The sequence below is a fragment of the Puntigrus tetrazona genome, chromosome 4, assembly GCF_018831695.1.
Source record: "Puntigrus tetrazona isolate hp1 chromosome 4, ASM1883169v1, whole genome shotgun sequence".
Lineage (NCBI taxonomy): Eukaryota > Metazoa > Chordata > Actinopteri > Cypriniformes > Cyprinidae > Puntigrus > Puntigrus tetrazona.
In genome coordinates this window covers 25,316,761-25,886,702 of record NC_056702.1, presented here as the reverse complement: position 1 = coordinate 25,886,702, position 569,942 = coordinate 25,316,761, and the positions used below count along the sequence as shown (strand labels likewise).

The following is a 569,942-nucleotide window of genomic DNA, read 5'->3' as shown; positions in this document are numbered from 1 at the left end:
AGCATTGTTTAGAAGATGCTGGCCCTGCAGCAGGAGGCCGCCATCCATAGGACTGCCTTTCGCCCAAACAGGCACTTGAACCCTGGACCCTCAGATTAAAAATCTGATGCTCTACCGACTGAGCTACCGGGCTCAGACCACCAACTTGATACTCGTATCAACAAAGCGCCGTTGTGCAGCCTGCAAAACAGGAATTGTGGAAGAGAGAGCAAAGACCGTGGAAGATGCAATTGGTCGCAACTCGTAGTCGGCAGGGGTTCGAACCTGCGCGGGAGACCCCAATGGATTTCAAGTCCATCGCCTTAACCTCTCGGCCACGACTACACCGACCTGCTGCCCTCCAGGTCCGTTGACTGCAGGAAGAAAGCAGAATAGACGCCAGCGAGCTTCAGACACAATGTCCAGCTGAAGGGTGAGGTGGCAAATAGGAGTCTGAGGGCAAAAAGGCGGCGAGACCGGATTAGGCGGGGTTGCTGCGGCCACAGCGCGAAGTACTGACCACTGAAGATGACGGCGTGCTACAGTCAAGGGATTCAAAAAGTCCCGCGACTTGTTTATGCAATGCAGCGGGCGGAGCATAAAAGCGTAGTCGGCAGGATTCGAACCTGCGGCGGGAGACCCCAATGGATTTCTAGTCCATCGCCTTAACCACTCGGCCACGACTACTGCAACACCGAGTAGAGAGGGGTCCCACTGGGGGGGGTTTCCATAGCACCGCACGTTTCCAGCCGTGTATAATGCAATCCAAGTGATGTTCCAAGTGCTTGAATCTACAAAGATAAGTCCGAATAAAACACCACAGTCCAGAAATGGTGATCGCCAGCAGATTTGTAAAGTGAAAGGCTGTTTGCTTGCCATGCTGCCTCTTTTATACTGTTTTTCCTGTTTCCTGTCATGTGATCAGTCACATGTACACACGTCCAAATGCGTAAGAGGAAGAAAATGGCCAAGACCACATGGAAACATGATAAAATTCAAAAATACATCAAATCACACTGAGCAGGTTAAAACATGTAACCCTATGTACTACATGTAGCTGCTGTTCTTACTATGCCAAAATGTGACGACCAATTTGAACTAACCCAGTTACTTAATTAACTGGTTCTTATTATTTGGGATTTAAGACAGGTGTGGGGCTATCCTCACTTGAAAGAGTTATTTGGAAAGCTGTGAGTCTTTTGAAAAATGTGCATTCTTCTTAAAAAATTTTTAAGAACAATCTTGAGAATAAGATGAAAGCAATGTTTAGAAGATGCTGGCCCTGCAGCAGGAGGAACAGCGGTACCAACTAGGAGAACTGAGACTCACTCAGTTGACTTCATGAGCACTCTTTCCCAACGAGCTGACTCGGGTGTGCCGAGCTAGGGATATGGAGGCCGCCATCAATAGGATTGCCTCGCGCCCGAACAGGGACTTGAACCCTGGACCCTCAGATTAAAAGTCTGATGCTCTACCGACTGAGCTATCCAGGCTCGGCTCAATCTGCCGGCTTGTTACTTGTTAGAATATAACGTATCCACAAAGCGCCGAGGTGAAGCCTGCAAAAAGCGGGTGCGGAAGAGAGAGCAAAGACCGTGGAAGGTACAATTATCGGCACCAAATACTAAAGTCAAAGGGCAATCGCCATCCGTAGTTGGCAAGGTTCGCACCAGCACACGGATGAGGTGGCAAAAAAAACATGGGAGAAGATCGTTGCCTGTTGGCAAAAGCCTGCCGTGACCCAGATTCGAACCGGGGTTGCTGCGGCCACAGCATGAGTACTAACCACTATCACGATCACGGCACGCCACTGAGCCTCAGTGGTGAGAAGGGCTGGAAGCATTGGTCCGGGGCAGAGAGGAGGAGAGAGAAAAAAAATAACACAGCCCTTTCTCTTCTGCATGCAGGCGAACACTCTGCCACGACTACGGAGATCAGGCTTCACATTGAGGACAAAGCAGGCTGAAAAGTGGATGGGGTTTTTCAGTGCTGAGCCTGGAGTCCACATGACTGCACTTTGGCGCTTCTCGGCCCAGTTGACCGAAAACTTGATGGTTGCTAGCGATCCTGGGTGGCAAAACAGCCGGTAGTAAGCCTCAGTACCCTTAAACTAAAGCACAATATCTCGGTTAATTCACCAACTTCATTTGTGTCAATTCACAGATTCAAGCCCCTTAAAAATAGGCGTCGCTCTGCGAAAGCAATGTTTGGACATGTCTGTAGCCAAGCAAGGAATTAGCTCAAATGGTAGAGCGCTCTAAGCAGCATCATGCGAGAGGTAGTGGGATCGATGCCCGCATTCTCCAAGCTTGGGTCCGCTCTTTTAAGCTCACTTCCCTACAGAGACAGCCTGCGCATGGCGGCAACCAATCTAAGCACCCCTGAAAGCGTTTTTGACTGACTGCTGCCAAAAGATTCTTCAGACAGGGTCTAAAACAGAGTCAGAGGGCTAACCACTACACCATGTAACCCTAGCTAGGGCCGTTTGGGCTCAGAGACAACCAATTTGAAGTAACCCATTTGCTGAATTAACTGGTTCTTATTCTTTGGCATTTAAGAGAGATGTGGGGCTATCCTCACTTTAAAGAGCTATTTTGTAAGTTTTGAGTCTTTTCAAAAATGCGCGTTCTTTTCACGTTTCTTTAAGAACAATCTTGAGTAATAAGATGAGAGCATTGTTTAGAAGATGCTGGCCCTGCAGCAGGAGGCCGCCATCCATAGGACTGCCTTTCGCCCAAACAGGCACTTGAACCCTGGACCCTCAGATTAAAATTCTGATGCTCTACCGACTGAGCTACCCGGGCTCAGACCACCAACTTGATACTCGTATCAACAAAGCGCCGTTGTGCAGCCTGCAAAACAGGAATTGTGGAAGAGAGAGCAAAGACCGTGGAAGATGCAATTGGTCGCAACTCGTAGTCGGCAGGGTTGAACCTGCGCGGGAGACCCCAATGGATTTCAAGTCCATCGCCTTAACCTCTCGGCCACGACTACACCGACCTGCTGCCCTCCAGGTCCGTTGACTGCAGGAAGAAAGCAGAATAGACCGCCAGCGAGCTTCAGACACAATGTCCAGCTGAAGGGTGAGGTGGCAAATAGGAGTCTGAGGGCAAAAAGCGGCGAGACCCGGATTGGAAGCGGGGTTGCTGCGGCCACAACGCAGGGTACTGACCACTGAAGATGACGGCGTGCTACAGTCCAAGGGATTCAAAAAGTCCCCGCGACTTGTTTATGCAATGCAGCGGGCGGAGCATAAAAAAGCGTAGTCGGCAGGATTCGAACCTGCGCGGGAGACCCCAATGGATTTCTAGTCCATCGCCTTAACCACTCGGCCACGACTACTGCAACACACGAGTAGAGAGGGGTCCCACTGAGAGGGTTTCCATAGCACCGCACGTTTCCAGCCGTGTATAATGCAATCAAGTGATGTTCCAAGTGCTTGAATCTACAAAGATAAGTCGAATAAAACACCACAGTCCAGAAATGGTGATCGCCAGCAGATTTGTAAAGTGAAAGGCTGTTTGCTTGCCATGCTGCCTCTTTTATACTGTTTTTCCTGTTTCCTGTCATGTGATCAGTCACATGTACACAAATCAAATGCGTAAGAGGAAGAAAATGGCCAAGACCACATGGAAACATGGTAAAATTCAAAAATACATCAAATCACACTGAGCAGGTTAAAACATGTAACCCTATGTACTACATGTAGCTGCTGTTCTTACTATGCCAAAATGTGACGACCAATTTGAACTAACCCAGTTACTTAATTAACTGGTTCTTATTATTTTGGGATTTAAGACAGGTGTGGGGCTATCCTCACTTGAAAGAGTTATTTGGAAAGCTGTGAGTCTTTTGAAAAATGTGCATTCTTCTTAAAAAATTTTTTTAAGAACAATCTTGAGAATAAGATGAAAGCAATGTTTAGAAGATGCTGGCCCTGCAGCAGGAGGAACAGCGGTACCAACTAGGAGAACTGAGACTCACTCAGTTGACTTCATGAGCACTCTTTCCCAACGAGCTGACTCGGGTGTGCGAGCTAGGGATATGGAGGCCGCCATCAATAGGATTGCCTCGCGCCCGAACAGGGACTTGAACCCTGGACCCTCAGATTAAAAGTCTGATGCTCTACCGACTGAGCTATCCAGGCTCCGGCTCAATCTGCCGGCTTGTTACTTGTTAGTATATAACGTATCCACAAAGCGCCGAGTGAAGCCTGCAAAAAAGGAATTGCGGAAGAGAGAGCAAAGACCGTGGAAGGTACAATTATCGGCACCAAATACTAAAGTCAAAGGGCAATCGCCATCCGTAGTTGGCAAGGTTCGCACCAGCACCGGATGAGGTGGCAAAAATACATGGGAGAGAAGATCGTTGCCTGTTGGCAAAAGCCTGCCGTGACCAGTTCGAACCGGGGTTGCTGCGGCCACAACGCAGAGTACTAACCACTATCACGATCACGGCACGCCACTGAGCCTCAGTGGTGAGAAGGGCTGGAAGCATTGGTCCGGGGCAGAGAGGAGGAGAAAGAAAAAAAATAACACAGCCCTTTCTCTTCTGCATGCAGGCGAACACTCTGCCACGACTACGGAGATCAGGCTTCACATTGAGGACAAAGCAGGCTGAAAAAAAGTGGATGGGGTTTTCAGTGCTGAGCCTGGAGTCCCACATGACTGCACTTTTGCCGCTTCTCGGCCCAGTTGACCGAAAACTTGATGGTTGCTAGCGATCCTGGGTGGCAAAACAGCTTCGGTAGTAAGCCTCAGTACCCCTTAAACTAAAGCACAATATCTCGGTTAATTCACCAACTTCATTTGCTTCAATTCACAGATTCAAGCCCCTTAAAAATAGGCGTCGCTCTGCGAAAGCAATGTTTGGACATGTCTGTAGCCAAGCAAGGGAATTAGCTCAAATGGTAGGCGCTCTAAGCAGCATGCGAGAGGTAGTGGGATCGATGCCGCATTCTCCAAGCTTGGGTCCGCTCTTTTAAGCTCACTTCCCTACAGAGACAGCCTGCGCATGGCGGCAACCAATCTAAGCACCCCTGAAAGCGTTTTTGACTGACTGCTGCCAAAAGATTCTTCAGACAGGGTCTAAAACAGAGTCAGAGGGCTAACCACTACACCATGTAACCCTAGCTAGGGCCGTTTGGGCTCAGAGACAACCAATTTGAAGTAACCCATTTGCTGAATTAACTGGTTCTTATTCTTTGGCATTTAAGAGAGATGTGGGGCTATCCTCACTTTAAAGAGCTATTTTGTAAGTTTTGAGTCTTTTCAAAAATGCGCGTTCTTTTCACGTTTCTTTAAGAACAATCTTGAGTAATAAGATGAGAGCATTGTTTAGAAGATGCTGGCCCTGCAGCAGGAGGCCGCCATCCATAGGACTGCCTTTCGCCCAAACAGGCACTTGAACCCTGGACCCTCAGATTAAAATTCTGATGCTCTACCGACTGAGCTACCCGGGCTCAGACCACCAACTTGATACTCGTATCAACAAAGCGCCGTTGTGCAGCCTGCAAAACAGGAATTGTGGAAGAGAGAGCAAAGACCGTGGAAGATGCAATTGGTCGCAACTCGTAGTCGGCAGGGTTCGAACACCAATGGATTTCAAGTCCATCGCCTTAACCTCTCGGCCACGACTACACCAACCTGCTGCCCTCCAGGTCCGTTGACTGCAGGAAGAAAGCAGAATAGACCGCCAACGAGCTTCAGGCACAATGTCCAGCTGAAGGGTGAGGTGGCAAATAGGAGTCTGAGGGCAAAAGCGGCGAGACCGGATTGGAAGCGGGGTTGCTGCGGCCACAAGCGCAGGGTACTGACCACTGAAGATGACGGCGTGCTACAGTCCAAGGGATTCAAAAAGTCCCGCGACTTGTTTATGCAATGCAGCGGGCGGAGCGCAAAGCGTAGTCGGCAGGATTCGAACTTTGCGGAGAGACCCCAATGGATTTCTAGTCCATCGCCTTAACCACTCGGCCAAGACTACTGCAACACCGAGTAGAGAGGGGTCCCACTGGGGCGGTTTCCATAGCACCCATACGTTTCCAGCCGTGTATAATGCAATCAAGTGATGTTCCAAGTGCTTGAATCTACAAAGATAAGTCGAATAAAACACCACAGTCCAGAAATGGTGATCGCCAGCAGATTTGTAAAGTGAAAGGCTGTTTGCTTGCCATGCTGCCTCTTTTATACCCGTTTTTTCCTGTTTCCTGTCATGTGATCAGTCACATGTACACACGTCCAAATGCGTAAGAGGAAGAAAATGGCCAAGACCACATGGAAACCTGGTAAAATTCAAAAATACATCAAATCACACTGAGCAGGTTAAAACATGTAACCCTATGTACTACATGTAGCTGCTGTTCTTACTATGCCAAAATGTGACGACCAATTTGAACTAAGCAGTTACTTAATTAACTGGTTCTTATTATTGGGATTTAAGACAGGTGTGGGGCTATCCTCACTTGAAAGAGTTTTTGGAAAGCTGTGAGTCTTTTGAAAAATGTGCAGTCTTCTTAAAAATTTTTTTAAGAACAATCTTGAGGAATAAGATGAAAGCAATGTTTAGAAGATGCTTGCCCTGCAGCAGGAGGAACAGCGGTACCAACTAGGAGAACTGAGACTCACTCAGTTGACTTCATGAGCACTCTTTCCCAACGAGCTGACTCGGGTGTGCCGAGCTAGGGATATGGAGGCCGCCATCAATAGGATTGCCTCGCGCCCGAACAGGGACTTGAACCCTGGACCCTCAGATTAAAAGTCTGATGCTCTACCGACTGAGCTACCGGGCTCAGACCACCAACTTGATACTCGTATCAACAAAGCGCCCGTTGTTCAACCTGCAAAACAGGAATTGTGGAAGAGAGGAAAGACCGTGGAAGATGCAATTGGTCGCCTTCGTAGTCGGCAGGGGTTCGAACCTGCGCGGGGAGACACCAATGGATTTCAAGTCCATCGCCTTAACCTCTCGACCCACGACTACACCCGACCTGCTGCCCTCCAGGTCCGTTGACTGCAGGAAGAAAGCAGAATAGACCGCCAGCGAGCTTCAGGCACAATGTCCAGCTGAAGGGTGAGGTGGCAAATAGGAGTCTGAGGGCAAAAGCGGCGAGACCCGGTTGGAAGCGGGGTTGCTGCGGCCACAAGCGCAGGGTACTGACCACTGAAGATGGCGTGCTACAGTCCAAGGGATTCAAAAAGTCCAGCGACTTGTTTCTTTTGAAAAATGTGTTTCTTCTTAAAAAATTTTTAAGAACAATCTTGAGAATAAGATGAAAGCAATGTTTAGAAGATGCTGGCCCTGCAGCAGGAGGAACAGCGGTACCAACTAGGAGAACTGAGACTCACTCAGTTGACTTCATGAGCACTCTTTCCCAGCGAGCTGACTCGGGTGTGCCGAGCTAGGGATATGGAGGCCGCCATCAATAGGATTGCCTCGCGCCCGAACAGGGACTTGAACCCTGGACCCTCAGATTAAAAGTCTGATGCTCTACCGACTGAGCTATCAGGCTCGGCTCAATCTGCCGGCTTGTTACTTGTTAGTATATAACGTATCCACAAAGCGCCGGTGAAGCCTGCAAAAGCGGAATTGCGGAAAGAGAGCAAAGACCGTGGGAAGGTACAATTATCGGCACCAAATACTAAAGTCAAAGGGCAATCGCCATCCGTAGTTGGCAAGGTTCGCACCAGCACCGGATGAGGTGGCAAAAAACATGGGAGAAGATCGTTGCCTGTTGGCAAAAGCCTGCCGTGACCAGTTCGAACGGGGGCTGCTGCCACAACGCAGAGTACTAACCACTATCACGATCACGGCACGCCACTGAGCCTCAGTGGTGAGAAGGGCTGGAAGCATTGGTCCGGGGCAGAGAGGAGGAGAAAGAAAAAAAATAACACAGCCCTTTCTCTTCTGCATGCAGGCGAACACTCTGCCACGACTACGGAGATCAGGCTTCACATTGAGGACAAAGCAGGCTGAAAAGTGGATGGGGGTTTTTTCAGTGCTGAGCCTGGAGTCCCACATGACTGCACTTTTGCGCTTCTCGGCCCAGTTGACCGAAAACTTGATGGTTGCTAGCGATTCTGGGTTGCAAAACAGCCCGGTAGTAAGCCTCAGTACCCCTTAAACTAAAGCACAATATCTCGGTTAATTCACCAATTTCATTTGCGTCAATTCACAGATTCAAGCCCCTTAAAATAGGCGTCGCTCTGCGAAAGCAATGTTTGGACATGTTTGTAGCCAAGCAAGGGAATTAGCTCAAATGGTAGGCGCTCGCAAGCAGCATGCGAGAGGTAGTGGTATCGATGCCCGCATTCTCCAAGCTTGGGTCCGCTCTTTTAAGCTCACTTCCTACAGAGACAGCCTGCGCATGGCGGCAACCAATCTAAGCACCCCTGAAAGCGTTTTTGACTGACTGCTGCCAAAAGATTCTTCAGACAGGGTCTAAAACAGAGTCAGAGGGCTAACCACTACACCATGTAACCCTAGCTAGGGCCGTTTGGGCTCAGAGACAACCAATTTGAAGTAACCCATTTGCTGAATTAACTGGTTCTTATTCTTTGGCATTTAAGAGAGATGTGGGGCTATCCTCACTTTAAAGAGCTATTTTGTAAGTTTTGAGTCTTTTCAAAAATGCGCGTTCTTTTCACGTTTCTTTAAGAACAATCTTGAGTAATAAGATGAGAGCATTGTTTAGAAGATGTTGGCCCTGCAGCAGGAGACTGCCATCGATAGGACTGCCTTTTCGCCCAAACAGGCACTTGAACCCTGGACCCTCAGATTAAAAGTCTGATGCTCTACCGACTGAGCTACCGGGCTCAGACCACCAACTTGATACTCGTATCAACAAAGCGCCGTTGTTCAGCCTGCAAAACAGGAATTGTGGAAAGAGAGCAAAGACCGTGGAAGATGCAGTTGGTATGCAACTCGTAGTCGGCAGCAGGTTCGAACCTGCGCGAGGAGACACCAATGGATTTCAAGTCCATCGCCTTAACCTCTCGGCCCACGACTACACCGACCTGCTGCCCTCCAGGTCCGTTGACTGCAGGAAGAAAGCAGAATAGACCGCCAGCGAGCTTCAGGCACAATGTCCAGCTGAAGGGTGAGGTGGCAAATAGGAGTCTGAGGGCAAAAGGCGGCGAGACCCGGATTAGGCGGGGTTGCTGCGGCCACAGCGCGCAGGGTACTGACCACTGAAGATGACGGCGTGCTACAGTCAAGGGATTCAAAAAAAGTCCCTGCGACTTGTTTCTTTTGAAAAATGTGCATTCTTCTTAAAAAAATTTTTAAGAACAATCTTGAGAATAAGATGAAAGCAATGTTTAGAAGATGCTGGCCCTGCAGCAGGAGGAACAGCGGTACCAACTAGGAGAACTGAGACTCACTCAGTTGACTTCATGAGCACTCTTTCCCAACGAGCTGACTCGGGTGTGCCGAGCTAGGGATATGGAGGCCGCCATCAATGGGATTGCCTCGCGCCCGAACAGGGACTTGAACCCTGGACCCTCAGATTAAAAGTCTGATGCACTACCGACTGAGCTATCCAGGCTCGACTCAATCTGCGGCTTGTTACTTGTTAGAATATAACGTATCCACAAAGCGCCGGTGAAGCCTGCAAAAGCGGAATTGCGGAAGAGAGAGCAAAGACCGTGGAAGGTACAATTATCGGCACCAAATACTAAAGTCAAAGGGCAATCGCCATCCGTAGTTGGCAAGGTTCGCACCAGCACCGGATGAGGTGGCAAAAATACATGGGAGAAGATCGTTGCCTGTTGGCAAAAAGCCTGCCGTGACCGGATTCGAACCGGGGTTGCTGCGGCCACAACGCAGAGTACTAACCACTATCACGATCCACGGCACGCCACTGAGCCTCAGTGGTGAGAAGGGCTGGAAGCATTGGTCCGGGGCAGAGAGGAGGAGAAAGAAAAAAAATAACACAGCCCTTTCTCTTCTGCATGCAGGCGAACACTCTGCCACGACTACGGAGATCAGGCTTCACATTGAGGACAAAGCAGGCTGAAAAGTGGATGGGGGTTTTTCAGTGCTGAGCCTGGAGTCCACATGACTGCACTTTTGCGCTTCTCGGCCCAGTTGACCGAAAACTTGATGGTTGCTAGCGATCCTGGGTGGCAAAACAGCCCGGTAGTAAGCCTCAGTACCCCTTAAACTAAAGCACAATATCTCGATTAATTCACCAACTTCATTTGCTTCAATTCACAGATTCAAGCCCCCTTAAAAATAGACGTCGCTCTGCGAAGGCAATGTTTGGACATGTCTGTAGCCAAGCAGGAATTAGCTCAAATGGTAGGCGCTCGCTTAGCATGCGAGAGGTAGTGGGATCGATGCCGGCATTCTCCAAGCTTGGGTCCGCTCTTTTAAGCTCACTTCCCTACAGAGACAGCCTGCGCATGGCGGCAACCAATCTAAGCACCCCTGAAAGCGTTTTTGACTGACTGCTGCCAAAGATTCTTCAGACAGGGTCTAAAACAGAGTCAGAGGGCTAACCACTACACCATGTAACCCTAGCTAGGGCCGTTTGGGCTCAGAGACAACCAATTTGAAGTAACCCATTTGCTGAATTAACTGGTTCTTATTCTTTGGCATTTAAGAGAGATGTGGGGCTATCCTCACTTTAAAAGAGCTATTTTGTAAGTTTTGAGTCTTTTCAAAATGCGCGTTCTTTTCACGTTTCTTTAAGAACAATCTTGAGTAATAAGATGAGAGCATTGTTTAGAAGATGCTGGCCCCTGCAGCAGGAGGCCGCCATCCATAGGACTGCCTTTCGCCCAAACAGGCACTTGAACCCTGGACCCTCAGATTAAAATTCTGATGCTCTACCGACTGAGCTACCGGGCTCAGACCACCAACTTGATACTCGTATCAACAAAGCGCCCGTTGTGCAGCCTGCAAAACAGGAATTGTGGAAGAGAGAGCAAAGACCGTGGAAGATGCAATTGGTCGCAACTTCGTAGTCGGCAGTCGGAACCTGGGCGGGAAGACCCCAATGGATTTCAAGTCCATCGCCTTAACCTCTCCACGACTACTACACCAACCTGCTGCCCTCCAGGTCCGTTGACTGCAGGAAGAAAGCAGAATAGACCGCCAGCGAGCTTCAGGCACAATGTCCAGCTGAAGGGTGAGGTGGCAAATAGGAGTCTGAGGGCAAAAGGCGGCGAGACCCGGATTGGAAGCGGGGTTGCTGCGGCCACAACGCAGGGTACTGACCACTGAAGATGACGGCGTGCTACAGTCCAAGGGATTCAAAAAGTCCCGCGACTTGTTTATGCAATGCAGCGGGCGGAGCGCAAAGCGTGGTCGGCAGGATTCGAACCTGCGGAGAGACCCCAATGGATTTCTAGTCCATCGCCTTAACCACTCGGCCAAGACTACTGCAACACCGAGTAGAGAGGGTCCCACTGAGGCGGTTTCCATAGCACCCATACGTTTCCAGCCGTGTATAATGCAATCCAAGTGATGTTCCAAGTGCTTGAATCTACAAAGATAAGTCGAATAAAACACCACAGTCCAGAAATGGTGATCGCCAGCAGATTTGTAAAGTGAAAGGCTGTTTGCTTGCCATGCTGCCTCTTTTATACCGTTTTTCCTGTTTCCTGTCATGTGATCAGTCACATGTACACACGTCCAAATGCGTAAGAGGAAGAAAATGGCCAAGACCACATGGAAACCTGGTAAAATTCAAAAATACATCAAATCACACTGAGCAGGTTAAAACATGTAACCCTATGTACTACATGTAGCTGCTGTTCTTACTATGCCAAAATGTGACGACCAATTTGAACTAGCCAGTTACTTAATTAACTGGTTCTTATTATTTGGGATTTAAGACAGGTGTGGGGCTATCCTCACTTGAAAGAGTTTTTGGAAAGCTGTGAGTCTTTTGAAAAATGTGCAGTCTTCTTAAAAAATTTTTTTAAAGAACAATCTTGAGAATAAGATGAAAGCAATGTTTAGAAGATGCTTGCCCTGCAGCAGGAGGAACAGCGGTACCAACTAGGAGAACTGAGACTCACTCAGTTGACTTCATGAGCACTCTTTCCCAACGAGCTGACTCGGGTGTGCCGAGCTAGGGATATGGAGGCCGCCATCAATAGGATTGCCTCGCGCCCGAACAGGGACTTGAACCCTGGACCCTCAGATTAAAGTCTGATGCTCTACCGACTGAGCTACCGGGCTCAGACCACCAGCTTGATACTCGTATCAACAAAGCGCCGTTGTTCAACCTGCAAAACAGGAATTGTGGAAAGAGAGCAAAGACCGTGGAAGATGCAATTGGTCGCAACTTCGTAGTCGGCAGGGTTCGAACCTGCGGGGAGACACCAATGGATTTCAAGTCCATCGCCATAACCTCTCGGCCACGACTACACCGACCTGCTGCCCTCCAGGTCCGTTGACTGCAGGAAGAAAGCAGAATAGACCGCCAGCGAGCTTCAGGCACAATGTCCAGCTGAAGGGTGAGGTGGCAAATAGAAGTCTGAGGGCAAAAGGCGGCGAGACCGGATTGAAGCGGGGTTGCTGCGGCCACAAGCGCAGGGTACTGACCACTGAAGATGGCCCGGCGTGCTACAGTCAAGGGATTCAAAAAGTCCCGCGACTTGTTTCTTTTGAAAAATGTGCATTCTTCTTAAAAAAATTTTTAAGAACAATCTTGAGAATAAGATGAAAGCAATGTTTAGAAGATGCTGGCCCTGCAGCAGGAGGAACAGCGTGTACCAACTAGGAGAACTGAGACTCACTCAGTTGACTTCATGAACACTCTTTCCCAGCGAGCTGGCTCGGGTGTGCCGAGCTAGGGATATGGAGGCCGCCATCAATGGGATTGCCTCGCGCCCGAACAGGGACTTGAACCCTGGACCCTCAGATTAAAAGTCTGATGCTCTACCGACTGAGCTATCAGGCTCGGCTCAATTTGCCGGCTTGTTACTTGTTAGTATATAACGTATCCACAAAGCGCGAGGTGAAGCCTGCAAAAAGCGGAATTGCGGAAGAGAGAGCAAAGACCGTGGAAGGTACAGTGCTCGGCACCAAATACTAAAGTCAAGGGCAATCGCCATCCGTAGTTGGCAAGGTTCGCACCAGCACCGGATGAGGTGGCAAAAAACATGGAGAGAAGATCGTTGCCTGTTGGCAAAAGCCTGCCGTGACCAGTTCGAACCAGGGTTGCTGCAGCCACAACGCGGATGAGTACTAACCACTATCACGATCACGGCACGCCACTGAGCCTCAGTGGTGAGAAGGGCTGAAGCATTGGTCCGGGGCAGAGAGGGAGGAGAAAGAAAAAAATAACACAGCCCTTTCTCTTCTGCATGCAGGCGAACACTCTGCCATGACTACGGAGATCAGGCTTCACATTGAGGACAAAGCAGGCTGAAAAGAAAAGTGGATGGGGTTTTCAGTGCTGAGCCTGAGTCCCACATGACTGCACTTTTGCGCTGCGCTTCGGCCCAGTTGACCGAAAACTTGATGGTTGCTAAGCGATTCTGGGTTGCAAAACAGCCCGGTAGTAAGCCTCAGTACCCCTTAAACTAAAGCACAATATCTCGGTTAATTCACCAATTTCATTTGCGTCAATTCACAGATTCAAGCCCCTTAAAATAGACGTCGCTCTTGAGAGGCAATGTTGGACATGTCTGTAGCCAAGCAGAAGAGGGAATTAGCTCAAATGGTAGGCGCTCGCCATAGCATGCGAGAGGTAGTGGTATCGATGCCCGCATTCTCCAAGCTTGGGTCCGCTCTTTTAAGCTCACTTCCCTACAGAGACAGCCTGCGCATGACGGCAACCAATCTAAGCACCCCTGAAAGCGTTTTTGACTGACTGCTGCCAAAAGATTCTTCATACAGGGTCTAAAACAGAGTCAGAGGGCTAACCACTACACCATGTAACCTAGCTAGGGCCGTTTCGGCTCAGAGACAACCAATTTGAAGTAACCCATTTGCTGAATTAACTGGTTCTTATTCATTGGCATTTAAAGAGAGATGTGGGGCTATCCTCACTTTAAAGCTATTTGTAAGTTTTGAGTCTTTTCAAAAATGCGGCGTTCTTTTCACGTTTCTTTAGAACAATCTTGAGTAATAAGATGAGAGCATTGTTTAGAAGATGCTGGCCCTGCAGCAGGAGGCCGCCATTGATAAGACTGCCTTTCGCCCAAACAGGCACTTGAACCCTGGACCCTCAGATTAAAAGTCTGATGCTCTACCGACTGAGCTACCTGGGCTCCAGACCACCAACTTGATACTCGTATCAACAAAGCGCCGTTGTGCAGCCTGCAAAACAGGAATTGTGGAAGAGAGAGCAAAGACCGTGGAAGATGCAATTGGTGCCTTCGTAGTCGGCAGGGTTCGAACCTGCTGCGAGAGACCCCAATGGATTTCAAGTCCATCGCCTTAACCTCTCGCCACGACTACTCCGACCTGCTGCCCTCCAGGTCCGTTGACTGCAGGAAGAAAGCAGAATAGACCGCCAGCGAGCTTCAGACACAATGTCCAGCTGAAGGGTGAGGTGGCAAATAAGTTCTGAGGGCAAAAAAGCGGCGAGACCGGTTGAGGCGGGGTTGCTGCAGCCACAACGCAGGGGTACTGACCACTGAAGATGACGGCGTGCTACAGTCAAGGGATTCAAAAAAAGTCCCGCGACTTGTTTATGCAATGCAGCGGGCGGAGCATAAAGCGTGGTCGGCAGGGTTCGAACCTGCGGGGAGACCCAATGGATTTCTAGTCCATCGCCTTAACCTCTCGGCCACGACTACTGCAGCACAGAGTAGAGAGGGGTCCCACTGGGGTTTCCATAGCACCATACGTTTCCAGCCGTGTATAATGCAATCAAGTGATGTTCCAGTGCCGATCTACAAAGATAAGTCGAATAAAACACCACAGTCCAGAAATGAGCATTGATGCGCCCAGCAGTTTGTAAAGTGAAGGCTGTTTGCTTGCCATACTGCCTCTTTTATACTATTTTTCCTGTTTCCTGTCATGTGATCGATCACATGTACACGTCAAATCTGTAAGAGGAAAATAGCCAAGACCACATGTGCGACATGGTAAAATTCAAAATACATCCAAATCACACTGAGCAGGTTGAAACATGTAACCCTATGGCCACTACATGTAGCTGCTGTTCTTTATGCCAAAATGTGGCTGACCAATTTAGACTAACCCAGTTACTTAATTAACTGGTTCTTATTATTGAGTTTAAGACAGGTGTGGGGCTATCCTCACTTGAAGAGTTATTTGGAAAGCTGTGAGTCTTTTGAAAATGTGCATTCTTCTTAAAAATTTTTTTAAAGAACAATCTTGAGAATAAGATAGAAAGCAATGTTTAGAAGATCTTTGGCCCTGCAGCAGGAGGAACAAGCCAGTACCAACTAGGAGAACTGAGACTCCTCAGTTGGCTTCATGAGCACTCTTTCCCAACGAGCTGACTGGGTGTGAGCTAGGGATATGGGGCCGCCATCAATACAGGATTGCCTCGCGCCCGAACAGGGACTTGAACCCTGGACCCTCAGATTAAAGTCTGATGCTCTACCGACTGAGCTATCAGGCTCCGACTCAATCGCAAACATTGCCCATTGGAATATAGCGTATCCACAAGCGCCCCGGGGTGACCTGCAAAAGCGGGTGCGGAAGAGAAACGAGACCGTGGAAGGTACAAGTGTCGGCACCAAATACACAAGTCAAAGAGGCAATCGCCATCCGTGGTGTAAGGTTCGCACCAGCACGGATGAGGTGGCAAACATGGGAGAGAAGATCGTTTGCCTGTTGGCAAAGCCTGCCGTGACCCGGATTAGCTGCGACCACAGCGCGGAGCACTCGCCACTATCACACGATCACGGCACGCCACTGAGCCTCTGTGGTGAGAAGGAGCTGGAAGCATTGGTCCTGGGGCAGAGAGGGAGGAGAAAGAAAAAAAAAAACACAGCCCTTTCTCTTCTGCATGCAGCGAACCTCTGCCGACTACGGAGATCAGGCTTCACATTGAGGACAAAGCAGGCTGAAAAGTGGATGGGGTTTTCAGTGCTGAGCCTGGAGTCCACATGACTGCACTTTTGCGCTTCGGCCCAGTTGACCGAAAACTTGATAGTTTCATGTCCTGGGTGGCAAAGCAACCGGTAAGTAAGCCTCAGTACCTTAAACTAAAGCACATTATCTAAGTTAAAATCACCAACTTCATTTGCTTGAATTCACAGATTCAGCCCGCCAAAAATGACGTGTCGCTCTGCGAAGGCAGTATTTGAACATGTCTGTAGCTAAAGCAAGAATTAGCTCAAATGGTGGCGCTGCAAAGCTTAGCATGCGAGAGGTAGTGGGATCGATACCCGCATTCTCACAAGCTTGGAGTCCGCTCTTTTAAGCTCACTTCCCTACAGAGACAGCCTGCGCATGGCGGCAACCAATCTAAGCACCCCTGAAAGCGTTTTTGACTGACTGCTGCCAAAGATTCTTCAGACAGGGTCTAAAACAGAGTCAGAGGGCTAACCACTACACCATGTAACCTAGCTAGGGCCGTTTGGGCTCAGAGACAACCAATTTGAAGTAACCCATTTGCTGAATTAACTGGTTCTTATTCTTTGGCATTTAAGAGAGATGTGGGGCTATCCTCACTTTAAAGAGCTATTTTGTAAGTTTTGAGTCTTTTCAAAAATGCGGCGTTCTTTTCACGTTTCTTTAAGAACAATCTTGAGTAATAAGATGAGAGCATTGTTTAGAAGATGCTGGCCCTGCAGCAGGAGGCCGCCATCGATAGGACTGCCTTCGCCCAAACAGGCACTTGAACCCTGGACCCTCAGATTAAAATTCTGATGCTCTACCGACTGAGCTACCGGGCTCAGACCACCAACTTGATACTCGTATCAACAAAGCGCCGTTATTGCAGCCTGCAAAACAGGAAGTGTGAAGAGAGAGCAAAGACCGTGGAAGATGCAATTGGTACGCAACTCGTAGTCGGCAGGGTTCGAACCTGCGCGGGGAGACCCAATGGATTTCAAGTCCATCGCCTTAACCTCTCGGCCACGACTACACCGACCTGCTGCCCTCCAGGTCCGTTGACTGCAGGAAGAAAGCAGAATGAACCGCCAGCGAGCTTCAGAGACACAATGTCAGCTGAAGGGTGAGGTGGCAAATAGGAGTCTGAGGGCAAAGGCGGCGAGACCAGATTGGGCGGGGTTGCTGCGGCCACAACGCAGGAGTACTGACCACTGAAGATGACGGCGTGCTACAGTCAAGGGATTCAAAAAGTCCCGCGACTTGTTTATGCAATGCAGCGGGGCGGAGCATAAAAGCGTGGTCGGCAGGATTCGAACCTGCGCGGGAGACCCCAATGGATTTCTAGTCCATCGCCTTAACCACTCGGCCACGACTACTGCAACACCGAGTAGAGGTCCCACTGAGGGTTTCCATAGCACCGCCGCGTTTCCAGCCGTGTATAATGCAATCAAGTGATGTTCCAAGTGCTTGAATCTACAAAGATAAGTCGAATAAAACACCACAGTCCAGAAATGGTGATCGCCAGCAGATTTGTAAAGTGAAAGGCTGTTTGCTTGCCATGCTGCCTCTTTTATACCGTTTTCCTGTTTCCTGTCATGTGATCAGTCACATGTACACACGTCAAATCGTAAGAGGAAGAAAATGGCCAAGACCACATGGAAACCTGGTAAAATTCAAAAATACATCAAATCACACTGAGCAGGTTAAAACATGTAACCCTATGTACTACATGTAGCTGCTGTTCTTACTATGCCAAAATGTGACGACCAATTTGAACTAACAGTTACTTAATTAACTGGTTCTTATTATTTGGATTTTAAGACAGGTGTGGGGCTATCCTCACTTGAAAGAGTTATTTGGAAAGCTGTGAGTCTTTTGAAAAATGTGCATTCTTCTTAAAAATTTTTTTAAGAACAATCTTGAGAATAAGATGAAAGCAATGTTTAGAAGATGCTGGCCCTGCAGCAGGAGGAACAGCGGTACCAACTAGGAGAACTGAGACTCACTCAGTTGACTTCATGAGCACTCTTTCCCAAAGAGCTGACTCGGTGTGCCGAGCTAGGGATATGGAGGCCGCCATCAATAGGATTGCCTCGCGCCCGAACAGGGACTTGAACCCTGGACCCTCAGATTAAAAGTCTGATGCTCTACCGACTGAGCTATCCAGGCTCCGGCTCAATCTGCCGGCTTGTTACTTGTTAGTATATAACGTATCCACAAAGCGCCGAGTGAAGCCTGCAAAAATGGAATTGCGGAAGAGAGAGCAAAGACCGTGGAAGGTACAATTATCGGCACCAAATACTAAAGTCAAAGGGCAATCGCCATCCGTAGTTGGCAAGGTTCGCACCAGCACACGGATGAGGTGGCAAAAAAACATGGGAGAAAGATCGTTGCCTGTTGGCAAAAGCCTGCCGTGACCAGTTCGAACCGGGGTTGCTGCGGCCACAACGCAGAGTACTAACCACTATCTCGATCACGGCACGCCACTGAGCCTCAGTGGTGAGAAGGGCTGGAAGCATTGGTCCGGGGCAGAGAGGGAGGAGAAAGAAAAAAAATAACACAGCCCTTTCTCTTCTGCATGCAGGCGAACACTCTGCCACGACTACGGAGATCAGGCTTCACATTGAGGACAAAGCAGGCTGAAAAGTGGATGGGGTTTTTCAGTGCTGAGCCTGGAGTCCCACATGACTGCACTTTTGCGCTTCTCGGCCCAGTTGACCGAAAACTTGATGGTTGCTAGCGATCCTGGGTGGCAAAACAGCTTGGTAGTAAGCCTCAGTACCCCTTAAACTAAAGCACAATATCTCGGTTAATTCACCAACTTCATTTGCTTCAATTCACAGATTCAAGCCCCTTAAAAATAGGCGTCGCTCTGCGAAAACAATGTTTGAACATGTCTGTAGCCAAGCAAGGGAATTAGCTCAAATGGTAGGCGCTAAGCAGCATGCGAGAGGTAGTGGGATCGATGCCCGCATTCTCCAAGCTTGGGTCCGCTCTTTTAAAGCTCACTTCCCTACAGAGACAGCCTGCGCATGGCGGCAACCAATCTAAGCACCCCTGAAAGCGTTTTTGACTGACTGCTGCCAAAGATTCTTCATACAGGGTCTAAAACAGAGTCAGAGGGCTAACCACTACACCATGTAACCCTAGCTAGGGCCGTTTGGGCTCAGAGACAACCAATTTGAAGTAACCCATTTGCTGAATTAACTGGTTCTTATTCTTTGGCATTTAAGAGAGATGTGGGGCTATCCTCACTTTAAAGAGCTATTTTGTAAGTTTTGAGTCTTTTCAAAAATGCAGCGTTCTTTTCACGTTTCTTTAAGAACAATCTTGAGTAATAAGATGAGAGCATTGTTTAGAAGATGCTGGCCCTGCAGCAGGAGGCCGCCATCGATAGGACTGCCTTTCGCCCAAACAGGCACTTGAACCCTGGACCCTCAGATTAAAATTCTGATGCTCTACCGACTGAGCTACCGGGCTCAGACCACCAACTTGATACTCGTATCAACAAAGCGCCCGTTATTGCAGCCTGCAAAACAGGAATTGTGGAAGAGAGCAAAGACCGTGGAAGATGCAATTGGTCGCAACTTCGTAGTCGGCAGGGTTCGAACCTGCGCGGGGAGACCCCAATGGATTTCAAGTCCATCGCCTTAACCTCTCGGCCACGACTACACCGACCTGCTGCCCTCCAGGTCCGTTGACTGCAGGAAGAAAGCAGAATAGACCGCCAGCGAGCTTCAGACACAATGTCCAGCTGAAGGGTGAGGTGGCAAATAGGAGTCTGAGGGCAAAAGACGGCGAGACCGGATTGGAAGCGGGGTTGCTGCGGCCACAACGCGGGGTACTGACCACTGAAGATGACGGCGTGCTACAGTCAAGGGATTCAAAAAGTCCAGCGACTTGTTTATGCAATGCAGCGGGCGGAGCATAAAAAGCGTGGTCGGCAGGATTCGAACCTGCGCGGGGAGACCCCAATGGATTTCTAGTCCATCGCCTTAACCACTCGGCCACGACTACTGCAACACCGAGTAGAGAGGGTCCCACTGGGGGTTTCCATAGCACCGCCGCGTTTCCAGCCGTGTATAATGCAATCCAAGTGATGTTCCAAGTGCTTGAATCTACAAAGATAAGTCCGAATAAAACACCACAGTCCAGAAATGGTGATCGCCAGCAGATTTGTAAAGTGAAAGGCTGTTTGCTTGCCATGCTGCCTCTTTTATACCGTTTTTCCTGTTTCCTGTCATGTGATCAGTCACATGTACACACGTCAAATGCGTAAGAGGAAGAAAATGGCCAAGACCACATGGAAACCTGGTAAAATTCAAAAATACATCAAATCACACTGAGCAGGTTAAAACATGTAACCCTATGTACTACATGTAGCTGCTGTTCTTACTATGCCAAAATGTGACGACCAATTTGAACTAACCCAGTTACTTAATTAACTGGTTCTTATTATTTGGGATTTAAGACAGGTGTGGGGCTATCCTCACTTGAAAGAGTTATTTGGAAAGCTGTGAGTCTTTTGAAAAATGTGCATTCTTCTTAAAAAATTTTTTTAAGAACAATCTTGAGAATAAGATGAAAGCAATGTTTAGAAGATGCTGGCCCTGCAGCAGGAGGAACAGCGGTACCAACTAGGAGAACTGAGACTCACTCAGTTGACTTCATGAGCACTCTTTCCCAACGAGCTGACTCGGGTGTGCCGAGCTAGGGATATGGAGGCCGCCATCAATAGGATTGCCTCGCGCCCGAACAGGGACTTGAACCCTGGACCCTCAGATTAAAAGTCTGATGCTCTACCGACTGAGCTATCCAGGCTCCGGCTCAATCTGCCGGCTTGTTACTTGTTAGTATATAACGTATCCACAAAGCGCCGAGTGAAGCCTGCAAAAACGGAATTGCGGAAGAGAGCAAAGACCGTGGAAGGTACAATTATCGGCACCAAATACTAAAGTCAAAGGGCAATCGCCATCCGTAGTTGGCAAGGTTCGCACCAGCACCGGATGAGGTGGCAAAAAACATGGGAGAGAAGATCGTTGCCTGTTGGCAAAAGCCTGCCGTGACCAGTTCGAACCGGGGTTGCTGCGGCCACAACGCAGAGTACTAACCACTATCACGATCACGGCACGCCACTGAGCCTCAGTGGTGAGAAGGGCTGGAAGCATTGGTCCGGGCAGAGAGGGAGGAGAAAGAAAAAAAATAACACAGCCCTTTCTCTTCTGCATGCAGGCGAACACTCTGCCACGACTACGGAGATCAGGCTTCACATTGAGGACAAAGCAGGCTGAAAAGTGGATGGGGTTTTTCAGTGCTGAGCCTGGAGTCCCACATGACTGCACTTTTGCGCTTCTCGGCCCAGTTGACCGAAAACTTGATGGTTGCTAGCGATCCTGGGTGGCAAAACAGCCGGGTAGTAAGCCTCAGTACCCCTTAAACTAAAGCACAATATCTCGGTTAATTCACCAACTTCATTTGCTTCAATTCACAGATTCAAGCCCCTTAAAAATAGGCGTCGCTCTCGAAGGCAATGTTTGGACATGTCTGTAGCCAAGCAAGGGAATTAGCTCAAATGGTAGGCGCTCGCTTAGCATGCGAGAGGTAGTGGGATCGATGCCCGCATTCTCCAAGCTTGGGTCCGCTCTTTTAAGCTCACTTCCCTACAGAGACAGCCTGCGCATGGCGGCAACCAATCTAAGCACCCCTGAAAGCGTTTTTGACTGACTGCTGCCAAAAGATTCTTCATACAGGGTCTAAAACAGAGTCAGAGGGCTAACCACTACACCATGTAACCTAGCTAGGGCCGTTTGGGCTCAGAGACAACCAATTTGAAGTAACCCATTTGCTGAATTAACTGGTTCTTATTCTTTGGCATTTAAGAGAGATGTGGGGCTATCCTCACTTTAAAGAGCTATTTTGTAAGTTTTGAGTCTTTTCAAAAATGCGCGTTCTTTTCACGTTTCTTTAAGAACAATCTTGAGTAATAAGATGAGAGCATTGTTTAGAAGATGCTGGCCCTGCAGCAGGAGGCCGCCATCGATAGGACTGCCTTTCGCCCAAACAGGCACTTGAACCCTGGACCCTCAGATTAAAATTCTGATGCTCTACCGACTGAGCTACCGGGCTCAGACCACCAACTTGATACTCGTATCAACAAAGCGCCGTTATTGCAGCCTGCAAAACAGGAATTGTGGAAGAGAGCAAAGACCGTGGAAGATGCAATTGGTCGCAACTTCGTAGTCGGCAGGGTTCGAACCTGCGCGGGGAGACCCCAATGGATTTCAAGTCCATCGCCTTAACCTCTCGGCCACGACTACACCGACCTGCTGCCCTCCAGGTCCGTTGACTGCAGGAAGAAAGCAGAATAGACCGCCAGCGAGCTTCAGACACAATGTCAGCTGAAGGGTGAGGTGGCAAATAGGAGTCTGAGGGCAAAAAGACGGCGAGACCGGATTGGAAGCGGGGTTGCTGCGGCCACAACGCAGGGTACTGACCACTGAAGATGACGGCGTGCTACAGTCCAAGGGATTCAAAAAGTCCCGCGACTTGTTTATGCAATGCAGCGGGCGGGAGCAAAAGCGTGGTCGGCAGGATTCGAACCTGCGGGGAGAGACCCCAATGGATTTCTAGTCCATCGCCTTAACCACTCGGCCACGACTACTGCAACACCGACTAGAGAGGGTCCCACTGGGGGTTTCCATAGCACCGCACGTTTCCAGCCGTGTATAATGCAATCCAAGTGATGTTCCAAGTGCTTGAATCTACAAAGATAAGTCGAATAAAACACCACAGTCCAGAAATGGTGATCGCCAGCAGATTTGTAAAGTGAAAGGCTGTTTGCTTGCCATGCTGCCTCTTTTATACCGTTTTTCCTGTTTCCTGTCATGTGATCAGTCACATGTACACACGTCAAATGCGTAAGAGGAAGAAAATGGCCAAGACCACATGGAAACCTGGTAAAATTCAAAAATACATCAAATCACACTGAGCAGGTTAAAACATGTAACCCTATGTACTACATGTAGCTGCTGTTCTTACTATGCCAAAATGTGACGACCAATTTGAACTAACCCAGTTACTTAATTAACTGGTTCTTATTATTTGGGATTTAAGACAGGTGTGGGGCTATCCTCACTTGAAAGAGTTATTTGGAAAGCTGTGAGTCTTTTGAAAAATGTGCATTCTTCTTAAAAAATTTTTTTAAGAACAATCTTGAGAATAAGATGAAAGCAATGTTTAGAAGATGCTGGCCCTGCAGCAGGAGGAACAGCGGTACCAACTAGGAGAACTGAGACTCACTCAGTTGACTTCATGAGCACTCTTTCCCAACGAGCTGACTCGGGTGTGCCGAGCTAGGGATATGGAGGCCGCCATCAATAGGATTGCCTCGCGCCCGAACAGGGACTTGAACCCTGGACCCTCAGATTAAAAGTCTGATGCTCTACCGACTGAGCTATCCAGGCTCCGGCTCAATCTGCCGGCTTGTTACTTGTTAGTATATAACGTATCCACAAAGCGCCGAGTGTGAAGCCTGCAAAAAGCGGAATTGCGGAAGAGAGCAAAAGACCGTGGAAGGTACAATTATCGGCACCAAATACTAAAGTCAAAGGGCAATCGCCATCCGTAGTTGGCAAGGTTCGCACCAGCACCGGATGAGGTGGCAAAAAACATGGGAGAGAGATCGTTGCCTGTTGGCAAAAGCCTGCCGTGACCAGTTCGAACCGGGGTTGCTGCGGCCACAGCGCAGAGTACTAACCACTATCACGATCACGGCACGCCACTGAGCCTCAGTGGTGAGAAGGGCTGGAAGCATTGGTCCGGGGCAGAGAGGAGGAGAAAGAAAAAAATAACACAGCCCTTTCTCTTCTGCATGCAGGCGAACACTCTGCCACGACTACGGAGATCAGGCTTCACATTGAGGACAAAGCAGGCTGAAAAGTGGATGGGGTTTTTCAGTGCTGAGCCTGGAGTCCCACATGACTGCACTTTTGCGCTTCTCGGCCCAGTTGACCGAAAACTTGATGGTTGCTAGCGATCCTGGGTGGCAAAACAGCCCGGTAGTAAGCCTCAGTACCCCTTAAACTAAAGCACAATATCTCGGTTAATTCACCAACTTCATTTGCTTCAATTCACAGATTCAAGCCCCTTAAAAATAGGCGTCGCTCTGCGAAGGCAATGTTTGGACATGTCTGTAGCCAAGCAAGGGAATTAGCTCAAATGGTAGGCGCTCGCTTAGCATGCGAGAGAGTAGTGGGATCGATGCCCGCATTCTCCAAGCTTGGGTCCGCTCTTTTAAGCTCACTTCCCTACAGAGACAGCCTGCGCATGGCGGCAACCAATCTAAGCACCCCTGAAAGCGTTTTTGACTGACTGCTGCCAAAAGATTCTTCATACAGGGTCTAAAACAGAGTCAGAGGGCTAACCACTACACCATGTAACCCTAGCTAGGGCCGTTTGGGCTCAGAGACAACCAATTTGAAGTAACCCATTTGCTGAATTAACTGGTTCTTATTCTTTGGCATTTAAGAGAGATGTGGGGCTATCCTCACTTTAAAGAGCTATTTTGTAAGTTTTGAGTCTTTTCAAAAATGCGCGTTCTTTTCACGTTTCTTTAAGAACAATCTTGAGTAATAAGATGAGAGCATTGTTTAGAAGATGCTGGCCCTGCAGCAGGAGGCCGCCATCGATAGGACTGCCTTTCGCCCAAACAGGCACTTGAACCCTGGACCCTCAGATTAAAAGTCTGATGCTCTACCGACTGAGCTACCGGGCTCAGACCACCAACTTGATACTCGTATCAACAAAGCGCCCGTTGTGCAGCCTGCAAAACAGGAATTGTGGAAGAGAGCAAAGACCGTGGAAGATGCAATTGGTCGCAACTCGTAGTCGGCAGGGTTCGAACCTGCGGCGGGAGACCCCAATGGATTTCAAGTCCATCGCCTTAACCTCTCGGCCACGACTACACCGACCTGCTGCCCTCCAGGTCCGTTGACTGCAGGAAGAAAGCAGAATAGACCGCCAGCGAGCTTCAGACACAATGTCCAGCTGAAGGGTGAGGTGGCAAATAGGAGTCTGAGGGCAAAAAGGCGGCGAGACCGGATTGGAAGCGGGGTTGCTGCGGCCACAACGCAGGGTACTGACCACTGAAGATGACGGCGTGCTACAGTCAAGGGATTCAAAAAGTCCCGCGACTTGTTTATGCAATGCAGCGGGCGGAGCATAAAAAGCGTAGTCGGCAGGATTCGAACCTGCGGGGGGAGACCCCAATGGATTTCTAGTCCATCGCCTTAACCACTCGGCCCACGACTACTGCAACACCGAGTAGAGAGGGTCCCACTGGGGTTTCCATAGCACCGCCGCGTTTCCAGCCGTGTATAATGCAATCCAAGTGATGTTCCAAGTGCTTGAATCTACAAAGATAAGTCGAATAAAACACCACAGTCCAGAAATGGTGATCGCCAGCAGATTTGTAAAGTGAAAGGCTGTTTGCTTGCCATGCTGCCTCTTTTATACCGTTTTTCCTGTTTCCTGTCATGTGATCAGTCACATGTACACACGTCAAATGCGTAAGAGGAAGAAAATGGCCAAGACCACATGGAAACCTGGTAAAATTCAAAAATACATCAAATCACACTGAGCAGGTTAAAACATGTAACCCTATGTACTACATGTAGCTGCTGTTCTTACTATGCCAAAATGTGACGACCAATTTGAACTAACCCAGTTACTTAATTAACTGGTTCTTATTATTTGGGATTTAAGACAGGTGTGGGGCTATCCTCACTTGAAAGAGTTATTTGGAAAGCTGTGAGTCTTTTGAAAAATGTGCATTCTTCTTAAAAAATTTTTTTAAGAACAATCTTGAGAATAAGATGAAAGCAATGTTTAGAAGATGCTGGCCCTGCAGCAGGAGGAACAGCGGTACCAACTAGGAGAACTGAGACTCACTCAGTTGACTTCATGAGCACTCTTTCCCAACGAGCTGACTCGGGTGTGCCGAGCTAGGGATATGGAGGCCGCCATCAATAGGATTGCCTCGCGCCCGAACAGGGACTTGAACCCTGGACCCTCAGATTAAAAGTCTGATGCTCTACCGACTGAGCTATCCAGGCTCCGGCTCAATCTGCCGGCTTGTTACTTGTTAGTATATAACGTATCCACAAAGCGCCGAGTGAAGCCTGCAAAAAGCGGAATTGCGGAAGAGAGAGCAAAGACCGTGGAAGGTACAATTATCGGCACCAAATACTAAAGTCAAAGGGCAATCGCCATCCGTAGTTGGCAAGGTTCGCACCAGCACCGGATGAGGTGGCAAAAAAACATGGGAGAAAGATCGTTGCCTGTTGGCAAAAGCCTGCCGTGACCAGTTCGAACCGGGGTTGCTGCGGCCACAACGCAGAGTACTAACCACTATCGATCACGGCACGCCACTGAGCCTCAGTGGTGAGAAGGGCTGGAAGCATTGGTCGGGGCAGAGAGGAGGAGAAAGAAAAAAATAACACAGCCCTTTCTCTTCTGCATGCAGGCGAACACTCTGCCACGACTACGGAGATCAGGCTTCACATTGAGGACAAAGCAGGCTGAAAAGTGGATGGGGTTTTTCAGTGCTGAGCCTGGAGTCCCACATGACTGCACTTTTGCGCTTCTCGGCCCAGTTGACCGAAAACTTGATGGTTGCTAGCGATCCTGGGTGGCAAAACAGCCCGGTAGTAAGCCTCAGTACCCCTTAAACTAAAGCACAATATCTCGGTTAATTCACCAACTTCATTTGCTTCAATTCACAGATTCAAGCCCCTTAAAAATAGGCGTCGCTCTGCGAAGGCAATGTTTGGACATGTCTGTAGCCAAGCAAGGGAATTAGCTCAAATGGTAGGCGCTCGCTTAGCATGCGAGAGGTAGTGGGATCGATGCCCGCATTCTCCAAGCTTGGGTCCGCTCTTTTAAGCTCACTTCCCTACAGAGACAGCCTGCGCATGGCGGCAACCAATCTAAGCACCCCTGAAAGCGTTTTTGACTGACTGCTGCCAAAAGATTCTTCATACAGGGTCTAAAACAGAGTCAGAGGGCTAACCACTACACCATGTAACCCTAGCTAGGGCCGTTTGGGCTCAGAGACAACCAATTTGAAGTAACCCATTTGCTGAATTAACTGGTTCTTATTCTTTGGCATTTAAGAGAGATGTGGGGCTATCCTCACTTTAAAGAGCTATTTTGTAAGTTTTGAGTCTTTTCAAAAATGCGCGTTCTTTTCACGTTTCTTTAAGAACAATCTTGAGTAATAAGATGAGAGCATTGTTTAGAAGATGCTGGCCCTGCAGCAGGAGGCCGCCATTGATAGGACTGCCTTTCGCCCAAACAGGCACTTGAACCCTGGACCCTCAGATTAAAATTCTGATGCTCTACCGACTGAGCTAGCCGGGCTCAGACCACCAACTTGATACTCGTATCAACAAAGCGCCCGTTATGCAGCCTGCAAAACAGGAATTGTGGAAGAGAGCAAAGACCGTGGAAGATGCAATTGGTCGCAACTCGTAGTCGGCAGGGGTTCGAACCTGCGCGGGGAGACCCCAATGGATTTCAAGTCCATCGCCTTAACCTCTCGGCCACGACTACACCGACCTGCTGCCCTCCAGGTCCGTTGACTGCAGGAAGAAAGCAGAATAGACCGCCAGCGAGCTTCAGACACAATGTCCAGCTGAAGGGTGAGGTGGCAAATAGGAGTCTGAGGGCAAAAGGCGGCGAGACCGGATTGGAGCGGGGTTGCTGCGGCCACAACGCAGGGTACTGACCACTGAAGATGACGGCGTGCTACAGTCAAGGGATTCAAAAAGTCCAGCGACTTGTTTATGCAATGCAGCGGGCGGAGCATAAAGCGTAGTCGGCAGGATTCGAACCTGCGCGGGAGACCCCAATGGATTTCTAGTCCATCGCCTTAACCACTCGGCCACGACTACTGCAACACCGAGACTAGAGGGTCCCACTGAGGGGTTTCCATAGCACCGCACGTTTCCAGCCGTGTATAATGCAATCCAAGTGATGTTCCAAGTGCTTGAATCTACAAAGATAAGTCGAATAAAACACCACAGTCCAGAAATGGTGATCGCCAGCAGATTTGTAAAGTGAAAGGCTGTTTGCTTGCCATGCTGCCTCTTTTATACCGTTTTTCCTGTTTCCTGTCATGTGATCAGTCACATGTACACACGTCCAAATGCGTAAGAGGAAGAAAATGGCCAAGACCACATGGAAACCTGGTAAAATTCAAAAATACATCAAATCACACTGAGCAGGTTAAAACATGTAACCCTATGTACTACATGTAGCTGCTGTTCTTACTATGCCAAAATGTGACGACCAATTTGAACTAACCCAGTTACTTAATTAACTGGTTCTTATTATTTGGGATTTAAGACAGGTGTGGGGCTATCCTCACTTGAAAGAGTTATTTGGAAAGCTGTGAGTCTTTTGAAAAATGTGCATTCTTCTTAAAAAAATTTTTTAAGAACAATCTTGAGAATAAGATGAAAGCAATGTTTAGAAGATGCTGGCCCTGCAGCAGGAGGAACAGCGGTACCAACTAGGAGAACTGAGACTCACTCAGTTGACTTCATGAGCACTCTTTCCCAACGAGCTGACTCGGTGTGCCGAGCTAGGGATATGGAGGCCGCCATCAATAGGATTGCCTCGCGCCCGAACAGGGACTTGAACCCTGGACCCTCAGATTAAAAGTCTGATGCTCTACCGACTGAGCTATCCAGGCTCCGGCTCAATCTGCCGGCTTGTTACTTGTTAGTATATAACGTATCCACAAAGCGCCGAGGTGAAGCCTGCAAAAAGCGGAATTGCGGAAGAGAGCAAAGACCGTGGAAGGTACAATTATCGGCACCAAATACTAAAGTCAAAGGGCAATCGCCATCCGTAGTTGGCAAGGTTCGCACCAGCACCGGATGAGGTGGCAAAAAACATGGGAGAAAGATCGTTGCCTGTTGGCAAAAGCCTGCCGTGACCAGTTCGAACCGGGGTGCTGCGGCCACAGCGCAGAGTACTAACCACTATCGATCACGGCACGCCACTGAGCCTCAGTGGTGAGAAGGGCTGGAAGCATTGGTCCGGGGCAGAGAGGAGGAGAAAGAAAAAAATAACACAGCCCTTTCTCTTCTGCATGCAGGCGAACACTCTGCCACGACTACGGAGATCAGGCTTCACATTGAGGACAAAGCAGGCTGAAAAGTGGATGGGGTTTTTCAGTGCTGAGCCTGGAGTCCCACATGACTGCACTTTTGCCGCTTCTCGGCCCAGTTGACCGAAAACTTGATGGTTGCTAGCGATCCTGGGTGGCAAAACAGCTTCGGTAGTAAGCCTCAGTACCCCTTAAACTAAAGCACAATATCTCGGTTAATTCACCAACTTCATTTGCTTCAATTCACAGATTCAAGCCCCTTAAAAATAGGCGTCGCTCTGCGAAAAACAATGTTGGACATGTCTGTAGCCAAGCAAGGGAATTAGCTCAAATGGTAGGCGCTCGCTTAGCATGCGAGAGGTAGTGGGATCGATGCCCGCATTCTCCAAGCTTGGGTCCGCTCTTTTAAGCTCACTTCCCTACAGAGACAGCCTGCGCATGACGGCAACCAATCTAAGCACCCCCTGAAAGCGTTTTTTGACTGACTGCTGCCAAAAGATTCTTCAGACAGGGTCTAAAACAGAGTCCAGAGGGCTAACCACTACACCATGTAACCCTAGCTAGGGCCGTTTGGGCTCAGAGACAACCAATTTGAAGTAACCCATTTGCTGAATTAACTGGTTCTTATTCTTTGGCATTTAAGAGAGATGTGGGGCTATCCTCACTTTAAAGAGCTATTTTGTAAGTTTTGAGTCTTTTCAAAAATGCGCGTTCTTTTCACGTTTCTTTAAGAACAATCTTGAGTAATAAGATGAGAGCATTGTTTAGAAGATGCTGGCCCTGCAGCAGGAGGCCGCCATCGATAGGACTGCCTTTCGCCCAAACAGGCACTTGAACCCTGGACCCTCAGATTAAAATTCTGATGCTCTACCGACTGAGCTACCGGGCTCAGACCACCAACTTGATACTCGTATCAACAAAGCGCCGTTATGCAGCCTGCAAAACAGGAATTGTGGAAGAGAGCAAAGACCGTGGAAGATGCAATTGGTCGCAACTCGTAGTCGGCAGGGTTCGAACCTGCGCGGGGGAGACCCCAATGGATTTCAAGTCCATCGCCTTAACCTCTCGGCCACGACTACACCGACCTGCTGCCCTCCAGGTCCGTTGACTGCAGGAAGAAAGCAGAATAGACCGCCAGCGAGCTTCAGACACAATGTCCAGCTGAAGGGTGAGGTGGCAAATAGGAGTCTGAGGGCAAAAGCGGCGAGAGACCGGATTGGAGGCGGGGTTGCTGCGGCCACAGCGCAGGTACTGACCACTGAAGATGACGGCGTGCTACAGTCAAGGGATTCAAAAAGTCCCGCGACTTGTTTATGCAATGCAGCGGGCGGATTGCAAAAGCGTAGTCGGCAGGATTCGAACCTGCGCGGGGAGACCCCAATGGATTTCTAGTCCATCGCCTTAACCACTCGGCCACGACTACTGCAACACCGACTAGAGAGGGTCCCACTGAGGTTTCCATAGCACCGCACGTTTCCAGCCGTGTATAATGCAATCCAAGTGATGTTCCAAGTGCTTGAATCTACAAAGATAAGTCCGAATAAAACACCACAGTCCAGAAATGGTGATCGCCAGCAGATTTGTAAAGTGAAAGGCTGTTTGCTTGCCATGCTGCCTCTTTTATACCGTTTTTCCTGTTTCCTGTCATGTGATCAGTCACATGTACACACGTCCAAATGCGTAAGAGGAAGAAAATGGCCAAGACCACATGGAAACCTGGTAAAATTCAAAAATACATCAAATCACACTGAGCAGGTTAAAACATGTAACCCTATGTACTACATGTAGCTGCTGTTCTTACTATGCCAAAATGTGACGACCAATTTGAACTAACCCAGTTACTTAATTAACTGGTTCTTATTATTTGGGATTTAAGACAGGTGTGGGGCTATCCTCACTTGAAAGAGTTATTTGGAAAGCTGTGAGTCTTTTGAAAAATGTGCATTCTTCTTAAAAAAATTTTTTAGAACAATCTTGAGAATAAGATGAAAGCAATGTTTAGAAGATGCTGGCCCTGCAGCAGGAGGAACAGCGGTACCAACTAGGAGAACTGAGACTCACTCAGTTGACTTCATGAGCACTCTTTCCCAACGAGCTGACTCGGGTGTGCCGAGCTAGGGATATGGAGGCCGCCATCAATAGGATTGCCTCGCGCCCGAACAGGGACTTGAACCCTGGACCCTCAGATTAAAAGTCTGATGCTCTACCGACTGAGCTATCCAGGCTCCGGCTCAATCTGCCGGCTTGTTACTTGTTAGTATATAACGTATCCACAAAGCGCCGAGGTGAAGCCTGCAAAAACGGAATTGCGGAAGAGAGAGCAAAGACCGTGGAAGGTACAATTATCGGCACCAAATACTAAAGTCAAAGGGCAATCGCCATCCGTAGTTGGCAAGGTTCGCACCAGCACCGGATGAGGTGGCAAAAAAACATGGGAGAGAAGATCGTTGCCTGTTGGCAAAAGCCTGCCGTGACCAGTTCGAACCGGGGTTGCTGCGGCCACAGCGCAGAGTACTAACCACTATCACGATCACGGCACGCCACTGAGCCTCAGTGGTGAGAAGGGCTGGAAGCATTGGTCCGGGGCAGAGAGGGAGGAGAAAGAAAAAAAAATAACACAGCCCTTTCTCTTCTGCATGCAGGCGAACACTCTGCCACGACTACGGAGATCAGGCTTCACATTGAGGACAAAGCAGGCTGAAAAGTGGATGGGGGTTTTTCAGTGCTGAGCCTGGAGTCCCACATGACTGCACTTTTGCCTTCTCGGCCCAGTTGACCGAAAACTTGATGGTTGCTAGCGATCCTGGGTGGCAAAACAGCTTCGTAGTAAGCCTCAGTACCCCTTAAACTAAAGCACAATATCTCGGTTAATTCACCAACTTCATTTGCTTCAATTCACAGATTCAAGCCCCTTAAAAATAGACGTCGCTCTGCGAAAGGCAATGTTTGGACATGTCTGTAGCCAAGCAAGGGAATTAGCTCAAATGGTAGAGCGCTAAGCAGCATGCGAGAGGTAGTGGGATCGATGCCCGCATTCTCCAAGCTTGGGTCCGCTCTTTTAAGCTCACTTCCCTACAGAGACAGCCTGCGCATGACGGCAACCAATCTAAGCACCCCTGAAAGCGTTTTTGACTGACTGCTGCCAAAAGATTCTTCAGACAGGGTCTAAAACAGAGTCAGAGGGCTAACCACTACACCATGTAACCCTAGCTAGGGCCGTTTGGGCTCAGAGACAACCAATTTGAAGTAACCCATTTGCTGAATTAACTGGTTCTTATTCTTTGGCATTTAAGAGAGATGTGGGGCTATCCTCACTTTAAAGAGCTATTTTGTAAGTTTTGAGTCTTTTCAAAAATGCACGTTCTTTTCACGTTTCTTTAAGAACAATCTTGAGTAATAAGATGAGAGCATTGTTTAGAAGATGCTGGCCCTGCAGCAGGAGGCCACCATCGATAGGACTGCCTTTCGCCCAAACAGGCACTTGAACCCTGGACCCTCAGATTAAAAATTCTGATGCTCTACCGACTGAGCTACCGGGCTCAGACCACCAACTTGATACTCGTATCAACAAAGCGCCGTTATGCAGCCTGCAAAACAGGAAGTGTGAAGAGAGAGCAAAGACCGTGGAAGATGCAATTGGTCGCAACTCGTAGTCGGCAGGGTTCGAACCTGCGCGGGGAGACCCCAATGGATTTCAAGTCCATCGCCTTAACCTCTCGGCCACGACTACACCGACCTGCTGCCCTCCAGGTCCGTTGACTGCAGGAAGAAAGCAGAATAGACCGCCAGCGAGCTTCAGACACAATGTCCAGCTGAAGGGTGAGGTGGCAAATAGGAGTCTGAGGGCAAAAGACGGCGAGACCCGGATTGGAAGCGGGGTTGCTGCGGCCACAACGCAGGGTACTGACCACTGAAGATGACGGCGTGCTACAGTCAAGGGATTCAAAAAGTCCCGCGACTTGTTTATGCAATGCAGCGGGCGGCATTGCAAAGCGTGTCGGCAGGATTCGAACCTGCGGGGGAGACCCCAATGGATTTCTAGTCCATCGCCTTAACCACTCGGCCCGCGACTACTGCAACACCGAGTAGAGAGGGGTCCCACTGGGGTTTCCATAGCACCGCACGTTTCCAGCCGTGTATAATGCAATCCAAGTGATGTTCCAAGTGCTTGAATCTACAAAGATAAGTCCGAATAAAACACCACAGTCCAGAAATGGTGATCGCCAGCAGATTTGTAAAGTGAAAGGCTGTTTGCTTGCCATGCTGCCTCTTTTATACCGTTTTTCCTGTTTCCTGTCATGTGATCAGTCACATGTACACACGTCAAATGCGTAAGAGGAAGAAAATGGCCAAGACCACATGGAAACCTGGTAAAATTCAAAAATACATCAAATCACACTGAGCAGGTTAAAACATGTAACCCTATGTACTACATGTAGCTGCTGTTCTTACTATGCCAAAATGTGACGACCAATTTGAACTAACCCAGTTACTTAATTAACTGGTTCTTATTATTTGGGATTTAAGACAGGTGTGGGGCTATCCTCACTTGAAAGAGTTATTTGGAAAGCTGTGAGTCTTTTGAAAAATGTGCATTCTTCTTAAAAAATTTTTTTAAGAACAATCTTGAGGAATAAGATGAAAGCAATGTTTAGAAGATGCTGGCCCTGCAGCAGGAGGAACAGCGGTACCAACTAGGAGAACTGAGACTCACTCAGTTGACTTCATGAGCACTCTTTCCCAACGAGCTGACTCGGGTGTGCCGAGCTAGGGATATGGAGGCCGCCATCAATAGGATTGCCTCGCGCCCGAACAGGGACTTGAACCCTGGACCCTCAGATTAAAAGTCTGATGCTCTACCGACTGAGCTATCCAGGCTCGGCTCAATCTGCCGGCTTGTTACTTGTTAGTATATAACGTATCCACAAAGCGCCGAGGTGAAGCCTGCAAAAACGGAATTGCGGAAGAGAGAGCAAAGACCGTGGAAGGTACAATTATCGGCACCAAATACTAAAGTCAAAGGCAATCGCCATCCGTAGTTGGCAAGGTTCGCACCAGCACCGGATGAGGTGGCAAAAAACATGGGAGAGAAGATCGTTGCCTGTTGGCAAAAGCCTGCCGTGACCCGGATTCGCTGCGGCCACAACGCAGAGTACTAACCACTATACGATCACGGCACGCCACTGAGCCTCAGTGGTGAGAAGGGCTGGAAGCATTGGTCCGGGGCAGAGAGGGAGGAGAAAGAAAAAAAAATAACACAGCCCTTTCTCTTCTGCATGCAGGCGAACACTCTGCCACGACTACGGAGATCAGGCTTCACATTGAGGACAAAGCAGGCTGAAAAGTGGATGGGGTTTTTCAGTGCTGAGCCTGGAGTCCCACATGACTGCACTTTTGCCGCTTCTCGGCCCAGTTGACCGAAAACTTGATGGTTGCTAGCGATCCTGGGTGGCAAAACAGCTTCGTAGTAAGCCTCAGTACCCCTTAAACTAAAGCACAATATCTCGGTTAATTCACCAACTTCATTTGCTTCAATTCACAGATTCAAGCCCCTTAAAAATAGACGTCGCTCTGCGAAGGCAATGTTTGGACATGTCTGTAGCCAAGCAAGGGAATTAGCTCAAATGGTAGAGCGCTCGCTTAGCATGCGAGAGGTAGTGGGATCGATGCCCGCATTCTCCAAGCTTGGGTCCGCTCTTTTAAGCTCACTTCCCTACAGAGACAGCCTGCGCATGACGGCAACCAATCTAAGCACCCCCTGAAAGCGTTTTTGACTGACTGCTGCCAAAAGATTCTTCAGACAGGGTCTAAAACAGAGTCCAGAGGGCTAACCACTACACCATGTAACCCTAGCTAGGGCCGTTTGGGCTCAGAGACAACCAATTTGAAGTAACCCATTTGCTGAATTAACTGGTTCTTATTCTTTGGCATTTAAGAGAGATGTGGGGCTATCCTCACTTTAAAGAGCTATTTTGTAAGTTTTGAGTCTTTTCAAAAATGCGCGTTCTTTTCACGTTTCTTTAAGAACAATCTTGAGTAATAAGATGAGAGCATTGTTTAGAAGATGCTGGCCCTGCAGCAGGAGGCCGCCATCCATAGGACTGCCTTTCGCCCAAACAGGCACTTGAACCCTGGACCCTCAGATTAAAATTCTGATGCTCTACCGACTGAGCTACCCGGCTCAGACCACCAACTTGATACTCGTATCAACAAAGCGCCCGTTATGCAGCCTGCAAAACAGGAAGTGTGAAGAGAGAGCAAAGACCGTGGAAGATGCAATTGGTCGCAACTCGTAGTCGGCAGGGTTCGAACCTGCGCGCGGGAGACCCCAATGGATTTCAAGTCCATCGCCTTAACCTCTCGGCCACGACTACACCCGACCTGCTGCCCTCCAGGTCCGTTGACTGCAGGAAGAAAGCAGAATAGACCGCCAGCGAGCTTCAGACACAATGTCCAGCTGAAGGGTGAGGTGGCAAATAGGAGTCTGAGGGCAAAAGACGGCGAGACCGGATTGGAAGCGGGGTTGCTGCGGCCACAACGCAGGGTACTGACCACTGAAGATGACGGCGTGCTACAGTCCAAGGGATTCAAAAAGTCCCGCGACTTGTTTATGCAATGCAGCGGGCGGAGCGCAAAGCGTAGTCGGCAGGATTCGAACCTGCGCGGGGAGACCCCAATGGATTTCTAGTCCATCGCCTTAACCACTCGCCCACGACTACTGCAACACCGAGTAGAGAGGGGTCCCACTGGGGGGTTTCCATAGCACCGCACGCGTTTCCAGCCGTGTATAATGCAATCCAAGTGATGTTCCAAGTGCTTGAATCTACAAAGATAAGTCCGAATAAAACACCACAGTCCAGAAATGGTGATCGCCAGCAGATTTGTAAAGTGAAAGGCTGTTTGCTTGCCATGCTGCCTCTTTTATACCGTTTTTTCCTGTTTCCTGTCATGTGATCAGTCACATGTACACACGTCCAAATGCGTAAGAGGAAGAAAATGGCCAAGACCACATGGAAACCTGGTAAAATTCAAAAATACATCAAATCACACTGAGCAGGTTAAAACATGTAACCCTATGTACTACATGTAGCTGCTGTTCTTACTATGCCAAAATGTGACGACCAATTTGAACTAACCCAGTTACTTAATTAACTGGTTCTTATTATTTGGGATTTAAGACAGGTGTGGGGCTATCCTCACTTGAAAGAGTTATTTGGAAAGCTGTGAGTCTTTTGAAAAATGTGCATTCTTCTTAAAAAATTTTTTAAGAACAATCTTGAGAATAAGATGAAAGCAATGTTTAGAAGATGCTGGCCCTGCAGCAGGAGGAACAGCGGTACCAACTAGGAGAACTGAGACTCACTCAGTTGACTTCATGAGCACTCTTTCCCAACGAGCTGACTCGGGTGTGCCGAGCTAGGGATATGGAGGCCGCCATCAATAGGATTGCCTCGCGCCCGAACAGGGACTTGAACCCTGGACCCTCAGATTAAAAGTCTGATGCTCTACCGACTGAGCTATCCAGGCTCCGGCTCAATCTGCCGGCTTGTTACTTGTTAGTATATAACGTATCCACAAAGCGCCGAGGTGAAGCCTGCAAAAACGGAATTGCGGAAGAGAGAGCAAAGACCGTGGAAGGTACAATTATCGGCACCAAATACTAAAGTCAAAGGGCAATCGCCATCCGTAGTTGGCAAGGTTCGCACCAGCACCGGATGAGGTGGCAAAAAAAAACATGGGAGAGAAGATCGTTGCCTGTTGGCAAAAGCCTGCCGTGACCCGGATTCGAACCGGGGTTGCTGCGGCCACAACGCAGAGTACTAACCACTATACGATCACGGCACGCCACTGAGCCTCAGTGGTGAGAAGGGCTGGAAGCATTGGTCCGGGGCAGAGAGGGGAGAGAAAGAAAAAATAACACAGCCCTTTCTCTTCTGCATGCAGGCGAACACTCTGCCACGACTACGGAGATCAGGCTTCACATTGAGGACAAAGCAGGCTGAAAAGTGGATGGGGTTTTTCAGTGCTGAGCCTGGAGTCCCACATGACTGCACTTTTGCGCTTCTCGGCCCAGTTGACCGAAAACTTGATGGTTGCTAGCGATCCCTGGGTGGCAAAACAGCTTCGGTAGTAAGCCTCAGTACCCCTTAAACTAAAGCACAATATCTCGGTTAATTCACCAACTTCATTTGCTTCAATTCACAGATTCAAGCCCCTTAAAAATAGGCGTCGCTCTGCGAAGGCAATGTTTGGACATGTCTGTAGCCAAGCAAGAGGAAGTAGCTCAAATGGTAGAGCGTCTAGCAGCATGCGAGAGGTAGTGGGATCGATGCCCGCATTCTCCAAGCTTGGGTCCGCTCTTTTAAGCTCACTTCCCTACAGAGACAGCCTGCGCATGACGGCAACCAATCTAAGCACCCCCTGAAAGCGTTTTTTGACTGACTGCTGCCAAAAGATTCTTCAGACAGGGTCTAAAACAGAGTCCAGAGGGCTAACCACTACACCATGTAACCCTAGCTAGGGCCGTTTGGGCTCAGAGACAACCAATTTGAAGTAACCCATTTGCTGAATTAACTGGTTCTTATTCTTTGGCATTTAAGAGAGATGTGGGGCTATCCTCACTTTAAAGAGCTATTTTGTAAGTTTTGAGTCTTTTCAAAAATGCGCGTTCTTTTCACGTTTCTTTAAGAACAATCTTGAGTAATAAGATGAGAGCATTGTTTAGAAGATGCTGGCCCTGCAGCAGGAGGCCGCCATCCATAGGACTGCCTTTCGCCCAAACAGGCACTTGAACCCTGGACCCTCAGATTAAAAATCTGATGCTCTACCGACTGAGCTACCCGGGCTCAGACCACCAACTTGATACTCGTATCAACAAAGCGCCCGTTGCAGCCTGCAAAACAGGAATTGTGGAAGAGAGAGCAAAGACCGTGGAAGATGCAATTGGTCGCAACTCGTAGTCGGCAGGGTTCGAACCTGCGCGGAGAGACCCAATGGATTTCAAGTCCATCGCCTTAACCTCTCGGCCACGACTACACCGACCTGCTGCCCTCCAGGTCCGTTGACTGCAGGAAGAAAGCAGAATAGACCGCCAGCGAGCTTCAGACACAATGTCCAGCTGAAGGGTGAGGTGGCAAATAGGAGTCTGAGGGCAAAAGACGGCGAGACCCGGATTGAAGCGGGGTTGCTGCGGCCACAACGCAGGGTACTGACCACTGAAGATGACGGCGGCGTGCTACAGTCCAAGGGATTCAAAAAAGTCCCGCGACTTGTTTATGCAATGCAGCGGGCGGAACGCAAAAGCGTAGTCGGCAGGATTCGAACCTGCGCGGGGAGACCCCAATGGATTTCTAGTCCATCGCCTTAACCACTCGGCCACGACTACTGCAACACCGAGTAGAGAGGGGTCCCACTGGGGTTTCCATAGCACCGCACGTTTCCAGCCGTGTATAATGCAATCCAAGTGATGTTCCAAGTGCTTGAATCTACAAAGATAAGTCCGAATAAAACACCACAGTCCAGAAATGGTGATCGCCAGCAGATTTGTAAAGTGAAAGGCTGTTTGCTTGCCATGCTGCCTCTTTTATACTGTTTTTTCCTGTTTCCTGTCATGTGATCAGTCACATGTACACACGTCCAAATGCGTAAGAGGAAGAAAATGGCCAAGACCACATGGAAACCTGGTAAAATTCAAAAATACATCAAATCACACTGAGCAGGTTAAAACATGTAACCCTATGTACTACATGTAGCTGCTGTTCTTACTATGCCAAAATGTGACGACCAATTTGAACTAACCCAGTTACTTAATTAACTGGTTCTTATTATTTGGGATTTAAGACAGGTGTGGGGCTATCCTCACTTGAAAGAGTTATTTGGAAAGCTGTGAGTCTTTTGAAAAATGTGCATTCTTCTTAAAAAATTTTTTAAGAACAATCTTGAGGAATAAGATGAAAGCAATGTTTAGAAGATGCTGGCCCTGCAGCAGGAGGAACAGCGGTACCAACTAGGAGAACTGAGACTCACTCAGTTGACTTCATGAGCACTCTTTCCCAACGAGCTGACTCGGGTGTGCCGAGCTAGGGATATGGAGGCCGCCATCAATAGGATTGCCTCGCGCCCGAACAGGGACTTGAACCCTGGACCCTCAGATTAAAAGTCTGATGCTCTACCGACTGAGCTATCCAGGCTCCGGCTCAATCTGCCGGCTTGTTACTTGTTAGAATATAACGTATCCACAAAGCGCCGAGGTGAAGCCTGCAAAAACGGAATTGCGGAAGAGAGAGCAAAGACCGTGGAAGGTACAATTATCGGCACCAAATACTAAAGTCAAAGGGCAATCGCCATCCGTAGTTGGCAAGGTTCGCACCAGCACCGGATGAGGTGGCAAAAATACATGGGAGAGAAGATCGTTGCCTGTTGGCAAAAGCCTGCCGTGACCCGGATTCGAACCATCGCCTTAACCTCTCGGCCACGACTACACCGACCTGCTGCCCTCCAGGTCCGTTGACTGCAGGAAGAAAGCAGAATAGACCGCCAGCGAGCTTCAGACACAATGTCCAGCTGAAGGGTGAGGTGGCAAATAGGAGTCTGAGGGCAAAAGACGGCGAGACCCGGATTGGAAGCGGGGTTGCTGCGGCCACAACGCAGGGTACTGACCACTGAAGATGACGGCGTGCTACAGTCCAAGGGATTCAAAAAAGTCCCGCGACTTGTTTATGCAATGCAGCGGGCGGAACGCAAAGCGTAGTCGGCAGGATTCGAACCTGCGACGGGAGACCCCAATGGATTTCTAGTCCATCGCCTTAACCACTCGCCCACGACTACTGCAACACCGAGTAGAGAGGGGTCCCACTGGGGGTTTCCATAGCACCGCACGCTTTCCAGCCGTGTATAATACAATCCAAGTGATGTTCCAAGTGCTTGAATCTACAAAGATAAGTCCGAATAAAACACCACAGTCCAGAAATGGTGATCGCCAGCAGATTTGTAAAGTGAAAGGCTGTTTGCTTGCCATGCTGCCTCTTTTATACTGTTTTTTCCTGTTTCCTGTCATGTGATCAGTCACATGTACACACGTCCAAATGCGTAAGAGGAAGAAAATGGCCAAGACCACATGGAAACATGGTAAAATTCAAAAATACATCAAATCACACTGAGCAGGTTAAAACATGTAACCCTATGTACTACATGTAGCTGCTGTTCTTACTATGCCAAAATGTGACGACCAATTTGAACTAACCCAGTTACTTAATTAACTGGTTCTTATTATTTGGGATTTAAGACAGGTGTGGGGCTATCCTCACTTGAAAGAGTTATTTGGAAAGCTGTGAGTCTTTTGAAAAATGTGCATTCTTCTTAAAAAATTTTTTTAAGAACAATCTTGAGGAATAAGATGAAAGCAATGTTTAGAAGATGCTGGCCCTGCAGCAGGAGGAACAGCGGTACCAACTAGGAGAACTGAGACTCACTCAGTTGACTTCATGAGCACTCTTTCCCAACGAGCTGACTCGGGTGTGCCGAGCTAGGGATATGGAGGCCGCCATCAATAGGATTGCCTCGCGCCCGAACAGGGACTTGAACCCTGGACCCTCAGATTAAAAGTCTGATGCTCTACCGACTGAGCTATCCAGGCTCCGGCTCAATCTGCCGGCTTGTTACTTGTTAGTATATAACGTATCCACAAAGCGCCGAGGTGAAGCCTGCAAAAACGGAATTGCGGAAGAGAGAGCAAAGACCGTGGAAGGTACAATTATCGGCACCAAATACTAAAGTCAAAGGGCAATCGCCATCCGTAGTTGGCAAGGTTCGCACCAGCACCGGATGAGGTGGCAAAAAACATGGGAGAGAAGATCGTTGCCTGTTGGCAAAAGCCTGCCGTGACCCGGATTCGAACCGGGTTGCTGCGGCCACAACGCAGAGTACTAACCACTATACGATCACGGCACGCCACTGAGCCTCAGTGGTGAGAAGGGCTGGAAGCATTGGTCCGGGGCAGAGAGGAGGAGAAAGAAAGAAAAAACACAGCCCTTTCTCTTCTGCATGCAGGCGAACACTCTGCCACGACTACGGAGATCAGGCTTCACATTGAGGACAAAGCAGGCTGAAAAGTGGATGGGGTTTTTCAGTGCTGAGCCTGGAGTCCCACATGACTGCACTTTTGCCGCTTCGGCCCAGTTGACCGAAAACTTGATGGTTGCTAGCGATCCTGGGTGGCAAAACAGCTTCGTAGTAAGCCTCAGTACCCCTTAAACTAAAGCACATTATCTCGGTTAAATCACCAACTTCATTTGCTTCAATTCACAGATTCAAGCCCCTTAAAAATAGACGTCGCTCTGCGAAGGCAATGTTTGGACATGTCTGTAGCTAAGCAAGGGGAATTAGCTCAAGTGGTAGAGCGCTCGCTTAGCATGCGAGAGGTAGTGGATCGATGCCCGCATTCTCCAAGCTTGGGTCCGCTCTTTTAAGCTCACTTCCCTACAGAGACAGCCTGCGCATGACGGCAACCAATCTAAGCACCCCCTGAAAGCGTTTTTTGACTGACTGCTGCCAAAAGATTCTTCAGACAGGGTCTAAAACAGAGTCCAGAGGGCTAACCACTACACCATGTAACCCTAGCTAGGGCCGTTTGGGCTCAGAGACAACCAATTTGAAGTAACCCATTTGCTGAATTAACTGGTTCTTATTCTTTGGCATTTAAGAGAGATGTGGGGCTATCCTCACTTTAAAGAGCTATTTTGTAAGTTTTGAGTCTTTTCAAAAATGCGCGTTTTTTCACGTTTCTTTAAGAACAATCTTGAGTAATAAGATGAGAGCATTGTTTAGAAGATGCTGGCCCTGCAGCAGGAGGCCGCCATCGATAGGACTGCCTTTCGCCCAAACAGGCACTTGAACCCTGGACCCTCAGATTAAAATTCTGATGCTCTACCGACTGAGCTACCCGGGCTCAGACCACCAACTTGATACTCGTATCAACAAAGCGCCACAGTGCAGCCTGCAAAACAGGAATTGTGGAAGAGAGCAAAGACCGTGGAAGATGCAATTGGTCGCAACTCGTAGTCGGCAGGGTTCGAACCTGCGCGGGAGACCCCAATGGATTTCAAGTCCATCGCCTTAACCTCTCGGCCACGACTACACCTACCTGCTGCCCTCCAGGTCCGTTGACTGCAGGAAGAAAGCAGAATAGACCGCCAGCGAGCTTCAGACACAATGTCCAGCTGAAGGGTGAGGTGGCAAATAGGAGTCTGAGGGCAAAAGACGGCGAGACCCGGATTGAAGCGGGGTTGCTGCGGCCACAACGCAGGGTACTGACCACTGAAGATGACGGCGTGCTACAGTCCAAGGGATTCAAAAAGTCCCGCGACTTGTTTATGCAATGCAGCGGGCGGAACGCAAAGCGTAGTCGGCAGGATTCGAACCTGCGCGGGAGACCCCAATGGATTTCTAGTCCATCGCCTTAACCACTCGCCACGACTACTGCAACACCGAGTAGAGAGGGGTCCCACTGGGGGGGGTTTCCATAGCACCGCACGTTTCCAGCCGTGTATAATGCAATCCAAGTGATGTTCCAAGTGCTTGAATCTACAAAGATAAGTCCGAATAAAACACCACAGTCCAGAAATGGTGATCGCCAGCAGATTTGTAAAGTGAAAGGCTGTTTGCTTGCCATGCTGCCTCTTTTATACTGTTTTTCCTGTTTCCTGTCATGTGATCAGTCACATGTACACACGTCCAAATGCGTAAGAGGAAGAAAATGGCCAAGACCACATGGAAACATGGTAAAATTCAAAAATACATCAAATCACACTGAGCAGGTTAAAACATGTAACCCTATGTACTACATGTAGCTGCTGTTCTTACTATGCCAAAATGTGACGACCAATTTGAACTAACCCAGTTACTTAATTAACTGGTTCTTATTATTTGGGATTTAAGACAGGTGTGGGGCTATCCTCACTTGAAAGAGTTATTTGGAAAGCTGTGAGTCTTTTGAAAAATGTGCATTCTTCTTAAAAAAATTTTTTAAGAACAATCTTGAGGAATAAGATGAAAGCAATGTTTAGAAGATGCTAGCCCTGCAGCAGGAGGAACAGCGGTACCAACTAGGAGAACTGAGACTCACTCAGTTGACTTCATGAGCACTCTTTCCCAACGAGCTGACTCGGTGTGCCGAGCTAGGGATATGGAGGCCGCCATCAATAGGATTGCCTCGCGCCCGAACAGGGACTTGAACCCTGGACCCTCAGATTAAAAGTCTGATGCTCTACCGACTGAGCTATCCAGGCTCCGGCTCAATCTGCCGGCTTGTTACTTGTTAGAATATAACGTATCCACAAAGCGCCGAGGTGAAGCCTGCAAAAACGGAATTGCGGAAGAGAGAGCAAAGACCGTGGAAGGTACAATTATCGGCACCAAATACTAAAGTCAAAGGGCAATCGCCATCCGTAGTTGGCAAGGTTCGCACCAGCACCGGATGAGGTGGCAAAAACATGGGAGAAAGATCGTTGCCTGTTGGCAAAAGCCTGCCGTGACCCGGATTCGAACCGGGGTTGCTGCGGCACAACGCAGAGTACTAACCACTATACGATCACGGCACGCCACTGAGCCTCTGTGGTGAGAAGGGCTGGAAGCATTGGTCCGGGGCAGAGAGGAGGAGAAAGAAAAAATAACACAGCCCTTTCTCTTCTGCATGCAGGCGAACACTCTGCCACGACTACGGAGATCAGGCTTCACATTGAGGACAAAGCAGGCTGAAAAGTGGATGGGGTTTTTCAGTGCTGAGCCTGGAGTCCCACATGACTGCACTTTTGCCGCTTCTCGGCCCAGTTGACCGAAAACTTGATGGTTGCTAGCGATCCTGGGTGGCAAAACAGCTTCGGTAGTAAGCCTCAGTACCCCTTAAACTAAAGCACATTATCTCGGTTAAATCACCAACTTCATTTGCTTCAATTCACAGATTCAAGCCCCTTAAAAATAGACGTCGCTCTGCGAAGGCAATGTTTGGACATGTCTGTAGCCAAGCAAGGGGAATTAGCTCAAATGGTAGAGCGCTCGCTTAGCATGCGAGAGGTAGTGGGATCGATGCCTGCATTCTCCAAGCTTGGGTCCGCTCTTTTAAGCTCACTTCCCTACAGAGACAGCCTGCGCATGACGGCAACCAATCTAAGCACCCCCTGAAAGCGTTTTTTGACTGACTGCTGCCAAAAGATTCTTCAGACAGGGTCTAAAACAGAGTCCAGAGGGCTAACCACTACACCATGTAACCCTAGCTAGGGCCGTTTGGGCTCAGAGACAACCAATTTGAAGTAACCCATTTGCTGAATTAACTGGTTCTTATTCTTTGGCATTTAAGAGAGATGTGGGGCTATCCTCACTTTAAAGAGCTATTTTGTAAGTTTTGAGTCTTTTCAAAATGCGCGTTTTTTCACGTTTCTTTAAGAACAATCTTGAGTAATAAGATGAGAGCATTGTTTAGAAGATGCTGGCCCTGCAGCAGGAGGCCGCCATCCATAGGACTGCCTTTCGCCCAAACAGGCACTTGAACCCTGGACCCTCAGATTAAAAATTCTGATGCTCTACCGACTGAGCTACCCGGCTCAGACCACCAACTTGATACTCGTATCAACAAAGCGCCCGTTGTGCAGCCTGCAAAACAGGAAGTGTGAAGAGAGAGCAAAGACCGTGGAAGATGCAATTGGTCGCAACTCGTAGTCGGCAGGGTTCGAACCTGCGCGGGAGACCCCAATGGATTTCAAGTCCATCGCCTTAACCTCTCGGCCACGACTACACCGACCTGCTGCCCTCCAGGTCCGTTGACTGCAGGAAGAAAGCAGAATAGACCGCCAGCGAGCTTCAGACACAATGTCCAGCTGAAGGGTGAGGTGGCAAATAGGAGTCTGAGGGCAAAAGACGGCGAGACCGGATTGAAGCGGGGTTGCTGCGGCCACAACGCAGGGTACTGACCACTGAAGATGACGGCGTGCTACAGTCCAAGGGATTCAAAAAGTCCCGCGACTTGTTTATGCAATGCAGCGGGCGGAACGCAAAAAAGCGTAGTCGGCAGGATTCGAACTGCGCGCGGGAGACCCCAATGGATTTCTAGTCCATCGCCTTAACCACTCGGCCACGACTACTGCAACACCGAGTAGAGAGGGGTCCCACTGGGGGGGGTTTCCATAGCACCGCACGTTTCCAGCCGTGTATAATGCAATCCAAGTGATGTTCCAAGTGCTTGAATCTACAAAGATAAGTCCGAATAAAACACCACAGTCCAGAAATGGTGATCGCCAGCAGATTTGTAAAGTGAAAGGCTGTTTGCTTGCCATGCTGCCTCTTTTATACCGTTTTTTCCTGTTTCCTGTCATGTGATCAGTCACATGTACACACGTCCAAATGCGTAAGAGGAAGAAAATGGCCAAGACCACATGGAAACCTGGTAAAATTCAAAAATACATCAAATCACACTGAGCAGGTTAAAACATGTAACCCTATGTACTACATGTAGCTGCTGTTCTTACTATGCCAAAATGTGACGACCAATTTGAACTAACCCAGTTACTTAATTAACTGGTTCTTATTATTTGGGATTTAAGACAGGTGTGGGGCTATCCTCACTTGAAAGAGTTATTTGGAAAGCTGTGAGTCTTTTGAAAAATGTGCATTCTTCTTAAAAATTTTTTTAAGAACAATCTTGAGGAATAAGATGAAAGCAATGTTTAGAAGATGCTGGCCCTGCAGCAGGAGGAACAGCGGTACCAACTAGGAGAACTGAGACTCACTCAGTTGACTTCATGAGCACTCTTTCCCAACGAGCTGACTCGGGTGTGCCGAGCTAGGGATATGGAGGCCGCCATCAATAGGATTGCCTCGCGCCCGAACAGGGACTTGAACCCTGGACCCTCAGATTAAAAGTCTGATGCTCTACCGACTGAGCTATCCAGGCTCCGACTCAATCTGCCGGCTTGTTACTTGTTAGTATATAACGTATCCACAAAGCGCCGAGGTGAAGCCTGCAAAAACGGAATTGCGGAAGAGAGAGCAAAGACCGTGGAAGGTACAATTATCGGCACCAAATACTAAAGTCAAAGGGCAATCGCCATCCGTAGTTGGCAAGGTTCGCACCAGCACCGGATGAGGTGGCAAAAATACATGGGAGAGAAGATCGTTGCCTGTTGGCAAAAGCCTGCCGTGACCCGGATTCGAACCGGGGTTGCTGCGGCCACAACGCAGAGTACTAACCACTATACGATCACGGCACGCCACTGAGCCTCAGTGGTGAGAAGGGCTGGAAGCATTGGTCCGGGGCAGAGAGGGAGGAGAAAGAAAAAAAAATAACACAGCCCTTTCTCTTCTGCATGCAGGCGAACACTCTGCCACGACTACGGAGATCAGGCTTCACATTGAGGACAAAGCAGGCTGAAAAGTGGATGGGGGTTTTTCAGTGCTGAGCCTGGAGTCCCACATGACTGCACTTTTTGCCGCTCGGCCCAGTTGACCGAAAACTTGATGGTTGCTAGCGATCCTGGGTGGCAAAACAGCTTCGTAGTAAGCCTCAGTACCCCTTAAACTAAAGCACAATATCTCGGTTAATTCACCAACTTCATTTGCTTCAATTCACAGATTCAAGCCCCTTAAAAATAGGCGCCGCTCTGCGAAGGCAATGTTTGGACATGTCTGTAGCCAAGCAAGGGAATTAGCTCAAATGGTAGAGCGCTCGCTTAGCATGCGAGAGGTAGTGGGATCGATGCCGGCATTCTCCAAGCTTGGGTCCGCTCTTTTAAGCTCACTTCCCTACAGAGACAGCCTGCGCATGACGGCAACCAATCTAAGCACCCCCTGAAAGCGTTTTTTTGACTGACTGCTGCCAAAAGATTCTTCAGACAGGGTCTAAAACAGAGTCCAGAGGGCTAACCACTACACCATGTAACCCTAGCTAGGGCGTTTGGGCTCAGAGACAACCAATTTGAAGTAACCCATTTGCTGAATTAACTGGTTCTTATTCTTTGGCATTTAAGAGAGATGTGGGCTATCCTCACTTTAAAGAGCTATTTTGTAAGTTTTGAGTCTTTTCAAAAATGCGCGTTCTTTTCACATTTCTTTAAGAACAATCTTGAGTAATAAGATGAGAGCATTGTTTAGAAGATGCTGGCCCTGCAGCAGGAGGCCGCCATCCATAGGACTGCCTTTCGCCCAAACAGGCACTTGAACCCTGGACCCTCAGATTAAAATTCTGATGCTCTACCGACTGAGCTACCCGGGCTCAGACCACCAACTTGATACTCGTATCAACAAAGCGCCGTTGTGCAGCCTGCAAAACAGGAATTGTGGAAGAGAGAGCAAAGACCGTGGAAGATGCAATTGGTCGCAACTTCGTAGTCGGCAGGGTTCGAACCTGCGCGGGGAGACCCCAATGGATTTCAAGTCCATCGCCTTAACCTCTCGGCCACGACTACACCGACCTGCTGCCCTCCAGGTCCGTTGACTGCAGGAAGAAAGCAGAATAGACCGCCAACGAGCTTCAGGCACAATGTCCAGCTGAAGGGTGAGGTGGCAAATAGGAGTCTGAGGGCAAAAGACGGCGAGACCCGGATTGGAAGCGGGGTTGCTGCGGCCACAACGCAGGGTACTGACCACTGAAGATGACGGCGTGCTACAGTCCAAGGGATTCAAAAAAGTCCCGCGACTTGTTTATGCAATGCAGCGGGCGGAACGCAAAAGCGTAGTCGGCAGGATTCGAACTTGCGCGGAGAGACCCCAATGGATTTCTAGTCCATCGCCTTAACCACTCGGCCACGACTACTGCAACACCGAGTAGAGAGGGGTCCCACTGGGGGCGGTTTCCATAGCACCGCACGTTTCCAGCCGTGTATAATGCAATCCAAGTGATGTTCCAAGTGCTTGAATCTACAAAGATAAGTCCGAATAAAACACCACAGTCCAGAAATGGTGATCGCCAGCAGATTTGTAAAGTGAAAGGCTGTTTGCTTGCCATGCTGCCTCTTTTATACCGTTTTTTCCTGTTTCCTGTCATGTGATCAGTCACATGTACACACGTCCAAATGCGTAAGAGGAAGAAAATGGCCAAGACCACATGGAAACCTGGTAAAATTCAAAAATACATCAAATCACACTGAGCAGGTTAAAACATGTAACCCTATGTACTACATGTAGCTGCTGTTCTTACTATGCCAAAATGTGACGACCAATTTGAACTAACCCAGTTACTTAATTAACTGGTTCTTATTATTTGGGATTTAAGACAGGTGTGGGGCTATCCTCACTTGAAAGAGTTATTTGGAAAGCTGTGAGTCTTTTGAAAAATGTGCATTCTTCTTAAAAATTTTTTTAAGAACAATCTTGAGAATAAGATGAAAGCAATGTTTAGAAGATGCTGGCCCTGCAGCAGGAGGAACAGCGGTACCAACTAGGAGAACTGAGACTCACTCAGTTGACTTCATGAGCACTCTTTCCCAACGAGCTGACTCGGGTGTGCCGAGCTAGGGATATGGAGGCCGCCATCAATAGGATTGCCTCGCGCCCGAACAGGGACTTGAACCCTGGACCCTCAGATTAAAAGTCTGATGCTCTACCGACTGAGCTATCCAGGCTCCAGCTCAATCTGCCGGCTTGTTACTTGTTAGAATATAACGTATCCACAAAGCGCCGAGGTGAAGCCTGCAAAAACGGAATTGCGGAAGAGAGAGCAAAGACCGTGGAAGGTACAATTATCGGCGCCAAATACTAATGTCAAAGGGCAATCGCCATCCGTAGTTGGCAAGGTTCGCACCAGCACCGGATGAGGTGGCAAAAACATGGGAGAGAAGATTGTTGCCTGTTGGCAAAAGCCTGCCGTGACCCGGATTCGAACCGGGATTGCTGCGGCCACAACGCAGAGTACTAACCGCACTATACGATCACGGCACGCCACTGAGCCTCAGTGGTGAGAAGGGCTGGAAGCATTGGTCCGGGCAGAGAGGAGGAGAAAGAAAAAAATAACACAGCCCTTTCTCTTTCTGCATGCAGGCGAACACTCTGCGGCGACTACGGAGATCAGGCTTCACATTGAGGACAAAGCAGGCTGAAAAGTGGATGGGGCATGGCGGCAACCAATCTAAGCACCCCTGAAAGCGTTTTTGACTGACTGCTGCCAAAAGATTCTTCATACAGGGTCTAAAACAGAGTCCAGAGGGCTAACCACTACACCATGTAACCCTAGCTAGGGCCGTTTCGGCTCAGAGACAACCAATTTGAAGTAACCCATTTGCTGAATTAACTGGTTCTTATTCATTGGCATTTAAGAGAGATGTGGGGCTATCCTCACTTTAAAGAGCTATTTTGTAAGTTTTGAGTCTTTTCAAAAATGTGCGTTCTTTTCACGTTTCTTTAAGAACAATCTTGAGTAATAAGATGAGAGCATTGTTCAGAAGATGCTGGCCCTGCAGCAGGAGGCCGCCATTGATAAGACTGCCTTTCGCCCAAACAGGCACTTGAACCCTGGACCCTCAGATTAAAAGTCTGATGCTCTACCGACTGAGCTACCTGGGCTCAGACCACCAACTTGATACTCGTATCAACAAAGCGCCGTTGTGCAGCCTGCAAAACAGGAATTGTGCAAGAGAGAGCAAAGACCGTGGAAGATGCAATTGGTCGCAACTCGTAGTCGGCAGGGTTCGAACCTGCGCGGGGAGACCCCAATGGATTTCAAGTCCATCGCCTTAACCTCTCGGCCACGACTACACCGACCTGCTGCCCTCCAGGTCCGTTGACTGCAGGAAGAAAGCAGAATAGACCGCCAGCGAGCTTCAGACACAATGTCCAGCTGAAGGGTGAGGTGGCAAATAGGAGTCTGAGGGCAAAAGACGGCGAGACCCGCATTGGAAGCGGGTTGCTGCGCGCCACAACGCAGGGTACTGACCACTGAAGATGACGGCGTGCTACAGTCCAAGGGATTCAAAAAGTCCCGCGACTTGTTTATGCAATGCAGCGGGCGGAACGCAAAAAAGCGTGGTCGGCAGGATTCGAACCTGCGCGGGGAGACCCCAATGGATTTCTAGTCCATCGCCTTAACCTCTCGGCCACGACTACTGCAACACAGAGTAGAGAGGGGTCCCACTGGGGGGGTTTCCATAGCACCGCACGTTTCCAGCCGTGTATAATGCAATCCAAGTGATGTTCCAAGTGCTTGAATCTACAAAGATAAGTCCGAATAAAACACCACAGTCCAGAAATGGTGATCGCCAGCAGATTTGTAAAGTGAAAGGCTGTTTGCTTGCCATGCTGCCTCTTTTATACCGTTTTTTCCTGTTTCCTGACATGTGATCAGTCACATGTACACACGTCCAAATGCGTAAGGGGAAGAAAATGGCCAAGACCACATGGAAACCTGGTAAAATTCAAAAATACATCAAATCACACTGAGCAGGTTAAAACATGTAACCCTATGTACTACATGTAGCTGCTGTTCTTACTATGCCAAAATGTGACGACCAATTTGAACTAACCCAGTTACTTAATTAACTGGTTCTTATTATTTGGGATTTAAGACAGGTGTGGGGCTATTCTCACTTGAAAGAGTTTTTGGAAAGCTGTGAGTCTTTTGAAAAATGTGCAGTCTTCTTAAAAAAATTTTTAAGAACAATCTTGAGGAATAAGATGAAAGCAATGTTTAGAAGATGCTTGCCCTGCAGCAGGAGGAACAGCGGTACCAACTAGGAGAACTGAGACTCACTCAGTTGACTTCATGAGCACTCTTTCCCAACGAGCTGACTCGGGTGTGCCGAGCTAGGGATATGGAGGCCGCCATCAGTAGGATTGCCTCGCGCCGAACAGGGACTTGAACCCTGGACCCTCAGATTAAAAGTCTGATGCTCTACCGACTGAGCTACCCGGGCTCAGACCACCAACTTGATACTCGTATCAACAAAGCGCCGTTGTTCAACCTGCAAAACAGGAATTGTGGAAAGAGAGCAAAGACCGTGGAAGATGCAATTGGTCGCAACTCGTAGTCGGCAGGGTTCGAACCTGCGCGGGGAGACACCAATGGATTTCAAGTCCATCGCCTTAACCTCTCGGCCACGACTACACCGACCTGCTGCCCTCCAGGTCCGTTGACTGCAGGAAGAAAGCAGAATAGACCGCCAACGAGCTTCAGGCACAATGTCCAGCTGAAGGGTGAGGTGGCAAATAGGAGTCTGAGGGCAAAAGACGGCGAGACCCGGATTGGAAGCGGGTTGCTGCGGCCACAACGCAGGGTACTGACCACTGAAGATGACGGCGTGCTACAGTCCAAGGGATTCAAAAAGTCCATGACTTGTTTCTTTTGAAAAATGTGCATTCTTCTTAAAAATTTTTTTAAGAACAATCTTGAGAATAAGATGAAAGCAATGTTTAGAAGATGCTTGCCCTGCAGTAGGAGGAACAGCGGTACCAACTAGGAGAACTGAGACTCACTCAGTTGACTTCATGAGCACTCTTTCCCAACGAGCTGACTCGGGTGTGCCGAGCTAGGGATATGGAGGCCGCCATCAATAGGATTGCCTCGCGCCCGAACAGGGACTTGAACCCTGGACCCTCAGATTAAAAGTCTGATGCTCTACCGACTGAGCTATCCAGGCTCGGCTAAATCTGCCGGCTTGTTACTTGTTAGTATATAACGTATCCACAAAGCGCCCGAGGTGAAGCCTGCAAAAACGGAATTGCGGAAGAGAGAGCAAAGACCGTGGAAGGTACTATTATCGGCACCAAATACTAAAGTCAAAGGGCAATCGCCATCCGTAGTTGGCAAGGTTCGCACCAGCACCGGATGAGGTGGCAAAAAAACATGGGAGAAGATCGTTGCCTGTTGGCAAAAGCCTGCCGTGACCCGTTCGAACCGGGGTTGCTGCGGCCACAACGCAGAGTACTAACCACTATACGATCACGGCACGCCACTGAGCCTCAGCGGTGAGAAGGGCTGGAAGCATTGGTCCGGGGCAGAGAGGGAGGAGAAAGAAAAAAAAATAACACAGCCCTTTCTCTTCTGCATGCAGGCGAACACTCTGCCACGACTACGGAGATCAGGCTTCACATTGAGGACAAAGCAGGCTGAAAAGTGGATGGGGGTTTTTCAGTGCTGAGCCTGGAGTCCCACATGACTGCACTTTGGCCGCTTCTCGGCCCAGTTGACCGAAAACTTGATGGTTGCTAGCGATCCTGGGTGGCAAAACAGCTTCGGTAGTAAGCCTCAGTACCCCTTAAACTAAAGCACAATATCTCGGTTAATTCACCAACTTCATTTGTGTCAATTCACAGATTCAAGCCCCTTAAAAATAGACGTCGCTCTGCGAAGGCAATGTTTGGACATGTCTGTAGCCAAGCAAGAGGAAGTAGCTCAAATGGTAGAGTGCTCGCTTAGCATGCGAGAGGTAGTGGGATCGATGCCCGCATTCTCCAAGCTTGGGTCCGCTCTTTTAAGCTCACTTCCCTACAGAGACAGCCTGCGCATGACGGCAACCAATCTAAGCACCACCTGAAAGCGTTTTTTGACTGACTGCTGCCAAAAGATTCTTCAGACAGGGTCTAAAACAGAGTCCAGAGGGCTAACCACTACACCATGTAACCCTAGCTAGGGCCGTTTGGGCTCAGAGACAACCAATTTGAAGTAACCCATTTGCTGAATTAACTGGTTCTTATTCTTTGGCATTTAAGAGAGATGTGGGGCTATCCTCACTTTAAAGAGCTATTTTGTAAGTTTTGAGTCTTTTCAAAAATGCGCGTTCTTTTCACGTTTCTTTAAGAACAATCTTGAGTAATAAGATGAGAGCATTGTTTAGAAGATGCTGGCCCTGCAGCAGGAGGCCGCCATCCATAGGACTGCCTTTCGCCCAAACAGGCACTTGAACCCTGGACCCTCAGATTAAAAATCTGATGCTCTACCGACTGAGCTACCCGGCTCAGACCACCACCTTGATACTCGTATCAACAAAGCGCCACAGCAGCCTGCAAAACAGGAATTGTGGAAGAGAGAGCAAAGACCGTGGAAGATGCAATTGGTCGCAACTCGTAGTCGGCAGGGTTCGAACCTGCGCGGGAGACCCCAATGGATTTCAAGTCCATCGCCTTAACCTCTCGGCCACGACTACACCGACCTGCTGCCCTCCAGGTCCGTTGACTGCAGGAAGAAAGCAGAATAGACCGCCAGCGAGCTTCAGACACAATGTCCAGCTGAAGGGTGAGGTGGCAAATAGGAGTCTGAGGGCAAAAGACGGCGAGACCCGGATTGGAAGCGGGGTTGCTGCGGCCACAACGCAGGGTACTGACCACTGAAGATGACGGCGTGCTACAGTCCAAGGGATTCAAAAAAGTCCCGCGACTTGTTTATGCAATGCAGCGGGCGGAACGCAAAAAAGCGTAGTCGGCAGGATTCGAACCTGCGCGGGGAGACCCCAAGGGATTTCTAGTCCATCGCCTTAACCACTCGCCACGACTACTGCAACACCGAGTAGAGGGGTCCCACTGGGGGTTTCCATAGCACCGCACGTTTCCAGCCGTGTATAATGCAATCCAAGTGATGTTCCAAGTGCTTGAATCTACAAAGATAAGTCCGAATAAAACACCACAGTCCAGAAATGGTGATCGCCAGCAGATTTGTAAAGTGAAAGGCTGTTTGCTTGCCATGCTGCCTCTTTTATACCGTTTTTTCCTGTTTCCTGTCATGTGATCAGTCACATGTACACACGTCCAAATGCGTAAGAGGAAGAAAATGGCCAAGACCACATGGAAACCTGGTAAAATTCAAAAATACATCAAATCACACTGAGCAGGTTAAAACATGTAACCCTATGTACTACATGTAGCTGCTGTTCTTACTATGCCAAAATGTGACGACCAATTTGAACTAACCCAGTTACTTAATTAACTGGTTCTTATTATTTGGGATTTAAGACAGGTGTGGGGCTATCCTCACTTGAAAGAGTTATTTGGAAAGCTGTGAGTCTTTTGAAAAATGTGCATTCTTCTTAAAAATTTTTTTAAGAACAATCTTGAGGAATAAGATGAAAGCAATGTTTAGAAGATGCTGGCCCTGCAGCAGGAGGAACAGCGGTACCAACTAGGAGAACTGAGACTCACTCAGTTGACTTCATGAGCACTCTTTCCCAACGAGCTGACTCGGGTGTGCCGAGCTAGGGATATGGAGGCCGCCATCAATAGGATTGCCTCGCGCCGAACAGGGACTTGAACCCTGGACCCTCAGATTAAAAGTCTGATGCTCTACCGACTGAGCTATCCAGGCTCCGACTCAATCTGCCGGCTTGTTACTTGTTAGTATATAACGTATCCACAAAGCGCCGAGGTGAAGCCTGCAAAAACGGAATTGCGGAAGAGAGAGCAAAGACCGTGGAAGGTACAATTATCGGCACCAAATACTAAAGTCAAAGGGCAATCGCCATCCGTAGTTGGTAAGGTTCGCACCAGCACCGGATGAGGTGGCAAAAATACATGGGAGAGAAGATCGTTGCCTGTTGGCAAAAGCCTGCCGTGACCCGGATTCGAACCGGGGTTGCTGCGGCCACAACGCAGAGTACTAACCACTATACGATCACGGCACGCCACTGAGCCTCAGTGGTGAGAAGGGCTGGAAGCATTGGTCCGGGGCAGAGAGGGAGGAGAAAGAAAAAAAAATAACACAGCCCTTTCTCTTCTGCATGCAGGCGAACACTCTGCCACGACTACGGAGATCAGGCTTCACATTGAGGACAAAGCAGGCTGAAAAGTGGATGGGGGTTTTTCAGTGCTGAGCCTGGAGTCCCACATGACTGCACTTTTGCCGCTTCTCGGCCCAGTTGACCGAAAACTTGATGGTTGCTAGCGATCCTGGGTGGCAAAACAGCTTCGGTAGTAAGCCTCAGTACCCCTTAAACTAAAGCACAATATCTCGGTTAATTCACCAACTTCATTTGCTTCAATTCACAGATTCAAGCCCCTTAAAAATAGACGTCGCTCTGCGAAGGCAATGTTTGGACATGTCTGTAGCCAAGCAAGGGAATTAGCTCAAATGGTAGAGCGCTAGCTTAGCATGCGAGAGGTAGTGGGATCGATGCCGGCATTCTCCAAGCTTGGGTCCGCTCTTTTAAGCTCACTTCCCTACAGAGACAGCCTGCGCATGACGGCAACCAATCTAAGCACCCCCTGAAAGCGTTTTTGACTGACTGCTGCCAAAAGATTCTTCAGACAGGGTCTAAAACAGAGTCCAGAGGGCTAACCACTACACCATGTAACCCTAGCTAGGGCCGTTTGGGCTCAGAGACAACCAATTTGAAGTAACCCATTTGCTGAATTAACTGGTTCTTATTCTTTGGCATTTAAGAGAGATGTGGGGCTATCCTCACTTTAAAGAGCTATTTTGTAAGTTTTGAGTCTTTTCAAAAATGCGCGTTCTTTTCACATTTCTTTAAGAACAATCTTGAGTAATAAGATGAGAGCATTGTTTAGAAGATGCTGGCCCTGCAGCAGGAGGCCGCCATCCATAGGACTGCCTTTCGCCCAAACAGGCACTTGAACCCTGGACCCTCAGATTAAAATTCTGATGCTCTACCGACTGAGCTACCTGGGCTCAGACCACCAACTTGATACTCGTATCAACAAAGCGCCGTTGTGCAGCCTGCAAAACAGGAATTGTGGAAGAGAGAGCAAAGACCGTGGAAGATGCAATTGGTCGCAACTCGTAGTCGGCAGGGTTCGAACCTGCGCGGGGAGACCCCAATGGATTTCAAGTCCATCGCCTTAACCTCTCGGCCACGACTACACCGACCTGCTGCCCTCCAGGTCCGTTGACTGCAGGAAGAAAGCAGAATAGACCGCCAGCGAGCTTCAGACACAATGTCCAGCTGAAGGGTGAGGTGGCAAATAGGAGTCTGAGGGCAAAAAGACGGCGAGACCCGGATTGGAGCGGGGTTGCTGCGGCCACAACGCAGGGTACTGACCACTGAAGATGACGGCGTGCTACAGTCCAAGGGATTCAAAAAAGTCCCGCGACTTGTTTATGCAATGCAGCGGGCGGAACGCAAAAGCGTAGTCGGCAGGATTCGAACCTGCGCGGGGAGACCCCAATGGATTTCTAGTCCATCGCCTTAACCACTCGGCCACGACTACTGCAACACCGAGTAGAGAGGGTCCCACTGGGGTTTCCATAGCACCGCACGTTTCCAGCCGTGTATAATGCAATCCAAGTGATGTTCCAAGTGCTTGAATCTACAAAGATAAGTCCGAATAAAACACCACAGTCCAGAAATGGTGATCGCCAGCAGATTTGTAAAGTGAAAGGCTGTTTGCTTGCCATGCTGCCTCTTTTATACTGTTTTTTCCTGTTTCCTGTCATGTGATCAGTCACATGTACACACGTCCAAATGCGTAAGAGGAAGAAAATGGCCAAGACCACATGGAAACATGGTAAAATTCAAAAATACATCAAATCACACTGAGCAGGTTAAAACATGTAACCCTATGTACTACATGTAGCTGCTGTTCTTACTATGCCAAAATGTGACGACCAATTTGAACTAACCCAGTTACTTAATTAACTGGTTCTTATTATTTGGGATTTAAGACAGGTGTGGGGCTATCCTCACTTGAAAGAGTTATTTGGAAAGCTGTGAGTCTTTTGAAAAATGTGCATTCTTCTTAAAAAAATTTTAAGAACAATCTTGAGGAATAAGATGAAAGCAATGTTTAGAAGATGCTGGCCCTGCAGCAGGAGGAACAGCGGTACCAACTAGGAGAACTGAGACTCACTCAGTTGACTTCATGAGCACTCTTTCCCAACGAGCTGACTCGGGTGTGCCGAGCTAGGGATATGGAGGCCGCCATCAATAGGATTGCCTCGCGCCCGAACAGGGACTTGAACCCTGGACCCTCAGATTAAAGTCTGATGCTCTACCGACTGAGCTATCCAGGCTCGGCTCAATCTGCCGGCTTGTTACTTGTTAGAATATAACGTATCACAAAGCGCCGAGGTGAAGCCTGCAAAAACGGAATTGCGGAAGAGAGAGCAAAGACCGTGGAAGGTACAATTATCGGCGCCAAATACTAATGTCAAAGGGCAATCGCCATCCGTAGTTGGCAAGGTTCGCACCAGCACCGGATGAGGTGGCAAAAACATGGGAGAGAAGATTGTTGCCTGTTGGCAAAAGCCTTCCGTGACCCGGATTCGAACCGGGATTGCTGCGGCCACAACGCAGAGTACTAACCACTATACGATCACGGCACGCCACTGAGCCTCAGTGGTGAGAAGGGCTGGAAGCATTGGTCCGGGGCAGAGAGGGAGGAGAAAGAAAAAAAAATAACACAGCCCTTTCTCTTCTGCATGCAGGCGAACACTCTGCCACGACTACGGAGATCAGGCTTCACATTGAGGACAAAGCAGGCTGAAAAGTGGATGGGGCATGGCGGCAACCAATCTAAGCACCCCCTGAAAGCGTTTTTTGACTGACTGCTGCCAAAAGATTCTTCATACAGGGTCTAAAACAGAGTCCAGAGGGCTAACCACTACACCATGTAACCCTAGCTAGGGCCGTTTCGGCTCAGAGACAACCAATTTGAAGTAACCCATTTGCTGAATTAACTGGTTCTTATTCATTGGCATTTAAGAGAGATGTGGGGCTATCCTCACTTTAAAGAGCTATTTTGTAAGTTTTGAGTCTTTTCAAAATGTGCGTTCTTTTCACGTTTCTTTAAGAACAATCTTGAGTAATAAGATGAGAGCATTGTTTAGAAGATTCTGGCCCTGCAGCAGGAGGCCGCCATTGATAAGACTGCCTTTCGCCCAAACAGGCACTTGAACCCTGGACCCTCAGATTAAAAGTCTGATGCTCTACCGACTGAGCTACCTGGGCTCAGACCACCAACTTGATACTCGTATCAACAAAGCGCCACAGCAGCCTGCAAAACAGGAATTGTGCAAGAGAGAGCAAAGACCGTGGAAGATGCAATTGGTCGCAACTCGTAGTCGGCAGGGTTCGAACCTGCGCGCGGGAGACCCCAATGGATTTCAAGTCCATCGCCTTAACCTCTCGGCCACGACTACACCGACCTGCTGCCCTCCAGGTCCGTTGACTGCAGGAAGAAAGCAGAATAGACCGCCAGCGAGCTTCAGACACAATGTCCAGCTGAAGGGTGAGGTGGCAAATAGGAGTCTGAGGGCAAAAGACGGCGAGACCCGGATTGGAAGCGGGGTTGCTGCGGCCACAACGCAGGGTACTGACCACTGAAGATGACGGCGTGCTACAGTCCAAGGGATTCAAAAAGTCCCGCGACTTGTTTATGCAATGCAGCGGGCGGAACACAAAAGCGTAGTCGGCAGGATTCGAACCTGCGCGGGAGACCCCAATGGATTTCTAGTCCATCGCCTTAACCTCTCGGCCACGACTACTGCAACACAGAGTAGAGAGGGGTCCCACTGGGGGGGTTTCCATAGCACCGCACGTTTCCAGCCGTGTATAATGCAATCCAAGTGATGTTCCAAGTGCTTGAATCTACAAAGATAAGTCCGAATAAAACACCACAGTCCAGAAATGGTGATCGCCAGCAGATTTGTAAAGTGAAAGGCTGTTTGCTTGCCATGCTGCCTCTTTTATACCGTTTTTCCTGTTTCCTGACATGTGATCAGTCACATGTACACACGTCCAAATGCGTAAGGGGAAGAAAATGGCCAAGACCACATGGAAACCTGGTAAAATTCAAAAATACATCAAATCACACTGAGCAGGTTAAAACATGTAACCCTATGTACTACATGTAGCTGCTGTTCTTACTATGCCAAAATGTGACGACCAATTTGAACTAACCCAGTTACTTAATTAACTGGTTCTTATTATTTGGGATTTAAGACAGGTGTGGGGCTATCCTCACTTGAAAGAGTTTTTGGAAAGCTGTGAGTCTTTTGAAAAATGTGCAGTCTTCTTAAAAAATTTTTAAGAACAATCTTGAGGAATAAGATGAAAGCAATGTTTAGAAGATGCTTGCCCTGCAGCAGGAGGAACAGCGGTACCAACTAGGAGAACTGAGACTCACTCAGTTGACTTCATGAGCACTCTTTCCCAACGAGCTGACTCGGGTGTGCGAGCTAGGGATATGGAGGCCGCCATCAGTAGGATTGCCTCGCGCCCGAACAGGGACTTGAACCCTGGACCCTCAGATTAAAAGTCTGATGCTCTACCGACTGAGCTACCCGGGCTCAGACCACCAACTTGATACTCGTATCAACAAAGCGCCGTTGTTCAACCTGCAAAACAGGAATTGTGGAAAGAGAGCAAAGACCGTGGAAGATGCAATTGGTCGCAACTCGTAGTCGGCAGGGTTCGAACCTGCGCGGGGAGACACCAATGGATTTCAAGTCCATCGCCTTAACCTCTCGGCCACGACTACACCGACCTGCTGCCCTCCAGGTCCGTTGACTGCAGGAAGAAAGCAGAATAGACCGCCAACGAGCTTCAGGCACAATGTCCAGCTGAAGGGTGAGGTGGCAAATAGGAGTCTGAGGGCAAAAGACGGCGAGACCCGGATTGGAAGCGGGGTTGCTGCGGCCACAACGCAGGGTACTGACCACTGAAGATGACGGCGTGCTACAGTCCAAGGGATTCAAAAAAGTCCCGCGACTTGTTTCTTTTGAAAAATGTGCATTCTTCTTAAAAAATTTTTTTAAGAACAATCTTGAGGAATAAGATGAAAGCAATGTTTAGAAGATGCTTGCCCTGCAGTAGGAGGAACAGCGGTACCAACTAGGAGAACTGAGACTCACTCAGTTGACTTCATGAGCACTCTTTCCCAACGAGCTGACTCGGGTGTGCCGAGCTAGGGATATGGAGGCCGCCATCAATAGGATTGCCTCGCGCCCGAACAGGGACTTGAACCCTGGACCCTCAGATTAAAAGTCTGATGCTCTACCGACTGAGCTATCCAGGCTCCGGCTAAATCTGCCGGGCTTGTTACTTGTTAGTATATAACGTATCCACAAAGCGCCCGAGGTGAAGCCTGCAAAAACGGAATTGCGGAAGAGAGAGCAAAGACCGTGGAAGGTACTATTATCGGCACCAAATACTAAAGTCAAAGGGCAATCGCCATCCGTAGTTGGCAAGGTTCGCACCAGCACCGGATGAGGTGGCAAAAAACATGGGAGAGAAGATCGTTGCCTGTTGGCAAAGCCTGCCGTGACCAGATTCGAACCGGGGTTGCTGCGGCCACAACGCAGAGTACTAACCACTATACGATCACGGCACGCCACTGAGCCTCAGCGGTGAGAAGGGCTGGAAGCATTGGTCCGGGGCAGAGAGGGGAGGAGAAAGAAAAAAATAACACAGCCCTTTCTCTTCTGCATGCAGGCGAACACTCTGCCACGACTACGGAGATCAGGCTTCACATTGAGGACAAAGCAGGCTGAAAAGTGGATGGGGTTTTTCAGTGCTGAGCCTGGAGTCCCACATGACTGCACTTTGGCGCTTCTCGGCCCAGTTGACCGAAAACTTGATGGTTGCTAGCGATCCTGGGTGGCAAAACAGCTTGGTAGTAAGCCTCAGTACCCCTTAAACTAAAGCACAATATCTCGGTTAATTCACCAACTTCATTTGTGTCAATTCACAGATTCAAGCCCCTTAAAAATAGACGTCGCTCTCTGCGAAGGCAATGTTTGGACATGTCTGTAGCCAAGCAAGAGGAAGTAGCTCAAATGGTAGAGTGCTCGCTTAGCATGCGAGAGGTAGTGGGATCGATGCCCGCATTCTCCAAGCTTGGGTCCGCTCTTTTAAGCTCACTTCCCTACAGAGACAGCCTGCGCATGACGGCAACCAATCTAAGCACCACCTGAAAGCGTTTTTTGACTGACTGCTGCCAAAAGATTCTTCAGACAGGGTCTAAAACAGAGTCCAGAGGGCTAACCACTACACCATGTAACCCTAGCTAGGGCCGTTTGGGCTCAGAGACAACCAATTTGAAGTAACCCATTTGCTGAATTAACTGGTTCTTATTCTTTGGCATTTAAGAGAGATGTGGGGCTATCCTCACTTTAAAGAGCTATTTTGTAAGTTTTGAGTCTTTTCAAAAATGCGCGTTCTTTTCACGTTTCTTTAAGAACAATCTTGAGTAATAAGATGAGAGCATTGTTTAGAAGATGCTGGCCCTGCAGCAGGAGGCCGCCATCCATAGGACTGCCTTTCGCCCAAACAGGCACTTGAACCCTGGACCCTCAGATTAAAAATCTGATGCTCTACCGACTGAGCTACCCGGGCTCAGACCACCACCTTGATACTCGTATCAACAAAGCGCCGTTGTGCAGCCTGCAAAACAGGAATTGTGGAAGAGAGAGCAAAGACCGTGGAAGATGCAATTGGTACGCAACTTCGTAGTCGGCAGGGTTCGAACCTGCGCGGGGAGACCCCAATGGATTTCAAGTCCATCGCCTTAACCTCTCGGCCACGACTACACCGACCTGCTGCCCTCCAGGTCCGTTGACTGCAGGAAGAAAGCAGAATAGACCGCCAGCGAGCTTCAGACACAATGTCCAGCTGAAGGGTGAGGTGGCAAATAGGAGTCTGAGGGCAAAAGACGGCGAGACCCGGATTGAAGCGGGTTGCTGCGGCCACAACGCAGGGTACTGACCACTGAAGATGACGGCGTGCTACAGTCCAAGGGATTCAAAAAAGTCCCGCGACTTGTTTATGCAATGCAGCGGGCGGAACGCAAAAGCGTAGTCGGCAGGATTCGAACCTGCGCGGGGAGACCCCAATGGATTTCTAGTCCATCGCCTTAACCACTCGCGCCACCCGGGCTCAAACCACCAGCTTGATACTCGTATCAACAAAGCGCCGTTGTGCAGCCTGCAAAACAGGAATTGTGGAAGAGAGAGCAAAGACCGTGGAAGATTCAATTAGGCGCAACTCGTAGTCGGCAGGGTTTGACTCTGCGCGGGGAGACCCCAATGGATTTCAAGTCCATCACCTTAACCTCTCGGCCACGACTACACCGACCTGCTGCCTTCCAGGTCCGTTGACTGCAGGAAGAAAGCAGAATAGACCGCCAGAGAGCTTCAGACACAATGTCCAGCTGAAGGATGAGGTGGCAAATAGGAGTCTGAGGGCAAAAGACGGCGAGACCCGGATTGGAAGCGGGGTTTCTGTGGCCACAACGCAGGGTACTGTGGGATTTATGTTTTAAAGGATTTATGTTTTACAGGTTTTACTCAATAGAAGCACTGTGCCCAGGCCTCATAAAGGCTCTGAGTTTTTCTACTTGATATTATGTGTATGTGCTGTGCAAAATGTCTTATTTACAGAAACAAGATATGGAGACTGCTGAGCCCATCTACTGGTCGAGAAGAAACAACTGCACCTGGTTCTGTGAAGGACACCCTGAGTGGGAGGAAGACGCAAGCAAAAGAATATAAATATTGTGTGAAATATAGTGTGAGCATACATGACTGCCCAGCATGCATTCAATGCTGTTGTTCTGTATCCCGAGCTCAGTTTCAATTATTCTGACTTTATTAAACTAATTAAGATAATTAAGATTAACTAATTAAATTTAAAAGTAAGTCTCATCATTGACAGACCTGAACCTGGGAAGGAAACCATAAAGATTTTCCCAAAAGTTTGGAGGGGGCACCCGGATCTGGCTGAGACGAGGTCTCTGCTGGGAATCCTCTGCTTCAACCGTCAGTATTGAACAACAAAACAGGTAAGCAGTCACCTTTTTCACAAAAGAACTGCAGGATTGATTACTCTAAATTATCTGGTTGGAGTGGTGGAGGCACCAGTGGTTTTCTGTATATTGAAATCAGAATAATTGACGAATTCAAAGGATTTAAAGAATTTACTTCTACTGCAGTCAAAATTAAGAGAAAAATGGTAATGTCCTATTAGAAAGGTTGAACTGTATAAGTAATTTCCTGGCAAGGTTGAACTGCAAAAGGTAATTTCCTGGCAAGGTTGAACTGTAGTATTAATTTCCAGGCATGGTTGAGCTGTAAAATTAATGTCCTGGCAAGGTTGAAATTCACTAAAGGGTGATTTCGTGAAACCAGCGTGGTAACTTACAGTTCGTGAAACCCGGCGTGGTACTCTACAGTTTGTGAAACCCGGCGTGGTAAGTTGCAGTTTGTGAAACCCGCGTGGTAAAATACAGTTTGTAAAACCAGCGTGGTACAAAAAAAGGTATAAGAAATATTGTGAAGTGTGGTGTTATATCGATCTGTGTGTGTACCTGAGTGCGTGTGTGAATGAGATAAGCTGATCTCAAGTATTTTGAGACCAAATTGTAGCGCACCCTCTCTGGACCGTCACTTAAGTGTGACCCGGTAGGAACGGACGCGAGGGTTTGGCCTCAAGTGCGGAGAAAGCTGAATGTATGAGCCCAAGAGATTGGGACACTGAATGACAAAAATAAAACAAGAGTGAAAGAAGCAGTACACACACAGTGGTTTCTGTATTAAGGACATTGATCCTGGGAAAATAGGTGGTGTTAGATCATATAATAAAAAGCCAATTAGTACCCATAGGGAAGCATAGAAAAGTTAGACATACAAACACCCCAATAACCTGATGGTGCAGACTGTTTGGTCATAATCCAAATTGTGAGAAGTGTAATTGAACTAGGGTAAAATATCCCTTTGTTACTGAAGACTTCGCCACAAACGGATCCAGCGGAGATGTATCAACTGATGTCACAAGTCTTGTCCCAAGCCACTATGCTCGCCACACATCAGCAACAGCTTCACATGCTCACCACTTTAACTGAGGAACTGGTGAGATCGATCCAAACATTACCCCTCTCTGCTGTTAATCCAGGTCAACATGCCTGCCCGATAAATTCAACGGATCATCCGCCAAGTGTAAGGGATTTTTGTTACAATGCACCCTGTTTATTAACCAACAATCCAGTCTATACCCCACAGAAGACAGCAAGGTTGTCCTGATCTGTTCGCTGCTTACCGGGAAAGCGCTCGAATGGGCTACAGCCACCGGGGAAGCTCGCCGTATGTCTTTCCCTTCATACAACGATTTCATGCGTGAATTCAGGGAGGTCTTCGAACACGTAGCTGGAGGAAAGGAACCTGGAGAACAGCTGCTCGCCCTCTCGCAAGGTAACAACACCGCAGCTGATTATACACTCACCTTTCGCATGCTTGCTGCTCAGTCAGGTTGGGGGGAATCACCGCTCAAGTTGATGTACCGAAGGGGCTTAAACACAGAGCTGCAAACTGAACTGGCTTGTCGTGATGAGGGCAGAACTTTGGAGGATTTCATGGAGATTGCAATAAAATTGGATAATATTCTCAGAGCACGGCGCGGCAAGTATGCAAGTTCCACAATTCACACTCCTGTTCGTTCATCTGTACCTGAGCCCATGCAGATCAGATCAGCCCACCTAGACGCTGAGGAGCGAGACTGTAGAATGCGTGAACGCTTGTGTCTTTACTGCGGTCAAGCCGGACACTTCCGAATTTCTTGCCCCACACGTCCTCAGTGCCATCAAGCTGTTTCTGTGAGATCCCAAACTCATTCTGACTCTTTTGAGATCAATGTCCGACTAAAAGTGGAGGGGACATGGATTACAGCCATAGCCCTCATTGATTCAGGAGCCGAAGGCAATTTTATCGATAAAACGTTTGCTGAATTTAACGGAATCTCTCTCGTTTCATGTGAACCCCACGTGGCGGTGGCGGCGCTAGATGGACGCCCACTCGGACCAGGAAATGTGTCATCTGTCACTCAACACCTAATTCTTCAAGCAAGCCCTCTCCATTCGGAATCAATTAGTTTCTTTGTGATTCACTCCCCCAAACACCGCATCATCCTTGGACTACCCTGGCTTGAGATTCACAACCCCACCATATCCTGGGCTGATCATCAAATAACACACTGGTCACCAAACTGTCACAAGCGCTGCCTGAACACCCCTGCACCAATCCCCTTCCAAACCCCCTTCCTCTGAAGAAAAGGTCCCCGATTTACCCGAACTCCCAGCTGAATACCAAGATTTAGCCAATGCATTCAGTGAAAAAGGGGCAACACAATTACCACCTCACCGTCCGTACGATTGCGCCATCAATCTCATGCCGGGTCGCGTTCCTCAACGCGGTCGTGTCTTCCCCCTCTCACAACCGGAATCAGATTATGTTCTCTATTATGTTCTTATTTTAAGTTAATTTCTTGTTCCACTTAATAAAAATACTGTTTGAATCCAAATTACTATAAATATTTTTTTTTTTCTTGTCTCCCTCACCACCCAGTGACACACTTCACTCCTTTTTCTTTTTCCTACCACACCACACCCTTATATTATAATATTCCCCTTTATTTTATTTCTTTGGTTTTTTAATTTATCAATTTATATTTTGTAATTTGCTTGCACCAAGAGCTCTTTTGGTGAAACAAGTACAAAATTTTATTTTATTTTATCACATAATATAAAACTTCAAACACACTTTAAATTCATTCACATATTATCCCACAGCATATCATATAACTTCTCTCAAGTGATCCAACCACTCAATTTCCTTTTAATCAAATCTTGTTTGTATTTCTGTTTCTGCTTTCTTTATTTCACAATCTCATTTTTATTTTTTGTTTTATTTTATTTTATTTTTTTTTTGCTCTTGGTCTCACTGACAGAAGTTATCCCCACTCTCATTTTCACACCATCCGCTAGTTCCATAACCAGCTCTCACTCGCGCACACACACAACTTCACTTTCTCCCTGATACCTCCCTAGAGAAATCTTTACACAGCACACTTCCAACCATTCTCACTCAACTTTTAGCAAACTTGTAACATACAACATATAAGACAAGGCCAGCCAAAAATAAAGACAGACGCTGCAGGAATTTCACCTATTGTTAATCTTCAGCATCGATATATCCGGCACTAAAACTGCCCTACACTACTTTTCAAATATTGTCATGGTCATCTTTATTATCCGTGTTGTTTTCTTCTTTCGTTACCTTTCTGAGGGTCAGCTATTTCCTTTTATGTTGAATTGCTGCATTTTTACTGTTTTGTGTTTTTCTATTTCTCATTATGAGTTCTAGAATTATCTGACACCTCCCTTTAACATAGGAATTTTTCTGCCCGACAAGAGGAATTTAACCTAATTAGGACCTTTTTTAACACCCCTTTCAGGTCTTAACACCTGCAGGCGCGCAAACTAAAAACAACATAAACACTCCTCACGAGTGACCTGTCAGTTCTGCTTGCTCTTCCACTACCCTCATAGTAAAAAAACAACACGCTGCAGGCTTTTAGGGACTTCTGCCCGTGCAGACCGATGTTTCCGCCTTTTTTCACCAAACATCGCGGTAGCCATAGAATCCCCAGAGCTCCAATCACCCATACACACACTATTAACTGTAAGTGAACTGCCTTTTTCTCAGCCCCCACTCATCAGCCAACAGTGACCATTGCAATGCATTCACTCAAAACTAAAATATCTAAACTGAAAATAACTTTAAAACAAACTAAAATAACAAGCTAAACAAAACATAACTAAACCAATAAACAAAACAAAATAACTACTTAATTTCCTGACACCTAAAATCCATTTATATATACATTTTTGTATATTTTGGGTTCCATGCAGGAGAGGTTCTTTATAATTACCATAGGTTGGTCAATCAGCAGACTACACAAAGAGGCATATAAACAAAAACTGCTTACCTTTTATTTTTCTGGCGCCAGCCGAGTTTGTGTAGTCAGCCTCCTGACCCACCTTGGCAATCGTCTTTTCATCTTCTTCTCAAAACCTCTGTCCTGCCCCACGTTAGGCGCCAAATTATGTTGTGGAAGTTTTATTGTTGATTTGGAGGCGAAGTCACTTCCCGAGCAAAGAGACTCGTACAGCAGGATTTTAGGTGTCAGGAAAAACTTTATTGACCAGTCTGAGATAGCCACAGTCCGTCTCTCTCCTCTTGGTCTTGGTCTCCCCTTTTTAAATCCCTGCTAGCGTCCCACCCCACATACCATCAGTCTTAGGTGAGAACAACTGTGTTCCATCTCAGGGTCTTCTGTTTTAGTCCCTTGTCAGTTCTATAGGGTCTCCTCCTTATTTATGGTTTCTTTCCACGAGAACTTGGTGACTTCTGACCTTTCCGGTTTTTCCTTACGTTTCTTTCCATGGGTGCTTGGTGATTTCTGACCTTATTAAATTTCCCAGTTGATTTGTGTCTTACAGACCCTACTGCCTTTGCACGCAATCTTCTAGCAACAGACACCATTATGTTTAAAATAGCACACAAGTAACATGTAGTTAACTCATAAATGTATAGAAATTATAAAATAAAGCTGAAGGAAAACTTTGTCAAACTCTGTATAGTTAAACCTGTAAACTCTGCACCTTATTACAAGTATGGTAGAACCATCACTTCCACCACAAAGAAAGCTTTCTAAATAACCTTCCTGACTTATCTCAATTCCTTAGCACATTCAATACGATGCAAAAACTATGCACTCTCTTTTTTCTAGCACTTTAGATACAGTTGCTCCTTTGCACTTAAAAAAGATAAAAGAAAACAATCTGACTCTGTGGTATAATGAAAACACACACACCCTAAAGAGAGCAGCCCGGAAAACTGAGCGCAGGTGGAGAAAAACTAAATTAGAAGTATTTCGTATTGCCTGGTGGGAGAGTATCCTGTCTTACAGAAAAGCATTAAAAATTGCAAATAATCTCCCTTTTCTGTCAAAGATACTAGAAAAGGTAGTATCCTCAGAACTGTATTCCTTTTTAGAAAAGAATGGTATCTGCGAGGATTTCCAATCAGGTTTTAGACCATACCATAGTACTGAGACTGCTCTCATTAGAGTTACTAATGACCTGCTTTTATCATCTGATCATGGTTTTATCTCGTTATTAGTGCTATTAGATCTTAGCGCAGCATTCGATACTATCGATCACAACATTCTCTTGGATAGACTAGAAAACTATGTTGGCATTAGAGGAAGCGCCTTAGCATGGTTTAAATCATATCTATCTGACCACTATCAGTTTGTAGCATTAAATGAGGAGGTATCATATCGCTCAAAAGTGAAATATGGAGTTCCTCAAGGCTCAGTGCTAGGACCGTTACTTTTCAACCTGTACATGTTACCTCTGGGAGATATTATCAGGAGACATGGTGTTAGCTTTCACTGCTATGCTGATGATACTCAGCTCTATATTTCAGTACAGCCTGGTGATACACAACAAATTGAGAATCTAACAGATTGCATAGTCGATATAAAAAGCTGGATGATGAGTAACTTCCTAATGCTAAATTCTGAAAAAAACAGAGGTGCTAATAATTGGACCTAAAAGCCCACATATAATAATCTAGAACATAGATCACTTGATGGCTGCTCTGTTAATTCTTCATCATCAGTTAGGAACCTAGGTGAGCTGTTGGACAGCAATCTTTCCTTCGAAAACCATGTTTCTAGCATCTGTAAAACTGTGTTTTTCCATCTTAAAAATATATCTAAATTACGACCTATGCTTTCAACCTCTAATGCAGAAATATTAATTCATGTGTTTATGACCTCGAGGTTAGATTATTGTAATGCTTTATTGGGTGGTTGTTCTGCATGCTTGCTAAACAAACTTCAGCTAGTCCAAAGCGCAGCAGCCAGAGTCCTTACTAGAATTTGGAAGTATGATCATATTTGTCAGGAACGAACACGGATTCAATAGCAGGTTCTACTTAGTTTATTAGTCGTTCTAGAACAAAAACTTGACTGGAGCGGAGGAACAGAAAACTTCCGAAGAAAAAAAAAATCAAAACAGCCTCCAGTCACTCCTCTCAGGCTGGGAGCGAAGAAAACGGGAAACTTGAAAGAGTCTCTCTACAGTCCTGCTGCTCGAGTCAAAGTCAGATCCAGAGGATCAGGTGAGAGCGAGCTGCCAAACACAGCACCGGAGGAACCAGGCCCGGCGCAGGGGTTCGGAGGTCTGGAGAAAACAAAAGGCAGAGCAAACGAAGAGGAAAAACTAAAAATACCAGCTGAACTTGGAGCCTAGACAGACTGGACAGGACAGGACTAGACTGGACTGGAGGTACTGGTAGCATCCTCACACCACAACGATCAGACACAAGACTGCAAACAAAGGGAGCTTAAGTAGGGGGAGCAATTAAGGAGCTAACGAGCCACAGGTGAGAAGGCAGCTAGAGTGATTAATGAGATAACAATGGGGCGGGAACACACAAGCACATGGCAGACTGTTTGACAGAAAAACAAAAACAAACTGATCAGACTGAAGTCATGACAGTACCCCCCCTCCCAGGAGCGCCACCTGGCGCCCCTAGGGGGAGCCCACCTCGTCGCCGGCGGAAGTCCTCAACCAGTGTCTGATCCAGAATGTCCCGGGCCGGTATCCAACACCTCTCCTCCGGTCCGTAACCCTCCCAGTCCACCAGAAACTGGAAACCCCGACCACGGCGTCTGACATCCAGGAGCTTTCTCACAGTGTACACTGGAGTACCATCCACTATACGGGGGGGAAGGGGAGTCGGGGTAGACCTCACAGGGTTAAGGGGGCGAAACACAGGCTTAACCCTGGACACATGGAAGACAGGGTGGACCCGACCAAGTGTAGGGGAGCTTGAGCCGCACCGCCACTGGACTCAGAACCTTGGTGATAGGATATGGACCAATGAACCTGGGCGCCAGCTTGCGAGAAGGCACCCGGAGAGGCAGGTCCTTGGTGGAAAGCCATACCTTCTGACCGCACACATACTGAGGGGCAGGAGTCCTGTGACGATCAGCCGCTGCTTTGGTCCGTCTGGAAGTCCGGGCCAAGACCTCCTTAGCCTTCTTCCAGGTGCGGCGACACCGGCGGGATTTGGGCCAAGGCAGACGGGACCGCAGCCTCGGGTTCCTGAGTAGGGAAAAGGGGTGGTTGATAACCCATTGAACAAAGAAAGGGAGACATACCTGTGGATGCTACAGGAAGGGAATTGTGGGAATATTCGACCCACGGTAGCTGCTGGCTCCAGGAGCTCGGACTGTGTGATGCCATGCAGCGGAGAGCTCTCTCGAGATCCTGGTTGGCTCGCTCGGACTGCCCATTGGTCTGGGGTGAAAAACCTGAAGACAGACTCGTAGAGGCCCGATCTGTCTACAGAACTCTTTCCAAAACCGGGAGACAAATTGTGGTCCTCTGTCGGAGACCACATCTACCGGAAGGCCATGAATCCGGAAATGTGGTCCACCACCACCTGAGCGGTCTCCTTGGCGGAAGGGAGTTTGGGCAAAGGGATAAAATGGGCCGCTTTAGAAAGCGATCCACCACTGTCAGAATCACGGTGTTGCCTCTCGAAGGGGAAGACCAGAGACAAAGTCAAGGGCCAGGTGTGACCAAGGACGAGAGGGAATGGGCAGGGGCTGCAACAGACCAACAGGAGACTGGTTCAAGTCTTATTCTGAGCACACACCGAGCAAGCCAACACAAACTGCCTGACATCGGAAGCCATGGTTGGCCACCAAAATCGCTGACGGATGGTAGCCAGTGATCTCCGAAAACCTGGGTGACAGGCTATCCTGGACTCATGACCCCACTGGAGAACCTTAGGGCGCAACGCAGCCGGCACAAATAACCGACCCTCTGGGCACCCCTCTGGCACCTCTCCTCCCGTCCGGCCTTTCTCACCCGCTGTTCGATGTCCCAGGAGAGGGACCCCACAACCATCCCCTTGGGGAGAATGGTATCGGGGTCCGAATCCCTCCCAGGAACCTCAAACAGGCGAGAGAGGGCATCAGGCTTAGTGTTCTTAGACCCGGCCGATACGAGAGGGAGAAGTTAAACCGCCCAAAGAAAAGTGCCCAGCGAGCCTGGCGAGCATTTAACCTCTTGGCCGAACGGATATATTGGAGGTTCTTATGATCCGTCCAAACCAAGAAGGGCTGCGCAGCTCCCTCCAGCCACTGGCGCCACTCCCCCAGGGCCAACCTGACTGCCAGCAGCTCCCTGTTACCTATGTCATAGTTTCGCTCTGCAGGGCTCAGACGGTGAGAGAAAAAACGCACATGGGTGCACCTTCTCATCTCCAGGGAACCGTTGGGATAGAACCGCGCCTACCCGACCTCTGAGGCATCTACCTCAACAATGAACTGACGCTCAGGATCTGGAAGACAAAGAACAGGAGCAGAGATGAAACGGGACTTAAGAACATCAAAGGCCTCCTGTGCCTGAGAATTCCACCTGAACGATACTTTAGGTGAGGTAAGTGCCGTTAGGGGAGTGCAGCGACCAGGCCAAAGTTCGGATGAATCGCCTATAGAAGTTGGCGGCTCCCAGGAACCGCTGCAGCGCCTTCCGAGAATCGGGATTGGCCACTCGGCTCACGGCTCTTATCTTGGCAGGATCGGCTTTAATCCCCTCCGCTGAAATGATATGCCCCAAGAACGAAACTGACTTGGCGTGGAACACACACTTCTCCGCCTTGGCATAAAGCTGGTTCTCCAGCAGCCGTTGTAGCACCTGACGCACGTGTTGAGTGTGTACCTGCAACGAGGGGGAGAAGATGAGAATATCATCAAGATACACGAAGACAAACCTGTTTACCATGTCCCTCAACACGTCGTTGATCAGGGCCTGGAAGACAGCTGGGGCATTGGTAAGCCCGAAGGGTAAGACCCGGTATTCAAAGTGTCCCGTGGGGGTGTTAAAGGCTGTCTTCCACTCATCCCCCTCACGGATGCGGACCAAATGATAGGCGTTGCGGAGGTCTAGCTTAGTAAAGACCTTGGCTCCCTGTAATAACTCAAAGGCAGAGGACATCAGAGGTAGAGGATACCGGTTTCTTATGGTGATGTCATTCAGGCCTCGATAGTCGATGCAGGGGCGCAGAGAGCCATCCTTCTTCTTAACGAAGAAGAACCCAGCACCCGCAGGTGAGGAAGAGGGACGGATGAGGCCGGCATTTAAGGACTCCTTGATATACTTGTCCATGGCCTCTCTTTCAGGACTAGACAGGGAGTACAAACGCCCTCTAGGCGGAGAAGTGCCTGGGAGGAGATCGATGGCACAGTCGTACGGCCGGTGAGGAGGTAGGGATGTGGCTCGAGACTTACTGAAGACCCGACAAAGATCATGGTACTCCGCCGGCACCCCAGAGAGATCAGCGGACTCCATCTGAAACACAGAAGACACAGACACCGGAGACAAGGCAGCACCCAAACATGAAGCAAGACAAGACTGACTCCAAGATAACACAGAATTACCTGACCAATCCACGTGAGGCTTGTGCTGCACCAACCACGGGTGCCCCAGGACAACAGGAGCCCCGGGAGTCAAGAAGGTACAGCTCAATTACCTCACGGTGATTGCCAGAGACCACTAAACTTACTGAGGGAGTGGAATGAGTAATGGAGAAGAGAAGAAGGCCATTGAGGGAGCGGACAGGAATGGGAAAAGGGAGAGGAATGGCGGGAATGCCCCACTGGGCAGCCACTGAGGCGTCCAAAAAATTGCCCTCAGCTCCAGAATCCACCAGAGCTGGGCAAGAGTGGACGGAGTCCTGAAAATGAATGGACACCGGGAGCAGTGTACGAGACTTTGGGGACTCGGAAACTGGAGAAACGCCCATCAGAATTCCCCGACTTGCTGATGGGCCCCGGCTTTTTAAAGGACACCGGATGGCTCTGTGTCCTGGCCTCCCACAGTATAGGCAGAGCCCTCGCGTCAGTCGGTCCTGCCTCTCCTTGGCAGAGAGGCGGCGGCCCACCTGCATGGGTTCAGGGTCGGCGGTAGGAAGTGAGGTGGCGAGAGTGGTGTTGGGTGCTCTGTCCTCCAAGAACCAGGAAGGCTGAGAAGTCCACCGTTGACGGCGCGACGCTGAAGACGCCCCTCTACACGTGAGAGCCAGTTCCACCAGGAGTCGAGATCACGAGGCAGTTCATGGGTGACTATCTCATCCTGTATCTCGTCGCTCAGTCCCTTCCGAAACCTGGCTCGCAAAGCAGCCTCATTCCAGTCACAGGTGGCCGCCAGAGTTCTGAATCGGATAAAATAGTCCGTGACCGAACCACCATCCTGCTTCAACCGCACCAGCTGGGAGGCTGCCTCCTCACCCTGCGCAGACCGATCAAACAGCTTGCCCATCTCGGCTCGGAATCCCTCAAAAGTGGCGCAGAAGGGGGCACGAGCATCCCACACGGCAGTCGCCCAATCGCGGGCCCTTCCTTTAAGGAGGGTGATGACGAATGCCACCCGAGACTCCTCCGTGACATAACGGCGGGGCTGGAGTGCAAAGACCAGGGAACACTGGGACAGGAAGGCCCGGCACGAATTAGGATCCCCGTCATAGGGAGGAGGGCTATTGGCGTGGGGTTCCGGACCGGCCTGAGGTGAAAAAAACGACTGGGAGGCAGCTGAGCGGGCGGCCTGGGCCTCTTGTTGGAGTTCTTGCACCCTGGCACCGAGCTCGGCAACTTGGGTCGTCAGGAGGTCAACATCTCTTGAGGTCACCGTTATCTGAGTCGCATGCTGGCCAAGGAGAATACCCTGTTTCGTCACAGCAGTCCTGACTTGGTCTTCTCCTGCTGAATCCATCTTTTGGTCTGATCGTTCTGTCAGGAACGAACACGGATTCAATAGCAGGTTCAACTTAGTTTATTAGTCGTTCTAGAACAAAAACTTGACTGGAACGGAGGAACAGAAAACTTCCGAAGAAAAAAAATCAAAACAGCCTCCAGTCACTCCTCTCAGGCTGGGAGCGAAGAAAACGGGAAACTTGAAAGAGTCTCTCTACAGTCCTGCTGCTCGAGTCCAAAGTCAGATCCAGAGGATCAGGTGAGAGCGAGCTGCCAAACACAGCACCGGAGGAACCAGGCCCGGCGCAGGGGTTCGGAGGTCTGGAGAAAACAAAAAGGCAGAGCAAACGAAGAGGAAAAAACTAAAAATACCAGCTGAACTTGGAGCCTAGACAGACTGGACAGGACAGGACTAGACTGGACTGGAGGTACTGGTAGCATCCTCACACCACAACGATCAGACACAAGACTGCAAACAAAGGGAGCTTAAGTAGGGGGAGCAATTAAGGAGCTAACGAGCCACAGGTGAGAAGGCAGCTAGAGTGATTAATGAGATAACAATGGGGCGGGAACACACAAGCACATGGCAGACTGTTTGACAGAAAAACAAAAACAAACTGATCAGACTGAAGTCATGACAATATTAGCCAGGTTCTGTCAACACTGCACTGGCTCCCTATTAAACATAGGATAGATTTAAAAATCTTATTAATTACCTATAAAGCCCTGAATGGTTTAGCTCCTCAATACTTGAGTGAGCTCTTATCACATTATAGTCCTGCACGTCCGCCTGCGTTCTCAAAACTCTGGCCATTTGATAATGCCTAGAATATCAAAATCAACTTATTTTTAGGCTGCATTTCTTAGATTTGCTGGATCTTGTGACATCGTAAAAAGAATGGCATCTACGCTAATATTAGTCCTTTCTCTTTCTCAATCTGTTTTCACAGTTTGTATCCAGACTAGATGGTGGATCAGCACACAGAGATTATGTTCATCAGAGACCAGAAAACCTAGATGCGCCCCGTGGACCAATCACCAGATCCTGATGCACACACACACACACACACACACACACACACATACTAAGTCATTTACACTATCTGACACAGATAAGTTTAAAATTGAACTGGAAGTTAAGTGCTGGGCGTCCGGTCAGAGGAGAACTGACCCCAACTGAGTCTGGTTTCTCCCAAGGTTTTTTTTCTCCATTCTGTATGCATGGGGTTTTGTTTCTTTGCCGCTGTCACCTCTGGCTTGCTTGGTTGGGGACACTTAACTTCTAGTGATTATCGTTGAATTGACTACAGAGACCGTCTCTGCATTTAATAAGAAATTGGTCACTCTCGTCATTATACATACCTGTCATTGTACTCTTCTACATTATATTGTACAGTGCTTTGATGCAACCTGTGTTGTTAAAAGCGCTATATAAATAAAAATGATTGATTGATTGATTGATTGATTGTAGAATACAGGTAAGGTTTGTTGAATGAAGGTAAGTCCTGTTAAAAAATACAGGTAAGGTTTGTTGACTAAAGGTGAGTCCTGTAGAGTACAGGTAAGGTTTGTTAAACACAGGTAAGCGTTTTAGAGTACAGATTTGGTCTGTTGAGTAAAGGTAAGTGTTGTAGAGTACAGGTAATGTTTGTTGAGTACAGGTTAGTGTTGAAGAGTGCAGGTAAGTTCTGTAGAGTACAGGTAAAGTCCTGCACCACTTATTGCAGTAAACAGTAACATAGCAAAAAAAATCATATTTAATGTGTCTAAAAGCAGTCTAAAGAGATAAAGACAGATAAAAGACTGAAGTAAATGCATGTAAACACAAATGTAAATGTATCTTTATACACTACATTGACAAAAGTTTTGGGTCACCCACTTCCAATAAACAGGTTGAACATGTAACCCAGGTCAGAAATGAGCTGAGTAAAAAATGTAATAATAATGAATAGAATAAATATAAATCATAATTATTTTTTTATTATATAAAAGCTGAAACGCACAATCATATCTATATTCAAAGTTATTCTGCTGTGTTGTCGGAAACTTTAAAATAATTTAAATAATTATTAACTGAAGCAAAACGCTTGTCCTAAGACGCGCGCTGAGTATGACGTCACTGATATGCGACGTACTGTTGCAGAGAGAGAGCACGTGCATCCCTGATTGCGATTAAAATTATTACGAATTAAAAGCGCGAATGATCGATGATATTGAAGCAGATGATATGCGATCGTGAAACCTGTGAGATCCTATGCGGTTGACTAATTGTTGAAATCCCCTGGATTTGGTGAGTTTCAAAATAATATGATGTTCAGCTCTTTTAAAAGAAGTTTAATATGTTGTGTTAATGTTTTGAAGCATTTTATGCGAGTTTTGTTGTACTAATTATTTTCTGCAATCCATGCACATTCTTTTATCGAAGAGGAGACATAACTTTATATTCCAAATCATCGACAGATGCATATGATACAAACATCAGCTGCTGAGTTCATTCACACAAGAGAGTGTGTCCACACTCCAGCAGTTCTCAATATTTATAGTCGTCCCTCTTCAGTTCACACCCCCTCGAGTTATCTGACTCCATTGCCCATTCGGTGTTGTATCCTCTTTTCAAGAAAGCTGACCTCCTCATTCCATCTGTGACCTATAGAACCTGAAGAGAGATATACATGACCCCTGACCCTTTCAACTCCCAAGCATGCAGCTTGCTTATCACTCCTCTGCACGCAGACATAGGCCAGGGACGTTAGCTGACAGTTCCCTGTTAAACTAACATTCTTTTGCACAATATATTGCTTGCACAAATACCATACTACTTAAAATATATATTTGCTATTTTGTATTTAAATACCATAGCTGATTATAATGCTCAAAATAAACAGTGAATTAATACAAAACATTTGTATAAAAATATAAAAAATAAAACATCAGTAATATATATTCACAAAGGATAGAAAATATCCCACAGTTTGTATGCATTTAGTGTTCAGATGTTATGTATAATGTATTGTAACTCTGTACTGTATTTCTAAAGGGCTTAAAAATGATAACCAGCAGACGATTATCATTTATGTAACTAGTTTGTGTTTAAGTGACCAAATTGCTCAAATGGTTTTCTCAACCAGTTGAGTATATATTTGAAAGACATACAGAGTTTTAACAGTCATGTTAATTGTCTGTGATATTGTGACACTGTTTGCATGAACAGGTCAGGTTTTTTTTCCGAGACTGAGTTAAACTGTGATCCTGAGATGGCGAGCCACCCAGCTAGAGAACCCTGAGAGAGACAACTTGAAGAAAATCCTTTACTCATCACGTGATCAATGCCTTATCCATTATTCCAAGTGGAATTCATCCGTTCCTAGTGGTATTTCTCACCACATTACCTCAGTACTGATCATCACACTGACTATTGCACTATTGAACTTTTTTGCTCTACAAACACAAGGATACTCTCGTGTTCAGTGGATTCATCGTTTGGATTCTAAGGATGGTTATATTTTATTTTTGTTCCTTTCCCACGTTTACATAGCTTATGGACTGAGAACTTTTCATATACTGAATCTTTATTTGTTATTTTCCTTGAGTGATCTATTGTAATTGTTTTTGTTGTTTTGGGTCAGAGATTCTAATTCAAAGCAATATCAATACAAGCAAGGCTCCACAGAAGCTAGGAAAGGTTAAAAACTATATCTAAATCAATAAGATTGAAGCAAACTAAAAATAAATTCAAAATAGGAGTTAATTATAAACAATTGGTTAAAGACAAATAATAAAATAAAAGCACAGTACAGTAAAAATACTCGTCAAATAACTACAAAGGAGCTCAAATTTAATTTCTAATACAAACAAAGAGAAAAGATAATTTCTTTGGATGTGTATTTCTATTGTTTTCTTTATTGTCATTTCATTTCATATTTTTCATTTAATTCAACTCAACTAAAAGACACTTTAAAGTCATTCTCCTGGTCTGCCTATTTATTAATGTGCTTTAACTAATTCTTGCCCTCCTGTAGCGAACCTAGTACATTGACTGGTCCATTACAGGGTATCTTCCCATAGTAACTTCAGTGCATCAATAGCGCTAAGGGGTTACAAACGACTTTATTATTAATTTTATTATTAAATTTAGTATGTATTTATTATTATAATATCCATGAGTACAAATCGTAATGTTAAAGCATACTGTCACCAAGCCAGCAGAGGGAGCCCTTACCTCCGGATGATCTGTGTTCACTCCCTCTGCTGCTACTTACTGTTGTCGGACTATAAATACTGTAGCAGGCCCCTCACCTGCAGGTTGTATTGTTTGATTGTCATTTGATTGTTGTTTCTAGTTTTCCTTGTGCTTCCCGAGTCTTAGATTCTTTGGTTTTGGCCCTGCCTGTCTTTTGATACTTTGATTGTTTGCTGCCTGACCCGACCTCTGCCTGTTTTTGGATTCTGTTGTTGCCTTGCCTCTTACACTCCTGTTTGCTGTGATTTGACGCCTGCCTGCTTTGACCATGCCTTTGCTCAATAAAAGCCAGCTAATGGATCCGCACGCCTCAGACACCTCAATCATGACAGAATACAACCTCACACCAGGATCCAGCGGCTTTTCACCCGATCCATGGCCAGGTAGGCGCCTCGCAATATCTCTATCTCAATATCTCGAACACTTGAAGACTATACCCAAGAATATCTGGACCTGGCTTACCTCTCTTACCGGACTGTTTGTTGATCAAGTTTTTTTATGAGGGAATAAATCAGCCACTCAAAGCGCAACTTGTTCGAGAGGGTCCACGTGAGTCACTTGCACAGTTTGTAGACTTTACTTTTGTGACTGTGGGGCCAGCATTCACACTGGTTATAGAGGAGAAAGAGGACACCGCATCGACTCCTGTAATGGCCGCCTTCCCTGAGCCGCGTCACAAGATGGCCGCCTTCCCTGAGTCACTTCACAAGATGGCCGCCTTCGCTGAGCCGCTGCCCAAGATGGCCGCCTTCCCAGAGCCATTTCCCAAGATGGCTGCCTTCCCAGAGCCGTTTCCCAAGATGGCCACCTTGCACATGCGCCGCCTAAAGTTAACCCACCCTCCCACCTTTGCCACATGCCGTCGATGGATCCCAGCAGCCCCTACACTCATCCTTTGCTCACCATCTGGAGCTCGCAACGGGTCTGCCGGTCTCCATCAGCACCGTGCGTGAAGGATCACTCGCTTGTGTAAGTAAGAAAATGTATGTAAGAAAAGCATATTTTGCTGTTCGGCAACAAAAACAAATTTGGTCATAAAATTGAAAAACAGAAAGGGAAGGACTAAAAAGGAAGTCCAGCTATTCTTGTCTGGTGACCATCTGTTAAAAATGAGCAAAAATTGTATTATTATTTGGTAAGCTATTGTCACTTTTAATATGGGGTGTAAGCTATTTTGTCTGTCGTATTTTGTCAAATCTTCTTCTTTGCCCGTCCTCGGAGGAGGACGTGTTTTCCTCGCCTCTCCCTACCCGTGACCTTGCCTGCTTGTGGTTCTTAGTCTCATCTTGCGTCTACTTTTCTCCACTTGAGAGACTCTCTCTGCCTTGCTCTCCAGCTAAAAACATGGATTTGATCAACTGGTCTCTTAACGCAATTGACACCATCTTCTCGAAGAGAAGCGTGGGTTCGGGGGAACCCGAGTGTCCTGCCGGGACGATGGCGGCCGGGTTTTCGAAGGACGCGTGGGAGAAGTGGCGGCTCGTGTGCTTGGCACCTCTTTCCGTGGAGGATATTGAAGATATCTTTCTTTTCGGAGATTTGATTACGGGACTATTGCTGATGGGATTGGGCATAGCCCTGGTATATCGACAAAATGAGAGAACGAGGGCAGCTGTCCACAGCCCCAAAAAGCTGCTTGGGAATATTGATGCGGTGGGCAGAGCTGTCGGGACTCAGACTGTGGTTGTAAATCGCACTTTGGAGAACATCATGGGGAAGCTCGAGGCTTTGCATCGGAAAATGGATCAATTTGAAAACCAGAATGGACAATAGAGTAGTTTGGGTAAATTTCTTACGGCTACTCGCACCAAGCCTAAACAAATTCCATTCCTATCTGGTTTTGACTCCCTCTACCATGCACTGGCCTCGGCCAAGGCCACTGCTGGAAAAACAACTCCCCCGGCAGATCATGGCAGTGAAGACGCTCTCGCACTCCTCACCCCCACCTTCCGCCTGGCTGGCAGACGGGTCTGGATCAAGCGCTGCATCGACATCTGCCAGAGAAGGATGGCTGCTCGCCAGTGAAGGACCCCAACAAACCCAGACTTACCTTGTCCTACATGTTGTCAAATTGTCTAAACTATGTGCTTCTATTGCTGAGGTTTTTTTTCCCGTTACCACACTGTGTTCCCTTAGGAGCACAGTCTGGGTTGGCTTTTTTTCTCGCCTCGCCTCACCTCTCCTCATGTAATGCTGTACTTCTTTATTTCTGTCATCCCGTCATGTCTACCCCCATCTTGTATCTGTATGTGGATGGGATGATGGCCAAAGCATCTCGCTACACATCGTACTACGTATGTCTGTGTATGTAACAAATAAACGTGATTTGATTGATTGATTGATTGTTACAAATGTCCCTATAGTGAAGTTTGCTGATATGATCAAACCAGTGTGCATTAAAAAATAAATAAAATAAACTGAGCTGCATTAAAACACAATGGAGATCAGCAAGAGTTTTCTGCTTGTAATTATGGAAATTGCTTGATTTATTGACTTGTCTCTAAGAATCCTCGTTCTTACAATACTAAACACAATGAAAATGAATTGACTTTGAAAGACACAGACCTTGTTTATGTCTGTGTTGTGGTTTGTGATGGTGACCCCGTGGCCTTTTGCACGCTGCCATCTAGTGGTCATTTTATGTTGTTGACATTTTTGCGGTTGATATTCAATTTAGTAGAGTTACATAATGCATTGTTGGAAATTGGCACAAATTAATATAGAGCTAATACATTTATTTATTTATTTATTTATTCAAAAGTATTTGCCATAAAACAACATATATTGACATTTGTATTTCATATTAAAATCAGTTTACAGTAAAATGTACTACAGATTCACTCAGAAACTCCATTTGTTGTAATGACTTGTGGATGTAGCTTCGAAATAATTCTATTAAAATACATCGGGTATTTACATAGCCTGTTTTCATTATCCTATAGGCTTTCTAAATTTCTAAATCATTAACATTCCATTTTAAAATTACCAATATCATAAATTCATTAACATGAACCTATAACACACATATATTCTTTATTCTCACATTTACTGAACTTCTAGAACATAGAAGGATACTCTATTTTATTTTATTGCTGTTTTCGTGTGAACTGAATTAGAGCCAAATCACATATACATCACAATACATCTGCAGTATAAAGGAAACACAAATTAGGGCTTAGCGTCTTTCCATTAACATCATACAGTAAACGCGCAATCATTTTGGGGTCATTGTTTAAGAAAAATAATTTGAAAAAGGTATTGCAGCATAAAAGCAAACTTTAAAAACCTGTTCTAAAATTATGTTATTAGTATAGGTAAATGTTGCACAGTACTGGTAATGTTTGTAGAATAAAGGTTAGTGTTGTAGAATACAGTTAGGTCCTGTTGAATACAGATAAGGTTTGTTGAATAAAGGTTAGTGTTGTACAGTACAAGTCCTATAGAGTACAGATAAGTTCTGTACCATACAGGTAAGGTTTGTTGACTAAAGGTAAGTGTTTTAGAGTACAAGTAAGGTTAGTTGAATAAAGGTAAGTCCTGCAGAATAAAGGTAAGTCCTGTAGAGCACAGGTAAGGTTTGTTGACTGAAGTTAAGTGTTTTAGAGTACAAGTAAGTTTAGTTGAATAAAGGTAAGTCCTGCAGAATAAAGGTAAGTCCTGTAGAGCACAGGTAAGGTTTGTTGACTGAAGTTAAGTGTTTTAGAGTACAAGTAAGGTTAGTTGAATAAAGGTAAGTCTTGCAGAATAAAGGTAAGTCCTGTAGAGCACAGGTAAGGTTTGTTATATAAAGGTTAGTGTTGTACAGTAGAGGTACTATGGAGTACAGATAAGTTCTGTAGCATACAGGTAAGGTTTGTTGAATAAAGGTAAGTCCTGCAGAATAAAGGTAAGTCCTGCATGGTACTGTTCCCGAACCAGGAGGTGATGTTTCCCGTCAGGACACTCTCGATGGTGCAGGTGTAAAAGTTCCTGAGCACCTGAGATGGGAGTCTGAAGTCCCTTAAACGCCTCAGATAGACGCTGCCGGGCCTTCTTCACCAGGGTGTTGATGTGACAGGACCAAAACAGGTCCTGTGTGATGTGGACACCCAGGTACCGAAAACTGTCCACTCTCTCCACTGGGGTCCCGTCGATCATGATGGGATGGTAAGAGCGCACCTGCTTCGTGCTGAAGTCCACTATTAACTCCTTTGTTTTGCTGACGTTCAGGAGCAGATTGTTCTCCTGACACCATCTCTCCAGGTTGTTGATCTCCTGAAGGTAGGCTTATCTCATCGTTGTTGGAGATTAGGCCCACCACGACAGTGTCGTCAGCAAATTTAATGATGGTGGTGGAGTTTGTAGTGGCCACACAGTCATGTGTTTACGGCGAGTACAGCAGGGGGCTCAGAACACAACCCTGAGGGACTCCAGTGCTGAGAGTGAGGGAGGATGAGGTGTGTTTTCCCATCCGTATGGCTTGTGGTTTGTCGGTCAGGAAGTTGGTGATCCAGTGACGCAGGGATGGGCTGAGTCCCAGGACCTCCAACTTCGAGGTGAGTGTGGAGGGAACTATGTGAAAATGCTGTTCATAGACTATAGTTCAGCGTTCAACACCATAGTTCCCTCCAACCTTTTCTAAATTCCAGGTGGCTCGTGGTTGTGTGGAGGAGGTGTGTGATGGCATCCTCCGTAGAGCGGTTCTGGTGGTAGGCGAACTGTAGTGGCTCGAGTTTGTCCGGTAGTGATGCGGTGATGAAGTCTCTGACGAGTCTCTCGAAGCACTTCATCACTACCGACGCCAAAGCTACGTCACGAGGGGACTGTAGACTGTTTCAGGGAGAGATTAAATATCTCAGTAAACATCGGTGCTAGCTGGTCAGCACAGGCTCTCAGAACCCGACCGTGATGCCGTCAGGTCCTGCTGCCTTCCTGGTGTTCACTCTCCTGAATGCCCTCCTTACGTCGTGCTCCGAAATGGTAAACGTTAATTCCTCTCCGGCTGCTAGCGTGATTAGCTGCAGCCTTGAAACGAGCCTAAAAGTTATTTAGCTCGTCTGCCATAGAAGCATCCGTGCTCTCCACTCTGGAGGTTGGCGTTTTATAGTCCGTGATGTTTCTCAGTCCCTGCCAAAGGCTCCAAGAGTCACTGTGTTGAAACTGTGACTCTAGTTTCCTCCCATAGCGCCTCTTTGCCTCCTTTACTGCTCTGCGCACGCTGTTCGGTCATATCCCCGGTGACTATCCCCGTGTTATAGCGGGATCTGCGGAGCGGGATCTCAGAGAGTCGCGGATAGTTTTGTCTACCCATGGCTTCTGGTTGGGAAACGTCCTGATGACGGTTTTCTCTACCGTGTCATCCACTAGTTTCCCGATGAATCCCACCACCGCTTCCGTGAACACGTTGACGTCCTCAGAGCTACACCTGAACATGGCCCAGTCTGCGTCATCCAAAGCGTCCTGCAGAGCGGCCACCGAGTGGTCAGACCAGCGTGACACCTCCCTCTGTACCGGGGCTTCCTGTTTCAGCCTCTGTTTGTAAACAAGCACGAGGAAGATAGCGGAATGGTCCGATTTACCAAACGGTGGACATGATTTTGCCTTGTAGCTCTCTATGAAGGGTGTGTAGCAGTGATTCAGTGTCCTTTCGCCCCTGGTGGGGCAGGTGATGCGCTGGTGAAAGTTCGGCAGTGCGCGCTTGAGGTTTGCACTGTTAAAATCCCCCAGCACAATGAGTGCAATCCCGGTGCTGTGACTGGTGTGTTGTGAGGTGATCGTGTAAGTCCCATATTGCAGTGTCCGTGTCCGCTTGAGGTGGAATATAAATGGCACTGACTACGACAGAGCTGAATTCCTGTGGAAGATAGAAAGGGCGACATTTGATGGTCAGACGTTCCAGGTTTGGTGTGCAGGAGCGTGAGAGAGGAACAACGCTCGCGCTGTCACACCAGCGGTTGTTCACCATCAGACACACTTCACCTCCCCTTGTCTTCCCCAACTCCATTGTTCTGTCCATGCAGTAAACAGAGAAAAACTCGGCTGGTTGTATGGCGTGGTCCGGTACCGCTGGGTTCAGCAATGTTTCGGTGAAGCAAAGAAGGTTGCAGTCCCGAATGTTTCTCTGGAACTTGATCCTTGCCCTGAGGTCATCGAGCTTGTTTTCCAGAGACTGGATGTTGACTAACAGGACAATTAGGTAGGAGAGCACGGTGTGAGCGTGCCCTCAACCTGTTCCTGACGCCAGCTCGTTTCCCTTGTGGACACCGGTGCGGGTAGCGTCCTTTTGTCTTCGACAGGATCTCGCTCGGCCATCATGGGTCCGGGTTTAAAAACGGCGAAAGGTGGGTGCATTGTACACCAATAGATACAAGAGTGGCTCGGTCGTATGTAGTAATAGCCATCTTATACAAAGAAAACGCGCAGACTATCCAAAATAGAAACAATTAACAAAAATAAAAAGGTTTGCCGGAGCGGTCGTGACGGCAGCCGACCTCAATGGTACGACATGCAGTGAAATGTTCTTTGCAACCGTCCAGCATCAAAATAGAAAACAAAATTTAAATGTATATATAAATATAAAATATAAAAATATGTATAAAAAAGAAGTGTGCAAAGTAGAATATAAAAAAATAAAATAAAATAAAAATAAGGTATAGAATATAAATATAAAGTATAAGATATAAAGTGTAAAGTGTATAAAGTGTAAAGTGTAAAGTGGCTGTGCAATGTCCAGTGCAAGTTACTAGTGCAATTGTCCAAATGTAGTGGCGAGTATCTGGGGAAAGAGAGGGTGAACATGGGAATTCCGGTAATTAGGTGCTGGGTGTTCTCTGGTTCAGACTCCGAATGGCCTGCGGGAAGAAGCTCCTCCTCATTCTCTCTGTGTTTGCCTTCAGGGAACGAAAGCGCTTTCCTGAACGCAGCAGAGAAAAGAGTCCATTGTTGGGATGGCTGAGGTCTTCCACAATCTTCCTGGCCCTGGTACAGCACTCCTTGTTGTAGATGTGCTGCAGCACAGGGAGCTCAGTGCGGATGGTGCGCTCAGCTGACCGCACCACCCTCTGAAGAGCTCGCCTGTCCTGCATGGTGCTGTTCCCGAACCAGGAGGTGATGTTTCCAGTCAGGACACTCTCGATGGTGCGGGTGTAAAAGTTCCTGAGCACCTGAGATGGGAGTCTGAAGTCCCTTAAGCGCCTCAGATGGTATAGACGCTGCCGGGCCTTCTTCAACAGGGTGTTGATGTGACAGGACCAAGACAGGTCCTGCGTGATGTGAACACCCAGGTACCGAAAACTGTCCACTCTCTCCACTGGGGTCCCGTCGATCATGATGGGATGGTAAGAGCACACCTGCTTCTTGCTGAAGTCCACTATTAACTCCTTTGTTTTGCTGATGTTCAGGAGAAGATAGTTCTCCTAACACCATCTCTCCAGGTTGTTGATCTCCTGAAGGTAGGCCATCTCATCGTTGTTGGAGATCAGGCCCACCACGACAGTGTCGTCAGCAAATTTAACGATGGTGGTGGAGTTTGTATTGGCCACACAGTCATGTGTGTACAGCAAGTACAGCAGGGGGCTCAGAACACAACCCTGAGGGGCTCCAGTGCTGAGAGTGAGGGAGGATGAGGTGTGTTTTCCCATCCGTACGGCTTGTGGTCTGTCGGTCAGGAAGTTGGTGATCCAGTGACGCAGGGATGGGCTGAGTCCCAGGACCTCCAACTTCGAGGTGAGCGTGGAGGGAACTATGGTGTTGAACGCTGAACTATAGTCCACGAACAGCATTTTCACATAGTTCCCTTTCCTAAAATCCAGGTGGCTTGTGGTTGTGTGGAGGAGGTGTGTGATGGCATTCTCCGTAGACCGGTTTTGGCGGTAAGCAAACTGTAGTGGGTCCAGTGTGTCCGGTAGTGATGCGGTGATGAAGTCTCTGACGAGTCTCTCGAAGCACTTCATCACTACAGACGTCAGAGCTACAGGGCGGTAATCATTTAGGCAAGATGGTTGAGGTTTCTTCGGCACAGGAACAATGATGGACTGTTTGAAACATGAGGGGACTGTAGACTGTTTCAGGGAGAGATTAAATATCTCAGTGAACACTGGTGCTAGCTGGTCAGCACAGGCTCTCAGAACCCGACCTGTGATGCCGTCAGGTCCTGCTGCCTTCCTGGTGTTCACTCTCCTGAATCCGGTACCGCTGGGTTCAGCCATGTCTCGGTGAAGCAGAGGAGGTTGCAGTCCCGAATGTCTCTCTGGAACTTGATCCTTGCCCTGAGGTCATCGAGCTTGTTTTCCAGAGACTGGACGTTGGCTAACAGAGGTAGGGGAGCGCGGTGTGAGCGTGCCCTCAACCTGTTCCTGACGCCGGCTCGTTTCCCTCGTGGACGCCAAAAGCCTTGGTCGCGCGTCCTTTGTCTTCGTCAGGATCTCGCTCGGCCAACATGGGTCCGGGTTTAAAAACAGCGAAAGTTGGGTGCATTGTACACCAATATATATAAGAGTGGCTTGGTCGTATGTAGTAATAGCCATCTTATATAAAGAAAACCGCGCAGACTATCCAAAATACTAACAATTAAAAGAAAAACAAAAAGTTTTGCAGGAGCGGTCGTGACGGCAGCCGAACTCAACGGCGCCATCTTGAAACGTCCCTTGTTTTACACAGGGCCTGTGCTCACAGACTAACCCGTTACAATAACACTTTTTTGGGCATGAATTTATTCAAAAAAGACCCTGGATGACAGTTGTACACAGGGCATGAGCTCACAAACTAACCCCATCAAAGTAACACTTTATTGGGCACGATTTTATTTAATAAAGGCCCTGGATGAATGTCTTACACACGGCATGGGCTCACAGACTAACCCCATTTCAATAACACTTTATTAGGCATGATTTTATCTAATAAAGGTCCTGGGTGACGGTTTTCCATATGTTCCCTCGGCCTGAACTTATCTTTGAGAGGCTACACTCCCATCGATCTCACCCACCCGGAGGCGGGAGGGCCCTTCCGGCGGGTAGGTTCCGAAGACCAGGCCCCGCAATAAAAAGCCCTCCCCTGTCCCCTGCTCAACCAACATCTCGGTTTGATCCCCGTCCGGAGGGAGGCTTGAGGAACCACTTTTCGTTACTCGCACAAAAGGAGTTTTCAGGCCGAGGCGCATTAAGCCCCCAACCCCCAACCCCGCAGGGGGACCTCCTGTTGTGGACCGTACCGACCTCCTGCACCACCCGTATTGAAGGTTGTCTCAGCGTAAGCTTTGTTCCCCGCAGAGAGGGTACCCTCTCATGTACGGGATTGATCCCCGGCTTGATCAGCTGGTGCAAATCAAGAGACGAGTGCAGAGATGAATTGAAGACGGGGGACCCTGTCCGCTCCCTGCGCTGGAGTTCACCAGTGCTCTCATCCCGAGCCCCGCGCCTCAGAGGCTATGTGGGTTCCGAGGAAGGAAACGCAGCTAGGTCGGAAAGTAGCAGTAACAGGAACTGGAGGGTCGTCTAGTGTCCGGACCCGCAGTCCCAACCGTTTCTTTGCACCAAATCCGGATTGGTCGACTGCCCGCTTCGACTTCCATTGGTTTCGCGAGGGGTTTTGAACAAACTCTAGTGTTAACACCACTCCAGTCTGTGTGGACAGTGACTGCAAGAGGCACTTGCCATGCCTCTGCCCTGCGCCCAGAATTCTCGCGTGGGATACACGTTCGCCCTGAGCTGGAGGCCCACGATGAAGTGCCGTTCTTTCATGCCCTTGTGGTTCGCCAGCCAGCTGTTACTTGCCCTCGAGTTGTGGAAAGGAAGTATCCCCACGCCTTGAACCGGCAGGTCCGCCCACTTCAGAAATTTGTCGCGTCTCCAGTCCATCGGGACCGGGCACTGTGGCGTCAAGGAGCCGGCGGCTGGCTCTCCCTCTCTGCCCTCAAGATACAAGAACCTAGTTGAGGCAGGTGTTCGATTTTGCCGCCGGCTTTCAGCCATAACCCCCTGAACTTGGATTTGACAGCGTCGCTGTCGAGGAGCGAGCGGGTGACGTTGTCGTCGGAGTGAGACAGGCCAAAGATCCGCCTAGCTTGGATCGACGGGACTAAATGAGCCAGTTTCCCCAAGCCGCCATCTTGGTTCCTTGCGTACAGAAGCCAGTCACAGGTCGAGGGCGGAAGGTGCAGCCACGCCCTCACCCTCTCCCTGATCGTCCTATCGAGGAGGTGGAGCATACTGCTGTTGACGCAGCAGTGATCCGCCTGGTATAAAAGTCTGGGAATACCAAACTTGTTGAGCATTACCACTTTCTGAGACGGTTTAAGCAAGGCCCTGCCGAGACTGTTAAGCCATCGCACCAAGGTCTCGAGCAGGAAGGGTTGCACTATTCCCTTCCAGGGGCTCACCTGTACCCCTAAGTACCCCACCGTTTCATTGGCCGGAATCATGTATAAGGGACTGCCCCTCCAGAACCCATGGGGGGCATGTGTTAACTACAAAAGAGTCCCTTGTGGGGGAGAGAAGGAACCCGTTGCATTTGCTCGGCTTAACCGTCAGGCCCGTCCTTCCGCAGAAGGCCTCCAAGATTCCCAGGTTGTGGGCCATCCCTTGCCACGAGTCGCTCAGCAGTACCAGATCGTCGGCGAAGGCCAGAGCGGTGACCTTCGTACCCGACACACTCAACCCCTTTCCAAGTCGTTCGAGGTCGTGGACGAGGGGGTCCATGGCCAGGTTGAAAAGCAGAGGAGACATCGGGTCCCCTTGCTTGACACCTACTCTCATGCTGATCTCAGGAGTTCGATGGCTCCCGAGCTCCACACAAGTCACGCAGCCCCGGATTAGCTCTATCACGTGGGTCCACCGACATCTCCTGTAAAACACACAGGAAATGTTTGTGGGAGATTGAGTCAAACGCTCACGCAAAGTCCACAAATACCACTGCGAGCGGGCTGCGCTCTTCTTTGCAGTGCTCAAATAAGTTTTGCATTTTCAGAGCACCCAGGGCTGGTCCGAAACCCCCTTTGTCTAGGGTGAAGAGGACAAGTGTCGACCAGTCTCTTTGTTATAACCTTCGAGAAGAGCCTTAAGACCGTCAAACCTATGGTGGTACATGCCGTATACCGCTTCCAGTTCTAACGGGCAGTCGGAAGAGCACGTACCGTCGAAGAGCTCGGCGATGAGCTGCACCTGGTCCCTTTTATATTTGAGCTGACAGGCGTGGTAGGCGTGCCGCCTTGCCCAACCAGTGGTCTGCCAGCGTGGTCTGACCGCCTCCCCGTGACTGCCGGACCACGGTGCTGGCGGTTGCCCTCTCAACCGTTCGAGTGTCTCAGATGCCAGGCTTTCGACCAGGGCAAGTACCCAGTCTGCACCTTCCAACCAGGCGGAAAGTACTCCGACGTAGCCCTCGTCACCGCCCTCCGCCTCCCTCACCAGTTTGAGTGCCTCCTCCCGCAGCCCTGACGAGAGAAGGTGTCCTGGCGATTAAGGCGTTGGATAAGGGACTGGTGAAATCGTTCTATCAAGCGCCGGGCTCGTCGTTTCCTCTGAGAGTCTGGGGCGCTTTAGGAAGCTCCTACCTCCACCTCCTCCTGCAAGAACGCAGAACTCCCCTCAGGTGGCGCGGGGACTTGTCGCGCCCTTTTCCTGTTCCGGAGCACTGGGTGGGCGTGCCGCTCGTGCTTACTACACGCCCGATCTGAGACAAAACCACGGCCACATTCCTTGCAGATGACGTCTCTAGTGCGCCGTCTACGTCCCGCTCCCATGTTGCACTTAGGAACGTGGCAAGCGATGGTTCCCCAACCCGGCGAGCGCTTTCCACACAAGCGACACTCATACCTAATGGGTGTCCCACTGTGTTGAGTCGCAAAATGGTTTACGACCCAGGTGAGAGCGCCCATCGATACATGACACAGGCTGCACGCGTATTCCCGAGCAAGGTAGTGGCACCACCACAACAGAGTCATCGCGCAGCACGTCCGGGAAGGGGGTGGTCGTGGCGGGGCCACCCCCTCGGGAGCGTCAGGTTGACCCAAACGCCGGGTTTCTTCGGTAGAGCCCTTTGCGCCAAAGGGCCCAATATCGTTACACAAAATGCTCAATGGCCTAGCCGGATGTGGCACGCTCTCTGTCCCACTGTAACCCATGCGCACTGCATCCCGCTAGGAACTCCCGACCCATTGCGGGAAGATGCCTCTTGGCTGGCCCGACTCGGAGCCTTGGAGAGTATGGAAGTCCGACCTTTCCCCGAATTTGCTCTTTCCTCCGGGGTCGAGGTAAAATTTGAATTGTGCCCGGAAAGAGGCCTTTAGGTGCAACTTCTCGGACGATTTTTCTCTTGACCCCCGCCACCCTGGAGGAAATTTTTAAGCATTTAAATCCTAAGTCCAAACATCCAGGCGCTTCATCCAGCCAATCTTGGCCGTGATAGTGAAGAAGTTTTTGTTAATCAAAATATAAAGAAATCTTATATAATTTAGTTTACCATTATAACGGCAGTCAGACCTAAGCTAAAAACCCCACTATTTAAAACCAATCTGTTTTTGGCATTTTACATCTGTTGTCTTACACCTGTGATCCTCATTTAGCAAGGGTATTTCAGGAGGCCACCATATATTACTGTGACGTGTTAGTGTGACAACCATATAAAAGCCCCTGAATAGTGGTGAGGGGGAGTGCTGTCTATAGATTGGTTCTGTTTGGACCTTAGACAGACTCGGCTTGTATTGATCAATAAAAGTCTGAAATTTGCTATCAAAACCTAATGCTCAGAGTCTTCTTTAATCCGGGGAATCCACAACAATAGGTGTTACTTCTTTTGGATGCTTTCCCACTCTACCCCCACCACCATGGAGGACATTTTTAAGCGTTCAAATCCTAAGTCCAAAAATTCAGGCACTTCATCCAGCCGATCTTGGCCATGATAGGTGTTACTTCTTGGACGCTTTCCCACTTGACCCCCGCCAGACATCCAGGTTCACAGACTAACCCCATAACAGTAACACATTACTAGGCACTAGGCTTCATCCAGCCGATCTTGGCCATGATAGGTGTTACTTCTTGGATGATTTTTCATTCATCCCCCACCACCCTAGAGGAAATTATTAAGCGTTCAAAACCTAAGTCAAGACATCCAGGCGCTTTATCTAGCCGATATTGGTCGCGTTAGGTGCAACTTCTCGGACGATTTTTCACTCGACCCCCGCCACCCTGGAGGAAATTTTTAAGTGTTCAAAACCTAAGTCCAAACATCCAGGCGCTTCATCCAGCCGATCTTGACCGCGATAGGTGCGACTTCTCGGACGCTTTCCTACTCGACTACCACCACCCCGGAGAAAATGTTTAAGCGTTCAAAACCTAAGTCCAGACATCCAGGCGCTTCATGCAGCTGATATTGGTTGTGTTAGGTGCGACTTCTCGGACGATTTTTCACTCAACCCCGCCCCTGTAGGACATTTTTAAGCGTTCAAAACGTAAGTCCAAATATCCAGGCGCTTCATGCAGCCGATCATGGCCGAGTTAAGTGCGACTTCTCGGACGTTTTCCCACTCGACCCCACCACCCTAGAGGAAATTTTTAAGCGTTCAAAACCTAAGTCCAGACATCCAGGCGCTTCATCCAGCCGATATTGGTTGCGTTAGGTGCGACTTCTCGGACGATTTTTCACTCAACCCCACCCCTGTAGGACATTTTTAAGCATTCAAAACCTAAGTCCAAATATCCAGACGCTTCATGCAGCCGATCTTGGCCGAGTTAAGTGCGAATGCTCGGACGCTTACCCCCCCTCCACGGTCACAATGGAGGAAATTTTTAAGCGTTCAGATCCTAAGTCCAAACATCAAGGCGATTCATCCAGCCGATCTTGGCCGTGATAGGTGCGACTTCTCGGACGTTTTACCTCTCGACCCCCCTCCACCGTCGAGGAAATTTTTAATCGTTCAAATCCTAAGTCCAAACATCCAGGCACTTCATCCAGCTGATCTTGGTTGTGATAGGTGCGACTTCTCGGACGCTTTCCCACTCGACCCCCACCACCCTGGAGGAAATGTTTAAGCGTTCAAAACCTAAATCCAGACATCCAGGCGCTTCATCCAGCCGATATTGGTCCCGTTAGGTGTGTCTTCTCATACGATTTTTCACTCGACCCCTGCCCCCCTGGAGGAAATTTTTAAGTGTTCAAAAGTCAATCAATCAATCATTTTTATTTATATAGCGCTTTTAACAACACAGGTTGCATCAAAGCACTGTACAGTATAATGTAGAAGAGTACAATGACAGGGATGTATAATGACGAGAGTGACCAATTTCTTATTAAATGCAGAGACGGTCTCTGTAATCAATTCGACGTTAAATCACTAGAAGTGTCCCCAACCAAGCAAGCCAGAGGCGACAGCAGCAAGGAAACAAAACCCCATGGATACAGAATGGAGAAAAAAAAAACTCAGTTGGGGTCAGTTCTCCTCTGACCGGACACCCAGCACTTAACTTCCAGATCAATTTTAAACGCAGCTGTGTCAGGTAGTGTAAATGACTTAGTGTGTGTGTGTGTGTGTGTGTGCATCAGGATCTGGTGATCTGTCCACGGGCGCATCTAGGTTTTCTGGTCTCTGATGAACATAATCTCTGTGTGCTGATCCACCATCTAGTCTGGATACAAACTTTGAAAACAGATTGAGAAAGAGACAGGACTAATATTAGCGTAGATGCCATTCTTTTTACGATGTCACAAGTACATCGTATTTTAGCAGTAGTGTTCCCGGTTCCAGCAAATCTAAGTAATGCAGCCTAAAAATCCTTTAACAGATTTGAATAATAAAAAGTGTGTTGGTGTGTTATGTGTAGGCTAAGTTAAAAAGTGCCTTTAATCTAGATTTAAACTGGCAGAGTGTGTCTGCTTCCCGAACAGAGTTAGGGAGATTGTTCCAGAGTTTTGGTGCTAGATGGGAAAAGGATCTGCCGCCCGCAGTTGATTTTGATATTCTAGGTATTATCAAATGGAGTTTTGAGAACTCAGCGGACGTGCAGGACTATAATGTGATAAGAGCTCGCTCAAGTATTGAGGAGCTAAACCATTCAGGGCTTTATAGGTAATTAATAAGATTTTAAAATCTAACCGATGTTTGATAGGGAGCCAGTGCAGTGTTGACAGTACCGGGCTAATGTGATCATACTTCCTAGTTCATACTTCATACTCTGGCTGCTGCGTTTTGGACTAGCTGAAGTTTGTTTATTAAGCATGCAGAACAACCACCCAATAAAGCATTACAATAATCTAACCTCGAGGTCATAAATGCATGAATTAATATTTCTGCATTAGAGGTTGAAAGCATAGGTCGTAATTTAGATATATTTTTAAGATGGAAAAACGCCGTTTTACAGATGCTAGAAACATGATTTTCGAAGGAAAGATTGCTGTCAAACAGCACACCTGAGCAGCCATCAAGTGTTTTGTCAGAATTTAGCATTAAGAAGTTACTCATCATCCAGCTTTTTATATCGACTATGCATTCTGTTAGATTCTCAATTTGGTGTGTATCACCAGGCTGCGCTGAAATATAGAGCTGAGTATCATCAGCATAGCAGTGAAAGCTAACACCATGACTCCTGATAATATCTCCCAGAGGTAACATGTACAGGTTGAAAAGTAACGGTCATAGCACTGAGCCTTGAGGAACTCCATATTTCACTTTTGAGCGATATGATACCTCCTCATATAATGCTACAAACTGATAGCGGTCAGATAGATATGATGTAAACCATGCTAAGGCGCTTCCTCTAATGCCAACATAGTTTTCTAGTCTATCCAAGAGAATGTTGTGATCAATAGTATTGAATGCTGCGCTAAGATCTAATAGCGCTAATAACAAGATAAAACCACGATCTGATGATAGAAGCAGGTCATTAGTAACTCTAATGAGAGCAGTCTCAGTACTATGGTACGGTCTAAAACCTGATTGGAAATCCTCACAGACACCATTTTTTTCTAAAAAGGAATACAGTTGTGAGGATACTACCTTTTCTAGTATCTTTGACAGAAAGGGGGTTTTAGAGATTGGTCTGTAATTTACTAAGTCTTTGGGATCAAGATGTGGTTTCTTAATAAGAGACTTAACTACAGCCAGTTTGAAGGTTTTGGGAACATATCCTAATGACAATGATGGATTAATAATGTTCAAAATAGGATCTATGACTTCTGGAAGCAAATCTTTTAATAGTTTAGATGGAATAGGGTCTAACATATATGTTGCTGGTTTAGATGATTTAACAAGTTAGTACAAGTCTTCTTCTCCTATAATAGAGAAAGAGTGTAATTTTTCCTCAGGGGATCTAAAGCTCACTATCTGATGTGAAACTGTAGTTGACGGCTGCATAGTTACAATTTTATCTGTGATGGTATCAATCTTAGAAGTAAAGAAATTCATGAACTCATTGCAGCTATACTCTTGGGGAATATTAGCACATGTTGACGTTTTATTTTTTTGTTAATTTAGTTACTGTACTGAATAAATACCGGGGGTTGTGTTTGTTTTCTTCTAAAAGGGATGAAAAATAAAATCAGATCTTGCAATTTTTAATGCTTTTCTGTATGACAGGATACTCTCCCGCCAGGCAATACGAAATACTTCTAATTTATTTTTTTCTCCCCCTGCGCTCCATTTTCCGTGCTGCTCTCTTTAGGGTGCGTGTGTTTTCATTATACCACAGAGTTTTCTTTTATCTTTTTTAAGTGCAAAGGAGCAACTGTATCTAAAGTGCTAGAAAAAAGAGAGTGCATAGTTTCTGTTATATCATCAAGTTTTTGTGTCGTATTGGATGTGCTAAGGAATTGAGATAAGTCAGGAAGGTTATTTGGAAAGCTTTCTTTTGTGATGGAAGTGATGGTTCTACCATACTTGTAATAAGGTGCAGAGTTTACAGGTTTAACTATACAGAGTTCACACAAGACTAGATAGTGATCTGAAATGTCATCACTTTGCTGCAGTACTTCAACCATTTTAACATCCATTCCATGTGACAGTATTAGATCTAGAGTATGATTTCGACAATGAGTAGGTCCAGAGACGTATTGTCTAACCCCAACGGAGTTCAGAATGTCTAAGAAAGCTGATCCTAATGAGTCTTTTTCATTATCAACATGGATATTAAAATCGCCAACAATTAAGACTTTATCTGTGGCCAGTACTAACTCGGTTAGAAAATCAGCAAATTCTTTAATGAAATCTGTGCTGTGCCCTGGTGGCCTGCATACAGTAGCCAGTACAAACATGACAGAAGATTTATCACTGGCACATGATTCTGTAGATAATGTTATATGCAGCACCAAAACTTCAAATGAGTTATACTTAAAGCCTGCCCTCTGAGAAGTACTAAGAATATTGTTATAAATTGTAGCAACCTCCCCCTTTACCTTTTAAACGTGGCTCATTTTTATAGAAATAATTTTGTGGGGTAGATTCATTTTGAGTAATATATTCATCTGGTTTTAGCCAGGTTTCTGTCAAACAAAGCAAATCTAGCTTCTGATCTTTGATCAAATCATATATATAGAGTGCTTTTGTGGAAAGTGATCTAATATTTAGCGAGCCAAGTTTTATCGTTTGCTTATTTGAATTATAGGTAGTTTTAATTTGTTGGACATGAATTAAATTATTGCTTTTGTCCAAATATCCAGACGCTTCATGCAGCCGATCTTGGCCGAGTTAAGTGCGACTTCTCGGACGCTTTCCCACTCGACCACGGTCACAATGGAGGAAATTTTTAAGCGTTCAAATCCTAAGTCTAAACATCCAGGTGATTCATCCAGCCGATCTTGGCCAAGTTAAGTGCGACTTCTCGGACGCTTTCCCACTCGACTATGGTATTCCTGGAAGAAATTTTTAAGCGTTCAAATTTTTGAACTCGACCCCCACCACCCTGGAGGTAATTTTTAAGCGTTCAAATCATAAGTCTAAACATCCAGGCGCTTCATCCAGCCGATCTTGGCCGTGATATGTGTTACTTTTTGGATGAATTTTCATTCGACCCCCGCCACCCTGGAGGACATTTTTAAGCGTTCAAAACCAGAAAGTCCAGATGTTGAGACTATTTCACTCAAACGGCTCTTTACCAGGAAGGATCAACTCAAGGTGAAATAAAACACAAGACAAGTTTTTGGATTTGAAAGCTTGCAAGGATTGCGCTGTCGATTGCAAGCGGGAGAGAAGCAGGTTTCTCCTTAACCTCCCTTTCGCCTCCAGACGGATCACAGTCCGCCTGAGGCTGGGGGCCGGGCAGGCCCCCGCCTTCTGCTTCCTTCCCTGCTTTTGCCTGCTTTGAGGTATATCTGGCAGATCATTTGCTCTCACAACATTTCAAACATTTTAAATTTCAACATTTTGTTCATCCATTCTGCTAGTGCATGCTGCTCTTGTGGTTTCTCACACACATCATCACACAGCGGTAAACTGAAAGGTCTACCATACAGTATTCGTACTGTTGGCAAGGTGTCAGTTCAATAAAATCCATGTGGATAACCTGAAAAAGGTAGTCTGGCTTTGGAAATTGACCTCTCTTAGGTCTGCAGTTGCCCTGCAAGTTATGTTTACAGCAGATCAAACAAGATTTACAAAAAAATTTTTTAGTAGTTATTAAAACCTGGTGCATAAAAGTACTGTTCTACCCTATGCACCATCCCTCCTGTTGACATGTTTACCATATGTCAAAATTGTTGCTGTTTTGTGCACCTGTTGTTAACCACATCTGCTTCTCGGACGCTGGTGCTTGCCTTTGCATGTCTGATATCACTGACATGTCTAATGGAGTTTCTAATGATGTTACTTTATGTATCTCACATATCTCTAACTTCCCTTGTGCAGCTTGCTTAGCTGAAACACTTTTACAGCAGCTTCTTTGTTGTGCTCTTGTGTGTCTGAGGCAATCAATACGTCTGGCACTGCATTGAGAAAGGATCTATTTCAACAGTGGCTAAAGAATGTCATACTGTTTCTTCAGTCAAATGGGCTCTGGGGGTAAGTGTACACATCCAGTTCACTGTTTTGGAATAGAGTGAGCGCCTCTCATTCACTTTCCACCCATCTTATCTGCTTTAGACAAAGATAAATGTGGCGGTCTGTCTTGACCTTCAAAAAGTCGCTGTGCCTCGCTGTAAAGTTTCACAGAGCATACAGCATTTCCTTTTCTGTCTGTGTATAGTGTGCTCAATGTCACATGCTGAGGGCCTAGCCTAGAAAATCTTTCTGAGTAAGCTGGGTCGGGCCCTGGGTCTCGCTTGTAATACATAGTCACATGCAGGTCACTTTCAGTTTTAACTTCTGTCTTTGAGGGTGTTGGTTCTGGTAACAAATCTAGTAGATTTTTTCCCTATCCTCCCTGGATCTTGATCAGGGAAATCTAAAGACCAGTAGTAGTTGGGTTCTTTTAAACACTGCACTGGGTATGTGGGCACTTCCTCATCCTTCCCTATAGCAACCATGCCTGTTTTCAGTGGGTGTATAGAAATTTGAAGTGGGGACATAATATCCCTACCCAGGAGGTTTACTGAACAGCCTGGACATAACACTACTTCTGTGTCTGTGCTGAGACCTGCTTTTGGATCTTTAATGGTGGTTGGTTGAGAAAACTTATTCTCTGTAACCAGCCTGACATTGGCTGATTTTACTAAAAAAAAGCCTCTGCTCTGCAAGTCTAGGTCAGTTTTGGGGTCATTGTCAGCCTTGCCTAGATCGGAGTCATTTTCTGGGTCATCTATGGGGTCATTATTGGTCTCACCTAGTCATAATTGATCATTATATGGGGCTGGTCTGTGGCTTTCATCGGGGCTTCTACCCTGTGTTCTGGGCTTTAGCGGTTCTGGGCATTCTCGGATATAATGGCCTTCCTTGTGGCAATTAAAACACCTATCATATTCTCTGTCATCGCGTCTCTGTCTCGACAATTCTCTCTCTCTACCTCGACCACATGCTTCTTTCCTCCCTCTCCTTCTCCGATTAGCTTGGTAGAAAGTGTCTGCACCAAGCAAGGTCATGCCTTGGGGGAGGGCAGTGAAAGTATGGGCCCTGTCTGCTTTTCCTTTTTTATTTTTCAACAATCCTTGTCCATGTCTGGCATACTTCATTATGCTAGTTACTGGGTTGGTGGACCACTCTATATTATATTTTTTGATGTAGTCTGCCAACTGGAGACTGAATCCTAAGAGCAGTGCTTGGTTTAATTGCTCTTGGTATGCACCAACCTCATCTGCACTATACTGAACCCCACTGTTAACCCTAAAAACTTCTTCCAGACGTGCTCTGTATTCATGTACATCTTCTCCATCTTTCTGTTTACACTGGGATATATTAGAGTAATCTGGGCGTGTTTTAATTCTTTCCTGTCCATGTTCTACTGCATCTCGCAATGCCGCTCCATCATGAGCTAACGGATCATCATCCCTGTCTAGACCTGTGAAGTTACCCCTATCCTGGCCATATTCGTATTTAAGAGCCAATCTCGCAACTCTATCAATCTCGTGGCCATTTAAACGATGCGTACGTATCAATTGGTGAAAATTCTCTAACCATGCAGCGAAATTTTCAAGTGGACCAAGTGCATTTACTGCCTCTTTAAGTTCTTGGTCTGACCATGGGCGATACGCATTAAGGTATCTATTGCGATCGTCCTCTACACCGTAATGTGGATTTGCCACTTGGATGGCTGGAAAAACTAAATCTGAATCTGATGAAAGGTGTGAGGAGTTCAAGGGGTCTTTCTTATGCTCTTTTTCTTTCTGCACTGCAACCAATCTTTCTTGTTTCTCTCTTTTTTTCTCTTCGATTTTCACCTGTCTTTTATCAGCCTGCTCTTGCCACTTCGTCGCTTCAATCAAATGAAGTTTCAACAGATCACCCTTTTTTCCCTTGGCTAAGGATAAATCAACCTTTATTTCGTCTATCAAGAGAGCGCAGTCCCTTTTGACTAATTTACCACTGAAATCATATTTTTTATTCCACTCATTGAGATATCGCACACTGTCTGCCGAATATGTATGCATAAACTTTGGATCTCCCGTCAATTTACTTTTTCCTGCGCCCATATTTGCTTTTTGGTAAGAGTCAACGATTAGTCACACGTCTGATCAGATCGTCCACTGCACCAAACTTCTACAGACACTAATTTGTCTGCGGATACAGCCGTCTGAACAAACCAACTTTTCAATTTTGACTCAAACCCAATATAATTTTTATGTTTGAATAACACAACTCCCTTCCTAGTAGGGAGAAATATCAGTTGTGTTATTCCTAAACCACAACAACCACCTTATTCACCGTAAATCCTAGTGATTCACAATGACTTTCATACAACACATTCATACCATTCATACCCTGCGCGCTTAGAAGAACTTTTTGTCGACAAACCAATGTCCCAGACTATTGGTCGACAGAATTCGTCTGTCGAGATTACTGTGCTTCCAAAGCAGCTAGTAATCTAGGCTTCACCGTCGATACAGATCCTTCACCTTAACAGGCAAATCACTGGCTACGAACTCGAGCCGGTACCTATTATACTGCAGTCTCATAGACACACTTCACCCATAAAAAACAACGGTATATCACCTGATCAGTGCGTTGAGTTGTCCTTCCAACGGCTCCCGTCAGACAGGCCCCCGCCTTCTGCCTCCTTCCCTGCTTTTGCCTGCTTTGCCTCCCTGTTTTGCCTCCCTGCTTTGCCTCCCTGCTTTGCCTCCGAAGCTCAGGTCACAAGTTGCTTTATTTATAGAGGAAAAGACAAGATACAATAAATGAAAACAATTGGCCACATTTCTTGTGCGTCAGAATCTTCACTCCTTCAGATTCTTCCGGTGGCCCTATCAGTATTATACGGAGGCCATGTTATGACCAAGAATCAAACTGAAACTAAAAGGGCCACAGGTGCATAACTGTCAACATTCAACTCTAACATTCCGTTCTCACCAAGCTGACAAAGCCTGGCACCCGATGGAAGCTGAAACTGAAGGATCAAAGTTGCATAATGTCAATACATAACCCTAACACCAGACACCCAGGCTCACAGACTAACCCCATACCAGTAACACATTACTGGGCATGATTTTATTCTTTAGAGGCACTGGATTACAGTTTTCTTTAAGGCCTGGGCTCACAGACTCACCCTATTACTATAACACTTTTAAGGGCATGATTTCATTCAGTAAAGGCCCTGGATGTCAGTTTTACACAGGGCCTGGGCTCACAAACTAACCCCAACACAGTAACTCTTTTTTGGGCATGGTTTTATTCAATAGAATTGGCCGGGTTAAGTGCGACATCTCGGACGCTTCATCCAGCTGATCATGGCTGTGATAGGTGTTACTTCTTGGACAATTTTTCATTCGACCCCTGCTACCCTGGAGGAAATTTTTAAGCATACAAATCCTAAGTCCAGACATCCAGGCACTTCATCCAGCTGATATTGGCCGCGTTAGGTGCGACTTCTTGGACGCTTTGCCACTCGACCCTAGCCACCCTGGAGGAAATTTTTAAACATACAAATCCTAAGTCCAGACATCCAGGCACTTCATCCAGCTGATATTGGCCGCGTTAGGTGCGACTTCTCTGACAATTTTTCACTGAACCCCCGACCCCCTGGAGGACATTTTTTAAGCGTTCAAAACCTAAGTCCAGACATCCAGGCGCTTCATCCAGCCGATCTTGGCCGTGATATGTGTTACTTCTCGGACGATTTTTCACTCGACCCCTGCCACCCTGGAGGAAATTTTTAAGCGTTCAAAACCTAAGTCCAGACATCCAGTCGCTTTATCTAGCCAATCTTGGCCGGGTTAAGTCACGACTTCTCGGACGATTTCCCACTCGACCCCCGCCACCCTGGAGGAAATGTTTAAGTGTTCAAAACCTAAGTCCAAACATCCAGGCGCTTCATCCAGCCGATCTTGGCCGGGTTAGGTGCGACTTCTCGGACGCTTTCCCACTCACCCCCTGCCACCCTGGAGGAAAATTTTAAAAGTTCAAACCCTAAGTCCAAACATCCAGGTGCTTCATCCAGCCGATCTTGTCCATGATAGGTGTTACTTCTTGGATGCTTTCCTACTCGACCCCCGCCACCCTGGAGGATATTTTTAAGTGTTTAAAACCTAAGTCCAGACATCCAAATTCAAATTCAAATTCAAATTTTATTTGTCACATACACATACATACATGGTACGACATGCAGTGAAATGTTTTTACAACCGTCCAGCATCAAAATAGAAAACAGAAAACAGAATTTAAATATATATAAATATAAAATATAAAAAAAAATGCATAAAAATATGTATAAAAAAGTGTGCAAAGTTTAAAAAATAAAGTGTAAATAAGGTGTAGAATATAAAATATAAAGTGTAAAATGTAAAAGTGGCTGTGCGAATGTCCAGTGCAAAGTGGCTAGTGCAATTGTCCAAAGTAAGTGGCGAGTATCTGGGAAAGAGGGGTGAACATGGGAATCCCGGTAATTAGGTGCTAGGTGTTCTCTGGTTCAGACTCCGAATGGCCTGCGGGGGAAGAAGCTCCTCCTCATTCTCTCTGTGTTTGCCTTCAGGGAACGCAGCGCTTTCCTGAACGCAGCAGAGAAAAGAGTCCATTGTTGGGATGGCTGAGGTCTTCCACGATCTTCCTGGCTCTGGTACAGCACCGCTTGTTGTGGATGTGCTGCAGCACAGGGAGCTCAGTGCGGATGGTGCGCTCAGCTGACCGCACCACCTTCTGAAGGGCTCGCCTGTCCTGCATGGTGCTGTTTCCAAACCAGGAGGTGATGTTTCCCGTCAGGACACTCTCGATGGTGCAGGTGTAAAAGTTCCTGAGCACCTGAGATGGGAGTCTGAAGTCCCTTAAGCGCCTCAGATGGTATAGACGCTGCCGGGCCTTCTTCACCAGGGTGTTGATGTGACAGGACCAAGACAGGTCCTGCGTGATGTGAACACCCAGGTACCGGAAACTGTCCACTCTCTCCACTGGGGTCCCGTCGATCTTGATGGGATGGTAAGAGCACACCTGCTTCGTGCTGAAGTCCACTATTAACTCCTTTGTTTTGCTGACGTTCAGGAGCAGATTGTTCTCCTGACACCATCTCTCCAGGTTGTTGATTTCCTGAAGGTAGGCCATCTCATTGTTGTTGGAGATCAGGCCCACCACGACAGTGTCGTCAGCAAATTTAATGATGGTGGTGGAGTTTGTAGTGGCCACACAGTCATGTGTGTACAGCGAGTAAAGCAGGGGGCTCAGAACACAACCCTGAGGGGCTCCAGTGCTGAGAGTGAGGGAGGATGAGGTGTGTTTTCCCATCCGTACGGCTTGTGGTCTGTCAGTTAGGAAGTTGGTGATCCAGTGACGCAGGTATGGGCTGAGTCCCAGGACCTCCAACTTCGAGGTGAGCGTGGAGGGAACTATGGTGTTGAATGCTGAACTATAGTCCACGAACAGCATTTTCACATAGTTCCCTTTCCTAAAATCCAGGTAGCTTGTGGTTGTGTGGAGGAGGTGTGTGATGGCATCCTCCGTAGACCGGTTTTGGCGGTAAGCAAACTGAAGTGGGTCCAGTGTGTCCGGTAGTGATGAGGTGATGAAGTCTCTGACGAGTCTCTCGAAGCACTTCATCACTACAGACATCAGAGCTACAGGGCGGTAATCATTTAGGCAAGATGGTTGAGGTTTCTTCGGCACAGGAACAATGATGGACTCTTTGAAACATGAGGGGACTATAGACTGTTTCAGGGAGAGATTAAATATCTCGGTGAACACCGGTGCTAGCTGGTCAGCACAGGCTCTCAGAACCCGACCTGTGATGCCGTCAGGTCCTGCTGCCTTCCTGGTGTTCACTCTCCTGAATGCCCTCCTTATGTCGTGCTCCGAAATGGTGAACGCGATTTCCTCTCCGGCTCTCTCGGCATGTGTGCTGTTCATCATGCCGCTAGCAGCGTGATTAGCGTGATTAGCTGCAGCCTCGAAACGAGCATAAAAGGTGTTTAGCTCGTCTGCCAGAGAAGCATCCGTGCTCTCCACTCTGGAGGTTGGCGTTTTATAGTCCGTGATGTTTCTCTGTCCCTGCCAAAGGCTCCTAGAGTCACTGTGTTGAAACTGTGACTCAAGTTTCCTCCCGTAGCGCCTTTTTGCCTCCTTTACCGCTCTGCGCACGCCGTCTGACGCAGCCTTGTATTCAGACATATCCCGGTGACTATCCCGTGTTATAGGCTGCGGGCGGGATCTCAGAGAGTCGCGGATAGTTTTGTCTACCCACGGCTTCTGGTTGGGAAACGTCCTGATGACGGTTTTCTCTACCGTGTCATCCGCTAGTTTCCCGATGAATCCCACCACCGCTTCCGTGAACTCGTTGACGTCCTCGGAGCTACACCTGAACATGGCCCAGTCTGCGTCATCCAAAGCGTCCTGCAGAGTGGCCACCGAATGGTCAGTCCAGCGTGACACCTCCCTCTGTACCGGGCTTCCTGTTTCAGCCTCTGTTTGTAAACAGGTACGAGGAAAATGGCGGCATGGTCCGATTTACCAAACGGCGGGCATGATTTTGCCTGGTAGCTGTCTCTGAAGGGTGTGTAGCAGTGATCCAGTGTCCTTTCGCCCCTGGTGGGGCAGGTGATGTGCTGGTGAAAGTTCGGCAGTGCGCGCTTGAGGTTTGCACTGTTAAAATCCCCCAGCACAATGAGTGCGGCGCCCCGGTGCTGTGACTGGTGTGTTGTGAGGTGGTCGTGTAAATCCCATATCGCAGCGCGTCCGTGTCCGCTTGAGGTGGAATATAAACGGCGCTGACTATGACCGAGCTGAATTCCCGTGGAAGATAGAAAGGGCGACATTTGATGGTCAGAAGTTCCAGGTTTGGTGTGCAGGAGCGTGAAAGAGGAACAACGCTCGCGCTGTCGCACCAGCGGTTGTTCACCATCAGACACACTCCACCTCCCGTGTCTTCCCGACTCCATTGTTCTGTCCATGCGGTAAACGGAGAAAAACTCGGCCAGTTGTATGGCGTGGTCGGTACCGCTGGGTTCAGCCATGTCTCGGTGAAGCAGAGGAGGTTGCAGTCCCGAATGTCTCTCTGGAACTTGATCCTTGCCCTGAGGTCATCGAGCTTGTTTTCCAGAGACTGGACGTTGGCTAACAGGACACTAGGTAGGGGAGCGCGGTGTGAGCGTGCCTCGACCTGTTCCTGGCGCCGCTCATTTCCCTCGTGGGCGCCGGTGCGGGTCGCATCCTTTTGTCTTCGTCAGGATCTCGCTCGCCAACATGGGTCCGGGTTTAAAAACGCGGCGAAAGTTGGGTGCATTGTACACCAATAGATATAAGAGTGGCTCGATCATATTTAGTGATAGCCATCTTATATTAAGAAAACCGTGCAGACTATCCAAAATACTAATAATTAACAGAAAAACAAAAAGTTTTGCCGGAGCGGTCATGACGGCAGCCGAACTCAACGGCGCCATCTTGAATATCCATGCGCTTCATCCAGCCCATATTGGCCACGTTAATTGTGACTTCTCAGATGATTTTTCACTCGACCCCCGCCACCCTGGAGGAAATTTTTAAGCATTCAAAACCTAAGTCCAAACATCACAACCTAACCCTAACCCCTAAACCCTAAACCCTAACTCTAACCCTATCCCTAACCCTAACCCTAACCCCTAAACCCTAACCCTAACCCTTCTAACCCTAACCTTAACCCTCTAGCCCTAACCCCTAACCCTAACCTAACACTATCCCTATCCCTAACCCAAACCCAACCCTAACCTAACTCTAACCTAACCTAACCTAACCTAACCTAACCTAACCTAACCCTAACCTAATCTAACCTAACCCTAACCCTAACCGTAATCCTAACCCTAACCCACCCTAACCTAACCCTAACCCTAACCATAACCTAACCTAACCCTAACCCTATCCTACCCCTAAGCCTAACCCCTAACCCCAACCCTAACCCTAACCCTAACCTCTAACCTCTAACCCTAACCTAACTCTAACCTAACTAACCCTAACCTAACCTAACCTAACCCTAACTCCTAACCCCTAACCATTCTAACCCTAACCTCTAACCCTAACCCCTAACCATTCTAACCCTAAACCTAACCTTAACCCTCTAACCCTAACCCTTCCATTTGTAGCCATTAATCTATTATGAAAGCTAAAAAAGGTTCATTTTAAACTATTTTAAAGCTTCTGTACTAGATATTTGTCTCGAACCATCAGACACATCAGTTGGTGTTATTAAGATGGACTTATCGATTATTTGAATTATTTCTTCTGTCAATTTTTTGATCAAATCTTACTAAAAAATAAACCTATATAGTTAAGTTGTTTGTATTTCAATAAATAAAACATAAGAATGTTGCATTTAAACACCATGGATATCAATACCGTTTTTTAAGGTGATAAAGAAAGTCTAATCTTGTAAAGAGACTGTGAGACATTTGTTACACTTTGTTTAAAAATTACTTTCAAACAACGTGTGACAACAAATTTCAGACTAAGAAAAAATCTCTGTTGGTTTAAAAGAGATTAAAACCACCAACAAAAGTTATATTTTTAGTTGTTTAATCATAATGCTTTTAATGATCTAGAGCAGTGGTTCCCAACCTTTTTTAACTCACAGCCCACACAACCAAACACATATGTTTCCGCGGCCCACTGCAAAAAAATTTAAAAAAAAATTTAAATGTATGCAGCAAAAATATGTTACATAGCCTAAATCGGCGGGTTGTTTTTAAACCAATCAACGACCTGGAATAGTGAACGCATAGTAACAGTTTATTTTTTTATTTTTTTATTTAATTAATTATGATATTTAATTATTACTACACATTTTTACGTACATTAGCAATATTATTATTTCTATTGATAATAACTGGCGGCCCCCCTGCAATACCGTTGCGGCCCACAGGTTGAAAACCACTGATCTAGAGATAGCCCTGTGTAATTCCATAAGTTTTATTTGTAAAGGTTTGTATGACATATCATAAAACTCAGAATTTTTTAACTGTAGGATTGTTTATGTGTGCATGTTTGTGTCGAGTTTTGGTTGTCTTTGTGTTTGTATGTTTGAATGTCACGCTTGTTTGTGATTTTGTCTTGAAAATCTATGTATGAATAAAGAAAAGACATAATTAATTAAGATGAAATTACGTTTTTCTACAGGATAGACTGTCTTATTAAAATACAAACACCTTGACCGTTCCCTATTTAAGTTTGTTGTTATTGACTTCTGTTTGAAACAACATTCACCAGATACCCCCCATTATAAATACCTCATTCTCAACTTTTGACTCTTTTTTAACTTCAGCAGCTATGTGTCGTAAAATAAGGTTCAAAAGGGTACACAGTATTTTGACCGAACAATGACCCCTTAACCTAAAGCTACAAAAGGTCGTGAAGACGAGAACATCTGCAGCGCTCACAGGTGCATGCCATAAATAGGCTATAATGTACACATGTTTAGCCTGAACTTTTGGCCGAAAAGTTCACAGCTACAGGATGTATTCACAGGTTTTCAAGAATCAATATTTTTATTTTATTATTTTTATTTTTATTTGTACAAGTACAACTTGTAGTGAAATGTTTTTCTGTGCAAGAGAAAGCGTAGAATGTAAAATAAATACAGCAAAAGTATACATAAAAATGGCAATGGCATGGAATGGAATGGCAACCTGGACATTGGGTGAATTTCTCTCAGGCACGTGGAGCAGTTTCATACATCTATAGCAAACTGCTTGATCATGGCTCCCATTCATTTGCCATCACTACAATATGGGAAAAGGAACTGGCTGCCTATAAACTGAACTGGGACTGGATATGGGAAAGTATTGCGGTGATGTCCAAAAATCCTGCCCATCCACAAGGCTTATGCTACTCCATACATGTTGCACAAAATGAAGAGCTTACCCACTTCCTTGTGTACATTGTGTAATTCAAAAACTGTGGGGACATATATGCATGTGTTTTTTGACCATCCACTTATTAGTCGATTTTGGGGTAAGGTTTTACTTATAGACTTCGTGATAGGTTTATCCCTAAATATCCCAATATTTGTTTACTGAATGATGATCATGAGCTTAATTTAAACATTTACCAATGTAGGATATTTCACACTGCACTAACTGCAGCCAAGAAGGTTATATTTAAAATTTCCCGGCTAACAAAATGTGGCTTATAGAGTTGAAAAAAAATATTGCGCTGCTAGAGCAAGAATTAACAGAGCTACACTCAAAACTAAAGGATGGTCTGAGTTTATTGAGAAACTTTCAGATATAATAACCACATAGATTATAATATACTGAAAGATAAAAAAGGTAATATCTCAGGTGTGTATAATTTTATGTTGGATTGTATATAGTTGTTGCTAGCTATGTTTGCTGGTTTTGTTCTAATAAATAAACAATCATATATCATTTGTTACAAGATCTATCCAGTCTCCGGTTTTCTTCATAACTAATTTAAATTTGACTTGATGCATTGTGCCTTTTGTGATTTTAACGAGGAATCTCTAGAACATTTTTACCTGCTCTGTTTGATGCCGGTTCTGGAGAGATGTTGGAGATTGGCTGACTCCTGAAATGTCAAACATCCCTGTATTTAACATCAGCCATATCCTGCTTTATGTTGATGGTTTAAATAATTCAATATCAGACATCGTGAATATCGTTTTCCTAAATATCATATACATTGCCCTCATTTTTTTGAACACTTTATGAACAAATTTAAACTATTCTTATAAATTGTCGTGCCCTGAAAATATCACTGAACATGTCCAAGTTTCTAGTGTTGTAACTTTTCTTTCCAGAGTGTTTATTTACACTAATTGCAAACAGCCCGACTTGTTGGGAGTGGCTACTTACATTAACTCCACCCACCAATGTGTGACTGTGATACTCATCATTACAAGGCTTCAGTGGACTAGATGGCAGTCAGATTTCTTTTTTCCAAAAGAAAATGAAGGAAATAATCAACACACGTTGAAAATAAAGTATTAGGTTAGGGTAGATGTAGGGATAAGGGTGTCAACCATGGAATCTATTTAATACTTTGAATTAAAATGAACATTCAATATGCTGCATTTTGTTTTACAATGTCCTTGAATACTCTGGTGCAGATAATTGCCACTTGCAATAAGTAATATAAATAGTATTCTATGCACAATAATAATAATAATAATGATAATAATAATAAATGCAAGTAAAAAAATTCTCCACAAGCGCTTGACACGCCCCCAAGCTTTTGGCACGCCCACTGCTCCAGGAGCCCAGCGGCAATAGCTCCTCCGGTCCTGCGGGGGGCAGTGTGCGTGTGTGTGTGTGAGAGAGAGAGAGAGAGAGAGGAGGCGGGGATCTAAGAGACTACGCCGGCTGAGTTAGGAAACGTGGCCTTAAGAGAGATTTCAGCTCAGCTCAATGAGAAGCGTACACAGCTGACGTTCTCAGTGCATCTGTATTTAAGGTTCGCAGTGTTCGAAGGCGTTGGAACATGGCTGACGTGGAGCAGAACGCAGCGGTGCCGGACGCAGCCGCTAACGGGTCGGATGCAGTGAACGGGACCGCGGGCCGGTTCGTGTCCAGCGCCGAGGGCACCGCGCTGGCGTACGGCAGCTTGCTGCTCATGGCCCTGCTGCCCATCTTCTTCGGAGCGCTCAGGTCCGTGGGCTGCTCCAAGAGCAAGGTAAGTGTTCTTTCACGTGGACTGTGTGCAGGAAGAACGCTCGAAGACAGTAGAAAGCCTCGCTTTGTAGGCGAACATCAGTGTTGTGTTAGAAAGACGTGCTTTGAGAAGTCACGGTTTGGTTTGAGAGATGCAGGCCTGTCATGGTGCCATATGTCACTTAATACATGAGCTGTTTAACATTTAATAACGGCACTCCTATGATTTTTGTACGGCACTTTATGGCATTCAAAACCTTATAACTGCGCTGTGTTTTTTTTCTTCTGAAGTGGTGTGAGAAATAGACACAGGTTTTAAAACATTTCTTCCTCAAAAGCTTCATCTTATTTGCAGATTAATCCTCTATTACACGAGGCTGCTTTATTATAATGTTCCGGTGTGAGCACTAAAGACTTTAAAATAGGGTCGTGTCAAGAAGATTTGCTAAAGGTAAAAAATATTACATTTCAGTGTTTACAGAAGATGAAAGGGGAACAGATCTCAATTCAGGGTGGTAAAAATACTTTAGAAAGATTAAGAAAATTCTATTTGATTCAGTTTCTTTTTTTTTTTTTTTGGATTCCTTTTTAAATGTATTTATTAAATATATTGCATATTTAATTAATTAAAATCATGATAAAGATTGACAGCATAAAACAAGTTTAATTTATTTTTAGAAAAGCCCTTTCTGTTTGGTTTTCCTTAAGATTTAAAGCGTTTAAGTTATCTAGTAAATAATGAAGATGAAACCCATTTTCTTTGGATTTAATATCACAAGAATGCAACAAAAATGACATTGGGTCTCATTTACTAAACATGCAGATACAGAAATAATCTTTCATCAAAAACATCAGATCAGACAACATAAAGAAGAGGGCTTATGGGTACAGTGTTTTTTAATTTATTTTAAAGGTTTTGTTTAAAGTGGCAAAATCAAGAAAGTTTAAAACCCTTTTTCTGTCTCGAAGGTCTTAATATTTTCAGAAAAGAGTAGTGTGTGTGTGTTTATGTGTGCATGATGACAGCGAGCTCGACCTTATAACATGGAGACAAAGAAATGATGTGCTGTTTGTGTAATAAATGAACAAGGTATAGACCTGTTCCCTTTCGAGTGTATGACACTAGTGGCTGCTCTTGGGAGCCCAGACTCCTGAAATGGGGTTTTGCATAGCAATTCATGGCCGGATACCAGGGTATAAATAGCCTAGCTTAGCATCTGCTCACTTGTTCACACTGTTTTTCGGAGCGTCTCTTTGTGAGAAGCGGCATCTCCATCACCTTTTGGAACCTCGTTGTTAGATCTAAGGCACAGGCAGCAGTCTCTCCCTCTTCAGACACGGCTAAATGTTGGAAGAGTTCCCCTGGGTGCTTCAACAGAAATCTCAGAAAGAGAACAAAGTTGTGTTTGCCCGGTGGTTTTCTTCCCGGAGGAGCTGACAGAGTCGTAGAAGGGACAGTTTATATATGTATATATTAATGATTAATGGACGGTTTAATGTTAGTTATTGTCCTAAACTATCATTCTCTGCCCCTGGGTGGCGCTTTCAGAACACTTAAAGATATTTAAAAGATTTGAAAATAAAAGCACTGCTTCCCCCACCCTATACTTTTTATCACCTTAATCTTGCTGATAGTGATATAGAAAAATTATTGGACAAATTTAACTATATTCTTTTAAGTACAGTACATATATTCCTAAAATGCCCCATTTAAGAAAGAAATGTATTAAAATTAAAAAAACTTCTTTAATAAAAAATGCATGAATGGTTCTACTGATTCTCATATTAGGCTGCTGTAGGCTACTATGCTGCACAGATTGGTCGATACACATTTCTTTTTTTTTGTATATACATTGGGGCAAAAGATTTAGTCAGCTACCAATTGTGTAAGTTCTCCCACTTAAAAAAAAGATGAGAGAGGCCTCTAATTTGTATCATAGGTACACCTCAACTCTGAGAGACAAAATGAGAAAAAAAATCCGGAAAATCACATTGTGGGATTTTTAAATAAGTAATTTGCAAATTATGGTGGAAAATAAGTATTTGGTTAATAAAACATTGAGTATTGAGGGGAAATTTTGTCATGTTGTTATCTTGCCCATTTTCTGTAAGTCTTCACAAGGTTTTCACACACTGTTGCTGGTATTTTGGCCCATTCCTCCATTCAGGTCTCCTCTAGAGCAGTAATGTTTTGGGGCTGTTGCTAGACAACACGGACCTTCAATTCCCTCTAAAGATTTTCTTTGGGGTTGAGATCTGGAGACTGGCTAGGCCACTCCAGGACCTTGAAATGCTTCCTACGAAGCCACTGCTTCCTCACGAAGCCACTGCTTCATCACGTTTCATCTTTAATTCCCTTGCTGATGGAAGGAGGATTTCACTCAAATCATCACCCATTTATCATCTGAAGTCCTTGGCTTGGTTCACAGAAATCATGTGAACTCTGCTCAGACCCCTGATAAGGACCAAGTGTGTCAGGCCCTACAGGAAGATCAGTTTGAGCCCCTTCAGTCAGTCAAGCTTAGTGCCCTCTTCATGAAGATGGCCCACCTGACTTCACTCCATTCCTTCAGGAGGGACATTCTGAACCGCTCTTCATTGGTTACTCTTGCTCCTCTCCCATGTGTATATTCTCTATTGTATAGCCTTTGCGTGGTAGTTCTTCCGTCATGTGGAGCCCACCCCAGTGCTTTCACTATGTAGTTCTTCCTCCGTAATTCCTTCGGTGGATCTTTATATGCCACCTTCCCCATTGGGTAGGATGTGATCTTAGTGTCTTTTTCTTCTGTAATGGTATAAGACACTGTCCCCACGTTCCTACCATGACTGTGATTTTTACTTTCATTATGGTAAGTATTAAAAGAAGAGGCGTTACGACTCTACATGGAGGTTCCCCCATCTGTTGGAGAGTGAAGTCTTGGCCGTTGGAAGGTTACAAGGATGTGAGGAACATTTGGTTGCGACACGCTGCCCTGTCAACATTTATGCCTCCAATGACTCATGATGCAATTCTGGAGTTGTGATGTTTAGTAAAGGGACAATGTGAACAACAGAAAGGAAACATCTAGGTTACATACAGTAACCCTCATTCCCTGATGAAGGGAATGGAGACGTTGTTTCCTTCCTGCCATAACTCAGAATTGCCTCCTGAGTGGGTTGAGACGTTTCTCGACTCTTCAGAACGGAACAAATAAGCAGATGCTAAGCTAGGTATTTATACCCAGATATCCAGGCGTGGCTAGCTGTGCAAAATCTGCAAACCCAGTTTCATTGGCCTTTTCTCAAACAATTCAGCTGTATTTTTGGTGCCCAAGAGTGACCCCTAGTGTTGTACACTTGACACAACATCGCTGTTTCCTCCATCAGGGAGCGAGGGTTACTGTACGTGAACCAGACTTGCTATAGGGAAAGAAACTTAAAATGACTTTTCAAATGAAAGCACTTTTAAAGTGTAACATTTCACAATATTGTTAATAACCCTTAGAAATGCCAGTTTTTCAAAACACCCTTTATAATAATCAATACAATTGGTTTCTTATTAATGTTTCATGTTTTATAACCTATGCCAAAGTCCACAAGCTTATGGTGCACAGAGTAGATGGTGTTTGTGTATATTGTGACCATAATCATGTTTTTGTGTCTCTCTGTCAGAATGCTTCAGATATGCCCGAGACCATCACTAGCAGAGATGCTGCTCGATTCCCCATCATTGCCAGCTGCACTCTCTTTGGCCTCTATCTCTTTTTCAAGGTGACTTTGTTCATGTGTGTTCAGTCATAGTCACGCTGTTACAAATTGTCATTTTTGTGTTTAGGTTGAAAGTGTTGTTTTCTGCCAAATGGTGCAAATCATACAACCAGTCTGTTTGGCAGCTTGCAGTACATGCAGGTCTAACATCATTGCTGGTTCACTCTTTATTTTAAGGTCCAGTTCTTCTTATTATGATCTTTTCCTCAAACTCCTAATTTTCTGCTTATTACTTAGGCTGGGAACACAGCACAAAATAATCAGGATGATTTGAGCCCTAGATTATCTTATAAGATTTTACAGAAAGCAAGCAGACGGAATTTGTGCTTGAAAACCTATTTATTCTCAAGTCTTCTCGAGATTTTGCAAGATTTCCCGTGTTCACAGTCGGGTCTTTGGCACATTGCGGCACACCACGCACTATAGGAGTATACCGACGTACCACCCAGTGGAAAAGTGTCATGGGTGTCCTTGTCTTCGATGACGATCAAGGCTGTAGATATCATCTCTAGGTGCTGATCTAGACACAGACTGGATCGGAGGACTGCCGTGACCTCGCAATAAGAAAGAAACAGACTAATGATAGCATGAGTGTCACCATGTATTTTAATGGTTTTATGGTTTTGTTTTTTTTATTTGTAGATTTTCTCACAGGAGTACATTAACTTGCTGCTGTCCATGTATTTCTTTGTGCTGGGAATATTAGCGCTTTCTCACACAATGAGGTATGAAAATATGTAGAGCTCCTAAAATGTTTGAGTTTTTGAGTTGTGTAATGGTTTTAATGTGACATCTTTTGGTTTTACAGTCCCTTTATGTGCAGAGTTTTCCCTGCTACCTTGCCAAATAAGCAATACCAGCTGCTGTTCACCCAGGGCTCTGGAGAAAGCAAAGAGGGTGAGAAGTTCTTACAAAACAACATTTGGGTGTATGGTGCTATAAAAACTCTTAAACCTGTTATGTTTAAGATATAGTGCTTTGATGCAACCTGTGTTAAATAAAAGGATTGATTGATTGATTGATTGATTGATTATGTCCCACAGAGATCGTCAACTATGAGTTTGACACAAAGGATCTGATATGCCTCGGAATCAGCAGTGTAGTCGGGGTCTGGTACGTCCTCAAAAAGGTAGAGTAGATCTGTTCTAATTTAGATTTGTCTGTGTGTGTAATATGCAGACACGCACGTGTGAAAAAGTCTTGGCCCCCTTCCTGATTTAAAAAAAAAATAAAATAAATGTCTTGCTTGTTTGTCACACACTAATGTTTCAGATCATCAAACTAATTTAAATATTAATTTAAATATAAACATATTGTGCAGATTTTAAATTAAGGTGTTTTTTTTTTTTTTTTTTTTTTTTTATGAAGGGAAAGCGAAATCCAAACCCACTGGCACTGTGTGAAAAAATTAAGATGAGAGACTTTGAATATTTTGATACACAATATCTGCATAATCTATGAGAGGTAATCTGACAAATAATTCTTTCTAATTTGAAATGTGAAACAATGAGTAGATCGCTAAAGAATTTCAAATTAACCAAATAGTTATTTGCGTTCTAAATTTAGGGTCTCACCAAAGACTATATGTACATGATGAGATATTTAAATTATTAGACCGTCTTGAGATAGACAATCGTCAAAGGTATTTAAGTTAAAAAGAAAAGAATGATACAGACGTGTGCCAAATAACATACAAAAAGATTTCTACTTTATTGCAAAACCATTTTAGAAAAAATTTAAAATGGATTGTAATAAGTTCTAAATTTGCAACAAATCAGAATAATTAGCATAAAGGTGTACAGAGCTATTTGAACAATTCAGATAAACCATGAATAAAAATAGAAAAAAAAGTAAGGGACCCAAAGCGGAACAACTGATCAAGAAGTTAATGACTGACCGTATCAAAAGCCTTTGAGAGATCGATGAAAATGGCACAAGTTGCTTGGACTTCATCAAAAGATGAAAACGCATAATTTGTGAAATTTCAAAAGGGCAGTAGTGGTACAAAAATTGCCACTCATTTTGGACACCTGTATCCCAAAGCTCATTACCATAGGTGAGAGTAAGAACCACGACCACCACGACAGACCGGTACATTGACCGCATTACTGCAGAAGCTGCATCGAGCCGTCTGTCCATCACTCATGAATAAGACCCTGAGATACTTAAATTCCTCCACCTCCACCAGGCAGGAACTCTTCACCAACCTGAATGGGAAGAGCCACCCTTTTCCGTCTGAGAATCATACCCTCAGACTTGGAGGTGCTGATTTTCATTCCAGCCTCTTCACTCTCGGCTGCAAACTGCAACAGTGCCTGCTGTAGGTCTTGGTTTAATGGAACCAACAGGACAACATTATACACAAAAAGCAGAGATGAGATGGTCCCTAAACCGGTCCCACTCTGGCCCCCCAGCTGCGCCTAGAAATCCTGTGTAAATATAATGAACAGGACCGGTGACAAAGGGCAACCCTGCCAGAGACCACCACGCACTGGAAACAAGTCTGACATACTGCGTGCAATACTAACCAAGCTCCTGCTCCAGTCATACAGGGACCGGACAGCCTTTAGCAAAGGGCCCTGGACCCCATACTCTCAGATTACTACCTACAGGACACCACGAGGGACACTGCTGAATGCCTTCTCCAAATACACGAAGCAATCTTCCTCCAGTACCCTGAAGAGGGTATAGAGCTGGTCCAGTGTTTCACGACCAGGAAGAAAGCCGCACCGTTCCTCCTGAACCCAAGGTTCAACTATCAGATGAATTCTCCTCTCCAGTACCCTGGCATAGACTGAGGTTGAGGAGTGTGATCCTCCTACCCTAGAGGATCTATGTGTCACGGTGTGGTTGCAGAGAAAGCACACGACGATGAAGATCACAATGGAGAAATCATTGAAGGCAAACAAGAACCGCACGTATACATAGACAAGTCTGGACCATTTGACATGGAACAAACTGGAAATTATATAGGGAAACGGAAATTACTTGATGTATTCTGGTGTGTCTAGTTAATTAAGACGATTAACTGGTGACCATAAGTAGGATGAGTGCAGCCGTCAGCTACAACATTGCATTAGGTTTATGTCTGATAGCGTCGCTCTTGGAAGTAAAGTAGTTCATGAAGTCATTGCTGCTGTGTTCTTGGGGAATGTCAGCATCTATCGATGCTTTATTTTTCGTTAATTTAGTCACTGTATTGAATAAATACTGGGGATTGTTTTTCTTTCATCTTCCTTCAGAGTATAGGATCAGCTACATCTAAAGTGGTAAAAAGAGAGAGTACGTAGTTTGTTTTTCTGCAATATTGAATGTGGTAAGAAGTTGAGAGAAATCAGGAATATTACATTTTTCTTTTGCTTCCAGCTATAGTCCTGACATAATCGTGACATCGTTCCATTTGATTGGCCTACTTGAGCGTCAATCAGAAAAAAGTCAAACAATCAAAAGAGAGAATCGTGAATAGCAATTAGACATTCAAAAACACGTTGATTTGGCCAGAGAAAGTAGCTATAAAAACATATTGATGTTTTTGTTACTAATATCACAAATATATATTCTTAAGGAAATCAACACCTAAAATAAAACTAAAAAAAGGTGCATGACATGGCACCCTAAATAATTGGTGCAGGACTAAAAAAACCACAATTATTTTATCTGAAATCTTATACGATTTTTAACAGATTCTGCAAGGGGTGCCCAAACTTATGCATTTCTCTGTGTATGTATTTATACATTTTATTTTTTTAGAAGATTATATACTATCATCGGGTTATATTACAAAGGTCCTTTTGGCAAAAAATATTCTTTAAATATAGTCAGTATTTCATATCACATTTCTGCCTTTTGTTCAGAAGGCAAAAGCAGCTAATTTTACACATTTCTGTTGTCTGTTTCCTGACAGCATTGGATAGCCAATAACCTGTTTGGTTTGGCTTTTGCCCTGAATGGAGTTGAGTTGCTCCACCTCAATAATGTCAGCACTGGATGCATCCTGCTGGGAGGTCTGTTTGTTTACGATGTGTTTTGGGTAAGTTAGCAGAATTTAAGTACATTATACACTGTTGTAAAACCTGCTTATCATAGGACCCACAACATACTTTTATTTGCTTTCTAGGTTTTTGGAACCAATGTTATGGTGACGGTTGCCAAGTCTTTTGAAGCCCCAATTAAGTGTGAGTATATGATTTATCCATCACTCCTTCTCTCCAGTAGTCTCCATAACCAATGGTTGTTGGTGGTTGGTTATCTCGTTACTATATGGTTACCAACATTCATCAAAATACTTTATCTTCAAAATATGTGGAGCCCAAAACAAGTCATGCAGCCTTGGAGCCACATGAAAGGGAATAAATGATCACAGAACATTTTATTTTCTTTATTGAATTTAATCTCTTAAAAGCGTCAAACAATCTCCTATACCTACAGCATCCTGACAGGTGCTCCTACATGTGCTTGCTCTTCTGTACAATTTGCTCAATTTGCACAAGTTGTGTGTGTTGTTTACATATTAAATATTTCAGTAATTCAACTCAAATTGTGAAACTCGTATTAAATTCATTGCACACAGACTGGCGTAGTTTAAGTCTTTGGTTCTTGTAATTGTGATTTTTTTTTTTTTTTTTTTTTTTTTCTCACACATTTAACAAAAACCCACCAATTCACTATCTTAACAAATTAGAATACATCATTCTAACCAGTAAAAAACATTTTTAGTGAATTGTTGGCCTTCTGAAAAGTATGTTCATGTACTCAATAGCTCCTTTTTGCTTCAGTTACTGCCTCAATTCAGCGTGGCATGGGTATGATCAGTTCAGGGCACTGTCGAGGTGGTATGGAAGCCCAGGTTTCTTTGACAGTGGCCTTCAGCTCATCTGCATTTTTTGTTTCTTGTTTCTCATTTTCCTTTTGACAATACCGCATAGGTTCTTTATGGGGTTCAGGTCTGGTGAATTTGCTGGTAATTTAACCCTTTTAATCTAACTTTTGGTGCTTTTGGAAGTGTGTGCCAAATCCTGCTGGAAAATGAAATCTGCATCTTCAAAAAGCTGGGCAGCATGAAGTGCTCCAAAATTTCTTGGTAAATGGTTGCAGTGACGTTGGTTTTCAAAAAATACAGTGGACCAACACCAACAGATGACATAGCACCCCAAATCATCACAGATTGTGGAAACTTCAAGCATCTTCAGCTATGAGCTTCTCCACCCTTCCTCCAGACTCTAGGACCTTGGTTTCAAGGAAATACAAAACTTGCTCTGATCTGAAAATAAGACCACTGGGCAACAGTCCAGTTCTTCTTTTCCTCAGTCCAGGTAAGACGCCTGTGACATTGGCTTTGGTTCAGGATGCTATGCATCTTTTTCTTCCACACCTTTTTGACATGCTTGGATAAAGCACTCTGTGAACAGCCAGCTTCTTTGGCAATGAATGCTTGTCTTGCCCTCCTTGTGGAGGGTGTCAATGATTGTCTTCTGGACAACTGTCAGTTCAGCAGTCTTCCCTGTGACTGTGGAGCCCGTGAACCAAACCGAGAGACCATTTTGAAGGCTCAGGAAACCGTTGCAGGTGTTGATTAGCAGATATGCATGTCATCATATTCTAATTTAAGATCAATTGGAGGGTTTTTGTTAAATGTGAGCCAAAATCATCACAAAAGAACCAAGACTTAAACTATTTCAGTCTTGTGTGCACGGAATTTATTTAATCAAAGTTTCACGTTTGAGTTGAATTGCTGTAATAAATGAACTTTTCAACAACATTATACTTTAAGATGCACCTGTAGTGTTGACAAATAATATTGTTTCAAAACCGTTTCGCATATCAAGGGTGTGTAGATTCTCCTCTTCTTCTTGCCATGTTCATTGGGCATTTTACAGAAATAAAAGTGACAGGCATTAAGATTGGACGGAACATAAAATTGAGTTATACTCATGTCGTTCTTTTCCTAATCTTTCTTAATACATCAATACCAGTCAGTACATTTGGAAAAATTTCTGGATATAGAACAGAACCTTTAGAACGGTTCATTTTGTATCTATATGTGATTGACAGACAGCAACCTTGTAATTATGTTGCAACCTTCAGTATATTTGTATTTATGACCCACTTCTTGAAAGTGTTACCTATCTTTCTATAGAGATGCTGTCCTTACCCATGTCTTCAGTTGGTAGAATAAATATTTAGAAATCAGTGTTTTAAGTCTCCACAAGTGTGACGTTTCAGGTTCTCAGAGACTTTGCTTGGGTGACCTTCACTTAATAAGAATAACATGCTGAAGTGTTGTGGAACCCATAAAGCAAAATATCCACATACCATCTACCATTTTTAGCCCATTTGGGTGAAAACAAGAAGTTTAAACCAGGCGTATTAGATGAAGGTTTCAAGATTTGGGCTGATTTATGTTAACAATACTATTATATCATTTGAGAAAATAGGTTACATTTTCCTTCTTGAATTCATTTACATACAGTTTAAAGTTCTTTTAAGCAAGTTTTTTAATCAATTAATTTCTTTTCTTATTGTTCATGCAGTATAATAAACAGTGGACCTGTAACGTGATTTTAGTTTTTTTTTTTTTTTTTTATTAAAATTTGCTAATTGTAATTTTTTTTTTTTTTTTTGTTCTAGTGGAACAGCTCTTAAAGTGTACTTTAGTCAAAAGGCATAGGGACCCTGATATTCATCTTTATTGTAGTCTAATAGTTCTGCAGTTAACTCTCACTATTTCACACTCCTTCTTTGTTCTAGTGGTTTTCCCACAAGATTTGCTGGAGAGAGGTTTGGATGCCAGTAACTTTGCCATGTTGGGACTGGGGGACATTGTCATTCCAGGTAAATGTATATGAAGATGATTTCTTAGACACTTTGACATGGTTATTTAAGATGGCTACTAGGTTTGCACGATTCTTGCTAAAATGTGAACCACAGTATTTCTCTATGGGAATTGAGATCACAGTTCTCTCTTTTTTTTTTTTTTTTTTTTTTTTTCTCTCCAACAAATTTATTAAAGGTTCTTAGCCATGAACACTCATCTATCAACACAGCGGCTAATTGTCCTGTGAAATGAATGTTTCGTAGCGCAGCACATCCCCTTCCTGTGTGAAAGAGCCGTTCCACTTCACTTGAGTGATTAGAAAAGGGATCGAGATTTTATGACTGATTTGTGAACTAATTACACAGAAGTCAATTGCCATCCTTCAGAAATGCGATTTGCATTTGTGTGAATCGATTTACTACTACTTTTTTTTTTTTTTTTTTTTTTTTTTAAATCATGCAGCCATAATGTATTGGACAGTATAATCAGCCTTATCTATAAAATATTTCACAGTAATCTGAATTTAAACACACATATGCCTCTTTTTCAGATGTGAAGTCTGATTAGCAAATGATGTAGAACTTGCTCACAACGGAATGATTTATGCTCCGTCTTTTAATTAAAAGATCACCAGTAATCTTTCATTTAGAACCGTGAGCTGCAAGACCAGCTTGCATTTCCAGAAACCTCAGTGCTCAAAGACAAAAAAATGTGTACATCTGCTCAGATCCACGCCAGCACTCTATTTATACAAACACATGCTTTATAAATGAGACCCAACTTGTGAACTTTGAGCCATTATGATCAGTATTTAAAGTAAAAGCTCTTTCTGTCCTGTCAGGAATCTTCATTGCTCTGCTCCTGCGCTTTGATGTCAGGTAAAGACTGACTTTTTTTATTTTTAATGTGATTTAGGGTGTTTGGCTTTGATTTACAGGTATTCTGTCACTTTCCCTCTTAGTTTGAAGAAGAATACACGAACGTACTTCTACACCAGTTTCCTGGCTTACATTTTTGGCCTGGGTCTTACCATATTTGTTATGCACACCTTTAAACATGCTCAGGTAAAAATATAAGAATAAAACGCACTATCATTGTCCTGTGTAAGAAATCAAGGCAAGATGGCTTACTGAGGCTATGTTTTGTTTCCCAGCCTGCTCTGCTGTACCTGGTCCCTGCTTGCGTTGGCTTTCCAGTGCTGCTAGCCCTGTTTAAAGGAGAACTGACCGAGATGTTCAGGTAACTTCCCTCTTGATATTGACCATACTTAGTTGATGTTCTGCGTTTAGATTCAGGCATCCGTGTCATTGCGTCTTTCTTGCACCCAAAGCCAGTCATAATGGCTGCTTCATTTCTACTGTTGCACTTTATCTTCAGTAGACTCTATTACTCTTGTAAACTTTCCTAACTTCCGCACTGAAATGCCACAGATACTGGACTAAGAAAGCATTTTAATGGGTATTTGTTGAGCACATGTGTTCCTGTGCACACACTTTAGATGGCTCGCAAACACCAAACTAAATCCTCCCAACAGACACGTACGAACAAAACTGACTAAATGCCCAGCTTGACAATCATTCTGGTAAATGCAGTCTGTCAGTCATGTGGTGGCCATTTCCATAAATTTGTGACATGTTCTGGAGATGCTGTTTAGTAGTCAAACTACTTCCAGAGGACACAACTAGAAATCGGTGGTCAAGCTACAACACCATTGCAGATCAGATCAGTGTGTTCAGCACATTTGTGGAGGACTCCTAAAGTCTGTAAAGTGGAGCAATTCTACTTCTGCAAGGACAGTCTAGCACTTCTGACTCACAACTTAAGTTATTTTAGTTAAACTTGCTATTCAGTTTAGAGATTTAAGCAGCGAAGTAAATTTTTTTAAAAATACAAACCTTTAAAGAAACAAAAAAAAACAAAAGCCTTTAAAATAACCACACTTACTAAAAGTTACAAAACTGGACAGAATTTAGGCTGTATTAATAATGGTAACACTTTACAACAGGGTTCATTAATGTTAGTCAGCTACTATAATTAACAAGAACTAAGAATGAGCAATAGTTTATTAATTTATTAACATTGGTTAATGTTAATTGCAACAGTTACTAGTCCATTATTAAAATCAACGTTTGCTCTTGTTAGCAGTTAAAACACTCTGAATAAACATGAACTAACAGTGAACAACTCTATTAGCATTAACTAACATTAAGACGGATTAATAAATACTGTAATAAATGCATTGTTCGTTCATGTTAGTTAGCACATTGACTAACTGAACCTTATTGTTACCTTAATATTAAATAGCGTTACATTTTTCTTTTTATTCTTTTCCATGCAACAGAATCAGATATAGGCCTAACTTCTTTTTTTTTTTTTTTTTTTAACTAATTATCCAAATAATGTATAATACCACAAAGCTATTATTATCAGAGCATGTGAGGAGAGGACGGCGTCATGACTACAACAAGAATAGAACATAGAAATTTGCTGTCGGTGCTTTATTAGTTATTTGAGCTGATTTTGAGCATGAGCCGATAGGCTACTATACGAGCAGAAGCACATTCACTGGACTGAAGAGGGCGGCCCTTGCTGTACACATTATATTATATTATATAGCCTATTTTCGGCCAACATTTTGGTGCATCTCTATACGTTATGTTTTTATTGTTTTGGTGTCATAGTACTGGGAAATGGCATCAGGTTATGGTAAGGAGTGTAACATTTCCAAGCAGAATGCCGTATACTACACAATGACAACTGTTCAGATATCGGCTACATAATTGATAGATTTTTATATTTCCCAAGAGTCACTTCATTTTGGTTGGGTCCCACGGCTGTCATTGTTGAATCTGTCTCTGACATGACACGTTTCCTCTGATTCTACAAACAGTTGCAGTTTGCAGTTATATTACAAATTACGCAGAATCAAAAAATGCAGCATTGTATTCAGTGATGGTGACGACGCACGCTTACTATTTTATCTCTGAGCGCATCCATCTTGGAAGATCTATCAGTTTTGAATGCTTTTCTGTACGGTAGGCTATATGAAATACCTCTACTTTTGTTTTTCTCCAGCTGCGACCCATTTTCCAGGCTGCTCTCTTTAGGGTTCGAGTCAGATTGTTGTCTTTCATGAAACAGAGGTTGAGATTGTCCTTTTTTTGTTTCTTAGATGTATAAACGAGTTAATCTGCTTCTGAAATGTGAAAGGAAAAAAAAAAAACGTAGGGCGGGCCTTGATTTTGTCCTACAGTAATTGATTGGTTGAAGAGCGTTGGCCAGTCTGTCTGCTTCCTGACCTGGGCCCTGGGACTCTGTATTCCTAGAGAGAAGAACTAGCTCCATCCCAGGACGGATGAAGGCCATCTCAGTTGGGATCAGTTACTCTGTTTTACTAAAAATGACAATTTTTGATACAGACCGAGATGATGCATTATATTGTTGATGCAAGCCCAGCCCTGGCATCATTCTTCCATCGTTTTTACCTAGAATGAAAGTACAGTATAGGGATGCTCTTCCTGTTTTCAGCGCCATCTCTCCTCCTCATTTTATGTAGACGGGTTTTCTCTGCTTTTTTCTGAGCTTCTTCCTGTTTTAAGGCATCTTGCAGACTGTTTCTTCTCTGTGCTTTGTTCTTCTTCAAGTTACAATCTTCTTCTTCTTCTTGTCCTCTCTTTTTCTTTTTCCTTTCTCACTCTATCATGTCCCTTCTCTGGCATGCAGCTATGAGTCTTCAGACGAGGTTTTGCCCCACACGCCGCGGCTCACTCATTTCCCCACTGTGTCTGGCTCTCCAGCTAGTCTGGCTAACTCCATGCAGAGTTTTGGCCTGTCGACCCCCCACCGCCGCCGACACACACCCTCCGACATGTAACAACCGAGTTCTGCTTTTCCGTTACCGTGTGCTCCCGCCTGTGCAGGTATCATCAGCCTTAATAACGCCACTCACACAAGCTTCACTCTGTTCTCCTGCTAGGTTACTTGACGTCCTCCGGTGGCTTCTCACCTGGATTCAGTGACCGCAGTCCATCCGTTGACTGAATGGCAGCTTTTTGATTTTTGAGTAATATAGTTAGTTTATAGGGTTGCATCTGGGGTTTATTGTACATTAAGATCTCAGGAGCCATGTTTGCAGAATATGAAATCATTGTAGCGGTCACCTTTGTGATGACTTTGATTCTTGCCCTGCCTCATGGCTTTCCTCGTCATCAGCGTACTTCACGACCAGCAGCTTACACCGTTTAGGCATATCTCTTAATGCTGATTGTCTCCCAATCATTCTTGACCTTTTTTTTGTGTGTGTGTCTCCTGCAGATACGAAGAGTCTTCACCAGAGGAGGCGGCATCTAAAGAGGAAATAACAGAATCTGATAAAGACAAATAAAAGAGCGGGTTAAGCCCTTAGTCATGTCCTAGTGATGTGCTCATGTTTATTTTAATGATGTACAACAGCTTGCTCAGTGCCTGTGTGTTCTTCTTGTTCATTTCGTTCAATTCATTTCAACTTCAACGTTTTTTTTTTTTTTTTTTTTTTTCCAAGGTTTTATTTTATTATTATTATTATTATTATCATTGTACAGTATTTGACCAGGGTAGAAGTTAGGCTTTCTGAATGTAATGTGTCAGATTGCTCTACAGATTTATTAAAAATCTGATGTCACAAGTCCGGTACCTATTCCTGTGTAGCTGGTTTCTGTTACTGGTTTTACTGTATGATCTCAGAAGAGATTTCATTTGTGAAACGTAAGTAATATTCCATCTTTTAGTACATGAAGGGACAAAAGCATTTGGGATAAAATTTGTACTTTTATGCAAGTGTAAACAAAAATGGGACCAAATATCTCCCTATTACGTGAAGCTAGTGTTTACATGTGATGTTTTTCTGGCTGTAGTTGAAGGGATCCGAGTTTAGTTTTCTATGCCATATTTGTTTGTACACCTCATGCTTTGCTTGGTAAGCATCATTTTACAGTCTCCTCTTGTGTAATCTTTATCTCAATGTCAAAGTGTACAAGTTTGAGCTTACTTGAGGAGCATTTCTTTCTCAGTTGAACTTTTTATTTGCATTAAACTGTGGTTTACACCACTGTACAAAAGCATGTACACAGTGTGTGCTCGACTGTTTTTCATACCGAGAAATCAGTAATGGTCATAACTTCACACTTATGTGTAGTGTGCTAAAATATTTTTCTAATGACTATTTTAGGATTGGTTTACACAAACACATAAGACAAAATAGTTTCTATACTGCACTTCATTATTCCTAGTTATTACCTGGTAAAAAATCTTTTTTTAGCTACAGTGATCGCGGTATGTCTTTTTTGTCCATATTAGGTATTTCCTGGACGTTAATTAATATATAATCTTTACTAGACAGTTCTGAACCTCACTGCGTGAGACCGCCCTCAATGTCAATGTGCTCTTCACGTCTGGTTTGGATGTGAACATGTAGTTGGGGCACACAAATACTGCCTTGTTTCTTTGCCTATGTGCAAATGCATCCAACTGACAAATAATATTAGCCAGATACGCATAAAAATACATTTAATTTAACCGCACTGTTAAAGAGGGCTATTTTTAGAAGGGTATAACTGCAGCCTTGGAGACCACTAAATGGGGGCGGGACTCCAAAGCCACTGGCCACGCCCCATCAGTGCTTGAATAGCGTGGTAATTGACAGTCAAAGCAAAGCGCGGTTTAAACGGCCCGCCCCCGCAGCTGAACTGGACGTTTGATTGGTTTGCACCCCGGTCAAGACCTGTCTGTTATTGGCTGAAGCGCAGGGATCCAACCACAGCGGTGTGAAAAGTGCCCATCAAACGCAGCGGCTCTTTTTGTACTTTCTACTTTTTATGAAATATATATGTAGCGCAGTTGAATACGTACTCAAGTGAAAGTAAAAGTACCACAATTTAATTATACTGAATCAAATAAAAAAAAAAGTTAGTCACTTTCCATCTCTTTGTCTGAAATAAATGATAAGTAACAGAAGCATACTGCCATTCCTGCGTACAAGCGGAGCGAGACACAGCTGCTGTTCCTCATCCGGTCCGCCGGCGGCGATACTCGTTTCCGGTGACGCGGAGTGTCTGCGTCACGCCCCTCTCGTGGACAAAATGGAGGAAAGCTGCCCGTTTGTTTGTTTGTTTGAGTGCATTAGACATTAATAATCATTGAACGGTTTGCTAACGCAAATAAGAGCGTGAATGTAACGCAGACTTTGCGCTGTGTGGAGTGTGCCCGCGTTGAAGGGTGAGTTTGAGCAGAAACCTTTGCTAAACGAGAGTTCATGGTGTGTGTGAGCAAAGCGTCTGCACTTCAGTCACACACTGCTAAAACATACTAATTATGCAAGTCTTATGAGTCTAACTGTCCTTTTAATGGTCTAAATGAAAGCTGTTTTGATCGGTTTCGGTGCTCTTTTTGCGTCAGATAAAGAGAAACGCATCTCTGAGACGTCCGTCTTGATCTTAAGTCATGACCCGGATCAAGGTTTATTGTTGATCCTGGAGCAGCACTGTCCAAAAATATAGACTTATCCCAATCCCTCAAAATGTATTTCTAAAATCAGTGAGAAATCTTAGCTGGTTAACAAGGGTGTTAAAAGCACCAAGATCATAAGCCTAAAGCTACTAAATCACGCTAGGTCTGGAGAATAAATCAATATCAATATGTATCGCGATTTAATTATTTTCAGTAATTGTATATCATAATTCAATAATCGATAACTGTTTTCAGATTAGTTTCGAAGACCTTTTTATTTTTGATCTAATACAGCTGAGCTGATGTGGTTCCAGTCATAACTAGAGAAACACTCATCACCTGCTGGAAGAGAAAAAGTTCACATCTTCAATAAAGCAAGATTTTTAAGTTTTGGATATCTCTGTATTCTGCAGTGACTTGAAGCACTTTTATACCATTTCTTTGTGGTTAATGCATATTTGTTCCAATCTATGAGAATAATCAGCCTTCGCTGTGAGTCTTTTTTTATTCTCTTCTGCTCACCAAACCTGCCTTTATTTGATCAACATGGCAGCAAAAACAGACAGATTTTTTTTCTTCATATTTTTGGTATTTATAATTGCTTTGTATTTGAATAGATTTTAAACTGTAATTTCTGTGGTCAAAGCTGAATTTTAGCGTCATCAATCAATCACTTTTACTTATATAGTGCTTGTACCAATACAGATTGTATCAGTACACTGAACAGGATCAAATGGTAATGTATAATGAAGAGATAAAATCCTTCATTAAATGCAGAGACGTCTCTGTAATCAAATTGACAATGAGCACTAGAAATTAAGTGTCCCCAACCAAGCAAGAGAGAAAAAAAACCTTGGGAGAAACCATTTCTCTGTGTTCATCATGTTTTAGGATTAGTGTTCCCGGTCCCAGCGGATCTAATTAATCAGCCTAAAGATCCTTTAACGGATTTAAATAATAAAAGTGTGTTGGTGTGTTATGTGTAGGCTAAGTTAAAAAGATGTGTCTTTAATCTAGATTTAAACTGGCAGAGTGTGTCTGCTTCCCGAACAGAGTTAGGGAGATTGTTCCAGAGTTTAGGTGCTAGATAGGAAAAGGATCTGCCGCCCGCAGTTGATTTTGATATTCTAGGTATTATCAAATGGCCAGAGTTTTGAGAACGCAGCGGACGTGCAGGACTATAATGTGATAAGAGCTCGCTCAAGTATTGAGGAGCTAAACCATTCAGGGCTTTATAGGTAATTAATAAGATTTTAAAATCTATCCGATGTTTGATAGGAGCCAGTGCAGTGTTGACAGAACCGGGCTAATATGATCATACTTCCAAATTCTAGTAAGGACTCTGGCTGCTGCGTTTTGGACTAGCTGAAGTTTGTTTATCAAGCGTGCAGAACAACCACCCAATAAAGCATTACAATAATCTAACCTCGAGGTCATAAATGCATTAATTAATATTTCTGCTCCAGTCTTTAATGTTAAGTGATTCTTCAGACATCACTGTAATATTCTGATTTGATGATTTTCAATATTTAAAACATTTGAGTACTTTTTTTTTTTTCAGGATTCTTTTCATAATATATCTGAAATCAAAACTTTAGTGACTCATACCTCCAGAATCTAAGTCATAAGGAACTAGCCGGTCAGGTATTCGCTACGTCATTTAAGCTCTGCATTCAACAACCTAAACAACAAAAGGATGGAGGACATTGTGATAGGAGCTGTGTTTACTATTTATTTATATATTGGCTTTCGTGATAGTGGAAATAGAATGTAGACGTATCAGCAGCAGTGATTGAACACAACAGCTAAATACCGTTAACATTAATATTTTTTCTTTTTTTCTTTCTGTCTTTGTAAAAATAGTGGGTTCCTGTCAGTATACACTAACATCACTGATAGTTCCTATAGAACGTTCAGACCCTGCTCCTCAAGTAGGAGCTAATTTAGTTCCTAGTTCCTGCGGGGTGAATACATGAACATCCTGGTACCTGCCCAAGTAGTTCTAGAAGCTGAAAAGGTTCCTCCGGTGCAAAAGGGGTTATTCACTACTCCATTCAAAAGTCTGTATAATTTGTATTAGAAATGATACTTTAATACTTTTATTTATCAAGGGTGCTTAAAATTGATCAAAAGTGATGATAAAGGCATTTCTATTTCTGATAGTGTTCATATCAATGTCATTATTGTATCAACAGAAAAAAAATATCGATCCAAATATTATCCATGTTGTCGAGCCGTGTCACGTTCATATACAGGAAGAAAAGAGCGTTGCATGTGTTCGAGCCATGTCTGTACACACGTCAGCTGATGAATGAAGGATAGGCAAATGTTGAAAAATTTTCAACAGTCAGAATTGAAATGCATAAAGTGATGGATGGTGTACACAAATAAAACTCATTATAATTTAATTGACAAAAAAACCCCATTATTAATGCTTCCATCATTGTCTTTTTCACCTCCCTCTTCTTGTCAGTCAGCTCGACTCACGTGATAAACTATCTGGTCTGTGCTCGACTCGTTGGTGAGACGCCACCTTCAGTATTGTCTGTTCTCTCACCTAGCTAAATGATTTTTATTCTAAACCAATCTAACAGATGCTGTCGTGGTGGGCAAGTGACTTAACTTCTATTGAAGCCTTGTTGCCATTGTATCTTACTACTATTCATCTGTTTCATTTTCAAAAAAAGTTGCCGTGAAAATGGCAATAAAAATAAATACAACCTACTGACATCTTGATACAAGTTTTGCTAGATCATCAAGTGATGATGCGTTTTGAATCGAGGCTTCCCAGATTTTCATGTTGTTGAATAGGTCACGTTGAGTGGAAGTTAACAGGATGATGTTGTATTTCGTGTCAGATGGACGAGGGAGGTTCCAGCGCTGCGGCGGTTACCAAGTCCTGGGGCTTCCGCAGGAGCACCATCGCCAGGCGGGAGTTCATGGAGGCCGTGGGCTCTGTGGACGGTAGCCCTCTGGTCCAGCGCCGCAGGGGTCGTCCTCCCCGGGGCCGGGGCCGAGGCAGACAGGCTGACCAGAGCGGCCGCACTGCCGGGCTCTCTAAACCGGGTCGGAGAGGTCGAGGACGTGTGTCTGAACTCGCTCCTGCAGCTGAGAGGTCAAGTAGCGAGAGTGAAGCTCGGCCGGTGCCGTGTGAGGAGCGCATCCCGTCGGATCGAGCTGAAGACAGCGACGATCTCAACCTCCAAGAGATTCAGAAGCGCGCTGTGGCTCGGAAGCTGCAGGAGCTCAAGCAGGACGACGACGATGATGCTAAAGACACAAAAGATATGGACACAGGGCAGGGCTTACTGATGGAATGGGAAGAGAAAGTGTCTTCTGACACTGTCACATCAGAAGGAGGGAAGCTGTGCTTCTTCACAGCCACAGAGGAAGAGCAGGTGGAATTGACTGGAAATGTCGAGGAAGACACTAAAAGGATGAATCCAGATGCTGTCTGCTGCACATGTCAACAAGGAGACAGTAACAGGTGAGCATCGAGGGCCTGGTATTATGATCAGTCACTGTTACTCAGGAAGGAGCTAGTTTCGTCTGGGGTGTGTGCAGGTTTAGTTTTACCCGGGTGTCTTCATTCACTCACCCCACGTCTTTCAAAACATCAAGCTTTAGTTATAGTTTGGGTTTATAGTTGTGAAGTAATGAAGAGTTTTTGTGAAAGAGACATAACCAGCTACATCTAAAGCTCAATGTAAATACTGAACGTGTTTAAAAATCAGTTCAGTGCTTACAAACATTTGGGAATTTAGAAAAAGATTTATGTATGGTGATTGATTGATTTTTTTTTTTTTTTAATGTTTTTTTTCCCCGTATACTTCAACTTGTGACCCACATTATTTTATTGTTCAGTTAGCGTTCGAGGGCTTGTCTATTGTTTCATCAAAATGTGAAGAGCCAGGAGCCACCATCGATTGTGGATTTCAGTCAGCTGTTCTTTATTCTTCAAGCATCTTTCTGAACTAAAGTGGTGATAATGCGTATTCGCAGCGGTCAGATTTTTCGGCCCCTAACTGACGGCCCTGTCTGTTAGGTTGATGATTTGCTGTGACTCCTGCCGAGCGCGGCGTCACGTCGACTGTGTAGACGTCGCAGAGACCTGTGCTCATCTCCTGCAGAGGAACACAGAATATCCTAATCCCCCATGCGCCGATGACCGGGAAGCTCCGAGCGAGAGCGCAGCGACCGCTGGTCTCAGCCAAAAACATGAACTTGACTCAACTCCTGTGGTAATTTTCTCTAATTTTTCTCTTTTTCAGTGTATTAACTGTTGCTCTATTTGAAAACAGGGGATAGAGGTTTACAGCTAATCAAAGAACTTGCATTACTTACTAGATGGCCATGATTATCCCATGTGATATATTACCTTCATTCTGAAGTGAACTAACCCTGAGACAGAAGTTACTCCGGAGCAGGTCATCTTGAGAGAATAACTTGCCCTTAAACATACCCAGCCTGCTCTCTGGAACACTCCTACAAAAGGAGCCGCTACTGTTGTCGGTCAATCAATCATTTTTATTTCTATAGCGCTTTTAAAAGCACAGGTTGTATCAAAGCACTGAACAGAATAAAGTAGAAGAATACATTGACAGGCATGTATAATGACCAGAGTGAACAATTTGTTATTAAATGCAGTAATCAATTCAACGATAATCTCTAGAAGTTAAGTGTCCCTAATATAACAATATTGTCTATCTATAACGTTCAAGAAGTGCTTTTCTAATAAGTCAGAGTTGAATGTAGGTAGTATATAAGAGTAGGGTTGTATCAGTAAAAGATATAACAACATTACCAAACGATAATTAGTCAAAACTAGACTAGGTGCATGTCTCTAGTGATGTGGCACAGAGAGCTGTTCGTGGGATTCAGAAGCACGCCGTGGGGATGATGATCTTTGATCATGTCAATGCTCTTTCCTTCTTTTCTGTAGCTGCTGTTTTGTATAACGAGCTGATGCGTACTTCTCATCTGAGTGCGTGCACTTAATCGCTGTCTGGCGCGCTTAGCGTGTTAGCGGTTAGCTTAGCTCCATTCAATCCTTAGGATCCAAACAGGGATCAATTTAGATAAAGCACTACGATGTCCTTCTTTAAAGATAGGCACACGACTAGTTATGAGTAAGTATGGTGACAAAATGAAATAATTTTCTAAGCAAATAAAAAAAGAAAATTATAACGTATGGCAGAAGAGCACTTGGACCTCATCACTGCTGAAAACAACCGAAAGTGGAGGAGTGATATTACTTCACATGAACTAAACGCTAACATAGTGACTGCATCGACTAGTGGAATATGGAAAAACTGTGGCGCTTTTCTTTAAATACAAGTTCCTTCATATTAAAAACGTTCTTCTACAAGCTGCTTCTAGTTTTATGCTGGAGTTGGTTCACTCTCAATGAAGCTAAGTAAATAATAAATCAATTATTATTGATTAAGATGGACACAATAGTATAATTTTATAGTACATAAGAGAACAATCTGTATGATTCATTTGAAAGCTATATTGTGTCACGCTGCCTCGGGGTTTAATGCAGTCGTCACCGAACTTGGTCAGCGCACACGAGGTGTGAATTGTGGCCAGATTCTCTCATGATTACTTGATCTAAACCGTGTGGTGTGTGTCAGGTGGTGGAGGAAAGGACAGCCTTACCTAAATGCATCGGTCCAGGCTGCAGCAGTGACTCTCTTCCTGAGTCGGTGTACTGCGGTCATCAGTGTATCGTGAGACATGCAGCAGCAGCCATGAAGTCTCTCTCTGGAGCGAAGCCTGCTGTCCCTGGAACTGACCCGCCTGTCAAGGTACATTTCTCTATCGTCTCTTTCGTCGCAGCTCCAATCTGTGGTCGAACTAATGTCAGGGATAAAAAAGGCTAACCGTGATTTGGAGCTCACTAAAGATTTTTTTAAATTGTGCCCATATGCTGAAGACCCAAATCCTCAGATTGGATTATCCTGTCAGGACTCTTGACATTACAACCAAAAGTATTAATGACACGGATAAGATCTATATTCATTTACATGAGAAAAGTATGGTTTCAAACATTTCCTCTGGCTTGTTTTATGATCTTTTGTTACGTTTTCATTATAAACCGCAGTGATGCACATCAGAGTTGTAGCTGTCAAAAGAAAGAGAGAGATCGAAGATGACACCGCCTTGTCTTGACTTTATCCTCGTTATATTTCGACTTTCTTCTCATAATTTTGACTTTATTTTCTAAATATTAAGACTTTAATCTCGTAATGACATTAAAACAGAGTCATACAAAAATGAAACAGACATTTTCTTTTTAGTTCGCAGTACGTTCACAGTGGTTCACAAAAGTTCACATGTGCGCGCACACAAACACAAAAATTGTGTTTAGGACACATACAAACAACACCGACAGCTGCATAATATATTAAATTGACTCAATAATAGACTATTTCTGTTTTTTGCCTTTGCGTGTTATAAAGCTAGTATTTGCTTTTCAGCTGTTAGAAGTATATATTTTTTGTTTTTTCCTTTTTTTTTGTATGTAGTGTAAGATACTTTGTGAGATTAGTGTAAGTTTATTGAAGGAAATAAGGGTAAAATACTACAATTACAATAAAAATACACACCTGTGACAAACTTTATGCACGTGCTAATAACAGGCAAAATAATAATAAAAACCCCCAAAAAAGTCATTGTCCAAACTGTATGCTTTTAAAATAAAGTTTTATGTGAACCTCAAATGGTTTCTTGAACATAACTTAACCAACCAAACACGCACACACGCACATGTATAAAACAACATGAAGTTAAACTCTGATTAGGTTCATCAATAAAGCTGTGTACTTTCACATTTCAGGGCGAGAAACGATCGTTTCTTGCAAAGCTTTTCAAGGTGAAGATCAGTAAGACGTCGGCGCAGGAAGAGCATGTGAGCAAGCAAGAACTGGACGAAGAGTCTCCGAGTTCAGCTGCAGTCGTTGAGTCTGTACAGTCCGCTCCTGCTCCTGATTCTGAATCCAGTACGTATCCTCTTTGGGAGCACCTTTACATTTTTAATCCAAACATGCTTAAGCTCTTTGACTCTCTTCACCCAGAAGTAAATGTTAATCTAGAGAAATGTGTTCAAGTGTCTGTGTGGAGTGTGAGGCTGAAGACGGATAAATCTACCAGCGCAGTCACTTATCTGTGTGACCCGAAATGAGGGAGTGTTGTGAGAGGCTAATCCTTCACACCTGTAAAGACACCATGTTTATGTGGGTGCACTCACAATGACAAGAAAGCAAACAGGATGGGCTCTCTACGTATACTTGCCTTATAAACATGAAAAAAGAAAAAAACACAAACATATGAAGTGGATCAAAAATTCAAGAAACGTGTTCTCCTCGCTGCTTTTCCCTGACACATTCATAATCATAACTTCAGTGGTGCACTGTGGCAGTTGAAGGCTTGTTAATGATTTAAATGCTTTATTAATGAATGTGAATAGAGATTTGTATGAATCTGTGGGTGAGTAAATGATTTTTGGGTGAACTGTTGCTTTAAGTTATTGATAATTACATTGTGCAAACAAGTGATAATAAAGGAGTGTAGATGTTCAATCATACAGTTTTTACATTTATAAATACATGAGTAAAAGTATTAGCCTGTAAAGAAGTGTCTTTCTTCTGAAGGGTGTGCATGTACTTTGACAGTTAGCATAGTCCCACCCATAAAAAACCTCATGCTACAATTCTATTAAATAAACTTATTATTCTAACTTTCTACAATGTTTACATTCATTTCAATACGGTAATCAATGATCACAAAATCATGATCCTCCTAAATGTTCTTGGAAGTCCAAAAATGTAGTATATTTTCTGTATAGTCAGACTTCCAAACGAAATTATCCTATTCAATTCAAAAAGATTCAATCTTAATAAATTGATCTGTCATAAAGTTGTTTGGTGGAAATTCCACCAAAACAAACAAAGTCAACATTGGTTTTCTTTAATGTTTAAGGCTGTTGTGAGCATTGCATGTAAATTCCTAATTTTTATAATCTTCGTATCATATCTTTTTCTTTCAGCTGGAAAAGAGAAAGATGAAGTTGGGTGTAGCACACCACAGAGCCAGCCTTCAGATTTGGCAGCAGACACTTGCTCTTCTGAAAAAGCTCCTGCAGCCCCGCCATTTAAGAAGTCCACTCCAGGAAGAGCAAAGAAAACCATGCCAGGGTCTCCACGACTGGATATTCTGAAAGGGGCTCTGAGTAAAAACACTTTATCTGTACCTAAAAAGCCCTCTGAGTCGAGCAAAGCCTCAGAAGTGGATGAGCTCGCTGCGGTTCCTCACTCCAGTCCTCTCCTGATGAGACAAAACATCCGCCGCTCGCTGAGCACCCTTCTCTGCAGAAGGTCAGAGAAATCAACCATGTCTGTGGACATGTCTTCATTCAAATACCTCACTTTAAAAGAATAAATAAAAAAAACCTATTACTAGTAGAAATGTTAATTAGTTATCGAGCACTAATAGTGTGAAGGCACTGATACAGCGTGTCGTCATCACCGGCATCTGTTTTTATAGAATCATACATAGAGAAAATCTCGAACCTTTAACCAACAGATAAATGTTTTGTCTTCAGTAAATCTGGCTCAGATCATCATTAAAAATAAAAAGATTTCTAGTAAAAAGGAGGGTTTTAATTAAAGCTGGCTTACTATAGTGCCACCTGCTAGTCAAGAAATTTGGAAAAAAAATATTTTCATGGGCCTGATCTTTTTATTTAATGAGGTATACAGAGTTTAAGAGTTCCTAATTGAGTATCTACAATTTAGAATGTTGCTTTATAAAATACAAATAAAAAGCAACTAGTTTGCAGAGTTTAGCTCCAATCCTAAATAAGAAAAGCTGAAGAAGCTAGTCAAAGTCTAGCTGATTACTAGAAACCTCTAGACAGGTGTGTTTTACTATGTTTTTCATATAGAATATGCTTTTATCCAAACATCCTTGCAAATGACAATTGCAACAAGCAGTTTATCATGCACACAATTCTAGCAGTTACTATCTAGCAGTTACACTTTATTTATATAGTGCTTTTAACAATAAAGATTGCATCAAAGCACTGAACAGTATCAAATAAGAGAATAGACCGATAGTTATGTATAATAATGAGATTAACTCATAATTTTTAATTAAATGCACAGACGTCTCTGTAATCAAATTGGTCTCCAGTGAAGGTCATGTTTGGGTGCTGATTCACATCTGATCTGAATACAAACTGAGAAACAGAATAAGAAAGAAACAAGATTAATATTAGTGTAGATGCCATAATTTTTATGATGTCACAAGTACATTGTGTTTTAGGATTAGTGTTCCTGGTTCCAGCTGATTTAATTAATGCAGCCTAAAAATCCTTAATATAGAGAAATAATACAAGTGTGCTATGTGTAGGCTAAGTTAAAAAGATGTCTTTAATCTAGATTTAAACTGACAGAGTGTGTCTGCTTCCCGAACAGAGTTAGGGAGATTGTTTTGAGAGTTTTGAGAATGCAGCGGACGTGCAAGACTATAATGTGATAAGAGCTCGCTCAAGTATTGAGGAGCTAAACCATTCAGGGCTTTATAGGTAATTAATAAGATTTTAAAATCTATCCGATGTTTGATAGGGAGCCAGTGCAGTGTTGACAGAACCGGGCTAATATGATCATACTTCCTAGTTCTAGTAAGGACTCTGGCTGCTGCGTTTTGGACTAGCTGAAGTTTGTTTATCAAGCGTGCAGAACAACCACCCAATAAAGCATTACAATAATCTAACCTCGAGATCATAAACGCATGAATTCATATTTCTGCATTAGAGGTTGAGAGCATAGGTCGTAATTTAGATATATTTTTAAGATGGAAAACGCAGTTTTACAGATGCTAGAAACATGATTTTCAAAGGAAAGATTGCTGTCAAACAGCACACCTAGGTTCCTAACTGATGATGAAGAATTAACAGAGCAGCCATCAAGTGATAGGCTGTGTTCTAGATTATTATATGTGGGGTTTTTAGGTCCAATTATTAGCACCTCTGTTTTTTTTAGCATTAAGAAGTTACTCATCATCCAGTTTTTTATTTCGACTATGCATTCTGTTAGATTCTCAATTTGGTGTGTATCACCAGGCTGCGCTGAAATATAGAGCTGAGTATCATCAGCATAGCAGTGAAAGCTAACACCATGACTCCTGATAATATCTCCCAGAGGTAACATGTACAGGTTGAAAAGTAACGGTCCTAGCACTGAGCCTTGAGGCTACTTTGACTAAAATCATTTTATAGTCACTCCATATTTTACTATTTGTGGTAACCATTTGTCGTTTTCTTCAACAGGTTCAGTCAGAGTAATGATGTGAAGACTTCTGAGAGTGAAATTGAGAAGTTGGTTGTGGACATGGAGAAAGAGATGTTCAATATGTGTTACACAACAGATGAGGAGTATAAAAATAAATACCAACATCTCGTCCTCACCTTGAAAGATCCCAAAAACAAGGTCATTGTTTGTCATTGTACTGTGTACACAGTTGTTCTATTGGAATGTTTTATAATGTGAGTCATGAATTTATTCTGATGGTTTATTGTTTTCAGGAGCTGTGTCATCAGGTTTTGAAAGGAAGCATACCTTCAGTGAAGCTCATTCAGTTGAGTCAGCAGGAGGTAAAGTACAGTGACGTCACAAATTCATGTTAGGCAATGTATAGCATTTCATTTCTTGACTGTTATTTTGACAGGAACCCGCTGCTGATCCACTGCTTCAGATTTCTATAAAGAAGGAATTGTCCCTTTTTTCTGAGAATGTGGAAGAACCTGCTACTCCTCCTGAGAAACTGATGAGTGAAGACACCACACCGAGCACATCCACCACTTCAGTGAGCTGATGCTTAGTTTTTTTGTTTTTTTTTACACAATTAAAGGAATCATAACCTTTATCATTCATCTGCTGCTCTCTAGCTGAATTTTAGACACCACTAACAAGGGCATTGCAGATCATCCACCGTGGTGTGTTCACACTGGCAGGTTAGAATTGATTAGAGTAAGTGTGAATGCTGCCATCCAAACCTTGGTATGCTGAGACCCCTTGAAAAGCTGGGGCTTTGTCTACCTCCAGAAACAATTTGGTGGAGTTTGACTGAAATATGAATGCAGCTAGAACCAAAACTCACAGCTGTCATGAGCTCAAAACATGAGTTCATCATATGGCCTATTAGTTTGCTGCAATCTCCCTTCTGCAGATATTCATGTGTGTGGAACTGAATTCTTCATGCTTTTTTTATACACTATATATTAGAATTTTTTCCCTTCACTGGCTGGAGCATTCCAGTACAGTTCAGTTACACTGAATTTCCTCATTTATCTTGCATCTCAAATTGTATCTTACGTCATTTCACATCAGTACACTTACACCAGTTTAATAATCAATGTAAGCTATACACACAGATTGTGTTAAAATAGTAATAAAGGTCTTGAAAACAAGGCCTAAGCGTTTGGCCCACAATTCTAGAACAATAGATAACATTTTAGCCAATCAAGCTTTAAGCTGAACAGAGAGACAATTATACCATGCACACATTCCATATTGCACAACACTCTGTATTACAGATTAGAAAACACCAGCAAAATCTGCTTATTTGCTCTAAATAACCTCAGAGATTCTGGAAAATACACGGGTAATGTGTTCTGGCGATTGTTCCCTGATTATTAGATTTGCTTCATTCTCACTGCCAGTGATTTCCCGGAATCTGTGTGTTGTTCACACACAACACGTAAAATTCCCGGAATGACATGTAACATCATGTGACGTGTAATGTAATGTAGGAGCTCTGCGCAGCTGTCGAACGATCTCGGAAACAATGTAGATAACGAGGAGCTCTGTGGTCTCTGGTGAAGCCCAGTTTGCACAGAGCTTGTTCGAGTACTGAACCCGGCAATGTTACTAGTTCCCCAAACCGGGATCCATTCCGGAATCAATCCTGGGACGTGTCTTCATTTACAATTAAAGGCACTCTGGCAGTTTTCCAGGACCGATGTGCAGTGTGAAAGACACTATAGTCTCCTAAGAAAATAATTATGTTGTTGTACCTTACAGAGATAAGCCTATATGGACACGATATTATAAAAACAAAGTCTATTTTGTTCTTCTCTGAGTGATCAAGCATTTTGTCTATCCTTAGGAAGAGAAAGCATCTCCAAAGCTGCCTTGGGCAAAGGAAATATGCTTAGGTGCTTCAGATGTGATTAGCTGCATGCTGAAAGAGACTACAGCAGAACATAAGCGCCATCTCTTTGATCTTAATTGCAGGATATGTACAGGTATGACCTTCTAAAACAAACGTCACATGCACTGCTGGATTACCTAAATTGTAAAAAGTTATGCAATTACAATTTATTTACAGTACAATTTGTTACAAATTAATTTCTTACCTGCAGGCCAGGTATCTACTGGTGATTATCCTGAAAGCAAGAAACCCAAGACAACAATGACAAAAGATGAGACGGAGAAGCAGAACTCTTCCTGTGTTGTTCACATGAATGATGAAGTGTTGGATTCCCCATCGTTGGACTTTGATATAATCGAATCACCTGCTTCTCCCAGTGGAGAGGACCTAACCTCACAGATACCCTTGGCAGATTTCTCTCCTGTATTGATACCTTCAGTTCCCACTGTGTCCATCTCAAGAAGAGACCCCCGTACAGCACAATTCAGACAAGCTGTGCCATCGTCTACTGGCCCAGAGTCTGCCTCAGTCCCACAGCAGCATCCACACCCTGTGAAGAACGCACCAGAATCTCTGAAAGAGACACATGTACCACATGTGTCCGTACCTTTGCCTGCTCCTATGCCAAAATCCATCCTCATGAAACCTTCGCCAACTTCACTGGACACTTCATATGGTTCAACGACAAGGTGCATGCAGACAGTTTTTTTTGTATGACGTCAACTGTAAACAATACAATTAATTGTTCAAACTTGTATGGCACAAATTTATTGATTCTAATGGTGTTTGTGTCTTTCAAGGCTGGAAGATTGTGATGAAGGAACAAAACACTTTTTATCCAAACAGAATATTTTATGGAAAGGCTTTCTTAACATGCCAACTGTGGCCAAATTCGTCACAAAGGGATACTTGATTTCTGGCTCTCCTGACTTTCTAAAAGAGGTTAGCTTTTTAAGCTTAACTAATTAATTCAAAGTTCAAATTGTGTCGTACATGAATGTAGTCAGTGGGTGTTAAATTTGTGCGTTTTCTCTATTCAGGACTTACCAGACACTATACACATAGGAGGAAGGATATTACCTCAAACTGTGTGGGAATACGTTGATTTAATAAAGACATCAGATGCAAAGGTAAGACAGTGACTATATTAAGAATAATTATGCTATATTAATTATATTAAATAGACATTATGTAAATGCATTTTAGTAAGATTTATTTGAACTATTTCTTTGAATGCAGGAGCTGTCATTAATCCGCTTCCATCCATCATCTGAAGAGGAAGAGGTTGCATATGTCTCTCTGTTTTCATATTTCAACAGTCGTAGAAGATTCGGGGTTGTTTCTAATATTTGTAAACACATCAAAGATCTTTACCTCATTCCTCTGAGTACAAAACAGTCTATCCCTGCGGTGCTTCTTCCCATAGAGGGACCAGGTACATCACGCAAAGATTACACACAGGTTGGTTCTGACAGCATACTATAATGATTTTAACCTGTCTTATGTTTTGACTTGTTTTAGGACTTGAACAGAATCACCCTAATCTCTTAATAGGGTTAGCAGTCTGTCAAAAGCAAAAGCGTCCTGAGGGATTACCACAAGATGCTGGAGAAAAGAATTCGGATGGCAAGGGAAACGGCAGTCCTACCTCAGTAATTGATGCTGGACAACATAGCATAAAGGCTTGTGATGCTGACATCTTCCTCAATTCAAATCCTGCTGGATCTTTACCTTCATTAGGGTTACCAGACCCATTAGTCTCTCCCAGCTTTCTATGTGCCCCATCTTCCCTTCCTAGCTTGTCAAGTTCCATCCCATCTGTCACTGTGTGCTCATCCGAAGACTCCACCAAGACCACCCCACTTCAGACCATCCTTAACACATTATTTGGGCAAAAGAAACAACCCTCAGATGTCACAGAGTGTAACATGCACTCATTAACAGATGAGGTTCAGACTGGTCAACAGACTTGCAGTGATGATGATGCACTGATGTTGGGTGATGACAGGCCTTATGATCCCGAGGAGTATGATCCAGCATGCTCTATTGGGGCCCTGGGTTCTTTCATTTCAGCTGAAGTTTTGGAACCTAAAGGTCCATCTGCTGTGGCTGATAACGATGATGATAGACCATATGACCCTGAGGAAGAGTACAGTGCAGTTGCAAACGGTGTTACTGTCAAAAATAATACACTGGCTAAAAACAATGAAGTTACCAGTGATATAGCTTATGATCCGGAGGATGAGACAATGTTTGAGGAGATGCAAAATTACATTACAAGCAATGCTGTACCTCACAAATGCACTATCTCTGAAAATAACGTGTCACATTACAAGGATAACACCTCAGTTACAACATTTTCTGAGCAGCAAAGAATTCTCGAAGAGTTGAATAGGCAGATAGAGGAACAGAAAAGGCAGTTAGAAGAACAGACAGAAACTCTACGCCTACAGAAGGAAGCAATTGGTGTTTCCATGGCACATTTCTCTGTTTCTAAAGCTCTTATGTCACCAACACACTTTGATGGGGATGAAGAGGAGAGCATAGAAAACATACCCTACTCTCCGATAATTCATCAGAATCGGGATCCACGGATCTGTCAAAAAACAAGTCAGGATATGCCATTTTATGATGCTGAATGTAAGGTCGTAGATGAAGAAAGCACAGAGAAATTATTAAACACAGTGGACACCACAAATATAGTGTTGAAAGAATCATTTACCACAAAAAAAGAGAAATTAGCTTCTGATAAAGCAGTGCCCAAAAAAGGATCGCCAGACAGTAAAAGTGCACAACTGAAGAACACTAAATCCTCACATACCGAGTACACACACAAAAATCAAGGCAGTAGAAGGTCCACACTGAGCACGTATAGGTCATCAAGAAGAAAGTCATGGAATGAACGCAGGTCCTGCCACCAAGACCGGGCGTCTTCAAGGGCATTGCGTACATTTAGATCCTCAAAGAACATCTCGGAAAAACACCACAGAAGTAGACACTCTGCAGGGCATCTCTCTCGGGAATGTAACAGTGAGAAAAAAGGAGTGACATCACCAAGAAAAAGGCATCATCACCATCACAGAGACTCTTCACCCACACGGTATTGGAGGAGACGTCATTATTCCCCCATCTCGCACTCAAGCCGGAGAGACAAATCTTCACATGATGTCAAGACTGACCTGTCAGAGGATAACACAAAATCTTCACATGAATCTGGCCAGGTGCAAGATAGCGATAGCATTCAGTCTGCGTACGCATCAGGTCAGAGTTTTAAAGTGGAGGGGGAGGCTGCTAATTGCAAAGACAAGTGTTTAGCAGACGTTCAAAAAGGTGGTCCTGCAAATACAAAACATGAGGCTGATCAAAATCCTGGGGAGGGTTCTTCACAGCCTCTGTTAAATAATTTAATTGACAAAAAACAGCCCCTTTCTGTCCTGTCTGACAAGAGGAGGGAGAATTTGCCACCAAAACAAACTGACTCTTCTAGTCAAGGAGCACTACTGCCTACACCCTGTCTAGCCCATGGTGCTACTGACTTGCCTTTACACAGAGATACACCAGCGTTACAGCCATCTGGAATTCAGACAGGTGTTTTTCACCATGATACCCAGCCACCACATAACCAAACAAATCATTTTTCTGAGCCTGGCCAGATTGATCAAAAAAGAAACATGCCATCAATGCAAAGGTCAAATTATTCACATAAAGAGGCAGACAAATTACATTCAGGTGATTACTCTCAAAGATCTTTCCATTCACAATACAGAAATTCATCACAATCTGACACAGATCAGTTCTATTCTAGAGAACTGCCTCAAAATAAAAGAGGAAAGTTCATGCATGATGCAGACAACAGCAATCTACCTTCTGTATCTCACAAACAGGAAGAATTCTACACAGGCAAGTTTGTTCACCCAAAACATCCAAACCAAAGACTCAGAAGGTTTTCAGCAGAAGCAATAGATCAGGTTCATCAAAGTCAGCTATCCAGACCTAACCAGTTACATGAATGCAACTTTGAAGAACCTGATACTGCTGGATTAAGTCTCAAAAAATACACATCTTATAAGCAAGGGATGAATTATCATGAGGATGATTCTGTCCAGTGTCAACAAAGAGAGTCACTATTAGGGCTGCCTCCTGTGCACAAGAGCAATTTCAGACCTCCTAATCTTAGAGAGCACTTTCATCCTTCCACCTTGGATAAGTGGCAACCTTTGAGAGAGCGTCCTTCTGTAATGAAACTGAGAGGTCCTGAATTTGCTTATCTTAGGGATGGTAATTCTGGTACTTGCACAAACTTTGGACTTAGGAGTCAATCCTCAGATTTTGTGAGATACGAAAGCCAGACTATAGATCCTCACTCCAGAGAACCATTTACAGAAGAGATGTTTGAGAGTCCAAGACCTGCTCAACCCGCTGGATCAAAGGACCCATCTCCAAGACAGCGTTGTTTTAGGCGAGGTAGGGGTAGTCACAGGGGTTCACGTCAGGTAATGCATGATAGAACTCATCTAATGAATTCAACTAAACTAATGAGCATTCCTAATGTCGAAGGGCCATCAGATAGACAGATCGATGCCAGAGACTCTCGCCCAAGCAGTAAATCTCATATTCCACATCTCGCTAATCCAAGTTCTTATGCACAAGATATTTGTGAACTACAAAGCACTGACTGCCATCAAACATTTGCAGAGGATGCAGAAGACCAAATATGCACAGGTTTTTCAAGACATGCTCCATCACGCTCTCAGGACCCAGCACATGGGGCAATGCATTACAGGTTTGAAGGACATCAGTATACTGAAATCAAGGGTCAACCAAGAGGGCTTCAAAAATTCAAAGCACGAAGAAGGGGCATTGTGGGCCCATTTTATGGCAGGGATCATAAAAATAATGCACAAGTAAGGGGGCCTTGCTTTGATTCACCACAACAGTTTTTGGGCCAAAGAGAATCATCTCATGGTTTACTTAGACAGAGAAGACCATCTCAAAACTGTGAGGGTTTTGACGATTATGATGAAACCTATTCATCTGATTTTCCTGACCATTCCATTATCACTCCCACTCATTTTACAAAAGCACAATGTCAGCATTTGGGTCAGGCATCTGCCAATTTGGAGAGCCGGCTCAGACAGACTAATGTACGCCCTTTACGACTATCAGGTCCACTACTTCCCACTCCTCCCGGAGGCCCAATTAGGCAGAACCCTACCCAGTGGTAATTCTAAGTGTGTAATTTAGGAGGAACAAAGAGTTAAGTGTGAAAGTATGCAGGAATAACCAAGTGTGCGAGAGGACAAAATGGCAGATAACCGGAGACTCTTGAATGTTGTCTACACAACACAAAAAGGAAAATATGATGAAGAGGAGTTTGATTTGTTAAAAAAAACAAACATATATAATTTATTTTTTAATGCAAGTGCACTTGGCTGCAGACTACCAAAAAGAAATGAATATGTCTTGCAGTGTCTGGCTGAGTAGTCAAGATTTTGAGGTGCAGTTACATTGTTTGTTCAGTTTACATAATGTTCAGAATTAGGATAGAATGAACAAAGGACCAAGACAACCCCTCTAAAAGTCTGAATCAATATTTTCATTGTCTGTTCTGGAAAGCGAAGCAGTGAATTTTGATAAATCTGTATACATTTTCATGAAAGGCTGAAGGTTTGTTCATCCTGCCATACCAACTGAATTACTTCAAGTTGATTACTGAAAAATGTTTTGGTTTGATTTGTGGAAGCAGAACATGGTCGTGTTAACTCCTGACAAACGTTTGAAAACATTATAGCTATAAACAGCAGTGTACATTTGTTCATAGATTTTTATGTAATTTTCTAAATGTATATTTGTAAGTATTTCAGAACTCAAGGATGGAATCTTTTGAAATGTCCACTGATTTCATTAAACAACTGAACTGTCCCTCCCTTCTCAAAATTAAAATTGTGATCACTTATATGATTCTGTGTTTTCTGTAGAAGAGTGGGAAATCAAGCAACATGGGACTGTTGACTTTTCATCTTTTTTACCATTACTTGTTTTGCAATCAAGATGTTTTTAACGTTTTTATTCTAACATTCTAATGGTAGCATTTTCATGGTTCACGTTGACGAAATGTGACTAACAATTACTCAACAAATACAAAATATCAATCGTCATTTAAATACTTTGTTGTGATTATTATAATCCTTTAATTGATTCAGTGTTTTTTTCCGCAATTTAAGATTCCCATTTAAGTATCTTTGGAACACAAATGGTCTATATTTTCAGTATGTCTGTTGTGCATCTGCTATGGTAACACGGTAACTTTTAAAACCACTTACATGAACAAATACAAGAATTAGCTGTTACCTCTATCCATCTGCACTCACAAAAGGATCTTAATGTTTGCATTTAAACATCTTATGCAAGAAAAATCTTTAAACAGATTATGGAAGTATGATCATATTAGCCCGGTTCTGTCAACACTGCACTGGCTCCCTATCAAACATTGGATAGATTTTAAAATCTTATTAATTACCTATAAAGCTCTGAATGGTTTAGCTCCTCAATACTTGAGGGAGCTCTTATCACATTATAGTCCTGTATCTTGATTGATTGATCAGAGCTTGATGAAGAACTGATAGAAGAAGTTTGAAACAAGCAGGACTCTTCCTAGATCTAACTGAGGAACTGATGGAGAAGGGCTTTGGTCAAATGATTGTATATGAAGATCTACAGAAGGACAAACATCAATGCAACACTTCAACACATCAGTTTGGGCTTTATGGCAGTGTGGTCAGACTCGACCCTTTCCTCAGTTAAGACCCATGAAAACACACTTGAAATGTGCAAAGCAAACGATCACATTAAACCATTTCTTCAGTAATGGCGGCGGTTCATCGGAGTAATAAATTGTTGCATTGAATGTTTGATTTGAGTTGTTTAGTTGTTTATCTGAATGAACGATAATGTAAATTTGCCTACTTTAGTTAAATTGTTCAATTGAATCTAATTAGTGGTAGAAACGTAGTTTGTGTTCCATGTTACGTGTGAATAGTTGCTATGTTAGGGGACTACCATTAACCAACAAAACAAACGTTAATATTTTAATGGTAAACGTAGTAAAAGAACGTAACATGGTAAGAATCTATTGAATAATATAAAACGAATGTTGACTGATTGGAATTATAGAAAATGCATGTGCAATTTTTAGGGAGATTGTTTTGTATCTATTAACTTATTATAACAATTGAGCAAATAGTTATTTTAAGAACTACTTCTTTCTCTGCATTCCCTCTTCTTTCCCTTGTTTCTGTCTTCACTAACAAGTATTAAAAGTTATACATTTATACAATTATGTGTCTTGTTTTCTGGTTTCCGGTTTTTAGCTGACGTCCTATTTTAGTGTCAGCCACGAGATTTGTCCAAAAACAATGATTCGTTCTTGGAGTTGGTTATTATGGGGGCGTATGGGGGACAAACTATGTTTCAAGTGCATTTTAGATGATGCCGGAAATACAGAAGGCTCTGCGGCTTTGATATACAGGTTGCTAAATTTAAAAAAAAATACAGTTTGCAGTGCAGAAACATATCGCATCATTGGGAGTTTAACTATGGTCTTAATTTAATATTAAAAAAAAAAAAACACGAAAAGTAAAACGACGAACGGGTGTGACGTCACCGATGACGCAAGCCGGCGCGAAAGTCTGTCGTGTTCAGTTTGAGAGCAGTGTGTCCGGTACGTTAAACCTTTAATCGCTTGCTCACGGTAGATTTTACGATCTACGTTTGTCTCGTGTTCTGGAGACATCATTTCCATCATGAACCACTCTTATTAACGGCAGTCGTTATAGGTCGGGCGCGAGGGCGGGAAACGCGGGAGCTAAGGCCGCTGTAACGAGTTATAGTCCAAAGTCCAAAGTGTTGGGGCCTAAAATAGTATTCAAAGTGTATGTTTTGAATTTAAGAAAATGTGTTTATCGTTGGAGTTATCGTCACTATTCTTCGTTGTTACTTCTGTTTCATTGTAGTAGTTATTAGCCGGGACGTCCCGCTTACTGTACGTGTCTCGTGCCTTTCCTGACTGACTCAACGGCAGCGGCGTAGATCACCGACACATCCATCTTCATTCAGTCCCGGCCCCGGAGCTCGCGACACTTCCGTTCAGTAAATCAGTTTTTTGGAGAATACAAGCAATGTGATTATTTTTCCCGCAGCCGCGAAAAAAGACGTTATCGGTAGACTAAGGGAAATCCTCTTTCAGTGTCACTTTTCCCTACGTGCAAAATGACCAATTAATAAAAAAAGTGTCAAGAACTAAAAGCAGCCCATATTAATTTTTAATTCAGCGCATTTTCATATCTATCTATATATATATATATATACACTTTGCTGTTAATATTCCATATGAAGAGTTAAACAGCAGTCAAGTGTGTTCTGAAATGTCTTTCAGTATGGCCCGTGAGAATCAACCCGCAGCAGATGTCTGTCAAAGCTCAGAGCTCAGCCCGGTGGAGATGACGGAGGTAGAATACTTACAGCACATTATTCAGAGCCACATTGATGCACAGGTGACTGAGACAGACAGCTCAAGTCTTTCACGGCTCGAGGAAAGCTTGTATGAGGAGCCAGAGAAGCGCCTGGCTTGCTCGCCTTGCAGGCCGGAGGGGACTTCAGTGGGGCCCATGGACCTGCTGTTGCTGAGCGACTCAAACACGACGCCTGTTAGCGGCGCTGAGGTGCCGGGCTCCGTGCTGAGCAGAGTCCAGTGTGTCGTCCAGGAGCGGCCCCTGGAGGAGAGACCCAGCCCAGCTGCTCGGGTCTGTCTGGAGAAGAGGTGAACTTTCACGAGTCACACAGATGTCTAGAAGTCTGAGGGAAATAATCTTTGTCACCTGTGGCTGTTTTAAATCACTTTAAATATCACTATTTAATGTTTTGTGTTTATTATATCAAAACATTATTTATGCATTTTTAATTGCGGTTATTGTTATTGTTATATCTAATTCACTGATTAAATGTAAGAATTTGACTTGGAAGATAATGAACACTTTTAGATAAAATGGCTTTTGAAATGTTCCATAAAATGTAAAATCAGTTTAAACTTAAGTTTGGAAAAGAATCATTTCTTTCAGTGTGAGTTATGTTTAATGATTTTAGACACTTGATTTTACTGAAGGCTACCAGGATATTTATAAAGTCCTACTATAAGCTTTATTCTCCATTCTAACTTGGTAAATTTGTCAGATCTTCACCAAACTTTGCACATGTGAGCTCTAGGGAAAGAGAAGAAAAGTTTAGATTAGATTCAATGTTATTGTCATTACACATGTACGAGATGCAGTTTAGGTCTAACCAGGAGTGCAATAAGCAGCAAGTGCAGGATACAGGTACAATATAAATTACAAGTGCACATATAGGTAATATGTACAGGAGATAAATATGTATAAATTAAATTACAGATGAATGTGTTAATGAAGGGGAAATTTACAGTTAGCGTGTATAAACAATTTGGAGATGGTTATGTACAAAAAAACAGGATATACAGGATATGTGTAGACAAATTTACAATAGTATGTACAATGGATATGTACATACATTTACAATATATATATTGTAAGCAGCTAAGTCCACTACTTTAAGCTGCTGAGGGATGCTGGTCGGTGCTTGTAAATGGACGCGCACTCTTACATTTATATTAACTAGACTGTCCACACAAGATATTAAAATGCTCATGGTTGTCGATTTATTTTACACGTTCCTGGTCTTCATTTCCATATGGCAAGAATCCAAACAAACAGTCAATAAATCCACCTGTCCATCATCTTACATCTTGTATCGTGGTACAAACAGCTTAGCGTAGCGGTCAAAAAAACTGTGTGCACCTTCCCTCCAGCAACACCTGTCACCTGAGGGAAGGTTCCCACCTATATTCTGTGCGCAACCCACCAAGAGTGACCCCTACTGGACACACATGCACACAATCCAAAGCAAACCGCCAAAATGGCTCTTACATATATATATATATATATGTGTGTGTGTGTGTGTGTGTGTGTACAGTGGAGTGCAATGAATGTTAAACAGTGCATTTTTCTATTTTTAATGGGGTGGGATGGGTGGTGGTTGGGGCAGAAATTAGTGGGGGGCAGAATTCAGTAGTGAGACAGCTCTGGTAAAAAGCTGTTCCTCAGTCTACTTGTTCTAGTCCGGGGGAATCTGAATCGCCTGCCGGATGGCAGGAGGGAAAACAGTTTGTGGGCAGGGTGAGAGGAGTCCTTAAGAATACTGCGTGCTCGACGCAAGCAGTGTTTCTTCTGGATGTCCTCAATGGATGGAAGTGGAGATCCTGTAATGCGCTGGGCAGTTTTCACCACCCGCTGCAGTGCCTTACGCTCAGCAACAGAGCAGCTCCCATACCAGACTGTGACACAGTTTGTTAGGATGCTCTCTATTGTACAGCGATAGAAGTTCACCAGGATGGCTGAGGACAGCTGGTTCTTCTTAAGTTTCCTCAGGAAGAAAAGACGCTGGTGAGCCTTCTTGACCAGGCTGGAGGTGTTGGTGGTCCAGGACAGATCTTCCGAGATGTGGGTTCCCAGGAACTTGATGCATGAGACTGGCTCCACAGCAATCCCATTAATGTGGATGGGATCATGTGTGCCTCTTCTCACCTTCCTGAAGTCCACAATGAGCTCCTTGGTTTTGGTAGTGTTAAGGAGCAGATTATTGTCTTTGCACCATGTGGCCAGATGCTGGACCTCCTCCCTGTAGGCAGTCTCATCGTTGTTGCTGATGAGACCGATCACCGTAGTATTGTCTGCAAACTTGATGATGGAGTTAGATCCAAACACAGGTATGCAGTCGTGGGTGAAGAGGGAGTAGAGGAAGGGGCTGAGCACACAGCCTTGTGGTACGCCGGTGTTGAGAGGGACAGTAGTGGAACAGATGTGGCCTGACCTAACATGCTGAGGTCTGTTGGTCAGGAAGTCCATAACCCAGTTACACAGTGAGATGTTAATGTCAAGATCTCTGAGTTTGGTGATTAACTTAGAGGGTATGACAGTGTTGAATGCTGAGCTGAAGTCAACAAACTGCATCCGTGCATAAGTATTTTTGTTGTCCAAATGTGTGAGTACGGAGTGCAGTCTGATGGAGACTGCATCCTCAGTGCTCCTATTGCCTTGATAGGCAAACTGGTGGGGGTCCAGCGTGGAAGGTAGAGAGTCCTCAAGTCTAGTCGCTCAAAGCACTTCATAACGATGGGTGTGAGTGCTACAGGGCGGTAGTCGTTTAGGCACACTGGGCTTGAGATTTTCGGCACTGGCACAATGGAGGTGGATTTGAGGCACGTTGGTACAGCTGCTTGGGCAAGGGACATGTTGAAAATGTCCGTGAATACCCCAGCGAAGGCAGTGTTGCGTGCTTTCAACAGAAGGCGCACCTCCTTGTTCATCCATGGTACCTAGTAAGGTCCATAGTTCTAGTAAGGACTCTGGCTGCTGCGCTTTGGACTAGCTGAAGTTTGTTTAGCAAGCATGCAGAACAACCACCCAATAAAGCATTACAATAATCTAACCTCAAGGTCATAAACGCATGAATTAATATTTCTGCATTAGAGGTTGAGAGCATAGGTCATAATTTAGATATATTTTTAAGATGGAAAAACACAGTTTTACAGATGCTAGAAACATGGTTTTCGAAGGAAAGATTGCTGTCAAACAGCACACCTAGGTTCCTAACTGATGATGAAGAATTAACAGAGCAGCCATCAAGTGTTAGACTGTGTTCTAGATTATTATATTTTAGGTCCAATTATTAGCACCTCTGTTTTTTCAGAATTTAACATTAAGAAGTTACTCATCATCCAGTTTTTTATATCGACTATGCATTCTGTTAGATTCTCAATTTGGTGTGTATCACCAGGCTGCGCTGAAATATAGAGCTGAGTATCATCAGCATAGCAGTGAAAGCTAACACCATGACTCCTGATAATATCTCCCAGAGGTAACATGTAAAGGTTGAAAAGTAACGGTCCTAGCACTGAGCCTTGAGGAACTCCATATTTCACTTTTGAGCGATATGATACCTCCTCATTTAATGCCACAAACTGATAGCGGTCAGATAGATATGATGTAAACCATGCTAAGGCGCTTCCTCTAATTCCAACATAGTTTTCTAGTCTATCCAAGAGAATGTTGTGATGGATAGTATCGAATGCTGCGCTAAGATCTAATAGCACTAATAACGAGATAAAACCACGATCTGATGATAGAAGCAGGTCATTAGTAACTCTAATGAGAGCAGTCACAGTACTATGGTACGGTCTAAAACCTGATTGGAAATCCTCACAGACAACATTTTTTCTAAAAAGGAATACAGTTGTGAGGATACTACCTTTCTAGTATCTTTGACAGAAAAGGAGATTAGAGATTGGTCTGTAATTTACTAAGTCTTTGGGATCAAGATGTGGTTTCTTAATAAGAGGTTTAACTACAGCCAGTTTGAAGGTTTTGGGAACATATCCTAATGACAATGATGAATTAATAATGTTCAAAATAGGATTTATGACTTCTGGAAGCAAATCTTTTAATAGTTTAGATGGAATAGGGTCTAACATACTTGTTGCTGGTTTAGATGATTTAACAAGTTAGTACAAGTCTTCTTCTCCTATAATAGAGAAAGAGTGTAATTTTTCCTCAGGGATCTAAAGCTCACTATCTGATGTGAAACTGTAGCTGACGGCTGCATATTTACAATTTTATCTCTGATGGTATCAATCTTAGAAGTAAAGAAATTCATGAACTCATTGCAGCTATACTCTTGGGGAATATTAGCACCTGTTGATGCTTTATTTTTCGTTAATTTAGTTACTGTACTGAATAAATACCGAGGGTTGTGTTTGTTTTCTTCTAAAAGAGATGGCAATTTTTAATGCTTTTCTGTATGACAGGATTCTCTCCCGCCAGGCAATACGAAATACTTCTAATTTAGTTTTTCTCCACCTGCGCTCCATTTTCCGGGCTGCTCTCTTTAGGATGCGTGTGTTGTCATTATACCATGGAGTCAGATTGTTTTCTTTTATCTTTTTTAAGTGCAAAGGAGCAACTGTATCTAAAGTGCTAGAAAAAAGAGAGTGCATAGTTTCTGTTACATCATCAAGTTTTTGCGTCGTATTGGATGAGCTAAGGAATTGAGATAAGTCAGGAAGGTTATTTAGAAAGCTTTCTTTTGTGATGGAAGTGATGGTTCTACCATACTTGTAATAAGGTGCAGAGTTTACAGGTTTAACTATACAGAGTTCACACAAGACTAGATAGTGATCTGAAATGTCATCACTTTGCTGCAGTACTTCAACCATTTTAACATCCATTCCATGTGACAGTATTAGATCTAGAGTATGATTTTGGCAATGAGTAGGTCCAGAGACGTGCTGTCTAACCCCAATGAAGTTTAAAATGTCTAAGAAAGCTGATCCTAATGAGTCTTTTCATTATCAACATGGATATTAAAATCGCCAACAATTAAGACTTTATCTCCGGCCAGTACTAACTCAGAAAATCAGCAAATTCTTTGATGAAATCTGTGCTGTGCCCTGGTGGCCTGTATACAGTAGCCAGTACAAACATGACAGAAGATTTATCACTAGCATATGATTCTGTAGATAATGTTATATGCAGCACCAAGACTTCAAATGAGTTATACTTAAAGCCTGCCCTCTGAGAAGTACTAAGAATATTGTTATAAATTGTAGCAACACCTCCCCCTTTACCTTTTAAATGTGGCTCATTTTTATAGAAATAATTTTGGGGGGTAGATTCATTTAGAGTAATATATTCATCTGGTTTTAGCCAGGTTTCTGTCAAACAAAGCAAATCTAGGTTCTCATGTTTGATCAAATCATATATATAAAGTGCTTTTGTGGAAAGTGATCTAATATTCAGCGAGCCAAGTTTTATCGTTTGCTTCTTTGTATTATAAATAGTTTTTATTTGTTGAACATCAATTAAATTATTGCTTTTAATTTGGTTTGGATGTTTTCTGCGTATTCTAATTTGGGGAACAGACACAGTCTCTATAGTGTGATATCTATTTTGTATGGAAGATTTTATGTAGAACACAGTGAGTCACAAAAAATTACTTTAGCTGGGTTTTTCGAGTTTCCTTTAGAAATACAGTGATTTAAAAACACCTGCACCGGCTATATGTGTGTGTGTATATATTTAAAATACAAAACCATTTTTATATTAAATATGTGCAAACACGTGTTTATATATACATAAAAATATGCATAGTATATATGTAAACAAAAAAAATATTTTTGATGCCATTAATTGTTTTGACAGCACTCATGTGTACTGTATGTGTATATACCTGTTGTGGACATTGAAATGCTTTTCTGAGGTAAATATAATGTTTCCATTAGCATGAAATATTGTTTACAGGCTGTTTTTTAATATAGATATTGCAAATTACACAAGACAGTAAATTGTACTATCTCTTCAACATAACTGAACTGAAATAATCTTTCACACCAGACAATTTCAGACAGTTTTGTTATAAAATGACAAATTTGAAAGCTGAGACTTTCAGAAGTAATGAAGCGGTTCTGCGTGTCTATTACGTGAAAACTGTACAGACTAAAAGATTGGTCTTGGGATTTACGAGTCGATATTAGTTTATCGAATAGAAGATTGATTAAAATCAAGTATTCTTGTATGTCCCCTCCAGCAAGAGTCTACTGCAAAACACTGAAAACACCACAAGTGGTTCATGTCTAAGTGAACACAGTGGTGCATTGCATAAGAATAAATTGCAGCCTTTTGGTATTTGAACATCACACTAAGCTATTTTTATGAAATAAGTAAAGCTTTGTTTAGAATGCCCTGTTTTAGATTTTGGAAAATCCTGCTTTTGTTCACGTCTGTTTTAATTTTGACATGGTTTAATCATTTTGTCTTCCAGATTCTTATCAGTGCTTTGTCATTCTACAAACACTTCAAGGACATCCACACATGCACAAATGGAGAAATGGAGTAAAACAGACAAGATGGTGAAAATACAGGGCATGTATCCATACGAAGGACGTCTGTTCAAATCTGTGAGTGTTAATCTCATTCAGACGCATTTTAGTAGTTTTATCTGATTCTGAGTGAAGAGAAGTGTCCTGTGCTCTTCATCTTTCTTATGGCAGGGTGGGCAGCAGTCTGAGCTGGTCATTCCTACTGTGAGCTTCAGAGCAGAAAAAGGCTCGGAGTCTGTGAAAAGAGCTCCACTATTCATTTACCCAGACACTGCTGACCAGCAAACTACAGACACACTGAAGAGTAGGATTCTCTAACACATAAACAATTACCTTACCAACTTATAGTTCATTTTAAAATGAGCAAATGATACTTTTGTGTTGTTGCAAAGCTTTGTGAATATCCTTCTACAGTAGAACACATTTCAGTGATCAGGGCCTGCCAAGCTCCAACAATTCAAAAGAAATGAACAGACAAAAAAGTGCCATAAAATTAAATTAAAAAGTTTCCACAATGAAAGTTATTAAGAGGGAAAATCATCTTAAACCTTTTTTCTTTGTATTGAATTTGACTCCCTGAAAAAATGCTGAATTCCATAAAAATTATGTCATAAGTTTAGGGTAACCTCCAACTAAAATCCTCAAAGAGAAGACATCTAATGAATTTGTGAGGTTGTTTCCAATATTAAGCAATAAAACCATGCATATCGCTATAACTAGGGATACACAAATATTTTGAAATGATCAAAAATGTACACAAGCTGCTGAGAGATTTGTGTGTTTGTAGCTCCATGTAGCTTTGCTCTTCAGTTTCTCACTCTCTGTTGTTTAAACAGAGAGTGAGATCTATCTATCCGACTAATCTAACACATTTGACTCTTGATTGTTTGCTGTTAATCTAAAACAATGCAGTGCGTTAGCGGTAAGAAAATCTTCCATCAATCACAGTGAGTAAATGGCCTCTCCCTGCATTGCCACATGTGATAAATATTAATAATATATTAGAATTAGAGACAAACTTTAATTAAGGACAGTAAGAATGTGAGGGCTGTAGATATTGCTCTGGATGTGACTAGTTCAGTAATTCATGTACATTGTTAGATGTACATTAGAGCCCCTGCCGCGGGGCAACAGCGGAGCAAACACTGCTCTTCCTTTGTGTTCAGAACATCAAACAGGTTCTCCTCACTCAGTGACGCACCCACTGAGAAAGTCCTTTATAAATTGGTGGATGGTGTTCCAGACAATAGAATCGCCATAGTCCACTGTTTACTGGGAGCCTGGGCGCCTGACATCATAACAAATTTAAAAGTGCTGGCTAATGCTAAACGTAAATTCAGTAAGATTGTTATCCACGGCTGCGCTAATGATGTTTGACTTCACCAGTCGGAGATCACTAAAAATAACATTAAAGAGCTGTGTGAACACTGTAATATTCTCTGGTCTCCTGCCTGCTTACCAGGGTGATGAGATTCACAGCAGATTGCTGGGTCTCAATGGCTGGATGTCTAAGTGGTGCACGCAGAACAACATGGTTTTCATAGACAGTTGGATGAGTTTCTGGGCCAGACTCTCTCTAGAAATATGGCACATAGTCTTAGAGCTCACACTTGACTAACTAGTGCCCAGGTCAGGAAGCAGACAGACTGGCTAAACTAACCTGCTAGCCGCCTCACGTCACAGAAGGCAGTTAATTCTCAACTCAACTCTTTTAACTAAATCACACTATAGAGATGGTGTCTGTTCCCGGAATTAGAATACACAAAAAATATTCAAACCAAATTAAAAGCAACAATTTAAATGATGTTCAACAAATAAAACCTCTACCCCCCAAAATTACTGCTATAAAAATGAGCCACATCTAAAAGGTAAAGGGGGAGGTGTTGCTACAATTTATAACAATATTCTTAGTACTTCTCAGAGGGCAGGATTTAAGTATAACTCATTTGATGTTATGGAGCTGCATGTAACATTATCTAGTGATAAATCCCCTGTCGTGATTATACTGGCTACAAGCCACCAGGGTACCACATAGATTTTCATTAGAAAATCACAAATGACCTATCTGATCGTTGTATCTCATTATTAGTGCTATTAGATCTTAGCGCAGCGTTTGATACCGTCAATCACAACATTCTCTTGAAGAAACTAGAAAACTATATTGGCATTAAAGGAAGCGCCTTAGCATGGTTCAAATCATATCTATCTCAGTTTGTAGCACTAAATGAGGAGGTCTCATATCGCTCAAAAGTGAAATATGGAGTTCCTCAAGGCTCAGTGCTAGGACCGTTACTTTTCAACCTGTACATGTTACCTCTGGGAGATATTATCAGGAGTCATGGTGTTAGCTTTCACTGCTATGCTGATGATACTCAGCTCTATATTTCAGCGCAGCCTGGTGATACACACCAAATTGAGAATCTAACAGAATGCATAGTCGATATAAAAAGCTGGATGATGAGTAACTTCTTAATGTTATATTCTGAAAAAACAGAGGTGCTAATAATTGGACCTAAAAACCCCACATATAATAATCTAGAACACAGCCTATCACTTGATGGCTGCTCTGTTAATTCTTCATCATCAGTTAGGAACCTAGGTGTGCTGTTTGACCGCAATCTTTCCTTTGAAAATCATGTTTCTAGCATCTGTAAAACTGCGTTTTTCCATCTTAAAAATATATCTAAATTACGACCTATGCTTTCAACCTCTAATGCAGAAATATTAATTCATGCGTTTATGACCTCGAGGTTAGATTATTGTAATGCTTTATTGGGTGGTTGTTCTTGATAAACTTCATCTAGTCCAAAACGCAGCAGCTAGAGTCCTTACTAGAACTAGGAAGTATGATCATATTAGCCCGGTTCTGTCAACACTGCACTGGCTCCCTATTAAACATCGGATAGATTTAAATACTTGAGCGAGCTCTTATCACATTATAGTCCTGCACGTCCACTGCGTTCTCAAAACTCGGGCGGCAGATCCTTTTCCTATCTAGCACCCTAACTCTGATCGGGAAGCGGACACACTCTGCCAACACATCTTTTTTATCCTAGCCTACACATAACACACTAACACACTTCTATTATTCAAATCCGTTAAAGGATTTTTAGCCAGCATTAATTAGATCAGCTGGAACCGGGAACACTACTCCTAAAACACAATGTACTTATGACATCATAAAAAAGAATGGCAACTACGCTAATATTAGTCTTGTTTCTTTCTTATTCTGTTTCACAATTTGTATCCAGATCAGATTAGCATCAGCACCCAGAGATTATGTTCGTCAGATACCAGAACACCTAGATGCGCTCTGTGGACAGATCACCAGATCCTGATGCACACACACACACACACACTAAGTCATTTACACTATCTGACACAGCTGTGTTTAAAATTGAACTGGAAGTTAAGTGCTGGGCGTCCGGTCAGAGGAGAACTGACCCCAACTGAGTCTGGTTTCTCCCAAGGTTTTTTTTTCTCCATTCTGTATGAATGGGGTTTTGGTTCCTCTGGCTTGCTTTGTTGTGGACACTTTAGTGATTATCGTTGAATTGATTAGAGAGACCGTCTCAGCATTTAACTCTGTGACATTCACGCTCATCTTTGCATTGGGCTAAATAAAGCCTGCTTGCATACTGAGATGTGTTTGCATTGTTTTTCTTTTCACAACAGATGAGGCAGTGAATAAAGCTGCGCACTCCATCAAGCACATCCGCACAAGGCCTCTCAGGTCATCTAATATCATGCAGGACCCGGAGAACTGGAAGCCATACACCGGGATGCCCGAGACTAAACGTTGCAGGACAGGACCTCTTATGGACCGAACTCAGCGCAAAGAAGTACACAACAGAAAGGAGCGCGATCGCAGGTGGCCTCTGCAGATTTAATGTGTAACCTGTATCACTCACGAGCAGAGATTACTTGAGGCATGTTTACTGTTTACACAATCTGTGACTCAGGAGAAGGATCCGTCTTTGCTGTGATGAGTTGAACCTGCTGGTGCCATTCTGTTACGCTGACACCGATAAAGCCACCACACTGCAGTGGACCACAGCTTTCCTCAAATACATCCAGGAAATACATGGAGACCGACTCAAGCAGGTTCTGTCCATCACGCTATCCTTTTCTCTTTAATAAGTGTACAGGGTTCCCATGGGTCATGGTCTGGAACATCATGCCATTTTAAAAGGTCTATTCCAGACATTGAAAATTGGGGAGTTTTATTTATTTTTGTCCAGTTCATGGATAAATTTGTTTCCAGTTATCATAATGTAATTTCTTCTGTACCAGTTGCTTTACACGTTTTTTTTATGGTTGGGCTATTTTTCAGTGTCATTCTTAACTAGAACGTGTCATGTCAAATCATATCACCCTACATATTGCAAACTGAAGCTAAGCAGGGTTGAGCCTGGTTGGTACCTGGATGGGAGAGCTCCTGGGAAAACTAGGTTGTTGCTGGAAGAGGTGTTAGAAAGGCCTGGGTGCTTTCAAAAAGAGTATAGGTGTGACCTTGGCATTCCGGCCAAATTCACCCGTTGGCCTCTGACCATCATGGCCTCTCAACAGTCCCCATATTACCTCTCCATCAGTAAGCTGCTGTGTGCTAGGGGTTCTAAGGCAATATGGCTGCCATCTCATCCACGGCCAGTTTGCAGCATCCACCTGGATGAGGAGACCCCAGACGGCAGAAAAGCTACTGTTTGTTAAACTACTATTTAGCCTACTTTTCTATTCAATAAAGGTCATGAGGTCAGGGATTCTAAAAGAGAATCAGATATCTACATTACTTTTTTAAACAGAAGGCTGCAAAAAGTAAAAGTTTTTTTAAACAGAAGCATCTTGAAATAAGACTTTTCTACACTAACGAGGTGGCTTTAAAATGCAGTGTTAAGCAGCACCTACTGGTCTAGAAACATTACAAAAGTGAGGCTGAAAGCATCTGAAGTGTTACGGCAAATCGTTAGATGGATTCAAACCATGAAAGAGTAATAGATGACACACATGGATAGCGCTGAGTATATGGAGAGCAATCAGCATGCTACAGAAGCTCTTCCTGAAGTGATCTGACCATCACTACTTTCTTTTTCAGGATTTCCAGAGCACTTTCTGTGGCAAAACTGGGCTGCGGTTGAAGCCTAGTTGTGTTTCAATGACTCTCCTGGAGTCCTATAATAACATGGCAGAAGCTGCAGACTCATCCTCGCACAACTGACTTCCTCTTCGCTGCTGCAGCATTGTGAATGTTCACCTCAGTTTTGACATTGATGTTTCCCATGATGCTACGCCTCTCTTTCACTAACCTGTGTCCAGGAGACCTGAGCGCCTGTTGTCTTTGAGTCTTTTTCTACACTCCAGCTGCTCTTTTTATTTCAGACTCTCCAGACCAGAAACGGTCACATCCTTACTGTGATATAGTTCACACACAAAACTGCACACCTTTCTGAATGTTTGTTTTTATGCCTTGCTTGTACATTATTTTCTATTTAATGTATTTATTATTATTGTACTAACAAATGTTCAAAAAAAAATACTTCACTGAAAAGTGGCTTTATTCAGTTTTTCTTACAATACCATGCTGTAGAAACTCACTATACACACAACAGTAACTCAGAAATAATAAATAGTATTTAAAATCATATTTAATAGTTTTACAGCACCATTATCTAGTGGATAAGGTTGATGAAGCCCACAGATGGACAACGACATATTTTACAGTAAGTGTGTCTGAAGCATCTCTGTTGATGCGTGAAGTTTGTTCCTCAAACAGTGACTTAGTTCTTAATGTTTAAGATTCAAAATGTAAACATAAAAAATAAAATGGCAAAGAAAATCAATCTGCAGTAATGTGTCCAATATTTTGGTTTCATTTCTTTGTTTTTGCTCTTGCGGACATCAGTTTTTGAGGTGCTGTAAAGCCCTCATGAGGCAGTACTCTTACACTTTTAAAGGGGGCTGTACAAGAAGACTTCTAATACAAGGACTGAAGGATTATTTTCACATCAGCTTTTTTCTCGGTGTGATGCGTTTAGTCTTTTGCTGTATCTACACAGAGGCTCCGCTCTGATGCTCAGTGTTCATTCGGCTCTGAACATGCTGCTCTGACACTTCAGTTGTGTTTCTCCTCCAGAAGCTGTTGGTTCTGCTGTTAATGGTTCTTGGGGTTAGAGGACTTCCCGTGAACTGCAGCTCCTTGGCATGCTGATGTGTCGCAGATTCCGGGTGACCCCTGGTGACCTGGCCTGCCGGCTCTCCCTGCTTCTCCTGGTTCTCCTGGGTCTCCAGGCGCTCCGTCACGGCCATCTTTGACGATGCCATGCACACCGGGCAGACCTGATGGTCATAGAGATAAATGATCAGACTGATGCTTCAAATCATATCTATCTGACCATATCTATCAGTTTGTAGCACTAAATGAGGAGGTATCATATCGCTCAAAAGTGAAATATGTGCTAGGACCGTTACTTTTCAACCTGTACATGTTACCTCTGGGAGATATTATCAGGAGTCATGGTGTTAGCTTTCACTGCTATGCTGATGATACTCAGCTCTATATTTCAGCGCAGCCTGGTGATACACACCAAATTGAGAATCTAACAGAATGCATAGTCGATATAAAAAGCTGGATGATGAGTAACTTCTTAATGTTAAATTCTGAAAAAACTGAGGTGCTAATAATTGGACCTAAAACCCCCACATATAATAATCTAGAACACAGCCTATCACTTGATGGCTGCTCTGTTAATTCTTCATCATCAGTTAGGAACCTAGGTGTGCTGTTTGACCGCAATCTTTCCTTTGAAAATCATGTTTCTAGCATCTGTAAAACTGTGTTTTTCCATCTTAAAAATATATCTAAATTACGACCTATGCTTTCAACCTCTAATGCAGAAATATTAATTCATGCGTTTATGACCTCGAGGTTAGATTATTGTAATGCTTTATTGGGTGGTTGTTCTGCACGCTTGATAAACAAACTTCAGATAGTCCAAAACACAGCAGCCAGAGTCCTTACTAGAACTAGGAAGTATGATCATATTAGCCCGTTCTGTCAACACTGCACTGGCTCCCTATCAAACATCGGATAGATTTTAAAATCTTATTAATTACCTATAAAGCCCTGAATGGTTTAGCTCCTCAATACTTGAGTGAGCTCTTATCACATTATAGTCCTGCACGTCTGCTGCGTTCTCAAAACTCTGGCCATTTGATAATACCTAGAATATCAAAATCAACTGCGGGCGGCAGATCCTTTTCTATCTAGCACCTAAACTCTGGAACAATCTCCTAACTCTGTTCGGGAAGCAGACACACTCTGCCAGTTTAAATCTAGATTAAAGACACATCTTTTAACTTAGCCTACACATAACACACCAACACACTTTTTATTATTCAAATCCGTTAAAGGATTTTTAGGCTGCATTACTTAGATTTGCTGGAACCGGGAACACTACTACAATACGATGTACTTGTGACATCGTAAAAAGAATGGCATCTACGCTAATATTAGTCCTGTCTCTTTCTCAATCTGTTTTCAAAGTTTGTATCCAGACTAGATGGTGGATCAGCACCCAGAGATTATGTTCATCAGAGACCAGAAAACCTAGATGCGCCCGTCGACAGATCACCAGATCCTGATGCACACACACACACGCACACACTAAGTCATTTACACTATCTGACACAGCTGCGTTTAAAATTGAACTGGAAGTTAAGTGCTGGGCGTCCGGTCAGAGGAGAACTGACCCCAACTGAGTCTGGTTTCTCCCAAGGTTTTTTTTTCTCCATTCTGTATGCATGGGGTTTTGTTTCCTTGCCGCTGTCGCCTCTGGCTTGCTTGGTTGGGGACACTTAACTTCTAGTGACTATCGTTGAATTGACTACAGAGACCGTCTCTGCATTTAATAAGAAATTGGTCACTCTCGTCATTATACATCCCTGTCATTATACTGTACAGTGCTTTGATGCAACTTGTGTTGTTAAAAGCGCTATATAAATAAAAATGATTGATTGATTGATTGAACGTGTTTGACTTGGGCGCACATGTCCTTATGAACAGACTGTACATACCTGGGTCCCCTTGGTCTCCAGCAGGCCCCTCGATGGCTTTACCTACAGGCCCCTTGTCACCTGGCTCGCCGACATCCCCTGCAGAATCAAGATTTTTTCAAAGTCATTCTGGAATGTGCTTTATGGGTTCATATTAGGATTAATGCACGTTACATATATCTCTCAGCTGTGAGAATGTTTTTGCAGTCAGAGGACCTCTTAAAGCTCTTGACCCAGTGAGCAGCAGTCTGTGTGGAGCATTCTTCACTGCAGTGCTAAATGACTTCCTCAGTTACAGCTGTATGTGGTTGTGGAGTGTAGAGAGTTTTGTCAAAGAAACGTTAACACTGTTGAGAATTCACTGCAGTATTTATGCTAGTTTTATTCTTGTTCAGTTAAGAAATTTGACACAAGAAATAAATCTTGGTGTATTTCTGAATGAGAAAAAGAACTGCAGCTGCACTGGGGCCCATCGCAAGCAGGCCCATGGTGACGAAGTTACTATTAATGTATATAGAAATATTAATGAGATAATATGGCTGAAAGTATTCACTACTTTCAATTATATTTTGGTTTGATTACATGTAGTTTGTAGTCTGTTTTACCATTTATGCCCATTCTTGTTCTTAAGCTTGTCCTCAGGAAATATGGTTATGTTTAATACTCAACATGAACAAACAATAAAAAGTCCTTCTAATGTAGTCAAGTTAAAGTGAACTAAAACATTTTACATATACAGTGCTTCGATACAATCTGTTTTGTTAAAAGTGCTATGTAAATAAAAATTATTGAAATGATATACAATAGTGATTTTAACGAGCCTTGATATTATATAAATGGACCTGAGCTAACAGTGAACAGTTTTGTTGAACTAACATGAACAAAGATGCTCTTAACAAATGAAAAGCATTTGTTTATTAGAAAAAAAAAGTGCAAGAGAGAGACTCTCACCTCGAGGACCAGGGTCACCGAGATCCCCGGGCAGTCCTCTATAACCTGGTGGACCGAGGGCTCCAGGGTGGCCGATGGATCCAACTTCTCCTTGCTTCCCTGGAGACCCGGGTGGTCCGGGCCGCCCCACGGCACCAGGAGCCAGGGGTCTTCTAAGGTTAGCAGCGAGCTGGGCCATCTGATCTAAGATCAACACCAGCAGAATTCTTCAGGTTGAATTGAAAAGCTTTTTATAGATGCCAATTATGGGTGAACCAAGGTCTTACCATCAATCATTGAGCCACAAAGTTCTCTGATGTGCTGCTCACTAGCCAGTTTGCCCTGCAACACAATCACAACAGTACTCAGACATTGTTTGTGTTCAAAGCACAGTCCTGACACATGTCGACTGGCAGGTGCTTACAGGAACACCGGTCTTTCCAGCGACGCCTGGAAAACCTTGTTCTCCTTGGAATCCCATTGCTCCTGGTTTTCCAGGAACCCCTCTGGCTCCGCCCTCTCCCTGTGGTCCTACAACTCCTTTGGCTCCCAGCTCCCCACGCTTTCCGGCCTAAGACAAGGAAAACCACAGTGGAATGACTGTTGTCCTAAGGTAGCGGCAAAATGTTTCGCATCTGGTCCCAGACGCTGTATGTTCAGTCACTCCAGCTCTACGCTTCAACTAGGCCTAGGACTACACCTCAGGTCACAAGTTGAGTCTGCAAGATGTTTATCATTTTAAAAAGCTTGTTCATCACAACTCCAGGACCTTTCCTGATCCCATCCTCCACTCCCTCTTCACGTCCTGTCATTATGCTACTATCACATCAAAATAAATGAATACAATTTTGTGAATTTTCCAAATTAAGCTACTCTTACAAACATGATACAATAATAACTATACTGATATAAAAGCTGAATTTGTTTTGGGAAGAGCAGGACTACCAATAAAACACCCCTGTACAGGATCATTTATCATAAGCATAATTAAAAGGTGCTGTGTAGGCTTTAGAAGAGTCCAAGAAGTACATTACACGTTCATTGATGATGATCGTAACAGTCTACAGATGATATTTTCATATCCAACACATGATACTAAAATACATCCAAATACATTTTTTATTATAGTTTACATTTTTAAAAGATTTTTATTCATTTTTATCTTAAATTTAAGAACACTCTAATTCAGAGCAGTCATGCAGTAGGAAGACGTTTCATGTGTCAGGAGACATTTTCTGTGTGGTGTTTGGATTGAGGGGGAAAGAGGAGTTTTTCATGTCTTTGTGTGGATGCCCTGATACCAAATGTACTCACAATAAACTGATGGTTTGAAATGGTCACTTGCAATCGTCTTGTTTACCAGGTTCTCTACTTTTAGTCTGTTGAGCTCCATTTAAACCAACACCCATAGTACTTGACTGAGCACCTGACCCATTATCTGATAGTAGCACTATTTCATTAAAGATGCTGTATGCATCACCCGTCTCAAGTGAGTCCTCACCTGAAGTTCATGATACAGTGTTTGAGCACCTGAGCTGTTCTGAGAACTGAGCTTCACTCTGAAATCAAACATATGCCTTAAGATTCATTTTTCTCGTTTGGCGACCTGTCAAAATAAAAGCTTTTGGTATGCACCAAAAACAAAAGTTGGGTAGGCTCTCTGACTTCACCTGTAGGGGCCCTGTACACATGCTGGAATGCCTGCTGCTTCGTTTCAATCATTTGCATGAAAAAACATCTGCGATACAGGAATAATAACTTTGTGCATGTGTGAAAAATGTAATAAAAATAGATGAGATCTCACCTCTCCTTTCTGACCGACGGGACCATAAGGACCCTGAAGTAAGAGGAAACAGACTCTGTGTTAGAAATCAGAGGACTATCAGACTTGGAGCTGCATGCAGCAAGCGTTACATACCGGCTCTCCATTCTCCCCCGGTAAACCATCACTTCCAGCAACTCCCTAAACACACAACAACAACATGTGAAAACATGCATACATAATTAATAATCTCATCTCTCATCATGCAGCAGATAAGCCTCTTACCATGTCTCCTTTAGGCCCTCCAGCTCCAACTGGACCCTGAGAGAGAGAGAGAGAGAGAGATTGTTGGAGTGAAGAAGAGAATACAGATAGGCTTTGTTCTGTGGAAGGAGCACTGGACGGTGAAATAACCAGGTCTAGATGTCTACAAAAATATGAACTCTCCTTTTCAATAGGTCTGTGTTTAAACCAAACTAAATGTAAATATTTTATCTATATCTGACCCTCTAACTCTTGACACTTTAATTCTCTTTACTTTAACTCTTTTCCATTTTAATTCTACTCTTTAAAAAACCTTTTCATGAATAGGACTATCTTCTCTATTCTGTTTTCTTGTATTTATTATGTGATTAACAAAAAGTGAAACAGCCCTCTAACACTAGCTTGCTCTATTCTTTTTTATTATTATTCTAAAAAATGCACTTGTGTATAGAGTTCAGCTTGACTTGTTCCAGCACCTGCACATCCTCGCTCTTGGATAAAAGCGTCTGTTAAATGACTACATGTACACGTCTGTGTGTTTGTTTCTAGAAGAGCTTATAGAATCGAGAAGACCTTTTAAAACACATGAGTTGACACCCGTCACTCACCCGCTCACCGAAGCCGCCTCTGATTCCCGTCGGACCAGGCAGACCTGGGTCACCTATAGCCCCTTTAACACCCTGTACAGAAAGATTGGATTCTTAAACCACGGATCAGATGACCCAGCTCAGTCACCAAATCCTATCGGACGCCTCAGAAGACAAGTCTGTTGTGGCACTTGACGTGATCCCATGATGCAACTCACCTGGAATCCTTTAACACCTTGTGGTCCAGAGTTTCCAGCTAGTCCAATGCCGCCCTGTTAAACAAGCACAAGCAGTTCATGACCAGCACCTCACCCTCGCTGCTACTTCGTTGTATAAATCCTGCACGAGCGTCTGGTACTCACAGCTACTCCTCTGGTTCCAGCCTCTCCTCTCTCTCCAGGGACGCCGATCTCGCCCTGTGGAGAGGTCACACACATCAGTGCATCGCAGGCGGACCTGTGCGTGCTGTGCCCATCTGAAATCTTACAGCATGCATTGGTTCGTATCAGGTCACGGGTCAGATACATACAGGTATACCTGGCTCTCCAGATGGTCCTGCTTCTCCCATCTCTCCTGGACTGCCCTGAACGGAGAAGGACCCTCGCGTTATACACCAGTCTGATTCAGACACTCCAGATCCACGAGCCAAGAAAATGGTAAGCTATCATTCCTCAAGGAAGCTTAGCAAATGCCACAAACTTCCACCGTGCATCTTAGCAGTTTTAAGTAAGCAGACTTTGACAGTAAAAGGGCATGTCTTGAGTGTGACTGATGGTACACCGAGAGATCACCCAGGTAAAAAACAAGCACACTTCCGTAATGTGATTAAAGAGCTCTACTTTCGCACACTAATCTTGTGCTTAATATATGAAAAATGAATCTTTAGTACTTAAGATAAGTTTAAGATCATTTAAGTGTACTCAGCTTTGCTATTTTGAGACACCATGCATATGAACTAAAACACTTGGAACCATCTTTCATTCATTCGTGTAATTTTAGTTCATATTCATGGTGTCTCAACACAGCACAGTTAAATACGCTCATATCATCTTCAAGTTTATTTTAAGAAGTACTAAAACAATTATTTGTAATATATTAAGTACAAAATTAGTGAGCAAAAACAGAGCACTTTAATTATATTATGGAAGTGTACTTGTTTCTTACCTGGGCAGAAATACTGCTTTTTCAAATACGTCTCTCATCAGTTCTTCCACACTTTTGTCCTTCAAGAAGCTAGAACACAAGGAGAGGAAATGGAGAAGACTGGACACCGAGTGCTGCAGTGAACATCAAACAAGGCTGTGCACTAGTCTAATTCAGTTCTTAAACAGAACAACTAACTGAGACGTGTTATAGCACTTGTGTGTCATTGCTCTTATGTTGATTTATGTTGATAATAATAATCCTAAAATGTGTTTACAATATTTACACTGGGACCAATGTATCAGGAGAATTGTTGTATCCTCAAAGACAGTTTAATTCACATAAAAGACATTTTGACTTAAAGAGAGCATGCAGTGGAAAATAAAAAAGAACTAAATAACTGGAGCACTGTGTGTTTAGAAGAGGGACACACATTCATCTAGTGCAAGTTTACACAGAAACCATGTGAAAATACATTCTGTTCTCACGGAGGATGCCTAATCTAAAAAAAAAGTACAAAAACAAACATCCTTATATCTGAAAAATAAGGCATTATGGAATGAAGTGTCTCTTATCTGAACTGAGTGCACTTGTAGTACTCTTATTTATCTGACACACACACACGTAAACTTATTACACCTGTCTACTGCTACACACTTGTACATGCAATGAGTAATTAAATGGGCATGGGTTGTTCTTCTTTTATCTGACATTGTCTTTCTGTTGCTCTGTGGATCTTCTGGCATGAAAAATCTCTTTCTGATACTGATCCTAAACATGTCTTAGCTCTCATGGAAGTTACAAACAGATCGATATACTTACAACTCCTCCTTTGGCCCCTTTGGCACCAGCTTTTCCTGGCAAACCCTGAATCATACACAGACAGAGTTACACTGAATGTTAAACAGAACAACCGAATCTTTTTTGCCTTATTAATGACTGTGTGCTCGTTGTTCCTGCATCGTCGTCTTTGTTGACCCTGGAACTGACTGTAAGCCTAAACTTCACAAAAACTACAAACCGGCAGTCGTTCATCGATCATTTCCTCTGATTTTAGGCATTATTCATGGGTAAGGTTAGGTTTAGGTATAAGACTACATTTTTAATTACAGGGTCAACAAAATATGTTCTAGGTAATACGTACAGGCAGGCCGTTAGGTCCTTTCTCGCCAGATACTCCGAGTCTCCCAGCATCTCCCTGTCAACAGAAACACGGCGTCAGCGCAGCGAGAAACATGGCCCAGATGCCTCTCTAAACCAGCTGTTGATTACCTTTTCTCCATCCAGCCCCTGAGTGCCATCCTTCCCGTCCCTGCCCGGGATGCCCTGTGGATCCACACACTGTGTTATAATCGAGCGCAGATCTAATGCTTCTCACTGGAGTCAGCAAACCATACAGTTCCTCACCGGTTCTCCTTTAGGTCCTGCTCCTCCAGGTAGTCCCTTGGGGCCTATTTTTCCCTGTTAAGAGGATGAATATCACAATCACTTTGATGATACAAACATAGAGGCCAACACTGAGTATATCTAGCAGGTGAAGTGCTTACTATCTCTCCTTTGGGCCCTTTGAAACCTTCTGGTCCTCTCTCACCAGCATCACCCTATTCAGAAGACACATTGATTACTGATTAAGCAAACGGTTGATCATTTTATTATTTATTAACAGAAACGCACACATTACAGAAAAAAAAATGCCAAGTTAATGTTCTTTAAAGTAGGGATTCCCAAAATGTTCCATTCCACGACCCACTTAGACAAGTATAATTTCGAGAAGCACCAAAAGATCTGAGATCAACAAACCACTGGCATTAGGCCTACTGTAAACTTTAAAAGAAATTAAGAAAACTAACCATTTCCTTTTATAGTACAACTGTAAAATTTCTCACTAATATTTACGTTGTCATTTCTTCATTTATAGAAGTTGATGAGTTTATGAAATGTCCATAAAAACTGAAACACTTAAGCATAGTAATCTACTGTAATCCACGCTGGATTTGGAGTGTTGTAAAACTCATCGAAGCGTTCATGACCCTTCCGTGTGTGTAAGGAGAACTATCTAAAACAGTTTACATGTGAAGTGTTTTTGCAGACGTTTTCTTATTGGTAGTTAGCCAAGTGCACATGAAGATAGACAGTTCAAACAGACAACAGAACTGAACGAACATGCCTGAAAGAGTTTTCTGGTGTGTGCAATCTCATGCAAAATACAGTGCAGTAAAGTGAAAGAGTTTCTTCTCGTGAACATTGTGCAAAAAGCCTTTGGATAATAAACCGTTGCTCTGAAACCCTCACGTTTCTGCAACTTTCGTGTGACCGTGCTTCAAACCAAGCAGCTCATGTTTTAAATTGTGGCGACTGGAAACAAGGCTGAGCAATATTACAGTAATGTTGGTATATCTTTCTGTCCTGGACTGAACTGTGAGTGTGTGTCATTGAAATTGTCCCACAGGTTAAAACCCCTTCTTTAAAAAGGAGTGAGGAAACACTCACAGTTTTTCCAATGATGCCAGCGATTCCAGGTTTTCCTCTGAAGCCCGGCAATCCCTGCGGAGAGAAGCAGAAGCACAGCTGTCTGGACGCGGCACAGACTCTAGATTTCAGGTAAGATCTGTGGTGTGATGTTACTGAGCTCTTACTCGGTCTCCTACGGCTCCCACCGGCCCCTGCAGGCCCCTCAGCCCTCGAGAGCCCTTCAAACACACGGAACATCAATGGAACAAAACACCAGCTACTAAAATCTGAACATACAATGTTTATTTGGACCTAGTCTATTCCTCTCTTCTAAACCACTACTGAACAACCGAGTCCTTCAGCATTTAAAAAAAAAAAAAAGGGGAAGTTGAGTAGAGCTGACTAGCGGATCACCCGAGGGTCTTCACAGCAGCTAAACATTGACGTTTAAGAACTGATACAAGAACTGTCAATGTCTGTTAATACTGGCTTTTGTGAACATTCAATCATTTGGAACTGCCTATATAATGTACATAATCCATATAACGCAATTGATAAAACATCTGGCGCACCTGCAAGCCCACTGTCCCTGGGATTCCCGGTGGCCCCGGTGGCCCCTGATCCCCCTGATGAGAAGAGACAGCCACACAAACACATTACCAACCGGCTGCTCTCTGCTTCCACTTCAGGAGTATGTCACACACTCACCTTCTCTCCATCCTTCCCCAGCTCTCCCTTACTGCCTTTATGACCTGTGTGACCCTAAACCAAAACACAGGGGCAAACGATTTTATGAACTTTATTATGAACAAAGACTACTTGAGGGAGATAAGAAGCAGAGACAGCAATGGATCAGGCACCTTGAATCCAGGCATTCCCGGCGGTCCAGGAGGACCCGGGGGACAGATGGCCGGACACTGCAAACAAGACACACACACAACGTTAAACACTATAAACACACACACTGTTGCCTCTTTGTCACCATCTATGTTTCAAAGCTTCCTTGTGGAGTTATTAGCACACAGACCAATGTAATGTTTTGAGGGGAATGAGAGAACGAAACCCAATACACTGTCCCAGATCAAGAACATATCTAGTGCAGCAATAAAAAAACTAAGTAAATCATCTCCCTTCATATGAACAAAGTGAATCATAGAGTAAATCATACAAGCTCTGTCTAAAAGGAAGGAGATCACAATACTTGACTGTGTTCACTGGTCTTCTGATTCATAACAATGTGAAGCAGAGCTTAGAAACATCTTCTAAACAGGACCAGAGTCGTAGAACTGAAAGATTTTAAAAGTGTGTGGTCTTCCTCACTGTATAAAGGATATTTTTTATGTGAATTAATGTGAAAATCATGTCATTATTAAGATTGAAAAAAAATATTAATTTATAGTCTAAATTCCTACTCAATCTGTCATATAATTATTCATTATAATTATGAATATCCACTACCTGAAAAGATCCCTAAACATGAATTACAATTAAGCAAACATGCAAATGTTAATTTACTATTTCATTTAAAAAATATTATATTTAAGTTTTATTTGAATTCAAATCTTGCGCATTAAGCCAATATATTACACAGCTAAGGCCTCTCAAAACAGAAAGGAATTGTACTTAAAGTAAAATTCCCCCCAAATAAAGTATTTTAGACCCCTTGTTAAACACTATCAACATTCTGTATTAGCATGGAGAGTTCAGTTTATGGCTAATCTAAAGTCATGGCATTAAAATTTCATATTAAAACTTTCTTTTAACCCAAAACAGCAACTGGTTTTCTTCAATCCACCTGTTTCACGAACACAGTCCATTCACTGAATCATTCTAGGAGGATCCTACTAGCCCGCTCACTGACATGAGGGAATGAAAAATGGCAGTAAAATGTAAAAATCATGTAAGTCGGTGATATTTATAAAAAGCTGCACAAGGCCCTGGGTTTGACGACCGCTGGGCTCAGATATTGATTTCAGATCATTTTTAACCAAAAAGGGTTACGGACTGCAGCTTTAAAATGAAAGCATTTCGAGACATTTGGTCAATTCATAATAACTTATTGTGAATTGACCAAAGATAACAACATAATATAACACAACTCTGGATTTGATAGTAAATATTTTTACTTTTGTCTTTGTACAAACTGAATTAACATGGATCACGTTTCTTTTTTCTCAAAGTAGCTTTTTAACATACCAGCAGATCTCCATTGCCTTCAGGAAGAGTTCCTGGGAGTCCCTGAAATAGTAGAAGAAGAAGATATAGTAGTAGTATAGATGAAATTGTATTATTTGAAGCAAATATCCGTGCAGGTACTTACAGGAGGTCCGTCTGGGCCGGGAAGACCTGGGAGTCCAGGAAGACCCTCGGGCCCCTGCCACACAAACCAGAGTCACTCTTCACAACTGCTACTAATAATCTCTCACAGAAAGCTCATAATTCCACATCCAAACACATCTGATTCCAGACTTCAATCTACAGGTGATTTTAATTCTCAAATCTCACACAGTTCACAATTAATCACCAGTTTGCAGCTCATGCTTCCAAAACAGAAGCAATGTAAACGTCAGAGCTGTTTTTGAGGAGCAGCGTAAAGTCACTCACCAGCGGACCCTTAGGTCCCGGTCCACCTGGAAGTCCATTAGCTCCAGCGAGGCCCTGAGATCAGAAAACACACCGAAATGCAAGCTCACATTTGTTACCTAGTGAGGACACTCAACGAAGGAAATCAAGAGCCCACCAAGAGCCAGAGCAAATGAACTGTCCTGCGCCGAGTGTGTGTTACCAGATCATTCTTCCTCTGGCTGTGGTTTTACTCACCAGAGCTCCTGGTCTGCCTCTGCCCTGAGGAAGACAAGAGAAGAAAGTCACTGACGTGTTCGTCACGATAGCGCTCAAATGTGTTGTGATCGTAAGTAACGGCGGTGCGCTGACGAATGAGAAAGACAGTGGTTGATCTTATTGCGCTATGCTGTAGCAAACGTGAAATGTCATCTGACTGTGTGATTTACTGATGCTTGTCACCTACAGGGGGTCCGCCCGGTCCGGGAGGTCCGGAGTCACCCTACAACAACACACACAAAAGAAACGTCTGAGCGAGCAGCTGCTGTACTAGTCTTGCTCAGTTATTCGTTAGGCTATAATATAATGTGATGTAATATAACCTTGGAAAAAGAAAACAGCATATGCTGGTTACGTCATATCCTTTATAAAATGATAAGTATTATTGGTTTTATAAAATAGTTATAAAACCAATATAATAGTAGTATATACATAGTAATGATTCACAAAATAAAAGAGGGCAAATAAAGTGTAATGACATTAATTAAAGCATTATTCTTCCCCCAGAAGTGGTACACGGGGTATGCTGAGATTTTCCAGTTCAAGTCAGAGAGGTCACTGCACAGGTACTATTCTAAGTGAACTGAGCTGGACAATCAAATCAACCATAATCGCTGGAAATGAAGAGTCCTCGAAGTTTCACACAAAGTTCCTGTCACAGAAAGTCTGTTTACTCGGTGGCCATCTTTGAAATGCCTCTGGACCGCTCAAACAAGGGCAACTCGCAATTAAATGACATTTCCAGTGTTTCTGTAGTCGTTGTTTCACACATTTGTACATGATTTCTACAGCCACTGATTTGGGACAAATCATTCTCTTTCTAGATCTCTAAAGCAACACCAACTTTTTTAGCGAATTAATTATTTTTTTCATTTGCATGGCATATTTCTTCTGCAAGGTCAACAATTTTACTAAAAATACTTTACATGTACTCACATGTGTTCATTATTCCCTCAAATTATATCTATGGCTTAGTTCAGTTTCAAGTGATTCATGTAAATGTTGGATCACCGTCTTAAGCAAGTTATTCTGAAGTGATTTTTTGTGCTTTCACACGTAATGATTTTACCAAATTGCAATTTTTTATGTATTTTTACATTACTCAAATTTGATATAAACACTTTTGAATGCTTTGTAATACTAATAAAGTACGTAACACGAGCAATATACGTTTTCCGTAGTATTTCTGAAAAGGGAAAAACTGCAGAAAAACCTAAAAAAAAAAAAACCAAGAGCGAGGATGCAAACTGCAATTTTGTCTAGAGCCTAAAGGGTGCTAAATAGAAATGAAATCTTGACACAAAATAAGAAATCGTCCAGTTGAAAAGCTTACATCCCGGCTCTTAAAGCACCGTTTCTCTCTTGAGAATCAGTGAATGTATTGACTTTTATAATAACTGTGAGTGAAACCATGGATTCTAGTTATTGTTGATCAGCACGAGATGCTGGAAAACCTGAGAAAGTGAGGAGCTGGAGGATGTTTCTGAAGAACACGGGACTGGAAACATGACAATAGTCCCACAGTTTCTAGAAATCTAGTTCTGAATGGTGGACAGGATGTAAATATCAGCTGTGTGAAAGAACTTATTCAGGACAGGAAGAAGTAAAAATAACATGCAGTTTATATGATCCCTCTCATTTTCTTCTTTCTGCCAGGGGTATTAAAAAATGTGTCTTAGGATGCTTTTGCAGACCGTCAGATTCAAAGAGCGAACAACCGTTGTTTCCATTAACAGACACAGTTTAAATGACAAGGTACATTACAATTCAGAGGAAAGAATTATTATATATATATAAGTATTATTACTGGAAGTGTGCCAAATTTTTTCCTGAATATATTTATTCTTTTAAAAATGTTTTTGCTAAATGTTTTTTTTTTCTTTTTGAAAATGCGCATGCCAGTTGCTTTTTACAAATATCACCACAAACAAAGCTATAATAAGACTGTTTTATGATTGAGATTAACAGTGTTTAATTTTATTGAGTTCATTTAACACTTTGGTTAAAAAGCTTCTCTTTAAAATATGCAGAATTAAATTAATAAATAAAACAGAAATGTCCAATTTCTGCCTTCGGCAAAGCTAGCTAGCCATTATGGGTTTGCTTTAAATAGTATTTAAATAGCTTTTTGCTTTTTATTGAAACAGGCTCAAAATGAAAAGTGGCAAATTAAAAATGCACTTGATGCTGGCCTAGTAGATTTCACTGCTCTTAAAATCTGCCATGTGGTTTATATATCTATTATACATTTCCTACTAGATTATACCAAAATGGAGCGGCAAACAAAGCATTTCAGCATACTTACGAGAAATACGACTTTGAACTCATACATTATTTCCCTATACCAAACACACGGGTTCCTCACTCCATCAGTCACAGAGCACTTCAAGTAACTAATGAAGAGAAAGCCTGTGCTGGGAAGACTTCACATTCCAGGCTGGATTAGAGAAAACTACGGTCAGCTGACGCTCATTAAACCGCTCACGGCCGCACGTTGTGCTCAGAGGGATAAATATAGTTATAAATATAATCGAAATGCACATTAAACTCAATCGAGAGCCACTTACCGCTGCTCCTGGGGGCCCGTCCTTGCCAGCTGGACCATCCGGACCAGTCAAACCCTGCAGGACAGGACACAGTCACGAGAGGAACTCGGGAGAACTGAGGTTTGTGTGTGGCACTGAAAATGCTGTGACTTACATCCACCCCGGGGAGGCCAGGCAGTCCCGAGCTCCCTGCGGCCCCAGGTTTACCCGCTTTACCTTTCGGCCCCTGCAATCAGAGAAAAACTCTAAACAAGCCTTTACGTCTTATCAAACCAGAAAAAAAGCACTGAACGTAATCTTTGGAAGGGCAATGAAGCAAGCAGCAGAATTAAAATACGACGTTCCAGATAAAATCCAGATAGATAAGCACTGTATGAGCATCTAAAGAGAGGGCTTTAAAGTATTAGAGCACATCCAGATACTCACAGGTCTCCCGGGAAGTCCAGCAGGGCCAGGTTTGCCCTGCGCAGATAACAATCACTTAAGGTTAGACATACGAGAAACGAGACAGCAGCCCGAAGTGAGCAAGTATTTCTGCATGAAGGAACTGTGCTGTTCTGAGGCTGGAGGGGGCTGGGAAACCCGAGACGCTTGTGTTTGATTTGAGGCCGAATGAATGGGCTCTCTGTCACCTCCGCCGCTCACACCGAGCTGATTTTCGTTTACTGAGGAAACATTCACTGCTTTCAACGTTTGCATGCGTACATTCCTGAGAGTTTCTCCTTTAGCATTACCAGCCCGTCTAAAACATGCAATATAACGAACATTTAATAACAGTTATTGATTATTCATAGAATGTTCAGTCATATTTCAGAATTTTGTCTTTTGTTTTTCACCAGAAATGTGTGACAAACACTCGTTTTTTACGTCCCCTTTCCTTCACCTGTGTGTGTATTTCTAATAGATTAACAGCGAAGCCGAAACTCACGTCTATGCCGTCTTTCCCCGGGGGTCCCGGTGGTCCCGGCACTCCAGGTGCACCCCGAGGGCCCGGCCTTTCCTAAAGACATAAAACACCACAACATCTCAGAATAAAACAATCGAATAAAGAAATACATGCAAATAAATTCTATCCCTCCAGTGTCAGTTCTCAGCTCAAAATGTCACATTTCTACATGAAACTACAATTACATGCGATTTGTATCGAAATGAATAAAAAAAATAAACATTCAGACAGAAAAGAAGAAGCAAACACAGCAAAGATCTCACAAAGATGCCATTGTGCGACGATCATATTACACTTTGAAAAAAATCGTCTGTAAAGGAACCAGATATTATTCAGACATTGTAACATCTGTATAAACATATTTATTCGTGTAAAAAACACATATCTGAAAATCTGATCAAAAAGTCGTTCCAGGTAGAAACAAGCGCCCGACTTTACTCGTACAGTCCACAGAGTACGACAGTAACACGAATGCGATTCATCTCTCTTCACGGAAACAACAAACTGCTGTGATCTACTACAGACAGAGACATGGCCGCAGGAGATAAACGGTGGTCTTACCTGAGCGAGAGAGGACGCTAGCAGCTGACAGAGGACGAGTACATGAAGCGCTGAGGAGACGGCCATGGCTCCCGCGTCCTGTGCTGGAGACCCTCAGTATGAATGTAGATAAAGAGCAGGAGTCCGGCGGAGCGAGGGGGCGGTCAGAGCTCGAGAGAGAGAGAGAGAGATGCCACCCATCCGACGACAAACACACACACGAGCGAGTTACATGCTGCTTCCATCAAACAGACAAACATAGACGGAGAAGAAGTTCTCACGAGGCGCTGAGCGGAGGTGTGCGGTTCTTCTGCCTCCTCAAAAGAATTGCTTTATTGCTATTTAAAGCTTATTTCGACTGTGGAATGAGTGATACTTTCTCATCTCTAATTCACAGTTAAATAAACCCTGACCTGATGATGGCGGCATCGAACATTTAATCCTCTGATAAAACATCAATAAAAGCTTCTGTAGTGTAGCATCTGACACAAATAACTGCTGAGTAATGAGTGAAGCTGGATTTTATCTAAGGCCGTGGCTTCAGTGATTGTTAACAGCAGGTGTTCATCACTAATACACATCAACATGTACTTAATCACTTCATTATCTTCAGTTCTGGATCAGTGCTACTTTAACAGTACTGTGTTTTTTCAATCATCATGTTCACATATGTTTAAAACACTCATATCTCACACGTTTATATTTGTTGTGTTAATGCTTTAATGGCGTCACCGAGCTGCTGTAACATTCTGTGTGTACGACAATAAATACCACTCAATATTGCTAAGTGTCTTGCAGCTGAGTTAGAAATAAAATAATACTATGTCTAGCGGGGATGTCCCAACTATCAGCTAGCACTATTCCCTGCATGCATTATTTAACACACCAACTACTACTAGATTGCAGTATGCTGTGTGTATACTTTGAAAAGTAGGTGAATTTTCTGTATTAATGAATGCTTGGATTAAACACATTAAAACACTATATACTATAAATAATACTATAAAATAACATTTTATAACACATTAATTATAAGTAAGCAAATGAAATGCTTACAACGAACTTTTAAAAATTGAGTACATAAATTCACATTTTTGTTGTTTAGATGGAGATGATACAGTCAGCGTCTTCAAAAAGTTCTTGAAGGCACCCGGTGGTGGCCACAGTGCCTTTCTGGGACGTATAAGATACACCCAACGCACCGTTTCTTTTGGCTTGTGCTATAATTCAGCTTCAATAATTAAACAAGAGTCAGGGCTCAAGAGCCCAACTACAGCAAACATGACCACCGTAATGATAATAAAAAATATATTTTCTTCTCCACTGATTGTACTCTAACAGTAGTAAACTTTTATATACGAGAAAGTGGGAGGTAAATACTGAAACATGGACAACTCAGATCTCCAAGATACCTTGAAGGGCCTATCTGTGAGGTAAGACTCAGGAGACAGACCCAACAAAACGCCAGTCTTAGGTCTTCAACAACAGAGCAAGGCAGAAAAAAAACGATAGGAAGGAATGTGTTAATGATACGAATGAGTGCAGGAGAACTGGTTTGAAGGAGATGAGATAGAACAGGAGAAAGCAGGCAAGTAGTAGGATGATTGTAAAGTACGAGTTTGACTTCAGTGTATGTTTGCTGGTAAGGTGTGCTTGACAGATTGCGGTGTGGAGAATTGTGCACTGGTGGTTGTAATCTCATTAATGAAGAATGTGGCACAGTCATCAGCTGAAATTACTTTTGAGAGCATGTGAGAGTTTGAGGCCGGCTGGTCTGGAGGAAGTTGATTAACGCTCTCACTGTTTAGAGGGAGGAAGCACATATGAAATCAGAGCAGATAGCTGAAAAAAAGTAGAGGGCTATGTGTTGTCAGGAATCACGTTGAGGTTAAGAGGAGGAAGTGATGCGATGTGATCCAATGATCAATGTGGCAGGGCTGTGTGTAAATGTGAGCAGCCGTAGTCAATTCTCTCTTGAGATCAAAAAGAGTGTGGAAGTCTGCAGCCTGAGGTTTATCTAGGTCAGGGCTGTCCAAACCAGGTCCTGGAGGAACCCCTATAATTCCTGTCTTGTATCATATCAAATATGTTACATATATATACACACAACTGCATGTAACATAGTATATAGTATGCATTGTGTCTCCTTTTCTTAAATGGTTCAAATGGACCTAAAACACTATGGAATAGGAATAGGTTTAAATACATCAAAGTGACAAATCATACACATTTCCTTTATTCCCTTAAATTCTTCTGCCTTTATTATTACTGAGCTTAAGCAATTGAGCAAAAAGAATGTACAATTTAATTAGTTATTTTAAAACAACAGAAAACAATATATAAACATTAAATGAAACATGAAGGGTTTATTCATGGTACCGTGGGAAGAGTTTTAATCTGGAGTTACTGCATTGCTGCACATTCAAGGAATTGATTTTAAAACGTCTGATCATAGGGCTTATTAACGCTTCTTTAGTTTATGACCGTAAATTAACATTTTAGAAACTAAGAAATTAGCTTAGTAAAAGACAAGCTCTTTCAGTTGAATTCAGGAATAGCATTAAAAACATGAAAGAGAATTTCATCAGCAAAAATACAGTGTATCTGCTGAAAAACAAGACCCTAACTCTATGGTTTTACTATGGACATATTCTCATCAATAGATGAATGTACATTCCTCTTTCACAGTTTCAGTTTAAGAAAAAGTATGGACAAATAAACATTCAAACTAGAAAAAAAAACAGCTATAACAAGAACATTTGGCCCCACCGCACAGAAAACCTGTTAGAACGAACCCTCTTTAAAAAACAGCTCAGTTCATATCTCATATCAGTTCATAAGAAGTTCATAAAGTGTCAATTTTCAGTGCTTCGTGGTGTTCGGGAGTCATTCGTGGGCGAGGTATGAACTTGTGTCCACAATGTCCATTGGCTCTTCGGTCTCTGATCCGTTAGCCTGGTTGCAGTTCGTTGCGTTCTTCTCATGGTTCTCTGGCTGGATGCTGGTCAGGGTCAGGCCAGGCCTGGGAAGCTTCTCAGACTGTGTTGGTGTGTTGTGTTTAGGGCTGTCAGTCACTGTCCTATCCTCACTCGTTCCCTCCGGCTCCTCCTGAGAGTCAGCAGGACAGAGCAGACGGTCCGTCTCGTCCCGAGAGTCGTCACAGTCTGCCGATCCTGTGTTAAGAGCGGCTACACGCTCGCAGCTAGCATCCGGAGCCTCCGCCGCTCGCTCAGGCTTCTGGGAGACTTGCTGGTCTTCAGCACAGCGTGGCTCGTCGCTAACAGTCTCTCCGTTGTTAACAGCGGTGCCGTTAGTAAGAGCCAATTGTACAGAAGCAGCGTCTGGATTGGGCTCCTGATCTTCCGCTCTCATTACGGAGTCGCTGTCGACTTGCTTCTTTGCGTCTGTGAGCTCAGCGACCGGCTTGCTGTGTTTTGGCTCGCTGGCGGCTTCTGCATCCTTGTTTTTGTATCGTGAATGACCTTCGTCCTGTGCTGCGCTCTCTCCGCCGCTACCAGCTGAAGAGTTCTGCCGCTTCTCCGACTTCTTCTTGAAGCGTTTTTGGATTTTCCTGGGGCACCACACAAACTTGTCTTTGGGCTCAAAGTGCTGGAAGGCGAAGCGCACCAGCTTCCTGCGCTCACGCTTGTCCCGCACAGCGAACAGGAAGTAGTCGAGTACGCTGCGTTTGACGCTGCTGAGGGTCTTTCTAACCAGGGTCTCCTCCAGGAAGAATCGCACCAGAGGGGCTTGGAAATGCTCAAAACCCAGCTCTCCCAGGCTCTTGAGTATCCTTGTGATTCGGAGATTGTTGTGCATGTTTCTGAAAGCAAATGTGAAATCATTTTTAGTGGCATGTGAGAAGGACTGTCTGGAAATAAAGAAAGAGTGTAAAGGTTTCAATACATCCTCATACACTCTATAAGCCCACGTGTCATTTTGAAATAAAGTTTTGAATTAATTTTTTCTCTAGCAAATGCACCCAATTGCCCTTCACTTTTTATTTGGAGTCAAAAGTCACTATGCTGTCTGGAAAGCCCTTCGGTAAACTGCAGATTTGTTTTGTGTACTGGCTTCTATGGTCAGATGAAATGTAAAAAAGCTACCAGATGGGTTTAGTACAAACAGGGATAAAAAAAGTGCTCCATGCTCATTGTTAGTTATACTGCTGGATCTCGTGGGCTTGTTTTTCTGCCAGAGGTCCTGGATTTCTCAATGGCATCATAGATTTTCTCAACAACAAAATAAACCTACAGCTGACTGCTTCTGTTAGAAATCATATAATGACCCATGGTTGGATCTTCCAATAATCCAGGCAGTAATCCAGAACAAACATCAAAAGTTTGATTCATTTGGACAGTTTGGTTTTTACAATAGAAAAGGGGTTATGTCATGGCAGTGGCTAACTGCATCAAGTGTAGCAATAGATGCTATTAGATGCACTGTTAAAATTGCAGGATTGTGTGCTATTCATACTACATTTTGTATGATCTGCACCTCAGAATTGATTGGATGTAGTAAAGTAGGCGTTTCATTCAGAAGTGAACACTTACACGCTCATGCCCACTGACCTCATCAGAGAAGACCCACCCTTTTAGAGGGGAGGAGCAGTTAAAGATCATGAAGGCAAACATATTTTTGTGGATTGAATGGTTCACCTCAATGTGTGCTAACAAAATAAATACAGTCAAGTTTAATTCAAATGATTAATTATTAATGCATGCCACCAATAACTGGATGCAGAGTTACTGTAACCAGCCAACAAGCTAGTGTAAATATACCCTACAGAAGAGAAACAAAAGAAAGCGCTTGAACAAGCAGGATGTTCTGTAGGAAACAAAACTGCACTAGCACATGATAAAAGTCATTTGGCACAGACGACTCATATCCATAACCAAAACAGCATTAAGAAGACACTATGAAAGTACTGGTGAGGAATACTTCTGTAAACAAGAAGAGCAACAAACAGAGTTTCATCTGAAGGAAGGTTTAATGATTGCTGCTCGAAGTCCCCTCACCTCTCTAGATTGGCGAATCTCTCTCTCCAGTTCTCAGCGCGCTTCACCTCCCCGGTTTCTCTGTTGAGCAGCTGTATGCCGTAGAAGCCGAGCATGAGCTCGTAGGAGTCCAGGAGACGGCTCTTAGCTTCATCGCTCTCCTTGAAGGCCTGCAGATGACAGGACGAGAGCCAGCTTCAGTGTCTCTGGATCAGGGTTTATTAGAGTTGGGGATTGTCACGACTTACTTGGATTTCCTTCTTGGTGAGCTCCGCAGCCATGTAGTTAACTCCGGGCTCTCGCAAAGGAAACAACCTGCAAACAACACAGCTTTGAGTTCCTAAAGTAAGGGTTCACACATTCATACTGAAGATTCTCAGTACGGGTCTCGTGTGCTGTTTTAACCACTGTGTGACTGGAACTTCATTGGAAACTTACAGTTTGATATATTGTAAGAAACTAAGTATCACCTTTCTAATTTAAAAAAAACACTTTTTTTTTTTCTTAGGAAATTTATACAAAAAATGTTGTTTTGGCCCTTTTTCAAGTGGCTTTTTCCCGATTGCTGTATAAATGCCTCAGTTCAAATAGCAGCATTTTAAAAAGGCTGAAGTTACAGTAAAACACAACCTGGTGGAAACGTGCAGAAATAGTGGACTGATGTATGATGTGCATAACAAGCGGTTCATCCTTTTCAATAAAGTGTATAAATGCATGTACTGTCAATAAAAAAAACTCTCCTTTCACTCAGCAACTGTAAAGGGAAACAGCTTTGGACTCTCATTCACAGATGGCTGCTTTTGGGCAGGGGAGGGTCACAGCAGTGTGTATTTATCCAGAAACTTTGCCAGTGTATGAACACAAAGACAAGCATCTCCCTGAAACACAGGCGATTAGCGTCCGTGATCATCGTCCCGGTGGGGACCAGGCTGTAAAAGGCCTCCTATAGTTAAGCTACATTTTCACTATAGAATTTATTTAAAGAAGTTTCTGTGGCGTTACAGCCCTATTCCAAAGCAAAGATACGGTCACCAAGCAATTCTCACGAGGATCAACGTGATCGATAAAGAGGCGTTTCTTACCACTGAATGTAGGAGTGAACTCTCTCCAGTCTTTTGTAATCGGTTCTCCACTCGGTGTGAAATGTCTCAATCGACACATCTGAGGAGCACAAGGAATAAGACAAGAGCTTGAAAACAAACCAAGCAGGAAAAGAAGTGCAATACACTCTTACTAGAGAAGCGCTTTTGCAGCTCAAGAGAAAGACGTACCATCAGGAGATGATTTAATTTCATTCAGATAGAATTTTAAATTAGTCATTCTCTCTTCTGGACATTCCTCTTCATTAATGTTCTACAGATAGAAGATCATCACATCAGCACAACAGGGGTTTGTTCAAAGAGCACTTATTTTGAGAGAAAACGGCGAACTCTTACTGGATATCCGTGTCTGTAGTTCTGCATGTCCTTAGCCGCTCTGAGGTTTCTTGAGGAGGAGTTGGACCACTGCAGAGAAACAAGCATTAGTTTCAACTGCTTTAATTTGTCTCAATTTCCAAACTGTTCTTGATAGATTCGTGGAGAACAGTGGCTCTTTAACATTTCAGACTCATTTAGTAAATTATAAATGTTTACAACTACGTGTGTCCAAGCAGCTATAGCGGTCTTTTTTGTTTCTCCTCAGATGAAGGCGAAAGCGTGCTGTGTTTAGGACCGTTTTGCTCATGCCAGTCATTGTAAGAGCTTCCTGTCAAATTTCTCCTACACCTTTCAATGCTGCTCCAGCGATTCAGCAAAGAATTCCTCCGTCTGATTATTAATAGTATGCATTTTACTCTAAACCAAAAAAAAACTTCTCCACAGAACCAACTCAAATTCATAGATAAATATCAAAAATAATTTTATCTAGGTTATTAAGCTTATCTAGGTGGCTTTTTATTCATTGTCATGCTGTGTGTGATTTAACAGCTAAAGACGTAAATATGTTTTTACTCTGTTTTATCTCCTATATGAACACATTGGATGATGATCATTTGCTAACCTGTATCTGACTGTGACTGTGTGTCTATTTGAAGAGGAGAGACACATTCTTCTTGCCATCTCACCTGTGTAAAAGAGTGTAAGGAAATACTGTGTTGTACCAAACTGTCATTTTTAGGAAAAGCATCTCTGAAGGACACAAATGATTACAGGCCTTATTCGATATATCAGCTTTTCCGACAAAACGCGAGAGTCGCGCGGTCCTCTTTAAAATCCAATGTATGTCTCCATTATATTGTTAGTTTCCAGACTCGTGAGCAAACGCTGCGAAAGACTGAAAAATAGCAGACCGAATGCGTTTCGAACAACTTGCTATCGTCTGTGGCCTTAACGTGACGTCCGGCAGATGATGTAGAGATCGGCTGCGAGTGACGCATTTCCGGTCAGCGGCTCCGATATTAACTAGCTAGCGTGCTATTCTATCAAACACAATCAAATGTTAGAAGTAACGCGAGTGTAAAGAAATGAGCCGTCGAGGGGGTCGTCTACACGTCCCCTCCTCGAGCGTTAGCGGGGTACGGAGCGCGTGGGGCCGCGGGAGCGTCTCTCACACAAACACAAACAACATCAAACACACGGCTGCTCCGAGAAGCGCGGCGCACGGTCAGTGTGTGAAACCCCGCTCGCAGCCCGGCAGAGACAGGGGAAAGAGAGTCTGCGTGAAGCCCACGCGCAGCGCCCAGTCCAGAGAGGGACGAAAGAGTATAAGCCCCGCAGGTCGCGGGGAACCAGACAGAGTCACTTACGAAAGCGGGCCGTGTTTTCTTGCTGCGGCCGGTGTTCTCCAGCTCGTCCCCGTCGCTCTCCGTGTCCCAGGTGGAGTCATATTCACACACCAGATCGTCGTCCATCCCTGAAGATCATGTGCACGGTGATAAACGTGATCGGTAAGCTAGAGTGGGACGGGGATCCGCACAGCTCCATTGGATGAGCAGTGCTCGGCGGCCTGACTCACTCACTCACTCACTGCGCTCCCCACAGTCACTCCCTCCCTCACTCCCTCACTCTCTAGTGCAGGCTGACCCTCCAGCAGCAGCGCTTTTTACTATTACATGGGAGCAAGCTCATTGTAACCCTGTGGAGTTTTTTTTTTAACCCAGGACAGACATGCTCACTTTTTTTTTGGTCTTATCAAATAAATGGTTGCGTACTATGCATAAACAACACCAGATATGATTTCTGAAATATTACCATTGAAAATGGACTTTCAGCTGAGAATACCGTAATCTCCAACAGTGGCGCAAAAACGAGGAGTGAAGGGCGGGGCATGTGTCGCCCCATAGCTGTTCTGATTGGTTCATACGTGCACTTTCAACAAAGCTTTCATTATACAAAATACGGCTTATTAAAAGAACTATTTGTTTCTTTTGAGGCCTGAAATGAAGGACTTTAATAAATCAATATTGATATTGATAAATAAAGAATATGTCGCAGAATGTTTAGGTCCGACATGGAGAAATAAATTTTAGTAGGTGGCAGCAGGTCACTGTTTTAATAAATAATCCATTGAATCATTCAAATAATACTATTTGTTAAAATGATTGATTCAAAGCGTCCCAATATGCATGCTAGCCATCTTAAATTCTAATTCTTAAAGTAGTTCTGAATACTATTTAGGGAGGGTGGAAGGCTATGCAGGTTCTATCACTGGATCATGCCATTCTTTCAAAAACAAATTCATTCAAGGAACAGAACACCATGACGCTTTGCGCTATAAAAAGAATAGCTCTGAGTCATGACCGAAAGGATGAGATCCTGTATACAAGCGGCCGAAATGAGTTTCCTGAGTAGCGCCTCGGTGTTCCCCAGAAGAGCTGGAGTGTCTGTGGAGAAGGAGGTCACCCGGCCCCGGGTAAGAGGCAGGAAATACAATTGAATGGAACCATACTTGGTCACGTTTCACTTCACTTTTAAGGGAGCAATATTACATGTTTGAAAAAAAAAAAAGGTTGTTCTGCTGTCAGCCATCAGGAGTTAAAGGGAACGTTATACAATGCACCTTTCTTTCTTTCTGTGGTATTAAAATGTGAGAGGGAGTGTTTAAACCTTAGTCACTATTTTCACCACTGATGAGGTTTTTATCGTTCCATGCTAGTTAGTTAATGGGTTATTGGTCGCTAACTTGGAGAATTATACACCCCTTAAGCAAATGTACATTTACAACCTGGATCTCCACCGTCAGACAGAGTTAATCAGTTATATTTTATTAGGGAGTAATGAGAAAATAATAGATAAATGAATTATCTGCCGCAAATGTTAAAGTACTGGCTTTCGCATCTAAAAGCAGATTGCCATTATTTGCTTGAACTGTTATGCCAATCTTTAAAGAATTTACATGGTTGCTTTTCTTGTCCTGAAATAGTAAGAGCAGAAGAGCAGGAGAACATCCCTCTGATCTGAAGAGGCATATCAGCGACTGATGTTAAAGGATGTGCTTTTCCACGTGAAACCCAGATTCTAATCCTACTGAAACTAAGTGAGGTGAGTAGATGTGTAAAGGCTTGTTCACACCAAGCACGATAACTATAAAAATCCTTCTCAATATTAAAGAATAGCAGGGTCCACACCACAACAACAACAACAATAAGGCACAGGAAAACAATATTGTTGAAATCATTTTCATAAAGTTTTTTTTAGCTGATGAATAATACAAACATTGATTGTCAGAATCCTTCCTGCTATCACAACCTTAAGAATTTAACGCCTGTATGCTTAGAATAAACAGACGATATCATTCTCTGGTGTGGATGCTAAAGGTTATCGTGCTTGTGTGAACAGACCTTTAAGGTTACACTTGGGTGTCGCTAGAGAGTTGTTAGGATGTTTTTTGGCTGTTTTTAGTAGGTTGCTATTAGTGTTTGAAATGAATGGCCACCAACGCATTGATTGCAGGTGAAATCAACGCCAAGGCTGGGATCACATATTATCTCATGAGACAATTTGACAGCTTTTATAAGTTACATGCTTCAACGTTATGGTTGTCTGATATGGAGATGAGGGGAGGAGTGAAATAAACACAGCCAAGACAGTTCTGCCCTCTCAGAGTGGAACAGATGCCTATGAGATCAAAGGCAGATATTGCGTTATTTCAGCTGTGCTACTGATAAATGTGAAATAATTTCAGTTCTTTTGCTTTTTTATAAATACAAATATGATAAACAACACACTCAAAATACTTGCTGTTTAATTATAAAATACTGTCCATTTCTTTTTGCTAAGGGTGAGATCCGACTGTACTCTGGGGAACTGATAGATTGTGATATGTATCTATATCCGCCCCAAACTGACTGCCTATTCTGAAATGACCATGTATATTGTACATCTCTACGCTATGCTCCCAGTGTTGGGAGACGTGATGTGGTGTATCTGGGTGGCACACACCATCCCTGAACCTTCTACCTGCCTGTCTTCAACTTAGACTCCTCCACCACCTTTTAATTTTAGCACTTTTTTGTCTTCATTTCTAAACACTTGTATCAGTGTATAGGCCTAGCCATAGCTGCACTGTAATGTTGGTTGTTTACATTCAGACTCCTTTGTTTCAGTGGTGTTTTTTTGTTTTTTCGGTCAGTTGTTGTTACAGTACCTCTCCTGGGACTGCCACCTTAATGTGGTGGAGGGGTTTGAGTGCCTGATTGACCCTAGGAGCTAAGTTGTCTGGGGGAATATGCCCCTGGTAGGGTCTCCCAAGGCAAACAGGTCCTAGGTGGCAAGCCAGACAAAGAGCGGTTCACAGCCCCTTATAAAGAGAAATTTAAAAGAGGTTGTGATGTCACTCAGTACCCCACCCTGGAGCCAGGCCTGGGGTTGGGACACGCATGCATGCTGGAGGGACAGTAAGGGCGAGTGCACTGTGGATTGGGCAGCAGCTGAAGTCGGGGACCTCAGCGTCCCAATCCTTGGACACAGGATATGGCTCTAGGGGCATGAGATGTCACCTCGCTGGAGGGGAAGGAGTCTGAGGTAGTGCGGGAGGTAGTCGGGCTCCCTTCCAAGTGCAGCTCAGGCTCTTGAACCCATCTCCTCAAAAGGGCTGGACTCTCCACTACTCTGGTGTTGCCCACAGTGAGAGATGGCAGGCTGGTGTGGGCTTGCTTAGCTGCCATGTGTTGGAGTTCAGCCAGTGAGTGAGAGGGTCGCCTCCCTGCACCTTCGGCTTGGGAATAAGTCTCTGTCATGTGTGCCTACGGGCCGAATGGCAGGGCAGAGTACCTGGACTTCTTTGGGTCTCTAGGGGTGCTGGAAAGTGCCCTGACTCTGTTCAAGCATAAGGGTGTCCATCAGTACACATGGCACCACGACACCCTAGGGCAGAGGTCAACGATCGACTTTGTGTTTGTTTCATCTTGTTTCCTCTGGCCATATGTCTTGGACACTCGGGTGAAGAGAGAGCTGCCATCTAATCACCACCTGGTGATGAGTTCAATCCGTTGGTCTGTGAGAAAGCTGGGCAGACTCGGCAGGCCCAAAAATACTGTGGGGGTCTGTTGGGAACATTTGGCAGAGCACCATGTCAGGGGGGGTCTTCAACTCCCACCACTGTCAAAGCTTTGACCGGATCCCGAGGGAGGTAGTAGACACTGATTCAGAGTGGACTATGTTCTCTGCCTCCATTGTCGACGCGGCTGTTCGGAGCAGTGGCTGACCTATTGAGGAGTCCTATTGAGCCCAATTGGCTTGAGTTTCTCGATTTACCAGTCGATCTGTCTTTCTACTCTCATCTATGGTCATGAGCTTTGGGTCATGACCGAAAGGATGAGATCAAAGACGTCGTTATGAATGATGGATTTTAACATACATACACTTTAAGATTAAATGATTTACATGTGTACTCATGTTTCATTAATGAGGCCCCTTGATGAGTTCTAAACCTAAACAAAAACACCAAATGAGTGAAATGCAGCAGATGCACCTATGGTGTACTGTAAATGAGTAAATGAGACTGAGTCACTTACATTTCAGACACATTTTGCAAAGTTTATAAATGTATCTTTTTGTTTCTATCTCTGTTTATTAAAGAATCCAAAGTTTCTTCTGTCGAGTGTCTCAAGCACAGCATGGGTCCTAAAGTTATGCAGGGCCCCAAACCACAAGGGGGCCCCCTTGCTCTCATATATTTTAAAAATATTTTTCAAATAATTTTAGTTTAGTTTTTTAGCAATTATGAAAAACACTGCGTTCTTTCACTTTCCTGACATATACATCACTCAAGTCACATAATGGGACATCATGTGCTAGATACTAAAAAAAGAGACACTGTGGGCTTGCCGAGTGCTTCTGAAACAGCATATGTAAGCGCTCTGTGGTTGGGTGTGCTTAAAACCAACATAAGGGCTTTACACTACAAGTCATGTGGGCCGTATATGCAGATTTACAACATTTGTAAATGTGAAAAAAAACTATCTGCTTGTTGGTAAAGACTGGATGTTAAATCTGTTGTCTGTTTTAAGGTAAAATTAGCGGTCCAGGGGCCTCATTTATAAAATGTTGCACAGAAACCATCTTAAATTTGATCTTACGATTATTTCTCAGTTATGCATACACCTCTCCTTCAGATGTGAAATGATCTCGAACTTGCAAACAAATGAATGTTTCCAGCTCTCTGCTTGTAAATGACTCATAATTAATATTAACACATAACATATCCACAGTCATATATTTTATGTGTTAATAATATTAACATCTTATATTTTCAAAAACCTGTAATAAAAACAATAAAAAGTGTGCCAGTCTACTCAGACCCTGACGTGATGCTAAGCACTTTTCCATGTCAAAGACGCTAACATGGATTTAAGCGTACGTACCACTCTATGTTCAAATCTGAGCGTACGCACATTTTATAAATGAGGCCCCTGATCTGTCATGTGCAAAATGTCGGCAGTTTTTGTTGTTGTTGTTGTTGTTTGTTGTTGTAACTACTGCAATTATCTCTAATGTTTGCGTTCTGTGGCCTGTTTCCACTGCTGATGTGACTAATAGGACAGTTAACACGTCTCTGCATGTCACACATTCAGCATCTAATAATAGCATCATCCACCATCCAGAGACTGTACAACCAATTGGCCCCAGCTCTGGACTGCTATTTTTGAATTTGGTTACCATGGCAACAGCTGTGATGAAGACAAGATGATAATAAGCAAGATAAAGGCAGTTTATTTTACATGCTCTGGGTATTCTGTTTATCTTTTAATGCTAGTCACTGAACTTTGCAATCTTGCCTAATGCCCAATCAGCCTTTGGGCTGTAGGATCTTATTCTTAATCCTCTTGACTTGATATATACACATCCTACTGAGTTAGATGTGGTTCTGAGTCAACATATTTTCTTGACCCTGGAACAACTTTTTAATTCAAATGTACTCTTGACTACACCTTAACCTAACCTTTCCCATGGGTAATGAGGAAATGATGTACAAGCACCAAACACTGATTGTAAACCTAAATGTCAAAAAAACTATAAAATGATTTTTCAAATCTGATTGGTTAATCATAATGTTGTTAGAATGTAATTATAACGCAATCCTGCCTGTCGTCAGTGGAAATTAATATGACTGGTTTAGTCCCGACCAAAAGACTATAAATTGGTGTCTAATTACTAAGGTGTCACACAAGAAACTATTGCACGATGGAGGTAGATATAGCGAGAAACTATTTATTCAGCTCTATTGCTGATGAAAAAGCACGTTGAAGCTCATTCAAAGTTTGTTGCCCCACAGAAACCCCACAATGAACATAATTAATAACAGACACACAAACAACACACAGACACGCATGCTCTGCCCGCTCAGGTCCACACTAACAAGGGAATAAGGATGATCGCTTTGATTTGGAAAGTGACCATGAATAGTGTGATACACAATACATGAGTCGTTACACCCCTACTTGGGTTGTTACCAATATCTGGTGAAAATTTCATGTCGACAGCACCTTTAGAACTATATTTACTGAGAAAAACGGTTCAGTACTTATTTACCCCCTGTGAATTGGCCCTGTTACTCTTATCTGTTTATCTTTCACTTCTGAATGTTGATGATGAAACACTGTCAAAAGAGTTGGCTACCATGTTAAGAAGTGACGTTGATGCTTCTCTTAATCATAATTTATTCCAAACCATTGTCCTGGAGGTTGTAAGCTCTAATGTAAAAAGCATTTGATTGCACTGAGTGGATTATGTGTTTTTTTTCTTTCTGTAAATTGCTTCACAATTATTTAAATCACTGTATTTCGAAAATATTTCAAGTGAAAGTTGATTCCTGCCCTACTACTTAGCTAAGATTGGATTGGTCTGGATTTTCATCCAGACAGAGAGATGTAATTGTGAACTTTACTTGTTTTGAGGTCCAACAAGCCTCTGGTTATTTCACAGTGACTTGTAGACATTATGTATTTTTTGAAGCTGAGGTTGTCAATATGAGAGCTGTGGTTCTATCCAAGACAAATAACACGTTTCTACATTCTTTGCCTGGTTGACTTAGTTTCTCTAAAGCAGGATTCCTCAAATTACTCTGGAGATCCAGTGCAGAGTTTAGCTCCAACCCCCCTGTGATTTTGTAATGTTTCTGAAGACACTGATGGGAGGTAGAGAACATAGTCCACTCGGACTCAATGTCTCCAGCCTCCCTCCAGTCAAAGTTCTGCCGGAGGCAGGAGTTGAAGATCTCCCTAACAGGGGTCTCTGCCAAACGTTCCCAACAGACTCTCACGGTAGGTTTGGGCCTGCCAAGTCTGTCTGGCCTCCTCCCCCACCAACGGATCCAACTCACCACCAGGTGGTGATCAGTTGACAGCTCCGCCCTTCTCTTTAAGCGAGTGTCCAAGACATACAGCCGGAGATCAGATGATACAACCACAAAGTCGATCATCGACCTCCGCCCTAGGGTGCCCTGATGCCACGTGTACTGGTGGACACCCTTATGCTTAAACATGGTGTTCTTAAGGACAGACCATGACTAGTACAGAATTCCAACAACAGAACACCACTTTGGTTTAGATCGGGGGGGCCATTCCTCCCAATCATGCCCCTCTTGGTGTCGCTAGCATCACCAACTTGAGTGTTGAAGTCCCCCAGCAGGACAATAGAGTCCCCGGTTTGAGTACCCCTCCCAAGAACTCCAAGAAGGCCGGGTACTCTACACTGACAGTGAGAGTCCTCCCCCCAACCCGAAGTCACAGGGAGACGACCCTCTCATCCACCGGGGTAAACTCCAACACATGGCGGCTAAGCTGGGGGGCTATGAGCAAGCCCACACCAGCCCGCTGCTTCTCACTGCGGGCAACACCAGAGTAGTGAAGAGTCCAGCCCCTTTCGAGGAGATGGGTTCCAGAGACCAAGCAGCGCATGGAGGTGAGCACGTGTAAGGGTCCCCCTTTTCCTGAAGAACGGAATCCAGAGGCCCTGGTTGAAGGTTAATGCGTGTTCTGTCTTTTCCTTGCATCCCTTTAAAAATCACTAATATTTATTAATCTTTTGCATTTCCAATTATAGTACTGACCGTATACATAATTTTATCTGACTCCAATCTTTTTTGATTTTAGCTATATTTAAATGTAACTGCTGATCCCTCTAGTTGTCATTAAATTTGGATCATTAATTAACTATAATATTTCCTAGTTTCGACTTATCATTTGTAAGGAGTCTTAGAGACTTTGTTTGGCCAGAACAGACTCACGACACATCTGGGCTAGTCCAGGTCTTAGAGGCTACCCCGTAGATCGCTTGCCTTAATGCAGCCATTTCCTCAATAGACTCAAAAAGAGTAAATATTTATGCGTTCCCTAAGTAATAGCATGCTAAGCCAGTTTGGTGGCCAGAAGTCAAGATCACAAAAACATGCCCCCGGCTCCATCCATCGATTGTTGATCTGACTCACCCTAGCACGCCAACAATGCGGAAAACCTCAGAAGTCACTAACCTACTAGAAAAGTTAAGAGCAGAGGTGAGGATGGTGACACTGCAAAGGCTGACAAAAGCAACAGGGAGGGAGGGTTGTTTACTCTCTTGCTATGTTTAAGATTTCTCCTTAATCTACTGTATCTGCATTCATGTGGCCCCTTTTTTATTCATTAATTTAATAATTTTTTGTATATATCTTTAATAATTTTCCATTATATAATAATAATAAGAAATGTGTAAATTGTATGTATATGTGTGTGTGTATAGTTGTATTGTTCTGTTTTGGCTTCTGTGTTGACTTGTTTTGTAATATTAGTTTTTATTATTGCAAAAAATAAATAATACAAAATAATAATAATTATTGATGCTGCAGTGCATGATGGGAGTGTTTGCTATGGTGTTACCCAGTATGCAGTATGAAGCATTTTCTTGATTGAAATTCACATGCTGCTTCTTAATGTCTATATGGTGCAGATATGCACATGTCTTTAAAAGAATTTACTATGTTTTGGATTTAATATTCCATCGTCCTGCAGTCGAATCAGAGATCTACACATTTCCACATCCTAAATATGTTAAAGACTTGTTAGCAGACACAGTTCATCACAGAAGCAACTACTCAAAGTCAAGCTGAAGTAAACCCTGACCTGATGATGGCGGCATCGAACATTTAATCCTCTGATAAAACATCAATAAAAGCTTCTGTAGTGTAGCATCTGACACAAATAACTGCTGAGTAATGAGTGAAGCTGGATTTTATCTAAGGCCGTGGCTTCAGTGATTGTTAACAGCAGGTGTTCATCACTAATACACATCAACATGTACTTAATCACTTCATTATCTTCAGTTCTGGATCAGTGCTACTTTAACACTATTTTGAGGCGGTTTATTTAACAGTATGCATGTGCAGGTCTGCTGTTTTAATTATTAGTAATTGTGTTAGTTAGCTTGTTTTGCTCAGTATTTAAATGAGTGTTGACGATAAACAGTTCGTGTGGATGACACACGGGTTTCAGCACCGCGGACAGCGCTCCACGCACAGTCTTCTGACTGACTGACTCTGAATGCTGCTGGGCTACACAACATTTTATTGGTTGCCAGTCATGACAGGTTCGATTTGGAAACCTCCTTCGCACGATTTGCGCAGACCAGGAAGACCGCTTTAAAACAGGAGAGCTTAGTTTGTTTGATCTCTACGACACACACCTTATTCGCCAAGAAAGGACTCGAAGACACGAACGCGACAGACTATGCGCCTAAAACGACACCTCAGCGTTTGGTAAATAGACAGAGCGCTAATAGCGATGCACTGAGTCGTGCAACCTGTTAGAGCCGCTCTGAAGATGAAGATGAAGAAGCAGAACGTGCGCACGCTGTCGCTCATCCTCTGCATGTTCTCTTATCTGCTGGTGGGCGCCGCGGTCTTCGACGCGCTGGAGTCTGAGACGGAGAGCGCTCGGAAGCGCATGCTGGAGCAGAGGCGCAGCGACATGAAGAGAAAGTACCGCTTCAGCGAGGACGACTACCGAGAGATCGAGCGAGTGGTGCTGCAGGCGGAGCCCCACCGCGCCGGCAGACAGTGGAAATTCGCCGGATCCTTCTACTTTGCGATTACTGTCATCACCACAATAGGTGAGCTTCAGTGGCATGACACGTCATAATCTACAAACTTCCAAATACCGTTGACGCTTCATTTTTCAGCCTTCTTGTTACACGTTACAACATGAAGTTATGCATAACTACCTAAGGCCTGTCCCTAAAGTAAGAAGTAGGCCTACACTTCTAAGGTAGACTATCTGCAATGACTGTAAGGTGACTCCAATTTATTGCAATACAACCAAATCTTGATGGGATATGATACATTGTTGTCTTTACTTAAACAATCAAGTAATCAAGTTGACTAAACATTACTTACAATTTTACATTTTGAGTTCATTCAACTTATTTACTGTCAGAATGCATTTATTTCAAGTGCTGTGAGCTTAAAATCATGATTAATCCTTTGAAAAAACAATATAGGCCATTTTCCCAAATGTAGTCAATAATGGCACAAGGTTTTCTCTCTTTTTTTATCAGAAAACAAATGGCTTCAATTACAGTTAACAGTTACAAGTGATTTTATAACACTGGGTTGCACAGTTTGGAGATAGATGTATAAATATATATATATATATATATATATATATATATATATATATATATATATATATATATATATATATATATATATATTCATTCATATGTATGTGTGTATATGTATATATATATATATATATATATATATATATATATATATATATATATATATATATGTATATATATATAAATATATATTTTATTTGCCTGATAAAGCCTCATACATACAGCAGTGTAAATAGACAAAAACTGATCTATGGCTCCCATCATGCATTGCTGCGTAAATAAATTATGAGCATGGCTGTTTTTTTTCTTCTTTTTTATTTTCTTTTGCCGTTTTGTGACTTTTTAGTAGCTTGTTTATCATCACGGTTGAGATTCATCCACTGATTCCTAATGTAAAAAAAGGTTAAAATAATGATTATGTTCTAACCTGATGACTTTTGCTCTTTACAAAAATTTGGCTGTTATATTTTGCTGTATTTGTATTTACTGTGAAACCCAGTGACACAAAAACACTTGTATATGTATTAAAGTTGATCAACTTTGAAATGATTTGTACTAAATAAATAGTAGCCTAAATGTATTCCCATTGTGGTCAATAATTGTAATTGAGTCCATTTGTTTTCTGATAAAAAAAAGAGAGGAGACTTTGCACTTAAAGGTCACATGGTATCAAGAAGACTACCTTTGGGAAAGAATTAATCATGATTTTGAACTCACAATATCTTAAGTTCATCAGTTAAAAATCAGTTAAAGTCAACATTAGGGTTTACAGATGCCCTACCTGGTCCATTTAAAGTGGCAGGCAGACGTCTTATTTCTTTTCTTTGTTAGTGTTGAATTGTGAGTATACTGTGAAGCTTCTAAAACCATTTGCTTCCATAATGACCCAAGTCTGGCAGGCCAGATTCCTTTGTGGTTGTTATTCTGCTTGGTACAGGGTTTTTAAAAAAAGCATTAACCAGTGACAAAAATGACGCCAACGAGTGGGTTGAGTTTACAGTTAGAGTCTACTGTGGTCACAGCGAGAGGTGAAGGGAATCTTGAATGTTAATTAGTATTAAAATATTATTAATGCTTGCTGTCATTTAGTTGTCAGAGCTCATATTTTTACTCATTTAAAATGTATTGTTCCTCACCATGGTTGAAAATGGTGTGCTCAGGTCCTGTATGTGTGCATCTCCCTGAAACTTAGTTCATTCATTTGTTTAACAATATTAAGCTTTATCTTTAGTTTGAAGATGCAAATACTACCCATGTTATGTAAAAGGATTTGAAAATAAACAGAAATGTTGAACAAGAAGATTTGTTAAAAAAAAAAAGTTTAGCATTGCAAATCACCTTTGGTTGTTCTAAAAGAATCTTAGCAGACTAATATTTAATTATAAAATTAACTAAAGTTATTATTTGAGTAATTTTTTAAAGCTCTAAATCCAGAACAAAGCATGGAGGCATCAGTCAGAAACTATTCTGGGTGGCTCACAACATAAATATTGAATATAATAGTTCTTATGCGTTAAGTTTGCATGTCTGATGTGTGAAGTTCTGCTTATGATGTTTATTTGTTCAGTTGATTTTTCTATTGTACTGAAAGTAGTTGATTTTCTGTGCTGAAAAATGTAAGAAATGCACACTGTAAAAAAACTGACTGATTTCCCATTCCTGAACAGCAGTGTCAGTAGCTCAAAATGAAGCTGTGTTGTCATCTATTATAACACACATATTTTGCTAATTGTACATCAACTGTGTGAGTCCATAGCACAATTTTGTGTTTTATTAAGCCAAGAACGCATCGGAGTGTTTGAAATATTCCCGTAGTAGCGCTCGAGCTGAGGGACTGGAGGGAGCGGGTAGTTCTGGTTGAAATCACCAAGAACAATTGGAAGGCAATCTTTCACATGTCTCGACAGGCATTTGTGAATCACTGCCGAATCACAGAAGATTTGCAGGTGTTTGCCAGCTGTGGAGAAGATAGGCTGCTTGCACAAATCCACTGTAAAGACGTTTGTGTACATGTCCCATAAGATCGGACAATTTATCAAAATATCACATCCCTCAAGTAACTGGATGTATCGACGGAACACACTTTCTGTCTTAGCACCCAGTGACAGCTACATGAAAGACTGGACTTCATATGTTCTTCAAGGAGTCATTGGTAGGTCTATTACATTTAGCTAACATTATTTATCATATCAAATATGTCACGGTGTGGTTTAGCGTGAAGGAGCACTCGACAAGAATAAATAAACTTAAATAGTTTTAATCCTCTTCAAACGGACAAAATAATAATATACAGATAGGCAGACAGGCAGAACATAAACCACACGTAAAAACCTTGACGATCGGACCACCGCGAACTCAAACACACAGGACTTAAATATACAACGTAATTTGATTAAATTAACAAGACACGGCTGAAGACGATAAAGACAATTAACTAAAGCAGGTCACACGGAACACATGGCACGCGACAAAAACAACAAAAGAGACGTGACAATGAGACAGGCATTTTACCAGACGTTAGCAATATTTTAAATTTGTGTTTTAAAAGCCATTTGCTGGACAGGTATGTGTCTCAAAGTGACATTTAAGTTTTCTAATTTATAAATTAATTCAGTTTTATATATATATATAAATCTATATATAATATCATGTATGTTTGCATGTATATATTTGTGTGAGTGTGTTTCCTTATAGAAATGTCACCAAAAATGTACGATTTCTGTATGATGTATGATTTCTTACTGACTTTATTTTGCAGCATTCGGTCACTCAGCTGCTATCCATTCTGCTAGAATCACAAACACAGTTGATATTATCAGGAGTAATACATTCTACTAACACTTTTCCCCTTCATTCCTATCTAACTAAAGAATGTGAAGCTCATCCAGAGCACACCAGTCGGACACTTCCTTCTTGGTGACCCAGCCTATCCTCTTCTTCAATGTGGCTCATAAAGGGTTACGCCGAAACATTCTTTTAACATGTATGTTGGCGCTGCCAGAACCATTGTGGAAACTGCATTTGGAAGATTAAAGTGGAGATGGAGGGTTTCCACTACACCCTTATCCCCTACATGGCCACCAATAACTATTGTGAAAAAGAAATTCAAAGCACAAACCACACCTGGCATCATCAAACATCTGACCCAGCTGGTCAGAGCGTAAGGCAAGCCCTTACTTTGCACATGGAAAAGAACTTCTTATTGTGCCAACAACGCTTCTGATAGAGATTGTGGTACTTTACACAGATTATACTTACAACTTGTATAAATGTAAAATTTATGTAAAAAGATATTTCACTCAAAAATGAACATTTCCCATCCTCAAGTATGTAAACAAACAGTTTTTTGGGACAAACTGTCTTCAATAGTATTAAAAAAAATCTGATTTGGAGTTATCAGAGTTTTCATTTTTGGGTGAATTAGTTATTACTATGAATTAAATGGAGTGATTACTACAGCAAGTATTGTTCCCAAGAACTTTACTGACCGTGTCATTTCTTTTTCAGTCACAATGTAACGTGAGAAATAAAGAAAATAAAGAAAAAAATGCTGATACTTTTCCAGTGAAAAGTAAGCTTCCACATATGAATGAAACAAGGAATATTTCTTACTGTTCAACTGTAGTTAGAAGTCTCTGCAAGTACATTATCAGACAAACATCAGCAGACTTCTAGACCTTGGGAGCCTATCACACCTTCTCTCTTATTTACAAGAACATTTTAATAATTTCCACAAAAGATCTGTAAGACAAAAATAGTAGGATAGGGTTAATAGAACAAGTACGCTAATGTTCGTGATTTCTACATTATATAACGTGAAGAAATGTAACTGTTATAACTTCCTCGAGGGAGATGGTGTTGGTGTCTCGTCAGTCGGAGGGTCTTTGGAAGCGATAGTGACACACAATCAGACATGTGCACAAGAATAAACGGCTAGAACGCCCATATAGGTGTTTATGACATTAGTCGGGTTACTGCGTTCACATGACCAAGTGCGTTTTCAGCTTATCAAGCATAATCGGCTTAAGAATGTGCATGTAAACCTGCTCAGTGTTAATGAGATAATTCTGTGATTAATGAGCATTAAGTGCATTAGTGATGAATAGCTGCTGTTAACAAACACAAGAAATAAAACGGACTTTAACCATAACTTAGATGAAATCAGCTGAAATGAAGAACTCCTAAATCTGCATCATCAGCTTCACACATTACTAACCGGACCAATGTTATTTCTGTCAGGTGTCTACAGAAGCAGTGTTTCTTCAGCCGCTTCTGCTTTGCTGGTGACGTAACCACTGTTAAACACTACCTCGTTGTTTCATCTCTTACTAAAGTGAACAAACAAACTGTTATATATGTTAAAACATCACCGAAAATGAAAACAACCCTTTGTAATGCTATGAAACACACACATCAAGAATCAGCGTAAGAATCTCAACAATGGTGACATTCAACCAAAATAAATAAACTGATCAGCTCACTTTTTAGTGCAATAATAAACTACCACACTAAACACTATTAATTACTAATTCATTAATCAGAGTTTCTTGTTACATAAATTCTACAATACATAGTTTAATATCACAGGCCGTTAAAAAAATGAAAGCAACTCTGCAGTTTGGTTCTTACTTGATGGTAATGAACCAAAATAAAGTGAAACTACTCATTTGAAGTGACACTGACTGTCTATCCTCTCTCGGTTCAGTGTCTTTAAAGCACAGGTTTCAGACAGCATGGCCTTGATCTAACCTAGATGTCTGCTGTGGGTGTTTGTGTGCAGGTTATGGACATGCGGCCCCCGGCACAGATGCAGGGAAGGTCTTCTGCATGTTCTATGCGGTTCTGGGCATCCCACTCACACTGGTGATGTTCCAGAGTCTGGGTGAGAGGATGAACACCTTCGTCCGCTACCTCCTCAGCCGCATCAAAAAGTGCCTCGGGCTGCACCGCACCGAGATTTCCATGGAAAACATGGTACTGGTGGGGTTCCTGTCCTGCCTGGGAACGCTGTGCGTGGGGGCTGCTGCTTTCTCACACTTCGAGGGCTGGACCTTCTTCCACGCCTACTACTACTGCTTCATTACCCTCACCACCATCGGCTTTGGCGACTTCGTGGCCCTTCAGAAGAAGGAGGACCTCCAGGAGAAGACTCCTTATGTGGTCTTCAGCTTCATGTACATCCTGGTGGGGCTGACGGTGATCGGAGCTTTCCTCAACTTGGTGGTGCTGAGGTTCCTCACGATGAACAGCGAGGACGAGAAGCGGGACGCACAGGAGAGGGCCTCGCTGAAGAGGGGCCGTAACCTGACTGCCATGAGCCTGGGGCAGGAGAATCACTGCCACAGCAACCTGTTCTTGCCCATGGAGGAGGGCAGCAGCTGCACCAACCTCATCCTGTCTCCAGCAGAGGAGCGCGGCATCTACTCGCCTCTGCCCCTGGCCCTAAATGCCAGCCAGTCCCAGTCCCAGCTGAGCCTGCTCTGCAGCTGTGTCTGCTATCACCTGGGCCTCTGCCACAGCTCGGCCCCAGCCCCGGCACCAGACAAGTGCCCCGAGTGCAACATCAACTCAGTTTACTGCAACTCCATTTCCTACAGGATTCAAGGCGCTTCCTCCACCAGGAACCATACAGTTGTGTCCTCTCCAGGCAGTACGCTTTCCCCTGGCCTCAGCCTCAGAGATCTGCCACGCTTCAGGAGGAAGTCACTGTAAGGGGAAGGAACTTTTAAGTGTCTGCTTTAGAGAGCGAGAATGCAGTAGCACAAGTTAGGAAAGGTCATTTCTAAACACTAAAGATAAATGAGCATGCATTTAGGACTTGCTATTATATTCAGGGCTGGAGAGTAACAGAGCACATGGAACTTAACATACAAAATATGAGTGACTGTGTTTCATTACAGTTGAAGAAGTATTTTAGATAACTAACGTGATTGATTACTTTGAGTTGTAATGTAATGTATGTCATTTAAACATTAATGTAAACCATATAAGGGAATGAATGGAAACAACAACTGGTCATTCTCTGAATTTAACGCTTTGCAAGCGCATTCTAAGCTACGTCTTTTCACACCCTTTGCAGGGATCATATAAACTGCATGTTATTTTTACTTCTTCCTGTCCTGAATAAGTTCTTTCACACAGCTGATATTTACATCCTGTCCACCATTCAGAACTAGATTTCTAGAAACTGTGGGACTATTGTCATGTTTCCAGTCCCGTGTTCTTCAGAAACATCCTCCAGCTCCTCACTTTCTCAGGTTTTCCAGCATCTCGTGCTGATCAACAATAACTAGAATCCATGGTTTCACTCACAGTTATTATAAAAGTCAATACATTCACTGATTCTCAAGAGAGAAACGGTGCTTTAAGAGCCGGGATGTAAGCTTTTGTTACTGCCCTTTGAAATGTAATTCCCAGAAAGAAAACTAAAAAGTACAATTTAATGTATCTTGCTGCCTTTTTTAAAGATTGTCTGCACTTTTTCCATTGTAAGAAATATCGTGGTAAATTTGTTTTTGTTTAAAATCATATGCAGAGGAAAACCTACTTTTGCAGATGTCATTTTAATTACCCTTATTTTGTAATCTACAGTAAAAAACATTTGAAATAGAACCCTGACTACAATGTCCATGGAGATGCCTATGGTAAATCAACATATCATTCAAACCCCTTTTACAACACGTACAGAAAGAAAGATGCTTCAGTCATGTGAGCTGTACTGAACTAGGACCTGCACGATACGAGAGACGGATCTTCCCATCATTGTGCCTTTGGAGACCTCACTCACTTCACTCATCAAATACATTTAAAACTTCTGTGCTCAGAAGCGGAAGTCAGTCATATCGTACACAATTGATTTCAGTGTTCAAGTACGTGCATGTTTGGGTTGTTTTGCAATGCTTGCACAATGTGTAACAATTACTGCCTTTGTCTATGCTCATTAAGTTACTGTGTTTTTATTATTGTTAATGTTCTTCAGTAGTTTAGCATGTAACCAGAACAGGAAAAGTATGACCAATTCAGCACAGAAATCAAACTGAACCTGGTCTACAGAAGTCTAAAATGAAATTTCTTATGGAAATAATTTTGACAGTGAGTGTACAATTAAAAACCCTCAGCAAGATCAACAGTATGTTTTCAATTATCTGACTGTGTGATGTTTAAAGAGAGCCATTTACTGTAAATGAATTGTCCATTAACTTGCGAAATAAACAGTTGACCACTTCCGGATTTTCATCTGTCACTTACCACAGTCAAAGACAGAAATATGCAAGAAAATGAGTAATGCCGTAATTTCTGGATGCTACAATTTTCTGAGCAATTTTACTATGATTTTTATCAGCCAACCAATAAAAATAAAGCAGGGGAGGGGCTGGGATTCTTCCTCACCTCACCTCAGATGCTGATAAATACACTGCTTACAGGACACATCTGGGAAAAATATGAAAATATGGGAAAAATATGGTCATCCAGCTATATGTTGAACCTATTTGCTATATATTTTGTTCAGATTTCAACGGCCTAGTGAGTAGTATATAAAGCTGCATTCGAAAGTGAGTGTTTATCAGCAACCTTTTGGCACAAGTGGATTATTGTCACGTTTGGTCTGGGTATGACATGGATGAACACGTGGGCCAACAATTAGAGGGTTTTTTGGAAACACAACATGTAATACAGTTCACTTTTACTTTACTAGCGGCGGCAATGATTTCCCTCTAAACTAACACAGTCAGCTTCAGGTAGATACTTAGCATCAAGCAGGGTGTAAGCAGTTCATGCTAAAACAAATTCACATTAATTACCCACCAGTTTGACAAAATAGTTATGAACTTCCATCAGAGTGTGTTTCTAACAACGCTAGAATTGCTGAAATAAATAAATACAGCGTATATCTGCACTTCACAGAACAGAAGGCAACCAGCGCTAAGGTTTGTTTTTGATTTGTCATGTTTATCAGTTTAATAAAAGCCCATATATTACAAAACAGCGAAGATGAAGATTTGTTCAAATGATCACGAATGTCTTCACAATTTTGCTAACTGCTAATGTTTTCACATAAGTGTATATACTACATATACATACTCAAATGACAGGTAAACCATACAGTTTGCTAAGTAAACACACGTATCCCGCGATTGTCACAGATTATTTGTGCAATATGGTATAAAAGCTGTTTAACAGCCAGTGATAATTATCTGTAATGTCCATTTTCCACAGTTTTGAAGTATGCTGTCCCCTTACGGGTGGATCCATCTTTAACCCCCTTTACAAATGCTTTTTTTTTGTTCATATGATACAGTATACAGTGTAAGAGCAACAGTAAGGCATGAACATGTCTATATCTTAAACATTCAGTCTCCTAAAACATGATGAGAACAACATCACACCGCTGTTGAAGAACATCGTACTATATGAGTGTGCATTACAATAAAGAAACCTATATACAACTTATTATATGTGTAAAATTTGAACTTTGGCTATTTGTCTGTAATTTGGCCTTCTCTTCGATTAAGATGTATGATTACAGTATTTAAATTTGAAATAAATGCCAAGAACATCTATTTGTGCTATCAAAACATAAATCCATTCAGACAACTGACAAAACTTATAATGCAAAACAAGCAAACAAGAAAAAAGCAAAAGTGTCCGAGACTTCAGTGTGCTGGTATAGAAAATAATATATCCTGTATGATAAAAGTAGTTTTAAAAAATAAACTCCAGACCCTTGTAAAAAAATCGAATTTGTTTCCGTGTATATAGAGTTTGATTTCGATACCGTAGCAAGCCTGTGAGACAGGGCTGGTGGAGAATCCTCGGTTTTCCCAGCGTCCAGCGTAAAGAGGGATGTACACAAAAAAGCCACGTCTCTTTATTGCTGATAGTTTCCATACTGACCCTTTGTGGAGAAAAATAAACAAGAAATAGGTCATTGCGTGGGATGAAATCTGATGGGTTGGGAAAGCTTCCAGAACGTTTGTCGTGGACGATCTTTGTGCTCACCTGTTCAAAAGAGTAGGACCTCTGTGACGGCTGTATGGAGCGGTATGATGGGTACTGCTGATTCTGACCCTGCTGATACTGAGCATGTCCGCCACCTTCAGAGACAGCATATTGTTTACTCTCACTGGTAGGGATCAATTAACACTGACTGAGACGGTTGTGGTCTGTTACCGTATCCCGGAGGCTGAGCGCCGTAGCCGTAGGTCTGGTGCGTCCCGGAGCCCTGCTGGTACTGGTTCTGCTGCTGGCTGTACTGAGCGTTTCCTGAAACATCATTGAGATCATTCATTCTGCCACAATATATATGACATCCACTGATGCCGCTGATTTTATAGTTTAGTATTGTTTTAGATTATGAGGTTGATTAATCTGCAAATATAAGAAAACCAACATTGAAAAATGAAAAAGAAAGGAGTAAAAAACGGAAAGATTCTAATTTAAATTCTTCTTGACAATTCTAGTTCATTAATGCCATAATTGTTTCGTTTTTTCTGCTTGCATTTCCTTGTCTTGTTGTCAAATGCTGACGTGCGTGACATTTATTTAAGATAATCCCTAATAACTAATGTATTAATATTCACCTGAACTAAATATTCCCTCACAGTTTAGCAGCAATGATAAAATACAGCATAAGAAACACAGTAACAAATGTAGAATATACAGCATCTTGTAATTCTGCATCATTCATTACAGCCAAAGAAAAACAAGCCCTCACAGATGTTTGTCATTTAGTGTCGACTTTGTTCTGTTTTTTTCTGTTGTCCCAGATTTTCAAAGGAGAAAAATCCATTGCACAGAACCATTCCCTTCCAGGGAACTTGAAATAATATACGATATATAATGTTTTGAACAATGCTTTTTTATATCAAAAAGTGGAGAAGGCACTGCTATTAGAGAAAACAAAAAACGACACACAGGTCTAGGCTAAAGGATAAATTCCAGACAGCTTTACTGAATGTGTTGTGTCTTGTGACAGCACATAGAACAATATGCTCAAATGCTCACTCTAAACTACTGGAAAATCCCAACACAAAAACAAAATATTAAATGAAAATGACAACAAACAAACTGATGTTAACAGGCAGCAGGAAGCAAGAACATTCAGTCAGAGAAGAAGCAGTGGCATTGCAGCACAACTCTCACTTAGAATCAGAATCAGAAACAAGGAATTTGTTTCACTCATTCATTATTCATTACTATATAATAGAAGCACATAACCTTCAGGTGCAGATACAAGAATAAAGAAGAAAACTAAGGAAGAGGAAAAAACAGTAACGCAAGGTAGGTTAATATAATTCATGTTAACCTATAGAGAACAGTGTTGGGCATGTTACTTTAAAAAAGAAATTAGTTGTAGTTACTAGTTACTTCTCACAAATAGTAACTGAGTTACATTATTATAAAAGTAACTAATTACCTGGAAAAAAGTACTATTATGTTACTTTTTTAAATATGTCAAATAACTTGGATGTCCCCAAAATGAAATGTTTTTGAATGAAAAAGACACTAAATAGAATAAACTATTATTATAAAACATTACACAATAAACTACACCACTTTTATGTTTCTGTGGGACAATGTAAGAGACACCTAAGTAGGGTATCCGAGAGAATCAGACAACTTAAGATTCGATCAAAAACTGAAACCTGAGGAGCTGGATTCCACAAAGAGGCCCAAGACAACAGGATGTCAAATGTGTCCAGGAGACCCTGCTGCCTCAAGGCAAGCAGATCCAACAGATTCTGTCACAGGACAACTTGGAACATTAACACAAAAGAACAGTTATTGATGATCCTAACTCAGCAAGGACGTGGTCAATTTTTGGTCAAGTAATGAAGATTAATGGGCAAAGACACAACACATCACAAGCATCATGTGTGGGTACAATAATTAAAGGCACATTTAACTATAATGTGCTAACCACTCATTGTGTATGTATTATGATTAACTAGGAAATAGTTAATAGTTTTGATCTCTTTGCTTGAAACATTTCTGCCAATCAATTCTTAGTCAAAAGTATCATATTCATGTTATAGAAATTATGTCTAAAATTATACTCCGAAAAGTGGGAACATTTGGACCATGTGACTGATTCGATTCATGATTTTGGGAGGAGACATACCCACCACCCTGAGCTAAACGTTAACTATTGGTTAAAACACGGTTTGGGATGTGTCCAAAGCTGAGTTTAAATACTCAAGACACAATTCAAATTATGCTTTTAGTTGGTTTTTAAACGATGCTCTTTTGCCTTCAAGGTTTGCATTCTTTAAGAGCCGTTCCCACTCCAGCCTGAATGTCTGCTACTACATAGCCACGATGACATGAAAATACATCTAGTCTTAGTACTTCTATTTCTTTATTTCAGTTTGTTTTCTTTCCGTGAGAGTTTGTGTAAGTTAGGTTCCCTTTCAGTCGGTCACTCTGAGTCACGTCGGACGACGAAGTGGGATCTCGCTTCGAGACCAATCTACGTTGAGTGTATTTAAACGAGCCAATGAGGATTGACATGCGCTGATTACAGCATGAGTATAAATAAGCAGTGGGTGCAGTGTTCAGCTTTTTTTTTATTCAGCTTTTTGCTTAGGAGCCGAGCGTGACACGTTTGGCTCCCTTTCTACTTCATTCCTGTGTCGAGTGGGTTGCCAACTGTTGTGTGCAAGCGGCCATCTCCTTTTTGCCTCACCACTATAAAAGCATTGCCGGCTGTGTCTTTTTAAAGACGGCATTGAGTCTGGCAAACTCGGCGTGTCTTGGAAGACAAGGTGAGGTCCATTTTGGGTTGTGGCACAATGCTTAAACTCTGCAACCAGTGGAGCTGCAAAAGGGGCAGTCTGGACCCTCACGTGGGGTATCAGCTGTACCCTCTTGGGCTCAAGAAGTTAATCGCTGCATCGGAAGGTGAGCCAGACATTTCTGGAAATGAAAAAAGCTACTTCTGGGGTACACACTTCCGCGTTGTTGCAGGTCCATCAGGCCAAGGCACTTTTGTTTAATGCTGTGATATAATAATACTGTATACCTTTTTGATAACATTAAGTTGAAAAAAATTTATGTTTAACTGAATAAATTTTTTTTTCATTGAATTGTTCTTCAACTTTTCTCTATTTTCCTTATTTTCCTTGACAAAGTCTTCAGAGCCCTAGTCACACCCTGAGACCAGCAGTCATCACCACACTTCACTAGTGGTTCACAATCATTGACACAACACTTAGTTGTCCCAACACACATAGGCTTTTTACTCCATCTAGATCTGTATCAGTCTCTCTTTTCTCCCCAGCGTGCCAACATGCCACAGACTGCAGACCCCACTGCCCATGGGGAAGATGCAAACACTTGGTTGGGAGGCATGACAAACAGCCTCACCCCCAAGATGTCTGAACTGTTACTATTTTTAATAACAACCATAATCCTGAGAGATTCCTGACAGAAGATTCAAGCCAGAACAACAATCACGAGGAGCTAGTCAAGCACTCAGCAGCTCAGCTTGATCAACAACATGCATAAGATGCCCAGATAGATCTGTTAAACAGACTCCAGTATGCTGCACAGCTACTAGAGAAAGCCAAGAATGACAGCAAAGACAAGAATGCTTAAATCTGTGCCTTGAAAGACCACCTTAAAAGGTACAGGACTGAAATGAACATTTTGACCCAACAACTATATGTCACCAACGATGAGCTCTAAATGGTCAGAAAAGAACTTCAACCTGTTCATAAGAAACAGGAACTGATAAAAGAGAAACATCGCTCAGTCTCACCACTGCTTAACAGAGCAACATCCAAGAACTGGCATATAGCGAAAGAAGCCACCACACACAACCTTTACCTGCCAAAGAAAGAGAATCTCCCATCCACACTGACCTTGGAGCTGCACATGGGATGACCATTAAAGACCTCAACCAGCTGTGTAAAACCATCAGATCTTCTCACGTCATGCAGCAGAAGCACGTGCGCCCTCAGATCACTTGGACATGGTGGTGTACAAGAGGTAAAAACCTATATACAGTAAATACTGTTAATTTTCTCACACAAACTGCTTGTTTCATGTTTTAGGCCATCAACATATCATTACGATGGGGCATGGTTTAATATAGATTTTTCTCTCATAGAGAAAGTTCCCTATACCATATGACTGACAGACTACAACTGTTTGAAAAAAAACTACACCTTAGATGCCCTAAGGGTAAGCTGATAAACTGACAAATTTTAGTTTAAAAGTGAACTATCCTACATGACACTAGTTGCACCTGACCCCTTAGCTTAACAGTAGTTGCAAGCCATGCTAGGAAAAAACAATAGCGGCTTTATTTTGTTTGTTCTTTATGTTACCTATCCTTTCCTTCCTCTTTTTCTTTAGTAGGTGAAATACCTAGACCCCCTGCAAGGCACAGATGTATCCCCGAGCCACTTTAAATATAAAGGGAAGCCAGAGAGATTAAACAATAGATTGATTCATTTAACCACAAGTGATATCACCTGAAAGGTGAATATTTTTAGGTTAAGACAACTTAGAAGGAACAAACAAAAGGTAAATTTATAAAAAAAAAAGTTATGCTTGAACTTTACTGCCTGTACCCCAAATAACCTGAGGCCCTGGTGCCTCAAGGCAAGCAGATCCAACAGACTCTGTCACAGGATAACTTGGAACATTAACACAAAGAATACTTATTGATGATCGCAGTTCAGCAAGGACTCATTACTGGAAACAGTAATGCAGTTAATTTATAATGCCGTTATTCCCATTTCTGATAAAGAATACAAATGGATATGCAAAGGCTATTTTAAAAAAAGTGTCAATTCCGTCTTTTCTCTGAAAATCTGGTGCTTCTGTATCAGCTGTCAATCAATCACTATATATATATATATATATATATATATATATATATATATATATATATATATATATATATATATATATATATATATATATATATATATATATATATATATATATATATATATATATATATATATATATATATATATATATATATATATATATATATATATATATATATATATATATATATATATATATACACACACACATATATATATATATATATATATATATATATATATATATATATATATATATATATAAACACTTTTAACAAAATAAATGGTATCAAAGCACTGAATAGTATAAAATAGAAGAATACAATTACAGGGATGTTATAATGACAAGATTGAACAATTTGTTATTAAATGCAGAGGCGGTCTCTGTAATCAATTCAACGATAATCACTAGAAGTTAAGTGTCCCCAACAAAGCAAGCCAGAGGAACCAAAAGCCCATCCATACAGAATGGAGAAAAAAAAAAACCTTGGGAGAAACCAGACTCAGTTGGGGCCAGTTCTCCTCTGACCGGACGCCCAGCACTTCAATTTGAATTTTAAATGCAGCTGTGTCGGATTGTGAAAAGGACTTATAAGTGTGTGTATGTACATCTGGCTCCAGTGATCTGTTCACGGGGCTCATCTGTTCCAGTCTCAGAGAAACAAAATAAGAAAAAAACAAAGTAATATTAGTGTAGACACCATTCTTTTTTAATATAATGAGTACATTAAAGACGAGTACAAGAAATGCCTAGGACACGCTGGAGGGACTATGTCTCTCAGCTGGCCTGGGAGCATCTCGGTGTTCCCCCAGAAGGAGGTGTCTGGGGAGACATCTCTGGGTGTCTGGGCGTCTTGGAAGGCTGGGTGTCCCTACTTAGACTGCTGCCCCCGTGACACGGCCTGGATAAGCAGTAGCAAATGGATGGATGGATCAAGTGTTAGACAGTGTTCTAGATTATTAAATTTTTTAGTTTTTAGGTTCAATAATTAGTATCATCAACATAACAGTGAAAGCTAACACCATGTCTCCTGATAATGTCTCCCAGAGGTAACATGTACAGGTTGAAAAGTAACGGTCCTAGCACTGAGCCTTGAGGAACTCCACATTTCACTTGTGAGAGATACGATACCTCCTCATTTAGTGCTACAAACTGATAGCGGTCAGATAGAAATGAATTGAACCATGCTAAGGCGCTTCCACTAATGTCAACATAGTTTTCTAGTCTATTCAAAAGAATATGATCGACAGTATCGAACACTGTGCTAAGATCTAATAGCACTAATAAGAGAGTCTTTGGGGTCAAGATGTGTTTTTTTAATGAGAGGCTTAACTACAGCCAGTTTGAAGGTTTTGGGGACATATCCTAATAACAATGATGAATTAATAATGTTCAAATAGGATCTATGACCTCTGGAAGCAAATCTTTTAATAGTTGTGAAGAGCATCCCGAAGGATCATCAGTGTTCACTTTCCAGGCTGCTCTCTTTAGGGTGCGAGTGTTCTCTTTATACCACAGAGTCAGATTGTTTCTTAAGCGTAAAGGAGCAACTGTATCTAAAGTGCTAGAAAAAAGAGAGGGCATTTCTGTTACATAAAGTTTTTTAGTTGTATTGGATGTGCTAAGGAATTGAAATAAATCAGGGAGATTACTTACAAAGCACTCTTTTATGGTAGAAGTGATGGTTCTACCATACTTGTAATAAGGTGCAGAGTTTATGATCTGAAATATCATAACTTTGCTGCGGAATTTCAACACCATTAACATCAATTCCATGTGACAGTATTAGATCTAGAGTATGATTTCGACAGTGAATAGGTCCAGACATGTGTTTTCTATCCCCAACAGAGCTCAGAATGTCTAAGAAAGCTAATCCTAAAGCATCTTTTTCCTTATCAACATGGATATTAAAATCACCAACAATTAAGACTTTATCTGCGGCCAGTACTAACTCAGTTAGAAAATCAGCAAATTCTTTAATGAAATCTGTGCTGTGTCCTGGTGGCCTGTATACAGTAGCCAGTACAAACATTGCAGGGGATTTCTCACTAGCACATGATTCTATAGATAATGTTATATGCAGCACCAAAACTTCAAATGAGTTATACTTAAACCATGCCCTCTGAAAAGAACTGAGAATATTGTTATAAATTGTAGCAACACCTCCCCCTTTACCTTTTAAACGTGGCTCATTTTTATAGCAGTCATTTTTAGGGGTAGACTCATTTAAAGTAATGAATTCATCTGGTTTTAGCCAGTCTGTCTGCTTCCTGACATGGTCACTAGTTAGTCAAGTGTGAGCTCTAAGACTATGTGCCATATTTCTAGAGAGAGTCTGGCCCAGAAACTCATCCAACTGTCTATGAAAACCATGTTGTCTGCGTTCACCACTTAGACATCCAGCCATTGAGACCCAGCAATCTGCTGTGAATCTCATCACCCTGGTAAGCAGGCAGGAGACCAGAGAATATTACAGTGTTCACACAGCTCTTTAATGTTATTTTCAGTGATCTCCGACTGGTGAAGTCAAACATCATTAGCGCAGCCGTAGATAACAATCTTACTGAATTTACGTATAGCTTTAGCCAGCACTTTTAAGTTTGCTATGATGTCAGGCGCTCTGGTTCCGAATTAACTTTGGACTATGGTGGCTGGTGTCTCTATTTTCATGTTCTATACAATAGAGCAATGTTTTGACCCATGACTATTGCTCATCACAGTCACCTAATTGCCCTGCTGCAGGGGCACTAATGCCAGAACCTAACATTGTACATGAATTACTGAACTAGTCGCATCCAAAGAAGTATCTACAGCCTTCACATTCTTACTGTCCTTAATTGAAGTTCAGTGCTTTGATACAATCTGTGTTGTTAAAAGCGCTATATACATAAAAGGTATTTCCCTGCATTTATCACATGTGAATCCCTGATCTCAGACAGAGAGAGATAAACTATACATGTGGCAGGGGGTGCATGTGACAATGCAGGGAGAAGACATTTACTCACCGTGATTTGATGAACTTGTAAAAACTAGCATGTGAGCAAGTGAACGAGCATGAAGGAGAAATTAAACAGATCAGAAAAAGAAAACAATAATAGGAGCATAAACACGGGTGGAAACGATAGTGATAAGATTAAAGGTTAACGCACTGAACAGTTTTAGATTAAAAGTGAACAATCAACAGTCAAATTTGTCATCATATTATGTTATATCACATCTTTTCTATCCTTAATCTTGTAAATATTTGCAAAAAAGAATGAAAAAAAGCATCTAAAATCAAGTCAAGTCAAGTGGCTTTTATTGTCATTTCAACTACATATACTGTAGCTGTGCAGTACATAGTGAAATGAGACAACGTTTCTCCAGGACCTGGTGCTACATGGAGTCACACTTACAACACAATACAAAAGAACTCACATATTGAGCTAAGACAGTGTCTTAGCCACATAAAGTGCAAAGTGTGCATACTAGTGCAAACAGCAGGGGAGTAGAGTGCAAACCAGTGTGCAAACTAGTGCAAACAGCGCAAGAACAAAATTAGTGCAAGGCAAAGACATAATTAGTGCAAGAACACAAAATACAAACAACAATAAATATGAAGTGCACAACAATAAATATGACGTGCAAGAATGCTTATGGGACAGGAAGTCCATTCAGGTGTGGTTATTGAGGAGTCTGATGGCTTGTGGGAAAAAACTGTTAAGCAATCTGGTTGTGAGGGGCCCGAATGCTCCGGTACCTCTTTCCAAATGGCAGGAGGGTGAATAATGTGTGTGAAGGATGAGTGGGGTCCTGTGCTATATTGTGGGCTTTGCGGATGCAGCGTGTGGTGTAAATGTCTGTGATAGAGGGCAGAGAGACGCCGGACAGCGGAGAATGGTCACTCTTTGCTCGCTTGAAGTCAACAATCATCTCCTTTGTCTTGTCGACATTCAGAGATAGATTGTTGGCTCTACACCAAGTTGTGAGCTGCTGCACCTCATCTCTGTATGCTGACTCGTCGTTCTTGCTGATGAGACCCACCACGGTCGTGTCATCAGCGAACTTGATTATATGATTGGAGCTGTGCATCGTAAGTCAGCAAAGTGAACAGCAGTGGACTGAGCACACAGCCCTGAAGAGCTCCAGTGTTCAGTGTGGTGGTACTGGAGATGCTGTTCCCGATACAGACTGACTGAGGTCTGCCTGTCAGAAAGTCCAGAATCCAGTTGCAGAGAGAGGTGTTCAGGCCCAGCAGGCTTAGCTTCTCTATAAGTTGCTGAGGGTAATACGATACGCAAACTGTAATGGGTCAAGTGAAGGTGGTAGCTGTGACTTGATGTGCCTCATGACAAGCCTCTCGAAGCATTTCATCACAATTGGTGTGAGAGCGACGGGACGATAGTCATTGAGGCACAAAACCACAGACTTCTTAGGCACCGGGACAATTGTTGTTGTTTTGATGCACGTTGGAATGACAGAGCTGCTCAGAGAGATATTGAAGATATCAGTGAAGACATCAGCTAGCTGCTCTGCACACTCCTTTAATACTCTGCCTGGTATGTTGTCCGGTCCAGCAGACTTCCGTGGGATAACTCTATAAAGTGTTTTCCTCACGTCAGCTGTGGTGAAGCAGAGTACTGGGTCATTGGTATGAGGGGTGGACTTCCTCACTGTTGTTTTATTCTTTGCCTCAAAACGTGCGTAGAAGTCATTCAGCGCATCTGGTAGGGAGGCGTCACCATCACAGACAGGTGGAGTTGTCTTGTAGTTGGTGATTGCTTGAATGCCCTGCCATATGTGCCGTGAGTCACTGCTGTTTTGGAAGTGGCTGTGGATTCTTTTAGCATAAGCGCGCTTTGCTTCTCTGATAGCTCGAGACAGTTTGGCCCTCGCTGTTTTTAGAGCTGCCTGGTCCTTTGCTCTGAAGGCGAAGTCTCGCTCCTTCAGGAGAGCACGCACGTTAGCGTTCATTCACAGCTTCTGCTTAGAACGTGTGGTGATGCTCTTGGAGACAGTCACATCATCAATGCACTTCTCTATGTAGCCAGTCACTGATGATGTGTACTTCTCCAAGTCAATAGAATCACCGTTGGTAGCAGCCTCCCTAAATATTTCCCAGTCAGTACACTCAAAACAGTCCTGAAAAGCAGAGATGGATCCTGCTGGCCAGGTTTTAATCTGTTTCAGAACCGGTTTAGAGTGTCTGATGAGTGGTCTGTATGCTGGAATCAACATAACAGAGATGTGGTCTGAGTAGCCGAGGTGGGGGCGGGGCTCCGCACGATACGCGCCAGGAATGTTTGTGTAAACAAGATCCAGCGTGTTCGCTCCTCTCGTAGCAAAGTCCTCATGCTGATAGAATTTAGGGAGCACTGTTTTGAGATTTGCATGATTGAAATCTCCAGCGATGATAAACAGTCCATCGGGGTGAGCGTTCTGCAGCTCGCTAATAGCTTTGTACAGCTCGCTCAGAGCCTCCTTAGCATTAGCACTGGGTGGAATGTAAACTCCGATAGTGTAGATGGTAGTGAATTCCCAGGGTAGATAAAAGGGTCTGCATTTGACAATAATGAACTCCTCTAGCGATGAGCAATAGTTGGATATAAGCACAGAGACCTTACACCATTCCGTGTTGATATAAACACACATGCCACTACCACGAGTCTTACTGCACAGTGCAACATTTCTGTCAGCACGAAATGCGGTTAGCCCGGTTAGCTGAATGGCGGTGTCCGGAACTCTGTCGCTGAGCCACATTTCCGTAAAGACAAAGATGCAGCAATCCCTATACTCACGCCGTGTAGCTTGGTGAAGTCGAATGTAGTCCATCTTATTGTCGAGTGAACAGACGTTGGACAGAAAGATGGAGGGGAGTGCTGGCCGTCTAGGGTTAGCGGTTAGCCTAGCACGGACACCCGCCCGTTTACCGCGCTTCTGTTTCCTCAAACACCGCTTGCGGCGTCCTCTTCCCCTGCCTTCGGCATCAGGAGACAGCGAGGACTGAGGGCCTGGTCCGCACAGAAAGCCAAGGTCCCAGAGTCCACGTGTAACGTCGTCTCTCAGTTTAGTCATTGCGTGGTTTCTGAGCAGTTTCAGTGTCTGGTGGTCTATGCCCTATGAAATTTTGGCTGAAGCATACAAAATTTTGTCTCGAACAAACAAAAAACACAATTTTTGTTCCGGAGTGGCCGCTGCGTGCTATTGCCGTGCCGCCATCTTGGATTCGAGGGCCCTCAGACCCTCAGACTCTGAGAAACAAAATTCTCTGTTCGAATTAACCAACAGGACAAGGACCCTAAACACACAGCAAGAGTGTCTTATAGACAACTCCGTGAATGTCCTTGAGTGGGATTGAAACCAGTCAAATATAGCATTGTAACGCCTGGTCACCAGAGGGAACCCTCCCCCAAATACTAGCTTGACTCACTCGTTACCGTTTCATGGCTATTTAAACAGACTCTTCCACATATGATTTGTGAAGTATTGCCAGTTTCACTGCCTTACTGAGTGTTTATTCCTGTTGCTCTGATTGCTATCACGTATATGACCTTGCCTGTTTGTTTCGCCTTCATCTCTTGGATTCTGTTTGCCTGTTGTGTTTGCCTGTTCGGGTTGCTACCTTTGTTAAAGACTCAACCTGACAGAGCCTGAGAGTTGAAAAAGAAGAGAAGAAGAATGGCAGATAAATGACAAAATGCTGATGAGTAAAGCTTGTCGCGTTAAAAAAAAGACTGTAAAGATGCTTCAGCTAAATATTTAGTTCAGGTAATATGTAGTTAAATATTTAGGTGTAAATTCTTACAGGAATTTAAAGCAGTTTAACATAATGCTGCAACATAAAATGTGAAAAAAAATTAAGGGGTATGAATACTTCACAAGACACTGTTTCACATGTAACTCTGACTTCATTCATTTTGTACAAGAGTTTGGGCTCTTTTTAGGATTTTAATAATTGGATTTTGGCTAAAATCCCCCACCGTGGGAAAATAAGGCTAACAGTCCACCCAAACAATTTTTTTAGCACCATGATTTGTCAGATATGGTGGAGAAAACTAATCCGACCACCAGATGTTGCAAGCTTTGAGTAATGAAGCACAACTTCAGCATGATTTTACAAAAGCCACAAATGCTTCAGAAAGCCTTGGTTTCCCATTAAAAAACAAAATACTGAGAATGGTATTTATCAATGTGAGCTAAAAGGTTAAATGACAAACTACTGAGGGTATGGAACAATCATGGGGTGACAGGGACTGAAGTCACCGCTGTTATCTGAAAGTGAGTTTTGTGCTCAAATTATTTTAAAAGTCTTTGAAGCCGGTGTTATCTGTTAACTTTATGAAATGATCCGCATGGAGCTGACCCTCTCCAGACACAGAGAAACGCGCCCTTTGTTCATAACTACTCTTGAAGCACTGAGGAGGCACGATCAAGCGCCGGTAGTGACAATGGAAATGCGACTGGCACTGCCACCTCTTTTGCAAATTGTTCTCCAAGACGTCCACAAAGCTTGACGATTGACAGTGGAGCACAATGGATCACATACTTGGGGAAAACTATCCAAAATGTGTTGAAAAGGTCTAGCAAAACAATAGAGATAAAGGAACACATATTGGGATATTTAATACCTCCTGAATCTGCTGGTCTAAGCTCGTCCACACTGATTCTTAAAATGCTTGAAGAAGACAATCTTATATCTTATGGTGTAAACAAGAAGGGCCAAAATAAAGGAGGGCTGTTAGCAAAACCTCCATGTCATTTTTATGTGCCTTAACTGCACAGTGAAAGTTGAGGCATTCTCTTGCAGAAGAAATGGTCTCATTTAGATTTAAAATATACTGTGTGATCTGGTATGAAATTCTCTAGAGAATTAAAACCACAAACAAGAACCTTCAATCAACTAACAGCTCACAAAAGCATCCTATATGATAAAATGCTAGAAAAAACACTTAAGTGTACTGATGTTCGACAAAGCTCAATTAACAGCATTATTAACTATGAATTATTTGAAAATCATATTCTTTTCTTGATGCTAAAATATTCAACATCTAACATTTTCTTTAACCTTATGTTTTAATCAAGCATAGTTGTTTAATTGTTATAGTGAGTACTGCATAACCCCTCATTCAAGTACTTAGTATTTCATTGAAATCCCTTCCTGTGTCCTTAATTTAAAACTACATTTAGGTGTAGGTGTAAGGGATAGAAAATTATGTTTGTACAGTATAAAAATAATTATGCCTACAGGGAGTCCCCATAAACCACATATACCAACACGGGTGTTTGCAACCCTATATTCTAATAAATGCATAATTGTGAGTTTGGTCCTGAACATACTTAGTTGGAACTCACCTCCTTCATAATAGATTTGTGACGACTCATCAAAGGATCTCTCATAATTCTGCTCCCCATAGGAAGACTGCTGATAGGAATACTCCCCATGACCTGTTGAGGACACATAATAGACATAATACACACTCACAGCGAAAAAAGTAAAAGTGGAACAAGTTGCCCTCGAAGCTTGTAGACATTCACAGATGTTAGCTCATAAACAAATTCAACTAAAAATACAAAAGGTAAATGTAATTTAAACATTATAGCAGTGATTGAAGAGGTATCATATTGATCACAAGTGCAGTATGGAGTTCCTCAAGGTAGAGACCTGCAATCCCGCGGGAGTACCGCGGGTCTCGCGGGACCCGACGCAACCCAGTGCGGCGCGGGGCGAAATTGATATGTGAACGCGGGTGCGGGCGGTAAGGTCCTCGTGTGTGCGGGTTGCGGAGAATAAAATTATTTGCGGGACTCCGCAAAATGGAAATATCTTAAAATTAAATTGTTAAAAAGAAATAAAATATTATATATCTGCTGCACAAAAGCAACAAGAACAACTCAAAATAACGTAAATTCTCACGTGGTTCTTGCGAGGAACAAAGACCATAGACCCACACCGAGGCAAAATGTCTGAAGAGCATGACACAGGTGGAGCGCTTAGTGCTACAGATATTAGTTCATTATTAAAGAAAGGAACATACAGAACTACAAAGCCAAACAAAGGGAAATACGATATTTGGAAATGTTTTTCTATAGTATGTGACGGTATGGAAAGCACCTTCCCTTTGCGAGCTGCGACAAATGCAGCAAAATACTCGCATACAGCAGCCACAAGTCAGGAACTTCAGGTCTGAAAGCGTCATGTGTGCACAGTTTTAATGTTTACATGCGGGCGGGAGCGGGACAAAACTTGAATATTGCGGGCGGGAGCGGGAAAAAAATAATCTATATTGTTGCGGGAGCGGGACAGAACCTTGCGGGAGCGGGACTGAAAAATCTGTCCCGCGCAGGTCTCTACCTCAAGGCTCAGTGCTAGGGCCATTACTTTTCACACTTTACATGTTACCTCTGAGAGATATTATCAGGAGACATGGTGTTAGCGTTCACTGCTATTCTGATGATCTATATTTCTTCTTGGTAGTTGATTAAAAAGAACAGAATTGAGCAATTTCTAATTGCTAAATTCTGACAAAACAGATGCACTAATTATTAGACCTAAAAACCCCACATGTAATAATCTAGAACACAGTCTAACACTTGATGGCTGTTCAGTTAGGAACCTGGGTGTGTTGTTTGATGAAAATCTTTCATTTGAAAACCATGTTTTTAGAAATATGAATTCATGCGTTTATGATCTCTAGGTTGGATTATTGTAATGCTTTATTGGGTGGTTGTTCTGCACGCTTGATAAACAAACTTCAGCTAGTCCAAAACACAGCAGCTAGAGTCCTTACTAGAACTAGGAAGTATGATCATATTAGCCCGGTTCTGTCAACACTGCACTGGCTCCCTATCAAACATCAGATAGATTTTAAAATCATATTAATAACCTATAAAGCCCTGAATGGTTTAGCTCCTCAATACTAGTCCTGCACGTCTGCTGTGAAATGTGAGAAGGATAGTTTAATTGGCCAAAGAATCACAGCTGGAAAATCTGTATCAAAAAATAGTCTCTAAACTCTTATCAGGTATTCTTTTTCAAACTATTCAGGCATTATAGGAGAAAAATCTGAACTGCTGAATTGTCAAAAGAAGGTTGCGAAAAGTATTGAATAAAGGGATGCCATTAATTATGGCCAATGTATATTAGAGAGATTTCCTTTATAATGAGATTTTACTTTGTTTCCATTTTACTTCAATGAAAGTTTAAGTTTTAGGTTGTTGGTTTTTTTTTCACAGGCTTCTCTGTTCATATCTATAAAAGGTTATATAATCATTTTGATGCTAAAAGACTGGAAACACATTGTCAATATGAAGTTAAACCTGCCTCATTGTAGGTCTTCCATTTCAAAAACATATCTCTTTAACCTAGCCTACACATAACACACTAACACACTTTTATTATTCAAATCCGTTAAAGGATTTTTAGCCAGCATTAATTAGATCAGCTGGAACCGGGAACACTACTCCTAAAACACAATGTACTTATGACATCGTAAAAAGAATGACATCTACGTTAATATTCTTATTCCGAGGTCACTGTAGCCACCTGAATCCAGTCCGTATCCAGATGAGTGGATCAGCACCAAGAGATAACGTCTACAGCCCTGATCGTCAGCGGAGACCAGGACACCTAGATCAGCCCCAGATCTCGACGGTCATTGGGACAAGACCACGGGAACCAGATGAGTCCTCTACACAATCTTTGCTGTGGTTAGAATTGACCTGTGGGTTTCATCTGGGTACTGAGCCTGGTTTCTCCCAAGGTTTCTTTTTCTGTCATCTCTGGCTTGCTTGCTAAATTTTCAGTGATATTAAACTGAACTGATCTGGATCATGGTATCACTAAAAATTAGAAACTTGAGTGTTTAATGTTATCTTTATATAGAACTGATACTCTCTTCTCCAATTTGATACTGTTAGGTGCTTTGACAAAAAGCTCTATAAATAAAGGTGACTTCAGAGCAAAAAGTAAATAAAACTTTTTCATTTCAGTTAAGTTTTCGTTTGATCAAACACCCGTTTAACAGATTTTTGGATGTGTGCATCAGAAGCCTCAAGTCATTTATCCCAGCAACAACAAAGCGATGAAGGCACTCTTACGGAAGCTTGTTCTCATGTCTGTATAGTCATATTTTATGTGGAAAAAATATATTAAAGACTTCAAAGACATGACTGGAAGATTCAGAATATAGACAGGGTTGTGACATGATATGAAATGATCAAATGAATGACAAAATGAAGAAAAAATTCTAGATGAGAGCTTGGTTACCATCTGAGTAATAGTGTTGGCTAACAGGCTCGCTGGAGCTCTGAGTGTGTCCATACTGCTCTCCGTAGAACTCCTCCTGGCCCATGTACTGCGGGGCTGATCCTGTAAGACAGGCGACACCAGGGTTGGTTAAGCAGCCGATCTGACAGCAGCGTCGGAAGAATGGACTGTCTGCGTCTGTTGTGTGCTAAATATATATTTCAGCCAAAGCAGCAGGCAAAGGATATTTTGGGATCTTTCTAAATTCAAGTGTGTTGACAGTGTTGAAACAAGTCCTTAATAAGACCTATGTGTAAGCAATCATTTAGAATAAAATATAAAAATGATGCCAAAGTCATAGTAACCCCCTCACTCCAAACAAAGAGGAAAAAAACCAAGGCAGAATGACATGAAAAATGTAGATTTATGATCTGTGCTGTGTATTTAGTTTTTTTATTCTTTAATAACCTTTATTATTACTACTGCTGCTGCTATTATTTCTTTAAAGGGGTCATCGGATGCCCATTTTCCACTTTTCTTTATGAAAAGTCAATACTTTAGTTAAAATTTCTCAATTATAGTATATATATATATATATATATATATATATATATATATATATATATATATATATATATATATTACACAATTCAAATACAAATTGTTTTGTCATAATATTAGCTCCATAGTTTTGTTAATGAGCTCTGCTGACCCCGCCCCTCTCTTTCTTTGGGGTGACACTCTGTCTTCTTTAGACCTTAGCTGCCAAACTTCATAACTTTATTATTATGAAAAGCAATTTGCAAAGATTCATTTAAAACAAAAAAAATCTATTCTTACTTTATCTGTAGGTGAGGGTGGATCATGAATGATTCACACGAACAAATGTATTTAGGTAGATTGGGGGCATATATTTTCGTCAGAAACTAAAGTAATGTTAATTCCTGAGTCTTGTCAGGAGTAAATGACAACTGCTATGTAAGACTGCAGTGTCAATTAACAATTGTGGGAGGGGCTTTTACTCCAGCATTATTGGACAAATAGCCATAATATGTCTTTTTTACTGAAAATATTTATGCCCAATGATCCCGAAACAACCTACCAAGAAAACTGTTCAATACACTTAACAGCACAATAAACTATTTTATTGTAAATCCAGAAACCTAGAATTGCTGGCAGCACACCTATAACACTTAACACTTAATTACATTAATAACAATCACCTTCAAAACCCATTGATACAACTTGATATAGGGAAATTCCAATATCACACTTGCAACGATTGCAACACCATCAATAACCATGATCTATTTCATAATATTGCAACCCAGACAACACTAAGAGCTTGATGGAACTCACATAAAATGATAGGCCATCCCTTTTCAGTACATTAGCACACACCAATATGGAACAATACAGACTTCACCAACAATAAAGTCCCTCTTGTTAATAAAGCCTGGATGGAGAAGGGTATTGTCTATTTGCATCACCTTTACATGAATAATAACTTTTGAAAGGAGCAAATTTACTTCTTAAGGAAAGTAAACCAAAAAACTTCCATGCAATAAAACTAATCTGAGAAGGGAAACGAAGAATTTCAAAAAGAGAGCAAACAACATTCTCTCTCCCTCTTCACCTTGGCTCTTCCTGCTTCCCCTCCTTCTGCCCAAAAGAGTTGGCTTAAGGTTCATTAAGAATAAGGCGTTATATGCCATGTGTCTGATCTTAAGATCTCTGTCTGGTCTGAGTATATAAGGAGAATGACAAAACATGACAAGGCGCGATTCTGTAGCCAGATCGGCGCGTAGTATGTATGTGTCTCCATAGACCACACTATGTACTTTCTAAAGGTCAGGTATGCATCTTTTACTCTAGATTTATCTTTGAGAAATTGATGTTTTGTATTGACATAAACTTAAGTCTAAACTGGCTTCTAAATGTTTGTGTAATTGGCATGATACAACTTTACCTGATTAATAATAACAAATTGTTATAGTTGACTTATTCCAAACTCTATTATTCTGTTGAGTAGATTAATGTGTAGTCCAGTGTGTCCACGGTATTGTGGCAGGACAGAGCATAATTAACACATGGTATGGCGAGGGCTAACCATTTGAATCTTTTGGACAAAATCGAAACTAAATTCTGATCAATTCAAAAGCGCAAGGAAACATGCACGAACATGCATTAAACCTTCGACCAGGGCCTCTGGACTCATCAGACCACAGGACATGGTTCCAGTAATCCATGTTTTTAGTACTTAGTCTGACTGTCTTCAGCAAACTGTTTGCAGCGCTTTCTTGTGCATAATCTTTAGACATGCAGACCAATTTGATGCAGTGTACAGCGTATGGTCTGAGCACTGACAGGCTGACACTCCTTGGTCGACCGTGGCAAGGCCTGTTCTGAATGGAACTTATTCAGTTAAACCGCTGTATGGTCTTGGTCACCGTGCAGCTCATTTTCAGGGCCTTGACAATCTTATAACCTTCACCACCCTTATGTAGAGCAATTCTTAGTACGGGAGAGAGAGAGAAATAACACCAAATTTAACAGACCTGAGACTAACAAGTCGCATGACACCAGGGAGAGAAAATGGCTAACTGCATCCAATTTGGACATTTTCTCTTAGGGGTGTACACACTTTTGTGGCCATCGGTTTAGGCATTAATGGCTGTGTTGAACTATGTTGAGGGGACAGCAATAAAAGCTGTACATTGTAGCAGAGTGTCACTCCTTCAGTGTTGTCACATGAAAGGATATAATAACATTTTTAGAAAAATGTGTATGGAAGCATTAATCTGAGTATAGAGAAACATCCTATATAAACTGCATGGTGAATGATCTTTAAATGTAAAGATCATACACAAGAACAGTAGACAGAAATAACAGGTAGAACGCTCAATAAGAGACTGGCAATACTTCACAAATGGCACATGGAAGGCCTTTGGTTATAAAGCCCTCAAAAAGGAAGTGAGAAGAGAAGAAGCAGAGGGGCTGAGCCCAGGTAGTACTCAAGCAAGGGCTCCCTCTGATGCCTTGGCATTACACCCTTGTATGTTGTATGTTACAGCCTTGTGTTCTAAAACTGCAATAATAAAAGAATATCTCCAAATCAGTTACATGGCCCAAATGTTTGCAGTAAGAATCAGACCCTAAACAAGCTCCCATTCAAGATGTTGATGCAGAAATACATTTTAAATACATTTGTCCATAAGATTGCAGCAATCGATCTCAACACAAAGTGTTTCTTTGGTTGCATACCAGTTGCATAGTATGCTCATCTTGCTCATAAACAACTTGCTTCAGTTAACTCATTCATCAGATCTGTTGTGTTAGCATGGGGACTTGATGCTCAGGCACCTCAACCATTTGAAGCTTTGGGTAAACTGATAAAGCTCTTTTCTGTGCAGAGTATCTCTTTTCATCTTCATGAAGCTTGACTGATGCATATGAGATCACTTCAGCACTGGCTGCACAGCCAATTCCCAGGATGGACATGGTATGGGTGGGTGATCTTTACACTGTTTATTTATTATTTAGCCCATGGTAAAACTTTGTTTTTCTATGGCCAAGACAACTGTCATTAGAACAATTGTTGAGGCATGTTGCTTTGTAAACAGATGCCTTCATATTGAGCTGGGGTGATGGCGTGTCGCATGGAGAGGGCGTACAATCTCTGGCCCCTAAGCAAAGACCTCCAAAGCAGTGGCACGACAATTACCTTGAGATGCTAGCTCAAGCTCCTTGCCTTACATTGGTTGGAGCCACTGATTAATGGCAAGCACGCGATCATCCAGATACATCAACCATCAAGACCATGTATCTTGCGGTGCAAAACACATCTGATGCACTCCCACGACAGCTTATGTTCCTAAAAGACCACCCCCAGGCAGTCCGGTTAATCTTTTCTCTTCCAATGGCTCTGTTTTATTTCCTAACAAAGGCCCAAATTAGCACATCCCCCAACCCAGCATAGATGCATTGTCATATGGCAAGCCCTGGAGTCTGCTCAAGTACACATTTCCCCCTTTGAACCACATTGCATCAAGAAGAAAAAGAAGCAGGTCTTGATGACTGTGGCCTGCTGGCCTACCAATAGCTGGTTCTCAAACCTGATGCTGCTCCCTGGTAAATCCCCCTGATGAAGGACCTCCTATCTCAGGCATGGGGTGCCATTTGGCACGTCTCTCTATATTTCTGGAACCTCCACGTGTGGCTCCTGGATGGGACATGGCAGACTTAAGTGGCCTATTACAGACAGTGATGAACATTATCATTCAGGCTACAGCCAGCTCTACTAGGCAGGCTTATGCCCTGAACTTGTTTATCTGCTTTGGAAGTCAGCAGAAAGAAAAGGCTGTCTCCAAGCCAAGGTTGCCCTACTACTTGGCCACTACCTTGGCCTACAAGACAAAAGGAGCAAGTGGAAGGGCACTAGTCTCTAAATCGGACCATTGACGCTATTTGCAATCTCAGTTGAACTCAAGTAAACTATACCTTTAACCTGAAAGTATGTATGCATGCAGCCATCTAATATACCTGTTTGTATGGGAAGTGGCTAGACATGCCAATTCCACTTGTCAGTTTTCATTGTCAGTATTGAGACAAAGTCTCCATTCTTGGAGATGCAAGTTGGAGTAACATTTTGCAAAGGTGTTGGCTATTCCTACCCTTCCTGCATTTTTTCAAAAAGTTTTTCACAATACCCTATATCAGCATTTTTTTGTCTTTTGTGTTGCTTTGTTGTGTTTCTCTTTTGTTGTCAAGGACTTCATAAACCATTTTCATTACAAAATTGGAAAGTTGTTTGGTTTCTGTCCATCCTCTTGTGGGCCGTTTGGGCAAAGTCAGGAGACAACCCATGCCGGGATGGAGGAACAACAGAGACTCACTCCCAGCGAACCAAATAGGGTAAGTGACATTTGCTTTTACTGTCATTTACACGGTGGTTGGTAGAGCTTGTTGACTAATTCCCGGTTTCTCTGTCCCGGTGCGAGAGGGGAGTTGCCTGGAGAGGAATCCCTGCCCCACCCACTCCAACCGTTGGAGCGTGGTTGAGAAAGGTAAGCACTCCTATGTGGGGGGTGACCACCTGGCGTTTGCTCCTCCCACCACAATATTTATATAATTACAACACATTCTTGGCACATTCTTTATCAGTTGTAAAATTCTGTTTCCAGACATTGTTAGAAAAAAAACTTGTAAAGGCAAATTTTTATTCACATTTGGCACTTGTTGGATGTCATTTGGGGCCGTGCTTCGACATTTAAATGCATTTATCGCTCCCAAACTACACTGACTTAAGTGAAATAACAGATCATCATCCTTTTGTCCAGAATTCATTTACTTTCTAAAAAGTATTGAAATCAATGTCATTGCATCAAAGGAAAAAAGTTGAATTGTACTTGCGATTTCACCTCTGCAAATCTACAGCACAATTAAACATAACCCTATCAAGCTTCAGGTAACATAGGAAAGCAGCAGAAAAAAAACGAACTAGCTGAATAAAATAATGGTGCCAGTCCTTACCTTGTTGTGGGACACGATAATTTCCCATTGGTCTTTGTGACATTATGCTGTTCCCCTGGTTTCCCTGTGCCATTATTCCCGTCTGCTGGCCCTGGTAGTGCTGACCCCCTGCTGAGGTGGATGAGTAATGGGGTCCAATGCCTTGCTGATGCATCATAGAAACTAATGGGAACCAGCACCACAAACATTGCAACATTGAAATGACACTGTAAACAAAAGTCTTGTGTTCAAAAAATAATATTTACATCCATTTATATAAAGTTATATTCAGGACTAAAATGTTGCTGTACAGTTTTTGAGAATCAAAAGAAGCTGGGCTAGAATCAAGAAAGAAACACTGTCAGTTAGGGACAGAGGGCAGCATTTCAGGGTTTTAAAGATTTAAAGCATGTCTAAAAAGAAGATTAAATCAAAAGTCAGAGGAAGGGAGCAGCCCCTGCTGATGAACTGAATGTGTTTGAGAGAGATATTTCTAAACAGTAGCAAAAGTAGAAACCTGTCAAGAACATGTCTTTGTTAAATTCGAATCAGGCTACATTTTACCTTACATTTATGACCTTAAGCAAGTGGAAATATTTTAAGATTAAGCATCTGGATTTATCTGTTTATCATGTGCTTGTTCATGTTTGCTGCTTTTTCTAGTAAGATTTGACATTAATAAGTCAAAGCTCATACCACTTTCACGGTGGTTTTCTTGCACCACAAACATACAGAGAGACACATGTCTGATGCATGTTTAAATCTGTCATGAAGAACTAGTTGTTCAGTTCAGTTCTGTACACATTGTGTAGAATTTTATGTCACTACGGTCCGTGATTTTGCCAAGTCAGACATGATCCCGGATCAACATAACTGTCCAACTATATAGACTTCTCCCAATCCCTGGCTAAAATGTGTTCCTAATATCAGTGGGAAATGAATGCTGATTAACAAGGGTGTAGAAGCACCTAAACCTGATCATAAGCTTAAAACAGATATTTCCTGAACAATAATCCCTCAAATCTGATTGGTTGATTGGAATGTTGCTCCAGGAACCAGGAACATCTTGTACATGGTGAAATCACACTCACCATGTGCGCAGGATGGTATAAATCACTAAAAGAGAGACACATATCTGATGCATGTTTAAATTGGTCATTGATTGATCTGTAATATGTATATGACTAAAATGGGCTTTATGCAAAATATTTCTATATACCTACCATACGTGACAAATTATTTATGAATTAGCTTTCCTTTAAGCCCTCACACCCCATTCTCTTGTCCAATTACATTGATTTCTGGATGGGACTTTCAGGTGAGCTCCATCCCGGGCTCACCTTGGCTGGACTGCATGTTGAGGTTGGCACGAGAGGCCATGGATGAATAGGCCACCTGACCCTGAGAGGTGTGTGCCGAGTGGCTGTACCCAGGCCCCGTGCCATGACTGCTGGCAGGCAGGCTCATGGATGTGCTGGGCTGCTGCTGGGTGAAGCCGTGGCTGGGGCCTGACAACACACACTCATAGTCAGCACACATTCAGTTCATCAAAACACCACCACACAAACATAGCAAATCAAAGCGCACATAGTGTTGTTAAGAGCCAGGCAAGGGGTGTGTGTCAAAACAGTAAGCGCATATGATGAAAATTATTTTTACAAAGACATAAGCAAACTCAAGCACAGCACAGGCACGTAAGAGCTTCTCAGATGCAGAGAGGATCTCACCATTGCTCATTTGGCTCTGCATTAGTGAGGTGGGTGGCAAGCCAGTGGCCATATTATCATTCATATTAGCCTGAGCGTGCAGAGACTGACCTCCGCCACCTGGTCCTATGTTTAGATTGGGGTTGGGAGGCTAAAGTGAAGACAAAGCAATAGAAAGACAAAAGACAGAAGAGGTAAAGAACAGATAAAGAACAGATAAAGACAAAAAAGTAAGAAACTAATCAATCCTTTTGTTATTTTTAGCAATTCTAACTGTGCACCATATATGTCCCTTTTTTAATAAACATGTTCAGTTATCCATATTAAGCTGCTCGTCACACATCTCATTTTCATTTACAAACATATAAACCAAAGTTAGTTTTTTTCTTGTTTTTTAAGTGGAGGCAGAACTCATACATCTACCTCCCGGAGAGTGTTCTCGATCTGGCCAATTGTTGCGAGGAGTGTTTTCTTCACCAGGGAAAGAATTCTTCATCCACCACAGTTGTTTTCTTTGGTCTTCCAGGTCATTGTATGTTAGGGTTGTGATGGTGAGGTTAATCCATGTGTAAACACACTGTTAATACCGGTATCGTCGTTTGAGTTTTTCCTTCACTTTTAATGGCCTGTAAATGCTGTTTTACTTTCACTATCTTTTTTTCTGCAAATTCTGCAAAAAGCAGTTGTTTGCTTTTAGTTTGTTTGAGTTGTCCCTCTTTACCTCACTGTCTTTTTGATTTTACATAGTCAAGTTTAAAAAAGGAGCCGTGCATATTTTACTTTCACTTTTACATTATCAGCAATATGAAAGAACAACAGATTTTTATTAACAAATGGATAAAAATACACCATGCTATATGCTTAATATAAAATAAAAAAAAACCCATAAAGTTTAAGTAGGTATGCAAAAATAAAAATCTGTAAAGAATGAGGAACAAATAATTATGAAACGTAGTAAACAAGTACGTATGAAACAAGTAAATCTTGATGGAAAAATAATGGAAAAATACAGTTTAAATAAAACAAAGATCAGCAAAAATGGTGGAACTAAATAAAACAGAAACTAGCATTTTCTCTTTTACTTCTATTATCACTTAGATTAATTTCAGAAGAGTTTTGTATCATTTATCATACCTTTTGCCCTTTTACCACCTCATGACTTTTTTAAAACATATCACTTTTACAATCTATTTTCCCAGCTGTGTTACTATAGCACTGCTCAATAACAATGTGTAACTTGGATTCAGGTCAGGTGATTGACTTGGCCATTGCATAACATTCCACTTTCCCTTCAAAAACTCTTTGTTTGCTTTTGCAGTATGCTTTGGGTCATTGTCCATCTGCACTGTGAAGCACCATCCAATGAGTTCTGAAGCATTTGGCTGAATATGAGCAGACAATATTCTCTGAAACACTTCAGAATTCATCCTGCTGCTTTTGTCAGCAGTCACACCTTTAATAAATACAAGAGAACCAGTTCCATTGGCAGCCATACATGGCCATGCCATGACACTACCACCACCATGCTTTACTGATGAGGTGGTATGCTTAGGATCATGAGCAGATCCTTTCTTTCTCCATACTCTTCTCTTCCCATTTTGGTCTCATCTGTCCATAGGATGTTGTTCCAGAACTGTGAAGGTTTTTTTAGATGTCGTTTGGGAAACTTTAACCTGGCCTAAAGGCTCACCAATGGTTTACATCTTGTGGTGAACCCTCTGTATTCACTCTGGTGAAGTGTTCTCTTGATTGTTGACTTTGACACACATACATCTACCTCCCGGAGAGTGTTCTCGATCTGGCCAATTGTTGTTCTTCACCAGGGAAAGAATTCTTCATCTACCACAATTGTTTTCTGTGGTCTTCCGGGTCTTTTGGTGTTGCTGAGCTCACCGGTGCATTCCAAACAGTTGTTTTGGCCACTCCTAATGCTTTTTCTATCTCTCTGATGGGTTTGTTTTGTTTTTTCAGCCTGATGATGGCTTGCTTCACTGATAGTGCCAGCTCTTTGGATCTCATCTTGAGAGTTGACAGCAACAGATTCCAAATGCAAATAGCACACTTGAAATGAACTCTGGGCCTTTTATCTGCTCATTGTAATTGGGATAATGAGGGAATAACACACACCTGGCCATGTAACAGCTGAGAAGCCAATTGTCTGATTACTTTTGGTCCCTTGTCACTCTTTGTTATATTGCAGCCATTTGCTACAATTATTTAAGTTGCTCAGTATTTAGTAGAAGCACCGTTTTGATCTAATACAGCCATGAGTCTTTTTGGGAAAAATGTTTTTCACACCTAGATTTGGGGATCCTCTGCCATTCCTCCTTGGAGATCCTCTCCAGTTCTGTCAGGTTGGATGGTAAACGCTGGTGGACAGCCATTTTCAGGCCTTATACTTAAGAATTATGGAGGCCACTGTGCTCTTAGGAACCTTAAGTTCAGCAGAATATTTTTGTGTTCCCTGGCCAGATCTATGCCTTGCCACAATTCTGTCTCTGAGCTCTTCAGGCAGTTCCTTTGACCTCATGATTCTTATTTGCTCTGACATGCAAAAGATGTAAAGTCTTATATAGATAGGTGTGTAGCTTTCCTAATAAAGTCTGCTGAGAGGGACGAATGCCTGTTCAGTTTACGCCAGTGGATACACTTTTAAATGGCACTTTTTTTTGGTTTCCACCTCAGACAGCAAAACCTCATGTTCATTATCATTAAAGTTCTTTTTCTTTGTTATCCTCTGGATGAGTGCTGGTTTAAGGAAAGTCCTTATACGCAGCTGGTTTGGGCATGTATTCTGCAAATTACAAACCTTGTGCACGTGGCGCTCATTTAGAAGACTCCAAATTCACTCACAGAATAACAAGTTTAAGAACAAGCCCATGTGTGTACGAACGTGTTGTGAATTAAAGTTATGCACTGAGGGAAGTATGAGTGCAGACGTATTTTTGGGGAGAGCGGTTGCAGTAATGAATCGTAATTTCAGCGTTCCACTGATCATGGCCTCGCACGCTAAACTCAGAATCAACCTACTCAAATGAGCACAATTCAGCCGCTCAGAAATATCTTTCAATCTCTCTGTAAGTCAACTCAGACTTCAAATTTAAACTCAAGAGTTGTTATTGTTATTAAAATAGGTAACTAGACTCTTTAAGTGGTGCTTGTGTGCAAAATAAAACTGCATTATTCTGGATAAACTGAGGGGTTTTTTCTCCAAAGAATATTGTTGTTCTCTTATTATTCAGAAGAAAAAACATTTGAAAACTAAATGACTTAGTCAAGATATATATTTTCACTGTTGGATGAATCGGTGTTCTTTTATGATTCAAAGAATATAGGAATAGAAATAGAATCATGTTAGTGTTTGCGATCTTTAAAGATTTGTTCAATTAAAGTGCTATGTCATGTTGGTGGTAACACCTCTCTTGCTATGTGTTGAGCTATTACAGATATTCTATCAAAGACTATCGAATACCCAAGACTTGTCACTAGTGTAATTTTGGATTAACATGGCTGATCAATCGCAATACCAACATGTCTGAGTACCTATTATTATGATATTAGCATCATGTTGCATAGATTTGATATAAAGTTTTGTGTTGTGTCTTTTTCATTTTTTTTTCTAAAATGATGACAAAGAAAGAAGGAAAGAAAGAAAGGAAGAAAGAAAGCTGTTAAAGCTTCCAGTCATAACATACCGCTGGTAACAGAGACTGCATATTCTGATTAGAGTCTGCTATTGTTGCTAGGTAGACCAAGTTTCTGTGCAATATCTGCTGATACCTGGGAAGATGCAAGAGACATCATTGGTAAAAGCAAGCCAATGAGCTGAGTTTCCATCCAAAATGTTTAGCATTTGTTATGCGCATTTTTAAAAAAAACCTCGAAGGAGGCCGCTTAGTCATGATGCTCTGAAAAAAAACTGTATTTGCTGTAACAGAGCAATAATAATAATAATAATACAATGTGTTCAAAGTACTCTTGTTTAGCAACAACATATTTGTCTTTCCCATTGAATATAGAAGAAAGGTCCTATAAAAACTGTTGATAGTTGTGAATTACAAGTGTCTCTCCCTCACACGGCGTCTTCCATGACTCAGGTCTACAGCGCACAAAATGATGGCTCAAACTGCTATTCCCATTCGTTACCACACTCTCTTCATCTCACGTTCATTTGGGTAGTTACAGTCATAGCCAAAAATATCAGCACCTTGGTAAATATGACCAAGGTGGCTGTGAAAATTAATCTGCATTGTTCATCCTTTTGATATTTTATTTAAACAATTCTAACCTTCCATTGGACAATAAGAAATTAAAATGGAGAGAAATACGATAATGAATAAATATTTTTCTCTAATACACATTGGCCACAATTAAATGCACTCCATTTTACAGTTCAACAGCCCTAAATGTTCTCTTGTTATGCCTGATGAAGTTAGAGATCACCTGACAGGAGATCAAAGATCATTTCTTCATCCAGAATCACTTCAGACTCTTATTGGTATGTAACAAGTGTCCACTAAAAGAGCAGTTTAATTACAAGTGAAATCCAAAATCCAAACAAAATACACACTTGAGTTGAAACACACTTGACTTGGCATGGCAAGAAACAAACTAGACTCAGGAAACAAACTGACAGCAGGTTACAACATCAATACATGACAAGAGACAACCTTAGTCTTTCTCATTAGTATTACTGCCATCTACTGTATAGTTTGTGCACAGTGGTGATGAATCTGTATTTCTATACATCTGCACATGTACATACATATATATATATATATATATATATATATATATATATATATATATATATATATATATATATATATATATATATATACACAAACACACACACACAGGGGTTGGACAATGAAACTGAAACCCTGGTTTAGACCACAATAATTCATTAGTATGGTGTAGGGCCTCCTTCTGTGGCCAGTACAGCATCAGTTAATCTTGGGAATGACAGATACAAGTCCTGCACAATGGCCAGAGGGATTCTGAGCCATTCTTCTTGTAGAATAGTGGTCAGGTCACTACATGATGCTGGTGGAGAAGAACGTTTCCTGACTCGCTTCTCCAAAACACCCCAAAGTGGATCAATATTTAAAATTTAGATCTGGTAACTGTACAGGCCATGGGAGATGTTCAACTTCACTTTCATGTGGTAGACGCGTTGGCGCAATTGAGGAGATCCTCAAAGTATTCCTTCCACCACCCGACAATGTCCTCAGTTGAGGTCAGCAGATTCCCACCCCCACTGTATACAGTGTTGGCAGGGCACTGTTTCCCCCTCCTAAAGCGTTGAACAGTTTGCCAGAACCTTTTTGAGGCGGTCTGATAGTCCTTCTCCATGGCATCACTGAACTTCTCCCAGACCTGCGTTTTTGCCTCCACAACCACCCGGGCAGCGGTCCGCTTGGCCCACCGGTACCTATCAGCTGCTTCATGAGTCCCACGAGCCAACCAGGCCCAATAAGACTCCTTCAGCTTGATGGCATCCCTTGCTTCCGGTGTCCAACACCAGGTTCGAGGGTTACTGCTACGACAGGCACCAGAGACTTTACGGCCAGAGCTCTGAACAATCGTGTCGACAATGGAGGCAGAGGACATAAATCTGGTCAAAACTCTGCAGGAGGCAGGAGTTAAAGACCTCCCTGACAGGGGTCTCTGCCAAACATTCCCAACAGACCTTCACCGCATTAAGGTGGCGGTCCCACGAGAGGCCTTAAAACATCCAACAGTAAACTGGCCAATGTTTAAGTTTCGTTGTCCAACCCCTGTATATATACCCCTATAATTATATGTATATATGTCTCTACCTGTGCTCCACACCTGTTTTTGGTTCTCCATTAGTGTTTCCTAGTGTTTAAAACAAAACAGGAATTGTGACAAAACCTCAAAATAACAGACATGAAAACAGAACATGAAACAGAAAACCCAAACCCAGGTGTCACATGGTGCCTCTTTTCTTTAATTCACCTCAATCATCTTCTACAGGGTTAAGGACAGAGGACTGGAATGGCAACATCAGAAGCTTGGTTTTGTGCTAATTGTTGTTTTTGAGGTTTGTGTTTGGATATTGTACATTTGGGAGACATACATGGCGAATCATAAGATTTCTGACAGAGCCAGTCACTTATTGATTTTTTAATCCGTTGGCATTTGATAGAATCCATGATACCATGTGTCTAAACAAGGACCTCCAGCAGAAATATAGGCCCACATCATCAAAAAAAATCAATAATTCTTACCCGTGTTCACCAATCCTTTCTTGAGTGTTTGCTGCTAAAAAGCTCTTTTTCATTTTCGTCTGACCATAGAAGCCAGTCCCATTTGAAGTTCCAGTCATGTCTGATAACTGAATATGCTGGAGTTTGTTGTGAATTTTTTTTAAGGTTTTCTGACCCCGAGACTTAACTATTTTCTACAATTCTCCAGCTTTGGTTACCGGAGAGTCTTTAGCCTCCCAAACTTTCCTCCTCACCATGCATTAGGACAATATAGACACACGTCCTCTTCCAGACAGTTGTTGACTGTACATTTTTAATTATTGACCTGATGACGGAAATGGTCATTTTCACTGCTCTAGCTCTTTTCTTGAAGCCACTTCACAAATTTGTGAACTATTTGTTGTTGCACATCTGAAATATATTCTTTGTTTTTTCTCATTGTGATGGATGATTAAGGGAATGTAAGCTTTGCTTTCCATCCTATTTATATTTCTGTGAAACAAGAAGCCATAATCACCCTGGAGTGCTAAAAATTGTGACTATGAATGGAAGTATACTTTAGAGATATTTTACTATTTGTAAAATGTGTTGAATTTGTAAGGGTGCCAATAATTGTGGTTAGGATTTTTTTAAAGGATTTTTTGATACATTTTTTTCTTTGATCATATTTACCAAGGGTGCTGATATTTTTGGCCATGAGAGTGTTTCCATTCAGGATATCTTATGCGCATTTTAAAATGAGCAACAAAATAGTTGGATGGAAACCCAGTTGACACACCAGAACAAATTGAAATGCATTCCCACAACCTAATTGAGATAAAGCCTAGAATATCACATTAAGGACTTTTAGATTATTTACAACTCAGAATCCATCTACAGCATATGTGGCATGCTGTCAATCATCACAGGACATGATTATGACCTGGTTTGCCATATTACCAACACATAGACAAGATCATGTGAATACGAGGGAAATATTTCTGTATTGGGGTGTTTTAATGTAGCCTGCAATGTGGATTTATACCATCTCTGAATAGTCTGTGGTGGAATGTCATCTTTCAAAACCTTGGCCAGTTGCTTCAAAGAGTCTATTGCTTACCCCTCTTTCCAAAACAATCTATAAAGATATGAAAATATTTAAGTCAGGTGATTTCTCTGACTGTGGCAGATGTTAAAGCTGGTACTCCACCTGTCCATATTTCATGATCGTGATCTGTTCACACCATGCTGTGCAGCACTACTGTTACAGATTGTGTGTCAAACAGGCCTAATATGATGAAGAAGGACTAGCAGGCAACCAAACAGCACTTAAGAAACATGGTGGAATCAATTACCATCCCTATCTATGCAGCATTAGGGGAAGCGACCCTATTAACACACACACCTGATAAGCCCACTTCTAGATTTTAAAACCGAAATAAATGATGAGGAATTGTATGTGAATCCACGTTACTGCTATTTTACACTGAGAGCTGATCAAATGTATATCTTTATTTATTTCCTTTTTACAGTGAACTGCTGAACATTATATTTGGTAACACTTTATTTTCGTATTCCACTTTAGACATTCTTAACAGTAAGTCATTTTGCAACTACACGTCAACTAGCAGACATTAGAGTATTAGTAGATTGTCTGATTAATAACTTTTATGCTACGTTTGAATTTCAGTTTTTTCACCTGACATCTGTGATTTTTATGTACCAATTTGGACGGACTAACACCTCTGTCTTTATTACAGAGGTGGGTGGGTCTTTTTTGAACATCTGATCACATGCTTATGTGTGTATTATGTAAAGGACCAGAGCACGGCAATACCTCAGTCAGGCTATGTAGACATAGTGCTGAGGTCAACTATCAAATCGCCAACAGTTACCATTCTTCTATTCAACCGGGGACATATATACATGGCATTACAGCTCTGCAAGCATGCTCAAACTACCCACAACCCCCCTACCTCCCATTTACCATACTGTTTATATATTAGAAGCATATAATTGTGAATGATTGAATGATTGCAAGAATGACAAGCAGTCATTCTTGCAAGTAAAGGTCTGTGCTACCATCAAAGCTCATTCTGAGGGACCAGTGCATAGAGAAAATAGCATGGGATAAAGAGATTGTATGGAAAAGGGCTGAGAAGTGGCTGTCCTGGCTGGAAGATCTGCGAAAGCTTGCATACTTCAGTGTGAGTAGAGGTATTAAACCAACAGGGTTTGGGAATTTCAGTTGCATCACTTTGCAGATGCTAGCGAGAACGGATACAGGACTGTCAAATACCTCTTGTTGACAAATGACCATTATCAAAAGAACTGCATGTTCATGATAGGAAAGTCCAGTGTGGCACCTCTCAAGCAGGTCATTATTCCAGGAGTGGAATTGACAGCAGCCACCATCACAGTCAAAATGGGTAGGATGCTGAGACAGTATCTTCAAATCCGATCTTGAGGAGTCTAACTTTTGGACTGACAGCACCACTGTGTTGAGATACATAGAAAATGTCTCAATATTATGGTCAAGACACAAGATTCAAGACGTTTGTTGCAAATCAAATTTAATTAGAGAGACTTCTAAACTTTCTCAATGGAGAAGTATAACAGGGTGTATAACACTGCACTCACTCGTATGTAAGCTTGACAGATAATCCTACAGACCAAGCTTTGAGAAGGCTTAAATGCAAACAAAAGTGAAAATGAAAACCGGATCAAAAGACCTAGTTTCTTGTTGAAGCCACAATGTGAGTGGCCAGTTAGGCCTTAAAAATGTAATGTCCTTTCCAGATGACGACACTAAGCTCCAAAAGATTTCAACTGTAAATGCAATATGCACTAGATGGTTAAGGCAGATCTAGATTGTCTTGTTTGCTATTATTCAAGCTGGCATCACCTAAAAAAAGTTGTAATAATATTACCACACCAACGCAAGAGGAAGGAGATAAAGACAAGGATCATTTAAACAAAAAGAGATCCCAATATATAAAACATTCTGGTACATAAAGAAATGGATACTTATGAAAGAGGTTTGAAAGAAAGAACATCTACCATTGAGGATATGGAAAATGCTGAGCTGGATATAATTTGTTACAGTCAGGACCAGAAGTTTCATGAAGAAATAAAAATGCTGCAACAAGGAAAGGTGCATGTCAGTGTAATGCCTAACCAGCAGAGGAAGCCCTCATCTGAATATTAACTGTGTTCTACCCCCTCTGCTTTCTCTACACTCACTTCCTGTTTGGTGGCTTTAAATCCAGAGGCCCTCCAGGTGATGACCGTGAAGTATTGCCAGTTTATCCTTTCTTAGAGCGTTCTTCTTCTTGTTACTGCCTGCTAGTAAATGTTTGTGTTGTTTTTTCTGTGAATACAGTGATAGAGAAAGGATGTTAAAAGATGTTGTATTATTTCAAATTTGTACTGTTAAACCCAAGTTCTTTTTTGTTTTGTTTTTTTGGTATGATTCTGCCTGGTTAGGACTATGCAAATAAGTTCAACAGGAAGAAAGAAGTGGGGGCAACTCCGTGTCCCCACTCTGATGGAATCAGCCAATCACAGCATGAAAATGGAAAAGCACCAGTTTGGAATCTCCTCCTCATTGGAAAGGAATAAAGGTACCCTTCCAAAAGATACTCCTTGTTCTGAGTCTGCATGGTAGGAGATAGAAACAGTTTACCAGTTCTGTGTCTGGGCCTGCAAGGGTGAGACACTAACAGACACAACCATTTGAAGCCTACCACCCACTACAGAGAAAGGTAACAACCAATAAAATGAGTCTGAGACCTGTTACAGGAAGGCAGCAACAGATACAGTTCTAAGTCTGAGTACTGCAACGGAAAAGATGTTGACAGAATACCACCATTCTTAGTCTGGTCCCACATGGGTGAGACAACAGCAGATCAACAGTTCTGAGTCTGAGTCCTGTGAGTCTCCACCTTTGAGGCAGCAACAAATACGACCATGTTCTAAACCTCCAACCTGTGAGGAAAGAGATAATCTACCTTCAGACTTCAATCAAAGTCTTCGACAACGAGACAGCAACAGATGCAGCCTGTGCTGAGTCTCCATCCTACACAGACAAAGAGGATCTATGAAGTTCTGGGTCTCTAGCTCAAAGAGGCAGAAGACATACAGAAATAAGCAGCAAGGTTAAACTACAGAGAGCAAACTTTCACTTCAAGGTACTTTTGGTTGAGTGTTCCAGGCAAGGACTTTCTGCACATACTCCAGGGCCTTAATTGCGTGTTCCAGATTTAAGGACCCTTTGGTGCTCCAGGAGATTAGCATCCTCCAGCGCTTCATGTTCAAGGCTATTGAAACAGATTCCTGCTCTTTTCCCAACAGCATTGTTGCTAGCGCAACCAGTGGATAAAGTCACCATCACCGGACTGCTCACTTGACCACAGAGAATGCACTTATCACATATCCAAACCTCTTCCAGAGACCGTGGTATTGTTGTGTATTATTAGTATATAATTTTCTAACTGACATTAGATATTATACAGCTGACTGCAGCTGATAACAGATAGTCTTTCAGTTATTTGCTAGATGAATAATAAGGTACTTCACATTATTTCTTTCAGAAAAGCAACAGTTTATGTTTCCAGATAAGGTAGCTCTGACATCCAATATCCATGTTTTATCATGCATCTTATGCACTTTATTCTGTATTTTGTGATTTTATTACACCTGTGTCTTCCTTGTGTTGATGATACAGAAACAGGTTCTACAAGTTAAAGATCCCACCAATCTCCTATGTGATTGTATTCATAACCACACCTTAAGTACCACATGTTCCAAATATTATAAAGTCGCGAGTTGGTGACGCGAGTACCCATCACTAAACTATTTCGGCCCCTAGGTTGGCAAAAACAAAGTTCATCTTGCATAAATATATCTCCATATATGCTCTATAATTCTTGAACACATCCACCAAGGCATTAGTCACTTGAGTCGAAACAGCAAAGTTAAGACAGAAATACTGGTTTCCACAAGCAAATTCTGCAGTTAGAAGGATGATATTTGCATGTCTTATCTGCAGACAACTACATGTAAAGACTGGTGTACTGAAGATGGCAGACTTGCCAGATGATAAACTGCTTTCTGACAAACCACAATTCAGTAATACTGGAGTTGATTACTTTGGACTGTTTGAGGTGAAAAGAGGACGCTCTGTGGTCAAGAAATATGGTGCAATCTTTACCTGCCTCACTGTTAGAGCTTTTCATCTGGAAATTGCACCTTCTCTGGCCACTGATGCATGTGTCAATGCTATACCCTGATTTATTTGTGGAAGAGGTCCTTTATCAGTAATCAGATACAATAACGGAACAAACTTCACATTGCACAATTTGAATCAGACAACAATTCAAGAAGAGGTGCTAAAAAGAGAAATTCAGTGGATATTTAACACTCTTAGAGCATCTCACCATGGCGGTACACAGAAGTGTCAGATTTGCACAGTGAGAAACGTGCAAATTCCATACTGAGAGAGCAGATATTGGACGATGATGGCCTACATACACTATTTTGTGAGGTGGAGTCAATGATCAATGATCTATTAGGCCTATTAGTAAAATCTCTAACGACCTTGTTGCCTTGACCCCTAACCATCTGTTTTTGATGAAGAAACAAGCAAACTTACCTTCAGGCGTGTTCAAAGATTATGATGTCTATGCAAGGTGCAGATGGAAATAAATTCACTTCATTGTATGTGTTCAGATGAAGAGCAGATGGATTGGACGATAATTCAAGTTGTACCTCAAAAGACTTAAGATAATGTGATAATTGATAAAGTTTGCCTACCTTTACAATTAGGGGCTGAGGATGCCATTATTTAAATAATTAAATAATAGTTGAAGATATGCCTGAGTAGATATTTAATATGTTGGATTAATATATTCATTGGTTAAAGACCCCCCTTGTTTATTCTGTAATGGTTTACTCTGTTTGTGATTGAACTGTCTTTAAGAACTTAGAGGGCTCTTTATAAGGAAAGACCGATAGAACACTAATTTTTATTGTACATGAACATTCAGTAAACTCGCTGGAGAACTTTTTGGAGAATTTCAGGCAAGTGTTTGGCCAGCCCCCCACAAGCATTTCAGTGCATGACGAAATCCTTCAACTTCAGCAGGCAGACCTCCCCATACATGAGTATGTTCTACGCTTTTGCACTGTTGGAAGAGAGCCCTTCACGACAGCCTCATTCCCTACACCAGAACCGATGCTCACTGACCATTATCACCTCACCAGCCAGGAACCATCTCGGTTAAGATGCTCCCCAACTCATCTCATCCGTCAACCCATCCGTCATCACAACCGGCATCCGTGTTACAACTCTTTCCTTCTGATTCCCCATATAAACGCTAACATGGGATTTCAAATCAACTCGTCCCGGTTAAGGTTTTGGTGGATTCTAGAGCTGGTCAGCCTGGTCAGCCTTCATATTCCCTGTCACTGAAATCCCAGAGTATATCGCATCACTACCATTCAAAGCAAACCCCTGCACAACGGTATGGTACGATTCAGTATGCCACCACTCTCCACACCGAGGAGATCACCTTACTGGTTCTGGAGGATGCTACAGTGGACGTAGTGCTGGGCCGACCCTGACTCGAGCAACACCAACGCATTGTCAATTGGAAGACTGGAAAAGTTCTGAGATGGGTAAGCCATTCAGACGTGAATACATAAAAGAAACGTCTATCATCCGTAGCATCAATTCCCATTCACACACAAAAGGTCACTCCACCACTATCTAAAGAGTAACTCTATCCCTGCCATTCCACCCGAATATAACAGCTATTTCGATATCTTCAGCAAAACGGCAGCCACATACCTACCTCCTCATTCAGCTCAAGCATTTTCAATGTGCTCTGTGTATGAGTTGGTTGATGTAAAGAGGCCACGGAGGAGTATATCCAGGAGGCTTTATGCCGATGCTTTATCCGCAGCGGGAAGAACTGATTGAACTGGCACTTCCATTTTTTTTTTGTTGCCAAGAAAGACAGAGGTACTGGAGGAACTACGTGAGTTGCATCTTCAAAGATAAAGGGATCACCACCACCTATAAGTGTCCGTATCTACTGACGCGCGCCAAGTGAAAGAGGAGCATTCATCACTCCTGCCATGCACTATGAGTATCGGGTTATGCCATATGGGCTCTCAAACTCACCTTCTGTATTCCGGAACTTCATGAACTTTGCGCAAATCTCCCATGAATGTGTGGAAGTAATAAACCTTGTTATCAAGATTGAACAAAATAATTCATATACATCGAAAACATTCTCATCTATTCTCCCAACTTATCAGAACACCGAAATCATGTCACCCAGGTCCTTCAACGCCTCCGACACCATCATCTCTACCTGAAAGTGGAGAAATGCGAATTCCATAAACCTTCTATGCACTTCCTGGGATATATAATAACACCCTCTGGAGTTCGTGAAGAAGGTAGACTCTGTCCACTACTGGCCCGTTCCAACTTCAGTGAAACAACTCCAAAGATTCTTAGGATTCACCAACACTGCACATGCTGGACCAATTTTGGCATTTAGCGCAGCTGACAGTGTTCGCCCACTATAAATGAAATTGCCGCTCCAGTGTAGTGCTTTCTCAATGGAAAGGTGAAATCAAATACTCCATCCATTATTTCCACTTCTCTACAGCAATGTCCCTGAATTTGGAGAAAGATTCAGTGAGTTCAGATAATCGAGAAACTGGCTATTAAACTGGCCTTGGAGGAATGGCGTCACTGGCTGGAGGGAGCCAAACATCCATTTGAGGTCATTACTGACCACAAAAACTTACAATACCTATGAGAAGCCAAATGGTTAACCCTCAACAGGAAAGATCTTTTGTGTTGGAGTTGCTTCCTATGTTTGATCTTAAGGCTGATTGCCGATTCCTGTGTTTCCTTATTAAATACTCACCCTTTTGAATTTATCCTGTCTCTGCCACATAAATGCCAATGTCCCAGTGGTCTTCCCCATGAGAACATTACATTTGGAGTCCTATGCATCTTTGGCTGCAACCTACTTATGCAAGCAAGTTTTGTCTCTACCATGAACATTACAAAGTCCAAATCCTCGAAGTTAAAAAAGCTATGAGTGCAGCTCATAAATAAATGTATGGCTTCAGTAGCTGTTGTGTGTGTGTTTTTTTTACTTCATATCTCATGCTGCCACATAGTAATTGGCTAAACAGGTAAGAACAAATAATTTAATGGTTATGCTTATTTGGTTCCTCTGCTGACTCTTCTTGAGCGGTAAGATCTAGGGGCGGACTGCCTGATATGGTTGGTTGTGGGGGAGTTTATGCTATTCGACTATTATTAAAATAGGAAGATTGCCCATGAAATGGCTGTTCTTTCCCTGTCTTAGCTTTCATGGAGCTAATGGAAAAGGACAGAGAACTTGGAACAGAGCCATACCGCCAAATGTAACTTTAGCAATCAAAGGCTTTTGACTAAAGGCTTTTAAGGCTTCTAAGGCTCTAGACCAAAGCACCAGAGGGATCTCATTGTATGAAAGTATCAGTCAGGAGAAAAATACAAAGATTTTCCAATGCATTAGATACACCATGGACCACTTCATGGTATATATGGTGCAACAGTTATATTACCATGCACTGGATGTCCCTCCAAATTTAATGAAAATATGAGACAACTGGTTAGGGAGGCTGTCAAGAGGCCTACAGTAAGGAGTTGCAGAAATTTATGGAGAGAACTGGCTATGTAGTACATGTGACAACAATTTCCTATATTCTTCATGTGTCTGGGTTATGAGGTAGACTGGCAAGAAAAAAACACATACAAGCCCAGCAAAACTGAACCAAAAAAACATTTTAAGTCTCCTTAAAGGATGTGGGAAAATGTGTAATGGAATCATGAACAGTTCTACATACCAGTCAATACTGGCACAAATCCTTCATTTTTCTGCTAGAAAGCTAAAGATCAAGAGGCTTCACCAGAAGAATTAAGGTTTGGAATGGCCCAGCCAGAGCCCAGACCTGAATCTAATTGAAAATCTGTTGGGCAAGCTGAAGGGCTGTGCACAGTAGATGTCCTCACAATCTGACAGATTTGGGTTTTGCCAATTTAAGATGTGTAATGCTGATAGACTCATATCCAAAAAGAGTGCTGTAATAAAAGTGCTTCAACAAAATATTAGTTTAGGGGTGTGCACATTTATGCAATCACATTATTTTAGTTTGTGAAGGTCCCTACTATTTCCCTTAGGATTATTTGCTATTATTATTATTATTATTCTCATGGTTTTGGGGTTCCTTAACTCTTTCCCTGCCAGAGTTTTTTCCCCACCGCCAGTGTTTTTAATGATTTTTACCTCAATTTGATGGCCTTCAGAATAATTTCAGCTATGCATATATGAACATATTGCATATCAAAATCAAGAACCAAACCACTGATTTTAAACAAAAAAACCTACTTTATTCTATCTTTATGTGTTCTTGTTTTATCATCAATTGAATGCAGACAGGTTTAATCAGAAATACAACATTTTGGACATAAAACAGATTTTTTTTTTTTTTTTATCAAAGTACAGTACTGCATATTCAAATAAAATACGTCATATCATATTCTTTCACCTAAAAATAATTATATGAATATCTGAAATTGCATTCAGCAAACAGAACACACACACATATATACATACATATGCTTACACACACACACATTAAGGCTACATACATACATATGCACCTATATATACACACATACTTCACAAATACTTCAGTTTTACAGCATCTTTTGCATATTTGAAACCTTTCCAACAGTGACTGTATGATTTTGAGATCCATCTTTTTACACTGAGGACAGCTTAGGGAACACAACTATTAAAAAAGGTTCAAACATTCACTGATGCTCCAAAAGGAAAGAACATGCATTAAGAGCTGGGGGTTGAAAACTTTTTACATTTGAAGAACAAAGTAAACTGTACTTAACTTGTATTCCAGAAACATGCAAGTATCTTCTGTTGCTTCTGAAGAGGAATAGTAAGGGTGTGCTGATATGCAAATTGTGTTTTGTGGTTCATGGGCATTTTCCAAATCAAAGTGATCGTTCTTATCCCTTGTTAGTGGGGACTTTGAAATAAGCAGGGCATGTTATCTTCAATGCAGATTTGCTATATATACATAAATACATATGCTAATATATAAAAACTAATATTTCAAAAACATTTGAAAATACAAAATGTATTTTTATTTGTAACAGTTATGCCAACAACAATAAAAAGATATTAATAACATTAAAACAACAACTTCTACTGGCGCACATCATGCTGCGTTCATTGTCACAGACACATCCCAGCTGAACATAATGAGGAAATGATACTGTTCTCTTTGACAAGTGCATTCCAAACTACTAAATGGCATGCACGCACTATGCTCGTTTCAAAGTCAAGGATGTTTAAAATCTTGGTCTTCAAAGAGGCCAAAAGTGCCCATGTTACACCTCTTTTTATGTCCTTGCACTGGCTCCTGGTTGCAGCTCACATCCAATTCAAGACATTGACGCAGGCTTATAGAACAGCCACAGGCCCAGCACCCACCTACTTCCATTTATCATTACAAACCTACATCCCCTCCAGAAGTCTGACATCTGCAAATGAGCGACACCTCGTGATGCCATCACAGAGAGGCTCCAAATAACTCTCCAGAACATTCTTGTTCACTGTTCCTGGCTGGTGGAATGATGTATCCCTGTCAATCTTTAAGCAACATCTGAAAACTCTTTTGACACCACTTCACTTAAGTAAAAATAAATACATTTAAAAAACACTTTCCCTTTCCAGATTATCTGAACACTTCCTTAGGTTGGTATCACAAGCACATCCTCCATCTGTTGGCCTCTTTAAGAATCGCTTCAAGTATTCGCCAATTGTCAGTGGCTTTGGATTTAGAACAGAAATTTGGCTATTTTGATCTGAATGTTAATGAACACTAGTCTTATTTCATAAATTGATTGTTTGGATTAACCCTTTAATTGCTGTATTCTTTAAAACGAGACTGCCAGAAGAATGTTGTCAATGCATGTGGCCGCTGTGCCCATTTTTCATGATGCCACTAAATGCATGTACATTCATCTTTTTCACATATTATTGTAGCAAGTAGCTGAAATACGCACAAATGTCATAGTATGTCAAAACATCAAAGGCCCCAAAATCACCTTGGACCCCAGAGGGTTAAGCATAATTTTTTTGAAGTTATGGTGCTGCATATAAGATTAACTATTATTATGATATTTCAGATCACTATCTAGTCTTGTGTGAACTCCATATAACTAAAACCATAAACTCTGCACATCAATAAAAGTATGGTAGAACCATCACTTCCACCACAAAAGAATGCTTTGTAAGTAATCTTCTAGATTTCTCAATTCTCAATTCACTGCTATGCTGATGGTCCTGTATATTTTGTCGCGACCTGGTGATACAAACCAGATTGAGAAACAGAATGTTTGATATAAAAAATAGTTAATGTAAAAAACTGGATGATGAATAACTTCTTAATGCTAATTATTGGACTCAAAACCCCCACATGTAATAATCTAGTCTAATACTTGATGGCTGCTCTGTTAATTCTTCTGTTTGACAGCAATCTTTCCTTCGACAACCATGTTTCCAGCATCTGTAAAACTGTTTTTCCATCTCAAAAATATATCCAAATTATGACCTCTGCCCTCAACCTCTAATGCAGAAATATTAATTAATGCGTTTATGATCTCTAGGTTAGATTATTGTAATGCTTTATTGGGTGGTTGTTCTGCACTCTTGATAAATAAACTTCATCTAGTCCAAAACGCAGCAGCCAGAGTCCTTACTAGAACTAGGAAGTATGATCATATTAGCCCGGTTCTGTCAACACTGCACTGGCTCCCTATCAAACATCGGATAGATTTTAAAATCTTATGAATTTATTATAAAGCCCTGAATGGTTTAACTCCTCAATACTTGAGCGAGCTCTTATCACATTATAGTCCTGCACGTCCGCTGCGTTCTCAAAACTCTGGCCATTTGATAATACTTAGAATATCAAAATCGACTGAGCGCCAGATCCTTTTCCTATCTAGCACCTAAACTCTGGAACAATCTCCCAGTTGCCTGACCTATTACTCTACGTATGACACAGCTTACATCATACATCATATGTTAAGTCATAAGTCAGCCAGATGCACACACACACACACAACTGTAAAGGACTTTACACAATCCAATGCAGCTGCAATTAAAATTGAACCGAAATTAAGTGCTGGGCGTCCGGTCAGAGGAGAACTGTCCCCAACTGAGCCTGGTTTCTCCCAAGGATTTTTTTCTCCATTCTGTATGGATGGGCTTTTGGTTCCTCTGACTTGCTTTGTTGGGGACACTTAACTTCTAGTGATTACCGTTGAATTGATTACAGAGACCGTCTCTGCATTTAATAACAAATTGTTCAATCTCGTCATTATAACATCCCTATAATTGTATTCTCCTATTTGATACTGTTTAGTGCTTTGATACAATCTGTGCTGTTAAAAGTGCTATATAAATAAAAGTCATTGATTGATAGATTGTGATATATTACAGATTTCTTATTCTGGCATCCCAATGCACAACACAACAATTACCACAGGTTGTTTCTTTTGCATCTGATATATGCAGCTAAAACAGCTTGACGGCTGTGTGACGTAAGGTGATAATTGGTCCATAGGTTAGTTTTATGTTGCAGTACTTGTGGATATTTATCTGATTTATGGAGCTTTACAATAATGGCCACTATCTACCAGCATTACCAAGCTTTGAAGAACCAGAATAAATTCTTAAACTTGTCTGAAAGAAGAAAGTCATATACACCAAAGATGGCTTCAAGGTGAATAGTTAGATTATGATGTAGTTAAATTTTTTGGGTGAACTATTCCTTTAAAATGTGCTTTATGTATGATTTTGACTCTACTACTAAAGCATAAAAATACTATAACATGTTTGCATATATTTAGGAAACATGCTAAATGAACATACTTGTTTTTCTGAAAAACAACGCTACAGTCAATTGCTCTCCTATGAAAATCTGCATTTAGGCCCGGAATGTCAGCTTCTGTTTTGGTTTGTGAAAGCCGCCCACTGCCAGTTTTCCCAAATCGGGTTTTGGAACCCCGAGTTGCCAGTTTGCAGAAAACACAGCATATATTATTTCAGTCATGGAAGCTGGCAAATGGGTCTGAGCAGGAATCTGGCAACATGCGTGTGTGTCGGGTCTTAGTAGAAGGGACCGGGTAATAAAAAACGTCTCCAATACTTTGTATTTAGACTGCAAGACCTAGTTCAACCACTCTGTGTCAAGCCTACATATAGCACCTTTAAACAGCGGGTGCAGCGTATATTCAGCTTTTTGCTTCAGAGCCGAGCGTGACTCGCCTGTTTTGTGCAAGCAGAAATCTCCTGTTTGGCTAAGTACTAAAAAAGTTTTTTTAAAGACAACGTTGCATCCAGCAAAGTCGACGTTGCATTTTGGAAGACAACGTGGGTCTTGCTTCAGACGACGTACACCCGTGTTTCTGGATGCGGGTGTTACCTAGTGTTAGGTGAGGGTCACAATCGCTGTCTCGTGTGCTTGGATGTGCACGAAGAGCTCACTGGAACATGGAGAGTACATTTCACCTTTCACAAGATTCTTGCATGCTCCCGTGTCCCAGACCGGCCTCTTCGATAACGCAGTGGAAAACTTTGCTCAGTGGTTCTCCATTGCCCAGAAGCAGACTGAGGCTGTCAAACCATCTTGCCTCGGAGTGCAGCTGCTGCCTTCATCCAGCCGTCGATGGCAGCACCTCAGTCAGCTTGTCGCCGCCTCTGCTCCTGATAGCCAAAGCAGCAGCCTGGAAAACCCAGCTAGGCAGAGTTGTAAAGCTGCCCGCAGGGCAGCCGCCCAGCCCTTCCAGGCCCCCACCAAACCTGGTGGCAAGCACAGATGCAAGCGGACTTGAGATGGGTAACCAGGGGAGGAGAGAGCTGTTCTTCAAGGATGGTGCTCACACCACTCCCTCCCCTAGAGGGGGGCCGTGTGGAGAATCCAAAAATCTTGACAAGTGCAGCTTTTTCCATTTCTGGGTCCCCAGAGAGAATGAGAGGTTGTGGACAGGCCAGTTTCGTCGGTCCCACTGAAGTATTTTTAGAGGTTCCTGGGGCATATGGCAGCTGCAACGGCAGTCACGCCGCTAGGGCTGCTTCATATGAGACCGCTTCAACACTTGCTCCATGGCTGAGTCCTGAGGTAAGTAATGGCAACACGGCACTCAGTGCCCCTGGAACAGGTCTCCAGGCATGCTTTGGTCTTCACGAATGCCTTCACCACTGGCTGGGGGGGTCATGTACAGTGTCAGGAGTTTGGATTGGTTTTGGAGTCCCCAACAGCAATGGCACATCAACTGAGAGTTGCTAGCAGTAAGACTTGCCCTGGGCCAAGAACCGTCTTCAGCGCAGGCATGTACTGGTCCATGTTGCATGTCGTAACTCGCCTGCCACCTCCTCTTTTTGGAATCAGAAGCATCTGAGGTCGCTTTGTGAATCCCCCACAGCCCCCCACTGTACCCTCTTGGGACCTGTCTGTAATGTAAACGACACTGCAGCAGGCTGCATTTAAGCCTTGGCCAGCAGTCGAGCTGAAGTTCATATCAACGAAGAGCTCCTGCTCGCATTGGCCTCCATGAAGATGGTAGGGGAGCTGCAGGCTTTTTCAGTACGTATCGAATCGTGCCTAGAGTTTAGGCCGGCAGATTCCCAGTTAACACTGAGGACACAGCCCGGCCACGTGTCCAAGGTTTCCACCACTCCGTTCAGCAGGTGGTGAACCTTCAAGTGTTTTTCTTGGAGGAGGCAGATCCAGCCCTAGCTTTGCTCTGTCCCATCCGGGCACTAAGATACTACGTTCACCGGACACAAAGCTTCAGGACCTCAGACAAGCTCTTTGTCTGTCACGGAGGCCGGCAGAAGGGGAAGGCTGTCTTCAAATAGGGGATGGTCCACTGGATAGTGGAAGCCATTACGCTGGCCTACCAAGCACAGGCTGTGCCCTGCCCCCTCAGTTTACGAGCCTATTCAACAAGGAGTGTGGCATCGTCCTGGGCATTGGCTCGTGGCGCCTGGCTGGCAGATATCTGTAGAGCTGCAGGCTGGGCAACCCCTAACACTTTCACTAGATTTTATAGCCTTCGTGTAGTACCGGTATCCTCCTGTGTTCTCATCTAAAACAGGTAGAATCACTGAGAGGCCCGGTTTTGGGTCGGCTTGTTAACTGCTCCAGAGTGTCCATACAGTAGACCCGGTGGAACTCCTCCATCCGATGTAGCAGAGCATGTGGCACCAGGCCCTCACTCAATGAATCCGTGAGAATGGTAGAGTGCTGGGAGCCATGTGAAGTACCCAAGCAGGACTTCATGTGAGTAGTTGGTTGTGATTTCACTTTTTAAAATGTTAGTTAGTGGGTAATGTCCCTGTTTGAGCAGAAACAATATCTGCAAAGTTATGACACTGAAAGTTTAATGCAAACAGAGATATTGTCTTTAAAATTTTATGACAGTTTAATGGCTACAGTTATAGCGCATAGGCACTATAACCAGCTACTGTACTTTCCAGGTTGGAGACATCACAAACCCAGAAATTTACCCAGAAACCCCACCCCCAGGAAAATACAACAAAGGGGGTGGGATCATGTTGCGCTAATATAAATAAAAGGAAAAGTTGTTGCCATGGCGTCAAAATGATTTTTTTACATTATTATATATATATATATATATATATATATATATATATATATATATATATATATATATATATATATATAATCGTGATTCTGTCTTCCAATGATTCTAATGGATTCACAAATTGTATGTGAATGTTCTAAATGTCGTTCTTCACAACCCCTCTGGTCTGCATCTCTCACCTGATTCAGATCATCAGCTAGTTATACACTTTGTATATAGACAGGTTTTTCAGCTATGAGAAATGTTAAACATGGTCACACATGGTTGCCATGGTATTAAGCAATATTTAATAGCAAACGCTTTAGTCAATTTGCTTGAATATTTCATGTGTAGAAAAATGTCTCATGGCCTATGGTTTGAGGGGTGTTTTCAAGGAATGTCCAAACTAAACGCAGGCTTTATACAAATGCGGTAACTTGTAAACTTCACAGAAATAGGTTTCAAATTTTAAACAACTAATTTAAGTGATTCAGAGTCGACTCTTTCTTTTAAGAGACAATATCTTTATTTATGATTCACTTTCAGCTTTACAACTTTGCAGATTGTTTACATTCACATACAGTTACATTAAACTCTACCTGAAAGGTAATTTTCAAAAATGTATAATAGAGCACTGTTATAGAAGACCTAATTAGTGTTGGTTTTCAAGAAGAAAAAGTTTGGTTTTCCACAAGAAAATTGGATTTAGCTTTTTTTGATCAGCCTTTTTTTAGATTTCATCATATGAGGAATGGCTCCATTGCATTGTCCGAGTTTTGTCTTAAAGAGCTGAGGTGTCGATTGTGATACTTAAAACCTAAAATTATTCGAAACTTAGTAAATATTATTAAGAGCAGTTTCATGAACAGCAACTAACCAGATAAACTGCACGCTTAATGTATCTAGAAGCAAAAAATATGTATGTCCCTGAATCTGTTTGAACAGCCAAACAATGGATCAGATGTATTGTACATTGCTGAGCCATCATTTAATATAATCTTCATTTAGTAATAAACATACAGATATTCTCTTCTATACAAAATACACTTTTAAAAAGGATGCGTGACAAAAGTAGTTCAAAGGCCGTGCATCCACGTGTACTGTATGTATGCCTTTCGTAACACGCACCTGCACTTCCGTGCTACACACAAGCCAGTCTTTGTGAAGTCTTGATTAGTCCTGTCTGTCATTTCTGAGTGTTTCCCTGACTCTTGCCTTGTTCGTGTATCTCGACGGTGATTGTTACCTGCCTGCTTCACTATTCTAAATAAATCTGCTCGCCTCTACACTCATCCGTACAGTATGTGTGTTCATACCTTAACTTCTGGATGTCATTTGCTCAGTTCATGCGTGAAAATCTCTTCAATCACACAATAAAAGAGTGCATACACATACATTTATGATGCTTAGATTTTATAAAACCTGATACATGCATAACAATGTTTATAGATCAGGCCCATCTCATTAGCGCGGATGTCTTTTGTGTAAGGATGACGCTCAAACAGCTGACTTGGGATGCCTCTTTGCGTTGTAAGCCTTTTTTTTAATGTCTTTCAAGAAGTGACGCGGACAAAACATTTATCATTTATGGCACCTAAACCACACCTATACTTGTGAATATGCCTAAAACAGTGAATTGTGCTCAAAATATATGCTTTTAATTTGTGAATATGAAGTATTGTTGTGAGTTTTAAAAGCAACTAAAGTCTTACAAGAAATATAATTATTGATAGGATAACTCTACCTTAGGTGCAATGTTTAAATTAGAGTGTAGACTATAAAGGGTCCATTTTAAAACTAAAGAAACGTCCAAATGAAAGTCACGTTCTGTGATATGGTCACATCCACATTACATGGACAATCACTTTTTTGTGGTTAAAGAAAGAAGAGCATATGGCATTAGAACAAACCCAGTTTGAGTAGATGATCGTTTAAAAGGCAAGGGTTTTTTGTTCGTTTTAAGGTGTGCTTCATAGGATCACTTCCCCTTTACGTAATCCATATTATATCACGACAAATAAAATGGTGAACCCGGATATTTCTGAAAACCTGGTCTTTCTTAAAAACGTTTAAAAGGTGAACTCAGCTCTCATTCAGTCCATCTTTCAGGACACCTTCCCAGTTTATTGACTGCTGCTGCAGTGATGCTGGTTGCATACTCATTCAGTTTGAATCAGTGAATCATTCGGTTTCAACACACAAGATTCAGACTGTATTTGTTATATTGTTTGGTGTGCTTGTTTTGTCCATCTACTTTAACGTTTGTGCTCTGTAAAACATTGCAAGCAGTGCTTTCAAGCACTATATGAGTGTTTCTCCACCGTGGCACTGCACGTTTTGTCCGTCTCCCTTATCTGACACACATTTCAGGTCCCTGGGCTCAGAGGTGTTTGATTGGGGAGAGTTGCGCGGCGACCAGGGTGAAGAAACACTCTACTATATACAGTATAGCGGTCGGTTTCATCACAGCACGTCGAGAGGATCCACACACAACCGTTTGGACTCCATCTCTTCTGAATGAAGGTGGTATTTCTCACTAACCATTTCTTTAATATATGTAAATATATGACATTTTAAAAAGATCACTCGTTTTGGACATATAGGACAAATACTTACTGTGTACATTCAGATGTTTTCCCTTTGCTCTGATAGTCCATAATGCACTGTATCAGATGATGGTTTTCATCCAGCATCTATAAATCAATCGAGTAAAGAAGGTCCATACTGTTAAATAATCACTACTACAGTTACACAAATGCAAGCATAATTTTATATGAAGTGGCAAACCTACACAGTAAGATAAATGAAGATAAATGACCTGATCCAGAAAGAATAGCATTCCTAAAAGCAGACCAATAGACATTGATTTCACTCTTACTGACATCCCCTACTTCGACTGCAATCAGTCGATGAGAATAACGGCTCTAATTGATTTTCTAATGGACTCAACAAAGCGCAAATAATCACTCGTTTACACCGTACTTAATCTCAAAAAATAACTACGAAACCAATGAGCTACTAACAATGTGATATCGTGCGTGTGTTTAAGTAGTGGTAGTATCAAACATCGATTTTATGTCGAATCATTAACGACAGAACTGTAGCCTGCTCAGACTGGATGAGGGTTCACGAGCAGTACAAGTGTGTTAACAGAGGAGAAATAAACCGCGCGAAGACGGGCTTCATCTTCATGTTTGTTGAGGAGTCAAACAAAGCAGCCTACCTTCTGTATGGTCTGCTGCGTGACCTCTCCTTTCGTCCGAGGACGCACGGCTGAAAACGGAACGGACATCTTCCAGTGTTTAATTATAATTAACGTTTTATCTGTGTATATTATGCCGCGATGGGGCGCGAACACACTCCGGGCGAGGATTGCCGAGGAAGCATAGGGGAGCGTCGGCGTCGAAGTATGACAGTTTCGCTAGAAACGAAGCATTAAGATAACCGGCTGCTGTAAAGCGGAAAAGGGTGTTTAATGTCGGTACTGGCAGCTCGAGGCGCTTTTTTTGCGCTCATTCATAACTAGCTGCGGTGTTCGGGCGAGCGCCTGACCTCCTCCCGTCTCTCTTGGTATAATCTGGTGAACTCTATTGGGCCGGAGCGCTCCGTAGCGCGGCTCTGGATTCACCAACAGAATGCGTCATTCTCCCACGCAAACCACGGACAAAGACACGGGGTGATGTGCGTGAACAAAGGGAAGCGGCTCTTCTGTCATTACACGACAGAGAAATGTGGCGTCGTTTCTGCCGCCGCTCGGTCAAATTAGTGACCGGAAATGAGGTGACCAGCCGGACAATGTCCTTCAGCTCTTCCGACACACAACCACGGCGTTACCTGCACTAGTTTAACCATGTAGTATTAGTAAACTCTGTCTCGAGCTCTAGATCTGTATAGACTACTACGCTGTACTTTTACTATAATAAAATCCTTGTTTTTCGTCAGAGACTTTCAGCAGTGTTACATTTTAATTCGTATTGAATTAAATGTGGCACAAGAACACTGTTTTGAGCACAATTTCATTAAGTAACAAAACGTAATGTTTACTTTTATTGTATCATCCTAATTGTAAAATAAACATTATCTCTCATACACACACAAAACGCTATAGGTTAAAACATACTGTAATTATTCCATTAGTCCGCGTTCAATATTTAATACACGTGACTCAGTACCACGAGCAGTTACGGTAGTAAAGTGTTGTCGACGACACCGTCTGAAGTCGCCAGTGTCTCTCTGGTTCTGTTCCCTCGCTGAACTCAAGCGCGTCACACAGGACCTCGCGCGTTCGCGAGACTCGTAAGGCGCGCGCCGCAGCTCATCGAATGAGCGAGTTTGGTACCGCAGCGCGGGCACGTCTGCTCTAGCAGCTCGCGCCGAACCTGTTTGAACTTTGACCCGAGCGGATAAACCGTACCAGTGGCAAATGTCTTTCGTTCCGCGTTTGCCTCAAACATTACATCGAACACTTGCACTCGTTATAGTTCATCGAGGAAATATTTCTCGATAATCATCATCGATTTACAGCCTAGGCCTATTATCCATGTCCTTATTTCTCCACAAAAAAAAAAAAAAAAAAAAAAAAAAAAAAAAAAAAAAAAAAAAAAAAAGGACTGAAGAGGTTAGGATTTACTTTTTTTTTTTTTTTTTAAATAAATCAGCTGTCATAGATCTTGATAGAAGTACAGAAGTAACCAAAACTGTGCAAGTTAAAAAAAAAAAAAAAAAAAAAAAAAAAGGCACTAAAACAGTGTCAAGATTCATTTCCTATGTTTATTAACAATGACAATCAAGTACAATATCCCCTTACAATTTTACACACACGCAAAAAATAAAATGAAAAAAATAATAATAAAATAAATAATTGGGGACCCCATAGCATAGGCTGAAGTTCATCTACTCCATCTCAATGTATATTCCTGTATAGCCATTAAATTAGCTGTACATGCAAATAAAAGTGCTATTCTAGTTCAGATGCAAAAAATCAGTGATCGATTAAGGTGCATTTCACATTAAAGCTGCGAGATTCTTTACATTAAACAAAAAGAAAAGAGGCAGTTTAACATAACGTAGCCATTTTTCACAAGAGGACGAGAACAGTCTAGTGATATTTACCACTGAAGAACCTCAGACACTAGAAACCAAGCTCACAGACGAGACTCGTCCACATCCCAGAGAAAGGCTGAATCTGGAGGAAAGAGGCAAGTTTAAGCCAAAGCTGCAACCATTCACTCAGAGCCAGCATGACGATAAAAGACTCGGCACACAGGTGAACCAGTCATGTTCCTCATCTTGAGAACCACGTCAGGCTGCGTTTCCCAAAAACATTAATATTTGCAAATCAGCTTTGAAAGGTTTACATGGTATGAACTACAGTTCTCGACCTGTGGTTAGAAAGTTTCTTGCATTAACAAGAAACCTGCAACGACAGTAAATTAGTCATCAGGTGCCATGATGGATAAAACCGCAGCTCAGATCGGCTAAAACACAGAAGTTAAGAACAGGTCATCAACAAGGGTGAACAATATTAGTAGAGCGTTTAGGGAAACAGACTTGACTAGATACATCTCTTCTGTAATGCATCATACTGCGGTGGTTAATCAGCAGGCTAACAGGAAACGCAGCCCTGAACTTCAACCTCCAGCTGACTCAGAACAGACTCAAACAGATTGACTCTCACCGGGCCTCACAGCCGTCCGCTCCCTACTCTCTGCGGGACAGGGTGCTGCGCTGCCCCTCGGCCCCGTCTCCCTCTGAAATTACCTCGAAACCCACGGCCCCTCAGAAACCTCCCAGGGACCCCAAAGGTCTCCACATTCAGCTTCCTCTCCTCAGCCCATGTGGTACGTCTGGAGAGAGAAAGAGACTGAGATTACCCCGAGGAAACGTTCCTGCCGAAACAAACGCCTCGTACCTCGACTTGAGTTCTGAGGAGATGTTGTCGAAGAAGCACTTGGCTTTATTGTAGAAGCACTTGGGCCCCAGCGGATCCTCTTCAACAGCACTCTCGCTCTCAGGGACAGGATTCTCCTGCTCCTTATCGCTCCTTTCCTCGAGGCTCTCCTTTGGTTCTGACAGGACAAACAAGAGTACAAAAGAAAAAAAAAAAAAAAAAAAAAACGTATTGAATCGGGAGTAGAAGACCGCAGAGGCTCATGTAAAAGCACATACCTTGAACGCTGAGCTTGTCTTCGATCTCTTTCTCCAGGTCCTCTTTGTTAAACTGAGCGTTGGCCATCTCGAAGTCGAAGTCAGACTCAAACTGCAGGGTGCTGGGCTTGGCGTTGCCTACGAGGATCTGACCCCGGCCGCGGTTCCTGGACCGCCGAGCTCCTGCAAGACACCTCAGATGTGGACCGGAAGCGGTGCTTGATTCCACAGGAGAACAATCGCTTCAGTCTTTACCCTGTTTTCTCCTGCTGCTTGGGGGTTTGTTCTCATCGTTGGCTGGACTCTGTCCTTTCATGGCTCCTTGCTGTGCAGCTAAAAAAAAAAAAAAAAAAACAGCATCCACAGGAGAACATGAAGTGGGGAGAGGAAAACCCAAAAATGTGTAGCTTTTAACTTATTCACTTAATTGCCTTCCAGGGTACCCCGTGAAGCTTCCTTTTTGGGTAGATTTTACTTAAAATATTATTCATTTATTTTTAAAAATAAAATTTACCCCCAAAAAAAGGGGTGTGTGATTTCCAGGACCGAGTTTGAACACCCCTGCTTTAAGCGGTGTCTGACACGTCATTTAAAACGGCTTCCGTGTGTTGTCAAGTTATTGCTGTGCATGTGAACATGAGGTACACCAGCCCTCTTAGCATCAGTTCACAGAGAAACGTGTGTATTCGGTTTTCACCATCACATCAAACCATGTTTGACGTGTAGAACGTCACGCCAGCTTCTGTAGCCATTTAAGTGACAAATAAATCAAATGGATTTCTGGTAAAAAGCATCTTGGAGCATTAAGATGTCTCACCTCTCTGGGCCGGGGGTCGGGCCCTCTGCGCTCGTGCCGTCTCTCCTCCCTGCTGCTGCGCTCCAAACAAACCCTTCTTCTGCGCCGCCTTCTCCGCAGGGACCGTCTGAACCGCCTGCTCTACCATCGGCCCTCTCCTTGCAGAAACGCCAGGCAAACCGGAGCCTTGGAGACACAGAACAGTCAGCTCACGCACCGCTCCAGCTCAGACACGGAGGCAGAGGCTCATCTTACCGAGGCCCAGGGCGGCAGCGTACTGCTGGCTGAGAAGAGAGCTGGCGGCCAGCTGGCTGTAGGAGGGCAGCACGCTCCGGTAAGGGCTGTAGCCGCCCTGAGACGAGGGGTAGTGGACCGACCCCACAGACGACTGATGGAGACAGACACAGGTCAGCCCTGCCTGCAGACACCTGGTGGAGTCGCCCTCGCCGCCAAACTCACCTGAACGATAGCAGGGTCCTGAGGAAGACCGTGGTGAATCTTCAGAGGCTCGCAGACCGTGATGTCTTTGATGTCACTTCCTCTGAAGATGATGTACTCGAAGACCTCGTCCCTCGGTGGCACGGGCCGGTCTGTCGGACGCCCCTCCGTCCCAAAGGACCTCACTGATCGAAACAAAAGCTGCAGTGAGACTCCATGACTGTGTCAGGGGCGAATAAAGCAACGCCATGGAGATCAGACAAGTTCACCCCCTCCTTCTCATTTACCCCAGTGATATACATTTACAAACAATCACACCAGCAGTATGTTCGTTTAAACGTGCAAAGAATGTTCGTGTATCACGTGTTCGTAGACGTGATTTAAAACCTGCGCTCATTTTAATAATAAATAAAACCTAATCGAAGTCAAGGTCTATTTTATTCCACGTTGTTGAAGAGAACCGTCTCAGAAAGACTCGCGTGTTTTCGTTCGTGCATTCGGGCGCTTTGAACGCCAAACACGCGCGCGCCACGTGGAGACCAGGACTAAAGAGGCGCGGGACTCACCTTTCGCCAGAGCCACGGTGGAGTTATCCGTGTCAATGGTGTATAATATACCCTCATAGCGAATCTGAGCTTTCGAGATCAGACTGATCTTACTGCCGATGTAAGGAGTACCGCCGCTCATTATCTCAACACAAACCACTTCAGCTGATGAAAGAGACTTCAAATACACGCCGAATCCGTTCAGACAAGCTTGTGCGACACTGTCGCCATGATCTCTCTCCTGAAGCGTGGACTGTACGAGAACGTCCCTAGTTAGTGTGATTTATAGAGATCCTACACCCCGCCCAGGATCTGACCCGCTGCACCTGTCTCATTTAGAAAACGTCTATTTGCGTTCGCTCACCTCATTTATTTCTTTATATATATATAGTTTGTGAAGAATTCTTTGGAAAAGCCTAGTTTTATTCACATGCTTTGACAAATAATTACACGTACACACAACATAAAAAATGAACAGCTTTTTAACCGCATTTGCTGGTAACTGTAGATACATTTTAATATGTATGTACAGTATAATCTGATCTTATTTAAAAGCACGTACTTTTACATACTTTCAGATTGTCATTGTGGTGGACGTTTTTGGTGGAGAATGAAAATGGTTTATTAAAAAGTGATTCCCGGAATGCTTATTATTAACATACTATGCTTATGTTGTAACATGAACTGTTTTATTATGATTTTGTCCTGACTGTTATGTTTTAATGAATGTCAAAATTCTATTCTCAAACAATGGGAGAAAAAAGCATCTCTTCTGTGTCTGAAATGACTAAACCTCAGCAGGTCTGTCGCAGGAAGTAGATGCTAAAGCCAAAACACACTGCACACTTTTAGCAATCCTAACAGATCACTGTATGTGACGCTGTGTGACACGGGTCCAATAAAGCTGATTAAAACGTGTGTAGACTGTACTGTGATGACGCCTGTTGACACACGTCACTATAGAAGAAGAAAACGCCATCAGCATGCGCTAAGAGCATGATAAACAGCATTAGCAGTTGTGGTTTTTAAAATAACGGAAGTGTTGAAAGAACCTGTAAGCGTCGTTGTTTTTATAGTTTTTTCAGTGAACATGGCGGCCACCAGCAAACTCACTGTGTGATGATCGTGTTGTGTCGTAGGCCGTCTTTGGCTGCAAAAACATGATAACGGCTATCTCTGAACCTCTTTGATTAGGAGCCACCATCACACTCTATCAGTCTACTCAGTCTGGCCCTCGACGAACTGTGGTCACTACAGTGGACAGCTATTTGGAAGCCATTTAGGATGTAGACGTTCTAGTAGACTTAGTATGAAGAGACTAGACTACTAACAGTGGGATACAACTTCAATACAAAACAGAGACAATGGGAACAAGACGGAGGAACATGAGCAGGAGCAATGCTGGACTGGAGACAACACATCCATGAAAACGTTCATGTGTTTTATACAGTCTGCCAGTCTTTTGAGTTTTGAGTTTTGTGGGTGTACAGTGTTAATCTAATTGGGTTCTAATTGAACAACAGTTGTGTATTTATTGTTTTTAATATTAATCCCTGTTTTATTTGTTTAAGATTTATTTTTAGTTAACTGTTTTTCTGTTTATTTTATTTTTTGTACTATATTTGAAGTGTGAACTTAAAAAAATAAACTGTTCAATCCGACACAGAGTTTTTTGCCACTAATTTGCTGAAGTGTTGCATTGATGTTTGTCCTTCTGTAGATCTTCATATATGATCATTTGACCAAAGCCCTTCTCCCTCAGTTCGTCAGAGTCCTGCTTGTTTCAAACTTCTTCCCTTAACCTGTTTATCAGTTCTTCATCAGGCTCTGATATTCATTATCAGCCGTTACACCTTTTATTAAGACGTGTGTGCCTTTCCAAATCATACCTGTTCTGTTGAATTTGCCACAGGTTCTAACATCTACAAGCAAAATGATTGCTCCTGAGCTACATTTCAACTATACTTAGGCAATGGAATCATTTTAGTTTTCTACAAAAAGATGAGGTGTGGGGCAGATGCAAACACACTGGAGAAGGTATTGTTTTTGTAATTAGGATTGTACATTGTTATAGAAACTACACTTTTTAATGAGCTTGTATGCGTTCTGCTGTAATAATAATAAGCAAGAATAAAATGACATAATAATAATAATAACAAAAAAGTAGCAGCATAATAGAATGGAGCATCGAATAACTATATACGCAGGAATATTTGAACGCTAAAAATAAATCAGTACAAGTAGGTGGCGACAGGCACGCAGAACGCGACGCGCCTGAAACCAGAGAAGAAGAAGAAGAAGAAGAAGAAGAAGAAGCGGCGGCCGGCATGCTGCTGAAGCGTCCGAAGCTGCTGCTCGTCCCGCGGCTCCTCAAACACACCGCGGCGCGGCTCTCCGAGAAGAAGCTGGTGCGTGTCCGCGTCAGCGGCCTCTCCGTCCCCGCGCAGCTCGGTCTGACTCGGTCTGTCTCTCCTCACAGAGCCGCTGTTTCGTGGATCATCGCCGGGTGAAGGTGGTGGCGGGGTCGGGGGGGAACGGAGCCTCGTCCTTCCACAGCGAGCCCCGGAAAGAGTGGGGCGGTCCGGACGGGGGAGACGGAGGAGCCGGAGGAGACATCATCATCAGAGGTCACACACATTCTTCTTGTTGTTGTTGTTATTATTATACCAGCTGAACCCCTATCAGATTCGTGCGTGGTTCTCCAACACACCCACTACTGTAAAAGTTATATTAGGTTAGTAACGTACTAGCATAAACAAGTAGATGTGCACTTCTTGTGCTCGTGCTGTATTGAGGTGGTAGAGGTGGTATGGGTAGTTCTACGATGTTGTTTGGGTTCTGCGCAGCCTGGGACTCGAGTTGTTTCAAGCATCATAAACGTATGAGAATAGTTGGTCAGGAAGTATTTTTTAGGTTTGTTGCTCAGTCTGACAGTGTGCTGCGTGAGACACAAAAGCATGGTTCTATCCAGAAGCACCAGATGCATGATTTTATTAGAAGATGTGATGATTAACACGTTACCATGTCTTAAAGTGTCGTGTTTAGTCTACTGAAGTAACACGCTTCAGGCTTGTGTCTGAATGAGTCTGAAAGCAGCATCATCTCTGCAGTGGACCAGCAGGTGAAGTCACTGTCCTCGGTGTTGACGGTGTATCGAGGGAGAGATGGAGAAGCGGGAAGCAGTGGGAACCGCTTTGGACGCAGCGCCAGCCCCAGCTACATCACAGTGAGCGTCCGTCTCTCTCTCACACACACACACACACACACACACACGCACGCACTGAGTGGCGCTCTGAACGCAGGTTCCTGTCGGCACGCTTGTCAGAGAGGAGGGCAGGATGCTGGCGGACCTCTTGCAGCACGGCCAGCTCTTCACCGTGGCGTACGGAGGCGCGGGGGGGAAGGGCAACCGGTTCTTCCTGTCCAATGAGAACAGAGCACCGCTGAGATCCACTCCCGGGGAGAAGGGTCAGGAGCGTGTGGTTCAGCTGGAGCTGCGCAGCATGGCCCACGCCGCTCTGGTCAGTCACATGACTTTTTACTTTCACTTACACCGATGAGGAATTGCCACAAAATGCCTGAATTCAAAACAACATAGAACTTATTAACACAACGAACAAAAATACGCCATGCTATATGCCTAATATAAAATAGCAAATGATTTAGTTTGAAATGGGTGTGCAAACTAAAAATCTGTACAAAATGAGGAACAAATAATTATGAAACGCATTTAGCAAAATGAGTAAGAAAATAAAGAGTTTAAATACACCTCAAATCAGCAAAAACCAGATGGACAGCTGCGTCTCTTTCAGCTCCTCGGGTGATAAACGTTTACTCGTCTCTTGTCTCCTGTATCTAGGAGTACTTCACTAACTGTTGTAGTGCTAAACCTAGCTCCTGATTCTGTGGGAGGTGAGGAGGAGTCACTAAGACCAACTCACTACTATCCTGAACTGTTTCTGACAATCTGCCTCAGAACATGAACATTTTACATCTGTTTGACCACAGTGTGCTTCTAAAAAGATGTCATCTTTGGTTTTGGAGGTTCTCCCAGCTCCACACTGTCCTTTGATTATATACTCATGAACAAGAAATGTTTTTTTGTGTGGTCTTGCTCTTTATTGTACTGTTAATTAAAAGGCTGTTCATGCACACGTCTGTAGAGAAGCAACACACATTTGTTTAAATGTAGCAACATAATATCATAATACCTAACCTAATGTTTTGTGTAATTTAATAATTTTTTTCCTGCCGTGGAAGTCAATGGTGACCAACGACAGTTTGTCTAGCAGCGTTCTTCGTGATGTTTTGTGGCTGACTGAAGTAGTTTGTGAGCAGGTTGGCTTTCCGAATGCAGGCAAGTCGTCTTTGCTGCGTGCCATCTCTAAAGCTCGCCCGGCGGTGGCCGAGTACCCCTTCACCACTCTCAAACCTCACGTGGGCGTCATCACCTACAGAGACTACCAGCAGCTCGCAGGTGAGCGTGTGTGTGTGTGTGTGTGTGTGTGAGCGTGTGCGCGGGTCAGCTGCTGAAGCCTGGTTTTCTCTCTCCCTCCATGGCAGTGGCTGACATTCCCGGGCTGATTCCCGGGGCTCACCTGAACCGCGGGCTGGGCGTCTCTTTCCTCAGACACATCGAGCGCTGTCGGCTGCTGCTGTTCGTGCTGGACATGTCCTCCTCGGAGCCCTGGGAGCAGCTCCGGCAGCTGTGCTTTGAGCTGGACCAGTACGACCCTCAGCTGTCCCACAGGCCTCAGGCCATCGTGGCCAACAAGATGGACCTGCCGGGGGCCCGGGAGAAGCTGGAGGCTCTGAGGAGCCGCGTCCATCAGACGGTCATCCCTGTGTCTGCGCTGACCGGACACAACACAGGACAGCTGATCCTGCTCCTCAGAGAGATGTACGACAGCTAGGACCGCTTAGAAGACTGTCAGTCATGACGACATAAAGTCATCTTCTGGGTCAGAAAGATGATGGTATTTAATGTATTTTTTTACAAATGATTAAATTATGGTGATTAAGTCGCCCTCTGGTTTCCTAAAGTTATATTTTTCTTCTGTTGAAAGTACGTCACAATACTGAAGTAAAGTTACATTCAGGACTCATTGTAGATTTTACTTCAGAGGTGTAAAAGTACCCAGAATATCAGCATATACTGGAGTAAAAGTAAAAAAGTAGAAGAACTTGCTTCTTCTGACAGACATGCAGAATTTTGGTTAATGGGAAAAAACGAAACCCAATACACTGTCCCAGATCAAGAACATATCTAGTGCAGCAATAAAAAAACTAAGTAAATCATCTCCCTTCATATGAACAAAGTGAATCATAGAGTAAATCATACAAGCTCTGTCTAAAAGGAAGGAGATCACAATACTTGACTGTGTTCACTGGTCTTCTGATTCATAACAATGTGAAGCAGAGCTTAGAAACATCTTCTAAACAGGACCAGAGTCGTAGAACTGAAAGATTTTAAAAGTGTGTGGTCTTCCTCACTGTATAAAGGATAATAGATAATTAATACTCAAATCTGATCCACTACCTGGTAAGAACATCACAAAAACATGAATTACAATAAGAAATAAATCTTCAGGACTGGTTTTACTCTGATTCAGTCACTATGTTACACAGCTAATGACTCTCAGAACAGACGGATAAATCAATAATCAGCTTTCCTCAACATGCTTCCTCAGATTTTTCCCACCTTTGTCATTCGCACCAAGTCATAGCTGAAGTAGAAATGTGTGGAAACAACCACATCAAACACACATTTGAGTTACTTTTACAATATTTAGTGAGCATAAGACAATAATGTAATGTCCTTGGAGCAAAAAGCTTCTTCGGAGATGTAATGTAGTTTAAATTGTACTTGAATAAAAGTCTCCCAAAGTAATACACAAGTAGAGTAATGAAGTACTGTCAGGAGCAGGATGAAGTTGAAGCTGAATCATCCAGCCCTAACATCTTCTCTGCTTGAAACGGCTTGAATGAGACACTGGAGTTCACTGGATGCTTTTCTTCAGACTTTGAATTGAAGGACATGTATATGAGAATACTAGCAGTCATTCCTGAATCTCCATCAGTGCATGGATCATCACCACCTGCTGGCTTAATGTGATTCTTCCAAACATAAAGGGATCTCTACCAGCTCATGACCAAACTGCTCGTGTCTGATACACAGTGTGTTCACCATCTTGGCCATTTGGTGAAATGTCATGTATTTACAAGTTACAATTTTTAATCCAATCACACACAAACATATACTTAATGCAATATAATTTTCAAAATAAGTAATAAAACGGATCTAAAATGATAAAAGCTGATGAATTGAACAGAAACGGTCCAATTTGTACAAGCTGGCTATTAAAGGAGTAATTCACTCATTGTCGATATACAGCAATACATAATTAATATCGTGTATGACATGTCACTGGGGAAACCGGTTCCACTTTTTTTTTTAAATATCTGTCGTGTAGAAGAGAGAAGCTCGTACATGTTAGCCCCGCCCTCTTACGCCGGTAACCCCGCCTTCACGCGCGCTCCACCCGACAGGCGGCGCGAACGGACGAACTTGGAGAAAAGCGCGAACCGCCGGCTCTCCGAGCGAAAGTGCCGTGTGTCCGTCTTCAGGAGTATTAAATAATGGACAGAGCCATCAAACGGCCACGAGAAGACGACTGTTTCGTGAACGAGAGGCAGGTTGTCGACGCGAACTTCAGGCGCTGGGGCGTCGCGGAGACCGGCGCGTTTCTCCGCAGAGAGGGGCTCCAGCAGTGGGAGCAGACTTTCAGAGGTACCGCGAGAAACCCGCACTACACACTGATCATGACTGCGTTTAGTCCTGCAGAGAGAACATGTGAAACAGAGGAGAAGCAGAAGCTGATCACACAGGGCTGCTAAACGCCACGGACCGCTGTCAGACCACATGCGTACATAGATCGCTGGAGTATCTGTCATCTTCTGGTTTAGCTGAGACGGTAGACTTTGCCTGCTCTTAAGTTAGAGATATAAACGAAATCTATTTGTTGTTCACTTCAAGAAGACACGGGCTCTCATTCACTAATGATTGCACAGATTACTGGTATTTATTCGTGCGTCCGAGCTTCTGCTAGTTCATGATGTTAGTGAAGCTGGAGTCTCTGGAGTCGCGTGCATAAAGCACGCCCACATCCTGTCCATATAAGGACACACGCTTTCGTCATTGGCTCGTCACACATCCTCCACGCGCTATCCTTTTAATCAAGTGGTTTTCTGCTGTGTTTAATTTCCCTGTTTCACCAAAAAAGAGTTGTTCCTTCAGGAGTCTTGATTGAACTAGAGTGGGTAAAGCTTGTCTTGTTCCACAATCTGATTCCGGCTCTTTTTCACAAAGAAGTTGTCTCCAGTCCATGTGTTATTTACCAGGGTTTAAGTAGAGTCCCGGGACCAACATTAACACCCAAGTAACCGGATTAAAACATCAATATCCATAAAGAAGTATGCCAACACCAGTATGCAAAAAAGAAGCCACTTTAGATTACTTTTTCAATCAGATGTTTCATATATAATTGATTCGTGTGTGTGAAGAGAGAAGACTTGTATAGATTGACTGGTTCTCACCTTGAATATAGAATTTAGACGCTGGAATGGAATAAATAAATAAAATCTACACTTGATCAAGTTTTATAAAACCCCTTTTTTTTTCAGAAAATGGCATAACGGGGCCAGGGCTGCCATACCTCAGCGAGGCACTTCTGGAGAAGATGGGCATTTTGTAAGTGTTACTTCATTAAAGTAATTAATGATACTGTATGAAAATAAATAAAAGCACAAGCCTTTAAAATAACCACACTTTTACTGAAAGTAACAAAACTGGATAGAATTTCCGCTATATTAATAATGGTAACTTTACAATAGGGTTCATTAGTTAACATTAACTGCTATAGATTACATGAACTTCTTTTGCTTATTATGCAATTAAAAACTAAAAAGTATTTATAATTCATCATTCTTTTTCTGTTTAACAATTTACAACAATTTTACAATTAACAAATGACTTGCTACGCGTACAGTGTTAGATTAACTGAGACTGGTTAGAACACTTTTGCATCATTGCTCTTTTGGTGATTTTGTTGGCTTCATTTGTAAGTCTGCTAAATGTCTGAATGTAAATGTGTGCTTCCCAGCTGACGCTGACTCTGTGTTTGCTTGCTCAGACCCCTGGGCTCACGCCTGCAGGTCCTGCACTGTCTTCAGAAGCTCTGGCAGCTCTCAGATGAGTCCATGAAGGTGTTCAATGACCCCATCCATGGCCACATCGAGCTGCACCCACTGCTGCTGCGCTTCATCGACACGCCTCAGTTCCAGAGGTTGCGCCACATCAAGCAGCTGGGAGGAACATACCTGGTGTTCCCCGGGGCGTCCCACAACCGCTTCGAGCACTCCGTCGGGTGCGTGAGCAGACCCACAGGCTCAGACAACGCCTGCACACAACCACAGCTTTCACTGTTTGAGATACTGCACACTGATGAATCATGGCTCTAAGAAATCTAGTTTGTTTTCCCTAATTTCTTTTTTTTTTTTTTTTTTATTTGACTTATTTGATTTTTTTACTTTTCTAGTTTTAACAGTTAAATAAATAAAACTAAATCTGATTGTCTAATTAATTAAATCATTAAATGTTTACCGAGAGTGACATTAAAATGTCAAAAGTGGCTGTAAATAATTATAATTTTTTTTAATAGTTTTATTTTGAACAAATTCTGTTTTACATTTTCCATATACTTTATTTTATTCCATCTATCAATCTTCTTCCGCTTATCTGAGGGCAGGTTGTGGGGCAGCAGTCAAAGCAGACTCCCAGACTTTCCTCTCCCCAGACACGTCCTCCAGCTCTGCTAGGGCAACACTGATGTGTTCACAGGCCAGCTGTGAGACATTAGTCCCTCCAGCATGTCCTACGTCTTCCCCAGGGGCCTCCTCCCAGTGGGACATGCCTAGAACACCTCCCTAGGGAGGTACATCAACCACAATCCTGCAGAGGTTGCACCAAACGGTCCTTCTGTCAATTTCCTGTTCCTGACCTCAATATACTTAAATTCCTCCATCTGAGGCAGGGACTCCCCACCAACCTGAAGAAGGCAAGTCACCCTTTTCCGACTAAGAATCATGGCCTCAGACTTGGCTGCAAACTGCTCCAGTGCCCACTGAAGGTCTTGGCTTGATGGAGCCAACAGTACAACATCAACCATAAAAGCAGAGACAAGAACCCCCAAACTGGACACCCTCCGGCCCACAGGCTGCACCTAGAAATCCAGCCAGGCTCGACAGGACTCCTTCACCTTGATAACATCTCTTACTTCCGGTGTCTCCACTGGGTTTGGGGGTTGCCGAACGCAGCTCTGAACGGCCATGTTGACAATGGAGGTGGAGAACATGGTGCACTCGGACTATGTCTCCAACCTCTGTCAGTGTCCGGGCAGAGCTCTTATTGGAGATGGGAGTTGAAGACCTCTCTGATAGGGGGCCTCTGTCAAATGTTCCCAACAGACCTTCATAGTATGCTTGGGCCTTCTAAGTCTGTCCAACTTGCTCCCCTGCCAAAGGATCCAACTCACCACCTGGTGGTGATCAGTTGTCCAACACTTACGGGCAAATGTCAGATGAAACGACCACAAAGTTGATCATTGACCCCTGGCTTGGGGTGTCTTGGTGCCATGTGTACTGATGGACACCCTTATGCTTGAACATTGTGTTTGTTATAGGAAAACTTTGACTAGCACAGAAGTCCAATGACAGAACACCACTTGGGTTCAATCAAGGATCAGGTTAATGCTTCAGATCCAATCATGCCTCTCCAGGTATTACTAGCATACCTCGTGAGCATTATAGTCCCTGAATGACTGAGTCTCCGGTCGGAGCACTTTCCAGCACCCCTCCCAGAGACCCAAAGAAGGTCGGGTGGTCTGTACTGTCATTCGGCCCATAGGCAATAAACGACCTTCTCGTTCACCGTTGTAAACTCCAACACATGGTGACTAAACTGGGGGTTTATGAGCAAGTTTGCACCAGCCCGCCGCCTCTCGCCGTGGCCAACTCTAGAGTAGTGGAGAGTCCAGCCCCTTTAAAGCAGTTGGTTTACAGAGCTTGAGCTCTGTGTGGAGGAGAGCTTGACTATCTCTAGTTGGTACCCATCAACCTCCCGCACTCCATGTTCCTCCATGTTCCTAGAGCCAGATCCTGTGTCCAAGGTCTGGGTCGCCTCGGCCCTTGCTTTTTGTCTGGCCTGTCATTGATGACAGTGGTTCTCAAATGGGGGTACACTTACCCCTGGGTGTTATAAAACGATCAGTCTGTACAGTGACAACTGAAGTTAAACAAAAAATTCACCAAATGTGTTCCTACTTGCATCACTTTGATTGTTCTCTCTAGATCTCATCTTCTCACACACCACGATTATGTATGATGCGTGCACATTATTGGTCAAATTCCTGTCCAGGATGTGTCCTCTATAAACGATGGCCACCCTAGTTAATGTACTTGAGTGTTAAGGCTGAAAACACGGCGTCAGTGTGTGTGAATGAACGGCACAGATGAGCAATTTTGTTTACTACACGAATGCAATGACATGCAATGCAGGATTCATATTCAAGTAGTATTTTTGTGGCTTAATATAAACAAACTATTATGCGTTGATTTAAGGATAGACCTGCTTTTGATGTATTCATCCCAAATTTGGCAAATTCTAACATTCTGCATCATATTGTAAATTCTATTTTTATGACTGTGTTCCTTGTTGACCTCATGGAGCTTAATGAGTCTCGTTTCATTTGTGTGTGTGTGTGGTGCAGGGTGGGATATCTGGCCGGATGTCTGGTCCAGGCACTCAATGAAAGACAGCCGGAGCTCCTCATAACGAAGCAGGATGTGCTGTGTGTGCAGATCGCAGGCCTGTGCCATGACTTGGGTGAGTGACTCTCATGTTCAGAGACACTGGGGTTCCTCACATTCAGATTCACATGCGTCACATCTTTGTTCTGAGAAGAGAAGCTGTTAGTCACAGCACATCCACACCCCAAGTGACTCAGTCGATTAATTTAAAAGAACATCTTAACCCTCAGGGCTCTGGAGGTGTTTTCAAGCACAGGAGATGGTTTGACATGCCCTTGTGTTTTTTTAAATAAAAATATTTTTGTATGGTTTGTGGAAACTAAATTACTCCATTAAATGCATACAGAATGTTTGTTCACAAGACTTTTGAGAACACTGGATGTGGCAGACTAGTTTTTTATTATTATTTTATTTTCTATAAAATGATGGGAAAATGATCTTATTAATTTAACGTGTAAAGCATGTTTTGTTTATAGAAAATTTTGGTAGATTTGTTTAATTTTTGTCTGCTTTACTCACAGATCGATGTCTACATGGCGTCCAATTACGAACCAAAACCTAGTTTTTATGAAATGACCAGAAACTGCCCTTTTAAAGTCACCATTAGTCACAAATAAATTTCTTTACCTGGCATTTTTCCTACAGCTGCAAAAAATTAATCCATGGAAAGAAGGAAGAGAAATGTTTTAGTTTTTCTAATTCCGAGGACCCAGTGTTGTGTAAAATGGTATCGGGTAATTTAACATGACTATTGTTTGAAGAAACAAAACCTGTGCTAGTAAAAGCACCGTAATCTTCCTGAGACCCTAGGCACTCAGATTTCCCCAACCTGAACCTTTTCCCTAGAGCGCAAGTCCAACAGCAATGACCATTTTGCAAGCAGTACCAATGCAGTTGGAGTTTGGATCTATTTTCCTAGTATACTCTTTGATGTTGAATTTTTGAGTTAAAGCGGCATCTTCCACCGCTGTATTCTCCTTCTGTATATGTATGTCGCTATTTGGTCATCTTCTGGGGTAAATTCTGGGATATTCTTCTCGGCACATTATCTTCCAGAAGCAAAAATTGGCCGAAATGAGCTCTTCATGTTTGTTTACAGAAGTGATATGGCCATTTAGAGGCTGTGCGTCTCATGTAGATGTTTAGAATTTGAAAAGTACGACTGGCTTGTGTGTGTTACAGCATTAGAGATAATGAGTTAAGACATTGCTTTTAAGTCATGTCCAAAACAAATATTCTCTGTTAAAGTAGATATTTCAAGCTTTCTTATGCATACTTCTCATGCCTTTGAGGCAAAAATCAATCAATCAATCAATCACTTTTAACAGTACAGATTGTATTGAAGCACTGAACAGTATAAAATAGAATCTGATCAGACTTCTCTCGTTGTCTCACATTCTTTTTCAGGTTCTAACGTGTGGATAAGATTTCCCAAGTTATGACTAATGGCTTTCATGGGTTTGCCTCTTTATTTGTTGATAGATAACCTCTTGTTTTTTTGTTCAGGTCATGGCCCATTTTCTCACATGTTTGATGGCATGTTCATCCCTAAAGTTCGACCTGGTGAGAAATGGAAGGTATGTGAGGGAAAACCGCTGTCAGCGTAAGACCAGGCATGCCATTGGGCCATTTTCTAAGCAGTGTAGTTCTAGATCTTCAGGGTATAAGAGCTGACCTTGTGTGGAGTTAGCTTTGAGGCAGATGTTGTAATGACTTTTGCTGGTGTTCCCCGCAGCACGAGATGGCCTCGGTTCAGATGTTTGACCACCTGGTGAAGGTCAACGGTCTGGAGGAGGTCATGGTGCGCCATGGGCTGACTCTTCCTGACGACCTGATATTCATTAAGGAGCAGATTGCTGGGCCACTGGATACCTCTGTTTTGGACAGATCGGTGAGTGTGTGTGTGTGTGTGTCGGTCATTGTTTTTGTGTGTCGATCAGCTGCTGCTTTGTGTACATGTTATTAACGTCACACTTTTTTTTTTGTTTTTTTGTGATGTTGCCGTTTAAAAAAAACTAAATCAAGGTCAAAATAATCTGGCTATAACATTGATACAATGTCAGTGTTATTTGATAACTTTCCCAAGATTAAAAGGTTACTCCACCCCAAAGTGAAAATTTTGCCATTAATCACTTACCCCGGTGTCGTTCCAAACCCGTAAAAGCTTCATTTGTCTCCAGAACACAATTTGATGTCTTGTTTCTACTGAGCAGTATGGTACAGTAAGGTACAGAATAACAATACAGATTGAGTCTTAATAGTATCAAATTGGAGAACGGAGTGTCAAGATCATAAGATTACACACTCAATTTTTAGTTAAAGGCATTTCATTATTGAATTCAGAGATGTCATTGTCCTGTTCAGTTCAGTTTAAATAGCATCTGTCCAATCAAATTGACAATAATCGTTAGAAATGAAGTGTCCACAGCTGAGGGGTCAGTTCTGGCCTTGTTTCCACTGCCGTCAGTACCCTTATATGATGGGCGTAGTGTATGCCGAGAAGTAGTAATTGATGATAAAGCATGACAAAAAGCACAACTCTTAAGTTAAATGTTTGTTTTAATTAATAATATAGCCATTTATAAAAGTACAAAGTATAAGAGGCTTATGAGATAATAGACAAAAATGAACAATTCAGTCAAACATATACTATAAAGTCAGCACTGTACTATGATAAAGGTTAATGTAAATTTGTTCTTAGTTAAATCCATTATTTGATCCTGGTCATATTGTTTAAGAGACCACTAATACCTATTAGATATACCCAAAACAAAGTTGATCTTGTTTAATCACTACAGAATCATCAGAGCCAGCGGCAAACGTTGGAAGGACTAGCTGAGCTTGAGCCTGCTCTCAGTGGATATTAAGTCCTGAGCTCTGCTCTGCTGAGCTCTCTGAAATCTGCATAGTAAATGTTCAGATAGGCGCTATCTTTTGAGTTTCAAACAATTACATTCTTGCCTAGCTCTAAAAACTACATTCCATGACACAATAACAGTAACACTGTGAATATTCAGTGGGTTTTGAGCAGTGTGAGTACGATTGCTACAGGTTGTACCCATACATGGTAACTAATTAAATAGTATACTGTTCTTAATAATGAAAATAGTAAATATGTAGTTTTTATGGACAAGTGGGTACAAACAGGCATGTCCTCATAAGCGGTCCATCATAAATCTGTCATTGCATCTCTTTCTGACCCTGCAGTGGCCGTATAAGGGCAGGCCGATGGAGAAATCCTTCCTGTACGAGATAGTGGCAAACAAAAGAAATGGTATTGATGTGGATAAGTGGGATTATTTTGCAAGGTAAGATGAGGTTTTGACACCAAACAGACGATGACTTCCAGACTTCGTCTGACTGAAGATGTGTTTGTGTGGAACAGGGACTGTTACCATCTCGGCATACAGAACAACTTTGACTACCAGCGCTTCCTCAAATTTGCTCGAGTGTGTGAAGTGAGAGGAAAGAAGCACATCTGCACCAGAGACAAGGTACTCTGTCAGTATTCATTGATTCAGTTTACTGACCGACGTCAGTGCAGAACTGGTTTCTCCCGAGGATGTCTTCTGTCACCTTTTGACTTTGTGTTGATGATATACTTGACCAGCTGTGATTTCTTGATCCACCTGAAGTCTTTTTTTTTTTTTTTTTTTTTTTTTTTTTTTTTTTAAGTTTTTTCTTTTTCTTTTGATTTGTTTTGATGTTGGCAGGAAGTTGGCAATCTCTACGACATGTTCCACACACGTAACTGCCTCCATCGCCGGGCGTACCAGCACAAAGTGGGCAACATCATTGAGACCATGTGTGTATTTGCATCATTTAATCAAAAAATGGTCATGTTAGTAGCTTTTGCCGTGATTTAAGTGTTCTGTCATGGTTGTTTTGTGTCAGGATAACGGAGGCTTTTGTGAAAGCAGATCCTCATATTCAGATCCATGGCTCTTCAGGGAGGATCTTCACCATCTCTTCAGCTATAGAAGACATGGAGGCCTACACTAAACTCACAGGTGCCTCACCTTCTCGTCTTGCATGATGTCTGACATTTTGTTTCTGAATCAGTTTCATCTGCTCATTTAAATTTTTAATGAAACACTTGCACACTCCATCTTGTTTTATTTATTATAAAAATCGCATCAAACACTAGCATTATGCTAGGCATATGCAAAAAAATGTTGCCATAATACGTGTAACAGGTTTAATCTTTTTTTGTGCTTTGATGCAACCTGTGTTGTTAAAAGCGCTATATAAATAAAAATGATTGATTGATTGAAGCACATTAAAGTGCAAAGGAATTAACAACCAATCTGTATCACTTTACCGTAAGAGTGAATGTGAGCATGTCGTGTTCCACACATCATCTGTGCATGTCTTTACAGCAGTGTTGTGCTTTTTAACTGGCAGAAGTGTTCTTAAAATGCATTCAAAATTCTGAAAAATGTTTTTATAAATCATCACTAGAGCCCCTGCAGTTTGCTTACCATAAAAACATGTCTGTTGATGATGCAGTCAACATTGGACTGCATTACATCTTGCAACATCTAAACAGACCAGGGACTTATATGAGCACCCTCAGCTCTGCTTTCAAAACCCTCATCCCCATACTCCTGCGGACCAAACTGACCAAACTATCCCAGCTCTTTCTGACTGGGAATAGTTCTACTCGGCCATCATTGAGTCTGTCCTGTGTACTTCAGTAACTCTCTGGTTTGGCTCAGCTGCAAAATCTGACATCAGAAGGAAAAGATGTGGTAGAAAAAAAGTGTACAAGCAATAGGGATAACCGCACCCTGGAGAGGATTGTGACACAAAACCCATTTAAAAATGTGGGGGAGATTCACAAAGAGTGGACTGCAGCTGGAGTCCGTGCTTCAAGAACCTCTACACACAGACGTATACAAGACATGGGTTTCAGCTTCACATTCCTTGTCAAGACACTCTTGAACAACAGACAGCGTCAGAAGTGTCTCCGTTGGGCTAAAGACAAAAAGGACCGGACTGCCTCTGGGAACCTGATTTGCAAAATTTACTTCCATCAGAGAACATAACTTTGGACCACAGAGTCTGGAGGAAGAATTCATGTCCAGTGTAAAGTTTCTACAGTCAGTGATGGTTTGGGGTGCCATCTGCTGGTGTTGGTCCACTGTTTTCTGAGATCCAAGGTCAACACAGCTGTATACCGGGAAGTTTTAGAGCATTTCATGCTTCCTGCTGCTGACCAACTTTATGGAGATACCGATTTCAATTTCCAACGGGACTTGGCACCTGCACACAGTGCCAAAGCCACCAGTACCTGGTTTAAGGACAATGGTATCCCTGTTCTTAATTGACCAGCAAACTCACCTGACCAAAATCTATGGGGTATGTTATATGCCAGACCTAAAAATGCAGAAGAGCTGAAGGACACTATCAGAGAAACCTGGGCTCTCATAACACCAGGGCCACAGACTGATCCACTCCACGCTGCATTGCTGCAGTAATTCAGGCAAAAGTAGTCCCAACTAAGTATTAAGTGCAATACATGCTCATACTTTTCATGTTCATACTTTTCAGTTGGACAAGATTTCTAAAAATCTTTTCTTTGTATTGGTCTTAAGTAATATTCAAATTTTCTGAGATACTGAATTTGGGATTTTCATTAGTTGTCAGTTATAATTATCAAAATTAAAAGAAATAAATATCGTTCTGTGTGTAGTGAATGAATATAATATATGAGTTTCAGTTTTTGAATAGAATTAGTGAAAGAAATCAACTTTGATAATGTTGTGATTATATGACCAGCACCTGTCTACATCCAGAGTGAGAAAAAGGGTTCCGAAAATCACTCTGGAATAGACTTGCTGCGAGAGACTGTTGTTGGCAATACCGGTGTTAAGCCGTGACATCCGTTATGTTACGTTACGTTACTAGTCCACCATGACACTGTCCCACACCATCGTTTTTATTTTAACTTTTTATAATGATAAAAATCATTTAGTTTGGTGTGAGCATAGTGTGATGCAACTCTTCAATAATCCAGTAGTCAATGAAACAGACCTTTTTGTTTTGAAAGACCTTGAATCTGCTTGGAAAGGTGCACATTTCATGTCGATTGTTAATCCAATTTATTATATAATCCAATGTTTGTATATTAAAATTTGTTTTCGTTTATTACAGTTGCATGTTCCTTGTGTTTCAGATCACATATTTGAGCAGATTCTGTACTCGTCTTTGCCGGAGCTGTCCGAGGCACAAGCCATCCTGAACAACATTGTCTGTAGACGGCTGTACAAGTGTGTGGGGCAGACCACACCAGAGAACCACCTGGACGCCTCACCGGTGAGAGAAACAAACAAGTGTCTGTGTGTTCTGAAAATCAACAAAAGTCTCACGGGTTTTGAATGACATGAGAATCAGTAATAATGACAGAACGTAAGGTTTTAGGTGAGCTATGCATAACCCTTTAATAGGAGAAAGGTATCGGAAAGAATGAAGAAGCCAAGTGTGATTTTTTTTTTTTTTATGTGTGCTGATCAACTTCTGTGATCTCTTGCAGGAGAAACTTCTGGACTGGGCAAAGGAAGTGGCCAGCTCAAAGCCCAATGGCATAGACGCTAACCTGATAGCAGAGGACTTTGTAGTTAGTGTACGTTTGCTGTCTTTTATTTTTAAACCGGTTTTAGAGGTGCATGGTCCCTCTAATGTCTACAGCTGAGAACACACACTTCCATCTGGTTGTCAGAAGACACGAGGACTTGCAGGGCTTTAAATCAGCCTATTCATGATATGGTCCTAACAAGTGATTGACAGGTACACCTCTGTCTAATCTGCAGAAAACATGTCAATTGTAGTTGTGAACCTAAGGAGGCAACCTAAGGGCCTTAGGTGTCCATCGGTTGTGCCCTCAGAAATCATTCATTCTGAAGGGCCCTTTGAAGTGGCCAGTTTTGACTACTTTGGTTTGGAAAAACCCTTCAGTATGGTGGCCACGATTGTTTTCTCTCTGAAGAGCCCTTTGGAGGGGGGTTATTTCCTGTTTGGAACATATCTGTTGCAATTTACCTCAAACTAGAATAATTTCAGATATTAAAATCCAAAATTTAGTGAAAACACTATTAATTAGCACAGTAATAAGATTGTCAAATTAACTCTATATTAAATCCACCTGTTTAGCCTGAATCTGGAGATTTGTACTTGCATTGTCTTTGTGTTATGGGATTCCCTTTGTGATTGTAAGAAAGGGCTTTCCTGAGGTTTCTGATTGGCTGTAAATTCAGTTGTCATTGAAAGTCTTGGGCGGCCTATGATTGGGCGTTGGGTAGAGATATGTGGTCTGGTTGAAGTTTTGAGTCTGAGACTTGGAGACACAACAGGCAAAGCTTGACTTACACAAGCTCTCATAAAAAGAAAGGAAGTAATGAGCCTGGATGGGCTGCAGATGTGCAGGCTCAAGGAATGTAAAACAAGATGACTAAAAGCTAGATGTTAAAATCAAAATGTTATCAGTCTCATGGTCCGAATTTTCCTGTTCTTGCAGAGAATTTGTCCTTCAACGTGTAGTGCAACATCTTCAACATGAACTCAGCTGTTGATGTTATTTCTGTGAATAAGTATAAGATGTGTGTGTTGTAGTTTGCATCAGCATAGGGTTTGAGAACATAGTTATGGTGGATCTCTGTGATCTCTCTCTGTTTCACCCACTGCTGCTGCATCCAGAGGTCCAAATTAATTTTTACGGCGGTCACAGGCCAAAACCTTAGGAATCAGTCTGTTGGTGGGTGAAGAAACTGTATTTTGACCAATGAGAAGTCCTGTCGTTGCTGGGCTTTTTACTAAAGGTCTTCTTCTTGCCTTTTCATAAGTATCTGGCCGTTGTTCTGGATTTTTTTTATCTGATGGTGTTGGACATGTTGGTTATGTTAGTTCACCAAGATCCATTCAAAATGTAGCAAACCTTTGTCCACTATAGTGGTGAGAGAGGGGCCCCACCATAAGCTGGGCCCTGGAATGTGCTGTCCACTATAAGCTGAGTGTTGTGTAAAATAATCTTTTTGTTGTCTAGGTCATTCACATGGATTATGGCATGAAGGATAAAAACCCCATCAACAATGTCCACTTTTACTGCAAGAAAGATCCTACCAAAGCCATCAAGATCTGCAAAAAACAGGTACACTCCAGAAGCACATGACCATCAGCAGCACTAGCTGAGACCATCACCTCCCATCACTTTACCTCCACCTCTGAACATTAGAACATCCTGGCTGCACTGTTTAACTAACAAAGCTCAGTTTTATTGTGTTAATGTTGTACATGTTGGAACATGTAGATATTGTTTTTGTTACCGTGTAAATGCATGAACTAAAATTTACTGATGAGACATTATTGCAAAGTGTTCTTTTATAGTTCTTTTTAAAGCAACTGATAACTTTAAATGTTTACATGACCTTACTGTCCTCAGAGCATTGCCTGACTAATTTTCTAACTCTGTGTTACTGATGTCTGTTGTGTCACAGGTGTCCAAACTCCTGCCGGAGCGCTTCGCGGAGCAGCTGATCAGGGTTTACTGTAAGAAGACGGATGACAAGAGCCTGGAAGCTGCCAAGAAGTACTTTGTCCAGTGGTGCATGAACAGGGACTTCACCAAACCCCAGGCAAGACTTTGCTTATCCAATTCTGTAATCAGACAAGCTTCAGGTTCATTTTAATATACTTGGTACTTGGAATGATGGTCTTGTCAGATAAATTTCAGAAAGCTATACCTCCAGCTTAAATTAGCATCTGGAAAGCAATCCTGCCTCTCATCAGTGGAAATAAATTATTTAAAAAAAAAAAAAAATAATTGTTTTAATTAGCTTCAGTCCTGATATCTATAATACCAGGATGATGATGATGATGAAACTAGGGTACAAAACTCCTAAAAATATAGCTCTTAGAACAGCCAGCCAATCACCTGAATTGAATCCAATAGAAAATAAGATTTAAGAGTTTAAAAAGAGACCCACAGGACCTTCAAGAGTTGAAGACTGCTCAGGTGTGATTCTTCCACAGTGGATGTCTAGTTTCTGTGTTGAAGCTGTCATCAACAAAGGCTTTTGTACAAAGTGTTAAAAACATTTCAGTAGTTCAGTACTTTTTCTCTGTCATTTCACAGAACTTATTTGTGGTTTTATTTTTATGTACTGTGTGCATTATTTTGGTTGTTATCATCAACATCTGGTGAAATTTTCATGTATATATTTACTGTCAGACTGTTGAGGTATTCAGTACTTATTTTACCTGCTGTGTGTGTGTGTGTGTGTGTGTGTGTGAACAGGACTGTAAAAAGTAAGCTGGTTGATGGTTCTGAGTGTGCTGGAGCTCACTGTTGTTTGGAGACTTCAGTGTGGACCGTGTTAAGAACACACTCGTCAGGACCTCAAGGAACCGGTCTTATTCATGTTGGTGAATGTGTTTCAGGATGGAGATGTCATCGCCCCTGAGCTCACCCCTCTCAAACGGGACTGGAACACGCCGGAGCAGGATGATGGCAGCGATGAAGACAGTCACCCTGGGACGAGAGAGCAGACGCCCAGAAAGACTGGGAATAACGTGAAGCGCAGACTCTGAGGCTCTCAGGATCTCACACCGCCTGCATGTTTCTCTGAGAACACTGCCTCTGCTTGATTTTATTTTCAGCTTTAATATCATGTTCACTGCCAGGGTTTTAATGCAACTCGCACCTCTGACACGGAGAAGCTTAATTATACATCAATCCAGAATGAACGTGTCTCTCCTGCATCCATCATGTTTCCATGCAGAGGATTTTTTTTTTTTTTTATTATTTAAAACTTTTTATCAGGGACTTGCTGTTACTTTTTTCCTTCTGTTGATCGGCCCTCCTTTCACTCAGCAGTGTTGTACACGCTCCTGGGTCAATCGGTCTCGAAGGTGATGGCATTTTATATATCTATATTTGAGCACTATATAACTATATTTTTAAACTTCAGCCTCTTTGTGTAAGTCAGGGGTGACTGCCTGGTTGTCTTGGATCTTCTCATTTTGTCTAGAAGTCACAGCACAATCACATCAAGAACATTTGAACAGAAAAAGGTTGCAGCTGTTATGTTGAACCAATGCAAAGTATCTGACAAGCCAGAGAATGCAAATAAAAATTCAATCATGCAGTCAGATCCACTTACTTGTGAATCAATGTTTTTATACAATTAATTTAAAACAATTCATGTGTTTTTCTTGCATTCATTGCATTTCTATTTAAAAAGTGATTTACACTGTTGACCCATCCCTTGTTTTACCAAACAACCGAACCTGCTCCTCACCTCAACATCAGCAGACGGAACAAATCATGAAGAGAAAAAAAGTGAAGAAAATGTTCTTTGTGTTTAAGTGCATTTAACTTACATTTACATTCTTCTGTAAATTTATGCAAGAAAATGTAAGGGATGGTACGTTTTTCCAGATTAGTTCCTCATTTAATGTTTGAAACTTGGTGTACAAGAACAGTGAGCAGAGAGCTTCATGGATGCAGCTGCTCGGCCATTGAAACCCATTCCAAGACACTCATCACCAGGTTGAATGCAAAGCGTCGGATGCAGTGGTGTGAAGTACGCCGCTACTGGTCTCTAGAGCAGTGGAGACGCGTTCTAGTGACGAATAGCGCTTCTCCATCCGAGTCCTGACCTCAACCCGATAGAATATCTTTACTGCTCGCTTTTTGTGTGCTCAACAAGGCATTCTGTAGTTTCGTAGCATTCTGAAGGTTTAATTCAAAGCACTTGTCGGCTCTCTCCGATTGTCTTCTGTCGTGGCGTGTCTGTGTCTGAATCTTTTAGATGATTCGGTTGTGTTCGGTCATGACCGAGTGGTATATTTGAAGGCTTCATGATATAAATTCCATTTAATTTCGAGTTTCATAACAGCAAACAGTAAAAAGCGTCACACGTCGTTTTCTGCATAATCGATGTGATTTTATTTGGTTGTATCTGGATGGCACCGGCGTCTCTCAGAACTCAGAGATCACTCACACAGGCTGCGGTGCTTTCAAATACCACTCTGACTACATTTTTATTCTCATTTTAGTGTTTGGATTTACAAATAGAAAGCAGAGGTAAGAAGAAGCTTACATACAGTATGGAGATATCCCACAGAGCCGGGAGGGATGGTGACGTGCTTCAGGATCTTATAAAGCCATGCACTGCAATCCCACCCGCTTAGCTCAAGTCCTTCTTGTAGGAAAATAGATTTTAATGCGTACACAGGCTACATACTCTTACATACATTTGTTGTAAATATTCCTAGTATTTAATCTGATTTTAACCAGGCGTTTGCAGCATGAATTTGATCAGTACAATTCAGGATGCTGTGGCGTATGCGAGAGAAGACAGATGAGTTAACTCAAAGCCGTAATTACGTCACAGACGCGATGATGTCGGCAAACTGCAGGCCCATCATGACATCATCACTGACACCCCCCAACCCCCACCAAAAAAACGCACTTAATGAAATCCACAACGATATAATCATTCAGAAGTCCCATAAAAAATTGCATTTTACTTCTGACCTGTTTTCTAAACTAAAGATCAGATTAAGCATTATAATACCACTAAATCTAATAATAAAGATGTTAGATGCAAAAACAAACTAAAGAAAAGATGACTTACATTCAGCTTGTTCTCTCGGACGACGAGACAAATGCGATAGATTATACTGTACGACTGTTATTGTTAGTAATAATTCACTGTACATAATTGGCCATGTTTGAGTGTTAATATTCGCAAGCTGCCGGACGGATGACACTGCCTCACACGACATCAACTAGCCTAGCACTACATCTCATGCTGTTATTTGCTGCAGGAAATCAGTTTTTGTTGCTGTTTTTTCTTTTTTTCTTTTAAAAATATATGTTAGTGTCAAGATCGACAAAATTTGGCTTTACTGCAGCGGCTGTATGTACTTCAAAGGGATTTAACGTAATAAATTGCATCAAAAACACCATTATTTGAAAAACTTACTTGGGTAACACACTTGGGCAACAATACAAACGATACACAGTTAAAAGCCCTGAACTTTGATTATTAAGACAGAGAGACACACATGGCAGATTATTAATGTTCATACATACCGTTTTATAAAACATGAATTCATAAAGATAAATGCATTACAGGCAAAACAAAAATAATAATAATTAAATAAATCATATGATAATATAAACCAAATATATTAGCCTTTATGAAAAAAAAAAATGTATATACACATGTATTTCATATATTAAAAAAACTAATAAGAAGAGAAGTATAAGAATAATACAAAAACAATACTTCAAATAACGTAATCGTGAATGGGAAAAGAATGCCTAAAAAAGATTTTCGCTTTTCAGCCTTAAAGACCTGACTTCTATTGACTGCAGTGATTTGAACCGATGTATTCCACGTAAGGCATTGTTCAGAGAGGCAGCAAAATCGGTTTGTTCTGGGAAATGCATCTTAGCCTGTACTGACTGAAATACTGACTACGCCACTCCTACAGATCTCCTCTGCCACCTGAACAAGGCCCAAGTCTGCCCTACACTCTGTCTGTCGTTTCTCGCACCTTCTTCTGCGTAATTTCAGCGAGGGAGAATTTACAGTCCAAACATCACTGGAAGCAGCGAACTGAACATTGTAAACAGTTTTCAGTGCTTGGATGGAATGTTAGAAGCAACTGTCCTGGACTTATTCGTGTCTGTCGGATGCACGTGTGTCGTTGTTATGCGAGAGTGAAGCTGGCGGTGTTTGCGGATGTCATTTCTTGCGACTGTCTGTCATGAAATCAATATCCTGTCTAATACCATCAGGGCCTCTCATTCAAATGGTCAAGGATGTGTGCGTGTGGCGGTGGAGCGTTAGTTTGGCCCCAGGAATCCTGTCACAGACGTGGGAAAGCTGATGCTGGGCGGAGGCATGTTGGGATTGATGGGAGACGTGGCGCCCGAGCTGGCGTGAGTGCCGTGACCGTTAGGTTCTCTGCGTCCGCTGTACTGGCCGATGAAGGAGCCGTCTTCGTTGAACTGGATGTCGACGCTGTCTCCGTAGTCGGCTAGACTGTCGTTGCTGCTGCGCTTGCTCTCGCAGACCGACTGCTGACTGATGGAGCACTTCTCGTTATCACTGACGGAGATACAGAGCAGACGCTTGGATTACAGCCGGACAGGAAATAAGAGCACAGTCGCAACACAGTTAGTAAGAAAAAAACTCTTCTTACCTCTCCAGAGATCTGTGTGTGAGAGCGCAAGTTTGGACGAAGCAGAGACAAACAATCAGAGTTAGATGTTAGCAGGGTCAAAATTCACCCCAAATCTTTTTGGCCTGCCTTATGCCGTTATTTTCACAAATGGAATTGGGATTGCTAAACAAGGGCCAAATTGACCCAAATGGCAATATTCTTGAGATCCGTTTTCTCACATACTACCCTCGGGAAGTAGAGCAACATCCTAACCAAGGGGAAGTGACTTATAGATACACGCATGCACATACCAAGGACATCACTACGTACACCACTGCAGGGATTCAACAACTAACAGTGCAGTGATGGACATAAGAAAGGCACAGGTTTACAGATTTGCCAGAAGATATTCCAGTGTAGGGCTGACCGAATGGTATGCGATGGTATCAAGAGTGCAAGAGTGGAAGAGCACTCTGTAGACCCTTTAGAGGGCAATGGTTCTGCAAGACACCGAGCCCCCTCCCATCTATTACCCGTTCATACCTAAAAACTCTGTTAGGGGCCAACCAGTCCATAGGTCCACAAATGTTTGCCAGGTGGATGTCGTCCAGGCATATGCACATCAGTTCCTTAGCTGCACTGTCCTATTAATCAGGTCCAATTTAGTCCTCATGCCATCAGAGGTACAAGAACAGCCCAAAGGGGGACGACCTCACATGTCCTTAGGACTAAATTAATAAAAGAAGGTGTTTTGGTGTCAACATCCCTAGACCCCACACAAGCATCACCAAAGCTTTGGATGAGAGTCGTAGACGATTCCTTCAAGTGACAGCGTTTGCAGCAGAGATGCACTACAACCGCTCTCTCCACCGGGAGAATGAGCAGATACCTCTTGTCTGTAGTAAGGGGGAGCTGTACCTTCCATGCTTCAGTAATCTTTATTACCTCCAAGAAGAAAGGCACTGGTCTAGAGGCCAGATGACAAATCACTTGCTCTTGAAATGCATCTTAAAATAGCCTGAGATATCTGCCAAGTCTATAACTTGAACTTGTTTTAGAGGCGATTATACAAGCACAATACTAAAGTACAATCTAAATGAGGAGATGCTCGCCTTATAGAGTTCTAGGTAGTTACTTTTTAAATGTTGATGCATGATACATATGACAAATTAAAAGTACAAATTATAAAAAAGTCATCTAGACTTATCAAAGTTTTTGTGAAGTGATATAACATTTCATAGAAAAGCATGTTTATACTAATATTCTAAAACGTATATTGATTTATTGACTGTTTACCCTCACAGACTAAAAATAGGCTCCAGTCAGGTCAAAGAGGAACAGAGAGGGTCACTATAGACATCTTTATATACCAGTATGTACATAGAAAGCATATGGAAATAAAGTGAACCATTTCTCACATATTACACACATATAACCAGTTCGACAAATTTTGATAAACTGCTCTCCCCAAAAGTGCTTATATTTACTTACACTTGTCTGTTATAGACCAAGTATATGTATTGTATATGTCTTGTTTGTTACTACACATTTACCATGTACATATCATTAGTGTCTTACTAGTTACCACATACAGATACTGTAAGGATGTGCCTGTTTGTACACACTTGTCCCCAAGTACTACATATCTACCATCAATATACATTACAGTACAGTAAATTAGTTATGATCTCGTCTGTACGTACAAACTAATTACCACGCAGGGACAAGTATAGCCATGTTTCTTAACACGTACATACACTTCAGCCAGTGGCGTAACTTATGTCAACATGAATTACATTATATTATTAATATTTCTGTATATATAATAATGTTGTAATTTCATGTCCAAGGACCCGCTTATAATGTGCCCCCACTCCTTGCACTGTCTGTACTTCACGTAAGTACTTGTGTTTCCACTCATTTGTCTGATATTTATCATGTATGCTCCAGGAAAGTACACATAAATATGAGACAGTAGCACTTTATTTTACATGAACCTGTTTTTGTCCCAAATACATTGAGTGCAAGTAAAAAGAGTGCAAGTGTCATATTGATGTTCAACAGTTCAATAATAAGAACATAAAATAGACATTGTGTCTAAATATAACAATATTATTTAATATTACATCATATAAAAATCAATTGCATCTATTATATAATGTTGCATGGTGGATTTTGTTAGATATAATATATACATTTTTCTCCACGCCACTGACCTGTTCTTAACAGGTTTTGTGAGATTATAATCTGCATTTTTGGTGTTACATAATAAAGATCAGCACAAAAGGAAAGTGTTGGAGCTGCTTGTTTAAACACACAATAATGAGATGAAGTGCACTTACTTGTACTCCCCAAACTCTCCATCTTTCATGGTGCGGGCCCCATTGACCTGATCCTCCTCCTTATCTTTTACTGGAATACAAAAACAAAATAAAGATTACTTTCTAACAAATAGCCAAAAAGACCTTTCTTATTACTAAATCCATACGTAGGGTGCTTCTTTTAAGGGCTTGAGTGGGAGAAAGATACACAGCAAAATCCCTGGTGTTTAATGAGCACAGTGTCCTCACTAGAGAGTGTTAAATGAACACCGAAGCAGTGTTAAAGTTACTGAGGTAATTAAGAGATTCTGTTATTCAAGACACCTGATGTTAACAAACAGAATCAGTTTTTACCCTTACAGTGGTCAGTTTAGTTGGGTTCTTGACCCTTGACTTTATAATATTATGTAGTGTTTGGCTGGACTTAGTTTTTGGTCAAGCAAGCCAACCAAGGTGGTGAGAGTTTGGTCTCCTAAAAAGGCAGAGATATTGAACGGCTCTCTGTCAAGTTCTATGACACTGGTGCCCTTAACCTGTATGTAACCTGGGATGCTGTGTTTGGAGTGAATCATGATGTGGAAGCTTAAAGAAGAGGTTAAGGACCATCTTCATCCCTTTCAGAACAAAAGGAGCACCGGTGATGCTGCAACATGGTGTAAAACATCTGGAGGATTCTAAGGCTCAGGTCAGGTTTTTCTTCCTTGATCTGAGCTCTGCTTTCAATACCATACAACAACGTCATGACTATCACTCCCTACTCAACAAGTTCAAGTGAAACAGAATATATATGTTCACCACTGTTATTCACGGTGTTCACTAATAAGTAGGACTCACTATCCTGGGAATATTTTTGTACACTGATCAAATGATACGGCCTTCTGTATACAGAGAAACAACAGTCTTGTAATCAATACTACCACTGGGTCAAAAGTCAAAATCAGATCACCAAGAACAGAGACACATAATGATTTTCTGTGGGAGGTGTTACCTGAGTACTTCCCTCCCTTGCTCTTCTTGATGTAGCACAGAACGAGCAGCACCAGCAGCAGAAGAACCATGGCGCTGATGAGTCCGATGAACCAGCCCTGAGTCGCAAAGCTGCTGGGCAACTCATGCAGCTCTGAGAAAGAGACAACACGTGAGAGCACGGAACCAAAAAAACAATCCAGAGATGGTGGTTACTAGCCGCTACCTGGCCCAGCCGTTTTGAATTCCCAGGAGCTGTTTCCGGGCAGGACCTGCAGGTGGTACTGAACGCCCGGCGTCAGACCCTGCAGCTGATAGAACGCCTGCGAGGAGTTGATCTTCTCCGACTCTTCCCACGTACCACCCTCTACCATACCCACAAACAACAATGTCAGCATAAAGAGCAAACATTTTTTCCAGTTTTCTCATTGGGGCACATAGATCATACCAATAAACTCAGCCGAATGACGTTGTTCTACCTAGATTCCACTTGGCATTAAAAGAGCTTTCATTTGATAGCTTTTACTGACAAATTAGAATCCAGCTTTGTAAACTATTACTATTATATCAACATAAACGAAAATCTCTACATTTCAATGCACTCTCCAATTTTAGAAATGAAGATCCTTCAATGTCATGTACTTTTCCCTATTTTTCACCCATCCCATGACAACGAATAGTTTGTCTAATTTGGCCCACACTGCCTGGTCTGGACATCTTTACTTTAAAGGAAAAACATTTATATGTGACCCTGGAGCACAAAAGCAGTCATAAGTAGCACAGGTATATTTGTAGCAATAGCTAACAGTACATTGTATGGGTCAAAATGAATTAAACTGTAAAGATCATGTGTGAATTTCCTACTGTAAATATATCAAAATATTAATATTTGGGTTGACTGATGGTGATTTACAACATCAGTCATGATACTAGGGGTGAAACAATTCACAAATCATGTATCGTTTGATTCATGGTCATTGTTACAAAAACTGTTACATTGTTAAAGCTGGAGAGCAGGTTTTGCCTCCTTGTTTTAAAAGCTGCTATTGCAGTTTCTTGTGGAGTTATATACTATGCATGGATCGGACTGCAGCGTGGCTCCAGCACTGATGAATCTAATGTTTAAAGGTGGATGTGCTTCCGGTGTCAATCCTGTACATAAGAATAACAGACTCTAAACTATGTCTTGGAATATTAGAGTAAGAATTTTCACTGGATGCTCTCATCTGGACAAGTAAGTCTGCCATGCTTTGTTCTGACTGAGGAAGAAAGCATCATCAGAAAACACACTACTGATGGTGATTTAATCCAACGATCAATTAACACACATCACATCAAATCCTGCAGATTATTATTGTGATAATATATTCTCAAATTCATGTTAACAACATCAGTATTGCTTGACTATGAGTATAATGTGTTTTAGCGTAGATTTCAATTGATGTACACTCTTATATCTGATTGTCACATTTAATAACAAATCGTTCAATCTCGTCATTATACATCCCTGTCACTGTATTCTTCAATAATGGTGATATGTGAAAGTTAATATTGTTTGCACACAAATATACCAAGAGTGTAACCCCATGCTGTAGCTACTGTACTGTCTAATGTATGTGCTGCTGAAGAAATCTCAGTAAACTGTTCAAATGAATTCCTGCCTTCATCTACTTTTCCTGAAGCCTGAAGGAATGAAAAAAATTGATTGTACTCTCACCGCTTTTTTTCAGGTAACGGAAGCTAAAGGCAAAGTTCCGCTGTCTTTCTCCTGGCACCCAACTGAAATTAACTGATGTTTGTCCAGCTTCGATGTCGATTGCAGATGGTGGTTCTGAAGAGAGAACAGGTAGATAACACAGTATAGTAGATCAATAAAGGTATATTGAGTCCTGTGACACGCTAAACATTGAGAATGCTGTCGTTTCACCTCCATCCAACAAGGTGGCGCCCTCCATTTCTATAGGCTCCCCATCACCAGCGGACGTGATTGCTCTGAGTTTGAAGTGGTAATGGATCTGAGGGTTCAGGTTCTTCAGTGTGAACTCAGTAACAGGGGGCAGGTTGAGGGACTCCATCAGCTGTGTGCTCGAAACTCCAGGCACAGCTAAACAGACGACAGCCACCCGTCAATGAACGAGAAGAACTTCTTCTTAAGTACATTAAATATCACAGACAGGTAGTCTTGTGGATAATTCATTACAAGTAACGTGGCGTGATTTTTTTCCAAGTAACCAATAGAGTAGTTACTTTGTTTCCTATGTATTGACTGACTGACAAGTGTAGAGGTTTTGTGAACATGACCTTACTGAACTAGCATTACAAAGTGAATATCATGTGTTTGTAAACTACAGAGCTCTATCCGTTCTATCAGCCGTAATTGAAATAATCCATAGTCGAAGACCTTTCACAGCCGCAAATATTTAAATCAACTCTCAAAATAATAAAACAAAGGAATGTGAATGGAAATTTTTAATGAAAGCTTTGGCCATTTGCAATCTATATTAATATTTTTTGTTACAGCAATAAGCAGTGATGTTTAAGTATATGATTCAGTAAGCTCTGTATTAATGATGCGTAGTTGAGTTTATATTCTGGCTTCATCTGCTACCTGTACAACATATATACTGAATTTCACCTTTTAATGTCTGTGTTTTACTACATTACTACTTAATGCCAACAGTCAGTGCTTTTACCCGCCGGGGGGTTCCTATAAGAGTGTGACGTCACGCGAAAACTTCTTTGTAGCATTAATTCACTGATACCGTATTATTTTCAAATAAACTGCATTTATAATGGTTGATTCCTGCAGATTCTCACTGGCTTTACTGTAGGGCACTTTCCAAGCTATCTGTATTATATGAAGTGCTAATAAACTTGAACTAACGTTCATAGTACTGTAGCAGGTAGCCTGTGAGCACTCCGTTGGGTTTGTCCGGAGCTTTCCAGCTCAGGGTGATCTCCGTCTCAGATGGGCTCTCGAAGGTCAGGGACGAAACTGGTCCGGGAGCTGGATGCCAGAAGAGCACAAGTTCAGATCATCTACATCCACATTCATAGAGGTTTTCATATCCGCTGTAAAAAGTGACCTTACCGCCCTCCGGAGTGCTAAAGTGATACGCCTTTGAATGTGGACCTTCACCTTTGCTGTTGAAAGGTGCAACTGTCAAAGTATAGTTCGAGTAAAACTGCAAGTCGCTCACGATCGTCTCCACTTTATCTCCATGAACCACAATGACTCTGTTCCTGTTCACCTCTGGTTCTTGCACCGGCAGGCCTCTTCGGCTGCGACTTCTGGGGCCTTTCTTTCTCAGATGGATCTTGAGAGAGAGAGGGAGAAAAACAGTTATAAGAATCAGCAGAACCTCTAGAAATGTTATGTTTTTTGTTCCCAGAATGTTCTGATAAGATTTTCTAAAAACATTGTAGAAATGCTTACTGGTAACATTTTAGAAGGATGCTTCTCACTGCACTAGATGTGGATGTGAAATTTTTGATTAAAATCAACCTTTGCTTGTCGTCAATCTCCATTGTCTTTAAATACCTCCAAAAAACAGCATTCACCTATTATAAAGCAAATTGACTTTATTTCTGTCAGACACTTACAAGAAAAGATTAACAGAGCTTTAGATGTTGACAGTTTTTTGAAAATAATAGTTTGGTTTGAAGTCTCCATGGTTGTGGTCAGGAATTGGGCCGTTGAACTTGACTTTTCATTTCCAGGTTTAGTTTGGTTGATATGTAACCATGTTTGTTATAGCCATTCATTTCATATTAGTAATGGGTTTTTTATGATGCACCCACAATGCATTAAAGTACGAAGCATGTCACCATTGCTGAAATTAATAACCTGAAGTTACTGAATTATTAGATTTTTTTTTTAATGATTGAAGAGATTTGATAGCAATACTACTGGCTTTTAATCTGAAAAACCTGCAATACCTGAAAAAGGGTAGGCAATAAATAATGTGCAACTGATACCATAGCTCAGATAACCAGGATGCTACATAATTATATTTTTAGCAATGTTAAATAAGCACTATTTTTTAATCACGTTTTCTTGTTGTTTCCATATAGCAAACATAGCTATCACAGTTAGAAAAAAACATTGAAAAGTCAAGACTATCCAAATACCAAACCAAATATAAATACAGTATATATGTGTGTGTGTGACAGAAATAAAGTCCATCTGATTTATAATTGGTGAAGCTGGACATGGAAATACCGTTTTAGAACAAAGGTTGTGTTTTACTTTAAACCAAAATTTGAAATCCACATCCAATGTCCAACGAGAAACTTCCCGCTAAAATCTTTTTTAGAATGATAGCAATATTCTTCTAATAATGTTAGCAATAAACATGTTTTTAGAGAATGTTATTTCTGAACTTAACATAATTGTCACAGAATATTCTTAAAACAACATGTCTTAAGTCTTGCTGACTTTATTCTGCGTAGAAACCCGTTGCACTAAACCATTTTAGTTTTTATACAGGATGAAAATAAACTGGTTAAGTTGTATGAAGTAAACTAATCAAGTTTACATTAGTAGTCTTTACAGATGCTTTATAAAGTAACTATTAAGTTAAATTATGTTAAGTTCAATTGAAGTAATGTGTTCTTTAAATGATACTTTGAAATGACATTCTCAAGTCTTCTCAACAGACCAGGCACCGGACGTGATGATGATTGTATATTAGTGATGAACACCTGCTGTCTAAGAATTACAGAGGATCAGATGTTTCAGTGGTTGGAGATCAATGATTGTTTTAGTTGGGCTCTTGACCCTTGACTTCTCGTGTCGGATCTGTCTCTGTAACTCTGGAAGTGAAGCTGTACTATCAAAGTAATCTGGTATTTAAATATATTACTATATAGACACAAGATGTATTGATGTATGTTCAGGTATTGTGTCACCAGCAGCTTAACAGTTCAAGTGATAAGTGTTCATGTCTAAAAGTCTTCAGTAGTTTTCTTCCTGCTTTTTTCCAAATGATTTTTGTGAAGTGCATTCATCATGAGTCACAAGGAGAAAGAATAAACCTTTCTGCTACTTAAAATCTGGCTGATCGCTTCAAAGCACATTACTTTGAATTAGTAAAAAGCTCAAGATCCCATGATTGTAGCATATTTTAACCAATAAAACATCGCCATCTGATCCTCTGTAATTCTCAATAACAGCAGGTGTTCATCACTAATACGCAATCATCATCACGTCCAATAAGAATTTATTTACAATAGTTAGAGTTAAAAGACATTTAAACAGTTAAAAATATTTAAAAATTGCCTGTTTCCTTGAAATTTTCTAGTAAAGTCAACCAATTGGGGTTCAGAGCGTGGGAGGACAGAAGGACAGAAACTATAAATGATGGTTTCTAGATCGTTTACCTTGTAGCCGAGTAAGTGTCCGCGGACAGACTCCATGGTGACTGGACTCCATCTCACCAGGACAGCAGTTTTGTTCAGCTCGGTCACTGCTACATCTGAAGGAGCTTCCAGAGGTACTGCAAGAAATCGAGAGCCTTTTCTATGAAACTGTCAAACGATTTTTAAGATTTTTTTTCTGGAAATGCTGTGCTAAGTTAAAGCAAAGCACAGGCTAAGCAGGAAACGATGGGGAACGCACAGTCTTCCCCCGAGTAGCCGATCTCAGCATCTGGTTCCGGTCCTGCTCCAAGCTCATTGACAGCCTGAACTTTAATCTCGAAGGGGATGAAGGTCCCGGTGCCGTTCACGATGAACGGAGGATTGGAGGCACTGCTTTCCTTCCAGTGTGGGCTCCTGCCAGAAGCTTGACGCCAGTAGATCTTGTACTTAAATTCTGGCCCGTTATATTGTCGTCGCTCCAGTTCCTGTCAAATGTAAACAAGAGAGATTAACTGTGACGACTGTGTCAAAATCATGTGTCTCTTTTGGAGTCCTGGGCAGCGAGCGTCCGCCAGACTTCAGCTCAAACGCCTGTCTGCACGGATCCACATGAGCTGTGTTCAACTGTGTTCAAGGAGACGTTAATCACCTGCCATGAAATGACCATAGTGTCGGGATCAGTAGACACCGTCGTCACGTTCTCTGGGTTCTTGTCAGGTTCTGTGTGCAGGAGAGATCATTAATACGAGGCTTTTTTCTTCTTTTAAGATTTATTTTTGCTGTATTATGATAGGACAGTTCTTAGAAATCAGGAAAGTTTAGCGAGTCTCAGGACTCAAACTCAGGACACTATGTGTTCAGCGCACTTACCTAAAAACACAATATAGCTTTTTTAAATGAACTAATTTAATTACACTTTATTTTGATAATCCACTTTAGACATTCTGCTAACTATACGTAACATTGTAACTGCATGTCCAGGATGTCAAACAATAACACATTTTGTGTCATTTAGAGAGAGATAGCACAGTGTGTTCAACATGATTTGTGTTAACTATCATCCAATCACATTGCTGCCTGCATCCCTTCACAAGCTCTTAACAACATTCATGCCACTTTTTTTTCATCCGTGGATGATGTGGATGCACTTCCCAGAGTGTTCTCAGATCATCCCGCTGGTTTCAACGACAATCCCAGAACACTTCCCGAGATGACCATGATGTGGATCCTTTATAGGGTTGAGAACCTTTAGATTAACACTGTTTTATCTGTTTGATCAAGCTAGATGTTAGATGTTTAGATGTTAGTGTTGTTTCAAAAACTTTCACCATCACAGCGCTCAGTGTTTGCTTTGGTTGTCACGTTAAACTTACAAAGACATAATTGTTCTTCACTTTCACTTTTATAATTGTGTATTTGCATTACTACAAAAAAAAAACAAAGAAAATATGATACTAGATGCAGGCATCAAGTAGTCAATACTTTTTGGAATTGACGCTGTTGAAAGTGGCAACAGTTTATTTCTAGAGGTTGTATAATTTATTTATGTTGCAGTGCATTCTGGGAGTCATGGATGAGTTTCATTAGGGCTGTCAAAAAGAGTGGTATGCGACTCATCTTAAAAATGGCAGAAAAAGAGACTGAAGGCTCAGAGTCAATCTTTCTTTGGTTTCTGGACTGTCAGAGGTAAAATTTTTGACAAAACCAATGTTGTGTAAGGAAATGCTGCTTTTTCACTCCACAACATCTAGCATGAGAGCATGCATGCAGTCTTGTCATCCCGAGGACTGAAACTATCAAAAGAAGAATTTAAGAAAAAACTGAAAATAAATAAATAAATATATATATATATATATATATATATATATATATATATATATATATATATATATATATATATATATTTTTTTTTTTTTTTTTTTTTTTTTGGAAATGCTGAGCTAAGGTAAAGCAAAGCACAGGGTAAAACTGAAACAGGAAATGATGGGGAACACACAATCTTCCCCCGAGTAGCTGATCTCAGCATCTGTGTTGTTTCTTTGGTTTCTGGAGTGTCAGAGGCGAAATTATTAACAAAACCGACGTCATGTGCAAGTCGTGTAAGAAACCGCTGCTATTTCACTCCACAACATCTAACATGAGAACGTACATGCAGACTTGTCATCCCGAGGACTTTTCTCAAGCATGTCATGACGAGATGCTCGCATTAAAGCAGTCCAGAGTAACGTCTGATATCATCTGCAAAGACATGTGCCCAATAAGTATAGATGGCGATGGCTTTCAAAGCTTTGTCCGAGCACTTAACCCACTATATAATCTTCCTTCTCTGGGCGATACTTTATGATAGCACTGCCAAGAGTGTGAAAGTCTTACTGGACAATCAATCTGTGGCCTCGACTTCTCTACACACAGACAGTCACTGCACATTTCATATCAGATGACTGGGAAATCAAAAACTATGTACTGAAAACAGAAGAGCTGAGAGAAAAACACAGCCGAAAGTAAATGAATGTATTTTGTAGGTTCTGGAGGAATTTGACATCAAACTGGAGTCTCTGATAATGCTGATAATTACTTGAAGGAAGTTGAGAGCCAAATAGATGTTGAGAGTCAATGTTCTGTGTTTGGTGCAGACGCGTGCACGCGGGACTTTGGAGCATGACATGGATATGTACACTATCCCATGACAAAAACCTTCTTAGTCGTAATCTAACAAAAGTTTTGATCTTTAAAAAGTTCAATAAAACATGCTATATTTGATCTGATTTATAATTATATTATTGCGCCCTCTTATGGTCATAGCTGATAATGCAGTGTTTTTCTCCTCTGGCAATTAAGAATTGCCTTTAAAATTGTTTAGCTTTCCTTCAGTAATTCTGCTTCTTAATGTTCTCATTGATTTGACTGTCATTGACTTTTAGAGCAAAACTATGACATAAATCATGATTTATGACACATTAGCATGTTAAATTTTAATGCACTAAGAAAAATAAAACACTGCTGTGAATTGAGTTAGCACGAAATGTGTTGTCCTTAACTAGACACACAGGTGTGTTCTTTTTTAACAAGTTGTGTTGTTTTTAACACATCTCTTTTAAGAGTGTAATACTCTAATGAGTTGACATGGAGTCACTTTCTAAAGCGGACTATCAAAATTAAGTTTCTACCAATTCATAAATCTCCACCTTGGAGAGATACATTTTCTCATGAGATTTGGGTGAAACTTCCATTGCAGAATTGAACACTTTTTTTCCCCACAATCCTATGCCAGTTTGGATGTCAGGGAAATGCATCTTGATTTATGAATATTTAGATAACTGGACTAGAAAATGCAGAGGAAGAAAACTCAGTTTTGCGGTGAAAAACATTTCCATGTGCCGTGGAAATATAGTGTTATGTTATTACAGTATAGAATTATAGTAGCGAGTTTGAATCCCAACTCGAGGACCTTTCCTGATCCCATCTCCCTCTCTCTCCCAATCTGAATCATTACACTGACACTGATCTAAATAATGAAAGAATCAATCATAAGAAGGGCTCAGAGGGTCTTACTGGCTGCTGGTGTGCTGTAAGAGTCTGAGGGAGGACTGAACTCGCTCATTCCTATTGCATTGACCGCTCTGACCCGGAAGTGATATGTGCTGTACGGCTGCAGGTGGATCTCCAGGTGTCTGACGTCTTGAGCGACTCTTCTGTACTCCTCCCAGTGGCCCTTGTCTGGATTATGCTCCTCCTTCTTTTCAATAACAAACTCTGATGGGGAACAGAGATGAAGAGATGAAGATCCAAAAGAAAACTCATTATCCCATTGAAAAGAGAGGCTTGTTTCGACGATTTGATATAAGGGGCGCTCCACAATGCCTTTTTGTAAAGAAATTAGAAGTAAGCATAGAAAAATCCAAGGCCACACTAAAGATGAACAAATTACTGAAGTTTATAATAAAACAGAGGTCTAATGCTGGTGTCAGGAGCACAGATTACCAGATACAGGACTGTTGTTTTCAGCGCCTGGCATCCAGGACAGCGTGACTCTACGCTCCTTCTTCTCAGACAGCTCCAGAGAGTGAGGAGAAGCCGGCTTATCTGAGGAGCGTCCGACACGTCAGCGTCTTTCAGAAGCAGGGCGATGTGAAACACTGTATGTGGTGACAGTGACGGACTCACCCTGTACCGTGATGGAGCCGGTGGCACTGACCGAGTCCAGTTTAGTGCTGATCTCACAGCTGTAGACCCCCGAGTCCTCCATACGAACATCAGTGATCTTCAGAGAGCCATCTGGGTATTCAGTGTACCTGCAACCATTGACATTAATCTCCAGCAAATCCACAGCAGGAAAACATCGCTCTTATGAGCAGCAGTGCCATGAAGAGAGTGGGAATGTTTGGTTAATTAGCTGATACAGGCATCTCGAAAGAGAGCAGCCAGTGGATGATAAAATGTGAATGAACTTTTACACAGTTTACTCAAAATAAACACAAAAAGCCACAAAATCAACAGAAACTGGACAATCAGCTTTGACAGCAGTTTGACCACTTAGTTATCTGCTGATAAAGAGAAGTTCAAAAGAGCAGAGATGTGTTTACTTGTCATCATTAGCAGAGGATGTGAGCTTGTGTTTGTCCTTCTTCCACTGAATTGTGGGTTGTTTTAACTTGTGGTCCACTGTATATTTGCACTGTAAAACAGCATCGTCTCCACGTAAAACCCGCAGATCCTGAGGAGACTCCACAATCTTAGTTCTGTCTGGAGACAATAACACGAAACCTCATCAATGTGGCATACAGGAGAAAGATTCAGTGATTCAGACATGTCCTTTTTTTGGATGCAAAGTAGATTTTTTGGGAATCTGTGATACTTTTTTTTCTTTCATTCTATGAAATCTTTTCTAACAAAAGATGTATTTACTATGACTATCCAGTTAACACATCCTTGCTGGATAAAAGTATTAATTTCTTAACAAAAACAAATGACTGACCCCAACATTTGAACAGTAGTCAGGAGCGCTTCTTCATCAAAGTGTGAAAGGGAGGATTTTTTTAAATGTATTTTGATCTAATAAATAAAGTCTTCATGAGCGTAAGAAACTTATTTAAAAAAAACACCAACATGAAAATCATTCTTATCCCAGACTTTTGAATGGCGCTACATGCATGTTGTGTGAAGTGTGTGTGTGTGTGTGTGTGTGTGTGTGTGAAACGCATGGATTCAGACTTACTCAAGACATCCAGCTCAGCATTGATGCTCTTGTTGCTGTGTTTCACTGAGCATGTGTAAATGCTGCTGTCATCTTCAGTCACATCACTGATCTGAAGGTTTCCATCGCTCGTCTGAGACATTTTAGCATTGGCCAGAGCTGGTCCAGAGTTTAAGATCTCCCTGCATACATTCAGAGCCACCGTGTTATACACACATCCTCCGAAAGCTGCATTATAAGTCAGATCTTTTTTCTAGTGTTTTATAACATGGGTTGTAAAATAATTCTATTTGTATTATAAAAAATGGGTCTTTTCATTAAACACTACAAAGATGACATGAGTCATTGCATCTCACTTAAGGTTTAGTAGATTTTTTTATATGCTTAATAGTTTCACTTATAATGCTAGCAAAGTTTTTTGCACAGAAATCAAAAATATATTTGTGAGAAGTTATGCTTTTTAACTGGCTAATGCCGTTGCATACAGTTTAGCATCCTATTCTATTCATGCCTTGCCTATAAGGGGATATTTTAAGCCAAGAAACATGCAGCTAGGGATACACTAAAATTAAAATTGTTGGCCAAAGCTGAACATGTTTTTTTCATTTTCACCATACATTTTGACAGTTTTTGTCACAATTGTACAATTTAAATAGCCAAGATTTTTGTCACAAAACAACTATTTAATAATATTTACTTAACATTAAACAATATACTTATTACTATACCAACAAAGCAATGTTTCATTTAAAATGAATAAGTTAGAAACATTTTCAAGACCACGTTTTTGAATAAAGCATGTTTTTTTTTACTGTACAAATAAACACAGTCTTGCTGAGCACAAGAGAATTCCGATTTGAACACTTTGTTTAGGTGTTATTATAAATGTATTAATAGTGCTGTTGTAATAGTGCTGTTGTAATAATTATTATAATTATTACAGTCTTGCCTTTCTTGTTGTTTTTTAAAAATGTGCATGAAAATATTACTGAGCAGCTGACTAGTAACAATGTTTCAGTGCAGAACCAGACTTTGTATCCTGGTTCACAAGCAGATAGGCCGCGAGTTCCTGCAGCACGTGCATGTATTTGAATACAACGGTCTGCGGTTTGTTTACGATTCATTCATTTTTAAATTCGTTCATCAGCCACCCTTCCTCTCCCCATCGGAGACACGATGTAGTTCTAAACGATGACGGTGCTTGTAACAGTGTCTACTGCATGTATTGACGGCTTCCGTGAGTCCATGTCCGTGCTGTCCCTGTATACGTCCAGATGCGGAAAGTATAACACGGGCCTTATTTACTACCAACGTGCACCTATACTTAATCACATGCAGAACATACGGTGTATCCCTAACAAAAACCATGAAGGAAAACTAACCTTTCATACCACGACTTCTTTAAAACTTCCAAATGCGTTCAAAAGTGAAGAAAGCCCAGACTCACCATTCGACTTTAGGTAGTGGGGAGCCAAACGTTCGACACAGCAGCAGAACGGTTTGTCCTTCTGTGGCCTGGTACTGCAGCTCGTCCGCCGTCAGGATCTGAGGAGGCAGCTCTGTCAGACAGACACAGATCAGTGACAGCAGGAATCCATTCAGTTTTAAACACAAACCCGTTTTCAGTCCCCTTTAATATCAGGTGACCTTAACTACATTTAATACTTTTAATATAACGCACTTATTGTGTACATATAGTCAAAGAAAATACCTGCATGGTGATAAATCTGTAACTAATTTCTGTAATTACATTTATAGTTACAAAGATCCATCCCTTACATCTTAACCCAGAACACCATACCTGTATCCCTCAATACAATATGAACACAGTAAGTACATTGTAATATTTTCTGATGTAAGTACACAGTAGTTAAGGCCCGCTTTCCCAGGCTCTCTGCTGCGTGGAGTGAACACATGCACATTGGATGAAATGGTGCTCACCAACTACATGGACATGTGTGTTGACCAGGATATTGCCGTGTTTATTGGCGGCCTCGCACTGATAGACGGCTGTATCGCTGTATTGAACATTGGTCAGGATCAGTGTCCCTGAACTCACATGACGTCTCGGGTCCGAGTCCGTCCCTGCCACACACAGACACCAGAAAAACTCAAGCTCAGAGTCTGTCCACACAGAAAAAACACTACAAGAGGTCTTAGAGTTACCAAAAAAAAAGATTCACGCATTTCCTATTGGGTGGAAGGTTAAAAAAGGTTCTTCTGCTAGGTAATCTCACTCTCTCTAGTTTTCAGTTGTTTTGTAAGTTTGTTTTTAATGGTGGGTGTTGGTTGCCAGTAACACATATGTTCTGAAACTTAGTAATTCGAAAATTGCGATTTCGATGAATTGTGCAGCCCTAATTCAGCTATACATTTCATTCCATATTAACAAAGCTGAGCGTGAGAACCTGCGATGGGAACGCCGTTGATGCTCCAGCTGATGTTCGGGGTCGGGATTCCCTCTGCCTGACAGTCCAGCTTCACCATCTCTCCCGGGGCGTACAGGTGGTCCTCCGGACGCCTGGTCCAATACGGAGCAGCTGCCAGCCATTACAAAAGCGTGTTATCTGTGGGGTGTATACTGTGCCACCTGTCAGTGTCTGAGGAGTGTGTGTTTCTTACCCTCCACCGTGACAGCGTAGTGGTGTTTGACGGAGCCCTGGCTATTCTGGGCAGTGCATGTGTACTCGCCGTCATCCATCTCCGACACGCTCTGGATCTGGAGCCAGCGGCCGTAGTTCAGCGTCTGGGCCCGTGCAGGGGACAAAGGACTGTCCATCCGCTCCCACTGCACCTCTGGAGTGGGGCTTAAACAGAAGAAAACTGACCCTTAAACACAAACGATCAGCTCCACCGACAGAGAACAAGAGCCATTCTTCACAATAAAGCCAACACGCTCTGATCCTGCTGTAGATGAAAGAATCCGTTAAACGCACAAATTTAAATCTGAGTTCATTTGGTTTTACAGTGTGTTTCTTCCATTTGATTCATGTGGATTATATTTACAATGTCTTTATGTATTACTTTAATATTGCCGCTTCTCCTTATTGTCTCAATGTCGCTTTGTCTCAACATAAAATTGTACAGTTGTACTGTTATATACACAATATTATATTCAATATACATTACAGGCAGCATGTTTTCACCTTTTTAGCGGATTTATTTAAACATCACTATCCATTGGATGGTTTGAATCTATGAATGTGATTTTTGATCTTCAGAGAGCACCTGACACATCCTCATGTGCCATGTTTTATTAAAACATTTCAACTGGCTAAATAATTGTAAAGCACAGTAGATATGTGCAGCACACAAGTCTAATTCAAACGTTACTTGGAGTATATTTGTTGCTGTCAGCTGAAGAGTGCATGCAATATTTCTGAACCAAATCATCTGTCAATAAATCAGACTAATTTGGTAAACTTGTCTTATGAAACAGGCTCCAGATGTCAGTCAGTGTTTAGCTGATAGTAAACTCAGTGGCTGAATACTCACAGGCCTTCGGGGATGCACTCTAGAGTCAGCGTTTGGCCCCTGAGCACCAGGTAAGAGCTGTGGGAGCCTGCGGGCTTCTGAAGCTGGGGCCGCCGGTTCTTCACCACAGAATTTGCTGTGAAAGCAGAAAAATACAAGTCAACGCTGCGTTTCTGAATGTCCTTTACACACAGCACAAGGGTTTTGTTCTTGTAATATTGCTGTATTTGAAACAACATGCAGAGAAAAGCTGAGCTGTGTCTAAATCAGAAGACAGTTGACTCACAGGGCGTGACGCTGATGGAGATGGGTTCTTTAGGGAGGATGACGCTGGCGTTGATGTAGTGAGCGTTGCAGGTGTAGTCTTCTCTGTTGTCACTCACTAGTAAGTTGGCAAAGTGCAGATTTCCATCAAGACTGGTGGTCACACGCTTGTTCAGAGGGATGTGGCGCAGCTCTGAACAACAGACACACAATAAACAGAGAGAGGGATTCGATTGAATCAATTATAGTATTGCACAGGACAATTTGATTTGGCAAAAGCAGATTGAACGGGACTTACGCATGTCCATCCAGTGTATTTTGGGAGTGACAGAACTCTTGGGAGGGTTACAGTAGAGGACTGTGCTTTCTCCCTCCTCAAACGATCTTCTTTTCTGCCTCTTCTCTTTGGCCAAGGTTGGGATGGCTGTGAAACAGGTAGAATATCTGTTTCACAATTCTCACTGTATATCCAAGGTTTGTGCAGCGGCTCTAATGACACATCAGTATGAGCAGAGCAACATTCACGCATAACATAATTCAGTCATAAAACTTTGAAATGCTGTTGTCACTTAAACTTACAGCACTCAATGTATACGTGACCCCAGGCTGCTCTTTTTCTGCTTTTGGACTGAATACTGACCTGATCCTTCTGGTGCCACAGAGTCTGCTCACTAACAGAGATATTGATCTGTCCTTCATTTTTTTTCCTCCAGCTGACTTAAAACACACGTCCATAATGGACATGGATTTTTGCATGTAAATGGCAGTCACAGAGGCTTACTTTGGACAGTCACATGCACAAATTGGGCACAGCCTGTGCAGAGAACATGCCTTTTTCCTTAAATTCCCTTCAGTAAATCAATGCTATTAATCACCCCTTGCGTCTGTCTCTACTTTCTATCTTTAAACATTTAGCTACTTAAATGTATTAAATAGAGTGTATGAATCTTGTTGAATCTGCTCAAACATTTGCCATAGTCATATCCCTGTCACTAAGGTAAAATATATAAAACCAGCTAAAACAAGTCTAGGCAGGTTGTCTGGTTTTAGCTCGTCTTCCAGATTGATCTTAGCTGGTTTAAGCTGGTCAGCAGGCTGGTTTTTGAGGGGTTTGGTCCACATTTCCAGCCTGCCAGGCTAGTCTTTGCTGGGAGATGACCAGCTAAAACCAGCTTCTTCCAGCTTAGACCAGCTAACCAGCCTTGGCTGGTTTTAGCTGTTTTTTTTTCAGCAGGGTAAGAAATGTCTTCTTTGATTTATGATTGCTGATACACTTGTTAACATTTAATCACATTACATAGTCGCATGGTTAATGTTTGCGCTGTTAATATGTACACGTTCGGTAATTTTTAAATCTAGCTTGTCACCTTCAAATGTATAAACAAAGTAAAACATGGTTTTACTACTGTAGTAACTAAAACAAACAATAATCAGAATCAGATCACTGTTAAAATGCAGGGATTATGGACTGGTTTTGTGGTTGAGTGCAGCTGTTGTGAAAAATGGTTTCTATGCTTTATACATCAGGCTTTTCCACCGAGACGCTGTGGTTGTGGTGTTTGAGGAGAGACTCACACTCTGTGATCAGGTGCACCAGGTCTGAGACGGCTGTTCCCAGCTCATTGGCCACATAGCAGCGGTATGAACCCTGATAGGTCCGGAGCTCCTCCGTATCATCTGCTATCAGGGTCCCGGATTCATACAGTTCCCTCCTAAACTCTTTGCCATCTTTGACCCAGCGGAAACTGTCAGTGAGAGGCAAATTTAGTGAGAAAGACAAATTTAAACACACATACATGTACAGAAGTTCACTAGCCTGACAGACTCACCTGGGAGCTGGGTCTCCGCTGGCTTCACAGGCCAGGTTGACATCATCCAGAGCGAAAGCGGTGTGAGAAACGGGCTGAGCTGTGATCTTTGGAGCTTGTTTTACTGGAGAAAATATGGGTGCAGAAAAAACAAAATAGCCGTAAGAATCGAGAGTTGTGTTTAGAATTAAAGTTAGAGTTCAGATATGCTGGAAAATATATGCTCCTGAACCTAAACGTAACTTTCTCGTGGTGTTTCCTTAAACACATATACACATTTAAATAAAGTCTGTAAAAAATTGTGATCAGATGTATCCACCATATTAGTCACAGAACACAAGAAAAATCTATTTGTAGAAGCTGAAATACAAAAACTCAACTATAAGAGTAACTCATACACAGAGACACAGATCCAGAAATAAAGTATTATAGAGGAAGTTGAAGTACTTACAGTTGTTATATGTGTCTGATAGAGTGGCAGAAGGAAGCAGTGAATGAGAGAGAGAGAGAGCACAGAGTTAAACTTAAGGTATTTAGCTCACTTGCAGAAGCAGCATTTTACCAAGTGCACATCATTTCCTCTGATCTTAGGGATTACTTGTGGTTAAGGTTAGGTTTAGATGTAGGGATATGGTCAAGACTACATTTCTGGATTAAAGCATTGTTGCAGGGTCAACAAAATATGTTAGGAACACATCTAACTGACAAACAGCACACTGCGTCATATAGCATGAAGTTAAATGTCCCTAAATGCAGGACACTGGGGCACAACTGTAAATGTGTAATGGAGCCAATGAGACGAGAGATGTGCAGATCCATTTCCAAGCTTTTATGAACAGAAATGTTTGAAATACAGGCTGGGTCAAATTACAATAAACAAGTATTGCATGAGCAAAGCATAAGAGCAGTCCAGTCGATCGGTGGGGAACGAGATCCAGGGGGAAAGACAAAGAGAGTTCATCTAGTATTCAAGAAAAGTCCAGACAGGTGCAAACAGAGTCCAAAACGACAGGCAAAGGGTTAATCCAAAATTCAACAGTCTAACAACAGGAAAGAAAACAACAGAAAAGAACTAAACTAAGAAAAGCAGGAACTATGGACTATGAAAACAAGAAACCAGCTCAGCAAAGCAGCTAACACAAGGAGAGTGAAATACGCAGAACAATACTGGAGACTAGCCAGACAATAAAAACAGGATGGCTTTTTTAAAGTAGCTAACACTAGGAGAGTGCTAGACGCTAAACAATACTCAGAAGCTTGTGCAGGAACTGAATAGGTTTTAAATAAACGAGTTAACAAGGGGGAGGAGCTAATCAATTACTATGGAAACTAACACAAGTGGACAAAGGAACAAGGGAACACAGAAACAATAGGGAACAAACACATCCAAATAAGAGTCCACAAAGACCAAAACAGGGAAACATAACCTGAACTTATGAGACCATGTTTGAGTTTTTGTGGCATAATTACAACAAATCTCTAGCAACAAGTGTTTTTGTCCTAAACACCACAAGTAAACTAGCAGTTTAATTTTCAATTAATTAAGTAAGGAAAATTTGATTTTAGATTTTATAATTTTGATTTTATTGCAGGTCTGGGTCTGCTCAGAGGTTTGTGTGTTTGTAACTCCGTTTGTAGCTCTGTGTAGCTTCACTCTTCTATTTATCACTGTCTGTTCTTTATAGCGATCAAATATAACTTAATTATCTCCATACTACTGATACTATTTATCAAACTAATCTAACAAATTAGATTTTTGATTGTTCGCTTTTAATCTAAAGCCACACAATGCATTAACACTTGTTAGCCTTTCATCTTATCACTATAGTTTCCACCCGTGTTTATATGCCTTTTATTGTTTTCTGCTCCATTTCATTTCTCTTTTGCACTCATTCACTCCATTTTTACAAGCTCATCAAACAAGACCAATAAGTAAATATCTCTCACGGTGAGTAAATGGCTTCTCCTTCCATCATCACTTGCACCACTTGCCACATGTATAGTTTACAGTATCTCTCTCTGTCGGAGACCAGGGATTCACATGTGATAAATGCAGGGAAATAGATACTGAGGGCTGTAGATACTGCTTTGGATGCGACTAGTTCAGTAATTCATGAACTTTGTTAGGTTCTGGCATTAAAGCCCATGCAGCGGGGCAACTGTAAGGGGTGCTATTCACGGGTCAAAACACAACTTTTCCGTTGGATCACTAAAAATAACATTAAAGAGGAGAGGTGTGTGAATTTGCAAGTCTGATGTCATACACTGTAATATGCGTATTGCAGTGTATGACATATTATGACATATGGTCCCCTCTCTGCTCTGTGGTGATGAGATTCACAGCAGACTGCTGGGTCTCAATGGTTGGATGCTGGAAGTGGTGCACGCAGAATAACATAGGTTTCATAGACAAATGGATAAGTTTCTGGGGCAGACCTGACCTGTTAAAAAAAGATGGTCTTCATCCCTCCTGGGGTGGTGCCACTCTTCTCTCTAGAAATATGGCACAAAGTCTTAGAGCTCACAATTGACTAACTAGTGCCCAGGTTAGGAAGCAGGCAGACTGGCTAAACTGACTGTCTGCTAGCTGCCTCACGTCACAGAAGGCAGTTAACTCTCAGCACATAGAGACTCTTTGACCTAGATATCACACTATAGAGACGGTGTCTGTTCCCTAAATTAGAACACGCAGATAACGTCTAAACCAAATTTAAACAAATTAAAACTGTTTATAATACAGAAGTTATGGTGCTGTATATAACATTATCTATAGAATCATGTGCTAGTGATAAATCCCCTGTCATGTTTGTACTGGCTGCTGTATACAGGCCACCAGGACACAGCACAGATTTCATTAAATAATTTGCTGATCTTCTAACTGAGTTAGTACTGGCCGGAGATAAAGTCTTAATTGTTGGCCATTTTAATATCCATGTTGATAATGAAAAAGACGCATTAGGATTAGCTTTCTTAGACATTCTGAACTCCGTTGGGGTTAGACAACACGTCTCTGGACCTACTCATTGTCGAAATTATACTCTAGACCTAATACTGTCACATGGAATGGATGTTAATATGGTTGAAATTCTGCAGCAAAATGATGATATTTCAGATCAATATCTAGTCTTGTGTGAACTCTGTATAGCTAAACCTGTAAACTTTGCACCTTATTACAAGTATGGAAGAAACATAACTTTCACCACAAAAGAGTGCTTTATAAGTAATCTTCCTGATTACCTCAAGTTCTTGATGATGAAAAACTTACTTGATGATATAACAGAAACTATGCATTCTCTTTTTTCTATCACTTTAGATACAGTTACTCCTTTATGCTTAAAAAAGATAAAAGAAAACAATCTGACTCCATGCTATAATGAAAACACTCGCACCCGAAAGAGAGCAGCCTAGAAAATGGAGCGCAGGTGGAGAAAAAGAAAACTAGAAGTATTTCGTATTGCCTGGCAGGAAAGTATCCCATCATACAGAAAAGCTATTAAAACCTCTAGATTTGATTATTTTTAGTGTCTTTTAGAAGAAACAAACACAACCCCTGGTTTTTATTTAAAACAGTGAAAAGATTGACAAAAAATAAAGCAGGTGCTAACATTCACCAAGAGTACAGCAGTAATGACTTCATGAATTACTTTAATTTGCAAAATTGATACTCTCAGAGATGAAATTGTAACTATGCAGCCGTCAGCTACAGTATCACAATTCCATTAATTCTCTATCATAGGAGAGAAGAATTGCAATATTCTAACTTGCTAAATCATCTAAACCAGTAACATGTATGTTAGACCCTATTCCATCTAAACTATTAAAAGATCTGCTTCCAGAAGTCATAGATCCTATTTTGACCATTATTAATTCATCATTGTTATTAGGATATGTTCCCCAAATCTTCAAACTGGCAGTAGTTAAGCCTCTTATTAAGAAACCATGTCTTGACCCCAAAGACTTAGTAAATTACAGACCAATCTCTAATCTCCATTTTCTTTCAAATAAACTAGAAAAGGTAGTATCCTAACAACTATATTATTCTTAGAGAAAAATGGTATCAGAAGACATGGTGTTAGCTTTCACTGCTATGCTCAGGTATATATTTATTTGATGCCTGGTGATACACATCAAATTGAGAAAACAATAGAATGCATAGTTGATATAAAAAAACCTGGATGATGAGTAACTTGTTAATGCTAAATTCTGAAAAAACCAAGGTGCTAATTATTGGACCTAAAAATACCACATGTAATAATCTAGAACACAGTCTAACACTTGATGGCTGCTCTGTTAATTCTTCATCATCAGTTAGGAACTTAGGTGTGCTGCTTGATAGCAATCTTTCCTTTGAAAACCATGTTTCTAGCATCCGGAAAACTGTATTTTTCCATCTCAAAAATATATCCAAATTATGACCTATGCTCTCAACGTCAAATGCAGAAAAATTAATTAATGCGTTTATGATCTCTTAGATTATTGTAATGCTTTATTGGGTGGTTGTTCTGCACGCTTGATAAACAAACTTCAGCTAGTCCAAAACACAGCAGCTAGAGTCCTTACTAGAACTACGAAGTATGATCATATTAGTCCGGTTCTATCAACACTGCACTGGCCTCCTATCAAACATCAGATAGATTTTAAAATCTTATTAATTTATTATAAAGCCCTGAATGGTTTAGCTCCTCAATACTTGAGCGAGCTCTTATCACATTATAGTTCTGCACGTCCGCTGCATTCTCAAAACTCTGGTCATTTGATAATACCTAGAATATCAAAATCAACTGCGGGCGTCAGATACTTTTCCTATCTAGCACCTAAACTCTGGAACAATGTCCCTAACTCTGTTCGGGAGGCAGACACACTTTGTCAGTTTAAATCTAGATTAAAGAAATCTTTTTAACCTAGCCTACACATAGCACACTAATACGCTTCTATTATTAAAATTCATTAAAGGATTGTTAAGCTTTATTAATACTGAAGCATACCAGCAGTTACGAGAATGCCGCCACATGCATCTTAATGAGGAGTGGAATACCCCTGCAGAGAATTTAGCCTGCAAGTACTCCAGAACTGTACCAACCATGAAGTAACAATCTTTTACTTTAGGGTGTACACTTCTGGTTCCCAAGAGGGAGGAGGATGAAAGGCCAGTAGTACAATGGTCCGTCGTGTAATAATGAGGACCGTAGGGATGTACCCTGTTCTAGGGTACAAAATGCTTTGGCCAGTCCGGGCACAAAACTAAGAAAAAAGAGGGCCACTGAAAGGGCCTGCCTTTAGCACCACTGCCAGGTCCCATGTGGGGACACAAGATTACACCGGGGACCTCATCCTCAGTGCACCATGGAGGAAGCTAATCACCAGAGGATGTTTTCCCACTTTCTTTCCAGCGAATGGGGAGTGCTAAGCTGACAATGCCAACACATGCATCTCAGTGTGGATATCCCTGCAGACAATCTAGCCTGCAAGTACTGCAGCACTGTACCAACTGGGCAGTGAAAACTTCCACTTCAGGGTGTACACTTTCTGTGTAGAAGTTCTGGAAGCAGAGCAATCAAGGGAAGTCATACAGACGAAGCGTTGGGCATGTCTGTTCCATAGAATCCAGTCCCAGGGGAGCTGGAGGAACTACAGAGAACCAGTGGGGACATTGCACTTTCTCCTGAATGGGAGAAAAAAAGGTCCACTTCTGCCTGATAGAACATTCTCTGATTCTGCTTTACCACCAAAGCTGCTTTTCCATTCCCTGGGCCCCAGTCACTGTATCAACACATTGAGATGCCCAGGAATATACAGTGCTCTCAGTAAGAGGAACTTGTCCTGGGACCACAGGAGGATCTGGTATTTCTGTTTGTACAATGGGCGCAAATGTAGTCCACCATTCAATGGTTGATTTAAGAGACCACAACTGTGTTGTCGGTGTCCACCAACACACGGTGATCGGATTCAATGTTAATGTTAACTGGTGACACGGAGCTCCCAGCAGCGGGCCATGATTCAAGAACCAAAATTTTCTCCACATATCCAGGGATGCTCTGAAGCCATAACAGAGTTAATACTGCATCCACTACTTTTGTAAACGTGTGGGGTGAGAGTGCTAAACTGAAAGGAAGAACCCTATATTGGTAAGCTTCGTCCCTGAAAGCAACCCTCAAGAATTTCCTGTGACATGGAAGGATGGAAACGTGGAAACATGCGTCCTATAGATCTATCATGACAAACCACCCCTTGGATCTGATTTGAGACACAACTTGCTTCAGCGTGAGCATCCTAAACTTCAGATGATCTAATGAAAGGTTCAAAAGATGCACATCTAATGTTTAGACACAAGCCTTCATCCCTCTTTGGAACTATGAAGTACTGGCTGTAGAACCTTGACTCTCTTTCATGGAATCACGGCGCTGAAGTGCAATGGTGGAAAAGCAAACTGAATTCAATAATCTTTTTCTCCTGGGGGCACTGGAGAAAGACTGGCATTGTGTAATACGGTGTACTGCTCTTCCTCACATTGTAAAATCCAATAGTTTACCTTACATATAGTTAGTGATCTGTACTTATTTGTTATACTTACTAGGTTTTATCAAATAACCGCAACTTTCAGGACACAATTAAAACAATTTACTTATTGCTTTGAGTGACGCTTACTTAAATATTCAAGAAGCCACAAAGGAACCAATGCATTGAGAGGCGGCAGTGCACTATGTTGCTAACACAAAACATTACAACAGAAGGAGAAAAATGTTTGTTATCTTTCACTGATTAAATTCACTTGTTTCACAAAGTCATCCTTAATGTTGAATTTTCAATACAACTGAACATCAGCCACACAAAATTTTCTAAAATGTTTTTTTTTATTTTTTACTTACTATTATAGTGATTAGCATTCCCTTTGGTTGAACACTTAGTCTAGATTGTTATAATGTTCTTAATACAACATGAGATTAGAGCAATTAAATTTGCTGGACGTACTCCTTATGAACCTCCAGATATGAGGATCTGGTACTCATCGAGGGCCCATACCCTAAAGAGCCAGTATAGCACTTAATGTCTTGGGGGGCAAAGGCAGAGCCCTCAAGCCAGGTGTCAGAGAGCTTGAGAGTGTCTATTGAACCACTGACATTGCCTTACTCCTCATAATAGGAGGGGCTGAGGGTGCGGACTACCTCTGAAAGGAGAGGAGAGAGATAGGGATTTATACCCTCCATTAGATCCCTCTGCAATACTGCAATACTGGTTAACGGTGGTGAAGGTTTCTTCCCTTGAGAAGAAAGCCTTCTCGAGAGATGCTCACAAGATGGACAGCCACTGCCATGCACTCTGCTTCCAAGCAAGCCATATCAAACTTTAATTGTATGGGACAGTAATAAATAATACAATAAATAATAAATAATACTCACAGGACATGAAATTATAACAGACACACAGAGAGTCATTCTGTCTGAATGACAGAAAGCTGACGCTGCCTTTGCTGCACATGTTTTTATATAATCGTATAGATATTCTTTATATATTTTTTTATTATATTTTAAATTCCCTGTATGTATGTACTGTAAGGGTGGAAGATTTGACAATAATGCAGACTTGACTTTTTATGCTTCCTGGTCTCTGACATCACCCGCCTATGATAACGTGCCCTTCTATTCGAAAGATTGGATCGATTCTGGAGGCGTCCTCAAAGCATGTGAAAAGGAACTGCACCCACATGGAGTTTGTTAATCACCCTTACAGGAATGACAAACACTGTACCTGTATCTGAAAGAGGCTTAAACGTCTACTCACAGTCTGGAGGGATTGTAATGTATCCTTGTATTTGTAGCACACTGAGGAAGAGGAACAGCAGATGCAGATGTGTCCTGATGTGTCCTCTTCTGCCGGCCGGCTGACACTGAACTTGAGGCATTCTGCATCAAACCAGCAGCCACTGCAAACACAGCTGGGTCCGGACAATCTCTGCCGCTTCTGCAGGACAGCAGGTCAAAACCTTTCAGAATCACAATGAGCTTTATTTCCAAGTATGTTTACACAGACAAGGAATTTGTTTTAGTGACATCAGTACTTATTATACAAACCTTGACAACGGTGACAATCACCAAACTAATTCACAAAACATATCAAGCGCGATGCATAGAAGCTAGCATTTGTTGATTGTCACCATTGCTGAGCTTCATACTCTTGATGTCTTATTGGTTTATCAACTTTACTCTTTCCTTTAAAGAAGTATTTTCAGTTAATTCACAACAGTATGATAGCTATCCCACTGTTTGAATTTCATACTGTAGTATCACATATTATCATCACATAATTAACATGCTTGTGGGCAATTATTTAAACAATCTCACAAATGATCACCTGATGCCAATGGATCTTAGTTTCCATTATTTGAACAAATGTATTTTAGCACAACGACAATTTCATTAAATAACAAGGAAAATAGCAAATAGTTGAGTCAATTGCTCAACTAAACACTAATCACAATAATGTTGGTGAGATGAAATCATTTATATAAGTATTAATTGTGAGTGCATTTGACTCAATGCAAATTAACATTGACAAATCTACTTTTTTTACACTGAACCAATAGATGCTTGTGGGAGAGATCGAACTAGAAAAAAAACTACCTTGAGAAAACACTGAAAATCCAATAAAGAAATACAAACAGAAAAGAAGAAATAGCCAAGAAACTGAAAGGTGCAAAAAAACTAAATCTGATTATGCATTCATGTATTGCATAACACTGTTCTATAAACATGAACTTCCTTCAAAATGAAGGAATTTTGAATGTGAAAAACATTACCTACACAGAAGAGAGAAAATGAATAAAAGGACAAATTTGGGTTTTGCTTTAAAGAATTATCATATAAGGCTTGTCACATAATGTTGCAGAGCAAAGGAAAGTTTGACATATGTTTACTGAATATCTCTCACGTGATCATAGCTCTGGATCCTGCAGTGTGTAATATATATGTATGTGTGTGTGTGTGTGTGTGTGTGTGTGTGTATATATACATTTTTCTAAATAACTGGATTAAATTATATGCCAAATCTAAGAAAATACCTAAAATGCATACAGTTAATTAATTGAGCTTAGATTATAATAGCTATTTTTTTAAGTAATAACTCTCTCTTCATTGTCTTGTTCTGAACATGAGCAGTAGGGAGGGGCACAGCACTGTGTGTGTGTGTGTGTGTGTGTGTGTGTGTGTGTGTGTGTGTGCGTGTGTGTGTGTGTGTGCACTGAAATATTGAGCAGTGGCAGCTGTGGTGGTAAGTGCCATTAATGGATGAAATGGGGGAGCAGACATTTCTGGTTGTGTCCATCCGTCCATCCATCTGTATTTGTTTTCCAGGCAGTTGATTGGATCATGCTGAGTCATAGGAATCACTGTCTGCCACACCCTGCTTCTCTTCTGTTCTATTATGCTCTTTTATTGTGTTTTCCTTGCCTGTGCAAAATGTTTAATGTGTGCTAGTATTATCTCAGCAATTTACATATAAATATAATCAAATCCGTTTCATACAGAAACCAGCCTAATGCTGTTCCCGCCAAACACTTTTATCGAGATCATTCACGCGTGGCTCCTGCCTCCTCTCCAGCTCTGTCTCCATGACAATGGAGTCCCCTTGGAATCCCCCAAAACACACAGACACGGCTGCTGAGGAGAGCGGCATGACGTGATCCTGGAACACAATTAACCTCCAAAAATATAGAGTTATCACAATCCCTGGCCAAAATGTGTTCCTAATATCAGTGGGAAATGATAGCTGATTAACAAGGGTGTAGAAGCACCTAACCCTGATCATAAACAGATAAAAAAGTATCCCTTAAATCTGATTGGTTGGAATGTATTTGATGAAATCACGCTCATCCATATTCACTCTGACTCGTTCCCTATTGCTTATCACCACTCAGAAAATACTAACACAGAACAAGTGACCTAATCTCAAGTGCAGCTTCAGCATCTGCATATTATTTATATTGTGCATCAGATTCTAGAGAGCGTTTGACTGCTCAGAAGATAAACTGAAGGGGATTACATACAATGTGAGAGTTCATTTTGGTAGGGGTCGTGATGTTCACGTTTTTGTTAAATAGCAATTAAATAGGCTACTTGAATGAAATGTTTCGACATTATTAAACAAAGATTTGATCGTCTTGTATGTGTAACAGCAATTATCAGGCATTTGTAATAATGTAAATTGTTATTTTGCATTGCATTATGTATTTTTACAGTGTTATTGGATGAAACCATAATTAAACTATATGCCATAGTCTCGTTGTTTTTATATAGTACATTTTAAGTCATGGAAACTATAATATTAGGTCAGATACGTTGTTGTTGTGGGTAAAATTATTACAGGCAATAAAACACATTAGCCTACTAACGACAACACTCAAAAATGTTTCACAGGATTTAGAAATTGATGCACAAGCTTCATCTTGGGATTTTTATTTCTTTTCATTTTTATTCAGCCTCACACATGGGGTGAAATGCGTGTCGTGTGTGATTATACCGCGCTCCATTCCTCATAAAACATTTTTAAGCTATATAATATGTATGTTCTATGGGGCCTGTTTAGCCCCACCCACCTATTTAACACCAGTGCCTGTTTAGCCCCGCCCAACGATTCTTTGGTCCTTTGAAGCGTAAGAGAATGGCAGATTTTGAAAATGAAAAAGATTTTCAGAAAGTCTGAAACTAAGAGATAATGCTGTGGCTACACTGGATCCCAAAGTAATTTCATGATCATGTATTTAACATAAACCACAGCAGCATCCATCCGTGAGAAGCACACAACTACTATATTAGCCAGTGCTTTTTGATGGAAAAATCTTGATAACATTATAACTGGAGCTCAGAGGACAGCACAAAATAATAAAACCCCGCACATGCTTACCCATGTAAATAAATGATGTGTCTAATAATTGTTAAGAAAGCTCTTTCTTTCACCTCTCCATACACCGCTGCTAGCTTATAAAATCTCATCTATGCTCACTTGGTAAGAACGTACAAATAAAACACATGAAAAAGAGCACTGGTGTGGTTTCATGAATTTGACCGGTTATGTCAGGAGTCGTCAGACACACACCATCTGCAGACCGTTCCAGTATTAAACACACACAGAGCCCAGAATTAATGAGCCCTGTATTCCCCACAGAACCCTGCTGAAATAACTCAATGAACCTCCTCCAAACACAAGCAGGAATTTACACAAAGTCAGAAATCTCTACAACACCGGTCAAAATCATACCGCATTCATTACCATAAATGATTCATTCATTAACAGAATATACATGACTATTTAATGATATGTGAGAGCTGCATTATAGAGCTGGGATGATGCTGTTTTTCTCAAGAGCTCCTTCATCACATACCAAAGCGTTTCCTGGAAGACTTCTGGAATTGTTCATGTATAAAAGCCCCATTCAGTGCAGTTAAAGACACTCACTCACACACACACACACACACACACACACACATTGGTATTTGTGGTTTATGAGGACTCTCCATAGACGTGATGGTTTATATACTGTGAAAACTGTGTGTCCTCATAAACCACCTTTAAACTGTACTGTAATTATAATTGTAAACCACAAACACCAACACACACACACCAGTAAAATGGCATTAAATGCAAAAAAAAAATAAAAATCACGTACATTATACTTTAGATGTAAATATTAAGTAATGCATAAGTGAATATGTAATAAATAAAAGTAAAGAATATAACATTTTAAACTAACATTTGCACTTTCTATCTACTTTTATACATTATAAAAATGCGTTCTCTATTCTTGCTGTGTGTGACGCCTTCCATAGCATTGCTCTTTTGCTGGTTTGATTCCTTCTACTGTTGCTTTGAACAAGGAGTGTCTGCTAAAGGATCGATTGTAAATGTAAGTGTATATACACCGATCAATCTGTTTGGTTAAACGGAAACTAAATCTTCCAGTGCCAGTTTGGCTCAAACCAAGGAGTAAGTTATTGTAGTAAGCTAAGCTGCTAGCTGCCAGCTGGTGACGGGCCAATCAAACACGCTCTGCTTTGATGGAGATGAAAAGAACTGCAGACTTGGGCAGATGAGGTTTTTGAGCTAAAGTCTGTAGTTGATTGAAGATGCTACCTGTCTGTAAGTCAAACAGAAAGAAAGTCTAACCTTTCTAAAAAAAAAAAAGAGGTTCTGGATGCTGACAAGGAGAGGGGACACATTTTAAAATACGGCTATTATCCTTTTTGTTTATTATTTATCAATGTGTCCATTCCGTTCTGAAAGTATAAAAAAACACAAAGAAGGACTTGCTAATACGCTGACTGTTATTGAGAGTAAATGAGTCAATGAAGGAAACAAAGACTCTGTTCTGTTTTAGGACGTGAAAGAGTGGATGTGTGGAGAGAGAAAGGTCAGACTCGGAGACAGACGCAGATGAAGGCTTACTCGAGAAATTCAGTCAACCCCAAAAACAGAAAAAGATAGGCCTTTAACTTTTTAGTTTTTCTTTTCTGAGATAAAAATGGTCATCTCCTAAAAAGATTAGGTTTGAAATATCTGTCCTCTCTTCTGCAGATCATGAGAGAAGTGAAGAATGCTGTAGATGTCTGTTCCTGCCTGTACCGCTCTAATGATTACTTCAAGATTTTGGGGGCAATCTTTTAAGTGGTAACTATTTTAATTAAATACACAAAAGTATAGTATCTATATCTATCTGTTGCTGACTGTTAATGCTGATAAATCTAGAGCTCACACAAGTTTTATATTTATCACATATGGTATATGTGTGTAATATCAGAGGAGGAAGAAGAGTGCTTCGTTCATGAATAGAAACCAAAGAAATGTCATCTTTTTCAAAAACAAGCCACGACTTACACTTCAGAAACTTTTTTTGTCCTGTGTTTTTCTACTGCCTTTAAAATACCAAAAGACAGAAAAACTCACTACAAACAGTCTTTGTCCATCAGTTTGACTGAACGAGCTGTCATTTCGCTCTATTTTCAGGCGAATAACATGACATTTGGTATTTTAATGTGATGTGGTACATCACTGAAGAGCTGCACTCATTTCTTTTAGTTTACACTTGTTTTTTGAAACTTTATCACTCAGCGTTTCAGTTAATGAACACTTCTGATTTAGGAGGTTGCATAATCAATGAAGGTCATCATTTTCTTTTACAAAAGTTCCTCTATTAATGTGTGGAAAGCGGATATGATGGAAACATTTCTAAATAAAGCCATAGCATCTCTGAATGATTCAATGGGCCATTTATAATCATTTATTTGAGCCCATTCACTTTATCATTTAGATATAAGTTTGGCATGAGCTTTAGCCATTGCAGGAGATACTGAGCCTGGTTTCTCCCAAGGTTTTTTTCTCCATTCTGTCTCAAAGAATGTGTCAGTTCCTCTGTCTTGCTCAGCTGTGGACACTTCATTTCTAGCGAATCTCATCGATTTGATTGCACAGATACCATTGAAACTGAACGGAGCTGGACAGTGACGTCTCTGGATTCAATAATGAAATGCTTTTAACTGAAAAAATGAGTGTTTAATCTTTTTTAATCTCAAGTCAAGTCAAGTGGCTTTTTATCTAATTATACATTACTGAAACTCTATTCTTCTATTTGATACTATTAAGTGCTTTGACACAATCTGCATTGTTAAAAGCGTTTTATACATAAAGGTGACTTCAGTTAATTAGGTTCTAATGATTCAAGCAATAATTAATCACAGTAATGATTAAAAAATAGTAACACTAGCTTCAACACACCACTAGGGTTCCTCTGTACCTTTCTTAAAGGTCATTCTTAAAAGTCTACTTTTAACTTTATTTCTAATTAAAAACAAATCAATTGACAAAACAACGTGTATTTAAAGAGCAACACACACACACACACACACACACACACACACACACACACACATCCCACATTTTAACATTTTAATGACCATCTGAGATGAGTGTGTGATAGAAATACGACTAAAAGTGTGAACTTCATCAATCCAAATGTTCAGACAGGATGCCGCTCTCCTTTTATTGTGCATCACATCTCAGAAATTTGTAAAGTGTAAAGTAATTAAATTGAAAAGGGCTGATCAGCCCTAATTTGGAGCATTTTTGAGATTTCCAGGTTTGTCAGAAACTATTAATTCTATAATGACGAATGAAAAACTACAGTAAGAATAGCTGTCTATTACCATTTGCTCTGGTAGCAAAGAAAAAGAAAAAAAAACACAGAATAAAATCTTCACAAATTTGTGGATGACAAGTCTACCGTCATCCCTAGGTTGATGTTGTATTGTAATGTTCTTATAATTAACATAATTTAATTATGTGATGACCTGCTTATGATTCAGCATTTTGCCATATTACAATTGAGGATTGTCAAATCAATGTGAAATTGACTTAATTTAATTTAAAAATAGATTTGTACCGATAGAGCTTTAATAGATTATTATCAATATACATGTATAGTTCTACAACATAACAACCACGGCACATGAAGAAACAATGGCTGAGTCTGTTCACCTGCTACACACACACACACACACACACACACACACACACACACACACACACAGAGCACTGCTCAAGGAAGATAAACGGAGCACATCTTTGACTCAGATCATCGAATGTCGCCCAGCAGCAGGAGGTGAGTGAGACAGCAAATAAACTGCAACGTCTTACTCTTCTGAAAACCGGTCCCAAGAATTCCACGAGATAGAAACGGTTCACCTTTTACAATAATGCTTATGTAACAATGTTTAAAATGATGAAATGTTCTGAAAGATTCCAATTATTCCCAATCAGAGAACATAATAGCAACACACTGCAATGAAGGAAACACCCTCTTCTTCCTGACTCCTTCACACACACACAGAAGGCCAAGGTGTGTTCAGGCTGTGTTTGACACCTCATCATCAAGGTATCTCCATCACACACACACACACACACACACACACGCGCGCGCTCTTACCCTCACAGGCAGAGTGCTGGTTTTGGGCAGAAGTCTGGCTGGTCTCTGCTGGCTTTCGGTGACACGCCTTGTTCTCCGTCTCTTTCTCTGTCTCTGTGCTCGTCCCATCCGGTGGGTGAGGGCTGCTGGGATGCTGCAGTGAGGGAAACACACCCTTCTGCCTCAGCCTGAGCTCCTCCCGCACGCCTCTGATTGGCTGAGGAGCAGAGGTGACATCATCTCTTTCTCTGTTCTTTCTGTTCCTCCCCTCCCCTCCCTTCCTCTCTCCCTCACAATGGAGAGGTTTGGACTTCTCCTGTCCTTACCCCCGCATGCCCCCCGAGCGCTCAACTCTCCAAGGTGTCTTCCAGAGAAGACAACCCCTAATTACCGTCTTCACAGCAGCCTCGCTCCACCCCTTGGTTAGATTTTCCTGTTCCTGTCACACACAACAACTTCAGTCTCATTACTGGAACACCCAAATATTACCTATATCTCTTTATATGCGATGGTGGTGGTAATGTCTTTATTTAAGGTCTTTATTTATATTAGTATCGGTTATGATAGTCGCGTGGGAACTGTCGTCAAGGAAATGATGTAACGAGAGGCCTTCGGGGACGATTTGAATTCAAGGTGTTTTGTCTTTGCATTTGAGTGAGAGATGAGGTTCAGTCTTGTGTGCTACAACAGAGCTGACTTCGAGCGAAGATTGCGATTATTGTTTTCGTCTATATTTAGACGTCTGCGTGTTTTCTAAAAGGCCAAAATAACATGAATGTGATTGCAAAAACACAATATGAGAGAAGCATCAGCCACCGTCCGTCCCCAACCCCCTGCTGCTCCCCGACAGAAGAGCTGACCACCAGAGCAGATGGAGGAGTGGGTGTGGGGGGAGACGCTTCACACACACACACACACACACACAGAGAGAGAGAGGGAGAGAGAGGAGAGAGAGAGAGAGAGAGAGAGAGAGAGAGAGAGAGAGAGAGAGAGAGAGAGAGAGAGAGAGAGAGAGAGAGAGAGAGAGAGAGAGAGAGAGAGAGAGAGAGAGAGAGAGAGAGAGAGAGAGAGAGAGAGAGAGAGAAGGTATAAGGTATAAAGTTCTTTGTGTAATACAGATACAATGTAAACAGAAATGCAAAGGGTTAAAAAAGAGTTTTCACACATGATCACTGTCATCAGCTTTATTACCAGGGATCTTCACACATACGAGGAAACACTACAGACTGGGACAGAAAGACAGTGAAGAATGATAATAAAAAGCTATAACATACAGAAATACAAAACAGACAAAGTCTTTGTGCGTCACCGTACTTGGCTGCATGTCACATCCTCCTCCTAAAATTGTGCAAGATAGAACAACCAAACAAACTCTTTATTATGTGCAGTTTAGTAAATGACTGTGACATTAAACAGTTTTAAAGTTAGTTTTAGACTGAACAAAAGAGCTGAAATGTAAGAGTTTTGCAAAAAAAGTTTGTTTGTGCAGTATTAGCATTCTTCAGGTTTTTTTTCCTTTTATTTCTACAACGGGTCATGGGTTCGAGTCCCAGACCTGGCAGCACTCTCTCCACCTTCAATACCATGACTGGGCTGAGAGAGTGTGTGTGTGTGTGTGTGTGTACACGTTTTGGACACGCCTCCCCCATCTGCATTTTAAAGTCACATTCTCTGCCATCTCCGGTTCTGTTCTTGGTCCGTCCCCTTCCTGTCATCCATCACTTTACAGTAAAAATGACTCAGCACATACACACAAGAATAATTCATGAGCAACAATATAACTGACGTTCATGACTTTTCTTCAGCATGTGCTAAAAGGGTGAAAATCGATATGATTTTTCAAACATTTTCAAATCTCATAAGTACTGTAACATTTGATTGTGGCATTTAAAAAGACAATTTGTGATACTTGCCATGCATCTTGTTTCTTACTGACCTGCGGTCAAACCTGGACTTTATTTTGGTAATTGTTTGTTCTTATTGTATTTCATGTGCTTTATGCAGGTAGGTCCAGATCCCAATAAATATTTTTTTATTATTTTTTTATTATTTTTTGGTCTTATGTGTACGTGATATGATTCTAAAAAAAAAAACAATCCCGCAGGTCTGCTCACTGTCTTTAAGAAATATTAAGAATGGACTGTGATGATTCAGCCTCCAGTAAATGTCTCCATCTGCTGGTCGATCGGCCGTTAGGGTTTCAGCCTGTCCTCGAAACAAAGGATCAGAGCGCATTATGCTTGATGAGTTTAGTATGATGCATACAGTACAATATTATGGCAATTCATTCACAGTGCAAACAATTATGAATGTCAATCCATCAACCATTTTTATTTCTGTAGCGCTTTTAACAACACAGGTTGCATCAAAGCACTGTACAGTATAAAGTAGAAGAGTACAATGACAGGGATGTATAATGACGAGATTGAACAATTTGTTATTAAATGCAGAGACGGTCTCTGTAATCAATTCAATGATAATCACTAGAAGTTAAGTGTCCCCAACAAAGCAAACCAGAGGAACCAAAACCCCATCCATACAGAATGGAGAAAAAAAAACCTTGGGAGAAACCAGACTCAGTTGGGGTCAGTTCTCCTCTGACCGGACGCCCAGCACTTAACTTCCAGTTCAATTTTAAACACAGCTGTGTCAGATAGTGTAAATGACATGCCAGATAAATCAAATCACAGTAAAATAGACAGGAATATGAAACATTTTTGGGTCTGGATGATGGACTGTGGATGAGACCAGCGGAGGGTGTCTGACTCCTCATGAGACACGTGTCAGAAAACCAGCTTCATACCACACTTCAGTATTTCATCATCATGTTGAATCCTCAAAGTCATTCAAACCCGCTCTGCTTGTTTGTTTCGACTTTCCTTTCACTTTTATCTGAAAGACCTTTGTGTTTTTCTAAACCCTAATAGTGAAACTGACTTGAACATTAGATGAGAGACAGCACACTGAAGAAGTCATGTGATCACGACCGTGTTTCCCTTACAAGGACAACGTAAAGCGCTGATTAATCACCATAGAACAAAGCATCCCTGTAATTTATTAATAATGCGTAAAACCTGACTTTTTACTTAAAGGGATGGAAAGTTCTGTCATTAATTACTCAGCCTCATGTCATTCCAAACTCATTAGAACTCCTTTAATCTTCGGGACACAAATAAAACAATTTTTGATCAAATCTGAGAGCTGTCATGCCCTCCATAGACAGCAAGGATCCATACACTATCAAGGTTCAGAAACGTAGTAAGGACATCTGTAAAATGGTCCATGTGACATCAGAGGCTCAACCATCTGCATTAGTGTACGAAGCAAAGGTTGCTGTGTACTGCTGACAATGAACTCATGAAATGTGTCACATAACTGTTACATTACTCTAAATTATGACCTATGCCCTCAACATCTAATGCTGAAATATGAATTCATGCGTTTATGATCTCTAGGTTAGATTATTGTAATGCTTTATTGGGTGGTTGTTCTGCACGCTTGATAAATAAACTTCATCTAGTCCAAAACACAGCAGCCAGAGTCCTTACTAGAACTAGGAAGTATGATCATATTAGTCCAGTTCTGTCAACACTGCTCTGGCTCCCTATCAAACATCAGATAGATTTTAAAATCATATTAATAACCTATAAAGCCCTGAATGGTTTAGCTCCTCAATACTTGAGCGAGCTCTTATCACATTATAGTCCTGCACGTCCGCTGCGTTCTCAAAACTCTGGTCATTTGATAATACCTAGAATATCAAAATCAACTGCTAGCACCAGATCCTTTTCCTATCTAGCACCTAAACTCTGGAACAATCTCCCTAACTCTGTTCGGGAAGCAGACACACTCTGTCAGTTTAAATCTAGATTAAAGGCTTTTTAACCTAGCCTACACATAATACACCAACACACTTTTTATTATGCAAATCCATTAAAGGATTTTTAGGCTGCATTAATTAGATCAACTGGAACTGGGAACACTAATCCTAAAACACAATGTTCTCGTAAAAAAATGGAATTTACACTAATATTAGTCTGGTTTATTTCTTATTCTGTTTCTCAGTTTGGTATCTAGATCAGATGGTGGATCAGCACCAAGACATGACCTTCACTGGAGACCAAAACACCTAGAACACCCCGTAGACAGATCACCGGAACCAGACACACACACACACATAAGTTCTTCACACAATCTAACATAGTTGTGTTTAAAATTGAACTGGAAATTTTGTGTTGGTCGTCTGGCCAAAGAAGAACTGGCCCCCAACTGAGCCTGTTTTTTTTCCCTCCATTCTGTCATGGATGGGGTTTTGGTTTCCTTACCGCTGTCGTCTCTGGCTGGCTTAATTTGGGTTGATTTGTTAACAGAGACCATCTCTGCATTTCATAAAAAGTGTTTAATCTTGTATACTGTACATTACTATCACTCTATTCTCCTATTTAATGCTGTTCAGTGCTTTGACAGAATCTGTATTGTATTGCTGTTCATGCTAAAATGCATAAAAAGCAGTGATACTGCTCACATATTTATTCATCAAAGCTAGCTTTGAGAAAGCTTCCATTTCTTCTTACAGCTTAAGAGTGATTTCAGTGAACCTTGCTACAGGAACACACCCATTTTTCAAGATGAAATTGAATGGAGTGAATGAGGAAGATTTCTAAAGTGCTTCCATTTAATAAGTAAATTATCCTAATGTATTTTTTTTTATTGCAAAAGTCTATGGAACAACATTGTTTCACTGTCTGCATCTACTGTCTCTGTTATTAGGAACAGGAATAGCAGTGAGGTGTGTAAAGAAATTTCCTAGCCACAGCAAAGCAGAGCTGGAGACCCTTCATTTTCTGGAAGACCCCAGGAAACACCTGTCTTCTCTGGATCCACAGATTAAACATTTTTTATTAGAAACAATGCAACTTTGCCATCATCAGCAGCAGTTGAGTGTATTTTTTTAACATGTATTTTAAAATATTTATTTGTAATATCAATGTTAATACAAAATAGACTTATAACTATATTAGGAATATAATTATTAACATTGTTTATCCCCAAGCTCTTTGGAGACATTGATTGATGTAGAGCGTGAACAGTGGACAAATTCTATATTAAGAACAAAAAGTAAAAGAATGCATATTTTGAAATAATTCACATGATACGTCCAGTTAAACCTGTGCTGGAATAGTTGAAATTAGAAATTGATACGTGAAAAGGAAACTATTGTCATTGTATTTTTTCACTGTATACATACAAACATATTTTGTATTATGAGTCTTTTATTAAGAAACAATTAGACATTTCTTTGCAGTTGAGTGGGTTTTATGTAATATACTAAAGTGATTATGGAGTTGAAAGATATAAAACATATTTCGTACAATTGTTAGTTGTAATGGGGATGTTTCATAATCAAAGTGGTCAACTTTTCTCATTTTAAAAATTATTTCAAGCTTGTGTAGGCTATTGTATTGTTCTGATGTATGGCATAATAATAATAATAATCATAATCATAATAATAATAAAGCACTTTCCCGTGTGATTCAAGACAGATAACCTTCACGAGCAGATATGTTGAAAGACATATTATTATTGTTTTTGTTGGTGTTATTATTATATCAGAATCCACTCTATACCGTAGTTTTTGTAAAATATGGAGTTCCTCAAGGCTCAGTGCTAGGACCGTTACTTTTCAACCTGTACATGTTACCTCTGGGAGATATTATCAGGAGTCATGGTGTTAGCTTTCACTGCTATGCTGATGATACTCAGCTCTATATTTCAGCGCAGCCCTGTGAAACACATCAAACTGAGAAACTAACAGAATGCATAGTCGAAAAACTGGATAAAAATGCGCATGAGGAGTAAATTCGGAAGAAACGGAGATGCTAATGATCAGACTTCAACCCACAGGTGAAAATCTAGAACACAGTGTAAATAAGAGAAGTACAGAGTTTTAGCAAGTGCAGGACTTTGACGACAGCTCCGTACATTGTACTTGGATCGATCTTTGGTTTTGATCTATACAGAACACAGCATTCTGCTTTCAAGCTGGCGTCGATCACACACACTAAACAGTGTCTGTCAATCGAGTTAAAGACAGGCTTCTGCTCGTGCACTTTAAGGGGCAGTTTGTGCTGCTCGCTTCTCACACGAACTCATTACATGGGAAACCGAAAGTGTTTCACTTCATACTTTTACTTTCACTTTTAAAGCTCACTCACTCACTCACTCACATGTCTGAATGCATGCAATTGTTTAACTGTGAGTTCGTATAAAATTTGATTTATTTCTTACCTCAGCACGAGCTTTATAGATTGAACCGAAGTGTGCGTGCGTCAGAGCTGCTGTTTGTAGGATATATGTGACTGGTGTTATGTTGTAGATTGATGGAAGACAGGTCGAAGCACATGCGACTGAGAGAATGGCTCATAGCGCAGATAGACAGTGGTAAATATGCTGGACTGAGCTGGGAAAATGAAGAGAAAACCATGTTCAGGATTCCCTGGAAACACGCGGCCAAACAGGACTACAGGCAGAACCAGGACGCCGCGCTCTTTAAGGTAATCTTACTGAATGGGTTTTAATTACCTGTCCGAACGGATTAATACGATCGTAACCGCACATCGCCTTCCTTTGTATCACGAGAACTAATTAAGTTTTAAAGTTCCCTAAAAAATACAAATCTGGCTGCTTTACAATTTAGACGGAAAACCGATTAAACACACACTCTGTCTCAGGCATGGGCCATGTACAAGGGTAAATTTCAAGAGGGCAGGGACAAAGCTGACCCCTCTACATGGAAAACGCGTCTGCGCTGTGCCCTCAACAAGAGCACAGACTTTCAGGAGGTTCCTGAGCGCAGTCAGCTGGACATCTCTGAACCCTACAAGGTCTACCGGATACTGGACGACACAGGAAGAGCTGCAGGTACTACAAGACCTCGACTTGTGTTCCTCTATCTCAGCCACCCAAATCTCACTTCCTCATTAATATAAATACACACAGAGTCATACTCAAACCAGCTTCAAATATAAGCCACTCCTTGTGTCTTCTTCCAGAACCTGCTGGGGACAGTGACTGTAGCAAAGTCTTGAGAGAGATGCATCTGCCCATACAGGTACTGTTCAGTCACAACTCCTGTGGAAATCCCCACACGCACTACTTTCATTCTTCTGCCCCCTACCGGACGGATTGAGTATGTTTTGTGTGACGTGAATAATAGTTTATTTTCACATCCAGCAGGACCTTACCTTCGGGGACTCAAACAAAGCTGATGGATGGAGTGGTTAGTGTTTTACTTTCAATAACAGTAACTAACTAAAAACAAACAAAGCTTTCTGTATCAGTTACACTGAGTGTATGTGTGTGTTTTCAGTGAATGGCAGGACGTATGCGTGTCCAAGTATAGGCACTAACTCCATTCCTCTATACCCTTCTCAGGTCCCCATAACTGGTGAGAGATCATACTTTAATGGTTCTCGTTTTATGAAGTACCGACTTGAAACTAGACGTTGTTGTGATCTGAAAGTATGTTGCAAAAGTTGTTCGTGTACGTATGTGTGCAGACTGCCGGCTGGAGGTGTGTTTGTTCTATCACGGTAACCTGGTGCAGAACCTCATCACTACGTCTCCAGACGGCTGCTTCATTCTGCAGGGCTGCGCTCCAGTTGGGAACGAGCGCATTTATGGTCCTTGTGAAGCCAAGAAGGTCTTTTTCCCCCGTCCAGACATCATACAGCTGCCCACGGGCATCTCCGAAGCCATGGCCCGTCTCCTGCCGCACCTGGAGAAAGGTGTGCTGGTGTGGGTGGCCCCAGACGGTGTGTTCATCAAGCGCTTCTGCCAGGGCAGAGTGTACTGGGACGGCCCTCTGGCAGAGAACAGGCAGAAACCAAACAAACTGGAGAGAGAGCGGACCTGCAAACTCCTGGACATGACCATCTTCATGCAAGGTGAGGAAGCGAGGGGCTTAGCCCGGGGAGTCTGGGACATTCTTCAGCATGTCCTCACACTGTTTCCGGTCTTCTTGGCAGAGTTACAGAACCATCGGCAGGGCATTGGTCCTGAGCCACAGTACACAGTCAACCTTTGCTTCGGAGAGGAGTTCCCTGACCCCAGCCAGACAAAGACCAAGAAGCTCATTACTGCACGAGTGAGTGTTCAGTACACTCACACTCAAAATGATGAATTAAACACGGACAAATCCAGCAAGTAGAACAAAACAACCATTTGCTGGGTTTATCCTCTATTGAAACATTAATTCTGTTTATTTCACAAAATGGTAGCACAAGAAAAGACTGACAAGAAGAGCAAAATATAAACTCAAATTAGATAAAAGCTACTGTATTTGATATGCACAATCATAGCAGCTTGATTAAAGCATTCAGCGTATCAACCTATATGTTCAAATCTGCTTTCGTTCTATGGCTGACAGTTGTGGCGCATAATTAATTACAGTTTTTTTCAATTGCTAACAAGCATTGTTCAATACTGTAACCACATTTTCAAAACTGTTTATACGGTCTGCACTACTAACGTGAATCCCGACCAAATGGTTTATATCACCTTCAAAACTCACTCTTTCACTCTGTGCGGTTGTAGCATATGAATGACAGAAGTGTTTGCGAATTTTGAAAAATGTGGTCATTGCATGCATTTTGTTTGGTCCACATAGACCTCTGTATCACTGAGTGTGTGGACAGTTTTGAAAATGTGCTTTCAGTACTTGTTAACGGCTGAAAAAAACTGTAAATTGATGTTCATTTCTTCACCCGCACGTGTATAATTTGTTAAATATATATACTGATGTCTGCAGAAGAGTGTATATAATACCTTTAAACTATATTTTGATAAAATGTTGTAGACAACTATAAAGTTTACTTAATTTGGCCTGGCCGATAAAACAGCATTGTATTTATCAATGGTACACCTTCATCAATATCGACAGAAAACATGTTTGATATAGCACACAATATAGGTATACGCTGTAAAGGAATGGACGACACTTGAAGCTCGATTAACTTTACATGGCTTGCTATTTACCTTTATGTGAGGCGCAAGTGCAAGAACATGTTCTGTGTGAATGGCTTGGTTTCTGTATTAACCTAGGAAAGACCCTCTTTGCATTGAGCTTCTATATTTCCCTAATATTTTAGCCATGACGTGACAAGAAAAAGTCCAAGTATATTTGAGCTATTTGTGGTTTTCATTGTTATATGGTATGGTTAGGGTTAGGGATCTTCTGTACTGAATTTCCAAACACACACACCAAACACACCAAAAACACTGTAAAAAGAAAATAGTGTTGTTTCTAAATACTACAAGCAATGAATTCAACATATTATAGTTAATTATTATTATTTAATGAAATGCTTAAAATGTACCATTCAAAATGAGTAAAATAGCATGAAAAAATTAAGTACATGTAAATATAAACAAAATAAAACAAAACAAAAAACATTGTGATATAAGTGTCAGGTCAGTAGTCGTAAAGAATAAAGAGACATCCCTTTAAAATGTAATATTCATGCACATGAAGTAAACATGACGTTCACAAATCCACATTTTAGTTTTTTTTGGCAGTCCAATAAACAAGCGATGGTCAAACTTAATGGAAAAAGGGCAAAACAGAGCAAAAATCCAAAAAACAGGCAGAGATCGGAACACTGAAAAAATCAAAGATGGGAAATCCAGGGTTTGTTGAATGGCTAAACGATACTCAGGAACTGAGTGGACTTTAAATAGACAGGATAACAAACTAACAAGAGGATGAGCTAATCAATTACACGCCACAAAGAACAAGACAGGGGAACATAGACGGAGATCATGACAACAATAGCCCACTGAGCAATAATTATTCCACAAGAGCACGCTAGAAATTGCTAAACAAAAATTAAATAAGTCATCCAAATGTTGTACAATTGTATAATGTTAGGATAAAACATAAATATAATATTTGATAGCTGTCAGATGATCCGCCAGACACTGAACTGACCCAGGATGCATTACTTATCGCTCTCATCATTAACATGCATAAATCGTCTTAATTTACTGATTTTGATTATTTATTAAAGTGATAACTGCTAGTTCACTGAGTGAAATGACATTTTTTTGATCTGGTTTAATCTAAACAACTTTTAACAACAGGGGATTGCAAATAGTTATTTACAATTCAATTACAGCAAAGGAATTAAACAGTCTGCAAATATATGATGCTGTTTTGTTTATAATTGCTTATGCAATTTATGAAATTCTACACTTTTTAAAATAGATTATATTTAATATTTTTAAATAGAATAATTGTTTCATTGCATTGAATAAACAATTAAAAATATGGTGCACAATTTTGATCAGTGTGTGAATTCAGCAGACAAATAAAAAAGTTTCTATACCACTAATCTGCATTTAAAATAACAAAAACATTTAGTTTAGTTCAATTTAAACCTTTTTACTTTTGCTCTGTTTAAAAATATAATTTTTTATACGTTTTTTTAAGTTTTATAATTACTGATGCCAACTGATATAATTATAATATTGTGTTTAATTTTGCTGTATTAGTGTTGTCAAATGATTAATTGCGATTAATCGCATCCAAGAATTTTTTTACATTTTTTTATTACATAATATATCTTGTGTATTTATGTATACATAAAACTATGTCGCCCAGCCCTTATTTACTTACTTTCATGTCTTTTGAGAGAAGTGAATTAAAGTAAACCTAACAAGTCTGATTCTCTGCATTGTATCGCAAACTATCATGGCATCCCCCATTATCCATTAGAGAAGAACTATGTAGGAAATAGGATTATCAGATATTTCACAATATAGTTTCACTTCAGTCGTTTTCCTTATGTAGTGTGTTACATAAAGCAAATAAAGATCATTCTGGCTGAAATTCTTAGACAGGTTTGTACATATCCTTACACATCCTAAACGTAGGTTTTTATATAAAACGACTCTCTTCACAAGGTCCGGGTTAACTTGTTTGACTGGATTTGCTTAATGGACCATATAAACCAGACGTAAACATCTCAGATTTTATAAAAAACTAAAAACCAGCATATCCCATATAAATGTCAGGCTTAGGATTCTCGGTTCCCTGAAAAAAATTTTGGCAGAAGGCCTCTCTGCCATGAGAGCTCTGTGGCTTTCTCTGATGGCCACCAGAAGGAACCCTCTCCCGAGTATAAACAGCATTGATTTCCTGTATTGATCTTGTACTGTCCCTCATTTCTCTTGACTCCTGCCTGGATTCTTCGACCCTGATACTCGCTGCCCACCGCGACCCTAGCCTGGCACTGTTTATGATTCTGCCTCTGTCTACTATATGCCTGATGCTATTGTTGACTTCCTGCCTGGTAGACCATTCTTAATAAAGAGTTTGCAAATCCACCACAGAACCCAGCAGCTCTCTTTCACCTGGTTTCCGAAGTCTTATCCCAAGCCGTCCTGCTCGCAGCTCACCAGCCGCAGCTGCTAAAGCTAACTATGCTGACTAAGGAGTTAGTTCGTACCATGCAAGTGCTCACGCCTCTTGCGCTGATCAACCCCAGCATGAGTCCCCAAGTCTCATCGTCTTGATTGTTGTTGCCTGATAATTTTGATGGCAATCCCACCAAGTGTAATGTTTTCTTCTGCAATGCTCACTGTCTATCACGATGCGATTCATAGGTGCTCTGCATAGGGAGAAGATCCGTCTCTACACCATCGACTCACCTCTTCATTCTCGGCCTCCCCTTGCTTGAGCAGCATAATCCCACTATCACATGGTCACATAAGGTCACCACTGTACTCACCACTGCCTTATCTCGGTGCGTCAGAAATCCTACACGATCGAACAAACCATTCCCTCAGATTCCCCCATAATACCAGCCAAATATCAAGACCTGGCGGCACCTCTCACTTCCTTAGTTAAAGAGGGGACTCCTCATCTGCAATGGTCGCCTTGAGGCATTTCAAGCTCTAAAGGAGAGGTTCACCATGGCTCCTATTCTTCACCATCCTAATTAAGAGAACAAATTTGTGGTGGAATTGGATGCTTCTAGTACAGGCACTGTACTAGAAGTACTATGAAAGCGTCCTGGAAATCTGGCAAAATTATTTCCTTGTGCCTTCTACTCCCGCAGACTCAGCCCCACTGAACAGAACTATGATGTTGGCCATAAAGGCTGCCTTCAAAGAATGGCAGCACTGGTTGGAGGGGGTGAAACTACTGTTCACCATACTCACGGATCACAGAAATCTGGAATACATAAAATCAGCTAAGAGATTGAACCTTAGACAAGCCAAATGGTCCCTCTTCTTCAACAGATTTGATTTTAAGCTCACCTATATACCAGGTTCTAAGAATGGCAAGGCTGATGCACTCTCCAGGCAGTTTGACCAGACATTGAGCTCTCCCAGTCAAGAACCCATCCTTCCACAAACCATTATCATAGCCCCAGTACAATGGGACATCATCACGGGAGATCACAGAGGAACTAAACGATGAACCACCACCATCTAATTGCCCACCGACCCACTGCTTTGTATCTCAACATCTCTGCACCCATCTTCTACACTGGATCCATGACACTCCCACTGGGGCATCCTGGCATTACTGCGACCCTCCAACTCATTACAAATAAATTCTTGAGTTTGTTCAATGATGCCTTATCTGTAACGTTACCAAGTTATCTCATCAACGACCTGCAGGCCTGCTACTGCCACCACCCATTACCCAAAGTCCCTGGTCACACATTGCAGTAGACTTTGTTACGACTTCAAATAATTTCACCACCATTCTCACTGTTGTTGACAGATTTTCCAAGGCTTACTGGTTCGTGCCACTTCCCAAACTGCCCACTGCCTGGGGGATGGCTGAGGTATTAATGACTTTTCTGCTTCTACGGTGTACTGGAGGACATCGTATCCGACCGAGACCCTCAGTTCACGTCAAGGGTATGGCATGCTTTCTGCACCCAGCACAGTATTAATGTGAGCTTAACTTCCAGGTATCATCCCCAATCTAATGGACAAGTTGAACGGCTCAATCAGGAACTCACCTGCTTCTTCTGCTCCTACTGTAATGCCAATCAACAGGATTGGAACGTCTACCTCCTATGGGCAGAATACGTGCAAAACTCCCTCTGTAAATCATCCACTCCGTTTCAAAGGGTTTTGGGATTCCAGCCATCATTGTTCCCCTGTTCAGGCAAACATTCTGACCTTCTGGCTGTCCAAACCTGGCTTCAGAAAAGTGAGGAATCCTGGAACTCAGCTCACATTCATCTGCAACGAGCTGTAAGAACTGTGAGAGAACAAGCCAATCATCATCAAAGAAAGTCTCTGGCCTATAAACCTGGACAATGGGTCCTGCTGCCTTCCCTGCAAAAAGCTCAGCCCTAGGTACATGGGTCCTTTCAAGATTATTAGACAAATTACCCCTGTTTCGTATTGTTTAGCACTGCCCTCTAATTATCGCATTTCTCCCGCTTTCCATGTGTCTTTGTTCAAACCCACCGGTGGCCCAAGAGGAGAGAGGGACCAGGATGAGATGATGGAGATCGAAACCCTGCCCTTGATCATTAACGGTGAGGAAACCTACCAAGTAAAGGACATACTTGATTCACGACACCGAGGTGGGGTTATACAATATCTTATTGACTGGGTTGGATACGGACCAGAGGAGCGATCCTGGGTCAGTGCCCAAGACATCCTCGACCCCACACTGACCACAAACTTCAACCAGGACCTCAGACCACGGGAAAGACCTCACCCTAGAACTTTTCCTCACTTCATGAGGTGCTCGCAGGGAGGAGGTTCTGACATGAACTGCACCTCTGTGGCTCTCTCCAACGGCTACCAGAGGGAACCCTCTCCTGAGTACTAACCGTTCAGAACTGCATTTCCCATCATGCCCCATACCCAAGACCTGCCCAGGTGTAACCCCTCTTTATAAGCAGTGCTCAGGCTCCATCTCATTATGAAGTATTATCCTTGCCCTGGCTGGTAATTCTGAGCGTTTGTATTCTACTATTGATTTCCTGTGTTGATCTTAGACTGTCCTTCATTTCTCTGATTGTTTGCTGCCTATCTTTTGACCCCTGCCTGGATTCTTCAACCCTGATACTCGATGCCCGCCTCGACCCTAACCTGTTACTGTTTATGATTCTGCCTCTGTCTCCAATCTCCCTGACGTTGTTGTTGACTTCTTGCCTGTTAGACCATTCTTAATAAAGAGCTTGCAAATGGATCCAAACATCTCTGAGTCTTCGTCAGACCCATGCGTTCATATTACCCAAAAATAACACCCAACCCCTTAATCTTTCACTGCCATTAATGCTTAAACATGGCACACATCTGCAGCACAGTGTGGATCAGAAATGGCCACCGGACTTGACCTCAGGCCATTTTGGGTCACCTTTTACTTCAATAATATTTTTTTTGTACTATGGAAGTCAATGGGGACACAACACATCCTGGTTACAAACTTTCTTTAAAATGTCTTCCTTAGTGTTAGGCATAACAAAGAAATTCATACAGGTTTGGAACTACTTGAGGGTGCATATCATTTTTAGATGAACTATTCCTTTAAGTAATTATAACGCAGCAAATCCGTGATTGATATAGCAAATTCACAACAATTAACAAATTATATAGTGTAAATCATATCATATCACTGAATTCAGTCTAGCATTTAGGTAACTAATAACGCTATAAGCTATAATCAGTGATGCTGCCTACTATGTATAAATTAATATATTATTTACATCTCATATACATCTGCAGTTTGTTGTTTCTGATAAAAGAATTTGTTGAAGTGCACTGACCAAAGATTCTGCATATCAGCGATGTTCATATTTAGTCAAATACATTTGAATGGTAAAAAAATCTGAAATAATATCACAAAAGCACAAATATATATTGGTTCTCATATAACTGTATAATAGTAGTATTTTGTCAGAAATCCCTCACCATGGCCCCAGCCTGCAGCATCAAGCATCATTTGTGCAAACATAACACATTTAGGCAGATCTGCATAATAATTCACATTTTTCATTAGATAATAGACAGTGAGAGAACATGAGAAACACCTTAAAGGGTTAGTTCACCTAAAAATGAAAATTAGTCTTTAATTTGTCTTTTATTTACGTTCACAGCATCCTAAAGGTATGTGACTTTCAGCCGAATCCAATCCAGTTATATTTCACTGTGGAATCAAACGCTTTTTGTAATCAATATAGAAATGTTTACTTGAAGATTAGATTTTAAAAGAAATCACCACTTTAGGTCAGGTAATGCTTATGTTATAATATAAGCACTCCCACCTATGACTTTTGCTCTTTGCTTATCTAGTTGTTATAATTCAGTTATAGCAGCCAAACACTACATATTATTGGTGCATGGAGTCAGACTGTTTTCTTTTATTCTACTTAAGAGTAAAGGACAAACTGTATATAAAGTGCTATACATAGTACAGAGTACATAGTTTCTGTAACGTTTTTCTACACTGTTGGATGTGCTAAGGAAATTGAGATAAATCAGACACATTACTTACAAAGCAGTTTTTTGTGGAAGTAATGGTTCTACCATTCTTGTAACAACACTCTTAAATAAAAGTGAAGCAATACCATAGAGCAGAGTTCCTCAAACTCTTCCATTTGAGTTTTCTAATGATCCTGAAGACACTGAACATGTTCAGATGTGTTTGATTAGGGTTTAAGCTAAACTCTGCAGGAAAATGGATCTCGAGGTCCAGATTTGAGGATCAATCAATCAATCAATCATTTTTATTTATATAGCGCTTTTAACAACACAGGTTGCATCAAAGCACTGTACAGTACAATGACAGGGATGTATAATGACGAGAGTGACCAATTTCTTATTAAATGCAGAGACGGTCTCTGTAATCAATTCAATGTTAAATCACTAGGAGTTAAGTGTCCCCAACAAAGCAAGCCAGAGGCGACAGCGGCAAGGAAACAAAACCCCATGCATACAGAATGGAGAAAAAAAAAACCTTGGGAGAAACCAGACTCAGTTGGGGTCAGTTCTCCTCTGACCTTCCAGTTAAATTTTAAACGCAGCTGTGGCAGATAGTGTAAATGACTTAGTGTGTGTGTATGTGTGTGTGCATCAGGATCTGGTGATCGGTCCACGGGAGCATCTAGGTTTTCTGGTCTCTGATGAACATAATCTCTGGTTGCTGATCCACCATCTAGTCTGGATACAAACTGTGAAAACAGATTGAGAAAGAGACAGGACTAACATTAGCGTAGATGCCATTCTTTTTACGATGTCACAAGTACATCGTATTTTAGGAGTAGTGTTCCCGGTTCCAGCAAATCTAAGTAATGCAGCCTAAAAATCCCTAAAATGTTAGGATGTTATGTGTAGGCTAAGTTAAAAAGATGTGTCTTTAATCTAGATTTAAACTGGCAGAGTGTGTCTGCTTCCCGAACAGAGTTAGGGAGATTGTTCCAGAGTTTAGGTGCTAGATAGGAAAAGGATCTGCCGCCCTCATTTGACAATATTCGTATTTTTAATCAAGTAAAATGCAGTAGTTCACAAACATAAAACTTTCAACAGTAGTGTACGCCTGAGGTTTTACTTACTAGTCCACTTCAGCTCTCAGCTGCATGGCCATCAGCATAGAGGAATCTACAAACATAACATGCAATCATTCATTTAAACCCTTTTTCTGAACATTTTGTGACACTTTTTCTGTAGGCGGAGCTTAGGTCAGTGTTTGGTCACACCCCCTTTTTGATTCCTGTCTGCTCTCAACTGTCTTATCAAATAAAGGCAAAAAATAAATAAGAAATAACCATGTCTATCTAGTATATACATTCTAATTTCAGTAGTCCACCATTCTTAATCACAGCAATGTATATACAGTCACACATGAAAAAAATGTCATTTTGCACATGCACACAGACATTATTTCACAACATTTACATAAGATAGACGGGACATCTTGAGATGAACGATATATATATACTTATTACACATACACATATTTTTTTAATTGACGTAAAAGTAATGCAAAATGTTGTGAAAAATGCATATGAATGTATTAAATGTCTTCACACCTGTGTTTTCTGTCAGCAGCTCCAGTGGTGTAACTACAGACGTTTTCAGAATTGTATTTTGTGCTTTTACAGTCTGTGATAGACCGTCTGTTATTTAACACAGACCAACAAATATATTATTCTTTTTTTTAGGTAAATCCAATTGTGCTCCTGCCTGAAAGAGAGAGAGAGAGAGAGAGAGAGAGAGAGAGAGGACGCAAAGATAACACTTCAATTTAATATAAGCAACTGATAAGACACTGGTTTTATTTGGTCGAAATTAAGTAGGTTAGGCACAAATATTTTTTGCAAATGCATTTTGCATCTCTCTGTAACAAACGTTTAACTATGATGTTCACTGCAACTCCTCATTGGCTGCTTATTAATAGTGAGTAAGGTAGTTTAAGCTTAGTTTAAGTCTAAATTTAATAATTGTGTAGGATTAGTGATGTAGAATAGGGCCACTCACATTATGTACTTTTAAGCAATATACAGTTGTAATAGTATTATTATACATTATAAAGCTAGTCAAGCTAGTCAAAAGTGAGAATAAGTCCTTATGTTAAAGTGTTACTTATAGTCAGTAGTTTTTCTGTTGGGCAACCATAAAATAAAGTGTTAGTAAGCAGAAAGTCTACTAATACTTTGAAGAAATGTAGCTGAAAAGTTACTTATATTAAGTAGAATATAACGCGGACTATCAAAATATACTTTTACCATATATACTATAGGTATATTCAATTCAAAACCATTTAACTTTTTTTTTGGCTTATACATTTGCCTGTTTTTTTCGTAAACTAAATGTAGTAAAAAATGAAATATATGCTAAAGTACACTAGAAGGAATTCCCTTTCATGATCATAAATGTAAATTGAAAGCATAAAAAGGGATTCATTTTGTTGTTGTTCCAGCCCCGGAAGTATTTTGATTCAGGGATTTGACTACCAGTAGAGGGCATTGTGGAATAATCACACAGTAAATAAACCTTTTCTTTTCTTTCTTTCTCTGTGTGTAGGTGATTCCTCTGTTTGCTGTAGAGTGTCTCCGCAGGCATAATGCACCTAATAATGTGGAGCTGAAGCAATCACCGCCACACAGGAAAACCAATGAATAAACAGATCTCAATCAGAACAGCACACGTTTCTCTATCCCTGTGGAGGAATTCACCAACACCGACATTAAAAATATAAATAATAATAATAATAATAATAATAATAATAATAATGTGTTTGTATCTAACATCAGAAGAAAGGAGAAATCTACTATGCTAACCTTTTCATTGACTGTATTAAGCTTTATGTCCTTTATAGTCTTATTAATATTACTAACCATGATACTGATTAAATTACATTATGATTTCTTTATCTTTTTGTAAAATTATGCTTTAAAAATTAAATTAAAATGAAGAGTTTGGTTAGTCTTGTGCACACGTGGTGATTTTGTGACTCATGGTAGACAATACAGCTTGCAGTGAAGAGTGTGTCACACTGAAAGCAGTCGTTACACACAGACAGCGTTTCATGCAATCCACTTATAAGATGAGGAATCTTTGTTTTTAAAAACAAATCCAAATGCACTGTGGCATGATTTCTGCACATCGTCAAGCCAAGCTAGCGTTACAAGCTTAAATCACATTGAACATTGCCCAGATGTAATGACTGCATGATTTCTTTTCCATACTCTTCACATGTTCCCAGACCACATTCACACAGCAGACTCCGCCGGTCAGTCCTGCAGTTGGTTCATTTCAACAGTTGCTTTCACACACTCCTCGGTAGCTTACAGGGAAGGTCCAAGTAAATGATAATCGTGGCTTCAGTAACTCAAAGAGACACGGACATAAGCCGCTTGGATCCAGTCGCTGTTCTCCTTTTTCTGGATTTAAAAGCTCCGCTCTGAGGTAGAAATGCAGCCACGTATTCAAGATTTAACAGATGAATGTTGAATCCCAGACAGTTTTCAAGCGACAGCTGAAAACTCATTTCTTTCTACTCTATTTGACTTCATTCTAAATGAAAAATATGACTGAGGCTTGGTATTGCGAGCACTTCCTGTGTCTCTTTATGTATTCCCCAATGAATAAAAGCATCTGAAAAATGTAAATGAATTGAATTTATCAGATAAACTGATTGAACTGAATTTATGTTGTGTCAGATGCGAGATGTCAAATGCATTTTTGCACATCGCCATCGTTAGCCACCTTTTAAAGGTAACAGACACAAACAGAATACACAACGATACAGACTGTGTGAACAGGACTTTCACACTAACGGTGTCAATGTAGCCATAGTAACATCTCAAGGTTTTTATATTTCAAACATCAGAATGTTGTGGCAATATCGTTCTTGTTTGTCATTTCATTAAGATGCTAAATATATAAATCTAAAAAGCTGTTCTTTTATTTTTCTAGCGAACATTGTTTTACAGTCTCACAACTTTAAAAATATACATTTTTAGAGCAATTAGAACATTTACAAAGGAACAAAAAACTAACAGCAAACATTATTTGAGAAACCACAAAAAAGAGAGAAAAATAAAGTGATAGAGTGTGCTTAATCATGAGTAGATATACCCGTATCTGATTTCAAAACACTAGATTTCTGTCCTTTTTCACAATGAAATGTCAAAGGGAAACCCACAATCACCAGAGGACTTTTCTGATGTGTCATTAGCACCATCACTCTTCAAAAACACCAGGCCCAGGGTCGCGTGTGCTTTTCATTCCCACATTAGTGTCTCTTCCCTCGATAAGAACAGGCTGGAGCGTAATGCTAACGTGAACTAGCATATTGACCCCACACTGAAAGCCTGGCTGAAGGCTGCTTAATACATTCAGCTTGCCTGCTAGACTGAAGGTACATGCACAGTTCATAAGCGTGAAACAAGACTTCATTACAGATTTAACAGTAGACTATTTCTGTAGCATATTCACAGAACACTCGTAATATGGTATATATGTGTGTACTTTGTCTTTTTTCTTCCAGTAGTATTGGCTTGTTATAATACGGATTAAAAAGACATACCCTGCAGAAAAAGGCTTGAGATTAGCATAACTAAAAGGTGCGTGGCATCACAAAGAAGTGATTTTTGATTGTCTCACTGTGCATTTTGGAACTGGCTAGCATGTGTTGTTCTACATTCTGAAATCACATTGAACAGTGGAGGAAAGAAGGGGAACAATTTACTAGCTATTCCACGGTATCTGTGAGGTTACCAATAATTAGACTCTAGACCTTCCTGTGGTGTCCGTTCGAAACCTTACTGCTGTCTCTCGTGTTTAGAGCCTTGAGGTAAATGGGTGCTAGTCTTAATTCCTGGCTGGAGCTCAGGGGCCGACCAGCGTCTCTTTCGGGCACGGGGCGGCTGGCTTAGTAAACCAGAAGGAGAAGGCTGTCCCTCTGACGGAGACGGAGGTGCGGGGTCAGGGGGCATCCTCTCTACCACCACTGCGTCCTCCGAGCGCCTGTGACTGAGGTGAGGTGAAGCAGGTGTGGGAGTCAGTGCCAGACACACATCGCCGGTGCTGAGCTGACGGCACTGCAGGCCATACAGCTGTGCGCTCCGCTGGGGACTGCAAGAAGACCAGCCGCGGTCCCGTACGAAGAACGGATACTCTGCCAAGACTGTGAGCAGCTCCTGCCGGAACAAGAGCAGCATACAGATCGGTAAGGCTGAGAAACCACCCGAGATGATGCTTCACACAGCATCATTTGCACTACATTAAGAGTTTGTAGTTTGTACACTGCATTTGAAAAAAACTCTATAAGTGCCAGTACTTATCAACACACGTTTATCTCAATAATCCTTTGTAGAAGAAACTGAGTTTGTTCACAATTGATTTCTTTTTGAGCTATTAAAACTATCAAGCAGCCAAAACCCTCTCACAAAACAACATTGGTAAAAATGCTTTAATTAGTTGCAAAGTCCAAATATAGCAAAAATGAATGTGATAATATGTCGAAGAATAGAGGCTGTCAATTCATAAAGATACCTTCCTGTTTCCTCTCAGAAATATACCCCAGCATATGTTGCAACAAAACCCTAATACCTTGATCTAACATACTATTAACATATTATGGCAATATAATAATATTAAGGCTATGTGACCCAAACAATTATAAAAATCAGTTGTAAGCATGCATAATTTACCCTTTGTCTTTACCACTAAGGATCATTCCAATGATATCTTTAATCATCTCACCCCTTACATTTATTAGCAAAACATCTACTTTGTTCTGTAAGGTGAATGACATAGTGCAACATAGTGCAACAATGCAGGAGACAGGGAGCAATTAATATGTCTTCCATTAGGAACAACGTCTGGTTTTGTGTCAGTGTCACACAAACCTCCACAGGGTGCAAACAGAGACATGTTAGCACAGATCACATTCTACACTGAATGATGTATTTCAAACATTGCCATTGGTTAGATATCTTCTATGGCATAAACGGCACTAACGAGCAGATGAAATAATACCTGTGCTAAGCAATGAGCCACTTAATATGCTCTCCTGTTTTATTGGAAATTATGTCAACACATTAAATAACTTAATTTCAAGGTACTTCATTGGGACTTTGGGATTCAATGGTATTTTTTGAGGCTTTATGGTTGCACATTAAACAAACATAATGTTTTCTGACCTTTCAGTGTGAACGAGAAGCCTTTGGAAAACACGTGAATATGCTAATGTGGACAGAGAGCATTTTAAAACAAAAACACTGTTTTCAAATATATATGGATTAATGTAGACGTAGCCATAGTTTAGTGCCAGTTGTGCTAGTGTAACTGGTTGTATTTTATTTTAACCTTTGTTATATTGTGTAGTACAGCATTAAAAAAATGCATGTTAGGACATAGGGCTCGACTTGACACGAGGTTAAAGTATATTTTGATTTCCGTACATGCTTCTTGTGCTAAACTCACCTGAGTGTTGCGGTCTGTGAGCAAGACCTGCAAGTGGTTGAAGCCATATGTGGGTCCGGGTGAGATTAAAAGAATAGTGCAGGTGCTCAGGTGAAACTCAGGCAAGGTGTCAGCACTGCGCACAAAATCCTCTGTCTTTAGTTCCTCCACCCTCTTCAGATGGCCGCCGGCCAGCTCGATCAGAGAACCTTTGGCAAAATGAGGTAGGACTGCAGAAGGGGGTGGGTCAGGGCCGGTGAGCATAGCCACAGGAGCATGATAGGACCCTGCTGAAGGATCCCATTCTGTCTCCACCCCATGGCTGTTGGGTTGGCTGTGCAGGAAGTGCTGGGACTTCCTCCGGGAGCAGGACACAGAAGCACTAAGCTGTGGGTACTTTTGAGAGTTATGGTGGGCAGATTGGCAAAGGGACCCCACAGCATAGAAGATCTGAGCCCCACCCTGAGAGGCACTACTACCGAAATGGTCCTGAGAAGTGACGGCTCTTCCTGTTGCATCTGGCGAGGGGGGTATTGGCGTTTTGGGTGTTCCCCGAGGGTCCCTGTCCCACGGTGAGGAATGTGCACTTGTGCTCTCTTGTGGCAGAAGGCCTCTTCCGGTGGTCTGTCTTGCTGTGTTGTCCTGTCTTCTCCTGCCATTGGCATGCAGACCATCATTGTCATTCCCACGTTCATCGCAAGAGGGCATCCTTCTGCTAGGCCCAGACACAAGTTCTGTGCCTTCGACACCATTGGGCCGTCTGCCTTGGTACCTGAGTCTACTTTCTGAGAGAGTGTCATGGGGATAAACCGGAGGCTGTGGAAAGAGGTGAGGTGAGAAGAGAGACGAGCTATAGTCTCGCCGACCGGGGCCATAGGACCACATTTCTCTGGATTCGCCTGCGTAGACACTTTTGAACATGGGCACGGAGATGAGCGGTTGCATGCTAATCGGGGGGATGTCGCTGCTCAGCCAACGAGAGTGATGGGCAGCAGTGTGCTCCAGTCCTCCGTCCACACCCCGTCCACACAACGCCTCTCTCCAGGACGCCGAAGCTGACCCCCGCCTCTGTCCCACCTGGACCGGAAGGTATGAGGGATGCACAGAGGGAGTATAGGACACCTGCCAAGGCAACGACAGAGGAAGGGCTGGCAGCGTGGGCGGAGGCGGTGGTAGAAGATCCCCACTCTCTCGGTGTCCCTCCGTGGAGTGGTGCTGCCTTCGGCTTCGAAAAGGGGCAGGGGGTTTGAAGTCATCCTCTGGGGCCGGCTGATCTGATGAGCCCTGTCGGGAGTCCCGCTTTTTGGGGGGGAGACACTCCTTGCTGCGGTCTGGGCTTGGATTCATGGGACAATCCCCCGGGCCTTCTGGGCCACTCTAGGTTACATGGGCTGGGAAGAACAACGGGCTAGGAGAAAGACATGTTCTTCTGCTGATCAGCATCACGCACACACCACACGGCCACGTTCAGAACTCCCGCTCACCTGAGAGAGAGAGAGAAAAAATATATATATAAAATATAAAACCCTTAATAAATATATATATATATATATATATATATATATATATATATATATATATATATATATATATATATATATATATATACATATATATATACATATATATATATATATATATATATATATATATATATATATATATATATATAATAACTAAATAATTAAATAACTAAATGAAATTAGTACTGACCTCTTGCAGTAGCCCTAACCAGTATACTTGATTCACAGATATAACTTATTTCTGAATGTCACTGGAGTACCTAAGCAGATTAACCATAAATTTAGTTCATCAAACATTTTTAAGAACGTCCATACACTTTCAAGGGCCACTACATATGAATTTCTTTTTTTTTTTGTTTGTATAGTTGAAATCTTATTTAATTTACTTTTTTGGGATATTTTAATTCTACCAGTGTTTAGTGTTATCTGTATGCACCAAGGGTCTGAGAGTAACGAAAATTGAATCTTGTGTGCGACTTAATTGTTATGTAGTTGCAGACTGGAACATCTGAAAGCTTTATACTGGGAGAAATAAATTGTCCAACTGTTCTAAATATAATTTTCACATGATTATCACCATATTGCTGTTGTGCTACCAACAAACACAAAAAAACATATACTAATAGACAAACACTCAAGACTTTCTCACCCACACACATACAGAGCAAGTTTGGCCAATTCTTAAATAGATTGCTTCTGTAATGGGAATCTCCAAACTTATTCCAGAATTTACTGTAGTTACTAAGAAAGTTACCTAACGATTAAAAATCACATTAAAACACACACACACACACACACACACACACAAAAAGGCAGAAACCTGCTTGTTTCATTCACACCTTCTTGTGGGGAACTTTCTCTAATGTCAATCCAGCACTCTAAATTAGACACTTATATTTGACCGCAACACACTGCCAGAACATCTGGTCTCTTTCTCAACGCCTCGGTCTACCACACTGTCTGCATGGATTGAACCCAATACCCTGCTGTTGTCTCCATGGAAACTGAGTCCATACATGTACAGTGACCAGAGAGAGCTGAGAGGGTTATATAGGGATTTTATCAGGAAATGTAGGCCGACAAACTGTTTGCATGATAAACTGTTCTCATCACAGAAGAGCAAGCTGCTAATACAACTTCAAGCAAAGTTAGACAAAATGGAGACATTTCTGTTTATTCTCAAAAGTGCTAGTGTGAATTTGTTGAGAACATATTAAAAATATGTAGGGAGCTGAGCATCAGCATCATAAAACACTGTTTTATAAAGTGTTTCCAAATGCTTCGTTATTTCTAAATGTGTTTACACACTGTTTTGCATATCACAAGTCACACGCTGTAGTATGTAATTAAACTACACAACTCTAATCTCTCATAAATCTCTCATAATGCTGCATAAAATACATTTACTTGATGCAATACATGACCCAACTAAGAATAAACATTGTGTTATCTCCCAAGAATGAATGAATAAACAAATGAATGAATAATTGATTGGTCATTTCTTTTTAAAGAGAAATGTAAATGTTGCAAAATATAAAAGCTATCTTGATTTGTTACTATCCCTAGATGAAGAGTTCATAAATGCTAGTGACATTCCTCCTGACAGCTGTAAACATGACACAATTATCTTCTTTTTGAAAGTTGACTACAAATATATTCTACACTGTATGAATGCTTACTTCTAATCATTTACAGCCCTGCTTGTTGTGATTGATTAAATCAATCTATCATGATGTTTCATGTGCTGCACATGTATACATATAAAGCCTAGGAATTATTTATTTAAAGAAAAACAATCACAGCACAAAAAACCCCTGACAGAATCAATCTGAGAAACACAACTAGGTGCATTCTAAGCACAAGTTTCAAATTCTTTTCATTCTCACCAGCTTCTTTTTTAAATGCTAAATCAGGTTCTAGTGCAAATACTTTGTGCAGTACACACTGGAAGAAAAACATCTTCGATGACTCTTACAAAAAAACCCACCAAAACACACTAAATCATAACAGAGTAAAAATTACACATTGAAAAACACTGATGAATAAAAAAAAAATATTCTTGTTTTCTGATTTCTCAAGCACACACACGCAGTAAAGCGTTTTAAAGATTGCGATCAAAATGAAAAGCACTGCTGACCTGATGCAACTGACCTTGATGGGGTGTGCTGAGCAGATATCCATGTGATGCCACTTACTCCAGCAGTCCATCACACCTGCAGCTCTTCTACACACACACACACACACACACACAGACACACACATGCACGCACAAACACAGACAGACAGACACACCAGTAAGGCATTGGTGTGTGCAAATCTACGGGCAAAATGTGGTGTCACACCATGTCGAAAGGCTGTGAGGCTGACTGTGAAAACGTGTGAGAGTTTGTGCGTGTGTGTGCATGTACACAAGGCTGAGGAAATGAGTAATATCGTGCAGTGTGAGGCATGTCTGCTGTGCAACAACACACAGGCAGACCAGTTGCTGCTGTCGCCCACTCGCCTTACTCACTGTGAAAGGGATAAACACACACACATGCAGTAACAGACGGGTAATTACACACACTCCCACTCATGCTATCGCTCTCAAACACACACTCTCAGCTCTGAGCATATGCATTTACATACGTGATAAGCATGTAGATAGATATTGATATATACTCTCATTTTCAAACACATCATTACACTGTAAAACATTTTCAGGATTTTAGATCAATTTTGGACCATAAAAAAGAAGAAGAAGAAAATAGTTTTTTCAAGCCCTTTGATGAGATGACAAAAGTGAAAAAATGTCCAGCTTTATTGCTTTGCATTGTGGAATAGTGATGAGCATAGCTATTTCATACAGTTCTTTCCCATAGTGAGTAGTGTCCACTCTGGCAGAGCATTTGGACGTATTTACCTTTAAATTTTTATTTTGTCTTTTTGTGTTTTTTGTTTATGAGAGGCTGTGTGTTTGTAGCACCGTGTAGCTTTTGCTCTTCTGTTTATTTTCTCCCTGTTGTTTAAAGCAATCAAATATAACTTAATTAACTTCATATTTCTAATACTATCTATTAAACTAATCTGAAATAATTTACTGTTTATCGTTGGATTTTAACCTAAAACCGTGTAACGTGGCTGCAGTGTGTTAAGTATTCGTTAGCCGATAGCTAATCCCTCGCGTTTATATTACATGCCTATTGTTTTCCTTTTCTGGTCTTCTGTTTCATTTCTCCTTGCGCTCGTTTGCTCTGTGATAGTTCAGTAATTCATGTACATTATTCAGTTCCGGCATTAGAGTCCTTGCAGCAGGCAGCTGGGTGACTGTTTATAATACAGAGAAGCAAATTATTGTGAAAGCACTTTATATAAATGATTTAATCAATGATCAGAATCTAGATTTGCTTTAACAAAAACCTGGATAAAACCAGTTGATTATGTTACTTTAAATGAGTCTACCCTCCAAAATTACTGCTATAAAAATGAGCCACGTTTAAAAGGTAAAGGGGGAGGTGTTGCTACAATTTATAACAATATTCTCAGTACTTCTCAGAGGGCAGGCTTTAAGTATAACTCTTCTGTTGCATATAACATTATCTACAGAATCATGTGCTGATTTTCTAACTGAGTTAGTACTGGCCGCAGATAAAGTCTTAATTGTTGGCGATTTTAATATTCATGTTGATAATGAGAAAGATGCATTAGGATTAGCTTTCTTAGGCATTCTGAACTCTATTGAGGTAGACAACACGTGTCTGGACCTACTCATTGTTCAAATCATCCTTTAGATCTAATACTGTCACATGGAATTGATATTAATATTGTTGAAATTCTGCAGCAAAGTGATGATATTTCAGATCACTATCTAGTCTTGTGTGAACTCTGTATAGCTAAACCTGTAAACTCTGCACCTTATTACAAGTATGGTAGAAGCGTCACTTCCACCACAAAATAATGCTTTGTAAGTAATTTCAATTCCACAGCTGGAGAAAAACAAAACTAGAAGTATTTTGTATAGTCTGGTGGGAAAGAACACTTTTTTAGAAGAAAACAAAAATAACCCTTGGTATTTATTCAATACAGTGACTAAACTAACAAAAAAATAAACCGTCAACAGGTGCTGATATTCTCCAAGAGTACAGCAGTAATGACTTGAACTATGAACTACTTTACTTCTAATATCCATATCAGAGATAAATTTGTAACCATGCAGTCATCAGCTACAGTATCACATCAAATAGTGTACAATAGATGCCCTAAGGAAAAATTACACTCATTCTCTATTATAAGAGAGAAAGAACTGGAAACGGAAATATCATGGAAACAATATCATCATGCCAAATGAAAAGTAGCTGCCAAAATATCTGATATGAAGTCAATAACAAAAAATAAATAACCATCTATATAAACATCTAAATTACTCCCACGGAAACAATGATAACACTTTTTATGGTTCCTTAGGAACATTCTGTTGACAGTAAGTAACTTTGCACCTACATGTCAACAAACTTTCATTTATAAGTAATAATATAAGTAGACTTTTTAAATATTATCTTACAATTCTTTATTGTGATGATCTACCAACAGACATTCTGCTGACTATAGGTAGCTTTTCAAGAACGTGTCAACTTATTGTAAACCTAACCCTACCAGTCTACTAATACTCTACTAACATTCTAATGAAAGTTAGTTGACATATAGGTACAAATGTTCAAAAGGAACCATCAAAATAAAGTGAAATCCAAACAGCTTTTGATGTCAGAGTCAGAGCCTCCAGAAGATCTGGGTATTCAGTAATCAGAGAAGAACAGCTTCATGCCATGTTGTGATTGCAATCTATATGAATGTCTATATGCATTGTTTCTGTGTTCCCATGTTTTCTCTGCTCACCTGTTTAGTTTCTGTGGTAATTGATAACAAGGGGGTTCCTCATCATCCTTTCTATTTAAACACTATTTAGTCACTGATCTAGCTGTTAAGTATTACTTAGCTTCTCCCCCTTTTTCTCTCTATGTTGGATTTACTTTGTATTGTGCCTGGACTTTTGTTCATCTTCTGACTACCCTTCTTGTCTCACCCTCTGGATTTTATTTTCCGTTTGTAGACCCATACTTGCCCTAGGACTATCCTTGTGTTTTGCCCTTTCCATAACTTTTTGCAGTTATCTGACCCTGTACTTTTGACCATGATTTATATTAAAGCTTTTATATTAAATAACAGATCGTTCAGAGTCTCATTGGGGCTCATCTAAGGACCTGTCACTCCCTGTCTGTTTCACTCAAATTGTCGAGGCCAGTTTTCCGATATCCCAGTTTGATATTCAGAAGGATACACCTCTGGTATCAGCATGCACAGCTTGCATCCCTAAGCCAGTAGTCTTAACCCTTACTGTTCCTGAACTACTTCTCCTCTCTGTAGCAATTCTCCTCTGTAGCAATTTAGCATATGTAGGGGTGGTGCCCAGCAATGCATGTTTAGCCTGTCATGTTACTGAACTCTCTCTTTGTTCTGATGACACCACTGTGGACCCTACAGTGGTGATGGCAACCACTGCAGAATCTCAAGATGTATCAGTGGAAGCCACTCATCAGTCACTGTCCTGCCCTGTCACAGCTATGAAAGCCATTTGTGAGTCCTAGTCTGGTCAGCTCTGGAGTACCACTGCTCAGTCTGTTCAGCCTTGTTCAGCCCCACCATTAAATTTTACAACCCAAGTATTGCAAAAATTACTCAAAAAACTCCAATAGCAGGGCACCCACTTGTGTCTCAATATCTGCAGTCCTAGTCCTACTCACCACAATTGTTTTTACCACTAATGGGTCAATTTAGGTTATACTTCTGGACAAACAAAGCCCAGCACATGAAACGCTGATAGGATGCAGGAAAGAAAAATCTGTGGGTTATGGTCAGTATACACATCAATAGGCATGACTCTGCTTCCTAGATAAAAAACCTTGAAATGTTGAAGAGCTAACAGCAAAGCGAGGGCTTTCTTCTCAATTGTGCTGTAGCGTTGTTGACATTTTGAGAACTTCTTTGAGAAGTAGCAAATGGGGTGGTCAATACCTGGAGAATTATAATGCAGCAGGACTGCTCCAGCATTGGTAGCACAGGGGGTTTAAAAGGCAAATCAAAATTAGAGGCAGACAACACTGGGACATGGCAAAGGAGATCTTTGGCAGCCTGAAAGGCATTATCACAATCTGTGCTCCACTTAAAACTCTTAGTAGTACTAAGAAGGTCAGTAAGTGGAGACATAATAATGGAGAAATTACAACAGAACTCTTTATTACCCAGGCCGAAAACTATGATTTACACTTTTCTTATCGTAGTGGGTCTTCATTCTTGACTGAGCTACAGTCAAGTGTTTTTGAGCAACTTCACAGGCTTTATGCAATCTTTCACGAGCAGTGCTGACGTATTCAAGAACGGTCACTGGAGGAGAGTCTTTAGCTAATAATTGCTCAGGGAAAGCACACTATGGTGAGTCAAGACAAACCCATCGGCTACGACAGCAGCATCATAAAGATTTGTAACTCTCTGCTCATTCAAATGGACACCTACATTTTCCGGAATACATTTTTTAAAGTTCTCTAGTATGACCAGCTTTTGAAGCTGAGCAAGAGTCATGATTGCATTGGAGAAAATACCTCTCAAAAAAAGTGTTTTCTTGTCTCTTGTGAACTCAATATGTTAGTTTGGTTGTCTTCAAATGTGTTCTTAATTTTTTGATGGTATGCCTCCATCATTAACTCAAATGCTCTCAGAACAGCAGATTTCACTATATCATAGTCAAGGGACTGATCTATTTGCGCAAAAGCAGAGCCTATATGTCTTTTGGCCAGCACAATTTCATAGAATCCTGTTCAATTGCAACAAAATTGGTGCTTGTACATCAGTGTCATTCATCTATAACATCCTGTGATTTTAGGCATTACTCATGGGTGAGGTTAAGTGTAGACATATGGAACATGTTGAAAAAATGCACCCCTTTACAACTAAAAAAAAGAGTTTGCAACCAAATATACCATGCGACCAGCACCATATTTTCTTTTGTGGTAGACATCTTGAAAATCCTCCGTTTTTTTTTTTTACCCCCAAGGAAAATTTATAGAAACTGGTATATAAACCATATATACCAGTACACACAGACATGCATTCTGCCATCATACATTATGGGCATAATAAAAAGCACATTCTTTTTTTGAAAGTGTGCCTTTAGCCTCATTGTATCCTAATAATTGATCATCAACTATGTCAGGAAACGTAAGGCAAAGTTAGTTGCAAATGTAATAGCAAATGTGCATACTCTAAGACAACAATGAATGAAACACAGGGTTAAATATATACCAGATAATTAGAGACAAGACAAAAACAATAGAAACAAATGAACACTGACACAGAACACAAGAAATATTGGTTTCACTTTAACACATTCTGTTGGCTATACATAAAACTGCTACTAAATCATTAGGGTGTAAGCAGTATATTGGTAGACTGGTAGGGTTAGGGTTTTATTAAGTTGACGTGTACTTGAAAAGTCAGTAGAATGTCTGTTGGAAGACCATCACAACAAAAAAGTTTGCAATTATGAAGCAGACAGTCTACTAATTAGCTAATGAGAGTTTGTTGACATGTAGTAGCAATATTACTTATTGTCAACAGAATGTTCAAAAGGGACCATGAAAATAAAGTGTTAAAAAATCAACTGAAATTCAATTTAAATATATATCATGCCATCAAACTCTTCAACTTTTGCTAAAACTTGTAATTCAGATAAAATAGGCAATACCTCCATATGTTCTATAATAAAGACGTTTTTTGTTTAGACCAATTATATGTAACATGCAAAATCATTTAGTATGCCAATATGTGCCTTTTAACACTTTCTGTCAAAACGTGAATTCTAAAATGCTATCATTTTTAGTTTATTGGTAGTTTGGCTTGTGTAGAGTTTGCAGGTGTGATGTATTTAAATTTGAGATGAACCTGATTGAGAAGAAAAATGGTTGTCCACACAAATCCTGCTATTGAAATTTGTTAAATTGTCAATTTTTGGATAACACTGTTTTCATAACCATACTGTATGACTAGTACTACTAATTGTTTGCCATATAATCCCTCCACCCCATACTGATTCTGTTTCAAAAGAGAAGCATGTTCATGAATGAGCTAAAGTTAAATGTTCAGTATGCTACTTCTCATCTTCTTTCAGGTTATATCTTTAGGGTAGAATTATGAAAAATAGAAAACTTTTTTTTTTTTTTACTTTTAACTCATTCTGTTGACTATAAGTAACATTTCACCAACATACTCTACTAACTCAGATACATAGCCTATAGTAGTAGTACGAGAGTTAGCTGAAATGTATGTGTAACATTACTTATTTTTTGTAACACTTTATTTTGATCCATTGAATCACACTAATTGTGTAATTTGAACAAAAACTAAAAGACTTTGAAATACTATTTTGGTGAGCTGACCTTTTAGCAGAAGAAGAAAAAGGCCCAGACAGGTTAGCAGTAATCTGTAAATACAGAAAAGAAAGGCCTATTGTAATGCAGTCAATCCTACAACATCACACTATTACAGCACTCCTTTCCTCTCCCTGTTCACTGCATACAGTGCTCAATCAATTGTAATGAACTACATCTGTGAAAATGAATGAGTGAGGAATTAACTAAATTCACACTTCTTTTTTTTACAGTGGTAACATGAGTGGGAGATATGAAGCTACAGAGTGAGAAAGAGTGTAAGAGTTTGAAAAAAAAAGGTTGTGTCAAAAGAGCAGGGCAGAATAAGAAAGAGACGGGAGTAGGAGAGAAAATGTTAAAGAAGCCTCATCCTACACAAACCCTCTATCTCTGAGAGCCTGTGGTGTCACAGAAACCTCTGAGTCAAACCAAAACTGTACACTACATCTCTCTTTCTCACACACACACACACACACACACGCACACACACACACCACTCCTGTCCAACAGATGCAGTGTCAGCGTTCTCTTTGAAGACAAGAACACTGGCACACTCTTTAAATAGATACTTGTTTGGATGGGACTAGATTGAATTTCAAATCATTGAAACAAAGCTGCTTTTTGCTTTTGGTTACAATTGTGGAATTTAAACAGTCGATGTTATGTGGAATAGATCATTTAGGACTTTATTTATAAAGGAAAAAAAAGATAGGAAATAATAGAATAATTTTTGTAGAAACCTAGATTCATATTTAAAGTCATCCCTTGGTTCATGCATATCCTTCTGAAACAGGGACATGCTGAATCTGTGTGACTGTGTGACAATACAAAATAATGTATAATGTTGTTAAGGAAGCATTTGTGATTTTCTGTGTGATATCATTGTTTTTAAATTAACATATACATTTTGTATAGTACCGAAATGAATGAGAAGGTATTTTCATATTTAGATATGTATCTAAAATTCAGGATATAGCATCTTATCAATAAGTAAAGTCATGTCTTATTAGCTGAAATGTTTATTGGTGCAGCTACATTTCTGTGCGGTGTGTGAATCATTTTTCCTGTGTGCAGCACTTCTTTGGGCTGATCATGTTTCTGAGCACTGAAATCTTTATGATGCAGCAGAACTCTCCGGAAGACCAGCAGATGTGAAGGTGAGGAGGAGAAGCTGTACTTTCTGACCCAAAGTGTGACTTAAAAATACAACACAATGCAGGAATATTAACCAACATGACATTTTAATATAAAACCCTTTATTAACAATTAATAAGTGACTGGTATGATTTGTCTTTCCTGGTACATGAGGCAAATACAAATAATGAATTAGTTTAGCCTAGCATAAAAATGGTATGCTTTATATGAGACTCAGAAAGTTGGGATTGTTTTTTGTGGTTATTGTTAGTTTTGAAAGGAACTGTTCTAAACGAGAGATCAATACCAACAATATGTTCGTGAACAAATGGATTGTTCTGTTTTGTTGTTTCCAGTATGTTAAACGCTCTTCTGAAAGGGGGCCAGAAGTACCAGCGTCTCAAAAATGTGTATTTTGCCCTAACATTTTTAGAAAATATAAAAATGATCTGTGAGGTATTTTGAGCTAAAACTTACACACATACACACTCTAGGGACATCAGAGACCTATTTTACATCTTGTAAATGGGGTATAATAGGTCCCCTTTAAGGTACATTCACATTATGCAATCATTTAATCTTGTCTGATTACAATGTGTGATGAACACAGAGAAGGTGAGCAGTTGGTATTCTAAGACTGAGCACGGTAAATGGATTCAAATAATTTGCCTGGGTCAATGGAATAACACGTATATGTGCTTTCATTTATTCTCTCTATACTTTTACATACACACAGGCCATCCTTGTCCAGTGGCTCACTGAGAAAACTCCCAGTGCGTTACATATGATGATAGTGAGAGAGGACAGAGAGCTGATGTCTCCAAACATCTTTCAAACACATCATTTAACTGTGACAATAAAACACATCACCAAATACAGTACATACAAAAAATGTAACATTAAACAGTGCATCATACATTAAAAGAGAAAGTTTTACCAGTCCATTCTCATAGATTACTTATATTGCACCACAGCAATAGCATTCTGTGAATCAGATTTCCCGGCAGATTGCTGTGCTGTTCAGACTACATGACTTGGTTGTCTGTCTTAGTCGTTGTGATGTTCACACCATTTGACACTACATAAGGACTCTATCTACTCCCCAACCACATTTTGTCTCAAAAACGCACACAAAGAAAACATATGAAACAGGAGATTTATTTGAAAATGGACAACAGGAAGAAATAAATGCTGCAAGCTGTTGTTCATGATGATAAGTTCTGAAAAATTTCACTTAATATTAATATTTTAATTCAAAATATTAAATAGATGCCATGGTTGACACCCTTATTGGGACAATAAACTACCCTAACCTGATTATTTCCTTTGATTGCACTATTGACCTTATACCAGGCGCAGTATCCACTAGGGGTGCATCTTCCTTCTATCACAACCCGAATCCGAGACCATGAAGTCTTACATTGAAGAAGAACTGGCAAAAGGCTAAATCCATCCCTCCCAGTCACCTGCTTCAGCTGGCTTCTTCTTTGTTAAGAAAAAAGGTGGTGGACTTTGTCCCTGCATTGACTACTGCAGTCTGAATGACATAACGGTGAATTACCGGAACCCGCTACCCCTCGTCCCAGCTGGCTTGGAACAACTAAAAAATACTGAATACTTTACCAAACTTGATCTGAGCAGTGCCTATAATCTGATCTTAATTCGTGAAGAGGACGAATAGAAAACTGCTTTCTCAACCACTACTGGACACTATGAATATTTGGTCATGCCATTTTGGTCTCTGCAATAGTCCCTCCGTGTTCCAGGCCTTCGTCAATGAGATTTTCTGACCATGCTGAACTACACCTCATTGTGTACATGGAAGACATCCTCATATATTCACCAGACTTCTGCTTTCACGTCCAACATGTCATAGCATTTCTTCAACGCCTCATATGGAACCAACTATACACCAAACTGAAAAAGTGTGAGTTTCACCAGTCTCTAATCTACTTCCTGGGGTACATTATTGGTCTGGAGGGGGTGACCATGGATGATCACAAGGTCCAAGTCGTTGTCAACTGGCCACAACCTGCAACACTGAAGGAGTTCAACGTTTTCTAGAACTAGGTTAATTTGCTTCAGTACCACGGCAGCACCTCTCACTTCATTAGTCAACAAGGGGACTCGTTTGCAATGGTTGCCTTTCAAAAGCTAAAGGAAAAGTTTATTACAGCCCCTATTCTTCATCATCCTGAACCAGAGAAAGAATTCGTAGTGGAGGTGGATGCTTCTAACATGGGCATCAGGGCGATACTTTCACAGCGTCACAGAGATCCAGCAAAATTGTTCCCCTGTGCCTTCTACTCTTGCAAATTCAACCCCGCTGAACAGAATTAGGATGTGGGCGACCGAGAGCTTCTAGCCATGATTTCCTTGAGGAATGGTCCCTTTTCTTCACCAGATTCAATTTCACCTACGTACCAGGCTCTAAGAATGGCAAGGATGATGCACTTTCCAGGCAGTTTGATAGACAACAAGCTCACCCTATCACAAATTCATTCTTCCTGGAACCCTTGTCATGGCACCTGTTCAATGGGATATCATCACTGAGATCAATGAAGCACTCAACCTGAAACCACCACCTCCTAATTGCCCACCAATCCTTACCTTTGTACCACAGCACCTATGAACCTATGAATGTCTTCTACATTGGAATTCACGACTCCCAATGCGGGTCATCCCAGTATTACATCGAGCCTTTAACTCACCTCAAACTCACCACATTTACCAACATCAATGGTAAATGTAGCAGATACTATTAATGTTCTACGTTATTATTTACAAAATGATTAAGTGGTCTAACTCAATGACATATTCACTGCTGACTGGACAAGACGAAGATCTGGGGATGGAGGTGGGTGATTAGTTCCTGAGAGAAGTAATTGCTGCTGAATAATGACCAAAGGTCACCTTATGAAAGGAATTATGATTGGTGTCATGATCCTACAGGGAGACATGTAGACATCCTACACTCCATTTTGTTATTACAGTATGTCCTCCCTATTAGTTTGGACATAGTTTCATATGTTAAGTTTTATAGTCCTATGTGGATTTATTTTTAGCGTGGTATGTTATCTTTAATAGTTTTAATATTATATTAAAGATGGAAAAAGTATGGCTTATTGTATAATTTTTTTCTACAAGCTTGTTGTTGTTTTTGCTGTTATTGTTTCTTAATTCCTCAAAACACCTTTTTCTAAAAATCAAAACTCATCTCTCAGAACTTTCTGTTTCAAAAACAAAAGTACCTGTATGTGTTCGCTGTGAACATACTGTAAACATGAGTTGACAGAACATACTCCTGTACATACTCCGTCCCCATGTTGTCACGTTTCCGTGGTTTCTCGGAGAGAAAAGGAGCGCTCGAGACTCGAAAATAAACTTAAATAGATTTAATCCAAAAATGACAAAATAAATATACAAAAGCCAAAACAAAAAACACGAAAAGAGCTCGGGAACAAAACAGAGTACGTTGAAACATAGTAACGTTGTAACTTTGATAATCCGACAAGGTGCACACGAAAACACAGGGCTTAAAAACACAGGGAAATTAACTAAATTGACAAGACGCAGCTGGAGACAATTACACAATTACACATCAAGGGAAGGCAGGGCACAGACAACACGTGGCTCGAGACAAAAACAATAACAAAAGTCCAGAGTGTGACATAATGCCCCCTCCCGGAAGGTGCGTCCTCGCACCTAAAGTAACAACAAAAAAAACAACAACTCGGAACTGGGAATACCGGATCTTGGGAGGAGGTTCCGGTGGAGGACGACCCCCAGGAGGAGGCAAGCAGACATGAGTCCAGGGGGGCACAGAAGGAGGGAGGAGCCAGGAGGACACAGGAGGAGTCCGGAGCAGGAGGAGATCCAGAGCCCAGCCATGATGGTCCATGGTTGCGCCCGACGGAGGGAGGAGCCATGGAGGAGGAGCGGCCATCGACTCCATGGTCCGACCGGCGCGGCGCCGCCGTGGTGCAGGAGACTGAGGCCGAGGCGGAGAGCCGAAGAGCCAAGGTGACGTCGAGGCGCTGGAGGTCCTAGGCGACGCCGCCGGCTTCGGCGACTGACACGGAGACGGGGGACAGGAAGGACGCTGCAGAGCCAGAGCGACTGAGGACTGAGGTGGAGCCGGAGGGAAGGAGGAGCCTGACAGAGCCGGTGGATGGAGGGACGAGCGAAGGCGAGAGAGAGGAATCCCGAGGCGACGGATGGTCGACGACAGACCAAGGCGGAGCCGGAGGGACGATGGAGCCTGGTGAAGCTGGTGGACTGACGGACCACGGTGGAGAGGAGGGAGCTAGAAGCCCAGGGGGAGCCGACGGGTCTACGAGGCGAGGAGGAGTCCGGGACTCGGAGGCGGGACGGTGAGGCGAGGGATCGTCCACCCTCGACGGCGATGGGGACCGGCAGACCCGTGGCGAGCTCGTGATGGAGAGCTGAGGATGAGCGCAGGGGCTGCTGGGATCCATCGCCATGGTGTGACTAGGTGGGAGGTGGGAAAACTGGAAGCGCACGCAGGCGCGGGCACTGGAACTCGGGAGCTCGCTGGCGGGCACTGGAACTCGAGACGCTGGGGCGCGGGCACTGGAACTCGGAGCGCTGGGCGCGGGCACTGGAACTCGGGACGCTGGGGGCGCGGGCACTGGAACTCGGGGGCGCTGGGCGCGGGCACTGGAACTGGGGAGCGCTGGGCGCGGGCACTGGAACTCGGGGAGCGCACAGGGAACAGTCTCTAGGACGCTAACAGGACGGCTGGGCGGGGCCAGCGGGCTAACAGGACGGCTGGGCGGGGCCAGCGGGCTAACAGGACGGCTGGGCGGGGCCAGCGGGCTAACAGGACGGCTGGGCGGGGCCAGCGGGCTAACAGGACGGCTGGGCGGGGCCAGCGGGCTAACAGGACGGCTGGGCGGGACCAGCGGGCTAACAGGACGGCTGGGCGGGACCAGCGGGCTAACAGGACGGCTGGGCGGGACCAGCGGGCTAACAGGACGGCTGGGCGGACCAGCGACTCAGGATACACGGAGGTGCCCAGTCTAAGTCCAAGTCCGAGTCCACATCATCCAGTTCCTCTTTAGATCCAGCAGCCCCAGGTGGATGATCAGCTCATCCTCAGCCGATGTGCAGTGGCGGAGCTCCACCCCACGCTCTCGCTGTCGGCTGTCTCCACCGCGGCAAGCTCTGATGCCCGCTCACGCACCTGGTCTGTCGCAATCGGCTCGGGTCCGGTGGCGCTCCACGGCTCTGTCGCTCTCAGCGCGATGGTTCCGTGGTCGCCCCGGCTCAGCGATTGCGCCCTCGTGGGCACAGGCCTGGCCTCCGCGACGCGGGAGATGATGGGCTGGGTTCTGGATCTGGAGTGGGGCTGGTGTCGTTGTCCTCCAGCGCAACCGCTATCGGCGAGTTGCAGGACACCAGCACCCACTCGATGTACGCGCGACGCTCTCTCGAGGCCGCCCCGGACAGCTTTGCTCGTGGTGGTGGTGTTCAGTCCGCGGAAGTGAATCGAGCACAAAAAGCCGTCCGGGAGCGCGAGCAGTTCGCGAGGGGCGAGGAAGTCCTTAGTATAGCCCTCGAGAGAGCGATCCTCCTGCTCCAGCAGGAGGATGAGGAAATTTGGGTCGTTAGGGGAATCCATGAAAAACAAACCCAAAAACAAAAGGGGAAAACGCCGCTTTACTTTTATGGTCGGATTATCCTGTCACGCTTTCGTGGTTTCTCGGAGAGAAAAGGAGCGCCGAGACTCAAAATAAACTTAAATAGATTTAATCCAAAAATGACAAAATAAATATACAAAAGCCAAAACAAAAACCACGAAAAAGAGCTCGGGAACAAAACAGAGTACGTTGAAACATAGTAACGTTGTAACTTTGTAACTTTGATAATCCGACAAGGTGTACACGAAAAACACAGGGCTTAAAAACACAGGGAAATTAACTAAATTGACAAGACGCAGCTGGAGACAATTACACAATTACACATCAAGGGAAGGCAGGGCACAGACAACACGTGGCTCGAGACAAAAACAATAACAAAAGTCCAGAGTGTGACACATGTATTTTTGGCACCATTAAAGGGGTTATAAATTCAGAAATCAAATTTCTTTTGACATATAAGAAGATATTGTGTAAGTTCTAAAACTCAAAACTTTATTTGTTAGGGGAAAAAACGGCTTCAAAGTGGACTCTTTGCCACATCATGATGCCATAATACAATAGAAGCCCACCTCTGCAGAAGATTAATGCCTATGTAAGGATGGATTTCACCAAGCAAGAGTAATCAAACTCTCTTTCATCTTGCGAGAAGATCTGCGGGAAAGAGTAAAAACAATATGTGGCTCAATTTGGTTGCTCCCCTTTCTACCCCTCATGTTTTTGGTTCCTGTTTAGGTAAACCCCTCCTTCCTCTTGAGTGTGACAGATGCAGATGGGAGGCTAATGTAAATGGTTTAGGTGTGACTGGTGAAAGGGTTTCTGGTCTCCTGGTGAGTGTGTGCCCCAATAAAGACCATTTGATAACCATTTGTCTTTGCTCCAAGGATGAGCACGGGAATGGTTTGGGGAGAAGTTTCACATTTGGGCGCTAAATGTTTGATTCTTTGATCAGTCTAGGTATTTAAAGAAAGTGGGCAAACCACTCAAGGAAGCTTTCTGTAAACAGATCTTCCCGCACAACTTCTGTGTGTCTTCATTGCCAGGTATGATGACCTTTAAATGATGCTTTTTATAATTTGTTTTATCTGTTTGTTTTTAGTTTGCTTTCTTTATTTTTGTGTGTTTACTGCTGATCAGTTGTGTAAATGTAATGAAATTTCATGAATTGGAAAACAGTACTGCCTGGCATAATAAATGTTAATCTTGATTAACTTATAATATTGTCTGGAATAACTTTTCTAGTAGGGTAGTGACTTCTGAGGTTTTCCGCATTGTTGGCGCTAGGGTGAGTCAGATCAACAATGGATGGATGGAGCCGAGGGCACATTTTAGAGATCTTGACTTCTGGCCACCAAACTGGCTTAGCATGCTATTACTTAGGGAACGCATAAAAAAATTACTCTTTTTGAGTCTATCGAGGAGATGGCTGCATTAAGGTCTAAAGTGGACTATCAAAATAAAGTGTTACCCTAATAGACAAATGAGGATAAGACAATATTAAATACCAGTAAAGAATTAAAAGTTAAAATAAAAAAAAGTTAAATAAGAAGTAAAAAAATATCAGAGGATTTCACTATAAGAATGTATATATATATACAGACTGTGTTTGTCTAAAAGAAGAAAGTTATATACACCAAGGATGGCTTGGCAATGAGGGAAATTTTAGTTTTTGGAAGAACTACTCCTTGTGTTGCAAAATGATTAATCATTAACAGACACCATTATAAACCATTTACAAAAGCTTAATGTAGTGTTAACACGTTAACTTTACAACCTACGTACACAATTTGTATTAACACAATAAATATATTGCATTGTTCATTATAAACATGGAATTTTGAATTATATTGAGAAGGTCGTACATAGACAACATTCCATAATGTACCATAATGTACAGTGTTAACTGTAGCAGCATTCATCAAGAAATGTGCAAGCAATTTAGAAAGATTAATATAAAGGGTTTTTTGTTACCAAGGCAATGACCATACACTGCCAGGGAAATCCCAAAGATGTCAGCCAACCAATCAGAAAGGCTGCTACTTTCGGCTCGGTAACACAAACAAACGTCCCTCTCTTGCTGAATGGTGCATAAGTTTATACACAAGCTGAATCTCTGCTGTGGTCAATTCCTCCCCCTTACAAAAAATATGTTTATTCAAGTTTTCTATTAGTGCACATTTTAAACATAAAATATGAAAGTATAATTTTAGTCTATTTTTTAAGTATTTCTCAGAAATGGGCTATCTATGTCTCAGAAATATACTTGAAATTCCCTTAAAGTATACTTGACTTGAAATCTTATTTCTTCATTACCGTTACGGTGGTCAACGTTTGCTTTAGTTGGGCTCTTGACTCTTGACTTTAAATACAATCAGTTTTGTTTAAGATTTTGCTTAAGATTTGATTCCCAGATATTTAATAAAGAGTTAATTCAATCCTACAAAGATAAATGCATTGGTATCTTAGTGTCATTAGTGACTAGCCGTTAGTGGACAACAAGAGGCTCAACAGTCTTCGAGGTCCCAGATCCACAACTGGTCTCAAGACTCGCTATGGTCCCCTGAGACTCCTGATCCACCCTGGAGGTTATCTGTGACTCTGCCCCTTCCAGCCTCCCCTCCCCTGTTTGAACGTTGTATTACAGCATAAGTCTCACCTAGGGGGTTGGGGGTAATGTCCTGTGTGCCCCACCCTCTCCTGAACCAGTCTTGTCCTTGATTGTTTGATTTTTTCCAATTGTGTTTGCCAGGTGTCTTGAGTTCTCCCTTCATCGTGTTCTGTTTTTAAAGTGTGTCCTGCCCTGTGTCTGGTGTCTGTTGTTAAATGTCTACCTGTTTTCTGTGTATTCTGTATTCTCAGTTGGAAGATTAAAAGACTCTTGTTTTTGTACTCTGCAACTCCAGTGTTGTTCTTGCAGTGCAAATGTGACAGGTACAGTGGCACCTGTCAATGGGTGGGATATTTGGCAGCAAGTTAACAGTCAAGTTCTTCAATTTCATATAGTGGAAGCACAACAAATAGGCAAATGAACTGATCTGTGGTATTTTTACAAGGGCCAAAAATTGATGGTTAGAGGATTGAATCAGAGCATCTCCAAAATGTCAAAAGTTACCAACATGTTTTTGTTTTTGAACTTATTTTCATCCAAAAGTGAAACAAGTAAATGAAGGCATTGGTTTAATAAATCACATTTGACATTTGACTCTGTTGACCAGGAGAGCACTTGATTGGGCTTCAGCAATCTGGGACTTGGATGTACAGCTCAGGTTCTCAGTAGATTACTTCACTCAACAAATTCAGGAACATTTTGAATACCCAGTCATGGGTAAAGATGTTTCCATTCAACTTATTCATATTAAGCAGGGTAACCGTTCAGCAGCTGACTATGCCATCGACTGGAATGATGTGTCTTTGAAAGTTCTTTGAAAATCAATAGATTTTTATTTATATAGTGCTTTTAACAACACAGGTTGCATCAAAGCACTGAACAGTATAAAGCAGAAGAATACAATGACTGGGATGTATAATGACGAGAGTGAACAATTTGTTATTAAATGCAGAGATGGTCTCTGTAATCAATTTGACGATAATCACTAGAAGTTAAGTGTCCTCAACAAAGCAAGCCAGAGGCGACAGCGGTAAGGAACCAAAACCCCATCCATACAGAATGGAGAAAAAAAAACTTAGGGAGACTCAGTTGGGGCCAGTTCTCCTCTGACCGGACGCCCAGCACTTAACTTCCAGTTCAATTTTAAACGCAGCTGTGTCAGATAGTCAGCTAGATAGTGTAAATGACTTAGTGTGTGTGTATGTGTATGCATCAGGATCTGGTGATCGGTCCACAGAGCGCATCTAGGTGTTCTGGCCTCTGATGAACATAATCTAAGTAACGAATCTAAGTAATGCAGCCTAAAAATCCTTTAACGGATTTGAATAATAAAAGTGTGTTGGTGTGTTATGTGTAGGCTAAATTAAAAAGATGTGTCTTTAATCTAGATTTAAACTGACAGAGTGTGTCTGCTTCCCGAACAGAGTTAGGGAGATTGTTGTAGAGTTTAGGTGCTAGATAGGAAAAAGCCCACAGTTGATTTTGATATTCTAGGTATTAGTTTTGAGAACGCAGCGGACGTGCAGGACTATAATGTGATAAGAGCTTGCTCAAGTATTGAGGAGCTAAACCATTCAGGGCTTTATAGGTAATTAATAAGATTTTAAAATCTATCCGATGTTTGATAGGGAGCCAGTGCAGTGTTGACAGAACCGGGCTAATATGGTCATACTTCCTAGTTCTAGTAAGGACTCTAGCTTCTGCTTTTTGGACTAGCTGAAGTTTGTTTATCAAGCGTGCAGAACAACCACCCAATAAAGCATTACAATAATCTAACCTTGAGGTCATAAACGCATGAATTTATATTTCTGCATTAGAGGTTAAAAGCATATGTAATAATATAGATAAAAAAAAATTAAGATGGAAAAACACAGTTTTACAGATGCTGGAAACATGGTTTTCGAAGGAAAGATTGCTGTCAAACAGCACACCTAGGTTCCTAACTGATGATGAAGAATTAACAGAGCAGCCATCAAGTGTTAGACTGTGTTCTAGATTATTATATGTGGGGTTTTTAGGTCCAATTATTAGCATCTCCGTTTTTTCAGAATTTAGCATTAAGAAGTTACTCATCATCGCGGACGCAGACGTCATAATCTGTGCTTTTACTGCGGTAAAGCAGGTCATTAACCACACCCTCATCAGCGCAGGTATCACCCATCAAACCCAGGCTCTTACCCTCAGTGTACGCATTCTTCACAAAAGAATCAATCACTTTGTACATCGTTGACTCGCCCAAACACAAAATTATTCCCAGGTTTCCCTGGCTCTCAATTCATGATCCCAAGATTTCCTGGTACTATTGTGAACTGGTGGGCTGGTGTGCCTTCAGTTATGCTCACTGTTTCCCCACCAAACCTGCACCCTGTTTGACTACCAGTATTGAAAGCCCTGCCTCTCAAAAGCCCTATAATATCCCTTCTTGCTACAATGACCTCCTTGACGTGTTTAGCAAAACCAAAGCCACCCAGTGAGAGCCTCTTGCCTACACGCAGCAAGGTTTATCCCTTCTCCAGAACAAAAAGTCAGGCAATGGAAGAATATATAGAAGAAGCTCTGCATTCCGGTTTCATTCGCCCCTCAACCTCGTCCACTGCAGCAGGTTTCTTTTTTGTGGAGAAGAAAATGGAGGGTTGAGACCCTGCATCGACTATAGAGAATTAAACAACGTCACCTTCTGCACTTGAACAACTACGGGAAGCTAACATTTTCACCAAGCTAGACCTCAGAAGTGCCTGTAACCTGATTTATATAGGAGGGCGATGAATGGAATACTGCATTACTCATCAGCAGGGGGCACTACGAATATCTATTAATGCTGCATGGCCTGGCTAACTCACCAGCGATCTTTCAGTCCTTCATCAACAAGATTTACAAAGACGTTCTTGACTGATATGTAGTGGCTTATATTGACGATATTCTCATTTACTCCCAGTCTGAATCTGACCATGTCCATAACATGCGAACTGTTCTGTTTAGACTCTTAGAGAACCAGCTCTACGTCAAAGATGAAAAATGAGAATTTCATGTCCAGAAAACATGGGGTACTATGTAAGTCACTACAGGGGTCAGAACGGATGAAGGAAAAGTTCAGGCTCTTACTGATTGGCCACAACCCACGATTGTAAAGGAGCTGCAAAGATTCTTAAGGTTTGCCAATTTCTACTGCCGATTCATCCGCAACTACAGTACAATTGTATCCCCCATAACTTTGTTATTAAAGGGCAAGCCAACCAAAGTGAATCCACAGGCAAATTGCATCCTTGTGATTTTTTTTTCCAGGAAGTTATCAGCAAGGAACTCTTATTGATGAAGGCAGGCCTTGAGGAATGGAGGCACTGGCTAGAGGGGGCCAAACATACCTTCCAAGTGATCACAGACCATAAAAACCTGGAATACATAAAGGGTGTGAAATGCCTTAATCTACGCCAAGCCTGCTGGTCCCTTTTCTTCACTCGCTTCTGTTTTACCTACCGACCTGGTAGCAAAAATAGTAACGCTGAGGCTCTCTCCAGGCATTATGACCATCATACCAACCTTCTCAACCATGAACCCATACTTCCCCCATCTGTTATTTTGGCCCCTATCTCTTGGGACCTTATGGAGGAAATACAAAAGGCACAACAGAACGAACCAGCTCCAGCTAATTGTCCCCCCAACAAATAATATATCCCTGCCAATCTATGACCCCGTGTTATACAGTGGGTCCATATATCATTCGCAGCCAGACATCCTGGAATCACTCTGTCACCAAGCCAGCAGAGGGAGCCCTGACCTCTGGGTGATCTGCATCCACTCCTCTGCGACAACTTCCTGTCCCAGGACTATAAATACTGCAGCAAGCCACTCAACTGCAGGTTGCATTGTTTCGCCTGTCTCATAGTTAGATCATTCGTGGATTATAGTTTCTGGTTTTGACCCTGTCTGTTTACTGTTTCTCTGATCGCTTGCCGCCTGACCTGACCTCCGCCTGTCTCTGGATTTTGTTATTGCCTCGCCTCCTATATATCTGTTAGCCCTGTTCGACGCCTGCCTGTTATGACTATGCCTTCGCTTAATAAAAGCCTGCACATGGATCCGCACGCCTCAGACCGTTCATTCATGACAGAATGCAACCTCGCACCAGGATCCTGCGGCTTTTCACCTGATCCATGGCCAGGTAGGACCCTCGCTAGACGCTTATTGGCCCTCAAGCAAGGTACCCGATCGATTGAGGATTATACTCAAGAGTTTTTGGACATGGCTTACCTCTCTGACATACCGGACTGTTTATTGATTGAGTTGTATCATGAGGAGTACATCAGCCGCTCAAATCTAAACTTGTTCGCGAGGGTCCACGTGAGTCGCTTGCTCAGTTTATTGAGTTTGGTTTAGTGACTGTGGGGTCAGCTTTCACGTTGGGTGTTGAGGAGGAGAAGGACAACACATCAACTCCAGTAATGGCCACCTTCCCGAGCCGCTGCCCAAGATGGCCGCTTTCCCGAGCCGCTGCCCAAGATGGCCACCTTCCCGAGCCGCTGCCCAAGATGGCCGCCTTCCCGAGCCGCTGCCCAAGATGGCCGCCTTCCCGAGCCGCTTCCCAAGATGGATGCCGCCTGCCCAGAGCCGCTTCCCAAGATGGATGCCGCCTGCCCAGAGCCGCTTCCCAAGATGGATGCCGCCTGCCCAGAGCCGCTTCCCAAGATGGATGCCGCCTGCCCAGAGCCGCTTCCCAAGATGGATGCCGCCTGCCCAGAGCCGCTTCCCAAGATGGATGCCGCCTGCCCAGAGCCGCTTCCCAAGATGGTCGCCTGCCCAGAGCCGTTTCCCAAGATGGCCGCCTGCCCAGAGCCGCTTCCCAAGATGGATGTCGCCTGCCCAGAGCCGCTTCCCAAGATGGATGTCGCCTGCCCAGAGCCGCTTCCCAAGATGGATGTCGCCTGCCCAGAGCCGCTTCCCAAGATGGATGTCGCCTGTCCAGTGTCCGCGCCGTGCAAAGCCTCCAGTGCCCGCGCCTCGTGCAAAGCCTCCAGTGCCCGCGCCTGCGTGCAAAGCCTCCAGTGCCCGCGCCTCGTGCAAAGCCTCCAGTGCCCGCGCCTCGTGCAAAGCCTCAAGTTAACCCACCCTCCCACCCTAGCTACACGTCGTCAAAGGATCCCAGCGGCCCCTGCACTCACCCTCTGCCCTCCACCTGGAGCTCGCCACGGGTCTGCCAGCCTCCATCGCCGCCGTGGTGAAGGATCCTCGCTTCACCGTCCCGCCTCCGAGTCCCAGACTCCACCTCGGCTTGTAGACCCGCCGGCTTCCCTTAGGCTCCTAGCTCCCTCCTCTCTACCGTGCTCCGTCAATCCACCAGCTTCACCAGGCTCCATCGCCTCCGGCTACGCTTGGTCGGTCGTCGACCATCCGTCGCCTCAGGATTCCACTCCTCCAGCTTCGCCTCGTCCCTCCATCCTCCGGCTCTGTCAGGCTCCTCCCTTCCCCGCTCCACCTCAGTCCTCTGTTGCTCTGGCTCCGCCGCGTCCTTCTCGCCCCGCTCCGCATCAGTCGCCGGTCTGCGGTATCGCCTAGACCTCCAGCGCCGCTGTTTCGCCCTGGCTCTTCGGCTCTCCGCCTCCGCCTCAGTCTCCCCGACCACCTGCTCCGCCGCCGTCCGGTCGGCTCCATGGGGTTGATGACCGTTACCTCTCCATGGCTCCTCCCTCCGTCGGCTCCACCACTGACCATCATGGCTGGGCTCTGGATCGCCTCCCACCCCGGACTCCTCCCGCCTTCACCCTGGCTCCTCCCACCGCCTCTTCCTCCCTGGTCTCAGTGTGCTGACTCCTCCCGAACCCCTCCCAAGCTCACAGTTATGTTTTGTGTTGTGGAGCGCCAGGAGTCGCTCCCTAGGAGGGGGCTATGTCACCAAGCCAGCAGAGGGAGCCCTGACCTCTGGGTGATCTGCATCCACTCCTCTGCGACAACTTCCTGTCCCAGGACTATAAATACTGCAGCAAGCCACTCAACTGCAGGTTGCATTGTTTCGCCTGTCTCATAGTTAGATCATTCGTGGATTATAGTTTCTGGTTTTGACCCTGTCTGTTTACTGTTTCTCTGATCGCTTGCCGCCTGACCTGACCTCCGCCTGTCTCTGGATTTTGTTATTGCCTCGCCTCCTATATATCTGTTAGCCCTGTTCGACGCCTGCCTGTTATGACCATGCCTTCGTTTAATAAAAGCCTGCACATGGATCCGCACGCCTCAGACCGTTCATTCATGACACACTCGCATCATCCAATCAGCACAGAACTTTTTCTGGTGGCCCACCATGTCAAGGGAAATCATGGCGTATGTGAAGTCTTGTCAAGTCTGTGTGCAGCCTCTGCCCATCCCACAACGACCTTGGTCCCATCTCTCTACTGACTTTGTAACAGACCTACCCCCATCTGATCACTTCACCACAATTTTAGTCATCATCAATCGTTTTTTAAGTCCTGGCGCTTGGTACTCCTGAAAGGGCTCCCCACTGCCATGGAGACGGTGCAAGCCCTTTTCCACAATGTTTTCTGTATCTATGGTATCCTGGAGGACATTGTCAGTGACCAAGGTCCCCAGTTCATTTCTCAAGTCTGGAAGGCTTTCTGCAAACACCTTGATATAAATGTGAGCCTCATGTCAGAATACCACCCCCAATCTAAAGATAAAGTGGAATGGCTTAACCAGGAGATTGGCCGCTACCTAAGGAAATATTGTAGTATAGAGCAGCACAGGTGGTCAGAATTCCTGCCCTGGACTTAATATGCTCAGAACTCCCTTACCCACTCATCCACTGGCCTTACCCCCTTCCAATGCGTTTTGGGATTTCAGCTTCCACTGTTCCCGTGGTCAGGTGAATTCTCATCCGTTCCAGCCATCGACAACTAGATTCAATGTAGCGAGAGGGTGTGGGATAGTGCTCATGTCCGTCTTCAGAGAGCAATCCAAACTCAGGAACTCCAGGCCAAACGACGGATTTGCCCACACCCTCCCTACCTACCTGGACAATGGGTATGGCTCTCAACTAGGGACATCAAACTGCAGCTGACCAGCAGGAAGCTCAGCCCAAGGTATGTTGGTCCTTTTAAGATCCTTGAAAGAATTAATGAAGTAAAGTACAAACTAGAGCTTCCTGCTAACTACCACATCTCTCTGTACTTGAATGTCTCCCTCCTGACCCTGGCCATGAAGCCCCAGAACCACCACCACCTCTTGATATCAACGGACACTTTGCGTATCAGGTGCGTGAGTTGCTGGACTCCTGTAGGAGAGTGGGTTGGCTACAAAACTTGGTGGACTGGAAAGGGCTACGGACCTGAGGACAGATCATACTGGATCCCTCTCTCATCAAGGAGATAGGGGGGGGTGCTCTGTAATGCCACGCCAGAGTACTGACTTGTCTCCACTCCCTCTGCACTCACTTCCTGTCTAGCCAGCATATAGCAAGAGCACACGCATGCTCTATGCAAAGCATTGTCAGTTAATCCTGCCTTACCGAGCGTTCCCTTGATTCTTCTGTCTGTTATACTGTGTATGATCTCTGCCTGTTTGTTTACCCTGATTCGTGGATTTGCCCCTTTGCTTGATGACCCATTGCCTGATTACCTACCACGCCTATGGACTTGCCCACTAACTTGCTAACTCTCTGCCTGCCTTCTGATTTCTGTCTTTGTTTGTGCCCAAAAAAACCCCTGCATATGGATTCGAACACAGCCTCCTCGTCCTCATTACACTTGGACCGCCTCTCTGTTTATTCCCAGCCTGAACCTCAACTCTGATTCTGCCTAGCCCACATTAAGAAAACATTGATGTAGATTTTGTGCTTGATAAGCATTATGTTAATAATATGCTATTAATAAGCAGCTTTTACAATTGATCCCTATACTAAAGTATACCTGAGATCTGGTGAAACACATCACATCTCTTCTTGCGAGCTCATTCAATTTCATGAGTGTACAATTTTGCAGTCTTTATGATACACGCATATACTGCATGATTTGCTTTATGATACATATGTTTAATGATATGCGCATAAACTGTCATGTCTGTAACACAAACATTGCAGGAAAAGTTATGTGCCATATTTAATGCTTAAATTTGAATTTGTCTCAAATCCTTTATTCCAAGTATGAGCAATAATAATTAGAATGCTTACCTTAAGAAGAACCACTATTCATTTGAATTGCTATTAGATTTAAACAAGATAGGTATCAAACAAATTCACTTGCATTGAAACAATCAATGACCCATTGAGAGGAGAAGAGATAGCATTGCTAATCCTCTGATAGTTGAAAGGCCAAAGCAGGATTAGTTGAGTTCTGGGTGTAAAGCTGTCTTCAAAGCACTAGTCAAGCCCTGATGGTATAAATAGGGTTGCAGCACCTAAGCCATCTTTCACGAGTCAGTTAATTTCATCCTGGACTGCTGCTGATTAAGGTTTGAGGTTGAGGAGTGACGTAAGTTATTTAATTAAACTTCATGCTGCGCCTGGATTCTGTGATTCCTAAAATATCACTTTTCACTGAAATCTGATTTATCATCCTAAAGCATGGTGAGAAGGAGAGTTTGAGTGGCCAAAGACTTTTGAAGGACCACAGCTAGAGAAGGGTCAGAAAACAGCACCTACATCACCACATGTTGTTTGGGAGGATTTCAAGAAAAATTCTCCTCTGTCATCCAAAAGCAAACTCCAGCATATTCAGTTATCAGACATGACTGGAACTTCAAACGGCATTGGCTTCTGTGGTCAGCTTTTTAGCAGCAAATACTCAAGATGGGTTTGGTGAACACAGGGATGAAAAGTGTGCACAATGACATATTCATTGAAGAAAATGGTTAAAGTGAACTGAAGAGAAGAAGCACCAACATGAGGCTGGGAATCTAAAGGACCTGGAGTGATTCTGGATAAAGGAATGATCTCTGACCTCTTGTCAGTTGTTCTCTAACCTCCTCAGACATTATATGAGAAAATTTAGTGCTGTTTAACTGGCAAATGGAGGTTTCAAAAAGTATTGAATAAGAGAGCTCTGTTAACTGTGTCCAACATGTAATTGAGAAAACAACAAAAACATTCTTATTATCCAAAGAATGGTTAGGTTTTTGTGATTTTTTTAAATAAAAGGATTAACAATGAAGATTAATTTTCACAGTATTCTTTGATCATATTTACCAAGGGTGTTGATATTTTTGCCTATCGCTGTACATATGCAGCATGTGTTAAGAATTGATTACACACTTGAGTGGAATCATACACATGGTTAGCCAAGCTTTGCAGAGTGCTCAGCACTTACAATTTCACTACTTCTCAGAGATTATGATGTTTAAGGCCTACAAACAAACAGCAGAGGGATCACAAGCAAGTGTGTGTGTGTGTGCTTTTTTAAAAAATAAAAACAGAACATTTTTATTTATATTCCAATAAATTGTCTGAAGACAGGTATTACAGTTTCTGATTAGCTGAGGACATGTAGTGAAACATCTGATTAGCTGATGAACAAAATCTGGTGAGACAGCATGTCAGCAGCTGAAGACCAGTGACATGCATCTGATTTGTTGATGATAGTAAAGCAGAAGATGAATGGTTGAACAAGCATCTGATTGCTCACAGATGTTTAAGGCAGCATATGAAAAACTGAAGTACAACTGTGGACAATTTGACAACGTTTATTCCAAAATAAATTCCATAGGTTCTTGTTATTCTGAGCATTTTGTTTTTCCTGAAATGTTACAGTTGTTCAGATAACAGCCTCTATAATGGCAGCAAAATACATTTATACACAAGGAGATTATTGAATAGTGTTTTAGTGTGTAAACCTCTGGTAGTTAAGGTCAGACAGGATTACAAGCTAGTGCTCTTATGTGCTGCATCAGATCAGTGACGCTCTTACAGAAATCCTGATCTCTGAAGATCTTCATCACTGAGGCCACAACGTGCCTTAAACACACACACACACACACACACACACACACACACACACATAATAAATAATAATTATTAATTAATTTAATTATTATCCCTCTCTCTCTCTCTCTCTCTCTCACACACACACACACACTTTGATTAGCCTTAATTAGTATGCTTGATGGGCACATGATGGCACTGTGATCTTACAGCTGTCACATTGTTAACATGAGCACCATGCACTTTGATTTGTTTGTTTGTCTTTTTTCATTCATTAAAATCTTCATTTATATATTTTATGAATATATTGTGTTTAAGTTGCGTTTTAATAACGTGATGAATCAACTAATTAGGCCCATGGGAAATTAATGGAATAAAAATGAATAAAATATACATGGTAATTATTCTAAAACAATAAAATATGGGGGTATAAAAGAATGAAAAGAATTATTATTATTACCAGCATATTGTTTATTTATTAGAACCACATATTAATGTCTTTGTCATGACCAGGCCCATGTTCCACTGATAACCACAAGAGGCCGTCCTTTTACCACATGAGCACAAACCATTGCACTACATCCGGACTACATTTCCCATCAGCCAGTTCACATCACAATCACCTGATTACACAGACGCACCTGCAACACATTAACAGTTACACCTGCACCTCATTCTCACACACACACACACATAAAAGCCACTCACACACAAGTCTTGATTTCCCTTGGCTGTCACTACTGAGCATTTTTCCTGTGTTTTCTTCCCGTTTCACTCGGATGGTTCGCCTGCCATGAAATTCCCCCAAGATATTGACTGTCTCTGTCTCACCCTTTGCCTGATCTGTTATCTCTCAATAAAACTGTGAATGGATCCGCTCGTCTCTGACGCTTTCGTTACAGCCTTATTCTGGATGACCATATTCTAGATTCTCTTAATACACCTCATACTTACTAATTTAACGTGTCAAGAAACACTAGAAAATTTTTTGAGCTGTGAGCAGATATGTAAAGACTGCATTTCAGTGAAAACTCCAATAGCACTCATAAATGTTATCAATAAGTGGAAATGGGTTATTTTTTTCATTTGTCTGAGCCATTTTGTGGAGAGCTGACTCTTGGCTTGTGTTATAGATAGGTGGAGGGGCAGAAGAGGGCCGTATCTACATCACTTGTTTTTGAGTGCTTTCCTGCATTTATTCATGAGAAAGAGCTTGTCCAACCCAATCACTGCTCTGTACTATGCCTAAAAATACCTGTTGTACTATGCATAAGATAGTACCTCTTCTTCCCTCAGTGTCATTCAGAGACATGCCTTAACGTATATCAGCGGTGTGACAACGAAAAAGTAGCCTACTTGACCAGAGCTGAAGTTTGGGTTGGTTTTCCGTGTTCTACCAACATACATAAAAAATATGTTTGTAGCAAATATTTTGTACCGGAGAGAATGCACTCTAATGCTCTAATCACTGAGTTGTATTATACATGAGCTCATCTTACAGAAAGTTAAATTTCAGTTCTTCTCTGTAAAAATAACTTCAACAATATTTAATATAACAACATGCGAAGTGTGTATGAGAGAGTGGTTTCTTTGTGGAACTAAAGACTTTAATCTGATTATTATTTGAATTAGCTCTTTAATTAATATTGGGGAATCGAATCTCTAATGACTAATCTGTCCAGCGTTTAGCACAATTAAAGGTATCTCACCAATTCTGTTTATTTCGTGATCAGCAAAATAACAACAAATTGGTATTTACTTATCCATTTATCTGATATAATTCTTAATTCTGAGCTGGGTAGCACAGATCTGTGCATAATTTGACTTTACAATACACACAAGACGACGACTCTTAATAATGAACAGAAAGTTTATTGCACTATACTTCTATTAAAATGACTAAGCTAAGAATGCACACACACACACATACAGTTTGGGAAGGAATCGATTAATAAAGTCCAAAGTCTATTTGCTAGTTCTAAGATCGCAACCCAAGAGAAATCAAAGCAGACGTTCTAGCTTATTGTTATCTTTGCAGCAATCAGTTAAGAGAGGGAAACTTTGTCTGCGTTACCAAAACTGAGTGCTGGCTTCTCTGAGGGAATCCTGGCTCCTCCGATTGGTCACGGCGCTTGTCTTGGATGACGTCTTTGGGATTCCCCATGCGATTTGAATGGGCATTCGTGGAAGTCTCCCGTCATTGGGCTGCTCAGCTTTGGAAGTTTCCAGAGTTGAAGCTGCAGAGAGTCAATGGAGTTCTTTCTGAAGGAACGCTGGAGCAGTTTAGTGATTCGCTTTGCGGCAGTTCACGCTGGGTCCTTGTCAGCTTCCAATCGTTCTGTACAGCATGTTTGTGGAGTTGATGCAGTGCAAGTGATGGAATGTGCACTGCTCCGATGGAGAAGTACTCTCCAAAAGCTTCTTGCTTCAAAGTTTTAAACAGCTGATTTGGGCTTACCCCATGGGGTGCTGTCCAATCGATGAGGGGCTACCCAGTTCGGTTCTTTACATTAACACCGGGAGTTTCCGTCCCATCTGGAGATAGCATTTCTGCAATGTCCTATACTTTACAGATCTTTCCGTACCTTATATACTAACAAAATAACAGACATTCATTCGTACCATGACGTGGTACACAAATATCACATATTTAGCGCTCATTTCAACTGCTATCTATCACATGATTATGCATAGATTAAAATGGCAGTTTTCATGGACACATCAAAACATACAAGAGGATTATATGACATTATTTGTAACTCTACATATATTTGCTCTAATAGAAATGGGAATTCTGATTATCCCTTTTTAGAAGTCCTTGGCAAACAAGTCTCTTTGTTTGAGAAGCAAAAGAGCGCGCGTTTTTGATGTGTGAGGAAAAACAGGTCAAAAGGATTCCCACTGGGGCATGGAGATTTTCGTGATGTCCACTCACGCTTGTAAATTAAATGCTCGTGCTTATTTATCTGCTGATTCTTGCTGAGAGGGGGCACACATTAACCTCGTGTCTAGATGATTATTGCAGATCCCAGATCAGTTGACTGAGTTGAGTTATTGCGCTTTCCGGCCCTGTGTTTACCCGAAAGGAGGGAAGTCTATGTAAATCATGTTGTGTTTAATGCATGAGTGCAAGGAAAAATATCTTTTTGTATATATATATATATATATATATATATATATATATATATATATATATATATATATATATATATATATGCATATTACTACTCTTTAGTCCACATGACTTTATTCTACATCCCTGATCTTACCCAATATCCAGTACCTATGTACACACACACACACACACATATGAAAACAAGACAAATCACTAATTAAAAATGACATTAAGTAGTCTTTTATGAGTCATGAGTCACTGGACTAATCTGCATTATGAACGATTAACTAACCAGCAGACACTTGACAGCCTAAGTCTGTAATAGAGAAGCACAAACCAGAAGAATTACTCTATTCACACACCCACAGACTCACTCCTGCTCCTTGCCTCCACCTCTCTCTCTCAAACACACACACACGTGTGTGAACGCTACTGTAAAAATAGACATCTTAAAGAGGCAGCAGCTGCCTGAGAATCACCGACAGTAAACTGACAGCTATATTAGGTTATATTTTGAAAAAAATAAAAAAATCCCAATATAAAAATACTAACACACTTAATCTGATTAGAAGTTTTGATGATTCAAAAAACCACAAAAATGCAAAAATATGATTCACATTATATGCCTGTGCGTTTGAACAATGCAAAATAAAAGGCTATCAACATGTATAACAACAACATATACACACACTTCATAAAAAATGTTTTGTCAGTGCAGTATTCGCGAATACCTGATGATGGTCAGATTATATTATAAATCTACAAAGTTAGACCGAGGAGAGTCTTTAAAGGGTCAGAGCAGTTGGAAACAGATTTGCACGTTTCACTTTGACGGTGCAGGACTGTAAAACAAAACATGGCTTGTTTGAGAGCCACTGAGGCCCCATCAGCTTGCTTGTTTCCAACAGTTTCAGCACTATCCTCTAAATGTGTCTCTGTGTTTTTCATGTAAAGCTGGTGACTTTGAAGAACACTCTCACACATACTTTGACTCAGACATTGTCTTGTCATTGCTCGATTCCCCACACAACATACCTCACACACTCCCGTATGTCTGGAAGACGCTCAGTGACACTTACTCTGTCAGACTTGTCAACATGAGCACACACATTCAAAAGTGTCCTACCTCTTTGGCTGTCTTTTTATGGTGAGAAATGTGATCATGGGAAAGCAGCAGCGGCACAGCAGGCGGAAATATCCAGCATGATGCTATAAACTATGTCTTTTTCTTTATCTTGTCTTCACCTAGTCACTCTTGTGCTGTATCTTCTGTATTCTCACCCGCTGCGAGCGTTCCCTCTCTCTCTCTACAGCTCGCTCCGCTTTCTTTTGGTTTCATGCACACGCACTCACACACACACACACACACACACTCTTCAGCTCGCTCACCCTTTGTGACCCCCTCCTGTCTCTCCCTCTCTCTGTGGGTGTATAATTAGACTCGGTCCTGTCGTGATACAGCTCTCACTCATTGTGGGAACGTCTCTGAGCTGCTGGACGTGCTGGCAGGAAGCCGAGCAGCTTTGCTCATTAACCTCTTAAGAGCTGGGGAATGTACCGCCACTGCCTGCCCCCCATTGGCCACTTCCTCCTTCCAGCCCAGTCAAGGGCTGGCTTTATTGGCTGCTGCGCTACATGTTTTCTCACAGCCGCTCATACCATTGGCTATAAGTGCCACATGCCCTGCTTTTCATTTAACCACCAACTTTTTAATTACTTATCTGTCGTAAATCACTGCTTGTAAATATATGTTTATTTATTTATTTGTGTGTGTGTGTGAGAGAGAGAGAGTTCCATTGACACTATCGCTGTACAAATATTAGGCTTTATTAATTTAGTTACTGCTGGTCTCATCTTGCCAGAGGACGATTTCCCTTTTTTAAACTGTAAATCTGCTTCGAAACAATCTGCATTATAATCATACAATTATGAAAGTAGTTCAAAAAATGTCTAGTGGTAGCATCCCGCTGTGATCCAGTCAGGGAGACATAACAACAAATCCACTGTGCTTCAACAAAGTGTAGTTAGGGGTCTAAATACTTCTGCTGTTGTATTTCTTTATTTAGGGTAATGGTGACAAAAAAAATTGTGTTTGTGATCATTGAAAATAGCACCTCGTTTTCAGTGATTTATGCAATGTCACTGTGTGACTGTGTCATGTTTAGCGGGACTAGAACATGGTCATCAAGTCACATGCTGTGTGTGTGTGTGTGTGTGTGTGTGTGTGAGAGTGTGTTCTCTTGTGAGCACTGGGGCCTATTCTCATTTCCTCTCTGTCTCTAACACTCTCACTTCTGTCACACTGTGACATTATCTGACTGCTCACACACGCACGCGCTCCTTGTCGGCAGCCAGACAATCATGAAGGCTCCCAGCTTGTATTTATGCATACACACACTTTCTGAGGAAGTGGTCAATGCAAGCAGAACAGAGGACATCAATAGATGTTCTTTAAGGACATTCTCTAGTCAACTAATTGAGAAAGCACAAGAAAAGATTTGTTTCACACCCTAGTCTGCTTTCCACAAAAGGCTGCTATGTTCGAGAGTAGCATCCTAACTGAAAGTGAAAAGGCAATTTGCTCGATTTAGGGAGCAACTCATGAGCCACACCAATAGCCATGGTTTGTAACAATCAGGAGAATTTAGTGTAACATAATTATTTTTTATTTTTTAGTACAGTATGAGTATTGATTACAGAATATTAGCCATTATGCTTTGTGCGTTCTTAAGACGTTTCCATTAGTAACATTAGAGAGCTAACAGGAAGTTGTGATTTGCTTAGTATGATTTTAAATGTCATAATGCTAAGGAGAACCTGCAACATTATTGCATGGTGACAGCTCAACCAAACAAAACACTTTACAGGTGGATTGATCAAAACACACTTATAGTACTGTAATAGTTCTGTGCTCATATTTTCTTATGTGGACTTTTACTTTATAGATCTGTTCCGCTCCTGATTCTTTAAAGGTGACATATTATGCTCCATTTTACAATATGTTATACAAGTCTCAGAAAGTAATATATGTTTCAGACTTGTTTCAAGAATGTGACTGTGAAGTTATACTTACAAATCATTTATTGTCAAAAAAAGGACATTCAGTTTTTATTCTGCTCCTCACCCCCCTTTACAGTTTGTGCTTTGATAACAAAATGTTTTCAAAGGTTTTCAAAAAAGCCCCAGTATTTTGTCTTTGATATACGCATTTTTAATCCATGTGTTTGAAATACTGTCCATCCCTGACTGTACTTATGTTTCTTCCTCTGTTTTTCCCTTTGCCCTGTCTCTCAGGTGTGTGGTAGTAGGTGGCGAGGCGCACTCATGTCAGCACAGAGAGGACAGGATGCATGCTGTTCATCTTGTTGGATATAGTGAAATCTGTTGTTGGATCTATTACAAGATTCTGTGAAAGTCTTTGAGGCAATAATTTAAGCGTTAATGTGTTTTGATGAGTAAGAGGGACTGTTTGAGTAGCCTACGCTGTAGGGGTTAGGTGCTATTTGTTTTTGTTCACAGTTTTCTCCTGTATTTGGGTTAAAGAAGCAGTAAGGGAAGTGTCATATTTTTATTTTGTTAGGATAAGTTAGTTTTGAGTTAAAGTAGTTTATTATTGTGTCCCAGCCTAGCCTTGAAGTTGTATTCATTCTCTTTGTATGAAACCCAAGAAGGTAAAAAGTAACCTGTTGACCATCACTCTTTATTCTATGTTTCGTCCTTGAACCCTGGACTCTGGGCATAACACAATAATCATTTTAGTTTTCAGAATGTGCGATGATGGAGATGTGCTTGTTATCAGTGCATCCAACCACACTGAAATCCTTAAGGAAATTCATATTACTTCCAGAGACTCCAGCAAGATGTTATCAAGTAAACATTGCTTTTCAGATTAGCCTAATTTAAAGCGATTGCTACACCACTGACCTAGTGTCCTGTGAAACTCCTCTTTGACAGATTTGTGTTGAGGAAAAAAATTATCAGAAAAGGAGTGAAAGGGACGCACACTTTTCTTGTCAGTCTGGATACAGCACAAGTCAAGTCAAGTCAGTCAAGTGGCTTTTATTTATTATTTCAACTACATATAACTGTGCAGTACATAGTGAAATGAGACAATGTTTCTCCAGGACCTGGTGCTACATGAAGTCACACTTACAACACAATACAAAAGAACTCACATATTGAGCTAAAACAGTGTCTTGGCCACATAAAGTGCAAAGTGTGCAGACTAGTGCAAACAGCAGGGGAGTAGAGTGCAAACCCAGTGTGCAAACTAGTGCAAACAGTGCAAAGACAAAATTAGTGCAAGAACGCAAAATACAAACAACAATAAATATGAAGTGCACAACAATAAATATGACATGCAAGAATGCTTATGGGACAGGAAGTCCATTCAGGTGTGGTTATTGAGGAGTCTGATGGCTTGTGGGAAAAAACTGTTAAGCAATCTGGTTGTGAGGGGCCCGAATGCTCCGGTACCTCTTTCCAGATGGCAGGAGGGTGAATAATGTGTGTGAAGGATGAGTGGGGTCCTGTGCTATATTGTGGGCTTTGCGGATGCAGCGTGTGGTGTAAATGTCTGTGATAGAGGGCAGAGAGACGCCAATGATCTTTTCAGCTGTCCTCACTATCCTTTGGAGGGTCTTGCGATCCGGTACGGTGCAATTTCCAAACCAGGCAGTGATGCAGCTGCACAGGACGCTCTCAATGGTCCCCCTAAAGAACATAGTCAGGATGGGTGGAGGGAGATGAGCTTTCCTCAGCCTCCTCAAGAAGTAGAGGTGCTGCTGGGCTTTCTTGGTGATGGAGCTGGTGTTGAGTGACCAGGTGAAGTTATCCGCCAGATGAACACCAAGGAATTTGGTGCTCTTGACGGTCTTGGACCTTGGACCCGTCGATGGACAGCGGAGAATGGTCGCTCTTTGCTCGCTTGAAGTCAACAATCATCTCCTTTGTCTTGTCGACATTCAGAGATAGATTGTTGGCTCGCTTGCGCTTACTACTGTGCTCTGTATCTTCGATGATCTACCTTTTAAAATGTTAAAGCTCAATTAAATATGCATGTGAAGTTAATTAATACAATTACTAAAATAACATGAGTTTATTTAGCCTTGTTTCCATGAAGGAACAAAAAAAAAAAAAAAAACACAAAGATACAAAGATCTAACAATTAATAGGACAAAAATTCTAAGCAAGAAAACCATTTTTGTGGGACTAGATAAGGGAATGAAACAGTATCAGTTTTCACTAGCTACATCTGATGGATTGTAAACTGCTCTGTTCATGGACATTTGGAACCAGAAAGGTTTTCTTTTTTCCGTTCATTTGCTTGGCTGTTTTTGTGGGAGGAGAAGTTTATATTGGAAATACGGAATTTGATTTAATCTCTGTTGCTTTTCACTTTAGAAGTATATAATTGTTGATTCAGTTTTGATAACAGAGTCGGCTAAGCAGGTTATCAAAGAGAAATTATTTGGGGAGCTGGTAAAAGCTGGCATTTAGTCGCATCAGATAAGGAGGGTGTTGCTGGAAAAGAATGCTAGATAATTAGGAGAAAGAACTCTAACCTTGATCAAACTTGCCTGACAGTTTCTTTCTAGTAATCTTGAAGCTTGTTCTCTCTTATTTTGTAATTCTATATAAAAGTGTTGCCTTTTCCCCCTCAAGTTTCCCTGCTGTTGGCTGTCATGGACTCAAATTGAACTGTACCCATCTTCTTGTTGGTTTGCATAATTCCTGATTAGTCCATCGCTTCAGCTATACATGTTTCCCTCATGTTGTTGGTTGTTATGGTTGCCACTCTGCACATGTTTTGTTCTAGTTCTTTGTTTAATTTATGACTTTATTAAACTACCTGCAAATAGATCCTCTTTTCCTCTGTTATGTTACCTCAAGTCTAACATAACAGGACAACTGACCACAACTATGGATCTAGCAGGATTTTAACCTTTTCCTTGAGGATCACATACATTTTTCAGACAATTGGGAGAAAGTTAGGGCTGGGATCCGGAAGGGTCCTTCAGTCAAGATTCGAACTTGGGACACAGATACTGTAGAGCAACACCACTGTATGTCATCTGCAGTGACAATTCTTTCATATTTTTTTTATCTTAATTGTTGTGGACATGAACATCTTAAATCAATTTTGTGGATGGTCCTCAAAGTGCGATTTTGTGAAGCAGGCTTTCCTGTTCAGTGTACTCAAGGCCAGCAGACTCAGCATTATCTGTTACTTTGTTCACAGTGCTTTCTGTCATGGTAGTTGCCATACTGTGTATCTGGATTAGATTTTGGGGACTGGTAATGCATATTTTTGAAAACAGGTTTCAAAGGGCAAGTTTGAAAATGCCACCAATATCATTTCCATTGTAACAAAGTGGCAAAAAAGGCAGAGGATCCATGTGCAGCAGGTTTAATGAAAAAGACAATCCAACACCACTAGAGGCAGAACCCAGGAAAACAGGAACATAGCTACAAGGAGAAGGTTGTGGTCAATGGGTGTCCATGACAACTTGCAAGCAGGGCAGCAGAGAAGCAGGAAGGGAACAAGGCAACAATAGGGACACAAAACTACTAACTAGAAGTTCTTAGACACTGACACAGGAAACAGGGATCCAGGAGACCATAACAGATGAGGCAGAACTAGAACAGAGAGCAAAGAGAACAGGCTGAGAACTCATGGATGGCCTCTTTGGGATCAACAGGACAGGCAGAGTGTTCATGAACAGCCACCATGGCTGTGACAGGCCAGACGTGAGTTCATGTGTGGTCTTCACACATGAAGGATGCAAAAAGTCAGTGAATCAATGTATAAGCAACACCAATTCTGGAGGTTTTACAGCAGAAGCTGACACCTCAATTAATCAATAACTTTTATTTATATAGCACTTTTTACAATGCAGATTGTGTCAAAGCATTCAACAGTATTGAGTAGGAGAATAGACTGATAGTAATGTATAATGACAAGATCATTATAAATTAAGTATCTAACCAAGCCAGAGGAGACAGCAGCAGGGAACCAAAACCACATGCGTGAAAGAATGGAAAAAAAAAACCTTGAAAGAAACCAGGCTCAGTTGGGGATCAGTTCTCTGACCGGTTGACCAGCACCTCATTTCTAGTTCAGTTTTAAGCACAGCTATGACAGCTATTGTGTAAAGGACTTTGTGTGTGTGACAGGTTTTTTTTTTTATATACTTCATGCTATTTTACTAATTGTTAATGGTGCATTGTAAGCATTTCATTTGATTAATTATAACATGTTGAATTAATTGCTTGTTGTATTTACAAAAAAATAAGTAAATATAATAACAATTTTTTTACAATGTGTGTTGTTTTTGGAAGTTCAGTACAGAAGATGTGTACCAGCGCCCTCTAGCATATACCAATGAAAACACAGATTATACCCAAGTATACCCATGGAAGTACACTTCCATAATGTAATTAAAATGCTCTATTTTTGCGCACAAATTTTGTACTTTTTTAAGATAAACTTGAGAAAAGTGTACTCAGCTTTGCTATTTTGAGATACCATAAATATGAACTAAAATGCACTTTTAATACACTACCTTTGTTTTTAAAAATGTATTTAGTTACTACTTGTAGCACACTTGGAACCATCTTTCATACAATAGTTCACTAAAGTGTAATACATTACATTTTTTATATATAAAGGTAGTATGTTAAAAGTGCATTTTAATTTGTATTCATGGTGTCTCAAAATAGCACAGTCGGGTACACACAAAGAATCATTTTTAGTACATTAAGTACAAAATTGGTGCTTAGAGCACTTTAATTACATTATGTCTAGGCATACTGCAAAACATTTTTAATAGTTATGTATTCATAGTTTTAATATTTGGAAAAATAAAGATTTGAAAAACATTTTTAACATTTACAAAGTACAAATGTAGTTAACTCTTATTAAGCAGTGTAATAGCCTGTTGTCGTCACATCCCTGGACTGTTTGTGTTTTCATTCCCCATGTGCTCTGTCTCTGTGTGACCTGGTTCTGTCTCCCCTTGATTGTGTTCAGGTATTTCATGTTAATTAAAGTCATTATCACCCCTATATAAGTTCCAGCTCGTTCAGTTCTCCCTTGTCCAGTATTAAAGGTTTTACCTGTACTTTCTCTGTTCCTCTGCTTTGGTGGTAAAAAATCTATTTAATTGTATGATTATCTTCGTCTCCATCGCCTGATTCAAGGCACCCATGACAGTTGTTCACTTTTACTTAAAGGGTTACTTTGGTTCAGTGGGCTGTTGTCCATTATGTGATATATTAATTTGAATAAGCTACCACTAAAACATAAGGATATAAGGATTTTTCATTGTATATCTTTTATATATTTATAAAAAACAAGACAAAAAAAACTTGTGACAATAAACTGACTTAACCTGATTGGTTTGTATGATAATAAGCTTGTACCAGAAAGCTTCATATATCAAACACGATGTGTGTGCTCGGAAACCAAACAATTCATATTTATTACACTGGCAATGTTGTTTTTTTTGTTTTTTTTTTAAACATGAACATGGTTTGAGCATCTTAAGGGTGAGTGATGACATAATTCAAATTGTTTTTGGGGAACTATGAAATTAATTAGCAAATATAGGCCTAGCGTAGTGCTAAAGTTATGTTCTGCAGGCGTGCATGGCGTCTGGCTTTTAGAACCACACTTCAGGTAAGATTTGTATTTAATTAACATTATTTGTCTCTGTCAGTGTTTTTGACATGCAAATATTCATAACATACAGCATATTAACATTCTTTTATTTGCAAATGAAGTTGTTCATTTGTATATCTACAGTGGGCACGGTAAGTATTCAGACACCTGTTATATTGCATCCATTTGCTAAAATCATAAAGTTCATTTATTCCTCATTAACGTAAACACAGCACCCCATATTGACAGAAAAACAAAGAATTGATGACATTTTTGCAGATTTATTAAAAAAAAAACTGAAAAGCTGTGACACTAATATATTTAACTCAGCTGCTATCCATTTCTTCTGATCATCCTTGACATTGTTCTACACCAGTGGTTCCCAACCTTTTCTTGTTTGAGGCACCCTTGGAAAGCCTTTCAAAAGTTCCCGGCACCCTTATAAGGAAATAGATATTTAAAATCTCCGTAGCTTTTTTATTATTATTTATTTATTTGTTTCATTTCGAGAGTTTGCATGCAACAACACCTTATACCTAGTCCTAGATGATATGAGAATACTGTTTACACTGATTCTGCCTTAATAAAAAAATTTGTTGAAATTTTGGCGGCACCCTCAAAAGATCTCACGGCACCCCTTAGTGCCGCGGCACACCGGTTGGGAACCACTGTTCTACACCTTTGTTTGAGTCCAGCTGTGTTTAATTATACTGATTAGACTTTATTAGGAAAGCCACACACCTGTCTATATAAGACCTTACGTCTCACAGTGCATGTCAGAGCTAACAAAAATCATGAGGTCAAAGGAACTGCCTGAAGAGCTCAGAGACAGAATTGTGGCAAGGCAGAGTGGCCCGGCAGAAGCCTCTCCTCAGTGCAAGACACATGAAAGCCCATATGGACACCTGAAGGACTCCAAGTTGGTGAGAAATAAGATTCTCTGGTCTGATGAGACCAAGATAGAACTTCTTGGCCTTAATTCTAAGCAGTATGTGTGGAGACACTGCTCATCACCTTACCAATACAGTCCCAACAATGAAGCATGGTGGTGGCAGCATCATTGGACCGAAAGTTTACCTTCCAACAAGACAATGACCCTAAGCACACAGCTAAAATAACAAAGGAGTGGCTTCACAACAACTCCGTGACTGTTCTTGAATGGCCGAGCCAGAGCCCTGACTTAAACCCAATTGAGAATCTCTGGAGAGACCTAAAAATGGCTGTCCACCAACGTTTACCATCCAACCTAACAGAACTGGAGAGGATCTCCAAGGAAATATGGCAGAGGATCCCCAAATTCAGGTGTGAAAAACTTGGTGCATCTTTTCCAAAAAGACTCATGGATGTATCTTTGAAAAACCATGTTATGAACATAATTATCTACAGATAAAAAGATCAAACTGTAAGAAGTGTTGCTTTATAAGACAGCATGCAGTACATCTTAAACTGCTGAGTCTAGGAAGGTTTTTGACTAGGTACTCAGCTACTGACATTATTAAAAAGAAAACAAATCAATTCAAATCAAATTTCAGTTTGTCTTCAATAGCAGAAGATAAACAAAGGAACAGTAATAGAATTTTAAATGTGTAGAGGTTGTAGTATAACACATCTGTTATAGAGATTATTATTCTAGATGGCTAATTTGTGATTCCTTTCAATTTTCATCATACCCTTTTATATTCTTAGGTTGCTTTTATTGAAATTTATCAACTAATATCAATTTGTTTGAACATAAGATAAGGCATAGCCCAACAACAAAAAAGCACAATTTAACTCAGAGTGCTGTATAGTACCCACAAACAAGAGGATAAGAATGGATGCTGTAATGGGGTGAAGAATCACAAAATAAGGAGAGCTCAAGAAATAAATTCACCCTACAGGGTAATTTAACCACCAAGTGAAAACATGTGTCCAAAAACAAAGGTCTCGGTGATGAGGTGCTCTTTCTCGCTTACGTTTCCCTGGATGCTGCAGTGGGTCTGTGCCATGGGGAGGTCACACACTGCTGTCTGAGAAGGAAAACAAGAGACAAGCGTTATTCTTGGAGTGGAGACATTTCTCAAACACTGGCGTCCTCATGCTGCTTATAAAGCCAGTACTTGATGAATCACAGCTGTGACCGATGCGGTCAGGTGCTCCTGGTTGGTTTCCAGGGACCCTTTAGATTTTAGGTTTTGCAGATGTAGAAAGTGGTACTTGCCAGTACCCTTTTGTTAGGTCCAGATGTACCGGGTCCTTCCCAGTCGGTCCAACAGCTCATCCACCCAAGGCATGGGGTAGCTGTCGAACTCAGAGACTTTGTTTAGGCGTCGGAAATCATTACAGAAGTGGAGGGTGCCATCCGGTTTCAGGACCACGGGTTGCGAGATGGTTCGATTACCCAAAACTTTCCTCCTCAATGACGAGCCTCAGAGACATGGTAGGGACATGGATGTGTTCAACGACTTTGCGGCGAACTGCTGACTGCTACTCCCAAGCCTCTTTGGTGACATCCAGGAGGCTGTGGGGCTGCCGGCCAAAGAGGTGTGAAACCAGTCGATGCTTGGGGAACCCTTTCGAATACCGAACAGTACTTATGGGAGCATCAAATCCCAGTCTTTGCGATCTTCGGCCACCACTCTCTGCAGCATTTGCTTTTAACCGTTCCACAAGCCTGTTAGTCTAGGGGTGGTAGACGGTGGTGTGCAACTGTTTCACCTGCAGCAGTTGGCAGAGGTCAGCCATTAATGAAGGGGGTACCCTGATCGTACCTAATATTAGCGTATAAGGGGGTACCTAATATTAGCGTAGATGCCATTCTTTTTACGATGTCACAAGTACATTGTGTTTTATGAGGAGTGTTCTCGGTTCCAGCTGATCTAATTAATGCAGCTTAAAAATCCTTTAACGGATTTGAATAATAGAAGTGTATTAGTGTGTTATGTGTAGTTTATTTAAAAAGATGTGTCTTTAATCTGGATTTAAACTAACACCATGTCTCCTGATAATAACATGTAAAATGTGAAGGGTAACAGCCCTTCTCCTGAGCCTTGAGGTACTCCATATTTACTTGTGAACCTCATTTACTGCTACAAACTGATAGCGGTCAGAAGAATATTATTTGAACCATGCTAAAACCTGCCATTGATGGCTTGGTAAGGAGAATCCGTAATAACGTTGCTTACAATATCAGCTTCTTCATAATAGTCGAACCGTCCTAAAGTCTCAATAGGTTATATTTTCTAAAATAGCTGTGAGTTTCCCGTAGAAGCACACCAAAATGCTGGGCTTAGCTATCAATTGGACTTTGTTTTATATGGACCAGGAACTTCAGTTATGTTGCATAATTAAATGATCTCTTAGTTAAAGGTCTGTGCATTTTAAGCTTTCTGTAGGTCCAGCAAAGCTTTTTTTGCCTATATAGCTATTCCATTTCACAGGCCATCCTAACCATTTCACTAAAACTAATGTAGATCTTAACTAAAATCTCTTCTACCTTAAACACTTTGTTTTCGCTTACATTTATTTTTTGTAACTCAAAACACACACCATCGATGTCATCGTACAGCCTGTATACGGTGAGATTACATGGGATACACAAGGATATAGTGAAAATGTCCTCCAGCAGTGTAGTTCTGTTCATAACCCTTGGTAAACTGCCCTCTCACTTTAGAAATAGTCTTTTCTGGTTGGAGCTGTCATTTCCTCCTAATGAGCGTGGGTCATTTGCTGAATGAAACACTTGATTCTGTGGGTGCATACATAGTGCACCAGTAGGAAAAGTAACAGCAGAATCTCCAAACCATTAAGAATTATCTTCATTCATTTGGTGTAATTTCGTTGAAAGATCAAGCATGTCTTGTTGGATTTTGTTCAAGTTCAATTAGATCCATTAATCCGGATTCATCAGTTCTAAGAATATGTTGTTTCTGAAGTCTACCACTTGTGTATGAGATTCTCTGTGTTGTGTTTTTTTTGTTTGTTTATGTTCTGTCTTCCATGATAGTTGGCTCAGCAGTGGGTCTAGATATCTTTAAGAGGTTGTGGCTTTATAAGCAGGTGAGGAGGTTGGTGCATATGGGTCCCCAAGAAGTATCTGCACAGAGTAAGAAAGAAAACAAAAGACGACAGAGCAGTATTTGTTGTAAAAAAAAAAAAAAAAAAAAAAAAAACCTGCAAACACAAGGTTTGTATTCTCAGTTCAATCTGACACCTAAAGAACAGTGTGGATCCATTAGCTGGCTTTTATTCAACAAAGGCATGGTCAAAGCAGGGAGACGTCAAAATCACAACAAACAGGAATATCAGAGGGAAGGTAACAACTAAATCCAAAATCAGGCAGGGGTCGGGTCAGGCAGCAAACAATTGAAGAATCAAAGACAGGCAGGGTCAAATCCAATGAATATCAACAGGGAAATACAAGGCAAAAACAAACAAACAAGGCTAGGCTAAGTATAACAATGCTACATGCAGGTGAAGGGCCTGCTTCAGAATTTATAGTCCCCAGGAAGTAGCAGCAGAGGAAGTGCTCACAGTTCATCCAGAGGTTAGGGCTCCCTCTGCTGGCTTGGTGTATAGTGTTTTTATGTATAGTGTTATTAGTAAAAAAAAATAATAAAGTAAACAAACAGTTAAGTTATATTACATTACGTTTGATTACAGATTACAGTATACAGCAGCACACACACCAAAGCATTTCCTTCAGTTGCCATGAATGTTACACTAAGTCTTAAACACACACACACACACAAACACAAAACATCAAAAATGAAAGAACACGAATGAATCACACAAGCAAAAGAAAAGCTTGCGGTAAGCGAGGAAATATCTGTATTGTGACTGGGGATTTCACAAGTGCACTGACATAAACAGAGCTTCAGAAGTGGTAAGAAGAGACTAAAAGTAGTGAAAATAGGTTGTGTAAACTGGTGAGTTGATGAAGTCAGGGAAGAACACAACTTCAGCTACAGGTTCATCTCAAATTTATTTAGATCTCAAAACACAAACTTGGCTGGGGCAGAAGACTGGAAGTTGTAATTCCGGACAGAGAAGTTAGAAACTGGATCAAGAGAACAGTCAAAACAAGCCTCCAGTCACTCCACAAAGCAGAGAGGGTAAGGCATAGGTGTGAAGGCAGCTAAAGTAGTTAATAAGATAACAATGAGAAGGGAAAACACAGACAAGCACATGGCGACCTGTCAAACAGAGACCAACAACAAACTGATCAGACCAAAGTCATGACAGTTTGTGCTGAATTTAAGGGATTAGAAATTATACTTAGCAATTTGTTATAGCTGTTTATAGCTATTACATTAGGTTATATTGAGCCAATATACAGTTCAAAATGAGCTTTTCAGCAGCATGGAAACCACATGTGTGGGTGCATTTACTTTTATTTCAGTTTTGAATTGTGCAGCACATGGGGCCATCCCTCTTCTTTTACTCTACATTCACACAGAGCCTGATTTTGCTAAATGTGACGTGTGCATGGATCAACATCTTTGTTGACCCTGGAACAAAACTGTGATTAACCAATCAAATCTGAAGAAACAGTTTATAGTTTCTGTAAAGTTTAGGCTTACAAACAGTGATTGGTGCTCATTCATATGCATTACTCACTGATAAGGTTAGGTTTAGGTGTAGAGATATGGCCAAAATTAAATTTTTCGATTAAAATGTTGTTCCAGGGTCAACAAAATATATTGACCCACAAACACACAGAACTCAGCAATATCAGGACATGCGTACATTCACAGACCTTTACGACTGACTTCATAACAGCATGTTACTAATATATTTTGGACTGAGTGAACATTGCAAATTCTGGATGTCCTACAGCCCGATGCTTCTTTACATATGATAAGTGTACTGTTACTGTGATCTGCTTGTGTGTTTTAGACTGATGCATGCTGCTGTCTATCAGATCTGCCTGACTGCAAAAGTTCATCTAAATGTGTGTGTAGGTTCAGTCACCAAGTGCATTTATCACTGTGAGGTTTGTTTTAAGCTACTTGTGACAGAGAAATGATGACTGTCTTCACACACATATACTCACATTAAATGTCAGATATTAGCTGTTTCTGGAAGCCACTGGGGCTAAAATATTTGCAGTGTGTGCAAATGTGTGGGCAGTTTGTCTGAGTGTGTGTGTGTGTGTGTGTGAGTCAGAAGCAGAGCTCAGAGTGGCTCTCACATGTGTGTGGGCAGCTTCCAGATGGCTCCTCCAGCAAGCACACAAATGTCACTCTGATAACAAGCTAAAAGAAAATGAGAAAAACAAATTGCTGAAAGCTTATAGATATTCAAACAAATACACAACATAGAATATGGGTTTTTAATCAATCGATCAATCAATCACTTTTACTTATATATCGCTTTTAACAATACAGATTGTATCAAAGCACTGAACAGTATAAAGTAGAAGAATACAATGACAAGATCAGTTTGTTATTAAATGCGGAGATGGTCTCTGTAATCAAATGAACAATAATCGCTAGAAATTAAGTGCCCCAATTAATATTAGCATTGAAATATACAAGGAGAGATAAAGGTGATGCCTTTGAACTGTGCAAATATTAAAGTTTTTAAACAACTCATTTTTAACATTTTGAAATTATTCATCAAGAGAGTAATAATATTTGCAGTTGAAAATATCTTTATGTGTATTAACCTTGGTTTCCCGATGTTGTGTCAACATTTTGACAGTAGGGGTCACACTAGTGGTTTTCTTGGGTCCTAAAATCTATGCCCATCCCAAATTGACATGAAGCCATGAAAAATCCTGCTGTCTGCTGATGGATTTGGCCATTTTTCCATTTCTTTTACTTATTTAACATTTATTCATTCATTTTAGACTTTTTATTATTGCTTGCCTGGTGGAGTTATTTCTGAGTTTAAATGAATAAAAAAAAACAACAACTTTAAATTGTGACCAGTGTACTAAAAATGAAGTTGATATACTAAATCATGTCTTCACAACAATGTTGTTTACCTCATCTCTGACAAAGGGATTCTGCACTTTTTTTATGAATATGCACCATAATGAAGTCAAAGTAAGCTTTTCTAAATTCTGTGTTTGTGAGGTTAAAAAACATGTTGCTTTTCCACATGCGTTTCTCAAAGTGCACTTAATACCAATGTGCAAGTACACACTTATATATTTATTAAAATTGTTAAATCGATAAAAGCCTATACACCCTCTCCTTAAACCAGATAAACACATATTAAATTACCATTAGGCACTTTATTTTTTAGTAGTTTGTTCATTTATATTAAAAATAAACGTCTTTCCAATCTGACGTGGGAAAAGGGAGAAAAATGAGTTCGGCAAAAAAAGGAGGGTACTCGGAGACTTCAAAAAGTTGACATCACGTTTCTTATGGCGTATGATATTTTTTGTATTGTTGTCAATAACAACCAGACATTGGTTCGGTAGCGTTCAAAACTGCCTGACAACAAGGCGCGTTATTTATTGTAAACAGACATGTTAAATCGGCTTGGTATACTAAACCACAGCTGCTAAACTGTGTTACGAGTCCAAGAGCAGATGTTGACAAGCTCATGACCTCACTCTCCAGCATCCACGACAGGTCATATCCCACTAGAGCCCTTTCTCATTCTGAGAAATAAATCCTTGTTGTAACATCAGGGAAGCGTTTGTTTCCTCAAGTTGGAAAAGAACACTACAAAGCATCCTATGAACTCACTAAAGGAATTAGGTGCATGCAATACAACCGCACTTATTTTATTTTCAACTGTTATTTTATTTGTTTGTTTCTTTTGTGTATATATGTCCATGCATGTGACCATATCTCAGATGTGTTCATGACGATCTTATTTACCAGTCTAGGTTATAGCATTTTTTTCTACATTTATAATACATTTTCAGCATACTTATTTCATTCATAAATGAGTCATTAAAACTAATTGGACCGACATCTGTCCATTAGATCAATCAAGTCAAATAGCCTTCAATTTATATGTCATATAGGGCCGAAAATGTACTGCTTGCTTTAATTGTGGCTGTACATGCTTGGGGTTTTATATGACAAATGTTTAGACCTTAGTCAGGGGTAGGCGGCATTTAAAATTTTTCTTTGGATGAATTTTACAGCATAATTTATACATACAGTGACTTTCCATAGCTCAAAGCCAACTCATAACTGTTTTATTGAACTGTAAGGAGGTGAATCAAAACCTGTAAATGCAATAAGACTAATCTGAGAAGGGATATCCAAAGGAACAAAAGGACTTCAAAAAGAGAGTAAACAACACCACCCCCCCTGTTGCGTTTATGACACCCTCCTCACCTCTGCTCTTCCTGCTTCCCCTCCTTCTGCCCAAAATACTTGGTTTAAAGTTCATTAGGAATAAGGCATTATATGTCATGTGTCTTATGAACCTATTGTTCTTCACTCTCATGTTTGGTTTCATTTGAAAGCTCAGTTTCACAGTAATCACTTATATTATGGAGAAGATTAAGAACTTGGTAGAACTGTGTTCTGTTGAGAAGGAGGTGTGTCCTCCTTTTGGGTCTCTGAAAGTGTTCCAGCCAGGTGTGACCCTGGAGCACGGGAACCTAAACACCAAAAGGTTTTTACAATTACATTTGGGATCTCTTTGTCTGGTCTGAGTATATAAGGAAGGTGACAAAACACAACAAGGCGCGATTCTGTAGCCAGATTGGCCCATAGTGTGGTGTGTCTCCGCATACATCACACTATGTACTTTTTAAAGACCAGGTATAATGACCTTTTAAGTTAGTTTTATTTTATATTGTGTTATTTTTGTACTGCTGATCAGTTGTGCAAATGTCTATGAATTATACCAATTTGGAAACTATTCTTGCCTGGCAAAATAAACGTCAAGCTTGGTTAACTTATAATATTGTCTGAAATAACTTTTCTAGTAGGTTAGTGACTTCTGAGGTTTTCCGCATTGTTGGCGTGCTAGGGTGAGTCAGATCAACGATCGATGGATGGAGCCAGGGGCACTTTTTTGAGATCTTGACTTCTGGCCACCAAACTGGCTTAGCAAGCTATTACTTAGGGAACGCATAAACATTTACTCTTTTTGAGTCTATTGAGGAAATGGCTGCATTAAGGCAAGCGATCTACGGGGTAGCCTCTGACTAAGACCCGGGGGGTATTCCAGAAAGCAGGTTATGTGACATACCTGGGTATGTTTAAGGGTAAGTTCGTGGATAACCTCAACTTTCAGTTCCAAAACGGAGGTAACTTTCTGGTATGTATGTATGTAACCATAACAACTGACTCTCTGAAGATAACCTGCTCGGGAGCAGGTTATGTTTCAGAGTAACTTCGTTTCAGAAGGTTGGTGAGCATGGCGTGCCCTTTTGAGGAGGATCCTGTGGACGTAGAAGCCCAACTTATACAAGGTTTTTTTAAATGCGGGAGAGGGTTATACGACCACGTATTGACGTGTTTGCATACCCCAATGAATATTTGAAAGAGCGTTATCGTTTTTCAAAAGATTCCTTAGTTTATTTAGCACGTCTTTTAAAACCGCATGTCGCAAATGTGACAAACTGCAGTTCTGCGCTTAGCACAGAAAACATTTTGTGCATAGCACTTAGGTTTTTTGCGTCTGGCCATTTTTTGAACAGTGTGGGCGTTTTGGAGCATGTGGGAAAGGCAACTGTGTGTCGAGCCGTTCGTTCAGTATGTCTGGCACTTAAACAGTTCTTACCCACGTTTGTACAGTTCCCTGGCAATAAACCTCTGCTTGTTATTAAAGACGAAGTCCACAGAGTGGCAGGTTTGTCCTTTGTAGTAAAATCTATGACGCATATTTAATCATATTATTGATATCTATACATGTATTCATTATGCGCACACACACTTCATACTTCCATAACTTTCTGTTTCAGGGTTTCCAAATGGCACGCTTTAACCTGGCTCACAGCCGAACACGGGCCAAGGTGGAGATGACTATAGGGATCCTCAAATCTCGGTTTCAGTGTCTGCGTGGGCTCCGGGTTAGTCCAGAGAGGGCATGTGACATTATAGTGGCTTGTGTTGGGCTTCACAATATTGCCACTATAAGAGGAGAGAGCCACCCTCTTTGTATTGAGGAAGATGGCCCAGAGGAACATCTACAGATTTTACAGGCCAACAGAGACGGAAGACTTTTGAGAGACAGGATCTGTCAAAATTACTTTTATTAGTTTTTTTGCCAGGCACTTCATTTCTTTATTTCCTGAAAAAAAATAAATAAAGTAAAATTCAATAAAATGTTTTTTTTTTTTTTATGTTGCTTTATACATTCACACAGATATACATACACCCAACACTTTTATCATGCAACAGATTGTTCTGACAGAATATTCAGACAATTTCTCACCTTACGGCGATGCTCCAGTAATTCAATTTCAAGTGCTGCTTTTGTAACGAGGAGTCTTTTCTCTTCCATTTGAAGCTGTATAAGGTCCATCTCCATGTCACTTTTCCTTATTTGTTTTTGAAGATGGACCTTAAACAGCTCCTTTGCTGGCAACTAGGAAGGTGGAAAAAAATGTAAGAAATGAGATTGTTTGGTCAGACAATATAATTAAAATATGGACACCTGGACACAAATTGTTACCCTGCTTAGATTGTGTGCTGAGGATGAAGGACCCTCATCTGTGGGCAAATCCCTAGGTATGTACTGTGAAAGGACAATGACAGTTTGTTACTCTAATGCAAAAAGGGGCAATACATTATAATGGTATGCATCATACCTCAGTGGATCTACCAGCATTGTCCACTTCTGTCACAGCAGATGTGGTCTCTTCATCGTCATCTTCATCCCACAGGAAAAATATTCAAGTATACATTATCTGGCAAAAAAAAACAAAACCTAAAAGCAACTAAAGGTACCTGACAACAAATCACTTACAACTGTGACAGACTGTGTTCTTTCTGGAGGGTCCAATAATACAATTCGACTATCAGTGTCTATAAGAATAAACCCATAAAATTCTCAATATTATCAAAGGAAATAATACATGAAGAGCAACATGTCAGTCTAAAATCACAGTAGCCTATACATCATATGCAGTTCATATAGAGGTAAACTCACATTGCACCATATTTTCACCATCACTTGTGGTGCATGGTGTGTGTGTGATGAACTGCCCCCTGGAATGCCAGCAACCACTGGCCGCCCTTTATTAAGGGACAGAGCCAGCTCCTCAAATATTACCTTTTTGCAGAATGTTTTTGTGTTTCATTTTGGCTTGGCTTAAACTTCTTGCGGCTCCAGAAGGATTACACCTTATTAAATAAGAAACATACATTATTATTTTAAACTAAACACATAAATGGCAGCAAAAGTAAATGCTTTTATAGTGATATAACATTCAAAAGGATGTATAAATCATACTTCATTATAATAAAACGGGAGGCAATACCAAAGTTGTAATTTAATATACTCACGCATTTACTCTGTCGGTTATTTTTTGACAAGCCAGCTCTCTTGCTTTAGCTGATGCAGCTGTATTGCTTCTTTTTAATATTATTGGCTTTAACTCCTCATAAGCATGCATTAAAACCTCCAACTCCGCCTCTGTGAAATACGCTGCTCTCTTTTTTTCGCTTTGAGTTTCCATGGTGACTTGTGAAATCGGCGATCCATTGAAAATGTCTTTATATATGCACCGTGCACACGCATTAACTCTGGGTAACCAGTTGGAGGTTGATTAAACTAACTCTTCTCAGGTGTTTTGGAACCGACATACTCATGGTATGCCTGTTTGGGGTAAATCAACTCAGGTTATGATTTATCAAATGGTAAGTTAACCAAGCTTTCTGGAATACCCCCCTGGACTAGCCCAGATGTGTCGTGAGTCTGTTCTGGCCAAACAAGGTCTCTAAATGACCCAGACTCCTAATGAACGATAAGTCAAAAATAGGAAATATTATAGTTAATTAATGATCCAAATTTAAGTGAAATAAACTTAAACAGATTTAATCTTCTCAATGGGCAAAATACATATAAGCAGGCAGGCAGGCAGGACAAAAACCACGTAAGGACATCGACGATCGGACAACGTGAACTCAAAACACACAGGACTAAATACACAAGGAAATTGACTAAATTAACAGGGAGCAGGTGAAGACAAATATATAATTAACACGAAGGGAAGGTAGGGCACAGATAGCACATGGCACGAGACAAAAAACAATAACATAGTTCAGAGACGTGACATATCGCCCCACTCCCGGAAGGTGCGTCCTCGCATCGAAAAAACAAAACAAACGGGAGCTTGGGAGGAGGTTCCGGTGGAGGACAGCCCCCAGGAGGGGGTAGGCAGACAGGAGTCCAAGGAGGTGCAGACGGAGGGAGGAGCCAGGAGGAGTCCGGAGCAGGAGGAGATCCAGAGCCCAACCATGGTGGTCCACGGTGAAGCCGACAGAGGGAGGAGCCATGGGGCCGATCGACGGCGGCAGAGCAGGTGGTGAAGGAGACTGAGGAGGAGGCAGAGAGCCGAAGAGCCAGGGTGATGCCGAGGCGCTGGAGGTCCTAGGCGACGCCTCGGGCTTCGCCGACCGATGCTGAGACGGGGGACGGGAAGCACGCGGCAGAGCCAGAGCGACAGAGGACTGAGGTGGAGCCGGAGGGAAGGAGGAGCCTGACAGAGCCGGTGGGATGGAGGGATGAGGCGAAGCCGGAGGAGAGGAATTCTGAGGAGACGGATGGTCGACGACAGACCAAGGCGGAGCCGGAGGGACGATGGAGCCTGGTGGAGAGGAGGGAGCTAGGAGCCTAGGGGGAGCCGACGGGTCTACAAGCCGAGGTGCAATCCGGGACTCGGACGCGGGACCGTGAGGTGAGGGATCCTCCACCCACGACGGCGATGGAGACCGGCAGACCCGTGGCGAGTTCCAGATGGTGAGCTGAGGATGAGCGCAGGGGCTGCTGGGATCCATCGACGGCGTGTGGCAAGGGTGGGAGGGTGAGAAAACTTGAGGCGGCGCTGGCTGCGTGGGCACGGGCACTGGACGGAGCGCACGGGGCGAGGGCACTGGACAGAACACTCGTGGCGCGGGCGCTGGAACTGGACGGAGTACTCGGGGCGTGGGCACTGGAACTGGACAGAGCGCGGCCACTGGACGGAGAACCACTCTATAGACAGCACTCCCCCTCACCACTATTCAGGGGTTTTTATATGGTCGTCGTCACACTACCACATCACAGTAATATATGGTGGCCTCCTGTAATACCCTTGCTAAATGAGGGTCACAGGTGTAAGACAACAGATGTAAAATGCCAAAAACAGATGGGTTCTAAATAGTGAGGTTTTTAGCTTGGGTCTGACTGCAGTGATAATGGTAACTGAATTATATAAGATTTACTTTATATTTTGATTAACAAAAACTGCTTCAGTGACCAGTTGGCAGGCCGGTGGTTCCTTCTGCACGCAACAAGCCAATGCCTACCGAGGATCCTGCGCTTCCATCCAGAACATGGCTGGCAAGCTGCTGGAAGGGTCCCCCTTTCCTGAAGAACAGAATCTAGAGGCTCTGGTCGAAGGTTAATGCGCGCGTTGTTCTTTTCCTTGCGTTTCTTAAAAAAAAAAAAATCACTTATATTTATTAATCTTTTGCTATTCCAATTTTAATTCTGACCCTTCACATAATTTTTCTGACTCAATTTTTCAGGATTTTCTTCTTCTTCTTCTTCTTCTTTTTCTTCCGCTTATCCGGGGCCGGGTCGCGGGGGCAACAGTCTAAGCAGGGATGCCCAGACTTCCCTCTCCCAGACACTTCCTCCAGCTCTTCCGGGGACACCGAGGCGCTCCCAGGCCAGCCGAGAGACATAGTCTCTCCAGCGTGTCCTAGGTCTTCCCGGGGCCTCTTCCCGGTGGAACATGCCCGAACACCTCCCTTGGGAGGGCGTCCGGGAGGCATCCGAACAGATGCCCGAGCCACCTCAGCTGGCCTCTCTCGATGTGGAGGAGCAGCGGGTCTACTCCGAGCTCCTCCCGAGTGACTGAACTCCTCACCCTATCTCTAAGGGAGCGCCCAGCCACCCCTCACGAAGGAAACTCATTTCGACCGCTTGTATCCGGGATCTCATTCTTTCGGTCATGACCCAAAGCTCATGACCATAGGTGAGAGTAGGAACGAAGATCGACCGGTAATCGAGCTTCGCCTTGCGGCTCAGCTCTTTTTCACCATGACAGACCAGTACAGCGACTGCATTACTGCAGAAGCTGCACCGATCCGCCTGTCAATCTCTCGTTCCATCCTTCCCTCACTCGTGAACGAGACCCCAAGATACTTAAACTCCTCCACCTGGGGCAGGAGCTCCCCACCAACCTGAAGGGGGCAAGCCACCCTTGTCCGACTGAGGACCAAGGCCTCAGACTTGGAGGTGCTGATTTTCATCCCTGCCGCTTCACACTCAGCTGCAAACCGCCCCAGCACACACTGTAGGTCTTGGCCAGATGCAGCCAACAGAACAACATCATCAGCCTGAAAAAGCAGAGAAGCTATCCTGTGGTCACCAAACCAGACCCCCTCCCCCTGACTGCGCCTAGAAATCCTGTCCATAAAAATAATGAACAGGACCGGTGACAAAGGGCAGCCCTGTCGGAGTCCAACATGCACTGGAAACAAGTCTGACTTAATGCCGGCAATGCGAACCAAGCTCCTGCTCTGATCATACAGGATCGGACAGCCCTTAGCAAAGGGCCCCTTACCCCATATTCCCAGAGCACCCCCCACAGGACACCACGAGGAACCCGGTCGAATGCCTTCTCCAAATCCACAAAACACATGTAGACTGGTTGGGCAAACTCCCAGGAACCCTCCAGCATCCTGGAGAGGGTATAGAGCTGGTCCAGTGTTCCACGTCCCAGGGCGAAACCCGCATTGTTCCTCTTGAAGCCGAGGTTCAACTATCGGGCGGATTCTCCTCTCCAGTACCCTGGCATAGACTTTCCCAGGGAGGCTGAGAAGTGTGATCCCCCTATAGTTGGAGCACACCCTCCGGTCCCCCTTCTTGAAAAGAGGAACCACCACCCCCGTCTGCCAGTCCAGAGGCACTTTCCCCCGCGTCCACGCGATGCTGCAGAGGCGTGTCAGCCAAGACAGCCCCACAACATCCAGAGACCTGAGGTATTCGGGCGGATCTCGTCCACCCCTGGTGCCTTGCCACAGAGGAGCTTCTCAACCACCTCAGTGACCTCAGCTAGGGTAATGGTCGAGTCCCCCCCCGGATCCCCGGCCTCTGCTCCCTCAGTGGAAGACGTGTTGACGGGATTGAGGAGGTCCTCAAAGTATTCCTTCCACCGCCCCACAATATCCCCAGTCGAGGTTAGCAGGTTCCCATCAGCACTATATACGGTGTTGGCAGGGCACTGCTTTCCCTTTCTGAGGCGTCGGACGGTTTGCAGAACCTCTTTGAGGCCGTTCGATAGTCATTTTCCATGGCCTCCCGAACTCCTCCCAGACCCGAGTTTTTGCCTGCACAACCACCCGGCAGCAGTCCGCTTGGCCCACGGTACCTGTCAGCTGCTTCAGGGGTCCTCGGGCCAACCATGCCCGATAGGACTCCTTCTTCAGCTTGACGGCATCCCTTACTTCCGGTGTCCACCATCGGGTTCGGGGTTACCGCCACGACACGCACCGGAGACTTTACGGCCACAGCTCGGACGGCTGCGTCGACCAAAGAGGTAGAGAACATAGTCCATTCGGACTCAATGTCTCCAGCCTCCCTCGGGATCCGGTCAAAGTTCTGCCGGGCGGGGTTGAAGATCTCCTGACAGGGTCTCTGCCAAACGTTCCCAACAGACCCTCCGCGGTGCGTTTGGGCCTGCCAAGTCTGTCCGGCCTCCTCCCCCGCCAACGGATCCAACTCACCACCAGGTGGTGATCAGTTGACAGCTCCGCCCCTCTCTTCACCCGAGTGTCCAAGACATGCGGCCGGAGATCAGATGATACAACCACAAAGTCGATCATCGACCTCCGCCTAGGGTGTCCTGATGCCAGGTGTACTGGTGGACACCCTTATGCTTGAACATGGTGTTCGTTATGGACAGACCGTGCCTAGCACAGAATTCCAACAACAGAACACCACTCAGGTTTAGATCGGGGGGGCCGTTCCTCCCAATCACGCCCCTCCAGGTGTCACTAGCATCACCAACGTGAGCGTTGAAGTCCCCAGCAGGACGATAGAGTCCCGGTTGGAGCACTTTCCAGCACCCTCCCAAGGACTCCAAGAAGGCCGGGTACTCTACACTGCCATTCGGCCCGTGGCACAAATGACAGTGAGAGTCCTCCCCCAACCGAAGTCGCAGGGAGGCGACCCTCTTGTCCACCGGGTTAAACTCCAACACATGGCGGCTAAGCTGGGGAGCTATGAGCAAGCCCACACCAGCCTGCCGCCTCTCACTGCGGGCAACACCAGAGTAGTGAAGAGTCCAGCCCCTTTCGAGAAGATGGGTTCCAGAGTCCAAGCAGTGCGTGGAGGTGAGCCCGACTATCTCTAGCCGGTATCTCTCAACCTCACGCAACAACTCAGGCTCCTTCCCCCCCAGAGAGGTGACGTTCCATGTCCCTAAAACTAGATTCTGAGTCCAGGGGTTGGGTTGTCGAGGTCCCCGCCTTCGACTGCTACCCAAACCACAAGGCACCGGCCCCTTACGGTCCCTCCTGCAGGTGGTGGGCCCACGGGGGGATGGCCCCACGCCGCTGTTTCGGGCTGAGCCCGGCCGGGTCCCGTGGGGCAAGACCCGCCACCAGGCGCTCGCATGCCGGCCCCGGCCCCAGGCCTGGCTCCATGGCGGGGCCCGGCTGCGCCATACCGGCGACGTCGCGACTCCATTCCAGGTCTTTTCCATAAGGGTGTCATGGACCGCTCTTTGTCTGGCTTGTCACCTAGGACCTGTTTGCCATGGGAGACCCTACCAGGGCATATAGCCCCGGACAACCTAGCTCCTAGGGTCATTCAGGCACTCAAACCCCTCCACCACGTTAAGGTGGCGATCCTCGGAGGATTTCAGGATTTTAGTTATATTATATTTAAATGTAATTGCTGATCCCTTTAGTTGTGATTAAATTTGGATCATTATTTAACTATAATACTTCAAAGTTTCTACTTATCGTTCGTTAGGAGTCTGGGTCGCTTAGAGACCTTGTTTGGCCAGAACAGACTCACGACACATCTGTGCTAGTCAGGTCTTAGTCAGAGGCTACTCCGTAGATCGCTTTCCTTAATGTAGCCATCTCCTCGATAGACTCAAAAAGAGTAATTTTTTATGCGTTCCCTAAGTAATAGCATGCTAAGCCAGTTTGGTGGCCAGAAGTCAAGATCTCAAGACGGCTTCATCCATCGTTGACTCACCCTAGCACGCCAACAATACGGAAAACCTCAGAAGTCACTAACCTACTAGAAAAGTTATTTCAGACAATATTATAAGTTAACCAAGATTAACATTTATTTTGCCAGGCAAGAACAGTTTGCAAATTGGTATAATTGATAAACATTTGCACAACTGTTCAGCAGTACAAAAATAACACAAAACAAAATAAAACAAACTTAAAAGGTCAGTATACCTGGGGGGTATTCCAGAAAGCAGGTTATGTGACATACCTGGGTATGTTTAAGGGTAAGTTCGTGGATAACCTCAACTTTCAGTTCCAAAAACGGAGGTAACTTTCTGGGTATGTATGTAACCATAACAACTGACTCTCTGAAGATAACCTGCTCGGGAGCAGGTTATGTTTCAGAGTAACTTCGTTTCAGAAGGTTGGTGAGCATGGCGTGCCCTTTTGAGGAGGATCCTGTGGACGTAGAAGCACAAATTATACGAGTTTTTTTCATCGGGAGAGGGATATAAGACCACGTATTGACGTGTTTGCATACCCCAATGAATATTTTTCAAAAGATTCCTTAGTTTAAGACGTCTTTTAAAACCGCATGTCGTAAATGTGACAAACCGCGGTTCTGCGCTTAGCATAGAAAACATTCTGTGCACAGCACTTTGGTTTTTTGCGTCTGGCCATTTTTTGTACAGTGTGGGCGATTCGGAGCATGTGGGAAAGGCAACTGTGTGTCGAGCCGTTCGTTCAGTATGTCTGGCACTTAAACAGTTCTTACCCACGTTTGTACAGTTCCCTGGCCATAAACCTCTGCTTGTTATTAAAGACGAATTCCACAGAGTGGCAGGTTTGTCCTTTGTAGTAAAATCTATGACGCATATTTAATCATATTATTGATATCTATACATGTATTCATTATGCACACACACACTTCATACTTCCATAACTTTCTGTTTCAGGGTTTCCAAATGTAATTGGGTGCATTGATGGCACTCGCATTCCTTTTAAAGCTCCATCAATAAATGAGGGAGACTATGTTAATAGGAAATCTGTTCATAGTATCAATGTGCAGGTAACAACTTAACTTTTTTCCCTTCTTAAAATCATGAAAGTCTACTTTTTCCACTACATAGGTAATATGTGAGGCAACCCAAATAATTACCAATGTCGAGGCAAAATGGCCAGGATTTGTGCATGATGCCAAAATTTTCCGCGAGTCATCATTATGCCAGGCATTTCAGCAGGGTATGTTTTACTTTATACAATTTTTTTTTCCTTTTTACTATATTTGTGTTGTACACTTCAATCATTACAGGACAGTACAATGGTTACTTGCTGGTGGACAGAGGATACCCTTGTCTGCCCTGTTTAATGACACCCTACCCTGAACCTGAGCCTGGACCACAGACACGCTTTAACCTGGCTCACAGCCGAACACGGGCCGAGGTGGAGATGACTATAGGGATCCTCAAATCTCGGTTTCAGTGTCTGCGTGGGCTCCGGGTTAGTCCAGAGAGGGCATGTGACATTATAGTGGCTTGTGTTGTGCTTCACAATATTGCCAGTATAAGAGGAGAGAGCCACCCTCCTTGTATTGAGGAAGATGGCCCAGAGGAACATCTACAGATTTTACAGGCCAACAGAGATGGAAGACTTTTGAGAGACAGGATCTGTCAAAATTACTTTTATTAGTTTTTTTGCACTGGTCTGCCAGGCACTTCATTTCTTTATTTCCTGAAAAAAAATAAAAGTACAATTCAATAAAATGTTGTTTTTTTTTATGTTGCTTTATACATACACACAGATATATACATATATACATACACCCAACACCTTTATCATGCAACAGATTGTTCTGACAGAATATTCAGACAAGTTCTCATCTTAAGGCGATGCTCCAGTAATTCAATTTCAAGTGCTGCTTTTTTAACGAGGAGCCTTTTCTCTTCCATTTGAAGCTGTATAAGGTCCATCTCCATGTCACTTTTCCTTATTTGTTTTTGAAGATGGACCTTATACAGCTCCTTTGCTGGCAACTAGGAAGGTGGACACAATTTAATAAATGAGATTGTTTGGTCAGACAATATAATTAAAATATGGACACTTTAATGCAAAAAGGGGCAATACATTATAATGGTATGCATAATACCTCAGTGGATCTACCAGCATTGTCCACTTCTGTCACAGCAGATGTGGTCTCTTCATCGTCATCCTACAGGAAAAATATTCAAGTATACATTATCTGACAAAAAAAAAACAAAACCTAAAAGCAACTAAAGGTACCTGACAACAAATCACTTACAACCGAGACAGACTGTGTTCTTTCTGGAGAGTCCAATAATACAATCCATCCATCAGTTTCTATAAGAACACACAACCCATAAAATTCTCAATATTATCAAAGAAAATAATACATGAAAACAGTAACATGTCACTCTAAGATCACAGTAGCCTATACATCATATGCAGTTAAATAAAATAAGCCTACATAAAACATTTATCTTGTTAAAAGAGCCTTTAGTGACAGAGAGTGACAGAGATAGTCATTTATTAGGACAAAAATTAAAACAAATCATAGAGGTAAACTCACATTGCACCATTTTTTCACCATCACTTGTGGTGCATGCTGTGTGTGATGAACTGCCCCCTGGATGCTCTTTATTAAGGGGAGCCAGCTCCTCAGATGGGGTGAGAGGAGGTGGTGGTGGGCTTCAGTCTTCTTTCTATTAGCTACATGACAGAATGAATATACTAAATCCTGTTATAATAATAGTTCAGTAATTGTGTAATCAAATATTACCTTTTTGCAGAATGTTTTTGTGTTTCATTTTGACTTGGCTTAAACTTCTTGCGGCTCCAGAAGGATTACACCTTATTAAATAAAAACATACATTATTATTTTAAACTAAACAAATAAATGGCAGCAAAAGTAAATGCTTTCATAGTGATATAACATTCAAAAGGATGTATAAATCATACTTCATTATTTTGCATTATAATAAAACGGGAGCCAAATTTGTAATTTAATATACTCACGCATTTACTCTATCGGTTATTTTTTTGCCAAGCCAACTCTCTCGCTTTCGCTGATGCAGCTGTATTGCTTCTTTTTAATATTATTGGCTTAAACTCCTCATAAGCGTGCATTAAAACCTCCAACTCAACCTCTGTGAAATACGCCGCTCTCTTTTTTTTCGCTTTGAGTTTCCATGGTGACTCGTGAAATCGGCGATCCATTGAAAATGTCTTTCTACATGCACCGTGCACACGCATTAACTCTGGGTAACCAGTTGGAGGTTGATTTAACTAACTCTTTTCAGGTGTTTTGGAACCGACATACTCATGGTATGCCTGTTTGGGGTAAATCAACCCAGAGGTTATGATTTATCAAATGGTAAGTTAACCAAGCTTTTTGGAATACCCCCCAGGTCTTTAAAAAGTACATAGTGTGGGGTATGTGGACACACATTACACTATGGGCCGATCTGGCTACAGAATCGCGCCTTGTTGTGTTTTGTCACTTTCCTTATATACTCAGACCAGACAAAGAGATACCAAATGTAGTTGTAAAAACCTTTTGGTGTTTAGGTTCCCGTGCTCCAGTGTCACACCTGGCTGGAACACTTTCAGAGACCTAAAAGGAGGACACACCTCCTTCTCAACAGAACACAGTTCTATCAAGTTCTTAATCTTCTCCATAATATAAGTGATTACTCTGAAATTGAGACCCATTTACCAAACGCACACTGAGACCTTTCAAATGAGACCAAACATGAAAGTGAAGAACAATAGGTTCATAAGACACATGACATATAATGTCTTATTCTTAATGAACTTTAAACCAAGTCTTTTGGGCAGAAGGAGGGGGGTGGGGGGGTTGTTTACTGTCTTTTTGAAATGCATATACAGGTTTTGATTCACCTTTTTACAGTCACACCTTGGGGCATACAGGTGCACATCAAATAAATTAGAATATTGTGGAAAAGTTCATTTATTCAATTAATTCAACTCAAATTGTGAAACCTGTGGTCCTCTTTTCAGATGAAAGCAAGATGTGTATTTCATTTGGAAGCCAATGACCTAGAGTCTGGGGGAAGAGTGGAGAAGCTACTTGAAGTTACTTGAAGTCCAGTGTTAAGTTTCCACAGTCTTGTTCCATTGTGTTTTTTTGAAAATCAATGTCACTGCACCCATTTACCAAACACTGTCAAAGAAATCTGGGCTTCCGTAGCACCTCAGCAGTGCCACAAACCTGACCTAGTCTTAAAAACAGTCAGTCAGTCTAAAATCACTAACTATATTGCGCAATAAAAAAGATGTTTTGTCTTTGAATTGAGCTTGCCCTCACCTATTTTTCTTAATTAAAAAAGTAAAAATTGCCTGCAAAAATTAAAGGTACCCTATTTAAAAAGTAGGGTTGTAATTCTTTTAAAAGGTCATACTGGTCATTTCTCTCTGTAAAAGCATAAATATTTAATACATTAAAGTCTTGCTTAGAAATAACAGATTAACCAAAATCACCTGTTCGTTACTGAAAACTCACCAATAGCTATGGGGTCTTTACAAGGATGACTACTTCATCTGCCTTGTTTAGATTGGGCCCACTACAAAGGGATGGTCCATGTGTCCACATTTCCTCCCATTTCCTATAATGATTAAAAAAAGGTAGTGCACATCCTTGTAATAAGAATAAATCTGAGGGGTGATTGCTTTGTTATGCCCCAAGACTTATATTACTCTTTATTATTGTGAACATTTTGAATCTGTATGTATGAAATTGTAGCTCAGTGCTCAACAGCCTGCTGGGAAGTGCAATTTTCACCTGTTTTCCTCTGTTTCTCAATGTCCTCTGGTAGGAGTCTAATCAATATCACCTGTCCCTCATTAAAGCTGTGAAGAGGTACATCAGAGTTCATTAGAGAGCTCTTGCCCTGTCTGTTTTCCCAGTTTTAGTGGAAGGTTGTGTGCTCTGAGCTTTAGTGTTCCAAGAAAGCTTTTTTTTACTGGCTGTCGTGACCGTCTGGAGTAGTCTTTTGTTTCTTTTGTCTGCAGATGCAGTACGGAGGTGGGTCCCGTTTTTTTTATCGTTTTATCAACACCCGCTTTCTCTCCGGTTTTGCTATTTGTTATAGGAAGTCAGGGAAGGGCCATGTTATTTTATTGAACTTTGTTTGTTAGATAAGAGAAAGAAGTTCTAACTTGGATAGTTTTCTCTTTTTGTTTCTTGCTACCTTTTTTCTTTTGAATTATTTGTACTGTTTACACATTTGTAAGGCCGACACTTTCACTTACTTATGTTTTCGTACACCTTTTAATGGTATATGCTACTTTTCCTGTCACCCCTAGAATAAAAGTACTTCACTTTTTAATTGTTGTGTTCCCTATCAATGCACTGATTTGTGATTTTGCACTCCTTACATTTTTTAGAGTGGACATTATGTATGACATCAACAATAATCTTGTGAGAAGTTGTATGTATGTATGTATGTATAATGATGTTTTCAGTGTGCAGCTTTTGTCAACTATTATAAATGTATGTAAATGCAGTGTGGTTGATAAGCACCAAGAAGAACTTGCTGAGAATCCTAAGATTCAGAATCGCTGGGCTAAGATTATGCTGAGAGATTCCCTCAAATATCCATCGTCCTGGAAGCTAACATTGACCGATGTACATACGGACAATAAGGATTTGAAAATCATATCTTTTAAGGACATGTGGGAGCTCTACAGTCCGCATTCTGCAGTCAGAGGGATCTGATCAAGAAGGCACACAGCTCTGTCTCCCGGTGGCTGCATACAACTGTAACACACATCACCAGTGTTCAGATGAAAACATTCAGAAAGTACATTCATGACAAGAGAGACCAAGTAAGTCACCAAATTTATGAAAAGTGTATTTTATTAAAGTATAACATACAAAATGTATAAACTCATAAAGGTCAGTACTGGTGCTCTGAAGAAGCAACGGGAGCAATATCTATTGGGCGATATTTAATGTGCGTCTTGTCAGTAAAGCCAGTTCTGCAATCGGAGGTAAATGCCATTTAGGTGATTTCACATTCAGATGTTGTTCACTGACGAGCTGTGCAAAATAAAATGTAATTATCAGCAATTTTACAGTATTCATTTTCATGTAAACGCATTAATGGTTCAAATAACAATGTGCTACTGTAATTGCAGGTTCGTCACATTTGCAGCGTGTATAGGACCATACCGAACACCATGGTAGCAAATTCAAGAGAACCACATAGAAGACTTTCTCCACATGAAGGATCTGTATAACACTATGCTGATAAGGCTGGCACAATCCCTCCACAATTTAACTTAAGGCACACATTTTAAAGAGAGCTTCCATCTGCTCGACTGCTCTGTCATTCCTTCTGGCAGAGGCCCACAATGTACAGGATTATAGGACCCAGAAAAAAAAAAAAAAAAATGGTACATGGAGTACAATGCACTGTGCATACAACATAGTTCAGAACATTTTATGATTCACTCCACTAATCAATTCTGCATGACTTTCAGGCTACTCAACCTGTGTATCCTATCCTGTACCTGTTGAGATCTTGTTCCAGACATGGGTGGACAAGGGTATGCTTGTACATTTTGGATATTTTCACTGGATCCATTGCTTTGATGCAGCCACCCATACTGACAGCCACTGCAATACACAATATTCAAGTCTGCCCTAGCAAGACCAGTGTGGACTTACAACTGCATGATCCGAGTAAAGCACCCAGCTTTTAACATGGTAAGTGCTCTACATGATGCAGGAACAGCTAAAGCACCATTTTTATAGAGCAAGCTTAAATTTCAAGAGACTTTACATCTTGTTCAGAAAGCCATAGATGAACTGAAAGGTCGACGGGTTTGACAAAAGTAGAATCTCCTCATTTTAGTCAGCAGGTAAGTAATCTGATACAGGCATTTGAAAATATTGTTGCAAGTATTTCTAATATTAAAAACACGTAAACTATATGATCTGTATGTTGTTGTTATAAACAAATAACACGCATGGGGATATTTTTATGGTTCTCATGTCCTGTGTTGACGCATACATGCTTAAATATTTGCTATGTTTTCTTTACAGAAGCAATAGATGGTATGTGGAAAGGCCAGCAATGAAACCTTGAGTGCATACAGGATCTTCTGGAGATTTGTATGTACAGAGTAGCACCAGCATCAGTGGGTTAGATGTTCCTTATTATAAGTGACTCTGTGGAAGCAGCAGACTGGAGGTATTTCACAAAGTTCTTCCTCACATGATATAGGTATGAGATGTTACACACAAGTCACAAGTTTTTACATCAATAGTCCTTACCTTTTTATATTTTATACCACCGCATAGTCCAGTTGTCTTTAAACGGGGTTTAAACAGCATTTTAACATTCCATACTTTTCCAGATTCAAATTTCCAAACTTCTCAATAGATTTTCAGATCTATAGAGCATTGGTGTATATAGTTTTCACCATTCTCTTTCAGACCCTGAAAATATTTAAATCAAATTTAATATTTTTCCTTTTTTTTTTTTTTTTTTTTTCCTCCTCTCTGTTGCTGCTCCCCTTTACTCCCCTTTTTTGACCAGACATATTAATAATTTGACAAACATAACGAAAAAGGGAAGATGCAAAACCCCAACAAGAACACAACCTTTTATGGTCATTCCTTTACATATTCTGAAATTATGGAATAAAAACTGTAAAGATCTAAAATGTTACCTGTTGTTGGAGTGTTCCCCAGTTCCGGCTAATCCTAAATATTGCAGCTTAACAAACATTAAACTTATCTTACACAACACACTAATGGGCTTCTAATATTCAAATCCATTAAAGAAATGTCTTTAATCTAGATTTAAACTGACAGAGTGTGTCTGCTTCCCGAACAGAGTTAGGGAGATTGTTTTGAGAACGCAGCGGAAGTGCAGGACCGTAATGTGATAAGAGCTTGCTCAAGTATTGAGGAGCTAAACCATTCAGGGCTTTATAGGTAATTAAAAAGATTTTAAAATCTATCCGATGTTTGATAGGGAGCCAGTGCAGTGTTGACAGAACCGGGCTAATATGATCATACTTCCTAGTTCTAGTAGCTGCTGTGTTTTGGACTAGCTGAAGTTTATCAAGCGTGCAGAACAACCACCCAATAAAGCATTACAATAATCTAACCTAGAGATCATAAACGCATTAATTAACATTTCTGCATTTGACATTGAGAGCATGGGTTGTAATTTGGATATTGTTGAGTTTTTACAGATGCTAGAAACCTAATATTTAGCACCTGTTTTTTTTTTTTTTTTTTTTTTTTTCCAGAATTTAACATTAAGAAGTTACTCCTCATCCAGTGCTTTCTTTTTTTATTTATTTATTTTTTTATTTATTGCGTTTTAAGAACACGCATGAACATGCACATATACAAACCCAAAACAAAAAAAGAGCTGCTCCGTATTTTACAAAAAATGTTAATATACAATTTCACCTCTCTTTAGTCATCTTTCAGCACCCTTCCAACACATTTTAAAATAATTTGAAGGGTCCCCAAATTCTATCAAAAATTATGTATTCATCTTTTAATGTAATCTTTTCCATTTCTTTTATTCATTGGCCTTTATTTGGTGTATATACACTTTTCCAATGTAAAGAAATTAACCACTTTGCTTAAAATACGTATTTATGAATGTATACATTACAATGTATGCTTTTTTTTTGGCCAGAATTTTTTCCCAAATGTACTAATGAGATTTTAATAAAGCAAGAATTGATGTTTTAGGAAAAGAATTACAACAACATCAGCAAATAATGCAATTTTATGTTCTACCTTTCTAATCTTAATGCCTGTTATTTCCATGTGTAGTTTTACCGCTATTGCAAAACGGCTTGATGGAGATGACAAAAAGAGAAAGGGGAGAACCTTGTCTAGACCCTCTTGACTCGCTTAATATTTTTTGAAGCCATATTGTTTGTCAACACTTCTGCTGTAGAAGTATTATAAAGCAATCTAATCCACCATTAAGACCATTTCGGCGTCCAATGATAGTTGAGCAGTATCTCGTTCATGTTACCAGGCCATCTCCTCCGCACCACCAGAGGGAGGTTTTGCCGGAGTATTAACTAAATTAAGAAGTCGTCTGAGGTATATTTAGACTATCTAGAAATTTCGTCTGAATCTGAGTGTCTCCATTTAGTGAGCCCTCTGAGCTATATAGCTATATAGTAAGTTCTAAATGTTTCATTGTTCTCAACTGGCTTAACTATACTGTATTTCCTGTTGTACTCTCAATTGTTGTGATGGTACACTCTGGTTGTTGTTGAATTTGCCAAGCAAGTAACCTTGTCACATAGTTGGACTCTGTTTTGTGTTTTTGTATCTTTCGTGCTCTGTGCCCTAATTTCAGTTAATTGTCTTATTGTGTTCAGCTGTGTCTTGTTAATTTAGTAATTAACATTGTTTCTTTAATCTTCTACTACTCCCATCGAGTGCTCCTCCTCTTGAATCACAGCGTGACACCTTCCTGTTTTATGTCCATATTAATAACATTTTTGTTTCAAACTTAAAACCTCTGAAGCTGCTCTGCTTGCTGACAATTCATTATTTAGACTTGCATAATAATGACTGCAAAATTTAGGATTGTCGTTGTCATTTAGAACACAAATGGTAATTAACCTTAACTTCTCTGAAAGAAAGATGCATTGTAAGACATATCTTCCTAGTGTATCCATAGTTACTTTTTTGAACCTGTATTGGAATTGATTTAGGAATTAAAATCCTTACTCCTCTTGCATTAGAAGTGTGGCAAGCAGAAAAACTTGCCCTTGCCATTTCTGTTGAATCCTAATTAGTTAACTTATTACTATGTGGGTTTCCTGAAGGAAAAGCTACTTTTGTGCTTTGTAATTGTTTGATCCTACCGAATTACCTGATTATTATTTTTTTTTTTTTAAATATTGTCCAATCCTCTGCAATTCCAGGTTACAAATTTTACATTCCCTATCTCCCCTATGATCTTTTACATTTACTATTACAAGCTATTTTACCTTTTTTTACAAACTCAATCTTAAATAAAATGATAAACTATCATAAACAATAGATAGTCAGGCTTACCTCCACACACGGCTTGGTCTCTGGAACCCATCTTCTTGAAAGAGGCTGGCCTCTCCACTACTCTGGTGTACAGGACACCCTAGGGCAGAGGTTGATGATCGACTTTGTGGTTGTATCATCTGATCTTTGGCCGCATGTCTTGGGCACTCGGCTAAAGAGAGGGGCAGAGCTCTTTACTGCTCACCACCTGGTGGTGAGTTGGATCTGTTGGCAGGGGAGGAAGCCGGACAGACTTGGCATGACAAAGGATGCACGACCGCATAATGTAGTCAGAGTTCTAAAACGGCCAACTAATTTTAAAACCTGTAATCCCTTCAATGAAACGGATGTCTTATCAACTTTAAAATCCTCTACTACCCTCTTCCTGTCCTTTTTTGATAAAATGCAATAAAATCCCCTGCAACCACTAGGGAAGCCCTACCTAACACATGGGGCTCCAGATTTCTTCCTCCATTTTGACTCGGGCCATAGTAGCTCTTGGGGTCTGCCCATTGTTTGATGGGCTCTCTCCACACTGCATCTGGAGCTGCGATTTTTGTTTAAAGCCTTAACTGGTTGTCCTAGAACAGAGCAATATCTTGCCAACCACACTGTTATATCTTCTTCACTTACAGTTTAATTAAACATTCTGACAACCACAACTTTCAATGAATTTGTTAGCTTTTCGACTGGGAACATGGGAAAGATTGGCTTTACATGTTTCAAACCGAGACTAGAAAGTGTTTAGCAGTGAAGCAGTTGTAAAACTTGCATCAAATCCTTGATTTTGGAGCAAAGCCAACAAGCAATTAATATCAGTCACCTTAAAACCAAGCAGTCGTTGGATGTACTTCCTTGAGAAGTCTAACCTATACATAGACGGGTGTGTTCCATCCATTGGAGTAATCTCCAAATAAAAGCTACTTGTCATTATATGATAGGGATGTTATAATGATTGTTAAATTTATTAAATGCAGAGACGGTAAGCATGCAAAAAAAAATGGAACTCTGGCTTCACCCCACTCTCCAGGATTGGTGGCATCTTGGGACCCTTTCCGTGGGAATCCCAGAGTAGATGTCAAACCGTCTCTGGGGAATTGCACCCGGACAGAGGGAAGTGCAGATTTTTGGCCATGCCTCTGGAATGCATAATAGCCCTGACCGGGAGGATCTTGTGAGTCTTAATCTAAAACTGTGTGGTTTGTCAGCTTATCACTTTTGTCCCCACCCGTGTTTATGTGCCTATTAATGTCGTCTTTTCTGCTCCGTTTAATTTGTTCCTCGCTCTCATTCATGCCGTTTTACAAGCTTGTCAAACTAGAGTGGTAAGTGAACTCCATCACTTACGATGAGTAAATGGCTTCTCCTTCCATCGTAACTTGCACTCCTTGCTATATGTATAGTTTTGCTCTCTGTCAGAGACCAGGGATTCACATGTGATAAATGCAGGGGAATAGCTAGGCTGACAGAAGGTTTTAGAATTAGAGACATACATCCAAACTTTAATTGAGGACAGAAAGAATTCAAGGCGGAACGGAACAACGTACATTATTTACTCTACTACTCGCATCCAAAGCGTGAGTAGTAGAGTAAATGTACGTCGTTCCATTCCGGCTTCAGAGCCCAGGGCAACTGTAATATGCCCTGGTCCCCTCCCTGCTGACCGGGGTGATGAGATTCACAGTAGACTGCTGGGTCTCGATGGCTGGACGTCTAAGTGTTGCCTGCAAAATAACATGGGTTTTCTAGACAATTGGATGAGTTTCTGGGGCAGACCTGACCTTGGGGTGGTGCCGCTCTGCTATCTAGAAATATGGCATATAGTCTTAGAGCTCCAAGTTGAGTGACTAGTGCCCAGGTCAGGACGCAGAAAGACTGGCTAAACTGTCCGTCTGCTAGTTTAATTCTAGTTAATTGCTGCTTAGTCTCTATAGTGTGATATCTAGGTGAAAAAGTCTTTGTGTCTGTTCCCCGAATTAGAATACGCAGAGAACGTTCAAACCAAATTAAAAGCAATAACTTAATTGATGTTCAACAAATAAAAACCATTTATAATACAAAAAAAGCAAATAATAAAACTTGGCTTGCTGATTATTCCCTTTCCACAAAAATTATTTGATCCAAGATCAGAACTTAAATTTGCTCTGTTTGACAGAAACCTGGCTAAAACCAGACAAATTCATTAAATGAATTTTCCCCCCTCCAAAATTACTGCTATAAAAATGAGCCACGTTTAAAAGGTAAAGGGGGACGTGTTGCTACAATTTATAACAATATTCTCAGTACTTCTCAGAGGGCAGGCTTTAAGTATAACCCATTTGATGTTATGGTGCTACATATAACATTATCTTGAGAATCATGTGCTACTGATAAATCCCCTGTCATGTTCTGACTGGCTACTGTATACAGGCCCCCAGGGCACAGCACAGATTAATTCATTACTTTTCTGATTTTCTAGTTAGTAGTGACTACAGATAAAGTCTTAAATCGCCAACAATTTAATATCCATGTTGATAAGGAAGATGCATTAGGATTAGCTTTCTTAGACATTCTGAACTCTGTTGGGGTTAGACAACACGTGTCTGGACATACTCATTGTCGAAATCATACTCTAGACCTAAAACTGTCACATGGAATTGATTTGTAATATGGTTGAAATTCTGCAGCAAAGTGATGAGATTTCAGATCACTCTCTAGTCTTGTGTGAACTCTGTATAGCTAAACTTAAACTCTGCACCTTATTACAATTATGGTAGAACCATCACTTCCACCACAAAAGAATGCTTTAAGTAACCAAAGTTTGGTTACCTAGTTAAACAAACCCTACAGCTACCTGTAAACTCTTCTCTGACAGTGCAGAGGTGTACATGTAATGGTTCTTTGGATAGAGTGAAACTCATGGACCTTTGGTTATACTGAAAGATTCAGTGTAGAATGAAGTCAGATCTTTTGAGCTTGAAATTTCAGTCTGGATTCAGGCGTGCAGCTCTGTCTGGGTCATGGCACCAAAACAGTTGGAAGAATTTAATAAAACCTAGTACAGTGACGTTTATAGGTTTCAAGGGGGAGGAGTACCTAGAGGTGGAGACTATTGAAACAAAAATATGCAAATGAAGAACAGAAACTTTCCAGATCCTTAATCTATTTAGCATCCAAGTGTCATTCAAACGCATAGGTGCTATAGAGACCCTGAAACAAAAGGCACAGTTGTACTTTAGGATTAGCATTCACGCATGCCTGGGGACACCTACCAGATGTTTAGGAACTGAAAGACAAAAGATAACTGTCTCAGGGCTTGGGCTTCCTGCTCTTAGAATGTAAATGACCGTATACATTCAGCTTATAATACAATCAGCTTTGCAATACAACACTATACACTTTTTTTTTTTTTTTTTTCCGAGCACTTTAGATACAGTTGCTCCTTTTATGCTTAAGAAAGATGAAAGAAAACAATCTGACTCCATAGTATAATGAAAACACACGCACCCTAAAGAAAACAGGCCAGAAAATGGCGTGCTGGTGGAGAAAAACTAAATAAGAAGTATTTCATATTGCCTGGTGACAGAGTCTTATCGTACAGAAAAGCATTAAAAACTGCGAGATCTGATTTATTTTTTTTCTCTTTTAGAAGAAAACAAAGACAATCCCTGGTATATATTCAATACCGTGACAAAAAAAAAAAGTCAACAGGTGCTAACATTCCCCAAGAGTACAGCAGTAATGATTTCATGAATTACTTTTACTTCTAAGATACTATCAGAGACAATTTTAACTATGCAGCCATCAGCTACAAATTACACATTCTCTGGTTTCACCCAAGGTTTTGGTCCATTCTGTATGGATGGAGTTTTGGTTCCTTGCCGCTGTCGCCTCTCGCTTGTTTGGTCAGGGACACTTGACTTCTATTTATTGTTAAATTGTTTATGGAGACATAAACTTTTTTTTTTTTTTTTTTTTTTTTTTTTTTTTTTTTTTTTTTAAATGCAATCTCGTCATTATACATCCCTATCATTGTATTCTTCTACTTTATACTGTTCAGTGCTTTTAAACAACCTGTGTTTGTTCGCTGTCTGCTCGATTGCTCCAATCTATGCATAATCATGTGATAGCAGTTGAAATGAGCGCTTTATATGTGATCTTTGGTGTTGAATGAAAGCTTGTGATATTTGGCATGAGGGCAGAGACAGCGGAATTACTCCCTGAGGGCCCTGAGGAGGAACGGGTGCCGAATGACAAGGCATAACCTGATCCTCCCCAGGAGGGGCAGCCCTCAGAAGCCCTGGGCCACTCGCATCAGGGCTTCTTGGCCGAGGACTTCCTGTCCAGAAAGACCCTCAGATCTTTGGACCAGGAAGTCCCTGGCCCTGAGTGCCACTTCGCCCCCTGCTGTTTCTTAGGGGGAGAACGAGAGGCGACGCTCTGTTTCTGCATTTGCCTGTACAAGGAACCGGCACGTGGTGGGGGCATCTCTCGTCCTGATACCCCCTGAGATTGACGCGAGAGGAAACTTTTGAACGCCGCCGCCTGTTTACGAGCCTCCTGGTACCTGTCGACGACTTCGTTGAAAGAGTCGCCAAACAGGCCAGAAGGCTGCAGGGGGGCGTCCAATAGGCAGACCCTGTCCCTCTTTCATGTCGGACAGGGTCAGCCAAAGATGCCTCTCCGCGGCCACAAGGGATGCCATAGACCGCCCCATAGCGCAGGTGGTCTTCTTTGTGACGCGGAGGCAGAGGTCAGCGGTCCGACGCAGTTCTGCAATATCATCGGACTTGACCCCATCTCCCTCGTCGACCTCTTTCAGCAGGTTTGATATGCCAGTAGCAGCGCCATAGTGTGCAGGCAAGACCCAGCCAGACCTGCTGCCGCGTACCCCTTAGCCACCAAAGCCGACGTTGTTCTAAGCGGCTTTGATGGTAAGGTCGGAGCCTTCAAATATAACGCCGCACCGGGGGACAGATAGGTGGCGAGAGACTGTTCCACCCGGAGGATCGCCTTTATAGCCGTACTCTGCGACTCCCGCCACATTGCCATAATGACCAACAGCAGTGGGGGAGAAAACGCGAGCGGAGTACGGCCTTCCCCTGGACCTCGACAGCTCACGGTGGAGGTCTGGGAAGAATGGAAGGCTCTGTCTTAGAGGTGGCTGCTTTGCTCTCAGAAATCTTTCATCCAGCTTCAATCTCTGAGGCTCAGCATATTGCTTGGCGGGCCAATCGATGTTTAGCTTAGCTACCGCACGAGTTACCACCTCTAAAAGCACCTCATACTGGGGGCAGTGTGCAGCGGCATGTCGTCCCCTGCGTCAGCATCGACCTCCTCGGAGGAAGAGCAAGCACGGGTGGACGTTTCCCCCATGGCGGACGAAGCCGAAGTTCGGGCTTCGGATACACAGGATTGAGCGCCTGATCTGGTGGATTCCGACGGAGAAAAGGACGAGCCCGTCTCCATCTCCTCCACCAGATCGAGGTGCGATCGCCGCTCCACCTCGGCGGCAGCGGGACCCGAACCCCTGGGAACGCTGGTGAAGGCTCCCTCCTCAAAGAGAGCCCTCCGGGAGCGGAGTGTTCGCAGCGGTAGCTGCAAACAATGCGGGCAATCGGTCCCCTCGAAGGCTGACCTGTAATGTAACGAGGGCAGGGATCAGCACACTGCTTGAAACGCAGCGGATCACCAATGTGTCTTCTCTTAGACTTTCTTTTAAGCCCCTCAGCCATGTCTAACAGTTGAAATAATATATTTAAACTGGACAGACAACAATAAATAGACGATCACATAGAGCGCTTACTGAACAGCAGAAAGCTGGCGCCGGCTGCACAGAGCGTGACTTTATACTTCCTGGTCGGTGACATCATCTCATCCATGACATCGCTCCCCTCCATAGGACAGATTTCACACGTGGTTCAGAGCGGCTCACGCTGAAGGCGTTCCCAAAGCTTTTGTGACGCAGCTCGAGTTCCTGAAGAGGAACAATAGGTTCATAATACACATGACATATGCCTTATTCCTAATGAACTTTTAAGTCAAGTCTTTTGGACAGAAGGAGGGGAAGCAGGAAGAGCAGAGCTGAGGAGGGTGTTGTAAAGCCACAGGGAGTGATGATGACCAAAAACAGGGTTGGTTTTTTTTTTTTTTTTTTTTTTTTTTTTTTTTTATAAACTCTCTTTAAAGTACTTTTTGTTGCTTTTGGATACCCCTTCTCAGATTAGTCTTGTTGCATTTACAGATTTTTGATTTTAGCTCCTTACAGTAAGATACTTTTAATTGTGCTAAACCCTGGACGGATTAGCCAATAAAATGTGTTCTATACATTTCATGAAACCAACTTGAATTATTAATATTCGATTCCTCAAATTTTAATTGAAGAGCTAATTCATTTTAATAATCAGATTAATGTGTGTTTTCTGGAAGAATAGATTAGGCACACAAACAGATTGTTGTCGTTATCTGTTCTTTTATTAGGACATGCAAAGCGCGTGTGCCTCTGTGAAGAATAACTGCAGTAATTAAGTATTTGTCCGCCGAGATGAACCCAAGTCACGTAAGAGCACATTAAAGGAAAACGAGTGGGTTCCTTATTCTAAAAAGGCCTGTTTGTTTATGGGTGACTCGTTAGTGCGAGTTCCACTCATGTCATGCTATAAGTTTCTAAAGCTTACAGTAGCTAACTAATGCTTGTTGCCATTTTGTCACTAAAAGTAGTAAAAATAGAGCTGTTGGCACAAAGCTAACACTTAGCAAATAGCACTCTGTTGTCTATTGAGTTGAATGCAGTGTTAATTGTGTTTTGAAGTGTAAACCAGTTACATCCAAACTTTTAAAGTCACACCAGTGGACTTTTTACCCCTTTTTTTTCTCATTTACATTTTATTCATCTTATTTCACCTCTTCTCTCACTGAAAAGAACATTTGACAAATGTTTGAACTGCCATTGCTGTTAGTTTTATTAACAAGAAACAGTGGCTCTTGTCCTCATTGTTTCAATGATACCTTGTCATCAAGTCAGTCACAAATATTACCAATTTTCTAGCATTGCAAATCCAAAATGTATTGTCATTTCCTAATGCGTTTTCATATTCCTAAATTGCAACAGTATTTGCAGATAATTTTGTAATTTTTTTTTTAATCATTAACTGCCATAATTGATTTGAACTTTTAATTTCAGTTGCAGATTAATTTATAATTGCTTTTATAATTTAATACCCACGTCATAACCTACCTGAACTTCTCTTACTATTCCAATCATAAGTATTTAGGGTTTGGCTTGCCTATTTCAAAGACACTTAATGATTGATGAAATTGAATACCATCATCAGTATCACAAAATTTTTAATTACCATTTACCAAATTGAAATGAATTTGCAGTTAAATTGGTGTTGCAGCTGCAGTGTTCCTCTCAAAAGTTTACAGGGTTTCTCCTTTGCTTAAGGCTTTAACGGACAGCACTCCCTCTACTGCTGTGTCAGTGCAGCGACGGTTGGCTCAAAAGCGAGAGAGGCAACCCGTTCTGATGTGACCATTGACTCGCCTCACCTGGGGGCCTGCACTTTTCTGTCAAAAGTCAAACATTGTTTGAGAGGCTCACAGTAAGACGGGGGGACAGAAGTCTGCTAAGCCTTACAGGAGCTCACAGGGTGCACTCAGAAAAAGGACCGCTGAGGACTGACGAGTAACCTCCCTCGTCACCAGGCCTAGGTCTAAACCCATCAACTATTCCATTTGGCTACACCCCATAAATAACTTGACATAAGTAACATAACTTAACTGAGCATATCAACACAGTAAGACCAACCCCTTAGGTGTATCGGCTCAACAGCACCACCTTTTGTCAACCTTTGTTTACAGTAAAAGCAAACTTTCTCTCTTGTTATTCTGATCTGACTACCACTGCTGCTTCAGAGATCTCACCTGTGGGAATCAGGAAAGCAGAGAATCTGAGACGTTTCTGATCCGTAAACTTGACAACATTTTGTTTCAAAATTGTTTATGCTCACCCTTCCCTTCTCAGCATGTTTATCCTACCCATCCGTAGTCAAAACAGGTTGACGAAGAATCGTAAACACACCTCTAGAAACAATCTACTTGGTGCACGGAGTCAATCTTATAAACTAAGAAGCCAATTCAAGGAAATTCAAACACAGTCCTGGTGTTTAGAAATCCCCACTTAGAAAACTCCTTTACCTGAAAGCATCCTCTAATTCAGCAAAAGAGAAAGCAATAAGAAAACTTAACGTACTCGTTCTGTACCAGGAAAGAGTACCTGTACCTGGAAACATTGCTAAGTCTTGCAACGTATATAGCTTCTGTTGTATTACAAATTCATAAAAGCTTAAACACAGACTTCAATGTAATAGCATAAGCTGAATGTGTATTGCAATTTGCATTCTAAGAGCAGGAAGGCCAAGCCCCGAGACAGTTATCTTTTGTCTTTCAGTTCTTGAACATCTGGTAGGTCAAGTGTGAATGCTAATCCTGAGGTACAACTGTGCCTTTTGTTTTAGTCTCTACAGCACCTATGCATTTGAATGACACTTAGATGCTAAATAGATCAAGGATCGGGAAAGTTCCTGTTCTGGGCTAAGTTCCTGATCGCATTTGCATACTTTTGTTTTACTGGTCTCCACCTCTGTGTACTCCTCCCCTTCTGAAACATATAAACTTCAAACTAGCATGTTTCAGTTAGATTTGTTTCTTGGAGATTGCTTGACGATTTTCTTAAAGATTTCTTGAAGACTTCTTGCAGATGACTACAGCAACGAAATAAACGAACTCCTGCTTTACCAAGAATCTCCTGGTCTCTTCTTAAAAAGCTACAAAAAAGTTTCCATCAGTTTTGGTGCCGTGACCCGGATAGAGCTGCTCATCTGAATCCAGACTGAAACTTCAAGCTCAACAAAGATCTGACTTTGATCCAGACTGAATCTTTCAGTACAACCAAGGGTTGGTGAGTGTAACTCTATCCAAAGAACCATTACAGACCAGTACATTTAAACCTCTGCGCCGTCAGAGAAGAGTTAACAGACAGCTGTAGGGTTTGGTTAACTAGGTTATCCTCTAAAAATTCATTTTAGGGAAGACTTTATCCTCTGTTTTAGGCAGGGAAGATTGGCATTACTTGCTAATATTTGTGTATCCTCTGTTTTAGGCAGGGAAGACTTTATCCTCTGTTTTAGGCAGGGAAGATTGGCATTACTTGCTAATATTTGTGTATCCTCTGTTTTAGGCAGGGAAGATTGGCATTACTTGCTAATTGTTTGTTTTATCCTCTACTTTGTTAGAGAAGGTTAACCATAGTTGATCTGTGTTAACAAGTGTACCCTCTGTTGAGAGACGTTAAGTGTTTTCTTTGTAGATTTTGTTTTTGTTCCTTACACAATGTTCAAAAAGAATGCTAGACTCATTTCCACAACTGAGAAAGGTGGTCTTGCAACTCCTTTGTGGTCAGATAGTGAATTCAAATAACTTTTAGGTATGCAAATGAACCTTATAATAACTGAGACATAAGTAGACATTATAATAAGTAACTGAGACATTATAATAAGTTAGACAAAAGCTAACTCAAAAATACAAGATCCATCCAGACAAGACTTGGTCTGTAGAGGAGTGTAAAAAGGTCTTAGGAGCATGTATACGTAAGAACAATTTGAAAGGCATTATCTGTTGCCACAGGGAATTTGGCTTAGCACTAGCTACACAACAATCTCAGCGCATCTCAAAAGTAGAGGAACAGAACCAAGAGCTACGTGCTAGAATATCGGCTTTGACAAAAAAATTAAACCACAACAAAGCTTCAGACAGTTCAGGAAGTTAGTCAGCCTGATAGCACATATCCTGACTTGCAAGCTTTCTTTGAAACTGAGGTGCCTGTAGATTCGGTGAAGGTATGTGGTGCTAGAAGGAGATCTCAGGGAATTGAGGGAAGTGTGAGTGTTCCTCCCAACTCTTCTGTTGTCCAGGTCCAAACCATTGCAAAAATGCTAGGACCTCAAGATATAGAGAGATTATCCCAGAGCTTACCCTCAGCCCGCACACATTTTTCTGAATTTAGAAGAGCCCTAATCAACAAAATGCGTCTCTACGACATGTCGTTGACAGAAGTAACACAGTTGTTGTCACAGATTCTAACTGAATCTGAATTCAACAGTTTTGAGTCAACTGTTGCTTCTGAATTACAACATGCCAGTAAGGGCGATTTGAGAGAAGGTGTTTTAAAAATTCTAAAGAATATCATGGGACCCAAAATAGACTGGTCAAGAATCACTAGCTGTGTGCAAAGGAAAGAGGAAACTGTGAGTGGATACCCCGAAAGGTTTTGTCAGTCAGCTGTAACTTACAGTGGAATAGTTGATGATCCAGATAGTGTATTGGATGACAATGGACCCCTAGTCCGTATTTGGTCAGATGGCCTTGTAACTGAATACAGGAAAGCCTTGCCATTCCTAAACCTAACTTGGTCAAACCAAACTCTCAGAACTAACCTAAACACATTAGCTACTTGGGAAAGAGATGCTAATGTTAAGGCACAAGTGAGAGTAGCAGCAGCTACATTTAGTACAACAAAAGACAAAACTTGGCATAAAAAAGAAGTCAAATGTCATCATTGCGGAAGGTTAGGGCATTGGGAAAAAGAGTGTAGGAAGAAGTTACTAGATAAGAGGAGAAATAATATACATAATTCTGTTCCTTCTCAGCCGGCTTATAACCCTGAAGTAGTTCCAATAGTGTCCACTGAAACACTAGGACAGCTCGCCCAAGCTCTTCTAAAAGCACAAAAAGAGCAGGAAAAAAACTAATTGTTGGGGCTGTGATTAGCTACCTTTCCCCTGTAATCCATCACAATGACAAAAGAATTTTTGTGAAAGGTAGCATACAAGAGAAAGAAGTTGATTTTTTTGCTTGATACAGGTGCAGAAATTACAGTAGTTCCCACAAAATTGGCTAAAGATTTAAACATTCCGTACATGAAAACCAAACTTTGTTTAACTGGTGTAGTAGGTGAAGATTCAGTTTTGTATGAAACACCGCCAATAGAAGTACAATTAGGACCAAAAACTCTGACTACAAAATTGCTATGTGCTCCATTAAATACAGGTGCAATTCTAGGCATGGATCTACTAAGACAAGTACATCTAACTTTAGACATGTCCTCAGAATCGGCTAGCATAAAAATTTCTTCTGCACAAATTTCTACAAGTAATGCAATCACTCCTGAGTTTGCTTTCTTACAGAATCATCCCATTTGGGCTAAAGATAAGGATGATTGTGGGCTTCTAACAGGTGTGAAGCCAGTCAAATTGACAGGAAATCCACCTCCTGTTACCAAACAATATCCAATCAGTAAGGAAGCTATTCAAGGATTCAAACCTATCGTAGAAAAATTGCTAAAGCAAGGAGTGCTAGTTAAAACAAACAGTCCCTGTAATTCACCCATATGGCCCATCAAGAAAGCCAATGGGACATGGAGACTCACAATAGACTACAGAGTAGCCAATAAACATATTGGAAAAAATCACCCCATTAGTAGCAGATCCATCTACAATTTGCAATGGCCTACCATTAGATTGTAAAGTTTTTTCAGTAATTGATATGTCTAATGGATTCTTTTCTGTACCTTTGCACTCTGACAGCCAGCCATGGTTAGCTTTCACCATTGACTATGAGCAATACCAGTGGACAAGGTTGCCCCAGGGATTTCAAAACTCCCCAACCATCTACCATCAGGCTGTCAGACGTGATTTGTGTGACCCAGAATGTCCAGTCAAACAGTCCACTATGATTCAATATGTCGATGATATTTTGTTTGCCTCAACAGATCATGAGGTACATCTAACTGAATTGACAGCATTGTTGGATTATTTGCAGAAAAAAGGACACAAATGCAGTTTTCACAAAGCTCAAATTGCTCAAAACCAAGTCACATGTCTGGGTCAAACAATTGGTACAGGAAATAGATCCATTACACAGGTTTGAGCTGCATCAGTCAAAATTATACCTCCACCTACTACCATTAAAACACTCAGGTCATTTTTAGGAACAGCAGGTTACTGTAGACCTTGGATCGAAGACTATGTCTCAATTGCTCAGCCACTCTGATTTGTTGAAAGGTCAGGGTAAAGATTCTGATATTGTTTGTATGGAAGAAATTCATATCAAAGCTTTCAATGATTTGAAGAGTGCACTGTCAAGCACCAGCATTAGGAATTGCACAATCTGATAGGCCCTTTGTGCTTTATGTACATGAACACTTAGGCTTTATGACTGCATGTCTAATGCAAGACCATGGGGGCAGTTTACGCCCAATTCAGTATTATTCTGGTAAACTTGACATAGTCGCACAAGGTATGGGCCCATGTCTTAGAGCAGTACAGGCAGTTCATCTAGCTCTTCAGGCTTCATCAGGAATGGTGTTAGGACAGACTGTAAACGTAAGATGCCCTCATGCAGTGTCCGCACTAATGAATCAAGCAAAAGTCACTTCTGTCACCTCCTCTCGTTGGGGAAATTGGTTAACAACCCTCACAGCCCCGAACACTGTTTTACTACGTGCGCCAGTCACAAACCCATCCTCATGTATGATGTCTGCAATGACTGAAGGTGTGTTAGAGGATGAAGGAGAAATGACTCATGATTGCGTTACACTAACACACACCTACAAGTGAAGTAGCAGAAACTCCTATAGACAATGCAGAATTGGAGTTTTGTTGATGGCTCAGCTCAAGTTATTGAAGGTAACAGACGGGTAGGTTATGCAGTTACGTCCGCCACTGAAATGGTAGCGTCAGGTCGTCTTCCAGACCATTTTTCAGCTCAAGCTGCAGAACTGGTAGCCTTAACAAGAGCATGCACGCTAGCTTCAGGATCAATTGCAAATATCTACACTGATTCCAGGTATGCTTTTGGGGTAATTCATGATTTTGGTATTATTTGGCAAAGTAGACAGTTTCTAACTTCTGCTGGAACCCCCATTAAGCATGCTGGATTAGTGAAAGATCTAATGCAGTGGTTCCCAACCTTTTTTAACTCGCAGCCCACACAACCAAACACATGTGTTTCATGCCCACTGCAAAAAAATTTAAATGAACCTGTTATTTGTGTCGGGTTAGTAACTGAGTACTCAGAAGCATGACTTTTAACTGTCTTTATTGAATAAACGTGTAATGTTGAATAACCAGAAAATGTGCATAATAGGTCATTAATTTAATTATGATATTTAATTATTACTACACATTTTTACGTACATTAGCAATATTATTATTTCTATTGATAATAACTGGCGGCGGCCCACAGGTTGAAAACCACTGATCTAATGTTATCCATGAAACTTCCAAAGAAATTAGCTGTGATCAAAGTGAAAGCACATCTCACAACTAACACTATGGAAGCTAAAGGTAACGCTATTGCTGATGTAGCTGCTAAACAAGCTTGTTCCTATGCAACAGTACAGGTGTGCTCAGGTAGTACAGCACAGAAGACAATTCTGCCTCCTGAATCAATCATTGATCTGTACAATGATGCTCCTCTGTATGAAGCATGGACATGGTTAGACAAAGGAGCCACAGTAGATTCATCTGGTTGCTGGACCAAAGGAGGAAAGTATATTGCTCCTGAATCACTGCTTCCATATTTGGCTCAACAGATACACAACTTGGGTCACAATGGTCCAGCAACAATGAATCACAGGTTCTCAAGTCAAAGGTGGAATCCAAAATTCAGAAATCTAGCCACTGAAACAGTTAAGAGATGTTACATGTCAGAAAAATGACGTGCCAGGAGCAACAACAGCAGCAACACATACTCCAGCTCCACCAGGACCATTTCGTCACCTGCAAGTTGATTACATATCATTACCACCTTGTAAAGGGAAAAACTGACGTTTTGGTAGAAATAGACAAGTTTTCAAGATGGATAGAAGCTTATCCAACAGGGCGTGCCACAGCCTCGCACACTGCTAAATGTCTTGTCACTGATTTCATTCCCAGATGGGGATTACCTGACTGCATTGACTCAGATCAAGGTACCCACTTCACAGGACAGGTAGTCAAGGAAGTGTCTAAAATGTTGAACCTGAAGTGGAATCTTCACTGCCCCTACAGGCCACAAGCATCAGGACAGGTTGAACGTGCAAATAGAACCATCAAAACCAGGCTAAGCAAAATGCATCAGGAAGAAGTATCATGGGTTGAAGCGCTGCCAGCAGTACTGTGTAGCATAAGAGCATCACCTAACAGATCGGTAGGACTAAGTCCTCATGAGATTATTACAGGACGACCAATGCAGATGCCAGGTGTGATTGATCTTAGAAATGCAGATGTGCACATTGCCTCAGATGCCCTGATTACTTACTGTGAAAACCTTACAAAGGCAGTACAGAGTTCCAGAGAAAGAGTTGAGTCGTGTTGGCAGAATCCACCAGAAAATGGACACATAATCATCCCAGGTCAGTGGGTCATGATAAAGTCCTTCAGGAACAAACCATTAGAGCCTAAGTGGCACGGACCATATCAAGTTATGTTTATTACCGCAGCTGCAGTTTTGTGTCAGGGTAGGAAAACCTGGACTCATGTGTCACACTGTAAAGTTGTTCCTCCACCTGCAGGGATAGGATAGGACACACAGACCAGTGAGGAGGCCAGGGAAGAACTGAATGCAACAGGCATCAGGGGCCACCCCTGGCTGAAGACTCCCTTATAGGCTATCCCCATCCTCTAGTCTATCCTTACCTCACTGTTCTTTAGGTGTCACGGAAATTGAGAAATAGGGAAAGAAGGAACAACATTAGACTCAGATGGAACCAAGGATACAACCCTTGTGCTTGCAGTTTTTTTTTTTTTTTTTATTTTTATTTTTATTTTATTTTTATTTATTTATTTTATTATTATTATTATTATTATTATTATTATTATTATTATTATTATTATTATTATTATTTTTTATGATTTTTATTTTTTACAACAAATACTGCTCTGTCGTCTTTTGCTTTCTTTCTTACTCTGTGCAGATATTTCTTGATGGCGGTGCCCGGACCCATGCGCACTAACCTCCTCACCCACGCATGAAGACACAACTTCTTAAAGACAACCAGACCCACTGCAGAGCCAACTATCAAAAAAAAAAAAAAACACACAACGCAGAGACTCTCATGATCAAGATTGTTGTTCTAGTAATCATCATGGACATCACACAAGCGGAACTCCAGAACTCCAAAAACAACATATTCTTAGAATTGATGAATATGTCAAGAAACGCTTTGTTTGCTGGAAAAAACATTTGCATGCCACACCCACCTTCAGTAAAAGCGGGAATACCCTGGGTAGCACACCCCATCTCAAACTGTGACACATGCACCTTATTTAAAGTTCCTACCAGTGGAATACACAACAGAAGTGCATGCCACAACATTACAGCTCCTCCAGCTTCCCAGTGTTGCACTCCTGGATTTCCTTCCTGCAACCTAACGTCAGCTACTCCCATTATGACAGATTTACTATTGACAATGACATTTCCTTGGTGTGTAGAAAATGATGCTCCAGCCTCGACTCCATTAGGTAAAATTCCTCATGAACTTTGTAGCTTTGTAGTCAAAATGAGAATTAAACCCCATGTGGACATTACTCCTTCAGTAGGAAAAGAGGAAAAGGATTTGGAAGTGTGTCTCCGCAGAACATCATCTCTCCCAAAATTCTTCTTAGTAAATCAGTGGTGTATGATTCCTCCACCAACCGGCACCTTCTGGTTATGTGGAACTTCTGTCTACAACATCCTACCTAGTCAATTCAATGGCAGATGCGGCTTGGCTTATGTTTTACCAGCTATCAGAGAAAATACACACTCCACTGCAGCCTCTCTACATTTATTAAATTCTCCTCCTACCACAAAAAAGGAAGATGGCTGCATCCCTGGACTCACTTGTGCACAAACATGGTGGTCAAGAACTCTTGGAACTTTGATCCCATCTTATGGTGTCATGCAGGCCCTGGATCAAGTCAGAAGCTTATCGAATTCTGTCCAGAAACTAGCTAATGACACAGCCTTAGCCCTAGGTAACATCACGGACACTCTTGCTTCTCACAAGATAATGATTTTACAGAACAGAGTGGCTTTGGACTACATTCTTGCAATGCAAGGGGAAGCCTGCCAAATTATTGGCCCTGAATGCTGCACCGGGTTAAAGGATCCAACAGAGAACTTGAACAAACTTCAACAAGACATTCTTGATCTTTCAACCAAATTACATCAAATGACTGAAGATAATTCTTCATGGTTCGGAGAACTGTTAGGTAAACCCTGGCTGTGGATCAAGGAAATAGCAATTCTGCTCTTACTTTTTCTACTGGTGTACTATCTATGCGTCTACAGTATCAAGTGTTTCCTTCTACAATTGACCTACGCCCAACAGGAGGAAATGACAGCTCCAACCAGAAAAGATTATTACCCATAGGAACCTCACGGACCCTAGAAGCATGTTTGTTTCTGTGTCAGCATGCCATTTGTCGATATAGACCATCTACACAATTTTTTTATATATTTTTTTTATTTTGTGTTTTTTTTTTTTTTTTTTTAATTTGTTTTTGTTGTTGTTGTTGTTTAAAATTTGTATTTAATGAGTTTTATTTTAGAACTCTCAAAGGAGGAATTGTTGTATTACAAATTCATAAAAGCTTAAACACAGACTTCAATGTAATAGCATAAGCTGAATGTGTATTGCAATTTGCATTCTAAGAGCAGGAAGCCCAAGCCCCGAGACAGTTATCTTTTGTCTTTCAGTTCTTGAACATCTGGTAGGTCAAGTGTGAATGCTAATCCTGAGGTACAACTGTGCCTTTTGTTTTAGTCTCTACAACACCTATGCATTTGAATGACACTTAGATGCTAAATAGATCAAGGATGGGAAAGTTCCTGTTCTGGGCTAAGTTCCTGATTGCATTTGCATACTTTTGTTTTACTGGTCTCCACCTCTGTGTACTCCTCCCCTTCTGAAACATATAAACTTCAAACTAGCATGTTTCAGTTAGATTTGTTTCTTGGAGATTGCTTGACGACTTTCTTAAAGATTTCTTGAAGACTTCAGATGACTACAGCAACAAAATAAAAAACGAACTCCTGTTTTACCAAGAATCTCCGGGTCTCTTCTTAAGCTAAAAAAAGTTTCCAACACTTCCTACCCAAGGCTGCGAAACATTAAAGCATTAGACACAGAACCAGCTGGAGGACAACATAACAAGCCTTATGAGACAAGATCCAAGCCAAAACCACAGTCACAAAAAGCTAGCAAAAATCACCGGATCCTTAAGTCACATCCTCATCGCTACCCTCAAACTGAGTGACATGGCACGCCGCCAATCTCTAACTGGAGCTGATATGCGCACAGCGACGTATCAACCAGCTAGAACTGGAGGCTCAGAAACATCAGGAAAAGCCAGATGGGGAGGAATGAGACGCAGAGATCACCACTCTCAAAGAGATGCTAGCCACTACTGTAAAAAAGGTGATACAAGCTAAGAAAGACTATGATGATGTCACCAACAAGCTACATTATGCAGAACAGCTACTGAAAAAGGTGAAGACTGAAGTCAGAAACAAGAACAAAATAGAAACCCTCGAAGCTCACCTAAAGGTGTCGAGGAATGAGGTCAGCCACCTAGAGCGACAGGTGGTAGTGACATCAAAGAGAAGTCTGACAGTGTTAAAGAGGAACACGCTTATGACCTGCGCTTTGAGCCATCAAGGACACAAAAGGTAACAATCTCACTGCTTCCAACTAGGACCGGGTCTCCTGTTCCAGGATTGGTATGTGATCAAAAGGGTAATGCTGGAACATTCACCAGCTCCCTCCGAAGAGCCGTACCTCGCAATAAAGCCAAGAGAGACTGCTCTAGCCAGCCTAAGAGCATCACATGGCCTGGACCTCGACAATCTCGCCAGGAACATTACCAAGTTTACCCCAGGTGTGCCAAGCAATCCAGACGTGCAAAGCCTATCTACAGGACGTGGAATTCCATCTTGAAGTAAGACCCTACGTCACTGACAAAGACTCCTATGGAACAAGACTTTCAGACTCTCTTCCTCAGGAACCTTCATCCTGGGATAAGCCATCATCTGGGCATGTTTGCATGCCTGCACACAATGAACACTCAACAGTTGCGAGACTTGGCGCACAAAGCCTATAGCAAGCAAAATATGGCTGTAGAAAAAGGCTTTAAAGCTCAAACGCTCACCCAATGTCAAGACGGCATCAAGCCGCCACCTAAAGAGCGGAATGCATCCTCATCCTACAGAGAATGAGACGTCCACGCAGGTAACAGACCTAAGCAGAGAAAAAGCCGCTGGGATGGACCACGTGGACAACACTCCCCTAGATGTCACAGGGAAAAGTCATGGGACAGATCAAGGCCCCAGGAAGGTCACTGGGAGAGATTGTGGAATCGGTCCACCTCCTTCAGAAACCATGGGTCAATGGAACCTCCAAAGAAAGAGCACAAACAGACCCTGAAGCAACCAGCCAAAGAAATTGACAAAAGAACTCGCAAAGTTTCCAAAATAACGGCGCTAAACCCGAATCCATGCGAGAACAAAAGACCTTGTCATCTTTCGACCGACAAGAACTGATCTTCTAGCGAATGTAGGACGAACGGAAGTGAGAAAAGAATGAGAAGCCGGATTCAGCATGACTAACCGACCGGACTAGAAAGCAGCGACCATTTGACCCAGCCAAGCACTGAGAACAGGACTTGTTCCCCTCAAATTCAGAGAACCATAACGACCATAACTTCAGCAACTGAGTTAAGCACAAACTTACCAGCTGATGCTTTAAATCACGGCAGCATCCAACAAACACCCGCCGCCGAAACCACACAGGGCCCCTGAATGTGCTGTCCTGGTTGTCTGCCACTCCTCCAAGGAACTACAGGTCAGCCCTGAAATCCTCCTTATTTCATCCCAAACTCCAGTCCCTCAACTCCTTGGTGATCTCATAGAGAAAGGTATAGCAAGAAAATTCTACTGTTCTATCGTCATTGAATGCCACATCAGGGTGGTAGAACTTTTGGACACAGGAGCTGATATCGCTCTAATGTCAAGCCACTGACACTGCTGACCATTTACGGACTGATGGGTCAAGGTCACAAGCAAGTTCAAGCAGTAAGAAACAAGATCCTTTGCTGTGCTCAAACGGCTCTTTACCAGGAAGGATCAACTCAAAGCGAAATAAAACACAAGTCAGGTTTTTATGGATTTTAAGGCTTGCAAGGGTTGCGCTGTTGATTGCAAGCGGGAGAGAAGCAGGTTTTCTCCTTAACCTCCCTTTTGCCTCCAGACGGATCTCAGTCCGCCTGAGGCCGGGGGCCGGGCAGGCCCCGCCTTCTGCCTCCTTCCCTGCTTTGCCTCCTCCCGCTTTGCCTCCTCCCGCTTTGCCTCCTCCGAAGCTCAGATCGCAAGTCACTTTATTTATAGAGGAAAGGACAAGATACAGTAAATGAAAACAATTGGCCACATTTCTTGTGCGTCAGAATCTTCACTCCTTCAGATTCTTCCGGTGGCCCTATCAGTATTCTACGGAGGCCATGTTATGACCAAGAATCAAACTGAAACTAAAAGGCCACAGGTGCATAACTGTCAACATTTAACTCCAACATTCCGTTCTCATCAGGCTGACAAAGCCTGGCACCCGATGGAAGCTGTAACTGAAGGATCAAAGTTGCAAAATGTCAATACATAACCCTAACAGCAAGCATCTGACTCGAAAATTTTGAAGGAACCCGAGTCTGACCGCCATCCGATGCAGCACTAGCCTTGTGGGCAGAAAACTGACGGCCATCAGCCTGAACGTTTTCAGAGTGGAGACAAATCAGAGCCTACCACATGTCTCAAAGCACAGCCGTTTCCCCCTTAGCCCATGTTCAACAAACATGAGATTGACAACCAAGTCATTACTTCTTCATCGTCCCAAATCTGCCTCGTGATATCTGCATTGAAGCAGACATCCTGGTTCGGCTCAATGCCTACATCAATACTGTAAACGTCACATGGGCTCTCCTGTCACACCACCCTCAGTCAGCCTCAAGAACCTTTGATCGGGTCAAACAATACCAGATTCATGTGCCATAATCAATGAACAAGAAGCTACCATACCTGCTTACAGCAAGAGTGTGGGTGTCCGCCTCAACATGAGACCTGGTCAAACCCTCAACAGTACGCCAAGCTTCTTCCAACCATCCAGATTATGCTTGAAACTAGGATTGACACTGGAAGCCACACCCCTCACTGAAGTCATCTCAAACTGTGTGTATGTGTTGTTCAACAACTGTATGGCCAAAGACATCCACATTCTCAAAGCCAGTCGCATGGGATGGCTCATCAACCAGGCATCCCATGACTTCGAACTGACAATACCTGTCATCGGCCCAATCCCAGATCAACTCAACTCATTTCTGATGAACAGGATAACATTACATTCACAAGACCACATGCAACAATTGCCATAACCTCAGTCCTGCCAGTGCCTAGAGAAAACGTCTGCTGATCAAAACTAACAGACAACACGTATCTCGCAGTCTACGCTGTCTCAACAAGCAGATGTCACAACCTCAAGCTCCTCAATTGTCTCAGCAACAGAGGAAACCTATGCTGGTTTCAGCGCACAGATCCACAGTGACCTGAATCGTCTAGGACTCAAAGAGGTTCTGTGCATAGTCCAAGGAGTCTTTTAAGAAGCAGTTCTTGTATGTGGCCTAACGGACATGCACACTGTGTGCATTCCAACACACCCAAATGCGCTACCCACATTTGTCAGACGACAATACAAGATCCCAATTACATCTAATGAACCAGGGAAAGGCAAATACTTTGGTGACCAAACCGATGCCCTCGCTGAAGCAGGTGCATTACATAGAGAATCCTGGACGTTTCGTGCACACCCACCCACACAACCCATCAGTAGCAGGCATAACCTGCCACTCAAGTGACAAACCTGCCACTGGCATTCAAACCCCCACCTCCTCTTGTATCTCCATTTCACCACAGTTTGCTGCTGACGATCTCCTCAGCCTCTAAGCCTCAGATCCGTCACTGCAAACTATTGCTGCTCACATTTCCAACCCAGTAACTGCTCCCATTTCCTCATCCGACCTTGCCAACTCCTCTAAACTCTGCCACCTTCACGTTCATCTCAAAGACCGCATTCTCACATATGTCCCTGAGCAATTCACTACACCCAAGGCTCGCAGTCCCTCAGAGCCAAAGGGGGATGATGTTGACACATGCACCCATGATATACCATGGTGCCAAGGCCAACTACAAGACATTTAAACAAGTGGCATACTGGCCTGGCAAGCAGCAAGACGTGGCGGAGTACGTTAAAGGATGTCTGGTGTGTTGCCAGTTTCAAAAGGCAAACTCAAATCACCACGCACTGAAGAGAATGACCTTCCCACGGTCAGACCGTCAAATAGACTGGGTAGGACCCCTGCCATGGTTGACACCAAGGTAAAAAATACTTTCTCACCATGGTCTGTGAATTCACAAAGTGGAAAGGGTGTTTCCCAGCTTCCGATGGCACAGCAGAAACGACAGCCTGCCAGTTAACGAACCATAGCGTCAACTGTCCTTAAGTGTCAACTCGGACCAAGGGACCCACTTCACCGCTGAGGTCAAGCTGGAAATGTGGAAACTCCTTGGTGTGCAGGTCAAACGGCATATAAGCCACCATCCAATTTCCTCAGGACAGGTGGAATGTACTAATAAGACAGTGGTCAGCATGTTGAAGACGTACATGTCCACCAGTCAGAAGGATTGGGATATCAAACTTCCCCTGGTGCTAATGGCTAACAGGGCCACCCTCGCCAGTCTACCAGAGTACCCCATTCGAAATGATCATGAGGCGACAAATGACCCTACCCTTACACCTGCTGTACCAGCCCGGTGACATGAACCTTGTTACTGCCTACACCACTCACCAGTACCTAGAAGAGTTGCATCACCACCTGAAAATGACTTTCGCCTTTGCACAGCAACAACTCCAAAGCAGCACGGAAGGTCATAAAGCCTACTACGACAGAAAGGCCTCATATCAGGAACTTGGCGTCTGAGACAAAGTGTGTTATTACAGTTTCACCCAACTACGGTCGAACGTCCCTCATCACTTTTTCGTACCTTCTTACCTTTTACCTACCTCACTGGACAGGACCCCACAAGATCGTAGACAAACATTCACCTGTTGCCTACTGAATTCAAATTTGACGAGGGCGCAGTGAGCCAATTCTGCGACGGGTCCACTGAAACCAGATAAAGAGGCACCAGGGCTCCAAGCAACAGGAAAAGGGGGAAGACCAAACCCACTGACACAGACCGACTATCACACCTCACATTCATAACTTCATAACACGCTAGGGAAACGCATAGCTAGGTTTCTCAAACACAACACTTACACACTCCTTCACCGCACTGCTAGGATCAACCGCTAGTAGAGAGGAGTTTCTCCACACATGTGACCATTGTTTGTTGTTCTAACCTCATTTAGAGTCCTTGTATCTCTTCTGCGTTGTTTCCTTTCCCTCTCTCTATGTTTCGCTTTCCTCTTTAGGCCCTCACCAGGAATACCCTTAACCAATCTCTTCCCTTGGGCCCAGAATGTGACATTTGTTTCACGATCGATCTACAGAAATTTGGTGCGTGGAGTCAGTGTAATTCAAAAAAAAAAAAACTTTTGGCTTAAGTTTCTTTTTAAGAAGACACCAAGAGATTCTTGGTAAAGCAGGAGTTTGTTTTTATTTCGTTGCTGTAGTCATTTGCAAGAAGTCTTCAAGAAATCTTTTTAAAAAATCGTCAAGCAATCTCCAAGGAAATCTTCAAGAAAAAAAATCTAAAACCAAGCGCAGTGAAGTTTGTTTTAAAGGGGGAGGAGTACGTAGAGGTTGAGACCATTAAGACAAAAGTATGCAAATACAGAACAGGATATTTCCAGATCCATAATCTATTTAGCATCCAAGTGTCATTTTAAATGCATAGGTGCTATAGAGAGGCTACAACAAAAGGCACAGTTGTACCTTTTGATTAGCATTCACACTTAACTTGGGAAAACCTGCCAGATGTTCAGTAACTGAAAGACAAAAGATTACTGTCTCAGGGCTTGTGAGACCAGTGAGGTAAAGATGGACTAGTGGATGGGGAAAGGTCTATGAGGAAAATCTTCACAGCAGGAGTTGGCCCCTGAGGCCTGTTGCGTTCAGTTCTTCCCTGGGCTCCTCACTGGTCTATGTGTCGTAGTCTGTCCCTGTAGGTGATTTGTAAACTTTATTGTGAAACATCTTCATCCTCCAATAAAACATCAGTCATAGCAAACATCATAACATGATAGCAGATGGGTGTAATTGGAGTGTGCTGTAGCATAATTTTGAAGGCTTGACTTAAAAGTTGCCTTCCATTGAGAGAATGTTAATTATGTACTCACAGCCCTATAAACTAACACCTGAACAATAGTTGGGTAAAGTGGGAAGGGCTGCTTCAGAGTAGCTAACAGACTGAGTAAAGCAGCTAATTTCGCCTAACTTTTGTCTTTTTGCTTTTCCTGCACTCTTTCATCCAGTGTCCAGATTTCCCACAGTAATGACAATTGCCCTCCTCTTAGAACATTTACCTTTCTGCCTGTTCTCTGTGTTGACCTCAAAGGATGCTGCTGCAATCCTTACTCTGGCTTTAACATCAGAGTCTCTTTCCCATGTAGCTAGTGTGTTTAGGTTAGTTATGAGAGTTTTGTTAGATCTAGAAAAGGCAAGGCCTTTCTGTCCTCTGATAAGACCATCAACCCATGTGCGAACGAGTGGTCCTTGATGATCCAATACCTTCTCTGGAATGTCAGCTATTCCACTATATGCTGCAGCTGACTAACAAAACCTTTCAGTGTACTCGCTTACAGCTTCATCTTTCTTCTGCATACAACTAGTGACCTTTGACCAATCCACTTTTGGTCCAACAATGTTCTTTAACTCTCTCAGAACTCCTTCTCTCAGTTCATCTTTACTGACATGTTGTAGTTCAGAAGTAACAGCTGACTCAGAACTATTGAATTCAGATTCGGTTAGAATTTGTGATTATCAGCTGTATGATTTCTGCTAACGACATGTCGTAGAGACTCATTTTGCTAATTAAGGCTCTTCTAAATTCAGGGAAATTTGTGTGGGCTGAGGGTAAGCTCTGGGATGTTCTCTCTATATCTTTAGGTTCTAGCATTTTTGCAATTGTTTGGACCTGGACAACAGAAGAGTTGGGAGGAACACTTTCAATTCCCTCAATTCCCAGAGATCTTCTAGCACCACATACCTTCACTGAATCTACAGACACCTCAGTTACTGATGTGATGGCTATATCAGCTTCAAGGAAAGCTTGCGAATCAGGACAAATGCTATCAGGCTGACTAACTTCCACCTCAGTTTTTACTGAAGCTTAGTTGCGGTTTAATTTCTTTGTCAAAGCTGATATTCTAGTACGTAACTCTAGCACGTAGCTCTTTTCTGTTCCTCTAGTTCGGAGTTGCGCTGAGATCGTGTAGATGTAGATAAATCTTGTTTTCTGAGTTGGTTCTTGTCTAACTTTCTCCGTAATTCTAATGTTCATTTGCATGCCTAAAAGTGATTTTTGAATTTGCTATCTGACCACAAAGGCGTTGTGAGACCACCTTTTTCAGTTGTGGGAATCGGTCTAGCATTTTTTTTTTTTTTTTGTTGCACAAGTAAAACGCTAAACGTCTCTGACCAACAGAGGGTACACTTGTTAACAGATCAACTATGGTTAACCTTCTCTAACAAAGAAGACAACATGCATATTAGCACATAATGCCAATCTTCCCTGTTGGTTCAGAGGATAACAAATTATTCCCTAAAATCTATTTTTAGAGGATAACCTAGTTCAACCCTACAGCTGTTTAACTCTTCTCTGACTGCACAGAGGTTTACATGTAATGGTTCTTTGGATAGTTACACTCACCCGACCCTTGGTTGTACTGAAAGATTCAGTCTGGAACGAAGTTAGATCTTTGTTGAGCTTGAAGTTTCAGTCTGGGTTCAGGTGAGCAGCTCGATCCGGGTCACTGCACCAGAACCAGAACAGAGACCAGGAGAGTCTTGGTAAAGCAGGAGTTCGTATTTATTTTGTTGCTGAAGTCTTCAAGAAATCTTTAAGAAAATTGTGAAGCAATCTCCAAGAAAAAAATCTAACTAAAACCTAGCACAGTGAAAGTTTTTCAAGAGGAGGAGTACATAGAGGTGGAGACCATTAAGACAAAAGTATGCAAATACAAAACAGGACCTTAGCCCAAAACAGGAAATTTCCAGATCTGTGATCTATTTAGCATCCAAGTGTCATTTAAATGCATAGGTGCTATAGAGACCCTGAAACAAAAGGCACAGTTGTACCTTTTTGATTAGCATTCACACTTGCCAGATGTACAGTAACTGAAAGACAAAAGATTATTGTCTCAGGGCTTAGACTTCCTGCGCTTATATTGTACATTACAATATACTTTCAGATTGTAACCAGTGTTTAACCTTTTTATAAATTTGTAACGCAACAGTCAACTGATCTGGGATCTGCAATAGTCAGAGATTCCGAGATTAAGGTGTGACCCCTCTCGGCATGAATGAGCAGATAAATAAGCACAAGCATGTAATTTACAAGCATGAGTGGGCATTGTGAAAATCTCCACACCCCGGTGGGAATCCTTTTTGAGCTTTCCTGTTTTTCCTCAAACATCACAAAATCGGTACAATTTCTTTACACTTCCCACATACTAATTTGTGGCATGCCTCTGCTAAGTGCCCAATTCTGCCACATTTCTGCCATGCTTTGGGCATACCCATACCCTGATATTGAATGTAGCCTCTGTTCTCTCAAAGCACAATCATAGAGGGCGGAGCATGTCCAGATACCATTTTCATCTAGCACCTTGACCGGTTGGCCTGGAAATGTGCAAACTCTGTCTAAAAAAACCCCTCTGCTATTTTCTCTCTCTCTCTCTCTATTCATAAACAGCTCTTTATAAAAACCAGCTGCAACCTTCATCCCTTCAACTGAGCAAGCTTTACCCTCCTTCATATTTAAACATTCCATAATCGTATGTTTCTACCTACTCTTCACCGTATAAAAAAAAAATAACTTTTTGAAGGCCTTTCGACAAACACACATTGGTCAATACCCGAAGGCATAATAAACTTCATTGCCTTCCCTCTGTAATGCTCATTTAAAGCATCCTGCAAGAATTTGCCTTTCTTCCACCCTTGCACAGTTCTCAGCAAACCTTGGGAGCATAAAACCTGCAATTCCTTAGTCCACTGACGTACTTGCTCCCTCTTAACCTTTCCCTGAGCTACAGCCTACGCTCTGATCAGAACACCACTTTGGCTGTCGAGTGTAACTAAAAACTATCTTTTGAAAAGAAAAATGTAGTCCAAATTCAAGGTCTCCTGTCTACTATTCTACCAAGTATAACCTAACCCCTCCCCTCCCATTTTCTGACCTGAATCCTGCAAACCAAAACATTTAATCACAGTTCAGCTTCCACAGCCCTCCCCCTACCGTCACTCCCGCGGGCAGTGAGAGGGTGCAAGACGGCATCATGTGATCAGAAAAGAAAAGGGGGGTTAATGTAGCATCAGACAGCGGGTAGTCCCTTGTAAACACATAGTCGATTCGAGAGGTTCTGGTACCATCACCACTGAACCAGGTGAAGCCCTCCCCTCTTTGATGCAAGATTTTAAAACGGTCAACTAAGCTAAAATCTCTGACTAGATTTTGTACTAAAACTGATGTTTTGTCAACTTTAAAATCCTCCCCAAACCTCTTTGTCTGATTTAGCTAAAACAGTTAAAATCCCCTGCTACGACCAGGGGGGCCCTACCTACCATGTGGGGCTGCAGGTCTTCTAAAAGTTCATACCTATCATTTTCCCTGTAAAACCATATACATTTAAAACATTAAAATCCTTACCTAAAAAAAAAAAAGTCAGCTTTGCTAAAATCCCTCCGTCCCTCACCATGGTGCAGCCCTTCACCAAAATGTTGGTTGTTTATTAAAATGGCAACACCGTCATTTTTGTTAAAATTGGATCCACTCCAAATGGAAGGCCCCGGGGTCCAGAGATCCTCCCATTCCCTATAACTTGATTAAAAAGGGCAGACCACATTCTTGAAGTTAAAAACCGATCTGACTTAAAACCTTTTTAAAAATCCTGTGCACTCTGTGCTCTTGTTTTGCTCCTCACACTTCTCACATTGAGGGTAGAGATTGTGAGAGCCATGAGCAGTATGGTTAAAAAAAGGTAAGAGTCATTTTTTTAAAACTGCGGACCACAAAAGACTACAAAAATGTTTAAAATCGTGTTATATCTTGTAGCACTTGCTTTTCCTTTTCTCCAGAGAAACTGGAATCGGGAACGCAAACGCTTGACGCCTCCAAGGCCACAGAGAGAGCCTCTTTTGGCAACGATGATCTCAGCTTGACGTGCAAAAAGGAAGCCTCATTTGGGGAACCTAGGGGCCACATACGCTCCAGATCTTCCGAGCTGAAACTGTGGCTGGTGTGCAGCCCTAGCTTTTTTCTCCTGTTTTAACCAAGGGAGATCCCGCAGGTCTTTTTTTGCACCTTTTAGCCTTTGGGAGTGAACACTCTCTCTCTTTCACTCCCACTAGATTCCTCCAACCCATCCGAGACGGTCTCCTCCTTCTCCCTTTTGTCCTCTTCCTTTTCCATATACAAGCCTTCCTCTCCATGTTTAGCACTAGTGGTTGACTCCGCCCCTGTAGCTGCCCCACCTCCTCCTTTCTGTCCAATCCCTGAGGCCGGCTGTGAGTTTGAAACTCAGGGGCCGCCGCCTCCTTTGTTTGCTCAATTTCTTTGTTCAGTGGAGCAGCCATTTTGAGCTTGTTGGCAAAGCTTTTAGGGCAATCTCTGTAGAGATGTGCATTCTTCAAAACTGTGTCCAATTTCTTTGCACTTCCCACAAACTATTTCTAAGTAGCTAAGTGCCCTATTCTACCACATTTCGACATAGCTTGGGCATGCCTTGATAGTGGATGTAGCCTCTGTTCTCTCCAAGCACGATCATAGAGGGCAGATGTTTCAGGCCTTGGTAGCCCCCAGCGTCTTTCCATTGTTTAATGGGAATTCGCCAGGAGCATGTCCAAATGCCATCTTCATCAAGCACCTTAACCGGCTGGCCGCGAACGGTGCAAAATCTACCCAGCCACACACAGATATCTTCCCCAGTCACAGTTTCACTGAACATACTAACAACACATTTAAAACTGTGATTGTCAGAAAGTTTTTCCACTGAGAACATGGAGAACTGGGTTTTAACAGAATCAAATCTTTGCCAGAAATCGCTCAGCAGGGAAGCAGTCTTGAAACTCACATCAAAGCCTTTGTTCAGGGGCAGAGTCAACAAATACTTCAAATCCTAAAATGTAGGGTCTGCTGGACCAGCTTCCTGGAAAAGTCCATACGGGACATGCCAAGGAGCTTTCCTCCAACCTCTTTAAATAAAAAGCGCACGCTGTGGTGCCTCCTCATGCCGGCACGAGCAGCCGATTGTTGTTTTGAGGCATGTTGGAATGACAGAGCTGCTCAGAGAGATATTGAAGACATCAGCTAGCTGCTCTGCACGCTCCTTTAGTCCTCTGCCTGGAATGTTGTCCGTCCAGCAGACTTCTGTGAGTTAACTCTATAAAGTGTTTTCCTCACGCCAGCTGTGGTGAAGCAGAGTACAGGGTCATTGGTATGAGGGGTGGACTTCCTCACCGTTGTTTTATTCTGTGCCTCAAAACGTGCGTGAGACGTCATTCAGCACATCTGGTAGGGAGGCGTCACCATCACAGACTGGTGGAGTTGTCTTGTAGTTGGTGACCGCTTGAATGCCCTGCCATATGCGCCGTGAGTCACTGCTGTTTTGGATGTGGCTGTGGATTCTTTTAGCATAAGCCTGCGCATGTTGGCGTTAATCCACGGCTTCTGGTTAGAACGTATGGTGATGGTCCTGGAGACGGTCACATCATCAATGCACTTCTTGATGTAGCCTCCCTAAATATTTCCCAGTCAGTACTCAAAGCAGTCCTGAAGAGCAGAGGTGTATCCTGTTGGCCAGGTTTTAATCTGTTTCAGAACCGGTTTAGAGTGTCTGATGAGTGGTCTGTATGCTGGAATCAACATAACAGAGATGTGGTCTGAGTAGCCGAGGTGGGGGCGGGGCTCCGCACGATACGCGGGAATGTTTGTATAAACAAGATCCAGCGTGTTCGCTCCTCTCGTAGCAAAGTCCACATGCTAATAGAATTTAGGGAGCACTGTTTTGAGATTTTGCGTGATTTGAAATCTCCGGCTACGATAAACAGTCCATCGGGGTGAGCATTGGGTGGAATGTAAACTCCGATAGTGTAGATGGTGGTGAATTCCTGGGGTAGATAAAAGGCTCTGCATTTGACAATAACAAACTCCACTAGCGATGAGCAATACTTGGGTATAAGCACAGAGTCCTTACACCATTCCGTGTTGATATAAACACACACGCCACCACCGCGAGTCTTACCACACAGTGCAGCATTTCTGTTGGCACGAAATGCGGTTAGCCCGGTTAGCTGAATGGCGGTGTCTGGCACTGTGTCGCTGAGCGACGTTTCCGTAAAGGCAAAGACGCAGCAATCCCTATACTCACGCCGTGTAGCTTGGTGAAGTCGAATGTAGTCCATCTTATTGTCGAGTGAACAGATGTTGGACAGAAAGATGGAGGGGAGTGCCGGCCGGCTAGGGTTAGCAGTTAGCCTAGCACGGACGCCCGCCCGTTTACCGCGCTTCAGTTTCCTCAAACACTGCTTGCGGCGTCCTCTTTCCCTGCCTTCGGCATCAGGAGACACCGAGGACTGGTCCTGGTCCGCACAGAAAGCCGAGGTTCCGGAGTCCGCGTGCAACGTCGTCGTCTCAGTTTAGTCATTGCGTGGTTTCTGAGCAGTTTCAGTGTCTGATGGTCATATGTGCGGACACAACTGTTGTTGGTTTCCACAAAATTTCGCCGTGAACAAAAAAACCCCCACCATTTTGGTTCCGGAGTGGCCGCTGCGTGCTACTGCCGCACCGCCATCACTTCAATCTGCACCGCAGCAGGTCCCCTCTGTCTGTATTGCTGGTGGATGTGTACCCTTGGTTCAGAGTGCTGGAATCACAGCCGGAGAAAACCACACAAGTGAAATCAATCTGGTTTATTCAAGCAAATGCTCAACACATCAAGTCTGTCTTCAGCTTATATACATAAGGAAAATAGGAGTGCACCCGAAAAGGAGGAACTCAGTCCTCAAGCCATAACATAGAAAAACATATACATATATGGTAATATCAGCTAAACCATTCTAACAGCTCAGCAAAACTACAAAGAGGGAAAAACAGTGGGGGTGAGAACCTTGTGAAAGCAAGATACATTGTGTCTCCTTGAGGTGATAGAAGGGCCAGTTGCTATCTAGCCAAAACAGCTCTCCGTCGCATTTAGGTCAGAGTTCATACACATAGCAGAGAAGGCATAATGTTCCCTCAATGAGTAACTTCCTAATGCTAAATTCTGAAAAAAGACGTGCTAAGTCTGGAACTCTGCTCACGTCCATCTCCGAAGAGCGGTTCGAAGGTTTCAAGAACAAGCGGACCGTCGTTGCAGAGATGGACCGGAATACTCACCTGGCGATTGGGTTTGGCTATCAACCTCTCACTCTGTTTAAGTCTAGGCTAAAGACATATCTTTTTAGTCAAGCATACTCATAAAGATTCACATAAACCTATGCTACAGTACATTGTGATTCCCAATAGTATGAATGGCGAATGTAGGACGAACGGAAGTGAGAAAAGAATGAGAAGCCGGATTCAGCATGACTAACCGACCGGACTAGAAAGCAGCGACCATCTGACCCAGCCAAGCACTGAGAACAGGACTTGTTCCCCTCAAATTCAGAGAACCATAACGACCATAACTTCAGCAACTGAGTTAAGCACAAACTTACCAGCTGATGCTTTAAATCACGGCAGCATCCAACAAACACCCGCCGCCGAAACCACACAGGGCCCCTGAATGTGCTGTCCTGGTTGTCTGCCACTCCTCCAAGGAACTACAGGTCAGCCCTGAAATCCTCCTTATTTCATCCCAAACTCCAGTCCCTCAACTCCTTGGTGATCTCATAGAGAAAGGTATAGCAAGTAAATTCTACTGTTCTATCGTCATTGAATGCCACATCAGGGTGGTAGAACTTTTGGACACAGGAGCTGATATCGCTCTAATGTCAAGCCACTGACACTGCTGACCATTTACGGACTGATGGCGCAAGGTCAAGGTCACAAGCAAGTTCAAGCAGTAAGAACCAAGATCCTTTGCTGTGCTCATGCATCTGACTCGAAAATTTTGAAGGAACCCGAGTCTGACCGCCATCCGATGCAGCACTAGCCTTGTGGGCAGAAAACTGACGGCCATCAGCCTGAACGTTTTCAGAGTGGAGACAAATCAGAGCCTACCACATGTCTCAAAGCACAGCCGTTTCCCCCTTAGCCCATGTTCAACAAACATGAGATTGACAACCAAGTCATTACTTCTTCATCGTCCCAAATCTGCCTCGTGATATCTGCATTGAAGCAGACATCCTGGTTCGGCTCAATGCCTACATCAATACTGTAAACGTCACATGGGCTCTCCTGTCACACCACCCTCAGTCAGCCTCAAGAACCTTTGATCGGGTCAAACAATACCAGATTCATGTGCCATAATCAATGAACAAGAAGCTACCATACCTGCTTACAGCAAGAGTGTGGGTGTCCGCCTCAACATGAGACCTGGTCAAACCCTCAACAGTACGCCAAGCTTCTTCCAACCATCCAGATTATGCTTGAAACTAGGATTGACACTGGAAGCCACACCCTCACTGAAGTCATCTCAAACTGTGTGTATGTGTTGTTCAACAACTGTATGGCCAAAGACATCCACATTCTCAAAGCCAGTCGCATGGGATGGCTCATCAACCAGGCATCCCATGACTTCGAACTGACAATACCTGTCATCGGCCCAATCCCAGATCAACTCAACTCATTTCTGATGAACAGGATAACATTACATTCACAAGACCACATGCAACAATTGCCATAACCTCAGTCCTGCCAGTGCCTAGAAAACGTCTGCTGATCAAAACTAACAGACAACACGTATCTCGCAGTCTACGCTGTCTCAACAAGCAGATGTCACAACCTCAAGCTCCTCAATTGTCTCAGCAACAGAGGAAACCTATGCTGGTTTCAGCGCACAGATCCACAGTGACCTGAATCGTCTAGGACTCAAAGAGGTTCTGTGCATAGTCCAAGGAGTCTTTTAAGAAGCAGTTCTTGTATGTGGCCTAACGGACATGCACACTGTGTGCATTCCAACACACCCAAATGCGCTACCCACATTTGTCAGACGACAATACAAGATCCCAATTACATCTAATGAACCAGGGAAAGGCAAATACTTTGGTGACCAAACCGATGCCCTCGCTGAAGCAGGTGCATTACATAGAGAATCCTGGACGTTTCGTGCACACCCACCCACACAACCCATCAGTAGCAGGCATAACCTGCCACTCAAGTGACAAACCTGCCACTGGCATTCAAACCCCCACCTCCTCTTGTATCTCCATTTCACCACAGTTTGCTGCTGACGATCTCCTCAGCCTCTAAGCCTCAGATCCGTCACTGCAAACTATTGCTGCTCACATTTCCAACCCAGTAACTGCTCCCATTTCCTCATCCGACCTTGCCAACTCCTCTAAACTCTGCCACCTTCACGTTCATCTCAAAGACCGCATTCTCACATATGTCCCTGAGCAATTCACTACACCCAAGGCTCGCAGTCCTCAGAGCCAAAGGGGATGATGTTGACACATGCACCCATGATATACCATGGTGCCAAGGCCAACTACAAGACATTTAAACAAGTGGCATACTGGCCTGGCAAGCAGCAAGACGTGGCGGAGTACGTTAAAGGATGTCTGGTGTGTTGCCAGTTTCAAAAGGCAAACTCAAATCACCACGCACTGAAGAGAATGACCTTCCCACGGTCAGACCGTCAAATAGACTGGGTAGGACCCCTGCCATGGTTGACACCAAGGTAAAAAATACTTTCTCACCATGGTCTGTGAATTCACAAAGTGGAAAGGGTGTTTCCCAGCTTCCGATGGCACAGCAGAAACGACAGCCTGCCAGTTAACGAACCATAGCGTCAACTGTCCTTAAGTGTCAACTCGGACCAAGGGACCCACTTCACCGCTGAGGTCAAGCTGGAAATGTGGAAACTCCTTGGTGTGCAGGTCAAACGGCATATAAGCCACCATCCAATTTCCTCAGGACAGGTGGAATGTACTAATAAGACAGTGGTCAGCATGTTGAAGACGTACATGTCCACCAGTCAGAAGGATTGGGATATCAAACTTCCCCTGGTGCTAATGGCTAACAGGGCCACCCCTCGCCAGTCTACCAGAGTACCCCCATTCGAAATGATCATGAGGCGACAAATGACCCTACCCTTACACCTGCTGTACCAGCCCGGTGACATGAACCTTGTTACTGCCTACACCACTCACCAGTACCTAGAAGAGTTGCATCACCACCTGAAAATGACTTTCGCCTTTGCACAGCAACAACTCCAAAGCAGCACGGAAGGTCATAAAGCCTACTACGACAGAAAGGCCTCATATCAGGAACTTGGCGTCTGAGACAAAGTGTGTTATTACAGTTTCACCCAACTACGGTCGAACGTCCCTCATCACTTTTTCGTACCTTCTTACCTTTTACCTACCTCACTGGACAGGACCCCACAAGATCGTAGACAAACATTCACCTGTTGCCTACTGAATTCAAATTTGACGAGGCGCAGTGAGCCAATTCTGCGACGGGTCCACTGAAACCAGATAAAGAGGCACCAGGGCTCCAAGCAACAGGAAAAGGGGGAAGACCAAACCCACTGACACAGACCGACTATCACACCTCACATTCATAACTTCATAACACGCTAGGGAAACGCATAGCTAGGTTTCTCAAACACAACACTTACACACTCCTTCACCGCACTGCTAGGATCAACCGCTAGTAGAGAGGAGTTTCTCCACACATGTGACCATTGTTTGTTGTTCTAACCTCATTTAGAGTCCTTGTATCTCTTCTGCGTTGTTTCCTTTCCCCTCTCTCTCTGTTTTTCGCTTTCCTCTTTAGGCCCTCACCAGGAATACCCTTAACCAATCTCTTCCTTTGGGCCCAGAATGTGACATTTGTTTCACGATCGATCTACAGAAATTTGGTGCGTGGAGTCAGTGTAATTCAAAAAAAAAAAAAAACTTTTGGCTTAAGTTTCTTTTTAAGAAGACACCAAGAGATTCTTGGTAAAGCAGGAGTTTGTTTTTATTTCGTTGCTGTAGTCATTTGCAAGAAGTCTTCAAGAAATCTTTTTAAAAATCGTCAAGCAATCTCCAAGGAAATTTTCAAGAAAAAATCTAAAACCAAGCGCAGTGAAGTTTGTTTTAAAGGGGAGGAGTACGTAGAGGTTGAGACCATTAAGACAAAAGTATGCAAATACAGAACAGGATATTTCCAGATCCATAATCTATTTAGCATCCAAGTGTCATTTTAAATGCATAGGTGCTATAGAGAGGCTACAACAAAAGGCACAGTTGTACCTTTTGATTAGCATTCACACTTAACTTGGGAAAACCTGCCAGATGTTCAGTAACTGAAAGACAAAAGATTACTGTCTCAGGGCTTGTGAGACCAGTGAGGTAAAGATGGACTAGTGGATGGGGAAAGGTCTATGAGGAAAATCTTCACAGCAGGAGTTGGCCCCTGAGGCCTGTTGCGTTCAGTTCTTCCCTGGGCTCCTCACTGGTCTATGTGTCGTAGTCTGTCCCTGTAGGTGATTTGTAAACTTTATTGTGAAACATCTTCATCCTCCAATAAAACATCAGTCATAGCAAACATCATAACATGATAGCAGATGGGTGTAATTGGAGTGTGCTGTAGCATAATTTTGAAGGCTTGACTTAAAAGTTGCCTTCCATTGAGAGAATGTTAATTATGTACTCACAGCCCTATAAACTAACACCTGAACAATAGTTGGGTAAAGTGGGGAAGGGCTGCTTCAGAGTAGCTAACAGACTGAGTAAAGCAGCTAATTTCGCCTAACTTTTGTCTTTTTTGCTTTTCCTGCACTCTTTCATCCAGTGTCCAGATTTCCCACAGTAATGACAATTGCCCTCCCTCTTAGAACATTTACCTTTCTGCCTGTTCTCTGTGTTGACCTCAAAGGATGCTGCTGCAATCCTTACTCTGGCTTTAACATCAGAGTCTCTTTCCCATGTAGCTAGTGTGTTTAGGTTAGTTATGAGAGTTTTGTTAGATCTAGAAAAGGCAAGGCCTTTCTGTCCTCTGATAAGACCATCAACCCATGTGCGAACGAGTGGTCCTTGATGATCCAATACCTTCTCTGGAATGTCAGCTATTCCACTATATGCTGCAGCTGACTAACAAAACCTTTCAGTGTACTCGCTTACAGCTTCATCTTTCTTCTGCATACAACTAGTGACCTTTGACCAATCCACTTTTGGTCCAACAATGTTCTTTAACTCTCTCAGAACTCCTTCTCTCAGTTCATCTTTACTGACATGTTGTAGTTCAGAAGTAACAGCTGACTCAGAACTATTGAATTCAGATTCGGTTAGAATTTGTGATTATCAGCTGTATGATTTCTGCTAACGACATGTCGTAGAGACTCATTTTTGCTAATTAAGGCTCTTCTAAATTCAGGGAAATTTGTGTGGGCTGAGGGTAAGCTCTGGGATGTTCTCTCTATATCTTTAGGTTCTAGCATTTTTGCAATTGTTTGGACCTGGACAACAGAAGAGTTGGGAGGAACACTTTCAATTCCCTCAATTCCCAGAGATCTTCTAGCACCACATACCTTCACTGAATCTACAGACACCTCAGTTACTGATGTGATGGCTATATCAGCTTCAAGGAAAGCTTGCGAATCAGGACAAATGCTATCAGGCTGACTAACTTCCACCTCAGTTTTTACTGAAGCTTAGTTGCGGTTTAATTTCTTTGTCAAAGCTGATATTCTAGTACGTAACTCTAGCACGTAGCTCTTTTCTGTTCCTCTAGTTCGGAGTTGCGCTGAGATCGTGTAGATGTAGATAAATCTTGTTTTCTGAGTTGGTTCTTGTCTAACTTTCTCCGTAATTCTAATGTTCATTTGCATGCCTAAAAGTGATTTTTGAATTTGCTATCTGACCACAAAGGCGTTGTGAGACCACCTTTTCAGTTGTGGGAATCGGTCTAGCATTTTTTTTTTTTTTTTTTTTTTTTTTTTTTGTTTGTTGCACAAGTAAAACGCTAAACGTCTCTGACCAACAGAGGGTACACTTGTTAACAGATCAACTATGGTTAACCTTCTCTAACAAAGAAGACAACATGCATATTAGCACATAATGCCAATCTTCCCTGTTGGTTCAGAGGATAACAAATTATTCCCTAAAATCTATTTTTAGAGGATAACCTAGTTCAACCCTACAGCTGTTTAACTCTTCTCTGACTGCACAGAGGTTTACATGTAATGGTTCTTTGGATAGTTACACTCACCCGACCCTTGGTTGTACTGAAAGATTCAGTCTGGAACGAAGTTAGATCTTTGTTGAGCTTGAAGTTTCAGTCTGGGTTCAGGTGAGCAGCTCGATCCGGGTCACTGCACCAGAACCAGAACAGAGACCAGGAGAGTCTTGGTAAAGCAGGAGTTCGTATTTATTTTGTTGCTGAAGTCTTCAAGAAATCTTTAAGAAAATTGTGAAGCAATCTCCAAGAAAAAAATCTAACTAAAACCTAGCACAGTGAAAGTTTTTCAAGGGGGAGGAGTACATAGAGGTGGAGACCATTAAGACAAAAGTATGCAAATACAAAACAGGACCTTAGCCCAAAACAGGAAATTTCCAGATCTGTGATCTATTTAGCATCCAAGTGTCATTTAAATGCATAGGTGCTATAGAGACCCTGAAACAAAAGGCACAGTTGTACCTTTTTGATTAGCATTCACACTTGCCAGATGTACAGTAACTGAAAGACAAAAGATTATTGTCTCAGGGCTTAGACTTCCTGCGCTTATATTGTACATTACAATATACTTTCAGATTGTAACCAGTGTTTAACCTTTTTATAAATTTGTAACGCAACAGTCAACTGATCTGGGATCTGCAATAGTCAGAGATTCCGAGATTAAGGTGTGACCCCTCTCGGCATGAATGAGCAGATAAATAAGCACAAGCATGTAATTTACAAGCATGAGTGGGCATTGTGAAAATCTCCACACCCCGGTGGGAATCCTTTTTGAGCTTTCCTGTTTTTCCTCAAACATCACAAAATCGGTACAATTTCTTTACACTTCCCACATACTAATTTGTGGCATGCCTCTGCTAAGTGCCCAATTCTGCCACATTTCTGCCATGCTTTGGGCATACCCATACCCTGATATTGAATGTAGCCTCTGTTCTCTCAAAGCACAATCATAGAGGGCGGAGCATGTCCAGATACCATTTTCATCTAGCACCTTGACCGGTTGGCCTGGAAATGTGCAAACTCTGTCTAAAAAAACCCCTCTGCTATTTTCTCTCTCCTCTCTCTATTCGCAAACAGCTCTTTATAAAAACCAGCTGCAACCTTCATCCCTTCAACTGAGCAAGCTTTACCCTCCTTCATATTTAAACATTCCATAATCGTATGTTTCTACCTACTCTTCACCGTATAAAAAAAAAATAACTTTTTGAAGGCCTTTACAAACACACATTGGTCAATACCCGAAGGCATAATAAACTTCATTGCCTTCCCTCTGTAATGCTCATTTAAAGCATCCTGCAAGAATTTGCCTTTCTTCCACCCTTGCACAGTTCTCAGCAAACCTTGGGAGCATAAAACCTGCAATTCCTTAGTCCACTGACGTACTTGCTCCCTCTTAACCTTTCCCTGAGCTACAGCCTACGCTCTGATCAGAACACCACTTTGGCTGTCGAGTGTAACTAAAAACTATCTTTTGAAAAGAAAAATGTAGTCCAAATTCAAGGTCTCCTGTCTACTATTCTACCAAGTATAACCTAACCCCTCCCCTCCCATTTTCTGACCTGAATCCTGCAAACCAAAACATTTAATCACAGTTCAGCTTCCACAGCCCTCCCCCTACCGTCACTCCCGCGGGCAGTGAGAGGGTGCAAGACGGCATCATGTGATCAGAAAAGAAAAGGGGGGTTAATGTAGCATCAGACAGCGGGTAGTCCCTTGTAAACACATAGTCGATTCGAGAGGTTCTGGTACCATCACCACTGAACCAGGTGAAGCCCTCCCCCTCTTTGATGCAAGATTTTAAAACGGTCAACTAAGCTAAAATCTCTGACTAGATTTTGTACTAAAACTGATGTTTTGTCAACTTTAAAATCCTCCCCAAACCTCTTTGTCTGATTTAGCTAAAACAGTTAAAATCCCCTGCTACGACCAGGGGGGCCCTACCTACCATGTGGGGCTGCAGGTCTTCTAAAAGTTCATACCTATCATTTTCCCTGTAAAACCATATACATTTAAAACATTAAAATCCTTACCTAAAAAAAAAAAAGTCAGCTTTGCTAAAATCCCTCCGTCCCTCACCATGGTGCAGCCCTTCACCAAAATGTTGGTTGTTTATTAAAATGGCAACACCGTCATTTTTGTTAAAATTGGATCCACTCCAAATGGAAGGCCCCGGGGTCCAGAGATCCTCCCATTCCCTATAACTTGATTAAAAGGGCAGACCACATTCTTGAAGTTAAAAACCGATCTGACTTAAAACCTTTTTAAAAATCCTGTGCACTCTGTGCTCTTGTTTTGCTCCTCACACTTCTCACATTGAGGGTAGAGATTGTGAGAGCCATGAGCAGTATGGTTAAAAAAAGGTAAGAGTCATTTTTTTAAAACTGCGGACCACAAAAGACTACAAAAATGTTTAAAATCGTGTTATATCTTGTAGCACTTGCTTTTCCTTTTCTCCAGAGAAACTGGAATCGGGGCAAACGCTTGACGCCTCCAAGGCCACAGAGAGAGCCTCTTTTGGCAATGATGATCTCAGCTTGACGTGCAAAAAGAAGCCTCATTTGGGAACCTAGGGGCCACATACGCTCCAGATCTTCCGAGCTGAAACTGTGGCTGGTGTGCAGCCCTAGCTTTTTTCTCCTGTTTTAACCAAGGGAGATCCATGGTCTTTTTTGCACCTTTTAGCCTTTGGGAGAACAACACTCTCTCTCTTTTTCACTCCCACTAGATTCCTCCAACCCATCCGAGACGGTCTCCTCCTTCTCCCTTTTGTCCTCTTCCTTTTCCATATACAAGCCTTCCTCTCCATGTTTAGCACTAGTGGTTGACTCCGCCCCTGTAGCTGCCCCACCTCCTCCTTTCTGTCCAATCCCTGAGGCCGGCTGTGAGTTTGAAACTCAGGGCCGCCGCCTCCTTTGTTTGCTCAATTTCTTTGTTCAGTGGAGCAGCCATTTTGAGCTTGTTGGCAAAGCTTTTAGGCAATCTCTGTAGAGATGTGCATTCTTCAAAACTGTGTCCAATTTCTTTGCACTTCCCACAAACTATTTCTAAGTAGCTAAGTGCCCTATTCTACCACATTTCGACATAGCTTGGGCATGCCTTGATAGTGGATGTAGCCTCTGTTCTCTCCAAGCACGATCATAGAGGGCAGATGTTTCAGGCCTTGGTAGCCCCAGCGTCTTTCCATTGTTTAATGGGAATTCGCCAGGAGCATGTCCAAATGCCATCTTCATCAAGCACCTTAACCGGCTGGCCGCGAACGGTGCAAAATCTACCCAGCCACACACAGATATCTTCCCCAGTCACAGTTTCACTGAACATACTAACAACACATTTAAAACTGTGATTGTCAGAAAGTTTTTCCACTGAGAACATGGAGAACTGGGTTTTAACAGAATCAAATCTTTGCCAGAAATCGCTCAGCAGGGAAGCAGTCTTGAAACTCACATCAAAGCCTTTGTTCAGGGGCAGAGTCAACAAATACTTCAAATCCTAAAATGTAGGGTCTGCTGGACCAGCTTCCTGGAAAAGTCCATACGGGACATGCCAAGGAGCTTTCCTCCAACCTCTTTAAATAAAAAGCGCACGCTGTGGTGCCTCCTCATGCCGGCACGAGCAGCCGATTGTTGTTTTGAGGCATGTTGGAATGACAGAGCTGCTCAGAGAGATATTGAAGACATCAGCTAGCTGCTCTGCACGCTCCTTTAGTCCTCTGCCTGGAATGTTGTCCGGTCCAGCAGACTTCTGTGAGTTAACTCTATAAAGTGTTTTCCTCACGCCAGCTGTGGTGAAGCAGAGTACAGGGTCATTGGTATGAGGGGTGGACTTCCTCACCGTTGTTTTATTCTGTGCCTCAAAACGTGCGTAGACGTCATTCAGCACATCTGGTAGGGAGGCGTCACCATCACAGACTGGTGGAGTTGTCTTGTAGTTGGTGACCGCTTGAATGCCCTGCCATATGCGCCGTGAGTCACTGCTGTTTTGGATGTGGCTGTGGATTCTTTTAGCATAAGCCTGCGCATGTTGGCGTTAATCCACGGCTTCTGGTTAGAACGTATGGTGATGGTCCTGGAGACGGTCACATCATCAATGCACTTCTTGATGTAGCCTCCCTAAATATTTCCCAGTCAGTACTCAAAGCAGTCCTGAAGAGCAGAGGTGTATCCTGTTGGCCAGGTTTTAATCTGTTTCAGAACCGGTTTAGAGTGTCTGATGAGTGGTCTGTATGCTGGAATCAACATAACAGAGATGTGGTCTGAGTAGCCGAGGTGGGGCGGGGTCTGCTCCACGCGATACTGCGAATGTTTGTATAAACAAGATCCAGCGTGTTCGCTCCTCTCGTAGCAAAGTCCACATGCTAATAGAATTTAGGAGCACTGTTTTGAGATTTTGTGTGATTTGAAATCTCCGGCTCACGATAAACAGTCCATCGGGGTGAGCATTGGGTGGAATGTAAACTCCGATAGTGTAGATGGTGGTGAATTCCTGGGGTAGATAAAAGGCTCTGCATTTGACAATAACAAACTCCACTAGCGATGAGCAATACTTGGGTATAAGCACAGAGTCCTTACACCATTCCGTGTTGATATAAACACACACGCCACCACCGCGAGTCTTACCACACAGTGCAGCATTTCTGTTGGCACGAAATGCGGTTAGCCCGGTTAGCTGAATGGCGGTGTCTGGCACTGTGTCGCTGAGCGACGCGTTCCGTAAAGGCAAAGACGCAGCAATCCCTATACTCACGCCGTGTAGCTTGGTGAAGTCGAATGTAGTCCATCTTATTGTCGAGTGAACAGATGTTGGACAGAAAGATGGAGGGGAGTGCCGGCCGGCTAGGGTTAGCAGTTAGCCTAGCACGGACGCCCGCCCGTTTACCGCGCTTCAGTTTCCTCAAACACTGCTTGCGGCGTCCTCTTTCCCTGCCTTCGGCATCAGGAGACACCGAGGACTGGTCCTGGTCCGCACAGAAAGCCGAGGTTCCGGAGTCCGCGTGCAACGTCGTCGTCTCAGTTTAGTCATTGCGTGGTTTCTGAGCAGTTTCAGTGTCTGATGGTCATATGTGCGGACACAACTGTTGTTGGTTTCCACAAAATTTCGCCGTGAACAAAAAAACCCCCACCATTTTGGTTCCGGAGTGGCCGCTGCGTGCTACTGCCGCACCGCCATCACTTCAATCTGCACCGCAGCAGGTCCCCTCTGTCTGTATTGCTGGTGGATGTGTACCCTTGGTTCAGAGTGCTGGAATCACAGCCGGAGAAAACCACACAAGTGAAATCAATCTGGTTTATTCAAGCAAATGCTCAACACATCAAGTCTGTCTTCAGCTTATATACATAAGGAAAATAGGAGTGCACCCGAAAAGGAGGAACTCAGTCCTCAAGCCATAACATAGAAAAACATATACATATATTGTAATATCAGCTAAACCATTCTAACAGCTCAGCAAAACTACAAAGAGGGAAAAACAGTGGGGGTGAGAACCTTGTGAAAGCAAGATACATTGTGTCTCCTTGAGGTGATAGAAGGGCCAGTTGCTATCTAGCCAAAACAGCTCTCCGTCGCATTTAGGTCAGAGTTCATACACATAGCAGAGAAGGCATAATGTTCCCTCCAATGAGTAACTTCCTAATGCTAAATTCTGAAAAAAGACGTGCTAAGTCTGGAACTCTGCTCACGTCCATCTCCGAAGAGCGGTTCGAAGGTTTCAAGAACAAGCGGACCGTCGTTGCAGAGATGGACCGGAATACTCACCTGGCGATTGGGTTTGGCTATCAACCTCTCACTCTGTTTAAGTCTAGGCTAAAGACATATCTTTTTAGCCAAGCATACTCATAAAGATTCACATAAACCTATGCTACAGTACATTGTGATTCCCAATAGTATGAATGGCTGCTACGCTATTTATCATTTTCTCTCCACCTCGGGATGCACATCCCGAGGCAACTAGGTACCGAGCCTCTCCAGTGGACCCCGTGAGGAGATGACCTTCCTGCGATGATGTCGAGGAAAACTTAACCTTCCGCCTGGTTTAATTCATTAATTATCTTAATGACTAATTCTATCTTGAATTTTCTTGTATTGTAATTCATCCTGTTGTGTAAGGATTTGCTTTTGTGCAGCTGCTTTGGAACAATAGCCATTGTAAAAAGCGCTATACAAATAAACTTGAATTGAATTGAATCAACCCGGGACCTCCGGCTGCCCTGCAAGAAACTAAGTCCAAGGTACGTGGGTCCCTTCAAAATCATTAAACAAGTTACACCAGTTTCTTACCGTCTCGATCTACCTGATAATTACCGTATTGTCTCACTGCGTAAACCCGCCAGTGGTCCGGGAGGAGAGGGACCAGGATGAGGTCACTGCCAACGACGCCACTCCCTTAATCATCGACGGCAAGGAGGCCTACCAAGTTTGGGAAATCCTGGACTCACGGCGCCGAGGCAGAGAGTTACAGTATCTCATTGACTGGGAAGGCTATGGATCTGAGGAGAGGTCTTGGATACCTGCTCGAGACGTTCTCGATCCAGTACTCACTGCTACTCAACCTGCCCCCAGACCCCGTGGAAGACCTCGACGTCAAACCGCCCCTCGCTTCCGGAGCCGCTCGCAGGGGGGGGGCTCTGTCACAAACAGCACCTCTGTGGCTCTCTCCAACTCCCACCGGAGGGAGCCCTCACCCGAGTACTGATCACCACGGACTCAGTTTCCCACAACCCCGTGCCTTGGGCTGATTAGCCCTGCCAGGTGTTCTCCATCACCACGCCTTATATAATGAACTTCCTCACGGACACTCACTGCGAAGTCTTGTTAGTTCCGGCTGCAATTCTGAGCGTTCATCCTTATTTTTGTTTACCTGTTGCTGATTTGGATTGTATTTGTTCTTTGATTTTTTTTTTTTTCTCTGCCTGCCTACCGACCTTCTGCCGGTTATCGTTTACGTCTTTTGATCTCCCCTGTATTGTACTGACTGCTCCTGCCTCCACGATTAAAGTCTTGTCGCACATGGATCCAACTGTCTTTGACCCTTCGTTACAACATATGTGTGTGTGTGTGTGTGTGTGTGTGTGTGTGATTATTATTTTAGTAATATTATGCTACACCCTTCAGACAGGAGCGTAGTCTGTAATGAGTTTTGTTCAAGCGTGGGACGGTTGTGACATGAACAATATTTCTAATGTGGATTATGAGAAAGACGTGGTAAACATACAGACATGTCGAAACTGCCACAGTGATGCAAATGCGCTCCTTTCCAATCGAGCGGAATATAGGAAGCAAGATCAGCATGATACAAATAAGGAAATTTCGCACTTGCTGAACACCATTGTAAAGAACCAAATGTGGATTATAGAGGACCACCAGACAGACCAGGAGGATCTCGCTCGTTTTAAACAGTCTGTGATAACACAGCAAAAACGCAAGATCACCCTTAAGTTATTGCCCAGCAAAAATGGCATGACGGTGGACATGAACAAGTAACTCACAATCAGGAAATGACAGTGACTCCGTTAAATGTACTACTACAGCTATTTAAATACATTTTAAGAGATTTTCTAGATTTTCTGCAGACCAACTTGAAGGAGGTGTATGTGGTGTGTGTATATGGAATAAAAAAAAATACAATTATCGATAGAAATTGCTGCAAAATGTCGGAAGTCATGTGGTGCTGATGAATAAGGTCCTCCGTTAAAATGTAGAAGAGTTGATGATAGCTGTTTCCAACATCAAAACACCGCAGAAAAATTGCATTGAGTTGACTCTGAACAATATTATAAATTCACAACAGTCGGGGGAGATGCCAGAACCTCTTCTATACCCAATTTTTGATTCTGTAATTTCTCAACAGATCTGAAAAGTGTCTATCGCAAGAAGTAAACGTCTTGTTTAACAAAAGATACAAGATCTAGCACATGATGAAGTGATTGCTAAAAACAGACTTAATTTGTTTAACCCTTTGTCATGGAATTTTCAACTCAGAATTATGTGAAGACTGAAAAATAAAGAGTCCAGCAAATTTGTCTTTGTCTTGCTTTATTTCTCTGCGCAGAGAATGAAATGATCTAGTTTACACACAGTGAAGTCTGTGAGCAAAGAGATAACAGTGAGCTCACAGATTAGAGGTTTTATAGGCAAAAGTATACATTCCAAGGTCGCTCAAATTCATCTCAGACCAATTGAAATAGTCCAAAGTCACACCCACCCATCTGTGCTTACAGTGTCTGATTGTTCTCCAGTTTATCTCCCGCATTACCTAGCACAGATAGGGCATCCTGTACTCCCATGAGGTTGTTTTAACATGGGTTCAACCTCTGTCACGCACACAGTGTAGGTTTCCCATAACTCTAATATTCCAGGTTACTAATGTATGTTTCTGTGTTCGTGCCTAGTACCGTGATGTTACGAATATATATGTAATCTATCTTTAAGTAAAGTTAGTTTAATAGTGAAGTTAATTCAATTCAGTGTTAAAAGTGAACAATAAACATTAAATGTAATCAATTAGAATAATTTCCATTACACTCCTCCCTTTTGATCATTCTTGATCACCTGTCAAATTAGAATATAATAAAATAAAATCCCTTAACGATAACATCAAGTGTGTAAATTCACATGGATTCAGAACACACCATCACACAATAAGGGTTTGAAAATCATAATAAACATCTTTAACATGTGATTAACTGGAGATTACATAAAACTCAATCTGAGGAAATCATCGCTTGACTATATATATATAAAAAAAACGTTAATTGAAATGTAGAATTTTCCTTTAAATGGTGTTATCTTGTGAAATTATCTACTGAAGACCCTTTTAGTCATTGGTTTACTCTTCATCATCACTTGAATCATCACTTGAATCATCACAATCAACAATATTCAATACCTTTCTGGATTTATCTTTTACCTTACTCTCCCAGTGATTAAACATTATCATTTGGTGTGTGACAGAAGCTCTCATAGTCGAATTCACTGCTCTTTTACCATGCTCATCACACAAGGCCATATACACAGTAACAGAACAAACACAGATAGTGCTGAAATGGCAAGCAAACCAATATACTCAGCCTTTTGCCATAATCCCTTGAACCAATTCCATCCCCACACATCATCATCAGCACTAATCTCCTAGCCTTTAGCCTGTTTACCGCATTAGTGATATTCTGAATACCCAAATCTATCATATGACCATCAGCATCATTGTCAGGAATATAGGTACAACATGCAGATCCTACAACAGCACACACGCCTCCGGAAATGGCTGTAAGTTGATCCAACACAAGTCGATTCTGCAACGCTGTCAGTCTCAGGCCTCTCAGTTCCTCCTTGATCCCCTCCATCATTACCTTTGTGGTATTCATGAAGCTGATTAGTTCATACCGTGTCACTTCCACTTCATTTTGGAGGAATGCCACACCAAGAGACGGGACCAAAGCCTGGAAGAATTTCTCAGCTCCGTTCCATAGTCGATGTTCTTTCGGGACAGGGTTGTCCCGTCCAAGGCTTGATATCTTGACTCGGTCACGCAGTGAAGTCACCCTCTTCTCGATTTCTCTCTTGGCCTTAGTGAGGCGATGTCCTGGCTTCTTCGTGTGAAGTTGTTCTGGTGCTCTTACCGCGATCGCTCCTCCATACAACTGTACCATAGCACATGTGCCTGTCCACCGTCGGGGCAGTGAAGCATACACGACATGTCCACACAGCCAGTACCATTCCTCCACCACACTGGTACCATCGTTGTCAGGAATGTGGACCTCTGAGCAATCTTGTTTGCATCTCACCCGATCGTTGGGGTTGCTACCGGTGAGATAACGTCGGCTGATTTGACATTGTGGCAGAAGTCCTACCCCAATGATGGAATTCAACAAGCACCCCATGCATTTGTGACCGGCTTCTTGAGTGATCAGGAGTGAGTTGTACATCTCATTGCAGTGATTGATGGGTATTTCTCCCATGGAGTCTTGTCCCCCGTCATTTCGATAACAGGTCAGGTTAGATGGTATGTCTTTCACTATAGCAATGCGGCCTGCCACCCTCTTCAGGGTTCTAATCTTTGTCCACTCAGTTGAATTCTCCATGATCCAGAAGTCACTGTGTTCGGGTAGCCCTGCTGCTGCCACTGATATTGCTGTTATGTGCTTGATCAGATCCTTATCTGGGTCTTGATAGGCCACCAATCCCCTCCGGTTATGCTGTGAGGAGTTGTGCACACACGTAGCAGTCAGTCAAGCCATTCGTTTTAGCAGTGAAGTTAAGCAGCCTCCACCACATATTGTTAGCATACGGATGTGGCGGATTCGGGTGGTCTAACCAGTGCTCATCTCCTGTCTTGATCGCTCTGACTTGCGGAGAGGAGAGTTTGATTAACCATATCGTCACATTCAGTGACATGATGTTCATGTTGTTTCTCCATGTATATCATGATGAATAGTGCAAATGAGAGGATGACCAGCGTCATGCTTATGATTAGGTCAAAAGGTTTGGGTACAAGTCGTATAGGTTTTTGAACTTGTCTATCCTCCTTCTCAATTTAGAGGATACCATCTTGTCAGATACTGCCACGTGACACCTGGTATTTTTGTAGGGAAGAAACAAATTTGCCCTGTTTGTCTATCTAATTGAGGTCTTATATTTGGTTTACTATACAGGAACGCAGCAGTCTGTCCTTCATAGAAATGTGATGCTCTCCAGCCAATTGTGGTAATGACAGCTAACACTGCACTATCTTGTTCAACTATTTGTCTAACTGCTTTACATACGTCGTTTCCTATTTTCCTCTTATAGCAGCGATATAGAATCGGGGTGAACGGGTATCTAGTGTTCCACCACGAAGCGTCTGATCCATAGAGCCCTTGCTCTTCTATGGTGATGGGAAAAATCCTTTTTCTTTTCGGCATCCGTTGGCCTGTACTGACATCAGCTCACTCCCACACAGTGATGTTGCTGCGTGTTCAGCTCCCATACACCACTGTGTGTTCGTTTACCTTTGTCAGTCAGACGTCCCCCTTGGCACGGGGCAGCGGGTCAATCACTGTTTATTGGGCTGCGTCTCCCTCTGGTGGTGCTGGGACCTTTTTGCAGTGGCTGGCGTGTATCCACGTAGCCCTCTCAGCCACCTTAACCGCAGTGTGCGTTATCAGCAGGACCTGGAACGGGCCGTTCCACCTCCTTGATTTCCAATGTTTCCTTCTGAAATCCTTGACCACCACAAAATCACCAGGTCTGATGTCATGCAGAAATCCTTCTGCTGGTTTAGGTAGAGCGTCCTTGACCTGTTGAGAGATCTGAGAGAGAGTCGAAGACAGATTTTTACAATAGTTCAACATGTCATCTTCACACAGAGCAGTAGAGGGCAATGGTCGGGGTTCCGGTCCCACTCCAAGCGATGGAGGCCTGCCAAACAAGATTTCAAATGGGCTGAGATTAGACTTTGCTCTTTTTCTCATTCTCATATACATCAACACAATGGGAAGTGCTTTGACCCAAGACAGACCTGTTTGCTCACAACACTTTGCCAGTTTATTTTCAAAATTCCATTTTCTCTTTCAACACTACCCCGGACGCTGGATGATAGGAGGTATGTTTACGTATGTCAATTCCCAAGAATTTCCCAACCTGATCGATTGCCTCATTAGCAAAGGTGTGCCATTATCACTACTAATCTTTTTGGTATTCCCCATCTTGGGACGATCTCAGACACTAGTGCCTTTGCAACAGCCCCAGCATTTTGCTTAGATGTGGGAAGACTTCCACCCATTTTGAGAACATATCAACCAAAACAAGGCAGAATTTCTTACCTTCACATGGTGTCAGTTCAATGAAATCGAACATTATGTGATCAAAAGGTTGACTTGGTGGTGGATGTGCTGCCAAAGGGACCTGTTGTCCTCTTCCTACATTATTTGTGGCACAGATCATACAAGATTGACAATATTTGTCTGCAAAGGAAGTAAATCCTTTTGTAAACCAATATTGATTGATCATGTCAAACATTCCCATTTTGCTTATGTGATCTAACCCGTGCACTAATTTGGCATAGTGTGGGAAAAAGTGTTTTGGCAAACAAGGTTTGTCTTCGGTGCTCAATAAACGTTGTCTTTCAGCTTGCACTCGGCCTTCACCCATTGTTTTTTCTCTTCTGGTGTTGCGAAACCCTGCATAGCTGCAAAGAGAACTAGAAGGGAAGGTTAGTTCGTCATCGTTAACAGTTACACATGTAAGAGAAGGTTCTGTTCCCTTTGTTGCGTTCTTCGCAGCGATATCAGCGCGTTTGTTTCCTAATGATACAAAATCGTTAAACTTGGAATCGCGACGCACTTGCAAATAGCAATCGACCTTGGAAGCAAAATCGCTTCTAACAAGGCTGCTATTTTATCATGATTTTGGATAGGTTTTCCATCGGATTTTAGAAATTTCCTACATCGCCATAGAGCCGAAAAGTCATGACAGGTCGAAAAAGCATAACGAGAATCTGTGTAGATGGTGACTGTTTTTCCTTCTGCGATTTTACAGGCTTCTGTTAATGCTACTAATTCGGCGCTTGCGCAGAGTAATGCGCGAGGGCGCTCCGGCTTACTAATGTCGCATGCTTGGTGGTGGTTACTGCGTAACCTACTCTGTTTTTTACCGGTTTCTGGGTCTCGAGGCGCTGAACCATCAACAAACAAAACCAAATCTGCATTGTCAAGGGGTTTCTTTTTAAATCTGGTCGCGGTGTGCACACCTGTTCCAATCTTGGCGATACAATTATGTTCCTCGCCATCCTGCTCGGTTGGGAGCAGTGTGGCAGGATTCAATACTGTACACCCGTTTTACTGTGATGTTTGGCATTTCCAATAGAATGGTATTATATCTAAGCCATCTGGCTGTTGACAAATGAGATGTTTTCTGTTCCAACAGGATCATAGAGACAGCGTGTGGCACTAGTAATGTTACATCAGAATATCCCACAATTTCCCTTGAAGCTAAAATAGCTTTTCTGCTGCTGCAACAGCTCTCAGACAATTTGGTAGACCTGCTGCCACAGGGTCAGAGTTTACTTGAAAAATATGCCACCGGTCTCAGCTTTCCCCGTGATCCTGTAACAGAACAGAAGACATGAAACCATTTTTCTCATCAACTGTTTGTACAAAATTTCTCTCAGGGTCTGGAAGTCCCAGACTTGGGGATGTCTGTAACAACATTTTCAACCTTTCAAATGCTTTCTCTGCTTCAGGAGTCCAGGTCAGTTTGTCATGTGGCTGCAACCTTTTTCCGTGAGCCAAAGCGCTCAAAGGTGACTCTTCAATGGCATAGTTGGGAATAAATGTTCTACAATATGAACACATTCCCAAAAATGACATGAGCTGTTTTTTCAGAGGCTTTGGAATCTTTTGAATTGCCTCTATTCTCTTTTGTGTTAGAGATTTTCCCTGCTTGTTGATAATGTGACCTAGAAACGTCACCTCCCTTTTTGCAAACTGCAACTTTGACAAACTGACCTTGTGGCCTTCAGCAGCCAAATGTTTCAACAGCTTTACAGTGTCCTGTGTACAAGTTTCTTCATCTCTGGCTGTTATTAAGAGATCATCGACATATTGAATTAAAGCTGACCCTGGTGCCAATTGTAATGTTTCCAAACTTCTCTTCAGTGCCTCGCCGAACAATACAGGCGAATTTTTGAATCCTTGACAAAGTCGAGTAAAAGTGTAAGGTTTGCCATTAAAATTGAAAGCAAACCAAAATTGGCTGTCTTTATGAACCGGCACAGAAAAGAAAGCATTGGAAAGATCAACAACCGAAAACCATTCAGCATCACCTGGTATTTGTGATAGGAGTGTGTATGCGGGTTGGGAACAATAGGAGCCTGTGTCTGAACTGCATCATTTACAGCCTGCAAGTCTTGCACAAACCTCCACTCAACCGGCTGGTCTGCGTCTCTTATCTTTTTGACAGGAAAGATGGGTGTACGCACAGGAGAGTTCTCACATTCCACAATCACTCCAGCCTTTTTCAATGCCTCAAAAACTGGCTTGATTCCTCAATAGCTTCCCTTTTCAAAGGATATTGAGGTTTGCATGAGTCTGTAATCAGATTTTGGAATAATTTGAATAGGGTCACAATTCTTGATCAACCCCACGTCATATTTAGAAGAAGCCCAAACAGTCTTTGGAACTTCCTTGAGAGCTGGAATGCTTTCCATTTCAGTTTCTGTAAGGAAGCAGTGATTGGGCAATGCACTTTCACTCACATGAACTGTGCGTTCAGCCATCGCAGCAGGCTCAGTCAAATTCGTTCGATATGCAGACAGAGTTGGATTATATTCAACATTTTTCTCAGCAGTCCGCAACCAATTTTCATGAAAGATACACGTCTTTACAAAGGGACCAATGTCTTCCCAACGATTGTCGCTCCTTTCGACAACGACACATGGGGAAAGAATCCACAACATCAAAAAACACCTGCTGTTCATCGGTTAATGCAACAGCAGCAGCACATTATTTTCTGTCCAAATTAGCCAATTCAATTGCAATATCTCAATACGTGGAAACCATTTCTGTTCAAACAACTCGTCTCTAGCCAGAGACACATGTGCTGAGCAATGTAAGTCTGAGAATGGCATAAAATCAGAATCAGGCGAAACTCTGTCTTTAGCGCCATTGACAAGACTTTCGCATAATTCATCATCTTGCAATTTCCATTGATAAACATATAGTAGTGTATGTTTGGATTGCAGTCAGAGTTTGAATTTGGCACTGAACTGCTTTCACACCTTCTGGACCAGATATTAGAGAAATACCCAGTTTGCACAACAAATCTCTCCCCAGCAGATTTTTTTGGACAGTGCTGTGAGAGGAGGAAGCTGTGTCTGAAACTTGCACCATTCTCATCTTTACACCTCAGAGGGACTGTATAATTCTCTTTAACAGTATGACCAGATGCAGAAATCGTCCATGCAAAATTTCCACTCAATTTGGGGACAGAGGCAAACTCGTTTATCCTTAATACTGAACTCGTGGCCCCCGTATCAGCTAAAAACACCCTTTCAACTCCGTCTATCCATAAGCTAACCTCTGGCATTTGTTGATATGCTAAGTCATTCAAATGAGTATATGTGCCTAATTCTCTTTGTCTGAAAGATTTCTCATTTTCTAATTTAGCAATGCAATCGTGTATGACAGCAAGCATTTCTTCATTGCAATTCGCAGCAAGCATTTCTTCATTGCAATTCGCAGTGTCAGATGTGGGTGTGTGTGTGTCAAACTTATCTGTTACTGAAGTGTGGTCGCCGTAGACTTTGCTCTCAACTCCCCCTCCTCTCTGCGCACTCTGCCGTCAATCTGCTTTCGGTTTAGACTTTTGCCGCAGCAGCCGCCGTGTGTCTATTCAAAAGCGGGCACTCATTTTTCCAATGTCCGGGCTTTTTGCAATAAAAACAAACATCCGGATCAACTTGAGACAGTCTTTTGCCTCTTCCTCTCCCCCCGCCCTCGGCCTCGATAATTCGCTCCTCTGTACATTGTCAGGTTTGGCAGCTGGAGCTCCTTTTCAGCCTTTTTCGCACTTTTCTCCGCCAACATCTTTTCAGCATGTAACGCATGTTTTTGAATCCTCTCCAGTTTCTCGTCTTCCCACTCGATGCAGGTTTGCTTGACGATAGTCGTTATTTCGGGTTTCAGTCCACTCAGGAAGCGGCTGCGTAAATGAGCTTCCCACATCTTTGGAATTTCCCCTCTAATGTCCGGCTCTGGCATTCCACTATAAGTGTTGAAAGTCTCATACAGTCGCACAAAATAGTCGTCAACTGACTCGTCCCTTCTTTGTGTGCAGTAGTTAATCTTGTCGGTGTTAATCCTAGCAGGAAAAAGGGCCTTGAATCGTTCGCCCAGAGCTTTCACTGCTGACCTGTATGGCTCGTTCTCAGCGTGTCCCCACACTGCTTGAACTCTCCGCGTGTCCACCTGGAAATCTGGTCGGATCTTGTGCCAGTCCGCCGGCCCCATCTTGATCATCAGCAGACGTTTGAGTTCGAGCATCGTTGGGCTGAATTCTTGACAGAACGCATCCAGTTCCACTACAAACTTTTCTCCCGAGTCTCTGGGGTTTGGCAGATTTGTCATAACCTGCCTCAAGTCTGTCTCAGTCCATGGTCGAAAAACCATCGTGGTTTCCTTGTGGGCCAGCCACCTGAATCATAGGGAAAGATGTCGCGTTTCCCTCACCGTCGTTCTCATCCACGCGATCCGGTTCTAGTGCCAGTCTTTCAAGCGATCTGGATCTGGTTCTCTGCGTGCGATCACGGAGTATCTCATCTTTCGAACTCCGTCGCTGAATGTAGAAGGCTGAGATGGTGCAGGTGCCGTTGGAGCGGTAAGAGAGGCGGGCAACTGTCCTCCTTTCCATAAACCCCACGGGTGTCGTCGCAGCAGGGTAGTAAGGCGGCGGTTGTGGTGGTGGCGATTGCGGTGGTGGTGCCAGCGGCTGGGGCATTGTTGGTGGGGGTAAGGCCAGGAGTCAAGATCAAAGTCCACGCAGCGCACTGGTTTTCTAGAGAGGGATAGAGAGAAGAAGATTTCTGAGCAGTATACTCTGTTCCTTTAACTTTCTTTGTTTCTGACTCTACATTTTTATGAGGCAGTTCTTTCCAGGGCTCGCCGTTTTTCTCGGCGTTCTGCCTCTTCTAGCCAATAGTTCAGATATTGTCTATGTTTCTGAAACAGATCTTTTGTTTGTTTTTCAACTTTTCTCATCCTAAAGTTTACTTTCACGCTTTTCCAAACTTTCCTTCACCCTGTTTAGAGTCGTCACACTAAACGCGTGCCCTTTTGGAAAATCATGATCTTTGATCCAAATCGGTATCACTTCCATAATTCTCTGTCCATATTTCTTTCTCATGTCAACATAAATTGGGCTGTTTAAATCGTCTAGATCGATTTCAGGTTTGACATTACTAGACCCCATACTTGCAATCCGAGACTTTACCTGTACCTGAGGCGCGTCCTCTTTCCTCACACTCAGTCGTCACTGTCGTGTGGCTCTGCACTAACCAGCGCAGAGAGTCTTCCTTACGCCCTTTTTGTCTTGCTTACTGCAGACAATACCCTTTTCACTAACCCGTGAAACCTATAGGCGGCTCGGCCATGCGTTCGTGAATCTAGGAATATCAAACCACTCGTTTTTGTCAGACCAAGATGAAAGAAAATATGTACCCTTAATTTTAAGACAAAGACAAATTCGGGTCTCAAAATCAGTCTCACCGTTTTCAGCACGCGTTTTCCTGGTTCTTTTAAGGAATCCAGCAGTGACGGTCCACTGGGCCCTCAGACGTCAGTTCCCTCTTCCCTGAAACCGTTTAGGGGTACAGGGCTAAGACCCTTTGTGGGCTTAGGGTGATCAGCCTACCAACGCCTTTCAAGTCCCGGACGATCAGCTGTCGGATCCATCCTCGTCGCCAAGATTGTCATGGAATTTTCAACTCAGAATTATGTGAAGACTGAAAAATAAAGAGTCCAGCAAATTTGTCTTTGTCTTGCTTTATTTCTCTGCGCAGAGAATGAAATGATCTGGTTTACACACAGTGAAGTCTGTGAGCAAAGAGATAACAGTGAGCTCACAGATTAGAGGTTTTATAGGCAAAAGTATACATTCCAAGGTCGCTCAAATTCATCTCAGAACCAATTGAAATAGTCCAAAGTCACGCCACCCATCTGTGCTTACAGTGTCTGATTGTTCTCCAGTTTATCTCCCGTACCTAGCACAGATAGGGCATCCTGTACTCCCATGAGGTTGTTTTAACATGGGTTCAACCTCTGTCACGCACACAGTGTAGGTTTCCCATAACTCTAATATTCCAGGTCACTAATGTATGTTTCTGTGTTCGTGCCTAGTACCGTGATGTTACGAATATATATGTAATCTATCTTTAAGTAAAGTTAGTTTAATAGTGAAGTTAATTCAATTCAGTGTTAAAAGTGAACAATAAACATTAAATGTAATCAATTAGAATAATTTCCATTACACCTTTAAATTTAAAATACCATCTTTGTATTGCAATATGCATAGCACACTTTCTAAACCCTCAGAAACCGCACACAGAGCTAGAACCTGTAGCATTGGCATTGCAGAAGGATGCTGAATACACAGATCAGCATATGATATCCCTTAAGGACATTCCACAGTTTGAACAAATGCTGAATATTAAAATATTGGTCTTCTGTGGTGAGGGTTTGGTTGCTGATGATGTAAGCCAATGGTTTATTCAGCTGATTAAGATGGAGAAACCTAGTCACAAATATTTGTTTTTTGATTTTGAGACTTATGAAAATGGAAAGCATGAGCCAAATTTTGTGTGTGTTCTCACGTATGACGGCCTCGTTATCGTAATTTTACTTGGCTTGCGCATAATGCAGCGTGCTTCGACAATTTCATTCTTTTGGAATACTTTACAAAACGGGGGATTGCCCCAAAAATTACAATGCAAGGCTGGCGATTAATCTTAATGTATGACCACACTTTCAAACAGATTTATTGACAGCTACAGTTTTATACCCATGCGTCTAGCCAACACACCTGCTGCGTTTAATCTGGTCAATTCTTAGAAGGGATATTTCCCACATCAATTCCGCCGCATCGAAAATTAATCTTATATACCCCGCCAAAGATTTTTACGGATATGTGACCATGACAAATGTAACCCCTATTAAATGCCGTTAATATGGATTTAAATAAGGAGTAATCGACATCGCTGATGAAAAATAGCGATGGTCTCTTTAAGAATTAGTGACAGCAGTGAGTCAATCCCCGCCTATCTTTTCCTGGTAGAGCGCATCAGAGAGAAAATTCTCGATTCTCTTAGAGTGCGAAGAAGCAGCTACAAGAAACAATCTCCTAATCCTTCTATGTAAGTGACTTAATTAGAAAAAAATGATCAGATATTACAGAAATCGTGATTTCTGAAGTTGATATTCTAATGTGAAGGAGCTGTCGTCGGAGAGCTAAGCGGACGAGAGGAGATTTACAGACCTGCAGAGTTTAAAAGAGCTCCTTGAATATATTTATGTATCCCTTGGTGAGTTCGAGTTAAATGTCTTGATAAAATTTAATATCTATATCAGAAAAGTGCCGCTGATTTGATAGTGGATTGTAAGATGGGTTTAAATAGATCATGTGAGCTGAAACTGATAGCGCATAGGTTAAAGCTAACGCACGTGTAAAAAATAATGAGTTAACTTAGTATCAAAAGTTATTCAAGTGCTATAGTGTTTAATAAGTTTTGGAGTGTCAAATTAATATCATATAAACTGCATTCATGTGAATCTAACGCTGAAACTATTGAAAGTTTATTGTTCTGCCCTGTGTTTTGCAAGGCTGGGTTTTTTACCCAGCCTTGAGCAGCGGTGAGGAGGGTGTCATAAAAGCAACAGGGAGGGATGGTGTTGACTCTCTTTTTGAAGTCCTTTTTGTTCCTTTGGATATCCCTTCTCAGAGTAGTCTTATTGCATTACGGGTTTTTGATTCAGCTCCTTGCATCATCATGTTCATATCTTCATGAAGAAGCTTTATCAAACGAACACCTTGTTTTTTTCACAGGTGCAAATGCAAACTCCTTTCTCATTTCAACAGATCCACTTGTTTGAAATGCACATCACTCTTCTACCTGTTTTAGGAGCAGCTTCAGCAGTTAATGTAACAATCCTGTTCTGAATGTCTTCTGTGTTTAAATTGTTTATATTCTTGTCACAGTATTTAAAACTACCTTTCAGGATGTAGGTAGGGGGTCATTATGTGTGAAATAAAAAAAGGAGGGAACATAAAACCCTCTCACCACAGGTAAGAGAGATGAAAACGCAACCATAAATTCCCCTCATAAATCCATCAATGTCTAATCTAAAATCTGTTTTGATCTTTCAATTTACACAACTTACTGCCATGTCAATCAGGGGTGACAGGACCCCCTGTGACAGGGCAGTCAGGGGGAGAGAGTGCTCACATAGCCATAAATCCACTCATAAATCCCTCAGTGCTACATATTCGACAATCAATACTGACAGGGGTCATATATTAGGTCATATTTTAAGCCATAAATTTGACCATAAATTAGATCATAAATCAAATTAGACACATAGTACCTGTTATTACTACTCTCTCCCTCAACCCCTGTGCAACACAGACCACAAAAAGTAATGACTCTATCAAAAGCCTTTTCCTGGTCAAGACTCAGAACTGCCAAGGAAATCCGACAATTTTTGGCCCAACTAATTATGTCCCGAATCAACCCTAAATTCAGGCTGCCCAATCTTCCAGGGACCCCACAAATTTGATCCGTATGAACCACTGATCCCACCACCCCCTTAAGCCTCAAAGTTAAAACCTTAGCTAGAATCTTTTAGTCTGTTGTAGGTACAGTTATAGGGCGCCAATTTGCCAAGTCCTCCTTACTACCTTATACAAAAGGGTCACCAATCCCCTCCGCATTGACAACAGCAATTTCCCCCTTCCCAAACTTTTCTGTTACACCTCAAACAATTCAGGGCCTAATAAAGCTGAGAAAGCTTGATAGAACTAGATAGGCCGTCCCCACCCAGTGATGTACCTTTCTTTAGAGATTTAATAGCTACCTCTACTCTTCATCATAGAAAAGAAGAACTTTGTAGGCCTTTCGTCAAACACACGTTGGTCAATACCTGACAGCATAATAAACTTCCTTGCCTCCCCTCTGTAATGCTCATTTAAAGCATCCTGCAAGAAGTTGGCTTTCTTCCACCCTTGCACAGTTCTCAGCAAACCTTGGGAGCATAAAACCTGCAATTCCTTAGTCCACTGACGTACTTGCTCCCGCTTAACCCTTGCCTGATCTACTCCCCATGCTCTGCAAAAAAACCTCAACCTCTCTTTTGTTCCCTCCCACCAATCAGATTGCGTCTGGTAGAACCCTCTTAAACTGCACCACCCAGCAAATAAAATCCGAAACGACTTGCAAAAGGTTGGATCTTGTAGGTAGTTTACATTCAATCATTCATCCACTTCCTCTGCCCCCTTTGTCCTGCCTCCACTTCTGCCCCCACCCCAACTAAACAATGATCGCAGAAGAGGACCATGGCAGAGCGGGAAGACACTAATTCCAGCTTTCTCCCCGCTGCATCATGGCGGCATCGCTTCTCGGCCTTTTGGTTAAGACCATATATCTGGTCACAAGGAAGAGACAGCGATCGCCTCTTGCAGGATTTTTTCGGCCTGTGTGTTGCTTGTCACACAGAGCCCTTACCCTTCAGGAGGTAAACGACAAGCGGCTTTTATTTGGAGACGACTCATTCTTGTGGGAAATCTAATTGTTTTAAGGTAAAGTTATAAGGTTAATTTAAGTTTATTTAAGGTTAACTTATTTATTGTATATATTTATTGTGTGTTTTAGCCGCAGCTTGCTAGTGGTGCCTCCATCTTGTTGGCTGCTCATGCCGGCATGAGGAGACACCACAGCATGCGCTTTTTATTCAAGGAGGTCGAAGCAAAGCTCCTGGGTATGAAAGCTCGACTGCATTATATATGGTAGTGGGGGACTGCGTTTGCGCTCTCCCCTGAAAAAACAGGTTGAACAAAGCAGATGATCTTTCTCTCCTTGTTTTTCTTTTGTAATGTTTGTTGTTTGCATCTCTTGTTTTAGATTTAGAGCAGATTTCTCACAGCCCTCTGTTTTCGAATCGATCGGGCTGACTGTTACTCGGCATTTGTTTGCCTGAATCTCTTCAGGTGTGTTTGATTAGAGTTAGAGCTGAGCTTTGTTGGACAGTCGATCGCCGGAAGCAGGAGTGGGCACCCCGGTGGGCCACATTAGTTAAATTTCTCACAGACCTCACTTTCGATCAGTCTGTTGCCTAGCTGTAGCTGTTTTTAGTTATAGCCAGTTTAGCAACTTTTTTTATTCAAGGAAGTTAAAGGAATTCTCCTGGGTATGTCCCGCATGTTTTTTTCTGAGAAAGCTTGCCCAGCCAGACCTTACATTTTAAGCCTGAGGATTTGAACTGCTTGTTGATCCCACCCCACCCCCCTTTTGTTTTGAGTTTTAAGACTGCTTCCCTGCTTAGCGATTTCTGGCAAAGCTTTACATTTACATTTACAGTTAGTCATTTAGCAGACGCTTTTATCCAAAGCGACGTACAAATGATGTAGGCAATAGAAGCAATTAATGTCAACAAAAGGGCAGTAGTGCATAAGTGGGGTCTTGGCTTACCTAACGCAGACATAAGGCTTTTTTTTTTTAAACAAGAAAAGGATAGGAAAGAGTAGAAGAAGAAGAAGAAAGTGCTATCGATGTTGGGTCAAGTGTAAATGAAAAAGATAAGTTTTGAGTTTGCTTTTGAAGATTGCTAGTGACTCTGCTGCCCTAGTGGCAATGGGTAGATCGTTCCACCAGCGAGAAATAGACCAGGTGAAGGAGTGATTTTGCACCTTTTTGTGATGGCACTGCAAGACGCCTTTCGTTTGCAGAGCGTAGGCACCTGGAGGGAACATATGATTCAATTAGTGAGTGTAAGTATGAGGGAGCGGAGTCTGTGATTGTCCTGTAGGCCAGCATCAGGGATTTGAATTTGATGCGGGCATCTATAGGAAGCCAGTGTAAAAAAAAAAATTGTTAAAACCCAGCTGTCTGTGTTCACAGTGGAGAAACTTTCTGACAACACGCTTAAAACTCTGATTGTAAGAATGTTCAAAGAAACTGTGCCTGGAGAAGATATTTGTGTACGGCTAAGTAGAGTTTGCACAGTTCCAGGCCAGCCGGTCAAGGTGCTAGATGAAGATGTGGTATCTGGACATGCTCCTGGCGAATTGCCATTAAACAATGGGAACATCTGCCCTCTACGACTGTGCTTGGAGAGAACAGAGGCTACATTTAATAAAAGGGTATGCCCAAAGCATGGCGGAAATGTGGTAGAATAGGGCACTTAGCCGAAGCATGCCAAGAAATAGCTTTGCCAACAAGCTCAAAATGGCTGCCCCACTGAGCAAAGAAATTGAGCAAAGAAAGGAGGTGGCGGCCCCTGAGGTTTTGGCGGGAATTTCAAACTCCCACCCGGCCTCAGGGATTGGACAGAAAGGAGGAGGTGGGGCAGCTACAGGGGCGGAGTCAACCACTAGTGCTAAACATGGAGAGGAAGGCTTGTATATGGAAAAGGAAGATGACAAAATGGAGGAGAAGGAGACTGTTTCCTCATTGGAGACAGTCTCGGATGGGTTGGTGGAATCTAGTGGGAGTGAAACAGAGTGTTCACTCCCAAATGCTCAGGTGCAAAAAAGATCTGCGGGATCTCCTTTGGTTAAAACAGAGGAGAAAAAAGCTAGGGCTGCACACCAGCCACATAGTTCCAGCTCGGAAGATCTGGAGTGTATGTGGCCCCTAGGTTCCCCAAATGAGGCTTCCTTTTTGCACGTCAAGCTGAGATCATTGTCGCCAAAAGAGCCACAAGAGGCTCTCTGTATGGACTCTGAGGCGTCAAGCATTTGCGTTCCCGATCCCAGTTTCTCTGGACAAAAAGGAAAAGCAAGTGCACCAAGAGATGACATGATTTTAAACATATTTTTGTAGTCTTTTGTTGTCCACAGTTTTAAAATGGCTCGTACCTTTTTTTTAACCATACTGCTCATGGCTCTCAAAAACTCTACCCTCAATGTGAGAAGTGTGAAGAGCAAAACAAGAGCACAGAGTGTGTTGGATTTTTAAAAATGTTTTAAGTCAGATCTGTTTTTACTTCAAGAATGTGGTCTGCCCTTTTTATCAAGTTATAGGGAATGGGAGGAGCTCTTGACCCCGCGGCCTTCCAATTGGAGTGGATCCCATTTTTTAAAAAAATGACGGTCTTGCCATTTTAATAAACAACCCCAACAATTTGTTGAAGGGCTGCACCGTGGTGAGGGACGGGCGGGTATTTTTAGCAAATCTGACTTTTTTAGGTAAGGATTTTAATGTTTTAAATGTGTATGGTTTTACAGGGAAAAATGATAGGTATGAACTTTTAGAAGACCTGCAGCCCCACATGATAGGTAGGGCCCCCCTGGTCGTAGCAGGGGATTTTAACTGTGTTTTATCTAAATCAGACAAAAAGAGGGTTGGGGGGGAATTTAAAGTTGACAAAACATCCGTTTTACTATAAAATCTAACCAGAGATTTTAGCTTAGTTGACATTTAAAATCTTGCATCAAAGAGAGGAGGGCTTCACCTGGTTCAGTGGTGATGGTACCAGAGCCTCTTGAATTTACTATGTATTTACAAGGGACTACCAGCCGTCTGATGCTACATTATCGCCCCTTTTCTTTTCTGATCACATGATGCTGTCTTGCACCCTCTCGCTGCCCGCGGGTGTGACGGTAGGGGGAGGGCTGTGGAAGCTGAACTGTTCCCTTTTAGAGGATGAGGAAGTAGTTAGCGAATACAGGGAACAGTTCAGCCAATGGCAGACCCTCCAAGACTTTTACGATACATGAGCACAGTGGTGGGAAATGGTGAAAGACCGGACAAGACAGTTTTTTATGAAGGAAGGGAAAGAAAAAAGAATAGGGAAAAGCGATACATGATGGGGCTGCAGAAAAGACTACAAAGGTATTTTAATCTTTTAAATAATGGTCTTGATTTTTAGCAATAAAATAACACAAATCAAAAAAGAAATGTCAGTCTCAGCCAAGACCAAAAGTAAAGGTGTAATTTTAAGAAGCAAAGAAAAAGAAATAGAGGAAGGAGAAAAATGTACAAGATATTTTTTTAAAAAGATAATATCAAGAGGAGGGGCAATAACTACAATTAGGGTAGGAGGGAGGGAAACTAGAAACACAGAGGAAATTTTAAAAGGGATTGAACATTTTTATGAGAATTTAAACACCCAAAGAGACGTACAAGATGACACGGCAAGGGCAGTTTTACATTTTTTTAGAAAAGAAAGTCGACTGCCAAGATAATCTTTTATCCCAAGATTTTACTATTTTAGAAACCCAAAATGATCTTAAAAGTTTTAAAAGGGGGAAGTCCCCAGGAGCAGATGGACTTCCCCTAGAGTTTTATCTTAAATTTTGGGATGTTTTAGCACACGATTTATTGGCAGTTTTTAATAACTTTGAGACTCTCGACAGACTTCCAGACAGTTTTATGTAGAAAATTATGAAATAGTGCGTGCACTTCAATCTGCACCGCAGCAGGTCCCCTCTGTCTGTATCACTGGCAGATGTGTACCCTTGGTTCAGCGCGCTGGAAGCACAGCCCGATAAAACCACACAAGTGAAATCAGTCTGGTTTATTCAAGCAAATGCTCAAAAACATCAAGTCTTCAGCTTATATACATAGGGAAAAATAGGAGTGCACCCGAAAAGGAGGAACTTGGTCCCCAAGCCATAACATAGAAAAACATATACATATATGGTAATATTGGTTAAACTTGTTTTAACAGCTCAGCAAAACCAGTGGGAGTGAGAACCTTGTGAAAGCAAGATACATAGTCACCTTGAGGTGGTAGAAGGGCCAGTTGCTATCTAGCCAAAACAGCTCTCCATACGCACGAGGCGTCTCCGTCGCATTTAGGTCAGAGTTCATACACACACACATAGCAGAGAAGGCATAATGTTCCCTCATTTTAGAATAGGGATAGTGTCTTTACTTTACAAAAAAGGAGACAAGACTAACTTGGAGACTGGAAATTGGAAACCAATTACTCTTTTAAACGTAGATTGCAAACTTTTTAGCAACATTTTAGCAACACGTATGTCGACTGTTTTAGAGGATGTGATTCACCCAGACCAAGCTTGTGCCGTGCCCGGAAGAAAGATAACAGACAGCCTAATGCTGATTAGAGACGCCATCTGTTATGCGAGAGACAGAAACATTTGGCTAGTAGTCCTAAATTTAGACTTTGAAAAAGCATTTGACAGTCTCGCACCAGTACCTCTTTCATGTACTGCAAAAAATGGGGTTTCCAGAAAGATTTATAGCTTGGGTGGGACTGCTGTATAAGGGTCTAGTCAGCAAAATCCTCATAAATGGGCATCTGTCTAAAGCTGTAAGGATCCATAGTGGTGTTCGTCAGGGATGTCCTTTATCTGCTCTTCTGTATGTGGCCTGCATCGAGCCATTGGCACAGATCTTGAGTAGGTGTTGTATTACAAATGTATAAAAGGTTAAACACAGATTCCAATATCACAGTATATGCTGAATGTTTATTGTGATTTACATTCTAAGAGCAGGAAGCCCAAGCCCTGAGACAGTTATCTTTTGTCTTTCAGTTCTTGAACATCTGGTACGTGTCCTTAGTCAAGTGTGAATGTTAATCCTAAGGTACAACCGTGCCTTTTGTTTCACCTATGCATTTGAATGACACTTGGATGCTAAATAGATCAAGGATCGGGAAAGTTCCTGTTCTGGGCTAAGTTCCTGATCTGTATTTGCATACTTTTGTTTTACTGGTCTCCACCTCTGTGTACTCCTCCCCCTTCAAACCATATAAACTTCAAACTAGCATGTTTCAGTTAGATTTTTTTTCTTGGAGATTTCTTGAAGACTTCTTGCAAATGACTACAGCAACGAAATAAAAACGAACTCCTGCTTCACCAAGAATCTCCTGGTCTCTTCTTAAAAAGAAGCTAAAAAAAGTTTCCAACAGTTTTGGTGCCGTGACCCGGACAGAATATGAATCCAGACTGAAACTTCAAGCTCAACAAAGATCTGACTTCGATCCAGACTGAATCTTTCAGTACAACCAAGGGTACTGAACACTTTACACTTTATATCTTATACTTATATTTATATTCTATACTTTATTTTATTGTATTTTTTTATATTCTACTTTGCACACTTCTTTTTTTATACAGATTTTTATATTTATATATACATTTAAATTTTGTTTTCTATTTTGATGCTGGACGGTTAAAGAAACATTTCACTGCATGTCGTTACCATGTATGTATGTGTATGTGACAAATAAAATTTGAATTTGAATTTGAATTTGAAAATTAGAATTTTTGGTGAGTGTAACTCTATCCAAAGAACCATTACAGACCAGTACATGTAAACCTCTGCGCCGTCAGAGAAGAGTTAACAGACAGCTGTAGAGTTTGGTTAACTAGGTTATCCTCTAAAAAATTATTTTAAGGGAAGTATTGGTTATCCTCTGTTTCTGACAGGGAGGACTGGCATTACTTGCTAATATTTGTGTTATTCTCTGTTTCTGACAGGGAAGATTGGCATTACTTGCTAATAGTTTGCGTTATCCTCTGTTTTAGGCAGAGAAGATTGGCATTACTTGCTAATAGTTTGTGTTATCCTCTGTTTTAGGCAGGGAAGATTGGCATTACTTGCTAATAGTTGGTGTTATCCTCTGTTTTAGGCAGGGAAGACTTTATCCTCTGTTTTTGGCAGGGAAGATTGGCATTACTTGCTAATTGTTTGTGTTATCCTCTACTTTGTTAGAGAAGGTTAACCATAGTTGATCTGTGTTAACAAGTGTACCCTCTGTTGATCAGAGACGTTAAGTGTTTTCTTTGTGTAAGTAACAAAACAAAATCTAACAATGTTCAAAAAGAATGCTAGACTGATTCCCACGACTGAGAAAGGTGGTCTTGCAACTCCTTTGTGGTCAGATAGTGAATTCAAATCACTTTTAGGCATGCAAATGGACCTTATTTGAACCTTATTAATTTCTGAGAAAGTTAGACAAAGGCTAACTCAAAAATATAATGTCCATCCAGACAAGACACAACAATCTCAGCATATCTCAGAACTAGAGGAACAGAACCAAGAGCTACGTGCTAGAATGTTGGCTTTGACAAAAAAATTGAACCGCAACAAAGCTTCAGAAAAAACTGAGGTGGAATTTAGTCAGCCTGATAGCACATATCCTGACTTGCAAGCCTTCTTTGAAACTGAGGTGGCTGTAGATTCGGTGAAGGTATGTGGTGCTAGAAGGAGATCTCAGGGAATTGTGGGAATTGTAAGTGTTCTTCCCAACTCTTCTGTTGTCCAGGTCCAAACCACTGCAAAAATGCTAGGACCTAAAGATATAGAGAGATTATCCCAGAGCTTACCCTCAGCCCGCACACATTTTTCTGAATTTAGAAGAGCCCTAATCAGCAAAATGCGTCTCTACGACATGTCGTTGGCAGAAGTAACACAGTTGATGTCACAGATTCTAGCTGAATCTGAATTCAACAGTTTTGAGTCAACTGTTGCTTCTGAATTACAACATGCCAGTAAAGGCGATTTGAGAGAAGGTTTTTTAAAAATTCTAAAGAATATCATGGGACCCAAAATAGACTGGTCAAGAATCACTAGCTGTGTGCAAAGGAAAGAGGAAACTGTGAGTTGATACACTGAATGGTTTTGTCAGTCAGCTGTAACTTACAGTGGAATAGTTGATGATCCAGATAGTGTGTTGGATGACAATGGACCCCTAGTCCGTATTTGGGCAGATGGCCTTGTAACTGAATACAGGAAAGCCTTGCCGTTCCTAAACCTAACTTGGTCAAACCAAACTCTCAGAAATAACCTAAACACATTAGCTACTTGGGAAAGAGATGCTAATGTTAAGGCATGTGGGATATTTTCTATCCTTTGTGAATATATATTATTGATGTTTTATTTTTTATATTTTTATACAAATGTTTTGTATTAATTCACTGTTTATTTTGAGCATTATTACCAGCTATGGTATTTAAATACAAAATAGCAAATATATCTTTTAAGTATTATGGTATTTGTGCAAGCAATATATTGTGCAAAAGAATGTTAGTTTAACAGGGAACTGTCAGCTAACGTCCCTGGCCTATGTCTGCGTGCAGAGGAGTGATAAGCAAGCTGCATGCTTGGGAGTTGAAAGGGTCAGGGGTCATGTATATCTCTCTTCAGGTTCTATAGGTCACAGATGGAATGAGGAGGTCAGCTTTCTTGAAAAGAGGATACAACACCGAATGGGCAATGGAGTTAGATAACTCGAGGGGGTGTGAACTGAAGAGGGACGACGATAAATATTGAGAACTGCTGGAGCGTGGACACACTCTCTTGTGTGAATGAACTCAGCAGCTGATGTTTGTATCATATGCATCTGTCGAATAAATGATTTGGAATATAAAGTTATGTCTCCTCTTCGATAAAAGAATGCGCATGGATTGCAGAAAATAATTAGTACAACAAATTGGTGACGTCCGACGTGATCGTTTGAGGAGATTAGAAGGAATTGGAAGTTTCATTATCCAGAAACGGAACTCAGATTAACACAGAGAGGGCCCTCTGAAAACAAAAGGTAAGCAGACACCTATTTAATTAAAGCTCTGCTATTAACTATTCTAAAAGAACTGTGTTAATTCTGAGGAAAATTTCTGGATGTGTAAATTTTAGTGAAATATCAGTTTTGTAAAATTAAATGCATTGAAAATAATACTTTAAAAGACAGATTCATATTATATGTGTATGTTTTTGTACGTGAACGTTCATAAAGTTTGGGTTGGAGTCCCTCCGGTGAGAGTCCGGTAAATTACCACGTTTGGGTTGGAGTCCCTCCGGTGAGAGTCCGGTAAATTACCATAATTTGGGTGCACCCTCTAGTCGTCGAACTAGTAAATTTTTGTGCGAGTAAAGGTTAAACAATTGAAACGAATATAATATGATTGTTGTATATATATATAATTATATGTATATAATATAATTCCTTGCTTGTGTATGTCAGTGCATTAAATCCGGTTGTTAATGTGGATATTTTAAGTAATTATTGCATTATTGTTGATACATTGTTTTATTAAAAATAAGTGGAAGTGTTTACGTTGCATTATTGTGCTTAAAACTGTATAAGAGGTAATTGCTAAATAGTAGAACTGTGTAGAATATTTAAATAAAGAAGTATTGTGCAGAGGAAGATCGTAAAATGGCAGAGTTTGAGAAAGAATGTGATGAGTATGGATGTCCCCCTGTATTGACGCAATGGCTGAATGTAGTAGATATGGAAATAGCACAGACACCACCAAAAGATAAAAAGGGTAGCGAGAAGGAATTAGGTGAACAATATGAAACTATAGTAGTAGCATTTGGACCAGATATTGGACAGAAAACGGTCGCTTTAGGACCGAAAATAAGAGAATTAGAAAGAAGGGCACGTGTAAAAGTTATGCAGCATAGAGATAAGAAGAAGGATGTTCAGTGGTACAAAAAGGGTTCATATAAAACAGAGGGAGAGAAGTTGGATTGAAGATGATGAATTGAGAAAGTGGACCAGCACGGCAGTGACTGTAACAGCATTGGGTGTACCAAAGAAGAAAAAGGAAGTTGATAGTGCAGCAGCTAAACAGAGACAGGAAGAGAAAGTAGGAAGCCCACAGGCTAGTGCATCACTACCTTCCGCCCCACTGTATCCGCCCTTACCAACAGCGCCTCCCACTTATGTAGAGAGACAGATGCCTTTGATGGAAGTGAAGGGAGGGCAGTTAGACATGGACATGCCATTTACTGAGATAGCTGAACAAGTAGGTAAAAATTTTATAGAAGGATGGGTTACACGGACATGATGAATAGTGTGGGAAAGATAATGGAAAAAACTAGAAGAAAGCTGAACTGAATAGAGAAGGAGAAGGGCAGCAGCTTACATTTTGTGAGGGACAATCTGAAATTGAGAGAAGTGAGGACTGTGGGCAGAAAGGATTAGACGTAGTAGTTAAGGAAGATAAGGGACTATCGAGAGAAATATATGAGGTAAACATTATAGGGACTATGGACATCACAGAAGGTAAGAAACTGGAGAAAGAAAGGCCCATCGCTAGTCGCACTAGGTCATCAGCCAAATCACACAGGGAAAACAGCAGTGATGATGAGAGCATAGATGAATCAGACAAATCATATAAGAGTCAGTTGTATACACCCCAAATGCCATTAGTGACTCAGCGTGGTAACGTGCAGTACCAACCATGGACACACAGTGACATGCTAGCCATTGAAGGTAAGCTGCCACCTATCACTCAAGGAGGTAGCAGGTGGTTGAGTAAACTAACTACCTTATGTCACGGCACAGTACTTTCATTGGGTGACATTAGATGTCTGTTTGGTCAATTTATGACTCCAGCACAGACTGCAGAAATAGAAATGAATGGTGACTTGAGCCGGCTACCACACAACACACCATTGACACGTATCATGACACCACTCAATAGGGCTCTGAGACAGAAATATCCAATTCCACCAACGACATATCAAAACATTACTTTTAAGATGAAAACAGGTGAGTCTGGCGCAGCATACATAATGAGATGTGGGGGAGAATGGGAACAAATGTTAGGTGAAAACCATGCAGCCAACCCAGTTACAAGAGATATATTTCGCGCAGCTGTCCTAAAAGGTGCACCTGAAAGCGTTAAAGCTAAGATGGAGGACGACCCTGCCATCCCAGGTTGCACAAATGAGATATGGGAAAGATATTTTGTGCATCATGTAGATAGGGCTACAGCTAAATCAGCTAAAGATGCGGAAGAGACTGATAAATTAAAGAACCAGCTTCTTACACTACAATTGGATGAAGCTAGAGCTAACCTAAATCAGAAAAAGGCCAAACAAATGCCACAACGTGAACCTGCCGTGACAGACTGGACACCACAAACACCAGCATATGTATCACCACCAGATGTTACTCCACCTTTTGCATACAGACGGGGTGGGGGGAACAATAGGGGCAGGCAAAATTACAATAGACAGAGGTTTGGAGGCAGAGGGGATGTTTGTTTTGAGTGTGGGGGGTCTGGACACTGGCAACATGAATGCCCAAACAGACTACGAAGGGGATCTAGCTGGGGACCCCGTGGAGGCAATTCGTTTGGTCGAGGCAGAGGCCAACAACTGACTGGAGGTGGCTACGCAGCAGGCCAAGGTCAAACCCTGAGCCCTATGGCACAACATCAGATGCCATCATGGGCAACAGGAGGGGGAAACGAATGAAGAGGCTCACAGCTCCTTGTGGACACAGGAGCAACGTACTCCACTGTGACTAAAGGCACCATTGAAGAGACTGATTTATCAAAAGACACTGTTGGAATAATGGGTTTCTCTGGAGATTTAGAACGCTGACCATTGACTAAACCTCTCACTGTGACTGTAGCCGGTCAACAGCTCTTACACTCATTTCTTTACTCTTCCAACGCACCAATTCCTCTTATGGGTAGAGATTTACTGGTTAAGTTAGGGGCAAATATATTATGTTCCTCGCAAGGGGTAATTGTTACACTACCAAATGGCACTGAACATAACTGCTCAACACATGGACATACGACACACAATCAATGGTTACTTAGGGGAACTGATAGGAATGAGGCAGCTGACATCTACTGGGTAGAGTTAGACACGGACTCAGAATCAGAATATGGGGTTCAGCTTCTATATAACCAATGGCGGAAGTGGATAACACAGTTTGGTATTTTCTTACCACCACCAGACCCATTACACTGCACATTGTTTTATGACAGAAATGATGATCTGCTGTATCCGGAACTGTTTGAACAACATGAGGGCACCAAATGGTGTTTAAGAGGTATGGGCCTCTTGATTGGAAAAGAGGGTGTTGTTTCACCAGTTAATTTGACTACTGAACAAATGGAGTGGTACAAGATGTCTGATACAGCAGCACCACACATTTCTCTTGCACTGAGTCCTAATCATGAGGCTAGGGAACTAGGAAGTATGACAAAACGACTATTAGCTAGTACTGATTGGGAACCAACCAATATTTATTGCATGTATTTTTCACCATCACAACAGGCATACAAATACAGCCATTACACAAATGACACTGGCACGATGACACACACGTGGGTTGACCACTGTCACGGAAGGGAGAAAACAGATGGTGAAGGTGCAAGTGAATTGATTGAATCAATGCCAAAAGACCTTTGGTCTGCAGGTCCAATGGACGTTGTATTTTGTGATATTACTCCAGTCTCTTTCTCTCTGAAAACTGATGAAGCTGTTTGGGTCCCACAATACAGAAACAAGCCAGAGGCAGAACAGGGGGTAGCATCAACTGTAGAAGGATTACTTAAATCTGGGGTACTGATCGAACATGACTCTGAATGGAACACACCAATTTTTCCTGTCCCTAAGCCTGGTACTGATAAATATCGTATGGTACATGATTTAAGGAAGATAAATTCCTTAGTTTCAACACCTACAGTAGCAGTACCTAATCCTTACACTGCCCTGTCAAACTTAACACCTCTACAGAAATGGTTTACATGTATAGATTTAGCGAATGCTTTTTTCTGTATTCCTATTGGAATGCAAAGACTGTTTAGCCTTCACTTATCGTGGACAACAGTATTCATACAACCGTTTGCCACAAGGCTTCATTTTATCACCAGGCATTTTTAATCAGGTTTTGAAACAAATACTGCAGCCGTGTGAAATGCCAGAAGACACAATACTGATTCAATATGTAGATGATCTACTGATTGCAGCTACAACACCACAAGATTGTATGACAGCCACAAAAGTAGTACTGATAAAACTATACACAGCTGGATTCAAGGTCAGTAAAGACAGTAAAGACTAACTGTGTCGTCCTACAGTTAGTTTTCTGGGCAGATTAGTGACTGCAGAAGGATCTGGACTGACTGGTTCACACCGTACAGACATATTAAACCATACAAGACCGATCACTGTGAAAGACATGCTTTCTTTCCTAGGTTTGACAGCAGACAATACATTCCAATGTATGTGGCTTTAACTATGCCATTACGACAGCTTGTTAAGGAAGCTGGCATGAGAAATCTGACTACTACCCTCAGCTGGACAGCTGAGGCAGAAAAAGCATTCATTGAATTCCGGTTCCGGCGCGACTTCCGGTTCCGGCGCGTGGTTTTGTGTTTGAGCTCCGTAGTTTTGACTACTAATCTTCGTTTTTTTCGTGATACATAAACATTATAACCGATTTATTCTTTCTCTGACCAAGAGTAAACATACTCGCTATATCTTTTACATCAAATCGCTTCCAAAAGTTGTATAGTTGCCAGTTTCTTTTCCATTTTTAAGATCACCTGCTTCTAGCTTGTAGCCCGTTAGCACCACTAGCCGGCTATCACCACTAGCGCGGCTATCACAACACAGCACACATCACAACACAGGGTTTACTAAATCACAACCTAATCTCTGTCGTCTTTAACAATGTCGACTGCTTGTCTACCTTTGAGTGCAGTGGAGGACTCACTCGAGCTGCACTCGCTGGTGTCGGAGCTGGAGGCTATGGAGAAGCAGATCGGCGTTCTCCAGGTGAAGCAGGCCCAGCTCAGGAAGCGGATAGCTTTGCTTGAAACTTCCCGCTCTGAGGCCCGTGCTTCCAAGGTTAGTCCGCGGCGCGACACTAACACCTCCCCCATCACCTCGACTCTGTCTGCTTCTCTGTCCAGGCTCACTGCAACCAGGTCCCGGACCGCTCGGGTGTCGTTCACCCCGATGCCCGGGCACCGGGATCCCTCCTGGTTGCAGACGCGACGACCACGAGCCCGAGCCCGAGCCAGAGCCTCCCCTCCGCCTGCCTTCGAGATCTCGGCGCGCAGAACCGCCGCCACCCTCTGCGAGAAGGATCCTGAGGCTGTCATCATCGGTGACTCCATCGTCTGACACGTCCGCGCCACCGCGGTTAAGTATAAGGTTCAAACACACTGTTTTCCAGGCACTCGTGTTAAGGATGTCTCTGCACAGGTGCCGGAGATCGTGACCGAGCTCACCGGCGCTGTGGTCGTGCACGCGGGGGTGAACGACATCCGGCAGCGGCAGTCTGAGGTTCTGAAGAGGGACGTGAGGAGCCTGGTGAAGGGAATCCGCAGCGCCGCGCCCGAGACGCAGATCATCATGTCCGGACCGCTTCCCACGCTCCGTCATGGAATAGAAAGGTTCAGTAGACTTTTTGGTTTCAATGAATGGTTGTCTTCATATTGTAAAGAACAGAAGCTGCTCTTTGTTGATAATTGGGATTCTTTCTGGAAGCGTCCTAGTTTCTTATGTGCGGATGGTCTGCATCCCAACCGTGCCGGAGCAAAGCGTCTCTCGGACAACATCTCCACCGCGCTACACTCCATTTGACTAGTAAGTAACGAATCACACGACAGCAGCTTTGACAATATGCCATGTAATGTAAATGTTTGACCCGAGAGTATGATTACCCACATAGAAACTGTGTCTGTCCCGCGAAAAATCAGATATATCAGTAAATCCCGCACAGGCCTTAGAAATAACCTAGTCACGATCAAAACAAAAGTTAAAACCGGTCAACAGCAGCAATATTTAAAGTTTGGTCTCCTAAACATCCAATCACTGGCGCTGAAATCTCTCATTGTACATGAATTAATTACAGACAAAAGTTTTGACGCGCTCTGCCTGACTGAAACATGGCTGAAACCTAACGATTACATCAGTTTAAATGAGTCGACTCCATCAGGGTACTTATATAAGTACGAGCCCCGCCGGTCAGGTGGAGGTGGAGGTGGAGGTGTTGGAACAATCTATCGTCAGGAGCTAAATGTTACTCAGAGAACTGGAATTAGCTATAACTCTTTTGAACTGCTTGATCTTAATGTTACGCTTATGGATGCAACAAAGAAATCTCTGTTATCTTTTTCTCTTATCTCTGTGTATAGACCACCAGGACCTTATGTAGATTTTCTTAAGGAATTTGCTGATTTTATTTCAGACTTAATAATTAATAAAGACAGAGCACTTATTATCTGTGATTTCAACATTCATATAGACGACCCAAATAATACAGTAGGAGCTACTTTCACAAATTTATTAACATCTTTTGGGCTAAAGCAAAATGTAATCGGCCCAACTCACTGCTGTAAGCATACATTAGATTTAATTATTTCGCATGGCATCGATGTTTTAGACCTAGATATCTTACCTCTAAGTGACGATATCACTGATAATTTCCTTTTATCTTATAAACTCTCTGTAAGTGAGATTAACCGAGCCGCACCTCGTTACCAACTGGGTAGAACCATTATCCCAACCACTATAGATAAATTCACAAACAACCTACCAGATCTATCTGACCTGCTCCGCAAACCTGAGAAAGCTGATGATCTTGAGCAAATGACCAGCAGTATGTGCAGTATCTTCACTCACACATTAGATACTGTCGCTCCCATCAAGTTAAAAAAGATTAGAGAGAATAAAAGTGTACCATGGTACAATAGTCATACACACGCTCTAAAAACAGCTACTCGTTCACTAGAACGTAAGTGGAGAAAGACTAAGCTTAGAAATTTTTAGAATTGCCTACAAGGACATTATGTGCACTTATAGACAGTCACTAAAAGCAGCCAGAGCCGAGCACCTCCGTAAACTCATTGAAAGCAACCAAAACAATCCTAGATTTTTATTTAGCACAGTGGCTAGATTAACAAATGATCGGTCAGCAATAGAACGCTGCACACCCTCTCAGTTAAGTAGCAATGACTTCATACAATTCTTCACTAATAAAATAGATAATATCAGACTTAAAATAACAGAAAATCAACCCTTAACTTTGTCCTTTAGTCCAGCCTTACTCAGTACACAGCAAATTCAGTTACAGTGTTTTGCAACCATAGGACAGGAAGAGTTAAATAAACTAATCACTAAGTCTAAATCTGCCACATGCGTATTAGATCCTATTCCAACTAAATTTCTGAAAGATATATTACCAGCAGCTGGTGAACCTCTTCTAAATATTATTAACTCCTCCCTATCATTAGGTCACGTACCCAACCCATTCAAATTAGCAATTATTAAGCCTATGATCAAAAAACTACAACTTGATCCTAATGAACTATCTAACTACAGACCGATATCAAATCTCCCATTTATATCAAAAATATTAGAAAAAGTTGTGTCTGCGCAGTTATGCTCCTTCTTAAACATGAATGATGTCTATGAGGAGTTTCAGTCAGGTTTTAGACCGCACCATAGCACAGAAACTGCATTAGTTAAAATCACTAATGACCTGCTCTTATCCTCCGACCGAGGCTGCGTCTCGCTACTCGTTTATTGGATCTCACTGCTGCATTTGACACCATAGATCATAATATTCTCCTGGAGCGTTTAAACACCGCTGGTGTACAGGGACAGGCGTTAAATTGGTTTAAATCATACCTATCAGAACGTTATCAATTTGTAGATATAAACGGAGACCGCTCTAGTATAATGCCTGTAAAGTGTGGTGTGCCTCAAGGATCAGTTTTAGGCCCCTTACTGTTCTCGATATACATGCTGCCCCTGGGAACATTATTAGAAAGCACAGGGTTAATTTCCACTGTTATGCAGATGACACACAGCTATACATTTCATCTAAGCCTGATAAGTTATCAGAAATGTCTAAATTAACAGAGTGTGTTAAAGACATAAAAGACTGGATGACTAGAAATTTTCTTCTATTAAACTCTAATAAAACAGAGGTGGTTCTTATCGGACCAAATTCATGTTTACAGCAAATTTCTGAGCTCAAACTACGATTAGATGGATGTGATATAAACGTTACTCCGACAGTTAAAGACTTTGGTGTGATATTGGACAGCAACCTGTCCTTCGAACACCATATCACTCATGTTACAAAATCTGCCTCCTTTCATCTTAGAAATATTGCTAAACTCAGACATATGCTCTCTCTCTCAGATGCAGAAAAGCTAGTTCATGCGTTCATGACATCTAGACTGGATTACTGTAATGTGCTGCTCGCTGGTTGTCCAGCATCTTCAATAAACAAGCTTCAGTTAGTGCAGAACGCAGCCGCTCGAGTTCTTACCAGGACAAGGAAATATGATCATATAACCCCAGTTTTATCCTCCCTGCATTGGCTGCCTGTTCATTTCCGGATTGATTTTAAAGTACTGTTACTGACCTACAAGGCTCTAAATGGTTTAGCCCCATTTATCTGACCAGCCTTCTGTCTCTTCTACAACCCGTCACGCTCTTTAAGATCTCAAAACTCAGGGCTCCTGGTAGTTCCTCGTATAGCAAAGTCTACTAAAGGTGGTCGAGCGTTTTCACATTTGGCACCCAAACTCTGGAATAACCTTCCACATAAACCTATGCTACAGTACATCGTGATTCCCAATAGTATGAATGGCCGCTATGCTAATTATCCTTTTGTCTCCACCTCAGGATGCACATCCCGAGGCATCTAGTTACCGAGCCTCTCCAGTGGACCCAGTGAGGAGATGACCTTCCTGCGATGACGTCGAGGAAAACTCAACCTTCTGTCTGGACTAATTCTATCTTGAACTTTCTGCATTGTAATTCATCCTGCTGTATTGTAACGCATCCTGCTGTGTAGTGATTTGCTTTTGTCTGTGGAATGATTTGCTTTTGTTATGTAATAATTTGCTTTTGTGAAGCTGCTTTGGAACAATAGCCATTGTAAAAAGCGCTATACAAATAAACTTGAAAACTTGAATTAAAAATGCAACTGTCACATGCCTCCCATTTAAACTGCCCTGACTACACTTTACCATTTTTCTTGGATGTTTCAGAGACGAAGACAATCAGAATCAGAATCAGAATCAGAATCAGAATCACTTTATTGCCAGGTATGTTTGCACATACGAGGAATTTGTTTTAGTGACAAAAACTCTACAGTGCAACACGATAACAAGACAAGACAGATATAAAGAGAATTATGTACAACATACAAAAAAATAAAATGTGCAACACAGCAAATATAAAAAATATAGAAAAAAATAAAAATAAATACTATAAACATTCAAGTGTAACAGGAATTATTTTTGTGCAGTGTTGTGTGCAATCTGTATGTTAAATAAATAAGTGTCCTCAAGTGTTCAGGACATGGACTGCCTGGGGGAAGAAACTGTTCCTGTGTCTGGCTGTCCTGGTACTCAGTGCTCTGTAGCGGCGACCAGACGGCAACAGTTCGAATATGGAGTGTGCGGGATGTGAGGGTCCAGAGTGATTTTCTTAACCCTTTTTTTAATGTGGATAGGTACAGTTCTTGGAGAGTGGGAGGGTTGTACCAATGATTCTCTCAGAAGTCCTGACTACCCTCTGTAGTCTTCTGAGGTCATGGTTGGTAGCTGAGCTGAACCAGACAGTTATGGAAGTGCAGAGGATGGATTGTATGATGGCCGAGTAGAACTGTTTCAGCACCTCCTGTGGCAGGTTGAACTTCCTCAGCTGACGAAGGAAGTACAATCTCTGCTGGGCCTTTTTAACAATGGAGTCGATGTGAGTGTCCCACTTCAGGTCCTGGGAGATTGTGGTGCCCAGGAACCTGAATGACTCCACTGTTACCACAGTGCTGTCCATGATGGTGAGTGGGGGAGTGTAGGGAGTTCCTCCTGAAGTCCACTATCATCTCCACTGTTTTGAGTGCGTTGAGCTCCAAGTTGTTCAGACTGCACCACTCAGCCAGCTCTTTGACCTCCTGTCTGTAAGCAGACTCGTCACCGTCCTGTATGAGGCCGATGACTGTGGTGTCGTCTGCAAACTTCAGGAGTTTGACAGAGGCGTCTTTAGAGGTGCAGTCATTCGTGTAGAGGGAGAAGAGCAGTGGGGAGAGGACACAACCCTGAGGGGCTCCAGTGCTGGTTGTGCGGGTGCTGGATGAGAATTTTCCCAGCCTCACTACCTGCTGTCTGTCTGTCAGGAAGCTGCTGATCCACTGACAGACGGAGGTGGGCACCGAGAGCTGGGTTAGTTTGGGGTGGAGGAGATTTGGTATGATGGTGTTGAAGGCCGAACTGAAGTCCACAAACAGGATCCTCACATAAGTGCACAAGTGCACATGGCGTGCTATTTCAGAAAGATAAAGGACAGAGGAAGGTTCTAATGTATGCCAGCGTATTACTAGATCAGATAGAACAACGCCAGCCTCCTTGCTCACGCTTCGTGGCTGGTCTGGCAAAGATATTTGACAAAACATCACATGTTGTTATGGCCCATCCACTGACTATTTTAACCACACACTCTGTTATGTCATTTGTAAATAGTAATTCATTTACCTTTTCACCACTGAGACAAAGACGTCTGGCCAAAGTTTTAGACGCCCCAAACCTGACATTTACACATGAAGGAATTAATATGGCTGACCTTGTGACTGATGGTATACCACATGACTGTGCTCCGCTAACTGATGTAGCTTCAAAAGCTAGGGCTGACCTGTCTGCGACGCCGCTATTAGATGAAGATGTTATGACATTGTTTACTGATGGTTGTTGCTTCAGGGATGAAGTAGGAGAGCTGAAGTCTGGATTTGCAGTAGTTCAAGAAGTTGATGGTAGGTTTAGCACAGTGAAGGCAGGAAGGTTGACAGGAAAGCAGTCTGCTCAGAGAGCTGAATTGTTGGCAATGATAGAGGCCCTGCGCTTCGCAGAGGGACAGAAGGTTAACATTTACAGCGACTCTGCATATGTTGTTACTGCCGTACACATTGAACTTCCCAGGTAGAAGAGAATTGACTATATCACTGCTACGGGACGTCCCATCGCGCATGCTAAAGAAGCAGAACAGCTGTCAGAGGCATTGGCCATGCCTGCTGCAGTAGCTGTAATGAAATGTCAAGGTCATGCAACTTCTAACACATTCATTTCATTAGGAAATGCAGCGGCTGATGAAACGGCAAAAAAGGCAGCTGGATATCTGCCAAGTCAATGCCTAATGATGTCACAGCGTCAGCTGTCTGATTTGTTTCCTAATTTATCCAGACTTTATATAATTGAACAACAACACCTAGCTAGCCCATCAGAAAAGACTCAATGGTTAAACAAAGGAGCTATTAAGGCACATGATGGTTTGTGGACATCACCAGATGGTCGTCCTGTGTTATCCTCATCATTAGCTGTTTCTGTTTTGACACAAATTCATAGTCCATCTCACTGTGGAGACAAACAAATGCCTCGTGCATTACAATCCTGGTGGCACCCTTTCATGCCACATTTGATTTCACACCATATTGTTTCATGTGAAGTTTGTCAAGAACACAACATTAAGCCTTCAATGCGCCCATCAGCTGGTCATTTTCCACTGGCTAGTGGACCAGGTGATGAGGTAGTCATTGATTTTACTGATATGATAGACAGAGTAAATGGTAAGAGGTACCTGTTGGTCATGGTAGACACCTACACTGGATGGCCAGAAGCATTTCCTGTGGGGAAGGAAGACAGCACCGCTGTAATAAAATGTTTGATAAATCATTATATACCCCATTATGGTTTTCCGAGATGGATTAGGTCTGACAATGGAAGTCATTTTAAAAATGTGCACTTAAGAACTGTAGAAACAGCCTTAGGCTTGACACATTCATTTGGTGCTGTGCTCCATCCCCAATCACAAGGAAAAGTCAAACGTATGAATCTAACCCTGAAACACAAGCTTGCTAAAATATGTGCGCAATTTAAGATTAACTGGCTGTCTGCTTTACCACTAGCACTAATGTCTGTCCGATCTTCTATTAACAGGGTTACGGGCTTTACACCTTTTGAACTTATGACAGGTCGATCATTTCCTGGACCAGCAACGGCTCTGTGTCTGGAGCCCATTGAACCTTTGACACATAAAGTGTATTTTGACAAACTAACTGCATTGATTAACTGTTTTTCTACTCAGGTTTCAGCATCACGCACTGACAGTGCTGAGCGAACTTTGTCTATTTAGGAGAAAGTGGAAGGAGCCTAGGTGGTCTACTGTATTATCAACAAAGAGCAGCTTCTGTTCTTTACAATATGAAGACAGCCATTCATTGAAACCCAAAAGTCTACTGAACCTTTCTATTCCATGACGGAGCGTGGGAAGCGGTCCGGACATGATGATCTGCGTCTCGGGCGCTGCGCTGCGGATTCCCTCCACCAGGCTCCTCACGTCCCTCTTCAGAACCTCAGACTGCAGCTGCTGGATGTCGTTCACCCCCGCGTGCACGACCACAGCGCCGGTGAGCTCGGTCACGATCTCCGGCACCTGTGCAGAGACATCCTTAACACGAGCGCCTGGAAAACAGTGTGTGATGACAGCCTCAGGATCCTTCTCACAGAGGGTGGCGAGGCGGTTCTGCGTCGAGATCTCGAAGGCAGGCGGAGGGGAGGCTCTGGCTCGGGCTCGGGCTCGTGGTCGTCGCGGTGAGCCTGGACAGAGAAGCACACGGAGTCGAGGTGATGGGGGAGGTATTGTATAAGGTCTTATGCGAGGACTCTTATTTTGACGTGTTTTCGTGAGCGACGCACAGTGGGAAATAGGAAACAGTGCGATTGTACGCAACAAGCCTGGACATATTTGTGACGCATTTAGATTAGTCGTTCTTCTACACACTGTCGAAAGCATTGGCTGTAAGTTCATTTTAATCATGAATCGGTCCCGTTTATATTGCGGAAGAGTTTGTTTGGTTTAGAGTGTTACGTTATTGTAAACAAAGATGTTAGTGATCGCTGAGCACAAATTGCACTATTTGTTTGTATTGAGAACGCTTTAAACGTGCCTTTGAGTTAGCGATGTATCTGTATACATTGTACTTGCTAAACTATGTTTGTTACAGTTTACTAATTATTTTTCTATATTTCTTTTATTTCATTTACAGTTTTACTCGGTTCAATGGCCGAACAGTTTAATTGTGTAACCCACATATTGGACTATTAAAGGAGCAAGGCGCTCATATCCTGGCTCTTGAACAGAGTTTGGCTTGCTGTTTATTTATATTACACGCTAGGAAGCAAAACATATAAAGAGAACAGTATAGTAAAAAGCCATAGTAAAAAGCCATGAATCAGCAGGTGCATGAGGAATGCTCAGAAGCAAACATGCTAACTGAAGGAAGCAGAGGGAAAGAAAAGGCACCATCAGAAGTCAGTTCTAAAAGGTCGTTATCTTCCTCCAAGTCCTCAGTTGCTAGTGCTGCTGCAAAAGCTAGAGCCTCAGCAGAAGCTGCACGTGCCAAGATGGTTTTCGCAAAGAAACAGCTTGAAATGAAAATGGAGAAAGCAAGGCTGGAACAGGAAAGAGCTACTGTAGAAGCAAATCTGGAAGCATTAGAATTAGAAAAGGAAGCTGCTGCCGCTCTCGCTGAAGCGGAAGTGCTAGAGGCTGCAGCAATGGGACATGATGACAATCGCAGTGAAGTAAGCTCCCTTTCATCACATGTGATTTCAATGAGAACGCAGGAATATGTAAAACAACAGACTCAGGTGAGCTCTGAATTTTCTACACTACCTCTGAGTGTCTCTTCACCAGCTGGTGCACAGGAACCGCCTCCATGTTTCCTCAATAAGCCTTTGAGCCCAAATGCTGCGTGTGGTGGTGACAGAAATACAGTTCAGGAGCGGAGTAGGTTATGCGATAGTGGACGTCTACAGAGCACAAGAATTCCAGATTCCCCAAACAATTTGCCTCATTCCATCCCGAATGTGTCATTTAAAGCATCACCACAGCAAAATCCTACATCAGAAAGTTATGCAGTTCATTCAGACGCACAGCATTACTTTCAAAATCAAGCCATGCCTATGCTAGACTTTGCTAAATTCATAGCGCATAGAGAGCTTGTCAATACTGGGCTTACTAAGTTTGATGATAACCCAGAAAACTTCAGAGCTTGGGAGTCTTCATTTGCTAACGCCACAAAAGACTTACAGCTTTCAGCTAGTGAAGAGTTAGATTTGTTAGTTAAGTGGCTGGGGAAAGAGTCGTCAGATCATGTGAGGAGGATGCGAGCAGTGTATGTTACTAATCCTCAAGCTCTCTCCAGATGTCAAGGACGAGACTTCAGGAATGTTATGCCACCCCAGAAGTGATTGAAAGTGCTTTATTTACGTGTCTGGATAACTTTCCACGTCTATCTCCGAAGGACAATGTGAAACTCAGAGAGCTTGCAGACCTGCTTATGGAGATACTTGCAGCAAAAGGAGATGCATACTTACCTGGATTAGCTTACCTTGATACCCCTCGTGGCATTAATCCTATAGTGGAGAAGTTACCAGCGAATCTTCAGGAGAAATGGCTGTTCGCTGGCTCCCGCTTCAAGGAAGAAAATAAGGTCAGTTTTCCTCCATTCTCGTTCTTCACTCATTTCGTTTGCAGTGAAGCTAAAGCAAGAAATGATCCTAGTTTCAAGCTTTCAAACAGTAGCCACACAGTCGTCCGGAATAAAAAAACCCATCTATAAACATAGCACTAGTAGAGTTCCTGTGTTAGTACACAAGACTGATGTTTCTAAAAATTATGAGTCTGATTCAGTGAGCTTGAATGAGACTGCCAAGAGAGATTTGACAAAACATTGCCCTATTCACAACAAAGCACATCCTCTGTTGAAATGTAGAGCCTTCAGAAAAGTCTTTGTTAGAACGTAAGAACCTTCTGAAAGAACATAAAAGATGTTTCAGGTGTTGCTCTCCAAATCATGTAGCCAGAGAATGTCTAGAAAACCTCAAATGTGCTGAGTGTGATTCTGATCGACATTGCACAGTCATGCACACGGCTTCACCTCTCTCCACGTCTCTGATGCAAGAACCAGACACAGATCGACAGGATGCCATTACCTCTGTAACTTCAAAGTGTACAGAGGTTTGTGGACAAAGTGTGTCAATGCGATCCTGTGCAAAAATGTGTTTGGTGCGTGTCTTCCCTCAAGAACAACGAGAACGAGCTATCAGGATGTATGCCATTATTGATGATCAGAGCAATCGCTCACTCGCCAAAGGAGAGTTTTTTCAACTTTATGGGATCCAAAGTAACCCTTCTCCGTATTTGTTGAGAACATGTGCTGGTTCCATGGGAACGTCAGGAAGGAAAGCGGTTGGCTTCCAAATCGAGACCCTAGATGGTAAGACATGTCTTGATCTCCCACCACTGATTGAATGTAACAAGATAATGAGCAACAGATCTGACATACCCACTCCAGAAGTCGCTCTTCCTCATCCACACTTGAAATCTGTGGCACAGTTTCTCCCAAAGCTAGATACTGATGCTCAGATCTTAATTTTGCTGGGAAGAGACATAATCCGTGTACACAAAGCGAGACAACAAATCAACGGGCCTCACAATGCACCTTTTGCACAAAGGTTAGATTTAGGCTGGGTGATTGTGGGTGATGTCTGCATTGACAGAGCCCATAAGCCAATGGTGAGTGTCTTTAAAACTAACATTATGGACAATGGCCGCCCTTCACTTCTCACTCCATGTCAGAGCCACATCAAAGTAAAAGAGAAATTGTGTCATGGCGGGGAGCATAAATCTGTTTTTCCCTGTACATTCAATCACTCTACTCATTGTGTGCAAGCAGAAGATGAACTTGGGCTCAAGGTATTTGACAGAACCAAAAATGCTAACAAATCTGCCATGTCCTTCGAGGATGAGACCTTCTTGAAAATCATGCAAGATTTCACACCAGAAGATCTTGCTTCGGGTCTACAAGATCTGAATTTTGGAAATGAGAGTTGGCCTGCCCAAAGAAGTCTGGGTTTGTACTGGGACATAAAAACGGACACTTTCACCTTCAAAGTTGCAGCAAACGACCAGCCCTACACTCATTGTGGAGTGCTCTCTGTCGTCAATAGCCTCTTCGACCCTTTGGGCTTTGTAGCACCAGTGACAATCCGGGGCAGAGCATTGGTACGTGAGCTTACTAAAGAGGTACATGACTGGGACACAGTTCTTCCTGAAGAGAAGAAAAACATTTGGGAAGAATGGAAAATCTCACTTCAAAAACTAAGTAACCTTCACATCACACGTACATATCTGAACCATTCTCTTTCTAACACCACATACACTGAGTTGTGCGTATTTTCAGATGCCTCAAGCTGGGCCATAGGGGCCGTGGCTTACCTCAGAGCTCTGACGGATGAAGGCGAGGTCAAAGTAGGATTTGTGCTGGGCAAAGCAAAGCTGTCACCTCGTCCTGAACCTTCAATCCCTCGCCTGGAACTGTGCGGTGCAGTGTTGGCTGTTGAGATGGCTGAGTACATTCTTGATGAGCTAGACCACAAACCAAAAGCAGTGAAATTCTATTGTGACAGCAAAGTAGTCCTAGGATACATATACAATCAGTCCAGACGCTTGTTTGTTTATGTGCACAACCGTGTTCAGCGAATACGTCAGTCGACTTCTCCAGACCAGTGGAGTTATGTGCCCACAGTTCAAAATCCAGCTGACCTGGCAACAAGATCAGTGGTTACGTCACAACTGAACGACACCATATGGTTCACAGGACCTGACTTCCTCTACAAACTGCCCCAAGAGCAGCAGTGCAAGTCTTGTTAAGCCTGACGCAGACGCAGAAGTCAGACCTTGTGTAACTAACTTTGATACTCGAGTTGAAAGAAGCCTCTTTTTATAGAACGGTTTAAACGCTTTTCTACCTGGGAGTCTTTGCTTAGAGCTATTTCCTTTCTGATTCATCAAGCACATTCTCAAACATCAAATTCCATCAGTACATCCCATACATGCAAAGGATGGCATCAGTGCACCAAAATCCGTACACCTGAAGAGCAGAAAGCAGCAAAGAGACTAATACTTCTACACGCCCAGAAAGACTTGTATCCAGAGGAGTATGCTGCTTTATGGAGAAACAAGCAAGTTTCACATTCAAGTGCACTGTGGAATCTCGACCCCTACATGGATAACGGCCTCTTGAAGGTTGGAGGACGTTTGAAACATGCTTCGATTGAGCCAGAGGTAAAGAATCCAGTCATCCTCCCAAAGCAAAGTTATGTTGCTAAACTGTTAGTGAGTTACTACCACTCTAAAGTGCATCATCAAGGGAGACTGTTCACAGAAGGAGCAATCCGACTGGCTGGTTTGTGGATTATAGGAGGGAAAAGACTGATAAACACTATCCTTTATCATTGTGTGACATGCCGCAGACTCAGAGGAAAGCAAGAAGTTCAAAAGATGGCAGATCATCCTCCTGAGCGCCTCAGTACATCTCCCCCGTTTACATATGTGGGGTTAGACGTTTTTGGTCCATGGACTGTGATCACTCGGCGCACCAGAGGTGGTGTAGCTGAAAACAAAAGATGGGCTATACTCTTCACATGCATGAGTACACGAGCAGTACGCATAGAAGTCATAGAGTCTATGAACACTGCCAGTTGCATCAATGCCCTGCGAAGGTTTTTTGCTGTGAGAGGACCGGCAAAACAGCTCAGATCAGACAGAGGAACCAACTTCATCCGAGCAAGTCAAGAACTAGGCATGCAACCAGCGAAAGAAAACCAGAGCAGTCTTCTGAAATACCTCCATGAGAATGGCTGTACGTGGGAATTCAATCCACCACATGCATCTCACATGGGGGGTGCATGGGAACGCATGATCGGTGTAACCCGCAGGATTCTGGACGGTATGCTTTTGCAAAAGAAACATGCTTACTTGACCCATGAGGTACTTTGCACTCTGATGGCAGAGGTGTCCACAATCATAAATGCTAGACCCCTGGTTCCTGTCTCATCAGATCCCTGTTCTCCGTGTATACTCACTCCAGCAATGCTCTTAACCCAGAAGCCCGGAGTGCCTATTCTGTTCGAGAACTACACTGAAAAGGATCTTTTGAAATGTCAGTGGAAACGAGTGCAGGCATTGGCTAACGAGTTCTGGAGTCGATGGAGAAAAGAATACATCAGTACACTCCAACCTCGACGCAAGTGGCATGAGACTCACCGAAATCTACAACCTGGAGATGTTGTGCTATTGAGGCAAGCTCAAATCCCAAGGAACGACTGGCCTTTGGGCTTAATCACAGCCGTTTTCCCGAGCAATGACGGAAAGGTCCACAAAGTAGAGGTTAGAACAACCTCAGGTGGCAACATGAAAACATTCCTAAGACCCATTTCTGATGTTGTCTTACTGCTAGCTAAAGAGGAATGAATGACTGAACTGAACACAGACTGTTACAGTGGCATTAATAAATGCCAGGCGAGGAGTGTTCTGCCTCTCTTAGAGGCTTTGTGTGATTTTATGATGGACATTTGCATTTATTAATATCATATCTATGCGATCCTTTAATGTTCTGTTTAAGTTTAATTTTGCCTGCCGTGATTGTATAAGGTCTTATGCGAGGACTCTTATTTTGACGTGTTTCCGTGAGTGACGCACAGTGGGAAATAGGAAACAGTGCGATTGTACGCAGCAAGCCTGGACATGTTTGTGACGCATTTAGATTAGTTGTTCTTCTACACCCTGTCGAAAGCATTGGCTGTAAGTTCATTTTAATCATGAATCGGTCCCGTTTATATTGCGGAAGAGTTTGTTTGGTTTAGAGTGTTACGTTAATGTAAACAAAGATGTTAGTGATCGCTGAGCACAAATTGCACTATTTGTTTGTATTAAGAACGCTTTAAACGTGCCTTTGAGTTAGCGATGTATCTGTATACATTGAACTTGCTAAACTATGTTTGTTACAGTTTACTAATTATTTTTCTATATTTCTTTTATTTCATTTACAGTTTTACTCGGTTCAATGGCTGAACAGTTTAATTGTGTAACCCACATTTTGGACTATTAAAGGAGCAAGGCGCTCATATCCTGGCTCTTGAACAGAGTTTGGCTTGCTGTTTATTTATATTACACGCTAGGAAGCAAAACATATAAAGAGAACAGTATAATAACACTTTTATGGGCATGATCTTGGCCGAGTTAGGTGCGACTTCTCGGACGACTTTTTCACTCGACCCCCGCCACCCAGGGTGAAATTTTTAACCCCAGACATTCAAGCGCTTCGTCCAAACGATATTGGCCGGATTAAGTTCGACTTCTTGGACGGTTTCCCACTCGACCATGGTAACGCTGGAAGAAAATTTTAAACGTTTTAAACCTAAGTCCAAACATCCAGGAGCTACATCCAGCCGATATTGGCCGGGATAGGTGCGTTTTCTCGGACGCTTTCCCACTCGACCATGGTAACCCTGTAGGTAATTTTTAAACATTGGCTTCTTCCAGCCGGTCTTGGCCGACTTAGGTGCAACTTCTCGGACGACGTTTTCACTCGACCCCCGCCACCCAGGAGAAAATTTTTAAATGGTCCAAATCTAAGCCCAAACATCCAGGCGCTTCAACCAGGCGATATTGCCTTGGAAGACTAACCCCCTTATAACAGTAACACATTACTGGGCTTGATTTGATTCAGTACCTAAACCCAAACATCCAGGAGCTTCATCCAGATGATATTAGCCGGGTTAAGTGCGTCTTCTCGGACACTTGGTAACCCTGAAAGAAATTTGTAAGCGTTCAAAACAAAAGTCCAGACATCCAGGCTCATAGACTAACCCTATAACAGTTAAACATTACTGGGCTTGGTTTTATTCAGTACCTAAGCCCAAACGTCCAGGCGCTTCATCCAGCCGTCATTGGCCGGGTTAAGCTTGACTTCTCGGATGCTTTCCCACTCGACCATGGTAACTCTGGAGGAATTTTTTTAAATATTCAAAATCTAATCCCAAACATCTAGGTGCTTCATCCAGCCGATCTTGGCCGGGATAGGTACGATTTCTCGGACACTTTCCCACTCAACCATGGTAACCCTGGAGGAAACTTTAAAGCGCTCAAAACCAAAGCCCAAACATCCAGGCGCTTCCTCCGGAAGATATTGGCTGTGTTAAATGCGACTTCTCGGACGCTTTTCCACTCGACCATGGTAACCTTGGAAGAAATTTTTAAGCTTTCTAAACCTAAGTCCAGACATCCAGGCTCACAGACTAACCCCATAACAGTAACACATTACTGGGCATGATTTGATTCAGTACCTAAGCCCAAATATCCAGGCGCAGGACGGTTTCCCACTCGACCATTGTAAACCTGGAAAACAATTTTAAGCGTTTAAAACCTAAGTCCAGACATCCAGGAGCTTCATCCAGATAATATTAGCCGGGTTAAGTGCGTCTTCTCGGACACTTGGTAACCCTGAAAGAAATTTGTAAGCGTTCAAAACAAAAGTCCAGACATCCAGGCTCATAGACTAACCCTATAACAGTTACACATTACTGGGCTTGGTTTTATTCAGTACCTAAGCCCAAACGTCCAGGCGCTTCATCCAGCCGTCATTGGCCGGGTTAAGCTTGACTTCTCGGATGCTTTCCCACTCGACCATGGTAACTCTGGAGGAATTTTTTTAAATATTCAAAATCTAAGCCCAAACATCAAGGTGCTTCATCCAGCCGATCTTGGCCGGGATAGGTGCGATTTCTCGGACACTTTCCCACTCAACCATGGTAACCCTGGAGGAAACTTTAAAGCGCTCAAAACCAAAGCCCAAACATCCAGGCGCTTCCTCCGGAAGATGTTGGCTGTGTTAAATGCGACTTCTCGGATGCTTTTCCACTCAACCATGGTAACCTTGGAAGAAATTTTTAAGCTTTCTAAACCTAAGTCCAGACATCCAGGCTCACAGACTAACCCCATAACAGTAACACATTACTGGGCATGATTTGATTCAGTACCTAAGCCCAAACATCCAGGCGCAGGACGGTTTCCCACTCGACCATTGTAAACCTGGAAAACAATTTTAAGCGTTTAAAACCTAAGTCCAGACATCCAGGCGCTTCATCCAGGCGATGTTGGCCGGGTTAAGTGCCTCTTCTCGGACTCTTTCCCACTCGACCATGGTAACCTTGGAGGAAATTTTTAAGCGTTTAAAGCCTAAGTCCAGACATCCAGGCTCACAGACTAACCCCATAACAGTAACACATTACTGGGCTTGATTTTATTCAGTACCTAAGCCCAAATGTCCCGGCGCTTCATCATTAAGCTCGACTTCTAGGACGGTTTCCCACTCGACCATGGTAAACCTGGAATAATTTTTAAGCATTCAGAACCTAAGTCCTGACATCCAAGCGCTTCATCCAGGCGATATTGACTTGGGTTAAGTGCGTCTTCCTGGACGGTTTTGACTCAACCATGGTAAATCTGGAACAATTTTTAAGCGTTTAAAAACTAAGTCCAGACATCGAAGCGCTTCATCCAGGCGAACTTGGCCGGGTTAAGTTTGACTTCTCAGACACTTTCCCATTCGACCATGGTAACCCTGGATGAAATTTTTAAGCATTCAAACCTATCCCCAAACATCCAGGCGCTTCATCCAGGCAAACTGGGACCGGTTAAGTCCGATTTCCATGATGGTTTCCCACTCGACCATGGTAAACCTGGAACACAAATTTTTAAGAGTTCAAAACCTTACCCCACACATCCAGGTGCTTCATCCAGGCAAACTTGGCCGGGTTAAGTCCGATTTCCATGATGGTTTCCCATTCGACCATGGTAACCCTGGATGAAATTTTTAAGCATTCAAACCTATCCCCAAACATCCAGGCGCTTCATCCAGGCAAACTTGGACGGGTTAAGTCCGATTTCCATGATGGTTTCCCACTCGACCATGGTAACCCTGAAAGAAATTTTTAAGCATTCAAAACCTAAGTCCAGACATCCAGGCACTTCATCCAGGAGATATTGGCTGGATTAAATGCGACTTCTCGGACGCTTTTCCACTCGACCATGGTAACCCTGGAAGAAAATTTTTATGCGTTCAAAACCTAAGTCCAGACATCCAGGCGCTTCGTGCAGCCGATCTTGGCCGGGATAGGTGTGATTTCTCGGACACTTTCCCACTCGACCCCTGCCACCCTGGAGATCATGCCCATAAAAGTGTTATAGTAATGGTGTGAGTGTGTGGGCCCAGGCCTTAAAGAGAACTGTAATCCAGGGTCTTTTCTGAATAAAATCATGCCCAGTAATGTGTTTCTGATATTGGGTTAGTTTGAAAGCCTGGATGTCTGGACTTAGGTTTTGAACGCTTAAGTATTTCTTCCAGGCTTACCATGGTCGAGTGGGAAACCGTTCAAGAAGTCGAACTTAACTCGGCCAAGATCAGCTAGATGAAGTGCATGGATGTCTGGGGTTAGGTTTTGAATGCTTAAAATTTTCATCCAGGGTTACCAACGTCGAGTGGGAAAGTGTCCGAGAAGACGCACTTAACCTGGCCAATATCGCCTGGATGAAGCGCATGGATGTGTGGACTTAAAAATTTCCTCCAGGATTACCATGGTCGGGTGGGAAAGTGTCTGAGAAGTCGCACTTAACCCGGCCAATATCGCCTGGATGAAGCACTTGGATGTCTGGACTTAGGTTTTGAATGCTTAAAAATTTGTTCCAGGGTTACCATGGTCGAGTGGGAAACCGTCCAAGAAGTCGAACTTAATCCGGCCAAGTTCGGCTGGATGAAGCGCCTGGATGTTTGGGGATAGGTTTTGAATGCTTTAAAATTTCATCCAGGGTGGCGGTGGTCGAGTGAAAAGTCGCAACTAACTATGCCAATATCGGCTGGATGAAGCGCCTGGTGTTGTGGAGTTTTATTGTTGATTTGGAGCCGAAGTCACTTCCCGAGCAAAGAGACTCGTACAGCAGGATTTTAGGTGTCAGGAAAAAACTTTATTGACAAGTCAGATATAGCAGCAGTCCGCCTCTCCCCTCTTGGTCTCTGTCTCCTCTTTTTAAACCCCTGCTAGCGTCCCACCCCACATACCATCAGTTTTAGGTAAGAACATCTGTGTCCAATCTTAGGGTTTTTGTTTCTGTCCCTTGCCAATTCTATAGGGTCTGTGTGCGTGTGTTTGACACGAGGCCCCCTTATTTATGGTTTCTTTCTATGAGAACTTGGTGACTTCTGACCTTATTGCAGTTGATGTATGTTTTGCAGACCCCACTGCCTCCGCACGCAATCTAGCCCCCACTGCCTTCGCATGCACTCTAGACCCCACTGCCTTCGCACGCAATCTTCTAACAGCAGACACCATTATGTTTAAGAAGGGCACAAAAGTAACATGTAGTTAACTCATAAATGTATAGAAATTATAAAATAAAGCTGAAGGAAAACTTCATCAAATCCCCTCTCTGAGACATTATTAAGTCTCATACCTTCCTTGTTCAAGAGTATTGTCACATAAGAGAGTCATTGTAAGGGATATTGCCCAAATAGGCTGAAGTTTTATAAAGGACCACCTCATGCAAGAATACTCTTGTAGAGAGTGCAGCCAAAAAACTCCCTCTTTTTTCTTTGAGTAGAGTCAAAAAAGACTACACCTCTATTCTTCTTCTCTCGTTGGGGACTGTACACACTCAATTATATATAAACATGCATATATACTCCTTCACAGGTTATTCAAACATTGATACACAGGTTACATATTCAATAAGTCATTCAACAGTCAGTTTAAGATTTTCTTTTGTGAGGTCGTGAATAGAGTTCAAGTAGCTTGGTCTGTGGTTGCCAGTGTTTGTTGATTGTCAGCTTGTCCACCAAGGTCCAACCGTTCCAGGTGTTCAAGGGTACCAGGGGTTTTGGGTTGCATGGAGAAGATGTGTGGTTCTATAGTTACTCTTATATTTGATTCATAGGTTTTATTGATACAACAATATAGGGGTATATGCCAAATCATAAACATAACAAACAAAACACCCTCCAACTACCTGCCTACACTACCCAATTCCTTGATAATTCTTTATATACTAGTGTGAGTTCTTCTTTCTCAGTTACAATTATTTGGTGTTTTGTCATTTGAGAGAGAGGAGAGAGTGTCTCTCCTCTCTCTCAAATGACAAAACACCAAAATAATTCCCAAATCAAAAGGCAACCCCATTCACCATATTCCATCTACTTCTTCCAATTCTACATCAGGGTAACGCTGTTTAGTGACATGAGGCTTTGGTGCTGTTTCTCCCACAGTTATGTTGACCATCTGTCTGGCCGCTGCATGCGCAATCATAGACCTGAGAATAGGAAAGACACAGCATAATAATAGAGAGAACACAACTAGTATGATAGCAGCTATTATTCCCAATTTTGTTATCCAACTTTTCCAGTTATAAAGAAGATTATCAAACCAGTTTCCAAAAGCTAGATCTCTTCCCGTGTTTGCTTTAAGTTCAAGTCTAAGTTCCCTCAGTCTCTCCATTGCCCGGGTGAAGGATCCATTTGGTGCTGTGTTATTAGGAATAAAAGTACAACACTCATCATTGTACCAAACATCACACATACTCCACCTTTGTCTGCCAATAGCCAATTTAATGCCAATCTATTTTGATAAGCCATTTTACTTGTGGGGTCAAGTTGTTCTCCTAGAGCTCTTAGAGCATCATCGGTATGATTGATGAATCGTTGCTGATTATAATAAATGTAATTAATCCATTCAACATTTTTGTTTACTGTTATGTGTAAAATCAATGACTCAAATCCAGCTTTGACCACACTTCTTGCTTTAAATTGGTGGGAGATGCCTCTTGGTTGTCCAATACCATCTATGTATACTTGGGGGTCTGGTTCATATTTTTTGATATTTCTCCGCTGTCTTCGGGTCCGCTCTGTTGGAGGATTCTCTGTATTATCATTTTCCCAATCAACAATTGTTGTTTCTTGTATTAATTTAACTCTGACGCATAGTCCTTTCCATTTAGCGGGTAAGGTGGGTCGCAGTTTCTTTCCTCCACATATCCAATAAAAGTCAGCAATGGCTTGGGTTTGCTGTTCATAAATTGCTCGTACTGGCGGTGTTAGCGTTTGGTTTTCGCAGTTTTCAAGACAACCTTTTACAGACTTATCAAAACATCTTGGTGTTTCTATTACAGTAAAATTGTCTTTTAAAGTTGCGATAGCCATCTCTCTCTCTTGAAATATATATACTGTCGGATCACTGTATTTTTCTTTACATTTTCCCGTAAATCGTCCAACATCAATTAGTCCATTGGGTTGACTATAGCATTCATATTTCAGTGTGTAGTTTATAGAAAAGGATATAGATGTCTCTATATTTGAGTCACTGATTCTCACATCTAACTGTTTGCATATTTTTTCCTTGAAATATTTAACAAATCTTGGGTTTCCCAGAAACCCCAAACATTCTGCTGGGCAAAAAGGTATTATTGTGGGTGAACAATGATTTGCATAATGTTTTGCACAGTGAAAATAATCGAACGGGTTTGGGACTACTTTAAGTTTCTTAAGTGGAGATGGCGAGCATAATAAACAACTCTTTTGACTAGCTTCCTTCACCGTATATTTTGCCCACCTATACCATTAGTTTTCATTTGCCTTTTCTAGAAAGCTGTCAGTTGGGAGTTCCTCATCCCTTGTTTCATGGCTTATTGCAGCTATGGTAAGAGTTGTGTTAGTAGATCTTTTCACAACTGATGAAGTTGTGAAACTGATGAACTGATTCACAACTGATGAACTGATTCCTTTCACAACTGATGAAGAGTTAGTGATGGTTTGGTTTTTTAGAAGTAACTGAGTGGTTATCAAAGCTTGTTCGTTTGTTTCCCCTATTTCAAGGTCTATCTGAGATTGGTTGAGGTCTGATTGGTTTCTATTTGTAACACTATTATTGTGTGGGTTGCTCTGTGCTTGAGGTAGAGAGTTCTGGAGGTAAATCAGGACCAGAGTTATCAATATGAGCTCCCTCATTCTCATTGTCTATGTTAGTCTGTTGTTCTTTGGACACTTTGGTGCAATGGTTCAAGTGATACCAAGTTGTGCTTCCTTCTACCTGTACTGCTGTAGATGTGGCTTTTGTTACTTTATATGGTCCTTCTCGCCGTGGTTCATGCCACCTCCGTCGGAACACTCTGAGGTACACGTGGTCACCTGGTATTACTGGAAGGGGTGTCTCCTCTTCCGGTCTGGGTACTTTGCTCTGCTCCTGTAAGTAGATGGCTTTATGTATCGCAGTTAATTGTCTCATGTATGACCGTAATTCCAATTGCAGCTGTTCTAATGAAGGGCCTTCATATGGGCCTCTTAGAAAGGTTACAGGCATTGGTCTGCCAGTCAACATTTCATGAGGTGTCAAATTGGTGATCCTATTTGTTTGCATTCTATAACTCATTAGTGCAAGTGGCAATGCATCTACCCAATTGAGCTTTGTGTCTGCACATATTTTGTTGACTTTTGCTTTGATGGTTCCATCAACCCTTTCTACCATTCCTTGTGATTGAGGGTGATAAACACATCCTAATGTCTGTTTTATTCTGAGTTGTTGTAACACCATTTTGACAGTTCGCTGCACAAACGCCGAACCATTGTCTGAACTGATTTGTGACGGAATTCCAAATCGTGGAATCACTTCTCTGGTCAAGAATTTAATCACTGTCTGAGCGCTTTGATCTGGCGATGGCACTGCTTCTACCCAACGGCTAAACCGATCAATTATTACTAGCATGTACCTTTTTCCTCTGACTGACTTAATCATGTCCACATAATCCAGTACTAGATGTTTAAACGGACCTTCAGGTGTTGGTATGTAAGACAAAAGTGTTGTAGTTCTTTTTCTTACATTGTTTTGTGCACAGATCTCATATTCAGCTAAAAAATTATCAACCATGGCTTGTAAATAAGGCGACCAGTACCCTTGCCTTTTGATTGCTCTTATAACTTCTCCTCGTGCACAATGATCAAATCCATGTGCATCAGGAATCATTATATTAAGTAAAGCAGTTGGAGCAATTATGTACCCCTCATGGGATCTCCAAATTCCATTTGATCATCTGGTCTCAAACGTGTGAATGCTAATGATTCAGCTACACATTTGTGTGGTTCTCCCTCATCATCCAAGGGAATGTAATCAGCCGGATTGTTTGTCAAGCAGCGCTTAAGAGTTATGTCCGGGTATTTTAGCAATACAGAATACTGCAAGCATCTTGCTTGGGTCAAAACAAATTTTCCTCTTTCAATTAGTTCCACTATTTCATGATGTGTGTAAACAACAACTGGATATCCCATTGTTATTGTTGATGCTTTTTCATACATTGCATACACTGCAGCTAACCCTTGCTGATAGCATGGAGGGTAGCCCTGTGCTACATTGTCTAATTTTGTACTATAATATGCTATTGGTTGTTTTTTCCGACCACTACAGGTGTCTTGCATTAACACTGCTGATGCATACCCATCTTTTCGGTTGGCTACATAAAGATGAAACACATTGTCATAATTAGGGTGAGTAAGTACTGGTGCTGTTTGTAATTCTCTTTTGATGGATTCAAAGGCTATTGACGCATCCATGTTCCATATCAGATGTTGTTTTAAGTTCTGTTGTCCTATTTCTTTAGTTAACATTCTTAATGAGGCAGTTTTGATAGCATAATCTTCTATCCATTCTGCACTGAATCCAGTCATTCCTAAAAAGGTCAGCATTTGGCCTACTGTGTGAGGTTTTGGGGCAACAGGACAGAGCGGAGGAGGAGAGGACGAAGAGGACGAAGAGGAGCTGAGAGATAGTCTCTGGCCAGAGCCAGGCAATAGCTGCCTGACAAAATCCACCCGCGTGAATTCGAGGGGGGTCGGTGATTCTTCGTCTGGAAAAATCAACTTCTCCGGGCTGTCTGAGGAGAGCCGTTGGAAGGACAACTCAACGCAGTGATCAGGTGATATACCGTGTGTATTTTTTTTTTTTTTTTTTTTTTTATGAACGTTCAAGTGTGTGTGTGTGACTGCAGTATAATAGGTACCGGCTCGAGTTCGTAACCAGTGATTTACCTGTTGTATCGACTCTGGAAACTCAGTGATTAAGTACTAGCTCGAGTGTGCAACCCGTGATTTACCTGTTTAGGTAGAGGGTCTGTACTGACTCTGGAAGCTCAGTAAATTAAGTACTAGCTCGAGTGTGCAGCCTGTGATCTACCGGTTTAGGTAGAGGGTCTGTACTGACTCTGGAAGCTCAGTAATTTGGACAGAAGGATCTGTCGACCAATTGTCTGGGACATTGGGTTAAGTGAGAGCCAGGGGCTCTGGTGTCGACAAAGTTGTTTTAAGCGCGCAGGGTATGAGTGCTATGAATGTGTTGTATGAATGTCATTGTGAATCATTAGGATTTACAGTGAATAAGTTTGTTGTGGTTTAGGAATAACACGACTGATATTTCTCCCCACTAGAAAGGGAGTTGTGTTATTCAAACATAAAAAATTATATTGGGTTTGAGTCAAGCACATGTGTCAACAGGAGGGATGGTGCATAGGGTAGAACAGTAAAAAAAAAGTGATCTGCTGTAAACATAATTCACAGGGCATCTGCAGACCTAAGAGAGGTCAATTTCCTAAGCCAGACTACCCTTTTCAGTTTATCCACATGGATTTTATTGAACTGACACCTTGCCAACAGTACAAATACTGTATGGTAGACCGTTCAGTTTGCCGCTGTGTGATGATGTGTGTGAGAAACCACAAGAGCAGCATACACTAGCAGAATGGATGAACAAAATGTTGAAATTTAAAGATGTTGTGAGAGCAAATGATCTGCCAGATATACCTCTGTCCCCACAGGCCTCAAGCGTGAAACCAGGCGACAGCATCCTGATCAAAGTTATCAAGAGAAAGAACTGGTCGTTGCCAAGGTGGGAAGGACCATTCACCGTTATCCTGACCACACCCACTGCAGTTAAGATCACTGAGAGATATACGTGGATCCATCAAAGCCATTGCAAACTGCTAACACCTTGGGAGGGTGCTGAGTAGGGGTGGAAGTCGGCCGGTTTCAAAACCCTTGGCTGCTGAAGAAATCAACTAATCCCTTACTCCCAGCTATAGCGCCCCAAATGGGAGCACGTGAGGGCTGGAGAGTTGCTCTAAACTTGAGTGCAGCAGTGATGGTCACACTGGTGGCCATATGAGAGACGATTAAAGGGGAACGGAAACTAATTGAATTTCGACTGGTTCACAGAACGACAGGAACTAAAGACTCATTTTGATTTGAACATGTTTATGCATGATCTGTGTTTTACCATGTTTAAGGGCAATGATTACTAAAATGATTAGCCAGACATTTTTCAGTTTTACCATGCTTCTCCACCAAGAGAGAAATGGAGAGCTTTAGTATCATGTTTGAAGTCTCAGTTAAAACCACAGCTGTGACATGGCTGAGTGCTGATGTTGTGATACAAAAGGTACACTGACAAGCTACAGTAGCCGTGCCAAGAACAAGAGGCATTGTTTTATTTCATTTTTCCTTTTCGTTTATTTTCACATTTTTCTCCTAGTTTCTATTTTTAAATTTTATATTGTATACATTAAGATGCAAGCCTTACAGGTGATCGCCCATGTAACATCTTGGGGGTCGGTTGGGAATTTTTCCTCAGATACTGAGGTTTTCGCCCCAACCTTGCTGTTTAAAGTAAGCATCGATTATTTATTCAAGTAATCAGTAGCTCAACATGCATATGCCTTGTTATGTCATTTTAAATAGGTGCTAAATGTCAAACAGGAGGGAGATGTTAGAGTTGTGTATTGACATTATGCAACTTTGACCCTTCAGTTTCAGCTTCCATCTGGTATAACACGTCTTGTTCTAGGTCCCCGGCCTGCAGCCCCACATGTCAGTTAGGGCTCCCCTAGTCGTGGCAGGGCATTTTAAGCCCGTGCATAGGTGGTCCGATTTGGGGTACCACTACCCCCTTCTGCGACGTAACCATGGCAGAGCGTGGAGCCGCTCATTCCAGCTTTCTCCCCGCTGTCTCGTGGCGGCATCGCTTCTCGGCCTTTTGGCTAAGATCAAGTGTAGTATCTGTTCTTATCAGTTTAATATCTGATACGTCCCCTACCCGGGACTGCATATTAAATTGATTTTTGGACCACGGAGCTGGAGCCGGGGCTTGCTCCGTCCACTCCAAACATCGGCCTGGTATTGCAGTGTTTCCAGGAACGGTGTGCTTCTCCTTTCGTTGTTACCAATGGCAGAGCAAGTGTGTGCTGTTACCGTTTGTTGAAATCTCCCCTCTGACGAGCTCTTGGAGTCGTCCCGAAGCGGTCGTTGTGTTCAGTCGGGGGTGTGCTTGATTAAAGGGCGTTGCCTGTGAAACGTTCAGCGCCCGAGGGCTTCTGGGAGTCGTCCCGTGGGGCGGGTGGGGTCACCCTTGAAGAGGATGTCAGAGAGGGGAATGGAACCTCGGAATGGCCGCCTGGGCCTTCATACTTACCTGGCAGGGGAGACACCATGATCAAGAAGGTGGTTCACCCAGGGCGAGGCTCGACCATTGCACTCCGGTTGTGCTGACCCCTGCGAATTCCCCAAATGTGGGAATCTCGACTGCATAATTTATGGTAGTGGGGGACTGCGTTCACGCTCCCCTGAAAAAATTGTCGTCAGACGAACAAAGCAGATGATCTTTCTCTCTTTTTTTTTTTTTGTAGCTTTCTCTCCTTGTTTTTCTTTTGTAGTGTTTGCTGTTTGCTGTCTGTCTTTCTGACTTGTTTAAGGTTTAGATCAGATTTCTCACAGCCCTCTGTTTTCGAGTCGATCGGTCTGACTGTTGCTCGGCGTTTGTTTGCCTGAGTCCCTCACGGGTGTGTTTGATTAGAGTTGTAGCTGAGCTTTGCTGGACAGTCGATCGCCGGGAGCAGGAGCGGACACCCCGGTGGGCCATTTAGTGCAAATTTCTGACAGACCTCACTTTTCAAGTCGATCGGGCTGTTGCCTAGCTCTAGCTGTTTTTCACGCTTCGTTTTGGCTGTCCTTTATTCATTCGTTTTTCTTTTATCTCGCCTTAAAGGCTGTAAAGAAATTGGACACGGTTTTGAACGATGTACCAATGGCAGGCGGTGCGATCTTTGTGGAGATTTAAAACACCTCTTTCAGAGTGTGCCCCAAAAGTTTTGCCGACAAGCTCAAAATGGCCGCCCCGCAGGGCCACCAAACAAATAAACAAAGGGAGGAGGAGGAGGAGGCGGTCCCTGGGGTTTTGGAGCACATTTCAAACTCCCAGCTGGCCTCAGGGATTGGTCAGCTAGGAGGAAGTGGGGCGTCCACAGGGCTGGAGTCAACCATTGGCGCTGTACAGGGGAGAAACCCGCCTCTGAAAAAGGGAAGAAAAAAAATGGAAAGGAGGGGAGGAGGAGGAGGAGGAGGAGGAGGAGAGACGGTTTCCTCCTTGGAGGCGGTCTCGGACGGGCTGGAGAAATCCAGTGGGAGGGAAACAGAGTGGTCAAGATATAAGATTATTTTCAATATATTTTTGCAGTCTTTTATGGTCCTCGGTTTTAAAATGCTTTCTACCTTCCTAACCATACTGCTCATGGCTCTCACAATCTCTACCCTCAATGTGAGAAGTGTGAAGAGCAAAATAAGAGCACAGGGGTGTGTTAGCCTTTTTAAAATCTTTGAAGTCAGATCAAATGATGGTGTCGCCATTTTTAACAAACAACCCCGATATCTTGGAAAGGGGCGGGGCTATTTTAGCTAACCTGGCCTTTGTAGGTAAGGACTTTATTGTTTTGAATGCGAACGGTTTTACAGAAAAAGAAAGAAAAAAGATAGATATAAACCTTTCTAAAACCTGCAGCCCCACATGTCAGTTAGGGCTCCCCTAGTCGTGGCAGGGCATTTTAAGCCCGTGCATAGGTGGTCCGATTTGGGGTACCACTACCCCCTTCTGCGACGTAACCATGGCAGAGCGTGGAGCCGCTCATTCCAGCTTTCTCCCCGCTGTCTCGTGGCGGCATCGCTTCTCGGCCTTTTGGCTAAGATCAAGTGTAGTATCTGTTCTTATCAGTTTAATATCTGATACGTCCCCTACCCGGGGACTGCATATTAAATTGATTTTTGGACCACGGAGCTGGAGCCGGGGCTTGCTCCGTCCACTCCCAAACATCGGCCTGGTATTGCAGTGTTTCCAGGAACGGTGTGCTTCTCCTTTCGTTGTTACCAATGGCAGAGCAAGTGTGTGCTGTTACCGTTTGTTGAAATCTCCTCTGACGAGCTCTTGGAGAGTCGCCCGGCGGTCGTTGTGTTCAGTCGGGGTGTGCTTGATTAAAGGGCGTTGCCTGTGAAGCGTTCAGCGCCCGAGGGCTTCTGGGAGTCGTCCGTGGGGCGGGGGGGGTCACCCTGAAGAGGATGTCAGAGAGGGAATGGAACCTCGGAATGGCCGCCTGGGCCTTCATCATACTACCTGGCAGGGAGACACCATGATCAAGAAGGTGGTTCACCCAGGGCGAGGCTCGACCATTGCACTCGGTTGTGCTGACCCCTGCGAATTCCCAAATGTGGGAATCTCGACTGCATAATTTATGGTAGTGGGGACTGCGTTCGCGCTCTCCCCTGAAAAAATGGTCGAACAAAGCAGATGATCTTTTCTCCTTGCAGATGATCTTTTGTTTTCTTTTTTCTCCTTGTTTTTCTTTTACTGTCCTTTCTCTCCTTGTATCTGTGCTGTCTGTCTTTCTGACTTGTTTAAGGTTTAGATCAGATTTCTCACAGCCCCTCTGTTTTTTAGTCGATCGGTCTGACTGTTGCTGCTCGGCGTTTGTTTGCCTGAGTCCTCCTGGCGTGTTTTGATTAGAGTTGTAGCTGAGCTTTGCTGGACAGTCGATCGCCGGGAGCAGGAGCGACACACCCGGTGGGCCATTTAGTGCAAATTTCTGACAGACCTCACTTTTCAAGTCGATCGGGCTGTTGCCTAGCTCTAGCTGTTTGTTTTTCACGCTGGTTTGGCTGTCCTTTATTCATTCGCTTTTCTTTTATCTCGCTTGTTTAAAAGGCTGTAAAGAAATTGGACACAGTTTTGAAGAATGTACCAATGGCAGGCGGTGCGATCTTTGTGGAGATTTAAAACACTCTCTTCAGAGTGTGCCCCAAAAGTTTTGCCGACAAGCTCAAAATGGCTGCCCCACTGAGCACCAAACAAATAAACAAAGGGAGGAGGAGGAGGGCGGTCCCTGGGGTTTTGGAGCACATTTCAAACTCCCAGCTGGCCTCAGGGATTGGTCAGCTAGGAGGAAGTGGGGGGCGTCCACAGGGCTGGAGTCAACCATTGGCGCTGTACAGGGAGAGAAACCCCATATATGAAAAAGGGAAGAAAACAAAATGGAGGAGGAGGAGGAGGAGGAGGAGGAGGAGGAGGAGGAGGGTTTCCTCCTTGGAGGCGGTCTCAAAGGGGGCTGGAGAAATCCAGGGAGGGAGGAACAGAGTGGTCAAGATATAAGATGGCCTCAATATATTTTGCAGTCTTTTATGGTCCTCGGTTTTAAATGCTTTCACCCTTCCTAACCATACTGCTCATGGCTCTCACAGCTATGTGGCTCTGTGAGAAGTGTGAAGAGCAAAATAAGAGCTTAGCCTTTTTGCAAAAAGAAGAGATCAAATGACGAGGAGGAAAAGAGAACAGGAGGGGGAGGAGACTATTTAACCTGGCCTTGGCGGCAAGCTCTTTACGGGCTGGAGAAATCCAGTGGGAAAGGAAAAAGTGGTGCTACAAGATATAAACATGATTTTAAACATATTTTTGCAGTCTTTTATTGTCTGTAGGTTTAAAATGCTTCATACCCTTTTAACCATACTGCTCATGGCTCTCACAATCTCTACCCTCAATGTGAGAAGTGTGAAGAGAAAAAGCTTTCTCACAGGGTGTGTTGGCCTTTTAAAATCTTTTAAGTCAGATCTGTTTTACTTCAAGAATGTCAGTCTGCCCTCCCTATCAAGTTACAGGGAGGGCATTTTCTGGACCCGGGCCTGGCATTTGGTGGGTCCGATTTTAGCAAACCTGGCCTTTGTTGCCATTTTAATAATAACAGAACATTTTGGTGAAGCGCTGCATGTCCAGCTTTCTCCGGTGTCTTTTTAGGCAATCTCCATCTCGGCCTTTTGGTAAGATCAATGTAAACCTTTCTTAAAACCTGCAGCCCCACATGTCTGTTACGATTTATTGGCAGTTTGGTGAATGACTTTGAGACTCTCGACAGACTTCCAGACAGTTTTAGAATAGGGATAGTGTCCTTATTGTACAAAAAAGGAGACAAGACTGACTTAGGAAATTGGAGACCAATTACTCTTTTAAACGTAGATTGCAAACTTTTTAGCAAAATTTTAGCAACACGTATGTCGACACTGTTTTTAGGAGGATTCACCCAGATCAAGCTTGTGCCGTGCCCGGAAGAAAGATAACAGACAGCCTAGTGCTGATTAGAGACGCCATCTGTTATGCGAGAGACAGAAACATCCGGCTAGTAGTCCTAAATTTAGACTTTGAAAAAGCATTTGACAGAGTCTCGCATCAGTACCTCTTTCAGGTACTGCAAAAAATGGGGTTTCCAGAAAGATTTATAGCTTGGGTGGGACTGCTGTACAAGGGCCTAACTAGCAAAATCCTCGTAAATGGGCATTTGTCTAAAGCTGTGAAGATCCACAGTGGTGTCCGTCAGGGATGTCCTTTATCTGCTCTTCTGTATGTGGCTTGTATCGAGCCACTAGCACAGATCTTGAGAAGGGATAAATGGATCAAAGGACTCGACGTTCCTGGGACTGGTGGACTGACGGCGACCTGTGTTTTATACATGGACGACATAACTCTTTTAGCCACGGACTATTTATCAGTACGAAGAGCATTGGACTTGACTGACTGGTACGGTCGGGCCTCGGGCGCCAAGCTCAACAGAAACAAGTCCGAGGCCCAGCTCTTCGGATCGTGGGACAATGTGGACACTGGTGGACTTGATTTGGCTTTTAAAGAGGACGATTTAAAAGTTTTAGGTGTTAAATTTGATAAAGAGGGTGGAGGACGGGGAAACTGGACTGACATGCTAGGGAAAGTTAGAAAAAGACTGGGGTTTTGGAGACTACGACAGCTGACGTTAGAGGGCAAGATTTTAATTTTTAAAGCAGTGATTTTGCCACTGATTTTACTCGTCTGTCTGTTTTTAGTCCCCCTCGGCAATTCCTGGCAGAGCTGGAGAGGGCAGTGTTTTACTTCCTGTGGGGGTCCAAGTGGGAGCGCCTAAAGCGAGAGGTGGTGAAGAAAAGGCCGGGAAATGGAGGAAAAGGTCTCCCAGACCCCCATCTGTTTTTAGGCAGCCGCTTCACCGCCCTGCACATCAACTACGCCGTGACCCCATCAAAGGAAAGCAAGACGGCTGCAATGACGCGTTTTTGGATGGGGTCCTACTTGAGAGCGCTAAAGATTTTACCCATCGATTTAAAAACCCCGGTGGCTTTTAACCTTCCCAAGGAATATTGTTTTATCAAAAAGTTCTTAAAGAAATATTTTTTAGAAACACAAGATGTCACCATTTTAACTAACCACAAGCATCTCGTCTCTCTTGTGCAGGACCGAGAACCGGTGAGTCCAGTTCCAGGCCTTACTTTAAGTGAGGCCAAAGAAGTTTGGAGGAACGCTGCTCACCCTGCTCTCCAGAATAGGCACAAAGATTTGTCATGGATGGTGGCGCACGAGATCCTCCCGGTCAGGGCGGTTATGCACTCCAGAGGCATGGCCAAAAACCCGCACTGCCCTCGGTCCGGGTGCAATTCCCCGGAGACCGTCCGACACCTGCTCTGGGAGTGCAGAGCTGCGCGGGACCTGTGGGCCAAGACCGGCCCCCTGTATTACCCGTGCCTACCAGCGGGTGGGGCCCAGTTAGGGTACCAGCTCGCCATCCATGGGGTGGGCCGGGGCTTGAAGGATCTGACCACAAAAGAATTTACCTCGCTCTGGCTCACCCTCAACGTCATCAAGGATGCCATCTGGGCCACCAGAAACCTGCTGGTGGGGAAGCGCGTTCAAGGTATCCCCATGCATGCATGCGAGCTAAAGGTAACATCAATGCTGCAGGGGTACCGGCGACGATATTCGGGGGGGGGGTCGCACGAAAAGGGTCCCGGCCGCCACCGACCCTGGCTGCCAGATGCACCCTCACCACCATGGTTACGGGAACAGCGGGCCAGCGGGCCGGAGGAGAGGGGATCTCCGCTGAGCCGATAAAGTTACATCCCGCAGCCTTATTCAGGGGAGCAGGGTGAAGCCTGAGTTGATAAGGACTTACCCTCGGTCTTGCACAATAGATGACTTTTTTTTAAGAAAAAAGGAATTTTTTATTATTTATTTATATCTTTCATGGTACTTGTTGGTTATTTTAATTGTATTTTCATATGTATACTTTTTAAAACACAAATGGAGTTTACAAAGAAAAAACAGGCAAACACACTGGTTTCTGTGATTGCTTTTAACAAATATTGTTTTTCAAACCATATGTAATTGTTATTAATTAATTGCTTGTTTTTAAAGTGTGGTCTGGAAAATGTGTATGGAAAAATGCAAATGGTGACAATAAAATTGAAAAAAAAAAAAAATCTGTTCTTATCAGTTTAATATCTGATACGTCCCCTACCCGGGGACTGCATATTAAATTGATTTTTGGACCACGGAGCTGGAGCCGGGGCTTGCTCCGTCCACTCCAAACATCGGCCTGGTATTGCAGTGTTTCCAGGAACGGTGTGCTTCTCCTTTCGTTGTTACCAATGGCAGAGCAAGTGTGTGCTGTTACCGTTTGTTGAAATCTCCCCTCTGACGAGCTCTTGGAGTCGTCCCGAAGCGGTCGTTGTGTTCAGTCGGGGGTGTGCTTGATTAAAGGGCGTTGCCTGTGAAACGTTCAGCGCCCGAGGGCTTCTGGGAGTCGTCCCGTGGGGCGGGTGGGGTCACCCTTGAAGAGGATGTCAGAGAGGGGAATGGAACCTCGGAATGGCCGCCTGGGCCTTCATACTTACCTGGCAGGGGAGACACCATGATCAAGAAGGTGGTTCACCCAGGGCGAGGCTCGACCATTGCACTCCGGTTGTGCTGACCCCTGCGAATTCCCCAAATGTGGGAATCTCGACTGCATAATTTATGGTAGTGGGGGACTGCGTTCGCGCTCTCCCCTGAAAAAATTGGTCGAACAAAGCAGATGATCTTTCTCTCCTTGTTTTTCTTTTGTAGCTTTCTCTCCTTGTTTTTCTTTTGTAGCTTTCTCTCCTTGTTTTTCTTTTGTAGTGTTTGCTGTCTGTCTTTCTGACTTGTTTAAGGTTTAGATCAGATTTCTCACAGCCCTCTGTTTTCGAGTCGATCGGTCTGACTGTTGCTCGGCGTTTGTTTGCCTGAGTCCCTACGGGTGTGTTTGATTAGAGTTGTAGCTGAGCTTTGCTGGACAGTCGATCGCCGGGAGCAGGAGCGGACACCCCGGTGGGCCATTTAGTGCAAATTTCTGACAGACCTCACTTTTCAAGTCGATCGGGCTGTTGCCTAGCTCTAGCTGTTTTTCACGCTCGTTTTGGCTGTCCTTTATTCATTCGTTTTTCTTTTATCTCGCCTTAAAGGCTGTAAAGAAATTGGACACGGTTTTGAACGATGTACCAATGGCAGGCGGTGCGATCTTTGTGGAGATTTAAAACACCTCTTCAGAGTGTGCCCCAAAAGTTTGCCGACAAGCTCAAAATGGCCGCCCCGCAGGGCCACCAAACAAATAAACAAAGGGAGGAGGAGGAGGAGGCGGTCCCTGGGGTTTTGGAGCACATTTCAAACTCCCAGCTGGCCTCAGGGATTGGTCAGCTAGGAGGAAGTGGGGCGTCCACAGGGCTGGAGTCAACCATTGGCGCTGTACAGGGGGAAGAAACCCCGCCTCTGAAAAAGGAAAAAAAAACAAAATGGAGGAGGAGGAGGAGGAGGAGGAGGAGGAGGAGGAGGAGACGGTTTCCTCCTTGGAGGCGGTCTCGGACGGGCTGGAGAAATCCAGTGGGAGGGAACAGAGTGGTCAAGATATAAGATTATTTCAATATATTTTTGCAGTCTTTTATGGTCCTCGGTTTTAAAATGCTTTCTACCTTCCTAACCATACTGCTCATGGCTCTCACAATCTCTACCCTCAATGTGAGAAGTGTGAAGAGCAAAATAAGAGCACAGGGTGTGTTAGCCTTTTTAAAATCTTTGAAGTCAGATCAAATGACGGTGTCGCCATTTTAACAAACAACCCCGATATCTTGGAAAGGGGCGGGGCTATTTTAGCTAACCTGGCCTTTGTAGGTAAGGACTTTATTGTTTTGAATGCGAACGGTTTTTACAGAAAAAAAAAAAAAAAAGATAGATATAAACCTTTCTAAAAACCTGCAGCCCCACATGTCAGTTAGGGCTCCCCTAGTCGTGGCAGGGCATTTTAAGCCCGTGCATAGGTGGTCCGATTTGGGGTACCACTACCCCCTTCTGCGACGTAACCATGGCAGAGCGTGGAGCCGCTCATTCCAGCTTTCTCCCCGCTGTCTCGTGGCGGCATCGCTTCTCGGCCTTTTGGCTAAGATCAAGTGTAGTATCTGTTCTTATCAGTTTAATATCTGATACGTCCCCTACCCGGGGACTGCATATTAAATTGATTTTTGGACCACGGAGCTGGAGCCGGGGCTTGCTCCGTCCACTCCAAACATCGGCCTGGTATTGCAGTGTTTCCAGGAACGGTGTGCTTCTCCTTTCGTTGTTACCAATGGCAGAGCAAGTGTGTGCTGTTACCGTTTGTTGAAATCTCCCCTCTGACGAGCTCTTGGAGTCGTCCCGAAGCGGTCGTTGTGTTCAGTCGGGGGTGTGCTTGATTAAAGGGCGTTGCCTGTGAAACGTTCAGCGCCCGAGGGCTTCTGGGAGTCGTCCCGTGGGGCGGGTGGGGGTCACCCTTGAAGAGGATGTCAGAGAGGGGAATGGAACCTCGGAATGGCCGCCTGGGCCTTCATACTTACCTGGCAGGGGAGACACCATGATCAAGAAGGTGGTTCACCCAGGGCGAGGCTCGACCATTGCACTCCGGTTGTGCTGACCCCTGCGAATTCCCCAAATGTGGGAATCTCGACTGCATAATTTATGGTAGTGGGGGACTGCGTTCGCGCTCTCCCCTGAAAAAATTGGTCGAACAAAGCAGATGATCTTTCTCTCCTTGTTTTTCTTTTGTAGCTTTCTCTCCTTGTTTTTCTTTTGTAGTGTTTGCTGTCTGTCTTTCTGACTTGTTTAAGGTTTAGATCAGATTTCTCACAGCCCTCTGTTTTCGAGTCGATCGGTCTGACTGTTGCTCGGCGTTTGTTTGCCTGAGTCCCTACGGGTGTGTTTGATTAGAGTTGTAGCTGAGCTTTGCTGGACAGTCGATCGCCGGGAGCAGGAGCGACACACCCGTGGGGGCCATTTAGTGCAAATTTCTGACAGACCTCACTTTTCAAGTCGATCGGGCTGTTGCCTAGCTCTAGCTGTTTTTCACGCTCGTTTTGGCTGTCCTTTATTCATTCGTTTTTCTTTTATCTCGCCTTAAAGGGCTGTAAAGAAATTGGACACGGTTTTGAACGATGTACCAATGGCAGGCGGTGCGATCTTTGTGGAGATTTAAAACACCTCTTCAGAGTGTGCCCCAAAAGTTTTGCCGACAAGCTCAAAATGGCCGCCCCGCAGGGCCACCAAACAAATAAACAAAGGGAGGAGGAGGAGGAGGCGGTCCCTGGGGTTTTGGAGCACATTTCAAACTCCCAGCTGGCCTCAGGGATTGGTCAGCTAGGAGGAAGTGGGGCGTCCACAGGGCTGGAGTCAACCATTGGCGCTGTACAGGGGGAGGAAACCCCGCCTCTGAAAAAGGGAAGAAAACAAAATGGAGGAGGAGGAGGAGGAGGAGGAGGAGGAGGAGGAGGAGGAGACGGTTTCTTCCTCCTTGGAGGCGGTCTCGGACGGGCTGGAGAAATCCAGTGGGAGGGAAACAGAGTGGTCAAGATATAAGATTATTTTCAATATATTTTTGCAGTCTTTTATGGTCCTCGGTTTTAAAAATGCTTTCTACCTTCCTAACCATACTGCTCATGGCTCTCACAATCTCTACCCTCAATGTGAGAAGTGTGAAGAGCAAAATAAGAGCACAGGGTGTGTTAGCCTTTTTAAAATCTTTGAAGTCAGATCAAATGACGGTGTCGCCATTTTAACAAACAACCCCGATATCTTGGAAAGGGGCGGGGCTATTTTAGCTAACCTGGCCTTTGTAGGTAAGGACTTTATTGTTTTGAATGCGAACGGTTTTTACAGAAAAAGAAAGAAAAAAAGATAGATATAAACCTTTCTAAAAACCTGCAGCCCCACATGTCAGTTAGGGCTCCCCTAGTCGTGGCAGGGCATTTTAAGCCCGTGCATAGGTGGTCCGATTTGGGGTACCACTACCCCCTTCTGCGACGTAACCATGGCAGAGCGTGGAGCCGCTCATTCCAGCTTTCTCCCCGCTGTCTCGTGGCGGCATCGCTTCTCGGCCTTTTGGCTAAGATCAAGTGTAGTATCTGTTCTTATCATCAGTTTAATATCTGATACGTCCCCTACCCGGGGACTGCATATTAAATTGATTTTTGGACCACGGAGCTGGAGCCGGGGCTTGCTCCGTCCACTCCAAACATCGGCCTGGTATTGCAGTGTTTCCAGGAACGGTGTGCTTCTCCTTTCGTTGTTACCAATGGCAGAGCAAGTGTGTGCTGTTACCGTTTGTTGAAATCTCCCTCTGACGAGCTCTTGGAGTCGTCCCGGCGGTCGTTGTGTTCAGTCGGGGGTGTGCTTGATTAAAGGGCGTTGCCTGTGAAACGTTCAGCGCCCGAGGGCTTCTGGGAGTCGTCCCGTGGGGCGGGTGGGGTCACCCTTGAAGAGGATGTCAGAGAGGGGAATGGAACCTCGGAATGGCCGCCTGGGCCTTCATACTTACCTGGCAGGGGAGACACCATGATCAAGAAGGTGGTTCACCCAGGGCGAGGCTCGACCATTGCACTCCGGTTGTGCTGACCCCTGCGAATTCCCCAAATGTGGGAATCTCGACTTGCATAATTTATGGTAGTGGGGACTGCGTCAAGCTCTCTCCCTGAAAAAATTGGTCGAACAAAGCAGATGATCTTTCTCTCCTTGTTTTTCTTTTGTAGCTTTCTCTCCTTGTTTTTCTTTTGTAGTGTTTGCTGTCTGTCTTTCTGACTTGTTTAAGGTTTAGATCAGATTTCTCACAGCCCTCTGTTTTCGAGTCGATCGGTCTGACTGTTGCTCGGCGTTTGTTTGCCTGAGTCCCTACGGGTGTGTTTGATTAGAGTTGTAGCTGAGCTTTGCTGGACAGTCGATCGCCGGGAGCAGGAGCGGACACCCCGGTGGGCCATTTAGTGCAAATTTCTGACAGACCTCACTTTTCAAGTCGATCGGGCTGTTGCCTAGCTCTAGCTGTTTTTCACGCTCGTTTTGGCTGTCCTTTATTCATTCGTTTTTCTTTTATCTCGCCTTAAAGGCTGTAAAGAAATTGGACACGGTTTTGAACGATGTACCAATGGCAGGCGGTGCGATCTTTGTGGAGATTTAAAACACCTCTTCAGAGTGTGCCCCAAAAGTTTTGCCGACAAGCTCAAAATGGCCGCCCCGCAGGGCCACCAAACAAATAAACAAAGGGAGGAGGAGGAGGAGGAGGAGGGTCCCTGGGGTTTTGGAGCACATTTCAAACTCCCAGCTGGCCTCAGGGATTGGTCAGCTAGGAGGAAGTGGGGCGTCCACAGGGCTGGAGTCAACCATTGGCGCTGTACAGGGGGAGGAAACCCCGCCTCTGAAAAAGGGAAGAAAACAAAATGGAGGAGGAGGAGGAGGAGGAGGAGGAGGAGGAGGAGGAGGAGGTTTTCCTCCTTGGAGGCGGTCTCGGACGGGCTGGAGAAATCCAGTGGGAGGGAAACAGAGTGGTCAAGATATAAGATTATTTTCAATATATTTTTGCAGTCTTTTATGGTCCTCGGTTTTAAAATGCTTTCTACCTTCCTAACCATACTGCTCATGGCTCTCACAATCTCTACCCTCAATGTGAGAAGTGTGAAGAGCAAAATAAGAGCACAGGGTGTGTTAGCCTTTTTAAAATCTTTGAAGTCAGATCAAATGACGGTGTCGCCATTTTAACAAACAACCCCGATATCTTGGAAAGGGGCGGGGCTATTTTAGCTAACCTGGCCTTTGTAGGTAAGGACTTTATTGTTTTGAATGCGAACGGTTTTTACAGAAAAAGAAAAAGAAAAAAGATAGATATAAACCTTTCTAAAAACCTGCAGCCCCACATGTCAGTTAGGGCTCCCCTAGTCGTGGCAGGGCATTTTAAGCCCGTGCATAGGTGGTCCGATTTGGGGTACCACTACCCCCTTCTGCGACGTAACCATGGCAGAGCGTGGAGCCGCTCATTCCAGCTTTCTCCCCGCTGTCTCGTGGCGGCATCGCTTCTCGGCCTTTTTTGGCTAAGATCAAGTGTAGTATCTGTTCTTATCAGTTTAATATCTGATACGTCCCCTACCCGGGGACTGCATATTAAATTGATTTTTTGACCACGGAGCTGGAGCCGGGGCTTGCTCCGTCCACTCCAAACATCGGCCTGGTATTGCAGTGTTTCCAGGAACGGTGTGCTTCTCCTTTCGTTGTTACCAATGGCAGAGCAAGTGTGTGCTGTTACCGTTTGTTGAAATCTCCCCTCTGACGAGCTCTTGGAGTCGTCCCGAAGCGGTCGTTGTGTTCAGTCGGGGGTGTGCTTGATTAAAGGGCGTTGCCTGTGAAACGTTCAGCGCCCGAGGGCTTCTGGGAGTCGTCCCGTGGGGCGGGTGGGGGTCACCCTTGAAGAGGATGTCAGAGAGGGGAATGGAACCTCGGAATGGCCGCCTGGGCCTTCATACTTACCTGGCAGGGAGACACCATGATCAAGAAGGTGGTTCACCCAGGGCGAGGCTCGACCCATTGCACTCGGTTGTGCTGACCCCTGCGAATTCCCCAAATGTGGGAATCTCGACTGCATAATTTATGGTAGTGGGGGACTGCGTTCGCGCTCTCCCCTGAAAAAATTGGTCAAAGCAGATGATCTTTCTCTCCTTGTTTTTCTTTTGTAGCTTTCTCTCCTTGTTTTTCTTTTGTAGTGTTTGCTGTCTGTCTTTCTGACTTGTTTAAGGTTTAGATCAGATTTCTCTGTTGCTCGGCAGCCCTCTGTTTTTAGAGTCGATCGGTCTGACTGTTGCTCGATCGTTGTTTGCTCTGAGTTGCCTGAGTCCCTACGGGTGTGTTTGATTAGAGTTGTAGCTGAGCTTTGCTGGACAGTCGATCGCCGGGAGCAGGAGCGGACACCCCGGTGGGCCATTTAGTGCAAATTTCTGACAGACCTCACTTTTCAAGTCGATCGGGCTGTTGCCTAGCTCTAGCTGTTTTTCACGCTCGTTTTGGCTGTCCTTTATTCATTCGTTTTTCTTTTATCTCGCCTTAAAGGCTGTAAAGAAATTGGACACGGTTTTGAACGATGTACCAATGGCAGGCGGTGCGATCTTTGTGGAGATTTAAAACACCTCTTCAGAGTGTGCCCCAAAAGTTTTGCCGACAAGCTCAAAATGGCCGCCCCGCAGGGCCACCAAACAAATAAACAAAGGGAGGAGGAGGAGGCGGTCCCTGGGGTTTTGGAGCACATTTCAAACTCCCAGCTGGCCTCAGGGATTGGTCAGCTAGGAGGAAGTGGGGCGTCCACAGGGCTGGAGTCAACCATTGGCGCTGTACAGGGGAGAAAACCCGCCTCTGAAAAAGGGAAGAAAACAAAATGGAGGAGGAGGAGGAGGAGGAGGAGGAGGAGGAGGAGGAGGAGAGAGGAGTTTCCTCCTTGGAGGCGGTCTCGGACGGGCTGGAGAAATCCAGTGGGAGGGAAACAGAGTGGTCAAGATATAAGATTATTTTCAATATATTTTTGCAGTCTTTTATGGTCCTCGGTTTTAAAATGCTTTCTACCTTCCTAACCATACTGCTCATGGCTCTCACAATCTCTACCCTCAATGTGAGAAGTGTGAAGAGCAAAATAAGAGCACAGGGTGTGTTAGCCTTTTTAAAATCTTTGAAGTCAGATCAAATGACGGTGTCGCCATTTTAACAAACAACCCCGATATCTTGGAAAGGGGCGGGGCTATTTTAGCTAACCTGGCCTTTGTAGGTAAGGACTTTATTGTTTTGAATGCGAACGGTTTTTTTACAGAAAAAGAAAGAAAAAAAGATAGATATAAACCTTTCTAAAAACCTGCAGCCCCACATGTCAGTTAGGGCTCCCCTAGTCGTGGCAGGGCATTTTAAGCCCGTGCATAGGTGGTCCGATTTGGGGTACCACTACCCCCTTCTGCGACGTAACCATGGCAGAGCGTGGAGCCGCTCATTCCAGCTTTCTCCCCGCTGTCTCGTGGCGGCATCGCTTCTCGGCCTTTTGGCTAAGATCAAGTGTAGTATCTGTTCTTATCAGTTTAATATCTGACTGCATATTAAATTGATTTTTGGACCACGGAGCTGGAGCCGGGCTTGCTCTCCGTCCACTCCAAACATCGGCCTGGTATTGCAGTGTTTCCAGGAACGGTGTGCTTCTCCTTTCGTTGTTACCAATGGCAGAGCAAGTGTGTGCTGTTACCGTTTGTTGAAATCTCCCCTCTGACGAGCTCTTGGAGTCGTCCCGGCGGTCGTTGTGTTCAGTCGGGGGTGTGCTTGATTAAAGGGCGTTGCCTGTGAAACGCGTTCAGCGCCCGAGGGCTTCTGGGAGTCGTCCGTGGGGGGGGTGGGGGTCACCCTTGAAGAGGATGTCAGAGAGGGAATGGAACCTCGGAATGGCCGCCTGGGCCTTCATACTTACCTGGCAGGGGAGACACCATGATCAAGAAGGTGGTTCACCCAGGGCGAGGCTCGACCATTGCACTCGGTTGTGCTGACCCCTGCGAATTCCCCAAATGTGGGAATCTCGACTGCATAATTTATGGTAGTGGGGGACTGCGTTCGCGCTCTCCCCTGAAAATATTGGTCGAACAAAGCAGATGATCTTTCTCTCCTTGTTTTTCTTTTGTAGCTTTCTCTCCTTGTTTTTCTTTTGTAGTGTTTGCTGTCTGTCTTTCTGACTTGTTTAAGGTTTAGATCAGATTTCTCACAGCCCTCTGTTTTCAGTCGTCTGCCTTTCTGACTTGTTTGACTGTTGATTTCTCGGCGTTTTCGTTTGCCTGAGTTGCTCGGCGTTGTTTGCCTGAGTCCCTACGGTGTGTTTGATTAGAGTTGTAGCTGAGCTTTGCTGGACAGTCGATCGCCGGGAGCAGGAGCGGACACCCCGGTGGGCCATTTAGTGCAAATTTCTGACAGACCTCACTTTTCAAGTCGATCGGGCTGTTGCCTAGCTCTAGCTGTTTTTCACGCTCGTTTTGGCTGTCCTTTATTCATTCGTTTTTTTCTTATCTCGCCTTAAAAGGCTGTAAAGAAATTGGACACGGTTTTGAACGATGTACCAACCAATGGCAGGCGGTGCGATCTTTGTGGAGATTTAAAACACCTCTTCAGAGTGTGCCCCAAAAAGTTTTGCCGACAAGCTCAAAATGGCCGCCCAGGGCCACCAAACAAATAAACAAACAAACAAGGAGGAGGAGGAGGGCGGTCCCTGGGGTTTTGGAGCACATTTCAAACTCCCAGCTGGCCTCAGGGATTGGTCAGCTAGGAGGAAGTGGGGCGTCCACAGGGCTGGAGTCAACCATTGGCGCTGTACAGGGGGAGGAAACCCCGCCTCTGAAAAAGGGAAGAAAACAAAATGGAGGAGGAGGAGGAGGAGGAGGAGGAGGAGGAGGAGGAGGTTTCCTCCTTGGGCGGTCTCGGACGGGCTGGAGAAATCCAGTGGGAGGGAAACAGAGTGGTCAAGATATAAGATTATTTTCAATATATTTTTTTTGCAGTCTTTTATGGTCCTCGGTTTTAAAATGCTTTCTACCTTCCTAACCATACTGCTCATGGCTCTCACAATCTCTACCCTCAATGTGAGAAGTGTGAAGAGCAAAATAAGAGCACAGGGTGTGTTAGCCTTTTTTTAAATCTTTGAAGTCAGATCAAATGACGGTGTCGCCATTTTAACAAACAACAACCCGATATCTTGGAAAGGGGCGGGGCTATTTTAGCTAACCTGGCCTTTGTAGGTAAGGACTTTATTGTTTTGAATGCGAACGGTTTTTACAGAAAAAGAAAGAAAAAAAGATAGATATAAACCTTTCTAAAACCCTGCAGCCCCACATGTCAGTTAGGGCTCCCCTAGTCGTGGCAGGGCATTTTAAGCCCGTGCATAGGTGGTCCGATTTGTGGTACCACTACCCCCTTCTGCGACGTAACCATGGCAGAGCGTGGAGCCGCTCATTCCAGCTTTCTCCCCGCTGTCTCGTGGCGGCATCGCTTCTCGGCCTTTTGGCTAAGATCAAGTGTAGTATCTGTTCTTATCAGTTTAATATCTGATACGTCCCCTACCCGGGGACTGCATATTAAATTGATTTTTGGACCACGGAGCTGGAGCCGGGGCTTGCTCCGTCCATTCCAAGCATCGGCCTGGTATTGCAATGTTTCCAGGAACGGTGTGCTTCTCCTTTTGTTGTTACCAACGGCAGAGCAAGTGTGTGCTGTTACCGTTTGTTGAAATCTTCCCTTTTACGAGCTCTTGGAGTCGTCCCGAAGCGGTCGTTGTGTTCAGTCGGGGTGCTTGATTAAAGGGCGCCTGTGAAAACGTTCAGCGCCCGAGGGCTTCTGGGAGTCGTCCCGTGGGGGGGTGGGGGGTCACCCTTGAAGAGGATGTCAGAGAGGGAATGGAACCTCGGAATGGCCGCCTGGGCCTTCATACTTACCTGGCAGGGGAGACACCATGATCAAGAAGGTGGTTCACCCAGGGCGAGGCTCGACCATTGCACTCGGTTGTGTTGACCCCTGCGAATTCCCCAAATGTGGGAATCTCGACTGCATAATTTATGGTAGTGGGGGACTGCGTTCGCGCTCTCCCCTGAAAAAATTGGTCGAACAAAGCAGATGATCTTTCTCTCTCTTGTTTTTCTTTTGTAGCTTTCTCTCTTGTTTTTCTTTTGTAGTGTTTGCTGTCTGTCTTTCTGACTTGTTTAAGGTTTAGATCAGATTTCTCACAGCCCTCTGTTTTCGAGTCGATCGGTCTGACTGTTGCTCGGCGCTTGTTTGCCTGAGTCCCTACGGGTGTGTTTGATTAGAGTTGTAGCTGAGCTTTGCTGGACAGTCGATCGCCGGGAGCAGGAGCGGACACCCCGGTGGGCCATTTAGTGCAAATTTCTGACAGACCTCACTTTTCAAGTCGATCGGGCTGTTGCCTAGCTCTAGCTGTTTTTTTTTCGCTCGTTTTGGCTGTCCTTTATTCATTCGTTTTTCTTTTATCTCGCCTTAAAGGCTGTAAAGAAATTGGACACGGTTTTGAACGATGTACCAATGGCAGGCGGTGCGATCTTTGTGGAGATTTAAAACACCTCTTCAGAGTGTGCCCCAAAAGTTTTGCCGACAAGCTCAAAATGGCCGCCCCGCAGGGCCACCAAACAAATAAACAAAGGGAGGAGGAGGAGGGAGGTCCCTCCCTGGGGTTTTGGAGCACATTTCAAACTCCCAGCTGGCCTCAGGGATTGGTCAGCTAGGAGGAAGTGGGGCGTCCACAGGGCTGGAGTCAACCATTGGCGCTGTACAGGGGGAGGAAACCCGCCTCTGAAAAAGGGAAGAAAACAAAATGGAGGAGGAGGAGGAGGAGGAGGAGGAGGAGACGGTTTCCTCCTTGGAGGCGGTCTCGGACGGGCTGGAGAAATCCAGTGGGAGGGAAACAGAGTGGTCAAGATATAAGATTATTTTCAATATATTTTTGCAGTCTTTTATGGTCCTCGGTTTTAAAATGCTTTCTACCTTCCTAACCATACTGCTCATGGCTCTCACAATCTCTACCCTCAATGTGAGAAGTGTGAAGAGCAAAATAAGAGCACAGGGTGTGTTAGCCTTTTTTTTAATCTTTGAAGTCAGATCAAATGACGGTGTCGCCATTTTAACAAACAACCCCGATATCTTGGAAAGGGGCGGGGCTATTTTAGCTAACCTGGCCTTTGTAGGTAAGGACTTTATTGTTTTGAATGCGAACGGTTTTTACAGAAAAAGAAAGAAAAAAAAAGATAGATATAAACCTTTCTAAAAACCTGCAGCCCCACATGTCAGTTAGGGCTCCCCTAGTCGTGGCAGGGCATTTTAAGCCCGTGCATAGGTGGTCCGATTTGGGGTACCACTACCCCCTTCTGCGACGTAACCATGGCAGAGCGTGGAGCCGCTCATTCCAGCTTTCTCCCCGCTGTCTCGTGGCGGCATCGCTTCTCGGCCTTTTGGCTAAGATCAAGTGTAGTATCTGTTCTTATCAGTTTAATATCTGATACGTCCCCTACCCGGGACTGCATATTAAATGATTTTTGGACCACGGAGCTGGAGCCGGGCTTTGCTCCGTCCACTCCAAACATCGGCCTGGTATTGCAGTGTTTCCAGGAACGGTGTGCTTCTCCTTTCGTTGTTACCAATGGCAGAGCAAGTGTGTGCTGTTACCGTTTGTTGAAATCTCCCCTGACGAGCTCTTGGAGTCGTCCCCGCGGTCGTTGTGTTCAGTCGGGGTGTGCTTGATTAAAGGGCGTTGCCTGTGAAACGCTCAGCGCCCGAGGGCTTCTGGGAGTCGTCCGTGGGGCGGGTGGGGGTCACCACCCTTGAAGAGGATGTCAGAGAGGGGAATGGAACCTCGGGCCGCCTGGGCCTTCATACTTACCTGGCAGGGGAGACACCATGATCAAGAAGGTGGTTCACCCAGGGCGAGGCTCGACCATTGCACTCGGTTGTGCTGACCCCTCGCGAATTCCCCAAATGTGGGAATCTCGACTGCATAATTTATGGTAGTGGGGGACTGCGTTCGCGCTCTCCCCTGAAAAAATTGGTCGAACAAAGCAGATGATCTTTCTCTCTCTCTTTTTTTTTTTTGTTTCTTTCTCTCTTGTTTTTCTTTTGTAGTGTTTGCTGTCTGTTTTCTGACTTTTAAGTTTTAGATCAGATTTCTCAGTTTTTTGCTCGTCTGTCTTTCTTGCTCAGCGCTTTTGTTGTTTAAGGTTTTTAGATCAGATCAGATTTCTCACAGCCCTCTGTTTTCGAGTCGATCGGTCTGACTGTTGCTCGGCGTTTGTTTGCCTGAGTCCCTACGGGTGTGTTTGATTAGAGTTGTAGCTGAGCTTTGCTGGACAGTCGATCGCCGGGAGCAGGAGCGGACACCCCGGTGGGCCATTTAGTGCAAATTTCTGACAGACCTCACTTTTCAAGTCGATCGGGCTGTTGCCTAGCTCTAGCTGTTTTTCACGCTCGTTTTGGCTGTCCTTTATTCATTCGTTTTTCTTTTATCTCGCCTTAAAGGCTGTAAAGAAATTGGACACGGTTTTGAACGATGTACCAATGGCAGGCGGTGCGATCTTTGTGGAGATTTAAAACACCTCTTCAGAGTGTGCCCCAAAAGTTTTGCCGACAAGCTCAAAATGGCCGCCCCGCAGGGCCACCAAACAAATAAACAAAGGGAGGAGGAGGAGGGCGGTCCCTGGGGTTTTGGAGCACATTTCAAACTCCCAGCTGGCCTCAGGGATTGGTCAGCTAGGAGGAAGTGGGGCGTCCACAGGGCTGGAGTCAACCATTGGCGCTGTACAGGGGGAGGAAACCCCGCCTCTGAAAAAGGGAAGAAAACAAAATGGAGGAGGAGGAGGAGGAGGAGGAGGAGGAGGAGGAGACGGTTTCCTCCTTGGAGGCGGTCTCGGACGGGCTGGAGAAATCCAGTGGGAGGGAAACAGAGTGGTCAAGATATAAGATTATTTTCAATATATTTTTGCAGTCTTTTATGGTCCTCGGTTTTAAAATGCTTTCTACCTTCCTAACCATACTGCTCATGGCTCTCACAATCTCTACCCTCAATGTGAGAAGTGTGAAGAGCAAAATAAGAGCACAGGGTGTGTTAGCCTTTTTAAAATCTTTGAAGTCAGATCAAATGACGGTGTCGCCATTTTAACAAACAACCCCGATATCTTGGAAAGGGGCGGCTATTTATTTAGCTAACCTGGCCTTTGTAGGTAAGGACTTTATTGTTTTGAATGCGAACGGTTTTTACAAAAAAAAGAAAAAAAATATATATATAAACCTTTCTAAAAACCTGCAGCCCCACATGTCAGTTAGGGCTCCCCTAGTCGTGGCAGGGCATTTTAAGCCCGTGCATAGGTGGTCCGATTTGGGGTACCACTACCCCCTCTCTGCGACGTAACCATGGCAGAGCGTGGAGCCGCTCATTCCAGCTTTCTCCCCGCTGTCTCGTGGCGGCATCGCTTCTCGGCCTTTTGGCTAAGATCAAGTGTAGTATCTGTTCTTATCAGTTTAATATCTGATACGTCCCCTACCCGGGGACTGCATATTAAATTGATTTTTGGACCACGGAGCTGGAGCCGGGGCTTGCTCCGTCCACTCCAAACATCGGCCTGGTATTGCAGTGTTTCCAGGAACGGTGTGCTTCTCCTTTCGTTGTTTACCAATGGCAGAGCAAGTGTGTGCTGTTACCGTTTGTTGAAATCTCCCCTCTGACGAGCTCTTGGAGTCGTCCCGGCGGTCGTTGTGTTCAGTCGGGGGTGTGCTTGATTAAAGGGCGTTGCCTGTGAAAACGTTCAGCGCCCGAGGGCTTCTGGGAGTCGTCCGTGGGGCGGGTGGGGTCACCACCTTGAAGATGTCAGAGAGGGAATGGAACCTCGGAATGGCCGCCTGGGCCTTCATACTTACCTGGCAGGGAGACACCATGATCAAGAAGGTGGTTCACCCAGGCGAGGCTCGACCATTGCACTCCGGTTGTGCTGACCCTTGCGAATTCCCCAAATGTGGGAATCTCGACTGCATAATTTATGGTAGTGGGGGACTGCGTTCGCGCTCTCCCCTGAAAAAATTGGTCGAACAAAGCAGATGATCTTTCTCTCCTTGTTTTTCTTTTGTAGCTTTCTCTCCTTGTTTTTCTTTTGTAGTGTTTGCTGTCTGTCTTTCTGACTTGTTTAAGGTTTAGATCAGATTTCTCACAGCCCTCTGTTTTTTTAGTCGATCGGTCTGACTCTGTTGCTCGGTCGTCGGTCTGTTTGCTCTGGCGTTTGTTTGCCTGAGTCCCTACGGGTGTGTTTGATTAGAGTTGTAGCTGAGCTTTGCTGGACAGTCGATCGCCGGGAGCAGGAGCGGACACCCCGGTGGGCCATTTAGTGCAAATTTCTGACAGACCTCACTTTTCAAGTCGATCGGGCTGTTGCCTAGCTCTAGCTGTTTTTCACGCTCGTTTTGGCTGTCCTTTATTCATTCGTTTTTCTTTTATCTCGCCTTAAAGGCTGTAAAAGAAATTGGACACGGTTTTGAACGATGTACCAATGGCAGGCGGTGCGATCTTTGTGGAGATTTAAAACACCTCTTCAGAGTGTGCCCCAAAAGTTTTGCCGACAAGCTCAAAATGGCCGCCCAGGGCAGGCCAAACAAATAAACAAAGGGAGGAGGAGGAGGAGGAGGGTCCCTGGGGTTTTGGAGCACATTTCAAACTCCCAGCTGGCCTCAGGGATTGGTCAGCTAGGAGGAAGTGGGGCGTCCACAGGGCTGGAGTCAACCATTGGCGCTGTACAGGGGAGAAAAACCCCTCTGAAAAAGGGAAGAAAACAAAATGGAGGAGGAGGAGGAGGAGGAGGAGGAGGAGGAGGAGGAGGAGACGGTTTCTCCCTTGGAGGCGGTCTCGGACGGGCTGGAGAAATCCAGTGGGAGGGAAACAGAGTGGTCAAGATATAAGATTATTTTCAATATATTTTTGCAGTCTTTTATGGTCCTCGGTTTTAAAATGCTTTCTACCTTCCTAACCATACTGCTCATGGCTCTCACAATCTCTACCCTCAATGTGAGAAGTGTGAAGAGCAAAATAAGAGCACAGGGTGTGTTAGCCTTTTAAAATCTTTGAAGTCAGATCAAATGATCAGTGTCGCCATTTTTTTAAACAACCCCGATCTTGGAAAGGGGGGGGCTATTTTAGCTAACCTGGCCTTTGTAGGTAAGGACTTTATTGTTTTGAATGCGAACGGTTTTTACAGAAAAAGAAAGAAAAAAAAATAGATATAAACCTTTCTAAAAACCTGCAGCCCCACATGTCAGTTAGGGCTCCCCTAGTCGTGGCAGGGCATTTTAAGCCCGTGCATAGGTGGTCCGATTTGGGGTACCACTACCCCCTTCTGCGACGTAACCATGGCAGAGCGTGGAGCCGCTCATTCCAGCTTTCTCCCCGCTGTCTCGTGGCGGCATCGCTTCTCGGCCTTTTGGCTAAGATCAAGTGTAGTATCTGTTCTTATCAGTTTAATATCTGATACGTCCCCTACCCGGGGACTGCATATTAAATTGATTTTTGGACCACGGAGCTGGAGCCGGGGCTTGCTCCGTCCACTCCAAACATCGGCCTGGTATTGCAGTGTTTCCAGGAACGGTGTGCTTCTCCTTTCGTTGTTACCAATGGCAGAGCAAGTGTGTGCTGTTACCGTTTGTTGAAATCTCCCTCTGACGAGCTCTTGGAGTCGTCCCGAAGCGGTCGTTGTGTTCAGTCGGGGGTGTGCTTGATTAAAGGGCGTTGCCTGTGAAACGTTCAGCGCCCGAGGGCTTCTGGGAGTCGTCCCGTGGGGCGGGTGGGGGTCACCCTTGAAGAGGATGTCAGAGAGGGGAATGGAACCTCGGAATGGCCGCCTGGGCCTTCATACTTACCTGGCAGGGGAGACACCATGATCAAGAAGGTGGTTCACCCAGGCGAGGCTCGACCATTGCACTCGGTTGTGCTGACCTCTGCGAATTCCCCAAATGTGGGAATCTCGACTGCATAATTTATGGTAGTGGGGGACTGCGTTCGCGCTCTCCCCTGAAAAAATTGGTCGAACAAAGCAGACGATCTTTCTCTCCTTGTTTTTCTTTTGTAGCTTTCTCTCCTTGTTTTTTTTTTAGTGTTTGCTGTCTGTCTGTTTTCTGACGTGTTTAAGGTTTAGATCAGATTTCTCACAATCCTCTGTTTTCGAGTCGATCGGTCTGACTGTTGCTCGGCGTTTGTTTGCCTGAGTCCCTACGGGTGTGTTTGATTAGAGTTGTAGCTGAGCTTTGCTGGACAGTCGATCGCCGGGAGCAGGAGCGGACACCCCGGTGGGCCATTTAGTGCAAATTTCTGACAGACCTCACTTTTCAAGTCGATCGGGCTGTTGCCTAGCTCTAGCTGTTTTTCACGCTCGTTTTGGCTGTCCTTTATTCATTCGTTTTTTTCTTTATCTCGCCTTAAAGGCTGTAAAGAAATTGGACACGGTTTTGAACGATGTACCAATGGCAGGCGGTGCGATCTTTGTGGAGATTTAAAACACCTCTTCAGAGTGTGCCCCAAAAGTTTTGCCGACAAGCTCAAAATGGCCGCCCCTCAGGGCCACCAAACAAATAAACAAAGGGAGGAGGAGGAGGAGGCGTCCCTGGGGTTTTGGAGCATTTCAAACTCCCAGCTGGCCTCAGGGATTGGTCAGCTAGGAGGAAGTGGGGCGTCCACAGGGCTGGAGTCAACCATTGGCGCTGTACAGGGGGAGGAAACCCCGCCTCTGAAAAAGGGAAGAAAACAAAATGGAGGAGGAGGAGGAGGAGGAGGAGGAGGAGGAGGAGGAGGAGGAGGAGGAGACGGTCCTCCTTGGAGGCGGTCTCGGACGGGCTGGAGAAATCCAGTGGGAGGGAAACAGAGTGGTCAAGATATAAGATTATTTTCAATATATTTTTGCAGTCTTTTATGGTCCTCGGTTTTAAAATGCTTTCTACCTTCCTAACCATACTGCTCATGGCTCTCACAATCTCTACCCTCAATGTGAGAAGTGTGAAGAGCAAAATAAGAGCACAGGGTGTGTTAGCCTTTTTAAAATCTTTGAAGTCAGATCAAATGACGGTGTCGCCATTTTAACAAACAACCCCGATATCTTGGAAAGGGGCGGGGCTATTTTAGCTAACCTGGCCTTTGTAGGTAAGGACTTTATTGTTTTGAATGCGAACGGTTTTTACAGAAAAAGAAAGAAAAAAAGATAGATATAAACCTTTCTAAAAACCTGCAGCCCCACATGTCAGTTAGGGCTCCCCTAGTCGTGGCAGGGCATTTTAAGCCCGTGCATAGGTGGTCCGATTTGGGGTACCACTACCCCCTTCTGCGACGTAACCATGGCAGAGCGTGGAGCCGCTCATTCCAGCTTTCTCCCCGCTGTCTCGTGGCGGCATCGCTTCTCGGCCTTTTGGCTAAGATCAAGTGTAGTATCTGTTCTTATCAGTTTAATATCTGATACGTCCCCTACCCGGGGACTGCATATTAAATTGATTTTTGGACCACGGAGCTGGAGCCGGGGCTTGCTCCGTCCACTCCAAACATCGGCCTGGTTGCAGTGCAGTGTTTCCAGGAACGGTGTGCTTCTCCTTTCGTTGTTACCAATGGCAGAGCAAGTGTGTGCTGTTACCGTTTGTTGAAATCTCCTCTGACGAGCTCTTGGAGTCGTCCCGGCGGTCGTTGTGTTCAGTCGGGGGTGTGCTTGATTAAAGGGCGTTGCCTGTGAAACGTTCAGCGCCCGAGGGCTTCTGGGAGTCGTCCCGTGGGGCGGGTGGGGTCACCCTTGAAGAGGATGTCAGAGAGGGGAATGGAACCTCGGAATGGCCGCCTGGGCCTTCATACTTACCTGGCAGGGGAGACACCATGATCAAGAAGGTGGTTCACCCAGGGCGAGGCTCGACCATTGCACTCGGTTGTGCTGACCCCCTGCGAATTCCCAAATGTGGGAATCTCGACTGCATAATTTATGGTAGTGGGGGACTGCGTTCGCGCTCTCCCCTGAAAAAATTGGTCGAACAAAGCAGATGATCTTTCTCTCCTTGTTTTTCTTTTGTAGCTTTCTCTCCTTGTTTTTCTTTTGTAGTGTTTGCTGTCTGTCTTTCTGACTTGTTTAAGGTTTAGATCAGATTTCTCACAGCCCTCTCTGTTTTCGAGTCGATCGGTCTGACTGTTGCTCGGCGTTTGTTTGCCTGAGTCCCTACGGTGTGTTGATTAGAGTTGTAGCTGAGCTTTGCTGGACAGTCGATCGCCGGGAGCAGGAGCGGACACCCCGGTGGGCCATTTAGTGCAAATTTCTGACAGACCTCACTTTTCAAGTCGATCGGGCTGTTGCCTAGCTCTAGCTGTTTTTCACGCTCGTTTTGGCTGTCCTTTATTCATTCGTTTTTCTTTTATCTCGCCTTAAAGGCTGTAAAGAAATTGGACACGGTTTTGAACGATGTACCAATGGCAGGCGGTGCGATCTTTGTGGAGATTTAAAACACCTCTTCAGAGTGTGCCCCAAAAGTTTTGCTCAAAATGGCCGCCCCGCAGGGCCACCAAACAAATAAACAAAGGGAGGAGGAGGAGGAGGCGGTCCCTGGGGTTTTGGAGCACATTTCAAACTCCCAGCTGGCCTCAGGGATTGGTCAGCTAGGAGGAAGTGGGGCGTCCACAGGGCTGGAGTCAACCATTGGCGCTGTACAGGGGGAGGAAACCCCGCCTCTGAAAAAGGGAAGAAAACAAAATGGAGGAGGAGGAGGAGGAGGAGGAGGAGGAGGAGGAGACGGTTTCCTCCTTGGAGGCGGTCTCGGACGGGCTGGAGAAATCCAGTGGGAGGGAAACAGAGTGGTCAAGATATAAGATTATTTTCAATATATTTTTGCAGTCTTTTATGGTCCTCGGTTTTAAAATGCTTTCTACCTTCCTAACCATACTGCTCATGGCTCTCACAATCTCTACCCTCAATGTGAGAAGTGTGAAGAGCAAAATAAGAGCACAGGGTGTGTTAGCCTTTTTAAAATCTTTGAAGTCAGATCAAATGACGGTGTCGCCATTTTAACAAACAACCCCGATATCTTGGAAAGGGGCGGGGCTATTTTAGCTAACCTGGCCTTTGTAGGTAAGGACTTTATTGTTTTGAATGCGAACGGTTTTTACAGAAAAAGAAAGAAAAAAAGATAGATATAAACCTTTCTAAAAACCTGCAGCCCCACATGTCAGTTAGGGCTCCCCTAGTCGTGGCAGGGCATTTTAAGCCCGTGCATAGGTGGTCCGATTTGGGGTACCACTACCCCCTTCTGCGACGTAACCATGGCAGAGCGTGGAGCCGCTCATTCCAGCTTTCTCCCCGCTGTCTCGTGGCGGCATCGCTTCTCGGCCTTTTGGCTAAGATCAAGTGTAGTATCTGTTCTTATCAGTTTAATATCTGATACGTCCCCCCTACCCGGGACTGCATATTAAATTGATTTTTGGACCACGGAGCTGGAGCCGGGGCTTGCTCCGTCCACTCCAAACATCGGCCTGGTATTGCAGTGTTTCCAGGAACGGTGTGCTTCTCCTTTCGTTGTTACCAATGGCAGAGCAAGTGTGTGCTGTTACCGTTTGTTGAAATCTCCCCTCTGACGAGCTCTTGAGTCGTCCCGAAGCGTCGTTGTGTTCAGTCGGGGGTGTGCTTGATTAAAGGGCGTTGCCTGTGAAACGTTCAGCGCCCGAGGGCTTCTGGGAGTCGTCCCCGGGGGGGGGGGGGGTCACCCTGAAGAGGATGTCAGAGAGAGGGAATGGAACCTCGGAATGGCCGCCTGGGCCTTCATACTTACCTGGCAGGGGAGACACCATGATCAAGAAGGTGGTTCACCCAGGCGAGAGCTCGACCATTGCACTCCGGTTGTGCTGACCCCTGCGAATTCCCAAATGTGGGAATCTCGACTGCATAATTTATGGTAGTGGGGACTGCGTTCGCTCTCCCCCTGAAAATTGGTCGAACAAAGCAGATGATCTTTCTCTCCTTGATTTCTCTTTCTCTCCTTGTTTTTTTTCTTTTGTAGCTTTCTCTCCTTGTTTTTCTTTTGTAGTGTTTGCTGTCTGTCTTTCTGACTTGTTTAAGGTTTAGATCAGATTTCTCACAGCCCTCTGTTTTCGAGTCGATCGGTCTGACTGTTGCTCGGCGTTTGTTTGCCTGAGTCCCTACGGGTGTGTTTGATTAGAGTTGTAGCTGAGCTTTGCTGGACAGTCGATCGCCGGGAGCAGGAGCGGACACCCCGGTGGGCCATTTAGTGCAAATTTCTGACAGACCTCACTTTTCAAGTCGATCGGGCTGTTGCCTAGCTCTAGCTGTTTTTCACGCTCGCTTTGGCTGTCCTTTATTCATTCGTTTTTCTTTTATCTCGCCTTAAAGGCTGTAAAGAAATTGGACACGGTTTTGAACGATGTACCAATGGCAGGCGGTGCGATCTTTGTGGAGATTTAAAACACCTCTCAGAGTGTGCCCCAAAAGTTTTGCCGACAAGCTCAAATGGCCGCCCAGGGCCACCAAAAAAAATAAACAAAGGGAGGAGGAGGAGGAGGCGGTCCCTGGGGTTTTGGAGCACATTTCAAACTCCCAGCTGGCCTCAGGGATTGGTCAGCTAGGAGGAAGTGGGGCGTCCACAGGGCTGGAGTCAACCATTGGCGCTGTACAGGGGAGAAACCCCCTCTGAAAAAGGGAAAAAAAATGGAAAAGGAGGAGGAGGAGGAGGAGGAGGAGGAGGAGGAGGGTTTCCTCCTTGGAGGCGGTCTCGGACGGGCTGGAGAAATCCAGTGGGAGGGAAACAGAGTGGTCAAGATATAAGATTATTTTCAATATATTTTTGCAGTCTTTTATGGTCCTCGGTTTTAAAATGCTTTCTACCTTCCTAACCATACTGCTCATGGCTCTCACAATCTCTACCCTCAATGTGAGAAGTGTGAAGAGCAAAATAAGAGCACAGGGTGTGTTAGCCTTTTTAAAATCTTTGAAGTCAGATCAAATGACGGTGTCGCCATTTTAACAAACAACCCCCCGATCTTGGAAAGGGGCGGGGCTATTTTAGCTAACCTGGCCTTTGTAGGTAAGGACTTTATTGTTTTGAATGCGAACGGTTTTTACAGAAAAAGAAAGAAAAAAAGATAGATATAAACCTTTCTAAAAACCTGCAGCCCCACATGTCAGTTAGGGCTCCCCTAGTCGTGGCAGGGCATTTTAAGCCCGTGCATAGGTGGTCCGATTTGGGGTACCACTACCCCCTTCTGCGACGTAACCATGGCAGAGCGTGGAGCCGCTCATTCCAGCTTTCTCCCCGCTGTCTCGTGGCGGCATCGCTTCTCGGCCTTTTGGCTAAGATCAAGTGTAGTATCTGTTCTTATCAGTTTAATATCTGATACGTCCCCTACCCGGGGACTGCATATTAAATTGATTTTTGGACCACGGAGCTGGAGCCGGGGCTTGCTCCGTCCACTCCAAACATCGGCCTGGTATTGCAGTGTTTCCAGGAACGGTGTGCTTCTCCTTTCGTTGTTACCAATGGCAGAGCAAGTGTGTGCTGTTACCGTTTGTTGAAATCTCCTCTGACGAGCTCTTGGAGTCGTCCCGAAGCGGTCGTTGTGTTCAGTCGGGGGTGTGCTTGATTAAAGGGCGTTGCCTGTGAAACGTTCAGCGCCCGAGGGCTTCTGGGAGTCGTCCCGTGGGGCGGGTGGGGGTCACCCTTGAAGAGGATGTCAGAGAGGGGAATGGAACCTCGGAATGGCCGCCTGGGCCTTCATACTTACCTGGCAGGGGAGACACCATGATCAAGAAGGTGGTTCACCCAGGGCGAGGCTCGACCATTGCACTCCGGTTGTGCTGACCCCTGCGAATTCCCCAAATGTGGGAATCTCGACTGCATAATTTATGGTAGTGGGGGACTGCGTTCGCGCTCTCCCCTGAAAAAATTGGTCGAACAAAGCAGATGATCTTTCTCTCCTTGTTTTTTTTTTGTAGCTTTCTCTCCTTGTTTTTCTTTTGTAGTGTTTGCTGTCTGTCTTTCTGACTTGTTTAAGGTTTAGATCAGATTTCTCACAGCCCTCTGTTTTCGTCGATCGGTCGATCGGTCTGACTGTTGCTCGGCGTTTGTTTGCCTGAGTCCCTCACGGTGTGTTTGATTAGAGTTGTAGCTGCTGGACAGTCGATCGCTGGAGCAGGACAGTCGATCGCCGGGAGCAGGAGCGGACACCCCGGTGGGCCATTTAGTGCAAATTTCTGACAGACCTCACTTTTCAAGTCGATCGGGCTGTTGCCTAGCTCTAGCTGTTTTTCACGCTCGTTTTGGCTGTCCTTTATTCATTCGTTTTTCTTTTATCTCGCCTTAAAGGCTGTAAAGAAATTGGACACGGTTTTGAACGATGTACCAATGGCAGGCGGTGCGATCTTTGTGGAGATTTAAAACACCTCTTCAGAGTGTGCCCCAAAAGTTTTGCCGACAAGCTCAAAATGGCCGCCCCGCAGGGCCACCAAACAAATAAACAAAGGGAGGAGGAGGAGGAGGCGGTCCCTGGGGTTTTGGAGCACATTTCAAACTCCCAGCTGGCCTCAGGGATTGGACAGCTAGGAGGAAGTGGGGCGTCCACAGGGCTGGAGTCAACCATTGGCGCTGTACAGGGGGAGGAAACCCCGCCTCTGAAAAAAAGAAGAAAACAAAATGGAGGAGGAGGAGGAGGAGGAGGAGGAGGAGGAGGGGAGACGGTTTCCTCCTTGGGCGGCGGTCTCGGACGGGCTGGAGAAATCCAGTGGGAGGGAAACAGAGTGGTCAAGATATAAGATTATTTTCAATATATTTTTGCAGTCTTTTATGGTCCTCGGTTTTAAAATGCTTTCTACCTTCCTAACCATACTGCTCATGGCTCTCACAATCTCTACCCTCAATGTGAGAAGTGTGAAGAGCAAAATAAGAGCACAGGGTGTGTTAGCCTTTTTAAAATCTTTGAAGTCAGATCAAATGACGGTGTCGCCATTTTAACAAACAACCCCGATATCTTGGAAAGGGGCGGGGCTATTTTAGCTAACCTGGCCTTTGTAGGTAAGGACTTTATTGTTTTGAATGCGAACGGTTTTTACAGAAAAAGAAAGAAAAAAAGATAGATATAAACCTTTCTAAAACCTGCAGCCCCACATGTCAGTTAGGGCTCCCCTAGTCGTGGCAGGGCATTTTAAGCCCGTGCATAGGTGGTCCGATTTGGGGTACCACTACCCCCTTCTGCGACGTAACCATGGCAGAGCGTGGAGCCGCTCATTCCAGCTTTCTCCCCGCTGTCTCGTGGCGGCATCGCTTCTCGGCCTTTTGGCTAAGATCAAGTGTAGTATCTGTTCTTATCAGTTTAATATCTGATACGTCCCCTACCCGGGGACTGCATATTAAATTGATTTTTTTGGACCACGGAGCTGGAGCCGGGGCTTGCTCCGTCCACTCCAAACATCGGCCTGGTATTGCAGTGTTTCCAGGAACGTGTGCTTCTCCTTTCGTTGTTACCAATGGCAGAGCAAGTGTGTGCTGTTACCGTTTGTTGAAATCTCCCTCTGACGAGCTCTTGGAGTCGCCCCGGCGGTCGTTGTGTTCAGTCGGGGGTGTGCTTGATTAAAGGGCGTTGCCTGTGAAACGTTCAGCGCCCGAGGGCTTCTGGGAGTCGTCCCGGGGTGGTGGGGGTCACCCACCCTTGAGGATGTCAGAGAGGGGAATGGAACCTCGGAATGGCCGCCTGGGCCTTCATACTTACCTGGCAGGGAGAGACACCATGATCAAGAAGGTGGTTCACCCAGGGCGAGGCTCGACCATTGCACTCCGTTGTGCTGACCCTGCGAATTCCCCAAATGTGGGAATCTCGACTGCATAATTTATGGTAGTGGGGACTGCGTTCGCGCTCTCCCTGAAAAAATTGGTCGAACAAAGCAGATGATCTTTCTCTCCTTGTTTTTCTTTTGTAGCTTTCTCTCCTTGTTTTTCTTTTGTAGTGTTTGCTGTCTGTCTTTCTGACTTGTTTAAGGTTTAGATCAGATTTCTCACAGCCCGATCGCTCTGTTGCTAGAGCGTGTTTTGTAGTCGATCGGTCTGACTGTTGCTCAGCGCCCTCTCTTGTTTGCCTGAGTTCTCGCGTTTGTTTGGGGTGTGTTTGATTAGAGTTGTAGCTGAGCTTTGCTGGACAGTCGATCGCCGGGCAGGAGCGGACACCCCGGTGGGCCATTTAGTGCAAATTTCTGACAGACCTCACTTTTCAAGTCGATCGGGCTGTTGCCTAGCTCTAGCTGTTTTTCACGCTCGCGTTTTGGCTGTCCTTTATTCATTCGTTTTTCTTTTATCTCGCCTTAAAGGCTGTAAAGAAATTGGACACGGTTTTGAACGATGTACCAATGGCAGGCGGTGCGATCTTTGTGGAGATTTAAAACACCTCTTCAGAGTGTGCCCCAAAAGTTTTGCCGACAAGCTCAAAATGGCCGCCCGCCAGCAGGCCCACCAAACAAATAAACAAAGGGAGGGAGGAGGAGGCGGGCGGTCCCTGGGGTTTTGGAGCACATTTCAAACTCCCAGCTGGCCTCAGGGATTGGTCAGCTAGGAGGAAGTGGGGCGTCCACAGGGCTGGAGTCAACCATTGGCGCTGTACAGGGGAGAAAACCCCCTCTGAAAAAAGGAAAAAAAACAAATGGAGGAGGAGGAGGAGGAGGAGGAGGAGGAGGAGGAGGAGGAGGAGAGACGGTTTCCTCCTTGGAGGCGGTCTCGGACGGGCTGGAGAAATCCAGTGGGAGGGAAACAGAGTGGTCAAGATATAAGATTATTTTCAATATATTTTTGCAGTCTTTTATGGTCCTCGGTTTTAAAATGCTTTCTACCTTCCTAACCATACTGCTCATGGCTCTCACAATCTCTACCCTCAATGTGAGAAGTGTGAAGAGCAAAATAAGAGCACAGGGTGTGTTAGCCTTTTTTTAAATCTTTGAAGTCAGATCAAATGACGGTGTCGCCATTTTAACAAACAACCCCGATATCTTGGAAAGGGGCGGGGCTATTTTAGCTAACCTGGCCTTTGTAGGTAAGGACTTTATTGTTTTGAATGCGAACGGTTTTTACAGAAAAAGAAAGAAAAAAGATAGATATAAACCTTTCTAAAAACCTGCAGCCCCACATGTCAGTTAGGGCTCCCCTAGTCGTGGCAGGGCATTTTAAGCCCGTGCATAGGTGGTCCGATTTGGGGTACCACTACCCCCTTCTGCGACGTAACCATGGCAGAGCGTGGAGCCGCTCATTCCAGCTTTCTCCCCGCTGTCTCGTGGCGGCATCGCTTCTCGGCCTTTTGGCTAAGATCAAGTGTAGTATCTGTTCTTATCAGTTTAATATCTGATACGTCCCCTACCCGGGGACTGCATATTAAATTGATTTTTGGACCACGGAGCTGGAGCCGGGGCTTGCTCCGTCCACTCCAAACATCGGCCTGGTATTGCAGTGTTTCCAGGAACGGTGTGCTTCTCCTTTCGTTGTTACCAATGGCAGAGCAAGTGTGTGCTGTTACCGTTTGTTGAAATCTCCCCTCTGACGAGCTCTTGGAGTCGTCCCGAAGCGGTCGTTGTGTTCAGTCGGGGGTGTGCTTGATTAAAGGGCGTTGCCTGTGAAACGTTCAGCGCCCGAGGGCTTCTGGGAGTCGTCCCGTGGGGCGGGTGGGGTCACCCTTGAAGAGGATGTCAGAGAGGGAATGGAACCTCGGAATGGCCGCCTGGGCCTTCATACTTACCTGGCAGGGGAGACACCATGATCAAGAAGGTGGTTCACCCAGGGCGAGGCTCGACCATTGCACTCCGGTTGTGCTGACCCCTGCGAATTCCCCAAATGTGGGAATCTCGACTGCATAATTTATGGTAGTGGGGGACTGCGTTCGCGCTCTCCCCTGAAAAAATTGGTCGAACAAAGCAGATGATCTTTCTCTCCTTGTTTTTCTTTTGCTTTTCTCTTGTTTTTCTTTTTAGTGTTTGCTGTCTGTCTTTCTGACTTGTTTAAGGTTTAGATCAGATTTCTCACAGCCCTCTGTTTTTTCGAGTCGATCGGTCTGACTGTTGCTCGGCGTTTGTTTGCCTGAGTCCCTACGGGTGTGTTTGATTAGAGTTGTAGCTGAGCTTTGCTGGACAGTCGATCGCCGGGCGGACACCGGACACCCGGTGGGCCATTTAGTGCAAATTTCTGACAGACCTCACTTTTCAAGTCGATCGGGCTGTTGCCTAGCTCTAGCTGTTTTTCACGCTGCGTTTTGGCTGTCCTTTATTCATTCGTTTTTCTTTTATCTCGCCTTAAAGGCTGTAAAGAAATTGGACACGGTTTTGAACGATGTACCAATGGCAGGCGGTGCGATCTTTGTGGAGATTTAAAACACCTCTTCAGAGTGTGCCCCAAAAGTTTTGCCGACAAGCTCAAAATGGCCGCCCCGCAGGGCCACCAAACAAATAAACAAAGGGAGGAGGAGGAGGAGGCGGTCCCTGGGGTTTTGGAGCACATTTCAAACTCCCAGCTGGCCTCAGGGATTGGTCAGCTAGGAGGAAGTGGGGCGTCCACAGGGCTGGAGTCAACCATTGGCGCTGTACAGGGGGAGGAAACCCGCCTCTGAAAAAGGGAAGAAAACAAAATGGAGGAGGAGGAGGAGGAGGAGGAGGAGACGGTTTCCTCCTTGGAGGCGGTCTCGGACGGGCTGGAGAAATCCAGTGGGAGGGAAACAGAGTGGTCAAGATATAAGATTATTTTCAATATATTTTTGCAGTCTTTTATGGTCCTCGGTTTTAAAATGCTTTCTACCTTCCTAACCATACTGCTCATGGCTCTCACAATCTCTACCCTCAATGTGAGAAGTGTGAAGAGCAAAATAAGAGCACAGGGTGTGTTAGCCTTTTTAAAATCTTTGAAGTCAGATCAAATGACGGTGTCGCCATTTTAACAAACAACCCCGATATCTTGGAAAGGGGGGGCTATTTTAGCTAACCTGGCCTTTGTAGGTAAGGACTTTATTGTTTTGAATGCGAACGGTTTTACAGAAAAAGAAAGAAAAAAAGATAGATATAAACCTTTCTAAAACCTGCAGCCCCACATGTCAGTTAGGGCTCCCCTAGTCGTGGCAGGGCATTTTAAGCCCGTGCATAGGTGGTCCGATTTGGGGTACCACTACCCCTTCTGCGACGTAACCATGGCAGAGCGTGGAGCCGCTCATTCCAGCTTTCTCCCCGCTGTCTCGTGGCGGCATCGCTTCTCGGCCTTTTGGCTAAGATCAAGTGTAGTATCTGTTCTTATCAGTTTAATATCTGATACGTCCCTACCCGGGACTGCATATTAAATTGATTTTTGGACCACGGAGCTGGAGCCGGGGCTTGCTCCGTCCACTCCAAACATCGGCCTGGTATTGCAGTGTTTCCAGGAACGGTGTGCTTCTCCTTTCGTTGTTACCAATGGCAGAGCAAGTGTGTGCTGTTACCGTTTGTTGAAATCTCCTCTGACGAGCTCTTGGAGTCGTCCCGGGTCGTTGTGTTCAGTCGGGGTGTGCTTGATTAAAGGGCGTGCCTGTGTGAAACGTTCAGCGCCCGAGGGCTTCTGGGAGTCGTCCCGTGGGGCGGGGGGTCACCCCCTGAAGAGGATGTCAGAGAGGGAATGGAACCTCGGAATGGCCGCCTGGGCCTTCATACTTACCTGGCAGGGGAGACACCATGATCAAGAAGGTGGTTCACCCAGGGCGAGGCTCGACCATTGCACTCGGTTGTGCTGACCCCTGCGCGAATTCCCCAAATGTGGGAATCTCGACTGCATAATTTATGGTAGTGGGGGACTGCGTTCGCGCTCTCCCCTGAAAAAATTGGTCGAACAAAGCAGATGATCTTTCTCTCCTTGTTTTTCTTTTGTAGCTTTCTCTCCTTGTTTTTCTTTTGTAGTGTTTGTTGTCTGTCTTTCTGACTTGTTTAAGGTTTAGATCAGATTTCTCACAGCCCTCTGTTTTCGAGATCGATCGGTCTGACTGTTGCTCGGTCTGACTGTTGCTCGGCGTTGTTTGCCTGAGTCCCTCCGGGTGTGTTTGATTAGAGTTGTAGCTGAGCTTTGCTGGACAGTCGATCGCCGGGAGCAGGAGCGGACACCCCGGTGGGCCATTTAGTGCAAATTTCTGACAGACCTCACTTTTCAAGTCGATCGGGCTGTTGCCTAGCTCTAGCTGTTTTTCACGCTCGTTTTGGCTGTCCTTTATTCATTCGTTTTTCTTTTATCTCGCCTTAAAGGCTGTAAAGAAATTGGACACGGTTTTGAACGATGTACCAATGGCAGGCGGTGCGATCTTTGTGGAGATTTAAAACACCTCTTCAGAGTGTGCCCCAAAAGTTTTGCCGACAAGCTCAAAATGGCCGCCCCGCAGGGCCACCAAACAAATAAACAAAGGGAGGAGGAGGAGGAGGCGGTCCCTGGGGTTTTGGAGCACATTTCAAACTCCCAGCTGGCCTCAGGGATTGGTCAGCTAGGAGGAAGTGGGGCGTCCACAGGGCTGGAGTCAACCATTGGCGCTGTACAGGGGGAGGAAACCCCGCCTCTGAAAAAGGGAAGAAAACAAAATGGAGGAGGAGGAGGAGGAGGAGGAGGAGGAGGAGGAGGAGACGGTTTCCTCCTTGGAGGCGGTCTCGGACGGGCTGGAGAAATCCAGTGGGAGGGAAACAGAGTGGTCAAGATATAAGATTATTTTCAATATATTTTTGCAGTCTTTTATGGTCCTCGGTTTTAAAATGCTTTCTACCTTCCTAACCATACTGCTCATGGCTCTCACAATCTCTACCCTCAATGTGAGAAGTGTGAAGAGCAAAATAAGAGCACAGGGTGTGTTAGCCTTTTTAAAATCTTTGAAGTCAGATCAAATGACGGTGTCGCCATTTTAACAAACAACCCCGATATCTTGGAAAGGGGCGGGGCTATTTTAGCTAACCTGGCCTTTGTAGGTAAGGACTTTATTGTTTTGAATGCGAACGGTTTTTACAGAAAAAGAAAGAAAAAAAGATAGATATAAACCTTTCTAAAAACCTGCAGCCCCACATGTCAGTTAGGGCTCCCCTAGTCGTGGCAGGGCATTTTAAGCCCGTGCATAGGTGGTCCGATTTGGGGTACCACTACCCCCTTCTGCGACGTAACCATGGCAGAGCGTGGAGCCGCTCATTCCAGCTTTCTCCCCGCTGTCTCGTGGCGGCATCGCTTCTCGGCCTTTTGGCTAAGATCATATATCTGGTCACGAGGAAGAGACAGCGATCGCCTCTTGAAGGATCTTTTGGGCCTGTGTGTTGCTTGTCACACATAGCCTCTACTCTTCAGGAGGTAAACGACAAGCGGCTTTATTTGCAGAGGACTTGTTCTTGCAGGTGATCAAATTGTTTTAAGGTAAGGTTTTTAATTTATTTATTGTATATTTTAGCCGCAGCTTGCTAGTGGTGCCTCCATCATGTCGGCTGCTCGTGCCGGCATGAGGAGGCACCACAGCGTGCGTTTCTTATTTAAAGAGGTCGATGGAAAGCTCCTTGGCATGTCCCGTTTGGACTTTTCTAGAAAGCTGGTCCAACAGACCCTACATTTTAAAGCAACGGATTTGAATTGTTTGTTGACTCTGCCCCTGAACAAAGGATTTGATGTTAGTTTTAAGACTGCTTCCCTGCTGAGTGATTTCTGGCAAAGATTCGATTTTGTTAAAACCCAGTTCTCCATGTTTTCAGTGGAAAAACTGACTGACAACACATTTAAAACTGTGATTGTCAGAATGTTCAATGAAACTGTGACTGGGGAAGATATCTGTGTGTGGTTGGGTAGATTTTGCACCGTTCGCGGCCAGCCGGTCAAGGTGCTGGATGATGATGGCATTTGGACATGCTCCTGGCGAATTCCCATTAAACAGTGGGAAGACGCTGGGGGCTACCAAGGCCTGAAACATCTGCCCTCTATGATCGTGCTTGGAGAGAACAGAGGCTACATCCACTATCAAGGCATGCCCAAGCTATGTCGGAAATGTGGTAGAGTAGGACATTTAGCTGAAGCATGCCAAGAAATAGTTTGTGGGAAGTGCAAAGAAATTGGACACAGTTTTGAAGAATGCACCAATGGCAGACGGTGCAACCTTTGTGGAGACTTCAAACATCTCTACAGAGATTGCCCTAAAAGCTTTGCCAACAAGCTCAAAATGGCTGCCCCACTGAGCAAAGAAATTGAACAAAGAAAGGAGGAGGTGGCCCCTGAGGTTTTGGCGGGAATTTCATACTCCCAGCCGGCCTCAGGGATTGGACAGAAAGAAGGAGGTGGGGCAGCTACAGGGGCGGAGTCAACCACCAGTTCTGGACATGGAGAAGAAGTTTTATATATGGAAAAGGAAAAGGACAAAATGGAGGAGGAGAAGAAGGAGGACGAGGAGGAGGAGGAGGAGGAGGAGGAGGAGGAGGAGGAGGAGGAGGAGGAGGAGGAGACTGTTTCCTCATTGGAGACAGTCTCGGATGGGTTGGAGGAATATAGTGGGAGTGAAACAGAGTGTTCCCTCCAAAATGCTCAGGTGCAAAAAAGACCTGCGGGGTCTCCCTTGGTTAAAACAAAGGAGAAAAAAGCTAGGGCTGCACACCAGCCACATACTTCCAGCTCGGAAGATCTGGAGCGTATGTGGCCCCTAGGTTCCCCAAATGAGGCTTCCTTTCTGCACGTTAAGCAGAGATCATCGTCGCCAAAAGAGACACAAGAGGCTCTCTCTGTGGCCTCTGAGGCGTCAAGCACTTGCGTTCCCGATCCCAGTTTCTCTGGGGAAAAGGAAAAGCAAGTGCTACAAGATATAACATGATTTTAAACATATTTTTGTAGTCTTTTGTTGTCTGTAGTTTTAAAATGACTCATACCCTTTTAACCATACTGCTCATGGCTCTCACAATCTCTACCCTCAATGTGAGAAGTGTGAAGACCAAAACAAGAGCACAGAGTGTGTTGGATTTTTTAAAATCTTTTAAGTCAGATCTGTTTTTACTGCAAGAATGTGGTCTGCCCTTTTTATCAAGTTACAGGGAGTGGGAGGAGCTCTGGACCCCGGGGCCTTCCATTTGGAGTGGGTCCAATTTTAGCAAAAATGACGGTGTTGCCATTTTAATAAATAACCCCAACATTTTGGTGAAGGGCTGCACTGTGGTGAGGGACGGGCGGGTGTTTTTAGCAAATCTGACTTTTTTAGGTAAGGATTTTAACGTTTTAAATGTGTATGGTTGTACAGGAAAAAATGAGAGGTATGAACTTTTAGAAGACCTGCAGCCCCATATGGTAGGTAGGGCCCCCCTAGTCGTAGCAGGGGATTTTAACTGTGTTTTATCGAAATCAGACAGAAAGAGGGTCGGGGAGGATTTTAAAGTGGACAAATCATCAGTTTTACTAAAAAATCTAGTCAGAGATTTTAACTTAGTTGACTGTTTTAAAATCTTGCATCAAAGAGAGGAGGGCTTCACCTGGTTCAGTGGTGATGGTACCAGAGCCTCTCGAATCGACTATGTGTTTACGAGGGACTACCCGCCGTCTGATGCTACATTAACCCCCCTTTTCTTTTCTGATCACATGATGCTGTCTTGCACCCTCTCACTGCCCACGGGTGTGACGGTAGGGGGAGGGCTGTGGAAGCTGAACTGTTCCCTTTTAGAGGATGAGGAAGTAGTCAGCGAATACAGAGAACAGTTCAGCCAATGGCAGACCCTCCAAGACTTTTACGATACACGAGCACAGTGGTGGGAAATGGTAAAAGACCGGACAAGACAGTTTTTTATGAAGGTAGGGAAAGAAAAAAAGAATAGGGAAAAGCGATACATGATGGGGCTGCAGAAAAGACTACAAAGGTATTTTAATCTTTTAAATAATGGTTTCGATTTTAGCGATGAAATAAAACAAATCAAAAAAGAAATGTCAGTCTCAGCCAAGAACAAAAGTAAAGGAGTAATTTTAAGAAGCAAAGAAAGAGAAATAGAGGAAGGAGAAAAGTGTACAAGATATTTTTTTAAAAAAATAATATCAAGGGGAGGGGCAATAACTACAATTAGGGTAGGAGGGAGGGAAACCAGTAATACAGAGGAAATTTTAAAAGGGATAGAACAATTTTATGAGAATTTATACACCCAAAGAAATGTACAACCGGACACGACAAGGGAAGTTTTAAATTTTTTAGAAAAGAAAGTCGACTGCCAAAATAATCTTTTATCCCAAGATTTTACGATTTTAGAAACACAAAATGCTCTTAAAAGTTTTAAAAGGGGGAAGTCCCCAGGAGCAGATGGACTTCCCCTAGAGTTTTATCTTAAATTTTGGGACGTTTTAGCACACGATTTATTGGCAGTTTTTAATGACTTTGAGACTCTCGACAGACTTCCAGACAGTTTTAGAATAGGGATAGTGTCCTTATTGTACAAAAAAGGAGACAAGACTGACTTAGGAAATTGGAGACCAATTACTCTTTTAAACGTAGATTGCAAACTTTTTAGCAAAATTTTAGCAACACGTATGTCGACTGTTTTAGAGGACGTGATTCACCCAGATCAAGCTTGTGCCGTGCCCGGAAGAAAGATAACAGACAGCCTAGTGCTGATTAGAGACGCCATCTGTTATGCGAGAGACAGAAACATCCGGCTAGTAGTCCTAAATTTAGACTTTGAAAAAGCATTTGACAGAGTCTCGCATCAGTACCTCTTTCAGGTACTGCAAAAAATGGGGTTTCCAGAAAGATTTATAGCTTGGGTGGGACTGCTGTACAAGGGCCTAACTAGCAAAATCCTCGTAAATGGGCATTTGTCTAAAGCTGTGAAGATCCACAGTGGTGTCCGTCAGGGATGTCCTTTATCTGCTCTTCTGTATGTGGCTTGTATCGAGCCACTAGCACAGATCTTGAGAAGGGATAAATGGATCAAAGGACTCGACGTTCCTGGGACTGGTGGACTGACGGCGACCTGTGTTTTATACATGGACGACATAACTCTTTTAGCCACGGACTATTTATCAGTACGAAGAGCATTGGACTTGACTGACTGGTACGGTCGGGCCTCGGGCGCCAAGCTCAACAGAAACAAGTCCGAGGCCCAGCTCTTCGGATTCGGATCGTGGGACAATGTGGACACTGGTGGACTTGATTTGGCTTTTAAAGAGGACGATTTAAAAGTTTTAGGTGTTAAATTTGATAAAGAGGGTGGAGGACGGGGAAACTGGACTGACATGCTAGGGAAAGTTAGAAAAAGACTGGGGTTTTGGAGACTACGACAGCTGACGTTAGAGGGCAAGATTTTAATTTTTAAAGCAGTGATTTTGCCACTGATTTTACTCGTCTGTTCTGTTTTTAGTCCCCCTCGGCAATTCCTGGCAGAGCTGGAGAGGGCAGTGTTTTACTTCCTGTGGGGGTCCAAGTGGGAGCGCCTAAAGCGAGAGGTGGTGAAGAAAAGGCCGGGAAATGGAGGAAAAGGTCTCCCAGACCCCCATCTGTTTTTAGGCAGCCGCTTCACCGCCCTGCACATCAACTACGCCGTGACCCCATCAAAGGAAAGCAAGACGGCTGCAATGACGCGTTTTTGGATGGGGTCCTACTTGAGAGCGCTAAAGATTTTACCCATCGATTTAAAAACCCCGGTGGCTTTTAACCTTCCCAAGGAATATTGTTTTATCAAAAAGTTCTTAAAGAAATATTTTTTAGAAACACAAGATGTCACCATTTTAACTAACCACAAGCATCTCGTCTCTCTTGTGCAGGACCGAGAACCGGTGAGTCCAGTTCCAGGCCTTACTTTAAGTGAGGCCAAAGAAGTTTGGAGGAACGCTGCTCACCCTGCTCTCCAGAATAGGCACAAAGATTTGTCATGGATGGTGGCGCACGAGATCCTCCCGGTCAGGGCGGTTATGCACTCCAGAGGCATGGCCAAAAACCCGCACTGCCCTCGGTCCGGGTGCAATTCCCCGGAGACCGTCCGACACCTGCTCTGGGAGTGCAGAGCTGCGCGGGACCTGTGGGCCAAGACCGGCCCCCTGTATTACCCGTGCCTACCAGCGGGTGGGGCCCAGTTAGGGTACCAGCTCGCCATCCATGGGGTGGGCCGGGGCTTGAAGGATCTGACCACAAAAGAATTTACCTCGCTCTGGCTCACCCTCAACGTCATCAAGGATGCCATCTGGGCCACCAGAAACCTGCTGGTGGGGAAGCGCGTTACGGTATCCCTCCATGCATGCGAGCTAAAGGTAACATCAATGCTGCAGGGGTACCGGGCGACGATATTCGGACGGGGGGGCCGGGGTCGCACGAAAAGGGTCCCGGCCGCCACCGACCCTGGCTGCCCGTAGATGCACCCTCACCACCATGGTTACGGGAACAGCGGGCCAGCGGGCCGGAGGAGAGGGGATCTCCGCTGAGCCGATAAAGTTACATCCCGCAGCCTTATTCAGGGGAGCAGGGTGAAGCCTGAGTTGATAAGGACTTACCCTCGGTCTTGCACAATAGATGACTTTTTTTTAAGAAAAGGAATTTTTTTATTATTTATTTATATCTTTCATGGTACTTGTTGGTTATTTTAATTGTATTTTCATATGTATACTTTTTAAAACACAAATGGAGTTTACAAAGAAAAAACAGGCAAACACACTGGTTTTACGTGATTGCTTTTAACAAATATTGTTTTTCAAACCATATGTAATTGTTATTAATTAATTGCTTGTTTTTAAAGTGTGGTCTGGAAAATGTGTATGAAAAAATGCAAATGGTGACAATAAAATTGAAAAAAAAAAAAAAAAAAAAAATCTGTTCTTATCAGTTTAATATCTGATACGTCCCCTACCCGGGGACTGCATATTAAATTGATTTTTGGACCACGGAGCTGGAGCCGGGGCTTGCTCCGTCCACTCCAAACATCGGCCTGGTATTGCAGTGTTTCCAGGAACGGTGTGCTTCTCCTTTCGTTGTTACCAATGGCAGAGCAAGTGTGTGCTGTTACCGTTTGTTGAAATCTCCCCTCTGACGAGCTCTTGGAGTCGTCCCGAAGCGGTCGTTGTGTTCAGTCGGGGGTGTGCTTGATTAAAGGGCGTTGCCTGTGAAACGCTCAGCGCCCGAGGGCTTCTGGGAGTCGTCGTGGGCGGCGTGGGAGTCACGTGGGGCGGGGGGGGTCACCCTTGAAGAGGATGTCAGAGAGGGGAATGGAACCTCGGAATGGCCGCCTGGGCCTTCATACTTACCTGGCAGGGGAGACACTTTTGTGCATAGCACTTAGGTTTTTTAAGCGTCTGGCTATTTTTGTACAGTGTGGGCGATTCGGAGCATGTGGGAAAGGCAACTGTGTGTCGAACCATTCGTTCAGTGTGTCTGGCACTTAAACAGTTCTTACCCACGTTTGTACAGTTCCCTGGCCATAAACCTCTGCTTGTTATTAAAGACGAATTCCACAGAGTGGCAGGTTTGTCCTTTGTAGTAAAATCTATGATGCATATTTTATCATATTATTGATAACTATACATGTATTCATTATGCACACACACTTCATACTTCCATAACTTTCTGTTTCAGGGTTTCCAAATGTAATTGGGTTCATTGATGGCAATCGTATTCCTATCAAAGCTCCATCAATAAATGAGGGAGACTATGTTAATAGGAAATCTGTTCATAGTATCAATGTGCAGGTTACAACTTAACTTTTTTCCCTTCTTAAAATCATGAAAGTCTACTTTTTCCACTACATAGGTAATATGTGAGGCAAACCAAATAATTACCAATGTCGAGGCAAAATGGCCAGGATCTGTGCATGATGCCAGGCATTTCAGCAGGGTATGTTTTACTTTATACAATTTTTTTTTCCCTTTTTACTATATTTGTGTTGTACACTTCAATCATTACAGGACAGTACAATGGTTACTTGCTGGGGGACAGAGGATACCCTTGTCTGCCCTATTTAATGACACCCTACCCTGAACCTGAGCCTGGACCACAGACACGCTTTAACCTGGCTCACAGCCGAACACGGGCCAAGGTGGAGATGACTATAGGGATCCTCAAATCTCAGTTTCAGTGTCTGCGTGGGCTCCGGGTTAGTCCAGAGAGGGCATGCGACATTATAGTGGCTTGTGTTGTGCTTCACAATATTACCACTATAAGAGGAGAGAGCCACCCTCCTTGTATTGAGGAAGATGGCCCAGAGGAACATCTACAGATTTTACAGGCCTTTGAGAGACAGGATCTGTCAAAATTACTTTTATTAGTTTTTTTTGCACTGGTCTGCCAGGCACTTCATTTCTTTATTTCCTGAAAAAAAATAAAAGTACAATTCAATAAAATGTTTAGACAAAAGCTAACTCAGAAATGTAAGATCCATCCAAACAAGACTTGGTCTGTAGAGGAGTGTAAAAAGGTTTTAGGAGCATGTTTACGTAAGAACAATTTGAAAGGCATTATCTGCTGCCACAGGGAATTTGGCTTAGCACTAGCTACACAACAATCTCAGCGCATCTCAGAACTAGAGGAACAGAACCAAGAGCTATGTGCTAGAATATCGGCTTTGACAAAAAATTTAAACCACAACAAAGTTTCAGAAAAAACTGAGGTGGAAGTTAATCAGCCTGATAGCACATATCCTGATTTGCAAGCCTTCTTTGAAACTGAGGTGCCTGTAGATTCAGTGAAGGTATGTGGTGCTAGGAGAAGATCTCAGGGAATTGAGTCAGTTGAAAGTGTTCTTCCCAACTCTTCTGTTGTCCAGGTCCAAACCATTGCAAAAATGCTTGGACCTAAAGATATAGAGAGAATCTCCCAAAGCTTACCCTCACCTACATGGGAAAGAGACTCTGATGTTAAAGCCAGAGTAAGGATTGCAGCAGCATCCTTTAAGGTCAACACAGAGAACAGGCAGAAAGGTAAATGTCCTAAGAGGGAGGGCAATTGCCATTACTGTGGAAAATCTGGACACTGGATGAAAGAGTGCAGGAAAAGCAAAAAGACTTTAGGAGAAACAGCTTTACACAGCTCCCACTCAGTCTGTCAGCTACTCTGAAGCAGCCCCTCCCCACTTTACCCAACAGTTGGAGCAGTTTGCTCAGGTGTTAGCTGTTAGGGCGGTGAGTACTTAATTTAAAGTGTCTCCTTCCATTGAGAGAATGCTAGTTAAGTACACTCACAGCCTTCAAAGTTATACTACAGCACACTCCAAATTACACCTATCCTCTATTTTATGATGTTTGCCATGACTGATGTTTCATTGGAGGATGAAGATGTTTTTTTTTTACAATAATGGTTTACAAATCACCTACAGGGACAGACTAGGACACATAGACCAGTGAGGAGCCCAGGGAAGAACCGAACGCAACAGGCCCCGGGGGCCAACCCCTGCGATGAAGATTTCCCTCATAGGCCTTTCCCATCCACTAGTCTATCCTTACCTCACTGGTCCATAGGTGTCAAATGACTTAAGACTAGGTCAACAAAACCACTATACAATCATCAAAATTTAAACCACTATACGATCACCAGAAGTCTAAAAATGCCTATGCATGAATACTGCTGGTCTGCTGTTTCTCTGTGTTCTTGTGTTTCAGGTCCGTGTATATGCCAGGTCGTCTCATATGCAGCACCCTGATTTAAAGTTTCACCTCAGACATCCATGAACAAGCTTCATGAGGACAAAGAGTCATCCGAATGATTCTACAGGGGAAATGGACTACAGGAAACAGACGTCACAGTTATTCAGACGCCATGGACTTCACGACTTCCACTCTTATACTACATGATTGTGTCATCATGTAGTTTTGTACGACATATTACCATCCATGTCGTATTTGTCAAGAGTTATGATTCTGAAAAGAACTATTACAACCTAAGTAAATCTAGGCAAAGACACATAATAAGATGTAGGTGCCTGTAACTTTTTCAAGTTGCATGACTGCAAGATGGAGCATATGTTATTAAACATAGGCTATAGAATGGATTTTAGAAGGATTAAATTTGTGTTATGTGAGAGTCATTAAAACTCTCAAATGGGGGATTGTTGTATTACAAATTTCTAAAAGGTTAAACACAGATTCCAATATAACAGTATATGCTGAATGTGTATTGTGATTAACATTCTAAGAGCAGGAAGCCCAAGCCCCGAGACAGTTATCTTTTGTCTTTCAGTTCTTGAACATCTGGTAGGTCAAGTGTGAATGCTAATCCTGAGGTACAACTGTGCCTTTTGTTTTAGTCTCTACAACACCTATGCATTTGAATGACACTTAGATGCTAAATAGATCAAGGATCGGGAAAGTTCCTGTTCTGGGCTAAGTTCCTGACCGCATTTGCATACTTTTGTTTTACTGGTCTCCACCTCTGTGTACTCCTCCCCTTCTGAAACATATATACTTCAACCTAACATGTTTCAGTTAGATTTGTTTCTTGGAGATTTCTTGAAGATTTTCTTGGAGATTGCTTGACGATTTTCTTAAAGATTTCTTGAAGACTTCTTGCAGATGACTACAGCAACGAAATAAAAACGAATCTCCTGGTCTCTTCTCAAAAAGAAGCTAAAAAAAGTTTCCAACAAGTGCTTAACAATTTCATCCAGAGTGGCGGGGGTCGAGTGAAAAAATCATTCGAGAAGTCGCACCTAACTCTGCCAATATCAGGTAGACGAAGCGCCTGGAAGTCTGGACTTAGTTTTTAAACGCTTAAAAATGTCCTCCAGGGTTACCATGGTCGAGTAGGAAAGTGTCCGAGAAGACGCACTTAACCCGGCCAATATCGCCTAGATGAAGCGCCTGGATGTGTGGACTTAGGTTTTGAATGCTTAAAAATTAATTTCAGGGTTACCATGGTCAAGTGGGAAAGTGTCTGAGAAGTCGCACTTAACCTGGCCAATATCGCCTGGATGAAGCGTCTGGATGAAGCGCCTGGATGTCTGGACTTAGGTTTTAATTGCTTAAAAATTTCTTCCAGGGTTACCATGGTCGAGTGTGGAATTCTCAGAGAAGTCGCTCTTAACCCGGCCAAGATCATGCCCATAAAATTGTTATAGTAATGGGGTGAGTCTGTGGGCCCAGGCCTTAAAGAAAACTTTAGTTCTGGACCTTTACTAAATAAAAGCATGCCCAGTGATGTGTTACTGTTATGGGGTTAGTCTGTGAGCCTGGATGTCTGGACTTAGGTTTTGAATGCTTAAAAATTTGTTCCAGCTTTACCATAGTCGGGTGGAAAAGCGTCCAAGAAGTCGCATTTAACCCAGCCAATATCGCCTGGATGAAGCGCCTGGATGTCTGGGGTTAGGTTTTGAATGCTTAAAAATTTCTTCCAGACTTACCATAGTCGAGTGGGAAAGCGTCTGAGAAGTCGAACTTAACCCGGCCAATATCGCCTGGATGAAGCTCCTGGAAGTTTGGGCTTCGGTTTAAAATGTTTAAAAATTTCTTCCAGGGTTACCGTGGTCAAGTAAAAAAGCGTATGAGAAGTCACATTTATCCCGGCCAATGTTGCCTGGATAAAGCGCCTGGATGTCTGGGCTTAGGTTTTGATTGCTTAAAACTTCCTTCCAGGGTTTCCAATGGTTGAGTTGGAAAGCCTCAGAGAAGTCGCACTTAATCCGGCCAAGATCATACCCATAAAATTGTTATAGTAATGGGGTGAGTCTGTGGGCCCAAGCCTTAAAGAAAACTGTAATTCTGGTCCTTTACTAAATAAAATCATGCCCAGTGATGTGTTACTGTTATGGGGTTAGTCTGTGAACCTGGATGTCTGTACTTAGGTTTTGAATGCTTAAAAATTTGTTCCAGGTTTACCGAGTGGGAAACCGCCCAAGAAGTCAATCTTACCCGGCCAAGTTCTGCTGGATGAAGCGCCTGGATGTGTGGACTTAAAAGTTTCGTCCAGGGTTACCATGGTCGAATGGGAAAGAGTACGAGAAGACGCACTTAACCTGGCCAATATCACCTGGATGAAGCGCCTGGATGTGTGGACTTAAAAATTTCCTCCAGGGTTACCATGGACGAATTGGAAATTGTCCGATAAGTTGCACTTAACCTGGCCAATATCGCCTGGATGAAGCGCCTGGATGTCTGGGGTTAGGTTTTGAATGCTTAAAAATTTCTTCCAGAGTTACCATAGTCGAGTGGGAAAGCGTCTGAGAAGTCGAACTTAACCCGGCCAATATCGCCTGGATGAAGCGCCTGGATGTCTGGGGTTAGGTTTTGAATGCTTAAAAATTTCTTCCAGAGTTACCATAGTCGAGTGGGAAAGCGTCTGAGAAGTCGAACTTAACCTGGCCAATATCGCCTGGATAAAGCGCCTGGATGTCTGGGCTTAGGTTTTGATTGCTTAAAACTTCCTTCCAGGGTTTCCAATGGTTGAGTGGGAAAGCGTCCGAAAAATTGCACCTATCCCGGCTAAGTTTGGCTGGATGAAGCGCCTGAATGTTAGGACTAAGGTTTCATGCAGGGTAGTGGGGGTCGAGTGGGAAAGAGTCCAGGAAGTAGCACCTATCACGGCTAAGTTTGGCTGGATGAAGCGCCTGGATGTCTGGAGTTAGGTTTTGAATGCTTAAAAATTTCATCCATAGTGGTGGGGATCGAGTGAAAAAGTCGTCCGAGAAGTCGCACCTAACTCGGCCAATATCAGCTAGACGAAGCGTCTGGATGTCTGCACTTAGGTCGGATGTCTGGACTTAGATTTATGCTTGAATGTCTGGATTTAGATTTTTGAATGCTTAAAAATTTGTTCCAGGTTTACCTTGGTCGAGTGGGAAACCGCCCAAGAAGTCGTTCTTAAACCGGCCAAGATCGGCTGGATGAAGGGCCTGGATGTTTGGACTTAGGTACTGAATCAAATCAAGCCCAGTGATACTGTTATGGGGTTAGGGTTGGGGTTAGGGTTAGGGTTAGGGTTATGCTTGGATGAAGCGCCTAGATGTGTGGACTTAAAAATTTCGTCCAGGGTTACCATGGTCGATTGGGAAAGAGTACGAGAAGGATGAAGCGCCTGGATATTTGGACTTAAAAATTTCCTCCAGGGTTACTGTAGGGTCTGGATGCCCCTTTAAGGTTCTTTACCTGCCCGAAGACAACTCAATAATTCAAGACTCAATAAGAGACACGAGAATTTGTTCCGAATGTGTAACTTGCAAGTGACGTCGCTTCAGTTGCAAGGGAAGCAAACTGTTTCCAGCTCTCTTCAGTTTGCTTCTGAAACGCAGCCCCTCACACATCTTTATTTATACATAAAGAAAAAGCCACCCCCATAAAAAGGTTACAATAGGGCACATTCCTTTCTTGTGGGTGCTTGATCCTGATTAGATATCATTTAGGCGGAATCTGCTTGGGGGTGAGTTCAGCAAGAGTTCATCAAGGTGTCGGCTCTGGACAGCGTCCTGTCCTTTGTGAGCGTTTTGCCAAACTCTTTACACACACACAGAAGTTCTTTAAAACCATATTGATATATGAGACAATAATGTCAATAAAACTACAAAATAAGAATAGTAGTTCCAACAGTTACCATGGTCGATTGGGAAAGAGTACGAGAAGTCGCACTTAACCCGGCCAAGATCATGCCCATAAAAGTGTTATAATAATGGGGTGAGTCTGTGGGCCCAGGCCTTTACATAATAATATCATGCCCAGTGATGTGTTACTGTTATGGGGTTAGTCTGTGAGCCTGGATATCAGGACTTAGGTTTTAAACGCTTAAAATTTTCTTCCAGGGTTACCATGGTCGAGTGGGAAAGCCTCCGAGAAGTCGCACTTAACCCGGCCAAGATCATGACCATAAAAGTGTTATAGTAATGGTGTGAGTCTGTGGGCCCAGGCCTTTACATAATAATATCATGCCCAGTGATGTGTCACTGTTATGGGGTAAGTCTGTGAGCCTGGATGTCTGGACTTAGGTTTTGAATGCTTACAAATTTCTTCCAGGGTTACCATGGTCGAGTGGGAAAGCCTCCGAGAAGTCGCACTTAACCCGGCCAAGATTGGCTGGATGAAGTTCCTGGATGTCTGGACTTACGGTTTAAACGCTTAAAAATTTCTTCCAGGGTTACTATGGTTGAGTAGGAAAGTGTCCGAGAAGTCGCATTTAACCCGGCCAAGTTTGGCTGGATGAAGCGCCTGGATGTTTGGGCTTAGGTACTGAATCAAATCAAGCCCAGTAATGTGTTACTGTTATGAGCTTAGTCTGTGAGCCTGGATGTCTGGACTTAGGTTTTGAACACTTAAAATATTCTTCCAGGGTTACCATGGTCGAGTGGGAAAGTGTACGAGAAGGATGAAGCGCCTGGATATGTGGACTTAAAAATTTCTTCCAGGCTTACCATGGTCAAGTGGGAAAGTGACCAAGAAATCGCACTTAACCCGGCCAAGATCGGCTGGATGAAGCTCCTGGATGTTAGGACTTAGGTTTTGAACGTTTAAAAATTTCCTGCAGGGTGGTGGGGGTCGAGTGGGAAAGAGTCCAGGAAGTAGCACCTATCACGGACAAAATCGGCTAGATTAAGCGCCTGGATGTCTGGACTTAGGTTTTGAACGCTTAAAAATTTCTTTCAGGGTGGCGGGGATCGAGTGAAAAAGTCGTCCGAGAAGTCGCACCTAACTCCAATATCGGCTGGATGAAGCGCCTGGGTGTGTGGACTTAAAAATTTCGTCCAGGGTTACCATGGTTGAATTGGAAAGTGTACGATAAGACGTACTTAACCCGGCCAATATCGCCTGGATGAAGCACCTGGATGTGTGGACTTAAAAATTTCCTCCAGGGTTACCATGGTCGAGTAGGAAAGCATCCGAGAAATCGCACCTATCCCGGCTAAATTCGGCTGGATGAAGTGCCTTCTTCATCCAGGGTGGCGGGGATCGAGTGAAAAAGTCGTCCGAGAAGTCACACTTAACTTGGCCAATATCGGCTGGATGAAGCGCCTTGTTGAAGCGCCTGGGTGTGTGGACTTAAAAATTTCGTCAAGGGGTTACCATGGTTGAATGGGAAAGATATTTTTAAGCATATTTGGGCTTGTTTTGAGTTGTTTTACTCAGAATGACTAAAACAGCATTAGAAGTCAAGAACTAAGCAAATTGTGCGTTTTGAGCCCTAATATGATTTTCTGTGTCCAAAACTAGAAAGAGACTAAAAAGGATTGCTCTGCATGGAAACTGCATAAAATTGCTTTATCTCACTGAGAAACATGTTTTTCAGCATATCTGGGCTTGTTTAGAGTTGTTTCGCTCAGAATGATTAAAACAGCATTAGAAGTCAAGAACTAAGCAAATTGTGTGTTTTGAGTTCTAATAAGACTTTCTGTGTCCAAAACTAGAAACAGACTAAAAAGAATTGCTCTGCATGGAAACTGCACGAAATTGCTTTATCTCACTGAGAAACATGTTTTTAAGCATATCTTGGCTTGTTTTGAGTTGTTTTAATCAGAATGACTAAAACAGCTTTTCTGACCATAGAAGCTAAGAACTAAGTAAATTGTGCGTTTAGAGCTCTAACATGACTTTCTGCGTCCAAAACTAGAAACAGACTAAAAAGGATTGCTCTGCATGGAAACTGCATGAAATTGCTTTATCTCACTGAGAAACAGGTTTTTAAGCATATCTTGGCTTGTTTTGAGTTGTTTTAATCAGAATGACTAAAACAGCTTTTCTGACCATAGAAGCTAAGAACTAAGCAAATTGTGCGTTTAGAGCTCTAACATGACTTTCTGCATCCAAAACTAGAAACAGACTAAAAAGGATTGCTCTGCATGGAAACTGCATGAAATTGCTTAACTCTAAACAAGCCCAGATATGCTTAAAACATGTTTCTCAGTGAGATTGTTTCGCTCAGAATGACTAAAACAGCTTTTCTGACCGTAGAAGTCAAGAACTAAGCAAATTGTGCATTTTGAGCACTAATATGACTTTCTGTATCCAAAACTAGAAACAGACAAAAAAATACTACTAAGCATGGAAACTACATGAAATTGAATGACTAAAACAGCTTTTTCTGACCATAGAAGCTAAGAACTAAGTAAATTGTGCGTTTAGAGCTCTAACATGACTTTCTGCGTCCAAAACTAGAAACAGACTAAAAAGGATTGCTCTGCATGGAAACTGCATGAAATTGCTTTATCTCACTGAGAAACATGTTTTTAAGCATATCTGGGCTTGTTTTGAGTTGTTTTACTCAGAATGACTAAAACAGCTTTTCTGACCATAGAAGTCAAAAACTGAGCAATTTGTGCGTTTTGAGCCCTAATATGACTTTCTGTGTCCAAAACTAGAAACAGACTAAAAAGGATTGCTCTAAATGGAAACTGCATGAAATTGCTTTATCTCACTGAACAACAGGTTTTTAAGCATATCTGGGCTTGTTTTGAGTTGTTTTACTCAGAATGGCTAAAACAGCATTAGAAGTCAAGAACTAAGCAAATTGTGTGTTTTGAGCACTAATATGACTTTCTGTGTCCAAAACTAGAAACAGACTAAAAAGGATTGCTCTGCATGGAAACTGCATGAAATTGCTTTTTCTCACTGAAAAACAGGTTTTTAATCATTTCTGGGCTTGTTTTGAGATGTTTTACTCAGAATGACTAAAACAGCTTTTCTGACCGTAGAAGTCAAGAACTAAGCAAATTGTGCGTTTTGAGCTCTAATATGACTTTCTGTGTCCAAAACTAGAAACAGACTAAAAAGGATTATTTTGCATTAAAACTGGATGGAATTGCTTTATTTTACTGAGAAACAGGTTTTTAAGCATATCTGGGCTTGTTATGAGTTGTTTTACTCATAATGACTAAAACAGCATTTCTGACCATAGAAGTCAAAAACTAAGCAAATTGTGCGTTTTGAGCCCTAATATGACTTTCTGTGTCCAAAACTTGAAACAGACTAAAAAGGATTGCTCTGCATGGAAACTACATGAAATTGCTTTATCTCACTGAGAAACATGTTTTTTTAAGCATATCTGGGCTTGTTTTGAGTTGTTTTACTCAGAATGACTAAAACAGCATTAGAAGTCAAGAAGTAAGCAAATTGTGCGTTTTGAGCTCTAATAAGACTTTCTGTGCCCAAAACTAGAAACAGACTAAAAGGATTGCTCTGCATGGAAACTGCATGAAATTGCTTTATCTCACTGAAAAACAGGTTTTTAAGCATATCTGGGCTTGTTTTGAGTTGTTTTACTCAGAATGACTAAAACGGCATTAGAAGTCAAGAACTAAGCAAATTGTGCGTTTTGAGGCCTAATATGACTTTCTGTGTCTAAAACTAGCAACAGACTAAAATGATTTTCTCTGCATGGAAACTGTATGAAATTGCTTTATCTCACTGAAAAACAGGTTTTTAAGCATATCTGGGCTTGTTTTGAGTTGTTTTAGTCAGAATGACTAAAACAGCATTTCTGACCATAGAAGTCAAAAACTGAGCAATTTGTGCGTTTTGAGCCCTAATATGACTTTCTGTGTCCAAAACTAGAAACAGACTAAAAAGGATTGCTCTGCATGGAAACTGCATGAAATTGCTTTATCTCACTGAACAACAGGTTTTTAAGCATATCTGGGCTTGTTTTGAGTTAATTTACTCAGAATGACTAAAACAGCATTAGAAGTCAAGAACTAAACAAATTGTGTGTTTTGAGCCCAAATATGACTTTCTGTGTCCAAAACTAGAAACAGACTAAAAAGGATTGCTCTGCATGGAAACTGCATGAAATTGCTTTATCTCACTGAGAAACATGTTTTTAAGCATATCTGGGCTTGTTTTGAGTTGTTTTACTCAGAATGACTAAAACAGCATTTCTGACCATAGAAGTAGAAAACTGAGCAATTTGTGCGTTTTGAGCGCTAATATGACTTTCTGTGTCCAAAACTAGAAACAGACTAAAAAGGATTGCTCTGCATGGAAACTGCATGAAATTGCTTAATCTCACTGAACAACAGGTTTTTCAGCATATCTGGGCTTGTTTTGAGTTGTTTTACTCAGAATGACTAAAACAGCATTAGAAGTCAAAATCTAAGCAAATTGTGCGTTTTGAGCTCTAATATGACTTTCTGCGTCCAAAACTTGAAACAGACAAAAAAGGATTGCTCTGCATGGAAACTGCATGAAATTGCTTTATCTCACTGAAAAACAGGCTTTTAATCATATCTGGGCTTGTTTTGAGTTGTTTTACTCAGAATGACTAAAACAGCTTTTCTAAGCAAATTGTGTGTTTTGAGCCCTAATATGACTTTCTGTGTCCAAAGCTAGAAACAGACTAAAAAGGACTACTCAGCATGGAAACTACATGAATTTGCTTTATCTCACTGAGAAACAGGTTTTTTTTCATATCTGGGCTTGTTTTGAGTTGTTTTTATCAGAATGACTAAAACAGCATTTCTGACTATAGAAGTCAAAAACTAAGCAAATTGTGCGTTTTGATCCCTAATATGACTTTCTGTGTCCAAAACTAGAAACAGACTAAAAAGGATTGCTCAGCATGGAAACAACATGAAATTGCTTTATCTCACTGAGAAACATGTTTTTAACCATATCTGGGCTTGTTTAGAGTTGTTTTACTCAGAATGATTAAAACAGCATTAGAAGTCGAAAACTAAGCAAATTGTGCGTTTTGAGCTCTAATAAGACTTTCTGTGTCCAAAACTAGAAACAGACTAAAAGTATTGCTCTGCATGGAAAATGCATGAAATTGCTTTATCTCACTGAACAACAGGTTTTTAAGCATATCTGGGCTTGTTTTGAGTTGTTTTACTCAGAATGACTAAAACAGCTTTTCTGGACCGTAGAAGTCAAGAACTAAGCAAATTGTGCGTTTTGATCCTAATATGACTTTCTGTGTCCAAAGCTAGAAACAGACTAAAAGGATTGGTCTGCATGGAAAATGCATGAAATTGCTTTATCTCACTGAAAAACAGGTTTTTAAGCATATCTGCGCTTGTTTTGAGTTGTTTTACTCAGAATGACTAAAACAGCTTTTCTGGACCGTAGAAGTCAAGAACTAAGCAAATTGTGCGTTTTGATCCCTAATATGACTTTCTGTGTCCAAAACTAGAAACAGACTAAAAAGTATTGCTCTGCATGGAAAATGCATAAAATTGCTTTATCTCACTGAAAACAGGTTTTTACATATCTGGTAAGTTGTATTACTCAGAATGACTAAAACAGCATTAGTGTCAAAAACTAAGCAAATTGTGCGCGTTTTGAGCTCTAATATGACTTTCTGTGTCCAAAACTAGAAACAGACTAAAAAGGATTGTTCTGCATTAAAACTGGATGGAAATGCTTTTTCAACTGAGAAACAAGTTTTTAAGCATATCTGGGCTTGTTTTGAGTTCTTTTACTCAGAATGACTAAAACAGCATTAGAAGTCAAGAACTAAGCAAATTGTGCGTTTTGAGCTCTAATATGACTTTCTGTGTCCAAAACTAGCAACAGACTAAAAGGATTGCTCTGCATAGAAAATGCATGAAATTGCTTTATCTCACTGAGAAACAGGTTTTTAAGCATATCTGGGCTTGTTTTGAGTTGTTTTACTCAGAATGACTAAAACAGCTTTTCTGACCGTAGAAGTCAAGAACTAAGCAAATTGTGCGTTTTGAGCTCTAATATGACTTTCTGCGTCCAAAACTAGAAAGAGACTAAAAAGGATTGCTCAGCATGGAAACTACATGAAATTGCTTTGTCTCACTGAGAAACATGTTTTTAAGCATATCTGGGCTTGTTTAGAGTTGTTTAGCTCAGAATGACTAAAACAGCATTAGAAGTCAAGAACTAAGCAAAATTGTGCGTTTTGAGCTCTAATATGACTTTCTGTGTCCAAAACTAGAAACAGACTAAAAAGGATTGGTCTGCATGGAAAATGCATGAAATTGCTTTATCTCACTGAGAAACAGGTTTTTAATCATATCTGGGCTTGTTTTGAGTTGTTTTACTCAGAATGACTAAAACAGCATTAGAAGTCAAGAACTAAGCAAATTGTGCGTTTTGAGCTCTAATATGACTTTCTGTGTCCAAAACTAGAAACAGACTAAAAAGGATTGTTCTGCATTAAAACGGGATGGAATTGATTTTTTTCACTGAGAAACAAGTTTTTAAGCATATCTGGGCTTGTTTTGAGTTCTTTTACTCAGAATGACTAAAACAGCATTAGAAGTCAAGAACTAAGCAAATTGTGCGTTTTGAGCTCTAATATGACTTTCTGTGTCCAAAACTAGAAACAGACTAAAAAGTATTGCTCTGGATGGAAAATGCATGAAATTGCTTTATCTCACTGAACAACTGGTTTTTAAGCATATCTGGGCTTGTTTTGAGTTGTTTTACTCAGAATGACTAAAACAGCATTAGAAGTCAAGAACTAAGCAAATTGTGTGTTTTGAGCTCTAATATGACTTTCTGTGTCCAAAACTTAAAACAGACTAAAAAGGATTGCTCTGCATGGAAAATGCATGAAATTGCTTTATCTCACTGAGAAACAGGTTTTTAAGCATATCTGGGCTTGTTTTGAGTTGTTTTTATCTGAATGACTAAAACAGCATTTCTGACCATAGAAGTCAAGAACTAAGCAAATTGTGCGTTTTGAGCTCTAATATGACTTTCTGTGTCCAAAACTAGAAACAGACTAAAAAGGATTGCTCTGCATGGAAAATACATGAAATTGCTTTATCTCACTGAGAAACAGGTTTTTAAGCATATCTGGGCTTGTTTTGAGTTGTTTTACTCAGAATGACTAAAACAGCATTAGAAGTCAAGAACTAAGCAAATTGTGCGTTTTGAGCTCTAATATGACTTTCTGTGTCCAAAACTAGAAACAGACTAAAAAGTATTGCTCTGCATGGAAAATGCATGAAATTGCTTTATCTCACTGAACAACAGGTTTTTAAGCATATCTGGGCTTGTTTAGAGTTGTTTAGCTCAGAATGATTAAAACAGCATTAGAAGTCAAAAACTAAGCAAATTGTGCGTTTTGAGCTCTAATAAGACTTTCTGTGTCCAAAACTAGAAACAGACTAAAAAGTATTGCTCTGCATGGAAAATGCATGAAATTGCTTTATCTCACTGAAAAACAGGTTTTTAAGCATATCTGGGCTTGTTTTGAGTTGTTTTACTCAGAATGACTAAAACAGCTTTTCTGACCGTAGAAGTCAAGAACTAAGCAAATTGTGCGTTTTGAGCTCTAATATGACTTTCTGTGTCCAAAACTAGAAACAGACTAAAAAGGATTGTTCTGCATTAAAACGGGATGGAATTGCTTTATTTTACTGAGAAACAATTTTTTAAGCATATCTGGCTTGTTTTGAGTTCTTTTACTCAGAATGACTAAAACAGCATTAGAAGTCAAGAACTAAGCAAATTGTGCGTTTTGAGCCCTAATATGACTTTCTGTGTCCAAAGCTAGAAACAGACTAAAAAGGACTATTTAGCATGGAAACTACATGAATTTGCTTTTTCTCACTGAGAAACAGGTTTTTATTCATATCTGGGCTTGTTTTGAGTTGTTTTACTCAGAATGACTAAAACAGCTTTTCTGAACGTAGAAGTCAAGATTTAAGCAAATTGTGCGTTTTGAGCTCTAATATGACTTTCTGCGTCCAAAACTAGAAACAGACTAAAAAGGATTGCTCAGCATGGAAACTACATGAAATTGCTTTATCTCACTGAGAAACATGTTTTTAAGCATATCTGGGCTTGTTTTGAGTTGTTTTACTCAGAATGACTAAAACAGCATTAGAAGTCAAGAACTAAGCAAATTGTGCGTTTTGAGCTCTAATATGACTTTCTGTGTCCAAAACTAGCAACAGACTAAAAAGGACTATTTAGCATGGAAACTACATGAATTTGCTTTTTCTCACTGAGAAACAGGTTTTTATTCATATCTGGGCTTGTTTTGAGTTGTTTTACTCAGAATGACTAAAACAGCTTTTCTTGACCGTAGAAGTCAAGAACTAAGCAAATTGTGCGTTTTGATCCCTAATATGACTTTCTGTGTCCAAAACTAGAAACAGACTAAAAAGTATTGCTCTGCATGGAAAATGCATAAAATTGCTTTATCTCACTGAACAACAGGTTTTTAACCATATCTGAGCTTGTTTTGAGTTGTATTACTCAGAATGACTAAAACAGCATTAGAAGTCAAAAACTAAGCAAATTTTGCGTTTTGAGCTCTAATATGACTTTCTGTGTCCAAAACTAGAAACAGACTAAAAAGGATTGTTCTGCATTAAAACGGGATGGAATTGCTTTTTTTCACTGAGAAACAAGTTTTTAAGCATATCTGGGCTTGTTTTGAGTTCTTTTACTCAGAATGACTAAAACAGCATTAGAAGTCAAGAACTAAGCAAATTGTGCGTTTTGAGCTCTAATATGACTTTCTGTGTCCAAAACTAGCAACAGAATAAAAAGGATTGCTCTGCATGGAAAATGCATGAAATTGCTTTATCTCACTGAAAAACAAGTTTTTAAGCATATCTGCGCTTGTTTTGAGTTGTTTTACTCAGAATGACTAAAACAGCATTAGAAGTCAAGAACGAAGCAAATTGTGCGTTTTGAGCTCTAATATGACTTTCTCTGTCCAAAACTAGAAACAGACTAAAAAGGATTGGTCTGCATGGAAAATGCATGAAATTGCTTTATCTCACTGAAAAACAGGTTTTTAGGCATATCTGGGCTTGTTTTGAGTTGTTTTACTCAGAATGACTAAAACAGCTTTTCTGACCGTAGAAGTCAAGAACTAAGCAAATTGTGCGTTTTGAGCTCTAATATGGCTTTCTGCGTCCAAAACTAGAAACAGACTAAAAAGGATTGCTCTGCATGGAAAATGCATGAAATTGCTTTATTTCACTGAGAAACAGGTTTTTAAGCATATCTGGGCTTGTTTTGAGTTGTTTTAGTCAGAATGACTAAAACAGCATTTCTGACCATAGAAGTCAAAAACTAAGCAAATTGTGCGTTTTGAGCTCTAATATGACTTTCTGTCTCCAAAACTTAAAACAGACTAAAAAGGATTGCTCTGCATGGAAAATGCATGAAATTGCTTTATCTCACTGAGAAACAGGTTTTTAAGCATATCTGGGCTTGTTTTGAGTTGTTTTACTCAGAATGACTAAAACAGCATTTCTGACCATAGAAGTCAAGAACTAAGCAAATTGTGCGTTTTGAGCTCTAATATGACTTTCTGTGTCCAAAACTTGAAACAGACTAAAAAGGATTGCTCTGCATGGAAACTACATGAAATTGCTTTATCTCACTGAGAAACAGGTTTTTAAGCATATCTGGGCTTGTTTTGAGTTGTTTTACTCAGAATGACTAAAACAGCATTAGAAGTCAAGAACTAAGCAAATTGTGCGTTTTGAGCTCTAATATGACTTTCTCTGTCCAAAACTAGAAACAGACTAAAAAGGATTGTTCTGCATTAAAACGGGATGGAATTGCTTTATTTTACTGAGAAACAAGTTTTTAAGCATATGTGGGCTTGTTTTGAGTTGTTTTACTCAGAATGACTAAAACAGCATTTCTGACCATAGAAGTCAAAAACTAAGCAAATTGTGCGTTTTGAGCCCTAATATGACTTTCTGTGTCCAAAACTTGAAACAGACTAAAAAGGATTGCTCAGCATGGAAACTACATGAAATTGCTTTATCTCACTGAGAAACATGTTTTTAAGCATATCTGGGCTTGTTTTGAGTTGTATTACTCAGAATGACTAAAACAGCATTAGAAGTCAAGAACTAAGCAAATTGTGCGTTTTGAGCTCTAATATGACTTTCTGTGTCCAAAACTAGAAACAGACTAAAAAGGATTGGTCTGCATGGAAAATGCATGAAATTGCTTTATCTCACTGAAAAACAGGTTTTTAAGCATATCTGGGCTTGTTTTGAGTTGTTTTACTCAGAATGACTAAAACAGCATTAGAAGTCAATAACTAAGCAAATTGTGCGTTTTGAGCTCTAATATGACTTTCTGTGTCCAAAACTAGAAACAGACTAAAAAGGATTGTTCTGCATGGAAAATGCATGAAATTGCTTTATCTCACTGAGAAACAGGTTTTTAAGCATATCTGGGCTTGTTTTGAGTTGTTTTACTCAGAATGACTAAAACAGCATTAGAAGTCAAGAACTAAGCAAATTGTTGCGTTTTGAGCTCTAATATGACTTTCTGTGTCCAAAACTAGAAACAGACTAAAAAGGATTGCTCTGCATGGAAAATGCATGAAATTGCTTTATCTCACTGAAAACAAGTTTTTAAGCATATCTGGGCTTGTTTTGAGTTGTTTTACTCAGAATGACTAAAACAGCATTAGAAGTCAAGAACTAAGCAAATTGTGCGTTTTGAGCTCTAATATGACTTTCTGTGTCCAAAACTAGAAACAGACTAAAAAGGATTGGTCTGCATGGAAAATGCATGAAATTGCTTTATCTCACTGAAAAACAGGTTTTTAAGCATATCTGGGCTTGTTTTGAGTTGTTTTACTCAGAATGACTAAAACAGCTTTTCTGACCGTAGAAGTCAAGAACTAAGCAAATTGTGCGTTTTGAGCTCTAATATGACTTTCTGTGTCCAAAACTAGAAACAGACTAAAAGGATTGCTCTGCATGGAAAATGCATGAAATTGCTTTATCTCACTGAGAAACAGGTTTTTAAGCATATCTGGGCTTGTTTTGAGTTGTTTTACTCAGAATGACTAAAACAGCATTTCTGACCATAGAAGTCAAAAACTAAGCAAATTGTGCGTTTTGAGCTCTAATATGACTTTCTGTGTCCAAAACTAGAAACAGACTAAAAGGATTGCTCTGCATGGAAAATGCATGAAATTGCTTTATCTCACTGAGAAACAGGTTTTTAAGCATATCTGGGCTTGTTTTGAGTTGTTTTACTCAGAATGACTAAAACAGCATTTCTGACCATAGAAGTCAAGAACTAAGCAAATTGTGCGTTTTGAGCTCTAATATGACTTTCTGCGTCCAAAACTTGAAACTGACTAAAAGGATTGCTCTGCATGGAAGCTACATGAATTTGTTTTATCTCACTAAGAAACAGGTTTTTAAGCATATCTGGGCTTGTTTTGAGCTGTTTTACTCAGAATGACTAAAACAGCATTACAAGTCAAGAACTCAAGAAACTAAGCAAATTGTGCGTTTTGAGCTCTAATATGACTTTCTGTGTCCAAAACTAGAAACAGACTAAAAAGGATTGTTCTGCATTAAAACGGATGAAATTGCTTTATTTCACTGAGAAACAAGTTTTTAAGCATATGTGGGCTTGTTTTGAATTGTTTTACTCAGAATGACTAAAACAGCATTTCTGACCATAGAAGTCAAAAACTAAGCAAATTGTGCGTTTTGAGCCCTAATATGACTTTCTGTGTCCAAAACTAGAAACAGACTAAAAGGATTGCTCAGCATGGAAACTACATGAAATTGCTTTATCTCACTGAGAAACATGTTTTTAAGCATATCTGGGCTTGTTTTGAGTTGTATTACTCAGAATGACTAAAACAGCATTAGAAGTCAAGAACTAAGCAAATTGTGCGTTTTGAGCTCTAATATGACTTTCTGTGTCCAAAACTAGAAACAGACTAAAAGGATTGGTCTGCATGGAAAATGCATGAAATTGCTTTATCTCACTGAAAAACAGGTTTTTAAGCATATCTGGGCTTGTTTTGAGTTGTTTTACTCAGAATGACTAAAACAGCTTTTCTGACCGTAGAAGTCAAGAACTAAGCAAATTGTGCGTTTTGAGCTCTAATATGACTTTCTGTGTCCAAAACTAGAAACAGACTAAAAAGGATTGCTCTGCATGGAAAATGCATGAAATTGCTTTATTTCACTGAGAAACAGGTTTTTAAGCATATCTGGGCTTGTTTTGAGTTGTTTTACTCAGAATGACTAAAACAGCATTTCTGACCATAGAAGTCAAAAACTAAGCAAATTGTGCGTTTTGAGCCCTAATATGACTTTCTGTGTCCAAAACTAGAAACAGACTAAAAGGATTGGTCTGCATGGAAAATGCATGAAATTGCTTTATCTCACTGAAAACAGGTTTTTAAGCATATCTGGGCTTGTTTTGAGTTGTTTTACTCAGAATGACTAAAACAGCAGCTGACCGTAGAAGTCAAGAACTAAGCAAATTGTGCGTTTTGAGCTCTAATATGACTTTCTGTGTCCAAAACTTAAAACAGACTAAAAGGATTGCTCTGCATGGAAAATGCATGAAATTGCTTTATCTCACTGAGAAACAGGTTTTTAAGCATATCTGGGCTTGTTTTGAGTTGTTTTATTAGAATGACTAAAACAGCATTTCTGACCATAGAAGTCAAGAACTAAGCAAATTGTGCGTTTTGAGCTCTAATATGACTTTCTGTGTCCAAAACTAGAAACAGACTAAAAAGGATTGCTCTGCATGGAAACTACATGAAATTGCTTTATCTCACTGAAAAACAGGTTTTTAAGCATATCTGGGCTTGTTTTGAGTTGTTTTACTCAGAATGACTAAAACAGCATTAGAAGTCAAGAACTAAGCAAATTGTGCGTTTTGAGCTCTAATATGACTTTCTGTGTCCAAAACTAGAAACAAACTAAAAAGGATTGGTCTGCATGGAAAATGCATGAAATTGCTTTATCTCACTGAAAAACAGGTTTTTAAGCAAATGTGGGCTTGTTTTGAGTTGTTTTACTCAGAATGACTAAAACAGCTTTTCTGACCGTAGAAGTCAAGAACTAAGCAAATTGTGCGTTTTGAGCCCTAATATGACTTTCTGTGTCCAAAGCTAGAAACAGACTAAAAAGGATTGCTCTGCATGGAAAATGCATGAATTTGCTTTATCTCACTGAGAAACATGTTTTTAAGCATATCTGGGCTTGTTTTGAGTTGTATTACTCAGAATGACTAAAACAGCATTAGAAGTCAAGAACTAAGCAAATTGTGCGTTTTGAGCTCTAATATGACTTTCTGTGTCCAAAACTAGAAACAGACTAAAAAGATTGGTCTGCATGGAAAATGCATGAAATTGCTTTATCTCACTGAAAAACAGGTTTTTAAGCATATCTGGGCTTGTTTTGAGTTCTTTTACTCAGAATGACTAAAACAGCATTTCTGACCATAGAAGTCAAGAACTAAGCAAATTGTGCGTTTTGAGCTCTAATATGACTTTCTGCGTCCAAAACTTGAAACAGACTAAAAGGATTGCTCTGCATGGAAACTACATGAAATTGTTTTATCTCACTGAGAAACAGGTTTTTAAGCATATCTGGGCTTGTTTTGAGTTGTTTTATTAGAATGACTAAAACAGCTTTTCTGACCGTAGAACTCAAGAACTAAGCAAATTGTGCGTTTTGAGCCCTAATATGACTTTCTGTGTCCAAAACTAGAAACAGACTAAAAGGATTGCTCTGCATGGAAAATGCATGAATTTGCTTTATCTCACTGAGAAACAGGTTTTTAAGCATATCTGGGCTTGTTTTGAGTTGTTTTACTCAGAATGACTAAAACAGCATTTCTGACCATAGAAGTCAAGAACGTCTCAGGTTACGAATGTAACCATGGTTCCTCTAGGGAGCGAGGCGCTGCGTCTGGCGCTTTGGGAACGCCTTCAGCGTGCGCCGTTCTGAACCACGTGTAAAGTCTGTCCAATGGAGGGGAGCGGCGTCATGGGCGAGATGACGTCGCCGACCAGGAAGTATAAAGTGGCGCTCTGCGATGCGGCACCAGCCTCGTAGTGAAGTAAGCGCCGGCAGGGGTGCGGGAAGTATGGCATCGGGGCGCGGCGTCTCGTTCCCTAGAGGAACCATGGTTACATTCGTAACCTGAGACGTTCCTCTTCAGGAACTCGAGCTGCGTCACAAGCGCTTTGGGAACGAGATGCCCACGCCGCCATAATTCCAAGGCCCTGCCTGAAAAGGGTCCTCAGACCACCCATCAGGAAAGGACAGAGGAGCCAGGAGCAGCCCTCATGTCCAAGTTGTAAAACCGGGCAAAGTGGAGGGCGTGGACCACCCCGCAGCGTTGCAGATGTCCCCGAGGGGACACCGCTAAGATAAGCCTTAGAGGCCGCCATACCCCTTGTAGAGTGCGCTCTGACCCGAGAGGGCATGGGAGTGCAGAGGCTTTGCATAGGCCAGGTGGATAGCCTCAACTATCCACCTGCTAACAGTCCGCTTAGCGGCAGCGCCACCCTATTTGTCGGACCAAAACAAATAAGTAATTGGTCCGACCTCCGCAGAGACGCAGTCCTGCGCATAATAAGTGTCCAGTGCTCGCACTGGACACATGCAGTTGAACTTCCGCTGGTCTGGATCCTGGAAGGGGGGAGGACAGAAGGCCTGCAGTACGATCGGCTGTGGTGTAACAGAGGGCACTTTAGGTGTATAACCCACTCGTGGGTATAAAAAAGCCTTGGACATGCCTGGGGCAAAGTCCAGGTGAGTAGGGGCCACTGAGAGGGCCTGCAGATCTCCCACCCTCCGCAGAGAGGTGATGGCGAGGAGAAATGCTGTCTTAAAAGATAAGACCGGTAAGGGAACCTCTTCGAGGGCTCGAAGGGTGCCTTACACAGAGCCTCTAACACCACAACCAAATCCCAGGGGGGAATTCTGGTCCGCACTGGAGGTCTCAGCCTCAGCACACCGTGGAGGAATCGTGTAACTAATGGGTGTTTACCCACTGAGTGGCCACCAATAGGGTCATGATATGCAGATATAGCTGCCACGTAGACCTTTAGGGTGGAGTGGGATAACCCGATAACCGCCTGGAGAATCTCGCCTGAAGGAACTCCAGCACTGAACCTACTGGGCAGTTAACTGGGTTTAAGTGGCGATCTCCACACCAGGAAGTGAACATTTCCCACCTCCTTGCATGCATACGCTCCTCGTAGAGGAGCTCTGGATTGGAGGATGGTCTCAACAACCTCAGCTGAAAGACCAGAGGCTATGAGTTGAGCCCCCTCAGGGCCCACACCCACAGCTTCAACAACTCCGGGCGAGGGTGAACTATTGTTCCCCGCCTGAGAGAGAGTAGATCCGGCCTCAGGGGATCTCCCACGGATGACCGTCTACTAGGCCGATGAGGTCCGCAAAACCATACTCGGCCCGGCCAGAACGGGCTACCAACAGTAGTCTGACTCCGTCCTGGCGCACTCTCGCCAGAACCCCGGGGAGCAGGGCAATCGGGGGAAATGCGTACAGGCGACGCCTTGGCCACGCCTGTGACATGGCATCCAGTCCCAGGGGAGCTGGATGAACTAGAGAGAACCAGAGGGGACATTGTGCATTCCTCTCGAGAAGCAAAGAGGTCCACCTCTGCCTGGTAAAATCTCGACCAGATCTGCTTCACCACGTCGGGTGAAGCATCCATTCCCGGCCTCAACCCCTGTCTCGACAGGGTGTCGGCTCCCGTATTGAGATGCCCAGGGATGTAGATCGCTCTCAGCGAGCAGATTTTGTCCTGGGACCACACAAGGATCTGGTGCGCCAGCTTGTTCAAGGGGCGCGAACGCAGACCTCCCTGGTGGTTGATGTAAGAGACCACCGCTGTGTTGTCGGTGTGCACCAACACATGGTGACCTCTCAGGTCTGGGAGAAAGTGCTTCAAAGCACGAAATACCGCTAACATCTCTAGCAGATTGATATGCCACCCCTGGTGGTGATCGCTCCACAGACCGTGGGCCGGGCGCCCGTTCAATACTGCGCCCCAACCGGTTAGGGATGCATCTGTCGCAAGGGAGGTCCGGCGACATAGAGCTCCTAACCTTGGGCCCTGATTCAGGAACCAAGGCTTCCTCCACAAGTCTAAGGCCCGAACTGCACGGCGTGACACTTTGATTTTGCGGAGTGGGTTTCCCCTCGGGAGAACCCCTTGGTCCTGAGCCACCACTGTAGGGGTCTCATGTACAGCAGGCCAAAGGGTATCACGTTGGACGCAGCTGCCATCAGGCCCAACAGTCTCTGATACTGCTTGACAGTGAATGACTGGCCTTCCCTGACTCTCTCGACTGACATGAGGATTGACTGCACACGGGCAGGAGACAAGCGTGCCCACATTGTGGTCGAATCCCACACCACGCCTAGGTATGTGGTCCTCTGAGCGGGGCGCAATACACTCTTCTTGGCGTTCAGTCTCAAACCCAGCTCCCCATGTGAGACAGAACAACATCTCGATGTTGAACTGCCATCTGCTCTGATTGAGCTAATATCAACCAATCGTCGATATAATTGAGTATCACGGATGCCCTGGAGTCTCAGTGGAGCCAGAGCTGCATCCATACACTTCGTAAATGTGCGGGTGAGAGTGCTAGGCCGAACGGAAGTACTCGATATTGGTATGCTACGCCCCAAAGCGAACCTCAGAAACTTCCTGTGTTGAGGAAGGATGGATATATGGAAGTATCGTCTTTCAGATCTATGTTGACAAACCAGTCCTCGGATCTGATTTGAGTCACCACATGCTTGATGGTAAGCATTTTGAACTTCAGTCTGCTGACTGAGCGGTTCAAGACCCTCAGATCTAGGATAGGACGCAACCCCGTCCTTCTTTGGAACAATGAAGTAGCGCGGCTGTAAAACCCAGATTCCACAGCATGAGGAGGACCACCTCGATGGCCTCCTTCCTGAGCAGGATCCTACTTCCTGTTCCATCACCAGAGCCTGCTGGGGCCGACTACTGTCGGTGTGACTCCCTGAATGTCGGTGGTGGAAAACCGAACTGAATTCGATAGCCTTTCTCTATCGTTAGTATGACCCATTGAGATACATTTGGCAGAAGTTTCCACGCTGCTAAATAATCTACTAAGGAATCAGCCTCTCGAGGCTGACCTCTGGTGTGTGAGATACAGGTAACCCGGTGGCCTGAAACGGTTGACCGGCAGGCAGACAACGGGCTAGCTGTAAACGGGACCCCGCAGGGGAAGCGCGTTCCGGCCGTGGCGCACCCTCGGGTGAATCCGGCTGGGAAGCGTGCTGGAAGCCTCCGCACTCTGGCACGAGGGCAGAGACAGCGGAGTTACTCCCTGAGGGCCCTGAGGAGGAACGGGTGCCGTCTGACCCGGCATTAACTGATCCTCCCCAGGAGGGGCAGCCCTCAGAAGCCCTGAGCCACTCATATCAGGGCTTCTTGGCCGTGGACTTCCTGTCCAAAAAGGCCTCAGGTCTTTAGGACCGGAAGCCCCGGCCCAGAGCGCCGCCGCCCCTGCTGTTTTTTAGGGGGGGAACGAGAGGCGACGCTCTGTTTTTGCACATGCCTATATGAGGAGCCGGCACGCGGTGGGGGCATCTCTCGTCCCGATGCCCCCTGAGATCGACGCGGGAGGAAACTCTTGAACGCCGCCGCCTGTTTACGGGCCTCCTGGTACCTATCGACGACCTCATTAACGGAGTCGCCGAATAGGCCAGAAGGCTGCAGGGGCGTCAATAGGCAGACCCTGTCCCGCTCTTTCATGTCGGACAGGGTCAGCCAGAGATGCCTCTCCGCGCCACAAGGGATGACATAGACCGCCCTACAGCACGGGCGGTCTCCTTAGTGACGCGAGGAGGCAGAGGTCAGCCGTCCGGCGCAGTTCTGCGATGTCATCGGACCTGACCCCTCTCCTCATCAATCTCTTTCAGCAGGTCGGCTTGGTATGCCTGCAACACCGCCATAGTGTGCATGCAAGCCCCAGCCAATCCTGCTGCCACGTACATAGCCAGCCATCAAAGCCGACGTTGTTCTCAGCGGCCTTGATGGTAAGGTCGAGCCTTCAAAGACGATGCCGCACCGGGGACAGATAGGTAGCCAGAGACTGCTCTACCCGGGCATCGCCTTATAGCCGCACTCCGCGACTCCGCCACATTACCGTAATGACTAGCAGCGGTGGGGAGAAAACACGAGCGAGTACGGCCTTCCCAGGACCTCGACAGCTCACTGTGGAGGTCTGGGAAGAATGGAAGGCTCCGTCTCAGAGGTGGCTGCTTCGCTCTCAGAAACCTTTCATCCAATTTAGATTTCTGAGGCTCAGCAATTCGCTCGGCGGGCCAATCGATGTTTAATTTGGCAACCGCACGAGTTACCACCTCTAAGAGCTCCTCATATTGTGGCGTGTGCAATGGCGCATCGCCCACCACGTCAACATCAACCTCCTCGGAGGAAGAGTGAGCGCGAGTGGACGTCTCCCCGTGGCCGGTTAAGAAGCCGGAGCACGGGCTTCGACCCACGGGATTGAGCGCCGACCTGGCGGACTCCGATGGAGAAAGGGACGAGCCCGTCTCCATCTCCTCCGCCAGATCGAGTTGCGATCCCCAGACGTGCGCGCGCGCTCCGCCTCGCCGGGCGGAAGCGGTCCCGCACCTGGGGGACGCTGGTGAAGTCTCCTCGTGAAAGAGACCTCCGGGAGCGGAGTGTTCGCAGCGGTAGCTGCAAACAATGCGGACAATCAGTCCCCTCGAGGGCTGACGCCGCGTGCTCCGCTCCCAGGCACGCCACGCACAAGCTGTGTGTGTCCCCACCCGTGATATAACGAGGGCAGGGATCAGCACACCGCTTGAAACGCGACGGAACACCAGCGTGTTTCGCCTTAGATTTTCTCTTTAATTTCTGATCATCAGCCATATATTCTCTTTTAAGCTAGACAATACAGACAATAAATAGACAGACAATAACATGTAGCGCTTTACTGAACGCAGAAAGCTGGTGCCGCATCGCAGAGCGTCACTTTATACTTCCTGGTCGGCGACGTCATCTCGTCCCATGACGCCGCCCCTCCATTGGGCAGACTTTACACGTGGTTCAGAACGGCGCACGCTGAAGGCGTTCCCAAAGCGCTTGTGGACGCAGCTCGAGTTCCTGAAGAGGAACTAAGCAAATTGTGCGTTTTGAGCTCTAATATGACTTTCTGTGTCCAAAACTAGAAACAGACTAAAAAGGATTGCCCAGAATTAAAACGGGATGGAATTGCTTTATTTTACTGAGAAACAAGTTTTTAAGCATATGTGGGCTTGTTTTGAGTTGTTTTACTCATTTTCACAAGCTCATCAAAACAAGAGTGGTAAGTGAATCCTTACGGTGAGTAAATGGCTTCTCCCTGCATCGTCACTTGCACCGTCTGTCACATGTATAGTTTATCCTTCTCTATTAGCGATCAGGGATTCACGTGTGATAAATGCAGGGAAATAGCTAGGCTGACAGAGAAGGTTTTAGAATTAGAGACACGTATCCAAACTTTAATTGAGGACAGTAAGAATGCGAGGGCTGTAGATACTGCTTTGGATGCGACTAGTACAGTGAATCGTGTACATTGTTCGGTTCCAGCCTCAGAGCCCGTGCAGCAGGGCAATTGGGTGACCGTGAGGCGGGCTAGTCGCGGGTCAAAACACCGCTCTTCCGTTCCGATCAGAACATCAAACAGGTTCTCCCCACTCAGTGACGCACCCACTGAGAAACCTGATCAAAGTGCTCTAGTAATTGGCGATTCTATTGTACGGAACGTGAAAATAGAGACACCAGCCACCATAGTCCAATGCTTACCGGGAGCCAGAGCGTCTGACATCTTGTCAAATTTAAAAGTGCTGGCTAATGCTAAACGTAAATTTCGTAAGATTGTTATTCACGACGGCGCTAATGATGTTCGACTTCGCCAGTCGGAGATCACTAAAAATAATATTAAAGAGGTGTGTGAATTTGCAAGCACAATGTCGGACAATGTAATATGCTCTGGTCCTCCCCTGCTTACCGGGTGATGAGATTTACAGCAGATTGCTGGGTCTCAATGGCTGGATGTCTAAGTGGTGCCCGCAGAACAACATAGGCTTTATAGACAATTGGATGAGTTTCTGGGGCAGACCTGACCTGTTGAAAAGAGATGGTCTTCATCCCTCTTGGGGTGGTGCCGCTCTTCTATCTAGAAATATGGCATATAGTCTTATAGCTCCAACATGACCAACTAGTGCCCAGGTCAGGAAGCAGACAGACCGGCTAAACCGACCGCCTGCTAGCTGCCTCACGTCACAGAAGGCAGTTAATTCTCAGCACATAGAGACTCTTTCACCTAGATATCACACTATAGAGACTGTGTCTGTTCCCCGAATTAGAATATGCAGAGAATGTCCAAACCTAATCAAAAGCAATAATTTAATTAATGTCCAACAAATTAAAACTACCTATAATTCAAATAAGCAAACGATAAAACTTGGCTCGCTAAATATTAGATCACTTTCCACAAAAGCACTTTATGTATATGATTTGATCAATGATCAGAAGCTAGATTTGCTTTGTTTGACAGAAACCTGGCTAAAACCAGATGATTATATTACTCTAAATGAATCTACCCCAAAAATTATTTCTATAAAAATGAGCCACGTTTAAAAGGTAGAGGGGAGGTGTTGCTACAATTTATAACAATATTCTTAGTACTTCTCAGAGGGCAGGCTTTAAGTATAACTCGTTTTGGTGCTGCATATAACATTATCTACAGAATCATGTGCTAGTGATAAATCTTCTGTCATGTTTGTACTGGCTACTGTATACAGGCCACCAGGGCACAGCACAGATTTCATCAAAGAATTTGCTGATTTTCTAACTGAGTTAGTACTGGCCGCAGATAAAGTCTTAATTGTTGGCGATTTTAATATCCATGTTGATAATGAAAAGACTCATTAGGATCAGCTTTCTTAGACATTTTAAACTCCATTGGGGTTAGACAGCACGTCTCTGGACCTACTCATTGTAGAAATCATACTCTAGATCTAATACTGTCACATGGAATAGATGTTAAAATGGTTGAAGTACTGCAGCAAAGTGATGACATTTCAGATCACTATCTAGTCTTGTGTGAACTCTGTATAGTTAAACCTGTAAACTCTGCACCTTATTACAAGTATGGTAGAACCATCACTTCCACCACAAAAGAAAGCTTTCTAAATAACCTTCCTGACTTATCTCAATTCCTTAGCTCATCCAATACGATGCAAAAACTTGATGATGTAACAGAAACTATGAACTCTCTTTTTTCTAGCACTTTAGATACAGTTGCTCCTTTGCACTTAAAAAAGATAAAAGAAAACAATCTGACTCCATGGTATAATGAAAACACACGCACACTAAAGAGAGCAGCCCGGAAAATGGAGCGCAGGTGGAGAAAAACCAAATTAGAAGTAT

General features: G+C 42.8%; 14 protein-coding genes, 90 non-coding genes and 3 pseudogenes across 136 annotated transcripts; 43 read left to right on the top strand and 64 right to left on the bottom strand.

The window, feature by feature from the left end:
- Positions 1-242: 242 nt before the first annotated feature.
- Positions 243-324, bottom strand: trnas-uga. The gene has a single exon. It is a non-coding gene; the product is annotated as a tRNA-Ser (tRNA).
- Positions 325-584: 260 nt separating this feature from the next.
- Positions 585-666, bottom strand: trnas-aga. The gene has a single exon. It is a non-coding gene; the product is annotated as a tRNA-Ser (tRNA).
- Positions 667-1,399: 733 nt separating this feature from the next.
- On the bottom strand, positions 1,400-1,472 carry trnak-uuu. Its single transcript has one exon. It is a non-coding gene; the product is annotated as a tRNA-Lys (tRNA).
- Positions 1,473-3,240: 1,768 nt separating this feature from the next.
- On the bottom strand, positions 3,241-3,321 carry trnas-aga. The gene has a single exon. It is a non-coding gene; the product is annotated as a tRNA-Ser (tRNA).
- Positions 3,322-4,053: 732 nt separating this feature from the next.
- Positions 4,054-4,126, bottom strand: trnak-uuu. Its single transcript has one exon. It is a non-coding gene; the product is annotated as a tRNA-Lys (tRNA).
- Positions 4,127-16,921: 12,795 nt separating this feature from the next.
- Positions 16,922-17,002, bottom strand: trnas-uga. Its single transcript has one exon. It is a non-coding gene; the product is annotated as a tRNA-Ser (tRNA).
- A 262-nt stretch (positions 17,003-17,264) lies between these two features.
- trnas-aga lies at positions 17,265-17,345 on the bottom strand. Its single transcript has one exon. It is a non-coding gene; the product is annotated as a tRNA-Ser (tRNA).
- A 720-nt stretch (positions 17,346-18,065) lies between these two features.
- Positions 18,066-18,138, bottom strand: trnak-uuu. Its single transcript has one exon. It is a non-coding gene; the product is annotated as a tRNA-Lys (tRNA).
- Positions 18,139-19,559: 1,421 nt separating this feature from the next.
- Positions 19,560-19,641, bottom strand: trnas-uga. Its single transcript has one exon. It is a non-coding gene; the product is annotated as a tRNA-Ser (tRNA).
- Positions 19,642-19,904: 263 nt separating this feature from the next.
- On the bottom strand, positions 19,905-19,986 carry trnas-aga. Its single transcript has one exon. It is a non-coding gene; the product is annotated as a tRNA-Ser (tRNA).
- Positions 19,987-20,717: 731 nt separating this feature from the next.
- Positions 20,718-20,790, bottom strand: trnak-uuu. Its single transcript has one exon. It is a non-coding gene; the product is annotated as a tRNA-Lys (tRNA).
- Positions 20,791-22,204: 1,414 nt separating this feature from the next.
- trnas-uga lies at positions 22,205-22,286 on the bottom strand. Its single transcript has one exon. It is a non-coding gene; the product is annotated as a tRNA-Ser (tRNA).
- Positions 22,287-22,548: 262 nt separating this feature from the next.
- On the bottom strand, positions 22,549-22,630 carry trnas-aga. Its single transcript has one exon. It is a non-coding gene; the product is annotated as a tRNA-Ser (tRNA).
- Positions 22,631-23,359: 729 nt separating this feature from the next.
- Positions 23,360-23,432, bottom strand: trnak-uuu. The gene has a single exon. It is a non-coding gene; the product is annotated as a tRNA-Lys (tRNA).
- Positions 23,433-24,850: 1,418 nt separating this feature from the next.
- On the bottom strand, positions 24,851-24,932 carry trnas-uga. The gene has a single exon. It is a non-coding gene; the product is annotated as a tRNA-Ser (tRNA).
- A 264-nt stretch (positions 24,933-25,196) lies between these two features.
- Positions 25,197-25,279, bottom strand: trnas-aga. The gene has a single exon. It is a non-coding gene; the product is annotated as a tRNA-Ser (tRNA).
- Positions 25,280-26,008: 729 nt separating this feature from the next.
- Positions 26,009-26,081, bottom strand: trnak-uuu. Its single transcript has one exon. It is a non-coding gene; the product is annotated as a tRNA-Lys (tRNA).
- Positions 26,082-27,496: 1,415 nt separating this feature from the next.
- Positions 27,497-27,579, bottom strand: trnas-uga. The gene has a single exon. It is a non-coding gene; the product is annotated as a tRNA-Ser (tRNA).
- Positions 27,580-27,839: 260 nt separating this feature from the next.
- Positions 27,840-27,920, bottom strand: trnas-aga. Its single transcript has one exon. It is a non-coding gene; the product is annotated as a tRNA-Ser (tRNA).
- Positions 27,921-28,650: 730 nt separating this feature from the next.
- trnak-uuu lies at positions 28,651-28,723 on the bottom strand. Its single transcript has one exon. It is a non-coding gene; the product is annotated as a tRNA-Lys (tRNA).
- Positions 28,724-30,139: 1,416 nt separating this feature from the next.
- trnas-uga lies at positions 30,140-30,222 on the bottom strand. The gene has a single exon. It is a non-coding gene; the product is annotated as a tRNA-Ser (tRNA).
- Positions 30,223-30,484: 262 nt separating this feature from the next.
- On the bottom strand, positions 30,485-30,566 carry trnas-aga. The gene has a single exon. It is a non-coding gene; the product is annotated as a tRNA-Ser (tRNA).
- Positions 30,567-31,295: 729 nt separating this feature from the next.
- Positions 31,296-31,368, bottom strand: trnak-uuu. Its single transcript has one exon. It is a non-coding gene; the product is annotated as a tRNA-Lys (tRNA).
- A 1,423-nt stretch (positions 31,369-32,791) lies between these two features.
- trnas-uga lies at positions 32,792-32,873 on the bottom strand. The gene has a single exon. It is a non-coding gene; the product is annotated as a tRNA-Ser (tRNA).
- A 1,075-nt stretch (positions 32,874-33,948) lies between these two features.
- On the bottom strand, positions 33,949-34,021 carry trnak-uuu. The gene has a single exon. It is a non-coding gene; the product is annotated as a tRNA-Lys (tRNA).
- Positions 34,022-35,434: 1,413 nt separating this feature from the next.
- trnas-uga lies at positions 35,435-35,517 on the bottom strand. The gene has a single exon. It is a non-coding gene; the product is annotated as a tRNA-Ser (tRNA).
- A 263-nt stretch (positions 35,518-35,780) lies between these two features.
- On the bottom strand, positions 35,781-35,862 carry trnas-aga. The gene has a single exon. It is a non-coding gene; the product is annotated as a tRNA-Ser (tRNA).
- Positions 35,863-36,597: 735 nt separating this feature from the next.
- Positions 36,598-36,670, bottom strand: trnak-uuu. The gene has a single exon. It is a non-coding gene; the product is annotated as a tRNA-Lys (tRNA).
- Positions 36,671-36,913: 243 nt separating this feature from the next.
- On the bottom strand, positions 36,914-36,985 carry trnah-gug. The gene has a single exon. It is a non-coding gene; the product is annotated as a tRNA-His (tRNA).
- A 1,461-nt stretch (positions 36,986-38,446) lies between these two features.
- Positions 38,447-38,528, bottom strand: trnas-aga. Its single transcript has one exon. It is a non-coding gene; the product is annotated as a tRNA-Ser (tRNA).
- A 732-nt stretch (positions 38,529-39,260) lies between these two features.
- Positions 39,261-39,333, bottom strand: trnak-uuu. The gene has a single exon. It is a non-coding gene; the product is annotated as a tRNA-Lys (tRNA).
- A 555-nt stretch (positions 39,334-39,888) lies between these two features.
- On the bottom strand, positions 39,889-39,970 carry trnas-aga. The gene has a single exon. It is a non-coding gene; the product is annotated as a tRNA-Ser (tRNA).
- A 735-nt stretch (positions 39,971-40,705) lies between these two features.
- trnak-uuu lies at positions 40,706-40,778 on the bottom strand. Its single transcript has one exon. It is a non-coding gene; the product is annotated as a tRNA-Lys (tRNA).
- Positions 40,779-42,197: 1,419 nt separating this feature from the next.
- On the bottom strand, positions 42,198-42,278 carry trnas-uga. Its single transcript has one exon. It is a non-coding gene; the product is annotated as a tRNA-Ser (tRNA).
- A 262-nt stretch (positions 42,279-42,540) lies between these two features.
- Positions 42,541-42,620, bottom strand: trnas-aga. The gene has a single exon. It is a non-coding gene; the product is annotated as a tRNA-Ser (tRNA).
- A 735-nt stretch (positions 42,621-43,355) lies between these two features.
- On the bottom strand, positions 43,356-43,428 carry trnak-uuu. The gene has a single exon. It is a non-coding gene; the product is annotated as a tRNA-Lys (tRNA).
- Positions 43,429-44,849: 1,421 nt separating this feature from the next.
- trnas-uga lies at positions 44,850-44,930 on the bottom strand. Its single transcript has one exon. It is a non-coding gene; the product is annotated as a tRNA-Ser (tRNA).
- A 264-nt stretch (positions 44,931-45,194) lies between these two features.
- On the bottom strand, positions 45,195-45,276 carry trnas-aga. Its single transcript has one exon. It is a non-coding gene; the product is annotated as a tRNA-Ser (tRNA).
- A 736-nt stretch (positions 45,277-46,012) lies between these two features.
- Positions 46,013-46,085, bottom strand: trnak-uuu. Its single transcript has one exon. It is a non-coding gene; the product is annotated as a tRNA-Lys (tRNA).
- Positions 46,086-46,326: 241 nt separating this feature from the next.
- trnah-gug lies at positions 46,327-46,398 on the bottom strand. Its single transcript has one exon. It is a non-coding gene; the product is annotated as a tRNA-His (tRNA).
- A 1,115-nt stretch (positions 46,399-47,513) lies between these two features.
- Positions 47,514-47,595, bottom strand: trnas-uga. Its single transcript has one exon. It is a non-coding gene; the product is annotated as a tRNA-Ser (tRNA).
- Positions 47,596-47,860: 265 nt separating this feature from the next.
- trnas-aga lies at positions 47,861-47,942 on the bottom strand. The gene has a single exon. It is a non-coding gene; the product is annotated as a tRNA-Ser (tRNA).
- A 735-nt stretch (positions 47,943-48,677) lies between these two features.
- Positions 48,678-48,750, bottom strand: trnak-uuu. The gene has a single exon. It is a non-coding gene; the product is annotated as a tRNA-Lys (tRNA).
- Positions 48,751-49,797: 1,047 nt separating this feature from the next.
- On the bottom strand, positions 49,798-49,879 carry trnas-uga. The gene has a single exon. It is a non-coding gene; the product is annotated as a tRNA-Ser (tRNA).
- A 266-nt stretch (positions 49,880-50,145) lies between these two features.
- trnas-aga lies at positions 50,146-50,227 on the bottom strand. The gene has a single exon. It is a non-coding gene; the product is annotated as a tRNA-Ser (tRNA).
- A 915-nt stretch (positions 50,228-51,142) lies between these two features.
- On the bottom strand, positions 51,143-51,224 carry trnas-uga. The gene has a single exon. It is a non-coding gene; the product is annotated as a tRNA-Ser (tRNA).
- A 459-nt stretch (positions 51,225-51,683) lies between these two features.
- trnak-uuu lies at positions 51,684-51,756 on the bottom strand. Its single transcript has one exon. It is a non-coding gene; the product is annotated as a tRNA-Lys (tRNA).
- A 1,425-nt stretch (positions 51,757-53,181) lies between these two features.
- trnas-uga lies at positions 53,182-53,262 on the bottom strand. Its single transcript has one exon. It is a non-coding gene; the product is annotated as a tRNA-Ser (tRNA).
- Positions 53,263-53,529: 267 nt separating this feature from the next.
- Positions 53,530-53,610, bottom strand: trnas-aga. The gene has a single exon. It is a non-coding gene; the product is annotated as a tRNA-Ser (tRNA).
- Positions 53,611-54,654: 1,044 nt separating this feature from the next.
- Positions 54,655-54,726, bottom strand: trnah-gug. The gene has a single exon. It is a non-coding gene; the product is annotated as a tRNA-His (tRNA).
- Positions 54,727-55,843: 1,117 nt separating this feature from the next.
- Positions 55,844-55,925, bottom strand: trnas-uga. Its single transcript has one exon. It is a non-coding gene; the product is annotated as a tRNA-Ser (tRNA).
- A 265-nt stretch (positions 55,926-56,190) lies between these two features.
- Positions 56,191-56,272, bottom strand: trnas-aga. Its single transcript has one exon. It is a non-coding gene; the product is annotated as a tRNA-Ser (tRNA).
- Positions 56,273-58,119: 1,847 nt separating this feature from the next.
- Positions 58,120-58,202, bottom strand: trnas-uga. The gene has a single exon. It is a non-coding gene; the product is annotated as a tRNA-Ser (tRNA).
- Positions 58,203-58,466: 264 nt separating this feature from the next.
- Positions 58,467-58,547, bottom strand: trnas-aga. Its single transcript has one exon. It is a non-coding gene; the product is annotated as a tRNA-Ser (tRNA).
- A 731-nt stretch (positions 58,548-59,278) lies between these two features.
- Positions 59,279-59,351, bottom strand: trnak-uuu. Its single transcript has one exon. It is a non-coding gene; the product is annotated as a tRNA-Lys (tRNA).
- Positions 59,352-59,460: 109 nt separating this feature from the next.
- On the bottom strand, positions 59,461-59,542 carry trnas-uga. The gene has a single exon. It is a non-coding gene; the product is annotated as a tRNA-Ser (tRNA).
- A 464-nt stretch (positions 59,543-60,006) lies between these two features.
- On the bottom strand, positions 60,007-60,079 carry trnak-uuu. Its single transcript has one exon. It is a non-coding gene; the product is annotated as a tRNA-Lys (tRNA).
- Positions 60,080-61,510: 1,431 nt separating this feature from the next.
- On the bottom strand, positions 61,511-61,592 carry trnas-uga. The gene has a single exon. It is a non-coding gene; the product is annotated as a tRNA-Ser (tRNA).
- Positions 61,593-108,181: 46,589 nt separating this feature from the next.
- On the top strand, positions 108,182-124,171 carry hm13 (histocompatibility (minor) 13). 2 transcript variants are annotated; one of them, XM_043237668.1, is made up of 13 exons: positions 108,182-108,533; positions 112,163-112,261; positions 112,901-112,983; positions 113,067-113,155; positions 113,302-113,387; positions 116,163-116,288; positions 116,376-116,433; positions 119,006-119,089; positions 119,914-119,950; positions 120,034-120,136; positions 120,226-120,311; positions 122,796-122,992; positions 123,387-124,171. In XM_043237668.1, the coding sequence occupies exons 1-12, from the start codon at positions 108,342-108,344 to the stop codon at positions 122,944-122,946; spliced, it is 1,194 nt and encodes a 397-aa protein (XP_043093603.1). In that variant the 5' UTR covers positions 108,182-108,341; the 3' UTR covers positions 122,947-122,992; positions 123,387-124,171. The 2 variants fall into 2 exon arrangements, with proteins under 2 accessions (XP_043093603.1, XP_043093604.1); XM_043237669.1 differs by lacking the exon at positions 122,796-122,992 and having other exon boundaries at positions 108,184-108,533.
- Positions 124,172-125,097: 926 nt separating this feature from the next.
- Positions 125,098-145,107, top strand: si:ch73-181d5.4 (death-inducer obliterator 1). The gene is made up of 15 exons (XM_043236861.1): positions 125,098-125,324; positions 128,414-129,042; positions 129,601-129,796; positions 131,192-131,365; positions 132,397-132,559; positions 133,606-133,933; positions 135,889-136,048; positions 136,144-136,212; positions 136,287-136,424; positions 137,727-137,865; positions 137,983-138,460; positions 138,572-138,713; positions 138,812-138,901; positions 139,011-139,206; positions 139,293-145,107. Exons 2-15 carry the CDS (start codon positions 128,414-128,416, stop codon positions 142,994-142,996), a joined length of 6,606 nt encoding a protein of 2,201 aa, XP_043092796.1. The 5' UTR covers positions 125,098-125,324; the 3' UTR covers positions 142,997-145,107.
- A 342-nt stretch (positions 145,108-145,449) lies between these two features.
- LOC122342461 lies at positions 145,450-158,609 on the top strand. Of its 2 annotated transcripts, none has more exons than XM_043236266.1 (7): positions 145,450-145,491; positions 146,206-146,589; positions 152,715-152,850; positions 152,944-153,076; positions 156,448-156,643; positions 156,735-156,876; positions 157,865-158,609. In XM_043236266.1, exons 2-7 carry the CDS (start codon positions 146,207-146,209, stop codon positions 157,985-157,987), a joined length of 1,113 nt encoding a protein of 370 aa, XP_043092201.1. In that variant the 5' UTR covers positions 145,450-145,491; position 146,206; the 3' UTR covers positions 157,988-158,609. The 2 variants fall into 2 exon arrangements, with proteins under 2 accessions (XP_043092201.1, XP_043092202.1); XM_043236267.1 differs by lacking the exon at positions 145,450-145,491 and adding an exon at positions 145,790-145,919.
- Positions 158,052-175,041, bottom strand: col9a3 (collagen, type IX, alpha 3). Its single transcript, XM_043236264.1, has 32 exons — positions 174,853-175,041; positions 174,274-174,345; positions 173,772-173,807; positions 173,500-173,571; positions 173,367-173,420; positions 170,987-171,022; positions 170,779-170,802; positions 170,563-170,616; positions 170,279-170,332; positions 170,155-170,196; positions 168,819-168,875; positions 168,667-168,720; positions 168,531-168,584; positions 168,144-168,197; positions 167,998-168,051; positions 167,055-167,108; positions 166,915-166,968; positions 166,780-166,833; positions 166,652-166,705; positions 166,330-166,374; positions 164,894-164,947; positions 164,727-164,780; positions 164,583-164,636; positions 164,386-164,457; positions 163,799-163,834; positions 163,670-163,714; positions 163,556-163,588; positions 162,176-162,322; positions 162,039-162,093; positions 161,773-161,955; positions 160,843-160,920; positions 158,052-159,105 (listed from the first exon to the last, which is right to left on the bottom strand). Exons 1-32 carry the CDS (start codon positions 174,916-174,918, stop codon positions 158,921-158,923), a joined length of 2,040 nt encoding a protein of 679 aa, XP_043092199.1. The 5' UTR covers positions 174,919-175,041; the 3' UTR covers positions 158,052-158,920.
- A 2,024-nt stretch (positions 175,042-177,065) lies between these two features.
- ogfr (opioid growth factor receptor) lies at positions 177,066-182,872 on the bottom strand. 2 transcript variants are annotated; one of them, XM_043237792.1, is made up of 8 exons: positions 182,614-182,741; positions 181,869-181,932; positions 181,265-181,333; positions 181,100-181,181; positions 180,911-180,989; positions 180,077-180,143; positions 179,850-179,998; positions 177,066-178,654 (listed from the first exon to the last, which is right to left on the bottom strand). In XM_043237792.1, the coding sequence occupies exons 3-8, from the start codon at positions 181,289-181,291 to the stop codon at positions 177,718-177,720; spliced, it is 1,341 nt and encodes a 446-aa protein (XP_043093727.1). In that variant the 5' UTR covers positions 181,292-181,333; positions 181,869-181,932; positions 182,614-182,741; the 3' UTR covers positions 177,066-177,717. The 2 variants fall into 2 exon arrangements, with proteins under 2 accessions (XP_043093727.1, XP_043093726.1); XM_043237791.1 differs by lacking the exon at positions 181,869-181,932 and having other exon boundaries at positions 182,614-182,872.
- Positions 182,873-191,035: 8,163 nt separating this feature from the next.
- kcnk15 (potassium channel, subfamily K, member 15) lies at positions 191,036-200,126 on the top strand. The gene is made up of 2 exons (XM_043236862.1): positions 191,036-192,391; positions 197,682-200,126. The coding sequence occupies exons 1-2, from the start codon at positions 192,103-192,105 to the stop codon at positions 198,611-198,613; spliced, it is 1,221 nt and encodes a 406-aa protein (XP_043092797.1). The 5' UTR covers positions 191,036-192,102; the 3' UTR covers positions 198,614-200,126.
- LOC122342771 (calcium-responsive transactivator-like) lies at positions 198,473-251,661 on the bottom strand. 10 transcript variants are annotated; one of them, XR_006250647.1, is made up of 13 exons: positions 250,368-251,658; positions 249,761-249,837; positions 228,880-228,964; positions 225,206-225,335; positions 224,819-224,986; positions 223,500-223,661; positions 217,989-218,090; positions 215,075-215,167; positions 209,749-209,772; positions 202,073-202,165; positions 201,902-201,996; positions 201,678-201,797; positions 198,473-198,607 (listed from the first exon to the last, which is right to left on the bottom strand). XR_006250647.1 is itself a non-coding variant. In XM_043236863.1 (12 exons), the coding sequence occupies exons 1-12, from the start codon at positions 250,434-250,436 to the stop codon at positions 201,771-201,773; spliced, it is 1,125 nt and encodes a 374-aa protein (XP_043092798.1). In that variant the 5' UTR covers positions 250,437-251,658; the 3' UTR covers positions 200,831-201,770. The 10 variants fall into 10 exon arrangements, 8 of the variants coding, with proteins under 8 accessions (XP_043092798.1, XP_043092801.1, XP_043092803.1 ...); XM_043236863.1 differs by lacking the exon at positions 198,473-198,607 and having other exon boundaries at positions 200,831-201,797; XM_043236866.1 differs by lacking the exons at positions 198,473-198,607; positions 217,989-218,090 and having other exon boundaries at positions 200,831-201,797; positions 250,368-251,661.
- A 233-nt stretch (positions 251,662-251,894) lies between these two features.
- Positions 251,895-255,342, bottom strand: lsm14b (LSM family member 14B). Its single transcript, XM_043236244.1, has 9 exons — positions 255,092-255,342; positions 254,547-254,710; positions 254,343-254,475; positions 254,109-254,273; positions 253,547-253,624; positions 253,313-253,474; positions 253,056-253,212; positions 252,822-252,990; positions 251,895-252,329 (listed from the first exon to the last, which is right to left on the bottom strand). The coding sequence occupies exons 1-8, from the start codon at positions 255,210-255,212 to the stop codon at positions 252,828-252,830; spliced, it is 1,143 nt and encodes a 380-aa protein (XP_043092179.1). The 5' UTR covers positions 255,213-255,342; the 3' UTR covers positions 251,895-252,329; positions 252,822-252,827.
- A 1,985-nt stretch (positions 255,343-257,327) lies between these two features.
- On the top strand, positions 257,328-260,096 carry mtg2 (mitochondrial ribosome-associated GTPase 2). Its single transcript, XM_043236423.1, has 6 exons — positions 257,328-257,478; positions 257,550-257,697; positions 258,181-258,296; positions 258,373-258,591; positions 259,409-259,547; positions 259,634-260,096. Exons 1-6 carry the CDS (start codon positions 257,398-257,400, stop codon positions 259,981-259,983), a joined length of 1,053 nt encoding a protein of 350 aa, XP_043092358.1. The 5' UTR covers positions 257,328-257,397; the 3' UTR covers positions 259,984-260,096.
- Positions 260,097-261,578: 1,482 nt separating this feature from the next.
- samhd1 (SAM domain and HD domain 1) lies at positions 261,579-276,088 on the top strand. The gene is made up of 15 exons (XM_043236421.1): positions 261,579-261,860; positions 262,754-262,820; positions 263,263-263,496; positions 265,897-266,012; positions 267,443-267,513; positions 267,672-267,827; positions 269,144-269,244; positions 269,322-269,430; positions 269,650-269,741; positions 269,831-269,946; positions 272,115-272,254; positions 272,472-272,561; positions 273,978-274,082; positions 274,429-274,566; positions 275,372-276,088. Exons 1-15 carry the CDS (start codon positions 261,710-261,712, stop codon positions 275,519-275,521), a joined length of 1,836 nt encoding a protein of 611 aa, XP_043092356.1. The 5' UTR covers positions 261,579-261,709; the 3' UTR covers positions 275,522-276,088.
- Positions 276,089-276,857: 769 nt separating this feature from the next.
- On the bottom strand, positions 276,858-313,626 carry l1camb (L1 cell adhesion molecule, paralog b). 3 transcript variants are annotated; one of them, XM_043236418.1, is made up of 29 exons: positions 313,469-313,626; positions 306,280-306,459; positions 298,952-298,966; positions 298,522-298,624; positions 298,268-298,437; positions 296,991-297,116; positions 296,715-296,885; positions 296,450-296,564; positions 295,577-295,761; positions 295,363-295,494; positions 294,896-295,039; positions 294,402-294,513; positions 292,976-293,136; positions 292,344-292,503; positions 291,925-292,052; positions 291,742-291,843; positions 291,313-291,513; positions 288,410-288,480; positions 288,020-288,245; positions 287,782-287,897; positions 285,491-285,716; positions 285,284-285,406; positions 284,327-284,503; positions 284,117-284,230; positions 282,626-282,766; positions 282,422-282,553; positions 281,455-281,524; positions 279,152-279,163; positions 276,858-279,057 (listed from the first exon to the last, which is right to left on the bottom strand). In XM_043236418.1, the coding sequence occupies exons 2-29, from the start codon at positions 306,398-306,400 to the stop codon at positions 278,793-278,795; spliced, it is 3,819 nt and encodes a 1,272-aa protein (XP_043092353.1). In that variant the 5' UTR covers positions 306,401-306,459; positions 313,469-313,626; the 3' UTR covers positions 276,858-278,792. The 3 variants fall into 3 exon arrangements, with proteins under 3 accessions (XP_043092353.1, XP_043092354.1, XP_043092355.1); XM_043236419.1 differs by lacking the exon at positions 279,152-279,163; XM_043236420.1 differs by lacking the exon at positions 298,952-298,966.
- Positions 313,627-319,209: 5,583 nt separating this feature from the next.
- irf10 (interferon regulatory factor 10) lies at positions 319,210-331,919 on the top strand. 2 transcript variants are annotated; one of them, XM_043236417.1, is made up of 9 exons: positions 319,210-319,351; positions 319,824-320,001; positions 320,179-320,368; positions 320,500-320,558; positions 320,684-320,726; positions 320,817-320,894; positions 321,007-321,393; positions 321,475-321,593; positions 331,508-331,919. In XM_043236417.1, the coding sequence occupies exons 1-9, from the start codon at positions 319,290-319,292 to the stop codon at positions 331,604-331,606; spliced, it is 1,215 nt and encodes a 404-aa protein (XP_043092352.1). In that variant the 5' UTR covers positions 319,210-319,289; the 3' UTR covers positions 331,607-331,919. The 2 variants fall into 2 exon arrangements, with proteins under 2 accessions (XP_043092352.1, XP_043092351.1); XM_043236416.1 differs by having other exon boundaries at positions 320,681-320,726.
- A 950-nt stretch (positions 331,920-332,869) lies between these two features.
- zmp:0000000926 (ataxin-1) lies at positions 332,870-369,307 on the bottom strand. Of its 18 annotated transcripts, none has more exons than XM_043236407.1 (6): positions 369,179-369,297; positions 345,384-345,427; positions 339,070-339,142; positions 337,109-337,178; positions 335,417-336,879; positions 332,870-334,128 (listed from the first exon to the last, which is right to left on the bottom strand). In XM_043236407.1, exons 5-6 carry the CDS (start codon positions 336,740-336,742, stop codon positions 333,751-333,753), a joined length of 1,704 nt encoding a protein of 567 aa, XP_043092342.1. In that variant the 5' UTR covers positions 336,743-336,879; positions 337,109-337,178; positions 339,070-339,142; positions 345,384-345,427; positions 369,179-369,297; the 3' UTR covers positions 332,870-333,750. The 18 variants fall into 18 exon arrangements, with proteins under 18 accessions (XP_043092342.1, XP_043092335.1, XP_043092333.1 ...); XM_043236400.1 differs by lacking the exon at positions 369,179-369,297 and adding an exon at positions 368,916-369,172 and having other exon boundaries at positions 339,056-339,142; XM_043236398.1 differs by lacking the exon at positions 369,179-369,297 and adding an exon at positions 368,916-369,172.
- A 20,589-nt stretch (positions 369,308-389,896) lies between these two features.
- LOC122342354 (putative nuclease HARBI1) lies at positions 389,897-399,515 on the top strand. Its single transcript, XM_043236135.1, has 6 exons — positions 389,897-389,963; positions 394,717-394,829; positions 394,891-395,002; positions 395,073-395,392; positions 398,614-398,657; positions 399,305-399,515. Exons 1-6 carry the CDS (start codon positions 389,897-389,899, stop codon positions 399,513-399,515), a joined length of 867 nt encoding a protein of 288 aa, XP_043092070.1.
- A 100,370-nt stretch (positions 399,516-499,885) lies between these two features.
- On the top strand, positions 499,886-500,075 carry LOC122343881. Its single transcript, XR_006250868.1, has one exon. It is a non-coding gene; the product is annotated as a U2 spliceosomal RNA (small nuclear RNA).
- Positions 500,076-500,328: 253 nt separating this feature from the next.
- On the top strand, positions 500,329-500,490 carry LOC122343859. Its single transcript, XR_006250847.1, has one exon. It is a non-coding gene; the product is annotated as a U1 spliceosomal RNA (small nuclear RNA).
- A 1,366-nt stretch (positions 500,491-501,856) lies between these two features.
- Positions 501,857-502,048, top strand: LOC122343878. The gene has a single exon (XR_006250865.1). It is a non-coding gene; the product is annotated as a U2 spliceosomal RNA (small nuclear RNA).
- Positions 502,049-502,297: 249 nt separating this feature from the next.
- On the top strand, positions 502,298-502,455 carry LOC122343871. Its single transcript, XR_006250858.1, has one exon. It is a non-coding gene; the product is annotated as a U1 spliceosomal RNA (small nuclear RNA).
- Positions 502,456-506,394: 3,939 nt separating this feature from the next.
- Positions 506,395-506,629, top strand: LOC122343890 (annotated as a pseudogene).
- Positions 506,630-506,882: 253 nt separating this feature from the next.
- Positions 506,883-507,046, top strand: LOC122343856. Its single transcript, XR_006250844.1, has one exon. It is a non-coding gene; the product is annotated as a U1 spliceosomal RNA (small nuclear RNA).
- Positions 507,047-508,426: 1,380 nt separating this feature from the next.
- On the top strand, positions 508,427-508,617 carry LOC122343877. Its single transcript, XR_006250864.1, has one exon. It is a non-coding gene; the product is annotated as a U2 spliceosomal RNA (small nuclear RNA).
- Positions 508,618-508,871: 254 nt separating this feature from the next.
- Positions 508,872-509,035, top strand: LOC122343855. Its single transcript, XR_006250843.1, has one exon. It is a non-coding gene; the product is annotated as a U1 spliceosomal RNA (small nuclear RNA).
- Positions 509,036-510,400: 1,365 nt separating this feature from the next.
- Positions 510,401-510,594, top strand: LOC122343886. Its single transcript, XR_006250873.1, has one exon. It is a non-coding gene; the product is annotated as a U2 spliceosomal RNA (small nuclear RNA).
- Positions 510,595-510,844: 250 nt separating this feature from the next.
- LOC122343869 lies at positions 510,845-511,008 on the top strand. The gene has a single exon (XR_006250857.1). It is a non-coding gene; the product is annotated as a U1 spliceosomal RNA (small nuclear RNA).
- A 1,362-nt stretch (positions 511,009-512,370) lies between these two features.
- On the top strand, positions 512,371-512,563 carry LOC122343880. The gene has a single exon (XR_006250867.1). It is a non-coding gene; the product is annotated as a U2 spliceosomal RNA (small nuclear RNA).
- Positions 512,564-512,817: 254 nt separating this feature from the next.
- On the top strand, positions 512,818-512,980 carry LOC122343866. The gene has a single exon (XR_006250854.1). It is a non-coding gene; the product is annotated as a U1 spliceosomal RNA (small nuclear RNA).
- A 1,375-nt stretch (positions 512,981-514,355) lies between these two features.
- LOC122343889 lies at positions 514,356-514,528 on the top strand (annotated as a pseudogene).
- A 252-nt stretch (positions 514,529-514,780) lies between these two features.
- On the top strand, positions 514,781-514,943 carry LOC122343857. The gene has a single exon (XR_006250845.1). It is a non-coding gene; the product is annotated as a U1 spliceosomal RNA (small nuclear RNA).
- Positions 514,944-516,346: 1,403 nt separating this feature from the next.
- On the top strand, positions 516,347-516,537 carry LOC122343879. Its single transcript, XR_006250866.1, has one exon. It is a non-coding gene; the product is annotated as a U2 spliceosomal RNA (small nuclear RNA).
- Positions 516,538-516,785: 248 nt separating this feature from the next.
- Positions 516,786-516,948, top strand: LOC122343858. Its single transcript, XR_006250846.1, has one exon. It is a non-coding gene; the product is annotated as a U1 spliceosomal RNA (small nuclear RNA).
- Positions 516,949-518,301: 1,353 nt separating this feature from the next.
- Positions 518,302-518,490, top strand: LOC122343888. The gene has a single exon (XR_006250875.1). It is a non-coding gene; the product is annotated as a U2 spliceosomal RNA (small nuclear RNA).
- A 247-nt stretch (positions 518,491-518,737) lies between these two features.
- LOC122343862 lies at positions 518,738-518,901 on the top strand. Its single transcript, XR_006250850.1, has one exon. It is a non-coding gene; the product is annotated as a U1 spliceosomal RNA (small nuclear RNA).
- A 1,422-nt stretch (positions 518,902-520,323) lies between these two features.
- Positions 520,324-520,514, top strand: LOC122343876. The gene has a single exon (XR_006250863.1). It is a non-coding gene; the product is annotated as a U2 spliceosomal RNA (small nuclear RNA).
- Positions 520,515-520,764: 250 nt separating this feature from the next.
- LOC122343861 lies at positions 520,765-520,926 on the top strand. The gene has a single exon (XR_006250849.1). It is a non-coding gene; the product is annotated as a U1 spliceosomal RNA (small nuclear RNA).
- Positions 520,927-522,303: 1,377 nt separating this feature from the next.
- LOC122343875 lies at positions 522,304-522,494 on the top strand. Its single transcript, XR_006250862.1, has one exon. It is a non-coding gene; the product is annotated as a U2 spliceosomal RNA (small nuclear RNA).
- Positions 522,495-522,747: 253 nt separating this feature from the next.
- LOC122343865 lies at positions 522,748-522,909 on the top strand. The gene has a single exon (XR_006250853.1). It is a non-coding gene; the product is annotated as a U1 spliceosomal RNA (small nuclear RNA).
- A 1,365-nt stretch (positions 522,910-524,274) lies between these two features.
- On the top strand, positions 524,275-524,468 carry LOC122343884. Its single transcript, XR_006250871.1, has one exon. It is a non-coding gene; the product is annotated as a U2 spliceosomal RNA (small nuclear RNA).
- Positions 524,469-524,717: 249 nt separating this feature from the next.
- LOC122343863 lies at positions 524,718-524,880 on the top strand. The gene has a single exon (XR_006250851.1). It is a non-coding gene; the product is annotated as a U1 spliceosomal RNA (small nuclear RNA).
- Positions 524,881-526,225: 1,345 nt separating this feature from the next.
- On the top strand, positions 526,226-526,417 carry LOC122343885. Its single transcript, XR_006250872.1, has one exon. It is a non-coding gene; the product is annotated as a U2 spliceosomal RNA (small nuclear RNA).
- A 251-nt stretch (positions 526,418-526,668) lies between these two features.
- Positions 526,669-526,830, top strand: LOC122343867. The gene has a single exon (XR_006250855.1). It is a non-coding gene; the product is annotated as a U1 spliceosomal RNA (small nuclear RNA).
- Positions 526,831-528,191: 1,361 nt separating this feature from the next.
- Positions 528,192-528,382, top strand: LOC122343874. The gene has a single exon (XR_006250861.1). It is a non-coding gene; the product is annotated as a U2 spliceosomal RNA (small nuclear RNA).
- A 252-nt stretch (positions 528,383-528,634) lies between these two features.
- LOC122343853 lies at positions 528,635-528,798 on the top strand. Its single transcript, XR_006250842.1, has one exon. It is a non-coding gene; the product is annotated as a U1 spliceosomal RNA (small nuclear RNA).
- A 1,375-nt stretch (positions 528,799-530,173) lies between these two features.
- LOC122343887 lies at positions 530,174-530,365 on the top strand. Its single transcript, XR_006250874.1, has one exon. It is a non-coding gene; the product is annotated as a U2 spliceosomal RNA (small nuclear RNA).
- A 249-nt stretch (positions 530,366-530,614) lies between these two features.
- On the top strand, positions 530,615-530,775 carry LOC122343868. The gene has a single exon (XR_006250856.1). It is a non-coding gene; the product is annotated as a U1 spliceosomal RNA (small nuclear RNA).
- A 1,400-nt stretch (positions 530,776-532,175) lies between these two features.
- LOC122343873 lies at positions 532,176-532,366 on the top strand. Its single transcript, XR_006250860.1, has one exon. It is a non-coding gene; the product is annotated as a U2 spliceosomal RNA (small nuclear RNA).
- A 252-nt stretch (positions 532,367-532,618) lies between these two features.
- Positions 532,619-532,782, top strand: LOC122343852. The gene has a single exon (XR_006250841.1). It is a non-coding gene; the product is annotated as a U1 spliceosomal RNA (small nuclear RNA).
- Positions 532,783-534,115: 1,333 nt separating this feature from the next.
- LOC122343882 lies at positions 534,116-534,304 on the top strand. The gene has a single exon (XR_006250869.1). It is a non-coding gene; the product is annotated as a U2 spliceosomal RNA (small nuclear RNA).
- A 245-nt stretch (positions 534,305-534,549) lies between these two features.
- On the top strand, positions 534,550-534,714 carry LOC122343864. Its single transcript, XR_006250852.1, has one exon. It is a non-coding gene; the product is annotated as a U1 spliceosomal RNA (small nuclear RNA).
- Positions 534,715-541,574: 6,860 nt separating this feature from the next.
- Positions 541,575-541,817, top strand: LOC122343891 (annotated as a pseudogene).
- The last annotated feature ends 28,125 nt before the right edge of the window (positions 541,818-569,942 follow it).

Coding starts and splice junctions, on each gene's coding strand:
- hm13 (XM_043237668.1), top strand. CDS start 108,342: ATGGCTGACGTGGAGCAGAACGCAGCGGTGCCGGACGCAGCCGCTAAC. Junction 116,434..119,005: donor TTTTGAAGCCCCAATTAAGT/GTGAGTATATGA, acceptor TCTTTGTTCTAG/TGGTTTTCCCACAAGATTTG. Junction 120,137..120,225: donor ACACCTTTAAACATGCTCAG/GTAAAAATATAA, acceptor TTTGTTTCCCAG/CCTGCTCTGCTGTACCTGGT.
- si:ch73-181d5.4 (XM_043236861.1), top strand. CDS start 128,414: ATGGACGAGGGAGGTTCCAGCGCTGCGGCGGTTACCAAGTCCTGGGGC. Junction 136,425..137,726: donor CGAGCACATCCACCACTTCA/GTGAGCTGATGC, acceptor GTCTATCCTTAG/GAAGAGAAAGCATCTCCAAA. Junction 139,207..139,292: donor TCTTCCCATAGAGGGACCAG/GTACATCACGCA, acceptor GACTTGTTTTAG/GACTTGAACAGAATCACCCT.
- LOC122342461 (XM_043236266.1), top strand. CDS start 146,207: ATGGCCCGTGAGAATCAACCCGCAGCAGATGTCTGTCAAAGCTCAGAG. Junction 152,851..152,943: donor AAGGACGTCTGTTCAAATCT/GTGAGTGTTAAT, acceptor TTCTTATGGCAG/GGTGGGCAGCAGTCTGAGCT. Junction 156,644..156,734: donor AGAAAGGAGCGCGATCGCAG/GTGGCCTCTGCA, acceptor TCTGTGACTCAG/GAGAAGGATCCGTCTTTGCT.
- col9a3 (XM_043236264.1), bottom strand. CDS start 174,918: ATGGCCGTCTCCTCAGCGCTTCATGTACTCGTCCTCTGTCAGCTGCTA. Junction 168,052..168,143: donor TGGGAGCCGTAGGAGACCGA/GTAAGAGCTCAG, acceptor TTCTCTCCGCAG/GGATTGCCGGGCTTCAGAGG. Junction 166,706..166,779: donor AGGGGCTGGATGGAGAAAAG/GTAATCAACAGC, acceptor TTCTGTTGACAG/GGAGATGCTGGGAGACTCGG.
- ogfr (XM_043237791.1), bottom strand. CDS start 182,718: ATGGACGACGATCTGGTGTGTGAATATGACTCCACCTGGGACACGGAG. Junction 180,144..180,910: donor GTTCACTCCTACATTCAGTG/GTAAGAAACGCC, acceptor TGTTGTTTGCAG/GTTGTTTCCTTTGCGAGAGC. Junction 178,655..179,849: donor AGATTCGCCAATCTAGAGAG/GTGAGGGGACTT, acceptor ATTTGCTTTCAG/AAACATGCACAACAATCTCC.
- kcnk15 (XM_043236862.1), top strand. CDS start 192,103: ATGAAGATGAAGAAGCAGAACGTGCGCACGCTGTCGCTCATCCTCTGC. Junction 192,392..197,681: donor TACTGTCATCACCACAATAG/GTGAGCTTCAGT, acceptor GTTTGTGTGCAG/GTTATGGACATGCGGCCCCC.
- LOC122342771 (XM_043236863.1), bottom strand. CDS start 250,436: ATGTCCGTTCCGTTTTCAGCCGTGCGTCCTCGGACGAAAGGAGAGGTC. Junction 215,168..217,988: donor CCAACACTATTACTCAGATG/GTAACCAAGCTC, acceptor TGTCCTCAACAG/GTCATGGGGAGTATTCCTAT. Junction 201,798..201,901: donor GGTCCTACTCTTTTGAACAG/GTGAGCACAAAG, acceptor TTCTCCACAAAG/GGTCAGTATGGAAACTATCA.
- lsm14b (XM_043236244.1), bottom strand. CDS start 255,212: ATGAGCGGCGGTACTCCTTACATCGGCAGTAAGATCAGTCTGATCTCG. Junction 254,711..255,091: donor CACCGTGGCTCTGGCGAAAG/GTGAGTCCCGCG, acceptor TGTTTCGATCAG/TGAGGTCCTTTGGGACGGAG. Junction 252,991..253,055: donor TCCTCAGAACTCAAGTCGAG/GTACGAGGCGTT, acceptor TTCTCTCTCCAG/ACGTACCACATGGGCTGAGG.
- mtg2 (XM_043236423.1), top strand. CDS start 257,398: ATGCTGCTGAAGCGTCCGAAGCTGCTGCTCGTCCCGCGGCTCCTCAAA. Junction 257,698..258,180: donor AGGAGACATCATCATCAGAG/GTCACACACATT, acceptor TCATCTCTGCAG/TGGACCAGCAGGTGAAGTCA. Junction 258,297..258,372: donor CCAGCCCCAGCTACATCACA/GTGAGCGTCCGT, acceptor CTCTGAACGCAG/GTTCCTGTCGGCACGCTTGT.
- samhd1 (XM_043236421.1), top strand. CDS start 261,710: ATGGACAGAGCCATCAAACGGCCACGAGAAGACGACTGTTTCGTGAAC. Junction 261,861..262,753: donor GTGGGAGCAGACTTTCAGAG/GTACCGCGAGAA, acceptor TTTTTTTTTCAG/AAAATGGCATAACGGGGCCA. Junction 269,742..269,830: donor GGCAACATCATTGAGACCAT/GTGTGTATTTGC, acceptor GTTTTGTGTCAG/GATAACGGAGGCTTTTGTGA.
- l1camb (XM_043236418.1), bottom strand. CDS start 306,400: ATGCCTCAAGTTCAGTGTCAGCCGGCCGGCAGAAGAGGACACATCAGG. Junction 298,438..298,521: donor AGCGGAGACCCAGCTCCCAG/GTGAGTCTGTCA, acceptor TCTCACTGACAG/TTTCCGCTGGGTCAAAGATG. Junction 292,504..292,975: donor TGCTGAGCTGGATGTCTTGA/GTAAGTCTGAAT, acceptor TATTGTCTCCAG/ACAGAACTAAGATTGTGGAG.
- irf10 (XM_043236416.1), top strand. CDS start 319,290: ATGCGCATGAGGAGTAAATTCGGAAGAAACGGAGATGCTAATGATCAG. Junction 320,369..320,499: donor CGACACAGGAAGAGCTGCAG/GTACTACAAGAC, acceptor GTCTTCTTCCAG/AACCTGCTGGGGACAGTGAC. Junction 320,895..321,006: donor TTCTCAGGTCCCCATAACTG/GTGAGAGATCAT, acceptor GTATGTGTGCAG/ACTGCCGGCTGGAGGTGTGT.
- zmp:0000000926 (XM_043236409.1), bottom strand. CDS start 336,742: ATGAATCCAAGCCCAGACCGCAGCAAGGAGTGTCTCCCCCCCAAAAAG. Junction 334,129..335,416: donor TCACAGACCGCAACACTCAG/GTGAGTTTAGCA, acceptor TTGTTCCGGCAG/GAGCTGCTCACAGTCTTGGC.
- LOC122342354 (XM_043236135.1), top strand. CDS start 389,897: ATGGCTGGCAAGCTGCTGGAAGGGTCCCCCTTTCCTGAAGAACAGAAT. Junction 395,003..395,072: donor ATGCCAGGCATTTCAGCAGG/GTATGTTTTACT, acceptor CAATCATTACAG/GACAGTACAATGGTTACTTG. Junction 395,393..398,613: donor AACATCTACAGATTTTACAG/GCCAACAGAGAT, acceptor GTCCTCTGGTAG/GAGTCTAATCAATATCACCT.